This window comes from Caretta caretta, chromosome 9, assembly GCF_965140235.1.
Source record: "Caretta caretta isolate rCarCar2 chromosome 9, rCarCar1.hap1, whole genome shotgun sequence".
Lineage (NCBI taxonomy): Eukaryota > Metazoa > Chordata > Testudines > Cheloniidae > Caretta > Caretta caretta.
In genome coordinates this window covers 65,458,551-66,035,266 of record NC_134214.1, presented here as the reverse complement: position 1 = coordinate 66,035,266, position 576,716 = coordinate 65,458,551, and the positions used below count along the sequence as shown (strand labels likewise).

At 43.2% G+C, this 576,716-nt stretch overlaps 1 protein-coding gene and 2 long non-coding RNA genes across 7 annotated transcripts; 1 reads left to right on the top strand and 2 right to left on the bottom strand.

Annotated features, from left to right (window-relative positions):
• Positions 1 to 142,970: 142,970 nt before the first annotated feature.
• Positions 142,971 to 327,012, top strand: LOC142073215 (uncharacterized). 2 transcript variants are annotated; one of them, XR_012669965.1, is made up of 6 exons: positions 142,971 to 143,068; positions 175,883 to 176,168; positions 212,654 to 212,746; positions 215,159 to 215,245; positions 324,584 to 324,697; positions 325,426 to 327,012. It is a non-coding gene; the product is annotated as an uncharacterized LOC142073215 (long non-coding RNA). The 2 variants fall into 2 exon arrangements; XR_012669964.1 differs by lacking the exons at positions 324,584 to 324,697; positions 325,426 to 327,012 and adding an exon at positions 220,079 to 222,498.
• Positions 327,013 to 339,688: 12,676 nt separating this feature from the next.
• PCDH19 (protocadherin 19) lies at positions 339,689 to 571,189 on the bottom strand. Of its 4 annotated transcripts, XM_048864357.2 has the most exons (6): positions 567,514 to 571,189; positions 563,854 to 564,181; positions 509,348 to 509,406; positions 503,583 to 503,755; positions 500,610 to 500,663; positions 463,946 to 464,049 (listed from the first exon to the last, which is right to left on the bottom strand). In XM_048864357.2, the coding sequence occupies exons 1-5, from the start codon at positions 569,646 to 569,648 to the stop codon at positions 500,650 to 500,652; spliced, it is 2,709 nt and encodes a 902-aa protein (XP_048720314.2). In that variant the 5' UTR covers positions 569,649 to 571,189; the 3' UTR covers positions 463,946 to 464,049; positions 500,610 to 500,649. The 4 variants fall into 4 exon arrangements, with proteins under 4 accessions (XP_074988518.1, XP_048720313.2, XP_048720312.2 ...); XM_075132417.1 differs by lacking the exons at positions 463,946 to 464,049; positions 500,610 to 500,663 and adding an exon at positions 339,689 to 339,942; XM_048864356.2 differs by lacking the exon at positions 500,610 to 500,663 and having other exon boundaries at positions 461,812 to 464,049; positions 503,583 to 503,752; positions 567,514 to 571,186.
• On the bottom strand, positions 372,057 to 453,185 carry LOC142073214 (uncharacterized). Its single transcript, XR_012669963.1, has 4 exons — positions 453,007 to 453,185; positions 446,255 to 446,423; positions 375,384 to 375,470; positions 372,057 to 372,851 (listed from the first exon to the last, which is right to left on the bottom strand). It is a non-coding gene; the product is annotated as an uncharacterized LOC142073214 (long non-coding RNA).
• Positions 571,190 to 576,716: the final 5,527 nt, after the last annotated feature.

Genomic DNA, 576,716 nt, shown 5'->3' with positions numbered 1-576,716 from the left:
TACTGGTTTTTGAATGTTATACTTCTTGATGTCAGCTTTGTGTCCATTTATTCTTTTGCGTAGTGACTGTCCGGTTTGGCCAATGTACATGGCAGAGAGGCATTGCTGGCACAAGATGGCATATATCACACTGGTAGGTGTGCAGGTGAACAAGCCCTTGATGGTGTGGGTGATGTGGTTAGGTCCTATGATGATGTGCCTTGAATAGATATGCGGACAGAGTTGGCAATGGGGTTTGTTGCAGGGTTTGGTTCTTAGGTTAGTGTTTTTGTTGTGTGGTGTGTGATTGCTGGTGAGTATTTGCTTCAGGTTGGAGGGCTGTCTGTAAGCGAGGACTGGCCTGTCTCCCAAGGTCTGTGAGAGTGAGGGATTATTCTTCAGGATAGGTTGTAGATCCTTGATGATGCGCTGGAGAGGTTTTAGTTTGTGGGCTATAGGTGATGACTTGTGGCATTCTGTTACTTTCTTTGTTGGGCCTGTCCTGTAGTAGGTAACTTCTAGGTACCCTTCTGGCTCTGTCAATCTGTTTCTTCACTTCACCAGGTGGGTACTGTAGTTTTAAGAGTGCTTGATAGAGATCCTGTAGATGTTTGTCTCTGTCTAAGGGATTGGAGCAAATGTGGTTGTATCTTAGAGCTTGGCTGTAGACAATGGATCATGTGGTGTGGTCTGGACGAAAGATGGAGGCATGCAGGTAAGTATAGCGGTCAGTAGTTTTCCGGTATAGGGTGGTGTTTCTGTGACCATCTCTTATTTGCACTGTAGTGTCCAGGAAGTGGATCTCTTGTGTGGACTGGTCGAGGTTGAGGTTGATGGTGGGGTGGAAATTGTTGAAATCCTGGTGGAATTCCTCAAGGGCCTCCTTCCCATGGGTCCAGATGATGATGTCATCCATGTAGTGCAAGTAGAGTGGGGGCGTTAGGGGATGAGAGATGAGAAAGCGTTATTCTATGTCAGCCATAAAAATGTTGGCATACTGCGGGGCCGTGCAGGTACCCATAGCAGTGCCACTGACTTGAAGGTATACATTGTCCCCAAATCTGAAATGGTTGTGGGTGAGGACAAAGTAACAAAGTTCAGGCACCAGGTTTGCCGTGACATTATCAGGGATACTGTTCTTGATGGCATTTTCCCTGTGTAGCCTTCAGAATCATCCAATCTGGGTCTGGCAGCCTTGAAACAGTATATGGCTTTGGCCCAGTTAAGGATGTAGTCTTCAACTCCAAATGATTCCATGCAGCCCGGTTCATCCTTCCCTTTGGTACCGGAGGATTTTAAGGCGTATCAAGACCTTTTGTGACACACAGCTGCTTCCCTCAGTATCCAATCAGAGCTATTGCAAGAGAACACCTACAAATTAGTGGATAGCCTGCAGCCGTTTGCCCCTGGGAGAGTCGCCCTGCCTATCAATGATGCACTTTTTGAATTAATTAAGGCCCTCTGGAGCACATCGATTTTGGCACTGCATGCAGATAAGTGTATGGAAAAGTAGTATTTCATTCCCATATGGGGATTTGAGGGGTTTTACTCCCATCCTCCCCAAATTTGATAGTTGTAACTACACTGAATGACAGAGCCCAACAGAGCAGATTTAAGTCCATCCCCAAGGATAGGATCTCTAAACAGAATGACCTCATGGGCAGGAAGATTTACACCTCTTCTTCTTTACTGATGTGAATAGCTAATCAGCAAGCCATGTTGTCCAAGTATGATTTTGTTAACTGGTCCACCAGCCATTTTAATTCAGCCCTCAAGCTGCCCCAGTGAGCAGCGTCTGGCGCTCCAGATGGGGAGCAGGGTCAGGGGCTACTCCACGTGGTTCCCAGAAGCAGCAGAATGGCCCCCTCTGGCTCTTATGTGTAAGAGCAGCCGGGACCTGCAGGAGCAGTGCTTGTGGACAGGGCAGCGTGCAGAGCCACCTGGCCGCGCCTCTGCGTAGGAGCCAGAGAAGGGACATGCTTCTGCTTTCGGGAGCCACTTGAGATAAACACTGCCTGGAGTCTGCACCCCTGAGCCTTTCCCCGCGCTCCAACCCCCTGCCTCAACCCTGATCCCTGTCCCACCCTCCTGCACCCCTCAATCCTAGCCTGAAGCACCCTCCTGCACGCCAAACCTCTCATCCCCAACCCCACCGCACAGCCCGTACCCCTAACCAGAGCCCTCACCCACTTCTGTACTCCAACCCCAATTTTGTGAGCATTCATGCCCGACATACAGTTTCTATTCCACAAAAGTTTGCCCACCCCTGTGTTAAACCAAGCTTTGTTCTCTCTAGCCTCTTTGGTATGTCTACTTTGCAATAAAACACCTGTGGCTGGCTTGGTAAGCTAACTTGGGCTCACAGGGCTAGGGCTGCAGGGTTATAAAACTGCAGTGTTTGGGCTCAGGTTGGAGCCAACGTCTCAGAGCATGGGCTCCAGCCCGAGTCTGAACATCTACACAGCAATTTTATAGCCCTACAAGCCTGAGTCAGCTGTCCCAGGCCAGTCACAGATATGTTGTTGCAGTGTAGACATACCATTTTAGATTAATTTGGGCTTCGGTCCTGCAAGTATGAAACTCATGCCTAACTTTAAGTGTAATAATAGACCCACTGACCTTAATGACAGTGCTCACATGCTTAAAATTAAGCATGTGCATAAGTGCTAGCAGGATTGAAGTCTTTATTAGACTCTCAAACTCTCATAATTTACCAGCTTGTAATTTGCAATCTTTCCTTCCATGTTGTTATACCACCTCTGTGTTTGAATATATTCTGACAAAATTGTGATTTCAGGTCTCTGACTCCCATAAGAGTATATGCAAAACTTTGTTGCCTCATGATATTTCACAAAATGGATTTTGTGCCTAAAAACATAAAATTAAAATTTCCACATACTTGAAATCAAATTTCAGAAATTTGAAAACAGTGATTTTTTCCTTGAGAATAAGACTAACTTAAAATAAAAATCAGCACATTTTTCAAGTGGAAAATTTTCACATTTCAACATGTATTCAGGAAATTGGATAATTTTAATGAAGTCAAAATGAAATCTGAAAACCACAAATATCAAGATTTTAAAATTTTGTAGGGAGTATATTATATTATTCTGTGAGTGAGTTAAAATATAATAGATCCAGTCTTTGACTTCTTTCACCTGAAGCTGTTCTTCTGTGTGTTTAAATACAGAACTGTAACGTTAATTAGCCTGTTTTGAGATAAATACATCAGTAGTATTTTATGTTGTCAGAATTTTCTGTTATATATATTTAAGAAAGAGGGGAATTTTTAAGCACATGGGAAAATTGATGAAACAACCCATGGCTCCACTCCTACTATTGGATTCACGATGGCAGACCCCTGTGGACTCTCATAAGAATTCCAGGGCATACAGGCTGTGCAGATTTTGGATAAAAACATTTTCAGGTAGAATTTAGAACATTGACACAACTTTTCCCTGTCATTCTAAGACAATTCAAAGAATCAGCTGATGAAATGATGGAACTAAATAACTGCTGTTTTGATCAGGCTGTTTTTAGCAGTAGTGATGTGGATGTGTGTATGCGTATCTGGCTTTCATGATGATGGAAAACATATTTATACAAAACCCCAGTATAGCAAAAAGATACTGATCATAAAAGAGGACTACTTATTCAGAATGCAATAAAAATAGATAGAAGACAGCCTTTACACAATTTCAGAAGCAAATTCTACATTATAGGAGTAAACATTTCTTTAAAATATATAAACAGCCATCACGGTCCTTTTTAGATAGGCAGTGTTATCTGTTATCCTCTAGTTTTGGAGTTGTGCATAACTGAAATTTTATATCAGTACTTGCCTCCACACACCTTCCTTAAATATACACACACACACCTTTTTAATGTCACTTTAGAGTCAACTCAATGCAAAGGTTTTTTACTCTGTCATTACTGTCATTTTATATAAAATCATAGACTCAGGGTGATACGGGAAATGCAAGACATGTCTTTTGTTTTTCTTGGCATTTCTGTTCCTGTTCAATTTTAAGCTCTTGTAATGAGCTCACATACTGTAGTTCAAATTCCCTTGAAGTCTTTGTGAAACCTGCAGAGCTCAATCTCTTTGAAATCTGACATGAAAATCCAGGTGTTCTAGGCAAGAGGACAATTCCATTGCTGTTGTTCCTTACTTTACTTTCTGAATTAGCTCTCAAAGCTGTTGTAAAGAATAATGATTAAATGTCTGGTTTATATTTGAGAATGCCACACGGCAAAGTTGCAATAAATAGTTGCAAAGTGAACACCAAGCAAATCTACTATTCATTTTTTGTGGAAAATTTCATGAAATTTTCTGTCATTACATTCTTGTCTGTCCCCCACCCCAAAATTTAGTGTTTGCAAAATTTCATGAAAACAGTCATTTGGCTATGACAATATACAAACGCATCAAATTTGATCTTTCTGCAGCAAGAACAAATTTTGCTCTAAAGTTTTAACCATTTTCTGTTGAAAATAGGCTTGTTTACAACATTTTTCTGCTGAAAGATGGGTGAAGCTGATAATAAAGTGTGAAAGTACTGAAACTCTGGACATTTCTAATTTCATTGTATTTTGTATTCTATTCATTGTATTGAATATTTTTGCACACCTTGCTGACTTTGTTTCTTACTCACTCCTTGGACCTCATCTTACTGAGTGTTTTCTCTTGGTCATAATTTTATTACTCTCCCATCTGAAAAATATATTTCCATGGACTCTCACATATATGCATATATAGCATAATTCACTTTAACATCAAAACAAAATCTATTAAGTAGTGTGCAGTTCATATGAAAGTGTAAAATGGATGGGAAAAGTGAGTAACCGGCTGCTAGACTTCGAATTGCTACTTTGATTGTTTCTGACACTGTCCTATGAAAATATTTGTGTGCTTTTAATTCTAGAATCTGAGGCCAAAGATGTAATAAAGTATAAAAATCATAAAGACATTGACGTATGTGGATATCAAAAAGTTCTTTGTTTTTGTAGAGAATTTCGTTGCTTTTCTTTAGGAATAAGCAAATGACCCATCCCTTTTAAAGGGTACACATTTGAAAGCCTTACTGGTTCTCATAGGAATGGAATGTAGTATGTAATACAGCTCATGTGTGATGAAGAGTGCTCCTTGCTGCCATTCAAATTTGCGTGCTCTAATTTCTATAAACAAATCTTTGCACATGCAAAACATGGACGTAGGTGTGGAAATTGCTATTCAACATGCAAATCGCCATTAGATGCCTAATCACTTGAGCTAAGTTTTACAAAAAGGCCTAAAAACATTAGTCACCCAGCATCCTTGGTCTCTTTTGGCAATAGCGGCTTTGATTTGTATCCAAAACCCAAATTTTGTGCAAGCAAAACCTTAACCATGGAAAAACTGCACCTTCAAAAAGTTCTACCTGCAATTTTAGTCTGTTTTTTGTCCTATAATTAATCCTTCTTATATTTAAAAAACCCTTCCTTCCCATTAACCAATATCTCCTTCCTGCCATGCTGTCTTACTTTTATATGCCATTCACAATGTCAAACAATATTTCATGGAAGTACCTTACCATGCTAGGAAGTCAGCTGTTCCATTATTATGGCAAATCCCTGTGTGTTATCTCTTAAAGTTAGTATTTCTTGGAAAGATGCTGCATCTTTTGAAGTAAAAGGATTAACTCTCCACCGCGTGTGGACAATGTAATACCCCACACCAAGAAGAAAAGGAGTACTTGTGGCACCTTAGAGACTAACCAATTTATTTGAGCATAAGCTTTCGTGAGCTACAGCTCACTTCATCGGATGCACTATGCATCCGATGACGTGAGCTGTAGCTCACGAAAGCTTATGCTCAAATAAATTGGTTAGTCTCTAAGGTGCCACAAGTACTCCTTTTCTTCTTGTGAATACAGAGTAACACGGCTGTTACTCTGTACCCCACACCCTATGCCAGTTTTGGCAATCACAATAGCAATGATATTTCTGTAGGATGAACAGGGCCGGCTCCAGGCACCAGCGTTCCAAGCAGGTGCTTGGGGCGGCAGTTAGAAAGGGACTGCAGTTCCTCCGGCCACGGCGGCAATTCGGCGGCAGTTTCTTTGTTCCACCCGCCGCGGCAGCAAATCGACGGCAGCTTCTTCCTTTTGCCGTCCGCAGCAGCAGTTTTTTTCACTGCTTGGGGTGGCAAAAACTGTAGAGCCGGCCCTGAGGATGAAATAAGGCCATCTCAGTTACACTGGTGCAACCTCTTAGGGCGCTTATGTCAGTAAATGACGTAGAATTTCAAGCTGTCATTGAGAATTTGGCCAGTATCTCTGCCAAGATGTATACTGGAGAATTGGCTGTTTGTAAAGCCAATGGGGTTGTGCTGCCATTATGTTCTCTGGAGAATAGGAATTTTTAAAATCTGCATAGGAGCCTTGTTAGGATTCTCTCCAGCTGTAATTTGACAAAGTTCCATAGAATGAAGTATTTGCTTATCAAAAAAGCTGAAAATGTTTAAAGAATGCTTGTCTGCGTTTCTTCTCAGTTTACTGTCTGCATTGGCACAACAGTTGGAAGGATTCCGATTTTAGGAAACTGTGTGTTTCAGACTTGCTTCTGCAGTGAATTTTATGTTACTTTTTTTTGAGCTTTGGAACAAAAACTCATTCTCACCTAAGGAGTTACAAAATGAAAAACAGATGATGGATCTGTGTGTAGTTTTTTTATTTCCCACTGTATGCTACAATGGCAATACGTGTCCGTCAGCAAAACAAGGACTTTTGGAAAAAATGGCAAATTGTATAGCTGCCATCATCTTCATTCATTTTCCTAGGCACTACTCAATTCCTGATCTTTAAAAAAATTGGGCCACCCTAGACCAAATTCACCACTGGTATGAGATGTGGAAGTGCTTACATTAGTAAAGAATAGGTCTTTATATGTTCAATAGGTACCAGATCATATGAACAAGCCCCTGTGATGATGCTCCCACTGAACCCCAGGTAACAGCTGTGAGGAAGAGTCAGAAACTGGTAAATGAAGCTTGTTGGAAAATTTCCATCCAAATGGACTTGCGATAAAAAATGGAAGAAAACATCTTCAGGGTTTTTTCTTTTGCATTTTGCATCTAATTGTGCTGGTGAGGAAAGTCCTTCAAAGTGACAGAGCAGAAAATGGCTTACCTGGGAATGGTAGGCTGGCTCTCATGAAAGGGCAGTATGGCACTGGTTTGAATTCAGAACTTTTATAAGCATTATTAATCATCTCCTTTGCTATGGATCTATTTATTCAATCCTATGCTACTGACATTCCATTGAAATCGATAGCCTAACTTGTTTCAGCAGTGTAAGGTGTGGGTGTTTATTTGCTAGACATGAGCCGTATTCTTGACAGCAGTTAATTGGTTAAGTGATAGTGAGCTGTAGCTCACGAAAGCTCATGCTCAAATAAATTGGTTAGTCTCTAAGGTGCCACAAGTACTCCTTTTCTTTTTGCGAATACAGACTAACACGGCTGTTTCTCTGAAACCTGAATAATGTCAGTGTTTCTGATTCCACTATAGTAAATTCTCCCTAATCTGACAAAATACTAGCATTTCTCCCCCTTCTCAGCAAAGATTTAAAAGCTGAGCGAGTTGCCATGTTACTTAAAACTTCATTATTTTTTTTTACAAAATATACTCCAGAGCATTTACTAGAACATTATCAAGTATTATCGTAAATAATTAAATTGAACTATAATTGTCAAAATAAATGAATAAAACACATCTGGCAAGCTTTGGCTTTTTAGTCCTTAATTTACAAGATTGGTAATTCACAATGAATCTTCTTGACATTAGGGTGAATAAGCAAGAGCTAGTATATGGTACATGGTTCCTTACCAAGTGTCCTGGCATGCACTAATGCTATGGCCACTTCTGAGAGAGCCAGAACCCAGTAAAACATGCATTTGGCATGGAGAAAAGCTTCTGATTGATAGAAGCAGAGAAACAGGAATATGTACACAAATATAAAACAAATAAGTGGTGAAAGATGCCAGAATTTCTGCCCTGTAATTCAGATTGCAGGCATGTGTTTAAAAATGTGAGTCCAACAATACAAATGTCCAACCTTCAAACATTTCCAGAAAACAGCCTGAAGTTCAAACAATGAAGGCTTAAAACATTCAACAAGGACTGTCCATATGCCAGACCAGTTGGATATTGTAATATAAATAGAAAATTGTCCTCTGCACAACTTTGTTTCATATTCTGAATGTCAACTCAGAGACCAAAAAAATCCAACCCTCCAATAAATGATTAATACAAATGTAAATACCTATGGCTATGTGTACACTTGGTCCTTTGTTGGTCAAGGGTGTGAAAAAACACCCCCTTGACTGACATAAGTTTCACTGACAGAAGCGCTGGTGTGGACAGTGTTGTCAGTGGCAGACGTTCTCCCACCAACATAACTACTGCCACTTGTTGGGGGAGGTTTAATTATGCCAACGGGAGAGCCGTCTCCCGTCAGCATAGAGTGGCTATACGGGAAACCTTATAGCAGCACTGTAAGGTCTCTAGTGTAGACATAGCCTAAGTAAAGTACTAGTAGCAAGCCACTTCAGCCGAAATGCTATGGTATTCAGTAGTAAAGATTTCTTTTCTTTTGGGATCCACTAGTGAAAAAAAAATGAATAGGGTAACTAGGCTTTAGAGCCATAAACTTCCCTTAAAACATAAACTTCATGTCAACAGAATAAGGAGGTGTTGAAGTAACAGAATGAAGACAGTACATCCATGGCCTAAGATAGGAAAAGCAAATGATTAAATTATTTTTATACTCACTGAAAAAAATCAGAAATGACTCACTGATAATTCCAAGCTAATTGCCTACATTTTAATTCTACCTCTGGCACCATCTCCCACTGTGCTTTTTGGTAAGGAATTTGAGATCCAAGTTTCCAGAGCATCAGCTGTACAGACTGTGGTGGAGCGCTATAGGCATGCACTCTTCTCTGTACACAGGACGGTGTGTCTATTTTCAGAGATGCACTTTTTGTGCCAAATCCAGCTCAAATTTGAACAGAGCTGTGTCAGGCTAAAGTGTTTGGGCAGCAATACTCATTTTAGATGCCCAATTTGCCTCCCTGGCAACATCAAATTGGACCTAGGTAAACATATTGAAACTCGTGCCATGGCCTCTGGCAATTCCCTGTAATGAGCAATACATGTAACAGGCCATTGGTGCCTGATACATAGTGGTTCTTTAACAATGAATAGATTTGATATTTTTGTGTCCCCCCCACTTCTCCCAAATAGCAATAAATACCTGTGGCTCAATAGCTTCTCTCAACTTTGCTGATCACAAGTGCCATTTTAAGGTCACCTCAACTGACTGCTGTAGTCAACGGGAAAGAGTGTGGCATGCTACTTCTGCTTTCACTGGAACCCATTTTTCGGATCCCAACCTCTGAATTGATCTAACTCTGATTTCCCATGGTAATTCACATGCTCAGAAACACAGAGCAGAACAGTGAAACGGCCGAATGGCACTGCTGTTGAAAGGCCACCAAGGCTCTGTTAAGATAGGAATGAGATTCTATGTGCTATTCCAGCCCCCCAGTTTTTTCTTTGCACAGTGAGTCTCTGACTCACTTGCTACCATTTCCTTTAGCTGGAGAGGAGAGAAGGGCCAGTTGGAGGATATGCACTTATCTCGGCTAAAGCAGAGAGTGTTGTAATATTTATAGGGAAGGTACAGGGAATAATTTTGGGGCAAACTCACTGTTTGTCCCCTCTGAGAACGGACATTCTTTACTAGGCAGTCAAGTCTTCACTTGCCTATAGGCTTAATGCCTGTCTGTGGGGGCTGAGGAGTTAGACCCATGCAACAGCTTAACCACTTGATAGGCAAATTTTCAAAACTTGGGTGTCAAAGAATCTGACCAGCTAGAGCTATGCAGGTGCACCCTATGTTGTTAACATCCATTATTACTAATAAGATGCACATTAACAGGTGCAAAAAGTAACCTGTACAAAGTATGACTGGCTGCTGCAACATCCTGTGATGGTCATACCTGTGAGGGTGACTTCTTGTGCTCCTGGTGATGATGGTGTTAGTTCAGGCAGTCCTGTGGGTAGCAGTTCTAAAACAAAGCTTAATTTCATGACGAGGCAGGTGAACTGCCCCATTGAGGAAGACATGAGGCCAGGCCAGGACACATATGGCCCTCAGAAGGAAAGGATGTGGAAGGCAGTAAATGGCTAGCAATCACTTGACTTTGGAGATCCAGAAAAGATGGAAAGGGGCATCTTTGTGTGTATAAAGGACAATCTGGCTGGCTAAAGGACACAGCCAAAGTGAAGGACAGTCATGGCTAGCTCAGCTGGTGGCCATAAATAGAGTGAATCTTCATGCTTTAGACACCATATTGATGAATAGCCATAAGCAATTTAAATAAATAATTTATACATCAATGTGCCTCTGTTATTGACTTTTGAACTATAATGGCTTGCCCATTGGTTAATGGGAACCGGATAGGACACAACTTCCTGGACATCTGGTTTACATCTGTCTGACCTATGACTAGCCTACATATGCTTGTCAGCCTGGATGGGTTCCTTTCAATACCAACAGCAGGTCATGGAAGCTTCCCCACAAGTGATACCCACAAGGCGCAACCCATTTGCCTCACCCATTCCGTGCTTGCACAGATTTTGCACATGGCCTCTCCAGTTAAAAATCCAATCTGATCTCCATGCTTTAGATATTTGTGTGCCTTCCAGCTTTTGAAAATGTAGTTCTTGGCACCACTTTGTGCCTCAGTTTCCTCTTCTGTAAAATTGGGGTAATCATATTTACTAAACACTCCCAAGGAGTGTTGTAGTGACTGATTGTTTCTGAAGCACTTTGAACAATTCTACAGGATATATCTGCTAAGTGCTGTTTCATGTTACAAACTTCACGAGTCAGAGGAAGAAGCTGAAATGTTGAGCATTTATTCCATTCTTCAATGTGGACAGCGAAATTAGACACTCTATTGTAATGAAACTATTTGATGGCAATTTTGTTTCTGGAATTTTGATGTGCTGCTGCCACATTCAGTAATTCACCCATCTTACATGTTCTACCTAGCTTTTCCTGGGCCACAGAGCTGATGAGCTCCTCTGTCTTTTAGGTGTGTGTGTGTGTGTGTGTATATATGAAAATAATATAGAGCTGTTTGAAAGGCGAGACAAATCTGTTGCATATGGAATCTTTACTGTCCACAGAAATGTTTTGCTAGGGAGGTCCATATTGCTGGATCCTGTTGACATTCTCCCCAGTTACACCCTTAGGACACATTCATGAATTTTAAGGAGAGCTCTCTCTCCCTTAGCAGGAGGGACAAAGCAGAGACACAGTCACACCACATGAAGTTATAAGCATTTCTCTGCCTAGAGATCCTGAGTGACTGAGTTCCCAGGGCCTGCCCAAAACATTTTGACACCTGAGGCGGGGAGCTCAAATGACGCCCCCATGACCCCTCGCTTGGACCAAAACTTTGAACGGTCTCAATTCTGCCTTCTTCCTGTTCTACTCCTCTCATGGTACTGCTCTGTTACCTACACCAATAAAGGAGAACTAACAACTTAAAATGCCTTGTTCAAAAATGTTAAAGAACACTTAACTTTCAAACACCAGAACAGCAAATGTAACTTTTCTTCTCTGCATAGTAAACACTGGCCTTTTTTTAGTGGTGCTTTCCGGGCCTTCTTGGTTGCAAAGATTTGAACTGCTTCCTGAAGGTCCACAGTCTGGGCCAGCTCATGCTCTATTGAGATGGTTGCAAGGCTGACCAGCATCTCCTGTGTTATTGTGGAGCGTAGATGTGTTTTTATTAACTTCAGCTTGGATTTGGTGTTTGATAGGCTTTATCGCCTCCACTCAACTTTCCCATCATGTGGCACTCAGTGGTTTCAGTGTCAGAGAGGATGATCCCAGATGTTGCTTCAAAATTTGCCATCGATGAGTTGATGCAGAGAAAAATACATACATGCTTTGAATTACATTAAAAAATTCAGTAGCCTCACTAGAAGCTGATGCTGCATCACTGACCACCAAGTTCAATGAATGAGAACTGCATGGGATAAAAAAAGCTCAAGAGTTTAACTCTCGGATCCGTGATCTGCACTCCTCTGTTCTTTCCTCTCATGTTGGCACCATTATCGTAGCCCTGACCTCTCATGTCAGCTATCGCAATTCCCATATCTTCCAGCTTTTTAAGAAGCACATTTGTCATACCAGCTCCTGTAGTATCATCAATGTCCATACATTCTGAAAATGCTCTCTGACGGTCACCATTGCAGGGACATTTTCACTAGGTTCTGTTACAAAAAGCACCATTAAAGTAATTTGTTCCATGTGGCTGATGTCAGAATAACAGAGTAATATCTTGCTGACTTCAGATCTGCCACAGTCTTCTGTTTGACTTTTGTTGCCAGTAACTGTATGATCTCATTTTGAATTGTTTTTCCAAGGTAGTGGTGTGTGTACATTTCTTGGGTGGTGACTCTTCTTAGATGCTCCTGGAGTACAGCATCAATCTCAGCCATCAGCTTGACAATTTTAAAGAAGTTTCCATTGTTTGGCACATACAGCTGATCGGAAGTGCTACGCAGTGCTAGGTTTTGGGTAGCAAGCATTCTCACAATAGCAATGAGCCTTTTCAGAACATTTTCCCAGTAAAGAGACTCTGATGCAATCTTCTCTTGATGCTGATCATCTATGGTGGCCTTTAACCTTAGTTTCATCTCAAGTTCTTTCCACCTATAGAGCGCTCTCTGGTGATTTGCTGCCTTCTCATGGAATGTCAGATGTATAGTCAGATTTTTCCTGTCCTTTGTTCCTGTAGAACCCAAGGTGGCTGGAACATTAGACTGGAAGAGTTTGTAACAAAAACAGTATGCAGCATTCTGGGTTTTTCAGTACATAAGCCATGGCCTCTCCACTTTGTCACCATTTGGGATTTCATGCCAGTAATGTGTTGGATGGAAGCTTCTATTTTCATTGTCTTTGGGGAACATGAAGTTTTTCACTTGCTGTGGCCTATGCAGTACAAGGAACTGCTCAAGTGGGTTCACAGTCCTGGATCATCTAGACTTAAGGAACTAAACTCAGCAGCAGCTGTTTCTTGCACTTCCACCACACTCTTCTCTGATCTACACTTTGCCTCAGGAATGTGCATGGTTACATCTATTTGAGATGGAGATATGGATGCTGCAGTAGCTGCCAGGTCACCTGCACTCTGACTAACTGGAAGATCAGGCATCTCCTCACCACTCCCATCCTCACTGGGGCCAGAAGGCTCAGAGTTAACATCTGTGTCTATGTATCTCAGGAGAGCTCCTTCCTGTTTAGATAGAAAAGCTTCCTTTGCTTGCTTTCTTTTTCTGAATGCTGCCCCAGAGGGGCATTTTCTTCTTTCACTCATGACTGCTGTTCTGTGCCAGCTATAGTGGCTCTCAACACTCAGTTGACGGGGACAAACAAGCAGGCTGGTAGCAGGGCCTGAGGGAGGGAAGATATCAGCGTCTTAAGGGACTAACTGGCTCCTACTACTTCAGTTGACTGCCTGTTCTCAAGTGGGTCCAGGGAAGCAGCAGGAAACAGGAAGCTCCCCAAGAAGCTGGTGTTAATCAGTCCAGGCTCCTGGGGGTGCTAGAGAGGTACATAAGAGGCTCCTCCTCCTCTCTCTCCCTGCTGCTCCTGCTGCTTTCTGTTATTCCCTCTCACCTTTTCTCCTGCCTGCCTGTTATGTCTCTTGTGCCCTCCTTCCTCCAGCACAGCATCTCACCATCTCTGTGCAACTAGAGCAGAGAGAATACATATGCACCAGCAGCAGACACAATTTTCTACACTTTGGGTTCTAGTGGTCCTCCCTCCCCTCTCCCCCCCCCCCCCCCCGTCTGACACCTGAGGTGGCCGCCTCAGTTCACCTCATGGTAAGGCCTGCCCTGTGAGTTCCCAGTATCAGGTAGCAGTATATTAGCATGTGTTGCTAAGCAGTACACTTAGGCAAATTGTGTGCAGAGCGGGGCAGTGAGGATTCAGCACAGAAGATTTAACAATCCAGTCTTTTGTGAGCTATTTCAAAAACCCTTGGCTCAGCAAATATTGGAGAACAAGAATAGGAGAATGGCTCTGAATGTGTTTGGATCCAAGAAAATGTTGACAGTGAAGTCTTTGTTTTTGGCACCAAGCTCCAATTTCAAGTTAACTAAGATTCTGGTAGCCAAGTCCTTTGATCCAGCTCCAAATCTTAGTCTCCACTGGAACCAGTAGTGGACAGACACGCAATGAGCTGAAAGACTTACTGGAAACAACTGTGTCAGTTCTGAGGAAAAGAGAGGCTAAATTGAAGGACATCTCAGGCAGTTCTTCAGACCATTCTCATTATGCAGATCCAAGACCCAAGTATTTAAGACCCTAGGATTGCTCCAAGGTACAGACCTGAAGAAAAGACCATCAGATCTGACCATGACAGCTCAACCACATACTATTACACTTACAGTGCAAATTCATCCAGATCTGCATGTCCTAACAGATCCAGCTATATCACATTGCTCTCCTGACAAGAGACTGAGATGGGATGCTGAGCAGGGAAAATCTCCAGAGTCCATATCCCCACCACATAAAACTCCAACTGGCTCACCAAGAAAGACTGTATCACCACTCTCCATATTTCAGATCCCTACCTTAGTTATCTCTCTGATTGTTTCTGTATTAGATCCAATATCTGATCTACAATCAGATGTTGAGTTGGATCCAGCACTCCTATCAAAGGCTCCTAAACAGAATCCTCCTCCTTGAATTAACACTCCTGGACATCCTATGTATCAAGCAAGTGATATGATGCCAAACTGGGGTAACTTGGCAAGACTGACCAATGTCACCTTGGATGCCCTGGCCATATAGCTCAAACGCTACTTGGCAATATCATACTAGAAAATCAGACTCTCCAGTGCCGGAACATCTTCCACTGGAACATGCTGGGAACCTGGGAGACAGCAACCATGAGATGGTTGAGTTCAGGATCCTGACACAAGGAAGAAAGGAGAGCAGCAGAATATGGACCCTGGACTTCAGAAAAGCAGACTTTGATTCCCTCCGGGAACTGATGGGCAGGACCCCCTGGGAGAATAACATGAGGGAGAAAGGGGTCCAGGAGAGCTGGCTGTATTTTAAAGAATCCTTATTGTGGTTACAGGGGCAAACCATCCCGCTGTGTAGAAAGAATAGTAAATATGGCAGGCGACCAGCTTGGTTTAACAGTGAATTCCTTACTGCTCTTAAATACAAAAAAGAAGCTTACAAGAAGTGGAAGATTGGACAAACAACCAGGGATGAGTATAAAAATATTGCTCGGACATGTAGGAGTGAAATCAGGAAGGCTAAATCACACCTGGAGTTGCAGCTAGCGAGAGATGTTAAGAGTAACAAGAAGGGTTTCTTCAGGTATGTTGGCAACAAGAAGAAAGCCAAGGAAAGTGTGGGCCCCTTACTGAATGAGGGAGGCAACCTAGTGACAGAGGATGTGGAAAAAGCTAATGTACTCAATGCTTTTTTGGCCTCTGTCTTCACGAACAAGGTCAGCTCCCAGACTACTGCACTGGGCAGCACAGCATGGGGAGGAGGTGGCCAGCCCTCTGTGAAGAAAGAAGTGGTTCGGGACTATTTAGAAAAGCTGGACGTACACAAGTCCATGGGGCTGGATGCGTTGCATCCGAGAGTGCTAAAGGAATTGGCGGATGTGATTGCAGAGCCATTGCCCATTATCTCTGAAAACTCATGGTGATCGGGGGAAGTCCCGGAAGACTGGACAAAGGCTAATGTAGTGCCAATCTTTTAAAAAGGGAAGAAGGAGGATCCTGGGAACTACAGGCCAGTCAGCCTCACCTCAGTCCCCAGAAAAATCATGGAGCAGGTCCTCAAGGAATCAATTCTGAAGCGCTTAGATGAGAGGAAAGTGATCAGGAACAATCAGCATGGATTCACCAAGGGAAAGTCATGCCTGACTAATCTAATTGCCTTCTATGACGAGATAACTGGTTCTGTGGATGAAGGGAAAGCAGTGGACGTGTTATTCCTTGACTTTAGCAAAGCTTTTGACACGGTCTCCTACAGTATTCTTGTCAGCAAGTTAAAGAAGTATGGTCTGGATGGATGCACTACAAGGTGAGTAGAAAGTTGGCTAGATTGTCGGGCTCAACGGGTAGTGATCAATGGCTCCATGTCTAGTTGGCAGCTGGTATCTAGCGGAGTCCCCCAAGGGTCGGTCCTGGGGCCGGTTTTGTTCAATATCTTCATTAATGATCTGGAGGATGGTGTGGATTGCACCCTCAGCAAGTTTGCAGATGACACTAAACTGGGAGGAGTGGTAGATACGCTGGAGGGTAGGGATAGGATACAGAGGGACCTACACAAATTGGAGGATTGGGCCAAAAGAAATCGGATGAGGTTCAGAGTCCTGCACCTAGGACGGAAGAATCCAATGCACCACTACAGACTAGGGACCGAATGGCTAGGCAGCAGTTCTGCAGAGAAGGACCTTGGGGTGACAGTGGACAAGAAGCTGGATATGAGTCAACAGTGTGCCCTTGTTGCCAAGAAGGCCAATGGCATTTTGGGATGTATAAGTAGGGGCATTGCCAGCAGATCAAGGCATGTGATCGTTCCCCTCTGTTCGACATTGGTGAGACCTCATCTGGAGTACTGTGTCCATTTTTGGGCCCCACACTACAGGAAGGATGTGGAAAAATTGGAGAGTCCAGCGAAGGGCAACAAAAATGATTAGGGGTCTGGAACATATGACTTATGAGGAGAGGCTGAGGGAACTGGGATTGTTTAGTCTACAGAAGAGAAGAATGAGGGGGGATTTGATAGCTGCTTTTAACTACCTGAAAGGTGGATCCAAAGAGGATGGATCTAGACTATTCTCAGTGATAGCAGATGACATGACAAGGAGTAATAGTCTCAAGTTGCACTGGGGGAGATTTAGGTTGGATATTAGGAAAAACTTTTTCACTAGGAGGGTGGTGAAACACTGGAATGCGTTACTTAGGGAGGTGGTGGAATCCCCTTCCTTAAAAATTTTCAAGGTCAGGCTTGACAAAGCCCTGGCTGGGATGATTTAGTTGGGGATTGGCCGTGCTCTGGGCAGGGGTTTGGACTAGATGACCTCCAGAGGTCCCTTCCAACTCTGATATTCTATGATTCTAACATCTGAGGCATCCAGATCTGAGGTGTCTGGCTCCAAAAGCCAGTAGACGTTTCCCTTCCTGGGTGCAAGACACTGTTTGAGGAGAGGAGGAATCTTTCCAGGATGATTTGTAACAAGTCATGGAAGTTGGAACTGGAAAGTGGCTCATATCCAAATAACGCTGCAGCTTACTCCCACACTGAATCATGTCCTCCGGAGGAGATGACAATGTCATAAGCTATTGTATAGGAAGGTATCTTTAAAAATACCATTAGTGGCTTTGGAAGAAGCCACACATCAAGTTTTTGACATTTGGGGTTATACTGCAAAGCGTAAGGCCTTGTTGTCTATGTGACAAGGGCTCTGGCAACCAGCAAATCCCCTCTGGTCAAAACTGTCATGCCAATCAATTTTTAAAAATGTTGATCAATTATATCAGATTGCCCATGAGGGATTCTCTTGTTTTCATGTACACCTTCAGCCTAACTCTCTTGTTATAGTAGCAACACTTCAAAGATCTAGGTAAGGTCTTCAATGTTTTCTCTAAGAGAGAAAAAAGTTGGACTCTATAGGAAGAAAATTGTTTTTTTTTAGCTTCCTTAAACATGCATGTGGTCAATTATCAAGCAGTTATGGCCAGGCATCGGTTTCAACTGTGGGAGAAGATATTAATCTTCACCAAAAATCTCCAGAGGATAAGAGAAAGTTAAGAGCTCTTATCAAAGAAGGCCAAAAAGAGGTTAAGTATGCTCTCAGGGCATCATTTGATATCTCCGATTATTGCCTCAAGATTATGGCATTGGCAATAGTTCTCCATAGGTATGCATGGCTACAATCATCTTCTATTCCTATTGGAACAAGATTTAAAATAGAGGATCTATCCGTTGAAGGGGATGGACTATTGAATGCAAAAACTGATGAGGTATTTGGAAAGATGAAGGAGACTCTCTCTCTGTGGCAACTTAGATCTCTGGGATTATTGCCTACTTATCGAAGGAAACCACCTTTGCCTGTGTTCATGTATCACAGGCAATACTTTCCACATTCTTTCTCTTTGTTTTACTATACTTAGAAAGATAGTCATACTATCAACAGCAACACCAAGGAAGAAGAAATCCTACAAGCCCGGGGTGAGGACAAAGAATTCCCCAGCCACATCCTCCCTGCCTAATGTCAGGCTGCAGATTTGATGTGATGATAGAGAGCTTAGAACCAATTTCAGAAAATACAACCCACATTGTTTGAGACTGTCTGTCTGTCCCAATTCTGTGATGAATGGACAACTATCAGTTCAGACAGAAGGGTTTTAGACACAGTAAAGGGAGGTTCTACTACCCAAGTGAAATCCCTTCCTCTATGCAAACCACCCTTCCTCTCCCTTTTCAGGGACCCTTCCTATGAGAGGTTATTAAGGGCAAAAGTATAAACTCTACTGCATGCAGGGACTATAGAAGAAGTACTATTAATTTCTAGAAACAAAGGGTTCTAACTCCCATTACTTTCTAATCCTGAAAAAGAATGGAGGTCTCAGACCAATTCTAGATCTCAGAGCATTAAACAGATACATCAGGAAATTTCAGAATGCTAATTCTGGTTCTGATTTAATCCCTCTGTCTAATCTGGATTGGTTTGCTGCTGTCAGTCTCAAAGATGTGTATTTCCATATTTCCATAGTCCCATAAAACCATAACACTGCAAATATTTACTTGTTATCCTTGTTTCAGACCATTTCCAGTATAGAGTCTTACCCTTTGTCCTCTCCACTATGCCTAGGGTTTTTACCAAATACCCATAGCAGCTCATCTGAGGAGGCGAGGGATTTTTGTTTTTCCATACTTAGATGATTGGCTGCTGAAGGCCCAGTCCAAAGAACAATTAGAGAAAACTATTCAGGTGACCTGTTCTTTGTTTGGAACCCTAGGTCTTCTCATAAACAAAGTTCCTTCTGTTGTCATCATGAAGGATTCCCTCCATTGGGGTGATCCTTGATGCCATAAAGGAAAAGGGCTTTCCTTCCAGAAGAGAAACTAATCACCACCATATAGAGGCTGCTTCAACACCCCTCTCAGAGGGTAATATATTTTCTGATGTTATTAGGCCTTATGGCATCCACAGCATGACTCCATATGCCTGGCTAAGAATGAGACTACTTCAAAACTGGCTATTAAAGAACTTCAAACCTAGTTGGACAGTATGCAACAGAGGTGCACCGAGTTACTCCATTTAGCCAATGGCAAATAAAAGATGCTCCCATTATTAAAGGACTTACTGTCCCAACAGAAAGGGAGCGTCTTCCACCCAGGCCTTCAGTCATTACATCTGATAGCTTGGACAATAGGATTTTGATATATTCAGAAAAATTCTGCTCCCTCAAGGTGTAGCAAATTCTAGGTAATGCTCAGCCCCATCTATAAGAAAAAGTTAAAACTTTAAATGGAAAAGATTTATTTGGGCAACTGTTAAGAATGTTGACCCAGTGTCAGTCCTATACAATTTGTTAGAATATTTGTTACACTTTAAACAATGGGCTTGTCTCTCTCCTCCATCACAGTCCATTTTCTTGCACAAATTGGTGAAAACCTTTTAAAGAGGGCTTATGAAATCTGCATTCCTTAGTACAGAACCCAGTCTCTCCATAGAATTTGAATTTAATTCTAATGCAATTTATGTCTTCTCCCATTTGAACCTCTACGGAGCTGCTCCTTGTTTCATCTTTCTTTGAAGAAAACTTTCATATTACACCTAGAGTTAGTGAACCCCATGTATTGGTGACGGACACCCCTCACCCCTGCTTGGTACTTTTCATAAAGATAAAGTGGTGGTTAGACCACACCCTAACTTCCTTCTTAAAATGATTTCAGTTTCATGCAAATAAAAGGATTAATTTACCTTTATTTTTCCCAAAACCTCATGCAAACAAAGGGAAATCTAGGTTATGTTCCTTAAATGCAAAGAGAACTCTCTTCTATTACATGGACAGAACTCACATCTTCAGGTGCTATTACCTTTAACTGTCAGGCTATTTCAGCATAGTCCCTGTTTATATATGTTTAGACTCTCTATTGAAGAGTGCCACTTTGTAATATGCAAGGTCTTGAACCCAGAGCTGGGAGTCCCTGGACAGCTGCTACATCGTGGCCTCTACCCAGTTTCTGCTGAAACTAAGGCTGAGAAGCTAGTATGACTATAACCTCAGCCAAGGCTCCACCCACAGGAGCTCTGATTGGAGGATCATCTGGCTCCACTGATTGGTTCAACCATGGTATTTAAGTCAGAAGGAGGCACAGGAAGTTTGTCTGAGCAACAAGGTGATTTCCTGTTGTGGCTCTATTGGGCCCTGCTTGCACCTGTCTCCTGCACCCAAACCTGATTCCTGCTTGCCTCCTGCCTGACACCTGCCTTCACTTACATTTCCATCATGCCCCTATTCTGTGCTTGATCCTTGCCTTACCTCCATTCCCTGCCCTTACGCCTTGCCACCAGTGGCTGGTCCTGGCTCTGACCCTGCCTCTGGTTTGACCATTGGCTCTGGCATTTGGGATCTGATCTTGGCTCTGACCCTTAGCTTTGACTCCTGGTTCTGCCTCTGGCTTGATCCCTGGCTCCAATAATTGGCAGTTGACTCTGGTTCTGGGGACCCTTGGCTTTGTTCCCCAATCTGGACCCCTGCTCTGCCCATTAGACATGATTCTTGCTCCAACTACTAGGCCAGACTGCCTATATCCTGGTCCATAACACATACTCTCCTCCTATTCCTCTTGCAGCCCATTCTACTAGAACAGTTGCTTCATCAGTAGCACACTGTAAACATATTCCCCTTATTGAAGTGTTCAAGGCTGCTGCTATATGGAGTTCAGTTCACACTTTTACAAAACATGATGCACTGGTTCTGGCATCCAGGTCTGATATACAGTGTGGCAGAGTGGTGCTCCAGTCATTGTTTAATTAGGACTCTACTCCCTCCTTACAATTTATGGTACTGCTTGCCAAGCTATTGCAAGACTGGGAGTATGCAGAGGACACTCGAAGAAGAAATGAAGGTTACTTACCTGTAACTGGAATTCTCTGAGATGGACTTGCATATTTGCAGTCTCTGCCTGCCTTCTCCACTCCTGCAGAGCCCGAATTTCAGTGTTACTTGGTATTCTGCTTTAGAGGTAGAAGGAAGTGAGATGCAATGGGTGCCTCGCCCCCTTTATGGCCATGCCCTCAAAACGTGCTCTAATGCTGTGGGGGCAGAGGTGTGAGTGGGGCTTGAGTACTTTAACAGGCACTGCTTACCTGAAGATTCCACTGTCCCGGCTGCACCCAGTTGGCACGTCCTAAGAGTGCCATAAAATGCTACATATTCTGAAAAGATCCGGCTCTAAACTTCTCAGATGGGGAACCCAAAATTAGTTGACACTTTTGACATTAATCTCTCTTCCTTCATTCCCCAGTGTAATATTGGGATGATAATATCACATCACTCCACAGAGGTTTTGTGAAGAAAATAACCATTAAGAACTCGGACACTACACTGAAAGCAACATAGAAAAGCCCACGAGAGAGTTAATTCTGCATTCAGTGCAGGGTCTGAATGGTGTGTAGTATATAATGCCTGGGGCCACATACTGGATGACGGGGATAAAAAGAAATATTGAATAGCTCCCCTTTAGAGACTAGTGTCCATCCTGTGCACTGAATGAAGGGTCCTGGGGAAAAAACTAATATATGATCATTAAGACCCTGCTTGAATCGTGGGATGATCTTCAAATAATTGTGGCTGAGTTGCAGACAAGACCTGGAAAATCACAGAAAAGTAATAATGGACCTTCATTAATAGTGGTAATTTGGAAAAGCTAAATTTGTTGAAGAAAATTTGCTGGAATGATAAACACTCAACTATTATGTTATGCCTGTGAATTTTTTTGTCAATTTGGTGCAACTACAGGGCCATAACCATGGTGGGGCAAGCAGGACAGCTTCCCAGGGCACAAACCTGGGGTTGGAGGGAAGAGGAGGGGCAGGAAAATGATGGGGGGGGAAGTAGTGGGTAGAGCCCTTCAGTGGGCATGGTATTGCCACTCTTACTTCTGCACTGCTGCTGATGGCAGCCCTGCCTTCAGAGCTGGGCGCCTGGCCAGCAGTACCGTTCTCCAGAGAAAATAACATATTGCAATAATACTGAGAGACTACTGTTGGAATTAGATTCTCCCAGTGTGGTTGAGTTTGATGGTAGGCTGGTCCCTAGTGAGAAGAGGTCATAGGGTTTTTCCCACATTAAACTCCTTACTCCATGAATTCACCAAACGCTCTGCCTCTACAGATGAAAAGGTCTGCAAGGATTGCATTTAGCATAGAAGGCTGTAGTACTGCTTTATTTTAAGGGTTGGCTATCAGTGATTTATAAAGTTCTGATAATATATTTATAAGCCTGCTACAGATAGTGTACAGGAATGTATGAATACCTTACAAATTATTTACAATGTATTTACAACACAGAGCAGCTAAAACCCATCAACTACCACTGCAAATATTTCTTTCTTTACTTTGTTTTAAGTGATGCTCAGTAGAAATGGCTCAGATAGGTTCAGCTAAACCATTTATAATGAAATGGGCAATGCTGGAAATTAAAAAAAATAAAATCCATTTGCAGGGATTGTTGCATTAATAATAAAACTGCATGTGCCCATAGTATGACGGTTGGAGCTAGTCAATAAGTTGGTCTGTGTGGAAGAAAGACTCATGCAAATGAAGGGCAGTAAAACTTTGGAAACTGAAGGTTTTGCAAGGCTTGGGCCTGAAAGGGAAGTGTGTCCTCTGAACTGCTTTGGATGTTTACAGCCTTGGCTGGAGTTCACAAATCATTTTCTCCTGTAATGTTTCCCTGTCTCCCCCACCCCCAAAAGGTTACTCAATTAAAAAAAAAAAAACCAAACATTTTCTGTCTAAAGAGAAGGTTACTCTGCATACTTTTTTTGAAAGGGAGGACCCATACAGACCAAAGCTAGGCTAGCATATTTGGCTGATTTATATACAGTGGAAGCTACTAAAAACCATCAATGCTGGCCAATTGTTACCATGCAGCTATTGCTGATTATATCCTGCTATGCATATGGAGAGTAGCTGTTGTATATATCCTGTTCCCCTGTCTACGCCCCCACATGGTGTCTCCTAATCAGAACACAAACGTCTTGAGTGCAAGAAAAACTTTGAAACCAATTATGAGCAAATGGGTTTGAATATAAATAAATAAGTTTTCCTATCTCTAGTGTAACCTTAATTGGGGGGTGACAGAGATTTGTACTTGCAGTTTGCATGGAGTTCATAGGTTTGATGAATGCATTAACTCATAGCGAAAGCTCTTTGGGGCAGGGACTTTGCGTGTGTACAGTGTATAGTACAGGGGTGCGCAAACTGTTTGGTCTGAGGGCCACATCGGGGTTGCAAAACTGAATGGAGGGCTGGGTAGGGAAGGCTGGGACTCCCAAAACAGCCTGCCCCCCTCTCGCCCCCTTCCACTTTCCACCCCCTGACTGCCCCCCTCAGAATACCCAACCCATCCAACCCCCCCTGCTCCTCATCCCCTGACTGTCCCAACCCCTATCCACACCTCCGCTCCCTGACAGGCCCCCCAGGACTCCCACTCCAATCCAAACCCCTCCCTCCCAGGTCCCCGTACCCTGACCGCCCCCCTCAACCTCCGCCCCGTCCAACTACCCCCTGCTCCCTATACCCTGACTGCTCCCCCGGGACCATCTGCCCCTTATCCAATCCCGCCCCACTCCCCGCCGCCTTACCATGCCACTCAGAGCAGCATGAGCTCACAGCTCCGCCGCCGAGCCAGCCATGCTGCTGTGCTGTCTGGCACGAGCAGTGGGCCAGAGCGCGGGTGGCTCAGCAAGCTGAGGCTGCGGGGGCGGGGGACTAGCCTCCCCGGCTGGGAGCTCAAGGGCCGGGCAGGACAGTCCCGTGGGCCAGATGTGGCCCACGAGCCGTAGTTTGCCCACTTCTGGTATAGTACAATGGAGCCCTAACCCCTGAATGGTGTCTCTAGGTGCTACTGAAGTACAGATAATAATAATAATAATGTGATTCTTTCTGGTTTGGTGTCAAACCCAGCAAAACTATGGAGTTTCACCAGATTTTCACCCAAAACCACATGGGTTTGTTTGGTGTCCATTAGCCCACCTACAGTTGAGGAACTACTGAAAGGAAAAGGTAGGGTATGGAAATCACAAAGCCTCCCTTACCCTTCCCAGAGAAGGGTTGAAGCTTGTATTTTATTTAGACTGAAGGTCTTTACAAGTCAATAAGTTGCAGACTTCATGTAGCGTATCATAATTAGAGAAAAGAGAGTGCAGAATTTTGCTGTTTCCAGGATGAGTTGCACTTTTGCTGGCAATGTTAATTAGTCTCGTTCTGAAGATAATTTAAATATTCTCCTTATATCCACTGTGTATTCAAAGGGTTTGCATGAGAAATCCAGAGTTAGGAATTTTGCACAGGCCCTAGAGGCCATCAATGGAAATGAGAAACAGGAATTAAACTATCTGTGATACGGTGACTAATTCTCATGATAGATGGACTCCAAAAGATTCAACATTTGGCTTTGATTTAGATACTTCCCTTAAGTCGTTTAAGCCTCCTGAGTGTTTAGAAGTTTCCTGGACGTCTCATGATGTTGATCTCCTCAGAGAGCCTGTTAATGCTTCCTGCTTCTGATTCCTCTGGAAATATTGCCTTTCTCATGGTATTTTAGCTCTTTTTGTTCTGTTCCCAGGCAGATCTTGGCAGGGGAGAAGTGTAAAAATGTAAAATAAAGAGGAAAACAAAACAGCTAAATGTTTCAGCACCTTCAGAAAGTTTGATTTGGATTAAGTGGTATTTAGTACATGGAAAAAATTTGTTTCTAGACATTAGTGATAGCTCTTAACTTGTAGTGGATGGTGTGGATGTCTAAACATCAGTACTGGACTATGCAGATTGCTTTGGGTCACAGGTTCAAGTTTAGTTTGGTTGACTCAGCCCTTTATCCTTCTGAGACTGTTACATTTAGAGCTATGCACTTTACTGTGTGGGAGTCTTTTGGCTGGAACCTTCAACATCTGTCTGCACTTTCTGGACATAAAAGATCTCATGGCACTTTAAGTGACCTGGTGCTGTGCTCTGGTACACAGTGATGGGCACAACATAAGAACCTAACTGCAGCTGAATAAATACACTTTTTGCACATTATTTGGTGTGGACCAGTTGACTGCTAGTTTTCTTCCTAGCAGTGGCTGCATTTTAATGGTACTGTGGGCATAATATGTTTGGTTTGGGAGGAAAGGAGTTTCACAGAAGTCAAATACTACAATTACGTCAACACGTTTTCTTTGAGCTAAGCATGGTGCAGGTATGCAGCTTTAATTCTGTCTGAAAATTCAGTCAGAGGTTTGAATTATATGTTGAACTGTAAACTGTAAAGAACAGACTGAGGGATAATTTCTCCTCCCATTTACACCAGTGTAAATCCACCGGCTTCAATCAATTTACTCCAGCTTTACAGCAATCTGTCTGAAAACAAAGGTTGGCCCTAAAAGCCTAAATGAATACTAAACTTTCTCACCTGCCTTAACACATAGACTGGTTTACTTAGTTGATTTGCAGAAATGTCAGATAAATAAAGGATGCAATCACAAGCGCAATTAACAGATTTGAACATTCAGTCTTTTTTTTTTTTTACCTGTATGTTGGAAGGTCCCCAAATATCCAAATCTTCCCAATTTTTCTTACTGTTTCATCTTCTGAAAGAACAGACAATGCATAACTAGATTCTGGCAAAGCTGCAGCTGTTAGAGCATCACAGCCAACCTCCCAGAATCTACAGGAGAGCACAGAATGAGAAATATGCATGCTCTCTCTCCTCCAGCCTGGCCATCTGTGTATGGACACCCAGCATCAAAATTGTGCAGCTGTGCTGATAATGCCCTGCGGGAAGAGATCAGAAAGCTTTTGATGCAGTTTGCTCCTCTGTTGTCAATTCTAACAGGACACAGAAGCGTGAGTGTGTGTAGGGTGTGCCTACAAGTCAAATACTCTCAAAGTCATTCTTGGACCACTAAAAATCTCTGTGTGCAACAGAGAAGATTTTGGCTTTGGGTTGGCCAGAGGTGCACCTGCACTGATTTAATTACTTGTGTAGGTGGTGAGCAATATCACATGTTCTATAATTGAAGATTTTGTGTCCATAGCTTGAAACTGAGTGTTTCATACATCACATTAACAACTAGCCTTATTTTACTAAAGCTACAGCATTATAAAGAAAGCAGCCCTAGTGCCTGAAAATTCACAAGGTAAGAAATCAGCTTTATCAGTTGCAAACTGTATTTGAAAATAAAGGATCCAATCATTCTGTCATTGGAGTCAGTGGTAAAGTTTATGTTAACTTCAGTGGGAGAAAGAGCAGCCCCAAGATTTTTAAATTAACATTGAAGTTTCTGATGTGACTCATTTTGTGAGAAAGTGACCTTGCTGGTGAGACCTGCTAAAACCTATTGTGGGAAAATGTGAAGCTGGTTTCATTCTTCTGTGCATGAAGTTTTATGGACAAATTCTGCCCTCAGTTATACTTGTGCCCCACCCTATCCAGGGAGGAAACCAGTTTTTCAACTAGGCGAAGAAACATTTTCTTCCAGGCTGAGACAAATTTCAGCTCAGAGAGAGCTTTTATCCCCCAGTTATAAGCAATGAATATAGGTAGGTCGTTATGCAAATGCACACACAAGCAGGGCACCATTAAAAACTCAGCATTTATCACTCTGGGTATACATGACAAGAACAGTATTTCCCTATAATGAGACTATAAGGAGCAGCTATAATTTACTCAGCTGGTGTAAGATCCCTTCGGTTAATGGATGGCAGGCTTGGTTCCATTCGGTTTTGCCATACCCCCCTCTCTTGCTTACGTGCATCCTACCCTAGAAGTGGAGAGCATATGCTACGGGAGGTGACCACACCATCTCTGCCAGCTTCACATTGTAGATGAGTTCCCTATGCAAGTCTCCAGTGGCTACTTCCAGCCACAAAAGGCCACTTTGGGTCACCTGAGCATCTATGTGGCATACAGAGATTCTATATCAAAACTGAGGTTGTTCTTTCAGAGGCCTAGCCATAATTAAACAGAAAAAATCCCTAATCACAGCCACTTTAATAGCCCATGTGTGAGAGAACACTGTCTCTTCAATCCGTAGTCTAGATTTTGTGTGCTGTAAATATATTTCCTGCCACCTCTGGCATGTTGAATGACAGCAGAAAAATGTGTGGTGTTACATTAAAACCTATCGAACATAGAGCAGTTTTTTGGGAACTTAATCAAAGCCCTAGGCAAGAAAAGGATGTGTACCATTGATATGTACGTTTTGCTTTTGCTGTAGTTAATGAAAATGTTATGCCAACACTGGTTTCTGTCCCTTATGGTTCATCAATGCAGAACCAATCCTTTTTATTCTGTGTGTTTTTCTTCTAGTAATGTTACTTAATCTGGAATTGAAAATGTTTGATTTCTGTCATTCCCCCCTGGCTACTGTGTTCAAAATGGCCCTTAATTGTTTGCACTTAAAAGAAGGAGAGGGGTGGGAGTTTTCAGTGTTTTATTACATTTTCATTGGGAATCTTTTTTTGAAGATTCCCCTTTTTTGTTTGGTTGGGTTTTTTTTATTTGTTTGTTTTATGGAGCCTGTTCTGGCATAACGTTAGAGTTTGAAAGCTGAGCCATTGTCAGACTGAAAGGAATGGCAGGCAGAAAGTCAGGCTAGCGGCGACATAGAATCATAGAATCATAGAATATCAGGGTTGGAAGGGACCCCTGAAGGTCATCTAGTCCAACCCCCTGCTCGAAGCAGGACCAATTCCCAGTTAAATCATCCCAGCCAGGGCTTTGTCAAGCCTGACCTTAAAAACCTCTAAGGAAGGAGATTCTACCACCTCCCTAGGTAACGCATTCCAGTGTTTCACCACCCTCTTAGTGAAAAAGTTTTTCCTAATATCCGATCTAAACCTCCCCCACTGCAACATCATCACATTCTTTTTAGCTCTGCTTGTCTCACTAATCAACACCAAATTATTGTAGTTCACAGGGGAAAAAAACTCTGAAAAGTTTCCTTTTTTGCACATCTCTTTAGGGCAGCTTTCAACAAGGTTGATTTTGCTGGTAGTGCTGGATGCTGACGTGCCTTAGTATGCCTTGTATAACAACATACAGCCCACTGCCAACCTCCTTCCTCTAGTTAATGTTGAAAAAGTGGCACTTAAAGGTGTTTTTGAGATTGAGATTTTTGAGATCTCCAGTTGACTACCTGGTACATTTCTCAGCTTTACACATTTATATATCTATTTTCTTTCCCTGAGCACAATAGATGCTTCTTATGCTCCAAATACTGGTAAATCATTGATCAAAATCCAGAGATGGCAGAAGTAACATTTGAAATGAGGGTGTACGTGGTGAGAGGTGTTAACCCTGGCTTCAAAACTTCATAACTATTATCAGATTGAAATTCAGGCTGTTCTGGGCTTGTTTTGGGGGTTTGAATCCCACTGACAATGGCCTAATTCAAAGAGTAGCCATTTAGATAAAGGATGGCTTACTCTTAAAATTTCTCATCTCATCTTTCAATCCTTCCTTTTATGTCCTCTTAAGGTATTTTTATACTTTAGAGTGCACTCCAGCTACAGATTTCAGTTTCATTAAGTATGCACAGTAGAAATAAGAGGACTGTGATTCTTTATTGTGTTGTCTGTTACAGCAGTAGTTATTGCTAATTAGTGAATACCTACTTAAGCATTGTGAACTCCTTGTCTATGATTTTCTCCTTTCCCTGAACTAAAACAATTCTAATTCTAAAGGCTATGTTCACCTCCTGTCCAGTAAGCCAAAATCCATGAATTGACTGCTCTTGAGATTACAATTCCTGACCTGAATAAGAGAGCAATAAATCAAAGTATGTTCACTGATCTTGAAGCAGGCTCCAGTTGTGTTGAATCAACATGCCAACTCCAAATTGTAATTTCACTAAAAATAGCATACTCTGACAAGTTTGACAGTTGGCCATCTTGCTTTGTCTCGTGAGTTCTGTCAAGCCTGCATCTACTGTACATAAAAATAATTCAGCAAATCCCTGGTTTATTGCTAAGGATCCCCCCCCCCCCCCCCCGTTGCATCCGAAAATAGGAGCTTTAAAAGTGTATAAACCTTTATAAACACTTAATTCTCTTCTGGATCTAGGAAGTGAGAGGGGGAAATGTTGGATTAATATTTTTCTCTTCCTAGTTCAGTAACTTTCTGGAACGGTGCATAGTTCAAGAGTGCAAAAATAAACTAGTATATGAATTACAGTGTCTTTGTTATGTCACATGATACAGTACAACTGCTGCTGCTTCATATTACAGACAGGACAGCCATGAATTACTGTTGTTACCATTCATTACTATATTTCCTCCCAGTCCAGACCTGTCCATAGCTGTTAATTTCACAGTAGGAATAGAAGTCTTCTAGGTCCTGATTTAGCAAAGCACATAAGCGAGTGGTCCGGTTGATTTCAGTGGACTTCACAGTGGCTTAGAGTTAAGCATGTGCTTTGCTGAATCTGAGACGTAATGAGGAAAAGCCAAATAAAACATGCTAGTAAATCTTCAGTTAAAAACTGTCATTTACCCCAAACTTGGCTATTTAGTCAGCCATCTCCCTGCCAAGAAAGTCAATGCTGTTAAGTGCTACACTTTCGCATCAATTAACTGCTACCCCCTCACAAAATGCCTGAGGTTGAACCAAACATTGCTTCATCAGAATTCAGTACCGCTATTGTTCTGTGGAGAGAGAAAACCGGGATTAGAAGAGACAAGAGCACAGGAAAGCAATATATTTTATTTATACATATTACTGCATGTTTCCTAACTCTACAGTGAGTTTTCCTACTAACTCACTCTAATTACAGTGACTGGCATGTGGTATGTGATGACGCCTCAGAAGAAGTGGAATTCATACAGCTGTTTCTATCTGGCACACAGCAGCTTGATTTGCATTTGCTGGCAGTCCTGATTTTTCTTTTTCCTTGATGGGATAGGGGCATTCTGAGTTGCTTGAGCCCTGAGCCTGTGGCACAGGAGGATTATTTATTAGAGGGAGTGGAATTGCTTTCTGATTTACCCGCAGTTGTGAACAGAGAGAACGAGTTCAATTGCACCAATAAAATGCTTCCACAGCATGCTCAGAGATCATGAGAAAATCCTCATAAATGCCACCCATCTCATGGCCAAGAAACGCTTATTTAATGGCATTCTAAACTGCAGTTTGGGGGTATCCCTCATCATTCCCGCTCTTGGTCTCTCTCTTCATTAAACCTAATGGGAGCATTGAGGCTCCGATGAAGAGGAAACCCACAGGGCAAGTGACAGAAGCATCTGAGCTCTAGGGGGCTTGGTATCAGGGGGGTAGCCGTGTTAGTCTGTATCCACAAAAACAACAAAAAGTCCAGTGGCACCTTAAAGATTAATTGTTAGGAGAGAAGGAAGGAGTTGGCAGTGACAAGTTCAGGGCAATATTAAATTTAAGTGACTGATGGACAAATTTCTAATGGCTCTGTTTAGACCAGCAGCCTTAATTGGGAGGATGGGGTGTTATTAAAGTGATAATGGGACCTAAGTACATTTTCTGGGGAAGAAAAGCAGCAAATCTTGATGCTTTGGATATAGTGTAGATCCAAAGAACCCTGGTTTAGTTTGGGATTGCAAAGCCAGAACATTAAAAGTGAGGATTTGTAGAACATAACCCTGGTCTCACTGGTCCATCTAGATGCTCAGACTGTAAAAGAGGATGCATTATACAAGATGCTGTACACACACAGAGGAAAGCATGGTCCTACCCCAGAGAATTCACAAGACAAGTGCCGTGCAAAGAGAGAGGGAAACAAACTAAAATAAACAATTTTATGTACATTATATAGCAGCACTTACTACAGCCCACTCATCTCCCCATTCAAGGCTCTGCCTCTGAATGGCTGTGTGGCCTCAGGCAAACCCCTTCCCTGCTGTGCCTCACTTTCCCCATCTGTAAACTGGGAATAATAGCATTTTCTCCCATTAGTGAAATGACTTGCGAGCTATGTATGGAAAGCATTATATGAGCGTTAAGTAATAACACTTATATCAGCACCCACAGCCACCTGCTCTCGGGACTCTGTCTTGTCTCCCACATCCACTCCAGACTGCTGAGTGGTTGAGGATGTTGACAGCTTCTCTTTTCAGAGCCAATTGTAGCAGATGATGTTAACTAATTGAATGTGGGAGTATGCAACTGGGAGGATGATGTGTTGATGGTGATCCTGATGTCAGCTAATATTAACCATCATATACTTATGAATCTACTTCTTTACCTTCACCTCAACCTGCTGCTACAAAGAGCGCTGAGAAGGGAGGAGTCTATGACTTTGGTGAACAGCTGGAACAGTCAAACTAAACTGAATTAAGAGCCTTTTCTTCCTGCCTTGCTCAGATCTGGACTGGACTGGACACACAATTTGCCCTTTGGCTGCCTTCAAGACCTAGTATGATGTTCTTTGGAAATACAGAATAGCTACAAACAAGTAAGAGCTGGAATGCTGGCTCGCATGTGCTTGTGCAGTGAACTGGGATTCCTATCCATATGAGCTCCCTTCTGATTCACTTTGCACCGCATGAGCATAAGTTGGAGCCTTTTTTGGATAACACATACCACAATAGATTTGTCAGGAAAAGAATAAAAACCCCAACTGCTTTCCTGGATTTGGAAACTTGGGGCACTTTGGTTTCTCTACCAACCCAAATACTCCCCATTTATATTGTGTACATATTAAAAAAAATAGAGACAGGAAATCAACATCATTTCTTTTAAAAGCAATCATTTAAAAATAACTCCTACTAGTGCTGGTTCTTACAGTGAGACTGCTTTTATTGTCTATAAGCATGTAGCAGGATTTATTGGAATGTGCCTGCATAGCTAAGAAATCTGTTTCTCCCCCAAAGTATCCCCCCTGAATTGGAATGGATGTCCTATTACAGTGGCCAAGATGCATGTATGACCTATGTTGGTGAAGAATGTGTGTTGGGAAGAAGGTTCCTTTCTGTTAAGAGCATTACTGGGCATCAGTGCAGTTAGATTGAGCCATACATGAGGCAAGTGGGCCAGAGACTTCAGTAATTCATGGCTGTTCCCAGTTTGGTCTTCTCCTTGGGATAGCCTTGCTGTTTACAAAGAGCTATTTGCTCCTTCTCAGAGATTGCTTGCTACAATACATTCCCAGTAGTTTCTCTTTAAAATTTATGTTGATTCAGTCACAAGTAAAAGTGGGCTGTGACCTAAAATCATCTTCTCATAACTGCCTGGCTTCAAATGCTTCGTAATATATAAATAACAAAGGAGCACATTCTACTTTCATGTACACCCATCACCATGCTGCCCCACTGAAATGTGGGAAGAAATGCATGTAAGAAGACAGAATTTAACGCTTAACAGCCAGACTTGTCACAATGCCCTGCACTGCTATGAGAGAGACCTCACTTTGATTCCCATGATACCAGTTTCCAACTCAGATCACAGCTGCTGTAAATGATTCAGAGACAGCGTGCTCAGTTCCTGGGAGAAAGGGAGAACTTCATGTTGCTGAAGAGCCACCTCTCTGGTCAGGTAGGAAACAGCACAGACAGTTGGAATAGGGAGTCCTGTTGAAATCTTCTTGGGCGGGAATGTAGTGCCTGTAATGGAGGTTTGGAGGAGAGGAGAGAAGGAAAGATATAATAGGGCCCACTTACCTGAAAATCTTCAGACTTTAAAAGCTGGTTACAAAGAAATGAAAAGGTTCTGAGAAGAATTGAGTGAAAACCAAGAAAATCCCTTGAAACACAGAATAAAGAGAGGACCACTGAGATTATTTGTAGTGAATATTTATTGCACTGATCAGATTTTTTTTAAAAATTACTTTGTCTTATCTGTCATCTCACGTGGAAAAGTCTTCCTCTCCAGTGCTGCACAGAGTCTAGCTGAATGCCTGAACTCGGGCGTTAAAGCTCCACTAAGCACTGACACTGCACTAAAGCAAAAGCTTTGTCAATGGATATACATAAACTTTTTTACTATTTCTGAGATTACTAGTTTAAAAAAACAAGAGGCAATAATGAAGTCCCGGATTCTGTGGGGATCTGCATTTTCTTGCCTCTGTGTTGAAATTTAGCAAGCTTTTAAAAGGTAGCAAGCCAGGCTATGAAATTGCCATAAATCAATTATTGTAGAATAACTTAACCTCCATGGTCCAGATCATAAGTTTTTATGTAAGCAAAACTTCCACTTCCATTGGGATTTCTGCCCTGAATGAGAGAGGAATAAGGAGCTGTGTGAGAATCAGATGTAAAGTCAAGGTCCACTTGACCACTGAGGTAATGGAGGCTGGTCTCTTTAGAAGGTCCTGACACACCCACAGCAGGGAAGTCAGGTTTTCAAAAGAGTTGCACATGTTGGGTGTATAACTCCTTTGAAAATCTGGCCATAGGGAGATGCTAGAACCTGATCTTTTTTGAAAATCCAGCCCCAATTGTGGGTTCTGAGCACTTAAACATCTGACCTTACAGACCTGAGCCCAAGCTGTGCTGAGCACCAGCCATTCCTGTTAATTGAATTGACTTTCAGCACTAAAAAGTCCCGTGAACTTTTAAAAACAGTTGCAATATTAACCCCATAATCATGGCCAAATCCCCTGATTATATTTTACCTACCAAATTCCCCAGAAGTTTCAGTTAGAGAAGTAATCACTTTCCTTCCTAAACACTACTGTATGGTGATATTGGTGCAAAACAATTACCATATACCACCCCAGAGGTGGCTGCATTTGATTGTGGCTTGATGACATTGGGGTTGCATATGTCACGTCGGCAGATTTTTGGCCCTACATTGAATCATGAGCTGGTTGAAAATGATAAAAATGTTCATGAAGAACCTCCACCCACTCCATATCTTAGTTAATTATTCTGTTGATGAGAGCGGAGTCCAGTTCCCTCGCCGCTAAATGTATTGTCTCTTCAGAGATAAGAGGAGCAAAAAGTAGGGAACATTTACTTTTGTCTCTAAACTAAGCAGGTATGGCTTTGTCTCCGAACATACACAGGGAGTAGGTCTGTTCAATAAGAAGGTGCCATTTCTGCAAAGTCACTTTTCAGAATTAAATTTTGCTGTAGCATTTTGATGATTTCACTGAGCTCTGTTTGACTATGGGATTTGCCATGCTCAGGCCTATTCTCCCATCAAATACAATAAATGTCCTGTGCTTTGAATTTCTAGTCTGTCTTGGCTTGGACACTGGGACTTGCACTTTGGAATAAAAAGAAGCCTGTTATCTGGAGAGTGTACTGTGCTTTGGGATTGTTAATTATTAACATTTTTAATTATTTTTTAAAATTATTTATTCTGCTCGCCAGGCATAATAACAGCAAAGTCCCTATATAGAACAGGTTTGGCTGTAGGGGATTTAGCTTGGTTTTGTTTATTATTTCAACAGTTATTTCTCACTTTCCATAATAATGGCAGTTAACTAGGGAAAACCAGAAATATTCTTAGGTTTTTAGGAGACTGTTTTTCCTTAAAGAAAAAGCTGTAGGTGGAGTGAGAAAGGAGCAGAAGAAAGGGATATTCATATTTCATGTTCTTCTAGTTCAGCCTTGTTTGTATGATTTTATTTATTCTGTTCCCCTGCACCACAAAAGTAACTGTAACAAAAGGAAGTCTCCCTCTTGATTTATTTCCCCTTGCAGCTTTCCCAAGTTTACAAAATGATACTCCCCATTATAACCTGTCACTGTAGATCCACCCATGCAAGCTTTGAAAACGGGCAGGGCTTGACAGCCTTAAACTTGCATGTTCACAAAAAGTTTTACAAGTTGAAAAGCACAGGCCCAGAGAGGCTCCTGAGGTATAGAGATCCTCTTATTGTTCAAGCAATTCGGCTTGATGGTGTTGCAAAACAGTCCTAGAAATTTGGAACTGTTTTTTTCTCTTTTATTTGAGTTCCCCAAAGCATGAAATTTCCTGAGAGTCTCTTATACTTTCAGGGTTGTACATCCATTTCTATTCTCATATTTGTTTTGTTGTTGGGCTTGTATCTGCTCTTCGGCTGAAAAACAGCGACGTTTAGCACATGTTTCCTGAAATGTGACCGTATTTGCCACTACCAAAATGTATCTTTGGCATGCCACAGTAGCTCTGTAGTCCTCTTAATTCTATTGGAGCACAGAAAAATAACTGCAGTGCTGGATTTGTCTGGTTCTTTTTCCTTAGTCCTTTGTCTGCTTGAAGAAAATAATTGCTGTATGAAGATAAGAGACATACGTGTGGATGACATGATATGACGCGACTTGCCTCTTTTGCAGGGAGTAGATAAATTCCGCTAGAATTAAAAATGAACCTCAGTATATCAGGTTTGATTCTTCCCCTTTTGTTGTCCTTCACACTGGTTATTGGAGAGAAAGTGCTGGATGCAGAGGGAAGACATGCTTAATGTGTTCACACTGTAAAAATCATAAAATCATAGATCATAGCATCATAAATCATAGCATCATAAATCATAGCATCTAGTCCAACCCCCTGCTCAAAAAGAGAATCCTAGAGTTCTTCTCTTTTTTGGATCTGCATCAAACTGCACATCTACAAAGGCATTTCAGCTGAAACACCTCTCTCGTTGGTGTAAATTAGGATGAACTGCCTTTCAAGTCAATAGAGTCAGGCTGGTGTGGAACTGATTTAAGTGAAAGGAGAATCAGGCTCTTTTTTTTCTTCAGGACAGATAAAATAAATGGATGTGGTGCTGATTTGCAGCCAGATTGAGACCTATATATAAGATGCAAGGGTTGGGAAAGAAACACATAATTCCTGGGTAAGTGGCTGGCCAAGAGGATTGGTAATGCAATATGGAACCTTTCACTTCTAGAACGCCAATCACATAACTACCTGAAAGGGGGTTCCAGAGAGAATGGATCTAGACTGTTCTCAGTGGTGCCAGATGACAGAACAAGGAGTAATGGTCTCAAGTTTCAGTGGGGGACGTTTAGGTTGGATATTAGGAAAAACTTTTTCACTAGGAGGGTGGTGAAGCCCAGGAATGGGTTTCCAAGGGAGGTGGTAGAATCTCCTTCCTTAGAGGTTTTTAAGGTCCGGCTTGACAAAGCCCTGGCTGGGATGATTTAGTTGGGGATTGGTCCTGCTTTGAGCAGGGGGTTGGACTAGATGACCTCCTGAAGTCCCTTCCAACCCTGATATTCTGTGATTCTATAATCACATAAATTAAGTTACCTGATAGCTGCTTGACCCTGTGTTTAATGAGTTGTCAGTCCAGTTGCTAGTGGATGTGCCCCTTCCACAAAACTACCAATTTAACTGGTACTACCTGATGGTCAAAACAGGAGAGTGAGTGGGCCAATCTCTCACCCCTAGATGTGGGGAAGTTTACACTGGCACCACTTATACTGTACCCGTTCTGCAGGTAAACAAAATATATTAATACAGGGCTCTCAGTCAAGCACCTTTTAAGGGCCCCTAAAATTGACAGTGGTTTTTAAGTTAAAAAATGTTGGCTCTAAAAGTGCTGTGATGAGTTACTCAGCTAACGACTGAGACTACTGTTCTGCTGCAAGTATTACCTATAAGAATGATCAATATTTGATTATTTATAGATGTATGGTATTGCCCAAAGACCCCCGTCAGGATTTTGTGCCTACCTCTGAACTTTTGGATACAGAGATAAGTCTAAAGCTCCTACATAAAAACATCAGACTGAAAAGGACCTCCTTGGTCATCAACTCCAGTCCTTTGCTATCACATGCAACCCCATCATATAATTAATTATCAAGCTCCATCTTAAAACAGGTTAGGTTTCTTTCCCCCACTATTCCTACTGGAAAGCTGTTCTAGAACCTCACCACTTTAATGGTTAAAAACCACCTAATTTCCAGCTGAAATTTCTTGTGTGATGTTAAAGCTGAGGCACTTACTGGACCTCTTCTTTGCTGCACTAAAATGGAAACACCAAATCTAATACACACTGCAATATAAAAAGGGAAACATACAATATAAGAAGAATTTCTAGCAGTTTGTGTCAACTGGCATTCCCATATATATTTCATGACAGCTACTCGCCCACCCTGCAGGTGGACCTGTGACTCTTAAAGGCCACTCAGCTTGGTGTCAGTTATAGTGCTATACCCTGAAAAATGGGCATTGTTTTGTGTGGATTTGTACCACAACGTCTGCAAAGCCTTAGTGCCAGCTCCAAGTCCCATCGAGGTCAATGGGAACCTTTCGGTTGACTGCACTGGGCTTTGGGTCAGGTCCATATTGCAGTTGTGTACAGCTCCCTGCCTGGAATGTCCCAAAAAGACTGAAAGAGCCAGCAAGATCTCACCGACTGCCCCATTTGCATCCTATGTTTCTAAGCTGGCAGGAGTACAATGCATTTAACCCAAGTATTTCTGCAATTGTGATGCATTATGATGGGCCCCATACTTTAGAAAAAATGTAGATAAATTGGAGACAGTCCAGAGGAAAGCAGCAAACATGATAAAAGGTTTAGAAAACCTGACCTATGAAGAAAGGTTAAAACTGGTCAACTTCATCTTGAGAAAAGAAGACTGAGGCAAATCCTGACAACAATCTTCAACTATGTTAAGGGCTGTTATTAAGAGGACTGTGAGCAATTGTTCTCCAGGTCCTCTGAAGGTAGGACAAGAAGTAATGGTCTTAATCTGCAGCGAGGGAGATTTAGGTTAGATATCAGGAAAAACTTTCTAACTATAAGGATAGTAAAGCACTGGAATAGGCTTCCAAGGGAGGTTGTGCAGTCCTAATCACTGGAGATTTTTAAGAACAGGTTGGAAAAACACATTATCAGGGATCTGCCTCAGTGCAAGGGGCTGGACTAGATGACCTCTTGAGGTCCTTTCCAGCCCTACATTTCTATGAATCTGTGATTAAAATGACATATCACAATTATAGAGATACCTCTGCTAAATAATTTTGAGAAAATGCAATGTGGATTTTCCATTGGAATTTTGCACAAAGGGCCCCAATCCTGAAAAGTGGTCAATGCCTATAAGTCCCATTCATATCAGGAGGAATTCATCATCTGCAGGATCTGGTCCTTACTCCAGATCTTTAACCTTACATGGCATGCATTTACGTGTGGATATGTGGCCTTTTTTTTCTTCATGTATATTTACACAGTCTTAAAAGGAGCAAATAGCTTTTCTGGATTTGATCCTGTGCTGTAGTAGAGCCAAAAAGCCAACAGAGCTGCCCATGGTAGACTTATCTTATTGTAGCGGGATCCTCCCATAGTGAAGAGCCAGAGTAGCCCTTGACAGCTAGTCCAAATGAGAGCAAACTAGGGCAGGGGGCAACCTGGGGAGCTCAAATGTATCTTAATGTCATCTTTGAACTCCATTTTTCTGAGCTTTTCTTATCACTCTTTGTCCACAGCTGAGGATCTGGGCCAGAATATGTAAGACTTTCTGGAATCAGTTACTATTTTGGGGAAATTTCAGTAGTCTTTGTTTGCATTGAAACTGGTTATCTTTGGCTAAAGTGCGGCACCAACATCTGTTTTATTATCTTCCTATGAAATCACTTTCCCACTTTCAGGGCCAAATCCTTCTCTCATTGAAGTCAGTGGCAGTTTTGTCATTAATTTAATCAGACAGTTATGCCTCCTGTTGTAAATTTTCAAATGTGGCTAATGATTTTGGGTGCTCAACCTGAGGCACCTTAAACAGGCCAGATTTTCCAAAAATGCTGGGCCCCATCATCTGAAAGTCAGGCCTCCTTACAGTGTCTCACGTTGGTAATGCTAAATCAATAATCACTTTTGAAAATGTCAATCTTCTTCCATGTTTTGTCACATCTTTTTTTTAGTTTATATTCCTCTTTTCTTTTTTTTTTCTATTTAAAGCAATTTGCAAACATAGCCAAGGAAAGCAGTAAAATGTTTATTTCTTAAATTGCATAACATACTCATGTTACACTGGGTTCTTTTTTTTTTGCCATTATAATGATGTGGTTGTATTTACATAGCAATTTTTGTTTTAGTGGTTTCCATAACAAGACCATCATTTTCTTTAATGTAATCACTGGATGATTTAATTGAATGCCTCAGTTCAGTTTTCCTCTCTTTTGGTGGTCAGGAACAACAGAACGAGAACATCGCTCTCTACTTGTCATTAAGTGAGTCAGACAATGGTTAGGCCACAGCTACGCTGGAAGCTAGAGGTGTGATTCCCAGCTCAAACAGACATGCCTGCATTTGCTCTAATGGAGCTAGCGTGCTAAAAGGAGTAGTGTAGCTGTGTTAGCATTGGCAGAGGTGAGTGGCAGTACGCACTAGCCTTCCCACGGTAGGGTGACCAGATGTCCCTATTTTATAGGGACAGTCCTGATTTTTGGGTCTTTTTCTTATATGGGCTTCCATTACCTCCTCCCCAGCCCGTCCCGATTTTTCACATTTGCTCTCTGGTCGCCTTATCCCACAGGGTCCAGCTGGGTTTGTACAGGGGGAGTCTAGCCCATGTCACTGCTCACCACAGGCCATGCTACTGTAGCTACAATACTATTTTTAGCACACAAGCTTAATAAAAGTTATCATGAGTAATTCTGCTTGAGCTTAGAATCGCACCTGAAGCTACAGGTACAGACGTAGCTTTGGTGTCCATAATGCTTGCTTGTTTGTTTAAAAAATAATACATGGGATATTGAGTTTTCTGAGACTTTTGGATTCAAAGACTTGTGGATCCACAGGGGTATGTCCTGGGTACAGTTCTATTCAATATCTTCATAAATAATTTGGATACTTGCATAGAGCAATGGTTTACAATCTTTGTTCATTTAAGACCCCTAAAAATTTTGAATGGTGGTCCGGGCCCCTTTGGAAATCTTAGACATAGTCTGTGGACCCCCAGCAGTCCACGGACCACAGGTTGAAAACTACTTTTCTATGGTAATGACAACTTTTCGTAGACCCCTTAGACATGGTCTGCAGACCCCCAGGGGTCCATGGACCACAGGTTGAAAACCACTGGCATAAAGAGTACATTTATCAAGTTTACAGACAATACCAAGTTTGGAGGGGCTGCGAGCACTTTGGAGGACAGGATTAGAATTCAAAATGATACTGACAAACTGGAGAAATAGTCTGAAATAAGTAGGATGAAATTCAATAAGAACAAATGCAAAATACTACACTTACGAAGGAATAATCAGTTGCACAAATACAAAATGGGTAATGGCTGCCTAAGAAGCAGTACTGTAGAAAATGTAATACTGTTGCAAAAAAAAAAGCAAACATTATTCTGGGATCTATTAGCAAGGGTGTTGTAAGTAAGACAGGAGAAGTAATACTTCCACTATACCCAGCACTGATAAGACCTCAGCTGGAATATTGTATCTAATTCTGTGCACCCCACTTTGGGAAAGATGTGGACAAATTGGAGAAAGTCCAGAGGAGAGCAAAAGACATGATTAAAGGTCTAGAAAACCTGACCTATGCGGAAAGATTGAAAAAACACTGGGTTTGTTTAGTCTGGAGAAGAGAATACTGAAGGGGGGGTCATGATAACAGTTTTCAAGTACATAGAAGGTTGTTATAAAGAGGAGGGTGATAAATTGTTCTCCTTATCCTTTGAGGACAGGACAAGAAGTAATGGATTTAAATTCAAGCAAAGGAGAACTGGGTTAGACAGTAGGAAAGGGAGGTTGTTGAATCTCTGTCATTGGAGGTTTTTATGAACAGGTTGGATAGTCATCTGTCAGGGATGGTTTAGATAATACTTAGTCCTGGCTTAGTGCAGGGGATTGGGCTAGATGACCTCTCAAGGTCCCTTCCAGTCCTATATTTCTATGCTCCTCCCACAAAAGCTCTTTGCATATCCCAGACAGGGGGTCCTATGGAGCTATATTCTGCAGTGAACAGAATATGTACATTCCTTGCACGTGGGTCCTGAAAATCTCCCTTTCAGATGAACTATGCTATTTCCACTGTTTTATGGGCTCTGTGGTGCCCATGGATGTGGATTAGAGGCAATTTCTTTCTTAGGGAAAGCACCCATTGAAGGCAACTAGAATGTGCCTGAAGTAGGGCTTTGGGTTTAGGCCCTGTGTCCATACATATTGCTTCTTACAGTATTAAAAGCCAGGCAGAAATGCTGCTCTTTGAATGTAGAAAACCTAAAGTAACTCTGCCTGCATGTGTTAAAAAGCAAGAAAATACCTTACTGATCATGCGCTGTGTGGTGCGGTTGGGGAGGACAAGTGGAAGTTTGAAGCTGACATTTCTCATATGAGAATTTAATAGCTGAGGATTAGTTCAGAAAATGCTTCCAGTTTATCATTTGGGATTTGGGCTGGGGGGGGGGGTTTGATTTTCCTTCTCCTTCACCAACTGAGGAACAGACACATATGAAGAGCATCATTCATAAATGTTTCACCAGAATTCATTAGAGCAAGACTGAAGGTTTCATTATTCTTTAAGGGTGCATTAATAAAACTGCCATGCACTTTTTTTATTACTATATGAATTATTCTGACAGTCAGTTTTCAAAGCCAACATATCAATCACTAAATTAAAAATGTAATAATACAAATTAGTGTGATTCAGGAACCATAGAACATGTAGAACAATATGCTCTCTGTTTGGAAAGTAGTACAGGACTGTCCTCCAAATGAGGAATGATGGCAAGCAGTGAAGTGTCAAAGAAAAAATAAAGGAACTTAACTAGCATTCAAATAAAAAGGATCTGTTTCTATATATTAAATGGTGTTACACATCTTGTCCTGTGCTGTACTATCCCTTTTGCCAATATCCTGCCAATCCTTAACATTCAGCCGTAGTGCATGTTTGCAGGAAGGGGGCCCCATCTCATCTGTGAAATGCCTGACACAGTGCTTACATCTAAAGAGGCGACAGCAGCACAGAAATATCAGCACAAATCTCATGGCAGTTACTTGTTTTGTGTGTGTGTTTGTGTGAGACAAACTGTATAGAAAATATTTTGCGACAAAACATGTTGCTAACTTACTGCTCCATGAAGTAATGCATCACATGAGGTTGCATCAGTCCTACAGGCCTAATCTGGCCTTCCCTTGTGGGTTTCAGTGCCCTGAGGAGAGAGACAGTATCTGTTCAATTTATGTGAGGAAAGATAAATGATTTTGCCCTTATTAAATGTAGGGAAGTAGACGAAGAGATCTGCTTTTTCACTCCCTTAAGCAGAAAGTTCTTTCTAACCCTCCTTTCTCCCTCCTCCACTGATTCTGTGTGAACTGTGCTGTTACGGATAACATGTTGAATGCTTGAAATAGTCCAGTGAGGATGAGATAATGAAGCTGTTGCTGCGGGGCAGGACATTCTCAGTGGCAGGCATTTGCCTCTGGAATTTGCTCCTGCCTGATGTATGTCTGAGCCTAGCTGTTTTAAAGCTTTGCCTACACTACATCTAGAACCATGTTCAGTGTAAGTAGGCCCTGACACACTTATCTGATACACTAACACTTAACGTGATTGGCATGGGCACATACCATTTTTCCCAGCACATCTATGTGTTGGCCTTGCTGACCAGCTCACAATAACCACATAGCACAGCTAGATTAGTGTCAGTGCATTCTGGGAAAATCTGGGCAGCTATCCCCTGCTACCTTACTGCTGATATCAGAGGAGGACTGTGGGTCCTTTTTTATCTGGCACCATGCACTTTGATATGTCATCCCTCTTGAATAGCAGGGGCACAACTGGCTTATGTCAGTCACATAGATACTGGCAGGTCACACACATGTATGCATAGCAACAGAAGAAATGTGTTAAAGACCCACTCATAACACAGCACATGCATGACATTAGGAATCATATGTGTGAACTGGCAATGGCGGAGGGAAGAATTCAGCCATATTACAACCTGCTTAAAATTTGTTAAAAAACTAAAGTCTTAGACCATGATGTGAGATAAACCTTGGTATTCCAGTTTTCTGCTAATGCATATTTCAGAATCCCCTGGCACGTGGTATCTTTGGTCCTCTTAGGGCAATTAGTTTGGCTGCTGCCATTGGGGTCACAGAGTATTTTAAATCCTTGTTCTTGAGAATATGATGTTTGTTCCTAATCTAAACTCACAATGTGCACCCAGACATCATGGTGATGGGCGCATTACAAATGAATGCAGTAATGAAGCTATTCTGAAAAGGAATTTCTTACCGGAATCTCATGTGCCTACTTGTGCCTTTGGATAATAGCTGAGATATAATTACTAATTTGTTTCTTTTATGCCTCTAAACTCTCAGCCTGGAGTTAACCACATCCCTGAAGCAGTCACTCTTCTTCCTTTCTTCTGGGAGGCTTCCTGTCAGATAGCATATGTTAGGCTGTCTGCAGTCTCATACTGTTAATAAACTGTTCTTCCCACTCCTGCATCCAAGTTATCCCACCTTTCCCAGTGTGCAAGCTTGACCAAAAAGATACAAATCCTTAGGATTTCCTTAAACTCCAGATCATCTGTCTTCTAGGATGGATTGAATCACAGTGCTTTACTCTCTTTCTTTGAAACTCAGAATATTACAGAGCCCGAGTTAGATTAGCTCAGTGGCTGGATTCTGCTTTGTGTATATCTGGCTTTTAAAAGCCCACCTCTGTCACTGATTTGTTGTAAGGCTAACTTAGGTAAATCATTCCTGTGGAATTAACCTGAAATATCTTCTTCCTCTTCTCCATTGCTTTTCATCTGAGGATCTCAAAGCACTTTACTTAACACACTGGATAGTCAAAACTCCGCAGTAAGGTTGATAGGTATTATTATCCCCATTTATAACATAGGGCAGTGGTTCTCAACCAGGGGTCTGGGGTCCCCTAGGGTGCCACGAGCAGGTTTCAGGGGGGCCGCCAAGCAGAGCCAGTGTTAGACTTGCTGGGGCCCAGGGCAGAAAGCTGAAGCCTTGCAGTGTGGATCTGAAGCCCAGGGCTCCCAGCCCTGCCACCTGGGGCTGAAGCGAAAGCCTGAGCAACTTGGCTTTGTGGGGACCTCTGTGGCATGGGGTCCCAGTCAATTGCCCTGCTTGCTACCCCCTAATGCCAGCCCTGGCTTTTATATACAGAAAAACAGTTGTTGTGACACTGGTGGGCCATGGAGTTTTTATAGCAAGTTGTGGGGGCTCAGAGAGAAAAAGGTTGAGAACCCCTAACTCAGGGCACAGAGGCACAGTCAGAAGTTTAATGGATTAAATCTTCAGAACTCCCCAGTGCGGTAGATAGATAATATTATCTCTGTTACTGATGGGGAAGCTGAGGGACAGACTAAGGTTCAGGGAAATACACCTGACAGTCTCAGCCAATAGGTGCTGTAGAATGTAAATGAACCATTATTATTTATTTTATTAGAGCAGGGACTTGAATATGGGATGTGCATGTGTGGCAGGCATTCAATAACTCTCTTACAGTCCCTTGTGCACTTTCGAAAAAAGTCTCAATGTGGATATACACAGTAGGCAGCTATAGTGGGTAAATACCGTGCATTTTCAAAATTAGTACTCAAACCAAATACTGCATATATTTACCTGATCGACTATAATAGCTCCAGTGGATAAGTAAATAATTCCTTTTGGGAAAACAGACTAAATATAGTGGTTATGCATATTAATAGCAGAATTGTCATGTGATAACCCAGTGCTATTAACATGTCAAAACCCAAGTTTAATACTACCGTAAAATGGTAATTCAGACAAAAAAAACACTTTTAAACAACATTAAGGATTGTGACTTAAACCCACAAAACTGAGGGTGTTTAGAGTGAAGGCAGAAAGTCTGTAATTAGACAAGTCTGAGTAATGCAGCAAACAAGATGTGATATGTAACATGCTTTCTCCAGTGCCCCACCCCATTGTGTTACAACTCTGGTAGTATCAGGACATGGGGATGATCTAAAACAGAATTTAAACCTTCACTGTGATTTAACTCACATTTGTGGGCTTAAGTCTGATCTGAATATACCGTACTAATATTCCTCCAGATACATCAAACATGTTGCAGATTTTCTCCTGTTCTGTGCTGTGTTTTATTTCCACTTCTAACTGGGCCAGGAAAGATGACAAGATGAAATATGGTGCCCACTTAGGGAAAGCATTTAGCTGTGAGATATATTTAATTACTTTTATTAACTGACCCATGGGTAAGGATCTTTTTTCAGCCAAAAGAGCAGCTTTCCAGAATGGGGACACATTGCAACATTCCATCACTGAAAGGGCTAAGATTATTAGCAGCTTTCTCTATGGGAGAGACTTCTTGATGCACAGTCCCAATCCTCATCTGCTAGACTAGAACCTCTGCTTCCCTTGGGGTTCTGTCTACAACAAACAAAGGGACAAGCAAATGGCAGCAGGTAAGATCTATCAGAATTTCTGCCATGCAGCTTGTTTCTCAGGACAGAGAACTCAGCCACTGTATTTAGAAGATTGAAAATAAATATTTGCAAAACAATCCACTCTTACTATTATTGTGTAACCAGAAAGAAAATCCAGGTCTCCTGACTCTTACTCCAGTGCCCTGTTCACTGAACCATGCTGCCTCACACTGTGATACTACCATTTTGGATATGTTTTCTTCTTAGCTTTGTTTAGTGAGGGTGCCGGCCCCCAGGAACCAGAGTATTCTACCCTCACTTTTAATTAAGGAGTTCACTGCTTTCCCATCCGATCTCCAAATCTGAGCCATTTTTTACCCCTCTTCCATCCCCAAATGTCGTCATAATATGGTCTCATTTCTCTAGGAAGGCAGAATAAATAATCTGTTCAGACTGTGTAACATGCAGGGAGTGTCTGTATTGTGTTCTCTTCCAGCGATTGGTTCACTAGAGAATTACAGCCTACTACTCCTACAAGCTAATGGAGTGACTCTTTGAGTTGCAGAAGGCTGTGCTGCAGCGCTGTCTAATCGTGCTGGGTACAGCCCTGCTCCTGATCCCTGTGGGGGCCATTACAGCAGCACCAGGGGTTATCCTGCTTTACAGCTGATAGAATGTCAGGTGAATGTAATGGAACCAACTTTGTATAAGCTCCCCCTGGAAATCAGTGGGTGTTTGTATAGCTTACAATCTCTTTACTGTATCTCATCTGGGCTGGTCAATTGTAAGCAGATACATATGTTATACAGATTACTATAAACTTAAACTAAACATCTACTAGCTGCTACACTTAATAATTAACCCACAGTTTCTCTGGCTCATTTATGAGGTGGGGTGGAGGGCGGAACAAGAGCAGGGGCTTTGGGGAAGGGGAGGAGTGGGGGCTGGGCTGGGCTGGGCTGGGGTGGAGCAGGAACGAGAAGAGGCAGGACTGGGGTGGAGCTGGGACGGGGGCCATGGGGAAGAGGCGGAGCAGGGACTGGAGCAGCACACAGCTGCGTAGGCCACCAGGAAATTTGGTGCTCTATTCAACTGTATACTTTGAGTATGGGTAGGGATGGCCTTGGGCCTAGAATACCGTTTTGGAGATCACGCTCAGGGGTAGGAAATACTCTGTTATATCAGATTTCAGAGGAACAGCCGTGTTAGTCTGTATTCGCAAAAAGAAAAGGAGTACTTGTGGCACCTTAGAGACTAACCAATTTATTTGAGCATGAGCTTTCGTGAGCTACAGCTCACTTCATCAGAGTAACTCTGTTCACTTCTGTGGGATAACTCTGGATTTACACCAGTCTTACTGATGAATTTAGCCCTCATTCAGTATTCTCTTCCTGGCTGTCCTTCATAAAGGAAGAGACCATGTTTTCCCCTCCCCCATGGTACATGAAGTCAGGGAGGCTCTGCTTTCCCTGCCATTCACCAGTCACCTGGCGGCTCAACGCTGCAGTCTGGATGGAGTCATGGAGTAGAATTTTCAAAAGTGCCCAGTGTTGCTCTAATTCTGCTCCCATCAAAATCAGTGGAAGTTTTACCATGGATTTCAGGGAGAGCAGAGTTGTCTAATGCTGAAGGCTTATGAAAATCCCACTGTATCCTGCAAAGTGTATGCTGTCAATGATTGTTCAACCTCGATTTCTCAGCCGTTTCTCTACTCAGAATACTTAAACTGACCGGAACGGAATTACACCTGACAGTCTCAGCCAATTGGACTGATTATTGGTGAGATTCAGTTTTTATGTCCATGGCTTGGTTTTAGTTTTACCAGGACAAAAATATATTAGGGGAATTTCCCTTTCTCACTAACTGCGCCTAGCACTAGTGGATATGTGTACATAGCACAGTGATAGCATGGAGGAGCAGTGTGATGCTTCACTCCAGTGCCTCTGCTTCTTATGGACATGCTGATGGATAACAGGAGCATTCTCCCCTGGTGTGTCTCAGGCAAGTAGGATCTTTCATACAAAGGGCCAAACTCTCTCCTCTCAGTTCTGCCAGTGCACATTCTGGAATCATTTATACCAGTGTAAGTCCACACTTACCCGAGGGCCAAATTCTGACTTCACTTTTGCACAAGCAAGGACCTCAAAATGTACCCCCAACTGAGGACTCCAATGGAGTTTTTCCAGATTGTTGCGAGCATGTATAAATGACTGTTGAATTTTATTCAGAGACTGTATATTCAGGGTAAATGATATGCAGCTTTAATGAATGCATCCAGCTTGGCTGCTGTTGTATTATGTTTCTCTTTGTGATTTCTAAAAGGAAATAAGACTCTTTGAACTAAAATGCTCCCTGTGGTTCATGCGTAAAATCTGGGATGGACTCTGCATGGGTCAACTTTGCTTCAGTTGTTCCATAGCCATGGTCAGGAGCACAGAGATGATCTTTGCCAGGGTGTATGAACGTACCACAACAATGAGATGCTGGCTATGCACAGTATTCCTGATGTGGGGCTTCTTGTGAGGATTTTTTTTAAAGGACAGAGGAAGTTATAAGTAATCTTTCACTCACCTTGAAAATACGAGATAAGGGAAGCAATTTCTTCAATTTCTAAGGGCCAGATGGTGGGTGCCCTTATGCCAAGGAGCCTTCTCTACCCATTGTGCCCTTCTCTGAAGGGGCCAGTCCGCATCAGGGTGAATGGTGCGGGTAGCATCTTAAACTTTTTCATTGGAGCAGTGAGAGGCATGTGGAGGACAGGGTCTTGTGGCTGAGTCAGCCAGAATCCACCTGGACACTCACACGGCTTTGTACCCTTCCCCCATTTCCTCCCAGTGGCTTAGAGCCAATTTGACCTTGTTCATATACATTCTGAGTTAATGTAGATTTAGACTTTTGGGCCACAAATTCTGCTGAACAAGAATATTTCATCACCTGTACATTTCTTGGCTTTATATAGAATCTTTAGAAAGTTCTAGTGTCGTTCCTCTGCTTTTTTTTTTTCCTTCATGCCCTGCTAAAACCCAGAGACTCATGTCTCTGTTTAATGTGGAATGCCTCACCTACTTAAGAAAGGGTGTAATTCTCTAACTTCATGCTGTGGAATACATGATCAAGCCACTAGACCATTAGTGAGCTCTGAGTCATTATTCTGGCTGAATATAAGTTTCTCAAAGTTAATGGCAAACAGAATTTCATCCAGTTCACATGCTTCTAATTATTATCGGATGGTGTTTATAGGTCTTAGGCCAGTAAAGACATCCAAAAAACTACAAATGTAACTGGATCAGAGAGTATTTGGCTTTAACTAGCTGTCAATTAGGGACAAAATGATGGATTCCAGATCTCTTTCTGAGTTGGTGTGTGTGTGTGTGTGTTCATTTCCTTCTTTTTCCTCCCCAAACTCTCTCTGCAGTGCAATAATAAGAGGCGTTGTTGCAAAACTATTCTGGCAGTGGAGGGCAAACAAAAATGTGTTCCCACCCTTTCTCCTTCTTTTGGCATAGAGTTTGTGTTGCAGCTTACATCCACTTTGACTGTGCAATCAAAAGTTACTTCTCTCCTGAAGTAAAAGGATCATAGAGTGAGTTTAGGGGAATTTCACTCAGAAAAAAAAATTAGGGCTTGACTACATGGCAAAATTTACAGGCATAATTACACCAGTATAGTTTTACAGCTATAATTATACCAATATAACTCTCGGTGTGGTTCCTCTTATTCTCAAATTTAGCCTTTCCCCAGTTTAGCTTATGTCACTTTGGAAATGGTCTAATTTGGTTAATTCTAAAGAGGAGCGGGCCACAGGAAGACAATACCAGAGGGATGAACACTGCTGCTGAGGTAGAATCATAACATTGGGAGCCACTCTTCCATAGACACATTTCAGAAGCCACTCTACTAGATGTGAAAATCAGAGAGAGAAAATAATCAAGGAGTAATCAGATTGTTAAGAATAGTCAGCCCCCATTAGCCCTCCAAATACTCTTGACCTCCCTTGCCAAACTGAAATGCCTCCAACTCCAGTTCCACCTCAGTTCAGAACCCTAGATCTCACATGCCTGACTTTCCTTGCTTGCTTGCAGAGGTTTTGGGTGCACTCCAGGAAGCCTTTTCGTGCTTTTTCCCTCTGCAAAACTTTCTGGGGTGCATTAGTACTACTACAAGCAACATATGGAAAATACATGGGTTCGGGGGATGTTAGTGGTCCTGATGCAAGAAAATGAATAACAGCTAATAGGTAGGGAAAAGGCTTACTCTTGCTCCTCTGAACATTGCACAAGCAAGCCCCAGTTGCATGTGTAGGGTGAAGGTAAAGGGGTGATAGAAGAAAACCCAGTTATACAGATGAATCCCATAGAAATGTAACTTGTATCCCACTATAAAACAAATACTCTGGCCATGTCTATACAAAAGGAGAAGGTGCATTTTTCAGAGTCAGGGCTTTTCTACAAAGAAAAGTTTGACCAGATATCCCAGTACAATTATACCAATATAGTTAAACGGCTGACTCCTCTTCTAATATGAGTGGCTTTTTGGGGGTTAGCTTAAATCCCTTCCAAAGTGACATACAGTACACTGAAAAAAATGTCTACACAAAGAGTTATACTTGTATAATTATAGCAGTTCAAAGACACTCTACCTTATACCACTGTAATTTCCCCATGTAAACAAGCCCTTATCTGGACCGAAAACCCTCCTTAGCTCCTAGACTAGTGGTTCTCAAACTTTTGTACTTGTGACTCCTTTCATACAGCAAGCCTCTGAGTGCGACCCCCCCCTTATAAATTAAAAACACTTTTTTATGTATTTAACACCATTATAAATGCTGGAGGCAAAACAGGGCTTGGGGTGGAGGCTGACAGCTCACCAACCCCCAGTTTGAGAACCCCTGACTTAGACTACATCACAACTAACTAATGCAACTGAAAAAGCATTAAGCTGTGTCTACTCAGGTGGCAAGGGCAATTTCCAGTCACGTTAATTTAATTTGACTGAGCTAATTGGATTGCAAAGAGCACCTTCTTCCCCTGTGAAGACAGAGCCACTGTATGTTTAAAAGATATCTTGGGGTCTATATGGTGCTACTTGTAGCATCAGATATCCAGGCCATCTCAGCTGTAATTAAAACAGAGGTTTTAAAACTTCTGAGCCAAATTCTGCTTTGTTCCCAGTATAAATGTGGAAATTAGGGCTGTGCAGATAGTTTAGAACAAATAATCTATTAAACAGATTTTGCCTCTCTCTGGTTGTGAACTGTCCAGCCAGCAGATTAAATTCCTCCCTGTTTACTATATGAAAATACTCAACAATATTTTTCATGAATTGGTGATTTGCTATTAACTCAAACATTCAAATTTTCAGCTGTTCTGATGTTGCAGGTGGTCAGATAATGAGTCATATAATACTGTTTCTGTTGTCTGGTAAGATGACTATAATGTAACATCAGATTTCCCATGTGAATGCCTGTTAGGAAATGAATTTAAAAAGTGATTTCTGCACATCTTCATCCGTACAAACTTAACATTCACTTTCCTCAAACATTCATGATAGTAAAATTTGATCACATAGGAATCAGTTGCATAGATATGGGCATAAACATACCTGAAGTAAATGTCATTCAAATTAATATTTGTGGGGAATTTTCTGCATTATTTGCTCGGCACTAATTACATTCATAATTAAATAGCTTATTTCAACCTATCTCTAGTTAGAGACTGGATCCATCTCAGACCTCTGATATGATCCTTGCAGCTGCCTTTTCTCTCTAAATGGGACAAACCAAGATCCTATTACTATTAGTTATTTGTATTGTGGGAGTGCCTAGAAGCCCTTATCAGTGATGGGATCTCATGCTAGTCACTGTATATATACATAATAAAAAGATTGTCTCTGCACCAAAGAGCTTACAATCAAAGTATAAAATAAGAGACAAACAAGTGGATACAACAAATGGAATGGGGGCTCCTCAAGCCCTACATCTAAAAGCTCCTAAACTTTCGAAAAGTTTGCGTTTGAGACGTCTCTGTTGCTGTTGTTATAGTATCTTAGTTATGGAGACACAAAAATCCAACTCTGAGATTCACCTCTGGCCTTGGTCATTATTTGGCTGCAGCAAGGCACATGGGGCGTTGGGCATCTGACAGGTGTGTTTGAGCCAGAGCCAGAGCCAAGAATTGAACTAGTCCCCAGGAGTTCCAGTAATGGGGAGGCATAAACTTCTCATCCTCTGCCTTGGCGCTGACCTCCACACTGGTGCATATATAAATTCCTTCCTCTGCGGTAGTGGAAATGGACCAGATTCACTGTTGCGTTGCACTGGCGTAAATGACCATATGAGGTGCAAAGAGGGTCTAAAACACTACTAGATCAGAATGCTAAATGATTACACCCACTTTTCTCTGGTGCCTGTGGCCACATGAGGTACAGGGCAAGTTTAATTTAATCCCTGGCTGCAAGATACTCATTTGCACACACACTGAAATCCAAATTAGTGCAAGTTAAACTACTCTGCCACTTACTCTCTTCTTATAATCACTTTCTACCTGGTATGAAACTTTACCCCACCGTTTGTCATCCTTGGATTTGGCCCAGAGCCTTCCATGGGAGTTGCATTTGCTTATTTTAGACTGAATTTGGAACAATCCATGAATTAATGATTCTCTAATGGTTAAGGTACACTGATGAGCATTGATTAAGCACTGATGCATTGTTTTGAGGCACTGAAACCTTTTGTAGCTAAAATTCAGTATAAATACAGGGCTTGATTCAGGAGCTCTTAATCAGGAGGAATTATAGGATTGGGCTTTTCTGTCTGTACTGTTCACAGCTATCCTGTAAGTAGCTACCTTAAATGCTTTTTGTCTCTACAGTTTTGATCTCACATATTAACAGTGATGTAGAATAAACAAAGGGAAATCATTTGCTGTATCATTTGACTGTTCTTTCTAAAGTTACATCTGTATTTATATCACTCTCCTTGGGAGATTCATGCATAAAAACAAGAGGAGAGAAATAAAAAGTTCAGCTCAGTTGGGTGGTGCAGTATTTTTCCTTTTAAAATTGCCTCTTTTTTAACTGCTGTTTAGTTGGTTTTTTTCCTGATCTTGCAATTTTGGGACAATTTGCAGACACAGTGCTCTAAGGAGATATGTACTCGAACAATATCAGGTCATGTTGTTATTAATGGCTGCATTCAGTAAATTACACAATCAAGTCTCACAGCCTACCAGAAGAAAAATGCTAGTCACTTGGGAATATTTTGTGTACTTGGATTCAGATAATAGTTACTTTTTACTAGCTGTTTCATACACATTCACAGGAGAACTAACCTCTGTGACATGAGAAACAGCAGGAATAGCATGAAACTATCTAAAATGTTGGCAAAGGCAACGCGGGTACATACACTGGGGCTTACTACAGGATGTGTTGTGGGTTGTGATTTGTGATTATTGGCATTCTTTGAAGCAATCAAACTTTAAACTTTTTTAGCAGAGAAAGCACGGAGCAGATTTAGTGGAAATAGAACGAGGTTACTTTATAAAAGGGGGGAAACCCAAAGAAATTGACTTCTTAAAGATCTGTAATGTTTATATTTCTTTATTTCTTACCATAAATGAAACAATGTGGATGTAATAATGGTAGGCCTATTCATTGTATGGGCAAAATTTGTGCTGATGTCAAGGGAGTTCTGAGTGTGCAAAGAAAGCAGAATCTGCTCCTGTTGGCACTAACCCAGACCTGATACTTCATGGTGCTGAATGCCCTGCACTTCTATTCAAGTCAATAGGAATTAGACTCTTAGTCCTTACAGGGTCAGACCCCCAGGCAGCTTTCAGGCATTGCAGCAGGGTACTATTTTGTATCTACAGTACCTTGGATAGGACAAATTCTACCCTGATTTACAATGGCAACTCTCAGTCAGTGACGCTGCACAGATGTAAATCAGATAATCTAGTCCAGGGGGTTCCATAACAGGTTTGGATGACTGTAACTGAAAACATCTGGCACCGCTGGTCTAGTGCCATGTGGGTTAAGAAATCATTACTAGCAGTGCTGTGTTCACTATAGCTTTAATCATACTGGCAGCTTTCCAGATTGAGTGAAAAACTTGGTAGACAGTAAAAGGCTTAAACCTCTTGGTTTGTTTTCAGGTCTTGGATTCACAACCTATAAAATTTAAACTAAGTTCAAAGGGGGCAGCGTGACAAACACCCACAGATAGGTATATAAAAAGGTGACGTTAACAGCGGGCTAAACGTTGGGGCACAGAGGTGGAAGGGAATTGAAAATTACAGTAAGATCAGAAGAGCAACAAGTGGGATAACAGTGAGGAAATCTGTGTAACATCTTAGGTGTCTATACACAAATTCAAGGAGTATGGGGGAATAAACAGGAAGAACTGGAAGTATTCGTACATAGGATAAATTATGACTTAACTGGCACCACTGAGACTTTGAGAGATAAACCTCATGTCTGGAATATTAGTGTAGAGGGGTGTAGCTTTTTTCAGGAGGGACAGGCAGGGAAAAAAGGGAGGAAGTGTTGCAAAATACATCAAGAATATATACACTTGTTCTGAGGTTCAGAAGGAGCTGAGAAGCAGATCAGCTGGAAGTCTGGAAGTCCAAGAGGCATACTAAGTAAGAAATCAACCCTGCATTATCTCTAGAATAACCTACTCCTACACCCTGTTGTTCCATATTTATTATCATAATCAATATCTCAGAAATTAACCTCTTGGAGCCAGCAGGTCTGGGGCTCCTGCCATTAGCATTAACAGAAGATACATTATCACAATTTGTCAGAAAAACCCAGTTTAGTGCCAAAGAGTTAAAAATTACCCATGATCAATGCTCTAGTATGTTTATAGGCATCTCAAACTGTCATACAGAAGTGTACTAAGAGCCAAGAATGACGTTACTATATTTTTGCCTGTATTCTGTACAAATTGCTTTTGTTGTGTCTGCCAATATATTTATATCATTTCTTGCGCATGCATAAAATACTCCTCAACAAAATCTACACCTCTATTTTACTAAGCTTTATTTTACCTATCAATTAGCAAGCTCTGCATTTTGATATTTTAAATTTCTAGTCAATTTGCTAGCTTCACCATGTTTGTTGTTCCAAAAATACCTCACTTCTCCTGCAATATATGTATATATACCTAGAATTCTATAACCATATAATGTGTTTTCTAGCACCTATACAAAATATATTTAACTTGTTGATCTCTTCACTTCCCTATGTCCTATCTTGCAAACTTCAACACAGTGTTCATTGTGGATGCTATGGGCCTGATTCACCACTCCATTACTCCACTTGGTACCAATACCAAGCTATCGGTTTAACTGGAGCTACACTGGTATAAGAATTACAGTACATCTACACAGCAAAAGCTGTGCATAGGCTAGCCGCCCCAAACTAGCTTGAATCCAGGCAGCCTGCATAATAGTAGCTGTGGAAACAGTGTGGTGCAGGCTTCAGCATCGGTAGTACAAGCCCAGTATAGACCCCGGGTACATACTTAGCTTGCTAGCCTGTTTTGAAGCCCACACTGCAATATCTTCACTGCTACCTGGATTCAACCTTTTGCAGTGTAGACACACCACTGCATTATCTCAGGCCATATCAAGCCCTTTATATTCAGATATGTACAGGACACTTCTTCATAATCTTCCTTCTATAAATATAAATAAATGTCCAGGTGAAACTCTGCATTAAAGAACCAAGTTCAACACATTGTAATTATATCTACACAGTATATGTACAGCTCCTATCAAGCTAAGGACCATTTTATTTATTCTTCCAACTGTAGAATGTAAATCCAAGCCCATCATCTATTGTTATGATGTCTGGTTGAAATTTGATTGACAATCATTATATCATTCTGATTTCACTCTAAAATATTCCCAGTCTACTAAAAATATAAGAAGAAGTCTCAGTGACAGGAGTTTACTGACTTTTTACCACCAAGTCATTTCTTATAGCTGAAATTCACCACTGCAGCACATCAGCACAAGACCAGTGAACCACTTAAATCCAGGTAAGCTTTTAAAACAGGGCTTAAATTGGATATAAATAGTTCCTGTTCATACAGGTAAAATTCATCATGTATGTTTTTCTTTTCTCTTACTTTTGGGCAAACATTTAGGTTATTTTAAAAGAAAACGTTTGGAGACACTTAGAAAAATAAAATTCTCATTTTCTGTTTAGTGTTTTCAAAGGGTCCTATTGTACATTTTTACAGAGGGAGGGGGTAAATGTTTGGGTGTTTGGAAGGGGTCCCAGTGAAACCTCCCTGTTGCTTGGAAGGTGGAAATGAATGACAAATGAAGAAGAAGGTGGGGAAAATTATAAATAAATAAATCCATGCTCATAATAGCATTTGAGTTGGGACAATTAAAACAGCAGTAAGACAGCATTCCCCAGGACCTTGGCAAGAGTCCTGGCTTGTACTGTGCTGTTAATACACTGAGATTGTCAAGAGGATGCAAACAGACCTTTGGCAAAATAACATTGTATCTGTAAACATGATCAACAACTGAGATAAATGGCTTGAAAATGATCTCACAAGAAAGATTTGGATTCAGCTTTTACATACTCAATTTCTTTGGTTTAATCCTGACCATTGCCTACATACAAAAATATTTCCAGTAATAATTTGCTCCTGTAGACTGCAATATTTATTTAAAATGTTCATCAAGGAGATATGAGTAATGAAAGTAAGGGAAATTTTTCTCCAGATGTATAGAATTTTAAAATGGGGGGGAAAGGATGAAATTCCATGAACAAATTGTTCATAATTGTTTGAACATCTCTCACATCTACCACTAATGAAACTGGTAGCACAGCTGAAAATACAACTTCATACTCTTTTTCCCTAAGATTTTGGGCCAGTCTCTGAATTATCTTAAGTATCTCTTGTCAACCTTATTTCAGCATACAAAACTACAACAGCTGCAATCCTCTGATCTAACTAATCCTTAACCCTTGCTTCAGAATCTAATTAGCATGACCCTTCTAAAAGAAATGGCTCTCTACCGAGCACATTAACACATTCCTCCATTAACACATTCCTCCAATTCTTTCTCCCTTGCTTACTCATTTAGTTCCCCAAATTGTTTTATATTATTCCATTTTCTGAATTACTCTTCACAGAATCAAGTCCTATGATCCCTTGATTACCACCATATTCTCTTCATCCGTTTATTATACATACTGCTTTATTTATTACACATACATACTCCTTACAATTACTGAATTGTATCTCCTTTTGCTGTTGGTTCTTCCAAGGCCAGCACCAGCCATGTATCATCCATGAGCTTCTCTAATTTACTTGCTCTTCCTAAGTACATCATCTGTTTCTCTAATTCTGTTGACTGCTTTTTCAGTGCCAGCTAATAATGCTGAGGACAAGCCGCTTCCTATTACCTCAGCTGTGAAACCAAGAACATCTGAAATCTGTAGCTTGTTTTGTATCATTTGTAAACTCCATGGTTAGCTCTGAAAACCGAATATGGCTATGTCAGGGTTCCTTCCCTACTCTGAACTCTAGGGTACAGATGTGGGGACCTGAATGAAAGACCCCCTAAGCTTATTCTTACCAGCTTAAGTTAAAAACTTCACCAAGGTACAAACTTTGCCTTGTCCTTGAACTGTATGCTGCCCCCACCAAGCGGAAAGAGACCACTTGGAGACATCTACCCCCAAAATATCCCCCCAAGCCCTTCACACCCCCTTTCCTGGGGAGGCTTGAGAATAATATCCTAACCAATTGGTTACAAAATCATCAAAGACCCAAACCCCTGGATCTTGGAACAATGGAAAAATCAGTCAGGTTCTTAAAAGAAGGATTTTATTAAAAAAAAGAGGTAAAAATCATCTCTGTAAAATCAGGATGGAAAATACTTTACAGGGTATTCAGATTCAAAACACAGAAGATCGTCCTCTGGGCAAAACCTTAAAGTTACAGAAAACAGGAATAAACCTCCCTCTTAACACAGGGAAAATTCACATAAAACAAAAGATAAACTAATCCGCCTTGCCTGGCTTACCTATACGGGTTGCAATATTGGAGACTTGGGTTAGGATGGTTTCAGAGTAACAGCCGTGTTAGTCTGTATTCGCAAAAAGAAAAGGAGTACTTGTGGCACCTTAGAGACTAACCAATTTATTTGAGCATAAGCTTTCATGAGCTACAGCTCACTTCATCGGATGCATACTGTGGAAACTGCAGAAGACATTACATACACAGAGACCATGAAACAATACCTCCTCCCACCCCACTCTGGATTTCTGTGTGGCCTCTCTCAGTCCCAAGAGAGAACAACCACGTAAACAAAGAGCACGAACAAAAGCCTTCCCCCTCTCCCCCTCCCAAGATTTGAAAGTATCTTGTCCCCTTATTGGTTCTTTGGGTCAGGTGCCAGCCAGGTTAGCTGAGCTTCTTAACCCTTAACAGGTAACATGCCTCTGGCCAAGAGGGATTTTATAGCACTATATACTGAAAGGTGGTTACCCTTCCCTTTATATTTATGACAGGCTGCAGCTAGGCTTTTAAAAAGAAGACCCTTTCTCTTGAGACCATCAGCTTTATCTGAAAGGTAAAGAACCAGATCAAGGCTAGTTTAGAGAGGAGCAAGTGGGAAACCAAACACAGCTGTAAGAGTACGATTGTTGTTTTGTGTGTGATCATTCATCCAAGTGGCAGTGCTTCCCGTGCCCACTCCTTTCACATTCAGCGACCTCAGCAGAGAACACCTCTGCTATTATTTACGTTGCTGAATGAGTGGTTGCTGTGGCCGTTGTCCAGCTCCAGTACCTACACAGCTGTCTAGTATCTTCCAGGTTTTGGGTTGTATGGTTGATTTTTTGCCACCCTTATTTGTGTTTGAGATCTTGACAGTAGAATCCCAGAATTCTGACAAGTGATGGCTTGCTTCACGCGCCTCCTCCTCCTTCCAAAGCAACAGCCTCAGACTAGCAAAATCACAGCTTTCAGTCTCATGCAGCCTGAAATTGGGCTTCATCTTCTTGGTGTGCCATGTACTACAGTGCAATGCTCAAACCTTCATTTGGCTTTGAGCTGCTACTCTGGCAATAAAGGATTTAGGAGGGAAGCAGCAGATTCTGAAGTATGATAAACAAACAGATGAAAGTTTAGACCTTGTCATTATAATATTATTTCTTTAAAATGGGAGGGAGAAGGTGAACAGGGCACTATTCTTCCAGGTCTTATGATCCCATTGAGCAATATTTGGGGTTCACAGAACTAAGCTGAATCTGCAGATACTTTTGCCTATAATTGAAGTCTTGTGTTTGTTTCAAGGATGAATCAGTTTAACAGCATGTTCTTCTAGGTAAAGGGAAGCCTGTGTTATGTGCTAGGGACAGATATATATACATATGTATAATGTATGTGTGATATATCCATTTCTGCTCTTTTTTTCACAAGGTACATTTACAATAGCGCTGGAGGTGTAATTTCCAGCTCAGATAGATATACACGTGCTAGCTTTGACCAAGCTAGTGTGCTAAAAATAGAAGTGTTGCGGTGGCATGGGCTGGCATCCCAAATAAATATATAGGATCCTGAGTGGGATTGTACTCGGGGCAGCTAGCCCCTCCCGCCACCATGGATACATTTCTAGTTTTAGCATGCCAAGCTTGATCAAAGCTAGTTCATATACATCTACCTGAGCAGGAAACTACACCTCCAGCTCCAGGGTAGCCATATGCATAGTCTCACACTGTGGTTTTCACTCTTCCTACTCAGTTTTCCACCTTATTTTTTCCCAATAGAGTTTTCATTTTTTCTCTTTAATTCAAAGTCTCTACGTAAAACACAAAAGCAGTCTGAGTTGAACTTTCAAACCCACAATGTTTAAGTGGTTTTGAAATTAGACCAGAGAAAATAGGTCTATTTTCCTTTCTACCTGAGCTCTGTTCAGCTCAGTCATAGGACATAGGCCAAGTTAGTTTTAAGTAATACCCCATTGATGTCCTGTACTTGTAGCATTCCTCCTATGCCAGGGGATATGAGGGCATCCAGGGCACTCACTTAACCAGCAAGTATTTCTGAGGGACTGTTTCAATCGTCTTTATGCTATGTAGCTAGTACAGCATAAAAGGACCAGAGCGGAACAGAGAATCTGTACTACAATAATATGAAATAATGAAACCATAGGTCAACAATAACAGCACTCTGCAGAGATCTTTAATGTATTCTAGTCCTTTTGGTATAGTCCGTGTTCTATTTGGCTAGAGCATTGCTAGAGAATATTTGAATAATGTTGAAGTGATGCTCTAGCTGTTTGATGTTATATCAGAAAAATGCATCTCCCACCACAATCCCTCTTGACTGGTCTTTTCCTTTCGTACTGTGTGGTCTGCTGTGAGATCATACCTAGAGAGAGATTTTTTCCCCATACCCAGTATTCGGCTCACTGAAGGCCGCATCCCGAGAAGTACTAAGCCACCTGCTTCTGGGATTTGCAGGTATGTGGCATCTCTCAGGATCTAGCTGTGTGGCTGTTAGAGCAAATCTTTCTCAATTTTCTAGGCTCCCTTAATCTTTTTTTATTTATTTCTGAGCGGCCGAACACACTCACTTTCTTTTTTTTAATGTAATGTGTAAACTTCTTTGTAGTTCTTGTGTGGCACATTTCTAATTTAGTTCAAAACTTAATGCTTAGCGAACAGCAATTTTAGCAACACGAACCATGATAAAGAAACCATCAGGAACGTATGAGGAGGCAATTATTTTGCATGAAAGAATTAAAGACCGTGAGAGTGAAAATGCTCATGTATTATCTGCTTTGTGCTGCTGCAAGCCAGCCTAGTTTGTACAATTCCCACCTGCTGTAATATTGTTATTCTTCTGCTGTCCTGTTTCCTCTGTTTTTTCCCTCTGCATAATTATCTTATAGTATCCTGTGTTCCATCTCTTTGCTCTTTCTTGCATGCAGAACATGTTTTCTTCAATTTGTTCTCTTCTCCCTGAGTGTCTTTCTTAAAGAAATCAGTTTACATTGACATTGAGTAGAGAGTAGAAGAGTCCTGCTGGGTGCCCTCACTGTAACCTGATTTCCTCCGTATTTGTTCCATGGGAAATGGTTACCTACAGTGTTTAAACACACTTTTAGACTGCTGATTCAGAACTAAACAACTTAAAAAGCATGCAGAAATGAGATTTTTAGGCTCATTTGGAATGTTAAGACATTCGCTCAAAGCATTTTCAGACAGCAGCAGTCATAGTTATTTTTACAGAATGACAGTCAAGTTCAGAACACAGAAATTAAATTACTGGTTGTCCAAGTCATGCCATTTCCATGCCTAGTACACTCAGTCCTTATAGATGGCCTTCTGTGTAGGTGTATAATAATAAACTAGTTGTACTTCTATCTCCTGCCAATTGCTTTTTCTCAAGCTTTAATATATTTTTCTTGCCCAAGCGATTTTTGTTTAATTTATAGAAGCATGTTTCATAGGGATTGGCTTGGTGTGTGTGGGGGTGGTTTGGTAATGAAATATGGAGCTGTTCACAAGTCTGGGCTTAGCCCAAGTTAATAGTAAGTAGAAACCAATCTATCTAATTGGTATTTGGTGGCTTCTGTGAAACTATTTGGGGGTTTTCAGTCTATATCCTTGTGGAAAAAGTCAACATCACATAAGGCGTCGTCACCATTGATAATAAGTTGAATCCTTGTTAACGGTCTTTGCAGTAGGATGAGGAAGTGTTAACCTAATCTGGTGTGTGGTGGAATTGTGCACAGTTAAATAGTCACTAGTACATCTCAGCCCCAGTGCGGGCTGTGTTGCAGTGATGGAAAAAATTACTCTTGTGTGGTTTATTATATCAGTTTAAGATTGTCAAATGGACAGGAATCATATAAATATAAGATCTTAGACAGTAACCAGTACTTTCATAAATCTAACATATTCTAACTAGTATAGTGTACAACACCCACAGAGAGTTGCAGAATTCAGTTAACAAGCTAGAAAAGATTCAGAAATGTGTCATCTGCAGCTGGATAACTAGATTCTGTGGGCTAACTCTCTGGATTTGTATTCTTTAATGAACCTATAATATTTCCTGGTTCAGTGATTTCAGAAATTGTGTGTCTCTGTGTAAGTGATACACCTGTACCAAGAAGTACTGCCAGCACCATCCTTGATCTAGTTTTGAATGAGGCTCCCAACTTTGTCTCCATTGTTAAGATCTGGCTAACTGGTACCTCCAACCCTGGTTTAGTCCAACTAGTTACCACAAGCAATTTAGTGCAGCACAAACCATAGTGGATCCAAAAGCAAGCAAAAATAAGAAAATGGGAGGGGGAGTTGCACCTATTTCCTTATTGCCTGGTCCCAGACATTTGGCTGGACAAGTGCCAGATCTGATTGTAAACTACAGAGTGAAAGTTGAGGATGCAACTCATGTTCCATTCTCATGATCTGTCCCATTCCCTTACTCAACTGGTTGCTATTTTGACTGGCAGGTCAATGAATGACCTTTAGTTTATTTTGGGCGGCTGGAGAAGCTTTTCTGTCATCCAGTTTCAACCCAGAAGACACCTGAAGGATGGACAGGATCTGAAATAAACAACAGGCTCTTCATAGATGATCCCACTATCGAACTGCCTGGTTTTGTTTCACCAAAGACAGTGCATGACCATCAACCATATTAGGGTGTTACTTGGAACATGTGTGCACCTAATGCACAAATGAAGAAACAGTGTGAATGTAGAAGCCTCCAAACCATTGAACACATTGTGAACAAGTCTTTTCATTTCCAGGCAATATGGCAATGGCACATTCTGCATCTCCTGAAGCCCTCAAATGGATTTGAAACCTTTCTATTGATTTGTAAATGTTGCTATTTCCATATGAAAGAAGAAGAACCCATTTGGTGATCATGGCCTTTTCTATTTTAGGTGATTGCACATGTCCATGCTGCTGTAGGTGTGTGCATGCCTTGTGCACAATTGTCAGAGACCCTTTTCCCTCAGCGGCAACCCATCCAGGCAGTTTGAATCCCCTCTGTTGCCACACATCACTTCATGCTGTTAGAGGAAGGCAGAGCTGCCCAGATCCCTCTTAGAACCTTCTTACTGCCAGTGACGGTTGTTGGAATGTTTCTAGTCTTGTTATTGCAAGTTTATTTCTGTCACTTGTTATATATAGTCTGTTTCTTGTTTAGTAGTTAGTTAGATATAATGTATAGTTATTGTAAGGTTTTCATTTTTTAGGTCCGTTTTGGACCCAATTTGATTTTCAGTACTGGGACTGGAGCCATGCCTCACTCCCAGGAGTTCAAGTCCTGCAGGTCATGTGTGAGACCAATGCCAGTTAGTGACCCACACCCCAGTTGCCTAAAATGTTTGGGGGAGTCCCACAGCAGTGACAAGTGTCACATTTGTAGAGGGTTTAAGAAGCCGTCTGGTTCAGAACATATGCTGAGTGTGGCACCATTAGTACAGAGTACACCTTCTTAGATGTCTTTGGCACCAGGTACTGTGTGTACAGCACCGAAGAAGAGACACAGATCTGCTAAGAACATGGTATCTCGTCCAGCAAGATCTTCACTACTGAGGCCAGCTAGAAGCAAGAACTCTGGCAGGGAGTCTGAAGGCAAGTGTTCCCCAGAGCATTCCATTGCTACAAAGGGTGGGTTCAGCAACTCATGAACCTATTCCAGATCTGTCAAGGCGGACCCCTGAAGTTCCTATATGTCAGATCCAAGACACAGTTCCAGTACTAATGACACTGGAACCATACGCTGCTGCCAGAGAATTGCTAAGCCTCTTGGTACCAGTATCCCTGACAGTGCAGGAAATGTTATAACTGATACCAGCGACCATGGTCCCTACACCAGCTCTGTAGGAGTATGCAGTATCATCGCTACTTCTGGTACCTAGGAGGTTGGTAGATTCCAGGGGCAAGCCATCGTTAGTATCGCTGGTACCACGTCTGGGTTTGGCTTACCTATCTCCTGTTCCCATGGGTTCTGCTCCACCATTATCACAGGACTGTGTCATCTTCATCATATTCAAAAGGGTCCATGGATGTCACAGCAATCCAAGCAGTGGGCACTTTGCAAGTGGCAATGGACTGTGAAGACATGGGGCCTATCACCACCATACCAATGGCATTTCTGGACATCTTGGGGGGTTCCTCCCCCTGCTAGGACATCTCAACCATCTGAGTTGACTTCCTTGAGGGTGCACCAAGATCATCGGTACTGCACACAATATTCTCCAATACCTGCCACCAGGACTTGTACCAAGCAACTGGAAATTGCTTAGACAACTCCTCCACCTCAAAAGGCAGAATAGTCATTGCCTCCGTGTCCAGGTGTGTCTTCTTCCTCATCATCCGATGAGGCTGTAAAGATGGTGAGTGATTCTCCACCAGCAGATGATTATTGGCTGAACAAGAACTGCATTCAAGGGTGACCTGTTTTAGACATTCAAGCAGAAGAGGCCCACAAGCTAGTGGACATTTTAGCATCTGTGGGACCCTCCAGAGTGGTGCTTTTGATTAATGAAGCAATTCTGGTCTGGTTAAAATACTGTAGCAGACCCCTTCTTCCCTCTCACCTAAGGCTAAATGGGCAGAAAGGAGTGGGAGTAGAAGTATGTCCCTTCTAAGGCTAACACCTCTATTCTCACCTGCCTCCAGTCTCTTTGGTGGTGGCAGCAGCTAATGAGCAGGAGAGGCAGGGACACCAAGTGTCAACACAAAAGAATACAGAATCAAAAAGGCTGGATTTGTATGGTCATAAGCTTTATTTGACAGGAGGCCTGCAGCTAAGAATTGCTAGCCAGCAAGCTCTCCTAAGTCGCTATGACTTCACCCTATGGGAAAACATCATGAAGTTTATAGACAGGCTACCGGAGGACTCCAGAAAGAGTTTGATCTCATGGTGAGGAGAGCAAGCTGGTGGCAAGGACAGCTCTTTAGGACAGTTTGGATGCAGTGGACTCAGCAGCTTAATCCATGGCATTTGCCATATCTCTGAAGAGGTGTTTGTGGCTGCAGTCTTCTGGTCTTCTTCCTGTAGTACAGCAGACCACGCAGGATTTGCCATTTGAGGGCTTGTCACTCTTTTCCCAGAAAAGACAGATTATAGGCAACATAACCTGAAAAGATTCCAGGGCAACACTGAAGTCACTTAGAATGTACACACTGGGGACAAAAAGGAAGCAATTCCAGCCCCAGCAGGCTCACAGATATCAGAGATTTATACCTTGGGCCAAAGACCTGCCAAGAAAAAGGGGCAGGAATTACAGGAGGCAGTCATTAACCACCCTCCCTACCCCCACATCATCTGCAACAGGAGGTTCCGCTCAATCAGCAGTTGAGCATACATTTTGATGGCTTGTGAAGGGCAGCATTCCAGTAATTATAGACAAATCTGTTCATATTTTTGCCAGTTGTCTATCCCACTTACTTCATGGTTGAACTCGCATCACATTGGATTGCTGGGCCCTAAAAATGGTGGATCTGGGATATTCCCTTCAGATTGGTTCTATCCCCCCTTCCCTGTCCTCCTTCAGGGACCACTCTTCAGCAGGAGGTCCAATCTCTCCTTCTAACGGAAACAATAGAGGAGAAATTCCTCCATTCCTCAGGTGGAAAGGTTTTTATGCCCACTATTTCCTTATACTCAAAGCAAAAGGTGATCTCAGACCTATTTTAGATCTAAAAGAGTTAAACAAGTACCTGAAGAAAATAAAGTTCTGCATGATTATCCTAGTTTCCATCATTCCTTCCTGAGAACAGGACAACTGGTATGCTGCCCTCAACTTAAAGGATGCTTACTTCCATATAGCGATCCATCCAGATCACTGCAAATTTCTCAGGTTCATAGTGAATGGAACACACTACCAATTCACAGTACCTCCATTTGGCCTGTCAGCAGCCCCTTGAGTTCTCACAAAATGTGTAGCTTGATCTGTTGTCTTCATAACGTAGAAGGAGTTCATTTCTGAATGTTCATACATACACACAATCATATAAGCAAGAGAATACATGTACTTGCTATTGTTGTAATCAATGTATTTGGTAACCAAATTGCTAAACCATCATTAGTTGCCTACATCTGGAAGGCAGAGAAAGTAAATAAAAGAGAATATTTAAAATGAATAAAGGAGCAGTTAGAAAATCCTTCTAAGTAGGAGAATTTTCCATAGCTTCTGTCTCTTGTTTGTTTACAAAAAAGTAGTTTTTCACAATTGAATTACTGGAATAAACTTTAAAACATTGTATAATGGCTTATAAGCATAATTTTCTTTTGATCAAATTGTGGGCCTGATCTTACAACCCCTCCATGTTTGGACAGTGCATGGAACTCAATGGGGACATGATTTAAGCAAGGACTGGTACATACTAAGGGGAGTTCTGCATGTGACAAGTTTGCAGAACTGAGTCCTTTGCACCCAGTTAAACTGATTCAGATGGATTCCACTGGCATGACTGAAATCAGAACTTGGCACTTTGACTTTGTAGGGCATTCCTGATATCATAATGAACCTGTATGATCAAAACAAATGTGCTCTATAATGAGAAGGACACAAGACAGAGAGGGAAATAGGGGGAGGACACCAGCCAGAGACTCTCTCTGATATGCTGCTTGCCAAAATGGTCAAGGGAAAAAGGAAGAAGTGGTGAAAAGGGGGTGTTTTCTCTATTAGTGTAAGAGATTGCTTATTGCCTGTAACTACATATGTGGTATCTAGATGAGCTTCAGACTATGTTATACACACTGTTTCTTTTGTTTTAATCTGATTTCTCCTTCTCTCTCTCTCCCAGTTTCCAACCCCTGTGGTTTTAATTTATTTAAGAAATGTGCACACTGTCCCAGAAAAGAGAAACAACAGTAAGTGAAGGAATTGGGTCTGGAATCAATCATCATCTGGGTAGTCAGTCAAAAGGGCACAGGGTAAAGGGTTCACTCCCATGAGGTATGTCACTATAAGGACTCCCACCCAAATGATAAATCAAAAATGTCTGAGATCACAGATATGTGTTACCAAACATGTATCAATTATGGATTATTTGAATGACTCATTTTGTAGCAATCTCTACTCTGGGCGAGAAGACCATGAGTTTAATTCCTACATGATAACTTGGCCTAATACCTCTTACATACACTGCACTATGGTACTAGAAGATTGTCAAAGGTGCTTCAGAAGAGATGTGAAAGTGAAGTCTCCACTTCCACATCTCTTCTGAGGCACAACTCTGACGGCTGTCTAGGCAAAAGCTAAAAGACCAGTGGGACTTGAACCCATGGAAGTTAAAGATCCATGTCAGTTCTCAGAGCATAGAGCGTTTTGGTACCCTGGCCAACATTCCAACCTTCAGTAACAACAGGGCTTAATAGTCAAGGCTGCATGGGAGTCACTACTGAGCGATATATTTACAACCACTACACCATCAGTATTTAACTGCTGTAGTCACTTTCAGAAAGTACTTTCAGATGCCTTGGGTGAATAAGGTGCTTATAAAGCCAAATTCTATTCCATATTTGCCTCATTTTTATTTTTATCCTTTGGATTGCTTTATCTATAAAGGCATCATGATTCTGCGACTCCCAAGAGCTGAATCCTGAGGCTTTACTTGGGCTTTCATCTTTATTCCTTGAGGTGGAGTTCACATCTGGTGTCTAGGGACACTAAAGTCCCTCCACATAGCATAAGCCCTGCATAGCGACTGCCGGTCAACTGTCTGACTGACCACGCAGGGGTGTTTGCATGTGGTGGAAATAGTATATACCCTGGGGAGAGACAAGGTACAGTCTGTATTCATGCAGATCCAGTGTCCCCAGTACCATGTGCTATGAATGTGGAGGGGCTGTGGCTCTGTATACAACGCATTAGTTGTCCTGCACCTCAAGCCTGGTTTGAGGGATGAAATTCACTTCCCAGCCTCTGTGCACTCTTCCGCTATAGAATCCAAATACTTGAGCTTTATGCAAGTGGAGTGAAATTCACTCCCTGGTACAAAGGGCCCACGCAGGCCCCCTTGCACCACTTAACCTTTTAACTTGGGGGATAATTTCACCCATAACCAGCAAGACATTTATTATTAAATTATGACCCCCGAAACCAGAGTGCATATGTGATACAGAGGGTGGGAGTCAACACATAAAATACACTCTGGGAATTGTATCACTTCTGTACGAGAGGATGGTAGCTTTTTTGCCATGAATTTATTTCAGCTTCTGTTTCAGATCTATGTGCAACTGGAACACCTCTCTGTAAAGCCAATGCATTGCCATACATTGGAAAACTCAAGCTGGCAGAATATAATGCTTCATAGGGAGGTGCTAATTATTTTTTCAGAATTTTAAAATGAGCTTATTTTTCTCATTATTTTTAATAATTCTTAAATCGTTGAAACAAATTCTGCTTCCTTACGGTTGTATTTCCCCTCTACCGTGCATTCATTTGCACTGTTTTGTTATTCTAGGGTTAGCTCACTTTTGAGACACTGATCCTGATTTATTTTCTTTAAAAGAAAAGAGTATTGAAGTGTTTGTATCAAAAAATAAACAATATATATATATAGTTCCGGCCCATTCGTTTTCCTGCACCATGGACCTGGGTTGTGGGATGAAATTCACCTTCCATCCCCACTCTCCGCTCACCCCATGTATAGAGACCAAATACTTGAGATTTATGAAGGTGTGGCAAATTTCATTCTCAGATCCATGGCCCACTGAAGTAAATAGGAGTCCTTCAATTGGCTTCAATGAACTTTGAATTAGGCCCATAAAGAATTAAACAGAACTCTGAAAATATGTACTGTAGATATAGAGGGAAATTTAGGTCAATTTTTGGACCTACCAACCTTGACAGCTCCCTTTAAGCATCCAGTAAGTCATGCAGAAAATGCACAGGAAAACACAAAGATCAGACTAAGCTCTGAAACTAACAACAACAAACAAAAACCCAAACCATTAATAAAATAAGTAGGCAAAAATAAGCCAAAGTAGTCTTTAAAAATGTGTCAGATAATACTCTAGTGTTGCACAGTTATCTGGGGAGATAACATATTTTGACAGAGAATATCAGTCTATGTATACCGAGGCAAACATTTTATTAAAACAAAATACATCCATTTTAAAAACATGCTAGGCATGCTTTTCCCTAAAGATGCCTCAAAGAAAGATGTTCACTGAATTTCCATGCAACTTGATGAATGTTTTGGAGCTAACAAAGCAGAAATACAATTTTCAACTGGTTAGAATTAGTTTGATCAACGGTGCACTCTAGTACACCAGTTCCATAACTGTGCATCTGTCTTCATATGCCAAACACATACATATTTGTGCTCTATAAAGGAAAGTGCTATATGTTGGGCTCAATGAGGTATCTCTGACTTATTATTTCTATACGTTTGTGTACCTACAAAAAACAACACAGAAGAAACTTGGCAAAACTCTGTTATCAAGTGCGATTTTAGGCTTCACTGAACAGTTATTACTTATATCACAGACCCTGAGGTCTTGCCTTAACTAGGAAAAAAAGGCGTGTTAGCCAATATATGTTAAAATCCTAGTGTTGAAAAGGCAAGGTGTAATTTTAACTAGGGCTGTCAATTAGTCACAGTTAAGTCAAACGATTAACGCAAAAAAATTAATTGTGATTAAAAAAATTAATTGTGATTAATCGCACTGTTAAACAATAGAATACCAATTGAAATTTATTACATATTTTTGGATGTTTGTTTTTCTACATTTTCAAATGTATTAATTTCTATTACAACACAGAATACAAAGTGTACAGTGCTCACTTTATATTATTATTTTATATTACAAATATTTGCCCTGTAAAAACGATAAAAGAAATAGTATTTTTCAATTCACAAGTACTGTAGTGCAATCTCTTTATTATGTAAGTGTAACTTACAAATGTAGATTTTTTTGTTGTTCCATAACTGCACTCAAAAACAAAACAATGTAAAACTTTAGAGCAGTGGTCTCCAACCTTTTACATCCAAGATCACTTTTTGAATCTAAGAGCAACCCCAGATCTCCCCTCCCCTTCCCTGAGGCCCTGTCCCTTCCCCAAAGCCCCGCCCCACGCATTCAATCCCCCACTTTCTCTGTCACTTGCTCTCCCCCACCCTCACTCACTTTCACCAGACTGGGGTAGGGGGTTGGGGTTCAGGAGGGGGTGCAGGCTCTGGGCTGGGGCCGAGGAGTTCACAGTGTGGGAGAGGGCTCTGGGCTGAGCCTGGGGCAGGGGGTTGGTGTGCAGCAGGGGGTGAGGGGTGCAAGCTGTAGGAGGGAGTTTGCATGCAGGAGGGGGCTCCGGGCTGGGGCAGAGTGTTGGGTGCAGGAGGGGGTACGGGGTGCTGGCTCTCGGAGGGGGTCAGGGCCGGGGCTTGGGGTGAAGGGGGTTTGGGGTGCAGAAGGGGATATGGGGTGCTGACTCTGGGAGCTGGCTCAGGGCTGCGGGTTGGGGTCCAGGAGGGGATTTGGGGTGCTGGCTCTGGGAGGGGGCTCAGGGCTGGCGGTTGGTGTGTGGCCTTCTGCTGGGCAGCAGTTACCTCTGGTGGCTCCCGGTTGGCGACAGGCACAGCGAGGTTAAGGCAGGCTCTCTGCCTATTTGGGTTCCACACCACTCCTGGAAGGGGCCAACATGCACCTGCAGCCCCTGGGGTGGGGCGGGGGGCATGTGGCTCCGCACACTGCTCCTGCCTGCAAGCACCGCCTCCACAGGTCCCCTGGTCAATGGGTGCTTCAGGGGTGGTGCTTGCAGGCAGGAGCGGTGCGCAGAGGGAGACCCCTCTTCCCCCACCCCCAAGGCCGCGTTGGCCACTTCCAGGAGTGGCGTGGAGCCAGAGTGGGGAGTCTGTCTTAGCAGCAGCCATGCTGTACCGCTGGAGATCGCAATTGTCTGGTTAGTGACCACTGCTTACAAGTCCACTCAGTCCTACTTTTTGTTCAGCCAATCACTAAGACAGACAAGTTTGTTTACATTTACAGGAGATGCTGCTGCTTGCTTCTTATTTACAATGTCACCTGAAAGTGAGAACAGATGGTCACATGGCACTTTTGTAGCCAGTGTTGCAAGATATTTATGTGACAGATATGCTAAACATTCGTATGCCTCTTCATGGTTCGGCCACCATTCCAGAGGACATGCTTCCATGCTGATGATGCTCATTATAAAAATAATGTGTTAATTAAATTTGTGCTGAACTCCTTGGGGGAGAATTGTATGTCTCCTGTTCTGTTTTACCCGCATTCTGCCATATATTTCATGTTATAGCAATTTCGGATGATGACCCAGCACATGTTACTTTTAAGTGTTTAAGAACACTTTCACAGCAGATTTGACAAAATGCAAAGAAGGTACCGATGTGAGATTTCTAAAAATAGCTACAGCACTCAACCCAAGGTTTAAGAATTTGAAGTGCCTTCCAAAATCTGACTGGGACGAGGTGTGGAGCATGCTTTCAGAAGTCTTAAAAGAGCAACACTCCGATGCAGAAACTACAGAACCTGAACCACCAGAAAAAAAGAAAATCAACCTTCTGCTGGTGGCATCTGACTCATATGATGAAAATGAACATTCGTCAGTCTGCTCTGCTTTGGACTGTTATCAAGCAAAACCCATCATCAGCATGGAAGCATGTCCTCTGGAATGGTGGTTGAAGCGTGAAGGGACGTATGAATCTTTAGCACATCTGCCATGTAAATATCTTGTGATGCTGGCTACAACAATGCCATGCAAACACCTGTTCTCACTTTCAGGTGATACTGTAAACAAGAAGTGGACAGCATTATCTCCTGCAAATTGTAACCAAACTTGTTTGTCTGAGCAATTGGCTGAAATAGGACTGAGTGGGCTAGCTAGTAGGCTCTAAAGTTTTACATTGTTTTATTTTTGAATGCAGTTATTTTTTGTACATAATTCTACATTTGTAAGTTCAACTTTCATGATAAAGAAATTGCACTACAGTACTTGTATTAGATGAATTGAAAAATACTATTTCTTTTGGTTTTTACTGTGAAAATATTTGTAATCAAAAACAGATATAAGTGAACACTGTACACTTTGTATTCTGTGTTGTAACTGAAATCAGTATATTTGAAAATGCAGAAAACATCCAAAAATATTTAAACAAATGGTATTCTATTATTATTTAAGAGTGCAATTAATTGCAATTTTTTTGATCGCTTGACTGCCCTAATTTTAACACGTTAGCTGGTCGGGGTAAACACTAGGTTACTTCAACCAGCTAACAATGTTAATTACAATTTGCCTTGTCTACACTAGGATTTTAACACATTCAATAACATATGTTAGCTAGTGTGTGTTTAAAATATACCTTTTTTCCTAGTGTGGACGTGACCTTAAAGGGGAATAGAGGAGCCTTGATGCTATTCACTTTGTCCTTATTGTTATTCTTTGACTTCTTCATAGTATTCTCTCTACAAACCTGAGTGCTCCCTATATCCTCTCTGATCTTTGTTCTCATCATCTCTCATCTGGATCCCAATCCTGCAAAAACTTATGCATATACTTACCTTTGCACGTTGGGATATGCAGTGTTGCTGTAGCCATGTTGGTCCCAGGATATTAGAGAGAGAAGTTGGATGAGAGAATATCTTTTATTGGAGTGACTTCCATTGGTGAGAGAGACCAGCAGACCTGAAGAAGAGCTCCGTGTAAGTTTGAAAGCTTGTCTCTCTTTCTAACAGATGCTAATCCAATAAAAGATATTACTTCTGCACTGTGAATAGTTAATTTGACTTCAGTGCATGCATCTTTGCAGGAGCAGGGCCCTGATTATTTTAACTTTCTGCTGACTAAGTTACCTGCTTCACATATCTCCCCTCTCTAATTAGTTCATACAACATCCTGCTGCTAAAGTCACTTGCCTTGCTGTCACTGAGATCCAGTATTTGCAGATATTTTTGCAACCAGGTTTAGGGGATGGCTGTTATCTGTCCAAATAATAATGTTCTCATGGAATTAGCTAAAATGAATAGTTCCTATGGGCTCATCATTGTGTGTCCAAACTACTCAGTGAATAATTGCAAACAACAAGTAACTTTACAGAAATCAGGATCAGTTTGTGAAAAGTCCATGAAGAGTAGCAGAGGGAAGCTAAATTAATCAGTTAATTTATTTGCAATGAATAATTGTATGTTAAATTAACTTTCAAAATACCTTGAACCATTAAGAATCATATCTTGGCAGGGACTGTCTTTTTTCTGTTTGTACATCATCTTGTGCAAAGGAGTCTTGCTCCATGACTGGTGTTCTAAGGCACTACTGCAATACAAATAATAATACTTGATAATACATCTTTTCCTGTCTCTCTCCTTTCCTTTTATTGCCTGTGTATTTTCCAGCATTGGTTGTAAGCTATTTGGGATAGCAGTTGTATCTTCAGTGTGTCTGTAAAGCAGCTTGTACACTTATTACTCCTGTATAAATAATGAAATATTGATGGTGGGATACAAAGTGAGGAGGAAATATCTGTATGAATGCCTATATTGGGTTATGGGAATATTTACTGTATGACTATATGGAGTTAATTTGCTTAATGCATGGGATGGTTAAGTTAATAGCAGGGCTGTTAGGAAACAAGCAGGAAGGCAGTGCAATGGATTCAGATAAACTACCTCCAGGTAAACAGGTCAAAGTTAAGAAACGGTATCTGAGCTATTAGCTATGAAGATGCTAATTGCATGCTCCAGCCAAAATTACACAGCTGTTTTGCCATTGCTGGGAACAATCAGATCAGAGGGGCTGTAACAGTTAAAATTCTCTTTGCCCAGAAGTGGGGGATAATTCTCTGGAAGATGCACGTGAAGTAGCAGACTGACACAGATAGACACCCACTTGGGGGTCTGAAACAGTTAAGCCTTCTTAAATTTCCCGGGAGATGGTGAGCCGAAGTAAAATAGATGTGTGTAGACTGTTGTGTTAAAAAACCTCTTCTCTTATACTGTACTGCTCCGACTGTTAAGTTTAAACAGTGCTTTGTTTTAAGAAAGTTGTGTGCTCACTGTATTAACCATGGGCCACAGCTCCCAAAGGAAAAGTTTGCAGGTGCCAAACCCAGTCAGACCAACTGAGAAATCACAGTTGGCACACAAGGTGCTTCAGAGTGGGAGCATCACAGGATTTCACCGGAGATAGGGTGCACTCGGAAAGACTAGTGAGGGGTCAGTTTTGTAATACTGACACAAAATACCTCGGTACTGGTGATGAGAAATAGTTTTTCATTACTCATTCAATTCAGGCCAAGGTCAGCTTCAATGGAAAGACCTGAAAGTTCTGTGGCCTGAGAAATGGTCTGAATGAGACTACTTAGAGAGTCTAGGTTCAGTTAATAGAGGTGAGGCACTCACATCACACAAATATCCACAATAACTTATACTTTTTCTTCAAGTAGTGTCCCTATGGGTGTTCCACTCCAGGTATGCGCATGCCCCATGCGCCTCAGTTCGGAGATTTTAGGTAGCAGTGCCTGTTTGGCCTGCACATGTGCCTCCTGCAGTCCCATGGCTGTATATAGCTGTGCAGGTGAACCACTGTCAGTTCCTTCTCAAAAGAAAAGGAGGACTTGTGGCACCTTAGAGACTAACCAATTTATTTGAGCATAAGCTTTCGTGAGCTACAGCTCAATTCATTGGATGCATGAGTGAGCTGTAGCTCACGAAAGCTCATGCTCAAATAAATTTGATAGTCTCTAAGGTGCCACAAGTCCTCCTTTTCTTCTGCAAATACAGACTAACATGGCTGCTATTCTGAAACCAGTTCCTTCTCAATAGCCTTGGTCTGAGGCGGTGCCTCAGCAGAGTCCGAGTTGAGCTTACCTCACCTGTATTTCTCTTATATAACTATTTAGTTACTGTTATTAATTACTATTTGCTTTGTATTAGTTGTAGTAATTCTATAAATTAAAACAATATTTATCTTTATCTATATCTATTTTTATATCTACATCTCTATAGTGTGTAAGGACCATTGTCCTTTCACCCTTTTTTTCCTCCCCTTAGTGGAACTTAAATTCTGGGAGGGCATGCCTGGTTCTCCCAGTTTTAAACACTGCCTTTCATCCCATGAGGCAATCCTGGTCAGTGATGGGCACTCACAGCATGGTCATTGTCTTGGGGACTCACACATTCCCCAAAAGTATAATTTCTGCTTGGCATTAAAATCAAGAGCTAGAAAGAACTGGGAACTTAAGCTACATCACCTCATGATGGAGAGTTTACTCCAACCAACTTCTGATCCTAGTACAATGGTCTCTGAGCAAGTGGACGACTTTGACTTCCTTGGTACAGCACTCCCCTAGATCATCAAAGAGGAAGTCTGTGGAATCTTCTCAAAGGACTCTAGGAAATGGTCTTCAGGCCCTCTAGTTAGAGAATCTACCTCAAAAGAGATGGGCTCTGATTCAGATACCTTCTGTCACACCTACCCATCTCTGAACCAGGAGGCTTCAGGTTTCTTCAGTACTGTGGTCACTAGCAAGCCCAAGGGCTCAAAGGGTTCCAGCTCTGAAACATCATTACCATCTGGTGATCGGAGCAGCAGGGAGAAAAAGGCCAGCTCTTCTAAAAAGGCCAGCTCTTCTAAAGGCCAGTGGCAGAGTCTATTAGGCCCTCCATACCCAGCACCTTGGCACCACAGAAGGCCAGACCAACAGCAACTATTCATTCATTGTAGTGCGTTAGACTTTTGGTAGCATCAGCTTCTTCTGCCACAGTTACTTCTGCCCAGGTTGCTTCATTGTACTGCAAGAATTTTGATTCCCTCAGGACTTGGCAATAACAGGCACCCCTGAATCTCATTTGTTCAGCACTGCCCTGTTCCCAGGACTGAGGACCTCTCGATCTCCGGACATTCTCCTGGTACTGACAGAGTCTCTGCGTATCTTGTGAGTGCCTACCCCTACCAAGTGACAGTGAGAAGGAAGATGATGGGGATTTCTCATCAGTCTTCCACATTTCCATCCAGAGCTGTCCCTTCCATTATTGGGGACCGTCTTTCCTAAGACCCCCTAGGAAGTCAGAATATCCCCATGAGAGACATCCTTAAGATACGTACCCTTATTATGGACACCTTTGGGTACCCCCACCCATGCCATAGGCACCCCCTCAATTGGCCCTACTGGGACCCCTGGGCATCTTACCATCAACCATTTTCCAGGGCCCATAGTGTTTCTTGTCAGGAGGAGGGCAGACAATCTCTACCAGCCTCTCTCTCTAGGGTGACTGAGCCACAGAAGGAAACTTTTGAGGAGCAGGAAGCAAGAAAGGACAAGAAGATCTCTCACAACTAATATCGCTTCCTCATTCCCTGATGAATCCATCATGCCTCCTCTAGCATCCCTGGCTGACAACAAGTCCAGGCTCTTATTAAAAGGATAACAGACTCCTTACTAATTCTACTTAAGGAGGTTAAGGAGACTCAGCATAAATTGCTTGATATCCTGCATACAACATCATCTGCCTGCATCACACTACCTATTAATGAGGTTCTGCTAGACCCTGCAAAAATAATTTGGCATATCTGAGCCATAATACTGCCTTCCTGCATGAGGGTGGGCAAAAAAAATTATGTTCCATCTAAGCACTCAATTTTTATTTTCGCAACCCTCCACCAACTTCCTTGTAGTTGATGCTGTGAACAAACATGGAAAAGAACACGACGCTAAATTGATGTTGTATGATAAAGATCTAAAGCGAATTGACTTATTTGGCCACAGGTCACATTCATCAGCTAATCTATAATTTAGGATTGCCAACCACCAAGCCCTCATGGTGAAATACAGCTATACTAATTAATCAAAGTTGAATTCATGTATTGAGCATCTTCCAACAGAGCAGAAGGAACAATTTCACGCAATCTTCACAGAGGGTCAACTGCTGGAAAGAACATCACTGCAGGTGACCCCACTGATACAGGTGTTTGTTCTATGTCCATGGTGGTAGTCATGAAGAGAGCCTCTTGGCTTCAGCTCTCAGGGAAGTCCAAAATACAGTTGAGGACCTTCCTTTTGAAGGATCAAAGATGTTTTCGGTAATAACTGATGTGTCTCTGCATACCTTAAAAGATTCTAGGGCCACCTTGCATTCTCTGGGAATTTTCACCTCTGTAGAAAAAGAAAGCTTAGTAAGTTCTAGAGGGTACAGAGATCTTGTCCCACTCAGCTTCCTGCCATTACGAACCCCAGCGTAAGAGACAACAGTTTGAGAAGAAGAGACCCTTTACTTCTCAAGCACTGACCTCAAAACCTACAACTTTGAAAGGCCAATTTTGATGGGGTGGTCAAGGTGCTGGGTTTCCACCCCCATTCATATCTGCTGCAAAATCTGCATGTTTGCCTCGCTTCAGTGACTCTCTCATTTCTGACAGGATTGAGAACTTATCACCATGGACACGTGAGTTTTGGAGATCATTTCAATGTTATACTCCATCCACTTTACCTGCCTCCCACCATCCCACCTATCTTCCCCGTCCCTCTTCATGGACCCCTCTCATGACCACTTTTATGACAAGAAATTGACAACCTCCTAGACATGGGTGCTACAAAACCAGTTCCTGCACAACACAGAGGGAAGGGATTTTATCCCAATACCTCCTTGTTCCAAAAAATAATGGTGGATGAAGATCCATTCTCGATCTAAGATTACTCAACAGATTTGTAAAGATTCAGAAGTTCAAGATGGGAACTCTTGCAACAATAATTCTATCATCGGACCAAGGGGATTTTATCTTGGCCCTCGACTCACAAGCCGCTTATTTTCATATAGTGATCCACTCCTTCCACAGAAGGTTCCTATGCTTCACTCTGGGTCAAGGGCATTTTCAATATAGGGTGCTCCCATTTGTTCTCTCATCTGTGCCCAGAGTGTTCTCAAAAGTTTCTCAATGGAGGCTTCTCATCTTCACAGACATGGATTTCTGATATTCCCATACCTCGACAATGGATCTCAAGGGATACTCCTACAATGAAGCCTCGATGACCACTCACAGGGCCATAAACCTGTTTCTCAGACTAGGACTACAAATAAACATTCAAAAGTTCATGTTAACCCCAGTGCAGTTTACTCAATGCAATAGTGGCCAAAGCATACCTCCCTTTGCACAGGTTCACAGCCCTAGCCATCTTAGCCTCTACAGTCCAGGTCAGCCCCCAGACATCAACCGGAAATTGTCTCCAGCTGTTGAAATGTATGGCAGCTGGTACTTTTTGTAATAAACCATGCAAGACTTCACATGAGCTGCCCTCAGGAGTGGCTCAAAACTGTTTATTCACCAAGCAAACACAGCTTGAACAAACTACTCTAGATGCCTTTGATCATGAAAATGTCCCTTGACTGGTGAAAGACCCTCACAATGTTTGCACAGGGGTCCCCTTTGCTCAATCATCTCCAATGTCAGTAATAACAACAGATGCATCCCTATCGGGATGGGGAGTGCATCTAGATGCCCACACTGCTCAAGGCAAGTGGTCACCTCTCCAGTCCACTCTGCACATCAACTTGCTAGAACTCAGAGCAGTCAGAAATGCCTGTATCTGTTTTCTTCTACTGTTCAGGGCAAATATGTGAGGATCATGACAGACAGTATGTCATGCATATTTTACATTAACTGTCAAGGGGAAGCAAGATCACCCTCCCTTTACGCTAATGCAGTGAGGCTCTGGAATTGGTGCATATGAAACTAGTTCAACATCTCATTAGCTTACCTTCTGGACGTGCAAAACATCACAGCCAATCTCCTCAGCAGGTGCTTCTCACAAGTTCACTAATGGGAGACAGATTCCATTACACTCTGCCATATATTTTGATGTTGGGACAACCCACAGATAGTCATGTTTGCCACAGCCAAATACAAGAAGTCCTCACACTTTTGCTCCCGGGTGAACTGGGTCACCACTCCATGCCTTTCAGGGTGCCTTTCACCATTGTAGGAGTTTAGACCTGCTGTATGCATTTCCCCAGCTTCCTCGATATCCAAGATGCTGTTCAAGATAAGGAAAGTCAAGGCCAGGGTTTTTCTATTAGTTCCAACATGGCCAAGACAAACATGGTTCCTTTACCTCACCCAGCTTGCTGTCTTCCAATCAGTCACCTTCCAGACAGTCCCCCATCTTCTCTCTCATAATGTCAGTCAAATCCTTCGCCACAACCTTGAGTATCAGAGGGATAGCCGTGTTAGTTTTTATCCACAAAAACAACAAGGAGTCCAGTGGCACCTTAAAGACTAACAGATTTATTTGGGTATAAGCTTTTGTGGGTAAAAAACCCACTGCTTCAGATGCTGGTTCTTCAACTCAAGGCATGGCTGATAAATGGCTCACAGGGTTAGAGAGAATGCGAAGAGTGTGCTCTTCCATAGTAGGAAACATTCAACTCATAATACCTACCTGTAAAAGTGGATGAAATTCAATCATGGTGCAACCTAAGACATCTTTCATCTACATCCTCTCCATTATCAGGTATACTAGATTACATCCTAGAGCTAAAAATGATAGATCCATTAGAGTAAATTTAGCAGTTATTGCGGCCTTCCATCATATAGTAGAGGATTTTTTTAGTTCATCCAATGACAATGGGGAACCTCTTTCCACAAGTCAGATGCCCTACACAGCTTGGGTCCTCAACTTAGTGCTTAGATGCCTCACAAGCCTCCCACTACACGCACACACTTTGAAACTATGGCTACCCGCTCCATTCTACACTTGTTTATATAAAAGCCCTTTCTCATAGTCATCATTTCTGCTTGAAGAGTTGGAGAGGCAGGGGCTGTGATGGCAAATCACTCCTTCACAGTTCCTTTTAAGGTCACATAGCAACCACGTCCCAAGTTCTTACCAAAGGTATCCTCAGACTTCTGCATTAACAAACCTATCCACCTTCCCGTGTTCATCCCTAAATTTCACCAGGATAAAGGAGGTTCAGTGTTACATACACTCAATGTCAGAGGAGCATTAGCCTGGTACCTAGACAGAAAACCCTTTGGAAAAATCTCCGAGACTGTTTCTTTCTATTGCAGGCAGAACTAAGGGATCTCCAACTTCCAAACAAATCCTGTGTAGATCGATATCTGGCTGTATTACCTATTGCTATCAGTCTCATGATCTTCAACCTCCTAAAGTATTAACTCACTCCACAAAATTCCTCTCTACTTCAATAGCCTTTCTTAAGACAGTTCCCATCATGGAAATATGTAGGGCCACGACTTGGACCTCCATTCAGACCTTTTCTGAACACTGTGCTGTTAATCATGCCTTCTGATGCAATGTGTGGCTTTACTGTACTGTATTCAATCTTGGAGTTGACTCCAGAGACCCACCCCTTCATAGAGGGTACTGCTTGGTAGTCACATAGAGTGGAGCACCCAAAGGGACACTACTCAAAGAAGAGAAGGTTACTCACCTTGTGCAGTAACTGTGGTTCTTCAAGATGTGTGTCCCTATGGATGGTCTGCTACCTGTTCTTCTTTCCTCTGCTTTGGAATTCTTTACCATGGAGCTCTGGAGTACAGAAGTAACTGAGGGCGGTTTGCCTACACAGCTCGGTATAGCCAGGTGCAGAGCACAGGGCCTCATGGGGTGCATGTGTGGTCTGAACAGGCACTGCTACCTAAAATCTCTAATCTGACATGCATGGGGCTCATACACACCTAGAGCGAGCACCCATAGTTGCTGCACAGGGTGAGTAACATTCCCTCATAGGCACATTTGTTGGAATTACTGCAGACAAGAACTGAATGGATTGTATGTACTAAAATACCATCTTAAGTGAACACTGAAGCTTTACTTGTTATTGCAAAACTGCTTGCACTGCTGCTACTATGCTGTACCAGTCCTATGGATACACCATCCCATCTACGGACATGTATACAATGAAGACTTATTCAGATAGGAAAACTTCATAGCTCCAGAAATGCATCCAAAAGCTTGGATATTTATTTGACCTTTGAAACTTCCTCCTTCATCATTGTGATGTTCCTAAGTGTCCATCCCTTTCTCAACAACTAGATAGTTAAAAGTAATGCTTCAAACTGTATGTTTCATGTAGCACTACCTTTAAGGCAGCTGCTTTCAGACAAATCCTAATATGCTAGCAGTATTGTATAAAATAAACTGTGGTTAGTTGACCCTAGTGTAATGTGTCAGCTAGTTCATTGAACTACAAAATCCACTCCAGAATTTGTGACTCCATTCCACTGAGCAATATAATTAATTCCAGACGTTATAAAGTCCTCTGAGAGACTGTAAAGTTACACTGAGGTATTAGAATGCAGAGAGCAGAGTGGGTAGTGCATGTAAGCAGGAAAGCTACATCTCCAGTGGGCTCTTAATAAAGTAAAAGTTTCATGATGCAGCCCCACTTATTATTAGCTTATTTCTGTTCCAACTCAGAAATATCACACCTAAGACAATACAAAGGGATATAAAGTTTAGTCAAGCAAAAGAGGGGGAGAGTGGAAGGGAAAAGGTCATGAAGAAATTTAAATGTCAAAGAAAGAATTTTGAAATCAACATGGTTATTGCATAGAATGCCATTGTGATCAATACAGTATAGTGGAAGTAATGTCTCTGAATTTGGAAAGAGTAAAATACCTAGTAGCAGGCTTTTGAACAATCTGTAATCTCCTAATTAAAGTTTTGAAAAGGCCAGGTTATAGACAATTATAGTAAGTCCAGTCTGGGAGACGACAGAGTGTAAATTAGTGTTTCCACATCAGAGAAGCTTTAAACATCTCTAAAGACAGGTAATGCTAGACAGATAATACAACAAAGCTGTTTTGACAACATGATTGATAGGTATCCCTACATAAAAAAATAAACAAATAAAAAATGTGAATTCAGCAAGACACCAAAATTGCATATTGTGGCTTTACAGCATATAGAGTGGAAAATAATAAAATATAAGCGGTACAGAAGGAAGCTTAAAGACCCTTACTAAAAAGTTTAGTATGCAAGGTCTACAAAAAAATATTCCACATTAAAAGTAATTCATGTTAAGAAGTTTATTTTGAAGGCCCCAAAGTAATCTGATTAATCATATACTGTACATTTGTATACACCACCTTATACCCTTCATGATCCCAAAGCACTTTGCAAACTACAAGAATCACATCACTGAAGTGCAGCCACAGTGTCAGCTGTTTCCACAGTAATACTATACAGCTGTTTCACAGAAGAAAGTTCCCTTAATGTCTCCTCTTCTGTTACTGACCAGGACTAATGCTGCTTAACTCATGATAGTTGATAGCTCACAGCCTGAGGTTCTATGGCCACTCACCAGGCCAGTTCTTTAAGGAGAGGCATATTGGCAGATCTTTTATTAGCTGCAGTGATGCTAAAATCACTACAGTAGAACCTCAGAATTACGAACACCTCGGGAATGGAGGTTGTTCATAACTCTGAAATATTCATAACTCTGAACAAAACGTTATGGCTGTTCTTTCAAAAGTTTCTAACTGAACTTTGACTTCATACAGCTATGAAACTTTATGATGCAGAAGAAAAATGCTTCTTTCCTTTTTTTTAGTAGTTTGTGTTTAACACAGTACTGTACAATATTTAATTTTTATTTTTTTGTCTCTGCTGCTGCCCGATTATATACTTCCAGTTCCAAATGAGGAGTGTGGTTGACTGATCAGTTTGTAACTCTGGTGTTCATAATTCTGAGGTTCTCCTGTGTCTGTCTCAGGTGGGATTTTCAAAAGCAACCAGATTTCTTATAACTCTGTTTTCCAATTGACTTCAATGGAGCAGTTAGGCCAATGCTAAGTGCTTTTGAAAGTCTTATTCTAACAGTCTATGGAAACATACAGAAGTGTGTGTTATAGGAAGACTGCTTTATTGAGTCAAGAGTCCCTGGATGGAAAAGATTGGGATCAGGGCATTTTAGGTTACCTTTCTATTAAGCCTTCACCTCTGCATATGCTATGCTAATTCCTGAATGTTCCATATTCTCATGTTTCGATCATATGAGAACACACATTTTTCTTCTTGAGTGTCAATTTTTGGAAATTTGTGAAGCAGGCCCAGTGGAAGTGGTGATGTTTTTTCTGTCTAGATTTCCTTTGCAGTGTTACCAAGATAGTTGCCTCCACTGTCTAGTATAAGGCTTTTCCCTACTTCACATGCTACCAGTTAAAACCCTTGTCAGACGTTTCATGTTCGTGTCTCTCCATGTACACTGTTCTACATCCTACTAAAATCTCATCTACCCCTTTCCATAAACTATAATACTGCTATGGAATAAAATTCTCAAAGTTAATTTGTACAAAAACCCCTCAAAACAGCAGCAACTGACAAACAGGAGGAGAAGTTCCCACTAGAGATGAGTCCAAACCAAAACTTGGATTCAGACTCACCTGGACTTTAGGCACATTCACAACCAAATCCATGTTTTGTGAGCCAGGCCTGTTTTTAATTCAACATGTGGTTTTATCCCATAAGGTCTGCAGATTCTGTAGGCTCAAAACTAGGTGAGCTTGAAAGAAGGAAACATTTGTTCTAAATTCTACTGCTGAATAAAATGGAACATGGTTTTGAATTAGTTCCACAGAGTACCTGGCTTCCCACAGGGAATTTTGGGGCTGCCTCCTTTCATCCCCCCTCTCTGTAATACATGTATTGGTGTAATTCCCTGCATGTGTTTAAATTTTATTTAAATTCATGAAGGCACTGAAGAACATCAAGGGTCCAACAGTTTGCTATGGCTAGAATTAACCTCGCCTGTAAAGGTTAGGTATCAGAGGGGACTTGATTGAGGTATATGAAGTGATGAATACCAATCAGCCCCTCCATTTCTTTCCCCCGCCCCATAATATAGGGATCAAGGGGGCAGTCACTGAAATTAATGAGCAATACATTTAGAAGCAATAAAATGACATATAGACCTTCTTTACCCATAGAATCAGCAATCTCTGGAATTCACAGAAGTAGCAGGTCACAGAGACAAATACTGGAGCTGGATTTTGAAACGGGTTGGATAATTTTATGACTACTATCATTGCTTGTAGCTGTCATACAAGCTAGGATAATTATAAGAGTAATCAAATCTCCTGCTTTAGGTCATAAACTGGCCACTGTAGGGAGAAAGGCGGAATTTACTCCCACACCACATACCATAGCATTACACAGTTCATAATTCACTACTTGCATCATGGCTGTGTGGGGGTTTTGCCTTGTTTAAAAGAATATTCATATACATAATAATTATTAATCAGGTGCTAGCTATTGCTGCTGGCAGAAAGCTGGCTTATATGACTGAATAGTCTGAGGCAATATAGCAGACTCAATAAGAGTATAAGAAATTGTTTTACTTTTATAACCCTTTTTCTGCCCTGCAATTTGCTCAGTATACATTCATCCATCAAAGTGGCACATGTGTGGCACACTGATCATATGCTGTAAGTTTCAGAGCTCTATACAATTTTCATGGAGGTCAACAGGTGCTGCACAAAAATGCATGCCTCCTGAGTATGTACCAGGTGTGATGCTCGAGGGGTTAATAGAGTGGAGATGGTCTGAATCTGATATACACCATTTCAATTAAACCCCAACTAGCTAAATGAGTTACCATACTTTCTATTTCTAGCCTTGATAACTCTGTTCTTTTTTGTTGTGTCCGGGGCTGCCAACCCTTCAGAAGCTCTGACAAAGGCTGGGTGGCCAAACCATTGGCAGAACCACTGGAGAATGAAAAAAGAATAGAGTGCTCAAGAATAGAAACAGAATGCATCCAATGAAGTGAGTTGTAGCTCACGAAAGCTTATGCTCAAATAAATTTGTTAGTCTCTAAGGTGCCACAAGTACTCCTTTTCTTTTGCGGATTGTCAAGGTTCCTTCCCCACTCTGAACTCTAGGGTACAGATGTGGGGACCTGCATGAAAACCTCCTAAGCTTACTTTTACCAGGTTAGGTTAAAACTTCCCCAAGGTACAAACTATTTTACCCTTTGCCCTTGGACTTCCACTGCCACCACCAAACTTTATCTAGGTTCCTGAAAAAACATAGTTTGGAAACGTCTTTCCCCCCAAAATCCTCCCAACCTTTGCACCCCACTTCCTGGGGAAGGTTTGGTAAAAATCCTCACCAATTTGCATAGGTGACCACAGACACAAACCCTTGGATCTTAGGACAATGAAAAAGCATTCAGTTTCCTTACAAGAAGACTTTCAATAGAAGTAAAAAAAGAATCACCTCTGTAAAATCAGGATGGTAGATACCTTACAGGGTAATTAGATTCAAAACATAGAGAATCCCTCTAGGCAAAACCTTAAGTTACAAAAAAGACAGACAGGAATATTCATTCTATTCAGCACAGCTATTTTCTCAGCCATTTAAAGAAATCATAATCTAACACATACCTAGCTAGATTACTTACTAAAAGTTCTAAGACTCCATTCCTGTTCTGTCCCCGGCAAAAGCATCACGCAGACAGACACAGACCCTTTGTTTTTCTCCCTCCTCCCAGCTTTTGAAAGTATCTTGTCTCCTTATTGGTCATTTTGGTCAGGTGCCAGCGAGGTTACCTTTAGCTTCTTAACCCTTTACAGGTGAGAGGATTTTTCCTCTGGCCAGGAGGGATTTTAAAGGGGTTTACCCTTCCCTTTATATTTATGACATGGATACAGACTAACACAACTGCTACTCTGAAACCAGAGTAAAAAGAGTCATTTAACAGTCTGGTTTCTTTGGAAAGGTCTGCTTAGATCCAGACTTCCCCACCATGTACTTCCCTACTTCCTTATGCTCTGGATGAAGTGTAGCATTGTTCAATTAAACCAGCTGTGATCATAAATTTTGGCTGCCTCTGTTTTGCATCCACAGTTCTGCACTTCTTTTAAAGAAACGCATTGAGTTAGACTCTAACTGTTAGAGAATCACACAGTATGGGCCAGATTCTCTGCTGAGCCCAGCTTCCGAGTGCAGGGAGGCTCTGAGGATACTGGTTGCCATTTTCTGATTCTGAAGCCCTATGCCAGCCCCAATGGTGTTTAGAGCAGTTTAGGGGCTCAAAGTCTATGGGGACCTCTCCTGGACTCCATTAGCCACAGTTTTGTGACAACCCTTTGCATTCATCTTCGGACTTAACTATCTTGACTAATTTTGTATTATCTGCAAACTTTGCCATCTTGCTGTTTACCCCTTTTCAGGTCACTTATAAATATGCTGAACAGCACTGGTCCCAGTACAGATCATCGCGGGACTCCGTTATTTATCTCTTTCCACTGTGAAAATTGACCATTTATTCCTACCCTTTATTTCCAATCTTTTAACCACATACAGATCTATGAGAGGATCTTCCCTCTTATACTGTGACTGCTTACCTTGCTTAAGAGTTTTTGGTATGGGACCTTGACAAAGGCTTTCTGAAAGTCAAAGTACACTATATCCACTGGATCACCATTGTCCACTTTGTTGACCCTCTCAAAGAATTCTAATGGATTGGTGAGGTATGATTTCTCTTTACAAAAGCCATGTTGACTCTTCCCCAATATATCATGTTCAGCTTTGTGTCTGATAATTCTGTTCTTTATTAGAGTTTCAATCAATTTGTCTGGTACTGAAGATAGGCTTACTGGTGTGTAATTGCCAGGATTGTCTGGAGCCTTTTTGTAAAATTGGCATTGCATTAGCTATCTGTCAATCATCTGATACAGAGGCTGATTTAAGTGATAGGTTATATACCAGAGTTAATCGTTCTGCAATTTTATATTTGAGTTCCTTCAGAATTCTTGGGTGAGTACCATCTGGTCTTGGTGACTTATTACTGTTTAATTTACCAATTTGTTCCCAAACCTCCTTTATTGACCCCTCAATCTGGGACAGTTCCTCAGATTGTGACCTAAAAATAATGGCTCCAGTGTGGGAATCTCTCTCAAGTCCTCTGCAGTGAAGACAGATGCAGAGAATTCATTTAGCTTCTCCGCAATGAACTTGTCTTCTGTGAGTGCTTATTTAGTGCCTAAATTGACCGGTGACCCTACTGACTATTTGGCAAGCTTCCACCTTCAGGTGTACTTTAAAAAAAATTTTTTTTTTGTCTTTTGCTAGTTGCTCTTCAAATGCTTTTTTGGCCTGCCTCATTATACTTTTACACTTGACTTGCCAGAGTTTATGTTCCCTTTCATTTTCTTCAGTAGGATTTGACTTCCAATGTTTAAAAGATGTCTTTTTGTCTCTAACCGCCTCTTTTGCTCTGTTGTTTAGCCATAGTGGCTTTTTTTTTTCATCTTCTTACTCTTTTTGTTTTATTTTTTGTCTGGTTTTTATTTAGGGTATACAAATAGTTCGAGCCTTTATTATGATGTTTTTTTAAAAGTTTCCATGCAACTTGTAGGCATTTCACTCTTGTGACTGTTCCTTTTAGTTTCCATTTAACTAGCCTCATTTTTATAAAGTTAAATGCTACTGTAGTCGGTTTCTTTGGTATTTTCCTCCTACAAGAATGTTAAATTTAATTATATTATGGTCACTATTACTGAGCGGTTCAGCTATATTCTCCACTTGGACCAGATCCTCTGTGCCACTTAGGACTTAATCGAGAATTGCCTCTCCCTTTGTGGGTTCTAGGACCAGCTGCTCCAAGAATTAGTCATTAATGGTGTCTCTGCGTCCCATCCCGAGGAAACACATTCCCAATCAATATGGGGATGGTTGAAATCCCCCATTGTTATTGGGTTCTCTGTTTTTGTAGCCTCTCTTATCTCCTTGAGCATTTCACAATCACCATCACCATCCTGGTCAGGCAGTCAGTAATATATTCCTATTGCCATACTCTTATTATTCATGCAGGGAATTTCTATCCATAGAGATTCTGTGGTACTGTTTGATTCATTTAAGCTTTTTACTATACTTGACTCTATGCTTTCTTTCACATATAGTGCCACCTGCCCACCAGTGCGACCTGGTCTGTCATTCCTATATATTTTATACCTTGGTATAACTGTATTCCATTCATTATTGTTTCCCCAAATTTCTGTGATGTCTAGTATATCAATATCCTTATATAATAGCAGGTGATCAAGTTCACCCATCTTAGTTATAGAGTTCTTGCATTTGTATTCAAGCAATTATAAAATTTGTCACTATTTAATTGTCTACCTTTATGTGGTGCAATTGAATGGGATTCTTATATTTGGCTATTTTTCTTCAGTTCCTAGATGTACTTATCAACTTCTGTTTTCTCATCTTTACTAGGTTATAGAGTATCCCTTTTAATAAATCCTCCCCAAAGGGATGTCTCTATCCAAACCATGTGCCCCTCCACACCTGCTGGCTCTTGCCCATCCCTTAGTTTAAAAACTCCCCTACAACCTTTTTAATTTTACTTACCAGCAGTTTGGTTCCATTTTATTTTAGGTGGAGCCCATTCTTCCTGTATTGTCTCCTCCTTTTCCAAAAGGTTCCTCACTTCCCAATAAACTTAAATTCGTCCTTCCTACACCATTGTCTCATCCATGCATTGAGACTCTGCAGTTCTGCTTAACTGGTTCTATGCATGGGCCTGGAAGCATAATAGACATTTAGGCTTCTACATAGGAGATTCAGAGAATGCTGCCATGGAGGTCCTGGACTTTAATCTCTTATCTACCAGTCTACATATGGTCTCCAGGACCTCTCTCCTGTATTTCCCTATGTGATTGGTATCTGCATATACCCAACCACTGGCTACTCCCCAGCACTCCACGTAGGCCTATCTAGATGTCTGAAGAGGTTCCTCACCTTCGCATCCAGCAGGCACTCAGTGCATAGTTGATGCTACCAAATGAAGGACTTCGTAAAACACTTGACTCTGTTATGAAAAGTGGAATAATAATATCTTTAGTACCAAGAACTGAACTGCAAACAATATTTTTCTTTAAACATATGTTATAGTGACTAGAGAGATTTTTATTTAAGCTTATAACAAAAAGGTACAGTATATGTGGTGTGTATTCAGTCAGGTAAAGTAGCATTCCCAAGGGTTTTATTTTCTCATAACAAAAAAAAATTGTCGTTTAATGGGATGTAGGTAGGGTATATTTTGCTGGGGTGTCACCACATAAGTTTATATACTAGGACTTCTGGGGACTGGATGGTTAAGGGGCTTGTGAAAAGGGTGCCAGAACCATTTACCTCCGGGTCACTGCTGCAAATCTAGACACGTTTTTGTTATTTGGAGCCTCAGTTTTGGACCAGGACCCCATTGTTCTAGGTGCTGTACAAACACAACAAAAATATAGTTCCTATCCCAAAGAGCTTGCAACATAAGGTTAAGACAAGAGATGAACAGACAGAGGGAGGAGCATAAGAAAACATAGACAATATTAGTCAGCATGATCAGCAGTGGTCTCAGCACACTAACTGCCTAACCACGATCATGTTTTTGTAGGAATCATGGCAAAGGAGAGTTTTAAGGAGGGATTAAGACTTAAAACAGGGCCTCTCTTCTACAATTTCTTTGTTGCAAGCTGATCCCCATTGCTTTCAATGGAGTACCATGCAGGAACTGTACATGTTACAGCATCAAGACCCAAGTTGGAAAAGACCAAAACTCAAAGAGATCAGCCAAAACTACTAGCAGGGGAAAACCACCATGTTACTTGGTGCCCTTGCTGGCAATTATCATCAGAAAGACATGGATGGAGTAGGCATGGAGAATGATCTCTCCCCTCACTCTTTGGGTGGGTCTCTCCAGGAAAGCTGTAAGATACCTTGACAGGTAAGTGTGGGAAGACCTGAACTGTTGGTGTCCTCCCTCACCTCTCTTGTGTATAATTCCTGCACTGTCATTTCAGCACTTTTCATGATTTTTAAAATGCAATTACTGAATCAAATAATTGTAAATACTCCTGGTAACATAGATAGCAAAATAATTCTTTGTTTCTGTTTTGTACACAGCTCATAAAATATCATCAGATGACGTATGTGGGAGATGAATTATCACAGAGATTAGCTATGTTCTATAACCAACCTTTGTAGAATGAGGCTATAGTGAAATTTGAATTAAGTTCTTTGGGGAGGGTAACATCTTTTTATTCTATGTTTGTACAGTGCCTAGTACAAGGGAGTGCTGGTCCATGACTGGGGTTCCAAGGCATTACAGTAATACAGATAAATAATAATAATTTATAAATGACTTTTACAGTATACTTACTTTGGTACGTTCATATGTTAGTGTAAATTAATCTTGCTACAGCTGTCTGTTACAGCATTTACTACCACATCCATTACTGTAGTGTCTAAATGTAGATGAAGTGAGCTGTAGCTCACGAAAGCTCATGCTCAAATGAATTGGTTAGTCTCTAAGGTGCCACAAGTACTCCTTTTCTTTTTGTAGTGTCTAAGTACCTTTGTTTCATGTGTTTCATAGTTCAACTCAGTTCAACAGTTCATCTCTTAACTGATCTGACATCATAATCCTCAGGAATATTTGCAGAAAGACTTCTGTTACTGAGATCATAACAGGAACACAGTACATATTATGCGAAAGAAAAGGAGGACTTGTGGCACTTTAGAGACTAACAAATTTATTTGAGCGTAAGCTTTCGTGAGCTATGGCTCCCTTCATCGGATGCAAGTGAGCTGTAGCTCACGAAAGCTTATGCTCAAATAAATTTGTTAGTCTTTAAGGTGCCACAAGTCCTCCTTTTCTTTTTGTGGATACAGACTAACACAGCTGCTACTCTGAAACAGTACATATTATGTTATTACTTATTGTTTTAATACAGTGCCTCTATCTCTTTTTCACTTCTGCTGCTTGCATGACTTACACTAGTACAGATACACAAATGATTTCCAAATTTGTCTCTAGCCTATTCCCTTTCGTTCAGTCTCATCTCTAGATCTCCTTTATAACCCACCACCATTGCAAAGTCAGTATCTCTAGTACTCATTTGATCTCCTAATCCTTCTCCTCCACTTCCCTCTGTACTGCCATTGACAATTCCACAATCCTTCCTAGCTTCTGAATTTTCAATCTTGGTGTCAGTTTTTACACGTGTAAATTGCTCTTCCTGTACTAGCATTCCATCCAAATCATCCCATCTTGGAATCCCTCAGTTGATTTACTTTCTCTTACTGCTTTAAATTTAAGTTCCTTGCCCTCACCATAATCTTACCTCCATTTATATTTTTGCTCTCCTTTCCCCTAATGCTCTTCATACTTCCACAGGCTTCCCAATACATTGGACCTCTTTCTGCATCAGTGATGTCAATGGGAACCTTATGTCTCCTTCCCCCACTCTTAGCACCTTCGACCATGCTGTCTCAACTAATCTGTTCATCTGTGGTCTCTATCATAACAGCCTTATCTATCTTGATCCATTATTGTGCTATCTTGGCTGACTCCTACACCTGGAACAATCTGTCTCCTCCACCAAGGAACTTCTCTGTCCTCCTTCAAATTCTTTCTTAAATTCCATTGGTGAAAGCCTAGCCCCACTGTAGTCAATGTAAAAATGGTAAAACTCCAGTTGACTTCAGTGATTCTAGAATTTCACCCCATGTCTTCAAGAAATCTTTCCTCTCTTCTCCTTGTCAATAACCCATATGCTCTCCCTCACATCAACTATTGTCCAGTATCTTGTAATGTGTGTGTATTTTGACTTTCCGTATGTACTGTAAGGTCTTTGGGGCAGGGAGCCTCTCAATCTGCTTGTAAAGCACCATGTAAATGTACAGTGCTATATTTTATATATTTGAATGAAAAAACTCAAACATTGGGAAGATGTTTTAATTAACTTATTTTGATGTAACTTTTTAATGGACAAATTGAAGGGATTGTAAGAAGGTAAGGAAAATATATATGAAATTGCACATTAATATTTTAATGTACAAAGAATTAAATAAATATCCTAAGGAAATAATGAAAACATAAGTGATTTGTTCCAGATGATAGTTAAAATTTCATGAAATAAATCATAAAATTTTCATCTTAAATTTGAATGAAAAGACTCCATATGTTGTTAAATGTGCCTAAATTTTAATTCATTTTGAAGGTTATTCTCTCCCTGAATCAACTGAATCATTCCTTAGTTGTTAACCAGTCATTTGTCATAGATAATGACTGAGACTTCCATTTCTTGTGTGATCTTGTTTACTATAACTTTCAGTATGTTTTCCCTTCATTAGAATCCGTATCCATCCAAATCCAGTGGGGAGACGGTAGGGGAAGAATGGTCCTAAATGGTCAAATAGTGTGACCCCACATGCTAGGGGCAAATTAATTTATCTATGTGGTATAAGTACATTTTATCCAAATAAGCAGGGGCCAAATCCAGGCCCCTGTGCTACATTATGTGTTTGGGATCTACATGGGTACAGAGAGAGAGAAATCTTCTGGAGATTACATAGTAGCTACATAGCAACTCTGCTGTTGCAGCTTCCTGGATCCATCAGTAGTGCTCTCACTCCTTCTAAGGCCCAAATCACCCCTAGCCCTCCCAAAATAGCTCTTCACAGTGAGGCCCCACCATAGACAGATCCACAGTACGCATTTCCTGTGCAACGCACCACACCAGTTCTGTTGCTGTCAGGAGCTTCTACAGCCATCAGTTGTCTGCAGGTTAAGTAGGTGAGAAGTATATAGTGACTGCTGACTTGACAGCCAATAGGAGCAACTAGATGCCCACGATTAACTGTTTGCAGGATTGGGAGCTAAGAAGGAAATACTGAAGATGCTGTGGCATTTCAGTAGTTGGACAAGGATATATGAAGGCTTGGAGAAGGGGACAGTGCAATGTTGTTCAACCTGGCAGAGATGGCCAAAGTGTGCACTCACTTCCTATGGAAGGGCAGTACTCATTTATATGGGGTGTGGTCTTGTTCATCTTTGCAAAGACTTACTTCTAAGAAAACAATGCAAAACACCAGCCAGGGGAGCAGCCAGAGGGAAAGTGAGTGACGCTCTTTGATTCCTGGGCATGAATATTCTAAGTGAGACAGATACATGTTAACTTTACCTGCCACCATTTCATTTTAAACTTTGTAGCAAGCATTAGATGCTTTTGACACTCCTGCTGCCCACAATCGCTTTAACAAGTTAACTGCGGAAGTTATTTCATAGCCTTGGGGTCTTTTACTTCAACATGTTCATTCTCTTATCTTTTTTTACAAGTTTAATTAAACACATTTTTAATTAGCAACACACTAATGAATAAATATAAACAGATCTATGCCCCTGTGCACCACTCTGGTGAACAAAGCCTATCAATGTGAATATTAAAAATTAAAAATGACTTTACGAAAGACAAACATGCTGAATAAATAATGACCGCTACATTTACAATGTACACAAAACTAAAAGGGAACTGCTGGCCTCAAATACAGAAAAGCTGGAAGAACTCTGAAATGGAATTTTATTGTTCACATTTTTTCCTCTTTCCTTCCATTAGTTGAGGGGAATGATCTAGTTCTTTTTATTACACTTGTGAATTTGTTGAGCGACACATATTACAATGGATCACATTTTAGGAGCTGGATAACAGAGAATGAAAAGAAGTACTGCTCGCCAGTGCATGTGGTTGATTATTTTGCCAGCCATTTTTGAGCTGATTGGCTTTAAGGGTGCTGCTGGCTTAACACTTGCAGACATTTCTGTGCATATTGCTTGCAGTCATTTAAGAGCCTCTGTTGCTTTTGGTAGTCGGGTGGCTCCAACTCTAATTTTTGCAATTGCATTTTGCCTCCTAAATTTCCCCCTGCCATTTCAACTGAATTCAGTAGTCTTCACTTGGATTCAGTAGTCTTCAACTGGATGGAGCTTTGAGATATGGCTTCATTTCCAAAGTGAATGAACTGATTTCTTTATTAGACCAAATCCTAAATGTCCTTCATCAGGTGAAATTCCCATTGAAACCTCTCCGCCTAAGTAAGGACTAAATAATTGCTGCTGCCTTTGGGTTATTGTCTCTAAAATACTTTTGGATCCTTCAGCATAAAGCATGCTGTAGAAATATAATGTGTGTGTTAGGATTTATAATCCTAATTTCTTAGCACATGGAATTAATTCTTTGTTGCCAAGGGGAGGGGGGAAGCCTTGCACAATTGCTGTATCTTACCACTTGAACTCAAATGACATTTAGCATGCCATAAGTTTAATACACAAGCTTCTGTCTTATGTGAATTAAATAGGCCATATTTTGCCCCAGTTACACTCTTGCAATCAAACTGGTTGCATTGATACAGCAAGATTAGATAGATGCATCTTCGAGTGTAAAAAGCTCTTCTTATCAGTGCCGGAACACCCAATTCCACTGAGTTTTTATACAAAACATGCACATTTGGTGTCACATTTTATCTTAAAATTTAAAAATCCTTCCTTCTTTGCATTAATTATGATCTGTACTCCACCAGCTTGTGTCTAACCAACCCCTGCCAGACGTTAGCAGCACAAATCTGCCATAGGGAGTGGAGGATGAGTAATACCATGCAGGCTAAGCAACAACCCATTCTCGCCTAAGAATCACACATTAAAAAGCAAGATGTAGTCTCACACCAAAAAAAAAAGGAAAGAAAAGCTTTAAATATACCATAATCAGGTACAGAAATAGTTTCATTTCTGCCTTTTAAACATAAATATATTCAAAACTGGGCCCTGCACTCAACTTTTAAAAGATTTTTATCTGTAAAAACCTATACCTAAATATAAAACCAAACTCCATAGCCTTGAGCATACACATGATGAAGTTAATGGTAAAACTTCAGTGAGAGCAGGATCAACCTCTTATGCTGAGGATATGACTCCCCAAGGGGTAACAAAGCACGCTCATGGAGTAAAAGTGGCAAGCTATAGAAGTATGTTACACGTGAAGTATACAGGGCCATTTACTGCCATAACATGGTGTGTTGATCAATGGAGAGCTGGCTGGTCACATGGTATGAGCTCCTTCTCTTTGCTTTCACCTACTAAATTGCACTGAAAGACTGTTAAAGACACATGGGGATTTTCAAAAGCATTCAGGGTTGGCTTAGCTTTGCTCCCAATGACTTAAGTGGGAGTGAAGTTAGGACACTGCTGAGCACTTTTGAAATTCCTGCCCTTCACACTTCCCTGATGCTTCATTTTTGCACTGACAGTTGGTGTATTATACAATCACAACTAGAGTGGGGGTAGTTCTCAGCATCATCACTGTAAGGGGAAGTTGTCCATGAGCCAATCAATTTGTTAAGATATGGTCTACAGTATGAAAAATCTTGAGGCCTCCTGTCCTAACGGCCTGAATGGGAGTTTCACTTCCAAAAAATGGCAAAATGTGTGTGTGTGTCCTATATATTCACCTATTGTTACTAAGCAACTTCAGCAAAATGAAAGCTGTGCTTTATGGTATTAATGGAGCAGGTAGAAATGCTGCAGACCAGACCAGTATCTGTGAAAGAGGTGAAAGGGTCTGTAGAAATAATAAAACTCAAAATCAAATCAAACAAAACTAAATTTGGCACCTGGCTTAATATTTCTTTGTTAGTTACCCACACTTTTCCTTTAAGAAAGGAGATAAATCCCAGCAGAATTTCAGACTAATATTATTCCCGTTTCTTGCAACATTCGTCAGAGGTTTGGTGAGAAACTGCCACATTACGTGCACATTGAAAAGTTCATGTGGTGTAACAACCTATTGCCTCTCCCCTCCTGCTGCAGTTATTCAGCAAGTGCTGAAAGGGTGTAGGTTTCAGAGTAGCAGCCGTGTTAGTCTGTATCTGCAAAAAGAAAAGGAGTACTTGTGGCACCTTAGAGACCAACAGATTTATTTGAGCATGAGCTTTCGTGAGCTACAGCTCACTTCATCGGATGCATGCAGTAGAAAATACAGTGGAGAGATTCTAGATACACAGAGAACATGAAACAATGGGTGTTACCATGTAGTCCATCTTTGTGTGGAACATTGGTGTAGAGGGCTTCTACATCCATAGTGGCTAGGATGGTGTTTTCTGGAAGATCACCGATGGATTGTAGTTTCCTCAGGAAGTCAGTGGTGTCTTGAAGATAGCTGGGAGTGCTGGTAGTGTAGGGCCTGAGGAGGGAGTCTACATAGCCAGACAATCCTGCTGTCAGGGTGCCAATGCCTGAGATGATGGGGCAACAAAAATGATTAGGGGTCTAGAACACATGACTTATGAGGAGAGGCTGAGGGAGCTGGGATTGTTTAGCCTGCAGAAGAGAAGAATGAGGGGGGATTTGATAGCTGCTTTCAACTACCTGAAAGGGGGTTCCAAAGAGGATGGCTCTAGACTGTTCTCAATGGTAGCAGATGACAGAACGAGGAGTAATGGTCTCAAGTTGCAGTGGGGGAGGTTTAGATTGGATATTAGGAAAAACTTTTTCACTAAGAGGGTGGTGAAACACTGGAATGCGTTACCTAGGGAGGTGATAGAATCTCCTTCCTTAGAGGTTTTTAAGGTCAGGCTTGACAAAGCCCTGGCTGGGATGATTTAACTGGGAATTGGTCCTGCTTCGAGCAGGGGGTTGGACTAGATGACCTTCAGGGGTCCCTTCCAACCCTGATATTCTATGATTCTATGATTCTATGATCCAGGATTTCCAGTTTTATGGATTTTGGGTAGCAGACAGAATACCCCTGGTCGGGGGTCTAGGGGTGTGTCTGTGCAGATTTGTTCTTGTGCTTTTTCAGGGAGTTTCTTGAGCAGATGGTGTAGTTTCTTTTGGTAACCCTCAGTGGGATCAGAAAGGGTGTAGGTTATTCACTTTATCTGACAATCACAAGAGGACCCTGGCAGAAGCAAGCTATAGTTCAAAAAGACCCTCATGTGGGCTAGTAAGTAGGACTGTTGCTGTTGTCAGAGAAGAATAGGAAGAAAAGAGTGAAATGGCTCTGTCTGTGCTGGAAAGTCTTTAAGGTGCATTTGGCAGCCTACAAGGCAGTCTGAAAGCTTCCTTGGCTAGGAGCATTGAGAGGTAAATACATGTATTCCCTGCAGTGCTTTACAATTTTAGTTTAGAAAGACTGGGGAGAAATAGAAAGATACAAAATGAATTGAGGACTTAATCAAAAGGACTAAAGAAGAGATAAGCTGACTAGAAAAGGGGGGAAATGCAGGTTAGCAAACAACAAACAAAGAGAGTTTTGAATACAATTACCAAGAAAGAAGGAATAAAATTAGGGCACTGATGCAGACAGAAAACAGGGAGGAAAGGATGAAAAACAAGGTAAGGTTTTGAAAGGATCCATATGGAGTTGTACAGAAGGTACTAGAGGAAGGAAAGATGCAGGAGTTCATCTGTCTCTAAAAACCTAATAGAAATGAGGAATGGAAAACTGGGTCAGGAAAAATGACAAACCCCTCCCAGTCATCCCTTTCTTTGTCTGTCATTTGTCTCTTTTTAAAGGATTGTTTCAGGAAAGCACCGTTGGTAAATGACATAATATCCTTGCTCAGAACTGTCATACTAGCAGAGTACCTACCACAGTCAAATGTGAGATGCTAAGACAGTCTCTGACCAAATATTTAGTACCAGTGACCATAAACTAGAGGTGGAAATTAGGAGTCATATAACACAGTGCAGACCCAGAGGAGTGACTGTGCAACCAGTGTGAAAGAGAAATGATTCAGACAAAGGGACACTTTTTACTCCAACATCCCAAATACAAGGAAATATGTGAGAGAGATTTCCTCAAACTATCAGGAATCATAAAAATTTCTCATCAAAAAGTGATGAGGAAAAACAATGTCTGAGCCTGGTAGAAAGGAAAGATACTGCAGAAATGACATTGAACTGTATGAGAGGGAAAAGGAGGGTGAGATAATATCTTTTATTGGACCAATTTCTGCGGGTGAAAGAGTCAAGCTTTCAAGCTACACAAGCACTCCTTTTCAGGTCTGGGAAAACATCTACAACAACACTGTATTAGACTATATATCAACTTGCCACTACTTGAGGAATTGACACTGCTGACAAATGGACATGAGGATCAAACCCCAAAGAGTCTGTAGTTCTGCCAAGGGCAGATCTTACATATCTCTGGCAGATACCTGAGGGGTATCTCTGTCCTTTTTTACTTTAGCAACACTAATATAGCTTATCAGGGATGGTCTAGATCAGCGGTTCTCAACCGGGGATCCGGGGCCTACTGGGGGTCTGCAACCCCTTTCAGGAGGGCCACGGAGCCCTGCAGCTGAAACCCTGTATGTGAGCCTCAGCGCTGAAGACGGGAGCGGCATGGGGCTGAAGCCGGCAGGCCCCCCCGCCCTGGCCGGGAGTGGTGCCGGGTTGAAACTGGCGCCCCTGCCCCAAGTCTCCAAAGCTGGAAAACCTCCCCGCCCCCCAGCCAGAAGCAGCAGAGGGCTGAAGCAGGAGCCTCATCGCTCCCCCTCCCCGAAGCTGGGAGCCACACTGGGAGCCCCCCGCCCATACACACACACACCACCCGTACACAGCCTCTAGCTACCACCTGCCTGCACCCTGAGCTAGTCTCTTGCCTAGCTACATTCTGCCTGCACCCTGCGGAGCTGGCTCGAGCCCCACCAGCCCTTGTCCCCCCAAATAGAAGTTAAACTATGCCTACACCCAAGGGTTCCCCCCCCCCCCGGCCTGGAGCCCTGAGCTCCCCTCCCATCTCCCCCCGAGCCAGGCTCTGGCATTTTTATAGCATGTTTAGGGGGACCTCAGCAAGAAAAGGGTTGAGAATCCCTGGTCTAAATAACACTTAGTCCTGCTATGAATGCAGGGCTCTGGACTACACATGACCTTTCAAGGTCCTTTCAAGTTCTATGATTCCATACTAATCAAGTTTCATTGAATTGAAGACTAAGCAGAGGATAACAGAGATACTGGCAGTCCATTGTTACAGAAAACACCATCAGGAATGGTAGCAGGACTGTGTGAGCTGCATTCAGTTTGAAGATTGATTCCCCCGTTCAAAAGCAAGTTAATATTTGGTCTAGTCAATTTGTAGACACGTAGCAGGTAGATATGTAGGTGAGCCAGTTTATACAAAGCTTGGAATGGTATCATGATACATGAGTAGGTACTGAGAAAGTTTCACTGCATTTCTAGAATTAAATTGGAACTTAAAATGTTTTTATCAAGTTCAGAAATGTTCAAATACTTTTTGTTTTTGCACAGTTCTGATACCCAGCTAGGAATGGTGGATAGGCCGCACCTATTATTGACATGACGAGAAACAGGAGGTCTGGAAACACTGAAAAAAAGACTTTGGTTCTATGATTCCAAGCTCTTGAAGAGGGGTGAAGAACTTTAGTTCTGGATAGGCACTTGAGAGTTTGGATGTTTATTTGAACATGGAAAGAACAGAGACTTGTCCATCTCTAATACAAACCTCACTATCCTCTCAGGGATCCACCTTTCTCACCATCTGATTCCACTCATCGTTATACTGGAGTCTGTTGGTGGCTACCAGAAAGCCTCTCTTTGATTTATAAGAAATCACAGACCTCCCTGAAACTAAAGGGTGTGCTAGCCACCTTTCATTCATCTTAAATGATAGAGTAGTTAAATACCCCCTTTTTTAGAGATAACTAAAACAATAAAACATCTGTCCAAGGCACAGGAGCACATTGGAAGGCCAGAAAAAGAACAAACTCAAAGAGAGAATAAGAGAGGTTTTCCTGGGACTGATTGCAAATGCAGGGACTGGGACACTGACTGATGGAGCTGTGTGTTTCTGTACATCAGATGCAGACCAAACTGGTAATCCAGGAGAAAGTGAGTGAAGTGTTATACTGGGTGTAAGCCTAGAGAGAGAGCTTCTTTTCCGCAAAGGACTGGCTGCAAAGCAGTCTTGGATTTCTGAACAAGGAAACTGTCTGCTGTTATTTGTTCCTACTGTGTTAGGGAAAACAGGACATTGTGTACATTCTTTGTAAATAAACAGGATTGCACCAAAGAAATACATGACTTCTCTCATCAATTTCTCCTGCTAATGGAAACTACCCAAGGCCCTGAATATTGGCTAATGATTCGGGCCAAGGGGCAACAGCGCTTCTGATCTATAGGGGCATCTTAGCTAACAGCACTCTGGTTTACAAGAGGGCAGGATAATTTTCATAAGGGAAATTTACTCAGTCTGCTTAGTTTGACATCCTTCTTTGTGTTGACCTTTCACCTTCATGCCATCTATCAGCCTGAGCTTTACCAGAAGAGTTGGACTGCTAGAGAAGACTGTCACTTATGGTGGGTTAATTAAAGGGGCAATTCATGATCGGTTTGGCTTTGGGGAACATAGATAAAACTTTTCTGTGTCTCTGTGTTCTTTGTTTGTATGTCTTTAAAGTGTGCACATACACCTGGAATCCTGGATAAGTGCTTTTAAAACAAGTTTACTCAAGGAGCAAAAGCCCTGCACACCATACTGTGGCAGAGGGTTAATGTCCCTAAAACAAGGCATTGTCCTATACCATGTTCCCATACAAAGAGGACACTTTACAATGGTCTCACTACAGTATGTTGGACCATTATTGTAAAATACTGATGTATTCCTTCTCTTTTCATGAGAGTCCAGAGGGAATGGAGACAAATAGCATAGAACTTGTGACTTTCTGGTAGGGCCCAGGGCCAGAGTTATTATTCTTTCACTTTTGATACCTAAGTAAAAAGTCAGGCCCTTCATCCACTTTCCTTTCCAGCTTACTGCACGTCAACCACAATGGAAGGGCCCAGATTCTGGAACCCTTCCTCACAAAACAGGTTTTACTCACTCTTTGGTTTCTTGAAAGGATTCAAGGTCCCAAACTGTAAGAGCACAGATTAGATTCTGTGCCAACTTTGGGCACCCAACACAAGAAAACCAGCAACAACAAAAATGACAAGTTCTATAGAAAAGCAGCCAAATGAAAAATCCCAGGACTTCAAAACAACTCATTAGAGATAGACAATAAACCAGGATCCTCCTTGAAACTGCAACAATTTCCCAATAATGCTCCATTTCAAGTCAGGAGAGGGAAAGATACTTAAGATATAGTGAAGACTAAATAGAGAAGTTCATTAAATGTAATTGAAAATTACATTAATTAGGTGAGGTAGCAGTGACAAAATGTCACCATTTTGTCCAGAGGGCCTTTAAGACAGAGTTCTGGCTGCTGCTTGTTTGTTTATTTGCTTTTTTGTTTTCTAGTCACACAAATAAAGTTACGTGAACCAAAATAAGAGGCACAAAATGAACTATGAAATTATTAACAGGATAACAGCAGGCCCAGTGCTTAGGACAAGTCATGCTGTCTCTGCAGGTGACAGATGATAGGATTTAGACAACAAATAGACAACTCTTCGTTACCATTCTAAATTACTAACCTGCTAAATAAATTAATGCTCTCATCAGTAGCAGTATCATTATATTCACCTCCCATAGTGGCTGCCATTGCTGCTCTTCTGATTTAAGTGGTGTGCCCCATATTTACCCAACCTGCATCATTTAGCAATTCTCGTAGGTTCAGATGTGAGATGCAGCAGCCATAATGCATTCCACAAGTTCTGCCCTTTTAACAAGAGGAACAGTGTTTAGACATAAGCACTGGTTCTCCCTTTTTGGGGTAGGAAGGGAATCATTTATGACACTAAGGATCAGATGCTGTCATACCAGTGTAAACCAAAGTAATTCCACTGAAGTTCATGGAGTTACTGAGTTTACCCTGGTGTACATGAGATCAGAATCTGGTACCTCTGTACCCAGTTACCCATTAATAACATGGTATCTGAGCAAAGTATGTAGCCCTTAAATGACTCCTTGGCACTGTAGTTGGATTTTCAAAGGAAGTGAAATAAGTTTGTGACCTAATTACAGAAGACATACCAAGAAAAGGGTGATCAATCTTCTATTACATGGCGCGCTGTAAGATGAATTGCCTGTGGGGTCAGGAAGGGATCTTCTTCCTCCTAACTTTATCACTATTGCACAAATATGTTCATTGCTTTGTTTTTCTGCCTCACTGAAATGTAAGGAATTTGCTACTGCCTGAGGAAGGATTCTGGGCCAGGTTGGCCAATCTGGTGTGACATGGCAATCCTGGTGGTGGTTTGTGCAGTTACTTATTTTTGAAAAGTAGGAGACTATTAAAGATTGAACGAGTTTGGGGTGAGCCTCTGAAAATTCTGTGGCTGATTTGGGCTTTGGAAATAAGAGAACAAACTGCCCAAATGCAGCAGTGCTGGTAAGCAAAGTCAGTTGAGCAGGGAATTAAATGTAATGCACCTGATTCCCTAGATCAAAGGGGTCAGAAATCTCTAACCAGAGATTTTCCAAATGGATATCAGACTGCAGGAACTCTTGTTACCAGTCTTGTAACATTCATCCACCTTTGCTTACATACACTCAGTGTACAAGGTCTATAGCCATTTCCATGGCTTTCCTCAAAAACATACCGATCATCAAAATCTATAGAGCTGTTACTTGAGCATCTGTACATATATTTTCCAAATACTATGCAATAACTTACGCTTCTACCTCCAGTACTGTGTTCAGTTTGGCTGTGCTTTTGGATTTGACTCCGAAGCCCCGACCACCTTAAAAGGCACTGCCTAGTAGTCACCTAGAGTGGAGCACCCTTAGGCACTCTACTCGAAGAAGAAGAAATGGTTACTCACCCTGTGCAGTAACTGTGGTTCTTCAAGATGTGTGTCCCTACAGGTGCTCCATTACCTTCCCCTTTGCTTTGGAGTTCTCTGCCATGGGACTTCACCGTAGGGAAGGAATTGAAGGTGGTTTGCCTGTGCAGTGCTATACAACAACAGCACAGGGTACAAGACTAACGCATGCTCAGGCCGAATGGACACCGCTATGAGAAACTGCCAATCAATAGTTCAGGGGGCACTCGCACACCTAGAGCGGAGCACCAATAGGGACACACGTCTCAAAGTTACTGCACAGGGTGAGTAATCATTTCTTTCACTGGGAGATGTGCCTGAATAAGTAGGACAGAACTGGATCTTCATTTGGAACAGGAGAAAAGTTAGGGGAAACATCCACTTTTGTTTTCAAAAGGGGATTCGGATTTGTGATGCATGTCTTTTCCCAAGGTTAGTCAGGGCAGGTCTCTGCAGACCACAGCATCTCCTTCTGTCCTTTACATTTTCAGTAAGTGTTTCACAGGAGTTTGAATGTCCCAGAGGAACTGAGCACTCAGGAAAGAAAACACTCTGTATGTCTGTAATGAATAAAAGAGCCTAGATCCTAGAATAAAGAGCAGCCTGTAGTTCATAACCAGGACAAGCTGCTTCATGCGCCTGGAACTTGAGAGGGGATGACAAGCGTATATTTTGGTTGGTGGGGGACAACAGACCATCCTGCACCAGTACATATTTTCTAGCTCCATTTCAGGATTGTTGTGTTAGAGTTGCACTCCTAGCAGCCCCAGCATGAATATTGATTTGTGTGCCGCAGCACATCCTTGACAGACATACTGTAGCTTTTGGAATTCTTAAAGCTTGGAAAGAAAAGTCATAGCAGCTAAGAAAAAATGATGAAGGCTGAGCACGGATCCCACCTGCCCTAGCCCTTACCAGGTAAAAGGACTATCGCAGGAGGAGAAAGAGCTGAAATAGCTATCAAAACAATACATAGAGATGGAGGAAAAGAAGAATGCTGTGTATGAGGATTTCAGAAAGAGAGGAAAATAATTTTCATCAGAACAAATAATACCTTTAGAACTCTGTAATTTAGAAACGTTGCTACTTCTTACAGGAAACAGATAAGATCAACTCCTGCTGCTCTTACTACTTCCATAAGTAAGGCAAGCAGGATTTGACCCGTAATGGTTATGATTCCATCTCCTTTGTAGTTTAGTGAATATTAAAATGTAAACTTTTCAATTAAATTATTATAAAAAATAAAGATGAGCATGGCACTGTAAACACTATGATCAATTCAACACTAACTATCATAGGTTTTGTGAAGTCTAATTCATTAATCTTTCAGATCCTTGGATAGAAATAGCTTTTGAAGTGCAAAGTATTATCATCATTATTATATGTGCATAAAGCAGATTTCATGCCTCAGTCAAAGAGGAAAACATAGCAACTGCTGTACCACCTTCACTTCAGTGTCCCTATCCTCTTTAACTGTTCTCTTTACTCCAGGTAGCCCACCTGACCCATAAATCTCTCAGATTTCCAGCTTCTGATTTCCAGCTTCTGATATTTGTAAAGAATTTATTTGTTTTTATATTTTTGGCAATATGGCTTTCAATTTCCCTCTTTGCCCTTCTCATTTTGATCTGGGTGCATTTTACTTAGTGTGCTTTATGCTCCTTTCTATTGGCTTCATTTGGGTTATTTCCGTTCTCTGAGAGATACCAGTATGGCATGAATAACCTCTTGCCATTTAACCATATGGCACCAGACAAATATGATGTAATAGACAGTCCCTTCCCTTAAATGCTGATATGCAAACAAGTGGGTGTGTCTTTGAAGGGATTGGGGGAAGAGGATTAGAGTAACAATGTCCTAGGTCTAGCTAGGAGTATAGGCAGGTGGTTTTGAGTCATTGAGGTTGATGGTTTTTTTTTAATTACAAGACATAAATCAGCAAGTGAACAAAGTAAGTATCACCAATCCCTACTGGCCATCTACTTAGCTATTATCAGAAGGCATCACGGTGCCAGTGAAATTTGAAATGTGATTTGAAGCAGGACAGAATAGTGGCTTTAAGGATTAGTTATGGGGTGCATGCCATACATAAGGGGTGATGTGGAAGAAAGCACAAATATGCTTACTAGTGGCACCTTAGAGACTAACCAATTTATTTGAGCATAAGCTTTCGTGAGCTCACGAAAGCTTATGCTCAAATAAATTGGTTAGTCTCTAAGGTGCCACTAGTACTCCTTTTCTTTTTGCGAATACAGGCTAACACGGCTGCTACTCTGAAACCTACAAATATGCTTGTGGGAGAAATGGACAAATAGGCAACTACCAAACAGCTGGATCATAAGTTTTCCATTGAGTGTGTTGCCTGAAGCTGGAGGGTAGCCTAGAGAGGGTGTGGGAAAGAGCAGATTGAGAGATATCAGTATTAAGAGAAAAGGATAATAAATGAAAGGTAATTGCACATGCTTTAACCAGTTACATAATATTACGGTAATACATAACAAGATATGCCTGACCTCTTCCCTACGATACATGCATGAATAGTTTGAAAACCTAATAACTGTTTAACTATTCAACTTAGATGACTCTTGAGACAGCCAGCATGTGTGCTGGGGCTTTAGGAGTTCATGTAGTTGTGACTGTGAAATTACAGGATCTTGTAGGAGTGAAGAGCCACCTGTCTGTCCAAACAGTTGCCCTCCTCACAGCTGAAATCTACATGAGTTCCTTAGCCTTATTCTTTGAGCAGCAGTAGCCAGCTTTTGAAAAATTATATCACAGCATGGAATAGATATCTGGAAGAGAACAAAACGTCTGAGTATCCAGCTGTTTTTTCTTCAGTTCATTTTTCTCCCCTCTCTTTTGATAAAATATGGATATGTCAGATTTCTTGGAACAAAGCTGGTAACCTGGGAGGGGGCAGAGAAAGGAGCATTAACTGAACTCCTGTTTAGCTACCTCACCTACCACTAGTGATGAGAGCCAGTTAAAATACCAGTCCCTGTGGATAACCTCACCCATAAATAAATAAGTGGAAACTGATAATTGGCATTGCAACCCAATCCCTTAAAATGCCAATTGAAATAGAAGGGACTATAAAACCAGTGACTTGAGCATCCAACATATAAAAAGGATCTAGAAAGCAGCGTGGCAAAGATACAAGCCATCTTTGCCTTAAGGGACAATGAATAGCCCTTGGTAGAGCTGGCTGAAAAATGAGAATTTTTCACACGGGAATTTTCACGGGGGAGGGGGGGGAAGAAATTCCTGTTGGGAAAAAAATTGTTTTCTTATGGGAAAACTTTAAAGTTGAAAGTGTTGAAAGTTTTACTTTCATATAGAAAGTAATATTTGCACTTTTAAAATTAACATTGTCATATGTTTTCGGTTTTGTTCAATATCTTCATAAATGATCTGGAGGATGGTGTGGATTGCACTCTCAGCAAATTTGCAGATGATACTAAACTAGGAGGAGTGGTAGATACACTGGAGGGCATGGATAGGATACAGAGGGACCTAGACAAATTGGAGGATTGGGCCAAAAGAAATCTGAGGAGGTTCAATAAGGATAAGTGCAGGGTCCTGCACTTAGAACAGAAGAACCCAATGCACAGCTACAGACTAGGGACCAAATGGCTAGGCAGCAGTTCTGCGGAAAAGGACCTAGGGGTGACAGTGGACGAGAAGCTGGATATGAGTCAGCAGTGTGCCCTTGTTGCCAAGAAGGCCAATGGCATTTTGGGATGTTTAAGTAGGGGCATAACGAGCAGATCGAGGGACGTGATCGTTCCCCTCTATTCGACATTGATGAGGCCTCATCTGGAGTACTGTGTCCAGTTTTGGGCCCCACACTTCAAGAAGGATGTGGATAAATTGGAGAGAGTCCAGCGAAGGGCAACAAAAATGATTAGGGGTCTGGAACACATGACTTAGGAGGAGAGGCTGAGGGAACTGGGATTGTTTAGTCTGCAGAAGAGAAGAATGAGGGGGGATTTGATAGCTGCTTTCAACTACCTGGGAGGTGGTTCCAGAGAGGATGGTTCTAGACTATTCTCAGTGGTAGAAGAGGACAGGACAAGGAGTAATGGTCTCAAGTTGCAGTGGGGGAGGTTTAGGTTGGATATTAGGAAAAACTTTTTCACTAGGAGGGTGGTGAAACACTGGAATGCGTTACCTAGGGAGGTGGTAGAATCTCCTTCCTTAGAAGTTTTTAAGGTCAGGCTTGACAAAGCCCTGGCTGGGATGATTTAATTGGGGATTGGTCCTGCTTTGAGCAGGGGGTTGGACTAGATGACCTGAGGTCCCTTCCAACCCTGATATTCTATGATTCTCTGTGTTACTTGTGAAAGTGTTACCTTCTCTCTGCAAGTAACCCTATTGTTTGACCAACAAATTCTTTTCGTGGAATTTTTTATTTTATTTGTAACACTCAGAAACACACCCAAATTGACTGGCATCTACTTTTAAAGCTAAAAGGATATGTATTTTTGTCTGACCTGTATGGGCTTTTATTGCCTGGTTTGCCATCATATTGCTCTTCATACCATGCTGCTCAGTTACCTCCTAGTCTCTTTACCTAGCAAGGAGGGGGAGTAAGTGAACAAATAGCAAAACAAAGGGTTTGAAGAGAATTTACTTGTAGACATCATGAACTTAAGTGTGGTTCTTCATTATAATGATAGTTGTAGTCACCTGGTGAATCTATGAATGGAAGTGGACAGGTAAGATCTATTGTGTAATCCATGTCTTGTGCTCCTCCAGCATTGTATTAAATTAAAATTAACTGCAGAAAAAGTTGTCATAGATCCCATCCTAATCAAAGGTACAGATGTGCAGACCATCAACTCTCCATGTACTCCAAAAAAAAATGGTTTTCACACAATTCACAGGGAACCTGAAAAATGATTGCTGATTTCTCAGCTAGTAATATGACCCATTCTCTACCCCCTCCCAATTAACATGAGCACTCTCACTCCTAATTAAAGTACAGGATTCACCCTGAAAAATTGTTTTTTCTTATATGCTTAACATGTCAAATATTTGATAAGTACATTTTTCCCCAGAATGTTGAGAAGTGTTGAAAGAGCAATTGGGAAAAGTTCATTAATATCTGAATTAATGTTTTACCAGGGATACATCTTTATACAAACTTCTTTTCTTGTTTCAGAGTAGCAGCTATGTTAGTCTGTATCCGCAAAAAGAACAGGAGGACTTGTGGCACCTTAGAGACTAACCAATTTATTTGAGCAAAAGCTACAGCTCACTTCATCAGAATCCTCCTGCTAAGAAACATACATGGAAAGTTCTATAGCTAATGCAATACAGAAATATCTCACCTAATTTGATATGGAAAGTAGATGGCAGTCCATAAGAAATGGTAATAATAAAGTAATTTTTCGTGCATCTGATCATAAAGAATGTGCTTGTATAGCAGTTTTTACCTGATGATCTCACAAGGATGTACAAGCAATTATTTAAGCCTTGGGACACCCCTGTAAAATGGACAAGTAAAACTTCAGTCAAGTTGCATTTTCATGATTATTATACTCATCTTTGCACATCTAAATATGAGAAGCGTGGTCACAAAAAGCAAGTCATTGAACCAAGGAGTTCTGATTGCCTGTCCCTGGGTTTAACCACTAGCCCATTAACCACATTTGATAGACATTAACAAAAGCATCAAAAAATCATGCACTCTAAATCCTGCAAAGTTAGGCCATTACTGTGACATTTTGGGTGATGGTTTTTCTTAGTGTCTTATTAAATGCAATTTGGTGGTTGCATGTAAGTTGGTTTGTTTTTTTCAAGAGGCTCAACTTGGCAGCATTTCAGATGCCTGACTGGTAAGTGCTAAACCCATTTATTATTTTATTCAACTGAAAGCTTCCAGTGTCCCCTAGAAGCTGATGTTAAGTGAGGTAACAGTAGAGCTGGTCTGACTGTTCTGATGTAATAGTAAGATCATTATTTTTTTATTTTTCAAGTGCTAGAAGCCCTCAAAGAAGTAAGCAAAGACAGCCTAAGATGCTTCCAGTTGAAAGCCCCAATCTTGCAATGTATCCATGTGGGTGGAACCCAGTGTGAATGGGTGACAGGGATGTGCCGACATTTGAACACTAAATAGGGCTCACAAATAAATACAAATAAGAGATCTGGAGATGAAAGTAAAAATGCAAGAATAAAAAATGTTGTTTCTCAGCAAGTCACTCAAACATCCTGGTGGTTCCATGGCCTTTTGTTGTTTTAATCATCTCACGTTCTATGGGGATCTTCTTCAAGAATCATAGAAATGTAAGGCTGGAAGGAATCCCAAGAGGTCCTCTAGTCCATCCCCCATGTTGAGGCAAGGCCAAGTATACTTCCTAAGCCAAATCAGGGCCAAGCAAAGCCCTGATTTCTTAGATACAACACTCCTAGTAATACACCTCAGAATTATATTTGTCTTTTTAGCAACTGCAACACATTATTGGCTCATTTGGTTTGTGATCCACAACACTCTCCAGATCCTTTTCTTCAGTACGACTGCCTAGCCAGTTATTCCCCTTTTTGTGTTTGTGCATTTGATTTTTCTTTCCTAAATGCTTTTCAATTGTCTTGATTGAATTTAATCTTGTTGATTTCAGACCAGTTCTACAATGTATCATGGTCCTTTTGAATTCTAATCCTGTTCTTCAAAGTGCTTGCAACCCTCCCAGCTTAGTGTCAACTACAAATTTTATAAGCATACGTATAAGAAGTGAGTCTTCAGGGGCAATTTGCATGAGAGACAAGTAGCTTGGGAAGGAGGTTTGGGGAGGGCATTCTGTGAACCAGGGGCAGCATGTCTTTTTTACTGTTTGCGGATTGTCTGAACAGATCATGATCTTTAAGGATTTGTTTGTTCAAAATTGTTAGGTGAATAGACTTTGTTGGAGCTACTGGGTAAATTGTTTATGAAGCAGTTCATAGTGAGTATTTCACTGATTATTTCATATTCTTTATTCATCATTACAACTACATCTCTGGTGTTGTGTTACCAGGTGCAAGATTATTAAAAGAATGTCTCAGTTAGAAGGTGTAATAAGTATCCCATTAGAATAGAAAGTAGTGGCCATAAATATTCAATGAACAGGAATAATCAGTGTCTTCCAGATTTCATGAGACTGTGCTATAGTAGTAAAATCTGATAAAGGGTTAGGTCAAATTGATACCTGACAATACATATAATGTTAAAGTCATGAGATATGGCAACATTATTATTACAATTTTTAGATCCATGGTGATACCCTTTACTTATAGGCCAAAGAGAAAAAGCTTTCAAGAATCTCACTCTCTTTGTGGGGCTGAGCTCAACCACTTACCACTATATCTTGTAGTACAAATAATAACTAATAATAAAGAGACCCAATTTAGAGAAAGGTCACATTGTGCTGGGTGCTGCACATACCCATAATAGGAGATGGTCCCTAATCCAAAGAGTTTAGAAACTAAATAGATAAAACAGACAAAGTATGTGAAAATGTAAGTATTATTAATTCCATTTTACAGATGGAAAACTGAGGCACAAAGGGTAATAATTTCAAAAAAGTGCCTAAGTGACCTACAAGCCAAAGTCCCATATTTAATAACTATCTAGGCACTTAGAAGCCTCAGTCCATGAATCTCACACTAGTTGTTGTTTTCCTTAAGCTGCAGCTCAAGCAGTCATGTGAATACATGAAAATCTGAGCCTGCATTTTTAAAAAAGGAATTCTCTAGCTCTTGTGGTTGCAAAGAAAATCTTGAAACGTGAGCCCTAAAGTCTCAAAAACCAGAAGACAAATAAAAAGCAGGGTTTTTTTGTAAATCCCTTATGATTTTTAAGGTAATCTTATGAATTTTGGGTATAAAGCAGAATGCTAGGCTAATTGTTTAGGTCAAATTCTTACTTTAAGGACTCTTCTTGGAATTAAATATACACTTCCACATCCTAGTGTAAGTCTGGCCCTAGGAACCAAACACACATGGGCCCACACCGGAGGGGTACTGAGTGCCTACAGTGTGTGGGAAGGCACTCAGCACCTCATAGGAAACAGCACTTAGTTTCTGCTGACTTGTCAGTTGTCTTATTTGTACAGCTTGTTATATTGCCCAACAGCCAGTATCAGTTAGGTAATCACATCATTACTTTGAGATCTACTGGTGAAAAATGCCTTATAGGAGCTGAGTATTATTATTAGTTTGCCATTCATGTACCGACCGGGAGGGCATGGATCAATGTTCATGTTTATGGATCAATGTTCACATTCCTCACCAGTACCTGGTCCGGGCGGGGGAAGCTAATGATCCAACCAGCGGATCAAATTTGGTGATGAATCCTGGTCACGTGCCACCTGAAAAGAAGAAGATTGATGTACCTTGTTTTATTAGGCTACTTGAAGCTGTGGGATTTTGGGAGGGGAAGGGGATTTAACTTTGGTTTCATATAGAACTGAAACATCTCAATTTTCAATTTTTTGCAGGTCAAACCAGTGGTTTCAGTGAGTTTTCATGCCATTTCTGCATGCAAACAGCTTTTTGAGAGTGGTATATGCGTGTTAAAAATAGCTAATATGGTATTTTCAGCCCTGGGACATATTGGCTAATCTTCAAACATCTGACACAGACAAAACATACCATTTATCACTAAACAATTTTACCAATTGTTGGGACTTTTTAATGTTGGCGAGGGGGAAGAGGAAAGGAGGGGAGGACTGGGAGCTTATAAAATAGCATGATCTGGGGTTTTTATGAAGTTAGCCCATATAATATTTTCCTGTTTACATTTATATTTTTAAAACTTTTGGAAAGCAGAACATCATTTTAGGTGAAATTGCAAAAATACTTTCTTTTTTTTTTTATTGATGGTGAAACTTTTTTCTATTCAGCTCTGGTTTATACATAGAATTTTCCTGAAGAAAAGTTATTACTTTATTACAAAAGTTATAAAATGGCTGTGCAAAATGATAGGGCCCCTAGTCATTTTCTGATTGGTAAATTTGATCTTTTGGGCGGATATGACAGCCGTGCACCTAATCCACAGAACATAGCTCGGGGCTCATCATTGAAAACATAAATAAATACTTGGAAATAACCTTTGTCCAGATTAATCATTACTCATGTTGAGTAACACCTTATTTTATGTGCTCCTATTGATTTAAATGAGACTATTCATGGATAAGGTACTATCCACATGGCCTACTGGTCTCTTATAGTGGCATTCTCAAAAGTGCCCAGGCATCTTAGAGTTTAACAAATTTATTTGAGCATAAGCTTTTGTGAGCTACAGCTCACTTCATCAGTTGCATGCCATCCAATGAAGTGAGCTGTAGCACACGAAAGCTTATGCTCAAATAAATTTGTTAGTCTCTAAGGTGCCACAAGTCCTCCTTTTCTTTTTGTGGATACAGACTAACACAGCTGCTACTCTGAAACTAGGCATCTTAGGTAACTTATACCTGTTGAAATCAATGGGCGTTAGATATCTAACTTGCTTAAGTGCTTTTGAAAATCCCACTGTTAGGTCCTATCTACTCAGTGGATCCCTTACCATTACGTGCCAAGAGAGATTTTCTTTTCCCTAACCCAGACCCCTGCATACTAAACACTGGGTCAAGCTGAGTTCTTTCTGTCATTGTGATTCATTACCAGTAACAAAGATTCTGCAGGGTCAAGTTTTTCCTTCCGTTAAACCTGCATATACTTCTTGACTTGGTCTAGCAAGTTGGTATTCATTTAACAATTCCATTGGTTCTGGGTGAGCCAAAATGGCATTCAGCTCATTCTGTCTTAGCTCCGATGGCTCAGGAGTGCTAACAGAAATCATCGGGAGCCATTGACACAAGTGAGTAACTGGTGCATAACAAGATGTCATTTGTCCATAGTCACTTTTCAGAGTACTTGTAAAAGTTCTAGTTAGTATTCTTTACCTGTTACCTATTTTCCTAGCACAGTACTACTTAGAAAAGCTACTTTTTTTTCTCTCAAAATAAGGTCATGTCTACTCTACGAAAGTACTCCGATTTTACAGAAGTCGATTTTTGGGAACAGATTGTATAAATCAAGTACATGCATCCACACTAAGCACATTAATTCGGTGGTGTGCATCCACAGTACCGTGGCAAGCGTCGACATTCCGAGCGGTGCACTGTGGGTAGCTATCCTACAGTTCCTGCAGTCACCGCTGCCCATTGAAATTCTGGGCTGAGCTCCCAATGCTTCATGGGGCCAAAAATTTGTTGCGGGTGGTTATGGGTAAATGTCGTCAGTCAACCCTCCCTCCCTCCATGAAAGCAACAGCAGACAATCATTTCACGCCCTTTTCCCTGGATTGCCCGAGCAGACGCCATAGCACGGCAAGCATGGAGCCCGTTCAGCTCACCACAGCAGTTATGACCATTGAAAACACCTCATGCATTATCGTGCCATTTATGCAGAACCAGCACCTGAAAAACCAGGCGAGGAGGCGACGGCAGAGCGGTGATGAGGACATGAACACAGATTTCTCTAAAACCACGGTCTTTGACAATTTGGAGAACATGGTATTACTGGGGCAGGCTCATGCCTTGGAACACCGATTCTGGGCCTAGGAAACAAGCACAGAGTGGTGAAACCGCATAGTGTTGTAGGTTTGGGATGATTCCTAGTGGCTCCGAAACTTTCGCATGCATAAGGGCACTTTCATGTGACTTGCTTTCCCTGCCCTGAAGCACAAGAATACCAAGATGAGAGCAGCCCTCACAGTTCACAAGCAAGTGGCAATAGCCCTGTGGAAGCTTGCAACGCCAGACAGCTACCGGTCAGTCGGTAATCAATTTGGAGTGGGCAAATCTACTGTGGGGGTTCCTGCGATGCAAGTAGCCAACGCAATCATTGAGTTGCTGCTATCAAAGGTAGTGACTCTGGGAAATGTGCAGGTCATACTAGATGGCTTTGCTGCAATGGGATTCCCAAACTGTGGTGGGGCTATAGATGGAACGCATATCCCTATCTTGGGACCGGACCACCAGGGCAGCCAGTACATAAACCGCAAGGGGTACTTTTCAATGGTGCTGCATGCACTGGTGGATCACAAGGGACGTTTCACCAACATCAACGTGGGATGGCCGTTAAAGCTTCGTGACGCTCGCATCTTCAAGAACTCTGGTCTGTTTAAATGGCTGCAGGAAGGGATTTACTTCCCAGACCAGAAAATAACTGTTGGGGATGTTGAAATGCCTATAGTTATCCTTGGGGACCCAGCCTACCCCTTAATGCCCTGGCTCATGAAGCCGTACACAGGCACCCTGGACAGTAGTAAGGAGCTGTTCAACTGTAGGCTGAGCAAGTGCAGAATGGTGGTAGAGTGTGCATATGGATGTTTAAAGGGTCGCTGGTGCAGTTTACTGACTCGCTCAGACCTCAGCAAAACCAATATTCCCATTGTTATTGCTGCTTGCTGTGTGCTCCACAATCTCTGTGAGAGTAAGGGGGAGATGTTTATGGCAGGGTGGGAGGTTGAGGCAAATCGCCTGGCCACTGAATACGCGCAGCCAGACACCAGGGCGGTTAGAAGAGCACAGCAGGAAGCAGTGCGCATCAGAGAACTTTGAAAACCAGTTTCATGACTGGCCAGGGTACTGTGTGACACTTCTGTTTGTTTTTCTTTGATGAAAACCCACCCCCTTGGTTGCCTCTAAATTCCCTAGAAGCTATCCGCCCTCTCCCCTTCGATCACAGTTTGCTTGCAAAGGAAATAAAGTCACTATTGTTTAAAAAACATGTATTCTTTATTCACTGATTATAAAAATAGGGAGATAACTCACAAGATAGCCCGGGTGGGGTGAGGGAAGAGTGTAGGAGAGAAGGAAAAGGCCACTTCAAAACTTGTTGAATGACAGCCTTCTGGTGCTTGGGCTGTCCACTGGGGTGGAGTGGTTGGGTGCCCGGAGCCTCCCCACCCCCCGCGTTCTTGAGTGTCTGGGTGAGGAGGCTATGGAACTTGGGGAGGAGGGAGGGCGGTTAAACAGGGGCTGCAGCGGCAGTCTTGTGATCCTGCTGCCATTCATGAACCTCCACCAGATGCCGGAGCATCCCACAGTTTGATCCCGCAGTAGCCCCAGCATTGCGTCTTCCTGCCGCCACCTCTCCTCACGTTCATTGGCTGCTTTCCTGTACTCTGCTATTGTGTCCCTCCACACATTCTGATGAGCTTTGGTGTTAGAAATCACACACGCAGTGCCGGGCAACAGAATTCGTCTTGCAGGCGGCCATGGTAAGCCACAGTCTTTCGGCTTCTGCAACCTTCATAACAGCAGTGCTCTCCTCTTCCATATCAAGAAAAGCACGTTGAGTTGGCCATTTAGTGCTGTGGTTTTCCCATTAACGTGCAGCAGCAGAAACCAAACTAACGCCCCCACCATCCAATTCTCTGGGATGATTGCTTTACCCCTCACCCCACTGCGTGGCTGGTATCAGGGAAGATCCCTGCTAGCCAAACGCGAACAGCTCTGTGTCAGCACCCCCCTCCCCCCAGCCCCACCGCGTGGCTAACTGCGGGGAGGACTTCTTTTCAGCCACAGACAAACAGCCCAGTGGGAACGGCCACCTCCAAATGTCCCCTTAATTAAATTCCCCTATTTCAACCAGGTTACCATGAATGATATCGCTCTCCTGAGGATAACACAGAGAGATAGAGAACGGATGTTGCTTGAATGCCAGCAAACACCGGGACCATATGCTGCCAGGCTTTGTCATGCAATGATACCGGATTACTTGCTACTAGCATGGCGTGGTAAAGTGTCCTACCATGGAGGACAGAATAAGGCTGCTCTCCCCAGAAACCTTCTGCAAAGGCTTTTAGAGTACCTCCAGGAGAGCTTCATGGAGATGTCCCTGGAGGATTTCCGCTCCATCTCCAGGCACGTTAACAGACTTTTCCAGTAACTGTATTGGCCACGAATACATTGCAAGTCCTCAGGGCTACTTAATCATTAACAAACGCTTGCTTTTATAACATGTATTATATTTTAAAAGGTACACTCACCAGAGCTCCCTTCTCCGGCTTGGTTGGGTTGGGAGGGTATTCCAGTCAGGGTGATAAAAAGATCCTGGCTGTCGGGGAGAACGGTGTGCTGTGTGCTCTCCTCAAGCTCATCATCCTCCTCCTCATCTTCCCCATCCACAAAATCCTCAGGCATGGCGGAGAGTACCCCATCATCGGCGTCCACGGACAGGGGTGGGGTAGTGGTGGCAGCCCCCCTCCCCAGAATTGCATACAGCTCAGTGTAGAACTGGCATGTCTGGGGCTCTGTCCTGGAGCATCCATTTGATTCTTTGGCTTGTCTGAGCTCCTTAAGTTTCATGCGGCACTGTGTTGCGTCCCTGCTGTAGCCTCTGTCCCTCATGGCCTCAGAGATTTTTTTGAAATGTTTTGGCATTTCATCTTTTGGAACGTAGTTCTGATAGCACAGATTCGTCTCCCCATACAGTGATCAGATCCAGTACCTCCCGTTCAGTCCATGCTGGAGCTCTTTTTCGATTCTGGGACTACATGGTCACTTGTGCTGATGAGCTCTGAATGGTCACCTGTGCTGATGAGCTCGCCTGGCCAAACAGGAAATGAGATTCAAAAGTTCCCGGGGCTTTTCCTGTACACCTGGCCAGTGCATCCGAGTTCAGAGTGCTGTCCAGAGCGATCATAGTGGTGCACTGTGGGATAGCTCCTGGAGGCCAAATACCTTTTGAATTGCATCCACACTAACCCTAATTCAAAACGGCAATGTTGATTTCAGCGCTAATCCCCTCATTGGGGAGGAGTACAGAAAGCGGTTTTAAGAGCCCTTTATGTTGAAAAAAATGGCTTTGTTGTATGGACGGGTGCAGGGTTAATTCGATTTAACGCTGCTAAATCCGACATAAACTCGTAGTGTAGACCAGGCCTAAGCTCTTGTGTTTCTGGAGTGTGTATTAGCTAAATATTGCTGCAGGTCTCAACTGCCTGAGGTCTCGCACTCATCCTAACAAAACACTGAAGACTTGCACCAGTAACCAGGTTTTGCAGGCACAGTTGTGGCCTATTTCTTCATTGAATTAAAATATCTTTCCTGGACAGCTTCTCAGTTTTTGAGCATTGCTCTCAGAGGGCATGCATTTCTGATCTAGGATGACATATAGTATCAAAAGCTGTGAAAAGGACCTTTAGAGGGAGTATTTATATAATCTACTTTTAGTAAAATTAAGAGCCTTAGTTTGCTCTCTGGTGTGAAATACTCAGAGAATATTTTCTCACTTCCCTTTCCTACACCCACAATTATTTCATGTAAAACAAAATAATTTGCATACACAGTACTTCTTAGAGCACACAAAGAAAAGATAGCTCAAGCATTAATAAAAGCTATTTGAAATGTCAGATACAAAAGTCATGTTAGAATGTGATTTTCAACTGATCAGTTTCTAAAACAAAATCTAGAAATTCCCCTGAATTTCTGTAAAGTTATTAAGTTTATTAGGGTGGCTTAGATGAGTGGTGATAGGACAGTATGATTTTTCATTTCCAGGTTACTAGAGTCCAGAAATAGTTATTTTAGGATAGCAGTTTGTCAGCTATCTGATTGAACTGGTGATCACAATTCATCTTCCAGTGAACAGAAACACTATCACTGGAATTTATCAGGCACTGGGCAATCTCCGAGAGTCTAGGGATTGTGGTGCAAATGCAGTAAGTCACTTAAACACATGCTTAACTTTCAGTACACAAGTAGTTCCACTGAAATCAATGGGATTACACATGCACTTAAGTGCTTTGCTGGATCCGGACCTGAATGTACATGGAGACTAAACTATCATTTTACTCCTAAAGATGGTCTCTCCAGGTTGCTCTTGAGGCATACTGACAGGGTGTATGGGGAAATCTGTACTGTTTGTGCTGTTACCTAGTCGGTAGATAAATAAGCTTAATTTTGCAGAGCTGCCAATCTAGCAACTCTATTGAGCTTAAATTAACTGATAAAATGAAATCAAGTTATTGAGAGAGTGCTATGCCCAATTAAAAGTTTTTATTTTTAAATATTTTATAAGTGAGTCATAACTTCTGAGTGGAATGGGGAAAGTAGATTGATTTGCACCATAATTTGCAGACAGTAAAATCTTCAAGACATAAATAGGAGCTAAGAGACAGGTTGTACTTTTCAAGATTGTTAAAGGCTTCTGATGGCACATTGCCTGGACAACAATGAAAACAAGCTGGAAAAAGCTTTACTAGAAAGAAGAGGTGGGGGGCAGTTTTCTATGATATTACATCTAATTATCATAACAGACAGTGAAATAAAGAAGGGAAAATATGTCAGAACATATCAGGGGCAAGATCATCAGCCAGAAGTAGAGCAAAAGTAAATGTGGAAGTTGACAGTAAAATCTCAGACTATCAAGACGTTGCCACATGGGATTGGGGAGAGGGGGGCCAAATTTAACATTGTTATTGCCTGCAACAGATAAGAAAGGTTGTTGCACCCAAAGAGTGAGTCTCAGAACCTGTTAACCAAAACGCTTATGTGCTGTAAACACAAAGGGCAGAGAGATTCTGCTCTTATCTTCGCTAACCTGAACAGGGAACCTCAGTGTAATAACGCTGGGGTAACAGAGGAGAATGAAGCCCAAAGGACTGGTGTTGTGATGGGATCAGATTGACACAGCTGGCAGGGAACAACATGAGCAGAAAACAATGCGAGGAGCAGAATTCATACTTTTGAGCACAGCAAACTAGTTAGACAGTGGACAGGAGAAGAAAAATTACCCCCATAAGAGGTAGCAGCTTGGGGATGGCTCTAAACCTGGTACGTGAAAAATAGTAGTAAATTATGTTTTGTTCTCACTGTTAGAAGGAGAGAAAACTATTGAAAGAGGAGGACATAAAATCTAAGACTCAGTACTGGGGTGGACCATGTAATTTAAAGCCTATTTCAAAATGGCTCTAAATTGAGTGATGAAAAATAATACAGTAAGAGCTAAATTTCCCTCCTGTAAATAACAGAATCAGTCAGAATCCTCTAAGTGCTTTTGGCAGCGAAAACAGAGAAAATCTCTCTTTGAAAAAAAAAATGGTACCAGCCAACAATTGGTTCTGCTGATAATGTACGGATTTCTTGCCAAATCTTTCTGCGTGGGTGTTCTTCTGCATATCAAAATACTGGCTGTCTCTACCTGTGTCTCAAAAAAACCTACCCCTGCTGTATTGTGTCTGACACATTGAAGACTTTAAAACAATATGTAACTCCTCTGAAATAACTCCTGGTAGAAGAGAGTTGATCACCCACTAAAATTAAGCAAGATAAGAGTGTAGTGGGCTTGAACAAATTAAGAAAAACTTAAATTATACAAAAAGACAATGGAAATTGGGAACAGGCAAAAGATTCAGAACTAGATGGGGGGGGGGGAGGAACCCTGATTGGATTCTTTAAAAAAAAATCATTTTCAGCTTGGATAGCATCCATCTAAAGATTTTTCCCCTTCAGATTAATAGCATAAAAGTCCTACACTGTGATAAGTCTAATTCAGAGCTATGTTGTGTTTGTTAAATGGAATGTGACAGGGATCTGAAATACTGCTGTACTGCAGAAAATAATTAGTTGAAAGGTAACTTGATAATTTTACCACTGTGAAGAATGAGTGGAAATCAACCTTCACTTTAATTATTTGTGAAGAAGAAGTATAATTACCTGCACAAGATAGTAATCAGAGAAAATGATAATACATTCCTCTTATCTAGTAGATAGCAAAGTAGCTTGTTTAATCTGTTCACCTTTGATGTAGTAGAGATAGCAAATTAGTTACTACAGAACCATCTACATTCTTAGGTTACTGGAATATATTTATTTCAATCCCTGGGAAAAATGCTTGTGTGGGTATTTTTATTTTTCAAAATTTCATTTGGTATTTGTGCATTTCAGCATTAATTCAAGGGAGAAAGTCAAACCCCTGATTCAAATGATTAAAGAATTGTGACTATCGTGTAAAAGCCTCAACAGTCAGAAGTTGCTGCCCTGGTGCAGCCTAAAGAAGGTATTGTGTGGTGTTCATAGGCTCATAACCATTTTGTCCCTACTTTCCAAACCAGTGGGCACTAGCACCACAGCTGAGGTAATCCTTGTGAGCCCTAGCACCAGGAATGCCAAGAAGGACATCACAGCATCTCACTATTACTAAAGTAAAGTACAGCTGTATATTTTGAATGTAGTGCTTATGAGGAACGACATTAAAAATGTGGTCCCCACCAGCCCCTTTATACCAAAGCTCAGGTTAAGTATAGAAAGGCAAATACCGCCATGCCTTCCCCACTGTGGGCATGAACAACTCACAGGTAAGTATGATTCCACTGTGGGGGAAAAGAGAGAGAGAGGGGGCAGGATGCACGAAGCCTGTGCTAAAGGTCCATACCTGCTACGTGTCATGTATCTCTGTTCCATATACTCCACTGCACAGGAGGATTTGTGCTGGAAGCCAGAGGCATGGTGACTACCATGCTGCATTGCAGTAGAAGCTGTGTTACAACTCAGTGGTGTGATGGGAGGGTTTCCTCCTGTCTGACGGCCCTGGAAATCTCCTGAATTAAGGCTGTTTAGACAGGAAATAACATCTGGCCAAGAAGCTATATACCTACTGGCAGCAGAAGGCATCCTCCAGGTCAGCTCATCCCTGCTAAAATGGTAAGAACAAATCAATAAAACAAACCACAGGATTATAAAGCATGTAGAATAAAGTTACATCATGAAAGAATGCAGGGAATAGAACACAGTCAGGAAAATGTTACAGGCTAATATTGGGGCATTTCCTGCCTAGTAAAGCTTCTGAAGTCAGATATACATAAACCTCCCCTGAAAAGGGGGATTTCAGACTGGAAAAAACTTGAAAACAAAGCTTGATCTTTCTTTACTGTAAATGTTTCATTCAGCTTATGAATGAGCATATTTGTGGTTGGAGCGGAGCTTCCAGGGATTGGCTTCGCCTTCCATTTGATCTGAGTGCGAGGGGCACTCCTGACATTTCCGTGTGTCGCCAGGAAAATTAGTAGTGATGGCCAAAAGTCAGAATCCACTCCTGGGCGCACAAAGGAAAGAGCAAAGGGGGATTCCACATCTCTCCCATCTCCTCCCTTTAGTCTTGCTCATTTATTTCTACCAGTGGGACTGTGTCCAGTCTCCATTCTGGCCCTCGTAATGGCTTCACTGCCCGCTCAAACACGAGGAAATAATGGGCTAAATTCATCCCGTGTCACTCCACTGAGCTCAGTCGAGTTGCACCAGAGATGTATTTGTCCGAGTGTGTATTGCCCCAGCAAGACATTACATACTGTACCGCAGATCCGCCTTTACTACTTATGAATAGATGGCAGCTTACTGAGCCAAGGCCATTTTGAGGCCCCATCTATTCTGAAGATAAAAGTGTGTTAGCAGAGCTGGGGTTTTAAACGTGGTTTAAAGGAAGCAGAGGCTAGCTTGATTTAAATAGGGTTTGCCCAGGAGGTGTGGGTAGCAGATAGCCACTTTTAAAGCCATGTTTTTTAAATGTGCTCTGGACTACCTGGGTTAAATGCTTCAAATTTTCTAAGTGATTTAGGAGCCTTAGGCAGGACTTTCAATGAAACTTAGACTCCTAGGTGACTTAGATGCTTTTGAAAATGTTACCCCCTAGCTATTACAGACTAGTTTTGCTTCCCTCCACCCCCACATTGCCTTGCCCCCTTCACCGTCATATACACTCGTGTGGAATGAGTGCAAAGTGGATGTGAAACACTCCCATCAGGCATCCTCCAGGGACAGGAAAACTCTGAGTGGGGAGGGGTAAGGGCTCCACTGCACAGCTCATCCTGGAGAAGCTGAGTGCTCTGGGGCTGGTAGCCAGGAGCAGCACTGCTTCCTCCCCACAGGAGCCACTCAGCTCTCTGCGATGGAGTGGGGATCCTACAGCCACCCTGAAAAAGAACTAACCTGCCCACTGTCCAGGCACCCTCCACTCACCCTCCTCTGGCTGGCCACGACTCCCTGAGCCATCTCCCCACCCATTAGAAAGCCACCTATTCTCCCCTGACAACCAATATCCCCTTGCCCTCTCAGTCCAATACCCCATTCCCCTAAACCCAATATCTCCCTTTTCCTGCAGCCAGCTCTCAGCCCCTATATCCTGCCTTGTTTTAACCCCCAATATCTCCCCTGCCCTCCCCCTACTTCAACCTGGCCCACATTGTATCCCCCCCTACTTCCCCAGTTATCCCCATTCTCCATCCCTGTGGTGCTCACCTCCTCAAGTCTGTCCTAAATGAGAAACAAATATCTGTCCAGGAACCTAGTTTCAGAGCTGAGTGAACAAGGGGGGCAGGAGGCTGTGATATTCCTCCTGGATGTTGCTGCTGCTGCTATGTGCCAATGGTTACTACTAATGTATACATTTGTTATATTGCCCATTGTATTTATTCCTCGTTTATGTTGAAAAGTGCATCTGCTCTCTGTTAACCTAGAGCAGTGATTAAATGGGTAGCTAACAAGGCTAGCCTCAAACTTCCTTTAATGCAAACATCCAAAACTTAATTCTGAAAAATCCTTTCATTCTTCACTTTTCTGTTGGATTACTCATAATATCTGCACTTTCTTTCTCTGTCATTCTTCTCACTAGCAAACAAGGATTTTACCTTCATATATTTTCTTGCTCTGTTTCATCCATTTTGTGTTGTCAATGTTAACATACCGCCAAATTTTCAGAGAGCTTCTGATTTGTGTGCTTGCAAAATGTACACATACAGTGGTCCATGCATTCACTGAGTAGTTGCTTATGTACATTTGGAGCTAAGCATGAAATCACCCCATTTCCACACAAAGGTGGGCATTCTGATTGCACTGAGTGCAGGCTCCAATGTTTTGAATACATGTGAGGCCATTGAAAATTTCACCTGTAATGTTCTCTTGCATCATCAGGCCTACTAAAAAAATACAAAATGAAATTCAAACTACTTTTCCAGACTGGATGATCAATACTTCAGACTATCGTAATAAACCTTGAACAAAACCTGTAAACTGCAGAGTGTCTCTCCTCTAGGGGTTCTGCATTCAGTTCCTCGCTTCAGTGAATCTCCTATGGTAGGGAGACTAGTTATCAGCCCAGTGATCCAATTCTAATGTAAATGCATTCAGATGAGTTACTGTGTAATTACCATTGCTGCAGATATTTACTGTGAAGTTACCGTGTTATGACCACTAAATAACACATGCTAGTTCATGATAATTACTTAAACTCGTGTCACAGTTGTACACCAGTTCTTCTTCACCGATAATATAGTCAGGCACTGTGCTCACATAAGCAATGGAAATTATTCTCTGAGAGCAGAAGTGGGGAGGGCATGGTACAAGCTTAGAAAACAAAGACAACCAAGTGCAGCAAAATGCTTTAGGGGATAAGCTTCAGACACAGGGAAACAGCACAGATGGACAAAAATACCTAAAACCAGAGGTGAAAGTAAGCCGGTACGGCGTACCAGCAAGAGCCAGTATGCTGTGCCGGACCGGACCGGACCAGCTTCCCCGCCAGTGATTTAAACGAACGGGGCTCCAGCCACTGCGGGGAGCCCCGAGCCCTTTAAATCACTGCCAGAGCTCTGGCAGCAGGGCTCGGGTGGTGCTTGAAAGGGCCCGGGTCTCCCCGCAGTGGCCAGAGCCCCTGGCCCTTTAAACCTCTGCCACAGCCTGGCTGCCGGAACCCTTTGGCTCCGGCAGCCAGGCTCAGGCGGGAATTTAAAGGGCCCAGTGCACCTGCCACTGCAGGGAGCCCCGGGCCCTTTAAATCACCACCGGAGCCCTACCACCGCTGCCCCGGGGCTCTGGCAGCCAGGCTCAGGGGGAATTTAAAGGGCCTGGTGCTCCTGCCACTGCGGGGAGCCCTGGGCCCTTTAAAGTGCCGCCCAAGCCCTGCTGCTGGAGCCCCAGCATAGCAGCAGCAGGGCTCCCGCGGTGATTTAAAGGGCCCAGAGCTCTGCGGCGGCTGGAGCCCCGGGCCCTTTAATTTGCCCCTGAGCCCCGGGGCTCCTAGCCACCTCTGCAGCTGGTAGCTCCAGGTTGATTTAAGGGCCCCACCTCTTCCAACTGAGGCCACGCCCCCGCTCAGGATTCCAGCTTACCGGTAAGTCCTTTAAGTTACTTTCACCCCTGCCTAAAACACAAGTAAACAAAAAGCTACCAATGTAGACCAAGCCTAATAAGATCACAATTATGCTGTGCCCCTAAGGGCTGGGGGGGATAAAATACCTTTTTGTTTTTAAATGCTCTATGACTTACATAAAGAAAGGACAAATTATAGGTTTTGTAGGTCATTGGACTGTTATGCATTATTTTGTATAATCTAAAATAAATGAAATTAGTTGGATTGGGCAAATTGGGCTCTCGTTAATTTCAATGGGAGATGGATCAAAGCCTTAATGAGATTTAGGCTCGATTTTTCAGAGGGAGTCTAAGGGAGGGAGATGTCCAAGTCCTATTAAAATTCAGACATGCACAAATTTGTTCAGATAAAATAACCAGCCCAAAATTGTCACCTAAAATGCAAAGTGAGCCTATGAATTCTGAACAAGTTCTATTCACTTTCTATCACTGCTATGTTTCATTTCCATACACCTGCACTGCCAGGCTCAGCCCAGGAGCACATATGCTAAAATACCATCAGAAACTCAGTCCCTCTAGTCTGACAGACCAGACCAGAAGCTGATAGTATTGGGAGTTTTGTTCTAAAGCCTGGAATCTCAAGATTTTTATCCAAAATTTGAAGAGCCAAGAAATTCCAATAGTTATGGTTCTGAGAGGGATCCTTACTTTGTTTGTTTGTGCTTATCCAGACTCTACCTTTCAAATCTTTTGAGCTTGGCCTATCACTACTACATCCATGCCCTTTGGGAAAAAACGTTATCCTTCTGCACTGACATTTCTCCTGATCTTTCCAATTACTCTAGACAAAAAAGCACAACCACAGCTCTCAAAATCTCATAACTTTCCAGAAGAGCATCAATAATTAACCACAGAATTCAGCTTCTCATTGGCATGGAATACCCAAGGACACAATGCACTGAAAAAGTGGTATGATCCCGACATGACACGCCACAAATAAAACACCAAAGGAGTCATTGCCATCTGTTGTGTCAAGGCCTAGTTGAGGACACTTTAATCTGCAAAGTATAGACATGATCAACTGCAGTGGCTACTTGGAAGTCATTCCAGTCTCTCATAGTGACTACTATGAATGTTTACCCATCCTGCCAGCTAAAAATCCCTATGCCCTTTTTAATGTTGCTGTAGTTTATGCACAGTAATTTGATTTATTGGGATTATTATAGTATATTTATTGGCTTTGAAAATGGTAATAGTACCAATGGTGACAGGGAAGATGTGTTTATGTCCCATGCAATAAGGTTAACCTAACCATCAGAAGTTTTCAATATAGCCTGTGCCTGTTTGTCAAATATTTTTGAGCTCCCAATCCAAGTTCTATATGAATTAGGAAGGTTGTGGCTTCCTCGTATCCTGAAACAAGGCCTTTGATAGACTTATTTACTGGTTTCTATAGAAATCTCTGTTAGCTTTGCTTGCCATCCAGGTTGTGAAGGGAAGTTCAAGCATTCTCACACAGTTCCCCATCTTGTGGAAGTAATTAACTCAGAGCAATTTCTCAACATAATTAGTAGCTTTGACAGTGGGCCAAATTCCGACCTGGCAAAGATCAGTGCAACTCCCATGAAAGTCTCTGGGTCAAATTCAATACTTATAGAAATAATGGTATAAGAGTTGTTGAGTGAAATTTCATTTCAATGGTGCAAGATGATGGGTGCCACTCTGTGTGTCACCACTGAACTTGACCCATAGACACTGGAAACACAATAATATTTTAGGAATCAAGGAATCTCTCTTGGCAAATTTTTAAATTTATTCTATAATGAATTGTTGTGTTTGAAACATTCCATAAATATTTGAGCGTGAACTCAGAAAATGGATAAAGGATCCATCTCAGTGGACTTTTGTTTTCTTTTCTTCTTAGTAGAAGAGAGCTGTATTCTTCTGAAACATACTTACTAGTGTGGGTATAATATACAGCCTATGTGCTTTAAAGAAATAAAGCTTAGCATGTCTCACTACTTACTTTTGTCACCTGTAGTATTTCACAATTCTCCCTCAATGAGAACTAATCCCAAATCCTCTTCACAGCTTTTTATACAAGTCATGTTGAGTTCTGTATTACCATGATAAAAGAAAGCAATCTGAAACAAAGTAAGTTGTTTGTGTTTTGTATTATATTTTCTAGTGCATTTTCATTTGAATCTCTTATTGTCCTTTAATTTCTTGATAAATTAAATGTGTCATTTGCAGAAGCATCTGTGTAGCTATAAGTATTTCCCAGCTAATCCAATAAAGACAGATTACTTTGATAACACAGGCATTCCATTTTTCATTGCTGGCATCTGTCCATTTACTGAAATCTTTATCTGCTAAAAATCCCTGGAAGGCTAAAGTTTCCCTCAAGTGTAATTTTGGATGCTCATTTGTGCAGCCTAGCCTGTGTTTCTGCATTTCTCCAAAGCAGCACAGCATGCTTGAAAGAAAGTTGCACCCATTGTGTTCAGCCGAGCATTCTGACAGAGAGAGTTCTCACCATGTATAAAACTTCAAATTGTATTTCAAATTAAACTAAGCCTTATGTTAGTGGCAGGGAGACCATGTTGCTAAAAAGAGACATCTTTTGTGACAAAAGCATTACAGACGCCCAGTGGCAGAGACTGTAAAACAGTTTCCCTTCTGCTTTAATTAAGTGAGCACTTTCTCAAGCCTCTAAACCTCAAAGGAAATCACCCCAATTCCCATTCATCCACAAGTAGCTGAGCTGCTTTATGCTTTACCTAAAAAGCTGAACTGGGAGCTGTTTCAGGGATCCCAGTTCAAGTTTTTAGGCAAGCATAAAGCACATCAAATGGCTGCCATGGAGGGGTAGTTGGTAGGGCTGGAGAAGTGAGTGATGGCAGCAGAGAGAACCTTTGGTTAATTTACAGCCATACCTTTTATTATGTCTTGTAAAAATTCTAATTTAAAATAAGGGTGGGAGAATGTTCATTTATATTGTCCGTGTTTCTTTTTTAAAAAAATAATAAAGCCCATTTTACATGGTGGTCTAATGCATTTTTAGAATAGGTGATTACCTTGGAGCCAGATACTCCTGGGAGTTATTCCATAGTTGTGGCATCACACACAATGCTTAACAAGCAGCAGGTAGTCAGAACAGGACTTTGAACAATTTCTCTATGGCCAAAGCCACATTGTAGTTTAAACATCAGAAGATCATTGTGTGCATTTATATAACCTGTACAGTGCTAACAAAATTTACAGTGAGTGCCGCTCAACTCTCATTTCCAGCAACAGCCTTCTTTGCCTCTCCTTTTTCATTTCAGCTCATGTTTATAAAATTGTACAGCTATTAATGAAGCAGACCAAATTTAACAGTAAGTGCATATGTGCAGTACAGGCTAGGTTGAATAAATTACATTGTCACTGAATTAGAAAAGCCTGAGGTGGTGTAGGCTAGGATTGAAAGAGAACGTGATGGTCTCATCCTTGAGGCTGAAAGCTGGAGAAGAGGATTGATGCCAGATAGGCTACTGGGCTTCTGCAGATGGCATATAAATTTGTGGAACTATAAGATAGTCTTGCAGTCACTCTCAGCATTCTCTCCTACTCACTTTCTTCTCCATCGTTATTTTGTACACCTCAATTCACTGCAAAAAACAAGCAAGTGGTAGAATGCAAAGTTAAGCAATAGGTTCAAACTGGATGGATCCAGGATGTTGTTCTGATCTGGATTAGGACATGGTTGCAGTGTGACTTCTAGGCTAAGTAAGAAGTATAGCTCAGGTTTGGTTTTTCATCCATGCAAAAGTCTGATGAGCAGTTCTCATGAGATCAGATCTTGCAAGATTTCTGCCATCTTCAGTTGAAATCTCACAAGAATAAACTCATTTGTAAATTAAGGCCAAGGGACCATGTGATCATTTAGTCTGGCCTCCTCTATAACACAAGCCACAGAAATTTCACCCCGTTACCCCTGTACTGAGCCCAATAATTTGTGTTTGACTAAAGTATATCTTCCAAAAAGGCATCCAGTCTTTAGGCTCATCCAAACCAGGACCAGAAAACAAAGAGGCCACTTCTGTTCTGGATCTTAGAAGCACGCCTCCTCTTTGGTGTCTCAGTGATTTGGAGATCAAAATTAAAACTGGGTGCACATTTTCAACCAAAACTGCAGAGGGAAGGGGGAATGCAGATTCAACAACCCAGAAAAATTTCACAGATTCATGTCAATTTTGTCAAATAGTTTCAATAGAAAACAGAGCTTAAAAAAATTTTGAAATTTTCTAAATGAAACAAAAAATTTTATTTGAAAAATTGTAATTTTAAAGTTCCCTTTAATATTTAATGAAAAGCCAGTTAAAATGTTCAAAATGAAAATGAAACATTGTACTTCTAGTTGTATGAAATGTTTCATTTGACCTGAAATTTAAAAAATGGCTTTTCAATTTGTCAAAAATTTTGGGGAAAAACGTCATTTTCAGTTCAACCCAAATTGAATTTTTTTTAGGAATTGACACAGAATGGAAAAAATTTGCCCAGCTCTATCTATCTGAAATCCAACATTCTCTATTTACCATCTCTCCAGAATTTAAAGGGGTTCTTAAAGTTGCCATTTGGGCATCTTCATCTGTGGTTCAAATTCAGAAGAATAAGAAATCTCTAAGTTTCCAATGAAATATTTAAGAGATCCTTACAGATATGTTAACAGTCCTAAAAGTAGGGGAGTTTTGTTTTGTTTAAAACTAGGAGAGAAAGTTAAAAACCAATATTAACAGAAAAGTTTTCATGCATTTTTTAACATTTCAGTACAAATCTTGTGTATTTTTTTATTTAAACCTTCCCCTTGCCGTATTTGCCAAGGGAACCTGAAAGTAAAACTGACTAGAAACAAAAAAGTTACAGGGCCACAGGCAAGATCTAAATTTATTCAGGCCTTCAGGGCCCAAATTTTCCTCTGATTTACACCAGTTTTATTCCTTATTTATGCAACATAAGTGAGAGGAGAATTGGACTCAGAAAATGTATAGCTACATATAGGTGTTTATATATAGACTTATAGGTATTATCCCAAAGTTACAAAAGGAGAAACTGAGACAGATGATTAAGCGGCAAGCCACCAAGGGCTTGTCTACATTGGGGGGGTGGGGGTGGAGGGGGGAGTTAATCCACAGCAGTTCTACCACCAACCCTGTAGTGCGTAATAGCTGGATTTACAGCAGCACAATTTCAGACCTGAGGCATAAAGTAAGACCAATACATACCTGACAGTATAGCCCCAGATATTTGCATTTTATATTGGACCCTTGCTGGCTGTTCAAACTGCTGAGCAAGTCTCTGCATCTCAGACTCTGACCCATCGCAAACAGTTTTTTTCCCCCCTTACTCTCATAAATATTGGGTAAAGTACAACATGCTGCTATAACCTTTAGGAAGGTTTTTTGCTGCTGCTTCCTCCAACTTATTCCACGAATAGCACAATCTCCCTTTCAAACCCTGCAATGTTCACACTCCATTGTCAGTCTCCAGCTACGGAAACAGTAGTTAAACAGTTCCTTCCTTCTGTCCAAGTGGCCTGTGAATGGTTTCATTTACAGGGATGCAGAGGGTAAGCCAGGTCCCCCAAAATAACTGGAGTAATGTCAACACCATTAATGTGCACAATGTTCCTGGGGGCAAACAGTCCTTTCTCCATTATTTTAAATGGAGCAGAGTTCTGAGAAAACCTAGCATCCTGAACCCTTCCAGAACACTTTACATTTATGTCCATAAACCTGCCATGGTGGTCTACAAGCCCCAGGAGCACCGTGGAGACATACCCCTTTTTGTTTATGAATTTTGATCCCTGAAGGAGGATGGAACAAATAATAGCCTCATGAAAACCATCAATTGGCCCCAATACAGCTTAGGAATGCCATGTGTTAAATCTATCAAAGCCTCCTAAGCATTACCAAACCTTATAACTCCATGCAAAAGTACTTTTTCCATGGCATCACACACCTGCATGACAATGGCCCTGTAGCTCTGAAGTTAGTTCAGCATATATCTCCAGAAAGGTTGCCTTCCTCACCTGGAAATTCTCTCATCGCTGCATGGTCCTCTCAGGTGTGCAGAACAATCATTTCCCACTAATCCATGATGGTTTCCAAAGCCCAGAAACAGTGGCGCATGTTGTGAAGCTGCTCCAGAAACCAGTCCTCTAGTATCACTTGCTCAGTGGGTACCTCTTCCTTCTTGTGCCCCAGTTTCACTGCCACTGAAGTGCCTCCTGCTGTTGGAGGAGCTGCTGCCACAATATCTGCTCAGTGGTTCAGCTGACAAAGTCCAAGCCAAATTAATCCATCTTTGAGTGCTGAAATACAGCCCAAGCACCTCTGCACATTTCAGTTCACCAGCATATTGGCATGGAGCATTGTTAACTTCAGGCTGCCTGACGGCAATTTGAAAATCCTGCTCAGAAAGGAAGTATGATGTGAAGGCAGAAGAATAATAGGATACATGTAACTATGTGTCCTACAATGCACAATGTGACAAGATGGCCAATGTTCATATGGTGGGTCCTGTGCTTTTCTTGGTGGGGGGAGGAGAGGGGCAGTGCAAAGACACCACCCTTTGCCCCTGCTCTTGGGTGCCAAAGGCCTCCCTAGTGGCCCAGGAAGGGTGGTGGAGGAGGGAAGTGTGGGAGGGGTCTGGGTTTGCTCCTCACTCTGAGCCCCAGCCCCTTTCAACCCCTGTGGGTTTCCTACCCTCTTCCCCCTTAGGTGGGGTTACCCTCAGTCCTTAGATGCTGTGGGAGGGAGTCTCCCTTACTTTGGTTCTCTGGTCTTTCAGCTCTTGCAACACACCTCCAAGCTCTAGTCCTTTCTTCTTCCTCCCCTCCTCTGACTGCTTGAAGCAGGGGGTTTTATTAGGTTCTTGACAGGGCTTAATTGACTACAGGTGCTCCAATTAACCTGTAGTAACCCACCCTAGTCTACAGGGAACCACACCTGAATTAGTGACAGCTTATATATTTCCCCTTCACCACTCTACCACTGCTCCCTGGCTCTCCTGTATCACAACATTGAGAAAAGTCCTAGAATGCTCAGCAGCGAGGCAAAGGAGCATGGGATACTCTACATGTACCCCATGCCCTTAGTTGGCTTCCAACTGCCACTATGTCTACACAATGATGCACATTGACAGTGTACAGACTATCACTGCAGTTTGCATAATGCATTTTATCTGATGTGCAGCAGAAAACTGCAGATTAACCCCTCCCCCTTGTATTTGAGTCCTGAGAGTATTAGGTATGGTTTGGAATTCAGGAGACCTGGGTCTGATGATACTTTGATCCCTGTTCTGATTATACTTTCCTATGTGACCTTCAACAAATTACTTTACTGTTCCTGTCTATAAAAGAGAGACAATGGTATTTTCATGCCTGATTAGAGGTGCTGAGAACACGGATTTAGGCCCTGATTCAGCAAGGCACTTAAGTACGTGCTTACATGACTCATTGGCTTTGAGTGCTTTACTGAATGGGACCTTAACAAAGGTGAAGAAGCACCACATATGTTCAATACATTATTAAGGCTAGGCAGTGGTGAAGATGGGAATGGCATTCAGAAAGGCTTGGCTCCCAGCTGCTGTGCCCATTCCTATAAATCATGTGACCTGTAGTCACCACTTCTTACTCATGCTTGCAGATTTTCTTCAAAATTCCTATTATAGCTCTGTGTGAAATTTTTCCATATAAGATGACTTTTGTATTCGTCTATGTTTCATTACAAGAAATGTTCACTCTTTGGACTTTGTTTCTACTGGGAGTGGGTGGGTAGTGCAAAATCACGACACAAATTGGGGAACATTTTTCACTTCTTTCCACCAACCAATATCTTCACCAATCTCTACTAATTACTAGAGTTGTGCAAATAACCAATTATAGGTTCAGTTGCTGAACCAAAAACTCAAAACATTTTCATTTTAAGTTGACCCACAACAAAACATTTTAATTTTTTTTCCATAATGAAAAAGTTGAAAAAAAATTAGTTCTGGGTCAACCAAAAGTTTAATTTGACCCAACTTGAAATATTTTATTTTGTTTTCTAGAGTTTTTACCTTTTTTAAATAAAATGAAAGTAAAATTCTGAAGGAAAAGTAGTTTTCAATGAAAATCACATTTCCTTTTGAAAATGTTGAAATGAAACATTCTGATTTTTTGGGACTTTTCTTTCTTTATTTTTTTCAACTGAAACAATTCAGTGAATTCAACACAAATTCGCTAAATGTTTTGGCCAACCCAAATATGCATTTTTAAGTGAAAAAAAGCTTTATCTGATAAATTTCACCCAACTCTAGTAATAACCTATTTTGGAATTTCGCTATGAAACTGAGACTAATGTCCTTACTTTTGCAACAAGCTAAACCAGTAGTGGGCAACCTGTGCCCTGTGGGCCATACACAGCCCATCAGGGTAATCCACTGGCCGGTTGCGAGACAGTTTGTTTACATTGACAGTCCAAGGCACGGATGCCCGCAGCTCCCAGTGGCCACAGTTCACCGTTCCTGGCCAATGGGGGCTGCGGGAAATGACGTGGACTGACTGCTCCTTCCCACAGCTCCCATTGGCTGGGAATGGCGAACTGCGGCCACTGGGAGCTGCAGGTGGCCATGCCTGTGGATGGTCAATGTAAACGAACTGTACCACGGCCTGCCAGCGGATTACTCTGATGGGTCACATGCAGCCCGCGGGCCGCAGGTTGCCCACCACTGAGCTAAACGAAATTTTTAAAAACTATAGAGAGTCATACTTTCAGTTCTCATTTGAAAGACTCAGCACTGTGCTCACTCACACACATATTGTGGAAATAATTCTGTATGGATTCAGAATGATTAATGCCACCTTGGTTTCCCATGGAGGCCTCCTAGTCAAGTGTTAACTGAGCTCAATCCTGTTCCGATTGCAAGATCTAATGAGATCTGACATGAATTGCAATGGATTATCATATTATACCTTAAATTCTTTGAGCCGTTTCTAGGACTCTGGACAAAGACAAAAAGAAAAGGAGGACTTGTGGCACCTTAGAGACTAACCAATTTATTTGAGCATAAGCTTTCGTGAGCTACAGCTCACTTCATCGGATGCGAATACAGACTAACACGGCTGTTACTCTGAAACCTGGACAAAGACAGTCCACTGAAAGAGGAATTGTACGACTGTCAGAAATAGATTGTATGCACAATGGTTTAAACATATCCAGAGGTTTGTATTTTTAAAGAATTTACCAAACTATTTAAGGTGAGACTGTAGCCTGTGCTGTGCACTCATGAGGTAAGTAAGAGGATGTAAGGCAGCCCCTTATTCCACTGCACCAGCCACTTATACCATGTGTAGCAGCACAGAGGGGAGACAGCCTCTTTGGAGCTGCTACCTCCTTCACCACCAAGCATGTGAATGGGGAAGGGGCAGGGAATGGGTGGAGCGTTGACTCTGTTCCCCCACCCCCCACAATATGCCAGTTGGTGTGCTGGGGGAGGTATGCTCTGCCAGGTATAGGGCTGGTGTAGCAAGATATGTGGAGACAGCTTATAACAATCAGCGTCACTGTTTGTTTCCTAGCTTGCAGGTGAGACAGTGCAGCTACATGCTGCCCTGTGCACAGGGCAGATTGTAAAATGACAATCGTCCAGATATGGCAAAAATATTTCTGAAAGGTGAGCAAGTTTGAAATGTATTTAATAAAGCAAAAGAGGAGGGAAATGAAAATATAGCTGTAAACATTTATGAAAATACAGCACAAATAACTATTACAAAACAACCTCATCTGGTAAGACAAGAGCTGTGACAATTCTTGTGAATTTTTAATATTAAAAAAAGAACATTACATTAATGAGTCTTCATTATATTATTAAATATTTTACTTTGTTTCCTGTAGAGGGTTTAATTTTTACTTGATATACTTTTTTTTAATGTACCTAATGGGCTTTTACAACATTTGTAAATGAGGCAAAGCATTAGGAAAATAAGTTAGTGTTAATTCTTTGTATTCATCAGCAATTTGACCTAATTTATCACAGTGGGGAACAATTTTTTTTTTTAATTTACAAGTGGGAAACCGAAGTTCCTGACACAGAAGTACTTCGGAAAAGTGAAATTACCGAGTGTAATCACTATACTTAATCACAGACATCTCCTTGCCTTGGTCATCTGCACCAGAGGGATGACGGATGCATGCCAAAGGATCTCCTGTATGGAGAACTTGCTGATGCTCCAAGGTCACAGAGCCAACCTAAGCTCAGGTTCAAGGACATTTGCAAGAGAGACTTGAAAACGTTCAGCATTGACACTGCAAGCTGGGAGGATGAGGCAAGTAACAGTCTACATTGGAGAGCTGTGTTGCACCAGGAAGTCAAAGAGGCTGCAGAGAAGTGGATGACCGAGGAAAGAAAAGAGGAAAGTGCAGCAGGCCACAAGCACTAGAGGTGTGCTGGTTTCATTCTCTGTGGCAAGGATTGTCACTCAAGAATTGGATTTTTTTTGAGCCACTGACGATGCTGCAGTGTGACGCACAATAACTGAACCATTTTAGTGCTTACACCATCATCTTCCAAGATAAACAGGTGCCACACAGAAATTGGACCAAGTCACAGAATTTGAATCCAGACTTTAGCACGCCAAACTTCAGTGTGGTTCAGTGGTTTTACTTTAGCCCATTATAAAGAGAATGGTCCTTTGCACATCTAGAATCTGGGTTTTTCATTCAAAACACCCCTTCCACAAAGTTTAGGGGTGTTGGGATAAGTAGTTCAGTTCACACATATCCCTAATGGAAAAAGAGGAACCATGGAGTACGATATATATTTGCGCCACAATTCCTTGGTGTCTTAGCAGCTGTTGAATTTACAGTCCGTGAGTCCTCTGCAGCACAGGTTACCAAGGAGTCATTGCAGGGCAGAGATTAGGAGCTAGGACAGTGGTCCCCTGTGTTTCAGTGTGGCTGCCCCTGAATCTGCCATCCAACATCGCATTCCCATGATTCCTGTCCCAGGAGTGGTATACTGGGGACAGGTTAGCACTGGTTTGCAATTAGTATGCTTGTTTCTATGCTACACACATTAGGTGCATGGGGGTGGGTGATTGGACCTCCATTACGAAGACAAGCAATGAATATGATGCAAGCATGTTTATTTTTTTAAATTATGTGTATTTAATTTGACTAATAAGGTGATGAATTCAGCAATGATTGTGATCTGATTTTCTCTAGCTCACATGGATCTCAACGTACTTTTTGACTTTACTAACTTTTCTCTATAAACAATGGGCTAAGTCCTGAATCCAGGTTATACAGCGGTGTGGGGTGTATGATCCCCAACACACTGCGTAAGCTATGCCTTGTGTTCCTGAGATGGTCAGGAGTGATCCATTCCTCCCCATTGCTGATGGGTTAGGGGAGGAAGGAACTTGCTTCACTGCTGGGAGGAATGGAGCTACCTGCAGTCTAGACACTAATTCCCCCACTTCCACTGCAAGTGGTTCTGTGTAATATCCCAGGCTCTCTCCTCTCTGCCAGAGTCATGGAGTTTCTGCAGCCCAAGGTGTCCCTAGGTGGCAGGCCATATCTCTTGACTTTGGCACAGAAACCAAATTTGCAAATATATCCTGGGAATGAGGAAAAGGAGGGCAAATTTTACCTACACTGTTAGCTATTTGAGCAAAGAACTATTTTTCCATTATATGTGTGTGTGTACAGTTCCTGATACACTGGTCCCTTCTTGGGGCATTTACATGCTAATGTAATACAGATAGTTAATTATAAATTATTCAGTTTGATGGCAGGGCTCCCTCTCTGTCATCTTGGCTGATAACAGCTGAATGCCTCCCAAAAGCCTGCCTCCTTTCAGGCTGCACAGCCCAGTCACTGTCTTCCCAACTGACTGACAGGATATGAGGCTAGGCATATTTCCTCCCTTGATGTTAATTCCAGTAAGTATGGGTTGAGTGGCATGCAGCCACCAACAGTGCTCCTGGGAAGGGCCCGGGCAGTCCTGTAAAAGCATTGCTTTACTATCCCTTTTGGGGACAATCTAACCCAAATAAATTTAATTTACCTCATTGCTTCAGGCACCACCCATCTCTTCATCATCACTCAAGAAATGTCACATAACTGCCCAGTGTTAACCTATGATGTAATTAAAGATTGTTTCACGCTGCATACGTGTGATGGGGTAGGGAGGTAAGGTGCAGGGAGAGTCTGTACATTTCCTCAGGCCCGTCTACATTAAGGAAATCCACACTAGTGTGGCTGCGGTGCTGTGGTTACACCAAAGTAACACCCCAGTTATTTACTGGTTTCAGAGGAACAGCCGTGTTAGTCTGTGTTCGCAAAAAGAAAAGGAGTACTTGTGGCACCTTAGAGACTAACCAATTTATTTGAGCATGAGCTTTCGTGGGCTACAGCTCACTTCATCAGATGTATACCGTGGAAACTGCAGCAGACTTTTTACTGGATTTACTGGATTCAGCCGCACCAACGTAAGCCTGCTTTGCGCCACTGCACAGCATCAACATTAGCAGTTTGCACAGTGCTGCCACTCGACTGGAGCAGATTTCCTTATTGGAGACAGAGGCTCAGGTTTTTGAGTTTTAATCTCAAATCTAACACTGTATTAAAATCCTTTTTGGCATTGAATTAATGCACCCGACTAAGCAAAGCAAATACTGATGCTCTGTCTGCATGGAATAACAAACACACTTCCTCCCAAACATTTGAATTTCTGTCAAACACATTTTAGCACATTTACTTTTTTCCTTGCCCTCCCCCTTTGTGCATTTTTTAAGCAAATTAACTCTGAAGAAAAAAGTAGTTTACAGATCAAAAGGAAATGTTGAATTATATACTTTCTTATTCTCTCACTCCCAAGACTGGTAAATGCATGTTCTCAAATAGATGCTTGAATGCTGGCACATTTTTCACACTTCTTCACTGATCCAGTTCCAATGTGATTATCTTACACTGTTCATGCAGGAATGTAATTTCTCAGGATAAAACAGGAACCAGAAATCTCCCTCCCTCTTTTAGAAGGTGAGTGTCTGTAAGGATATCAGCCCCATACAGCATTTAGCTGTAGATTCCGGTTGGGTATGCCCACCCCCATTGCCGCTTTTTCCCCACAGCGTCTAAGATTTTTTTGGAAAGCTGAGAAGCCACTGCTGGTTATTGATCTTTTTATTATATGCCTCAACAGGGCTAGTTTGAGCTGTGACTCTACATGTGCATTGGAACAATGTTTAATGCCATGACAAAAGGACACTGTCTCCAGGCATCCAATTCACCTGGATCTTCTTCAATTAACTTTCTACAAAGTTTCCTGTAAAACCAACTGACAAAAGCCCTAGAAGACTATTGATAAGTTATGGAGTTATATGGCACTTCTAGATTTTTCACTAAACTCTATCCCTTCTTTTAAAACCTTTGGTATAACATCAGAATACACAATAAAGACTTGAATGCAGTAATCCTACAAAAACAACATGGAGTCCGGTGGCACCTTAAAGACTAACAGATTTATTTGGGCATAAGCTTTCATGGGTAAAAAAACACTTCTTCAGATGCACCACTTCTTCAGATGCATCTGAAGAAGTGTTTTTTTACCCACAAAAACCTTTTTGTTTTTGTTTTTGTGGATACAGACTAACATGGCTACTTCCTGATAGAAGTCCTACAGTGCTTTTATTTTCTTCCTTATGGTTATTTCTTCCTTAAATTCATCCTCCATCCTGCGTAGCTCTTAGCTTTTAAGAAACTGTTAGGGTCCCAGATGGATGTAATATAGGGAGTACCTTATTCTCAAGCTTTGGGTTAAGTGTCTAGTTCATAGAAGATCAGGGTTGGAAGAGACCTCAGGAGGTCATCTTGTCCAACCTCCTGCTCAAAGCAGGACCAACACCAACTAAATCATCCCAGCCAGGGCTTTGTCAAGCTGGGCCTTAAAAACCTCTAAGGATGGAGATTCCATTCCATAGTTGCTGTGAGTAAGAGCTGGGTGGGGACTTCTGTGAGCAAAAGGGGTCTGGCTTTCTTGGTAATTCAGAGAACAGTAACAGAACATAATCATCAGCCCTGACTTCCTTTGCAAGCTTGGCTGTCCCTTCTCTGAAGCAACTGACATCAGGATAACCCAATATGGGCTCCTAGAATCTGACACCTGAATTCCAACCCACACTTTCAAGGTGCAACATTGAGGCTGTTTGGTTTTCCTCTAACTCACGCCTCAAAACAGCGACGCAATTCTTGAGAGGAGGAATTCCCAGCTCTTCCTCAGTCTTATTGTGGGATATTCAGCAAGTTATTTGGGCTTCTCTGTGTTTTATTTGCTCCATCTATAAAATGGGAGTAAAGCTTATTTCCTGAACCAGAGGCAAGGTGGGGAGGTGAAGAGGCTGATTTGCAAGATTTAACACATTCATATGTGTAAATCTCTTTGAGAACCTTGTATGAAAGGGCAAAAAGTATTATTATATGGCTTTTTTCATATAAATATCATGGAGCATAGTTTTCAGCAGGTCAGTGCTTTAACACATGATCCTGACCATCTTTTGATATTTTTGATATTTTGATCCTTTGATATTTGTGGTTTAAATCTGAGACAAGTCCAGTTCCTGAGCCTTGGACGTTTCTTTCTACTTTATAAAGTATTTTTAATGTTTTATTTGGGAGAAAAAATCATAGGTCAAAAGAGGGTAAGGACACATGGATTTTGCTATGTCAGCCTGATTGTAGCTTCTAAAACATATCTGAAATAAATGGGGACATTGGAAACCTTCAGAAATATTGTAAAGGGTCTAGAGAAAAATTGGCCATGCTGAATCTAAACTTAATTACAACGTCTTAATTCTGCCATGTGTAAAAGTCTTCAAAAAAGAAAAAAGAAAAGAAAAAGATGTTGTTAGAACTGTTCACTCAGTCTTATTAAAATAGCACTTCTCTGTAGAGAAGAGTTAATCATGATTGCCAGACTAAAAATTCTGTTCAACATAAAGGCTGTCAAATCCCTTGTAGCGAACCTCAGCTTAGAGAGAAGAGAGACTGAGATGATGCAGCAATAGAAAAAGTAACTCCAATTGTACAAGTATCAGGGGGTAGCCGTGTTAGTCTGTAACCACAAAAAAAAAACAAGGAGTCTGGTGGCACCTTAAAGACTAACAGATTTATTTGGGCATAAGCTTTCGTAGGTAAAAAACCACTTCTTCAGATGCATGGAGTGAAAAATACAGATGCAGGCATTATTATACTGACACATGAAGAGAAGGGAGTTACCTGACAAGTTGAGAACCACTGTTGACAGGGCCAATTTGATCAGGGTGGATGTTATCCACTCCCAATAAGAGATGAAGAGGTGTCAATTCCAGGAGAGGCAAAGCTGCTTTTGTAATGAGCCAGCCACTCCCAGTCCCTATTCAAGCCCAAATTAATGGTGTTAAATTTGCAAATGAAATAAAATTCGTCACACAATCCATTGTCTACAGCCAAGCCCTAAGATACAACTGAATTTGGTCCAATCCCTCAGACAGAGACAAACCTGTAGCAAACCTGGTTGCCTACTCTATCCCCATATCTACTCTAGCGACACCATCAGAGGACCCAATCACATCAGCCACACCATCACGGGCTCATTTACTTGCATGTCTACTAATGTTATATATGCCATCATGTGCTAGCAATGCCCCTCTGCCATGTACATTGACCAAACCAGATAGTCCCAACATAAAAGAATAAATGGGCAAATCGGACATCAGGAATGGTAACATACAAAAGCCAGTAGGAGAACACTTCAATCTTCCTGGACATTCTATAACCAATTTAAAAGTAGCTATACTTGAACAAAAAAAATTCAGAAACAGACTTCAAAGAGAAACTGCACAACTAAAATTCATTTGCATATTTAACAGCATTAATTTGGGCTTGAATAGGGACTGGGAGTGGCTGGCTCATTACAAAAGCAGCTTTGCCTCTCCTGGAATTGACACCTCTTCATGAATTATTGGGAATGGACTGCATCCACCCTGATCAAATTGGCTTTGTAAACACTGGTTCTCCACTTGTCAGGTAACTCGCTTCTCTTCATATGTCAGTATGTAATGCCTGCATCTGTAATTTTCACTCCATGCATATGAAGAAGTGGTGTTTTACCCATGAAAGCTTATGCCCAAATAAATCTGTTAGTCTTTAAGGTGCCACCGGACTCCTCGTTATTTTTCTGGATACAGACTAACACGGCTACCCCCTGATACTCGACATCATAGTTTGGGCTCATGATAAACAGGCACAGGGGGAAAAACTGAGAAAAAGATCTAGGAAAGACATAACAGCTGCTAACTAACTGTTCTGTTGGTCCTGATTCTGACTGTACATGCTCAGAGAGGAATTCTCAAAAGTTCCATTAGTGGGAGGGGCTGAGGGCTTAAAACTACAAAGATTTATTGCATTAGGTTGGTCAGGTACAGTGTCTATCTTGAAAAATTGGTTTCAGAGTAACAGCCGTGTTAGTCTGTATTCGCAAAAAGAAAAGGAGTACTTGTGGCACCTTAGAGACTAACCAATTTATTTGAGCATAAGCTTTCGTAAGCTTATGCTCAAATAAATTGGTTAGTCTCTAAGGTGCCACAAGTACTCCTTTTCTTTTATCTTGAAAAAGTGCATCTTCTTCAAGATTAAATGCCACCAATAGCAGAGCTTCCGGCATGAGATCACTTTGCTTATTAGCCAAGGTTGTTGATTTTACTTCAGGAAGCACAGCATTTAAAACAACATGAAAACATAGATGCCTTGACATCTGACAAACTCACAAGGATAGGCATGGCTTTACTGACTGGCATTTCCCTCTACGCAAGTAGCTGGATCGGGTGCTTTCAGGTACATTTTTGCTCTACCCACCCATTGAAATCAATGAGAGTTTCCTATGTGTGTTGATGGCTGGATGTAGCCGTATGATCTAACTCATCCCCTTATCAGTCAGTTATCTTTTAATTGATAAATATTAAGACACTACCCCAATATCTCTTCTGAATAACACTGTGGAATCCATACCAAGATAGGCTCCTCTTTATAGCCACCTGGAGGCAACACTTGGTAAGCAAAGGACACTACAGAAGACTTTTGACCTAGGATACGTGCAGGTTGTCTGGTCTGGCTTTGGTTAAGACAGTCTCATACAATGGCTAGCACAGTTATTTCTCTACATCCATTCTGCTGCTGTAAAGGAGACATGCATGGTCTCTTAAAACAATCCATGCTGCCAGAAAAAGGTTCAAGGAGATTGTATCCCAGAAAGAGAGGTAGTCTCACAAAGCAGACAATCGAACCACAGTTATTGAGTAATGATCAGGATTTCCAGGTAACTCAAAGCACTCTGTGGACTTCTGACTCTCGCTTCATAAACATAACTATTTATAATGAGCAAAACAATTCCTGGTTCCAGTCTTCCCTTAGCATCACTCATTCTTCATAGACTGATATCTTAGCCTCTAACAACTACACTTGTTCCGAAGTGCTTGGGTCACTGTCTAGTGGGAGAGACCCTACCCTACCTAGACTTGGGGTTACACCAATGTAAGGCAGACAAAATTTGGCCGTTGGTATAAGCAGGTGCCACTGCCATGGAAGCCTCTCATCCAAATCTGGCGGTGGCATAACTGTGGATATAAGTTTCGTATTGAGGAAAATCAGGAAGAAAATGGATGCAGGGACAGTGTCCCTAACCTCTGTTTGCCAGAAGCTGGGAAAGGGTGATGGGATGGATCACTTGATGATTCCCTGTTCTGTTCATTCCCTCTGGGGAATATGGCATTGGCCACTGTCGGGACACAGGCTACTGGGCTAGATGGACCTTTGGTCTGACCCAGTAGGGCCATTCTTATGTCCTTATGTAAGTGGGTAGAGTAGTGCAACTTGCTCCTATTTGGCAATCAGCAGGTATGCAGAATGAATGTCACTTCAGCACTGAGGTGTCGAGTTTTATCATACATCTTTTCCCACTAAACCCTTCAGCATGTAAGTTCCACCTGGTTTGCAGTTCCCCAAAATGCCAAATAGTGCAGGTTAGAGGACCTGACTGCTTGCTGCTTACACCATTGTATAATATGGCCCACACCATATATCTCCTGTTGTCATCTAAAAGGCATGGCACGTTTTACATTTGCAAGAGAAGCCTGAGACAGGTTTTTTGCTGATGCAAATGTGTATTAATTATTAATGACAATCATTAGCATTATCATGATACGCTTATATAGCCTCACAAATTTATACACATGCCCTGCCTGAAAAGTGCATACCAAAAATAAGACAAACACAGGACACCACTTGAGGAGAGGGAGTTTTAAGGAGATTGCTAATGAGGAGTAGGAGGAGGGAGAATGGATTGCTTGAAGTTCTGGGTTTAAGGATGGATATAACAGAGGAGTGAAGGTGTCTGTGGATGAGGGCCTGGAGAATATACAGAAATAGTTATGCAGTATGGAATAGTTCGTGTTTGCTAGTTACTAAAGAAAGGAGGAATAAGCTATTCTAGTTAAAAAGAAAAGTTATTTCCCTCACTGCACTGCATTCAAGACATGCTGTATCTCCTTCCTATCACCCTGCCCCTCCAAAGTAGCACTTAGATTTTCAGGCCTGCTGTGATAATTACTGCTTTCCTGATTGCCTTTAGCTAGACATTACATTTTTATCATTTTAACTGTAGAAGATGCAGGGGCATAGTGCCTTTCCAGACTATCTGTGGAGAGTGTGTGTATGCACGTGCATACTCATGGTGGTGACAGAAGTTTATTAAACATATTTGTCACAGCCCTAGTGTGACACTTTAGACCTGAACCTGCCAGGTGCTGAGTGCCTTCCACTCCCACAGCACCGAGGTGCTGACCTCCTGCAGGTTCCATTTACTTCATCACAACTGTGGGTGCTCAGCACCTCTGCAAATCAGGTCCCTGTTGACTTCACTTTAGGTGCCCAGTGCCTCACAGGACTGGCTCCTTAGGCAGGACATTTTCAATCATACAGCACAAGTAATTTCATAAATCACAATCATTAAATTGCCAATAGCCTTTTATGTGGCTTCATCAGCCCCGGATTATCCAAGCCCCAAATATCTGCTCATCCCTGAATTGTTTATGATGGGTGATAAATACAGCAGTTATGATAAAAGGCATCAGGGATGTCACAAAATAGCTCCCTTCCTTGTCTCATCACTCATATGCCTTATAATATTTTTCTTCCTTCCCAAATGTCCCAAATATCTTCCATCCTTTGATACTTAGTGCTCCTTATAATAACACTGTCAGTATCTCCTTATAATACTATATATCTGTTCCACATGCTGCCTTTCAAATACTTCTTATAATACTGCATCTGCCTTCCTTGTAATCTCTCTGAGATACTCATAATGCCTCCTTTCCTTGTCACACCTCTCATATACTCCTTATAATACAACCTGGAACATTTCTGTGCTCACCTACCCATAAAGATTGCCAGTGCTCTGAATGACAAAAATGATCTAAAGAAATTGGATGTAGTGAAAAATAAAGGTTATATCTCACTGTACTTGAGAAGGATCAATGTGGCTATCAGGCTTACTAGCCAAGAAAAGACTGCAGCTGCAGCATCATTTGCAGTTCCAATTTGCCTGGCAAATATCATGAAATTTCATAGTTCTGGCCATTGTGTTGCAGGAAACCTGCTCTGGCAGCATACAAGAAAAGAGAGACAGTGATATAATGCACCAGAAGGATTTTCCTGTCTATCAGGCAAGAGAGTTGATTCCCCACTAGATGGTAAGTTGTATATCTTCAATTCATACTACTGCAATGGGTCTCTACAGCTTAAGTTTGCAAATTCTCTGCAACTGCCCTGAAAGCAATGGGCCTGTGCAGGATTTAAATCAGCACAGAATGTGACCCAAACACTTCGGCAAGTTATTAGACTAACCCAGTTTTTGAAATATGAGGCCAGACTCACTAGTGCTGGCACAGGGAAGTGTGAGTTATATCTCTCTCCCACTGCCAGATCTCTATACCCAGGAAAAGATTCTTTACCCCGGGCGGGGGGGAGGGGGGAAGGGGGAGAGGGGCATGTTATGTTGCCACTGTAACCAGTAGTTAAAGGGGAATGAAACAGAGGGGGAGCTCTCAGGGCATCAGCTGAGGAGGAAAGGGAGCTGTAAGGGAGCACTGCTTACCCAAGCCAGAAAGAGGTGGGGAAATTGCTCTCTGCTTTTAGCTTCCCCTTAATTTAACTCAGGATTTCTGCCTGAAGTTTTAGTTTATGCCATGATCCCGTGGAATGGGACAGTACCTAGTTACTGGGGTGATAAGTGCTGTATAAATACTAGACTGACATACAGATGCTGGAGGAGTTCGGCTGGCAGAAACTGCAGAGGGATACCTTCAGTCAGATCATCTTCCAGCCACTCTGGCCATGCCCCTTTCCTACCCAGTGCCTCCCATTTTTAGGCTATTCTTGTTGCTTACTGCTCCTGGAGCAAGGGGAAGATGTTTTAACCATTTTCCACCCTCATAACCCTCTCCCCCAGTAACCTTTCCACTGTTGGGGACCCAGGTGGAATCTAGCCCACATACTTCTTGATTCTACTGAACAAAAACTTTGGGGAAAACTGGTACTTCCTAGACATGAATGCTCCATGGGAGGAGCATCCCCTTCTTCCTTCCATGGTATCGCTGCCAGCCAATCTGCTGTTCTTTTCTTTTCAGCTCATTCCTGAAGAGTCTCGGGGCCCAAATATTGCTGCTTACTGGGAATGGGCAAACTGTTTTGTAGAAAACAAGGTCACCTTTGGAAGGTTTGCCCAAAACCTCAGTTGAATCCAAAACACTTTTTTGGGGGGGTCTGCAACGTTATGATAGGTTCCCAGAAAGCAACTGTTCATGTACATTACTCATATACCCTGTGTCATTTTGCTGTTACCTCTGCTCAGCACTACGATGTCCATCATCGGTTGTTTTAAAAGTGATGTCTTCAACCCTGACTCCCCATTGTCTGCCAGGCTTGTCTTTATTTCCTCTTGATCCAGCACTGTTTCATGCTCTCCACATTCATTATGTAGAGTCTGCACCCCGTCCATTCCCCACCCTCCCTCAATACCTTTTGCAGCACCTGAGTAGAATGTACAATATAGGAGTTACCGTCTCTGATCCTGATTATCCATTCACACTGATGCAGCACCATTGAGACAGATTGGGTTTCATTTACATCACTGTAACCCCAGAGTATCTACACTGGTATCTGTGGAGTTATTCAGTATTTACATTGGTGTAACTGAAATCAGAATCTGTCCCATTGACTTCAAAGGGTTTGTTCTGAATTTATAACAGTATGAGAGGAGAATCAGGTGCTCTGATTTCTTCAAGCTTTGAAATTTTCATCCCTCTAGGTGGGTTCTTACTTCACTCCTAGTCAAATCACTAGCTGCTTCCTTCCTTCCTCTGATTTTGCATAACCCACTGAGAAAGGGAATTTCTCCTCCAACCCAACCCTTTTATTCTCTGCCCGGTTAGTGTCAGACTGCCTATTCATTGTAGACCTCTCTCAGGCTTGAAGTATAAATCAGTTAGTGATGTGGCTTCATATTGGTTTCTGGGTTTGGTTTTTTGTAAATATTTGTACCTATGTCTTGGTGTTGAGTCACATGAAGAGGAAACCCAGGAAATGCTGATTATGGTAGTGTCATGTAATCTACTGTGGCGTGTGCACTATGGCAGTTCTGCAGTAACCATTTTACCAAGACTTTGCAACTACCTCTGTCAAAGCATTTGACATTCGCTGATATTAAGTCAAATCTAGTTCTAGATTTTGGAGTCTGATATAATGATTAGGAATATTTCTGTATTGAATCTTTACTCTCAATAAGGCCTGGATTTCTATTTATTTTTTTTCCTCTTGTCTAATTTCATGACATTTTCAGGGAAGTTAATCTGAACATAACACTTGCTGAAGAGTACTTGCAGTAAAGGAAGGAGTTTGAGGTGAAACAAGATTTTTGAGCATATCTATCACATTATGAAGTACAGTAAGAATAGGCTGGGGTTTTTTTTCTGAAAGCTCCTGTAAAAAAAATTGATGCTTGATTGATTTCTGGAGCACCTCCAGGATTTCTTCTGCAGTGGTGTTGTGATGCACCAAATCTGTAAGATATGCAGACAGAAAATTCCAGCAGAAACAGCAAGGTTATGCATACTCTTTCTTTAAATCTGTATCAGGAAACCAGGCAAGGAGGAGCTGGAGAAAGTAGTAGACAGAAGCTCTACAGTGAGCTAAAGAGAGAGGGGGAGAGTGACAAGTATAGCTTTAGGGGTAATACTGTTTTCCTTATTCTAGTAAAGTTCTTTGCTCGGTGACAACTACTCTAGCCTCTGGTTACCAGCTGGCAGACATAATTACATCCTCTAAATCAGCCATGACCACTAAATAGTTGACAGCTGTCATGGGTTTAGGTGTATTTGTTAAAGCTGCTTATATTGATACCAAGAAAAGTTACATCATTTTTATGATTTTTACCCTTGCTAAAAATGGCATCTCTCATTGTTCTCAGCTGGACTGAAGCCAGGCTGTCCTCACTAAGATGCCACCATTTGAACATGGAAGTGAGGCTGCGGGAGTAACGATGGCCACCGACTCCATCTCCCTTTGTTTCCAATGAGTTTAAAACCAAGGTGCCCTCAGAGAAGATAGGTGCCTGCTATTCACCATTTGTGGCCAAGGCAGGAGACCATATGGAAACACAGGAATGTGAGGATTACTTTGGGGGCAAGAAGGAAAAGTGCAGCGGGAGACAAGACTGCGGGGACAGAGGAAACTGGGGGATGAGGGGCTAAAAGGAAGACTGTCAGGATTTTGAGGGATGTCTTTTAATTAACTAAACTTGCTATTATTTATATTACAGTTGTGCCTAGAGACATAGGAGCTGGAACGAAGGGTGCTGGGGGTGTTGCCGCACCCTCGGGCATGAAGTGGTTACCATCATATACAGGGTTTACAGTTTGGTTCAGTGGTTCTCAGCAACCCCACTATACAAATTGTTCCAGCACCACTGCCTAGAGACCCCAACTGAGATCAGGGTCCTACTGTGCTAGGATCTGTACGTACACAGAGTGTGAAAGAGGCCCTGCCATGAAGAGTACAAGACAGATGACCAGTGCCTGCTGATAGTGGTGGGCAGAGTGAAGGTAGTGGCTTCAGAAGATGATGCTGAGAATGCTCAGTCCATGTGTGCCCTCCCTTCCCTCATGCATCACGTCTGGCTTACAACCTGATTTGACAAGACACACAACGGGTGGGGGGAAAGCAGCACTATTAACCTCATTTTATAGATGGGGAAGTGAGGCAAATTAAGTTTATGAGATTTCTCCAAGTCACAGGGACTCTGTAGCATCGCTGGGATTGAACCCAGATCTCCTGACTAATCTGCTTTAATCACAAGACCATCCTTTGCTTCAGTGAAATGTCAGTGCTGGCCCATATCACTTTAATCAGGCTCTCTGAACCTGTTCCTTTCCTGGTCATTTCCTCCCTGCTGGTATTTGGAAAACTACCCTGAAGCCATCCAGAACTGACTTTCGTGAGCCAGAAATACCTCCCAAAACCTCTCGTGGCGGCTCGCAGACCCAAACAGTTTTTCTTCCTTTGCCCTTCGTGGGCATTCTGCAATCCCAGTAGTTTTACAGCTCTTTGCAATAGTACTTTGAGCTCTTAACTTTTTTCTACTGCAGATCAGAGGGCCACTCATCCTTGTTAGGCAGAGGTGGAATGAATGACTGCAATATGCTTTCTCCTTTCCCTCCTCCAATTCTTTAGGGAATGGTCCTATCATCCCAGAGTTGCAATTAAATTGGACTGAGAGCTAGGTGTAATTCGTAGCAAACTACAGGACACAGTTTTAGGAACAGCTGATGCCAAACAAGAGAGTCTTAAAAGTAATCTGAAGTGCACTAGAGTCCATTTATATTTCCATGCCTTTTTTTCTCTTCCCCCTTGGGTCGCTGCAGAATATCTTGGAGGCCATTCTGTGAAACTATTACCTAATCTTCTACTTTAGGTCATTTTCAACAGATGCATGTCCAATAACTCTTGGGTGACCATATTCATTAAACAAAAAGCCAAGGACACTTTTTATTAGCGTTATAGTGATGCAGATCAGAAGAGATGGGTCAGGAAAGAAGTCATACAAACTGAACAAGCCCCGCAGAGTTTCCAAACAATTTATTTGTCTGAAATCATAGTATGATCATTGAGCTGTGTCATGGGGTGTATATAGCCCATGCTGGTCTGGCAACCAAGGGGTTAATGCGGGAACTGCTCACCAGCACTGATTGGCAGGCTCACAGCGGCTGGGAAAATAAAAGAGCTGAGAAGCAAGGGGGTTGCCAAGAAATAAGCAGGCTGGAGAAGGAAAGTCCTGCCCACTAGCTGGTGAGAAGCTGCCCAGAGAAAAAAAACCCTAGAGATGGGATGACTGGATCAACAGGCTGGAGAAGCCTACAGACCCAAGGGAGAGAAGAACAAGCTCAGGGCACAGCAGAAGGAATTGTTGAGGCTTAATTCCACCAGCCTAGTTTCAAGGCCCCGAACTGGAACCCAGTGGCATGGGTGGGCTGGGGTTCTCTTACCAATTCTTCAATCAGGTGGTAAGAACCAAAAGAGGTGTTCAGACCCCCTGAGAACCAGGATCAGATAACCCTGTCAAGTATAAAGGGAAACCCATGCATGCAGTGGGACTGAAACTAACACCCTGCGAAGCCCAGAATGAGACTGTCATAGAGACTCAGGCAAGAGGGGGTCGACTGACTGCCCCACCAGACTAAGTGAGCTCTGTGCAATGCTCCATCTGACCACAGAGTGGGGTAGACAAATTTTTTGGCCTGAGGTCCACATCATAGAATCATAGAATCATAGAATATAAGGGTTGGAAGGGACCCCAGAAGGTCATCTAGTCCAACCCTCTGCTCGAAGCAGGACCAAATCCCAGTTAAATCATCCCAGCCAGGGCTTTGTCAAGCCTGACCTTAAAAACCTCTAAGGAAGGAGATTCTACCACCTCCCTAGGTAACGCATTCCAGTGTTTCACCACCACCTTAGTGAAAAAGTTTTTCCTAATATCCAATCTAAACCTCCCCCACTGCAACTTGAGACCATTACTCCTCGTTCTGTCATCTGCTACCATTGAGAACAGTCTAGAGCCATCCTCTTTGGAACCCCCTTTCAGGTAGTTGAAAGCAGCTATCAAATCCCCCCTCATTCTTCTCTTCTGCAGGCTAAACAATCCCAGCTCCCTCAGCCTCTCCTCATAACTCATGTGTTCCAGACCCCTAATCATTTTTGTTGCCCTTCTCTGGACTCTCTCTAATTTATCCACATCCTTCTTGAAGTGTAGGGCCCAAAACTGGACACAGTACTCCAGATGAGGCCTCACCAATGTCGAATAGAGGGGAACGATCACGTCCCTCGATCTGCTCGCTATGCCCCTACTTATACATCCCAAAATGCCATTGGCCTTCTTGGCAACAAGGGCACACTGCTGACTCATATCCAGCTTCTCGTCCACTGTCACCCCTAGGTCCTTTTCCGCAGAACTGCTGCCTAGCCATTCGGTCCCTAGTCTGTAGCTGTGCATTGGGTTCTTCCGTCCTAAGTGCAGGACCCTGCACTTATCCTTATTGAACCTCATCAGATTTCTTTTGGCCCAATCCTCCAATTTGTCTAGGTCCTTCTGTATCCTATCCCTCCCCTCCAGCGTATCTACCACTCCTCCCAGTTTAGTATCATCCGCAAATTTGCTGAGAGTGCAATCCACACCATCCTCCAGATCATTTCTGAAGATATTGAACAAAACCGGCCCCAGGACCGACCCTTGGGGCACTCCACTTGATACCAGCTGCCAACTAGACATGGAACCATTGATAACTACCCGTTGAGCCCGACAATCTAGCCAGCTTTCTACCCACCTTATTGTGCATTCTTCCAGCCCATACTTCCTTAACTTGCTGACAAGAATACTGTGGGTTGCAAAACTGTATGGAGGGCCAGGTAGGTAAGGCTGTGCCTCCCCAAACAGCCTGGCCCCTGCCCTAATAATCCCCAACCCATCCAACCCCCCCTGCTCCTTGTCCCCTGACCACCCCCTCCTGGGACCCCACCCCCTATCCAATCCCCCCCTGTCCCCTGACTGCCCCGACCCCTATCCACACCCCCACCCCCTTACAGTCCCCCCCCCCCACAGGACTCCCATGCGTATCCAATCCCCCTGACGGTCCCGCCCCCCCAGAATCTCCGCTCCATGCAACCGCCCCTTGCTCCGTGTCCCCTGACTTCCTCCCAGGACCCCCGCGCTCCCCGCCCTCTTACCATGCTGCCCAGAGCAGCAGGAACTCGCAGCCCCACTGCCCAGTTGGAGCCAGCCACGCTGCCGCGCTGCCCAGCAGGAGCAGTGGGCCAGAGCGCTGGTGGCGCAGCGAGCTGAGGCTGTGCAGGAGGGGGGACAGCAGGGGAGGGGCCGGGGGCTAGTCTTCCCAGCCAGGAGCTCAAGGACTGGGCAAGAGGGTCCCGGGGCCGTAGTTTGTGGCCTGCGGGCTGTAGTTTGTGCACCTCTGCTATGGAAGGTGCCGTGCCTTCACACACGCATTTGCAGTGCACAGGCTGCAAAACATAAATCATATGACCCATTACTTTCCCTGGTTCAGATTACGTAAAGGTAGCTCTGTTGAACATAGCAAGCAATGCAAACAAATTCTGAGTTTCCCACTGGATGATAAAATAATATACAAGCTGGCAAAAAACAAGGGAGACTGAAAATATACAGTTCCCTCCTTCTTTTTGTTAACTACCATATATAGTTTCCCTCCTTCCTTTTGCAATGAATCACACCAGGCTGTTGTAATGTCTTGGACAATGCTTCCCTGTGTTCTTTAGCCCAGGACTTTGGAACAAATGAAGTAAAGACAATCCAGATTTTAAGCAAGAATCATTGTGTGCCAGAGCAAGACACTTTAGGAGTCGTGTAGTATATTGCATGCAACAGAGAAGCTGAATGTACTCAGCAAAGCTACTAGTTGTTAGATAGCCTCAAAAGAGTTACCTTGTGGATCTCCATAATTGTTACCTCTTAGGTGAGTTCCCTATCAAATTGGCTCAGTTTGAAAGTCAAATAGATTATTTTTGTAACTGGAATCCCTGCAATTTCAACCTGGGTTCTGAAGTTCAATCTGGGTTCTACTGTGTCTCACATGGTCACCAATTATCAAGATTCTAGAATCTGAATGTAGCCAACAATTTTACCAATGATGCATAAGAATGGAGAGGATCCAACTCACTCTCCCATAGCTATATTGATTCTGTTGTGCTATCAGCAGTAGACACTGGGCTTTGTTAGTAAAATAAGAAACTGAGACATTTTAAAGCCACCTTTGCACCTCCACATCATGAGTTCTGCTTTGTGCTCGTCAGCCACAGTCATGGATCTGGGCCTGTGTCTTTAAGAAGCTTCCAACATAATTCATATTATTAAATTATCAGTATTTATACAGTATGTACACTGACAGTTACACAGCCATATGGGAGAAATTGTACAAGACTTCCATTCATGCCATTCCCGCTGATTTCAATAAGAGAGCCACACATTGAGAGCTTGCAGAATGGAGCTCTACATACAGGGTCAGATCTTCAGCTGATGTAAATTAGCAGAACTACACTGAAGTGACTGACCATTAAAGTAACTGGAGCTATGCCGATTTATACCAGCTGAGGACCTGATCCATAATTATAAAATGTTGTCTTACAGTGAAGGTTTTCTCAGTGAAAATAGATTTCTGATGTAACACGTTTATTCTTAACCTGCTACTTAGTTACTTTAATCCCCAATTAATTTTAGATCTAAACTTGTATGTAACTTTTCAAATAGTTGCCAAAGTCCACTGTGTCCCCTACCAATCAAATATGTAGCAGGGAAACACCCCACGGCTGACAGTCTGAGAGCCTGTGCCACAGCTGTATGCGTTTCTTTGTTCACCTGGTAACAGAATCAAAAGAAAATCATAATGACGCACAATGGTTGGGTTTGGAAACAGGTTATAACAACACTCTTCACAAATAACCCTAAGGGTGGGAAAGAGCTGAACTTGCAATGGGCCCAATTTATCCCTGGTACAACTCCAATGAAGTTACTAGCACTGCATCAGGGAGGAATTCAATCTGTTGGGTCAAATTCTCTCAGTTATACTTATGCGACTCCCCATAACTGATAACTGGGAGAACAATATGACCCATTCTGTTTAAAATAAGGATTTTTATTGTCATTAACTCTTTGATTGACTTGTTGAAATAATTACTTAAAGCAAATTTGCCCTAGAAATTGATTTTGAAGTTGGATTTGTGAGAAAAGATGAGTCCCTGTGGTGGTTTAAAACACAAGACGTTTCTCTGTAAGTACGAGAAAGGAGGAGTAAAAGGGGGCTTAATTTTACAGGTCCGAGCTGTCCTTTGTCTAAAAGGTAAGACAGGAATTACCATGGAAACCACTTTACTTCCTTCTCTTCACACAAAAAGAGTTAATTTATATCAGTGTCAGTTCAATTATGATAAATTTGTTTATTCTTATCTTAAAATAATATTCTGTATCTCTTTCCAAAGCAGGATAGGTTTCCGATGAAGTGAGCTGTAGCTCACGAAACCTTATGCTCAAATAAATTGGTTAGTCTCTAAGGTGCCACAAGTACTCCATTTCTTTTTGTAAAGCAGGATATTTATACATGTCAAAAAGAACCAAGGAAAATGCTATCAGAAAAGGAGTAAGCATTTGTCTGTTTAAATCACAGTTCTTGCTCTTTGTGGCAAACACTTGTTTTGCTGTTGTGAAATTCACACCTCTCAGGAGGTAACTTCTGATAGAATCAGTTGGTTTCTTTTGGAGCATATCCATCTGTGTATGCCATTTTAGCAAATCTCTTTAACTGGAGACAAAGGAGAAAGGTAATTGTTATCTTTAATTCAAATTGTAATATTTGTATTCTTCCTTTCTCTTGAGGGAAACCTGTTCCATGGATCAGCTTCCAAGACAAGTATGAAAAACAGTTTGTTGTGTTTCAGACTTGCAGGAGGAAAATGGGGCATGATAAACAGCCCTAACAGTTCTTCATCAGGTCTAATACTTCATTCATACCATGTGGAACGTATTGCTTCACATGAATGCAATGTTATATCTACAGTAACCAAATATTAGAGGGCTTAATAATGGGTTTTCCCTGAGCAAAGAAGCTGTGGTGCTTAAACTGCACCTCACCATGAGTAACCCTGGCACGCATCAATTCTCTTATACTTTCCTCCCCTGCTCCCCTCATAATCTGAGGGGAAGAAATTTACTATAGCCCTGAAAGAATGCAGCTTTCTTCCTCATTTGTGCATGGCCAGTTATTCTAGCCAGTGAGTGGGACTGACCCAGATCTTGGGTATAGATCTGGTGTAGAGCACCATGCAGCTCAGATACTGCTCTCCAGATACATACTCCTGGACTATGCTCTACACCAGATCTGTGAGGGATTCCTCCCAGGGTGCCACCTGGAACTGAGGTACCACTGAGCCCTCTGACCCCCCCACCTGGGCTCCCTCTCACACTGTGCTGCTGTGACAAGCTGCAAAGCCCTCCAGCCTGCACTTTCACCAGCATTCCCACAGGTAAGGACATACCCAGCTGCAGTTACATGCAGGCTCTCTAACTACCAGCCTCCCAGCCTAGGACCCCAGAGCCGTACCGTCCTGCCCTGGTCAAATCTAGCTGGTATATGGGTGTAATACCTGGTCTGCCTCTCCCTCAATGTGAAGAGGATCATGCACACTTGTGGTAACCAAGATGAGATTTTCCCCAGCTACTTTAGTCAAATGTACACTGGTTTGGATTAAAACATAAAATATGTTTATTAACTAGAAAAAGATAGATTTTAAGTGATTATGAGTGATAGCAAACAGATAAAAGCAGATTATCTAGTAAATAAACAAAAATGCAAACTGAGCTTAACATACTAGATAGGCAGGATATGAAATAGCAAATTCTCACCCTGAATGATAAACAGGCTGGCAGATTCTTAAGGCACAAACTGCCTTTGCTCTGCAGCCTGGGACCATCACTTCCCCCAGTTCAGTCTTTGTTCCTCAGGTATTTCCAGGTGTGTTGTTGTAGGGAGAGTGAGATACCATCATGATGTCATTTCTTCCTTGTGTATCTTCTTCCTACTTGCTGGAAAGCTCTTTTGCTGTGACCTGGGTCAGAGAGTTCCCATTGTGTAGTGCTATCTCTGAGAGGTTTCTATTATAGACAGTGATCCTTGGGCTTGAGTGCATTGCCTCAGTAAGACACTGACATTGTTTGGCCTTTTTACTGTTGTACCTGAAAGACTGCATGTCTCAACATGTTTCAGTAACACGTGCACAGCCAAACTTCCTACCTTCCCATACGGCGACAGCACCTACACTCCAATGAGAGATTCATGTCTAGCCGATCAAGACTTTTAGAATGATACCTCACAAGGCCTACTTTGTGCAAAACATATCCTAATTATATTACAGTGGTGAATAAGGAGGTACCAGGGTGTCACAAGAGCTTTACCCAAGATCTTACTCAGGTCTTACTTAGGTCAGTCTAACTCAGCAGAGCAAGTTGTGAGGTACGGCCTCACTTCTCTGCTTGATTGCGTAAGTCAAGGGCACCATCTAGCCCACAGTAAACACACTGAGCACCAGTAGTGAAGGGCAGGAGGGATAGCTCAGTGGTTTGAGCATTGGCCTGCTAAACCCAGGGTTGTGAGCTCAATCCTTGAGGGGGCTATTTAGGAATTTGGGCCAAAAATTAGGGATTGGCCCTGCTTTGAGCAGGGGGTTGGACTAGATGACCTCCTGAGGTCCCTTCCAACCCTGAGATTCTATGATACTTTGCACTTCTCAAGCCACTATATAAGTAAATTAATGGAACCTCAAAACTCCCCTTTCAGGTAGATAGATAATATAATTCTAGTTTTACAGGCATAGAGAGACTAGAGTCTGTCACAGTCTACACCACATTCTAACCTTGAATGTCACATCCTTATGCTTTCCCATTTACTTCTGCTGTTAGAACACCAAAAATTAGGTCTTCCTGAGTTACCATAACCAAAGAGCAAAACAGTGTTTTCAGTTTAAAATAATTTATGTTAGATTAAGAAAAATGACAAAAGTAAAGTCTCCATGAGAGAGCACAGAAATTTGAAGGTGCAAGATGGAAAAAATCAAGGACTTAACAGTGCATTTTCAGAAATATGGTGAAATAGATACACCATAGCTCTATTAGTTGGTCAGAGGTAAAATGATGGGCCTGATTCTTATTTCCACTTTCACACGTTATACCTCCTTTACACTTCAAGGGCAATCCAACAGATCTTTAGTGTAAAGATCCACTGGTCCAATACATTTATCATAAGCAGAGTTAAAATATGGTGTCTACCAATTTAATATGGTCAGTTTTTTGCTCTATATTCCTCATATTTCTTCGGTGAAGATGGCAACACAACATACAGGTAGAGAAGGAAGTTGTGGTGAAATAGGACTGAAAAATGAATCCTGGTTGAACAGTGGGTGGGAGACATATTTAGTGGGGATTTAGCTGCAAAATATGAGTTATGAAATGCAATCCTGGTAATGCTGGTAATGTACCCTAATGGCATTGTCTTTATCCTTTAATATTTATGTTGACATAATATTTTTGTGTAGAAACATGCAAGTTATTTCTGTTTTTGACAAAAAAAACAAAGAAGTGAACTGAACCCAGCAGTGACTAACATTCATCATCTTTGCACAAAACTGCAAAAGCTTTAACTTCTGCAGCTTTATTTCAGATGTTTCCAACAACACCTGTATCATGCTGAAATCAAAGATCAACTCAGACTTCATCAAGGAACAACTATCTTTCCAGGTACCTCGTAAACTGTATATCATGAATTTCTGTTATAGCTACCAGGGATTTGGTTAATAGTGTTACAGCTGGAAGCATTACTTCCCACTTTGCAAGAGAGCCGTCTACAATTTACAAGGCTAGAATGATTAATAGTACGAATCAGACCCTATTGGCTGTAAAAGATTATATTGGCTGGAATGCACTTGTGAATTCACTTCTGAAAGAGAAATTTGGTGAGTTACAATAGAAAGTATTTGTAGCCGTTACCACTTGTAGAGCATCTTAGAAATATCAGGCTATATTCACAGAAGAAGAAGAACTACTGATAAAATCTCAGTTGGATGAAGTATTCCCTCTGCTGAATCCCCACTGATAGGTGGGCTATTTCATAGCAACATACCCAGACAAAAATGACTAAGTAAACAAGTTTTGAGAGCACTTAAACAGAAGACCTCCATCTTCCACATGTTAAAAATGTCACCAGGACTCTAAGGACTTGTCGACATGGGAAAGCTTTTTAAGTATAACATTAGATATTTTGGCATCAACTGTGTCCACTCACAAAAGTTCTTTGTTTTTATTCATTTAGTATCTTATCCTGCTTTCATTAATCTGCTCTGAAAGTGACATAATTCTGACCTGGAATAGTTACACCTGTATAAGGTTCATGTGGATGCATCCCTATTTCAAATTAACTATACCACTTCAGGCAGTCCTCTCACTGCTATCCCACATTACATTGCTTCACACCTGTACCAGCCTGTCCATTTACCTGTGTGCTCTCTACTGCTCCAGAGGCACCTTGACCAGATGTCACCTCTTTGTTTAAATACTGGCAAACAACCAGGTGTGCTCCTTTGCTATTCCAGTTTCGCAGGTTCGCATAGCCACAGTCCATTATAGTAACCATGCCCTATGTTTCTGTGTTACCTCATCTGGACGTCTTGAACCTCCTGGCCCTCTGGGGAGAAGAAAAGGTCCAATCCCATCTTAATACAAGTAACCAGAATGCAAAAATCTACACACAGCTATCAGAGCAAATGCAAGGAAAGACTGTCAGGACATAGCACAGTCATGCACCAAAGTCAAAGAGCTCTGAAAAAATAATAAAAACACTGGGACCAAAAACAAGACTTCTGATAATACTCGCAAGACATATGCATACTGTGAGGAGCTGAATCAGATATTTGCTAAGGAGGCCATTGTGGAACCCAGCTATGTTATGGACAGTTTGAAAGACACCGAGCTGGCCATGGAGCCCAGCAAGGAGGAGATTTACTCAGACAGCCAAATTCTCTTTGGCATGCCCAACTCAAACTGAAGACCCAGAAAGAGACAGCCTCAGAGGTGACACCTGAGACCCAGGCAGAGAGCTAACCTAACGTGGGACATCAACCAGTAAGTATTCTGTGCTGTTTTACAAAAAATGTCTGGGTACTGTGTGCACAGCGGAATTTAAAAAACTTAGTCCTGCGTACCAGATGGATCCTGCCTCTCTCTGCCAGCTCAGCTTTTACCACCCTCTCCTCCCCCCCTCCCACCCCCCGTGTATTCAAAATGGTGTCATCTCAAAAGGGTTTATTTCCGGAAATGTGAAATCTCACAACCCTGGACCCAACGTGTTCCTGCCCTACCCCCTCCCATGCTGCTTAATGCTCCATCTCCTTCCCGGTTGACTGTGGGGGCACTCACAGCCCGCCATCCCTACACACACTCAACATGGCAGCATCATGGGGTTTAAAAATACCCAGACACATTGCATGGCAACCATGTTTATTGGAGCAGCAGATATAGAAGCAGCAAAACCAATAAAAATACTTTGGATCACAGTTTGATCAGGGACCTGAGCTTTTAGCTTTCAGGTCATCTCCAAACGCATGCTGGAATATGAGATAAATTATCCAAATTAGGCTACAGGGATATTTCATAATGCATAAAGATTATATGGCTTTTGCGGCTATACCAGTTGCAGAACGCTCTAGCTATTGTCAGCCAGACCCTCGCTATTGTTAACTCCATTACAACAAAATGGGTTCACACCAGTTACTGAAAAAGTCTATTTATTCTGCAGTGCACTTTGCACTGGCTAGTAGGTGTCAAAGACAGAATTTTGTGGCTGCCCATAAGAAGTGGTGTTTCCTTTCTATTCCTTCACCCATGGGGTGAGCACTATCCTGCACATCTTCCCGGTTGCCCGTTGCGTTTTCAACAGGACCTTTTTGTACGTGCATCAGGTTAACATCCTCCAATGTAAGGACAGCTTGCAAAGGTGCACATGAATTAGTAACCTGCCTGTTGTTCATATTAATGGCTCTTGAGATCCTGATGCTCAGCAATGTTTCTTCCAGGCTGCCTGACAGCAATCTGAAAATGGTGCTGGATCACTAAAACCACATGAATTCTGGGGTACGAGAAAATGAATTTGGGAGTGTATTAGTTTGACCCCATTCCTCAGAATTCCAATAGGTTCCAGTAGATATCCCACAGTCTGCTGTGAGAAAAATTCCGAATGCCTAGAGTCCAGCAACAGAACATTGCACCCTGGAATATCTGCTTAGAATGCTGTATGGTAATTCACATGGTAAACAGCTTAAGCCAGCAGAAACAAAGCAGTGTGGATGCACTCTTTCAGGCATAGTTACACCAGTATTGTTATAGCAGAAAAACATACACGGGAGAAATGCATCCTTCACTAAAATAAAGACCTCCTTTTTATAATCATGTAAACTTTCTGTAAATAATGGCCTATTTTTTTCTTGTCCATCCTTAAAGTCACAGGGATAGCTAGTTTATATTTTCTGTTTTAAATAAGAACTCCTCCTTTAGATTTGGAGGTGGTGGTAGCTATAGCAACACCTTTAGACAGTGATGACCATAATACCACATTGCGCTTACAATTATCAGAGGACAGCTAACACTGACCTTTTATCTAGAGATTTTTTTTGTGGTGCTTAGATGATCTCGATTCAGCTTCTCTTCTCCTAAATGGTCTCCAAAGGATTACTTTTTGCCCAGTAGAATGTAAATTAGAAAAACACTGCTTATAATAATAGTACTTCTAGCCCAAGGAGCAGCGATGGGAATGTAGGACTGGAAGGACCTTGATAGGTCATCTAATCCAGTCCCCTCCACTGAGGCAGGACTAAGTATTATCTAGACCATTTCTGGCAGGTGTTTGTCCAACCTGTTCTTAAAAACCTTCAATGACAGCGATTCCACAACCTCCCTAAATAATTTGTTCTAGGGCTTAAGTACCCTGATAGTTAGGAAGTTTTTCCTAATATCTAACCTAAATCTCCCTTGCTGCAATTTAAGTCCATTACTCCTTGGCCTGCGCTCTGTGGTTAAGGAAGCATTTTATCATCCTCTTCTTTATAACAACCTTTTATGTCTGTACAAAGTGCAAGCTGGTCTCCATATTGGAAGAGAAGATTGAAGGTCTGGAGCAACAGATAACGACCCTGCGTTGCATACGAGAAACTGAGGATTTTCTGGACAAAACTCAGGATAGGCTTCTAGGGGCACAAAGCTCTAAAGATATAGAGCAGGTTGCACAGAGGAGCCAAGAGGCCAGTGAAGAAGCTTGGCAACATGTGACCTCCAGAAGAGATAAGCGGAATGTCCGGGTTCCAGTAACATAGACACAGGTAACTAACCGCTTTCATGTTCTCTCCACAGGTACCGTTGCGGAGAGTGGACCAGATGATATGTCTGGGGCGAGAAAGCAGAAGGAGACTCCGCTGGTTGGAAGGCATGAGATGCGATGTCCTGAGGTTGGGGGTTCCACGACCACCACTCCCAAGAGGAGAAGGCGGGTGGTGGTGGTCGGGGACTCTCTCCTCCGGGGGACTGAGTCATCTATCTGCCGCCCTGACCAGGAAAACCGAGAAGTCTGCTGCTTGCCAGGGGCTAAGATTCGCGATGTGACGGAGAGACTGCCGAGACTCATCAAGCCCTCGGATCGCTACCCCTTCCTGCTTCTCCACGTGGGCACCAATGATACTGCCAAGAATGACCTTGAGCGGATCACTGCGGACTACGTGGCTCTGGGAAGAAGGATAAAGGAGTTGGAGGCGCAAGTGGTGTTCTCGTCCATCCTTCCCGTGGAAGGAAAAGGCCTGGGTAGGGACCGTCGAATCGTGGAAGTCAACGAATGGCTACGCAGGTGGTGTCGGAGAGAAGGCTTTGGATTCTTTGACCATGGGATGGTGTTCCATGAAGGAGGAGTGCTGGGCAGAGACGGGCTCCATCTTACGAAGAGAGGGAAGAGCATCTTTGCCAGCAGGCTGGCTAACCTAGTGAGGAGGGCTTTAAACTAGGTTCACCGGGGGAAGGAGACCAAAGCCCTGAGGTAAGTGGGAAAACGGGATACCGGGAGGAAGCACAGGCAGGAATGTCTGTGAGGGGAGGGCTCCTGCCTCATACTGGGAATGAGGGGCGATCAACAGGTTATCTCAAGTGCTTATATACGAATGCACAAAGCCTTGGAAACAAGCAGGGAGAACTGGAGGTCCTGGTGATGTCAAGGAACTATGACGTGATTGGAATAACAGAGACTTGGTGGGATAACTCACATGACTGGAGTACTGTCATGGATGGTTATAAACTGTTCAGGAAGGACAGGCAGGGCAGAAAAGGTGGGGGAGTAGCACTGTATATAAGGGAGCAGTATGACTGCTCAGAGCTCCGGTACGAAACTGTAGAAAAACCTGAGTGTCTCTGGATTAAGTTTAGAAGTGTGTGCAACAAGAGTGATGTAGTGGTGGGAGTCTGCTATAGACCACCGGACCAGGGGGATGAGGTAGATGAGGCTTTCTTCCGGCAGCTCACTGAAGCCACTAGATCGCATGCCCTGATTCTCATGGGTGACTTTAATTTTCCTGATATCTGCTGGGAGAGCAATACAGCGGTGCATAGACAATCCAGGAAATTTTTGGAAAGCGTAGGGGACAATTTCCTGGCACAAGTGCTAGAGGAGCCAACTGGGGGGGGCGCTTTTCTTGACCTGCTGCTCACAAACCGGGTAGAATTAGTGGGGGAAGCAAAAGTGGATGGGAATCTGGGAGGCAGTGACCATGAGTTGGTTGAGTTCAGGATCCTGACGCAGGGAAGAAAGGTAAGCAGCAGGATACAGACCCTGGACTTCAGGAAAGCAGACTTCGACTCCCTCAGGGAACGGATGGCCAGGATCCCCTGGGAGAATAACATGAGGGGGAAAGAAGTCCAGGAGAGCTGGCTGTATTTCAAGGAATCCCTGTTGAGGTTACAGGGACAAACCATCCCAATGAGTCGAAAGAATAGTAAATATGGCAGGCGACCAGCTTGGCTTAATGGTGAAATCCTAGCGGATCTTAAACATAAAAAAGAAGCTTACAAGAAGTGGAAGGTTGGACATATGACCAGGGAAGAGTATAAAAATATTGCTCGGGCGTGTAGGAATGATATCAGGAGGGCCAAATCGCACCTGGAGCTGCAGCTAGCAAGAGATGTCAAGAGTAACAAGAAGGGTTTCTTCAGGTATGTTGGCAACAAGAAGAAAGCCAAGGAAAGTGTGGGCCCCTTACTGAATGAGGGAGGCAACCTAGTGACAGAGGATGTGGAAAAAGCTAATGTACTTAATGCTTTTTTTGCCTCTGTTTTCACTAACAAGGTCAGCTCCCAGACTGCTGCGCTGGGCATCACAAAATGGGGAAGAGATGGCCAGCCCTCTGTGGAGATAGAGGTGGTTAGGGACTATTTAGAAAAGCTGGACATGCACAAGTCCAAGCTGGACGTGCACAAGCCGGACGAGTTGCATCCGAGAGTGCTGAAGGAATTGGCGGCTGTGATTGCAGAGCGATTGGCCATTATCTTTGAAAACTCGTGGCGAACGGGGGAAGTCACGGATGACTGGAAAAAGGCTAATGTAGTGCTAATCTTTAAAAAAGGGAAGAAGGAGGATCCTGGGAACTACAGGCCAGTCAGCCTCACCTCAGTCCCTGGAAAAATCATGGAGCAGGTCCTCAAAGAATCAATCCTGAAGCACTTGCATGAGAGGAAAGTGATCAGGAACAGCCAGCATGGATTCACCAAGGGAAGGTCATGCCTGACTAATCTAATCGCCTTTTATGATGAGATTTCTGGTTCTGTGGATGAAGGGAAAGCAGTGGATGTATTGTTTCTTGACTTTAGCAAAGCTTTTGACGCGGTCTCCCACAGTATTCTTGTCAGCAAGTTAAGGAAGTATGGGCTGGATGAATGCACTATAAGGTGGGTAGAAAGCTGGCTAGATTGTCAGGCTCAACAGGTAGTGATCAATGGCTCCATGTCTAGTTGGCAGCTGGTATCAAGTGGAGTGCCCCAAGGGTCGGTCCTGGGGCCGGTTTTGTTCAATATCTTTATAAATGATCTGGAGGATGGTGTGGATTGCACTCTCAGCAAATTTACGGATGATACTAAACTGGGAGGAGTGGTAGATACGCTGGAGGGGAGGGATAGGATACAGAAGGACCTAGACAAATTGGAGGATTGGGCCAAAAGAAATCTGATGAGGTTCAATAAGGATAAGTGCAGGATCCTGCACTTAGGATGGAAGAATCCAATGCACCGCTACAGACTAGGGACCGAATGGCTAGGCAGCAGTTCTGCGGAAAAGGACCTAGGGGTGACAGTGGACGAGAAGCTGGATATGAGTCAGCAGTGTGCCCTTGTTGCCAAGAAGGCCAATGGCATTTTGGGATGTATAAGTAGGGGCATAGCGAGCAGATCGAGGGACGTGATCGTTCCCCTCTATTCGACATTGGTGAGGCCTCATCTGGAGTACTGTGTCCAGTTTTGGGCCCCACACTTCAAGAAGGATGTGGATAAATTGGAGAGAGTCCAGCAAAGGGCAACAAAAATGATTAGGGGTCTAGAACACATGACTTATGAGGAGAGGCTGAGGGAGCTGGGATTGTTTAGCCTGCAGAAGAGAAGAATGAGGGGGGATTTGATAGCTGCTTTCAACTACCTGAAAGGGGGTTCCAAAGAGGATGGCTCTAGACTGTTCTCAATGGTAGCAGATGACAGAACGAGGAGTAATGGTCTCAAGTTGCAGTGGGGGAGGTTTAGATTGGATATTAGGAAAAACTTTTTCACTAAGGTGGTGGTGAAACACTGGAATGCGTTACCTAGGGAGGTGGTAGAATCTCCTTCCTTAGCGGTTTTTAAGGTCAGGCTTGACAAAGCCCTGGCTGGGATGATTTAACTGGGAATTGGTCCTGCTTCGAGCAGGGGGTTGGACTAGATGACCTTCAGGGGTTCCTTCCCACCCTGATATTCTATGATTCTATGATTCTATGTACTTAGTGACTGCATTCATGACCCCTCCCCTTAGTCTTCTCTTCTCCAGACTAAACAAACCCAATTTTTTCAATCTTTCCTCATAGGTCATATTTTTTTAGACCTTTAATCATATTTTTTGCTTTCCTCTGGACTTCTTCCAAATTGTCCATATCTTTCTCTGAAGTGTGGTGCCCAGAACAGAGCACAGTGCTCCTGTTGAGGTCTTATCGGTGCTGAGTAGCACGGAAGCATTACGCCTCATGTCTTTCTTACAACACTCCTGTTAATCTAACCATGATTCTCTCATGTAAGCCCCTGTGCACAGCATTATTTTCTTCCAGAAAGATATCTTTCCAGTTACAGCTTTCTATAGATAAGCAGGAGCTGTGTGGGGAAATTTCACACCCAAAGTGAAGCTGACAAAATTTGCATTTGACGAATTTTGCAGTGAGGCAAAAGAAACTGACACCCTTTACGTGGTGTGGATTTGAAAAATAATTGCTGTAAACTTAACAGGAGTCAGATTCACTCATTCATGATCTAAACCATGCACACACATTGCAGTTACCAGCAAGAGAGCAGACAGCAGTGACCCAGGTCATCATTTGCGTGTGAGATTCCTACACCTCCAGAAGAAATTGATGGTGTGTGATAAATCCAACAGAAACTAGCAGATTATCTGAGCTCCCTGGATTCTCTTGTATACACAAAGGGCTTGATTCTCCACTGACTTTCAGCTTGTGTAAGCCATTTACACCTGTGCAAAGTGAGTGCAACATGGGTAACAAATCGCAGTAGGGAGGGATTGTGTAAAGGGCCTGAAAAACTCTGTTAGCTGACCAAGGGAAAATTCTCCGAGCACAGGTGTTGTGTATAGTGGCTTTAGACAGACCCCAGCTTGGGGGTAGCCCCAGGGGAAGGATGGGTATGTCAGGAATGAGAAGAGGTCAGCTTGCAGCACGTAGTTGTGTGGAAATTCCGAGTGGAACAGCTGCATATAGGCAGCGGGTGATAGGCTGCTGTAATTTTGGTTGCCTCAGTTACATCTTAGGCCCCGGCACCCCCGAATAGCCCAGAATAAGGACGGCACAAAGGAGGCTTAAAGTGCCTTTGTGTGCTTCATCTCCAAAAGGTGCAGCACATACACACATTCAATGCTGTTGTTTGTTATCTGCAAGGTGGCAGTACCTAGAGGCCTCGATCAGAGTCCAGGGCCCCATTATGCTAGGCACTGTACACATAATGAAATGGGTCTCTGCCCCCAGAGAGTTTACAGTGTGAATAATATTTCACACTCGCTCTCCAGAGCTGAAAATGATTACATGTGTTGTCAGGGGGAAGAGAATCAAGCCCAAGATCTCCGGCAATATGCTATAGGAAAATTTTGTCACTAACCCACATTTAACTTCTCATTTAACAGTCAGCAGCACTCACCCTACTCTCACAATGACGAGCCTTGAAACCAGAGGTAGTGATAGCAAGTGTCAGAGGAAACCAGATCAAAGCATAATAATAAGTCTGTAACTTTCACCTCATGGAACGGAATGGTTCATTGCAATTGTTTTCTTTTACAAGAAAATTTATTTTCTTCATGGTGAGAGTGGGGAAGTCAATTGACTGAGTAGGGGAAAATGTTGCCCAGGAGAATGGTGGGTACAGTAGTGGGAGAAAGGCTGAAAGAAGAGGGTTCAGGTTTTTTTAAAAAGTACTGTAGTGCTGATGCTGCAATGGCAGATGGTGTAACAGCTGATGGTTAAATGCTGATGCTGCAACAGATGGTGCTGACATAGCATATGCTATAATGTGATTGTGAAAGAACTGATAGTGAACCAGTGAAGGTGAAACAGCAGCGCTGAAATAGCTGATGGTGAAATTACAGACTCTAAGTGCGTCTCTCGGAGCTGGTATTTCTGGAAATGGCAATAACCATAGCAGCCCACAAGCTGTTTGGAAGGGCTGGATGGAGGGTAGTTATAGGTCTGAATAACTTGTGGATCTATTGGTTGGCTATTCACAGGGGAATAGAAAACAAAGTTTCTTGCTCATTTCTTTAAAGAAAAAGAGAGTATAGGCATAATCTGTTATGACACAGTCTTCCGGCCCTCCACTGTCCATTCAGCCCCTGTCTATAAGAGGTGAGGGACAAACATATCAGCGGCCTGTTGCTCTTTTAGATATGGAGATGGCTAACTAACAATGGGTTGCCAGCTGGTTGTTCACAATGAAATATTAACTAATTCACCCAACACACACTTTCTCATCTCATTTCAAATTATGAGTCTGATCTTAAAAGGTGCAGAACACCCTCAACTCCCATTGGAGTCAGAAGTAATTGAGGTCTCTCAGTACCACAAAGGGATGGGCCATGCTTCCCTGTGTAGTACTGAGGAGGTGATCTCAGGTTCTCTTTTTGTGTAATAAAGCAAACAAGCAACATAAAAAGTGCAACACACTGGAAAACAAGTAACCTCCAAGTTTTGATTCAGAAGTTCACTGTCCTCATTTGCATAAATTCATTGGTGCTTTAATTTAAAGTGGGATTTTCATACTGGGAGAAACTTTTAAATGGCCCAAGCTGACAACATCAACCCTATCAATGCTAGCATATTATTTAATTATGGCTCTGAACAACATACTAATCCACAGAGGTCTCCCTACCAACACTACAGAAAGAGGGATTCTAGATGGACTCCTCCTGAAGGTCAAAACAGCAGACTGGACTTCTACATAGAGTGCTTCTGCCGACGTGCACGGGCTGAAATTGTGGAAAAGCAGCATCACTTGCCCCATAACCTCAGCCATGCGGAACGCAATGCCATCCACAGCCTCAGAAACAACTCTGACATCATAATCAAAAAGGCTGACAAAGGAGGTGCTGTTGTCATCACGAATAGGTCGGAATATGAACAAGAGGCTGCTCGGCAGCTCTCCAACACGAGTTTCTACAAGCCATTACCCTATGATCCCACTGAGAGTTACCAAAAGCAACTACAGCATTTGCTCAAGAAACTTCCTGAAAAAGCACAAGATCAAATCCGCACAGACACACCCCTGGAACCTCGACCTGGGATATTCTATCTACTACCCAAGATCCATAAACCTGGAAATCCTGGGCGCCCCATCATCTCAGGCATTGGCACCCTGACAGCAGGATTGTCTGGCTATGTAGACTCCCTCCTCAGGCCCTACGCTACCAGCACTCCCAGCTACCTTCGAGACACCACTGACTTCCTGAGGAAACTTCAATCCATCGGTGATCTTCCTGATAACACCATCCTGGCCACTATGGATGAAGAAGCCCTCTACACCAACATTCCACACAAAGATGGACTACAAGCCGTCAAGAACACTATCCCCGATAATGTCATGGCTAACCTGGTGGCTGAACTTTGTGACTTTGTCCTTACCCATAACTATTTCACATTTGGGGACAATGTATACCTTCAGATCAGCAGCACTGCTATGGGTACCCGCATGGCCCCACAGTATGCCAACATTTTTATGGCTGATTTAGAACAACGCTTCCTCAGCTCTCGTCCCCTAAAGCCCCTACTCTACTTGCGCTATATTGATGACATCTTCATCATCTGGACCCATGGAAAAGAAGCCCTTGAGGAATTCCACCATGATTTCAACAATTTCCATCCCACCACCAACCTCAGCCTGGTCCAGTCCACACAAGAGATCCACTTCCTGGACACTACAGTGCTAATAAACAATGGCCACATAAACACCACCCTATACTGGAAACCTACTGACTGCTATTCCTACCTGCATGCCTCCAGCTTTCACCCTGACCACACCACACGATCCATCGTCTACAGCCAAGCTCTGCGATACAACCGCATTTGCTCCAACCCCTCAGACAGAGACAAACACCTACAAGATCTCTGTCAAGCTTTCTTACAACTACAATACCCACCTGCAGAAGTAAAGAAACAGATTGATAGAGCCAGAAGAGTTCCCAGAAGTTACCTACTACAGGACAGGCCTAACAAAGAAAATAACAGAACGCCACTAGCGGTCACCTTCAGCCCCCAACTAAAACCCCTCCAACGCATTATTAAGGATCTACAACCTATCCTAAAGGATGACCCAACACTCTCACAAGTCTTGGGAGACAGGCCAGTCCTTGCCTACAGACAGCCCCGCAACCTGAAGCAAATACTCACCAACAACCACATACCACACAACAGAACCACTAACCCAGGAACTTATCCTTGCAACAAAGCCCATTGCCAATTGTGCCCACATATCTATTCAGGGGACACCATCACAGGGCCTAATAACAGCAGCCACACTATCAGAGGCTCGTTCACCTGCACATCCACCAATGTGATATATGCCATCATGTGCCAGCAATGCCTCTCTGCCATGTACATTGGTCAAACTGGACAGTCTCTACGTAAAAGAATAAATGGACACAAATCAGATGTCAAGAATTATAACATTCATAAACCAGTCGGAGAACACTTCAATCTCTCTGGTCACGCAATCACAGACATGAAGGTCGCTATCTTAAAACAAAAAAACTTCAAATCCAGACTCCAGCGAGAAACTGCTGAATTGGAATTCATTTGCAAATTGGATACTATTAATTTAGGCTTAAATAGAGACTGGGAGTGGCTAAGTCATTATGCAAGGTAGCCTGTTTCCTCTTGTTTTTTCCTACCCCCCCCCCGATGTTCTGGTTTAACTTGGATTTAAACTTGGAGAGTGGTCAGTTTAGATGAGCTATTACCAGCAGGAGAGTGAGTTTGTGTGTGTATGGGGGTGAGGGGGATGTGAGAAAACCTGGATTTATGCAGGAAATAGCCCTACTTGATTATGTAAAGAGTTGTCACTTTGGATGGGCTAGCACCAGCAGGAGAGTGAATTTGTGTGGGGGGGTGGAGGGTGAGAAAACCTGGATTTGTACTGGAAATGGCCCACCTGATGATCACTTTAGATAAGCTATTACCAGCAGGACAGTGGGGTGGGAGGAGGTATTGTTTCATATTCTCTGTGTATATATAAAGTCTGCTGCAGTTTCCACGGTATGCATCTGATGAAGTGAGCTGTAGCTCACGAAAGCTCATGCTCAAATAAATTGGTTAGTCTCTAAGGTGCCACAAGTACTCCTTTTCTTTTTGTGTCTAAAACGTCTTTCCTGATTTTGAACCCATCATAGTTTATTTGGATTTAAACCTACAGTAAAGTCCTCACATGAGCCATTCATGACATCACATTCATTTCCTTGGCAACAGGTTTGACCTCACACATGCAGGTTTAGGACAACACTACATGATCCAACAGAAGGACCACTGAGGAATATGGGCTATAACCAGCTCCCAGTTACATCCAGACTAACTGGTGGCAGAATCCAGCTGGATGTTGGTAGCTAAATATCTGGAATTCATAGCCTGGAGCGTAGAGGAAGTGATGAACCAAGTCAGTTGCTATATATAGATGTTCTTGGGAAAGTTCATTGCAGTATGAAAGTCCTTGCTTAAATTGAGTCTAAAATAATTTTTGCAAAGTAATTCTCACTGCAGTGTTTTGAGAGGAGGTTCAACTCTGGTCCTAAGGGAGACGGCTGATAGTGGAGGGGATGTAATTTTAGTTATAGTAACAGGGTGATGGCATTTTCAGGAAGGGATCCCAAGGAGTTCTGACTAAAGAAGTCTTTCTATCCATGGCACTTAACAGCTACCAAAGGGTTTTAATTAATAGGTTAGTTGGGTACAGTGTTATTTCCACCTTGTGAGGCAGTATCTCTGCAGCACAGTTTCCTTTCCCTTGTGTGATTTTCATGAAAAGATGAGCCAGAGCCGCCTCAGAGTAAGAAAGGCTTCAAGGCAGCAAGTGAATGACAGATGCTATTTTACCCACTTAGTGCCACAATCCTGGACAGCATCATCTGTTGCACACCAATCTTATGAGTGAGGCATTTGTAGTCAGTGTTCACAGTGTCTGGTTATGCAGGGAGGCTATTGTGGTAGCAGTCTTCCCAGAAATGACATAATCATACTGTGATGCTGAGCAACTCCAGCCCATATTTAAGTAAATGGGAACTACAGCTGCCCCTCCCCGTTGAAAAGCAGACTCCAGGTCATACAGAGAATTAGAGTCCAAGGTTCAGATCCTCAGCTGGTGTAAATCAGCATAGCTCCATTAACTTCTATTGACCTCACTGACTTTTACATCAATTGAGGAGCTGGCTCAGAGACAGGAATGGAAATCAGGATTTCTAGTCACTAAGCATGAGCCCAATTATAATTTTGTATCAGAAGTAACAAAAATCAACAATGTTACACCTGTGTGAGATCAGAATTTGTCGTAGCAGATCTCTCTTCCAGAGCCATTTTTCTAAAACTGTATGTACCAAATGTAGTAGCCTTCATAGATCAGCATGGATAAGCAAAGAAATCTGGGGTCACTCATAGCTTGCATTTATTGCCAGCTCAACCCATTTATATAGTCACATTGCTTAGATGACTGCAAACTTATTACCATCCTAGTTAGTGTGCAGTGCTCCAGCTCACTGTGAGTATCCAACAATAAAATCTTCATGTATATAAAAAAAGACAAATATCTTTGGGTAAGATCATCGTCAATTCTTTTATTATTCATTAAAATAAAATTAATCATAAACCTCTTTTTGGTATGCATGTGGATATAATATGTAGTTCCAAAGGAATTATGGATTAAAGGGGACTTAAACTCAGAACACTTGGTTCTCTATGAACATGCTGTGTTCATTATGTTAGATTTATTGTGAATTATTTTCTTTGGCGTTATTAAAAGGGAGTGATAGTAGAGTTTCACATTTATTTGAAAGTGATTAAAGTAAAATTTTCACCTTGAATAAAACAGCAACATATTAACCATTTTTATTATGCCCACAAGGGAAATTTCTCCTTAAATGATTGGAGATAATCCTCTGAAATCTACCAGCTGCTGATTATATTAACCCATGGAAAAGTATATGTTTGCTCCTCCATAGTGTTTTAAACATTATGCTGTTAAGGTTGGTAATATCTCTGTTACCACCATGAAAGTAGGGGTAACCACTGTTGGATCTCAGACTTCTGACGGGTTTACATTAATATTCTAAGACTCATTACTGATGTAAAAACTTACTGGTTTATTGAACATAACATGTCTGGCGTCCTGTCTGCATAGTCCTAATTAAAACTCCCAAAGTCCTGCCAGTCCAGTGTATTCTGTAGGTGTTGTAAAATCTGACATGGATTCTCTGAGGATTCAACTGCAGTTGATTCAGTGTCTTGTTCTGAATGTGGAAGGCATTTTTCAGCATATAACACTCTCCTTCCTTGAGTTCTCTGATGTCATTCTCAGAAGTATCCCCACGATAGGCACATTGGGTTTGATTCCCCTCTTGCTTGCCTCAGTTTTACACACTGATATAAGTTAGAGCAGAATCAACCCCAACAGATTTCAGTGAATGATCGGGATGAATATGGCTAAGTAGTTCTGAAGATGGGAGGTAGCAAGCAAACACTGTATCAGTCCCATCCCTGACCCACCAACGATTTGTAGACAAGTATGTCACATAACCCTGACCTTATCTGCAGGACAAAAAATCATTCCATAACTGAACTCTGCTTGTTCGAAGGGAGAGTTACATTAACATCTTTTATAAGATAACATATAGGTCAGTGTTTTTAATAAGCATCAAAATTATTTTCTTTTTGTATTAGATAAGTGCTTGTAGTCCTCACTAAAGAATATGCTAAATCTTGTGTCAACGGGCATAAGTCATGTGCAAACCTCAGGTTGAGAGGAGTGTTTGCCTTTACTCAGTGCTGGAATTCATCTGCCTTCATTGGCCTCTCATCATCCCCACTTTTATTCAGCCTGACCTCCGAGCATAAGAAGTGTTGGTGCTCTGCCTTTGCAACCCAGAAGGTATAATTCTGCAACTTGGCTTATTCTATTGTTTATTATTATTATTATTATTGTCTATTCTATTATTCTAAGCTTATTCCTGTAAGCTTCGTAAAAAAGTGCCTGTGAATGCCCTCATTTGGTCTCAACTTCCTTAAGGCCCCCCCTCTTCCCTGCTCTGATGGCCTTGGCAACCTTTGGGATTCACAATACAATTTACTTGTAACTTCTCCTTCAGGCAACTGTTGGATTTTTTTCTAATGTTTAAAGAGTTTTCCAGCATCCCCAAAGACCAGAACCTCAGAGGTTAGTCCTATTCTTAACCTGATATTTTTGGGATCAGACTTTTTCATTTCTTCATAGCAGCTGTGAGTCCATCCTCAAATTTAATTTCACATCAGCAAAAACAGTTGGATTTATTTTTCAAATATCTTTTCATACAGAAAACAGTTTAACCACTGTCTCCGTGAGAAATTACAGCATCTCACAGAAAGCCAGTATTAGTTTTCTGACCTGTTCTGAAACCTCCCAAACTGCAGCCTGGTTGGCTCAGATTGCCTTCAGACCATATACTTCCAGAGCAAAGACCTTTTCCCTGTTTCTCTCCTGTGACTCTTCCTACCAGCTGCTCCTTGCTATGCCCAAAACTTTAATAACATGCCAGACTGCATTTGGAGGTACAGTCCCTCTTAGGTGTATAAATGACTAAAACCCCTTCATTTTGCCTGTCTCTGCTAAATATTTCTGGGGTCCAAATAGTTGTGTACTTAGCTATGTAATTGTTATTACTTTGATTTCTATGTATTAGATCTTTAAATCTCTGAGGACTCTCTATAGAGGTTCTTATACCATGCTCGTGCCATCCAGTAGTGCATTAAGCAATATGTCTAACGTCTGCCATATGTTGTTTTCTCATCTTCTGCTCTCTGTTAGAGGCAGGCATCATTTTGAGTTCATTTCAGTGCAGACTATTAGAGGTGCCACTGTATGTTCTCTCATGGCCTTCATTTTTTGATGTTGTTTTACGGTTCTCCTACAGACAAATCTAACTCCTTCCTCTCCCTCCACAGAAAGCACTCCTGCTAGGAGAACGAGTGTGGTTCTAGAGGTGGAAACTGGAGGCCACATTTGGAGTATTGTGTCCAGTTTTGGGACCCCCATTATAGAAAGGATGTGGATAAATTAGAGAGAGTTCAGCAGAGGGCAACAAAAATGATAAGGGGGTTGGAGCACATGACTTATGAGGAGAGGCTGAGGGAACTGGGCTTATTTAGTCTGCAGAAGAAAATAGTGAGGAGGGATTTAATAGCAGCCTTCAACTACCTGAAGGGGGCTTCCAAAGAGGATGGAGCTCGGCTGTTCTCAGTGGTGGCAAATGACAGAACAAGGAGCAATGGTCTCAAGTTGCAGTGGGGGAGGTCTAGGTTGGATATTAGGAAAAAACTATTTCACTCGGAGGGTGATGAAGCTCTGCAATGGGTTACCTAGGGAGGTGGTGGAATCTCCTTCCTTAGAGGTTTTTAAGGCCAGGCTTGACAAAGCCCTGGCTGGGATGATTTAGTTGAGGTTGGTCCTGCTTTGAGCAGCGGGTTGGACTAGATGACCTCCTGAGGTCTCTTCCAACCCTAATCTTCTATGATTCTAGGATATGGGCTCCGCAGGCAGAAAGCAGCTCCCAGCATGCAGGGACAGTTCTGATGGCTCCACGCAGTGTAAGTGTGATCCTTGCCCAGGTAGAGATTGCTAAGCCAATCGCCCTCCCTGCTGGCAGTGTCAAAAGGAGGAGGGAATGTTGCCAGAATGCCCCTGAATTACACTGATCCTCAGCTGTATTTTCAGTCCTTTGAGGCCACTATAGCCAGGGTAAATTAGAGCAGTTCTCAGGCTGCTCCTACAAAGTACTGTGAATGGAACTGCAGCAGGTTCAGAGGAGTGCCAGAGTGCAATTTAACCTCCTCCCTCCCCCCCAGATTTATGCCCTGTATAGTTTAGCGGCATCCCAGGAGATTTGGTACTTGGTTTCTGCTGAAGTAACAAAACAGCAGTGAGAGTGCATGTTACCTCCTCTACAAAGCCTTCTGTTCTGCTCATAACACTCATGGCTGCTTCTCTTGTGCTTCTCTCCATTCCTGGAATTTTAAGAGTGAACCGTGGGAAACCATTCCTTTTCAGCATTTGACTGGGTTTCGGTATCATACTGTTCCAACTAACAAGTAGATTAATAAATACATAGAGAGGCAGAGGTGTTAAAGCAAGAGAATTCCAAAACTTTAAGAAAAAGCCTTCCATGGTGAGAGATTTTTAGTAGGCTTTAAGAGAAGTTGCTGTAGAATGTGGGAAAGGGTAAATCTCAGGAGTATTTGGGCTCTGCGTGGAAGGAGTTTGGAGGGATTGAAATCCAGCTCCCAATATGGTTCCTACCTGGGGCTGATACTCTGCAGCCCCTCCACATGCACTAAGTTCAATGGCACTAGAGGGAGGCCAGCATGTTGCAGGGTAAGGTCTATAGTGAATAAACATCCTCATTTTAAATCACTACAGGCGCCTGCTTTTGCATTTCAAGCCCAAACCCAGTTCTCCAATTTTCAGTTTAGCTCCTTTGAGGTCTAGAAAAATCTGTGTGAACTGCAAAAGGGGAGGGGGGGGACTTAAAAAAAGAAAATCACTAAAATGATGCACAGAGACACACGGAGAGGGAGAGCGACCTTTGGTTAGGCATCCAACAGTGCACAGAAATTCTGAAGTAGTTTACTTTGAAGTGGGTTTCTGTCAGAGGGATTTTCTAGCAGCAAAATCAGGCACTTAGCAGGGATTGCATATAATTTCCACTCTCCACAAGTGTAAAGCTTCATACTTAATAATTGTTTTTTTTCTATTCAGTACCAATAACCAATGCCCTTGGTCATTAATAATGACTCATTCTTCACCTGCACTCTTTGAACTACATTTGTCATTTACTTACCAGCCTTTAAAAGATCTCAACCTGTCTGATTTCATGTGCATTGTCTTTCATTTTCTAAGCCGTTTTCTTCAGAACTGACTCACCTTAGGAGCTGACATTTACTTAGGATACCTTTTGTCAGAAATGCTTTTGGAGTGCATTTGCAACCATTTACAATGTTGAAGGTATGTTATGCTAAATTACTTATTTTAATCTTCAGTTAAGACCTCAGGGTCAGGAATGTTAGGACATTAATCTTCTCTTGCTGACCTCTCTGGCTCCAGAAGTCTTTGCCAGGTACTAGGTAAAGTAATTCAGCTTGAAGACACCCTATTTGTCAAAAAGGTTTTCTGGACATTAATGTAACTTACTAGAAAATCTGCAGTTGGCATCGGTAAAGTATCCTAGTTTAACATCCAACCAAGCAGCACAACAGAAGCCGGTAGAGTCCACTCCTGAGGTGAGGAACAAAAATGTCTTTCTGCAGTACAGGAAAACCACCATTCTGAACTATTAGCAGTATTATTATTATTATTGCGGGTTTCTTTGTCTGTTAAGGACCTTGATGTAGAAGCTGTTTCAGTGCTCATCTCTGTTTACACTTGGACATAGCTGAAACTGTCTGGAAAGCAGTAATAGGAAACTCACACTCTTGCTTTCCACACATAAGACAATAACAACTGGAAAAGAGCAATGGTCTGTTTAATCTGCTGTTACAGCTCCAAAAATGGCCAAGGCCTGGTGGTCCAAATGCAGATAAACCCCCAAAATGCATCTAATTTTACAAAGGGAAAATTTCTTTCTGATCCAAACCAGCAACTAGGTTATACCCTTGTAATGTTATCAGAGCCCAGATAGACTGCATGTGCTATTTTTATTCATATACTATTCTTATTCATATTGGCCATACCAAGTTTTGTGGTTAAAAAGAAATTTTCTATTTCAAAATCTGCTAGAACCTAGATGCCATGCAAACCTCAGTTGCAAAGATTAATGTGAAAAATGCTAATGAAGGGACCCAATCCTGCTCCTGTTGGAGTCAATGTGAGTTTTGTCATTGACTTTAATCCAAGAAAGATTAAGTCCTTATAGAAAAATAAAATAAAAATTAAAGCCAACATCAAAGATCTAAACAATAATGAAATAATATTTTTATAAAGGGAGTCGTCATTTTACAATTTGTTTCAATGCCTGAAGTGCATGTCAGAGAAAACCTACTTCATCCTAGTGGATGAAAGTTAAAAAACACAATTAGAAGGCAAACTAAGAGCTGGTTATGGACACACGGTTGATAGAATTATTAAGTGATATATAAGAATGTTGAAAAGATAGGCAACCAGTGCAGACTAATGTACCATAAATTGGAAAAGCTTCATAATCAAATATTTATGGCTTTCTCTGCAGTGTTTGAAAAATTAAATTATTAAAAGCAAATATTGTAGCAAATAGGTTTCCATCTATCTCAATAAAAGTTACATTTTCACTATCACTGTCATGTTATTACTTTTTTGCTTTCAGTCTTTTAAGATTGAAGAGAACAGTAACAAACTCCAGTAACAAATCAAAGCTTTTCAGTGTAATTTACTTGGTGAGTAATTTCTAATTGATTCAGATGGATGGGCTGCACAGTTTGATGTATTGCTGAAGCGAGAGATACTTTGGACCAAGTAAATGTATAAGCATCTCTTCTCCAGAGAAAAATGGCTGCTATATTTCATGTTGTCATTCTTAGCTGTAACAATGTACTTGTGTACCTACCTATGTGGACCCTTTTTATTATTATTATTATTTCAAAAGAATACCAAATAGCATGTACACCTGTCACCAAATCAGTTCCCTTCACAAAGCAGAGAAGGAGAAAGAAATATTGCCCTGACTCACAAATGTGCAGAATTAACCCCAACTTGTCGTGTGTGTGTGTTGTTTTTGTTGTTGCTAAGCAACATCATTTAGCCACCTGAAGGCTGGGGTTCAGATCTTCTCATGTTACTGGAAATTATACCGAGGAAGTGACTTCAGGGTTGTTACAGCTTGTTTGTAACATTGCTGTTAACATGAAGGTTTCTATCCAGCTTTGCAGAAAGCCCTCACTGACTGCTTGTTTTTCTAAATGATTATTCTGTGTATGGTTTGTAGTATTTTTATAATAAAGAAAGGGGAGGGGAAGACAGTAAAAACATTTAGTATTTGATGTGTGTCTTGTCCCTGCTAAAGGTCAGAAGCACTTTGCTTCAGTTCAGTGACAAATTGCTTCATTTTACAGCAAACCAAACTCTAGAATTTTGAAAAGAATTGTCCCTGCAAAAACCTTAGGAGTCTTAACAAGTAATCTACCCATCCCTCTCTCCCTCTCCCACCCCATCTCCCCATCCACAGCACTCAGCGATGTTTTACACAAGGCAAAAATCAGGTTTCTCTCCTTGCACAACTCCTACTTTTTTCCTAAAGGCAAAGTCCCTTAAGGCCAACACCTCAAGGGACCAGTTCAACTGTAACAACTACAAAATTTTCCTTATTTTTTTCCACAAGGTCCTTGAAACCTCTTGAGTCTCACCTGATTTCCCTGGTATAACAGTCACAGATTTCCCTGGTATAACAGTCCTCCTCTACCACCCTGCTGAGGTACAACCTGGTTGTTCCTGCTACTCCCTGCTGAGCCAGTCCCAGAGGATCTTCAGGCCTACTAGCTGGAGAAGACCCAAATACCAAGAGACTTGTGGGACACATGGATTTGGAAAAGATGGCATTGCTGTCCGGCCGGCCTAAAGAGCCTCAGGGGACACTGCAAGCCCACCAGGAGTGGCTAGATAAACAGGTATGACCTGGGGGACAAGGTCCTGTAGAACATGGGTGGTTTCAGGACCCATGCCTTTAAGACTCAAGTTTCTAGTATTTTCACAGTGTGTGCTAGAGGGCATGGGAAGCAAACAGGGTTGATAAATAGAAAAAATGGGGGCGGGAAAGGGTTGGCCATTTTTGCAGAAATATTTGAGTTTTGCAAAGTGGGACTGAATAGCTTGGACAGTCTTTTCACGTGTAGTTTGAAAACATTGTGCTAATGGGTAGAGCTGCTCAAGTTCTGTGCCACAAATAAATTCTCCAGCACATTTTTTGCTTGTGAATGATTTGTGAACTAAGGCAGAGAGCTGCAAATGTGCTCACCGTTTCACAAGCAGTCACAGAATCATTTGCATGAACAATTTACGGCCTGAGGATTGATCATGCACCTTTTGCTTTGACTGTTCACTACACAACTGGTTATCTGAGACATATGGGGCTATATTCCCAACTGGTGTAAATCACCATATCTCAACTGCTGATTTAAGCCACCTGAGGAGCTGGTTCATGGTAATACATTGCTTTCTTTTTAAGCAGAAGAAAAATCAGGGTGAAATTCATTCTTGTGCAAAAGGCCAGCACAATGCTTATGCAGCATCTAGCCCTAATTTGTGAACATTTAAATTGGGCATAGGCCTTAGGCTAGGCTTGTGCACAAGTGAAATTCACCTGTAGTGAATAGCACACAGATACCTTGCTCACATGAGCATATGGGCATCTAGATTGAGATCAGCACAAAAATTTGTGCATGTAAACTTTTGCAAACAGCAAATAAAAAGTGGCATGGTTGAACTGAAGAGCTATTTGGAATAAAATGTTTATGAACACACTTTTTAGTATTCAGCCCCCTCTCCTAATGGGAAACTAATACTGTTTCATGGGTGGATAGTTTGATACTTGAATCTGGATCAAGTATCATTCCCAATTCAACTCCCACCCCCACTCCTCCAAAAAATCACTGGTGACAGGAGAGTCACTGTGCTTGTTCTAACATGTCAAACCACAGTGATACTATAAACCACACTTACCAGGGTTGCTCTAGTATGCATCAGTGCCTCGGGATAAAGGTTTTTAAAAACAGAGCCTGACAAACTGCTAGTGCCAATTGCCAGCTCAGAGAGGACTTCACAGCAGGGAAATCAGGATGAATAGTTTAGAAATCATGGGCAGAGGGGAGCTTGTGTTGGCTTTGTTATCCCTGTCATGTTTCATCTCAGCATTGGGTAGTTCCATCCATCAATTTAAAGCACATCCAGGCCTGTGGGGAGCATTTCATCACATGAAGAATCTCCAAGAGGATTTCAGATACCCATCCAGCTTTGTGCGAAGTTACTGGCATGTGAGGCATAAATCACTCGTGCAACAGGGCACGTAATATTAGGGCAGGTAACTGAGACTTGTGCTGCAATATGTGGTCTGTGGAGGGAGCAGAGCAACAATTAAAAATAAAGTTGGGGAAATGGTTCTTTCTTCCTACATATTGCTGAATAGTGTTGGTATCACACCTTGAATTGGTGTCTGTCCAGTGGCCTTGAACTATTGAGCTCTTTTGATACCTTTTATCATGCTAAGCAGCAGCAGGAATAGCTTTTATGGATTCCAGGTGCAATAGAAGGTAAGAATCCTGCACCTAACCCTGATAGTATGTTTACACACAGTGACAGTGGGCAATTTCCATTCATTAGTTAATTTCTCTTTTTTCTCTGCCTCTATTTTGTCATTTCCATCTTCCTGTGATATGTAGGTTAGGGGGTTATTGCTAAAAACAATATTTAGCACCTACACTGAATAAACCCTTTGATCAACGGATCTCAAAGTGCTTTGTAAATATTGAGTTTCACAACATCTCTGTGACTTAGGTATTATTATGCCCTGGGGAAACTGAGGCTCAGAAGTTAAATGGTTTACCCATGGTTACATAGCAAATCAGTGCCAAAGTTGAGAACAGAACCCAGGAGTCTTGACCTCCAGACCCCTTTTTCAACACCTCCTAATGTTTAATCCTAAAAATATACCTCACGCCTTTTCAGGACTTTGAGATGCTCACTGGTGATTTGTTCAGAATAGCATCCAGGCAAGCTCTGATGATAGACTCTTGCTTCACACTGGGAAAGGCAACTGAGATACAGAACACTAGAGATGGGAAGAAAATAAAAAATAAAAATCACTATGAACAACACAGTGATTTTTTCTGTGTTTTTGTTTGTTTTTAATTTGGTGATTTTTCATATTTCCCATCCAGCTGTAGAATTCATTAAAAAATGGAGAGAGAGGATGGAAAAAAATCTTACATAATAATAATGCGTTGGAGGGGTTTTAGTTGGGGGCTGAAGGTGACGGCTAGTGGCGTTCTGTTATTTTCTTTGTTAGGCCTGTCCTGTAGTAGGTAACTTCTGGGAACTCTTCTGGCTCTATCAATCTGTTTCTTTACTTCCGCAGGTGGGTATTGTAGTTGTAAGAAAGCTTGACAGAGATCTTGTAGGTGTTTGTCTCTGTCTGAGGGGTTGGAGCAAATGCGGTTGTATTGCAGAGCTTGGCTGTAGACGATGGATCGTGTGGTGTGGTCAGGGTGAAAGCTGGAGGCATTATTAAGGATCTACAACCTATCCTAAAGGATGACCCAACACTCTCACAAATCTTGGGAGACAGGCCAGTCCTTGCCTACAGACAGCCCCGCAACCTGAAGCAAATACTCACCAACAACCACATACCACACAACAGAACCACTAACCCAGGAACTTATCCTTGCAACAAAGCCCGTTGCCAATTGTGCCCACATATTTATTCAGGGGAGGGGACACCATCACAGGGCCTAATAACAGCAGCCACACTATCAGAGGCTCGTTCACCTGCACATCCACCAATGTGATATATGCCATCATGTGCCAGCAATGCCCCTCTGCCATGTACATTGGTCAAACTGGACAGTCTCTACGTAAAAGAATAAATGGACACAAATCAGATGTCAAGAATTATAACATTCATAAACCAGTCGGAGAACACTTCAATCTCTCTGGTCACGCAATCACAGACATGAAGGTCGCTATCTTAAAACAAAAAAACTTCAAATCCAGACTCCAGCGAGAAACTGCTGAATTGGAATTCATTTGCAAATTGGATACTATTAATTTAGGCTTAAATAGAGACTGGGAGTGGCTAAGTCATTATGCAAGGTAGCCTATTTCCCCTTGTTTTTTCCTACCCCCCCCCCCCAGATGTTCTGGTTTAACTTGGATTTAAACTTGGAGAGTGGTCAGTTTGGATGAGCTATTACCAGCAGGAGAGTGAGTTTGTGTGTGTGGTTTTTGGGAGGGGGGTGAGGGGGTGAGAGAACCTGGATTTGTGCAGGAAATGGCCCAACTTGATTATCATGCACATTGTGTAAAGAGTTGTCACTTTGGATGGGCTATCACCAGCAGTAGAGTGAATTTGTGTGGGGGGGTGGAGGGTGAGAAAACCTGGATTTGTGCTGGAAATGGCCCAACCTGATGATCACTTTAGATAAGCTATTACCAGCAGGACAGTGGGGTGGGAGGAGGTATTGTTTCATATTCTCTGTGTGTATATAAAGTCTGCTGCAGTTTCCACGGTATGCATCTGATGAAGTGAGCTGTAGCTCACGAAAGCTCATGCTCAAATAAATTGGTTAGTCTCTAAGGTGCCACAAGTACTCCTTTTCTTTTTGCTAAAGTTACATAGTATTCTTACACCCGTCACCCATAATACATAAAGCAAATGAGGATGAATGATTAAAAACAAAGTGCCCTGCAGGCAGGGTTTATTTTGTTTTAATCTATAAAGTCTGGAAAAGATGTAGTGGCATTGTTTTCTTATTAAAAGAAATCGGGGGGTTTGAAAGGAAGAGTGAAGACAATTGGTAGAACTGATCAGAAAATTCTATAAAGGAAACAGGAAACGCTGGGAATCCCAGTCACCTTTCCACTAGCAGACACACTCACACAAATGGAGAACAGCAAATCAAAACTATGTGTCTTGAATATTTTATATATAAAATCCGATTTTTTCAACCTTCACTACTATGTCAGACAGCTGCCACCTGCTTTAGTGCTTCTTCTATGCTACTTTAAAAATATCTGAAATGAGTATATACCTTTTATGTATGCTGGCAATAGCAAACAGTGTGGCGTTCTACATCAGATACAGGTTTATGTGGTATATTTTCCTGTCTGCTCCATAACTCCCTGCAGTATATGCAATCTTAAGTAGCCCTTCCTGGCTTCTCTCTGCAGGTGTCAGACAAATTACCTTCTCTCATAGGTTCCTGATTCTTTAGGTAAGATGAGTAATTGTTGTCCTAGAGCAGTGACAGGAATCTGGCATGTTACCATGCTGAGACTAAGTTTCAGGAGTCAGATTATGTGCATGATTTACAAGACCACCGCAGCCAAACAGTATCCGAAACCTGGGGAGGCTTTTTAGATCAGGAAAATGAGGCATATGGAGATGTGGTGAGTGACTTTCTGAAAAACACACAGCAGATGAGTGACGGAGCCAGGAGCAAAACCTTCCGATTAGTGGCTTGAAGTTATACCATTTCTGAGTTATCAATCTCTTCATGCATGTTTTCTGTATACAATACATTTATTTAAACTGGTTCTGTACCTGGCCTCCCTTTAGTCTCTCTTGGCCAAGTCCTTGGAATCCTGCCTCTTTGTCCTGTGCACTAACCATTGAACCACAGTGATTTCAGGCTTGTGTGGGATGAAGTTAAAGTTGAGAATGAGAGATTGCTGCCTAAGGCTACAGCTTGGAAAAGGCTGACTCTAGCCCTTGACTAATCTGGCACTGTTAATTTGTCTATATTTCTTTTTAATGCCTACGTTTGGCTCTGTAAACAGAGAGTGTTGTGCACATTTGTGTGTGATGACTGTACAAAGATCAAATGTGTCACGCTGCAAATAAGCACAGAGGAACTCAAACAACAAGCTATTTACCCAGCACTGCTGCATGGTTAATTCACTCTCACAAACCGAGAGCAACTTCCTGACCTTTACCCAGAATGCCTGTCTCTCTTAGCACCTTATCTTGTTAGAAGCCTTGCAGGCGCAAGCCTTCAATGATGCTAGACCCCTTGTTTGCGAACACAGACAAATGGTTATAAGACATGTACTCTGTTTAATACAGAAAATCTCTCTGACTGGTATCAGGATTGTTGCAGGGAGAGTTTTTGAGAGCTGGCTGCTTCAGTTAAAAAAATGTTACTACAAAGTATCACAACTTGCCAAGAGTTGTTCATACAGCAGACCAGAGGGCCTGCTCTAGAGCCAGCTGCAATCCCCCATTTCCAATTTTGAAGGTAATTTAGTTCCTGTGAAAGATGCTGGACAGACAGTAGTGCAGATCCAAGTCTGCTGTTTATCCACAGGATTTACTTGATGTTTACCGAAACAGCTAACCCATGTTACAACTACAACTTGCCTTGTCTATTAGGGTTGCCAAGTTTAGTTGCACATATTCCTGGAGGTTTCATCACATGACAATCTTTAATTAAAGATTGATCTTATCTGCCTTGGATGGTTTAGACACAACAAATCCTGCATCTTGGCAGAGGGTTTCTGTGATTCCTGGAGACTGCAGGACAATCCTGGTGGGTTGGCAGCCTTAGTCTACACTAGAGCTTTTGGTTAATGTGTTAGCTGACATGTTTAAAATGCACCTTTTCCTTAGGGAAGACAAGCCCACCAGGGCCTGATTCTCCGTTACTGCATTCCAGTGCTCATGGCAGGCATGAGGAACGGCTCTCCTCTCCCTGTATTCTGAGACTGTGCAGAGAGGCCTACCCAGCCCCTAGTATGAGTTAGAGCAGCCCTACAGACCTTGGGAAGCAAAGAAGGGCCATAGACAATTAGAGCTAGTTTTGGTGGGTTTTTTTGAGCTCTTATGGTACTTGGACTCACTTCACAGTGGCCCGTGAACAGATAAAGGGATAAACAGACAGCTTTCAGTCACTACAGACCTGGCTAGACTCAAACTGGTGTTATGATGCAGCCCATCCGCTTTCCAGAGCAGGGACTGTTTATACAGCTCCTAGCACAATGTGGCCCTGATCCCAATTGGGGCCTCTGGATACTGCTGTAATACAAATAATAAAACTCCAAATAGCAGGAGTAGAGGAGCACACAGCACCTAACTAATCTTAATCAAACCTTTCTTATAGTCAATTCCCCCTCAAATTGCATTAGCAGTTCCAGACTACTGTAAACCAAAACATAGTGGGCCATCCCAGCTACCTGGAACTGCACTGGAGCAATGAAGCCCATGGGGAATCAAATAGGTGACTTTCATGTAGTATTTTGGGATACTTTTCTGCTAAATCGACCCCCAGTGCATCGATCGCTGGAGCATCGATCCGGTGGTAGTGTAGACATAGCCTAAGCGTCATCATCTGCAGGTGCTCTCCCATCCCAGTGATGGGTGGAGAGAAATAATGGTAAGGGGCAGCTGGAAGGTAGTGAAAAGCAGTATTGGAGGAGGATTTACAGCATAGATTTTCGTCTCGGCAGTTGGCTTGGTATGGGTTATTACCCTCTGGTTTCTTTTTATCCAGCTGCTGAATTTAATTCTCATATGCACCACTTTGCACCAATTGATTTTAAAGATGATGTTTGTGGCTGAGCCCCCCATTTTAAGAGAGGGCTTCTTTCAAGATGGGCAGCTTATTCCATAAGACTTCTGAGTATAACCTCCCTGTGCTGGCCCCCAGTGCCGGCCTACATGGCCTGTTGTGAACATGCTGCCAAAATGCAGTAGTCTAATGCCGATGGCCCAGAGGAAGATGTCCCAGACTTCTCTTCCATTTTAGTGTTTTTGTGTGCAGAAATACAAAGTATACCTCACACACACAAGCCCCTGGTTCCTGGACATGGGCATTCTGAACCTGTTTAGAGATTTAAGAATCCAGCATCTGAGAGCTTTAAAAATCCATCCCTTTCCATAGCAGGAGAGCTGCTAGTCCATCATTTCCTTACATCTCACTTCAGCTGGGGCCAGGATACTTTTTTTCTCAGTAACTCATCTAATCCATCCCATAATTATAGATAAGAGTCAACATGTTATCGCCATAGAAAAAGTAAGGTAATCTGTGTTGGTACAGCATACTAGAGCTGGCAGCACAGGTCCCATGAACCAAGAATCCATGAAAGGTTAGGTGATTTATAAAAGAGAACAGTTTTTTGTTCCACACTCAACTCCCCTTTATGAGCGACTGTGAGTTGAAAAAAGTATTTTGTGCAATGTTGGTGCTTCGTTAATTAACAGGCAGTATTCTAAAGAAAATTAACTGCTGAGAAGTATAGTTGAGTTCTCCTGCCTAAACCAAACAGTTGGTGGAGAGAAGACCAGGAGTGAAATCCTGGCCCTATTGAACTCAGCAGCAAAACTCCCATTGGCTTCATCAGTCATAATTTAATCCCAGGATTAACAATATGCAAGCAGCATGGGGTACCTATCTTATCCGCATTTAAAGAATTGCTAGTATAATAGTCTAAAAGTAAGGTAGTCCACCACAGTGTAACTACAATAGTTGGGTGCTATTATGATAGAACACAGGATTTAAAAATAAATAAATAAATGAGAGATCACACAGGTACAGAGTGCACTATTCTAACTACTTAGTCATCAAGTGCCAGGTTTAACAGTTTGTGCTTGCCATCAAACCAGGAGGGGTTGAACTTTGAATGGGGACACAGCTCAGCTAGGCTCCTGATCACTGTCATAACATCTTTCCGTGATATTGCAACTGTTCCAGAAACCATTCTGACAGTGGGATTGGTACACAGAGGAAATCTTGCCTGTGTTATTGGGCAGAGAGAACCCCACCCAACCCCTATAAAAAATAGTCATAAAACTTTTCTTTAAAACAAATAAATACGGTATATTTCTTGTCCAAATCCTACAGCTAGGGTGGAGGGAGATAAGGGGACACCTGGAGAGACAAATAAATCTCCTCTAAAGAAGCAAAAGATGTAATTGGGTGGGGGAAAGCTAATAATCTTTGCATTCAAGCTCTTTCCTGGCTGTGTTTGAGTTTAATATAAGCAAGCAGCATAGCAGGGATTACGGAATTTTCTCAGTGCACTGGAAGGACAGGAATTTTTCTTTTCATACATCATTTACAAGCAGCTGCAATGACTCCACAAAGTCAGTACAACTCCACAACACACAGAAGCAGAATGTATGAAATTTTGAAAAAGGATATTTTGTGGCTGTTGTTTTTAAATGAAAGTTCTGCATTGTCACGCTTCAGCTGTACTGGGACGGAATCAAAGGACCAAAGGAAAGGGAGGTTTTGCTTCTTTTTGAATTTTAATGTCTTGCTTTCCTGTCAATTACCAATGCTCTTTGTCTATAGAAGACTGGCACATATGCAGATAGGAGGGTGATTTGACATTTGTTTAGTAAGTGCCCATTTTCTACTGAATTGATGTAGGAATTTCAACAGTTAGCACCAGAATCATTTGTCAGAATTTCCAAGGAGATTGTTAAATGGCAGACGGCCATTAAGAAACAGATCTCTCTCCTCATTCACTCAATCAATACCAAGACAGACTTGACCCATGCCCCAAAGTTGTAGGCGCTATAGCACTCTTGCGGCTGTCCCTCCTCATTGCCGCCAGGAACGCATTTTCATCTAGTGCTCAGCCTGGAGAGATGATGGTACAATACCACCATGGAGATACTAAATGTGTGAGGCAGGAGGAGCTGCTAGGATCCTAGCTGCCCCGATAAGGAGTTTCTGGAGCTCTCTATCCTCCGTCCAGGCAGAAGCTGCACCATTCTATAATGCACTTTGGGATCTGGAAGAAATAGTCAACAAAAAGCAAATGTGTGAGGATCTAGAAGAAACAAATGCATGGGGATCTAGAAGATCCTTGTTCCCCTGGCAATAGGTAACGGGCCAACTGGATATGCAGAGCTCCCACATTGTGGATATAAATCTTGGAGAAATGAGGATGCAGAGGAGAAGCAGAAAGAACCAAGCAAGGATCAGAGCAGAGAAGGAAGTAGAAACTGTCAAGTAAGAGGAGAACTAGCAGAGAAAAGAGACAGTAAGTAAACCAGAAGGACAGAAGGAAGAGGAGAGCCATGGGTGCACACAGAGAGGAAGGCGGTGGCATTGGAAGCTTGTGGGAAAGCAAGAAATAAAGGGGAGAGGGAAGAAACAAGAAAGAAAGGAAGCAGAGGAGGAAAATGGAGAAGAGTCAGAAAACAGAACAAAATAATTAATAATCCCAAGTCACTTACAAACATTAGCTAAAAGAACGAGGAGTACTTGTGGCACCTTAGAGACTAACAAATTTATTTAATCATAAGCTTTTGTGGGCTAAAGCCCACTTCATCAGATGCATGCAGTGGAAAATATAGTAGGAAGATATATATCTACAGAGAACGTGAAAAAATGGGGGTTGCCATACCAACTGTAACAAGAGTAACCAATTAAGGTGGGCTATTATCAGCAGGAGAACAAAATCTTTTGAAGTGATAATCATGATGGCCCATTTCAAACAGTTGACAAGAAGGTGTGAGTAACAGTAGGGGGGAAATTATCATGGGGAAATAGTTTTTAGTTTGTGTAATGACTCATCCACTCCCAGTCTTTATTCAAGCCTAATTTAATGGTGTCCAGTTTGCAAATTAATTATCACTACAAAAGTTTTTTTCTCCTGCTGATAATAGCCCACCTTAATCGATTACTCGTTAGTTAGTATGGCAACCCCCATTTTTTCATGTTCTCTGTATATATATACACACACACCTTCCTACTGTATTTTCCACTGCATGCATCTGATGAAGTGGGCTTTAGCCCATGAAAGCTTATGCTTAAATAAATTTGTTAGTCTCTAAGGTGCCACAAGTACTCCTCGTTCTTTTTGCTGAAACAGACTAACACGGCTACCACTCTGAAACATTTGCTAGTGAGTTAGAAAGAGAAGCAAGACAGAGATGGTCGGGGGAAGAATTTATTTTACCCTTGTCCATCACAAACAGAAGGTGCTGTCTCATGAGGAGCTCATCAGGAACAGGATCAGAAATTGCCCTAATTACATTAATCAGCAGGCTGGGAGCGGGAAGCTACAAGGATATGGTTTTAAATGGCTCTTTTTTCATCTCTTCAACTATAGCTATGTCTTCAAGGCTGTGGAATACAGAGCTTCTCCCCCCCCCCCCCCCACACACACACTTTACAGTTTCATGGTTTTGTTTTTATCAACTTACCATCAAAAAACCGTAAGAAGCTTTTACCCACCTGTCACCAGCAAGTCTGAAACAGTACTATCACTATCTTGTCCCTCTCCAAAAATCCCTGAGCCTTGGAGAAATGGGCTTCATTTGAGTAATTCTCTTCTTCCTTTCCTTTTTGTTACATTCCAGCTTGGCACAATTTTGCATCACCATGTGACACTGAATCACCACGATAACTGATCCCAAAGTTGGTGAGCTCCTCCTCCTTTCCTGTGCTACTCCAACCCCTGGATACCTACCTCATTTCATTATCCTCAGTCTACTTGAACTACTGCACTGTCCCATAGGACAAGATTCTGTACCATCCTCATGGATCCAGCCATATATTAGCCTATTATGTAACTGTTAATGATCATTAATTGCAGAGTGGTTCTAAGCTGCATGTGATGTGCTGAATCTAAGGAAGTCAAAAGGGTTTATTTTGAATGTGATAAAAACCTGTGTCTGTCTTTATTAAGATCATAACAGCACATGTTGCTAATTTTGGAACAAGCTACTAATGCTACTTTGTCATTTCAATTTTCCAGACATTTTGTTCTCAATTTGGTTGAAGTTTCTTTTCCCTGACTCACCACTTTTGACCACTAATGTATAGCAGGTTCCAAGCCTCCTCAAAGTCAAATAGGTTAAACACAGGTGCAGATCACCAAGGAGAGATCTAGTCCAGAAGCCAGATTTTTAGAGGTACATAGGTGCCTGGAGACACAGGACCCTAAAGAAAACAGTCAATTTGAGTTAGGCACCAAGGAGCTTTTGAAAATCACACTAGGTGCCTGACTAGGCACCTTTAAAAATCTGGCCCCAAGTGTGACTTACTGGGGTGCAATCCAGACCAGTCAGGGCTGTGTCATTCTTGCCCTGCAAACTGAGGTGTCTTGCAATACCATACTGTTGTAGCTCCCAACAAGGACCACTCACAAACAGCTTGACAGCATGCTAATTAATTCTCAGATATCTTTGAGAGACTGCATCCTTTCAGTCAGACCCTAGCTCTCAGCAGTCCCAGATTTTCTCCCAGAAATGTATGTCTTGTACTGCCCAGCCCTCTCCTGAACAGTCCAAATGTATTAAGTCCATTAGTCCTTTAAGGGAATAATATTCAACTTCCCACTCGAAATGGAGTGACCTGGATACTCTAATTTAAACTAAGTGGATTAGATAAAACAATAAAACAAGTTTATTAACTACAAAGAGATAGATTTTAAGTGAGAATAAGCATAGGCAACATAGTCAGAAGTGGTTACAAGAAAAATAAACATAAAATACTTTCTAATGCTAAACTTGACAGATTATATGAGGTTCAAAGGATAGTTTTGCATCACATGCTTCCAACAGCATTATTAACCAAACTGTTCTAGTTAGGACCCCTTCCCCAGAGTCCAACAGCTGTTTCTTTTGTCTTCTGAGGTACAAAGAGTGAGATAGAAAGAGAGAGAGAAAAGATGTTTTGGGGAGTGTCTGCCCCTCCTTTTTATAGTTTCAATCCCCCTCTTGAAAAGTATTTCCAGCTGAGAACCAGGAGACAAAGAGTCCGGAAGGATGTTCTTTTGTTGTCTTCCTTCCCACTTGATGACTCTGTTTACTGCTTAAATGCAAAGTAAAACAAGACAGGTCTGTTTGACCAGTTTTGTGCTATGTGAGTCTGACCCTGGATTTTAAAATCATACAGAGGAATTTTATAACTTTACACATAATGCTGCTACACACATTTTACCATGATATTACTGATCAGCAAGTTATGCGTTTTCAGATACTTCACAAGGCATATTTTGTACAACAATTATTACAATAGTGTTTAGAGAGTGAATACAGGGATGCATTCCATCACACCAAGCTACTCCAGAGAGGTATCCCAATCTCATGGACACTGCAAGGTTTTCTTTATGGGCCTGATCCAAAGCCTCAGTGGAGTCTTTCCATGGACTTCAGTAAGCTTTGAATTAGGTTTTTATCAGTCTATGCCTAAAAGGAGCAAGCACTAGCATCATCTGTGTGGCTCCAGAGTCACTGGGCTACTATCTGTCAAGAGAAGACCAATGTTAAAGAACGGTATTAATGTTGCCTAGCACCCTGAAATAAACAACCATAGCACTGACTTGGGAAAAAGTAGAGTTAAAGTAGAGGACTGGGAGTCAGAAATCCTGAATTCCAATCCCAGCCTTGACATGGCTGCATGGCCTTGAGCAAGTCATTTCACCTCTCTATGCCTCAGTTGACCCAGCTCATCAAATGGTATAATAACACTGACTTACCCTGCAAGGCAGAGCAAGTTAAATTAGGTTAATTAACCTCTTAGGCTACACCTGAAGGAGAGTTAGGGCTAGGAAGGCTGATTTATGATGGAGCCCAGCTGATAAGGAACAGGTGGGGCTGGTATAAAGCCTGGAAGTTGGGAGCCAAACGGGGTTGTTGTGGAAGTAGTCTGCACTTATTTCTAGGGAGGTGTATTTAGGGCTCTGGAGTTCAGTAGTCTGTATTGTATGTCTGGGAGGAGGGAGTTTAGACTGATAAATCCAGAGATGGGTGAGCTAGAAGATGTGGGAGGGAGTCCAGGGAAATAGCAAGAGGGTCTAGGAGAAAGCAGACAACAGTTGCTAGACATAGGCTCCCTGGACTGGAATCTGGAGTAGAGGGCAGCCCTAGGTTCCCCTACCAGTAGTACAGAGTGGGCAATGGAGTAGAAGACTGCATGGGACAGTTGTCAGCTAGGACTTTGCTATCCCTGAAGGGAATGACTTTCGTGAGATGGCTGGAGAGCCCACCCACAAAAAGAGAGCACTTAGTGTTGCAGTAAGAGAGAGGTGGCAGGATAATGTAAATGAGTGGCAGAAATGGGCATCAGACCTGGAAGGAGCTAATTGCCCAGAGCAGCCAGGAGGAGGCACCCTAGGGGTGAAAGTGCTTCAGGACATGGGGTATTGTGAGATTCTGTGAATTTTTTTTTTAAGAAGTGTTCTGTGCTATCTAATGGTATAGTATTATTTTTATAGCCATTAAATGCTCAAAGGTCCTTTCTCTTTCCTCTTCCCCCGAATGATGGGTTAGGAAGCTACTACCAACAACCACTCAGTATTAAAAAACCTCCCACCCTCCTCAGTATGAAGCATTCTAATCATCCATCTCTATGTGCAAAGGTAGATAGCTCACTTGTATTTGGATTTTCAATGCTTGTTAAAGATGCTGAGCTAACAGCTCTGGAGGCCACCACTTTAATCCACTGGGCATGGCACAGGTATTGGCAATGCAAATTTCCTTCACACTGCCATGCTGGTACACTTCAGCTCTTATCTAGAGAGACATCCTTTGTTGGTGACAGAGTATTCAATTCTACATGGAGACACTCACCTGAGATGGCCAATAAAGGCACCGGTTAGCACCAACCGTTGTGGTGATAGGTTTCAGAGGAACAGCCGTGTTAGTCTGTATTCGCAAAAAGAAAAGGAGTACTTGTGGCACCTTAGAGACTAACCAATTTATTTGAGCATGAGCTTTCGTGAGCTACAGCTCACTTCATCAGATGTTTACCGTGGAAACTGCAGCAGACTTTATATACACACAGAGAATATGAAACAATACCTCCTCCCACCCCACTGTCCTGCTGGTAATAGCTTATCTAAAATGATCAACAGGTGGGCCATTTCCAGCACAAATCCAGGTTTTCTCACCCTCCACCCCCCCCCCCCACAAATTCACTCTCCTGCTGGTGCTAGCCCATCCAAAGTGACAACTCTTTACATAATCAAGTAGGGCTATTTCCTGCATAGATCAAGGTTTTCTCACATCCCCCCCACCCCCATACACACACAGTGAGTTTGTGTGTGTATGGGGGTGGGGGGGATGTGAGAAAACCTTGATCTATGCAGGAAATAGCCCTACTTGATTATGTAAAGAGTTGTCACTTTGGATGGGCTAGCACCAGCAGGAGAGTGAATTTGTGTGGGGGGTGGAGGGTGAGAAAACCTGGATTTGTGCTGGAAATGGCCCACCTGTTGATCACTTTAGATAAGCTATTACCAGCAGGACAGTGGGGTGGGAGGAGGTATTGTTTCATATTCTCTGTGTGTATATAAAGTCTGCTGCAGTTTCCACGGTAAACATCTGATGAAGTGAGCTGTAGCTCACGAAAGCTCATGCTCAAATAAATTGGTTAGTCTCTAAGGTGCCACAAGTACTCCTTTTCTTTTTTCGTTGTGGTGATGTTTGTGATGTGGACATTTTTTTGTTCCATAAATGTAGTTCACAAAGGCCACCAAGCAACAGTGCCTTTTTTTTCCAGGCCAACCCTGGCTGGATTTGAACCAGGTGGATGAAAGCTAACAATTCCGCATCTACACCAACCCGTATTTGTTTTTGTGAATTAGCAATACTTAATCAGGAAATAGGGGTCACAAAATACAGCACAGAAGTTAAATCTACATCATACTAAGATTCTTGCACTCCTAGTTTGTACTATTCTTCATGTTTGTTGTTGTCACATAAGTGGGGTTCTGGTGGGTTGAGCATGCACTCTAAAGCACCTTCCCTTCCAACCAACCCTCTTCTTTGTGCCCATATAACTCTTTTGGCTAGGAGGATCTATTTTGCTAGTGCCAATATTTAAAACAATATTTCTGTCTATTTTGCAATGTATAGCTATTTGTTGAAACAAGTTATGAGGAGCAATAAAAAGATGTGGAACTAGAATAACTTGTCTGGAGTTGGCTAATGTGAAATACCATCCGCAGTGTGAAGTAGGCTAGGAAGTAATAGGATACCCACTGCTTACTTTGGCTCATAGGTGGCAGCAACATCAATTAGCTACTTCTACCCATAGGAAGTTATTGACTTCTAGCTACTTTAGAAATAAATGTCTTTCCACTGGTAAAGCTACAAAATGCTTGGCTCGGGCTGTGCTGCAGGAAGTTCCTGTGTGTGCCTTATACCCTAGCTCTTTGCAAATTTGTATGCCTGGTTATTCTTTTTTAAAGGAAGCAGAAGCTCCACTGCTCCAGAAATACCTTCGTCACTTGGGTTGCTAAATTACATTCGTGTCTGTAGGTAGCTAAATTACCAGGTGGCAGCACAACTCACCTCTAATTACTATGTCATAAAACTCAGCAAAATTTCTAATGCGTACTATGAAGCCCACTGTACTGTGAACAGTGGGGAGCTGGGTTTTTTACATATAGACACCACCCAAGCTACTAATTTAACACAGTATGAGCCATACACTGTGAATCTGGCACCCTATCAGACAAGAATATGGCACAGAAGGAAGGAGGCCAAAATATAGCATATAGATCAGTGCGTGTAGAGGTAGGAAGTCACTGAACTGGAACTCAGCTTAATACGCCGCCTCTCACCTTTTGTTGTTTTATGGATGTTTATGATACTAATTAAGCTGCAGTCTGAGCTCTGCATGGTAATGAGGATCTTCCCCCCTACTGGTGTCAGAATATCTGACAGTTTACTGATACTTTAAATAAAGGCAGGGGACTGATTAGTGGAAATTGACTAGACAGTGGTGCTCGAATAGGCTAATTTACAGTGGAAGTGGGCTTACTTTTGAAGATGATGAGGTTTCTGAATGGTGGGATGGTTACAGAAGCTTGGCTGGACGCAGCAATTTGTGTAGAATTTGGTAGATTGGAGTATTCTTTGGACAAGTCCTCAGAGTTTCTTTATGTAGCTTATATTCCTGTTTTTCAACAAAAGAATACAGTACTAGATTAGACCATGGAAAGAGATTTTGGTTTGTAGTCTAAGTGCTGCATGCATTAAGGCAATTTATGTCTGGGTTTTTACCAGGGAGCGCATTGTGTGTCTTGTATGTTCTAATACAAATAACTTGCATACATGAGTCAATTTTCCGACTATGTTTTTTGATATCTAGTAAACCGGTTTTCATTTTGTAGAATGTAGTTGGGACAGGTTTGTGATTCTAAGCGCTTGTGGTTGACAATTTTAATTGAATATATAACGAGTGTTGTATTAAGTAATTATTTGAACCCCATGGCAATGAAAAACTGAATTCCATTATGCTCTGGTATTTTACTTCTGATTCAGATGTCCCTGACTGCTCTGTGTTTTGAATACGTGAAGTCATATTAACCTTGGCTTTGATATAACAAATTAACCCTGATCAATTCTTGAATGGAAGTCCTGTGAGGTAACTCCAAATTGCTGCAGGAAGGGATGATGGTAAGACATTGGAGATGATGTCTTTCAGCTGAGATGTAAAACCAAGGTGCTGGCCATTTATCATTAAAGAAACTATGGAATGTCTCAAGAGTAGGGGCATAAACCTTGATGTCCTGGCCAAATTCCAGTTTCTGGATTTACTTTCTTCATACCGGAGTTCCTCTTGCAGTTTCCACAGTATGTGATCTTCATCTTCTGTCTTCAGCTGTTGTATAGCATTTCAGTGCTTATTTAAACAGATGCTGTTGTTTGCCCTAGAGCTGGCTGCATTTCAGTAGTGAGGAAGTCTATGTAGTTTGTAAGCCCCTTTGCAGTGAAAGATGCTATATATGTGGAAAACATTAGAATTCCTTAGTTATGTTTTAGGCTAGAATCTGAATCTCCAAATTACTAAGAGAGAGCCCACCAGAGATGCTGATGTACTGACAGTGACTTTTTTTCTTTTTTTGCTAACTACTAATTCCAATGGAGAACACTTTCTGTATCCAAATATCTGAAGTGAGAGGCCAAGTAACAAATAGGTAATTTATTAAAGTACTATATAATGACTAGGATCAAGTGTTCTAGTTTGAGGAGGACTCTGAGCACGTTGGCACAGAATCATACATTCTCTACCTCTCTGAGAGGTAGAACAATATAATAGCAAAAAATAAGTGATATGATAAATGGTGAAGACTGAACAACTGAGGTGTGATATGAAGGAACAAGAGATGGAACAGAAAACAGTATAATGATATTGTCAAGGCTGAATCCCCACTCTGTCACTCCGAGTGCAGAAGTGGGGGCCTGCAAGGATTTAAAAAATTAATACTGGCCACTCCAGGCTTCTATGACACTCCCAAGGTTACAGCTTGTCTCTGACCTTGGTTTGGTAAATGCTGCCACCACCCAAATGCAAAAAAAAAACCAAAAAACAACCCTTTGAACCCAGGAAGGAGCACTTGGGAATTCCTTCCCCCCCCCCCCCCCCCCCCCGCTTCGGGGAAGAGCTGAGAAAGAAAACAAAGGAAATTAGCTGTGGCTACCAGCTAATCAAACAACATGCACAAACGTCTTAGGACACTAAAAATCCAATCCTGTTCTTAAAAAAGGTGTAATTTTTTCCTTTTTGTTTTTAATAAAATTTATCTGGAATTTAGGCTTTTGCTAGATTTTAAAAGAGCAATTCCAAAAATCAGGCACCCAAAATAGCTTTCTTAGAGGTTCAGCTTAAAGGTTACAAGCAAACAAAAGCATCTGGGATTAGCACAGAGGAGATCCACAAGCTAAAATAAAAAATAAACCTGACTGTCTGTCTAAACATTCACTATCCAAATAATTTCTTTTAGGTATGGAAGATGAATTGTCATACCTGGTTTAAGCCTTACACAGCATTGCTGCTTCATCCCTGCAGCCCGGAGAACACCAGACAAAGGGAAAGTTTCTTTCCCAATTTTAAAAAGTTCTACCTTTTAAGTTCTACCTGGCTCTTTTGGTCAGGTGCCCACTCCTTTTCTTTTACCGGTGGGCTTGTTAACCCTTTACATGTAAACAAGCAGAGAACAGACCAAGAGAGATTTTACAGCTAACTGGCTGGCTGGGTGTCCATTAAAGGGAGCTACTCTCCCCCGCCATGTATCACAGATATGATAAATAGATGGGCTCAGGTATGGGGAAGCAATAGGGAATGGAGGTTTTCATCAATACATCATTGGTTCAAATCCAGACTAGAAGCTAAATTCTGCCCTGATATAAATCCCATTTAACCCTATTGACTTTGATTAGTAGAACCTGGCCTCAGGTCAGTGATGATTCAAATTCATTAGTGGACCTGAGCGAATAATTGATAATGGGTGAATGTCTTTTCAGAGTTCACCTGCTTTTCAATGCATAGGCAGATCACAAACTCCTGATTTATTCATTATTTCCAAATTAAATAACTCTTCCTCAGGAGGGGGGAGGGGAATCCATTATGCTTTGACAGTCCAGTCATTACAATCTGATGGCTGTTTAGTGGCCTATATGAAATAAAGAGGAGCATAGGACTTTTCAGACTGGTGGCCCATCTAGTCCAGAATCCTCTCCACCTAGTCCAGTGGTCAGTGCCAGCTGCTTCAGATGAAGGTACAAAAAACCCTGCAGTATGTAGTTATAGAATAATGTCCCCCTAGGGAAAGTTTCTTCCTAACCCTCATCAGTCAGATTTTGTCTTATGCCCTGAAGCATGAGGGATTAGTTACGGAATTTTCACTAAAGAGGAACAGAATTGCTAACAATACAATTTAATTTCTTACTGACGTATTAAGGCTCACTGTGAATGGGGTGTCCACTATGCACCAGCTATGTTAAGGTGGCTAGATGAGCCAATCAACTACCTGGGCTGCAACTGGAGGAGGAGACAGGGAACAATGAGGACTAATTAAAGGGGGAAGCTCACCTGGAGAGGAACAGGTGCAGTTTGTATAAAGCCAGGTAGCTGAGGCTAGAAATGGGCTGCAGGGAGGAAGTCTGTAGTAGAATGACTATACTGACACTAGAGACAGAATAGAGCTTGGCCTAGAGGGAAGAGAATACGTGGAGAAGGAGCTAGATAGAGGCTATGTAGGAAACAGTCCAGGGAAACAGCAGCAAGGTGTGGAACAGTGCAGATGTTAGCTACTGGTTGTAGGGTCCCTAGGCTAGAACCTAGAGAAGAAGCTAGGCCTGGGTTCCTCTAGCAGCCACTGGGGAATTGTTACTATTGAGGGGCAGTGCACTGGAAGACTACCTGGGACGGTTGGTACAGAGAGACTTTAGTACACAACCTCTACCTACAGTGACCTGACCAGAGGGGCAAGCCCCAAAGAGGGAGCTGTCAAGTCTCGAGAGAGAGGGAGTGAACACATATAGGAAGGTTTCAGAGTAACAGCCGTGTTAGTCTGTATTCGCAAAAAGAAAAGGAGTACTTGTGGCACCTTAGAGACTAACCAATTTATTTGAGCATGAGCTTTCGTGAGCTACAGCTCACTTCATCGGATGCATACCGTGGAAACTGCAGCAGACATTATATACACACAGAGATCATGAAACAATACCTCCTCCCACCCCACTGAGGTATTGTTTCATGATCTCTGTGTGTATATAATGTCTGCTGCAGTTTCCACTGTATGCATCCGATGAAGTGAGCTGTAGCTCACGAAAGCTCATGCTCAAATAAATTGGTTAGTTTCTAAGGTGCCACAAGTACTCCTTTTCTTTTTCCATCTAGGAAGGGGCATCAGACTGGCATCTCAGATGTGGCCACCAGAAGGCACTCCAGTGGTGAGTAGAGCACCCTGTGGCCCTCTGATTCAACATACATGCTTAGAAATTAAGCATGTGATTAAGGGGTTTTCTGAATATGGATAGATTTAAACATGTGGTTAACTGACTTCCAGGGCCTAACGGAAAGGGTAACAAATAAGCATGATAAGGGAATACAAAAGAATGAAGGAAAATGTTTATATCCTTGATTTTAAGTTCAGTTTGCAGCCTTTTCACAAGACCATGATCATAATTCACAATATTTTAGCAGTGTCACTACTGACCAGTCACTGAATGAACCAGGCGACTGAAATACCCTCTTCCCCCTTACAGAGATGAGCCCTGCAGGACATGATTAAGGCATATGGAGACCTGTCTATTGCTGATGCCTGTTAGACAGTTTTAAATGATGAATCAGATTTAGCTTGGCCTCAGGTCATTTCAAGCCCTGATCAAGTTAGTGCATTCCTCTTCTTCCCCTGCCCAAATAATACATTCTTTCTGCTCTTAAAAATGAGCTACAGCAAACCTGCCAAACTGGCAGGTGGCAGAAAAGAAACCTTAATCAATATTTCAATCAGCCACCTGTGGGTGACTGAGAATTGGTAGTTAAGGGTTCTCTCGGGTAAATACAAATTCGTTGCTTGCTTTCTTTGAAGAAAGCTGTCAGAAAGTTTAGCTTCTTGGGGAATTAATTTTCTTGTATGAGCACTCATATTCTTCTTCAAAAATCATCCCATGTGAATTTAAAAATTTAAAAAGCTTTAAAAATAAAATATAATTACTTAATTTTGATGTTAGATTTAAAGGGAAAGATGGGGGTATGTATCAGATTTCCAGCTGGTGTAAATAAATGGAGCTCCATCAAGCTTTAGTGGAGTTATGATGACCTATATCAGCTGAATATCAAGTTTCACAAATGACTCTCATCTCTTCTCCTGAAAATTGCCCTTCTACTGTCAGAATACTCTACTGCTGCAACCTCACTGACTTGAATGGAGTTGCTATGGTGTAACTCTGCAGAATTTGCAAGAGTTGCATACACCATTTAAAAAGTCATCTGCCAGATAGTGCACAGTGATAACTGATGGCTGGATGCACAAAAGAAGTTAGGCATTGAGACACCCCCAGCACCATCTCCTCTTCTGGCCATATTTTGAATGGGACCCACTCTGGACCTTAGGTAGAAGATAAGTGTCTACATGCCTAGATGCAGGAATATAGGCACCTAGGGAACTTTTACCCTGAAAAATTAGACACCTGTGGCTGACCTGTGCCAGCTTACTCAGGCTTGGGCTAAGGGGCCCTAACTGCTGCGTAGACATTCGGGCTCAGGCTGCAGCCCAAGCTCTAGGACCCGCCCATTTCTCAGGGTCCAAGAACCCAGGCTCCAGCCCAAGCCCAAACATCTACACCACAGTTAAACAACCCCTTAGCTAGAGCAGCTTAGCTTGGTCAGCTGGTGTGGGCCAGCCGTGGGCATTTAATTGCAGTATAGACATACCTGCAGATAGCACTGCATGGTAACTACTGGCAGTTGATGACTGTTTAATAGCAACCAGTGTATCTCCAGGCTACTCCGTTTTGTTTAAATTAGTCTCACTTTCAAATCTTAGACTACCATATTGTACTTGAGGCATAGGATCATTTACCTCCAGACGTTGTTGAAGACTTTGTTCTGGAAGAATTGACTGGCTCGTCCTTTGAAATCTGCCAACAAAGATAATTACTGAGTGAAGCTTCAGTTTTCTATCCTAGGGAAGCAAGGCCACTTAATAGCACCCATCATGGCAAAACTGTTACAACTGCCTGTAGACAGAAACAAAGAATGGAGACTACTTAGGGCTGGGATCGTGCAATTGACGGTGTGTAGATGGATGGCTGTACCAGCACAGAGCCCCTTTGCAGAATCAGAGCCTCGGCGTGTGAAAACTGATTTTACTTATTTCTTGATATTCAGCTGAGGCCATTGTTTGGCATATAAAACTTGATTACATCGGTAAGCAGAAGGTCAGAGCGACTCAGAAACAGGTACATGCTGTGTACAGTCTATTTCATGCCTCTCCAGTTCAGTGAGGATGTGTCCAGTATAAATGTCACATTAACCCATCCAAGGCTACAAGCACACTGGCTTACGGTGATTCCGCTAACTGCAGCAAAACTGTTGTCATGCTAACAGTGCAATGTGTGCCTGGGATGAAAAGAGTGTCACAACAATATTAACCCATTTATCCACTGGCACTTTGACCATGCAAAAGTAAAAGCTGCCATGCTATGTGGATTGCTGCACTTGAGCATGGTGGAAATCCATTTGTTGTTGTGTGTTGCCGTACTAAGGGGTAATTGCTATATATGTGTTTAGCCTGCCTCTAGACATTGGATAAAAAGTTCACTCCAGTCTGGCCCCCTTCAAGAGCCCTAAATCCACTTAAAATAGTAAAAGGTGGTGGGTTTTTTTAATAATGGTGAAAGATGGTAGGAAATAAGTCTGTAAAGAGGTGGAGTTCCCTGCTTTGCTCCAAACACAGCAAGCAGACACTGGAAATGCTCTGTTCCCCCCAACTTCCTCACACCACCCTTCCTTTATTGCTAACTTAAATACCACTATGATGTTGTTCCCAGCATAAGTTTCTCCTGAGCTTGATGTACCTAGTGGGAGGGACTGTCTCTGTCCCAGTAAGAGATTCCAAACCATCATATCCTGGATTACATCTATTAGAACCCACCTGACCTGACATCAATGTGAGTCCGCAAAAATAACTGCAACTGGTATGCAGGTATCCAGCCCCCCACATCAGAGTGAGTCAGCAAAAAAAATGCTCTGGCTAAAGGGGTTTTTTCAGATGACACTCCTAGCCGTATTACCCCTTCCATTTTTTTAAATCTTCCATTCCAAACACCGTACTCAGACAGGCGAATGTGAACAAAAGGAATTAACACTCTAGTCATTTTTACTGCATCATCTATATATGACAGTCAGCTGATAAACTATGGTACAGAATAAAGAGAGAGAGGATGGAGGAGGAGATGGGTTCTGAAATGGATTTCTCCAGTGTTTAAAAAACAAAATGAAGAAACCCTAATTAGATCTTCTTTTGGTTTTTGTTCTTGATTGTTTTTGTTTTGTTTTTTTGCCGAAGCAATTTGCTTATCCGTGCATGTCATGGCACTGGGTTTTGCCATTATATGTCTGTAATAGTGTTTGGCTGTAATGACCCCTTGATCTGAAGTTAAATATATATTTAAAGCTTTTAGTTTTACCCTAACTAGGTCTTTCACTGGTAAAGAAAACCTTTTTACCGTAGGCCTGCTGTCTGCCAGCTGGTTGACAGAGAAGGGGAGAATAATAAGTTTTAATTATATCTCCCCAAACAAGCAGTTTTGAAAGCAATGCAGGGATTACATGAGAATAAAATCCCTTCAAGCATTAACTGTCGCTGGTAAAAGGATGTTAGATATAATCCTATAAGGTTAGATGTCCAGACATTCTGGTTAAACCAGGACAGTCTAATTTTTAATTTAACGTTCTGTCATCCTGATTATTTTCTTCAGGAGGATCATGTGTCATATTTTCCTTTGTGCCACACTCAAGAGTGGCACAATCATGAAAATAACACTTTAAATCATCATGCAGCTTTTCTCCTCCAATTACACCAACCAGCATCACATGTCAAAATGCATCGCACATCCAAAGGCAAAAGAATTATACATTAGAAAGGAATAGATAAGCAAGACAACAAAAAGAGAGTAATAAGGAAGAGCGGGAGGAAATAACTCCAGATCTATGCATGTCCCTTTTGCAGGGAAAGATGCCTCTGACAGTACAGAATATACTTTTCATTTCGCATTATGTAGAGTTTGAACCAAATCCATTCCAAACCCCTTCAGGTGCTGTCCCCTCTAAACGCTAGCCTGTTGGCAGGAAACTGGTGTGTGAATGCCAGTGGCATATCAGATAGTTAGAGGGCATGATTTTTTATTCCTCCTAGGAGCTTTCCCATTCCCTCAAATAACAGATCGGTCAACCAAGCCCGGTGGAATAAAACAAGGACTAATCCTGTTTTGAGGTTCAAAAAAGTTTGATCACATTTACAGAATCTTCCCCAGGCCTCTGCAACGTCTGATTTGAGGCAGGAAGTGGAAGTATTGATTGAAAAAAAAAATGTTTTTTCCAGCTGAAACCAAGCTAGTACTATAACTCACGGGAGAGAAGCTGAGCCTGTGTGATCTCTGGACTAAACAAAAAGAACAGGAGGACTTGGGGCACCTTAGAGACTAACCAATTTATTTGAGCATGAGCTTTCGTGAGCTGCAGCTCACTTCATCGGATGTGAAGTGAGCTGTAGCTCACGAAAGCTCATGCTCAAATAAATTGGTTAGTCTCTAAGGTGCCCCAAGTCCTCCTGTTCTTTTTGCGAATACAGACTAACACGGCTGTTCCTCTGAAACTAGACTAAACAGATTCCAAAAAGCATCTTGACTTCTCAGGGAGTTTCTGATTGAGCCAGGCTTGAGACTTTTCCCCTCACAGTCCTCCACCCACTCCAAGGGTCTCGACCTGCGAGCTGCTGAATGCTCTCCTTGCCCAAATTCATTGGCAGTTTAGAGCACTCCTCACCTCGAAGGAGATGTTACCACCTTGCAAGATTGGATTTGAAATGTACAGTGCATCGGTATTGAACAAAGTATGTGTAGGTATTGAACAATGCACAGTTTATTTTAAAATATATATAATTTAGGTGCATATTTCAGGAGACTCCTCTCAGGCCTCCCTTGTCAGAGAGAGAATATTACTCCAAGAAATGAAGATCAGATGTGAGCAGAACATTATCACTCTGCAGAGAAAAAAAGAACTCTGTAACAGTAGGTAGCATTTCTGACTGGCTCCTTATGAGCCAGTAGGTAGTGACACTTATGTAACTCCCTCACCTCCTCTCTCTTGGAAGCTCCTGATCTTTAAGCACACATCCATCTTTGATCTAAAAAGGGTATAGTAAAGAGGTTGTTGTATTAGTAAAGCAATGGAATCTGGTCTTCCTTCATACATATGTGGAGCTCCCACTGATGCTAATACGTAGTTAGGGCAGAAGTATGCCTTCCCATGTATGAGTGCAAATGGGAATGGAAGGAGGTCTCCTCACTCCTCTATGGGGGACAGGCTGCCATAATCTTGCTGCCAGTTCTAGGGAGTGCAAGGTGGATCAGGCTCTTGTGCCAGTGTTTACAGCCTTCTGATGGTGTTGTGTCAGGGTCAGGCCAGATGGCTATAGGAAAGTAATAGAAGGCAGATATATTAGCCCCAGGTTAAGTAGGTCTCTTTTCCCTGGGTAAGGGAACTTTCTGGAAACAATTAAGGCAGACAGGCTGATTAGAACACCTGCAGCCAATCAAGAAGCTGCTAGAATCAATTAAGGCAGGCTAATCAGGGCACCTGGGTTTAAAAAGGAGCTCACTTCAGTTTGTGCTGTGCGTGTGAGGAGCTGGGAGCAAGAGGCACTAGGAGCTGAGAGTGAGAACGCATACTATTGGAGGACTAAGGAGTACAAACATTATCAGACACCAGGAAGAAGGTCCTATGGTGAGGATAAAGAAGGGGTTGGGAGGAGGCCATGGGGAAGTAGCCCAGGGAGTTGTCGCTGTCGCACAGCTGTTCCAGGAGGCACTCTAGACAGCTGCATTCCACAGGGCCCTGGGCTGGAACCCGGAGAAGACGGTGGGCCCGAGTTCCCCCCAAACCTCCCAACTCCTGATCAGATACAGGAGGCGTTGACCTGGACTGTGGGTTCACGAAAACGGCTAAACTGAGGGCTGCCGTGAAGCTCCAAGGTGGGCAAATCGTCCAATAAGCGCAAGACCCACCAAGATAGAGGAGGAACTTTGTCACAGTGTGTGCATGGATGGGGTATGGTGGAACAATGGTCTGTTCTATTGCCTTGGGTGAGCACCAGCTCCTGCCAATGTTTGTCCAATGACCAGAAGACCTTATGCCTTTAAGGTATCATGCTTCCAAGCTGATGCACCTGTGTCGTCTACTGCCCACCCCCAATGGCAGTCAGGTTCACAAGAGGCACCACTGAGTCCATAACAAGAGAAGAATAGACTCTGGTTCAGTTCCCCCCACCCTCAATTTCCATGTTTTGCTGTATGAGATTTAATCAGTTTGGTGTCTTGCCACCACATTTGATCACATTATGTGTGTCAATTAAACAAGTCCCCAGAGCTGTCCAGGCAGATGAAGTCATAAAAATTAGCAAAAATGTCACACTTTTGAAATGTTTAAATTCTGAAGTTTGAAACATTTATCAGTAGCTGAAATAACAAGATAAACCTGCACTTGGCCTACAGGTAACTGAGCATAACCCATACCAGTGCCCACCACTGACCTCCTGAGGCAGGAAGGGGCTCAAGAGTCTGTGAGCCGGCTCTGCTTTGTTACATCTGTGTAAATGCACCATAACTCTACTGAAGCCAGTATAACTGCAAGTAGAATCTGGCCCTCTGATTCTATTTTAGTTAATGTCTTGTGAGGTTTATCTTCGCAGATGTTAGTAGGCTGGGTTTGATCCCATTTATGACAATGGTTCTGGTATTCTATTTCCCTGTGAAATTTTCTGGTTATAGTTTATTTTTGGATATGCCTCTGGGACCGAGGAAGTACAAATTATTACTTATGCCCCTTAAGATGATGGCGGTGACAGGATCCTCTGGACTGGAGCGTGGAATGGATATGGAGCTGCGGGCGTGGCTGCATACAAATGAGGGTGAACAGATTTAGCAATAAGGTGGAGCAAGACTCCTAATCAGTCACTAAGCACTTTCCCTGCAGTAAGTGCAGCCCCATCAGCCCTGCTGCTCATAACTTAGCCACCGTGCTGCTGGCTGGGCATTGCCTTCAAAATGGATACCTCGTCTGCATTCCACAGCCCCATGCCAAGGTTGAGGGAGAATCCCGGGGCACAGCCAGTGAGGATGTTTTTGTGAGCCTTTCAGTATGAAAGGCACTATTCAGAAAACCACCACTGATTTCTCCAAGCCTCAGGCTGGACTCAGGCACAGCAGTTTGAATAACCACCAGCAGCTGCTCCTCTCCTGGCCTTGGCTCAATCTTCATTAAAGGCAATGGTGGGAGAAGAATTAAGTATCACTGCAGGCACAGATGCATCTACTCTTTCTTCCCCCTGTGGCATTGCCACTTGCTAAATGAATAGCCCCTGCCGACTCCTTTCCCCTTTGGTGAAATAGGCAAACAAGAGGGACTCAGGTTCTGCTTCTTATCCCAGAGCAAAACAAACATTCAAGCTTCTTAAGAGCTAACCAATTAAGAGAGGCAGTTAATGGAAACAAACTGGAGCCGGCTTTAGTGGCTTGTTAAATCTGGATTATTAGAGTTTTCCAAGTTTCCATCTGAAAACGTGAGCGCACAGCTCCTCCCTAGCTCAGCTCACTCTGCTGTTAATGATACTACTTTGCTCTTACAGAGCCTGTTTCATTGAGGGATCTCAGGCACTTCACAAATGTTAACTAGGCCTCACCGCAGACCTGTGAGGTAGATATTAATAGCCTCACTTCACTCTTTAGAGAAACTGAGATGGTTAACCTAGACTGTAACCTCCAAGGCACAGAGTCCAGGGCTATTTATATGTAAAGTGCCAGTCAAGCCTCTATGTATGTAATAATAAATGCCTGTGACATGCTCGAGAACACACACTGCATCAATAGTAGACTCAGGAATACCACGAAGTCCTGATTCCCAGTCCCTTCTCCCTCTCCCCTCTAACTACTAGGCATCCCTCCATCCTCCTCTTGAGGACAAGGTAAACATCAGCATTGCGTATTAGTTTCAAGAAGCAGCGTTAAGCTTTCCCTTCTCCTCTGCGCTACTTGTGAGGCAGAAGGTTATTGAATTCATAGAAATGAGGCAGGAAGTACACTAATTAGGAAGTACATTTGTTTTGGTTTTTAACATACCAAGAAGGCTTTGTACAGCTTTTTGCATGACAAAAACACACGTTCAGGTGCAAGGGCAATACTACTGCTATGCAGGGTTCTCAAATGTCATTGTACCAGGGCCCCCTTCTGACAACAAAAATTATTACATGATCCCAGGATGGGGGACCGAAGCCTGAGCCCAGCCGAGCTCTGCCTCCCCAGGTGGGGGAGCCAAAGCCCGAGTCCTTCCGCCCTTGTGGGGGGGGACCAAAGCCAAACCCCAAGGGCTTCAGTCCCAGGCAGGGGGCCTGCAACTTGAGCCCCGATGCCCAAGGCTGAAGCCCTCAGCCTTCAACTTTGGCTCCGGCCCCAGGCCCCAGCAAGTCTAAGCCAGCCCTGGCATCCCCATTAAAATGGGTTTGTGAACCGCTGTGCTAGAAAGCAATTTCCTAGAAGGAAGAAATATGTTTGCAATTGGGCAGCACCATGTGCTTTCTAACTGCTTACGTCCAGAGCAGCGGTTCTGAACCCGTGGTCCAATCAGCACACAGCTGTGGCCCATGTGACATCCTCAGGGCCATAGAGGCAGTATTGGATGCAGCCCAAATGGTAAGTAGGTTGAGAACCACTGGTTCAGAGTGTTCACCAGCTGCATGTGTGAAATTCCTGCCCCACTGAAGTCAATGGGGGTTTGCCATGGACTACAGTGGAGCCAGAATTTTTCACCCCTCCCACCCTGACCCCCATTTGAGCTACTTCCAAAATGTGTGCCTTACTAATGAGAATACCTACATGGTATTTGACCCTTGCTGGTGTACATGAAAGCTGAAGCAAGGCCTTAGCTGGTAAGCAGTGTAGCAGAGGGACCTTATCTTTTATTTTTCTGTTAAGTGTGATGCACATTTAGGTACTAAAGACATAACAAGTATAGCAAACAAAATAACACTGAGTCAGCTAATGAGGTCTCTTCAGCAAGAGAATTCCACCAAAGGGAAACAGAAGATTGAAAAACATGGCAGTCTTACCATAGCAATATTAGGGATGATTAATAGTACTGTAGAAGGTCATGACAGGAGCATAAAGAACACACTGTGGAAAACACAGAGATTCTCATAAATAAACTGGGGTTGAGGTTTTAAAGAAGCAAGTCTTGAAAATGTAAATAAGTAAGTAGCAGGGGGAATGTGAGACTATCAATCAAGAAATTAAGCCAACAGCATAAATAAACAGGCAGCCACAGCCTAGGGGGTGGATACTGGGTCAGGGAGTCAAGCAAAGATATCAGTGGAATAGTCAAGAAGGGAGAGAATCTGTGTATGAATGGGAGCAACAAGAGTTGGAAATAGAATTTCACACCAAAGAAACATTCAGTTGGTGATAGACATGACTGGATGCAGGTGAGTTGAGATGTACTGTAAAATACAGGTCACAATCAAAGAGAACTCATAAAATCCTTGCCACCGATACAACTAACATCAGCCTCTAAAAATGATACATGTTGGTTGGAGCTGCTAGTTATATATCTAGGGATTTTAATTAAATCGTACAGTATACATACTGTAAATGTGCCCAGGGATGAATGCATTATGGATAGAGAGCTGTCTGTCAGTTGTTCTCTCCGTTTCTGGAATCCTTCACTTTGAAAACCCATAAATGAACTGTAGGAGGGCCTTTTTGAAGCAGGCAGCTGTAATTTTGGTTTTGCTTTTAAGCTGTATCATTAGCAAATACTTTTCCTTTGCAACTAATAGTCCTTGTGGGATGTATTTGGCTATTAAAAAGGGGGTGAGGTCAAAAGGTATCTGTGCAATAAAACTTGCTTCTATCACTTAATGTATCCGCTTCTAATACCCTGAATTATCAGGATCTCCAACAACACTGTATGGCTGCCTCACTGTTCTTTCAGTAACCAGAATATTTTACTGATGGAAAATTGTGGTGGCTGAAGAGAGAGAGCGTGCGTGCAGTTTGGCCCAAAGGTTGTTCATGTAATCAATTAAAAAAAAATTGTCTCATCACAATTAAGATGAGCAAGTATTGAGAGACAAAATCATGGGGAATAAGAATACTTTGCTCATAACACCTTCTATCCAGGACTCTCAAAGCATAATTACAAACATGACTTGATCTTTACAATGCCCTTGTTAGGTCGATGACATTATATCCATTTTACAAATGGATACATTCAGGCATAGTAGTTAACAATTTGTCTAGATCTTGCAGTAAATCTGTGGCCCAACCAGGAATTCAATCCAGAAGTCCTGACTTCCAATCACAACACAGGAACAGATAGGAGAAAATAGATCAGTGGCTAGTTATATTAGTGTGAGATTGGATGGAGGAAAGAGTGGTCTCTGGCCAATATTTTTGTAATCTCACATGTAAATACATTGAGTAGGTAGAACCCTAAATGAGTGGGGTGCCAGGGATCCTGTCTTTGCGACTGATCCCAAAAGGTGCTGACTACCCACAACTGCCACTGAAGATAATGGGCATGATTCAGAACTTATTTACACCATTTGTGCACAAGTGAAACTTCCTGGATGTCAGTGAAATTGTTCCTAATTTCAGGTTTCAGAGGAACAGCCGTGTTAGTCTGTATTTGCAAAAAGAAAAGGAGTACTTGTGGCACCTTAGAGACTAACCAATTTATTTGAGCATGAGCTTTCGTGAGCCACAGCTCACTTCATCAGATGTGTCAGATGTGTCTGATGTGTCAGATGTGTCTGATGAAGTGAGCTGTGGCTCACGAAAGCTCATGCTCAAATAAATTGGTTAGTCTCTAAGGTGCCACAAGTACTCCTTTTCTTTTTGTTCCTAATTTGTTCCACTGTAACTGAGATAAGAGTCAAGCCTAGTAAATCCAATGACAGTTGCAGGTGCTCAGCACCTCTCAAAATAAGGTAATAAAAATGTTAGTTCTCTACAGTTTGTTGGGAAGTTTCTTTTTTCCTGGGGAAAAAATGTTAAACCCTGGGGATTTAGAGCTCAAGCTTACAAGATGCGGAGTGCCTTGGTTACCTGGCCCTGCTCCAACTGAGCATTTTAGCACATGCTTAGCTTTAAGCACATGAGTGGAATCTCACAGGATCAACCCCTGAGTTCTTTCTGCAAAGTTTGGGTTTATTTTTTCTTCAGAGCTCTGTGCCATAACAACTAAACCAGGGGGCTTTAAATGACTGGAAGAAATTTGTGATTTCCAAAGAATCTATCTGCCCTTAAAAATCATTATTTTCCTGAGCTTGCATTTGGGGAAAGCTTGATTAGGCCTAGTTTGAGCCAAAGAAATCTCATGACTTCTTTTGGGCTGGCCCCCAGGGTTGCCTTGTTCTGAATATAGGGTCTGATAATAGGTTGCAAAGGCATTCATTATTTCTTGGTGGTGGTTTGTGTGTTGGATGGTGGATGGCTTTAATCACTGCTCCAAGGCCAGCAATCTGCTTGCTCTGTTTACTTGTTTGGATTTTTTTTCCTTAACATGGGAAACCCACTTTGTTTTCTTATTTGGTGACTATTGAGCTCTTCAATAAACTCCAGTAGCTGCTTTTGGACTTTATCTTTTTTTTTTTTTTGGTCTGTGGTCTCCATCTTACTGACTATCTTCAATTAGTACGCCTTCGCTTTTGTTTCATTCTTAGGAGAATGCAATCCCTCCCTCCTCCCACCCCGCCTAAGTGTTTTGAAGGAGTTTGTTCTGCTAGACAGTGCAACACAGCTTTATTTTGTTCAGCCTGTTTAATGCAGACGGCATCCCCAAATATGGAGGCAAAACTAGAAAGCAAATAGGTTATGATACAAATTACAGCAAACATTCGTACAAAGACAGCGTATGAGGGGGATGCATTTAAGCACTCGACTGTAAAGCCAGAAACAGAGGGTAAGCTTGTGTAGACAGGGACTGTCTTTTTGTTTTGTGTTTGTACCGCGCCTTGCACAGTGGCCCTAGTCTGTGACTGGGGCGCCTAGGAGCTATCACGAGACACATAATAACAAAAAGGATGGTGCATCTCCCAACAAAACCTTCTAAAGGCTACAAAAGAGCAGTTGACAAATTTACACTATGATATGGAAGGAAAACTGATGCATGCTGGATTCTACTCACTGCCACTGGTTTTTCACAAGTGTGACTCCCTTGATGGAGTTACTGCCAACTCACACTAGTGTAACTGAAAAGATAATAAGGCCCAAATATAACTTTGACTATTGTTTAGTGGCGAATCTCCTTAGAACAACAGATGCTTTTTCAATGTGCAGTTTGCCCGGAAGACAGCCTCTAGGTAGCTCTTAGAACCTAGCTTTTTCCTCTCCTTCTACCCCCCGCCCCCCATGAGACTGAATAGCCAGGCATGTATCCTGCATGGTTTCCAGCTGCAGCCTTTGAACCAATGAGCCTCAGCAGACATCTCTTCTGGTTCTAATGTGCCTGGTATTTACATCAGAACAATTCTGCTGACCTATGTGCTTGCTGGAATAATGGAATTGACATGTAAGTGTCTCTGGTTTCAATTAAGTATGGTATTCGGGTCTGATCCAAAGCTCATTGAAGTCCAGGAGATCCTTCCCAATCAAAGGGGCTTGGGATCAGGCTATCAGATTTGTAGGAAACAAGGTCAATAAGAAACAAACCCCCATTCTTCTTCGAGTGCTTGCTCATGTCCATTCAACTTAGGTGTGCGTGCTCACCACATGCGCTGGTGCCAGAAGGTTTTCCCACAGCAGTATCCATAGGGGACTGGCTCTGGCGCCCCCTGGAGTGAAACGCACATCCTGCGGTATATAGGGTGCCGCCGGCTCCCCACACCCTGAATTCCTTCTTACCGCCAGTGATGGTGCTGGGACTGTTGCTCCTTCAGTTAGTGCTTGTTGCTGCTCATTTGTACGAACTAGTTAATTCTTGTATTATGGTGTATAGAGTTTCCTATTAGTGTTTGTAAATCCCTTAGCTATAGTTAGAGACTTCATAGGTCCCAAACGGAACTTTGCCTCGGGACGGGGCATGCCCAGTTCCCCAGGCTTTAAGTCCTGTGATCGCTGCAAGAGGCCCATGCCCATTAGTGATCCACACAGCAGCTGTCTGCATTGCTTGGGCGAAGGGCACGTTAGTGAAAAGTGCAAAATGTGCAAGTCCTTCAAGCCAAGGACTAAGAAGGAGCATGATATTTGTTTAAGAGCACTCCTTATGGAGTTGGCTCTCACTCCGGCACTGGAACAATACTCTGACTCAGTGCTGAGCACCGTGACCTTGGTACGCAGTGCCCCAATGGGACGGTCCACTGGCCGGCACCAGTCCCCATCTGTGGCTTTGACCAAGAAGCCCAAGAAGACAGTGCATGGTTGGTTTCCAACCTCCCACAACGGAAAGGATAAGTCTGGGTGCGAGCAAGGTCCCATGCTGGGCAACTCTTCACCCTCATCGGGATCTCCTGCCCAAGATCTGGTAGAGGGGTGTAGCTCAGCCCGCTCCCCACTGGCCACCCTGAATAGTGGCAGAAGCCTCTGTCAGCTCTGAGTACCATCCACCCTGGAGGCCCTGCAGGGGGTGCAGGAGATCATGTCCCTCCCAGTGCCACTCACACCAGCAGTTCCCTGGTCATGGGGTAAACCCGCGTTCGGACCACCATGGTCCGCACCTCAGTGGCACCATTCCCCATCACAGGGGATGTCCCGCCAGTGCTCACCCTCCAGTAGCCGCCACGGCTCTGACCACAAAAAGCAAACTCAGCACAGTCCCATTCAGTTGTTGGACACGGGCAGAGAGGCTTGAGGTGCAGCTCGCCGGCTTCGGAGCCATGCGCCCCCCAGCACCTGATATCTCCTAGACCACAGTACCGCTCCAGGGACCTGTCGAGGGATCGATGTTACCATTCCTCGGACTGTCGCTGATCCCTTAGGAGGGCATCACTGCGTGCAGGCGCTTCCCAGGACCAGGCCCGTTCTGACACCGATCCCTCTCCTCATCCCAATACCGTTTGTCAAGTGCAAGATGTAGATCGCTGGCTCCAAGCTGTCACAGATCCGTCGAGCACCACCAGTCCCTAAGAGCCTGCTTCAGATCAAACTCCAGGCAGAGTGACCGGCCCCAGTCGACACAGAGCCACCGTTCTGCTCTGGCCTGGTTGCCTGGGAGCGACCACTCAGGATCCAGCCCTGGTTCGAAGTGAGGTTCCCATGGCAGGATGAGCTCCGGTACCAGCTTTTTAATAAAAATAGTCAATTCCTCCTCCTGATTGCTAGCAAACAAAGATTGACTGTTTTTAATGTACATTTCAATTTACAGTGCTTTAGCAGGCCATGAGGGAAATATATCGTCCTAACCGCTTAGCTAAAAGTTATGTCAATACAGAATCATTATAATAAAACATTCCTGTCTGCTCTGAAGTTAAAAATCTAGAATAAATTTGATACATATTTTATACAAATCTATAGCTTACCTCGGTAGGAAATGATATTGTGGTTAGCTCTATTATAATTATTGCAAACTTATGTTCATAATCATTACAAACATGTAAAAGGACTTCTGAAAGTTTCGCTGCCTTTCGCTGCTAGCAGTGCAGCTGCCACTGTAGGTTTTGGATTCTGGGTGTGGTTCTAGCTATTCTATTGCTGAAGTGGCTAGGTCAAGGCTGGATCAAGGCAATCCAGAGCCCTGGGCTTCCCATCACAGACCCCTGACTCTTTGTGGTCCAACCTTCATCTGCTCCTCTGTTGAGGAGGTGGTTCCAAAGACCACTGCTCAGGGTGGGGGTTCTGGCAGCCTCATATGGCCTACAGCTTCTGGAGGTAAGGTGGGGGTTCCAGCAGCCCTACAGGGCCCACTGCTGTGGCAGGGGAGAGACATGCTTGCTTCCGAGCATCTGCCTGACATACAGTCCCCAGACAACAGATTTCTGGGATGGGTTTTCAAATGCCAAGAGTGTCTCACCCAGATAAGGACTATTTGCAGTTGTGCAGAAGGTGTCTCTTGCCTTCCCCTCCCTAGCAAAGGGGTCCACTGGTGCATCTGGGCTATTTGTGTATGTCTGTGGAAAATGAAAACGGGCTCTTTGAGGGGGGAGCTGCTAAAAGACAACAGGCAGAGAAGCCAAGCAGCCAGGTTCAACGACTACCAGTCACTCCCTGATGTTTGGCTTCAGCCCCCGCACCTAGGAGCCACTTTTGCTATAGGGGCAAGAATCTAACCATTTCTTCCCTATCTGCTGCTCTCCTCCAATCTCTGCCAGTGTCTCTACAGCTGCTGCACCCAATCCTCACACTATAATCTCATGGGGCCAGTCCAAGAGTGGGGTATGGAAAGCTGCAGTCTCTGGAGCTGAGATTCTCTCTCTCTTTGTTTGTTAACACCACTGGGCTGTGCCGCAGACTAAGTGATGGAAGCATGGTCTTCCCCTGAGACAAGTCACATGTTCCCCTGGGTGGCAAACAGCCCAGTACGTTGGGAACTACTGGACTAACTCTTTTGAATGTGCCCAGCTGCCTGCATACCTGCCTCCTAAGCATTCCTTTTGTTGACAGTCAGGAAAATGCCACGGCCCAAGGTAGGACCTCTGAGGATGTAGAAAGTGGTTTTTTTAGCCACACACAAGGGTATAATGGAACAAAATGTAACACGAACATCCAAACACAACCTGTATATGCACATGAAGTGAACTATAAGAAAATGAAACGATGCCAGCTAAGATTTTGAGGGACGGGGGGAGAGCATCATGAGAAGGGCCTAGGGAATGCCTGAACTTTTTACACCAGCGACTTCATTATGGCTGCAAATGCAACATTTGTTGCATGGTGCTGGATGCTCACTGATGTCTATGGAAGTTTTATGCGTGAGATGAGCACAGAATATGCAGGCAGTACAAGACTTTTGTCCTACTAGTTGTTTTGTTGGGAGGATTTTTTAGGGTTCTGTTAGCTGTGAGTCTGAACCAAAACTGCATACCAGAGCCCACGCACGCTTTGAACGAGACCCAGATCTGATGTTTGCAGCTGACCTCTCTCTTAATAAGACACAGCTGAGCCCCACATCCTAATCCAGTGACCTTTTAGGGGATTTCAAATTCAGTTTGGATTTGAATTTTGCAGTGATACACCTCATTTCATATACATTAAAATACGTACATGGAGCCAAATTCTGTACAGTATCTGTGTGCCTATCTGAAAATGCATGAGTGATAGGTGGAAGATGGCTGCCCCTAGTTTGGCTCTCACCAAAATCCAGTCAGAGCATAGCCAAGGGGTTGTGCTTGGATAGCTATCAGCCAGGATACAGACACTCAGCAAGCCCTTTGTGTTGTGAAAACATTCCATTTTGGATAGCACTGGCTTGGCATTTCTTTTTGACTCTTCCCCCCCCCCTCCCCTTTGCTTAGTGAGTGAGAGAAATCTAGCTCTGGAATAGCAGCTTTTGCTGCTGATGCTTCTGAGATCATTTCTCCTTCTTTATTTCTAGTTTTTTATCCATGAGTTGTATTGAGTTCACAGAGCAATATTTAATTTGTGAGTGGTAAAATGTAGTTGGAAAGCTGAAATGTAGCTGCCTATGCTTGAAGGATGTATCAAGATATGCCAAGACTCCACTGAGATAAACCAATAGCTGGCACACCAGCCACCCCACGGCCTCAATGCATGCCAATTTGACTTGTGAAAGGCTCTACGTGCAAGTTCCTGTCATTTTACCTGGGTTTTAAACAAATGATCAAATCTGGCCATAAGCTAATACAAAAGAGACAGAAATGATGTGGCGTCTTTGCCTATCTTTTACATTGATAAATGTTTTTTTTTTTTAAACTTACCTCGATCCTACAACCATTTCACCTTCTTTTGTGATTCTGCCAGTTCTCGCAAGACAAAGATGGACAGTACAGGTCACTCGGATGGATGGCTTCTAAGAAATATCCAGTTGCTGCAAAACTGTTGCTATGTGATTCAGTAGGTGACATTTTTCTCTATGCAGCTACAGATGCCATCTTTCAGATAAGATGAAAAAGCAAGAGCCTGATTGCATGTGGTCATTAAAGATCCTACTGCACTTTTTGTAAGTTTCAGCCAGAAACACTAGTAAATTCCAGTTTGGATAACTACTGGAAGTGTGTGAATAATGAAAAATGATGTGCAAAAATAGTCATTAGAATTGTAAGCTAAAATATCGTGGTCATGTTTGTACTTAATTTGTGTTCCCTTTTCACCAGTATTCTAGTCATCCAGTTTACTGGGATGGGTATTCACAGAAAGTGAATTTCAGGAAGCCTCTGCTTTCTCATCCAATCAGGGAACAGAAATAGTGTCATGCAAGTTATATGACCATTCACTAGTAAGAAATATAGATTGAACTGATAACATTCATTTTCAATCCATAGTATAAAAAATTCTGCACAATGATTTCTTAAACTGATCACAAGCTTATCACAATGGATATTCTGCAAGTAGAGCGAGAGACAAAATTCTCCAAATTTTCCTCAGCTCCTACAACTACATTCTGCCCCCCTAAATTCTCCTTGAGGTGTCAAATAGAATGAATTCCCCCCTTCCTGTCATACACTGTTGTGTAGTGTTTGAGTGCTAGCCAATAACTGCCCCACTCCAGCACACAAGTGACCGCATGCAAATGGAATAATTCCTCGGTATAGGTTGTCTGGTTTTTTATTATTAGTGATGTCTGAGTAGCATGGGGAATGGGAACCTTTCTTAAAATGCTGCCATCAAACTGAGGGGTGAATTGGGCGGATTTTCCTGTATTTGTTAAACTTTACCACCTCTGTGGATAGTCTGCTAAATGACCCCAGCTATAGATGACTGATTCCTTGCACTCATTAAAATGCTGCTGAAACCTACACTATCAATACACTCAGTATGCACCTAATCCTAAACACTCTGACTTTGTCAGTAGTCTCACTGACTTCAGCTGGATTACTCACATGAATAAGGGGCTTTTCAAGATGAAGTCATATTTCAAGAATGTAGGAAGTGTTGCTTCATAGACCTTTGTTTGTGTGCCGCTTCCCTTGACACTGTGTTTTGTTTTAAGGACCAAGTTCCCAATCCCTCAGCCCTTCCCCACTGCAGGACAGGCATATGAAATATAGTCCAGGGTAGGAGGGGGGGAAAGGATGTGAGGATCTCTTGTTATAACTGATCTTTGCTGGTTTTAAGAGTGTTTTCTTGATATTTGTTGGGATGAAGGGTGCTATTGAAATGCATGATCAAGATCACTATCATTTATCTCTTACTGCCAAACAGCCTAGGTCCTCGAGCCATTTGAACCTGGCAGTTGTACATATCATTATCACTTGTTATCCACTAGAGATCAACCAGGCCCATCTAGCTAACTTTTCTAGTAATTTATCTACTTGTGCTTATTAAAAAATAGAGCAGAACTGTCCATCCGCAGCACAGCCCTGTGAATAAATTGCTCACAGTTTGTACTGGCAAAAGCAACCCTGTGAGAGTTAATGAAGGTGATTATTATTCAGTGCCTCTGGAGTCGCCAGTCACAACTCTATTCCTCAAAAGCTACCTGCCTATGTTAAACAAAAAGCATCTTGTCATGAGAGCCTATGTTTTTTGCAAAGGCTTTGATTCTAAAATCTAGCCTTCCTGTGCACAGAAGAGAGTTTTGTACAAGCTTGCTCTCTCTGTTATGGTCTTAGCACTCAGGGTCCAGTTCAGCAGGGCACTTTAGCATGTGCCTAACTGTAAGCATGTGCTTCAAGTCCCATTGAGGCTGATGCAAGAAGGCTGGCGTGTGAGTCCCTGGCAAAAGGTAAATAAGTAACAGCAGGGAAAGAAGAGGGAGCATCTCACAGCTAGGCAATGGCAGAGTCTCTCCTTTCTTACAGGGCCAGGCACCACATTTTCCAGAGCCTGCAAGAAATAATGGTAGCAGGACTCCCCTCCTCCTGCAGGGGACACCAGCCACAGAGGGTCTTTATGTTGCTGTTAAGGGAGTTGGCTTTCTAGCCATGCCAGCTCTAAAGGCTTTTGATCAATTGATTAATATTTTGGAGTGTCAGCTTTTGGGGATTGGCCCAACTTACTCAACCCCCGAGATATTAATCTGCCTGAGTACCCAAGCATCCCCCTTTGCTTCAGAGGACAGGGCATCATTAATGCATTGTCACAAAACATACAGATTAGCTTCTAAACTGCTAAGGAGTTTACTCAAGACAAGAAGGCAGCCACAGAGTCATGTTTCATCCTGTAAAGGCCTGTCAGCCGACTGGTCTCATTAAAAGCAGGTGGTGGGAGCTATGCAGGGGCAGATTGTGATTAAAGCAGAAAATTCAAATGCAATAAAATTAAGTTATTATGATGAGAGCTTTATTCTCTTCCCTGAATGGTAAGGAAAGGATACATCTCCGCTCCAACATCAGAGAACTCCTTGATCAGTTCGTCATGCATCAGAGCGCTCCTTGATCAACCCCTTGATCGGTACGTCACTGTTCAATTGTCATTTTTGTGAATGTTTTCTTGTTAATTTTCATTTTATTGTACAGAAGAAGAACCATATAGACAACAGCAATTAATGCAAAGGTCCTGTAAGGTTGGGAATATGGTGCAAGTCCAGAATCACAGTTATTAGGCCTCTTGATACAGATGCATTTGTAAAATGGTCACTATACAACTGAGGGCCAAATACTGTCCCTCATTAGCAATCCTGCCACCCCACTGGCTGCACTGGGAACTCCTGAATGTAACACAAGGTGGAATTTGGCCCTGTATCTACAGTACATTCTGTAAATCATTAAGCTTTTGATTGTCTTTTATTGCCCAATACATGATATTTAGTAGACTCATCACAGACACGGGTATATTGGCAAATATGTGATCACCTTCGCTGTTCCATGGTCAGGGATTAAGTCCATGTGCTTTCTGGTTGGTCCTGATCAATTAAAATGTGTGTTCTGACATGTTTTGAGGCACTCATAAATGTCTGTATGTTCCAGCTTATCAGGACTTGGTAACAAGCGCTGTCACGTCAGCCAGTCAGGATGTTTAAAACATGTCTACAAGTCTTTCCAACATGATAAAAGGCCACAGGCCAGATGTTGCAGCTCTGTGCTCATGCTGACGAGGACTTACACAAGTAGTTCCATTAACTTCAGTGGGACTACTTCTGTGAGTGTTTGGGGCCATATCAAGGCCCTACGAGGAAAATCCCTAGCAAGGATGGGCACTGCCACAAGTTTCAGTTTTGTGGAATTCCCTTCGCATTAGCCATCGAGGATAGGGTCTTCCTGACTGTGGTAGGGGTACAGGGTGGAGCCTTCTAGATTCATAGATTTCATGACATCTGTGGTGAAATCCCACAGATTACTGGACATCTGCAAAGTACTTTAATCCCTGGCTCTTTATATAGCCCTTGTCATCAGTAGCTCTCAAAGCACTTTACAAAAGAGGTCAGTATCATTGTCCCTGTTTTACAGATGGAAACTGAGATGCAGAGTGGTGAGATATCAAGATCTGTGCCCCTCTGCACTACTCTATGCCTTACCCCTTCCTCTCAACCCAGCAGAACAGCTCCACAAGGTGACCCACTCCATGCACAGACCCAAACACGACCAGCCTCATCTTCCAAGGGTGTCTGAAAGTAGCACTGGTGTGTGAATGTATATCAAATTTTAGCATTGTTCAACCTGGGTGCTTCCCTGTTTTGTTTGCTCTATTCTCTGCTATTGGAGCGGAGTAATTTCCATTGAAACCAATGGACATAATTCATATCCTGAGTGGGAGAATCAGATTCCAGGGGGAAAATAATGTAAATAGTGGCTGTCCACTGGCCATGACCTTTTCCCAAAGATCTGTCTATGCATTGTTCACATGAGTGAGCATCTGCAGGTTCCAAGAAAGCTAATATTATGCCATGCTGTCTCAGCTGTCTTATCCTTCCCTTTCTCCAACAGATTTTGACCAAAAAAACCCCAGGTTCCCACTATTTTCATCCCCTCCATGCCTAGATGTAGAAGCAACAATATGGGTCTTAAAAATGATTGTTTAAGAATGTGCATGTTATCTTTGTTCTGAGTTTAGAAAAATGAAGCTCTATAGCATTAAGGGTTAAACTCTGTAATACCTTACTCTGATGAGTAAGTAATGAAACCATTGGACTATTTGCACAAGTAGTCTTTTATGATGAGATTACTGGTTCTGTGGATGAAGGGAAAGCAGTGGATGTATTGTTTCTTGACTTTAGCAAAGCTTTTGACACGGTCTCCCACAGTATTCTTGTCAGCAAGTTAAGGAAGTATGGGCTGGAAGAATGCACTATAAGGTGGGTAGAAAGCTGGCTAGATTGTCGGGCTCAACGGGTAGTTATCAATGGCTCCATGTCTAGTTGGCAGCCGGTATCAAGTGGAGTGCCCCAAGGGTCAGTCCTGGGGCCGGTTTTGTTCAATATCTTCATAAATGATCTGGAGGATGGTGTGGATTGCACTCTCAGCAAATTTGCGGATGATACTAAACTGGGAGGAGTGGTAGATATGCTGGAGGGGAGGGATAGGATACAGAAGGACCTAGACAAATTGGAGGATTGGGCCAAAAGAAATCTGATGAGGTTCAATAAGGATAAGTGCAGAGTCCTGCACTTAGGACGGAAGAACCCAATGCACCGCTACAGACTAGGGACCGAATGGCTAGGCAGCAGTTCTGCGGAAAAGGACCTAGGGGTGACAGTGGACGAGAAGCTGGAAATGAGTCAGCAGTGTGCCCTTGTTGCCAAGAAGGCCAATGGCATTTTGGGATGTATAAGTAGGGGCATAGCGAGCAGATCGAGGGATGTGATCGTTCCCCTCTATTCGACATTGGTGAGGCCTCATCTGGAGTACTGTGTCCAGTTTTGGGCCCCACACTTCAAGAAGGATGTGGATAAATTGGAGAGAGTCCAGCGAAGGGCAACAAAAATGATTAGGGGTCTGGAACACATGAGTTATGAGGAGAGGCTGAGGGAGCTGGGATTGTTTAGCCTGCAGAAGAGAAGAATGAGGGGGGATTTGATAGCTGCTTTCAACTACCTGAAAGGGGGTTCCAAAGAGGATGGCTCTAGACTGTTCTCAATGGTAGCAGATGACAGAACGAGGAGTAATGGTCTCAAGCTGCAGTGGGGGAGGTTTAGATTGGATATTAGGAAAAACTTTTTCACTAAGAGGGTGGTGAAACACTGGAATGCGTTACCTAGGGAGGTGGTAGAATCTCCTTCCTTAGAGGTTTTTAAGGTCAGGCTTGACAAAGCCCTGGCTGGGATGATTTAACTGGGAATTGGTCCTGCTTCGAGCAGGGGGTTGGACTAGATGACCTTCTGTGGTCCCTTCCAACCCTTATATTCTATGATTCTATGATTCTAAGTAAAGCTTTGGGGTATCCAGAATCTGGCCCTATAACAGCATATAGGCTCAGATTTTCTCTCTCCCCTATAATCCCTTCTCTGTTCTATAAAAGAAGGTTAGATCTACTTTTTTGACATTTGCCTACTGGTTGAATGCTTGAGTGATAGCAACCAGGTTAAAATGGCAGAGGCTGCACATGCCACGGTGTACTCAGCAGTTGGAGGGAAATTCGGGGATAGGGATACAGTCTCATCTTGTTACTTGCCAGTACTGCTTGGTGAAGCCTTCGTGCTGTGATATCACTTGGGGGGGAAAAAGCACAGTACATTAGAATCTCTCTCATGCCCATTCATGTCACTTAAATTTCCTTTGCACATCGACACCCAAGTCTCACTAATTCATCAGAAGTTATTTTAGGGATGTAAATCAATTTGCTTTTATGAAATACCTATAGACCGGGATCTGGTAGCAGCTCTATTAAGTCATCCATCAAAACAGCATCACGAAAGTGGTGTGCCTGCTCAGAATAATGGACATGCAGGGTTAGCATTGATTTAGAGGCAGATGTGCAACAGATGACTGAGATTTCTATCAAAGCTCTTCTGGGGTGCGAGTTACCATGGCAGTAGCAAGTGCAGACAATGCAGGAGCTTTGGGAAAGGGTCAGTTAGAATATTGCACTTTTACAGAACCTGTTGTCCAAGGAGCTCAAAGCAAACAATAATACTTCGGAGCACCCCTATGAGGTAGGTAAGTATTATTTAATCCATTATAAAATGGGTTAAGTTGAGACCCAGAGAAATTCAGTGACTTGCCCACCGTCACACAGTAAATCAGTGATAGAGCTGGGAATAGAAGCCAGTGGTGTTGAATCCCAACCCTCTTTTCTACCCACTGGGAAACATTGCCTCTGTCAAATCAGTATTCCACAGACACCAGCATATCAAGATTACAGTACGTGCTTTGTCCCAATCAAGTCTTCTGTGGACCTCATTCTGGCTTCATTTACATTTTTTGCAACAAAGTCAACTCTACACCCCTCTCACATTCAGTCACTCTAGTGGGTTTGCCATTTCTATTTTCTGTGCCTAAAAACAGAGGACCTGAAACAATCCTTAAAAATGTACCACCTCCGCCCCTGCTGCCCACACAATTGGTTGCATTAAAAGCTTTGATCAGAATACTTTGAACTTTTTCCCCCCTAAGTATACCCCATCGAAGCCCTGTTCCCCCTTTGCTTAGGGCCTGGTCCAGTGCCCACTGCAGTCACTGAAAAGACCGGATTCAGTGGTCATTGGATCAGTTTCTTGCATCCGCAAAATCCCACTGAAGTCAATGGGCCTAATACTTCACTTATGCAAGTCAATGCCAACATTTCTATTGATTCCAGTGGGTGCAGGAACGTGCTTAATGGCTGAGGAACTGGGGGGTTGCATAGGTGCAAACAAAAGCAGGATTTGGCTCTCCCTTAATTTCTCCTCCAATTGATTGGTCTAACTTTCATCAGTGATTGCTTTTGCACTCACGTTTTACACATGCTGGGGATGCTATCCTGGGATGCTACTCAAAAATGTACTGAAGATTTTTTTTTTTTTTTGCAGGTGATTTTTGCCTTTTAATTGTCTTTTAAAGAAAAGAAAAAAATTACTCATTTTTCTCTAGCTCATGCTTCCTTCCTTGTATTTCTCTAACCTTCGCAAGGCTGGAGCTTCATGCTAAACTGGATTTGAGACTGCACTCACTGGACCATCACTCATAACAAGGTTTAGGTGGGGAATGGGGTTGGTGGAGGTGGCAGGCCAGCTATAATTAGCCTCACAGGCACGGTGTCTGGTGGGTTTTATTTTTCTGAAGAGAAGGCAGCTTGCTCAAACCTCCTTTGTTTTCATTGGAAGAAAGCCCTGTTGCTCATTGCAGCTATAAAATCTTCTCTAATCTGCAGGAAGTGGAAGTAAGCTTGGCTGGGAAGTCTAGCAGCGTGTCTTCAAAGGAAGCCTCTTAGAGTCCTCATCGATCCACCCTTCGATACCAGCTGGACAATGTCTCAGTCTCTAAGCCAGCTACAGTGCTAGGCTTTGATCTAGCAACTAGTCCATTGCAAACACAAACTGAATCTGAAAACGTGCAAGCAGCAAATTTCAACCTCACCCCACCGTCTGCTCTCTGAGAATGCAGACTCGAACCCTGGCAACAGAAATGTACAAGTGTGTGAACTGCGTGCTGACAACACACCGAGAGCCCACGGATGGTAAAGTATGCCCTCATCTGCTGCGTGGTGTCTTTCAGTGCAGGAGAGGGACAGAATAGAATGTGTTAAAGAGCTTTTTATGCTTGAAACATTGATTCAAGTATACAATAGAACGTGAATCGAGTACATCGGAACCTTTAAATATTTTGAACTCTTCCTTCTCCTCATTTGCTTAAAATATGCTGTTTTCATGAGCTTTCTTGCCAGTAAACTGGCTCACTGGCATATTTACACAAAGCAAACCCAAAAGGGATGAGAACACCTCAGAGCAAATTGCTTACAGCTCTGAACAAATATTCCTGGACTGTTGTTTTTCCTCAGCATTCATGCCGCTCTTCTCTTAATGTCTCTAAAGAGCCAAGGGCCTTTGTGTTGGCCCTCCTGCTGCTGTCAAATTACTTTCATCTCCTTCATTAACTTCTTGCAAACTCAGATCCCTAGTTCCCAAATCTCTGCTCTTTGCTGAACTATCAGCATCAGAACCTTCCTCTTCATGGTTTCAGTAGCGCATACACAGGGGAATAGGTTTGTCTTCCTCCATCTAAAAGTTTACAGTTGTCCTTAGAACTGTGGCAACCCCATAGCTGGAGATCACCCATCTGAACAAGCTTAATAAAGGTCTGTATTTTCAATTTTCTGCCTGCATTTACCCTCACAAGTGTAACTACTGCAAGAAGCCTATGATCAGGCTAAATGGCTTCCCAAGATTCCAAATAGAACCAGTTTAACTCAATGTTCCCTCTTACTACCCTTTTCTGTCCCAGCCTCCAAACCTGGATCTTTCCAACAAATCTACTGAACTCTCCCCACAACCTTCAACTCTTCTGACTTTCAATCTGTTCTTCCCTCCATTTCTTATCACATGCATCCAGCACACCAGGCAATAAGCCCCAGCACTTGGGCAGCTCTTCTGACGTTCTAAACTGGCTGACATGCTACTGATGGGCATCCGTAACTCAGTGGTTACTAAACATTGTCCAATCATCTCTGCCACTAGATGTTCCAGTCCTTGGTCCTTTCCAGGCATTACATCCACCAAATCATAAATTATATCAAAGCTGCCTTCACCATTTCAGCAACTAGACAACATGTCTAGTCTGGATCTTTTTAGCACACCCAATCTCCTCTGCCTTTTCCACTCTGTAGTCCCTTCACTCTGACCTTGAGTCCAAGTGAGTGTCAGTTCATGGTAGCAAATGGAGGGTCTTAATGCAAACTTTTCTAATTTGTTCTTCCTTAGCCCCTCTTCACTTACCTTTTGGTTCCTAGCTATTCCTCTATCTGTGCCTTCATGTGCTTTGTTATGCATACCTCAGATATTCCATAACAGATCTTGCTATTTCACACATGAAATTGAAGCAGAAGAATTTGGCTCTCTTAAGAGTCAGTTCTAATGCACCTGATATCGGACCTATTGATTCTCCCCTCTAGCACCTCTTAGATTTTTTTCCTTTGGCAAACACCTTTCTTTCATTTTTCCCTCTTTCTGACGTTTGGCTTTTTTGACCTTGCTCTGAAACAGTTTATCAGATCTCCCTCAACAATTACTATCTGCTTCTGTATTATTCACTAGCCCAGCAACTTTCTATCAGTCCAGCTTTCTTTTACTTCTTCAGCCCATATTCTATCCACTTCAAAGCCTCCTTCCTGGAATGCAAATCCCAGGCTAAATGCAGACTTTTAACCCTTTCAGTCTGTGCACATAACTAGACCATAAAGTCAATAATTACTGTCGTCTTTCCTCAGTTCAGCCTCCAGTGTCAAAGTTCTATATCACACTAGCTCCCTCCATTACCTTTCTCAAGTGGAAATTCTTCAAACAATAGACTGATATATCCTGTTCCTATAGTCTTTACTTACCTCCCCCAAGAACATTCAGATCTTTATCAAAGCAATTCACATGCATCATGCATTGTGGTGCTGATCCAAAGCCTAGTGAAGTGAACAAGAATATTTCCATGCACTCCAATGGACTGTGGATTAGGTGGTATCAGAGAATAGACTAAGGAGAATGCATGTGAACTTGGGTGCAGTGACTATGTCTCTGCTGCCTGTGAAATTTGTTTCTACTGTTATATTTTTGAGGTCCTCTTCCTACTAGCAGAAAGGGAGTGATGTCGAGTAGTTAGAGAAGATGAGTGGGCTCATCAAGGCCTGCATTCTATCCCCAGTTTTCCCACTGATTTGCTCCTAGTATCTTGGGGAAGTCACTTCATTTCTCCATGTGTCAGTTTTCCCATCTTTAAAGTTGACATCAAACTTTTCACCCACCTCACAGGCTTAGCCAATTAATTTTTGAAAAACTGCATCTCAGATGAAAGGTGTTTTTATCAACAGACTTTAGCGACTCTGTTTTAATTATAATCGTTAATAAAGGCAGCTCAGCAGGTCTATGCTTCATAACATTCCAAGCCATTTAAGCTGGGTCACTGATGGAAGTGCACCTTTGTATATACAATTGCATGCCTCTGTTGAAAAATATTACCTGCTTATTGCATGTAAAGTGAGAAATTGTGTGTGGGAGGGTTGCTTTTAACTTTTGCTCTGTTATACAACAATATGTGAATTTTTCAAGGGGAAAATAGTCAAACTGATAATATTTAGTCTTGGAGGAATGGCTGGTGAATTTCATTTTCTGTCTGGAAAAATGTTTTTCATAGTGAAATTGCAGTTGCCACATGTGAAAATAGATAATTCTTACAACTGTAGGGCCTGATTAGCCATATACTTGCTCTGGTCTTAGGGTAGCAAAATTTCATTGACATCAGTAGAGCTACACCACTGTAAAACTGATGTGAGTGGAGAGTCAGGCCCCTACCTTTCGCATATTAACAATTTGATCACAGTTGCTCACATACCAGTTACCTTATAGGGTGTATTTGCAACACTTTCTCCTGCTCGATAGTAGCAGGACTGGTCAGCTGCATGCCATAGTCCCTGTAATGGTAAGGGATGGTGGATATTCTCCTTTAGCTCTAGTGGCCTGTGCTTTTGGAGCAGGAGGAGTTGAGTTCTATCCCTGCTGCTTCTGTGAATGTCTATGTGGCCCTTGTGTGCAGCACAGTGACAATCATGAAGTCCTAGCATAGGTAACATAGATTTATGACCTACTGATTATCTGATTCCCTCATGCTGTTTCTGTATTCCAAGTGATGGGTAAGCTTCAAAAAAGTTTGCTTGCATCCAATTAAGCACTAAAATGTTTGAAAGCTTCTCTGAACCTCCTGAGTCTTCAGAATTGGAGAGGAAAGATCTGGAACAGCCTTTCTTGGGGTACTTTTCTGACTTTCTCTTCTGTTCAAAAGCAGGCAGTGCTAGGGCACGCGAAACTGAAGGATAATGGTGTAAAAAATGCTATTCAGACCTTGATGAGATTCTGCTTCAGGCTGGTTCTTATTGTGATCCAACTGGTGTGCCCATTCCCAGCACAAAGGCTGTGCTGGGTTTTTATGTTGACCAGTTATGTTCCACGGAGAGCTGTTCACATAACAATTTTTTTGGTTGAATGGCAATTCTGGGGGAGGAAATCATTTGGGGTGGAACCAAAAATAATTTTCCCACTTTTTCAATAAAATTCAGTAAATGAAAAAGTGAAAAATAATTGTCTGGAAATCAAAATATTTCACTTCAGTTTTGACTGTTTAAAACAATTTCTGATTTTTAAAAAATTAAAGGAAATTTTATAACAAATTTGTTTCAAATGGAAAAATTGAGATATTTCCCTTCGGAATTTTTGTGAATTTTTTTTATTTTTTAACTGAAATAATTCAGCGAAATCACCATGAATTTGTGAAATGTTTCTGTATCACCAAATCTGCAAATCTAACAAATTCCATTTCCATACCAAAGAACCAAGTCTCTTCTTTTATGGTATGTTTTAACTAAGTGCAGATTTATGATTTTTATTAATATTATTCAGAAACTCCACACTTAGGTCAGCATTTTTTGAACTCCAGTTTCCAAAACATTATATTGCTAATCCTTCAATCTGAGAGACATATCCTGGGACCAACATGTCTACAACAACACTGCAAACAATCCTTTGATCTCTCATTCCTCCCTTCGTTTCAAACAATAAAATCCTGGAAGAGTTCATGCTTTTCGTCCTTAGTTTCCTTCATAGTTCTGAATTCTTCCTCCCTTCACAATACACATCCAAACTTCAACCCTTTTATCAATTCAGAAGAGTCTCTTCATCCGGACTGGTTTTTAGATGAGAAACTGTTCTGGCTTTCCAAAATGATCACTTCAGCCCCAGGCACTGGAGCTCAGATGTGCATTATTAAAATTATTATTTGTAATAAGAACATAGAATGGCCATACTGGGTCAGACCAAAGATCCATCCAGCCCAGTATCCTGTCTACTGACAGTGGCCAATGCCAGGTGCCCAAGAGGCAGTGAACCTAACAAGTAATGATCAAGTGATTTATCTCCTGCCATCCATCTCCACCCTCTGACAAACTGGAGGCTAGGGACACCATTCCTTACCCATCCTGGCTAATAGCCATTAATGGACTTAACCCCATGAATTTATCCAGTTCTCTTTTAAACCCTGTTATAGTCCTAGCCTTAACCTCCTCAGGCAAGGAGTTCCACAGGTTGACTGTGCGCTGAGTGAAGAACTTTCTTTTGTTTTAAACCTGCTACCATTAATTTCATTTGGTGGCCCCTAATTCTTATATTATGAGAACAAGTAAATAACTTTTCCTTTTTCACTTTCTCCACACCACTCATGATTTTATATACCTCTATCATATCCTTCCTTAGTCTTCTCTTTTCCAAGCTGAAAAGGCCTAGTCTCTTTAATCTCCCCTCATATGGGACCCATTCCAAACCCCTGATCATTTTAGTTGCCCTTTTCTGAACCTTTTCTAATGCCAGTATATCTTTTTTGAGATGAGGGGACTACATCTGTATACAGTATTCAAGATGTGGACATACTATGGATTTATATAAGGGCAATAAGATATTCTCAGTCTTATTCTCTATCCCTTTTTTTAATGATTCCTAACATCCCATTTGCTTTTTTGACTGCCACTGCACACTGCGTGGACGTCTTCAGAGAACTATCCACGATGACTCCAAGATCTTTCTCCTGATTAGTTGTTGCTAAATTAGCCCCCATCATATTGTATGTATAGTTGGGGTTATTTTTTCCAATGTGCATTACTTTACATTTATCCACATTAAATTTCATTTGCCATTTTGTCGCCAATCACTTCGTTTTGTGAGATCTTTTTGAAGTTCTTCACAGTCTGCTTTGGTCTTAACTATCTTGAGCAGTTTAGTATCACCTGCAAACTTTGCCACCTCGCTGTATACCCCTTTCTCCAGATCATTTATGAATAAGTTGAATAGGATTGGTTCTAGGACTGACCCTTGGGGAACACCACTAGTTACCCCCTCTCCATTCTGAAAATTTACCATTTATTCCTACCCTTTGTTCCCTGTCTTTTAACCAGTTCTCAGTCCATGAAAGGATCTTCCCTCTTATCCCATGACAACTTAATTTACGTAAGAGCCTTTGGTGAGGGACCTTGTCAAAGGCTTTATGGAAATCTAAGTATGCTATGTCCACTGGATCCCCTTTGTCCACATGTTTTGTTGACTCCCCTCAAAGAACACTAATCGATTAGTAATACAGAAACTCCTAGAGGCCACAACCATGATTCAGGCCCCAACATGCCGATACAATATCAACACATAGTGTGAGACAATCCCTGCCCCCAAAGAGCTTGCAATCTAAATAGGCAAGATGTACAAAGAGTGAGAAAGCAAAACAGAGGAACGAACTGGAGAAATTGGTTGTCTAAGATCACACATCATGTTAGAGTCTGAGCCAGGAATAGAGCCTCCATCTCCTTATTCTTCATCTAGTGCCCTGTGCACGCTAGACCATTCTGCTTCCCAAGTGCATATAGTATGTCTGTTGCATGATTGGATCACTGGGAGCATTCTCAATCCTCTTTTTTTAAAAAATATACCTCTTTTTTGGTATAAATGAAATTTACGTGGCTCTTTTGACACCTCTCCCCCCTGTTCCCCATTGGTGGGTCACCTAGCCTTAGACTAAGCATATCAGTGCAAAATATCCATCTGTCTAAGCTCTTACATACTATGTCTATATGTAGCTCGCGGAAGTAAGCATCCCATCCCAGGTCAACAGATCTGGGCTAGTGGGGCTCACGCTCAGGCTGTAAAAATGGCTGTATAGACAGTTCTTTGAACTTGCAGCTTGGGCTGGACCTGAATCTCCACAACATTGCCCCCCCCCACCACCACCACCACCCAGTGTGAGCATCTCCCAAGAGTAACAGTTGCCAACAATGATATATTTCTACAGCTCTTGATTGTTGAACTAAACTTATTGCATCTAATCCATTCCAAGCTAACCATTTGCTTATTTTACTCATGAAACATTTCCATAGGAGTTAGGTGGGAATAAATGATTTAGTTGTCTCGGGAATTTTTTTTTTATTGGGGCCTGGATCTGAAGGGAGTTATAACGCTCAAAGGATGAAATCTTGACCCATTTGAAATCAGTGGGAGTTCTGTCATTGACTTCAGTAGGACCAATATTTCACTCAAACGTTTTAAAATCTGCCTTATCCAAGCTGAAGGTTTTCATATGACCCAGTCCTTCTAAACACACTCTCTCTCACTGGGAAAAGGTAATAGGCAAATAAGGACGCATGTCTAAGTCCGAAAGATTTCTGTAGATACACTTTGGGGCTGCCAGTCTTCAGAAATAAGGCCACTTCTCTCAAACATAAAAGAAGAAGAAAATGAAAGCTAGTAGGACAGATTTTTTTTTTTTTTGACGGTTTAGTTAGGATCTCAAAATAGTTGATATGTCTCTAGTATCAATAAATGCATGCAGAACATTCCTGGTCTCAGGACAGTATAATGCACTTAATTAATGCAGGGATCTTTGCCTCGGACCATAAAATATAAATTCTTCTACAGCGTTTTGGTGCCAGCACTATTTTAACCTTCAGTTTGTACTGATTAATAGCAAGTCAAAATAAGATCCTTTTTTTTTTTCTTTCCAAAATTAAGTCCCTTGTGTTTTACTCATAAATAAAAGGAAAAGAAGAAAAACTCTTGATGGTATTTTTGTGATTTGATTTTGCCATCAGACAGGAACTGCACACATACAGCACTTGTCGTTCCTAAAACTTACATTTTGAAAGTTCTTTGAAGATGTAAATTACAGATCTTCCATATGAAAAGTTAATGAAGGAGTCTAAACAAAATAAAATAGAAATGATGACATGAAAGAGCCTCCTTATGGCTTCAATAACAAGATAAATAGTTTAATATTCCACATACTGCATTAAAAGTAACAGCTGAGCTCTATGGAGACTTTTCTCTAACTAGACTATACTGGTTTTCACATTTAGGTGAAATCAGTTAAGCATGGTGATACCTCTCCCTTAATTGTGACCTTCCCTCACACCCAAGAAGCACTGAAAGCAGAGGACACCTAAGTTTTAGCATACATCAAAAGTGTTTAACAACTACAATAGCAAAGTGCCTTTACCGACAACACTTCACTAGTCTCCTAAGTGATAGACATATACTGTATTGACAGTCTAGGATTTTAATGAGTAATGTCTGTTTCAGACTCTATTGATTGCCCTTTTTTTTCCTCCTTCAATTCAGCCAAGAGGAAATAAGAATCAGTATTTCATTAAAGTGAAATGTTGTCCAGCCATATATTTTTTATGAATACTTGTGAGTGAGCATGTCCTGTAAAATAACCAATTAATTCAGCCGTGTTAAGACTCAGGATGAAAACTGAAAACTTTCCCCTCTATTTCCAGAAGCTGAGACTATCAAAAGCTTCAAACTTTTCCACAGCAAAACACATTCTCAACCAATATTTTGCTTTGGATCCCTTGATCCTTTTCTATTTTCACAGTTTGCCTGGCAGCTTCTTCCCTGTATATATTGTTTGTAGTGACAATTGTATGATGCTGCTTCAGTGTTGTAGTCACAGCTCAGGATGTTTCAAGATACAATTCCCTTTTTTCCAGTGGTGGCTTGGTTTTGTTTGGGACTGCATCTCAGATTCAAGTAAAAAGTGATGGGAGCAGGGAGGGGAAGAGTGGGGCAGAGAACTCTGCAATAATGATTTGCAAATTGTGTTAATTTCATGGCGAGACCCTGGTTTTGATGGGATTTACTGTGTAATGAGCTCCTGAGACATTATTTTTGCTTCAAAGCTTTGCTGAGTACAAGATCCTATTAAATTCTAGCAGTGAATACACCAAAAACTACTTTGAGCTAATTTTAATAATTTTTAATTGAAGGAATATTTTTATGCCAAGTTGAATATTCAAGCTGGTTAAAAGTAACACTGATTCTCAAAGTATTTGTCAATCTTTTTCCTTCCATGAGGTCTTTTTTTAGCCTAACTGTAGATTTTTTGCCCCAGATTTGTTTTCTGAGACCAAGTAAAAACAAGTTTGGGCTTTCTTCAGTTTTATTTATTTGTTTTAAATTGCCTGCATGCCTCAATTTAATCTCCTTTCTTTTTATTGCTGTTTTATAGCCTATCATTATTGTGTGGTTTTCTTTTTTTTTTTTTTAAATAGCTTTTCCTGGTGTCTCTTTTTTTGTGTCATAGCAGGAGTTTGATGGTTTTTGTCGTGTGGTTTTCATTATTATTTATATTACAATGGAACCCAACAGACCCCATTGGAGCCCCATTTTGCTAGATGCTGCACAAACACATAGAGACCAAGGAGCTTACAATCTAAATACACGTGCAAGATAAAAAAAAAATTATACTGCCCATTTTACAGATGGGGGAATTGAAACACAGAGTTGGGTGACTTGGTGGAGGCTACACCACAAGTCAGTGGCAGAGTTGGAATTTGAATGCCGGTTTCTTGAAATCCAGTCCAGAGCCACAACCACGAGACTGTGTTTGCTACCTTATCTCTGTCTCTTCCTTATGCCTGTTCTCTAGAATCCTGGGGAAAACTGGCGGGGCGGGCGGGCGGGCAACAGGCAGGTGCAAGGCAAACTAAATCAATGTAAATCTCTTCACTGGTGCAGCTCTGGTCATTAAGCATGAGTGAGCGGTATTTAATTAGCACACTATTTTTTTAATGAGCATCATCCGCATGGAAGTATGTCCTCCGGAATGATGGCCAAAGCACGAAGGGACAGACAAATGTTCAGCACATCTGGCACATAAATACCCTGCAATGCCGGCCACAAAAGCCCCATGCAAACGCCTCCTCTTTGCAATTGCAGGAGATGGTGCTGCCTGCTTCTTGTTTACAATGTCGCTGGGAGTGAGTGGTATTAACCAGTGAAATTGCTCTTGTAATAATACTTTTTGCTGAAGGTAAATTCTGAGTAAACTGGACTTGCTTAAATGACCCACCTGGGGGATGGGATGTTCTTTGCATTCTGATTCTGGGGAGCAGAATCTGGGTGGGTTGATCCATGCCTCCTGCACTGTACCTACACAGGGCTTGTGACTAGTAGATATGAGTAGTTTCTGAAACCACTGCTCATGGCCCCAGGACTTCCCCAGGCAGTGTACACCCCCATGCATGCCCTTGCAGACAGCCTATGGGTGCCCTGTACCACCGTAAACCGGGGTTATGGAGCATCCTTTGCAGGGCATCTCTGTAGCTCATTACTAGTCCCTATTGGTGAGGACCACAGCAGTTCCTTTTTGCAGCAGTGCATGGAGGAGCAGCAGGATTACATACCGTGCAGCACCTTTCAGGTGGAGTCTCATGGTGAGAATGTTGGTCATTGTTACTCAACTATAATACAGAGGGTGAATCTGAGGCAATCAGGACTTGTTGGGGGCAAGCGGGTATTGAGGTTGCCAGGAGATCTGTATTTGAATATGGTTGTTTGTGATGGGTGCAATTAACTACTGGTCTGCTATAGCTGCTTTTATTGTCAAATCTAAAACATTTGCATGCACCCAACAGCCTTATTCAATTTTAATCAGCCTATGTAATTCACTGCCACAGAAAGACCAGAGGCAAATGCTCTATCTGGATTTAGGAAGTGGCTATATACTTTGATAAGTGATGTTTGTTGTGATGATTCCAAGATGCAGATAAATCTGGGCTTATGCTTCAGGACCCCACAGTGATGAGGGTCAGGAAAGAATATCCCCCATGGCAGCAATGTACAATTGGTGTATTTGTCATCTGTCGTTATTATTTATACAGCACAGTAATAAGGGTGCATGGGGTTTTACAGACAAAGAAAAGACGCAGGTCAAAGGGGGCGCTGTTGCATTGGCATGCCAGCTCAAGGAGGCTGAGCAGTAGAATGGAGGATGATGACTACAACCCAAAACTGTGGCTGGCAAATGCAATAAATACATGAAGACCGTGGCAGTCTGACAATTCTAGGGAGTCATTTTCATGTGGCCATTTTTTCCCCCCTAGGGTAAACTTAAATATTTCAGAATGATTTTGCTATTGCAATAACTTGAAAATGGTGAGTGAGCCTTCCCTTTTGAATAATGGATTACAAGGCAAAGATTCATACTCCCTCCATTTTCAAACTAATTCAGTGCCCTACTGCCAACAGAAGCACTCAGAAAAGCATGAATTCATAGTGGTTTTGCTTTCCTTTCAGAGTCTTAACAGAGTCTTAACACACTTTATTGGGTAAGCCCCTTTGTAATAAAGTCCCATCGCTCACTTGCGGGCCACCCACCTGATCGGCTGAGAATCTGACATGTCTGGAATGTCCTTTGGTTGATGCCGTCAGTTAGGATTGTTTGAGCACTTGCGTTAAAAAGATGTCTTTAAAAATCCAATTCCCCGTTACTGCAAACAAAGTCATATACCACCAATGCCTATGACAAACAGCACTTTCCACTGCAGCCTAATGGAGAGTTTACTCTAAGGCCTATTGGAAAATGGAGAGCAGGGGCAGGGAAGGAAGGAGAGAGAGGATCAGACAGGGAATAAATGGAATCAGAAATGTTACATCCCAGAGGAATTTATCAGCCTGAATGGAATGGAAACAGTGAAAAGGAAACGTTGCTTTCCTTTTCTCAAGATTGTATTTCTAATAGAGTAGAGTGATTCAGAGAGAAAATATCCCTTGCGTTTTCTGTGATTTTGAAAGATCAGTTTGCTAAGTCTGAAAAGTCTTGGTAGGAGAGACAAGGAATATTTATTTTCAATATACGTTAGTAATTGGTGACGTCGCTCTAAGTGCAGAGGTTAGGAAAGCGGAGCCTGGCCATGAAATAACAAAAACTTTATGCAAATTCCTTATTATTAATTCTTTCTAATTCCTCACAGGGAAAGAGATGAGCATAAGGTTTGCTGAATTTTACTAGGGAAAAGAGCCTGTAGACGTCTCAAACTCAGGCATGTTTTCAATATAAAAAAACTGGAAAAGATAAGTGAATATTATTAAGAATGTGAAAAGTAATTGAATATTTCTTCTTTCTACTTGATATCAAAGTGTCAAAGGAAGAAGTTTACTGTTATGGGAAGTTTTACATTAGTAAGTAGCATGTGTAATGTTGCCGCACCTCCTTGTGCAGTAGTGTGTGACAGACCACATTTAAATGTGACTCTTATCTACAGCTAGTGAATGGGTGTTTGGAGATTAGTGAGAGTTACTACAGGAAGAAATGAGGTGCACTGATAGCTTTGCAAGTCAGCCAAACTCCTTGGAAAGCAGGTCTGTGGTTTTGTTGCATCCTTTTAGCTACCAGATTCACGACTACCTTTACTATAATTTTCTCTCCATTGTTTGATTTGGATTGCAATAGCATCCAGAAGTCTCAAATAGAATTGGGGTCCTATTGGACTAGGTGATATAAAACACAGAGTAAGAGATGGAGCTTGCATAGTGACATATGTGTGTGCTTCAAAAACTTTAATTTCATTGAATTCTAAAATACCTCTTGGAGGGAAAGAATCCTCTGATGCAGAGAGAAATCAAAGATCACTGCTGGCATCCATCAGGTCCTGCAGGAATGCTGCAAATTCATGCCTGTCTTCCCTCCACTGTTCAGTTGATGCTGCTATGTATGCTGGATACCGATGTTTGTAACTGAAAAGCAAGCGATTTTGAAGCCAGAGTCCTGTGACCCCTGTAGGGGCATTATGGCATTTGGGAAGCTTAATGTGAACCTTGCAGGTTAGCCAGGGCAACATGCCGAGGGGGAGTCTTCCCGTCCACCTGCAGCTTGGCCAGTAACTATGGAGCCCCTACCCCCCAGACTTTATAGCAGTTAGGTTCCTGGTGGCTGAGAGGAGCATGCGCACAAGTTGTATTACATTATTATATTGTATGGTATTATACCACCAACACCACATGCATCCGCTTCAGCCTAGATATGTAACCTAGGCAGTGTAGTGAACCCAGCTCTCTGGATGTCATGTGTCTCAGAGGTGGTGTGCGTGTTACAGTAATACTATATCCTAGTATATTATATGTAAAGCACTTCTTCAGTAGGTCCTTGCACCCGTAATAGGGACCATGAAGATGCAAATGTGAGGAGAGGCCTCAATTGTGTTTTCAGCTACTGGGTCAGGATAGCACTTGTTGTACAGCATAGGAGTTTTGTAACCAGGTGGATGACATTCTGCTGTAAACCTGCCTTCTACAAAACTAGTGTAAAAAAGCATCGTGTACAATGGGAGTAGAGACAGTCCCAGCCACAAAGTTTCTGGTGTTTGAGGGTGATCAGGTCCATGGGTTTTGTTCTGCACTGTATAGAGATAGGACTAGACAAGAAATTTGGGTCTGATCTCCTGACAGCCAAGGGGAGCTTGGAGCCAGAGTTTTGATTTGGGCCCATCTCAAAATGAGACCTGTAGCACTCTCACTTGAACTATATCGCTCCCTCACCGTGCATTATCTGACACTGCCAGAAGACATTGATAAAGGACACAGAATCTAACTGGCAAATTGGTATGCACAGGCTAAGAGGGAAGGTTCCCCAGTGCTTTATGTAGGATAAACACTTGTATGACTTGGTGTTATGCATTTTGATGACAGAAATGGCATAGGACCATTTTGTGTTTGAGACTTGGTGGGCCAATTCAGGATTTCCAGCCAAATAATTGACCACCATGGAGTCCCTGTTCTCATGAGCAAGACTGGTGACTGGCCAAGGTAAATCCTAAGAGGACTCTGTCTTCTCAGACAGATTCCCATTGTTACGGTTCCTAATTCCTCTGGCCCTTAGAGGTACACAGGGGGAGTGTCTAATTTGTAAGTATCAAAAGAAATTAATTATTCTGTAATATAATTAAGACAGTTTTTAATTAGATGAGGTTATTAGAATTTTTCTTTCATTACACTGGAGTTTTCTTTTATGTAACCAAATGATATAGAAATGAAAAGCCATTTACCTGAGTCAGAAAAACTTGCAGTGTCAACAAATCTGTTTATCTTTAATAAAATAAAAATGAAGCTATTGCACTACTCCCAGAGAGGAACTTTGCCTTGAAGGACTCTGTCAAGTCAGACTTGTCCCTCCAAATGTATGTTTTGTAAAGATAAATGTTTACAAAATTTAAGAGCAGAAATGTTTCAATGGAAAGAGTTATTTTAAAGAAAGAACTATTTCCTCTGCAGCCTGTGCAACCCCAAAATTGTAACATAGCATTGGTGCACAAGCGCCTTGTCATAAATGTAAAGGGAAGGGTAAACACCTTTAAATCCCTCCTGGCCGGAGGAAAAACTCTTTCACCTGTAAAGGGTTAAGAAGCTAGGATAACCTCGCTGGCACCTGACCACAATGACCAATGAGGAGACAAGATACTTTCAAAGCTGGAGGGGGGGAGAAACAAAGGGTTCTCTCGGTCTGTGTGTGGCTTTTGCCAGGACCACAGCAGGAATGCAGGTCAGAACTCCTGTAAAGGGCTAATAAGCAATCTAGTTAGATATGCGTTAGATTCTGTTTTGTTTAAATGGCTGATAAAATAAGTTGTGCTGAATGGAATGTATATTCCTGTTTTTGTGTCTTTTTGTAACTTAAGGTTTTGCCTAGAGGGATTCTCTATGTTTTGAGTCGGACTACCCTGTAAGGTATTTACCATCCTGATTTTACAGAGGTGATTCTTTTTCTTAAATTAAAATTCTTCTTTTAAGAACCTGGTTGCTTTTTCATTGTTCTTAAGATCCAAGGGTTTGGGTCTGTGTAAATTGGTGAGGATTTTTATCAAGCCTTCCCCAGGAAAGGGGTTGTAGGGTTTGGGAGGATTTGGGGGGGAAAAACGTTTCCAGGCGGGCTCTTTCCCTGTTATATATTTGTTAGATGCTTGGTGGTGGTAGCAATAAAGTCCAAGGGCAAAAGGTAAAATAGTTTGTACCGTGGGGAAGTTTTAACCTAAGCTGGTAAAAATAAGCTTAGGGGGTTTTTCATGCAGGTCCCCACATCTGTATCTTAGAGTTCAGAGTGGAGAAGGAACCTTGACATGCCTGAATGTGAACCTCACTAGAACGTAGAGTAAAATAGACTAGTCTATCTGTGTTCAAGCTGAAGTGCAGAAATAGCACAAATGGCAAAGAGCAAAAGAAAAACTTTGTTTAAATAATCTTAAAGCGATACCTGTAGTTTAAATAGGAAAATGTATTGTTATTGTGGTTTAAATATGAGTTCTTTTACTGTTGCCCATGAGGGCCCCAATCCTGCAAAGACATACGTATGCTTTTCTTTCAGCACAGTGAAATCTATGGTACTACTCATATGCATAAAGTTATGCATGTAAGTTTTCCAAGATTAGGGTCTTGATGGGTGATTGAGGACAGAGTGAGTTCTTGGAATATTACAGGAATATTACATAGATATGTTGGGGGGGGGGGTTAAAGCTGCTTTCATACTGGGTTGAGGAGCTAGGAGAGAGTTAGTTTGAGAGAGTTTTTCTGCTAGGAACTGTGTCAGAGCGATTTGAGAATGTGCAGGAGACTCAAATAACTGCTTCACAGAAGCACTGACACAACAGTACTTTGGGTATCTTCTGTTCCCCGGCCTTACCCATACAGGGGGCAGACGCTGTGTTTTGGAAGGCGGGTGTCAGGAGATGGGCTGTAGAACTGGTCAGGGAAGAAGAGGCTGATTACAGTGCACTTTGTGGGTGGTGGTGTGTATAATAGCGATTTGTTTATTTTTTAAAGGTAAGAGTTACTTTATTGATTGGTTTATTAGTCGTGCAGCACTGCCAGGTTGGGAGTAGAGAGACATACATTCCTGGGGATGCTGCCTGCTTCCTCTAATTGACACTGCAGTCAATTATTGTGTTTTCAGTGGTCTATAAAAGGCAATGATTGAGGTGTTTCTCTTCTCTGGTGCTGTAAATTACAGAGCCCTACAGCAACAAGCAACATCCCTGCAACAGAGTGTCAGGGCATCCTCACAGCTTTCAAATGCAAGCCAGCAAAGAAAGACCAAGATGGACAGGGGGCCCTGAACTGCCTTCTGCTTTGCACGCAACAGATGCTCAAACGCATGCTCCCCTCAACCACCAGGGATGTAACCACTGTAAATCTGAGGGGTTAGGGGCTCCATAGCTATTGGCCAGGCTGTGGATGGACGGGAGGAGACACCCTCGGCATGTTGCCCTGGATAACCAGCAGGTTTCTAAAGGAAAGCAATTCACTAGTCACTGCTGCATGGAGCCACGGTAACTGCCCGCTCTGCACCTTTGATGGGTGGATATGGGGACAGAGAACTAAGGCCAGCAAAGTGAGGTTATCCACAAGGAAGGATAAGCATGAGAGCGATGTGGAGGCCTAGACCCTTCAAGGAGATGGTGTGGGATCTTCAAGTCTGTCCTCTTGTTGATCTTTGGGATACACAGAGTGAGATCCTCATCACCACTCCAACTCCCTTACACCAGGTAAAAGGGCCAGAGGAAAGTAAAAGCCCCATATCCATCAATGGCTATTAGCCAGGATGGGCAGGGATGGTGTCCCTAGCTTCTGTTTGCTAGAAGCTGGGAATGGGTGACAGGGATGGATCACTTGATGATTACCTGTTCTGTTCATTCCCTCTGGGGCGTCTGGTATTGGCCACTGTTGGAAGACAGGACACTGGACTAGATGGACCTTTGGTCTGACCCAGTATGGCCGTTCTTATGTTCTTATCTGCCTGGCTGAGAATCCTTCTGGTGCAGGTGCCGTGGAAGGTAGCTGTAAGGCTGTCCTCCAAGGACCCCTTTTGCAAGCCCTGGCATGCATGGTATGTTGGGGGCAGGAAGGGCATGTCAGGGTATGGCCGCAGCATGAAGTGTTGCAGAGATTTCAGGCTGCACTTTGGCCCACAGAACAGCCTGGGGAGGCTGTGGTGACTTAGACATGCTGCCTGGTCTGTCTAAATTACACCAGGGGCTTCTCTATTTCCTGGACCAGCCACTCCTTGCCCTGGACTGTGAGTTCTGTGCTGTACCTCTTACAGTTGCAGAATGTCTCCCATGCACTTTGAAGTCCACTCCCAGACCCCCTCATCTCTGAGGGTAGTTCAGATTCCACCATTTAAAAACCCTCTTGGCTAAGACTTTTTCCCTGGAAGGGCAGCCCATGGCTCAGGATTGAGACTTATTGTGAGGCCCCCAAAGGGGTCTCTGTAGAAATACGAGTGCCTCACCTCTTATGGTCATCGCCTCTGCTTGTGCCATCAAACACTGGAGTCCCACTCTTGCAGTTACAAGCCCCCTTCCAAACAGCCACCGCTGACTACCCTCTCTTTAGTCCTGTTGTCTGAGCTCCACACACCTTACTCCCCCTCTCTGATTTCCCCCCTTGCTGCCCACACCAGCAGCTCAGTGGCCCTGAAACAGGCCGACTGCCCTTCAGCGAGGAAGGTTCCCTAACTCATTAACTACTTCTTCCCGCTGGAGAGACTAGCTTGTTCTGCCACGGACTAGAATTGGAATCCACTGAGAAAAAGGGAGAGAGAAATCTGACAGCAGCTTGTTCTGTTCTGCCCTCCTGGTGCAAGCTGAAAGTGAGAAGAAAAGGGGGAAAAAAAATCCAAAGTAGAAATCTACTTCAGAAAGGGAGACTTCTCCTAAGCCCAAACAATCAGTCCAACAATAAAGGATAATGACTCCCCCTCCTCCGCATCTGCTGCCACCTCCTCCATGGCTGCTAGTGTTTAAAACCTGTAATCGGAAGGTGGTAAAAGACCCGAGTGATCCTTCTCTTTTCAGAATTATTGTGTGGGACCTCAGTGATAAGCAGAAAGCTTGTTGCTCTTGCTGCAAACAAAGCATTAGCAGAAGTCATAGGTCACACCAGCTGGGACTGAGCCCTCTAATCAGACCCAAGGTGTGTGCTTGTGACATTAATCTAGCAGCCAGTGACATAGAGGCAGGCAGTATCTCTGACCCCAAGTCTGTCCAGCAGTGGCTTGTACCATCTAGTGCTGCACATTCCATTTAACACACTCTGACCCCTCCAGCTTCCACAGTTTCATCTGTGACCTCTCTGCAGTTTTTCCCCAAAAAACATAAAGTAAAAGAGTCGGGGATCATTCAGTTGAAGGGACAAAACTGCCCCCTACTCTGCTCCTCCTCTGGCCCTGTGACTAGCGCAACAACCTGGGCAGTAACAACTGCCTGCAAGTCTTTCAGTCCCATCTCCATTGTTGAAGATGCAGACTTTCAAGTGCTCATGACAGAATTAAAACCTAATGACTGCAGTTTGGGGAATTCACAGTCCTGGCTATTGCCTTCAGCCTCCTCATTCCCACAATGTCATCCTCTGAATCTACATAGACATGGCTGGTGGAAACCAAAACCCTCCTGAGAACCTGCAAGTGCCAGTGACATTGGGTCTCATCCCTACTGCATGGAAGGAGTGAATGCTTCTAGACATCATTACCCAGAATAAATGCTTTGCCACTGCACAGCGGGAACCTCAACGGCTAGGTCAGGTTGTGGTAAAGGTCACTTGCAGCAAGAAAAAAGATAAGCTTATGCCCTCTTATGTTTCTTTATGATGTCTAACAAAAACCCAGAAGGATGGATGGATGGATGGACATTCATTTTAAATCTAAGGGAGGGAAACTTAAGTGTGATTGTATGTTAGAAGTAGCCTGACTAATGGTTTTGGGGAAGTCTAGCTTGAAAGGGCCTGATTTTCAGAAAATGCTGGGCACCTGTCTTTGGAAAATCAAGGCCCTTTCAGCTGTCTCAAAACAAGCTCCTAGAATGCAAGGCACCCAAAATTGCTATGCCACCAGCCATGCCACCTTTGTTTTTGCTAGAGAACCCCTTGGAGGACAAAGAACGTTGTTGGCACACAACCCCACAAGGTTCAGGAGACGGAAACCTGGAGACCTGAATCAGCTGAGAGAGGAAGAGCATTTTAGTCAAACAGTTGAAAACGGTGGTGGGGTGTGCTCCCCACGCTAGCTCTGCAATAGCTGAATTAGGCCAGGTGGGCCCAATCAGCTAATTAAGCTGCAAACCGGAGAACTTTAGGCTTGAGGCAGATAATTAGAGAGCAGCTCACTTGGGAGGGACAGGTGGGGCTTCTACAAAAGCCAGGAGGCTGTCAATAAACATAGCTGTTGGCAAAGGCTGCAGATGCTTCCTGGGAAGAGTGTTTGGGGGGAGGGGCTGCAGAGATGCGGTTACTCCCTGGAAGGAGGGAGTGAAGAGACTGGCAAACCCAGTGGAGTGGGGAAGGTCAGGAGGTATGGAAACGGCTCAGGAAAAGGCAGCAAGGTGCAGGGAATGAACCTTGGCTGGTGAGGGTTACTAACTTTCTAATCACAGAAAATGAACACCCCTGCCCCATCCCTTCTCTGATGCCCTGTTCCTTCTCTGAGGTCCCATCCCTGCTCGCTCCATCCTCTGTTGCTCGCTCTCCCACACTGTCACTCACTTTCACCAGGCTGGGGCAGTGGGTTGAGGTGCAGGAGAGGGGTGAGGGCTCTGGCTTGGGGTGCGGGCTCTGGGGTGGGGCCAAGAATGAGGGGTTTGGTTCGGGACAGGGCTCCAGGACAGGGCAGATGGTTAGGGTGCAGGTTCCAGGTGGGGCCAGAAATGAGGGGTTCAGGGTGCAGGAAAGGGCTCCAGGCTGGGGCAGGGGGTTAGGGTGCGGGGGGGGGTTGAGCACTCCAGCTGGGGGTGTGGGCTCTGGCATGGGGCCGGGGTTGAGGGATTTGGGGTGCAGGATGGGGCAGGCGGTTGGGGTTCTGGGGGTTGGGGGTAGGGTACAGGAGGGAGTTTGGGTGCAGGAGGGGACTCTGGGCTGTGGCAGGGGGTTGGGATGCGGGAGAGGGATGAGGGGTCCTGGCCGTGCTTACCGCAGCTCCTGGGAAGCGGCAGCCAGGTCCCTGCAGCCCCTAGACGCGTGGGCGGCCAGGGAGGCTCCACATGCTGGGAGGGGGCAGCACACAGAGTCTCCCTGGACGCCCATATGTCTAGGGGCTGGCGGTCACTTCTGGGAGTCCTGTAGAGCTAGGGCAGGCAGGGAGCCTGCCTTAGCCCCAGGCCCTCGCTGCACTGCCAACCGGACTTTTAACAGCCCAGTTGGCAGTGCCGACTGGAGACGCCAGGGTCCCTTTTGACCGGATGTTCTGGTCGAAAACCAGATGCCTGGCAACCCTAGGGCTGGTGTGTAAAGGGTCCCTGAGCCAGCCACTGTGGGAGTGGTACTGTGAGGCAGTGAAGCAGAAGAGTGCCTCAGACTGTTGGAGAGCAGGAACATTGATGCACTGCCCTGAAAGGTGAACCTCCCTAGTGACCTAGCTGGAGGGCTGAGTCATGAAGAGAACAGCTGTGACTCCAGAGAGTGAGTGAGAGGCTGTAGAGGAGAAACTGATGGGGTGTAACCACTGGAAGAGGTGTTGGCCTGACCGAGCTATTCCCCCAAACCGCCAGCAGGCGGCGCCGTCCAGTGGTGAGTACAGCAACCCATCACAAAAATACTTTGGGGTCTTGGCAGGTTTTTGTTAATAGCTGTTTAGTGTCAACTCCTGACAGACACTTAGGAAAAAATTCTTTGTGAAATAATCAACACCTCCACCCTTTCAACTGAGGGCTGAGAAAATTCCCACTTCAGTTCTTCAGGCCTCTGAGGAGTGATCCTGCAAAAACAGGGAAGAAAGCTTTGATATGTTAATGTCAAAACACAATCAGAAACAGACTAACAAATCTTTATACATGATAAAGAAGTAATAAAAGGACACCAATGAGTCTGTCACAGTTGGAAGGCCCTTTTAAAGGTTTCAGAGTAACAGCCGTGTTAGTCTGTATTCGCAAAAAGAAAAGGAGGACTAGTGGCACCTTAGAGACTAACCAATTTATTTGAGCATGAGCTTTCGTGAGCTACAGCTCACCTCATCGGAGTGAGCTACAGCTCTCGAAAGCTAATGCTCAAATAAATTTGTTAGTCTCTAAGGTGCCACAAGTCCTCCTTTTCTTTTTTAAAGGTTTGTGATACTATGTTTCCAGGAGGGTCTATGGGGAGCCATCAAGAGGTGTTAGATAACCAAGTGTTTTTATGCTAGTAAATGTGTAACAATAACAATGATCATTGAAACTTTGTCCTTATCTAGACCTTGCAGCCGGAGATCCCCATCTTGCAGAAGGGGAAACTGAGGAATGAAGTGACCCTCGAACATACACAAAGTCAGGGGTAGAGCTGGAAATAGAACACAGAACCTATGGGTGAAGCCAGGCTACATTGCAGTCAGTGGAACTTTTACCATAGACTTCAAGAGCCAGGATTGCACTCTAAATCTCCAGACTCCCATTCCCATATGCTGGAAACTAAAGAAAACAATAAAAGGTGGAGATTTGGGCCTGATTATTCAGTTCACTGGTGTAACATTGCTGTAAATGAGAAGAGATTCAGTCCCATAACCACTTAGGTACACAAAACCAGGATCCAAACTAGAACTCCCTTTCATAAGGTTACTAGCTCTTCTTTGCTTTGAGAGGTGCGTCCTTCAACCCTCCCGCCCCCCCCCCCCCAACGGCTTTGGTGTTGTAGCACAAGACTAAGAAAAATGGGGTGTTCTGAAACCCTGTTTTCCCGTCCCTATCTCATCAGTCCTTGCTCTTCTCAGAAAGATGAGAGCCACCTATACGCAACCTTCAACCTCCAGGGAGTTGATATCTCTGTGAGTCTTCCAGCTTCCCCCAGTTACCACTGTCCATTCAAAGAAACACTATGTTGTTCAAAAGCTGGTTTATCTGGAAGTGTGTGTGTCTGAGTGGGATGGCACTATACTGCGGTCACACACATTTTTCTTGTTAGCCTGTCATAACTATTACTAAAATATGCTTATCTCATGTATGCAGATAGGAGGGTATTTATAAGGTGCTTTGAAATTTCATAATTGTTCTGTGAAAAGATCTCTCTTCACTTATCTTGCAAAGTGTTGTAACCACACTGTTACTTTTATTGAAATCCAAAAACCACTAAGCAAAATAATAATAAAAAACTCAGTAACTTTTTTTAATGGAAAGGGGCTAAAAAACCCCTAACCCATGCTTTATTAATTCAGATGGGAATGTTTAATGCTCATCAAAAAGGATATAAATTGCAAATGCATTTTAGCAGCTCCTGGAGAAAAAGGGAAGAGTTTTTAATAATAATCCTTTGCATGTCTATATCATCTTCCTAAGGTACATCTCAAAACGCTTTACACATTAAAGAATTAAGGCTTGTAAAACTCTTGGGAGGTAATATTAACAAATCCATGTCTATCTTGAACTTCACTGTTGTCATTATGTTCTACACCATGACCACTTGGAACTTTCCAGAAGCAGCAGGCCTAGAACTCAGATTCCCTCCTGTTCCGAAGTCACAAGACCACACCTTGTTGAGCTAAAGGAGAATCTCCAATACCTGTCTACATCATAAGGCTTATGGCACACAGTTGTTCAGTTCTGATTCCATCCACTTGAGGGCAGTAAATACAGTAGCTGGTTCATTAATGTTCCCATTTCATAGTGTGGGAAACAATGTACAGAAAGCCTTCCCCCAGGTGGCAGAAAAGGAGCAGAAAGACAGCAACACAGACAAGACCTCAGATCTTCTGAATGCTTATCCTGTGCTCTAGTCACAAGGCTTTCCTTCTCTTGCTGGAGGAGGTTGAGAGTTCTGGGTTGTATTTTGACTCTACCTTTGACTCACTGGGGCAAGTTATAGTATCATACCCTATCTTTTGCTTCACGTCCCTGCATGCAGGCAGGGATTCGAACATTTCAGGTCAGTAGTTTATCTAGGGAAAGATTTGGAGAGGCAAAGACCAAAAAAAGGTATTTCCCATAATATTCCAAGAGCCAGAAAATATGAAGAAAGTGAGAAAAACTGCACTTGTGGAAGATAATCCCTGGGTTGCTGAAGAAAATAATACTCACAAATCCCCAGTGTTTAATTTCAGGCAATACAATGGGCTGACTGTGTCCAGAAGAGGAACAGAATGTTAACATATCCTAGATAAACAGGAGCCAAACCTTGAGCCTGACAGAAAAATGAGAAAACACATCTACTCAATGGGGGAAATAATAAATTAAAAACCAGCTGGATCAAAGATGATTGCATCTTCAGCATAAGCCAAAAGAAAGAGGGGGAGTTACACATGTATTCCAGGCGGGTAAAGAAGAATACAAAAACTGAGAAACTCTACATGAGCAGAAGAGACAGGCTGATTGCAATGGAATCAATTAAAATATTAGGACCTCATGTTGTTTTAAATCCCAGTGGCAGAAACAGCAGAATTCTGAACCAAATGCTTCATTAACACAGCAAAATTTCCCACTCCCTCCATTTCAGACAAGGGACTTCATCCTTTGTATGCTAGATGAGGAGTAAAGGCAGATGGGAATTATTTTCAACCAGGGTGGAAAGACAAGGGAGCTCAAATTAATGCACTGATGGCAGGAAGACCATCTCAAACACTTCACCAATGCTTGGTTTACTCCCATGTAGATCTCTCACGCACATTTCTTTTCTTTTTTTTAAGCCTCATGGGATATTGAATACTTGACCAAATGTACAGACACAATCCATGCAGAATACAGACCAGGCTTTACTGAGCATAAATTAAGGCCAGACAAAGAGGAAGCCATCAAAAACTGATGATCTGGTTAGCCTAGTAAAGCCAATCTAATACCCTCAGTAAAGAATAAATACAGCTATAATAATAATGCCTTGCAACTGCATCTTGTCAGCTTTAACAGATACTGGCAGAGTTGTGTACATCATTCTGCACCTTCGCTCCACACTTTTGTATTATTTCTTGCGCAAGGTACCGTTTATTTCAATGGGACTTTGAATGGTTCTAAGGAACCATTGGTGAAATCCTGGTCCCACTGAAGCCAATGGGCATTTTGCACTTGACTTCAGTGGGGCCAGGATTTTACCACATGCTAGCAGATCCCTTTACAGACTTGGAGCCTTAAATGTATATGCAGACTTTCTCTAACCAGCACTAAAATGTAACCACCTCTGGGGTGAAACCTGGCAGCAGTTTAACAATGCAACGCAACACTAGATAACTGTTCAGGATAGGATGAATGAATAGATAGTCCCCTGTTTTGCCTACAACTCCCATAGACCCCTTTCCCATGGCCAGGTAAGTGAAAAGATAGTGAACCAGGAAGAGGCCTGGCTCTGTTTGGGAGTGGAAGTTGCATGGCAGAAGGGAGCTGGCGAGAAGCCCCAGGAACTTGTAGCCCCAGGAGCTGGAGAGAAGCTCAGGAATATGTAGAGTCACGTGGATGTTACAGTTGTGTGTATGTCTGTATGGGATTTATAGGGGAGCAACAGCCGGGCAGGGAGCCAATGCAGAGGGGCCCCAATGAGAGAGACTAACTGAGCCTGGCTTGGAAATCTGCAATTACCTGTTTCCTGAAATAGGGACTGCCCTGGAGAGAGCACTCCAGGCATCAGACCTGATGGGCCCTGACTCTTGATTGGACTGTCCCAGGGACCCAAATCAGAACTGCTATTGCTCACTTTGAACTCTATTTAAGCCTCTGTCCCTAGGATATCTGCTACCTTCCCCTTCCCTGCCAGCCCTAGTAAAATATCAGCACACTAAGCCATGTGTCCAAGCGTTTATTAATTGTGGTTATTAGGATCCAGGTCCTAATACAAGACCCAGCTGCTGAAGCAACTACAGTGCTGGCCTCTGAGTTGTGATACACCTGGCACGCTACTGGCATCCTAAGAATTTGGTGAACTGGGCAACACAACACTTACAGGTGTCAGTACCTTAATGTGCAACTGGAATTTGGCAAAACACTGCAGCTAACACCCCAAAAGTATTCTTGAGAAAGTATCATGTTAATAACCACCAATGATCAAGCACTCAGCTTTATGATTAGAAGGGTGGAGTTGTCTAGTGGTTAGGGCTCAGAACTGGGAGTCAAAAGCTCTGTATTCTCTTCCTGCCTCCGCTGCTGTCTTACTGTGTGATCTTGGGCTAATCGCTTAATCCCTCTGTGCCTCCATTCCCCCTTGTTAAAATGGAGATCATGACGTTTGTTTACATCTCAGCAGCTTCATGCATGGTCATAAAGCATTTGATAACCTCAGCTGACAGGTGCTATCAAAATGCAAAATATTATTTTTTATTATTGCAAAGGTTTTCACTGCCATCACTGAGAGGTTCAGTCTCATGTAGAATTAGGGCAAGATATAAAGAAAGGCCTGAATCTGATCTAACACCAGGTCTACACCGGAATAACTCAGTTGAATGGAGATATTCCTGATTTATAACAGCAGAAGATCAGAACCTGACACAAAGTTAGAATCATGGATTCAAGGGACAGAAATATATTTTATCCAAGAATTATCAACCCTTGCAATATGGGACTGAAACTAAAGTATAACACAGAGAGGAAGTGTTATTTAATTAAAATCAGCTACTGCAAAAGAGGGATATTCTCCAACACTGAACCTCACCCTGCACCTGGGAGGGCAGCTGGGCTTGTGTCTCACACAAGTCCCACTTAAGCCCTTGATGATGCAATGAAGAAGAACCCAGCAGGAAAAATACTGGTATTAACTGATAGCCACTTGTCAGTGCACAAATAGGACAAAATCTGCAGAAAAATATATGAACAATAGACTGGAAAAATGGAGAAAAATAGGCAACTAACTGAAATGCAAACCTGTGATTAGCCAGCAGCAAATGAACAGCCTGGCAAAGACAGAGGCATAAGCATGGGCCTTCAAGATAAAGAAAGAAAAATTAAACCAGAAGCAGCACAGATCAATGAAAACAATCAGCACTTTCTGCTAAGAAATATATTAAAAAGACAGAAACTCAGGCTATGGATAACTTGCTCAAAAATTGCCCCTCTCTCTATCTCTTTTCATCTCCATGGCAATTAATAGTCGTGGCTAAGGACAAATTAAAGGTCAACGGATTACAGAAATATTGGATGTCCAAAGAGGAAGCACCAGGTGAAGGGAATGGCTTCTATTTGGGGATGTTACTTATGCCTGTTATATCCTTCCCCACACCCCACTCTGATTCTGCTCTCAGATTAGTAACAGAAGGCAGGTGGCATGTTATAATACAGAGAAGGTTCCTGGCAAGGCAGTTTGCTGGGTAAACTCTAGAAGTGCATATGACGACCATAATACCTCATGGCACAGATTTAACAGCTTTGATTCCACTGTGTTCTGCACAGAACAAGTCTAGTGAATTAGTGCCACTCCTTTACAGTGGTTCTAGCTTCTATACATTGCCGTATCCCATTAATCTGTATTGCACTGTATCTTTAGGTTCCCATGGATGCTGCCTAATTGTTGTTCTAGGGCAAAGCTGTCTCCCACTGCCTGTTTTTGAGCCTGATTACGCACAACTCACAGGCCAAAAGTGTGGAATTCCAGATTACTGGAAAATTCTTCTAGGCTGCACAAGGATAACAGCATGAGTGTGTATAAGAAAGATACATATTAGAAAAATACAGTATGGGCTTGAACCACATAACACACTTCTTTTTAATGTCCTTCATCCCCCACCCCATCCCCCACAGCAGCAGCACAAATATATTTGGTTTGTTGTATGGTAGTATACAGAATGGTGCTAAGCCCCACTGAATTCAAAAAGGTCTGCAGGTGCTCAGCTCCATTCAGGATTTGGCCCTGGGTAATCACGAAGGAGCTGGGCTTGGCCTCTGTGAGTTGAATTTGTGCTGCAGTGGAAAAAAATGCACCCCACTGTTGAATCTATAACGCACTGGACTTGCATTCAGAAGATGTTCTGGCTAATAGTTACTAGCATCTTCTGGAAGAATAAAATTATTTGATGATACTAAAAGAGGGAAGTCTTCTAGGTGGTGGTAATTATATTAGAAGTTAGTGGATTATGTTGCACAGCATGATGATTGCTACTAATTTTCCCCAATCACCATTTCCCATTTAAGTTACTCTTTACAAGCCCAATTCTGCCGGTCTTGCTCACACAGAGAAGCCTTGCTTATGTGAATAGTCTCAGTGACCTCCAAGGGGCTTCTCACAGGAGTAAGGATTGCAAGTGTGGGCCCAGCAGTTACACACACGGGCAAGTGGTGTTCAAAAAGTATCAGACTTCTGTTGAAACTGGCAAATGGGAATGTCAACTTGAAAAACACTGTGCAAAAGTGGAGGCAACAAAAGTCAAGTGTGCATATGAGAATATGTAATACACATAGTACATGTCACAATGTTTATCATCACTTCAAAACATGCGCCCACCCACAATTCTTCGCTAGCAGTGTCTTGGAACGTTTCCAACTGTGATTCGCTATCAGCAGCAAAAGTCCATTAAAATCAATCAACATTGTACAGATCATATGATCCATAGCACGGAGTATGGTAAGATGTTAGCTGGATGCTAGTGTCTTGTGAGAAGCTCCAGTAAAAGTATATGCTTTTTGTATCATGAAAAATTCACACAGTCCTGGTTATTAATTTAAATCTATAGTTAGCAGATTATATATTAATAGACAAATATGAACATTTTTATTTTGATGGAGATAGTAAGAGCAATGTGAGTGTCCAGTGGGGATGGGCAGACACATAAGGAAAAATTAAGGCTCCTTACTTCAAAGCTTTGCACACATCGAGCATTGAATCTGGGTAGCACTAGAGCTTCTGAAACGTTTGGGTAACTTTCTGTTTGGTCTCTCTTCCCTGCTGCCTCTGCACATCTAGTGTCCCAGATCTAATTAATGCTCTTGTAACTCCATTAATTTCAGTGGTGATTTGCAATGGTATATTGGAGATCAGAATCAGACTCTGAGATTGGAAGTGCTGGAAGTTTGGTAGTAGCTGTGCACGTGGTATTTCTAGCTAGACCAAGCCTGGAATTATTGTTCTAGAAATCTCATGAGAATCTCATGTTCTAGAAATCTCATGCAAGAGACATAAAATTTAGAGAGTTTTTAATAAGTTTTGCTTAATCAGCCAAACATTTGGGTGCTTATTCATACCTAACTTATGTAGATTTTGAGCTTCATCTATCACTAATATCTGCTATCCCTTTTCTCAACCATACTTACCTAAATCCCAGCTGCCTCCCATCTTAAGGGCAGTCTAGCACTATACCAAAACAAAGGACATATTTTCCAATAACTCCCATGTTGTGATGGATTCCTTCCCTTCAGGTTCCATATACCTATAGCTGTTTTGTAAGATTGAACTTTTGATAAACATAGTAATTATAAACCAGTTTTAAGTCTACAACAAGATCAATATGAATTCTTAAATTCACAAGTGTTATTATGGAAAGAGCATCACACGCACACAATGAAATGAAAAATCCAGGTTCAAGGGATCAAAATACTTAGAGGAACACTCTCCCCTTGATCCGTGTGTGTGTAACTCCCATTGACAACAATAGACACTGCACATGGGGATGGATAGAAAAGAACAGATGGCCCTTACCAGTCAAATAGCTAAGTAAAATGAGCACCCAGTAATAGAATATGTTTCAGCTTCACTAATGTGGCAGTCATTTAAAACCACCAAAACAGACTTGCTGGGTAAAATTACACAAACCCCATCTCAGAGAATTCAGCTTCTTCTCCACGCCTTTGTAGGCCTTCTGCTTCTTCATTGCTTGGTAAATAAATGCAAAAGAAAATCCTAGGACTTGAGAGTTACTATTTTCTCTTTCATACACACACGACTAGGCATAAGCACTTGACATTCCATTAGGAAGCTCTTTATATGAGGCATCAGGGTTAGTTTAGCAGATCAGAAGAGTTTGAGTAAGGTTCAGATAACGATCCAAGCTGTGCCTCAACTTCTTTAGAGATTCTACTCTCAGTAATAATTCAGGGCCAGATTCTACCACCCTTACACACATGGAGTGGCCCCTTACTCTGTGATTTGATTTCAGTCAGACTACTCTGGAATTAAAAGCTCCTCAACTGGAGCCAGGGTGGTAGAATTTGGTCCTGAGAATGGAGCTCTTGCACCATGATTCTCCCACTTGCCACAGATTCAAAAATCCAGTTGATTAAGTCCGTCAAAGGAAAAATAAGAATCAAAATAAACAGGATTAGGGTTTTGGTGAGGGGGTTTTGTTTGGTTGGGGTTTTTTTTGCAGCTTCGTCCCTCAAAAGGCAAACTAACCAATGTAAGGCTATTTTGGCAAAATAATACATGACTATAATACTGATTGGCATCTGCACTGATAACAAGCATGACAAGTTACAGCTCTGTCCACTTAAAACCAGCTGAGTCATTAAGCCCTCCCGAACAGGGATTATATTGCAAAGCATAACATATCCTTAGCTACAATAGTGCCCCTGAATTGCTAACACAGCTTTGTAGACCAAACTTGAATTCAGTGGGGTTTAATTCAGGGAAGAAGTATTGTAGGGTCAAAAATTAGATGTTTGTTAAATACAACGTTATACGTATATATTTATAAAAGGAATCTCTGACTTTTTTAGGTTTCCTTAAGGCAATGGGTAAGGCTGAATCTGTACTGAGCAATGCAGTGACCACCTGCCACAAATGCTGTGATATTTGATGTATCCCTCTTTTCTGCCAAGAACTATAATTCCTATTTAAATCTAAATAGAAAAGCCATGAATGCAGATTCCTCATCACAAAGAGGCTGATGTTAATCCCGAGTACAGAAAAATAAGAAAAGATGGGACATATTATTGGATTTTATAAAGAGGATAATTAAACATTATTTCTTCTTTACTTGTTATAGAGCATCCCTTGAAAATTCCTGCTGAAATTTGCTGATACAGAACATCAGGAAGTTTTAATTTATCTTTATATAAAGGGAAATTAGTATTTTTGTGGGTGTGAACTTTATTCATTTTCATGATGAAAAGCAGGTAAACAAAACAGATGAAATAATTATAGAAATGAATAGAAAAATATAAGGACAGACAATTGAATAATTATGTATATATACACAAGCAAACAACTTCTGTATATATACATATTTGTACGCAAAAAAATGTTTAAAAAATAGTATGTGTGACAAAGTTCCTCCTCTACCTTGGTGGGTCTTGCACTTATTGGCAGATTTGTTCACCTCAGAAATGCACAGCCCTCAGCTTGGCCGTTTTCGTGAACCCACAGTCCAGGTCAACTCCTCCTGTGTCTGATCAGGAGTTGGAAGGTTTGGGGGGAACCCGGACCCGCCCTCTACTCTGGGTTCCAGTCCAGGGCCCTGTGGAATGCAGCTGTCTAGAGTGCCTCCTGGAACAGCTGTGCAACAGCGACAACTCCCTGGGCTACTTCCCCATGGCCTCCTCCCAACACCTTCTTTATCCTCTCCATAGGACCTTCCTCCTGGTGTCTGATAATGCTTGTACGCCGCATTCCTCCAATAGTATGTGTTCTCACTCTCAGCTCCTAGTGCCTCTTGCTCCCAGCTCCTCAGACACACCACAAACTGAAGTGAGCTCCTTTTTAAACCCAGGTGCCCTGATTAGCCTGCCTTAATTGATTCTAGCAGCTTCTTGATTGGCTGTAGGTGTTCTAATCAGCCTATCTGCCTTAATTGTTTCCAGAAAGTTCCCTTACCCAGGGAAAAGGGACCTACTTAACCTGGGGCTAATATATCTGCCTTCTGTCATTCTCCTGAAGCCATCTGGCCCAACTCTGTCACATATGTTTGTAGCATAAAGTTAGGAAAGGCCAGAATTAAGTTTTCCCGTGCAACTTTAATTCAGCCCCCCTTGTGCATTATGATACAGTCTTTAATTATATGATCATAATGTTATTTTTTCATATGCCTTGTACAAAATGGTGCAGTGTGGGCAGAAAATTGGCTGATGATATGATGTAATTTCTGGGAGCTTAGCCTTGTGAAAGCTTGTTTCTTGTGTCCCCAACCCAATTTTGTATTTTGGAAATGCTCAAAGGAGCTCTTGTAGCCTATCAGAGTCTGTAAGTGAGTGGGTCTCTGTGTGTGTATCGGTTGGCTATGAGGATGTGCACATGTGTATCCCAGGCTGCATTTTGTGCATTTCAAAACCCTGTTTTGAAGATAGGTTCTAAATCCAGTGAAATAATTACTTCCTCTTATAGTGATTAGCCCAAGCATTCATTTCAGCCTGAGCCTCCACTGACTGCATTATGTGTGGATTTTCCAAACAAAAGTTGTTTATGGGGAAAAATGTATTTTTAAGAGTTCTGTCTTGTGAATACACAGACCCCTTTCTAAGCAGATGGCCCAACAGTTGCAAGAAAATTATTCAAAACCTAAAAGTAGCATTTTAAATGCTGTAAAAGACAGTTTGTACTCAATTTACAGATAATTTTTAGGCAGATACTAATTCTATTCACCACCACCACCATTTTCCATTGCTTTCTAACAGATGACAGAGCTCTGAAAATATGAACTGTAAAATGCTCAAGCTGTATGGAATGAGGATATAAGCATTAGCAGTATAACATTACCCTCAACGGTGGCAAATACAGGGGATGCCATTAAAATTCAGTGTCCGCTGACTGCTATCATGGAGTGATATCTGAGATACCACACTTTCTCTCATATATGCACAATAGGCTATATCCACAGTGAAAATGTTTGCCTAACATTTAACAGTACATACACAGAAGCAGGATTAACAAAGAACTTTCCAAAGACAAGAATGTATTTAATTCAATTTTAAGATACTAGGTTCACAACCTTGACTATAACACTATTGAAAGTTGAGGTTCTTTGGGGAAAATAACTAGCTCAGGAAAAAATAAAAAAAAGTGAGCTACTTGACCACTGCCAGGTTTATGTATATGATTCTGGTTACAGCTGGCACTTACTGGCTTTCTCAATGCCTTCTACTGAATGTGATGCTTCAAGGAAAAGAGCACCATTATCCACTATGTCCAATGAGTAATGCTGTGCCTTTGGGGAGAAAAATTCCATTAATAACCAATCAGAACACAAGGACAAGGAACAGTCCTTTGGTTGTTTGTTTTTTCTCTTAGCTCTGATAACTGCAGCTTATTACTCAAATTGTCTAATGCTTCAAAAATCTTTGACAAATTTGCCTATATAATATCCTTCGGCGGTGAGTTACATTGGTTGATTGTATGCTGTGTACAAAGCATTTTTTCAGATATTCCTGCCTTTACATTTGCATGCCTTTCCATGCATGAATCCTTTTTTGTGGGGTGAGGAGGAGGATAAATAGGCCCTTCTCTGTGCATTCTTCTATATACATCTCTTATATCATCACTTACTCTTCTGTTTTGCAAACTAAACAGAGCTAGTCTTTTTAATCTCTCTTCATATGGAAGCCTCTTTCTCCATGTGTTTAATCATTTCTGCTGCCCTTCTTTTAGAGAAAAAGTACATACAGATGAGATTGTACCCACACACACACACACCTCCTGAGGAATCAATAATCATACAAAAAATCAGATTTTAAGGCTTAGCTTAGGTTTGCTCTTTGCTCCTGAAACAATCCTTGTTCATCTCATTCTAAATTCACTGCAAGAAACGCACTCCCAGGGCTTGATCCCACATAGTGCAGGTGTAGAGAGTTCTGCACAGAGAAGCAAATTAAGAAATGATGAGCAGGACAGAGGAGGCGGGGGAGCCTTATGTTACATTCACCAGAGTGCCGCTGTGCGGCTGCCAAGTTACTGCTACCTAGTTGCAAGAGTGAAGCCAAAGAATGGGCATGGGTAGGAAATTGCTCCAGCAGCATGATGATCTCATTTAAACCCATATCCTCTCAGACACAGCCATTCTCCAGCCACGCCTAGTTCCATTTTTACCTTCCATTATTGCAAGTAAAGGAGCAGGCATGCAACCGACTTAGGACTTATTCCATTCAGCATGGAGGATGTCACCTAGGGCTCACTCTTACTTTTAGGTGCTGGAGCTGGGGGTGCTACTGCATCCCGTGGCTTGAAGTGGTTTAGATCATGTACAGGGTTTACAGTTTGGTTCAATGGCTCTCAGCACCTCCACTGTACAAACTGTTTCAGCATTCTGCCTTTACTTAGCCCTATCTGGATCTTTCGCTCATACTTCTCACCACCCAGGTCTCAGTTTGCACCATGTCATCTGCTTCATCTACTGGTCCACTCAAATGCCAGTGGAAAAGAGCTGAGACAAGCTGGCAATAAGCCTCCTAGGTAAAGCACCTGGAGCTACTGGCTGTGGAGGCAGGGCCCGTGGTATCCTTGATGCACAATGACTGCAGATGTTTCTTCAGCTTTTGCTGCCATTTGAGCTTCTGCCTTGATTGCTCTTGCCATAAACATTTTTTCCTGCGTATGGTTATGGTCTGCTGGATCAACAGCTCTGCCTTCTTAGCTAATATTATACAAATCAGATTCTAAGCTGGTCTAAATAACCATAATCAGTGAAGCTAGGCCAATTCAGATCAGTTGGGACTCCTTACAGCTAAAAAGATCCCTATACCACTTGCTTTACAAACTATTGACCTGACCCTACATCCTAGAGCTGGCATAAATAAAGGACATAAGAACGGCCTTACTGGGTCGGACCAAAGGTCCATCTAGCCCAGTATCCTGTCTTCTGACAGTGCTCAATGCCAGGTGCCCCAGAGGGAATGAACAGAACAGGTAATCATCAAGTGATACATCCCCTGTCACCTAGTCCCAGCCTCTGGCAAATAGAGGCTAGGGACACCATCCCTTCCCATCGTGGCTAATAGCCATTGATGGACCTATCCTCCATTAACTTTTCTAGTTCTTTTTTGAACCCTGTTATGGTCTTGGCCTTCACAACATCCTCTGGCAAGGAGGTCCACAGATTGACTGTGCATTGTGTGAAAAAAATACTTCCTTTTGTTTGTTTTAAACCTGCTGCCTATTACTTTCATTTCGTGACCCGTAGTTCTTGTGTTATGTGGAGTAAATAACACTTCCTTATTTACTTTCTCCACACCAGTCATGATTTTATAGACCTCAGTTGTATCCCCCTTTATGTCTCTATTCCAAGCTGAAAAGTCCCAGTCTTATTAATCTCTCCTCATATGGAAGCTAATCATTTTTGTAGCCCTTTTCTGAACCTTTTCCAATTCCAATATAACTTTTATGAGATGCAGCGACAACATCTGAACGCAGTAGTCAAGATGTGGGTGAACCACGGATTTATATAGAGGCAATATGATATTTTCTGTCTTATTATCTATCCCTTTCTTAATGATTCCCAACATTGTGTTAGCTTTTTTGACTGCCACTGCACATTGAGTGGATGTTTTCAGAGAACTATCCACAATGATGCCAAGATCTCTTTCTTGAGTGGTAACAGCTACTTTAGACCCCTTCGTTTTCTATGTATAGTTGGGATTATGTTTTCCAATTTGCATTACTTTGCATATATCAACATTGAATTTCATCTGCCATTTTGTTGCCCAATCACCCAGTTTTGAGAGATCCTTTTGTAGCTCTTCGCAGTCTGCCTGGGATTTAACTATCTTTGTTTTGTATCATCTGCAAATTTTGCCACCTCACTGTTTACCCCTTTTTCCAGATCATTTTTTAATATGTTAAATAGGACTGGGCCCAGTACAGACCCATGGAGGACACCACTATTTACCTCTCTCCATTCTGAAAACTGATCATTTATACCTACCCTTTGTTTCCCATCATTTAACCAGTTACCAAACCATGAGAGGACCTTCCCTCTTTTACCATGACAGATTACTTTGCTTAAGAGCCTTTGGTGAGGGACCTTGTCAAAGGCTTTCTGAAAATCTTCTCAGTTTTCTGACAATTTCCCAAAACTCAAGAAAAACATTGTTTCAGCTGAAAATAAAAATGACAATTTTTGAAAAATATTCAGTGAATTGAAAAGTAACATAAGTAACTGAAATGTTTCATTCAAAAAATGTCAAAACAAAACATTTCAGGGTTTTTTCTCTTTTTTTCCCCGAATCTAAACAATTCAGTGAATTCAACCTGAATTCACAAAATGTTTTACTGTCATTGAATCTGCATTTTTCACTAAAAAAGTTTTGATCAAAAAAGTTCATTCAGCTTTACTTGCCTCTGACTTTAATGAGAGCAGATTCATGCATACAGCTTTGAAGAGCAGTCGCCTGTGGGGTAGAAATAACATGCCAAAAGCTCAAATAGCACACAGTACTCCTTTCAGCAATGGCTGGGTGGGGTGATTTTGACCAGTAACATTAGAGTCAACCCCTTCTATTAGAAAAAGTTCTATGGGATTCTTTTAAAAATCTCATCCAGATCCCCCACAACATAACAGCATGGGCTCAATTAATCTCTCAGAGGATGAATAGACCAGCTGAGTCACCCCATCTGGATTCATATCCCTGGTTCCACAGAGGCTGATACTTAGGCAGATCAAATATCCCTCTCCAAAAAGCAGTGTCTTGAGTCACATCCCAACCACATTTGCCAACCTTCCCACAGGAAGTAAAACATCCTTTCTAGTCTCCCTTCTCCAAACCCAGCCTGTCTTGGCCAAATGGCTGGCTTTTCAAAGCTTGCTGTCCTGTATTTCATTTTCAGTATCTTTGTAAATCTATATTGCTATATATATAAATACAGGAGATGTCTGTAGAAAGGTTTAGAGTGTTCGACTTCCTTTCTTAGAGCTGATGCTGGGCCTCATGAAAAACCCATCAAAACAAGGGAAGGACTTTCGTAAGCTTTGGATAAGGCCTTCTACTCACTGCCTCTCTGCTGAAGCTGACTCTGCACATTGAGCACTCCACATTGGGCTCAAACTCTACAATGCCGCAAGGACGTAAGGAGGCGCTTACCTATAGACACTTCTCTTCTCCGTGAACTACATTCTCCCACCCTCACTCAAGCTGAATAGTACTTTACTGAGATCAATGGGACTACTCACAGAGTAAAATATCACCCAACAGGGGCTGAGGAGGGCATAATATGTGCAAAGTAGTTTGCACTCACTCTAAATCCCGCTCTGAGTTGACTGCTGCAACAATTGGAAATGTAGAATGAATTAGCCGGTAATAAGAAATGGAGACAAAATTATATGCACACCCTTGACCTCTGCAGCTAGGCTTAATGTTACAATGGCCATATTAAATTATTATATAAACCTTTCAGTGTTCAAGTTGCTCAGATATTTTGTTTTCCAAGTTAGTTATATCCACTCCCAATAACCCGCCTTTAAAAAAAAAGAAGAAAAAAAAAGGTTATAGTCAAGGTTTTAAACCTATCTTCTCATATCTTAAAATCGCATTAAATACATTCCTGTCCTTGGGAAATTCTTTGTTAATCCTGTTTGTATTGTTTTTAAATGCTATGCAAACATTTTCATTGTAGATTAATGTGCTGTTTCAAAGCAATTGCAGTGGAGATTTTAAGATTGTCATTAATTTGGGGAGAAAGAGGCTTCTGTTACTATCCCCGTTCCTTTGGAAACTAATTTTATTCGAGGTCTTTTTTCAAACTTTTGCACTAGAGTTCTAAATGAATGCTATCAAAGACCCTATTAAAGAGGATTGTATCCATTTGACCAGGGTTCATGCCAGGAACTAGTTTTAGATATTGTCTTACATTGAAAATGTAATTCCTCAATTATACTTCCCAGAGCAAAAAATGAAATTACCTTGAATGCATGGTCTAGTAGGCTTCTTTCTGATAATACAATGGTAAATGGTCAAATTCATCCTCACAGTAAGGTGCATCTGATAAAAAAAAATGTAATGTGTAATAAAAAAAAAAAGAGACTAGTGATAAACAAAAAGTCAGTCACATAAAAGCCGTGAGATTTAGTAAAAGGCAATTTACCCTAAGATTCTCTATTTAAGTAGTCACATTAACGCCATGACTGCTGTTGAATATTCCAGGTTGCTATGTCTAGGCTGTACCTGCCGTTCTGTCAAACATCCCTGGTGTGCTAATGGAGAAAGGGAGAGTTGCACCATTTGGTGGGTGACTGTACAGAAGGAGTTAAGCACATGGTTACTTTTCACACAGGCAGATAAAGCAATGTGCGAACATACCTTCTCTGAAAATTTGGGATGATAAAAGCCACATGAATAATTGACTTCATTAACTCTCTGGTGCTATACCTCCTCATATTGCAGTCATTAATATTTTTCAGTTCTCTGGAATGTTTTTCCACATGGGAAAGAACCTTTCTGATTTGCTCATAGAACAATACTCATTTACAAATTATCTCCACTCCTGTTACTCTGTGTGACCAAAGGCAAACTTCCTATGACCAGAGAGGGTGCAGACAGGCCGGTTATGTGCATGTATTATATGGCCAGCATGACTTGGGACTGTTAGTCATTTGGTCTAACGCCTCTTTCAAATGGGCTCACATCACCATGGTAACTTGGTGCACAGATTTAGGGCCATATGCTGAAATGAATTCCAAACGGGGTGTTCTTCCACACTTACAGTGCTTTAAAGCACACCCAAATGGCAGACATCAGGAAAGGCTCTTATGTTCCTATATCCATGGAGATTTATATGCCTCTCTCTTGTGAGCCTTATAAATCCCCTATTCATCCATCTTGGAAAAACAGATCCCAGAGCTTCAGGGTTCTTCTCAATTGCCTGTAATTTGCTAACTGAGGCAACCCATTGATATTGGCATTTTACTGTAGCACACACTGTAGTTTGTGTGCATAGGAATTAATTATAAAAGTTCAAATGAATAAAACAGCCTTATTAGATTTGGACTCAGAATTTGCTGATAGTTAGACCTGCTAGCCATTAACCCACATGGCTAATTAGACTACTTTGGGATTAGAGCATCATAGATTTTGTGATCAGAAGGGATTGATGATTATAACAAGTCTCACCGCCTGCATAACACAGGCCCAGCGATTTTACCCAGTGATTCCTGAATCAGGCCCATAACTTTGTCTTCGAGCTAGAATTTATCTTATAGGGAGGGCACATGGTATAAAGGCTAAAGCATAGGACTAGGTGTCAAGAAAACTGGATTTTATTCCCAGCTCAATCTTTGGTTTAAAAGGGTTAAAAAAAAACTAGATAAATTAATGGAGAATAGGTCCATCAATGGCTACTAGCCAGGATAGGCAGGGATGGTGTCCCTAGCCTCTGTTTGCAAGAAGCTGGGAATGGGCGACAGGGGATGGATCACTTGATGATTACTTGTTCTGTTCATTTCCTCTGGGGCATTGGCCACTGTTGGAAGACAGGATGCTGGGCTAGATGGACCTTTGGTCTGACCCACTATGGCTCCTCTATGCCTCAGTGTCCCCATCTGTGATATAAGGGTAATGCTTCCTCATACGTGCTTGCAAAGCACTTTGAGATCCTTGGAGAATCTGTGGAATATTAGTGTTGTTTGAATGCTGAGAGAATCCATAAAGTATGTAATGGAAATGGGCTTAGACAAAGCCATGTGCTCTTGTACAAGAACCAGGGGTCACCCATTAACAGGCAGCAGGTTTAAAACAAACAGAATGACACACAATGCACAGTCAACCCATGTCACTCATTGCCAGGGGATGTTGTGAAGGCCAAAAGTATTAACTGGCTCAAAAAAGAAACAGATAAAGTTCACAGAGGATAGGTCCATCGGTGGCTATTAGTCAATATGGTCTGGGACACAACCCTATGCTCTGGGTGTCCCTAAACCTCTGACTCCCAAAAGCTGCAAGTGGACAACAGGGGATGGATCACTCAATAATTTCTCTGTTCTGTTCATTCCCTCTAAAGCATCTGGCACCAGCCACTAAAGTAAGACAGGATACTGGGCTAGGTGGACAATTGGCTTGCCCCAGTATGGCCATTCTTATGTCCATGTTCATTCCAACTTCCACAGTTACGGAAAACTTTATGAAAATTTGCATTATTTGAATAACTTTACTCCTTAAACTAGCACAACAGGAACTGTCTCTCTTTTGAAACGCATATTTTACTAAAACTAGCATACATATTAAATTATTTTTCTTTTTCTTTCTCATTTTTTTTTCAATTTGATAATAGACTGAGTAGGAATGTGCTGAAAAACACAAAAAGAAAAAGTTCCAGCAATAGGAATTGTCATGGCAATACCCTAGATTTTTCAAAAAGTTCGGTTCTGTTTAGCTAGTCACTTTAATTTTCCATCTCTAACTTGTTTCGATTCTCTGCCATAATGATAATTCTTTATGTGACTGTCAGCCCTTTGCATTGTGACAGCTTAAATTAATGTTTTGATATTTCTCTCTTTGTAAGAACACAACAAAGAAGACAACTGCCAAGGATAGGACAGAAACTGTGAGAATGTAAAGCAGACATTTGTGCACCAATAAATCCAGGAAGAATAATTTTCATTTTATTACCCTGTTAATAAGCTTTTGCATCTAATCCTGCACACTTGGGTTCTGTCTATTATCAAGGTCTTCAGGTTCATTAGGATTACATTAAACTTCCTATAGGGAACCTTTGGCATCACTAGCAATAGGTCAGCCCATCTGGGTCAGGTAAATTCAGTACCTAAACTAGGCTAATTCAGAATTTAGTATTAGTCCAGCCGCGCATGTAAACTGTAAATTAGCTTGTTTTCCAATTGAATTACAATAGTTCTTGTATGCGGCTGAAATTCTTGTATAAATTAATGTATGTTCATCTCACTTGGACATGCCGCATCTCCAAAAGTTAAGAGGCTCAGTAATGAGGGTGCTGAAGAAAATACAGGCGCAATAAGGAAGATTTTGTTTTCCAATTATAAAACTGGACAATGGGAAGAAATTCCTTAGTTTCAGGTTGAGGTTTAGTGAACCCTTTCTGCAGCCCTGCACTTTCTCTCATTGCTTCTTACAGGCATTGAGAGCCATGGTATCCCTATAAGTAGGCTCTAGGGACGCAAGTTCACTTTTGGAAAGCCTTGAAAAAAAGACGGCAACTTCAAAACTAGCTAATATAGGCACCGATGCTGCAATCAGAGCCATGCCAGTTGATCCCTATGCCCATACAAAATCCAACCGAAGTGCTTCAGCGGCACGAGTGTCTGTCTTCATTGTTTCAGTTGTAGAATCGGGGCCTTTAATTATTTACATTCATGGCCTCATCCTAGAGAAAAATTTATTTGGGAAGTGTGAACAAAATCATTGAATTTAGTGTTATATCGAGAGCCGCCAGGTGGCATTTTTACCGCCAGGGAGCATGCTTCCTAGCATGAGTAGATACATCTGCTAGTTCTGCTCAAGCTAAGCACTCTAAAAATAGCAGCATAGCTGGTGGCGGCACCTGGGGCTAGCAACCTGAGTACAAACGCCCTGGATGACCTGGGTACCTGCTCCAGTGACTATCTCAGCCACCACCCAGGCTACTCCTGCCTATACCACTGCTTTTAGGGTGCTAGCTTGAGCATAGCTAGCACATCTGTCTGCTTGGGCTGGGAAGCACCCTTCTAGCTGCAGTGCAGACATACCCACACTCTTTTATAAATTATTTTTCTTAGCATGCAAGCAAGTTTTTAGTCTTTGACTAAATTCTCTGTTCGTTCAATTTTGCAGTGGTCTTTTGAGAAGAGCTACGGTGGATAGCAAAGAGTTTGCTTTCTACTTTTTTCTGCGTATTAGGAGGCAATTCTTGGAACCATGTACCTTTCTAGGAGCTAGAGATGAGCGTGTGGGCTGAGATTTCTGGAAGAGGAGATTGGAGGCATGCTGCTTGTGATCATCTCTGTTCCAGGGCTATTGTGCATGCGTAAATAAACCAAATTACACTTAGATAGGCCTATCCTCGCTGATTTCTCCTCCATTGGGAAGCAGACATGCAAGGCCACAGAAGTCTGGTACTGCTTGGCAGGGGCCAATGCTGGTATAAAAGGATGCTGTTGCTGGAAGAAGGGACAACACTCTTTTCGACCTCAGTGAATGAAACTGACCTACATGCACAGGGCTAGGACAAGGCTTAGGCACTACCTCTTTGGGCAGGGAACATCTTTTTGTTCTGTGTTTTGTACAGCACCTAGCACAATTGGATCCTGGTCCATGACTGGGGCTCTAAGGTGCTACATTAATATAAATAATAATAATACTTAAAGGTTTATGCACCCTATGGCTTGAATTGGACAGATGTTGTACATATGCTTTGCGCTAGTCCACTGCCCAGAGGTAGAGTTCACTCATTATGAATGAAGCAATAGCTTTTATATTCCACTCAGAAATTTTGCACGTGCAGAACTCAGTCAAAGCTGAACCACTTCTGTTCACCCAGTTTATTTTGTAGGTTTTACTGAGATCTTGCAAATTAGCCAGCAGCGCTTATGAGTGTTTACAGGGGGAAATTTCACACATATGCAATAGACTTTTCAATTGAAGTTGTGTTTTTAGAATTAAAATTTAATTAAACTACAAAACAAACAAACACCCAAGGAAATTATATGTGGCTAAACTACTGTGGCTATAACTTTAAGGCTGAGAAAACAAACACTCAAAAGTCAGGAAACACAGAGTTTAGCCTTAACTATTGTGACAAATGTATGGTCTCTTTTACATCATTACAAAGAGGAATTCTGGAATTCCAGGGTTGTGGAATTTGCCGTGGACCACCAATCACCCAGCCCTTGTTGCAGAAGTGAGCAACTGCATCTCAGTGTTCGCTCTTTTAAAAAATGTTTCTAGTCCGGTGATGGCAACTTTGAAATCATCAACCAAACCTAAACATTGTCTTCCTGATTGTGCAGACATCTGCAAACAACAGCTCTGAGAGGTGTGAACTGTGCCATTCATCGTAACAGGCTGTGAACTCTGAAACCTAAAGATGAAATTTTTACTGTCAGATTTGTTAAATATTTCACTGCTGATGAGATAATTTTAGCAGAAGTGTCCAGCTACTGTTCTTATCCATCAAATTCAAATATAGTGTAAAAGTAAATAACACAGGGGCTAGGATGCTTAGTGTGTGATTCATTTTTGCATTTAATTAAAAATGTCTATTGTTAAATTTAAACTAAGCTAGCACAGAATTTCCAGTTACTGCACCAGAGCATCACAAATGTAAGGGACCTCAGTGTAGAGTTTAGGGCCACAGAAGACCTGGGGCCTTGATTATAAATTATTTTTCAAATAATACAATATATAATAGAATATGAATTAGAATTTCTACACAACGTTTTATGCAAAGGTAGCATGCATATTATCTCCCAATGGGCTATATAAACCTGAGATCATTTCAAATATTGGACAGTCTAAAATTAGAATGGTCTTAAATTTGAAATAATCTCAAACTCGGGATTCTTTCCAGTAGACATCATCTCAAATGCTGCACAATTTAACTTTATTTTTTCATAACTTTAAAACAATTTAACCAATTTTTAATCAAACTTGACTTGTTCTGTTGATCCCAATAAGCCCAAAAAACCGGGGAGCAGAATGTGAGGGCAGGGGACAAGGATGCCAGGAGCACCTGAGGTGTAGAAGGATACTAGCCACAGTCCACTCACTCCCTCCTGGTCCCTGGCTCCCTCCAAGGCCTTGAGGTCTCTACCTGTTCCAACTCCCATGGCTCCCAACTTCTTGTTCGGCTGGCAGCCCTCACCAGAACCCCCTCAACACCTGAGACCTCAGACCTACCCAATCTCTTGTGCCCTCACCTCTCTTCCCTCAGCCCAGCTTTCCATTCTTTGGAGGGCTGTCGAAAGAGACCGTTCATCCACACCCCCAGTTGCCCAAAGAGCATAAATCTACAAGGAAAGTACTGCTACCCTCCCCACAGCTTACTGTGCACTGTTAAATCAGGCATCTCCAGCCCTAACTATTAAAGGTAGATCCTCACACATGAGCACTTAGGATAGGATGGGCATCAACCCCCATGGGCAGCATCTACGCAGGGTCTAACATCTAGGTCCTCCTTCCCTTCCCCCATCAAGTGGAAAGAGGTCCTTGTATGTGTGTTTGCAGGAGATTGGCAGGTTTCTCCCTTTAGCATGTGCTCCTATTACTTTGGTGGTAGGGAATCAGCTGATGATTCACCTAGGCAACCATTCACCCAGCTATAGCAACCAATTTACCACACGGCCATCCACTTACCCAGGAAACTGCACACATGGAAGCTTATTGCTTACACATTCTTATATATGTATTTGTTAACACGGGGCAGGGGTTGCTGGTTGGCTGCATGCCCCTGCTGTAGCTTTACTTGAGCAATGCCAGGGGCTGGTGAGGCCACTAGTGTAAGTAGGTATTACTCAGCATGAGTAAGGGTTGTCAGATCAGATGCTCTGGTTGGGCAAAAGCCATCAACCCTTCAGAACTGAAATATAATTGAGGTTTTGGCAAAACTGCAACACAGCTGTCTGAAGTCATCACCAATGAAAGTAGCCAACAGATTTACACAGAAGATGTTAATGGGATTTTCCTTTTCTTTTTAGAAATGTTCACATCTATGGGATCTCATCACAGTACATGCTGCATGAATATGTCCAATGATATTGTGAGATGATTGTTTAGTGTTCCTTCGTCTTGCTTTCTATCTCCCTAACAACAATATTAGCATTAATACTGTACTTGAGGCCCTGAATGTGGATATTAATGGGACTTAATCAGCACTTGGAGAACAAAAGATCCCTTTTATAGGATACCCTGTGAAAGTTAGTAGATTGGCTTGGCAGTTTGTCAACTCTACCTATGTCAGGGTTTTGTTTTATTCCCTACGCATTTCTGAAAACTGATTTGGATACTTGGGAGAATTATATTATGTGGAAAATTAATAACATACGTTAAATACAACTACTTGCTATTGCCTCCTGACCTAATTATTGTAGATTATTTTACTAACTAGCCAGCAGACCCCTAAGTTAAGTGATGTATTTTTACAATGTAGAATATGATCTGCTTTCGGAAAAGGAGCCACAGAAAGGGCATGCTGAATTGCCAATTATACTTCTCCCATGAAATCTCTCCTAGCCCCATTAGCATAGAGTTGGGAGGAAAAAATAATTGCAGTGAATAAGGAAGCCTAACAAAAGATGTATATGAAAAGTGTTATGCATTGGCATTCAATTGATCCATTTGAAACAGAGCAGAGAACTTGAAGAGATGGCACAAAACTGATAGCTAGTTTCGAAAGCAAAAGTTTTACCCTGTGCTGGGCGCTGAGCTATACTTAACAACGGCAAGTCTATGAAAAATGAATTTAAACTCCTGACAGCTTCTCTGGATTAGCATTTTTGACATCTATGTTCACTCTGGAAAATCATTAATGTGATTTTCTTTTTTTATCCAAATAATATTTTGATTAGCTTTTGGCATATCATAACAAAGTAAAGATGATGTTGCAGCCCGGACAGGTCTTTAGCTCAAAGGCTTAGTATTTACAGTATATTTAATTAGCTGCCTGATTATTGTTTTATTCTGAAAGAAGATTTGTAAATGTGTTTTCATCTATAAAGCATCTTTAAAGTGAAAGCAACTGTTTGATTCTTAGTTTGTGAGAACTATAACTGGATAACAAAGCACTGTGATTAAATTGTTGTCAAGATACTCATCTTCACTGCACTCCTCCCCTCCTCCACCCCCCCGAGATGGTTGAAGCATTAAAGTACTGAATAAGAAAATAGATGTTTGGGTGAACTTCAAGTTGAGTTATATAAATCTTCTCCGTTAGTAACTGCATTTTGCAGAAGAAGAGTAAGCCTCGACCTGGGGACATGGGACTAAATACATGTCATAGTATTTTCAAATATATCAATACACAGCAAAATAGCTTGCAACTTGGGGAAGAAAGCCTATTTGCAATAGCATCTAAACACACTGAATTTGTATAATTTGGTAGCAGAGGAATTCAATAATTAATCTGAAAGCTTCCAGATTAGTGTCTGTCTTGCCTAATTCAACATTTGCCAAAATTCAGGAAAGATATGCACAAAGTGGAAATTATTACTTTTATAATGCTGCTACCTTTCCTCTCCTTATTTTCAACACATTTTTTTTTATAATGTGGGTAATGAATATATCTCACGAATCATTTTGAAAGTCTATTATAAACAGCAAATCATCTGTCAACTACAGGTAATATTTTACTTTATTATGAAATTTTAGTCATTATAAACACTGGACTGGACAAAGCCATGAAGAACAGAAGGCAAGGAAAAATTCTCCATTAACAGGTAATCTATTAGCCTTACATGCAAAATGTCACCTGGTCTCTAAGGGATTACTAGTGCCATAGATTGAATTCCATGGGATAACACTGAATACTGAAACAAGACACACTCCACTGCAGGGCAGTTGGAATTGAAAGACTCCAGGAATTTAAAAAGGTCTTTCCCAGCTCTTAATTTCTCTACACATATTAGTAGCAGTTTCAGCACAGTTGATGCCCTTCTCCCACTATGTAGGCAGGAGCTGGCAAGGTCATTTATTGTTGAACGTGTTTACTGGAAAAACACAGTTGCAGCTGAACGATTGTTTTGGGAAAAATAAAATCTTTGGGTGAGTCAGAAGTGAAGACAAAAGGTCATTTGAGAATATTTCAGCAGGAGAACAAATTGATAAAGAATATGGAAATGAATTCTAATTAGAATGAAAAGTCTGAAGACTGCACCCTGTAGTGAAATTAGTGTCTTCAGCAGACAACGCTCCTCATTAACAATAGAAACTTCACTTTTATTATAGTTTAACTTAGATTTTTCATGGTGTCCTACCACTTAAAATGTGCATCCTTGACCTCAATGCACTAATGTACACACAATGGCTATTCTTAACTCTGTGTACTCCAGAATGTATAGGAAGCATCCTTGAAAAGAATACTCGAGAGATCCACCACATGGCCAATATTTGATACACATTATTATGAAGATGAATGCACCTTTGAATGGTGAAGAATTAATAGAAAAGGACGCTACCTAGTGAATCATGTTTAAAAGTTCCATATAATTTGTCTAACATTGTATTTGGTATATGACAATACAGTTATTATACTTCTTTATCATTAAGGCTTTGTCACCTTTCCCCTTGTAAACCTGAAATGCATTAGCAGTAGAGCTGATAGAAAACCTACATTTCTGATATTTTACTATTTATTTTTGTCCCGTATCAGGAATTGGAATATTGAAACTTTTTGCGGAATGAAAAGTTCAGAAATTTTTCAATTAGGAAATTTTGAAACATTTTGTTTTGGTTTGGCATTAATCTCTACCTTGAACTGAGGTGACATGGTGCCTCATGGGATCTTTAGTGGTGATTCAGCCTCACAGTGAGACCATAGTGCATCCTGGGAGATGTAGTCCAGCCAGGGAGCAAAGCCCATGGGGTGCAAGAAGAACACAGGTGTGGCTACATCAACTACAGTGGAGTTACACCAGGGTGAGAGAGACATCAGGCCCTAGAGACAGTGATTAGATAAACCTTTCATTCACTGGTAGAGCTGGCAAACTTTTCCTGGGTTCTATTCTCATATCTGCCAGCCACTCACTGTGTGGCATTGAGTAAGTCATTTTCATAAGTGGCCAGTGATTTTTGGGTGCCCTTTGGCTGTTTTTTCAGAGGTGCCTCACAACTACACCTGAAGCTCAGCTGGAGCTCCAGGGGCTTGCATCTCTGAAAATCAAGCCCCAAAGTCTAAAACCAGGCATGCCAAAATGGAGGCACTTAGAATCACTGGCCGCTTCTGAAAATGTTGCTCTTATTGTCTAGGTGACTAAGTTTCTCCTATCTGTAAAATGGAGGTCACGATGCTTATCTGTCTCCCAAAGGGAGTTGCAAAAATGAATTAATAGTTATAAAGAGCATTGAGATCCTTGGATGGAAGGTGCTACATGAACACAACAGCATGTTATCATTATGATGTATTTTTGAGGGCACGGATAAGTGCATCTGAGCCAGAGGATGGCAGGGGAAGGATATGTCAGAGAAGAGATTCAGAGACAATTACAGTCAAAAATCAGAACTTTAGACAAGCCTAATGTTTGCAGCTGGAAAGACTTAAAAGCTATTTGCCTCTAATCTCCCTCTGACAATCAATGAATAGAACACTAAATGTTATTAGACCAATTTACTGTTCATCAAGAATAAGAAATGAATGGAATAATGTACTATTCACACATCTATCTGTGTGACATGTGTACAGATTTGTTTGAAAGAAAAAAAAACCAACCACATTGGGAACCTTTTCCTCTCTTTATATTGTTATTACGCCAGAGTAACTCCATCCACACTAGTGAAGTTACTCCTGGTTTCACACCAGTATGCATGTGGAAGCAGAGTAATATCCTTGTAGAAGCATATTCTTAGTGGGTAACCACAGCTGCTTTGGTTTGTGAATATTAGTTTGATGTGTCACCATTTACCTTCTTTAGTCCCCACACTCCTCCCCTGGCTGTAGTAGTTATGAACTGCAGTGTCATACAGTAGACCCCCCACTAATTCCCCGTCCTCCATGTCATGAGTAGAATTGTTCAGAGAAAGGTAGTTCCATTTCACAGAGGATGTCAGTATTTGTTCCGACTAGGAACAAACTCCTCAAATTCTCCAAGAAAAGGGAAGTCGCTGAGGTCTAGAACTCTGTGCAGTCCACCTCACTGACTACCCAGAACCTGGAAACCCTGAGATACCCAATTCGGAAGCAGTCTGCCTGCCCCAACACCATGGACCCTGGATGTCCTGGCATCCCGCCCCCAAGACAGTGCACCTGACTGGCTGCCCCAGAGCTTAATATCCTGGAAGCTCAAGCTCCCCAGCAGCCCACCAGGCCAGTTGCAAAAAAGGCAGAGCTTGCAAAAAACCGGCAGATTTCAGAGGAACTTTGTCAAAATCAAACCATCTCCACAGGATGTTTCAATTTTAGATAAATCCGTAAATTTGATGAAAATTTGTTTTGTCGGAATATTTCCAACCAGCTGTAGTCATAAGTATTTGTTTCCAGCATGTGTGCAGCCCCAAAATCTTCTTGGGTTTACTATAAAACACAGTACCAAGTATCAGAGGGGTAGCCGTGCTAGTCTGTATCCACAAAAACAATGAGGAATCCAGTGGCACCTTAAAGACTAACAGATTTATTTGGGTATAAGCTTTCATGCATAAAAAACCCACTTCTTCGAAGAAGTGGATTTTTTACCCACGAAAGCTTATGCCCAAATAAATCTGTTAGTCTTTAAGGTACCACCAGACTACTAATTGTTTTTATAAAACATGAACTCCATCTTGTATTCGTTGAGCACCCTGTGCTCCCCCTCAAACCCTTCCAGCTTTTTCAAAGTTGGGGGGTATGTAAGGATGCCAGGACTGCAAGAGATTAGATCTGTTTCCCTTTTCAGTAGTTACTTTAGTAATATGGGCTTGGATTTTCAGAAGTGCTGAGCACCCAAATCCCATTGAATTCAACTGAAGTGTTGGCTGCTCAGCACCTTGGAAAAATAGACCCACAGTGTCTGATCTAAAGTTCATTCAAGACTACCATTGACTTTAATGGGCTCTGAATCAAGCTAATAGTCAGTATCCTCCTGAACACTGCGGACTTGCATGCACGCAAAGTAGAAGTCATGAAAAAAGGTGGTAAATTGGTCTTAATAACTGGAAAGAAGATTCTGTGAAGGACTTTACCATCGTCATCACAGCTTGTCACTTCAAAACCCTAGCCAACATCTGCTGTTGTCACTTACTTCAAATAGTTCCTCAGGAGCACAAGATGTTGACGTGGTTCTGCATCAGACAGTGTTCAAGTGTTTGCCTAGTCTCTCCACCTTCACGCTTGGAGTCATTCCTCAGCTTCCACTTGATCACACTGTCACCTTTGCCAGCTCAGCTTTTGCTCAATTTAGAGAATGCCATTGTTTTTGTTTGAGGTGAGTGCCTGGGTGGAGTTGTTATGAAGGAATCAGTTTCGCCAAGATCATAGATATTTCCTGCCATTTTGTGACTCTGTAGCCTTCCACAGTTGTGTTTTGTTTGTGTAAGGGATTTTCAGAGGCAAATCTCTTTCTGGACTTCAGTCTCTTAGGTGGTGGAATGTATTGTCCAGACTGGATGTCTTGCATCATGCACTCTGGTTTTTTTTGTCTCTCCCTTTTTACTGAAGGCAGATGATGGTGGTGCAAGTGCATGAGTCACTATGGCGACCGAGTGGGAGTTGGTTTCTTAGGGCTTGGCTACACTTGCCAATGTAGAGCGCTTTTGGTTAAACCAGCCTTCATATAGCGCAGTAGGGAAAGCGCTCCAGTTGGTCCACACTGACAGCTGAAAGCGCACTGGCATGGCCACATTTGCAGCACTTACAGCTGCATTGGGAGCGGTGCATTATGGACAGCTATGCCAGCATTCAAGTGGCTGCAACGTGCTTTTCAAAGGGGAGGGAGTGGGGTGGAGTGTGTTGTGTGTATGTGGGGGGAGAGAGAGTGTGTTTTGGGGGTTCTGAGAGTGTGTCAGCATGCAGTCTTGTAAGTACAGACTCCCCCCCCTCCCTCCCCCACCTGTCTGTTACTCACTCAAAGCAAACATTAGCTGTTTGGTTTTTTCTTGGAGCTGATAAGCAGCTGGCACTCCGAAATGGAGCTTTAAAAGGGACACTTCCCCATTCCTGCCAGAGTTCACAACAAAGGCAAGAGAGGCCACTTTGGTTAATGGGATTATAGGACCTTTCCGGAGGGCAATCAGAGCACTGTAACGGAACTCCTCGTTCACACTGACACTGTAGGTCTCACCCAATGCGCAGCAAACCTTATCCCTCTCGGGGAGGTGGAGGACCAGCAGCGCTCTAGCCAGGGAGTCAGAGCGCTCTACGTGCCTTGCCAGTGTGGACGGGGAGTGAGTTAGAGCGCTCTGGGCAGCTTTATTGCGGTATAATGTGCAAGTGTAGCCAAGGCCTTCGTCCCTGTGACGACCCTACAGGATTGTTTTGAGCTCAGTAACAATTTTGTATGCCTGGAGTGAGTCTGACCATACTGGGGCACAGCACTCTGTAGTTGAGTAACGCAGAGCAAAACTGGTTGCTTGGAGTGTTTTGGGAATCCGCTCCCCATTTTGTCTTCACCAGTCTCTGGAATGCACAATTCCTGGAGTTCACTTTCTTTTTCAGCTTCTTGCTGTGCTCTAATGAAATGTTGATATCCTTATTGTGTGAGTAAAAGGCAGCAGAATGTACTTATCTTGCCCTGATTGAGGGGAATGGCATGGTAAAGAAACATTGGTCAGATTTGCACAACCCAAAGTGGGAAACTGAGGCAAAGGATACTGCCCAACACACTATAGGGTGGGTGTTTGTTGGTGGTCACATTCTTTTTAATTGTGGTTGTGGTGTTTTCCCAAATTAATGCTAGGTCCCTTTCTTCCTTTTATTAAAAGCTTTCTTTTGTTATACACAGACTCATTGTGAGAGGGGAAGTATTATGCTTAGAGGAGCCCAGTGGTGGTATTTAGTTTTCCCAGATTGCTGCGTGGGAGCTTGAGCTCATTCTTTATTGTATTGTTAAGAGAAACCCCTAGATATTGAACCCAGCCCTTGTTGCTGCCAACTCCATCTGGCAGACAGGTTACTGTCATCAGTCAACTGCCCTTCCACTAGCGGCACTGTTGTACCCATTATACCTCGTAGGTTAAACAGAGTAAGGATATGGGATGGTAACTCTTTGCAGAGTTAGGGTCTTTAAGGGGTTTGAGCATTGCAGCCACTTTGGCCTGTCTCCACAGCCTGCTTTTCTGTGTTTCTCTGACTCGATGCAACAGTTAAAGAAGTCAAGCAGCCACATCTTTGCTCTCATCCTGAAGTCTAGTAATAGTTCATTAGGTATACCACCAAGTCCAGCTGCCTTCCACATTTCAGGGTGTTCATAGCTATTGTCAGCTCCTCCATGCTGAGCTGCTTGTTGCTTTCTCTGAGGAATGAGTGAAGTTCCTGCTTGGTTAGTTTTGTTCTACACTTTGTTTTATGGGCTGATTTACCATTTATAAGGCTACGATTATGTCACAGAGGTCACGGAAGTCATGGAATCTGTGACTTCCAGAGACCTCCATGACATTTTCTGCCCCAGGGCTGGAACTCTCAGCTGGCCCCCGCATAGCTCCCAGCCCCTGCCCTGGTGGGGGAAATCCCGCAGCTCCTAGCCCCCACCCTGGTTGAGGGACCCCCCACAGCTGCCCAGCCGTGGTGGGCGGCAGGGGACCCCTGGGGCTCCCAGCCATGGCAGGAGGACCCCGGAGCTGCCAGCCATGGCAGGGGGACCCTGGAGCTGCCAGCCATGGCAGGGGGTGAGGGGTCCCCACAGCAGTCCAGCTCCTGTGGGCGGTGGGGGACCCTGGAGCCTCCCACTCACCGCAGGTGGCAGGGAACGCCCTGGAGCTCCCTGCTGCTGTAGGCAGTGCCCTCCCTCCCCCGCCCGCCCCCAGAATTGCACAGTCACCATGTGGGGGGACCGTAGAGCTCCCATGCACTGCAGGGGTGGGGGACCCCGGAGCCCCAGAAGCAGTGGGTGCTGAACCCACCTCCCTCCGCATTTTGTCAGGGATATCTTTAGTGAAATTCAGGGACAGGTCATGGGCTTCTGTGAAGTTTGTTTGTTGGCCATGACCTGTCCATTACTTTTACTAAAAATATCTGTGACAAACTCTTAGCCTTAACCATTTAAGATGAGTTGATGTGCCACTTGGTGGGGAGAGACTGTGACAATGAGCTTTGGCTGCTGTCTATCCCGGTTCACCATGTGAATGGTGGCCCATACTTTTTTGCTATTCTGGCACAATTTTGGTTCAATCGGCTCCCTCCAGCAGTTGCACCACTGCTTTCCAATCTCTTTCATAAGCATTTCCCCATGCCCAATAAGTTCCACTGGGCCATGGTGTTTCACAGAAGTATTTTCCACCAGTCTTTGGTCATGTATAAGTATCATGCTGCCATAGATGTTGCTTTCAATGTTTGTAGCAATATGGTGCCATGGATATTTAGTGCTATTTTCTCTCTGTGTGTCTCTTGCAGCATGTAATGTCTTCTTTCATGCCAGAAAGAATGTCAGCCTTCTCTGGAGAGACTATTTTTAGTGCCCTCTTTGGCTGAGTACCTGAAAGGGGTCATTCATGTTGACATCTGTGTCTGTCTTCTATTGTGGTCCCAGTGCATATTGTCACAGTTGGTCTGCTGCATTGTTAGCTGCAATGGGAGATTAGCAAGGGTCATAATGTGAACATCTTGGACATGATCCCTGGGACTTATATCATCTGCACAAATGGACTCTCTTCTTTTCACTGTTGGCTACTATAGGTCAAATTTTAGGCTTACTGACTTCAGTAAAAAGAAAAGGAGTACTTGTGGCACCTTAGAGACTAACCAATTTACAAGTACTCCTTTTCTTTTTGCGAATACAGACTAACACGGCTGTTACTCTGAAACCTGACTTCAGTAAGGGGTTTGTCAGCACTGGCAACCTTTTCAGTCTCCGACACAAAATAGGTGTCCTCCTAGGAATTCCATATTGCTAAGTTTGCTTTTTCTGAAGGATTCCACCAAACCAATTCTTAATGGGGGAGGAAATAGAGCACAGAAATCATAGAAATGTAGGGCTGGAAGGGACCCCCAATAGATAGTCTAGTCCAGTCTCCTGCAGTGAACAATTTTAATTTAATAGAAATAACTGGCAATAGCTGGAAACAGACAAATAATCACTTACAAAGGTATAGTATTTCCAACTCCTTGATAACCTCTATGTTTTTTATTTGGATAAATGCCAAGGTACCATTTACCACTTGCCCTTAGGAAAACCTGGAACTTCTGCTACATATGTTTCTGGATACTCTTGCTTTCCTTTGGAAAAGAGGTTAATTGTCTCCCATTTCTATCATATATATTTGAGACTTTAATGATTTTCCACAAATTTTAGTATGACTCTGCACTGAAAATTATTCTCTAAAAATGACCTTGTGGAGCCCCCTATTTAGTCTCAACGACTTCAGCTCTAATTAGCTCTGTTGTAAAAAAATAGTCTTTTTTTTTTTTCTAACTGTGAGCCACACAAATTCAGTCTGGGATCTGAAAGTCAAGCTCAACTTTTTCCTTCTAACTCACCAGCACTAGTTACAAAGTTTCTGCTGGGCAAATTTTCCCTTAATTCACCAGTGCAACTCCATTTTCTTCAGAATTCCCCATTACACATATGCCCCCCTAGAAAGAGCACAGGAATGAGTTATTCCTCAGGAATACAGAATTCCACCTGGAGCTCACCAGGAGGAAAGGGAAGTGCACCAGCTAATACACCTCTGAAGGAGTTCCCCATGCATGCCCAGCAGACAGTGACAAGAAATGCAAATCCATGGCCCTACCTCCTAAGATGTGTGCTATAAAGGGGTAAGCTTCAACAGGAAGCCACGCATCCTGCCGGACACTAGGCAATGCCACACTTCCTGTTGATTCACCCACAGAGACGGGAGTGAATCGCAGCGACTGGGGTGGAGAACATACCCAGGATAGATTACAGCAGTATCACTCCTATGTTTACTTAGTTGTTAGTGAAATGAATATGTTATACTAACACCTGCCTCAGTCATCCCTGATCTACTGCACTGGCTTGGGAGAGCAGAGGGTCCGGGACTACACCTGGCCACTGTGCAGAGCAGCAAGTGAGGAAGGCCATTGTGCCTGTTTGGAGTAGCTGTCAGTCTTGAGTCAGCATGTGGGGTGTGGCTGCAGAGACCAATGGTCATCCTCCATTTTGGAAGGCAGGGCTTTGGACGGTAGAGAGCAGAACAGATGGTGGCAGACTGCAGCTTGCAGCAGGCTCTGGTTGCTGTGTTATGCCACATTAACTAAAAGGAATGTCATTGCTCGATTCAAATTTTCCATGTCAAGGAGAACAGCACAATCCTCTTTCCTCCTCTCGTTCATCCATAGCACAGCCGCACACAATCTGGCCCTATGTTTTACTCAGTCCTTGAATGAGGTGAAACCACAGGGACCTCAGAGCTTGAATTTCATGATTTACAGGAAGACTGTATGATGTCCATAGTAAATAGTCATTTGCATGCTTTCTGTGAGATCGCTGATCATTACAAAACTAATACAGCCTTATGTACTGTCTGTGGATAAGTGGAGTTGTTTTATTTTCCCCAATCTGCTCTATGCCATAAGCTCAAAGCATGGCTGCTTCAGGGCTGACACTTACTCCATGTTTCATTTTGTGGCAGCAATAGCAGATGCAATCAGGATTAAAATGTCAAGAACTGCTTTCGTTAATGATTTTAAAAAAAAAAAAAAAACTTTTTTAGTGTTGATGCTAAGGAATGAACTCACAGCCCCTGCAACAAAAGCCATTTATCCATCCAGCAGGAATGGCATGGCCAGAGGAAGTCGCAACTCCAGGTATTGTGCCTCCACCCTGACCTAAAAGGACCATCCCAAGGAGGGAAGAAGGTCGTTTGTCCTCCATGCCCATTTCTTCCTTGTCCTTTCTCCTAAATAATTAATAGGGACCAAATTTCTTTGACAGGGCTGCTAGCCTAGTGAATAGTGGGAAGCTGCAGATGGGATATATCACAGAATCATAGGACTGGAAGGGACCTTGCGAGGTCATCAAGTCCTGTCTTGATTTTAGTAAGGCTCTAGTCCCACATGACATCCCCATAAGCAAACTAGGGAAATGTGGTCTAGATGAAATTACTATAGGGTTGGTGCAAAACTGGTTGAAAGACCCTATTTAAAGAGCAGTTTAAAATCAATGGTTTAAATCAATGGTTCACGTCAAACTGGGAGGATGTAGCTAGCAGGGTTAGAGTGACCAGACAGCAAATGTGAAAAATCAGGACAGAGGTGGGGGATAATAGGAGCCTATATAAGAAAAAGATCCAAAAATCAGGACTGCCCCATCAAATCGGGACATTGGGACACCCTAAGTGGGGTCCTGCATGCGGTCTGTCCTGGGTCTGGTACTATTCAGTATTTTCATTAATGATTTGGGTAAGGGAGTGGAGAGTATGCTTATCAAATCTGAGGATGACATCAAGCAGGGAGGGATTGCTAGCACTTACAAGGCCAGGGTTAGATTTCAAAACAATCTTGACAAATTGCAGAATTGGTCTGAAATCAACAAGATGAAATACAATAAAGACCAGTGCAAAATACTACACTTAGGAAGGAAAAATCAATGCACAACTACAAAATGAGGAATAACTGGGTAGGTTGTAGTACTACTGAAAAGGGTGTAGTGGATCACAAATTTAATAAGAGTCAATAATGTGATGCAGTTGCAAAAAAAGCCTAATATCATTCTGTGGTGTACTAACAGGAATGTCATATGTAAGGCCTGAGAGGTAATTGTCCTGGTCTGTTTGGCATTGGTGAGATCACAGCTGGAGTATTGTGTCCAGTTTGGGGCACGCTTTAAGAAAGATGTGGAAAAACTGGAGAGAGTTTAAGAAGTGAGCAACAAAAATGATAAAAGGTTTAGAAAACCTGACCTACGCGGAAAGGTTAAAAAACTGGGCGTGTTTAGACTTGAGCAAAGAAGACTGATCAGGGACCTGATCACAGTCTTCAGATATGTTAAGGGCTGTTACAAGGAGGACTTTGATCAATTGTTTGGCCACTGAAGGCAGGACAAGAAATAATCATCTTAATCAGCAGCACGGGAGATTTAGGTTAGATATTACGAAACCCTTTTTAACTATAAGGATAGTTAAGTTCTGGAATAGACTTCCAAGGGAAGTTGTGGAATCCCTGTCTTTTGAGGTTTTTAAGAAGTTAGAAAAACACCTGTCAGGGATGGTCTAGGTATACTTGGTCCTATTTCCATGAAAGGGACTTTTTGAGGTGCCTTCAAGCCCTACATTTCTGTGCTTCTATGACATTGTCATAAGTGACAGGAACTCTTCTCCCCCTAGATAATGGATGGAGTCAGCCATCTCCTTTAATAGACAGAAGCCCAACAGCCATTTTTGGTCACTACTGACCCAGGGTGAATTAGGGCGAGAAACCTACAGGTGAAAGGTGTAGACTTGGTGTAAATTTTTCATTAAAAAAGAAATCCCTTATGCTCATTAATCCACTTCTAGTTTATTTCAGTCTTGCCCCAATGGCATTGTCTGTCTCTTATGGTCAATCCAAAGCGTACTGGTGTCAGTGGAGAAACTCCTGTTGACGTCAATGGGCTTTGGATCAGGCCCTTATTTTGTAATCCTTTGTGTATTGGTGGTTCATGGTTCTTAAAACTTTCTAGACTTGAGCGGAAAGGTGGGGGGGGGGGAATCCAGGCTTTAGTGCAATATGCAATTGCTGTGGTTTTCTTGTCTACAAAACAAAATCCAGTCATCAGAATTGCTCAGAGCCTCCCCAGCCCACACTCTCCTAGGGTACAACTCTGGACTCTCTCACTGCTGTGTGCTATTCCTGAAGTAAAGAATAAGGTTTGTCATCCCTGCTGTTCTACCCTGGAAGCAGGAGTAAAAGAGGTTGACTACTGTGTTCAGCTAGCATTAAATTACTGTAAAACAAATGAGATACTGAGGGTTATATGGTGAATCTCAGTATTTCCAGTCTTCATTCAGGTTCATTCTATAAATGGGTCACAAACTGTTGGTTTCTTGTTAACAAAAAAGATACAGCAGCCAGCTCACACAACCCTTCTAAATTAATATACAGATGGGTTTGCAAATGAAACCTTTACGTAATTAGGAAACCAAGGAATACCTGTAGTGCATTATATGAGCAGCAAACTGCAGAGCTGAGTATCTTAAACCAGCTTTCAGGGTGCCTTACATGACAAATAAAAGTATAACATTATGGCTTTTATTTCTGTATATGTATATGTCTGTGTATATGTAAAAAGGGCCATGTACCTGATTGTGTGCCACTTGCACTAGTATAAATCAGAAGTAACTCTACTGATGGCAATGGAGTTACATCAGTGTCAGACTGGTGTGAGTAACATCAGAATCAGACCCTTGTTTTTAAAACTGGCTTTTCATTTTGTACCTGCAAATAATTGTGGGAGAAAATGCTGAGCATGCAGATGGGGGCCTGTAGACATCTATGGGGTTGTGGCTTCAAATCAGGCAGTTAGACATCATTTGCACTCACAATGGAGCCAGTAACCTGGCACTTGCAATTATTTGTGGGTGGACAGTGGGAAGCCTAGCTGAGACATTTTAAAAAATGAGAGCCTAGAAGTTTAGCAACAAAAAGGGCCAAATTCAGTCCTGATATACACCATGCAATTTCAAAATACATCCCAGAGTATTCAGCTAGGAATTTGGTACATATAAGTTTTAACCCTCCAAGCATGTTCCATTGTCTTGTTATTAGATAGATAAAAGTATACCCAAAGCACAGAACAGAACTCAACTATACCAAAGATTGACTTCACTGAACAGTAGTCATTCCCACAAGTATTACATATTGCCCTCCAATAGTGTCAGACCTATCAATATGGTTCATAAGTAGTCTCCACAGGCAAACTTCTCTTCTCTCTAGCATTGATATAACCAGAGAAATTCCACTGAAGTCAATACAACTACTATGGGCTTACACCAGTGTAACTGACCAGAATTTTATCCCATATATTTTGCAATAGATCTTCTTTATCTTGTCTTCTATAGCTCTCACAGGAGATGCAATTGGAGTAAGGCTCACCAGGCATCCCACTTCTGCTAGAAGCATGCCATCTTGCCTTGCCCTTTCAACTTAATCTGTTCCCCACTATTTAATTCATATCCATAAGAACAGCCATGCTTGGTCAGACTAAAGGTCCATCTAGCCCAGTATCCTGTCGTCTGATAGTGGTCAATGCCGGGTGCCCCAGAGCAAATGAACGGAACAGGTAATCATCAAGTGATCCATCCCCTGTTGCCCATTCCCAGTTTCTGGCAAAGATTATCCAGATTATTATGTGCTTCATATGTGTGCTTCAGATCAGGAGCATCACTGAGCTCCTGAACTGAAGATACAACTAATTTAACTGTAAAATCCACATCCAGAGTGGTGTTAATTTACCCATGTTATGCTTCCCGGTATATATGTATGACTGTTCCAAAGCCTGTAGTTAAGGTGTTTAACATGGTTCTGACTGCACTAACAAATCTGCCCAACAATACCAAATAGTGTGGTGTTACTTGTTGATTTTTTTAATGTTCCCTTTTACTTTAGAGTTGGACTCAGTGGGGGCATATTCTGCACTAAGGTCCTGATCCAAAGCCCATTGAAGTTGATTGGACAGATTCCCATTTGGATTAGGCTCCAGAATAGATTGATATAAATCTCAAATAATCCCATTGAAATTGATGGAGTTGCTCCAAATTTAAAGTGGTACAAATGAGAAGAGAATTTGGCCCAGCAGCTTCAAAATGGTGAAGCAACTGGAAATGTGTTCCCCACTTTGGTTAAGATAGCAGAAGAACTGGCCCAAACCATCACCCAAATTTTAAAGCATATTTTCAGGTTTGAAAAAAGCGATGCTGTTACCTCATATCTCTGCAGGTCCTGGCTTTGGGCTAGAAGCAGAGTTGCTGAAACACCACAAGAAAGCCTATGTCTTAGTGAAACCTCCAGTCCAAGAGAATTAGGAAAGGTTTGAATAGGCATGTAAACTTTTGGCTGAAACATGATAATCCTCCCTCACTAGACATAATTTATCACTCATGCTGCCCAAGGAAGCTTTGATGGGAAGGATTTTTGAAAGGGAAACAGGTTATGAGCTTACAGTGGTGGATGGGTCCTTTGGTCTCCTTGACTGTAAGAGCCAGGAGTTGCAAGGATAAGGAACATCCACAATTTAAATAGCTTGTTAATGGTGTTGTCACTGTGGCACAATTATAATTTCATTCTCATCACCAGGTCATGCAGGGCACAAGGTGTGGGTGGCCCTGAGCCCTTGGGCTAAATCCAGGGTGGACATAAATGTAATGAAAGCCACGTACCAGTAAGCTGGTGAGAGAATAAAATACACTTAAAGGATGGAAGGGTGGGATTGCAGCAGGAAAACCAGCCAGCAGGAGAATGTTAGAAGGTATAGATTAAAGAAGACTCCTTTTAGCCCGTACATTTATACCCACTCCTGATGGTTGGTTTTCTTTGATGGTCTCACCCGTCTGCTGTCTACGAATTACAGCACCTTCTGCTGAACTACCCACATGTAACTTATCCCGCTTATGAATTTGGCCTGCTATTATCTGTGGTGTGAAATAGGGCTCATGGGATGGAGAGATCTTGTGGCAAATTTTGAACACCCTTTCAATAGTGTGAAACAAGCTAATTTTTTTTCTATTTGCCAAACAACATATAATTAGATAACACAATTGTCTACAATGCATCTTTGGGTCTGTAGGCATTATTTTTTTTCTGTCAGTGGCACATTGCTCTAACGCTTGAAGGCTGCTGTGTGCTGCAAAATAAAGCGGGAACAGAGTGATAATTGTACAATTAACAAGTGATGTAATAAAACAATGTACTTAAAATAAAACGCAGAATTAAAATAACTGAACCACAAAAAAGTGCAACTGTGTACAGAAAAAGTGCAAATACATTGAGAATAATTCTGAAGCAGGAACAGAACAATGTGATTAAAAAAAATGAGCACAAACAACAAGAGTGGTAAAACAAAGACGTGTAATAAAAATAAAACTAGCAAGCAGTAACAGTAAAGTTATGTAAAGTAAAGAGATCATTCTCTTCAGATAACAAGTTTAATTCATAAAAGGCCTCCTCTGGCAGTCTATCCTGTGGTTATTTGCCACCTAGATACTGCAGTGATGGGTGCATTAGGAATCCATGACTCCACAGACTAACTGACGGATCAGGAAAACAGAGTTCCCTTTGGATTTCCTTCCATGAACAGCAGCTAGCAGACCTGCGAGTCTTTAGAGAGCAGAGCTCTGTGTGATATTTCACTTAAAATTGCCCTGATATGAGTATGAATTTCTTCTGCAAATTAAAAGGGTGTTTTCAAAGACATTTTGAACCTGTAAAGCTTTACCTGAAGTTGGTCCCCAAAAAGCCAGATTCTGGAGACTGGCCATGGTACATCCAGCACAGCTTGTGGAGACATTGCAAAGGTGGCTTTATGTTGTCTTGATCCTGGGGCTATCACTCTCTGAGTCACGCCTCAGCACAAAATAGATCAGCCTCAGGGCTGCTCTGGTTTATACCTGGCTGGTTGCAAATGGCCAGGGGTTGTCAGAAGGCTTGTGTGTATGTTTGTGTGCCAGGGATGAAAAGCCCTACAGTTCCCTATGCTAACAGTCCCCCCTTCTGGAATTTTCTTTGTTACAGCTAAGTAATGACTAGTTAGTTTTTACTGCAGTTGATTTTTTAAGCGTCACAATACAATATTTTTCAGTTGTGCAAGGAGAAGAGGCCCCCAAGAAAGATGACACTTCGGTTGTTGCATAGTATCTTCTGATAGTGCTTTCCTGACAGATGGCTTCAGATCCCTGGGCTAATGGAATTCTCTCAGCCTTTATTGCCTGCAAATGACATTATTATTTGATAATGGTCATATCTTGCAGCATTGCCTCTCTGTTTCATTATCCGACATTCCTGAGGCCTGGCACAGGGAAAAAGGCCACATACATTTCTAAATAGTACCCACCTCCCCACCTGCAAAGTTTTGGGGCAGTGCTATCCAAAAAATTATCTCTGATCAATTAAATCTAATGGTGGAAACCCAGCAGTGATCAGGCAGCAATGTGTCAGAACTAGAGGGTTGGGAAGGACATTCACAAAGAGGATGCTGCTGCTAAGTCTGATACCATAAGAGGAGGATTCGTAGACTGTCACTATCACTACCTCCAGGTAATGAAATCGATGTGCATGCTGCTGACACAATGGCTGTAGCTAAGAGCAATGTGAAGGAGGCGCAAGGGTTATTATGGAGATTGAAGAGGAGAGCTGACGTGGAGCTATCTAGGATGCTGCGGCAGGGAACCCATAGCACAGCATTTCAAAAGCTAAATGGAAGATTTTCAGCATCAACTAAGTGACTTAAGAGCATTTAAGCATGTTTGAAAATGTTACCCAATATTAATATAGTAGAGCATACCAATGAGAGTTAAAACCTTGCTGATATTTTCAAAACTACTACCAACTGTTCCCTTGCCTGTATCTCTTTGGATATTATACGATTCTGTCATTTATTGCTTGGGCAATTGTAAGAACTGCTTTGCTGGCACTTCACAGTATTTAGCATTAGCCAAACACTGCATGAGAAATCTTTATACTACTCAAGAGACCATCAGGCGAGCAGTTGCAGATATGTATATTTCAGTGCGTTGTGTGGCTGATCCATTCTTAGTTAAATAAAATATCAAATAGCATCACTAGCATGGGTAATAAGGAGATTATCAGTATTCTATCACACTTCAGGGGCAGGTACAGCGGTCACCATATAAATGTCACCATTTGTCAACTGCTACCATAGAGTAGAAATTGAGATATCATATATCCCCTTGTACTTTGAAAAGGAAATATAGTAACGTCGGTATTGCAGACCCTACTATGGTGGAGTGATATAAGCACCTAAAAAAAGAGAGAGAGAAACAGAAAAATACCACTGTGTAGTAACTGGTGATGCTTACAGCCACTATTAATGAACACTGTCAATTACCGGCATGAGTATTTAGCTGTGCTACTTACTGAACTGTATTGTAAATGATTGAGGGGGCAGGTTATGGAGCTTTGGTAACTTGAACTAGCCAGAGGTTCGGTTATGGTTTAAATGTTTAACTACATGACTGGATGTACTCAGGGTACTATTCTTGTTCCATTGAACTCATCATAGGTAACAAGCTGTATCTACGCACTGTACTGGAAATACTCTTGCACGCCAGTCCCTGGCAGCTGAGTAAAAACAATTTCTCAGCATTGGTCTGGCACTTCTACTTGATACTCTCTCTGCAAAGTCTCATCTACATTAGAAAGAATTTTTTTTAAAAAGTAGATGAAACTAAATATCTACCAATGGTTTTACAGATGCATGCACACATGCATGTGTGCACAAAAAAAGACACTACCAAACACGTGCAAACTTCAATAAAATTTTGAGTTGGTTTTGGGCCAAGTTTAGAGTCAAATAACCTATCATTAGTTTTTACCCTTTCAAACATGGTTTAATTTTGTTTGGCATAGGTAGATGTGTGTACAGCTAGATAACACCCTGCTTATTTTACTAATTAATCGTTTTGGGTGTAGCAATATGGGGCAAAAGACAAATATTTATGGACAGTCCCCTAAATCAGGACAATAAAAACAAACTTCACACTGTTGCAAGCACTTTATGCAGATGGAAAAATGCCACCTTGGCTGAACTACTTAACAGTGTGATACAGAAGCAAGAAGAACTCCCAGGGCAAGATGATAAAACACTACACTCATTCTGATGTGGGATACAGCTGAGTTCTGTTCTGTCATCTTCCCTATGCAACATGTAGGCTTTCCACCATCCAAATAGCATCACCTCCGTCGTGACCGTATGGAAACTCAGCCAACTAGCCATCATCCGGGCCTCAATCTCAGCTAGACATAAGGTCCACCTCATCACTGGCCTGCATCTTGTGCAACAGGTATAAATTCTACTCCAAGAGAATGGTAGCATTCTGCACTAGTGAAGGCATAAAGTGTTGGCCAATGAGGAGGTGAGCCCTAGGAGTAGGGAGTGGCCATTCAGATGGCACCGCTCCCCAAATTATCTCCACTAGCAGCTTCAAACACACACTGAAGGAGGGTTGACTGAACAGAACACTGTGGTACTCCACTCCTGGGCCGATGCACAACTGACCAATAGCCTCTGGGATTTCCCTGGATTGAAACTGAGCCAACCAGATGCTGTGCCATTTGTCTTCCTGACAATGATTTGCTATCACTGCAGCAGCCAATCAGGTGCAAAACCCAGTCATTCTTATCCAGGAATTAGTTATAAAACCCATTTCAATGAATGCTCAAATTCTTCCAAGCACTGGCAGCCCAGAAGCACCAAGTTTTCCAGACCACAGCCCTGCTAGGGTAAGTAGTGAGAGAGTTTAGACTGTAGCACCATCAGCCAACTCTACAGTGCCTCTCACTTTCCATTGCCGCTTCTTAGTGTCTAGCTGTGTTGGTCTTTCCCAGTGTCCAGCCAAATTTGGAGGCTGGCTTAGAACTAGTCAAGGCTCATTCTGGGAAGAACAGATTATGCTGGTGAGCGTGGAGAAAATAGCAAGAGGAGTTGATGAAAGTGAGATCTGCATGTGAGTGTGGGTGCCTGCCTACTTTCTGCAAACAGCATGCTCAGTATGGTGTCCTGTAGACCCATGGTTGCTCCTGGCTGCCCAGACAGTGATAGTTGTCAAGGAAGATTGTTTTCCTGTATCGTCTCCTGGTAAAGCATTTATAACCTTTCATCTCAGATACAGGCCATACTATCGTGATTCATGCCTTTGTCTCATCCAGGTTGTATTACTGTCCATTTGCTGTATGTGGGGCTACTCATGAAGACCAATTGACAACTGTAGCTAATGAAGAATTTCTTACATATTATGTTAGTACACTGGCTTCCAGTTGGTTTCTAGGTACAATTTAAGGGTAATTCTCTGTATAATTTGGGTCCTGGCTCTCTTAGAGAAAACTGTTGGCTCTCCATTTCTCTAGTTCAGATTACCTGAGCCAGTCTTGTCAACAATCCTTATGTTTAAACACCGACAAAATCTGGCAGGAGAACCTCCGCTCCCGAACTTGTTTCCATTGTAAGTCTATCAGAGACTGAGTTGGTTGCTAGTAGGGCATGCTGCAAGGTCTGTCTAGTATCTCAGGTTGAGGTCTGAGTTGATTTTGTGGTTTGAGGGGAAAGGGGTTCTTTAAGTATTGCTGATCTGATAAGACAGGGTTTTGAATTATGCTGGTTTTACCACTTACCTGTCAAGGTAATTTGAATCACCTTCCTGACTTGCCCCATTACTCGTGGCCGATCCAGCATGTTGCAATGGAGAACTAAGTCTTCTGTGCTGACATCATGATGGCAAACTCTTTAAAAGCAACCTAAGAGTCTGTGATAGGCTGTGATGGGGTGTACCAACCCTTCACCGGTAGGGCAAGGATTAAGGAGTTTCCTCTGGACACAGGAAGCCGCATCCCCTCACTTCTGCTTGGCATGTTCCCATTAGTGGGAACATTCAAATGAGAGCAGCTCAGCCCAATCTGGACTGACCATGGAGGAGAGCAGTCGGGTGCCACAGCCTCCCACTGGGAAGTCAGCAGGGACTCCAAGCCACTTGGATCGAGCCTCATAGCTGAGCCACTAGAAGCCCATTGACGGCGGGAGTTGAAGGTGATGACTTGCCATTGCCAGCAGAGGAGACTCTGGAAACAGATTAGAGGGGAACACAGGAGGAACCCCCAAGTCCAGCCCATGATGATGCCAGAGGAACTGGAACAATGGTAGGCAGTGGCTTAGGGAGCATGCTTAGGCCTTGTGAAAGAGCTACTTCTTCGAAGGGCCTTGGGTCAGAACCCAGTGGAGTAAAGGGGGCCCGGGTTTCTCTACCATAACCCAACTATCGCCAGTAGGTGATAAATCACTGAGTTATAGCTGGACTATACCACTGGACTTTACCACTAGACTTTCGCCACTAGGCAATACTGCCAGTCCAGTGCATACAGCCAACCTCCGAACATAGGTACGTAATGGAAATGTGTTAGATCTCTGTGGATGCCCTGGAAGACCAAGTAGTCTACCAGCCCATACCCATTTTGGGCAAAAAGGGGTAAATCATCAGCTAGAAAAATGTCATTGCTACAATGTTAGGCACATATCTGGTGGTCATCACCAGAGTGGGTGTTCCTGCTGGAAGTCATGCAGGCTTTTCTATACCATGTAATGTTTAAACGTTATTAGACATCCAATCAGAAGAAATCATAAACTCATTAAAAGGGCCATAACTCAAAGAAACACAGTTTAATTTTGACCAAAATTGGCATAAAGCTTCTAAATACAATTGATAATGCAACTGTGTGCACAAAATAGTACTGTTTTGGATATTTGGGGAAATATTTAGCCCCAGGTGACATATTTTATGCTTTTTCCATACTGTTTTCCCTTCTGTTAAAGCAAGAGTCTGTAGTCACAGAACAGTATGAGCTTGTTTGTGCTATGTAATACATCAAAATATTTGTCATTATTTGTAGAATGGACTGATTTGAGAACTTTTTCTGGCTGCTATTTTAATGAACTTAGGCAGATAATAAGAGCTCTACCCTCTAATTATAAAACATATTTTTGACATCTGCTTGGCCAAAGACATAAGTCTAAAGCACTCATGGTACAACTTTAATTATCATGAAAATACATGTAAACTACTTATATAATAGTAATGACTCTTAGTAGAAGGGCTGTAGAATTTTGTGTAAAAATGCATGGTGTGAATAACAAAGTATATTCATGTACTCCTCTGTAACCCTACATATAACTATGAGCTACTGAATGGCTAATGAAAGACCCTTTTCGGCTATATTTACTCATAAAAAAGACACAGTAATTTGCAGATAGCTGAAACTTTTCTATTCCTCCTCAGAAGTTGTCTGATGTGCTTGATATTCCGTTGCTACACAGGTCTGCATGCATCAGAGTACACCAAATCTTACCTGTGGTATTTGCATCTCCTTGTTGCACAGGTACTCAGACAGCCACACTCCACAAAGGTGAGGATGGCTTCTGCAGCAGGCTGCAGCACCATCGTTTTAGAAACAAGGTATCCCATGCTATCTATCATCCATCCACTGTTGACACGGGATCCTTGAAGATACTGAGCAGTTGCACAATTCCATAAGTAGGACTGATAATTTGCAGGGCAGCAACAGCACCCCAGAGACAGCACAGGCAAATGGAAAAGGACCCTGGAAGAGCTGTTCACAGGGATGGACAGGAGAAACCAAGTAGTTTAAATTCCTCAGGACATAGGGGGACTGAGCTCTTCAGCAAGAAGAGACTTCGATGAACTGGTTCATGGAGCAGGAGGCACACCACATGGAATGGGAGCATTACCTAATGAAAGGTTTCAGAGTAGCAGCCGTGTTAGTCTGTATTCGCAAAAAGAAAAGGAGGACTTGTGGCACCTTAGAGACTAACCAATTTATTTGAGCATAAGCTTTCGTGAGCTAGTGAGCTGTAGCTCACGAAAGCTTATGCTCAAATAAATTGGTTAGTCTCTAAGGTGCCACAAGTCCTCCTTTTCTTTTTACCTAATGAAGAGGCTCATAAAACTGGTGGCCGAACAAGTTTGGGGTGCTTTTGCTGCCAGGACCACTGCACCTGTCCAAGAACCACAACCTCTTCCCTCCTCCTCTGACTACCACCCAGGGTTCTGCTGAGACAGAGGACCCTCTTTCTAGAAGCCACTCTCTGCCCTGAGCCAAGTGACCAGGAAGAGACAAGGAAACCAGCGTGACTCTGGGACCGCACCCTCTACCAGCACCCAAAATCCCTCATGGGGCATCCACCCTGAGCATCCAGAAGGGGAACAATGATTCTGTGGAAGTCCTTGAACCCCACCAAGTGCGTGCCTCTCAAGTCCCATGGCAGGACACATTCCTGGCTTTCCCCAAGAGTGATTTTCCTCTGTTGTTCCCCCCTTGTCAGTGGGAGGGCAAGGCGAGGACAGGTGCAGAGGCATTAAAATGTTTGGCCATTGGTCACAGATCCATTCCCTTAATGGTTTCAACAATCGTGGTTAGCATTTCTTTTAAAAAATATTTTAAGTATGCATTCCATCTAGTACTTTTAATAAATATTATTGTTTCCATCACTTGTGTGTGGCCCCTCCTTCCTACATATGGGGAACGGACGGTGTTTTCAGGGTCAGCATTGGACCCCATGATTCACAGCACATGAAACTGAATGATGTAACTGTCTAGTGCTGTGATCACTACAAACATTTTTCAGTCTGTTCCACCCCACTTCAGGTTCAGAATATCCAAAGGCCCAAGGATACACGCGAGGGATGGGGAAAGTGCTTACAGAAACCACTGCTAGTTTTCAATGCGGCAGAACTCTACCATATGGAAAATGGGTAGGCAAATGTCTTTATGACTTAGTTCACATGCAGAAAATCGAAACAATGCCAGCAAAAATCTAGGCAAAGACAGCGTCTGTCATGACCTTTGATTGAACGGCCTTTTCCTTGACCAGAAACCTTGACCAGTTTCAACCATATACTCTTTGGGTTCCCTCCTGCCTTTCTGAGCTCAGGTCACCATGCTCCCCTGTCACCACACATCCCCTTGGGCTGCTGACCCTCTGGGGCTGTGGCAGAGGAGCTGGATGCTGTGCTGAGTGGGAGAGGCTGGGAGGTGCAGGAGAGGTACAACTCTGCCCCAGCACCCGTGCACCCTGTCAGAGTGCGGCAGACCGCCTGCTACGTCGTCTTGGCTGTCCTGCTCAACAACCAGATGAGGGGGTCCCTGTAGCACTGGCGGAGCGGGGGTGGGGTGTCAAAGTGACTGCTGTGACGTTAACTATGATGCCCATCACGTGGCATCCAGCCGTGAGACACTGCAGGGCAGGGCTGGCCCTACGGTTGGGTGACGTGGTCGTCCAGAGGCAAGAAGCAGGGAATGCGAGGCCATGGAAGAGAGCTTGAGGCAATGGGGGGGGGAGGCAGCAGGGGCCAGGGGCCCCACAATATAAGTTCGCCCAGGGCGCTATTTTCCCTGAGGCCAGCCCTGTTCGCAGCTACTGAGTTTGTAACTGAATTCCCTTTTTCCAGGGTCATTGATGGTGGGGGGGGGGAGTGTTCATGATCCAAGGCATGCGGGGCACCCAAAATAACAGTTGGCACAGATACACCATACAGAACGGCAGTATATCTGGGGAATAAAGTCCATTCTTCCCCTTTCAAGTACAATCCCAATCTCTGCACCCTGGCATCATGAAGCTTTCCAGGGTTTCTCACATTTGTATTCCTGAAGCTGCCTCTGTGGTCCACCAAGCCTTGCAGGACACGTGAAGAGTAACCTTTTGGGTTCATGTATTCGCTTGCCCCTTCCTCTGGACAAGTATTGGATGCCGTGCACTGTTCAGAAACCCTGTCCTCTCAAACACAGCTATTATATCTGGAACTTTTCTTATGGCAACCACCGCTGGGTAGATCACAGTATTAATTACTTCTGAATCCTGCACAGCTATGACCCTGCCGATGGACTTCTCAACCTCAGAGTGGTTTGCAACAGACCTGTCGCCATCTGGTGTTGTCAGATTCCCCAGGGCAATAGCCACCTGCTTCTGCACCACGATGACTTCCTGAAGTTGAGTGCTCTAGGGCTACAGGTTTGGTGCAAGTTCCTTCCACAGCTCCATGAGGGTCTGTTTCCCCATTTGGAAGTTCCAAAGCCACTGCTGATCATCCCAGATGTCCAAAACAAGGTGATTCCACCACATCGTACTGGTTCGCCTGCACCAGATGCAATGCTCCACCCAAGGACATAGCGTGGCAATACCAGCATTCACGTATTTGTACCATGCGAGCTGAAGGAATAATCATTGATCATCTTTACCAAGTCAGAAAGTTCTGCCCAGATTCCATCCAGCCTCTTGCCAGTCATCTGCTCCACTGCCTAACAATTTGTGCTGCAAGCAGGAGCAGAACCAGATCATCATCCCATTGCTTCATGTCTTCCACCCAATTTAGCAGAGAACAACAGTGAGTGGTAACACAATCAAGGAAATGACATCGGCAAACGTGTGCAGGCAGGAGACAGTACCAATAACACACAGCAAAGTGATTCCTATAGTGTCTCCCAGTCCACACCGCACCCGAGGATACCACCCCTGAAATGGTAGCACTAATGTCACACAACAGCAGCAGCAGTGTGGACACAGGTATTGGCGTGTCCAGCACAGTGTAATGTGGACACTAGGTGCATATGGGGGCCCATGTGCAAGCATGAACATGGTCAAGGATTTAGAGATTACGTCAAAAACATCTCCAGCATTGAAGCAAATAAGTGAGAGAGATTTGTAGCTTATAGCAAGGAAAGGTGATGGGAACACTTATGGAGAAAGAATCTGCATTGCCCTGGGTACGGCGGTAAACAACTTGCCCTGAAATGACCAGAAATAGCCTCAGCTCAGGAATAGATTTCTTCCCATTCAGAGAACATTTTTGTTTCCTCTGTGAAAAGTTTTAGAAAGGGAGGGAGAGCAGCGGACACAACCTCAGGACACTAAACAATGGCCATGCAAAGATTTCAAGAGCTGGCCAGGTTAGCTCAATGCATTGGTGAGGAAGGATCAACAGTTACAGCAATTCTGTACGTCGGGATGTAGCCTTGAGGAATTCAACCCTCAGAGGTTTTGAAATTAAAAATGAAGAAAAAGGTGATGCTTTCATGACAAAGGAAGACGGTATAACACATCCACACAGGCAGTGCTTCAAACGGTCCATGCTTTAAAACTGCAACAAAGCCAAGTGCACGAGAAGAAAGAGAATCCACGTCCTATTCATACCACACCATCAAGGTCAACATCCAGCTCCATGTTCTGCACGTCTCAGTCGGTTTGTATAAATGAACTATTTTATCTCAAGGAGAGAGGCATTATTATTAATTGACTTATATGGCGCCCTTCGCTAGTGACAAGGTGCTGGAAAGCGCAGATACTGCAGTCGTCCCAAGAGTTTCCAGATGAGAAAAGATTGTTTGGCATTACTTTTCTGAACATATTAGAAAAGTAGTAGCCTTTCAGGAAGGGCAGTTTGTGAAGCCTTGCATCCTCTTACAGGCTCCTTATGCAGCACAAAGGGGCCTTAGTGTAACTGAGAATCAGGCCCAAAGTGTGTTTTAATGAGAAATTACTTACAGTCAATGTCGGGATTTTTCTTTTTTTTTTTTAACTAAAAAGACGTACATGGTGTGAATTACAGAGAAAATCACTTCACAGACTTGCACGCTTTTGACCGCCTACTGGATTGTATCCCTTAAGGGGTTTATTTCTCTTTGGCACTGGCTCACACTTTTTTAGGAGTTCAAAGGTAAGCTAAAAACTGCTTAGCTCCACAACCTACACTTTTTAAATAGCTATGAAAAATACGGCATGGTACCATACATGTGTTGCTCTAGCTTGGAATACAAAGTACCTCCACTTGGCGGTACAGCGTGTGTTGCAATAACTGATTTGTACAGTGGGGGGGGGGGCAAAAAAAAAACCACAACAGACCAAATTAGTCTGTGACTCTGTAAAGTTTTATGATTAAAACTGAAAGACAGATTTAAGTTTTACTCCCTGTCACTGCTGTTCCCTGGACAAGAGACAACAGAGAGAGTGACCTTGAATAATTAAGCTAGTCTATGGCACTGAATGAATTGCTAGTACTGGCAGCATGCCACAAGAAGGAATCTTGAAATGCAAGTGTCAAAGCACATGTAACCATGGGGCTTTCGGTGCAAAGCAGCAAATACAAAGGAGGTGGATGTTGGACAGGAGAGAGAGAGAGAGAGAATAAATTGTAGAGTTTCAAGAATAGCTTTGAAAAAAAAAAAAGATTTCAAGTCAGAATTCTAATAGGGGAAAACATATGTGCTGTAGAAAGAAATCAACAGTTTCATTGTTTGTATAATCTAACAGAGGTGGCTCAAAACAGGCTGCATCCTGCCATGAAACATCCTACTGGGTGATGCTCAAGACCTGTTAGGTAGCTGGAGATGAAAGATGAAAATAGAAGTAACAGCCAAAAGGTTAATAAAAACTAACCCTTTTCTTTGCCTGCTTTGCAAAACTTCTACTAAATGTTTCATGCGGAAGAGAGTTTTAAAGCTGGGCTAAGTCAAGTTGGAAACTTGTGGCAATAATGGGCATTTTATTTGCTCTCTATACATCCCCTACCCATTCCTAGCCAGCGGATCAGATGGTATTTAAATTACCCATTTGGAACAGCGGGGGAGAACTTTATGTAAGTCAAGAAAGGATTCATGTTGGCTCAGAAGTCATCTCCTGACATGTCATGTGATCTCTCCTTAGATCCTCAGAGCTCTCTTGGCCTGCAATCAGTTTGGTTTACCTGCCATCGCGAGGCACACAAGTAATTGTGAGTAGTGCCAGGTAGAAAAAGATGATCAAGGCAATATCAGTAAAATCTGCCTCTAAAATAGTGCTCCAGATGCTCAGACTATTCAAAAGGGTGAGTGTCAGACACTCCATCATCAAATGAAAGTGTTACTGAGCTAACCTACTACTTAAGCAACATTGTACCACCTAGAAAGGACAAGCTAGGTGACTATTACTATTACTTGGGAACCAACCTACACAGGACATCGAAAGTGTGATTTTTAATACCGCTCAACATAGGCCAAACTCTGTACCCATTTCAATCAAAAGTTATCCTCCCAGGACATCAACAGGAGCAGAATTAGTGCTTTTTGAAAATCCCTTCCTCCCCATCAAACAGTCACTAGTTAGGCCACACTGACCTCACACATTTTCCTTGACCTCTATTTATCCCACCTCCATCTACCCCTTTCTCCACTCTTCCTCCCTATCACCTTTCTTCTGCCCTCAGCTGACCCATCCGCCATCCCAGCATTTGAAAACAAAACACGATACTCTTGCTGCTTTGGCAAGACCCATCAGCTGTATAAAGTGGGGTGCACTTTTCCTTTGGGGAGTGCAGACACGTTCAGGATTTGAAATGTCTTCAAACAGAAGCTTGATGTGGGCTTTTGAGATTAACACCCACTCCTAGCCCACCAAACTTTTCAGTAATTCCTTTCATTGTACTTTTTAGTCTTTGTCTGTGAGGATAATATTACAGTATCTATGCCCAACAACAGTTGGAGGGATGCAGGACTATTTTGAAAGGCTTATAAATGTATTTAACTAGTCAGTTCCTTCTGCGAAGGAGTGGATTCAAATTCCCTCTCTCACTGGAAAGGAAAAACACTCAAATTGGAAAGGAAAAAAAACCAAAGAACTGTTTGGGGGAATTCTGGGTTTCACAGGCATCTTCTGAGTGGAATGTTACAGTGATGCCTACAGGGCCTTTCTTCTGTGCTTTAGAAGAACAAGGAGATTGTGTTTCATACATCATTTACAACTTGCTGCATCGATCACGCAGTCAGTGCATATTAACATGAAGCTGAGAGAGAAAGACTTCTGCTCTCTGAAAGTTTCGAAGCTTTGCTGGCACAGAGATGCCTTGGCTGCTGATTCCATTTCACTGCATCACCCCACCTGCCTGAACTACGAGCACCCAAAGTGAAAGGAGGGAGAAATGGGGGGAGGGGGGGGTTCCCTGTAATGAGACAGCACTGGTTGGAGCTGGGGACACAGCAAAATAGGATTATGGTACGGCTCTGCTGAACAGGCCCAATAAGACCCCAGAAATGCTTCTCTCTCCTTCTTTCATTCTTCCAACCTTCTGATTTACCCCTCCTGAGTCTGATTCATCCCTGCAGGCTCAGGTGCCAGTGCAGAAACAGATGGGAGCCAGATTGTGCCTCACTTATTTAGGGGCTGCCCTAAGTTTCACCCTGATGCACTAGGCCCTGTGAGCCTTTGCAGGGCCCCAGAATTGCCTTTTATGATGAGATTACTGGTTCTGTGGATGAAGGGAAAGCAGTGGATGTATTGTTTCTTGACTTTAGCAAAGCTTTTGACACGGTCTCCCACAGTATTCTTGTCAGCAAGTTAAGGAAGTATGGGCTGGATGAATGCACTATAAGGTGGGTAGAAAGCTGGCTAGATTGTCGGGCTCAACGGGTAGTGATCAATGGCTCCATGTCTAGTTGGCAGCCGGTATCAAGTGGAGTGCCCCAAGGGTCGGTCCTGGGGCCAGTTTTGTTCAATATCTTCATAAATGATCTGGAGGATGGTGTGGATTGCACTCTCAGCAAATTTGCGGATGATACTAAACTGGCAGGAGTGGTAGATACGCTGGAGGGGAGGGATAGGATACAGAAGGACCTAGACAAATTGGAGGATTGGGCCAAAAGAAATCTGATGAGGTTCAATAAGGATAAGTGCAGGGTCCTGCACTTAGGATGGAAGAATCCAATGCACCGCTACAGACAAGGGACCGAATGGCTAGGCAGCAGTTCTGCGGAAAAGGACCTAGGGGTGACAGTGGACAAGAAGCTGGATATGAGTCAGCAGTGTGCCCTTGTTGCCAAGAAGGCCAATGGCATTTTGGGATGTATAAGTAGGGGCATAGCGAGCAGATCGAGGGATGTGATCGTTCCCCTCTATTCGACATTGGTGAGGCCTTATCTGGAGTACTGTGTCCAGTTTTGGGCCCCACACTACAAGAAGGATGTGGATAAATTGGAGAGAGTCCAGCGAAGGGCAACAAAAATGATTAGGGGTCTGGAACACATGAGTTATGAGGAGAGGCTGAGGGAGCTGGGATTGTTTAGCCTGCAGAAGAGAAGAATGAGGGGGGATTTGATAGCTGCTTTCAACTACCTGAAAGGGGGTTCCAAAGAGGATGGCTCTAGACTGTTCTCAATGGTAGCAGATGACAGAACGAGGAGTAATGGTCTCAAGTTGCAGTGGGGGAGGTTTAGATTGGATATCAGGAAAAACTTTTTCACTAAGAGGGTGGTGAAACACTGGAATGCATTACCTAGGGAGGTGGTAGAATCTCCTTCCTTAGAGGTTTTTAAGGTCAGGCTTGACAAAGCCCTGGCTGGGATGATTTAACTGGGAATTGGTCCTGCTTCGAGCAGGGGGTTGGACTAGATGACCTTCTGGGGTCCCTTCCAACCCTGATATTCTATGATTCTATGATTAATAGCCAGGATAAGAACAGTATGGCCAGCCCCAGGGCTCAGAAATCATGAGATTGCCTTACAAATCAGATTTTTTTAAATTGTGAGCTCTCTATAGTTGCCTCCTGGTTTCTGAGCCCTCAGGTACACTCGGGACATAATCTGCAGACTTCTCAGCAACCACAGGGGCTAGAAACATTCTTTTAAAAAAAAAAATTAAAGCTGAGATTTTCACATAATCACAGGCCTCCAGGAGCTAGAGCTTTAAGGAAGCACCAATAAAATCATGAGAATCTGCAACACTCTAAGGACACCCTGGCCATACCTTCTACCCCCTTTCGCCTCTGACCCACCCTTGCACTTGAGGCTGCTGGGCAGGTGCCACAGAGCTGGCAACAGGAGGATTGCCCTGGTGTGGAGTGGAAGGGTGCTTTATGTCTGTCCAATAGTTCCTCTACATGTTCCCACCAGGCAAAAAGGGGCTCCGCTCTGTGTACAAGCAGAAAAGAGGGGCAGGTGCAACAGGAAGGCCGTGATTTTTAAAATACACAAAGAGCCCAGTTTCTGCAAGACTCATTTCTGCTTCTAGTCAGTGAATGACAAGGTCTGGCAGCAGGATAGGGCCCCGAGTCCTGGAAGCTCATAGCAGGTAGTCTGGGAACATCCCAACCCAGCTAGAAAGCTGCCTCACAATCTTGAAATGCCAAATCCTGCTCTGTTTCACTGCATGCATTTGTCATTAGACTGCTTGGGTCTAGGAGTTCAGAACCAGATCATTTTGAGCTTCACAAGGTGTGAGGGAACTGCTCAGTCTTCCAAGTGGATTCGAAAGAAAGAAAGAGGTAGGCTGCTACCGGCTGGCTCTCTGACAGACCCTGTGCATTCAGATGGGGACAGAACCAGATTGACAATCACCCAGTGTCGGGGATGAAGAAGGGACAGTATTGATTTCAGCACGGAGGAGGTGATTATTTGAGTCAAAAGGCACAGCAGGGGTGCACATTATTTTGCCATAAGCGTGCTGAGAGGCACAAAGGCCCATGGCCAAGAACCTGCAACCAGCCAAGCAGTGCAGCTTGGGTATAACAATGCATCCCTTCATTTGATTATAAAATAGATATGACAAATGCTTCTTAATCAGTTTCAGACTCGGGACTCTGACAGGTTGATGCAGATACACCAGTGCCATAGCTGTGCTATGATCACATGGCTAACTCCCAGTGAGCTATTTCCTGATGTCATGCCCTGAGTCTAGGGCATGACTGGCAGAGCGAAGCTAGTGCTGTGGCTGCATTGTCATTGCAAGCCTCTCTTCGTTGGCTACACAACTTCTCAAAGCAAAGGTCCCTGGGGACTGCAATAGCCTTATTCTAAGGCCCAGACTGACGCTTCTGGGGAAAGTTTGAAGGAAATCTCAGGTTCCCCACATGAAAAATACGGAACTTTTCTCAGCCATTGAAAATAATGCTTATGTGCCTGTTTGACAGACAACAGCTTCAGAATGCTTTGGCTTTCAAACACCAAGTGAGCACAAGCATATAACCCTCCCTAAGGTATTCAGTTAACAACCCTCTTCCCTGAGTATGATCGGCTGGGGGTGGAGTAGTGGGAGGGCGGGGATGCAGGAGTTCCTCTTAACTCTGTCTGAAAGGCACCTAGCAACCCTCACCTCGCCTCCCTGCTCACTAGAGGTGACGGTCATCCCTGGGCCAGCACAAGACCTGGGCATCATTTAAATCCCACTTAAGCCATCAAAACAGGACTTCAGTAAGCAGTGCTGGTGCTCTGCACAGGGGTTAGGAAAACAGTGATAGTGGTAGCAATAGGCGATGTATAAGCACCCACGTGCATAAACTGGGAGGCAGCAAAAACTGCTTACCAGAACACCAGCCGTCTCAGCCTAGCTGGATGTGAAAGGTGCGGTGCCTTGCACAAAGGGAAGTGTTGACTCTCACAAGCAGTACTGTTGGTGCACATGTCGAGTCCTGCCTCACTCCTTGTTACACTCCTGAATGAGCTCCCTGGCTGCTGCACTTGGATTCAACCACTGGATCCAGGGGCAGACTAGCTACTGGCTGACAAGGCCCGTGCCCAGGGGCCCCAGCCAATTGGAGGGCCCCGGAAAAATGGTTGCCCACACGCCCCGATCCCACTCCCCGGTAGGAGCACCAGGTGGGCAGGGCGGGGGAAGCCCTAGCGCCCAGACCCCGTCTGCAGCCCTGGGACTGGAGGAGCTAAAGTTGGTCTTGGGGCCACAGTTTGGGGGGCAGAAAGGAGCAAATGGGTTGCGGGGTCACAATAGGGGGTGTGGAACGGGGAAGGGCTGCAGGGAAATGGGAGAATGGGGTGGGGCCATGGGCAGGGCCACAGATGGAAGGGGCAGGACTTCAGGCAGAAGGGGTGGGGAGGGCCCCCCCGATGCTCTAGCCCAGGGCCCCAGGAAACCTTAATCCGCCTTTTGTTTGTTCTGAGCCACAACTTTCAGAATGCCAAAGCAAAATGCTTCGAGGCAGCAGCTGGAGCTTGAAATTAATAATAATAATAATAATAATAATAATAAAAAGTGGTTGAGCTGATGTTCAGAATAGGTCACATGCTCCTAAGCTTGCTGGGTGTGGGAAGAGTCAGGGCACTGGCTCTGGGCCCCAGGCATGCTCTTGAGGTGCAGACCCTCTGTCTTACATCCGCATCTGAGATATGGAACTCCGCAGTCCAAGTGCCTAGGCCCTGAAGCTGCTGCTAGCTCTCCCAAGCTCTGATACAAGCTGCACAGTATCACTGAAGCTGTGAACCCCCCTGGATTACTGACTTCTCCTTTGGGGCTTCATGACAGTTAAATCAAGCAGCACAGCAACTTTGCAAATGAACTTGTAAACCAGTCACCCATTAGTCACCAACAAACACAAGAGATATACAGATCTATGGAAAACTTGCATGCAAATCCCTGCCTCAGTTTCCTTCCTTGCCTAATAATCCTTTGGATCATAGTGTCCTTCCAGGGGCCCGAAGAGGCTTCTGCACCCTCTCATACCCAGCCACGTCTCCTGGTTCCTCTCCCCTTGCTGGCGAGAGTCCTTTTTACACCATTTCAATTCCCTGAGTCAAGTGATTCCCTGAGTAACTACAAGTCCCTTGTCAGATGATTTCTTAATTAGTTACAGCCCATCTGAGAGAACTGGTTTCTCTGGCCTGCAACCAGCACATTGTTCTGAGATGCTTGCATCTGACATGAAGACCATTGATTGCTCTCCCTTATTAGCCCTCCGCTAACTCCTCCTTGAATCCCAGTCCAAACTGAAGGTTAGAAGGCAACAGTGCACAAGATGCAGAGTAATTTACAATCAAAATGGCATTCACAGGACAAAATGGGATTTGTAGTTTGCTATAAACATGGGAAGAGATGCATTAATCCAGCTCACACACACACGCCAGTTAGAGTGCAAATGCTGCATCTACAGCTCGTTGGAAAGTTTCTGATGGAACATTTTTCCATCAGAAAATGCCCATTTGTTGAAAGCAACAGGATATGCAGAAATCTGTCAGTTTTAACAAAGGTTTGTTTTGGGGGGAAAGCATTTCAATAAGATCCAAAGGACAAATTTCAATATTTTTTTAATAGAGTGTTTAAAAAATGACTTTTTGTTTCAACATTTCTTTTGTTTGGTATTAGAAACCTTTAAAAATGTTTAGACTGTCAAACCCTGAAACAAAATCGAAGTGTGTTGAGTTTATCAAAACAAAACATTTCATTTGACCCAACACAATTTTTTTTTTAATTTTGTTTCACAGGAAATTTCAAAAGAGTTTGGTTTTGTTCCATTTCAGAATGAAAAAAATGTCCCATGAAATAGAAGATATGGTCCATGCCCAACTCTATCTAGCTAAAGCCTAAGTCTGCTGGCTACCCAGAATCAAATAGAGCAATCAGGGCAGACGGAGATTTGGAGTGCAGAGACAGGACCTTAGGTGCTCTTGCAGAAGTGGCCCCGCAGCAGATAATTCAAGGAGGGTAAATGCCCTACTACTGCTGCCTCTGTCCTCATGCAAGGACACTCAGGCAGTGCCTAACCCATCTGGAGAGCATGGGGTGGCTCTTCTTCTGCTCCGAGCAACACACAGACCTGGGCTTCATTTCTCCTCCTTTTCTCAGCAGGAGCAGGCAACTACCTCTCCTTCATCAGAGTAGTGGCACGAAAGGGTTAGTCAGTCTTCTCCCTTCCCGTCCACAAAGTCTTCTTCTGCTGGGACTGGGGAAGGGCAGCTGCTTTCTGATAGGAAAATGTAGAAAATGTAGAAAATGTAGGCTCCTGAGTCAGCAAAGCATTTAAACACATTGACTTCAATGGGACGGAGGTACATGCTTAAGAGGGTGACCAGATAGCAAGGGTGAAAAATCAAGATGGGAGCGGGGGTAAGAGGAGCCTATCTAAGAAAAAACCCCGAATATTGGGCCTGTCCCTCTAAAATCAGGACATCCGGTCACCCTAATGCTTAATGTTAACCGTCTGCTTGAGTGCTTTGCTGAATCAAGGCCTAGGCTGGCTGCAGTCTGGCCCAGCTGGGGATGAATCAATGTGGCCAACTCTCACCATTTGATGGCATGTCTTGAGATATTGGGTGGTTTTCTGAAAGCCCCGGCTCCTGGAGTCAGAGTATTACCTGACAATCTCAGCTCTCAGGGTTAATCTTTTTTAAAAGTATATTTCTAACCCTCACAGATGCAGGGGAAAACTTTGGAATTGAACCCCAGATGTTCCAGTGCCCGGAGGCAAATAAAATGAACCCAACATTTATTATTTTTAAAGATCACATGATTTTTAAGGCACATTCATGATTTGGGGGGGTTGGCAATACTAACCTTTGTGCTGGCAGAGGAGAACATCTTGAGTTTGCCTTACAGAAGCTCCAGGTTTGATCAGAGTCACATGCAGAGCTCTAGAAAGCCACTCATTCCCCCCGGCAGCCCAAACCTGCTGCAGATGCTCTCCACAGCTTGGCAAGCCATCCCGCCCCCGCAGATCCTCTAGCCTGCTCCCCAGTTTTTGTGTTAGCATCTGGAGTCTGGCATCCTTTCTGCTTCATGAATGTCAAAGTGCATGTGCTCCACAGGGTGCATTTAATTAATCAAAGCAGGTGAATGTAGACAACTGTTCCGCTCTGCATGCATCCATAGGTGAGCCTTTTTCACTCCTCCCGTACAAACAAAGACTCAGCTTTATGCTAGATAGCAAAAACCTGTAAAACTTGTATGTCAGTAGTTCTCAGAGCCTGTATATGGCACACCTGAGCCATGTTCAGACAGCATCAGCTCCCAATAGCTTAGGGGAGGCAGTGAAGGCACGTCTATACCCCACTTATTCTATAGCACATTTATTCTCTTAGCTGGAGTGGGAAAGGGTGTGACCTTTGTGCCCCCCGACACTGGTGCTGAATGCTAATAGGAGAACGTTCACCATGGCTGCAGACAGTGATTTGGGGCAGGAGGGTTGTTATGAGAATTGCCTTTGTTTCAGTATTTACAATGACGTTTTGTTCCATTATTTAGCTTAGATTGGCTCAGATGACTGGGATTTTGATGTTGGAAAAACATATGGCTTTCCTTGGTCCATAGTCACTTTCAGTCCCAAGGTAAAAGCAGAGCAGGGATGGCCAATGCAGCAGGTTCCCTTGAACAAAACAGTTACGCAAGTTTACTGCAAACACTAAGGGCCAGATTTTTCAAAACTGCCTCACACCCAGCAACTCCTGTTGGCCTCAGTGAGGGCTGTGGCAGGAAAATCTGGCCTTGAGTACTTCAGCTATGAAATATGGATTGAAGGCATCAGACTCTATATATGTCTGAGCTTCTTTATTTAACGTGTAACAGGAATGTGAAGACTGTATACCCCATGCCATGCAACTCTGCGTTCTGATTCCTCTACATGGATCCTTCAGCCATTAAGCAAAATAGCTATTACAACCAACTGCGCCTAGGGGCTCTTTGGGTTCCTTAGCCCAGTGTAATAATGTACCTTTGATGAACACCCCCATCTTTAGTGCCATCTGACGCCTGGCTGGAAGAAACATTATTCCTGGATCATACTGTCTTCTCCACCCTCCAGCCATGCTGTTCTTCTGAGTCTCAACAGGGCTTATATTTTGCTTTTATTGCCGCTGCAGCAGCTCTGCACCACTATCACAAAGAGCCACTATCCTGAGCAGTAAACCACTCTTACGTGCTCCAGAGCTCTAATAATAAACTTTTAGGGATGACATTTTTATAGCTGACAGACGAGATACCTTGATGGATTATCAGACACTGTTAGCCATCATTGCTGTACTCTATGTTACTAATGGCTTTGCAGAGGCTTCGCTTTCATTTTTCTTTCCCTTTTGTTTGTTCTGAGCTACAACTTTCGGCATGCCAAAACCAAATGCTTCGAGGCAGCGGCTGGAGCTTGAAATTAATAATAATAATAATAATAAAAAGTGGTTGAGCTGATGTTCAGAATCTAGAGTCATGCTATCACATGGAACACTGTTCCTCACAACTGATCTGATTTGCATTCTTGGTTTTGGTGGCTATTTAGCGGCAACATTAAGAGACTGCACAGGTAAAATTTCAAGAGAGTCAGGAAATGCAGGAGGGTTACAGGTGGCTTAAAATCTTAAAAACTGTTAACAGATTAGCGTGCATTCAGGGTGAAATTCACCCCTGTGCCAAATGCCAGCACAAGATCTACACACACTTAAGCCCCTGCTTGGTAACAGATATTAAAATTGCAAAACTTCAGTGGGTTCAGGGGTGCATAGGTCTTGTGTTGAACCTCTGTCCAGGGTTAATTTTGCCCTTATGAAATAATGCATGCTGCATTTCTTATTCCGTGCAAACTCTGTTAATATCAAAACACAGCCAGTTGTTTTCAAACTTGATGACGGTGCCCACGATGCAGATTTATTAACATGCCAAGTTTCATAGAGCAGCTGTTTTGAGTTATTTGTACGGGAGGGGAAGTGGGGCGATTTTTCTAAATAGGCTATTTTGTTTTCTTCATCTCAAAAATGGCTGCAGGGTTTTACTCAAATGTTTCCAAAACATCTACCCTTGTGCAGAGCCCAAGCATGGAATATTTCAGCCCACAAGGTGACTCTTACAGCACTTTTTGAGCCAGGGAACAGATGAGGTTATCATTTAAACCTCACTGCTTGAGCTGCAGGGCTTGTTACAATTCTACCACCAGATTGAAGAAGGGAGGGTCGGGGTAATTTCCCTGCTTCTGCTGGAGTTCATCCCCTCTCTGGATACTGCTAAGTATTCCTTGCCATGAATGATTTATTCCAGGGGCTCATACACATTCTCCTGAGGAGCAATTTGTTTTGAAATGGACTGGTTAGCATCAAAGGGCAGGTATTTTCAGAAATTCCTTGCAGGGAAAGATCCTGGGCTCTCCTATAAAGTCATAACCCCATCCTATCCTCCTTTAGATTATCTAGTGTTAAAAAAGAAGTCACCAGGTGGCGCTGTTACACATAGTCTTAGAAATTCTTTTTCCTGGAGTGCAAGCACTGTGCAGTCTTTGAAAAATGCTCTCTTGTTGGTAGCTTTGAAAGCGGGTTCTTTTCAGAGGTGCTGTTGCAAGCAGCAAGAGACTTTGCTCTCTACTTTAATCTCTCAAACTAGTCAGTTCTTTGGGCAGAGTTGCTCCATGGGAACCAGGCACTGGTATTGGGTGGAGATTCCTATGTGATGTTTCTGAGCACTTCTGTTCAAAGACTGGTGTACATCATCTAAATAAAACAAGTTATATCATGAAAGGACCCAGACTCCACATCACTAGTTTCTCCTTCATTGGGAAACTGACCTACGAGGCCTTGAAATCTGCTGCCACTTGGCAGAGGGGCTGCTACATGGTCTTCACGTTGCTATACTGTCAATAAAGTCAATGGGCCTAACTCACTGTTGCCCTGAACCTTTTGTAGCCATTTACACTAGTGCACATTAGGGATAAACCACCCCCAAATTAGAATGGTAGCATTTTACATGCAGTTTGCATAAGAACATAAGAATGGCCCTACTGGGTCAGAACAAAGGTCCATTTAGCCCAGTATCCTGTCTTCCAACAGTGGTCAATGTCAGGTTCCCCAGAGGGAATAAACAGATCAGGTAATCATCAAGTCATCCATCCCCTGTTGTCTATTCCCAGCTTCTGGCAAACAGAGGCTAGGGACACCATCCCTGCCTATCCTGGCTAATAGCCATTGATGGACCTATCCTCCTTTAACTTATCTAGTTCTTTTTTGGACCCTGTTATAGTCTTGGCCTTCACAACATCCTCTGGCAAGGAGTTCCACAGGTTGACTGTGAGTTGTGTGAAAAAAACTTCCTTTTGTTTGTTTTAAACCTGCTGACTATTAATTTCATTTTGTGGCACCTAGTTCTTGTGTTATGAGACGGAGTAAATAACACTTCCTTATTTACTTTCTTTACACCAGTCATGATTTTATACACCTCTATCATATCCCGCCTTAATCGCCTCTTTTCCAAGCTGAACAGTCCCAGTCTTATTAATCTCTCCTAGTACTGCAGTTTCTTACCCCTAATCATTTTTATTGCCCTTTTCTGAACTTTTTCCAATTCCAAAATATCTTTTTTGAGATGGGGCAACCACATCTGCACTCAGTATTCAAGGTGTGGGTGTACCATGGATTTATATAGAGGCAATATGATATTTTCTGTCTTATTATTTGTTTGCTTTTTTGACTGCTGCTGCACATTGAGTGGATGTTTTCAGAGAACTATCCACAGTGACTCCAAGATCTCTTTCTTGAGTGGTAACAGCTACTTTAGATCCCATCATTTTATATGTATAGTTGGGGTTATGTTTTCCAATTTGCATTACTTCACATTTATCAACATTGAATTTCATCTGCCATTTTGTTGCCCTACCCAGTTTTGTGAGATCCTTTTGTAGTTCTTTGCAGTCTGCCTGGAACTTAACTATCTTGAGTAGTTTTGTATCATCTGCAAATTTAGCCACCTCACTGTTTACCCCTTTTACCAGATCATTTATGAATTAGCATACATGACTACATAAGATGCGTGGCAACAGTGAATGCGGCCCAGAATAGTTTTCAGGAATAACATATGAACATTCCTATCATATGGCTCTTGTGCTGAGTGTGTGAAGTGGTGTTGACCGCTGCCTGGGATATGGTATCCAGAAAGACATTACAAATAGGTATATTCCTCATTCCTCCCCCCTCCTCTCTGCAAACACACTCCCAGGATCTTAGGAGTCAAAGGGTCTATGTAGAAGGATGTTCCCTGATGACTTTTCCTCACCTGTTTGAGCTTCCTTTGTTTCCCTTCCTGCTTGATGACTCTGTTTACTGCTTAAATGCAAATTAGCAGAACACACATTCCTTTATGTAGGACAGGCCTGTTTGCCAACCTCTGTTGGGGCAGGGCTGTGGAGTTTGGGACATGTGTTAATAATATCATACAGGGGATCTTATAGCTTTTACATACAGTGTTGCCACACATTTTATCAGGATGATAGTGACCAGCAAATTATGAGTTGACAAGTGATACCCTACAAGACATGCCTTGTACAAAAACCATTACAATAGTGTGTAGGGTGTGAATGCAGTGGTACATTTTGTCACAGCTTTAAATCATCCTTATCCCCTTATGTACTGGGGCTTCATGCAACCTACCCAGTGGCTTGTAGGGGAACACAGGCCCACCTTCTACACTGGGTTCCACTGAAGGAACTGTAGAACGAGCAGCCAAGATCTCCTCCATCAGACGCCTTGCAGCTGCCTCCCTAGACTCCTGCCATTAGCCTTTCTTCAGGCCTTTTCCTCAGCCTCTTCCTGGACTCTTGGCAACAAGCAGCATCTCCCAGGGATTCTCCCCAGGGGTCCAGTTGTGTCAGGGTCAGTTGCAGGAACTTGTTCCAATCCTGCACCTTCCAGCTATCTTCTCTCCCTGAGCTTCCTCTTCATCCTGCAGGAACCTTCCTGTTCCCCTTGACTCTCTCCATTTTCAGGACTCTCTACAGCCAAGAAAGAGATGGCAGAGTTCTTACTGCTCTTCTCTGCCATCCCCTTCCATTTCCTCTCTTTATAGCATCACCCAGCTCCTCCCTCAGCAGCCCTCTTTAATCAGACCTGGCCCACCCTCCAGGTGCATCCAGCTGGATTAATTGGCCTCTCAGGCCCACATTAAACTTTTTATCACCAGTCTGGAGTAGACACCCCATCCCAAGTAGGTTTCTTTAACTGGTTGCATTGCACAATGATTGCATATGTTCCATCTGAAGCTGAGCTAAAAGGACTTTAGCAAACCCATTTGGTGGCACAGGCCTCCTTGGTCTTGATGCCCACTCACACTGGAGATTTTGGTAGCGACTTCTCTTGCCTTATCCTTGCTCATCATGCTTATTTCTTCTCCCACTTTCTTCCAGTCAATCTACTCCTATTCTCTTCCAACTCCTCCAGCACACCTGGGCTCTGCTTAGTGCAGCTGAAGAGAGGGGATTAAAGGTGGCTTTAAGCCACCTGTATATTCCCCCAAACTACTGAGCTCCTGCAGGCCCATTATCTCAGCTATCATGGCAGCACGAGAGCACTTCCTTTTACCAACAATTAACCAATAAACTCTCCAGCAATTGGAATAGTGTTTGGAAACTTGGTTTCCTTTGATTGAATTCACAGTGGGAAAACTCTCCATTAGTCAAGCCCACATATTTGGACTCATGGTCTGAGCCCCTCAGCATTAACTTGGTGTGGGACCCTCTGGTGTGAACTAGAGCAGTTACAGGGTCACTCTGAGTTCTGCTGGTTTCAGTGGTCACTGAGGGGCTAATGCAGCCATGCCTGCCCTCTCCCAGCATGTCCCCTGCAAGGGGGATGGCATAAAGCTGGCCAGCTTGGTCTACACTACATGGGGATTCCTATGTGCCAGGGCAATCCACATCGGCCCAGTTAGGGGCAGCTTTATGTCCCCTTTGTGGCAGTGCAGCTAGAAAAGGGGCCAGAATGTCACAGAAAGACTTCTTCTACATTCCCCTGGCCTATCGGATGTAATGCCACTAATATACATGACTCACACTGCACGCTGCTTCTGCTCCGACTTGCTTGTCTGCTCACCCTCCATTGAAGGAACCACATTGCAATGGCAGAGTCTCTGTCACTAAGACATACTTGTTTGCCATTGCACTGAAAGCTGTGGCATTGCTTTATACCCATCCTAGGATGGTTTAATATTTTGATACTTGATACTGGAGTAGAGTGACTAAGAGATGGAGAAGAGTGACTGCTGTTAGTGCTAACTGCACACGCCTGCGTAAGACCTTATAGCACCCCAAGCTGATGAACCAGAATGGAGACCGATTGCAACCAATTATATTATGTCCAGCCAAATCAGAGATAGAACTGTAGGATCCAAATGAGCTAAAAGTCCTGTCCACTAGACTTCAAAATCTGCAAGGGGCAGCCTGCTGTGGCTCCATTCTGAAATGTTGAGACCTTCCTAGAGCCTACTGTTGATTAAGTTAACAGCAAAAATAGCTATGTTTATCTGAGAACAGCACCATTATTTCATAAAGCTGGTTTATTTTCTCCTTCTTCCTCTTTTTTTTCCTCATTGGTAAACCAGTGTCCCAGCATAAACTGAACATTTATTGTAGGCCTTTGTTCAAAGATAAGATGTGAGTGGGAACTGTAGGAGACCAGTTATTCTCCAGAGACATAGAAAGCAAAAACTATTTTTTGAAGTAGATCAAAAGCAGTAGCAGGTATTCAGCCACTTCCATTATGTATCTACTCACATTTTGTCGGGTGAAAATGTGTGACCCTGATACTGCACAATGTGGCCCGCATCAACCCCTGTAAGCCAATAAGATGCCTCAGACTTCTGAGAGCGAAAGAGAAGTGGTTCCTTTTTAACCAGATGCTATACAGGTAAGTGACTAAAAAGAAAACAAGCCAAATGGCAAGCCCAAGTTTTAAACAGCTTTACTTGAACAACCGATCTTGAAGAATAGTAATGCATTGTACTGCCAGTCCCTACTGTATCTCTTATTTTTTGAAGTTGTGCCAGCTTACAGAAAAGTATTGCCTCTGACAAGCTAATACTGACGACAAAATAACAAAGATACACAATACCGCTATCCAGATCTGAGTAATGTTTGGGAGAATTGGCTACATCTCTGTTATTTAGTGAGCCACATTGTGCTCTTAGTTACACCTGTGCAATCCCATCAAAGCCAGAATTTCAGTGCACAACCACTAAACCTTCTGGAAAATAATTCAAGACAGATCCATGGGCTTACACACCCTTTCTGCCACAGGAATAAACACAAGAAAAAGCTCAGTCCTATAAAGACAGGCGATCTAGCCAAGCAGCCACAGGTTTGATGTCTGGGTGGGCAAGTTAAATGAGATGAAGAAGACTAAACTGGTCACAACTGCTCTTCAGTTGCAGTGCACTTCAGAGATCCCCTATCCAGGTTAGTACAATCTAGTAGAGGGGAGGATGACAGTTTGTGTTGCCATCTCCAGTACTGGAACAAAAAAACAAGAACAGGGATTCCCCTTTCCTGCTGCACATTCCAGGGTATTTCTCAGCTCCACAATAAGGTAAGGGTTGAATGCAGGGTCAGGAATGGCTAGATGCATTTGCAGTCCCATTGCTGTTGACTATGGGAGGCTACCTGTCCCCCTGAAGACACCTGTGGGATTTGGGAGGGGGGAGTAAGGTTTCCCTTGGTGAATCTCCAGACTTTAAAGATGGGGGACGGTAGAAGGTCTTTTGCTGACCCCCCCGATAACAGGTGTTTGAACCCTGGATGAAGCTGGTGAAGTTGTGCTGAGCTGCTCTATGGGTTATAAAAGGAGCTGGGAGAGGGAGCTAAAACAGAGGAGGTCCCAGGGGCCGCTGTACTTGGGGAGAAAGCTTAGAATGAGGTTTGTATTGTGTAGGAAACAGACAAACTCCAGGATGGCAGTAAGCATTTGGACGCTAATTCAGGGTTGGCAGGCTCTGTTGAGACCAGGTAGGGAACAGGCACATTCACAGGGAAGCAGGCTAGCCAGCTGCCCTGAAAGAGCCTTGTGGAGAGAGAGATAACACAAAGATGCCAGCAAAAGAGGGGGATTGCAAAGCACTGGGTCCTCTCTGAAGGCACTCTGACTCTGTAATGATGGATGCAGTATATGCAGCTCAGCAGCTATAGAAGGCAGCAACCCATGAGGGAGAAGGCAAGGTCCATTGAGGGTAGGGAATATTGTGATGTACTGAGAGGGCTTGTTTCATAACTGGCTTACTTTGACCTGTCAGGTTAGCATGAGCCCCTCATCTCAAGAGAACCTGAAGAGCTGCAAGCCCTGGAGACCCAAAACCATGATTTTTAGGCTCACAAAATCCATGCAAACAAAACAAGCAGGTTCCATGCAGCACACCGGAGTATTCAAAACAAACTGTGATCCATGCTTGGAAGCTACAATTGTCTGCGGAGTTCTACAAAGGGATTTTACTATTTGTTAGAATAAAGATTCTGCTGCTTTGTTGCAGAGCATTCCTCTTCTATCTGGGGTACCATGTTACACAATCACTGTGAACAGGAACATCAGACAGCACACACTCAAGGCAATTGTGCTATTAACCTAATGTCAGGCCTGTCAAATCAGATTCGGCCCAGAGGGCATGGTCCAATTATAAGAACTTCAAAAAAGGCTTAGAGCTGGGAAGTGGGCACAAACCAGTTTTAAGTGCAGTCGCTCATCCAAGCCCATAAACTTTCTGCATACCCCATTACATTATAGTCATCATCACCATAATCATTAATCAGTTATTTCAATGCATTCACATGGAAAGCTGTGGGCATTTTAGGATTGTATAAATCAACCTTATAGGCAAAAGAATAAATACAGGGAGACAGCTGTACGGATCATACTGTCACACCAATCACAGCTCAAAAGCACACGTAAATAGCAGGCAAAATTCACCCCCTACGGAAGGCCCTTGACTTCCCTGGTTGGAATTGCACCAGAGATAAAACTGGCCCCTCCAGAATACATGGAAATTTAGAAGCCAAATCCAAAGACCAGTGGCATGAGCAATTTATCATCAATGTGTCACTTACAATGAAATTTTCCCTGGCAAACCTATTAAATGTTATGGGCTTAATTAAGGTTCCTACTGGGCCAAGCTACACAGAGGAGGGAGAGGAGATGCATTGATCTCTGCAGGTGTGATGCCTATGTACATTGAAAGGTCTCTAGGTACTAGGAGGATCAGGAACAGTGGTACTTGCCACATCTTGGAAAAGTGCAGCAAGTGCCTGCCCCATTCTCGGTGCACGGATGTATAGGGCCACCAAACCACCCAGCTGCCCTGCTTTGGGGGCTAATAATGATTCTGGCAAACCTAGGTGACCTCCATGATGAGCTCTCCAGCACAGCCAGGCAATTTATGAGTGCCTTTCATGTGGTGCATAAGGGAAGAAGTTCTCCTCACACATTCATGGTGGCTCAGCCATGGTTTGTTCCCTTGGTTATAACATCCAGGGTGACAACCCAGCTTTTTCTGGCAAGAGCTGGCAGACTATGTAGCAAACTTTCCACACATAAGAGCTGTGAAGCTATAACTCAACATAAAGACAAATTGCAATCAAGACAATTTGAAGTATCAAATCCTCAGTAAAGGACTCATTCCAACACAAACTATGGTCCCTTAAAATGCAGAAGACTCACTGAATGAGTATGAGTATGTTCTCTCTGTGAATGCAACACATTGTACCTAAGAATAAAACCACTAACCGTGCAAACCTCCAACTGGTTCAGAACAGCGTAGCCCACCTGCCTAGCAACACAGAGTACTCTTAGTACACATTCGGGTACACATCACCCCAGGGCTCTGCTCCTCTCACTGATTTCCCCACCAGGGATCACCAGGTCAAATTCAATATTGGACCAGATCTAAAAGCCCTTATGGTACTGGCCCAAGTTGCAGAGTAAGCTGGTTCCTCATGTGTGATCATGAGTCATGATCTCCCGCAACAGCTGCATTCCATTGGAACTGTCAGTTTCCACTTGTGTATGCAGGACAGAGAGCTTTCTTGACACCTGTTCCACCACTCTGGAATTCGCTCCTGGAAGAGGTCAGAATGACCATGAACCTCAGCACCATCAGAAAATGATGTCAAGACCACTTCTTCTGCCTACGGTAGCCTATCTTCAGTAACCCCACCCACCAAAATCACCATCTTACTTAAAAAATAAACCCAATGTCCCCACAGAGACAGTGACAGAGATCTCCTTGGGTTCCCTTTCATAAATCTCTAATGCACACAGATGCCACATGGAAGAGGAACCTCGACAGCTAGGTTAGACCCAGACATAACTGCGCCCCGCTGTGGTGTTAAGCTGCCTGCAGATCTTGCTAGCCATTATGGCTCTCAGAACCTTAGGCCCCCTCTACACTGGCAAGTTTCTGCGCAGTAAAGCAGCTTTGAGCACTGTAACTCCCGAGGCGTACACACTGCCAAGCCACTTAGTGCACAGAAACTGCACAGAGGCAGCGCTCTAGAAAAACCACCCCAATGAGAGGCATGCAGCTTTCTGCACTGGGGCTACAGTGCCAGTGTAGACATCGTGGTGATTACAGCGCTGCGATTGGCCTCTGGGAGGTGTCCCACAATGCCTGTTCTCACCTCTCTGGCCATCGGTTTGAACTCTACTGCCCTGCCCTCAGGTGACCAACCATCATCCCCACCCCATACATTCCTTTGCAAATTTGAAAGTCCCTTTTCTGTTTGCTCAGTGATGCGTGCAGTGGTCTCAGTGGATCTTTCCAGGTGGCCACACCTGCTCAACGCATCAGGTGATCCCCCACTTGGAGCAATGCCGAGCTGCTGGACCTCATTGGCATTTGGGGAAAGGAGGCTGTCCAGTCCTAGCTGCGCTCCAGCTGAAGGAATTATGATACCTACTGAAAGATTTCTAGATGCATAATAGAAAAGGGCCATGACCGGGACACACTGCAGTGCAGGGTCAAAGTGAAGGAGTTGCGGAACACCTACCACAAGGCGCGGGAGGCAAACCGCCGCTCCGGGGCTGCGCCCACGAGCTGCCGGTTCTACAAAGAGCTGGATGTGATACTTGACGGTGATCCCATCTCCACCATGAAGGACCCTGTGGATACCTCGTTGGCTCACATGCCAGTCGAGAGTAGACCAAGCCAGGAGGAGGCAATGTTGGATGAAGAGGGGGAGGGGACCCAGAGGTAGAGGAGACTCAGAGGCCAGAGATGCATGTAGCCAGGAGCTCTTTTCTGCCCCAGAAGAGCCTAGCCAGTCACAGCAGTTGGTTCTTGGCAAAGCGCAAACAGGAGAGGAGACCCCTGGTAAGAGGCTCTGATTTTGGGAATCGCTGAAGTGAGTTGTTGGGGGCAGGAGGGTTGCAGAAAGCAGGCTTGTCTCCCACCTCATGCCTAGTCTGAGCACTGGAACCAGCTAGTGATACACTCCCTCATTTCACAGGAATCTCCCTCAGAGATCTCCAGGAAACTGTCATGGAAATACTGGGCAATCCACTGCGGCAGGTTCCTTGGCAGAGCTGCTTTGTTTCTTGCCCCATTAACGGTAACTTTCCCACGCCACTTTGCTGTGATAGGTGCAGGGACCATTGCTGCACACAGGCTAGCCACTTAGGGGCCAGGGCAGAAGCCGCAGGCTTGGAGAAGACCCTTCCTTGATTCCCGGCTCACCCTCAGCAGCGAGATATCTTCCATAATGATCACCTCCTGTGGAAAGTGTGAGGACAGGAATGATTATCAGGCCCACCCTACAGTGCTGGCTCTTCCCAAGTGCCCAAGAGCCATGTGCCCAGTGTACAGCAGGGTCCAGGAACAGTGATTTACCCTGCCCCTGCGGCTACTCACCATTTTGGAGGTCTTGTGGCTCATGTGTGCTTGCCTGGGGTCAGCCAGTTAGTGACAGGTGCACGAGTACTGGCTGTGTTTTAAAGCACTGAAACAGTGTTGTCTGTGTTGCAAACAATACTGCTTCTGTAAAATGTTGCATCTAAACTTCACAGAGATGACCTTGGGGGCCAGCCTCCCTTTTTGTTATCGGCGGCAGAATGGTGGCGGAGTTAGAAAGCGTGCAAGAAGAACCAAGGAGGACTTTATGCGTGAGGTTATGATGCACTCCGCCGCCGAGAAAAAGGAATTGAAGGAGTGGCGGGACAGTGAGAAGAGGGACGGAAAGGAGAACGCGGCACACCAGAAAGAAGCCATGGAGCGGCTCTTAACAGTTATGGAGCACCAAGCGGACACACACTGGGCGATACTAGCTCTTCAAACCGAGCAGCTGCACCCCCACCCTTCCCCTCACAAATATTATGGAGCGTACAGCACACGGCTATAAGCATAGGAATATTGTCATCGGCCATGTCCAGCTTCCCATACAGGTATCACCAGCGGATTTTTAAATGGCCAAAAGCACACTCAACAGTCATTCTGCACTTGCTCAGCCTGTTGTTGAACTGCTCCTTGCTGCTGTCAAGTTGCCCCGTGTATGGCTTCATAAGCCATGGCATTAAGGGGGTAAGCGGGGTCTCCCAGGATCACAATGGGCATTTTGACTTCCCCTGTGGTGATCTTCTGGTCAGGGAAGAAAGTCCCTTCTTGCAGCTTCTTGAACAGGCCAGTGTTCTGAAAGATGCGTGTGTCATGCAGCTTTCCGGACCAGCCTGCGTTAATGTCTGTGAAATGCCCACGGTGATCCACAAGTGCCTGGAGAATCCTTGAGAAATACCCCTTGTGATTACTGTACTCGGTGGCTAGGTGGTCTGGTGCCAGAATTGGAATATGCATGCCATCAATTGCCCCTCTGCAGTTAGGGAAGCCTATTTGTGCAAAGCCATCTACAATAGCCCAGAGTCACAATCTTTTGGAACAGGATGCGATTAATGGCCCTGCACACTACCGTCAACACGAGTCCAACGGTCGACTTTCCCACTCTGAACTGTTAGCGACAGATCGGTAGCAGTCTGAAGTAACCAGCTTCCACTGTACAATCGCCACGCACTTCTCCACCGTCAGGGCAGCTCGCATTCTCATGTCCTTGCGCTGCAGGGCTGAGGCGAGCTCATCTCACAGTCCCATGAATGTGGCTTTCCTCATGCGAAAGTTCTGCAGCCACTGCTCGTCATCCAGACGTGCATTACGATGTGATCCCACCACTCAGTGCTTGTTTCCCGAGCCCAGAAGTGGTGTTCCACTGTGGTCAGCACCTCCGTGAATGCCACAAGCAGTCTCGTCTCACAGCTAGTACGCGTGGCAAGATCAATGTCGTACTCCACTTGCCTTTGTAGTTTAAGGAATAATTCCCTTGCCACTCATGGCATGTTGGTCAGTGCGAGCAGCATACTGGTCAACAGCTCGGGATCCATTCCTACAGCGCAAAAGAGGCAGGGCAGGGTGTGCAGTACACAGACCGTTGAACGATGGCACCAAATGTGGACGGAAGCACAGGGATTGCTGGGATATGAAGCAATGCATCAAGGGGCATTGAGACAGGACCCAGGATGCCCCATGACCCCTTCCGCCTTCCCACAAGTCTTAGCAGCAAAAGAGAAAGAGGTGCTCTGTGGGATAGCTGTCCAGAGTGCACCGCTCCAAATAGCACCGTAAGTGTGAACATGGTATTGCACAGGCAGCTGTCAGTGTGAACACACAACAGCGGTTTTCCTTTGGTGCTCTCTGAGCGGCACTGTAACTTTGCCAGTGTAGACATGCCCTTAGTGAGCGGGAGCCAAGAATGACACTGCCTCCAAATTCACCATCAAATTCAAGAGGACTTTGACATGCCACTTTGATGTGGAGATGCGGTCCTCTGAAACTTGGTGAACTGGTCTGCTTGTTTTTCCACTCTTGTCTCAAAGAGTTGCCACCACTCCAGGATTGTCCTGGAGTCTCCAGGTATTAACATTTTAATTAATGATTATGTCATGTAATGAAACCTGCAGGAATACGTCCAACCAAAATTGGCAACCCTAACTCTGGAAGAATGAAAAATAAAATCAGGTCGTTTTTGAACACTGGTAATTTTTATTATACATTGACAGTGGGCTCTGTCCTCTACATGCCACAAATACAGAGCTTACAATCTAAACAGACTATAACAATTAGACACCAACTATACTGGGAGAGCTAGAGCCTAGGGCTGGGTTTTGTTTGTAAAGTAATTGGTGAGAGACAGCATTTGGACAGATACTGATGGGCTTCAGTAAAGGAGAGACATGAATAAAGAGAGGCAACATGCCTAGCACACTGAGATAGGCATTCAGGTGACAGGCCAAGTTAACTACTGACATCTGGAATGCTCTGATTTCAGTGTGAACTTCCTTTTGGTTCATGTGGATTCTTTCAATTTAAACCTTCAGGGTCAACCAACTAGAGGAGACTCATGGTGTCTGAAAATGACACAGTGTTACCATCATCATCTCTGGGCTGGGTTCCCTTTTCATAGTTTGCTTTCCCTTTTGTCTCGGCCTGAGGTTTGTAAAAGAGAAAACATTTATTTTCATGCCTACACTATAGTTACCACAAACCTAGACCTTTAGGAAATCACCCTGCTGCTCTGTAGGATCATCATCAGTAGGAGCCAAGCGTGTGTTGCTGTCTCAACAGCTGAATATTATATTTAGTTTCAGTAGGAGCCATTAGGTTCAGTACATGGTCTCATCAGGGAGTATTACAGGGATTGTGTATCACAGTGTGTATTTCATAGCAATAATAATGTTCTTGTGGAGATTGGCTGAGGAGCTTTGACCTAGTCTAGAAACCTCCAAACTCAGCAGTTCTGTTCAGAGACCCAGAGTCTTGAGTACAGTTGTTAATCAATGGTCGAACTGGTTGGGAGCAGCCCCTTAGAATATCTTCAGTCTCAGAAGACAGTGTTCTGGCCAGTGCTGTTTGGCATTGTGCTAATGGCACGGAGAGACGGCATCCTATGCCATTTCAGAGCACCTGAAACTAAGGAAGTTATTTGGAAGCAGAGTTGGGTGGGAACAGCAAAAACAAAACAATTACGAATATTCTGTGGTATAAAACTGCTGACTCACTTTTCTGGGATTTGGTGGTTTGTGAACATTTGGGCGACTGTCGTTCACAAGAATGTTTGTGGGAAACAACAGCATTGTGAATAATAGCATGCCTAAAGATTCCCAAGGCCATTCTGAAAGGCTCTTTTTATTATTCACACACTAGGCTAGTCAAATCTTTATGAATGTCCACAGATAATCTCTGAATGGGAAAAAGGGGCTCAGGTCAGCTACTCAGAGAAGAAATATCAGACCACTGGACTCAGGAGACCAATCACAGAGAATACTCATGGTGATCCATTCACAAACAAGGCACAGCTAAAACTGGTTCATGTGAACTATGGGATTGATTGTGAATAAAACAATCAGAAAGTCACAACTTGTCCATGGATAATTTGCAGAATAACAAATGGCCTTCATTTGTTTGATACATTATGCGCAAAGATTTATATGACCAGTTCTATCTGAAAGATACTAATAGACACCCAGCCCTGATTCAGCAAAGCACTTAAGCATGTGCTCAACTTTAAGTAGGTTTATGTGCTTTGCTGATTAGAGGTGAATTTAAGCACATGCTTAAAAGTAGGCATGTGCTTAAATGCTTGTCTGAATTGGGCAGGTTGGTTTGGATTATCCCTAAATGAACTCATCTCTATGGATCATATAATTGCCCAGCTCCTCAGTGACATGTGAGGAACATACAGCACAGCTCAGGAGTAGGGTGCAAAGGTGGGCTTTGGGCACCCCCAGCCAGGGGCAAGCTGTGCTTTGGGCACCCCCAGCCAGGGGCAAGCTGTGCTTTGGGCTGGCTCCCTAGAATGTTAGAGCAACCTGAACATTGCCAGCTACCTACAGCCTCAGGGGGCTGAGATGTCAGCCAGGGATCACTGATGTAAGGATGGCTTGTACACACCTCCTTCTCTCCACCCTACGCTGGCAGCAGGAGGTAGGGAGTAGGAAGCAGCTTCAAGGCTTCTTTGCAGTGGTGCTGTGGCACAAATCAGATGGACCTCTATGCTGGATGGGGGCCAGTTCTGGCCATAGAACTTCAACCGGTAACTCTGTGCCTGGGAGGGAGCAGGCACTGTCCTTCAGCATTCCTGTTTTAACATAACTGAGATGTCAGAATGCATTCACTATAATTTGTAAAACAACAAAAATTGCACCTTAAATTGCGATAGTTAATTTCTTATTGCAGAACTGAAAGGCAAAGGGTAGGGGTTTTTTGTACAGATTGTTATACAACAGCAACATTAATCATTTTTCTCCCAGGGCGAAAAAAACAGGAAACTAACAATAGAAGCAAAAAGAGAATTAGAGAGCCCCACAACGAGTGAACTCATGAAAACTTTGCAAAGTTAGTTTAGAAGAAATTTAAAGACAAGCACAAATGGCAGTAATGCTTGTTCTACTTTTAACAATTGAGGTTTTTATACATTCTTGCCTCCAATTCCTGGCTTTTTAAACTGATTATATTTAGAATATCCTTTGTCTTTTTAGTACTATAATTCTGTGTTTAAATCCTACCTTTTATCTAAGGATCCCAATCCACTTTCCACTCATTAATAATTAAGCCTCCCAGTACCCCTGCAGAGAAGTGTTGGTATACTCATTTTACAGAGGGGTAAAGTGAGGCATAGAGCCCTAACAATGTCACACAGTGAACAAAGGGCATAGCTGGGAATAGAACCAAGGAATCCTCCCTTTCTACTGCTAGACAACAGTGCATCATTATCACCGTTTGTATTATGGTAGTACTAGGGGCCCAACTCAGGGATCAGGGCCCCATTGTTCTAGGCACTGCAGATACATATATTATGACTTCCTCTGGTACTATAACTATACAATCGTTGGTAAAGGTGCCAGAGCATCTGGGGGTTTGCAAAGTACTTTATTTGCTCCTTGCTTCTTCCCATGATTCAGTATAGAGATGTGCATGGAAAGCTCTTTGTTTTTCATCTCTCCCCTTCCCTCTGACCACCTCTGTCCCTCATGGACAAAGAAACATTGCGGAATCTGTCTTCTTCTGGGATAGATACAGATATTTTGGTTCCCTTCTTAACTGATTATTTTTCAAACTTCTCAGGTCTTTCTCTACCTTTTTCTCTGACTCATCCACTGCACAGTGTGATCGCTTGTTCCTGTCTCTGAATGGCCAGAATAGAGCCTAATTCTGATCTCACATTGGTTGCAACTCTATTGACTTCAGTAGTGTTACTCCTGATTTACACTGGTGTAAATGAGATTTGAATTGGGACCACTTTCTCTGTTTACATAGTATAAAATCAATACAGGTCACACATGACAGTAAGTTTGGGGGGGTCTCAACTGGCAGCCTCATCTCAGGAAAGGCTGGGAGTGCAGGAGGGAATAGAGGTTACACCTCGGGATGTACATACAGTGTCAAACTAGTGAGCGAAATTGAACAGTCCTGTCAACCCTGAGCCCCAAACTAGTTCCTCCAGCCCCTGACTTTTATGAGCATTAAAAAAGATACACGGACAATACACAGCACAGATGACTTAATTCCACTTCGATTTTCTTAACACGGGCCACTGTCACCAATGTAAAGACGTAACATCTCAACATGTCTTATTGCTTTTACAATCTCATTCTGCCTGCCCATGAAAATGTGCATCCAGGCATTGCCACTCTTGCATAACCACTTTTGCATGGTGGACAACTGGCTATTAAATGGTTACAGAGATCTTTGGAACCATTATCAGATAATTTCCATTCCAAAGGGACTGTATCACTGTCATCAAATTGGACACATGACTAAACTGAATAGCTAGGATTTAGTCTAACTTGGAAGGATCTGCCTGGCCAGTATTTAAAAAATAGCTAAATCGAGAGGTGGTAAGAGATAGTGGCCTTTTGTGTAGGATTTGGCATAGTATTAAGTGTTTGTCTGAATTTTGTGATTGCACATTTACTAGCGATGGGTAACAGAAAACTGAAGTATGCATAAACAGAAGATCTGGAACTACTGACAGAAGCGCCTTGCCCGAAACAGAGTAGTTGGGCAGGAGTTCATTCTTCTGTCAAGGGCTTTATTCTACTCTAACTTACACTGCCCTTAAAGTTATACCACAATAAAACCAGCATAAGGGAGATCACAGTGGACCTGAGGGGTCAGGTTAGGAACCAGACTGTGGCTTGTTTTTTTTTTAAATCAGGACAGTGATTTTATTTCGTAAGGAATCCAAGTGTTTTGAACTTCAGCTCAGCAAGATAAAGAAAAGAGGAGGGAACAGTATATATAGCATTAGAGGCAAAACCTGGGAGTTAACCCAAAGACCTTTTATTTGTGCCTGTGTAACTTCTACTCCTGCTCTCATTTGTTCAGACATTTACTACATTTGCACAGGCATATCTGCCAATTGTGCACCTTACAATGCGCTTTGCATGCTCAGACACCACAGCACATGGTCGTATTCGTGCACTCAAATGGGACATACATGTTCACATAAGGGAGGTTCTTCCAAAATGCAGACCAATGGACTTTAGAGAGACAAAAAGTTTGGGTTCTGTGCAATTTGAGATTTTGGGGATTGATTGAAGAACCCAAAGCAAAAACTGAATGTCCTCTGGCTCCTCTAGTATAAGTGAAGTCCAGCACAAAATGCTATAAAAATACTATAACAAATTAACCTTATATATATCACAGTGCATGTACATATATACATCTATATATAGATATATAAATTAAAGAGCTCTCAGATGCTAAATTGCTACATTTATTGATATAATCCCAGTGAGATTGTGCCAATTCTTTATGGCATTACTGGTGTGATGCAAGATATAAAATTCTCAATAGATGTTCTAAGTTTGTATTTAATAGACCTGGAGGCTCAGAGTGCCTTTTCACAGATTGCGTTCCAGCTGTCTGCTGATATTTGAATGTGCAGGTCTTGGTCCCATGCTGTGCAAACAGGCAGCCTCCCACGCATTCTGTGTACCAGGAGTAATTTATGAGTCTATCTCTAAAGGAAATAACGGTGCATTAAGAAGGGGTTATGTAAAGCTCCGGGATTGAGAAGTAGCTCTGTTAACTGAGTACAACTTCCAAACATTGCCGTTATGTCTCAGCTGTTTTACAAATACAAGGGTCTTTCATCTGGTGATTCATATTCTTTCTGAAGCAGAGTTTGGTGAGGGGGGGAGGTGCTAATAACTGTCTCTTTATAAATCTCACATTGCTGAATTGCCTTTACCTTGAAACGTCACATTTGTTAACCAGGTTTTGCAAATTTGGATATTTAAGTTGAATACCAAGTCCCAAGGTACTGTGGGATATTCTGGCACCAACCAGATAGAAGACAAAAGGAAACTGCCAAAGGCCCACGTCATTTGTTTTCAATGTCATACCACAGGGATTTGCCTTAAAATTGGCATTTAATGCAGTTTCTCTTGGAAATGTATTGGAATCCAAATAATAAAATGTACACTAGGTAAGCCAGACACCCTGTTATGAATAACCAAGTTTAGACAGAAATCTGACTGATCCCCCCTCACCCACTCCCATTGCAGACAGCCTGTTCTTTAAGGCACTTCATACAATGCCATATAGCCACTCACACAAAGCAAACCTGGAGGGAGTCTAGCCATGGTCCTCAGTATAATATAATTCTACAAGAAGGCAAGAGAGTTTTGAACAAGAACAATTTATCTGAAGCAAAACATCCCCCAAACTATGACAGCAGAGGTGTTAACTGCCCACTACACCTTAAATGGTCTCCTACAGCAAGTGTTTACCCCTTATGGTAACAATCTAAATCTGTCCCACCTTGTATTTAGCTTTGACCCTCAGATTACCTTTTCCAGCCCTGTAGAACTCTGTAGTTTGAAAACTTGTCTCTTTCACCAACAGAAGTTGGCCCAATAATAAAAATTACCTCACCCACCTCATCTCTCGGGACCAACACAGCTACAACACTACAAACAACACAGGCCCCAACATTTGAGAGGGACCTGCATTCAAACCACGCCTGAATTTTGTTTTCCAAATCAAAATCCCAGCCAATGAGGTTCTGTGAAACAAAAACACCCCTTAATTAAAGGGCTTGTTGTATTTACCTCCTCTCCCTCAATCTCCAGTTGGAAACAGGACACAAGGATACGAGAGCTATGATCCACTCAACCAAACATGTTCAGTATTAATTTGTTGATATCAGTTAACACCTGAATATGTAGGATAGAAAATGACCCCTGTCCAAAGAGGAGCTCAGCAAAATCTATATGAACCAGCATTTCTTTTATGAGAGAAATGCTGAGTTTTGCCACTTAGCTCAGATCAGAGGAAGCCAGGTTCTTCTTGGCTTGTAGTCCTTTCCCAAGAGGTGCTGCAGCCTTCACACTGTAGACCTAGATTCAGCAATAGAATTGGTCTCCAGATTTGTTAAGCGCAGGATGAAGACACTGGACTGAGACTTAGGAAATCTGGGTTCAGTTACCAGCTCAGCTACTGACTCCCTAGGAGACTTGTCAAGTCACTTAGAGATTCACACTAAACCCACTGAAGTCAATGAAAAGACTTTTAGGTCATAGAATCATAGAATATCAGGGTTGGAAGGGACCTCAAGAGGTCATCTAGTCCAACCCTCTGCTCAAAGGTATTTAGGCACCTAACTCCCACAGATTTCAATGGGAGTTAGGCACCACAATGCCTTTGAGGATCTGGACCATACTTGACTAGAGGTGGCCAGCCTTTTTTAAATGAAAAGATTTCAGTTGGAAAATGACCTTTTTTCAAAAACAATATTTTTCACAAAAAAATCATCAGCGCTGTTGAAATATGTTGTTTTCCTAAAAACTGTGCTTTTTTTTCAAACCATTATTGAGAACATTATCAAAAAAATTCAACGCCCTCTTTGATTGTGTCCAAATGTGTCCATTAAAATGGCAGGAAAACACCTATCTGAATGGAAATGTCGACTTTTTCTAAACAAACCCATAAATTGGGTCTAATCTGAAACGAAGGAACACAAAACAATTGTGAATTTTGAAGTTTTTCATGAAAATAAGTTCTCATTTCTTGAGCAGCTGCTTTACCGATTTTGACAGTTTTTCATGTATTCATAGGTAGATTTTAAGATAAAAAAAGAACATTATGATCATCTAATCTGACCTCCTGCATAAAACAGGCCAGAGAACTTCACCCAATCCAAATGGGCTCATCGGGGAATATTATTATCTCTATTTTCCAATCTCATAGGATCATGATGAGGTAGGGTTTCCTCATTTTTGATCGCACACAACCAAACACTCTTGCCCCACCCCTTCCCCAAAGCCTCGCCCCTTCTCGGATACCCTGCCCCACACTCACTCCATTCCTCCTCTCCCTCCATCGCTCGCTCTCCCCCACCCTCACTCACTTTCACTGGGCTGGGTCAGGGGATTGAGGTGTGGGAAGGGGTGAGGGCTCCAGCTGGGGATGCAGGCTCCAGGGTGGGGCCAGAAATGAGGGGTTCTGGGTCCATGAGGGGGCTCCAGGTTGGGGTATGGGAGGGGAGTGAGGGCTTCAGTTGGGGGTGCGGGCTCTGGGGGGGGGGCTGGGGATGGAGGGTTTGGGGTGCAGGAGGGTGCTCTGGGCTGGAGCCGAGGAGTTCAGAGTATGGGAGAGGGCTCAGGGCTGGGGCCGGGGGGTGGGGTGTGAGAGGGAATTTGGGGTGCAGGCTCCAGCCAGGCTGCACTTACCTCAGGCGGCTTCCAGTCGGCAGCGCAGCAGGGCTCCTGGAAGTGGCCAGCATGTCTGGCTCCTAGCCACAGGGGGGCCAAGTGGTTCTGTGAGGTGTGCACTGCCCGCACCCACAGGTGCTGCTGCCACAGCTCCCATTGGCCACAGTTCCCAGCCAATGGGAACTGTGGAGACAGCGGTTAGGACAGGGGCAGCACACGGAGCCTCCCTGGCTGCCCCTGTGCCTAGGAACCACAGGGACATGCCGGCCACTTCCGGGAGTTGAATGAAGGTAGGTCAGGCTAGGAGCCTGCCTTAGCCCTGCTGCACTGCCAACCAGACTTTTAACGGCCCAGTCAGCACCCTGGATGCCTGGCAACCCTATATTGAGGATACATTCATTAAACCTGATGAATACATTCATAATGCTGATTAGACCTCAACTGGAATATTGTGTACAGTTTTGGACACCATATTTCAGGAAAGATGTGGACAAATTGGAGAAAGTCCAGAGAAGAACAACAAAAATGATTAAAGGTCGAGAAAACATGACCTATGGGGGAAGATTGAAAAAATTGGGTTTGTTTAGTCTGGAAAAAAAGAAGACACAGAGGGAACATGATAACAGTTTTCAAGTACGTAAAAGGTTGTTACAAGGTAGAGGGAGAAAAATTATTCTCCTTAACCTCTGAGGATAGGACAAGAAGCAATGGGCTTAAATTGCAGTAAGGTTGGACTTCCTAATTGTCAAGGTGGTTAATCACTAGAATAAATTGCCTAGGGAGGCTGTGGGATCTCTGTTATAGGAGATTTTTAAGACCAGGTTAGACAAACACCTGTCAGGGATGCTCCAGATGATATTTAGTCCTGCCATGTGTGCAGGGGACTGGACTAGATGATCTTTTGAGGTCCCTTCCAGTCCTACAATTCTATGATTCTATATTTGTAACACCACAATGAGGAGGGCCACAAAAAGCCTATAAAGAAAATATATCAATTAATGGGCAAATCAGTAATCATCTAACCAAAGAGTTCCATCCTCTCTTCTCCCTTCACCGAAGTAAGGCATCATGAATGTACAAGCCAAAGAGCTGACTGACATTTTTCTCCAGTGCCGTAATTACTGGGCCTCAAGTTTTGCCAATGTTTAGCACTTCATTTAAAACCAGCATAATTTCAGCTTCAGGGCATTTCCTCTTTGATAGTGAGATTTCTGGCATTTCACCTGAAATTTCTGTGACAGTGAAAACATTTTGTGGTGGTTGACACTGCAGTTAGCTTGCATGAAAAATGATGCATGGCCATCTCTTAAAAAGTATGTCTAAACAAAAAAATGGCACTCAGGGATCTGGACCTGGGCGGTTACAAAATGGGCAGGGTAGGACCTGGGTGATGGCAGCATGCCAACCCACAGAGAACAGTAGGTTGTTATGGTCTGGTTTATGTCAGGCTTACAGGGCTTGGATCTTAATGAGTTTTTCCAGCTGGCCCAGGAAAGGGAAGGCCTCAGCCAGTTCCCACCAAGTGACAGGGTTGAGAATAAAATTCCCCTGTGGGCAAGTTATTCCATAATTGTTCACTCTGAGGTTTCTTGTCCCTTCCCCCAGAGCAGCTGGTACTGGCCAGTGTCAGAGACAGAATATTGGATTAGATTGTTCCCTTGTCCGATCCAGGCTGGCTATTCCTATGTTCCTTCTTTACTATGGAAGAGCACTCTGGATAATTAACCTACAAATGAGCATTGCAAGAATCCTCTTTTGGTGCAGAATTCCACTGCCTAGTTCTGCCACCACACAAAGCTTTGTAAACAGAATCTGGGTTGAACTGAAATAATGGTCTTTTCCCTTTCAAACACAGCTCAGTGTGAAGACTAGGTGGTCTTCCCAGATGTAGCCTTGCATGAGGCCAACTGAAAGTTTTAAATCAAATAGAATAAAACATATAGTCATTAAGAGGTAATTAATCTGGCAAAAAAATCCTGGACAAAGGTCAAAGACCTGACACTAGACGGTAATTTTGAAACAGATAGAGGATTCACAGAAGAAAAGACACAGTAAGGAAAGGATTCATTTTGAAGGATAAATATAGCTCGTTTCTAGACCCTCTCCTCCACATATCAATTAACGCAGCAAATCATCCATCTCAATCAAAGATGTGGGAGAAAAATATAGTTATCCATTTGAATTATCAAAAATTAAAGGATTTAAAATGAAACATATAATTAGCCTGTAGGACTCTCTGCTGTAGGTTATTGAGGGGAAAAAAAGCTTACTAACTTTCAAATCTGGATTAGACGGTTATAAGAACAGCATCTGCTCTCCAAGAGCTAGAAAAAAGTCCCTCTCATGGAGACAGGAGGTCCAGTGGTTAGAGCACAGGGATGGGAGTCAGGAGACCTCAGTGTGAATCCTGCCTGTGACAGTGATTCACTATGTCAGAAAATCTCAGAAATCAAGGCCAGAAGGGACCATCAGATCATCCAGTCTGACCTTCTGTCTATCACAGGCCACCAACACCACCCCGCACCCACACACTAAACCCAACAACCGACAGGAGGCCAAAATATTACAGCCCACAGGAGACTAGACTATAATGTGCCCAGGCAAGAGAATAGGAGGGACTGAGGTGCACCAATGCCCAAGGCCCCTGCAATGGCAGGGAAACGATTAAGTGAGAGATACCCAGATAATCCTGGCAAGTGACCAGCACCCACCCACTGCAAAAGCAACAAAACCCCAAGGTCACTGACAATCTGACATGGTGGGAAATTCCTCCCCAATCCCACATACGGCGAAAAGTGATCTTAGGAAAGTCACTCTGGATTCATTTGTGTCAGGAACTGTCATTTTGATCTATGTTTGTACAGCACCCAGCACAATGGGGCCCCCAGATGTTATGGTAATACTAATATAAATAACAACACTGATTAAGCCACCGCCCATGCTAGGGGTGATGTCATTCTTCACCATTGGCAGTTCCAGGATGTACTCCATTTTATCTAAGTACAAAGCTGCCTGGAAAGTCAGTGGTGCATGGCCAAAGCACTGCCTTTAAAGAGGGCACAGCATGTTCTTCCTCGTCTTAAAATTCCCTTCTGCTGCCCACTGCAGAGTACAAGACTTGAGCAATCCTTTCAGTCAGGTAAATATGACACACACATCCCCAAACCCCTGCTCAGGGAAACAAAGGGTATGAGTGGGAAAGTCTTCTGCATTCTTCCCCCACATGTGCATCTGTACTAGCTGGCCCTCTAAAGTCTCTGTGCCGGAATTTCCCCGCCTGTAAAATGAGAATGTTATTGGTGTTATGGCAGGTGTCACCAAGTAGTGCTATTACACATAGACATTCAAGTTATTTTTCTTATTGTATGAGCAAATGTTCAGTCTTGGGAAGACATGCTGCTGTTGTTGTTAGCTTGTGGGTTATGCAAGGATCTGGGTCAAGGGAATTGTGTGGACTTCAGGAGAATCTTCTGTCTGCCTTAGCCTCTGATTGGAGTCAATTCTTGAAGCAGAGTTATTCCCTGGGAAGTAGGCATTGGTGCTGGGTTGAGATTCCTGAAAGAAGGGATTGCCTCGGTACTGTTTGGGAGCACCTGTGTTCCAGGCCTGGTTTATAGGTGCAAATAAAACAAATTACACTTATAATATACCCAGATTCCACATTGTTTATTTCTCCTGCATGGGGAAGCCGACTTGCCAGGCCCCAGACATCTGCCACTGCTCAGCAGAGGGAAACAAAATATCATATCTAACTCACAGAGGGTTACCTTCACTTCTGTTTGGGCTCCTCTGATGGAAAGCACTAGAGAAGTACTAAACATTGTTATTTCTATCAACCCTCATGCGGCAGGACACATAGCTGATTACCATCTGGCATCAGGAGGAAATTTCCCCACGAAAGAGATGCATTGCCGTATTGAGCCATCTCCTTTGAAGCATCTGGCATGGGTCACTGTCCAGACAGGATACCAGAGGAATTGTCAATGTGTCCACCATGGCAACTTCTTCTTCCCCTGCCACTGCCCTCCCTCCCCCCATCTGAGATTATCAGGTGGTTAATCAGTTGAGCAAATGCAATGAGTTCCATAACAGCCTAAGTGCCATAGCTATGAACACACTATCATTATATTATATGAATTATTATTATATTTATCTTTAATGCAGTAGAACCTAGAGGTCCCAGTCAGAGACTGGACACTGGCTAGACACTGTAAGAGCCTGATCCTGCAAAGATTTATTCACATGCCTAACTTTAAGTATTCTGATGCTGCTTGTCTGTTGCTCTGCACCTTGTGCAGTCATTTACCCCAGTGCAAGGTGAGTTCAAATGCTTTCATTCTGTTTTGGCAGCATTTTAAATTCACTTTGCACATTGTGTAAATGACTACACAAAATGAAGGGCAATGGATAATCAGGCCCATTCTCTGTCTCTGTAGGATTGGGTCCTATGTCAGGAGGAGTCACTCTCGTTGATAGAGCACTGGACAGGGACTCAGAAGACCTGAATTCTATTCCCAGCTCAGCCACTGGCCTGCTTGGTTACACTGGAGGTGAGATGACGTACACCTGTGCCTCAGTTTCCCCATTTGTAAAATGGGGATAATAATGCTTCCTTTCTTTGTAAAGTACTTTGAGAGCTACTGATGAAAACCACTACCTAAGAGCTAGGTACTCTTATAATCTATATATGAATGAATGGTCACTCTAAACTACCCCCAATGGGCCTGGAGGTTTCATTAGCCCAGTCAAAAGCACACAAGTCATAGGATCTGAAGTGAAGGGCTGTCCGTAAAGAACATAACACAGTGGGGGGGGGGGGCGAGAGTCCTTAATGATGTGTATTTGTTTCAGTTTTACAAAGTGTTACCGGGGGGGTGGATGGGTCTTGAAAATGATGGGAAAAAACATATTACATAATTTACGGACAGCATCAAAACTAAAAAAGATGAGTGGAAAATAATTTGCTTGTAAGTCATACTAGTTTGACTACGGCAGTTGCTTCCTTTTAAATTCAAGCTCTCATGCTCTCTCTTTCTGTGCAGTCCGGCATGCTTTTGAAGTTCAAACAAAGGCAGGTATGTGGATTGTTGCGGGGGGAGGGGGGGGGTTTAAAGCAGAAAAACCTTCTCCACTTTGAAAATATTTTTCTTAGACAATTGCTGTCTGGAGTTTTAACAAATACTCACTAATTTGCACCTTGTTCAAAAGCCAAATGGTAACTTTGATTTGTTTTCCTTAGAAAGCTTGCTGAATCTCATGATTCCTTTCTTTGTTTTAGCAGCAGAAGGGAGAGTCTTAAAGATATCAGACAAACTCCATCTCCAGTCCAGATTTCCACAATTTGTGATATAATTTCTAAAAGAAGCCATAAGGGCACTTTAAAAAGTTGTTTTAAAAGAAGAAAGAAAATTGATTTTTCACCCATCTTCTTGTAGATGAAGTAGACAAGACTAAAAAAGGAATTTCACTTGAAACATTGTGTTCTAGCCCAAAAAGAAAAGCTGACAAGGTGTCTCCTGCTAGGAATTTCATTCTAAGGGAGCAGAGAAAAGAAGCCTGGAGACTTTCTTCAAGGACAAAGAGAAAGAAAGTTTTGAAAAAGCTTAGCTTGCTTTATAATATTCTTTGCTTAAACTAAATGAGAAGAGAGGTGAGAAAGTATTTTGGGTTGGAGATATTGACGCTATGGTGTGTGTTTACAACGACAGGCTGTATGCAGATATAAAGCAGGTAAATATCATGCTTACATTCCACTGTGATTAGCACCATATAAATGTGATGGACAGGACTTCAGTGAATTGAATAGACTATTAGGGACCAGACTCTGATCTGTTAAACCGGCTTTGTGCTGCTCCAAAGACATAAAGCCAATTTATATGGTCAGCTAAGGAATCCCCTTGCGAAGCTAGCTCCATGCCAATCCCCTTTCAGCTCAAAATGCTGGAGGTGTGGCCAAGAAAAAGGGGGTATGACCAATTAGAAGGGGCTGTGGCCCCAGCACCTTTGTGCTCTGGCAGTCCTTGACCGGTGGTACAGTCCATTAAGGGCTGCTACAGCTGGCACAACTTAGAGCAGCCCTATCAAGGCTCTAAGTTGTTACTTGGAACCAGAGCGATAGCCCAAAGCTCAGGGAGTGCCCCCAACAGAGCTGCATTGAACATCGTATGTCTGGTCCTGAGGATCTGGCCTACGAGAACCATCAAGTCTGAGGTCAACCTTTGAAAACTGACCAGAATCATGGAGCATAGTTGATCTTGCAAACTGCCTGAAGTATGGGTCTCTCTCTCACACACACACACACACACACTTCATTCCACGTACACACTTGCTAGGTCTCTCAGAGTAAAATGTAATGAAATGCCTCCAATCTTGCCATTTGCTGTGGGTTGCTGCTTCTCCTGGAGGCTGTTTGTGAAGGAGTGTGTGCATACAATCCTCCGGCCTTGGGGACCAAACAAAGCTGAGAATTCATCACCAGCTTCATCTTTTATATTCTGCTACCGCATCACATCCGAGGGGGAATCACAGCACCACGTACCCTCTCATGAAACCTGGCTGGATTCCTCATCTCTTGGCATTTGGAAACAGAAATCCAAGGCGCCTAGACTCATGACGACCCTAATTAGAGTCAATAGAGACTTTTACCTTGAGGAGGAAAGAAAATGAGGGCAGCAAGAAAACAAAATCAGATCTTAAAAATTACAATCTGCCCTGGGGAAGTCAGGCAGATCTGATACTGCTCACTCCAGGAAGGCGATGGGGCAAGGAGAAGGAATGCTATATGGCATCTGGGTATCACTTATGTATGTAAGTTTACGGCATGCAGTGGGTGAAGTGTGTATTAACCATAAACCATTTTGCAAAATTTGACCCTGGGGGGAATTTCTGCACAATCAGCATTTTTCTGGTGGTGAAGTTTGACACTGAAAAGACACATTTGGTGGCAGAAATGTCAGATTTTCTCCCTCATATCATTGCCTTGTCACTCAGACACCCCAAAGTAAACACATTTTTGTACAGCCCAACTTGCAGAGTCCCATTCAAGCCTCCACCACACCATCAGAGCTCTGTAAAATGCCTAAAACAGTGCGAAATGCCCAGTCTATCCAGGCCATCCCACGGTGTTGCTCTTTGAAGGTACATCTGTTTCTATCTGCTCCCAAAGAGGTTGATTGGTTTTGTCCAGTATTTTTAAAGCAGTCGCCCCTTGCTTGTGACAGGATAAAACATTGAAAGATAACCAACAGGGGATGTGGCACACGACCTGTCTGCTCAGCGTCCTCATGCCCTCCCAGCCCTGATTCCTGACGTTCAAGTTAGATGTTTTAAATGAAATGCTCTTACCTCATCTTTCCTGAATAACTTAATTATTAAATGCAAAAAAAAATCTACATTAATGTAGCTTTGCCACAATGCTATAAAAAAAAACAGAAGATAATGGATGTAAGTTAGCACTGCACTAAGGAGGTGGCTCCAACTGCATCCTGCTTCATTAGTAACCACCCTTCTTCCTTGTGCAATCATTAAAAGGGAACTGCAAATGGGGGAGTGGGGGGGGAATGATTGCCAGCACCTGTTATTGCTCCTTGATGATTCATGGGGGTGGCCTAAATTCTTTTCTGCAAAGTTTTTGCCCAGTGGAAATATCAGGTCTTAGCTTCCCTGGCCTGGATTGCGCCCCCAGCCACAGACATATGTGAGGAATCTTCTTGCAGAGTGGGCTTTGCTTTTCCCTTCCTTTCCCCCATCCCCATAGAAAAACTGCCTCCAAACCTGCCTGATCCCTGAAGATCTGCGCAGATCCCGGGGAATCTACACATGATCAATGTCATCTGCACAGAGGCCCCGTCTCTCTTCCCTTGACTCTGGCCCCCAGCAGCCTGCAACCACCCCCTGGTGATAGAGATCCATTGGAACCGGTCCCCTGTCCTGGGCTTTAGTGGCCCCTGGGGATCCATGGGAAAGTTACTACCTCATTTTTAGCATGTGCAGCAGGACCAGAAGGGAATGAAGTACATCCCCTCTCAGCCAGCCCCTAGCCAGTGCTCTCCTCCTCTTCACCCCATGCCTGTCCCAGCCACCAGAAATCACTGACTGATTGATTCACTCATTGATTGAAACAATTATCACAGTGAACATTAGCTCTGGGAGACGTACAGAAATCTCCTCAGCACAGAATTTAAAGCATTTGTGAGAAAATGTTGTTTCTGCTGTAATTAACTGGGGGAGATGCAGTCAGCCATTCCCAGGCTTCCCTTCATCCCTCCCAGGCAGCTGTACTTTGCCTCGTCCCCTGCGTGCTCCTAATTGGCCTACCTGTTTCCATAGGGCCCATGGGAGGTAAAAAATCATTATCCTTTTCAAAATGAGACTTCGGAGGAAACATCCAAGTAGCCAGATGTACTGTCAAAATAATTACATTACATAGGGCTAGACTGTGTCTCCCAGAGTGCCCAGGTGATGCTGTGGGGCAAGAAATCTGCTGTGTGTCTTTGTGGAGTGCAGACTACACCCATCGTGTGGCCGCCTGTACTCCTACCTCCCTCCTGCCCCTTTTTATCAAGCTCTTACTCCGTGGGAGAAAACCAGTAGCAACCACTGGACTCCCCAGAGCCCAGGGTCTATGATTCTAGGCAGCCCATATACAGGCTATGCAAGCGGAAGAGAAGCTCCTAAATCCCTCCTCCTCCACCAGCTACACAGTGTTGGGGGGTGAGGGGGAATGGTGGCTCGGGCACTGGCTTGTGAGCCAGGAGACCTTAGCACTATTCTTGACTCTACCCCTGGGTGGCCTGCGGCTAGTCGTGTCCCCTGGCTATGCCTTTCTCTCCCCTCCCCACTTATCTATTTAGGCTGTAAGCTCTCTGAGGCAGTCCCTTGCTGTGTGTGAACAGCTCCTCACACAAGAGGGCCTCTAGCTGCTACTGCCATACACACGATAAACAATACTAATAACCATTAAAGAAGGTGGTGGGGGCTCCCCCCTGGCTGCTGTAGTGGTCGCAGACAGTTTGGTATCTACAGGCCAGGCCCTGCAAGGTGCTGAGTGCCTCCTGAAAGGTGTGAGGTACTCTCCATTCTCACTGAAGTCACTAGGAGTTGAGTGTGCTCAGGATCTCACAGGATCAAGCCCACAATGGCCCTCTAGAAACTCCTGATGAACAGAGCCAATCCACTTCCCACCTGCCTGGCAAAGGGAAGCCCATCCAGCATGAGCAGGCTCTAAGCCCTGCAAGCCCTGCAACTTCTTCTGTGTCTGGCACAGAGTGGGAAATGCCTCCATCCTGCACTGTGTGGGTCCTCTCCTCCCCGCCAGGATTTGCTGCTGATTCTCACTCCAGCATCTGCCACTGTGCTCCAGCCCCTACGGCTTATTTGGGTTGAAGTGGTTGTGTTTGTTTTCTTTTACTCTTAACTTGCAAGTAGCAATGTGCAATCTGGGGAAAATGTTGCTAATGCCCCATATGTTTCCCCTCGGGAGCAGTGTTATTTCTTCCTATGCTTTAGATTCTTCAGAAGTCATGGCCTTGTTTTTTCCCCTTGCTTCAGATCTTGGCGGCTCAATCCTGAAAGTGGCTGAGCACCTGCTGTGAGGTGCTGAGCTGCCCTCAGCTCCCCCTGAGACCAATCAGAATTGGTGGCACTCAGCACCCGGCAGGTTCAGGACTGTTGTTAGCACCTGCTGCCCTTATGTGTGCTCCATTTGGTATTATATCTTTGAGATGTTTTCTCCCACTGCTTGTCCCTCTTTCCAACAGGGCTAATAAAATATTTGCACATAAAAATGAAAAGGGAAAGATAAAGACTTCCCCCCTCACACACACACAGACGACTGCAGGTTTTGCCTGGGTCCGGCCTATCAAAAGGCTGTGTCTTTTGAAGTTACCATGGCAGTGTGACCAGAGCAACATCACAGCTAGCAGAGAGAGAGAAAGAAAGACAGACAGAGAGATGGGGGAGAGGTTTTTGACAGCAGAGCAAAGCCTCTGATGTCTGAGAGAGATGGTGTAAGAAAGGCCTGCCGGCTGGAGGAAAAAAATAAGCAAATAAATATCCAACCAAGAGAAGCCAGACCAAAATAAAAAGAAAGAAAGGATCTCTGAACTAAGTGGGGAAAGACAGAGAATAAATCAGAGAGCAAGAAACAGAATGAAACACAAAAATCCAGATAATTAGAGAATAAGGGTGTTGGAGGGTTGGACAAAAGGAGAAATAGAAAAAGGTGGAAGATTAGGCACAACAATCTAAACCACAAACAATCCCAGTAAATAAGAGGTTCCCAAGAAAGTGTGTACATATGCCTGTGACCAGACTTCTTGTGGATGCCTAACTCCAAGGACTGGGTAAGCCATTGTCAGCATCCCACTAATGCAATCAGCAACAGAAAGGTTTGTGAACCCTGGCCTGCACGCACATCGGCCAGGATGGAATCTGCATAAACCAATTTGTTCCTAGAAGCAGTGAATTACACAGGCTCTGTAAAGATGGACATTGTGCACTCCTGAGCCCTGAATGGTCCCTATAAAAGTGGATTAGTGGGCACTTCTCTGTGGTACAATTAAATTGGAGATGGCACTGTGCTGAGGACTGCTTTGCTGGATGAGCAAGAAGGGCTGGAAGCTGCAAGGAGGAATTGATGAGACTCTTGTATTATTGCTCCTCACACACTAATGAATTCCAGTATTTAATAGCCTTTAAGGAAAGGTTATATGTGTGATTTGTGATTCTTAACACAGTAGACCTTGCACAATGTTAGGGTGAAGGGTGTGGGCTGTGCTTGCCTTCTGAGGTCTTAATGTTAGCTGAAGGCTGGAGAGATATGACTCTGTGCACATTATCACTCAGTTTTCTTTTCAGCCACGACAACTATTGTTCATTGAACAGTCCCAATGCGAGTCATTTAATGGAAACCTCATTCCAAATCCAGAAAATGTAGAAGCATACAATGATAGGGCTGGAAAGAACCTTGAGAGGCTATCACGTCTAGTCCCCCTGCACTGAGCCAGGACCAAGCAAACCTAGACCAGCCCTGAAAGGTGTTTGCCCAGCCTGTTAAAAACGTCCAGTGATGGGGATTCCACAACCTCCCTGGGAAGCCTGTTCCAGAGCTTAACTGCCTTTATAGTTAGAAAGGTTTTCCTAATATCCACCTAAATCTCCCTTGCTACCAATGAAGCCCATTGCTTCTTCTCTTACGTTCTGGGGACATGGAGAACATTTGATCACCGTCCTCTTTCTAACAGACCTTAACATCCAGATACGCTCTGGCACACGCTCAGGGTGCTGTTGTTTCCAGGTAGTATCTCAAGAAAGGACTTCCATATTCATGGCACCCAACAAAGAGGAAGTGACTGGTCTGAAAGGACATTTATCTGGCCTACTGGGAAAGACCTATTAGACCATCTTGTCTCTCCTCCAGCCAGGGCAGGAGATCCTCCAGGTTTTAGACATCCCAAACAGCAGTGATCTCACCATTTCCCTTGGAGACTACCCCATAAAGTAATAGATCTCATTGCCAGGAAGTGTCCATTTTCACAATTTCATCCCTTACTCCCAGTGAATTTATGCTAAATTCCTCTCCCTTCTGGATATTTAAACCCTTCATGCAGGCTGGTGGTATTCCAGTGGGCTGCTGGGGACTTACTGCTGTCGTGGCTGCTTTGTCATTTGAGTGCTGTGCCTTGCTTTAAATGTCTGACCTTTCTTCACTGTTAGGTTTTCCTGCAGTGGGGTAAAATGAAGATCAAGAGACTTGAAACATTGACAAAGTGAGAGCCTTGCAGGAATATAAGCCCACAGCAGTCCACTTGGATGCCACCAGCCTGCGTGCGGGGGAGGGCTTCATTTGGACAGATTGAGAGGTGGTGCCACTTTTATTGTTTCTGACTCCACTATATACCTGACAGAGTAAGCGGTGGTGATTAGAAAACAGCCCAGCTGAGAACATGACAGTATTTGCAACATTAATCAACTTTACAGGTATGTTAACTTTTAGACCTAAAAAAACCTGGACAGTGCCCCTTTAAGTTATCTTGGATAAGCCTGTTCTGTGCTTAGGAGCTGTCCCATTGTATTAAACTTGATCCTTGCTCATGGTATGAGCAAACTGCAGAGTTCACCCTTAATGGTTTTCAATTATATGACAAGGAAAGCAACTTATTGGTGTTCTCTATGTAAATGTCCCACTATTTTTCATATTTATGATATCTAATTACATTTGCTCCTGATAGTGATGTAATGGTTAGGTACTGAAGATTGAGAAGGCTGCCCTAATGTTAATATATTTACCTTATTAAAAAGTAATACATTACACAGTCAGTTGGCTGTGCGGTACTGGCTTGCTAGATGAGCTCTCCCTTCTCCTGTCCTCTCTACAGTTGCTGATAACTAGGATTGACTGGCAGCGTTTAAAGTGACTGCAGTCAGTGTGATGGTACCAGAAGGGAACAAATATCCTAGAGGTGCATGAAATTAAATAGGCCGAGGGGTCTAGGTGGACAATGTAAAGGAATTCAAGGCATTAGTTTGCTCTTAAGATCAGCACTGCTAAGGTGATGCAAATACTCCCATGAGGTAAAGGGAAAGAGTATCTCTGTACCTGTGCGATACTGCCCCTGGTTGTGATCCACAGGTGCACTTCATCTGGAGCTCCTTCGATTTATAAGGGAGTTGCTGGCACAGATTTCTCCACAAGAGCCCTTTGGTACTCACTTCCCACTTCGTGGGTATGTCATGAAGCCTGTCTATTTGCTCAGGCTTCCAGGGATGAGGGAGATGAGGGAAGCTGGTATGTCTAGCAGAGGGAGGGCTGTTGTACTGTCAAAGATTCATCTTCTTGGGTGGTTAATTTTCTCTTTTGGGGGTGACATTCTGCTGCCCCCTTTGTTAACCGTGTTTTCACAGATTCATCAAAGGAGCCAAGATGCAGAGGGGGCACTTTGTAAATTTTAATCAGAATAACTAACTAAAGTATAAAATGTGTTGCCCCCTGTACCGCCTCCCTCTGGTCAACTCAGGAATGACATCAACTGGCTCTGGAGGGAGCAGGATTCAGCCTTCCCCAGCTGCAAGGATGCCGGAGCAAACATTTGCAAGGGAAAATGTTTCCAATGCTACCAGCTTGATCCTGCTGAGCACCCTCGACTTCCACTGAGCCAATGGGAGTTGAGGGTGTTCAGCACCTCTCGTAAGTCACTCAGCATCTCACAGGTTTGGTTCCTCAGGGAGGAGCCCAGAAGATCCCCAGTCTCAAAACAGAAACTGGCCACACGCGACTGATGTTAGTCATATTGCTTAATACTGCAGTGATGAGGGAGGTATAAGAACCTGTATTGAATAGAATGTTAAAGTTCCATTTGTAAATGGTTAATTAATTATTAGTAGATGCTTTAATAAATAGTTACTGAATTATGGTAGACTATCAGAGTCCAACAGGTCAACTGCCATGGCTTATAACCATCTATAACACCTACTGATGTGTTTAAACCATCACACATAACACACACCCCTTATGTCTGTAACATGCTTAAAACATCTATTAATCATTTACTAACCTATATAAATAGATAATATAAAATGTGACCTAAAATGCCTAGTGTTGGTACTAATTTGTGGGAGACTCTTATTTACCTCTGTTTGGACCCTGGAGACATGATGTGGGTGCTTGAAGAGTGGGTATCCAAAATCTGCTTTCACTCACGCCACTTCTGTTTAATGAAATGTGCTCACATCTTTCAAAAGAAAAACATATGCAACTAAGTATCTCTGGCAAGTTCCACAGCTTTTGATCCATTTTCTGTCTCCTCAGAATGATGTGCACCCACATTGGGGAATTGGAAATGGCTCCTGAGACTGTGATAGCAGGGGGTGCTGCTTGCACGTCAGAACTGATGCACATCGACAAAGCAGTGCAGAGAAGCTTGCATAGTTTCTGCCCAAATTAAGATGGGGAAAACGAGGCCTCTCAACCTCCCATATCAATGAGCACACAACTAGTCTATAATGGCTGAATGAAGTAAAAATTAATTAATTCACACTCACATTTTAGGACTAAAAATGCTTGCCACCCAGCATGCATTTAAGTTTTAGAATATTCTGAAACAGGGCAGAATGAGAGCTGTTCCTATTGTTGATCCACTTGATCTTAATGTCACAAGAGTTGGGAGAACAGGAAACGCATGTTCGGTACCTATGCATTTGAATCATCTCAGAAATTCATTTCAGCTGATTTCCTGCTCTATGCACATTCTACCAAATCTAGCAGGAATGATCCTGGAAAAACTGAATTTCAAGTTAATATTCATGGGGAGTGAATTTCCCTCCAGGGCAAAAACTTGCTCAAAGTCAGTGCATTCCAGGGTTTAAGTAGCACTTATGTCTTGTGCTGGCCCTCTTCATAGAATTTAATTCAGGAAGCACATTTGGAATGCCTACTCATGAATTTTCACACCAGAAGACTCATTCTAAGAGATGCGCTCATCCAATCAGAGAACAGAAACACACCTTATGACCTACTTGTCCAATCAAAGCTAACCAAAACAGTTCAAATCAAATAAATATTTTTCAGTGAACTGCTCCCATGCAGCCTAGAGGCCAAGACTCACTCACCCAAATTATTCATCACGTAATCATCTAGCAATGAACAAATTTGAGTAAATCACTAATTGCTTGTGGATAATTCACAAACAGGCAACATTTATCAAAACATTCACTGCAATTTTTTTGCTCAACTCTACACATCACACAATGTTTCTGTATACAAAAATAAAGAAAGACGGTACAATACCAACCCAGGTCCAAGACAGAGACCCATAAATGATAGAAACAAATACTAAAATCATAGAGATTAGGGATGGAAAACCTCTTATCCGGCCACACTGTCCATCTCTGTACAGTCTGTTTTCCAGTACTTCATCCAATGACTTCTGCCACATTCTTCAGGAAACTTCCACATGCCAACTGACCTCCTCCAACAGAAATAGATGCTTCTTTAGCAGAAGTTTGGAGAAAGAATTCTGAACTTTGGAACCCCACACAGAGCTTGCAGCTTCCTAATATAAAACCCAAATAAACTTAACTGAAGACAGAGGGCCTAAGTGGTGATCTAATGGAAAGGCCATGCACTCCCACATAGAAGAGCTACGGTTAATAGTTAACCTCAGATATTTGGGCGGGGGGAAACGGGGAGTGGAGGTGTCATACAGTCCCCAAGTGGCCTCAAACTGATCTATCAAACTGTGTGCATCTAATGTCCACCTGCACTTTTAGATTCAGATCCTCCAAGGTCCTAAATACCTTTGAGGAGCTGAGCTTTAGAAACCAGTTTTGAAAATGGGACCAATAGTCACTCACAAAATATCCTGCTTTCTCTGGCATTTCATTTACCTGAACCAAGTGCCCAAGTATTTTTGTATTTGTCTGTCAATGGTTTTTAAGGAATCCCTTGAAATCTGCACCACAACATATGGCACTGATAAAGTACAGAGAAATGTGATCATGCTGCAAGACGACCATGGAGGAATCTTTTGTTCAATGCATACGCTTACCTTGGTAAATCACAGTAACTAGGCCATTGGTTTCTACCTCTTATCCCATTTTTCTATTTGCCCCTTCTTTATTCCACTCACTCCCACAACCCTGCCATGTTTCAGAACTGTTTCTTTCCTAGGAAGTCAGAACACTAAGCCCCATCCCATGTCTGATACCTATAGAGCATCCAAGACTGACCAGTAAGGACACTTTATGAGTCACAAAATTAGCATCCTCTGCTACTTACAATGAGTTTGTTACCTCTGCAGTGAATTCAGCTTTCATACACACATAGATGTTCCTGAAGCTAACCAGCTGGGCTGGCCCATGTCCATGTATTAGGTCCTTGTGTCTGGTGTCTTTCTCCAGACTCCTTGGCAAATCTCTTCCATTTAAGCAAATGTCTTGTATTAGCAGCTTTAGGGTGAGAATCAGATTCCCGTCCTTTTAGTCCTGTCTCCAATCCCACAATGGACTTGAGAAACTGAGATTCTAACTCATCTGGGCTGAGATTTTCCTTGTATCCAACAGCATCTCCAGACACTGATTTTTCTCATTAGCTCAGAATAGAATTAGTTCTGCCACCAACTCTTTGCCCGTTTTCCCCCGTCCCCAGGAATTCTCACACCACCATCTCTCTCATGATTTATTATGCTCCAGTGAGCATGTTCTTAGCAGAGCTCTAACGTGCCTTGCATTAAATTCATATTATGTCTAGGCTTTGACATCGGTGATGCTCCTGTGGAAGTCAATGGCAAAACTCTCTTTGAGTTTCATGGCAGCAGGATCGGGCCCATCCTCTGATTTATGTCAGTTGTTCTTATGTGACAGGGAAATGGATGCAATATTATAAAGCCTGGAATTAATCTGCATGTTAACACTTTATAAAATCTAGTGGAAAAAAAAGTCCTAAATTAACATTCTCCTTAACCTTTATTTTTATCAAGTGTACTAAATCAACTGAAGAATAATTGCTCTGAGGACTATGCCAAATGAGTGCACATTTATTTACATATTCCCTAATGTAATATGAATTGATGAACTTTCTGAGATACACATGATATAAATGATCATGATGTGCCATTCTTAATTTCTTTCAATTGTCACTGCAAAAACACTTGCTTCTTAAGATGAGTAGTGTGGTAAGTGCACACAGGACCCACAGCAAGTGGGGAAGTCACTGAAAGTATTTGCCCTATTGGCAGGAAGAGAAAATACTTTAAATGAAGGGATCAAAATCATGCTACCCAAGGGCTCTGCTTTAGCTCTGAAGATGGACAAGACCAGAGACCAAACTGAAACTTGGAGTCATTCCTCACTCCAGGGGGGAAAGAATCTGTGTCAGCCCTACACCTGATGCAAGTTACATTGTCCTCTGGTCTATGCTGGCCAGTAGGTCCGTGGGGATGGAACCAAGACCCGGACACCTGCAACCCATCTATGTGGGACGGAGAATGGTGGCTGAGACCCCACACTGAGACCTGGGAGGCAGGTAGCCTGCACATGGGAGTGAGGTGTGGCTCTGTACCCCTTTCTTCCCTGTCCAGACACACAGGGTAAGCCATAGCCTCACCCTAAACAAGGATGAAAAATGAGCACATATATTTCCATCATGTTAGAGTTATACATTTTATAATAGCTAAATGAGTTCATCGGTGTAGCTGTCTGGAGACATTACAGGGCTTGTTCTCCTGTAAATATGCATACACTAATGAGTTAGGGGCAAAGGGAGACTAGAGTTACCCTCCCTCGATAATATTTTCAGTTTACAGAATGTGGTACTGCTTCACCATGCTGTGAGGCTGCCATAGCTGTTATCTTTCACGACCGGCACATAGACTTGTGTGGCCTTTCAGTTTGCCATCCATTCATGGAGGACAACCATACTTCCTATCCTGTCGATTTACATTCTAGAGTCTCCGAGAAAAAGGGTCCCCTGTCTCAGCTGGAGCTGCTAGGAGCTCCAGTAATGCAAGCAACAATGGTACTGGGAACCAATGTCTCTCTCCCAAGGAAGAAACGTTTCTTCTCCAACCCCCACTGAGCTACCTGGAGCCACTGGCCATTTTCTCTCAATACCGAGGATTCTCCTTTTAGTCATTATTATTTGATTTTATGATTACACTTTGACTATTCTACAGCAAAGTTCAATTTAACTGGTCGATAATTACTTGACTCTTTTTAAAGACACTAAAGAAACCCCAGCTGACCCGAGCATGCTTGTTTCCTAACTTTCTGATGGGATTCTCCTTTTATTCCAAACCCTCCTGGGCGGTTGAGTTGCTTTTCACACAGCCACTCACAGTCAACTATGCTAGTCTTTGAACAGGGTGAAACCTGAGGCAAGCTGGCCTCACCAGCAGCCACCAAGGTTTTCACATGGTCCTGACCCACAGGTGGTTCTGTGTGAGCGATCTCTATGCCCAGAAGGAGCCCCATTGACTTCAGTGGGGTTCCACATAGGCCTCTGCCCACCTGGCACTCATTGCAGAACTGGGACCACTGACTATGTTTGGTTAAAGCCCCGCTTCCACATCCTTCCCTAATGCCTCCAAAGTGAAACTCCTAGAAGTGGGGGAGAAGGAAATCCAATGATGAAAGATCACTGTCATGGTATGAATAAAACATATTCTAATTTTATCAACACCTAGAATTCGGGTTTTTAAATACCAGGGTTTTTTTCTTCTTTTCTTTATAAGATAAATGATGAAGAGACGATTACATTTTTGATGTCTTTTAATTATCATAATTAAGTATGATCCATCATCATAATTTCACCAATAAATCAAGGCAGATCACCATAAAGATAATGATAAATCATGCTCTTTGTAGAACTGTTCCTGAGGATAAACCAGAGAATGAAGTTGGAGGACTTCAGATTCAACTAACTCATCAGCAGAATACTTAGCAATGCTCTATCTTAATGGCACATACATGCTGTAGGACAAATTGGAATCATTCATCTTCTTTCAGACGTTTGGTTATGTGAACATGCTTGGCTCATGCATCCATGCCCTTACTTTGCTGATTCTTAGCATGTAAATTCTTGGGCATCTATTATGTTTCTTTTCTTTTCCTATAAGGCCTGGACTGCGGTTTGTAAAGAAAAGACACAAAGCCTGGCTCACTTTTCCCTTGCAAACTCTTATAGCAGCTCATCTGAAATTTAAACATATTTTAAAAAACCTACACACACTACTTGTATAAAAAAGCCTTGATGAATGCCTAGGTCTGTATCACTTGTGGTCAAGTAAGATCCCTTGGTACTCTCTTCCCACTTCTCATTACACTATAGCTAGTCTGTAACAAAGTTCAAACTGGAGCAACCTATCCTCTTCAGAAGCCAATAAGGTTTCCACATCACTTATGAGACCTGGCATCAAGCTTAATACATTGCTTAATGGTTATGGTCCCGGTCCTCTTAACTACTGGCCAAATTCCAGTTGGAGTAACTGCATTCAGTCTCCTGAAATTTTCTCTGCAGTTTCAGTTCTGCTAAACACTGCTCTGTTCCAGTTCAGATAAGGCTGTATTTCCATGACACGTTAAGACATTGTGTATATATAAAGCTAAATTTTGTAGTCCCTTTCCCAGTCCTAGAAGTGAATGTGAGTTTTGAGTAATGTACTGAAATAGTTTGTAAAGTTCTTTCAGATCCTTTGGGGTAAAAGGGGTTCTATCAATGTAAAATATTAATATTTGCCTTGTTTTTTCCTGTAGTTTTATAGGACAGATAATACTTTATACTCACCATCCAAGGATCTCAATGCCCTGTAAAAAAAAAGACAGATGAAAATCATAATGCCTATTAGACAAGTGGGGAAAGTGACCCACACAGAGGTGAAGTAACTTGTGCAAGGTCACACAGCAAGTGAGTGGCAGAGCAAGTAATAGAACCCAGGTCTTCTGGCTCTCATTGCTCTGGAAGCAGGCGTGTATTTCCCACTAAAGAAAATTTAACAAGCCCCTCAAGGTGCCCTGAGGTCACACAAGGAGGGTAGCAAGCGTCACTCACCACAAGTCTGAGTGCTGTGTATTTTAAAGGGGATACAGTGTAGCCAGATTCCCAACTTTCCCAAAAGTGCTCCAATCTCTCACTCTTCTCACACGTTCTTTCCATCAAATCCTTGTCGTTTTCAGGTTCAGGTACCAAACACTCTACTCAGTCTGCATTTGGCTGCATGTCAAGTGGGTCCCATCATCCATCCTTGTTACAATGGTAATGGTGGGTAGCCAGGAAGGTCATCTCATCTCTAATAATTCCCCCCTAAGGGATATGAAGGCAGAATGATTACTTGGTCACATACCTTCTTGCAGAATGCCTCATCCTTTTTGTTACTAGATTATTTCAATGAAAAATGGAAATTGGCCTGGGCTAAATCATTTAGTGATGAATTATGGTCAGAAGCCAGAGGAAACATATGAAGTTTCCAGAAAGACAAAATAAAGATAATCCACGTTTATTCTCTTTCCTAGACACACCCTAAAACTTCCATGTAAAACATTTTAGCTCCGGCAGTAAACACCACTTACCTGTTACTTTGATTACAGTTAACATATGGGAGTTGACATGATGCACAGTGCTGGTACCTACATGGGCTCTGGTCATTAGGAGAAGGATAGCCTAATGAGCTGTAACAGTGTTAGTAAGGCTAGTGTACACTAGAAGCGCTACTTCCATACATTTACATAATAAACCCACCTCCGCGAGAGGCCATAGCTATGTTGGAGGGAGAAGCTCTCCTGCCAACATAGCGCTGTAGACACCAGTGCTAGGGTCAGTGTAATATACGTCGCTCAGGGGGGTGACTTATTCACACCCCCGAGAGGCATAAATTATACCAAATTAAGTGGTAGGGTACACCTGGCCTAAGTGTCCTAAATGCTTCTCCTTTTGGAGCTGGGAGGTATGAGAAGAGCAGATCGTGCATTCCCCTGTGAAAGGCAATGACTTTGTGTAGAACTGGAAAGTAAGGTTCCCTGGAGCAGAACTGGGCAAAACCTCTGAGAGTCACTTTCACCAACATGCAGCTAAATGGAGAACATTTGTGTTATTCATTTTATACTTTCTTTCAAACCACATTTGTCCAAATTAACAGAACACTGCAAAATGCTGCCTTTGCTTCCCTTTCCCTCACAGTCACAAATCCATCAGTCTTTCTAGCAAGGTGCTATATAGTCACTATTACTGTAGTAGACAAGATGTTGTTACCCTTATTTGTATGTTCCAGTATCTCACAGAGACCACAGGTTGCCATTGTGCTAGGCTGTGTACAAACCCATAGGGAGAGGTAATACCTGTCCTGAAGAGATTACAACCAAAAGAGACAAGATGGGCCAAAATTAAAAAGGAACTTACGTGCTCAAATTAGGTGCAGAGCGACACTTTGGAAAATCCCACATGGTGTCTCCCTGCATCTTTAGGCATCTAAATACCTTTGTAAATTTTGTCCATTGCTCTTTACACTCTGCAGCTCTCACAATATAGTTGTGTTGTTTTTTCTCAACATTTTCAAATTTCACTTCAGCAGCACCAACCAAGCCTTGACATACTTTATGGTACAGAAGGGATGGCCTTCTTATAGAGATGGTGCTCAGCTCTAGATGTGCCAGCCAAGATGAATACCCAGGTTTCCACAGCTCACTACTCTCTCACAAAGACAGCAAATAATCCAGGATGTCGCTCTGATATATCACAGTGGAAAGTTCCCTTGACAGGTTGGGTTGGTTTTTTGGAGTTTACCCAACAGCCAGGTACAGGTGATATTTCTTCAAATGAAACAGCTCTTGCAGTGCACTTTCCTTGACAAAGTTCAGACAGCACATTTCTCTTCTTTTCCCAGCATCTCTTCATTTCATCCCGCAAACAGGATGGACTGTCATAGAGACTGCTGCAGCACTGTGATTGCATACTACAGGTATGCTGTAAAAACCTGAGCTCTTCTCTCTTTTGAGTTGAATCCTTCATTTATCTTTATTTTCTGGCTCTGCAACTTCTACATACAAGGAACAGCTAGACCGGATGTATCACAGCCCTCTACAAAATGGAATCGGAACTGCTCAGCTGTGAGCCATAGGCTACCAGTGCTAACAGCTACCAGAGATTTTTCCATATGGCTCAAGAATTAGGGCCCAGTGTATTCAAGCCAAAAGATCTGAGCTCTTTCGATGTCTATAGTGTACAATACAATGACACGAGTGCAAATCCTATATGGACCAAAATTTATGACAACATGTTTTTACGTTGTCATCTGAAGTTTCATTTCTATTGCCCCATACTTTTCTGCCATTTGAACTGCAAGTAAATGCCTTCATCACAGTTTCACTGTGCTGTCTGCTGGTTAGAACAGGAAAGCTCAAGTCAGCAGTCCTGGGTTCAACTTCTAACTCTGCTATTGACCTGATGTGTGGCCTTGGGCAAATCACTTTATCTCTGTTCCTCAGTTTCCCCATTTGTAAAAGAGGGATGATCACAATACTCAGTGCGGGTTGTGATGCTTCATGTTTGGAAAGCTCTTTGAAGAAGATCTTCAGCTGGAAGATGCAGTATCCACTATTGAGAGATCAGTCCCATCTCTGACTGGCTCATCATGCCAGCTCCATCGCCATACATTTTCAAACAAGCCCCTTTGGACGTCTCTCCTGCTGCCCCTCACACGTGGGAGATGCTCCCTCATCACATGTGGGAGATGCATCCCTCCTTCAAACTAGCCTTTGCCATGATGCCGAATGGTCAGGCCACTGGTGTGCTGAGCCCACTGCTGATTATGCTAGTCAATACTGTCTCATTGTCTCCTTGTACTCCCTTGTCTGTACCCATTTATTATCTCTTTGTCTCATATTAAGTTAATAAGCTCTTTCAGGCAGGGACCACCTACTGTTCTGCGTATGTATAGCACCTAGCACAACTGGGGTCCATGAATGGAGCCCCCAGGTGCTACAGTTAGACAAATATAATACATAAATATTGTTCCTTTATTTTGTACTATGGGCTGGGTTTATTGGGTTAAACCTGAGCTACATCTGCACCCCTCTCTGTGTCTTGGCCTCATCATCAGCATGGTAGCATGACAAATGGGAATGAGGATATGGAGGTAGACATTACCATATTTGAGGTAGAAGCGAAACTCAAACAGCTTAATGGGACTAAATCGGGGGGCCCAGATAATCTTCATCCAAGAATATTAAAGGAATTGGCACAGGAAATTGCAAGCCCATTAGCAAGAATTTTTAATGAATCTGTAAACTCAGGGGTTGTACCGTATGATTGGAGAATTGCTAACATAGTTCCTATTTTTAAGAAAGGGAAAAAAAGTGATCCGGGTAGTTATAGGCCTGTTAGTTTGACATCTGTAGTATGCAAGGTCTTGGAAAAAATTTTGAAGGAGAAGGTAGTTAAGGACATTGAAGTCAATGGTAAATGGGACAAAATACAACATGGTTTTACAAAAGGTAGATCGTGCCAAACCAACCTGATCTCCTTTTTTGAGAAAGTAACAGATTTTTTAGACAAAGGAAACGCAGTGGATCTAATTTACCTAGATTTTAGTAAGGCATTTGATACCATGCCACATGGGGAATTATTAGTTAAATTGGATAAGATGGGGATCAATAGGAAAATTGAAAGGTGGATAAGGAATTGGTTAAAGGGGAGACTACAACAGGTCCTACTGAAAGGTGAACTGTCAGGCTGGAGGGAGGTTACCAGTGGAGTTCCTCAAGGATCGGTTTTGGGACCAATATTATTTAATCTTTTTATTACTGACCTTGGCACAAAAAGTGGGAGTGTGCTAATAAAGTTTGCGGATGATACAAAGCTGGGAGGTATTGTCAATTTAGAGAAGGATAGGGATATCCTACAGGAGGATCTGGATGACCTTGTAAACTGGAGTAATAGTAATAGGATGAAATTTAATAGTGAGAAGTGTAAGGTCATGCATTTGGGGATGAATAACAAGAATTTTAGTTATAAGCTAGGGACGCATCAATTAGAAGTAATGGAGGAGGAAAAGGACCTTGGAGTATTGGTTGATCATAGGATGACTATGAGCCGCCAATGTGATATGGCAGTGAAAAAAGCTAATGCAGTCTTGGGATGCATCAGGAGAGGTATTTCCAGTAGCGATAAAGAGGTTTTAGTACCGTTATACAAGGCACTGGTGAGACCTCACCTGGAATACTGTGTGCAGTTCTGGTCTCCCATGTTTAAGAAGGATGAATTCAAACTGGAACAGGTACAGAGAAGGGCTACTAGGATGATCCGAGGAATGGAAAACTTGTCTTATGAAAGGAGACTCAGGGAGCTTGGCTTGTTTAGCCTAACTAAAAGAAGGTTGAGGGGAGATATGATTGCTCTCTATAAATATATCAGAGGGATAAATACCGGAGAGGGAGAGGAATTATTTAAGCTCAGTACCAATGTGGACACAAGAACAAATGGATATAAACTGGCCACTAGGAAATTTAGACTAGAAATTAGACGAAGGTTTTTAACCATCAGAGGAGTGAAGTTTTGGAATAGCCTTCCGAGGGAAGCAGTGGGGGCAAAATATCTATCTGGCTTTAAGATTAAACTCGATAAGTTTATGGAGGAGATGGTATGATGGGATAACATGGTTTTGGTAATTAAATATTCATGGTAAATAGGCCCAATGGCCTCTGATGGGCTATTAGATGGGGTGAGATCCAAGTTACCCAGGAAAGAATTTTCTGTAGTATCTGGCTGATGAATCTTGCCCATATGCTCAGGGTTTAGCTGATTGCCATATTTGGGGTCGGGAAGGAATTTTGCTCCAGGGCAGATTGGAAGAGGCCCTGGAGGTTTTTCACCTTCCTCTGTAGCATGGGGCACGGGTCACTTGCTGGAGGATTCTCTGCTCCTTGAAGTCTTTAAACTACGATTTGAGGACTTCAATAGCACAGATATAGGTGTGAGGGTTTTTTTTTTGTAGGAGTGGTGGGTGAAATTCTGTGGCCTGCGTTGTGCAGGAGGTCAGACTAGATGATCATAATGGTCCCTTCTGACCTAAATATCTATGAATCTATGAATCAGTGTAACTGCCCCTCTGTCTGTACCTTATCCTGTCATTATTTCTCATGAATTGCATTACTTTACTTCCACTGTGACAATCCCTGCACATAGGTAATTAGCTGTCTGATGGATATGGTTACAAGCCTTTGTAGGTATTTGCTGCACCAGAGAACAGTCATAATGCTGTCACTTGACCTAAAGGTTGTTCACTTTTTTTTTTGGGGGGGGGGGGGGGGGGGCGAGCCACGTTAAGAAATCTCTCTTAGCTGTTTTACTGCAAATGCAAACAGATATTTCACATCTTATGACCCATGCTGCAAACCTAAAACAGTAAAACCTCAGGTGACGTTTCCATCAAATAAACACGTCAATCTACTTCTGCAGGAGTAGCACTAAAGATGAGAAAGTAAAACTTTGCCTAGGGGAGTTCTCTGTCCCGGCCCACTGAATCCTTGGAGGCTGCCAACAAGAGCGCTAATTACTTCTTGAAGTGGAGGTGAGTTTGCACTGAGACCACCAAGGGCTGGGTTTTTAAGAGCTCAAGTCTCATTCAGGCACCTAAAAGAAGTGGCCAGATTTTCAGAAATGCTCAGTGCTCACTGGGGAAAAAAATACGATGGAGGAATTATTTTGAAGTAGAAAGTTTTTTCTAAGTCAAGTCAGTGGGTCATGAATGTAAAGGGCAAAAATCACCAAGGAGAAAGTTTACCCTAGTGGAACACCAACAGACCCTGGTTGTCATCAGGCAGGATCGAACCGGGGACCTCTGGAGCTTAGTGCAGGAGCCTCTACCTCAGGAGCTAAAAGCTAGCTTGCTGTTAGGTAAGGTTATAGAGCAGACTCATTTTATCTCTCTCTCTCTCTCTAAGTGGTCTCAGTCCTACTAGCTGGGACAGAACACCACACCCAGGACATGTGTGGGTTACACTAGCTTCTCTGGGTCCCATTAATCATTCATTCTGCAGGGTCTTCTACTGTAGCCGTTGAACCTTAAGATACAAGATACCTTTGCTGCTGCTGCTGCTCTGGCTGTTTCCAGATTCAGCAAAGCTCTAAAACATGTGCTTAAGTAGCACTAATGGGGCTTAAAGATGTGCTGGTGGGTTTTTTTATTTTGGGGGCATGGATTTTCTTTTTGTTCTGTGTTTGTACAGTGCCTAAGACAATGGGGTCCTGGTCCATGACTGCGGCTCCTAGCCACTACAATAGTACAAACAATAAATCATAGTAATTTGATGAATTGGGACCTAAATAAGGCTCCAGGCATACCAAAAAGGAGAAAGAAAGAGAAAGAAAATATTGTAAAATAAGGTCAAGGATAAGACCCAAGACAGCAAAACCGTAATAATGTGGGCTGCTCCACCAACCAAGCCATGCAAGAGTTATCACCACTCTTAGTAAGTGACACTAAAGATATTTGCTGTCCCATGAAGTAAAATATTAGCCCAGACAAACATGGGGCATCTAGAGGCACATTTCCTCAGCAACCTTTCCCAGTGGATCCGCTGTTTGTGAGAGATGCCTAGTGCAGAAAAGCAGATGTGCTGTTGAACAGAACCAAAGTGCTTCCCTTGCTACTGCTTTTCTGCTTTGAGCTGCAAACAGCCCAAGGCCAGCAGATGATGCAGCGCTAACAAGAAATGACAAATATGGATCATGAGCCACATCCACCCATCCCAGGTCTGATGAACACAAAGATATATTGGCCCCTAACTTCCGCTGATTTCAATGGTGCCTAAATACCTTTGAGGCCAAAATGACTAAAAAGATTTGATGCTATTGTCTTTACATATTCGATTCAGCATAACTTGTTTTCTACAATGTCTGTGAATGTATTCAAGAGGTTAGGGAATGCCATTGTACCTTATTGCCTATAAGCTATACCTGCTAACATAATATCTTCCCCTCTGGATATTTTACCTTTTAAGTGGCTAGATAATAAACTAGATTCCCCTGATAGGGAATATTTTCATTGCCACTATTTTGGAAATATCCATTTCCTCATTCAGTATCATTATTGCCCGAATCAAATGAGGTGACTTCACAGCAGATCAGATAAAAAGGATCAAAACTGAGACCTGCCGACTTGTTTTTGTTCTTAAAGATGCTGCTGAGGCAGATAGAGATGCTTTGCCTCTAAAGGAGAGGATGAGAATAGAGTGAATGGCAAGGTGTCTCCAATAGACAAAAATTGCAAATATTACAGGTTTACCAGTACTTGAATGATCATTGAGCTACTGTACTAAGCACCTATCTAGTTATGATGGATTATGCAGCATAGAAGTGCAGGATGAGAAATAAACAAAAAATTAACCATTTCTGAGCCCCGTGCCTCATAATTATTTTATAATACATCGTGAGCCTGATACACAAACTCAGGCACCTAAAACAGATATTTGTGTGTTGATTTGGGTGTGAGATGAAAAACTGCGTGCTGTAACCTGGTGCCCATATTTGAAAACCGTGCAACTTTTCCCCATAGCCATGCTTTGTCCTGGTTAAAGGTTACACATAAATACCAACATCGATATGTGCAGGCAGATGTTGTCCCTGCTGGAAATGAGCACAGGTTATCTAACCAACTGTTAGTCTGGAATACCCATCTGGGTTCTGAATCAATTGATAAATAATAGCCATGTAATATGTCTCTGCCCTGTAGCTAATGATGTTTCAGAGAGGACGAAAGGGCAGTAAATGGAAGGAGCCATGGATTGTCGTTTTCCGCCAGCCCAAACGCAGCAGCTAAAGTACAAATCAAAGTGAGGCATTAAGGAGACCGCCTGTGATGAGTGTGTGGGCTGGCACCAGAGACCTGTTTCCCTTGGTGGATCCCTCCTCTGCATCTCCGTCAGGGGCAGCTGGAAAACGTTTCCCTTCTCAGTGTAGGCTGGCATTCCTCATGCTGCCTTCAGCTTTCATAACAGAACCCACTCGCTGCAGATCCCAATTCTCTACGCCCAGCAACAGGCTTGTCCAGTGCCCACTGGCTCCAGGACAGTCGGGCTCAATGCCTGAACTAGAATCAGTGCTCTCACTTTATCCTCTGACTCTCTCCCAACCCTTTGGCACATTAAGCCAAACTGGGAGCCTGAAGCACCAATTCCTTTTCATTTGGATGGAAAAAAATGGTTGCATTTGGGGAGTTAATTCATGCACTCACCCCATCCAATCTGCAATTGAAGTTGCAAGAAGCTGCATCACAAGACAGCCTCTATCTTTCCTAAGTGAGGATGAACTCAGAGTTTCATGATCTCAGCCTTGCCAGGATAAACCATTTCAGCATCCCCATTAGATTCCACAGGGTTATATTTTTACATTGCCACGAGAGCTGGGCAAAGGGAGCTCTTCCAACCTCCAGCTGCAGAAAAAGCTTAGGAGCACAGGTTAAAAAAATGAGCATCTAGAATCTGATCCCCTGAGCGGAAGGATGGAAAGTAGGGGTGGGAAAGTAAATGAGCCCATTGGGATACCCTAGTCTCTTGTTTGGTCCCAGCAGCTCTGGGGACCCAGGTGAGAGGGAAGAGAAGAGAGCAAACAACTTTTCTCCTCCGAATGGAGAGGACAGAAAGAGGTGGAGATGCTCAGTGATAATGTTGTTCCGTATGTAGATACCCATATTTTAAAGGAAGAATTCTCCATCTGAGCCAGGGACCCCATTAGGGACTAGCCCCTCCATGGGGTTGTGCAAATGGTTGTGGGTATGAAGTTACATTGGGACTGACCCAAACCGATGCACCTTTCCAACTGCGTTGGAAGCTGTCCTCTCTCACCAGGACTCTGACCTACACAGTGCTACAAGCTGTGCCCCATAGGTTGTCCTGGGATGAGGTTTCATCAAAATAGCAACTCTGCACGACAAAAGGGCAAGTACGAACCAGACTCAGTGCCAGCACTGGCAAAGAGAACATCTTAGGACAAGCTCACCATGATACATGTAAAAAGCTACAGTGGGGAACTTCAAAAGGCCTGTTGCCCATGATCGGCTCAGATAAGCATCCCAGAGTTCACCTGCTTGTCTGAAGCCACAGGGGCCTCCTCCGGGCCCCACACCTCTCCCCCACCCACAGACTCCATTACCCAATTGTTGGCCTTATGAAGGGGAAGCCTCCTACCCCATTCCAGAGTGCTCAGAAAGTGGATGGCCACGCCACACCCCCACAGGCATTTGGAAGGCATCTCTCCCCTCTCTCTCCTCCCCCAAGATTTCTCTTTCGAGCTCTTCCTCCTGTTTAACCTTCCAACATTCCCTCCCTCCTCACTCTTTGTCTGCCCCTGTTTTTCTGTCTCCCATTGACTATCCTACTCCATTTGCTCCCTTCTTTCCCACATCACCCTGCCATATGGACAGATCCTTGTGCCTACACAAAGCCCCACTGGCTTCTTCTCTTCCTCTGTTTCCCTCCCCACTCTGTCTCCCCACTCTTCCCACTCCTCTTTCCCACCAGCAAGTCCCCTTGCTCCTCTGCTGATTCTTGTCTCTCAAAATACTCAAAAGCAAAATGCCGCCACCTCTTGCCCAGGTACAAATCAAAAGACAGGAACCGCCATGCTGGATGAGACCCATGGTCCATGTAGTCCAGTATCCTCCCTCTCACGGGGGCTGAATCAGCTGCTTCTGAGGAAGGGGCAGGAAACCCTGCAGTGGACAGTTGTGGCATAATCTACCCCCAGTGAAGGCCTCATCCTAATCCCAAATAGTTAAGATTGCTGTAAGGCCTAGAGGCATTAATTTTGTTAGCATTAACTATTTTAACTCTGGATATTCTTATTATCCCCTAAATGTACAATCGTCCTTTGAATCTTCTAAGTTCTTGGTTTCAGGGGCACCCTGTGGCAATGAGTTCCACAGCCCAGTTACCCAATCTGTGAAAAGTTATTTTTGTTCATCAGTGAATGAATTTGCTACCTTTCAAATTAATTGAATGTGGTCTCGTTCTGTTTCATGGATAGATCAGTCTGGACTCCCTTGAGCTTTAAGGCCAGGTTTAATTAGAATTTTGCACAGAATCTGGAGCGAGTTTTCAGAGTGTACCAAAACTTAAACCCAGATCAGCCTCTCCTGGCTTTTGGAGCTCATTCCACAAGCTTTGCCCAGTGCCAGTTCTCATTCCCACATTTTCTTTGCACCTCAAGGCTTATTAGAAATTTCTATTTGTACCAACAGGGAACTTAATTTGTATACAAAAAAAAAATAAACCCCACAACTCTAAACATGAATTCAATTGCTGGAAAAAACTCCCTGTTACTAAAGGTTCAAACACAGCAGCACAATGATTTAGAATAGACTTGTGTGGGTGGCAGCATGCCGAGAGCCACATGAAGAAAATAAAGCTACATCAATATATGATTCCTCTAACAGTTCCAAAGTGTTTCAATGCAGATTTTTCAAAAATGATGGATTTTGACATTGCAGTACCTACAGACTGAGCCCCAGGCTGATTTTGGAGAATTACTATGCCAGTCTAGGGACGTGAGTGGCCCTCCTCCTCACTGTCATCTCTGGGCACCTCACAATCAGGAATGGATTTTAATCTTCAAAACACCCCTGTGAGGTGGGGGAAGTATTGTCCTCTTTTACCAATGGGGAAGTGAGGCACAGAGAGACAAAGTGACAGCCCAGAGTCACAGAGGGACTGTATCAGAGCCAAGCATTGAACCCAGATCTCCTGAGTGCCAATCCAGTGGATTAACAACAAGCCTCCCTAGGTATTTATACAGCTCTCAGCACCATAGTAGCTGAGCACAACTATCAATTCATAGATTTTGCCCTCATATCATCCCTGTGAGGTAGGGAAGTATCATCTCCATTTTACAGATGGGGAACTGAGGCACCAGGTAGATTACGGTTTCAGAGTAGCAGCCGTGTTAGTCTGTATCCGCAAAAAGAACAGGAGTACTTGTGGCATCTTAGAGACGAACAAATTTATTTGAGCATAAGCTTTCGTGAGCTACAACCCACTTCATCAAATGCATAGAATGGAACATATAGTAAGAAGATATACATATACATACAGAGACCATGAAAAGGTGGAAGTTGCCATACCAACTCTAAGAGGCTAATTAATTAAGATGAGCTATTATCAGCAGGAGAAAAAAACTTTTGTAGTGATAATCAAGATGGCCCATTTCAGACAGCTGACAAGAAGGTGTGAGGCTACTTAACATGGGGAAATAGATTCAATTTGTGTAATGACCCAGCCACTCCCAGTCTCTATTCAAGCCCAAGTTAATGGTATCTAGTTTGCAAATTAATTCCAGTTCAGCAGTTTCTCATTGGAGTCTGTTTTTGAAGCTTTTCTGTTGCAAAATTGCCACCTTTAAGTCTGTTACTGAGGCCTGGTCTACACTACAAGTTTATGTCGGATTTAGCAGCGTTAAATCGAATTAACCCTGCACCTGTCCACACAACGAAGCCATTTTTTTCAACATAAAGGGCTCTTAAAACCAATTTCTGTACTCCTCCCCAACGAGGGGATTAGCGTTGAAATTGACATCGCCATTTCGAATTAGGGTTAGTGTGGATGCGATTCGAAGGTATTGGCCCCTGGGAGCTATCCCACAGTACACCATTGTGACCACTCTGGACAGCACTCTGAACTCGGATGCACTGGCCAGGTGTACAAGAAAAGACCCGGGAACTTTTGAATCTCATTTCCTGTTTGGCCAGGCGAGCTCATCAGCACAGGTGACTATGCAGAGCTCATCAACACAGGTGACCATGGAGCCCCAGAATCGAAATAGAGCTCCAAAATGGACTGAACGGGAGGTACTGGATCTGATCACTGTAGGGGGAGAGGAATCCGTGCTATCAGAACTACGTTCCAAAAGATGAAATGCCAAAACATTTCAAAAAATCTCCGAGGCCAGGAGGGACAGAGGCTACAGCAGGGACGCAACACAGTGCCACGTGAAACTTAAGGAGCTCAGACAAGCGTACCAGAAAACCAAAGAATCAAACAGATACTCTGGGACAGAGCCCCAGACATGCTGCTTCTACACTAAGCTGCATGCAATTCTAGGAGGTGCTGCCACCATTACCCCACCCCGTCCGTGGACGCCGATGGTGGGGTACTCTCCGCCATGCCTGAGGATTTTGCGGACGGGGAAGATGAAGAGGAGGAGGACGAGCTTGAGGAGAGCACACCGTTCTCCCTGACAGCCAGGATCTTTTTATCACCCTGACTGAAATACCCTCCCAACCCAACCAAGCCGGAGAAGGCAGCTCTGGTGAGTGTACCTTTTTAAATATAATACATGTTATAAAAGCAAGCGTTTTTTAATGAGTAAGTAGCCCTGAGGACTTGGGATGCATTCGCGGCCAGTACAGCTACTGGAAAAGTCTGTTAACGTGTCTGGGGATGGAGCAGAAATCCTTCAGGAACATCTCCATGAAGCTCTCCTGGAGATACTCTAAAAGCCTTTGCAGAAGGTTTCTGGGGAGAGCAGCCTTATTCTGTCCTCCATGGTAGGACACTTTACCACGCCATGTTTGTAGCAAGTAATCTGGTATCATTGCATGACAAAGCCTGGCAAAGTATGGTCCCAGTGTTGCTGGCATTCAAGCAACATCCATTCTTTCTCTCTCTGTGTTATTCTCAGGAGAGTGATATCATTCATGGTAACCTGGTTGAAATAAGGGAATTTAATTAAGGGGACATTCAGAGGCCATTCGTACTGGGCTGTTTGCCTGTGGCTGAAAAGAAATCCTTCCCGCAGTTAGCCTCCTACCGGTTTTTGAATAAACAGATTGACAGAGCCAGAAGAGTACCCAGAAGTCACCTACTACAGGACAGGCCAAACAAAGAAAATAATAGAACGCCACTAGCCATCACCTTCAGCCCCCAACTAAAACCTCTCCAGTGCATCATCAAAGAGCTACAACCTATCCTGAAAGACGATCCTTCACTCTCACGGATCTTGGGAGACAGACCAGTCCTCGCTTACAGACAGCCCCCCAACCTGAAGCAAATACTCACCAGCAACCACATACCACTCAACAAAAACACTAACCCAGAAACCTATCCTTGCAACAAAGACCAACTCTGTCCACATAGCTATTCAAGTGACACCATCATAGGACCTAATCACATCAACCACACTATCAGGGGCTCGTTCACTGGCACATCTACCAATGTGATATATGCCATCATGTGCCAGCAATGCCCCTCTGCCACGTACATTGGCCACACCAGACAGTCTCTATGCAAAAGAATAAATGGACACAAATCTGACATCAGAAATCAAAACATTCAAAAACCAGTAGGAGAACACTTCAACCTCTCTGGTCACTCAGTAACAGACTTAAAGGTGGCAATTTTGCAACAGAAAAGCTTCAGAAACAGGCTCCAACGAGAAACTGCTGAACTGGAATTAATTTGCAAACTAGATACCATTAACTTGGGCTTGAATAGAGTGGCTGGGTCATTACACAAATTGAATCTATTTCCCCATGTAAAGTATCCTCACACCTTCTTGTCAACTGTCCGAAATGGGCCATCTTAATTAATTAGCCTCTTAGAGTTGGTATGGCAACTTCCACCTTTTCATGTTCTCTGTGTGTATATATATATCTTCTTACTATATGTTCCATTCTATGCATCTGATGAAGTGGACTGTAGCCCATGAAAGCTTATGCTCAAATAAATTTGTTAGTCTCTATGGTGCCACAAGTTCTCCTGTTCTTTTTGCAGGTAGATTAAGTCACTTGTTCAAGATCTCCCAAGAAATCTGTGGCAGAGACAGAAATTGAACCAAGGTTTCCTGAATCCCATTACAGTGCCCCACCCAGTAGACCATCCTTCCTTCCCAGGTGTTGATATAATGACCACTGGTTGTACCCAAAAATGCATGCTGCTGACAGAGGGTATTCTTGATCACTGAAGGTCTCCTGTCCAGGGGGCTGTAGTCTTTCTACAATAAATAAAAGGGTACGAAGGAGGGCTCACTATCAGACAGACACACACAGGTTCTAACTTTATCAAAACATAATATTTGGCAGACCAAACGAGTGGTCCACCTAGTCCAGTGGCCTAGGCAAGTCATATACATCCACAATTTCAACAAGTGTAACTGATTTTGCATGCCTCACAGAAGGGAGCTCTAATGATAGCACTTTTCAAAACTTTGGCCTTAACCTCCATCTCTCTCAGATCCATCAGGTGTGACTGGAGCTAATAATCCTTATTTACTCACCTAACCAGGGGTTGTTTGTCCTAGCCCCATTAATGTTTGCACAGCATTCTGAGATCTATAAACACAAGGGCAAAGCGTTATCAAGGTTCAGATTTTGCCCTCAACGCTATCTCTGAAGAGCCTAAGACACCCACAAATACAGTACTTTTCCTCTAATCCAGCTGGAGTTGCTATATCATATTCTAGCTTTCTGGTCAACTGCAAATAATAGAAGATACAGCCAGGCCAATGGAACATTCTCAGGCTAGCTCTCCATGTTTTTCAGCCTGCTCTGCATTCAGTGGCTCAGACCTCCAATGCACATGATAAATTTTCTGAGCACTGAGAAGCATGAAGCAGAACAATATCCATAAAGAATCATATCAGAATCCTAATGACAGGATTGATGATTACTAGGGAAAAAAAGACTCATATTATAGACTTTCCTAGGATGGGTATTTTGCAGCATTTAAGATGCTTTGAAAACTAAGTCCACGCTAAGAGGTATTCTTGTTCAGAAAGATATCGGCCTTTGGCTGGTATTATATACAGTAGCTACGTGGCCATCTGGATTTTGCCTTGAATCATTTTCATTGATTCAGAGGCATTTTAAAATGCTTAAGTTACTACATCAGATTTAAATTTCAAATCGATGTTGGCTTTGCAGAATTGCTCTGTCTTTGCAGCATGCCTGAACAAACACCATTCAGAGGCAGCCAAGAACTTTACCAGAACCAGACTGGAACGGGAACTTATTTGATTTAGCCATTTATTGACAGCTCCCTCATGGAGCTTGTTTTGTTAATTCTGCTTGCAACCTTTAACGTCTCTGATGTCTTTTATGGCACAACTCCTTTGAACATTAAATTCTTCTACTAGTAACAGCAAAGCCTGCTCCAATTATGTTCTTCTTGGGAACTTATTAACTAGAGCTGAAACAGTCTAAAATAATTCACATAACTGTAGCTTGCCTGCGGCTGTATGGGTGGTTGGAATGCTTTAACATTCACTTCCTATCCACCATAATAAATTAAGATTTGATACTTGGTATTCACGCCTGCTATCAGCATCATCTGAATCACTCTGGATCAGAGGGCAGACCCAATTTTGCTCCCCTTCCACACTTGAGTGTAGGGTTGAGCTGGACAAAGTGTTCCCACAGTGCATGAAATGGGCACTTTATGGAATGAGAGAAACTATAAGCAAGATTTTTAATCAGGCCCATTGCTCTAAAATGTAATACATTCATGAGGGAATACACCTGGCCGGTCCTGTGACACATTTTACTGACTCTTATTAAACTTTTACATGTTTTATGGTGCAGATGATCTTCCAGATCAATAACCCTGAAAATACCTACTCATATAGGGCCAAATCATCCTGCTACCCCCAGCCTAAGTGACTGGGCAGATACATCCTTCTTTTCCACCACTGCAAAGAGCTGTAGACTCCATGCCATTACAGATCCTCTGGTCCCACCCCTTCTCCTCCTCTCCTGTGCAACACTGGACAGGGAGCCTATATAAAACAGGCTCCAGCCCATGCAAAAGATGTTGATCTGGAAATTTCCTGCAATAGCTTTGGGAGATCTTACTGCATTAAGTTAATATATTATTGTGGGCCAGGGATTGTATGGAATTCCATGGGGAAGGGTAACCCCAGCACCTCCAGGAACTGAAAACAGTGTGTCTGTGGTGGGGAGGGGATTAGGCCAATTCACTCAGGCTGTACCCACCTCCAGAGAGGCACCAGCTCCTGGTCAGCCTTGCTTATACTAATTCAAACAGGATTCTCCAGAGGCCCATAGACAAAGAAAGGACTTTTGGATACATAGCCTGAGTTAAACTCTCTCAAGGCCTTCTTTCTCATCTAGCAAATGGATGGGACCTTCTGTCCAAAGCCCTAGGAAAGGGCTGGAAGAACTGACACCAACCCCTTGCAGAAATGGGAGGAGGGTGATCTCCGGTAAGCTTATTAGGATGAATGTAGGCATTGTTTTTAATGTGTTTTCTCTACAGTGCTTTCACCTTAAGAATAAATGTGCTTGCTTTGAAAGAGCTGCAGGGTAACTTAAAACTGTGGGCCATTACCCCTTTCATAGCCTTTGAAGAGATGGCCGGTTTATGCAATCTGTCCTGCTGGGGATATCCTGGTGCAGCCTGGAAAAAACCTTGGTCAGAAGGAAGAAAGATGCAGGTCTCTGCCCAAGCAAAGTGATGGCTGAGGAGCTGGGAGCCTAGAGTGGGTGTCCTTGCTGGACCATGAGGGGGAAATACTGGTTCAATTGCCCTGAATTTCCATTTCCCCTGCCTTGTGCAGGGGACCATATGTTTACAGGGTCATAAAGCACCCTGCAGCCAGGGAGGAAGGGACAAGATGGGCTCCATAGGACCAAATTCTGCATAATAAGGTGAAAGTTTAAAGTCAATAGGAGTTGTGAATTTACCCAAGGGCATAATTCAGCCAAGTGCATTTGCCATCATGGCTATAGGAATGAAGGCTGCAGCCCCATTCTGAGGGGAAGAGACCAGTCACTTCAGCTGGCTGGCTGAGAGGGGCAGTTGAGGTTGGAACATGAAGGTTCAAACAGGGCTCCTGCTAAATTATTTGTGCATCGAGTTAAAGTCCCCAGAAGGGTCATATGCAACTATGGCTAGAGGCCTTAATACAACAGAGACTTTTCCAGGATTAGAACATGGAGGAATTATTTCTCCTTTCAGGCTGCAGTCGCTGAAGCCCTGCCGTTAAGGGCAGGGTCTCCTCAAGTACCTGGCGTTGTACACTACACAGTCATTCCCCCATTTGCGAGGTATCGTACACTGGTAACGCATTGTCTGGAGCGAAGGAGGCAAGCACACGTAAAGCCAGCCCTGTCTTTTCATGTGAGATTCCCTGAAGCATAGCTACACATGCATGTATAGATTATTTTCTGTAGCATCAAGTGAGTGGGTCTTTAAACATAATCAATAGAGATCAAAAATGCATCATCGATACACGTGTGAGCACATGTCACACTTTCAGAGTATCCAGAAGGGTGGGAGGTGTTAAAAGTTGTAATAAGGCAAATTTAAAACTTGCAGATAGTTTAAAACTTCATCTAGGTTAAAGATGGCAGAGCTGACATCAAACAGCTACTGCCATGGAGGGCCTGTGGCCAGTTTCTGGTCTTACTCCACTAGGCAATTAGTATCCCAGCCTAGTTTGCAATCAGCTCAAGATGAAAATATAAGATCAAGTTGAACAACAACAAAAAATTGCCTGATGCACATTCACAAAAGTGTCCTTGGGCAGGTTCAGCAGCAGCATCCCTCACATATGGCTGCAGCCTCAGCACCACACATTTAGGAACTCGACTGCAGCCACAGGGATTAGGTCCATATCTGCTTCCCGACAGAATTCAGGTCCAGTAGGTCATCTTACCTCCTTAGGGAAGTGAAATAAAACAAGGTATTGGGGGCAAAACTCAAGCCGCAGCAGACCTAGTGCTATTACCACAGCAAAAAGTCATGGCTGCAACCCTGATGTTATTAAGAGGCAGATTATTACCGCATTGCCCCGGCCAGTAGCGGAATAACTCCCTCGAGATGTACACAACTAATTAATTCCCTGTGCGCTGTACTGAATATGCACTGCCGAGCAGCCACCATTGTAACCAGAACTCTTTGCTCAAGAATAAAAACAGCCAAGTTGTCAGAAAACAATTCATCTCTCTTCTCCCCACCCCACCTTCAGTGACACATCATCCACACAACAGGCCATGAGAGATCTGATGAGCATTTACTCCAAAGTTATTTGGGCTGGGTATCTCACTACGGCTGGTTCGGAGATGGTACAGGGGCAGCATCAGTTAATCCTCACCACAATTCTTTTGTTTAAATGTAGAAACATTCATTTTGTTTTGCGTTCAGGAAGGGCACAACAGTTAGTACAAGGCACCAAACGGCAGCTGTCAATGAGCTGTATGAGTCTTAAGTATTCATTCCCTGCCGTCTATGGACGGGCAGCAAATAGGGCCCAACTGTTGTGTTCCTTTTATAAGCTATTTGTTTTTTCCCTTACAACTTATTATTAAGGGGACTCCTTCACCCTTTCCTGAGCCACTGCTTGTTCCATTTGACCCTAGCATGGTGCTTGCCTTTCCTTTCATTTTGTGAAAGACACTAAAGGTGCCACCAGCTGGGAGAGCTGGGAGTGCAACACACTCAGTTTCCAGGATGGCTCACACATCACTGAGATGAAACCATTAGAAACAGATAAGTCCTGCTGGATCATCCAGTCCCTCTTCCTGCCTAACCAAGATTGTACCCTACGTTCTATGGGGCAGTCCAAGAGTCTGAGACTGGGATAAAACGGTGATGAAGCTGGAAACATTTCAGCTGCAAGATGCTTTATGATTATGACAGAAGAAGCCCTGTGGCTCATCTTGCAGATGCATGCAGACTATCAGTGGCCGATCAGCCAGTTTGAAAAACACTGCTTCCAGATGATCGAAGGGGTGTAATTAAAAGTAGTTCTAATACTGTGCAGTTACATAGTGCTTTTTGTCTTCTAATGACTGTGAGCAATGACAAAAACATAAGAATGGACATACGGGGTCAGACCAATGGTCTATCTAGCCCTGTTTCCTGTCTTCCAAGAGTGGCTGGTGCCAGATGCTTCAGAGTGAACGAAACAAAGGAGGGCAATTACTGAGCTATCCACCCCGTCATCTACTCCCAGCTTCTGGCAGTCAGAGGTTTAGGGTCACCCAGAGCATAAGGTGGCATCCCTGACCATCTTGGCTAATAGCCGTTGATAGACCTATCCTCCATGAATTTATCTAATTCATTTTTTAACCCAATTATACTTTTGGCCTTCACAACATTCTCCTGGCATTGAGTTCCACAAGTTGACTGTGCACCGTGAGAAGAACTATTTCCTTCTGTTTGTTTTAAACCATCTGCCCGTTAATTTCATTTGGTGACCCCTGGTTCTTGTGTTAAGTGAAAGGGTAAATAACTTTTCCTTATTCATTTTCTCCTGAACTTTCATGATTTTATAGACTTCTATCATAACCCCCCTTAGTCATCTCTTTTCCAAAATGAACAGCCCGAGTCTTTTTAATTGTTCCTCATATGGAAACTGGTCCATACCCCAATCATTTTTGTTGACCTTCTCTGTGTATTTTCTAATTCGAATATAACTTTTTTGAGATGTGGCGACCAGAACTGCACACTGTATTCAAGGTGTTGGTGCCCCATGGATTTATATAATAGGCTTGTGATATTTTCTGTCTTATTATCTATCCCTTTCCTAATGGTTCCCAGCATTCTGTGAGCTTTTTTTGATTGCCACTGCACATTGAGCAGATGGTTTCAGAGAACTGTCCAACATGACTCCAGGATCTCTTTCTTGAGTGGTAACACCAAATGATGGGGTCTAAATTAGCTAATTCTATTGCTCTCAACAGTGCCACATCAGTGATATAACACAGTGATGACTCAGACCCATGATTTAGAAAGCATTTTGAAGCATTAATTGTGGTTAAGACAGTAGCCTAGGTCTCAGGAGACCTAGGTTCAATTCCTTGCTCTGCTACAGATTTCCTGTGTGACATTGAGTAAGTCACTTAATCTTCCCATGCCTCAGTTTCCCATCTGTAAAATGGATATAAGAACTCTATTTGGATTGCAAGCTGTTGGAGGCAGGGACGGTTGGTCTCTGACTATGTGTGTGTGGAGTGCATAGGACAATGGGACCTCTACAAGGAATGAAATGGCAACCATCCCTCTCAACAGACGATGGCATCAGCCCCCAAAACAGTTCAGTTACTAGGTATCGGGCTGCAGCATTGCAAGTAGCTAAAAAGTCCAATTCTTGAGCAATCGTCCTTGCCACAGATAATGAAGGTGTAAGGCACAGGGCCAGAAGATGAAGCCAGCGCAGTCTTACCGCTTAAGGCCTGCTGTGCTTTTCTCTTTGCTGTCAGGGCTGTTAAGAGCCACTGGAATAATAGTAATAATTACTATGTCAATGCAAGTCTTACGTGACATGTTCACAGGCTTTAAAAACTCATAACTGACAAGTTTAGCTAAATGCTACACTCACTCTTGTGGGGACAGAGAATTTTCTGAAAAAACAGAAACACTGCAGAGTTTTGTTTCAAGTTGTTGTGTGTTAGATTTCTCCTTTAAGTACTATTGTTTTTCTGTTCAACTTTGCATCAGACCTAGGTATTTCAGAGCAGGAAAATTATGAGAAAAAAATCTGAGGGTTCTAGTGAGTGACAACATGAGCTTTGTTGATGTCACCTGAATTGCTAAATGTATTTTTCTGTTCTTGTAATGCAGCATCCCATACAACTTTTATAATATGAGTAAAAGTCAGAAAGACACACACACCACCATCTGAGTCAAGAATAAATTTCTTGATGGAGTCCATTACTCTAAGAAGTAGTCTGAATAACAGGACTATGACATAAACTCAGAGTGAGACTAATACTGTTCTGTCACAGGCATTGACAACATTTGTTCTACTCTCCTGTGTTACTACACTGGGGCCCAGTTCAAAGCCAACAGGAGTCTTTTCACTGACTTCAGTGGGCTCTGGATCAAGCCATAGGGCCTGATTCTGCTGCCTTATGCTGAGCACTCACACACAGGGACCCAGCCTCTAATCATATTCCCACGGGCAGATTGAAGTCATACTCACTGAAGTCAGCACAGGCATGTCCAGCTGCAGAACTGGGGCCATGAATAATGCCCCCCATTCAATGAGATGATACACGTACAATTCAGTGTGAGGGAGGGTTGCAAAATCAGTCCCATGAAGGGTAGCATTAATAGTAAGAGACTCCACAGCGGTGGAGAGACAGCGATATTGAAGCAATATGCAAGGCAGGAGAATGGGGAAGGAAGAAAGTGAGAGTTTATTTACCTAACCCTGCAGTCAAAACTTTAGTTTTAAAAGATCAAGTCATGGAAAAGCAGTGTGCCAAAACACAACCACTCGGCCATTGTGCTCCATGTGTTGCATTCCTTCTCACCATCAGCCTTTATCTCTCTTTGCCCTACATCTACCCATGTGGAGCCGCTTGTAGGACTGGGGCCTTCATCTGTAAGCACTTCAGAGCAGGGATCTTCATACAAGTCTAAAAGACCCTGGGTAAAATTTTCAAAAGCACCTAAGGGACTTGGGAGCCCCATTGACTTGAAATCCTTTTGAAAATAGGACTTAGGTGCTTTTGAAATTCCCCATCCTGAGCACAATTTTGAAAGCTATATAAATAATGACAATCTACAAACTGTCCATCCAAGACTAAGTGGATTTTCCACACCAATCCTTCCCATGAGAAAACAGCTTCCTACCATCTTTAAAATATTTGTGAAAGTACGGCTCATTTACTCTCACATTCCTACAGTAGCACAATCTATTTTCATTTCCCATTGGACAACAGTGGTAATTTGCTAAAGGACATCGGCTCCTACCAGTTCAGATCATTTATGACAACTTTACAGTATCGGACAGAATTTCTAATTTTTGTATCTCAAATGGTAATGTGCATCGCAGCAGACAACTGTTCTATAGAAGCACTAATGCACAGCCTGAATTGTCCCACCAGATGGTATTCCATATGGATGCAACTGAAGAGGACATACTAGTGCTGTATCACCAGTGGCAATCCAGTCTCCTCCTCCTCACCATATTCTCTCTAAAGATTGCACATGGTGCTGAGACTTGTATATCCCAAATTCCCAGTTTATTTCTGAACATTATGTAGATGTCAAAGCACAGCACAGGCTACTCAGCCCCACTTGATACTTCTTTCTGCTTTGAACAGTTATAGGCAAGTGGGCGGGGGAAAAAATTCTGTATTTTTCCCTAAGCTGAATAATTTGCCTTCTGCCATAGCAGCTCTGGCTGTGATCTCATAAATTAAGCACGGGTGTGTGTGACCAGCACTTCAATCAGAGACCTCCAGAGAAGGAGGCTCCAAGAAGATATGTGATCAAGCAGGTGGCATTTCTCCTAATGTATCAGTGCCCCAACATAGCTGAGGAACCACTGGACTGGCCATCATTTGGGTGACACAGAAAACTAAGGTCCTAACTGCTATTTGTTGTTACAGATCCTGACCCATGGCACTTCCTGCAATGACTAGGATGTGAACCTCAGTGTACTGACCAAACCCCAATTTGGGTAATTACATATCTATCTAGAGCCCTCCCCTACAGTCTCCAGTTGGGAAAACTCTTTTATAGCTCTCACCTCACTTGTTGTCAGCACAGGACACTTCCACTGCAAAGGGAGTTGTATTTCAATGGTGGAATATGCCTGAATCCTGTGTATGCCGTTGGGCTCCTACAAGTATCAATCAGGAAGAAAGGTCCTGAATTCACTTCAGTGATGTTCACACAATTCCAAAAACACCCCTGGGGCTAGTTATAAAGTTAACACAGAGAGACCTGTGTATGCCCGCTGGTGTATACCTGACTTCCATTAAAGTTAATTCCCATTCCCTTTATGTCCCTGTTTACCCATGACCACACAGCACCGAGCAAAAAAAGAATATTAGCTGATCGCGTAGCTGGAGTATGGATTCACTGCTCACAGGAAAATCAGAGTCTTCACACCAGCTGAATGCAGTGCAGCCTGTTAAAGCCAGTGAGATTAGCTCAATGGGGCCCTGGTCCATGGCACTTCAACAATACAAATAAATGAATAACAACAATAGGTAGATGCTGTTTCAGCAGGTTAAGATTTCCGTTTTCACTAGCACAAGGTGACTCTGGCTAGTAGAAGACTTCACTATCACCAGCCCCAAGCACTCAAAAATCACAAATCAGGCCCAAAAGTCATGAGATTGTCTTAGGGTATGTCTACACTACGAAATTAGGTCGAATTTATAGAAGTCGGTTTTTTAGAAATCGTTTTTATATATTCTAGTATGTGTCCCCACAGAAAATGCTCTAAGTGCATTAAGTGCATTAACTCGGCGGAGTGCTTCCACAGTACCGAGGCTAGAGTCGACTTCCGGAGCGTTGCACTGTGGGTAGCTATCCCACAGTTCCCGCAGTCTCTGCTGCCCACTGGAATTCTGGGTTGAGATCCCAATGCCTGATGGGGCTAAAACATTGTCGCAGGTGGTTCTGGGTACATATCATCAGGCCCCCGTTCCCTCCCTTCCTCCGTGAAAGCAGCAGCAGACAATCGTTTCGCGCCTTTTTTCTTGAGTTACCTGTGCAGACGCCATACCACGGCAAGCATGGAGCCCGCTCAGGTAACCGTCACCGTATGTCTCCTGGGTGCTGGCAGACGTGGTACTGCATTGCTACACAGCAGCAGCAACCCATTGTCTTGTGGCAGCAGACAGTACAGTAGGACTGGTAGCCATCATCGTCATGTCCGAGGTGCTCCTGGCCATGTTGGCCAGGAGTGCCTGGGCAGACATGGGTGCAGGGACTACATTAGAAGTGACTTGACCAGGTCATTCTCTTTAGTCCTGCAGTCAGTCCTTTTGAACCATCTTATGGTGAGCAGGCAGGCAATACGGATTGCTAGCAGTCCTATTGTACCATCTTCTGCCAGGCAGGAAAGAGATGAGGATGGCTAGCAGTCCTATTGTACCATCTTTGGGCGAGCAGCCATGAGATGTGGATGGCATGCAGTCCTTCTGCACCGTCTGTTGCCAGCCAAAGATGTAAAAGATAGATGGAGTGGATCAAAACAAGAAATAGACGAGATTTGTTTTGTACTCATTTGCTCCCCCTCCCCCCCCCCCCGTCTAGCAGACTCATTCCTCTAGTCACTCACAGAGAAGGTGCAGCGAGGTAAATCCTGCCTGAAATACTCCTTGATGTAAAGCCACCCCCTTTGTTGATTTTAATTCCCTGTAAGCCATGTCGTCAGTCGCCCCTCCCTCCGTCAGAGCAACAGCAGACAATCGTTCCGCGCCTTTTTTCTGTGCGGATGCCATACCAAGGCAAGCATGGAGGTCGTTCAGCTCACTTTGGCAATTAGGAGCACATTAAACACCACACGCATTATCCAGCAGTATATGCAGCACCAGAACCTGGCAGAGCGATACCGGGCGAGGAGGCAACGTCAGCGCGGTCACGTGAGTGAACACGACATGGACACAGATTTCTCTCAAAGCATGGGCCCTGCCAATGCATGCATCATGGTGCTAATGGGGCAGGTTCATGCAGTGGAACGCCGATTCTGGGCTCAGGAAACAAGCACAGACTGGTGGGACCGCATAGTGTTGCAGGTCTGGGACGATTCCCAGTGGCTACGAAACTTTCGCATGCGTAAGGGCACTTCCATGGAACTTTGTGACTTGCTTTCCCCTGCCCTGAAGCGCATGAATACCAAGATAAGAGCAGCCCTCACAGTTGAGAAGCGAGTGGCGATAGCCCTGTGGAAGCTTGCAACACCAGACAGCTACTGGTCAGTTGGGAATCAATTTAGAGTGGGCAAATCTACTGTTGGGGCTGCTGTGATGCAAGTAGCCCACGCAATCAAAGATCTGCTGATATCAAGGGTAGTGACCCTGGGAAATGTGCAGGTCATAGTGGATGGCTTTGCTGCAATGGGATTCCCTAACTGTGGTGGGGCCATAGACGGAACCCATATCCCTATCTTGGCACCGGAGCACCAAGCCGCCGACTACATAAACCGCAAGGGGTACTTTTCAATAGTGCTGCAAGCTCTGGAGGATCACAAGGGACGTTTCACCAACATCAACGTGGGATGGCCGGGAAAGGTACATGACGCTCGCATCTTCAGGAACTCTGATCTGTTTCAAAAGCTGCAGAAGGGACTTTATTCCCAGACCAGAAAATAACTGTTGGGGATGTTGAAATGCCTACAGTTATCCTTGGGGACCCAGCCTACCCTTAATGCCATGGCTCATGAAGCCATACACAGGCACCCTGGACAGTAGTCAAGAGCTGTTCAACTACAGGCTGAGCAAGTGCAGAATGGTGGTAGAATGTGCATTTGGACGTTTAAAGGCGCGCTGGCGCAGTTTACTGACTCGCTTAGACCTCAGCGAAACCAATATTCCCACTGTTATTACTGCTTGCTGTGTGCTCCACAATATCTGTGAGAGTAAGGGGGAGACGTTTATGGCGGGGTGGGAGGTTGAGGCAAATCGCCTGGCTGCTGGTTACGCGCAGCCAGACACCAGGGCAGTTAGAAGAGCACAGGAGGGTGCGGTACGCATCAGAGAAGCTTTGAAAACCAGTTTCATGACTGGCCAGGCTACGGTGTGAAAGTTCTGTTTGTTTCTCCTTGATGAAACCCCCCGCCCCTTGGTACATTCTACTTCCCTGTAAGCTAACCACCCTCCTCTCCTTCCTTCGATCACCGCTTGAAGAGGCAATAAAGTCATTGTTGCTTCACATTCATGCATTCTTTATTAATTCATCACACAAATAGGGGGATGACTACCAAGGTAGCCCAGGAGGGGTGATGAAGGAGGGAAGGAAAATGCCACATAGCACTTTAAAAGTTTACAACTTTAAAATTTATTGAATGCCAGCCTTCTGTTTTTTGGGCAATTCTCTGTGGTGGAGTGGCTGGTTGGCCAGAGGCCCCCCCACCACGTTCTTGGGCGTCTGGGTGAGAAGGCTATGGAACTTGGGGAGAAGGGTGGTTGGTTACACAGGGGTTGTAGTGGCAGTCTGTGCTCCAGCTGCCTTTGCTGCAGCTCAACCATACACTGGAGCATACTGGTTTGCTCCTCCAGCAGCCTCAGCATTGAATCCTGCCTCCTCTCATCACGCTGCCACCACATTTGAGCTTCAGCCCTCTCTTCAGCCCCCCACTTACTCTCTTCAGCCCGCCACCTCTCCTCCCGGTCATTTTGTGCTTTCCTGCACTCTGACATTATTTGCCTCCATGCATTCATCTGTGCTCTGTCAGTGTGGGAGGACACCATGAGCTCAGAGAACATTTCATCACGAGTGCGGTTTTTTTTCTTTCTAATCTTCACTAGCCTCTGAGAAGGAGAAGATCCTGTGATCATTGAAACACATGCAGCTGGTGGAGAAAAAAAAAGGGACAGCAGTATTTAAAAAGACACATTTTATAGAACAATGGCTACACTCTTTCAGGGTAAACCTTGCTGTTAACATTACATACATAGCACATGTGCTTTCGTTACAAGGTCGCATTTTGTCTCCCCCCACCGTGTGGCTACCTCCTCAACCCTCCCGCCTCCCCGTGGCTAAAAGCGGGGAACATTTCTGTTCAGCCACAGGCAAACAGCCCAGCAGGAACGGGCACCTCTGAGTGTCCCCTGAAGAAAAGCACCCTTTTTCAACCAGGTGACCATGAATGATATCTCACTCTCCTGAGGATAACACAGAGAGATAAAGAACAGATGTTGTTTGAACGCCAGCAAACATACACTGCAATGCTTTGTTGTACAATGATTCCCGAGTACGTGTTACTGGCCTAGAGTGGTAAAGTGTCCTACCATGGAGGACGCAATAAGGCTGCCCTCCCCAGAAACCTTTTGCAAAGGCTTTGGGAGTACATCCAGGAGATCCCCGAATGCCAGGGCAAATTAATCCTTTCACATGCTTGCTTTTAAACCATGTATAGTATTTTAAAAGGTACACTCACCGGAGGTCCCTTCTCCGCCTTCCGGGTCCAGGAATCAGCCTTGGGTGGGTTCGGGGGGTACTGGCTCCAGGTCCAGGGTGAGAAACAGTTCCTGGCTATCGGGAAAACCAGTTTCTCCGCTTGCTTGCTATGAGCTTTCTACAACCTCCTCCTCATCATCATCTTCTTCATCCCTAAAACCTGCTTCCGTGTTGCCTCCATCTCCATTGAAGGAGTCAAACAACACGGCTGGGGTAGTGGTGGCTGAACCCCCTAAAATGGCATGCAGCTCATCATAGAAGTGGCATGTTTGGGGCTCTGACCTGGAGTGGCCATTCGCCTCTCTGGTTTTCTGGTAGGCTTGCCTCAGCTCCTTAAGTTTCACGCGGCACTGCTTCGGGTCCCTGTTATGGCCTCTGTCCTTCATGCCCTGGGAGATTTTGACAAAGGTTTTGGCATTTCGAAAACTGGAATGGAGTTCTGATAGTACGGATTCTTCTCCCCATACAGCGATCAGATCCTGTACCTCCCGTTCGGTCCATGCTGGAGCTCTTTTGCGATTCTGGGACTCCATCATGGTCACCTCTGCTGATGAGCTCTGCATGGTCACCTGCAGCTTGCCACGCTGGCCAAACAGGAAATGAGATTCAAAAGTTCGCGGTTCTTTTCCTGTCTACCTGGCCAGTGCATCTGAGTTGAGAGTGCTGTCCAGAGCAGTCACAATGGAGCACTCTGGGATAGCTCCCGGAGGCCAATACCATTGAATTGTGTCCACAGTACCCCAAATTCGACCCGGCAAGGCCGATTTAAGCGCTAATCCACTTGTCAGGGGTGGAGTAAGGAAACTGATTTTAAGAGCCCTTTAAGTCGAAAAGAAGGGCTTCATCGTGTGGACGGGTGCAGGTTTACATCCATTTAACACTGCTAAATTCGACCTAAAGTCCTAGTGTAGACCAGGGCTTAACAATCATGAGATTTAAAGAAAAAAACAAATGTTGGGTTCTTCTTCTTTGCCTTCAAGTTTCCAGGCCTGTAGGATGCCATTCATTTGTGTTTATGGGTTTTTTTTATACAACCATTCAGGCTAAAAGCTTAATTTGTTTTATAAACCGTAGCTAAGATTCTCACATAATCATGAGTCCAGGAGCTGAAGCTTTAAGAAAAACACCAAATATTACAAAACTTGAGAAGAAACACAGTTGGCAGCGCTGGAGCTGTTAGCACAGGCCTCACCACACTTCACACAGTACGTGTAATTTGGCAACAGGTTTGCGGCCTCCTTCAGCTCACAATGCCCTGAAATGATCACTTGCATTATACAAGAAGTACTCAGCACCATCTGTCCTAGCTGACCGCGTTAATACTCTCCCTTCTGATACCCAAGATTTTGCTTCCCTCAGGCACATCTGCTGGTGCTACATCCTATTGGGTGCTATGGAAAATGACAAGCTGAGTCTTCAAGAGACACAAAGGTCTATATAGAGGGCCAAACAAAGGAACTAGCAAGAGGGAGGGGTACTGAGAGCTCTAACCAATGGAGCCATTCAGACTAAACTTAGATTAGACCCATCAAAACTATGTGGCTTCAAAACAGCTCAGCTGAGGGAGGGAAAGGTGCTGCTGGAAAGAACCATCTATGAGAAGTTGGAAAAAAGATGGGAACCCTCTTCAGAATATACCGGTGTCCCCCTTCAGAGCGAAGAGCCTGGCTTGACCGGACCATCTGATGATTACATCTGTAACATGGCTGTATAATTGCTCATTTAGGAGAGACCATCCGTTCTGACTATTCATTGAGCCTTCAGGCATGTCATCTGAAATCCCAGTGGGATCGTATCAGCTAATTACCAATTCTGAATAGATTTTCCCATTTAAATGAATCCCCATCACCAGAATTGTGGTCATGAGGCTCCCAGGAGCAGCCCAAAACAGCTTATGGTAAAATACCTTTGCTATTTTCTTCCTTTTCAGAAATGAAAGAATAAAAAGTATTATTGGGGAAGAGGGAGAGAGAAATCAGCCTCCTAGATTCCTCTAAACCATAGGAAAAAGTCTTTTGAACTTCTCTTAATGAGGACTACTTTTTTCAGATACAGCATAATTATTGCAAATTGCTTCATCTCTTAATTGTTACTGCAAGGCAACTAAACATTGTTATGTTGATTGCTCAAGAGTGGATTGTTAATGGCTTTAATCATTTGATAATCCGGTAATACAATCAATGTAATTCTGCACCTTGTAGGGAATCTTTTTGGACATACAAGCAACAGATATTGGCATTTCATGTTATTCTCTATGGGCGGGATTCTGCCACCCTTACTCAGGTTGAGGAGCATTTACTCACTTGAGTAGTCCCATCAATTTCAATGGGCTATTCAAGTAAACCAGGCAATCCGAAAGGAATCCCCTAGATTTAGGTTTCACACCACAGTAGAAAAAGCATTGTCCCGGTAGAGGAGGTAGCTGTACGACTGCCACTAGGGTATGCATCTTGCTCCATTGTAAAGGATTCTCTTATTCACATGGGATTTCAGCCACATGCAGCGCCATTGCATCCTTTGTGAAAGGATTTGAACAGCAAAGGTCTCACAAAGGAGGATTTCCCCCTCCTCGCTTCTGTGTTCTCCCTACGTTTATCCTTATTCAGGGACAGACCCTGCCACACTTGCGCATATTGCGTAGTATCAGTACATCACTCTGTGACGAGTCCCACAGAAGAACATGGAACTACTTACAGAGCAAGCTCCTGTGTGAAGTGAGTAAGAATAACAGACTCTGGCCCTTTAATATTACAAGGGAAACTATAGTCAGCCCCCAGCCCATGTGCCTCAATCCCTTGGCAGTATGGCAGAACTTCAATGTCCATTCAGCCCTTGGCTTCTTTGCTGTGACTGGTGACAAGTGGGCCTCATAATGACAATTGGTTTTGTGATGTAGATACCCGCCCACTAGTGGCTAGACTCACCATAACCACCCTATTCCAGCTGCATAGTACCTTACTGGTGACTACTCCCACTGAAATCAATAAGAATGAGGGTGGCAGAATTTGACCTTGAGCATTAAAGGAGAGAAGCATGGCTGAGGCTCCAAGTGTATCACACTGAAAAGTTTCAGAGTAACAGCCGTGTTAGTCTGTATTCACAAAAAGAAAAGGAGTACTTGTGGCACTTTAGAGACTAACCAATTTATTTGAGCATAGTTGAAGTGAGCAAAGACAGCTGTTTATTGGTGAGAAGCACTAAGAACACAGAGGTGGGCCATATTCAGGAAGACAAACACCAACTCAGACTTTGGCCCACACACTTCATACAAGAAACAAACAGGTTGAGCTAAACTGGGGAGGGAGGGTAAGCAGGAGGGTATCTCTCCCGGAGAAAAGTTGGTCTTCCAGTTAGGGCCCTGGTCTGCGACACACATAGGAGATCTAGGCTAAAGTCCCAGCTTGACGCCAGACTCTGTGGCATTGGATTTGTCCAGGGATGAAAGTAAGTTAGAGGACTTACCAGTATGCCGGAGTCCTGAGCAGGGGGTGTGGCCTCAACCGGAAGAGGCAGGGCCTTAAATCCCTCTAAATGACCTCTAATTCACCCCTGAGCTACCAGCTGCAGAGGCGGCTGGGAGTCCCAGGCCTCGGGGGCAATTTAAAGGGCCCAGGGCTCCAGCTGCCGCTACTGCAGTGGAGCCCTGGGCCCTTTAAATCACTGAGCTGCCACCGCTACCCCGGGGCTCTGGGCTCTGGCAGAGCTTTAAAGGGCCTGGGGCTCCACTGTGGTAGCAGCTGCCGGAGCCCCGAGCCCTTTAAATCCCCACCTGAGCCCTGCTGCCCAAGCCCTGGGGTAGGGGTGACGGGGCTCCATCGAGGATTTGAAGGACCCCAGGGCTCCAGCCACCGCTACCGCCCGGCCCTTTAAATGCCCACCGGAGCCCCACCGCTGCTACCCGAGGGCTTTGGCAGCAGGGCTCCGGCGGGGATTTAAAGGGCTTGGGGCTCCAGCCGCCACTACCGCCCTGGCATTTTAAATCCCCTCCGGAGCCCCGCCACTGTCGCTACCCCAGGGCTCGGGCAGCAGGGCTCAGGCGGGGATTTAAAGGGCCCCAGGGCAGTAGCAGCAGCTGGAGCTCCGGGGCCCTTTAAATCCCCGCCGCAGCCCCGCTGCCGTGGCCCCAGGGCTTTAAATTGCCCTCCCGTAAAGCCAGTCCTGGTACGGCGCACCGGCTCTTACCGGTACGCCATACAGGGGTGTACCAGCTTACTTTCACCTCTGGATTTGTCCCTCATGGCCAGATTTTCAAACCTGCTGGATGCTGATGCTTTTGAAAATCCAAAAGCTGGATGCTTTTGGAAATGTGCCCCTTAATCTCTCTGCGTCTCAGTTCCTTTCCTTTCTCCCACCCTTTGTCAATCTTGTCTCTTTAGATTGTAAGGTGATTGGATCAGAGACTCATTATGTGTGCATACAGCTCACAGCATAATGAGGCCCTGAACTCTGCTGGATCCTCTAAGTGCTACAGTAATGCAATAATAAATATGCATCATGGTAACAGTGCCAGTCTGAATTTAGCTAGAGTCATTTTGAGAAAGAATCTAGGAGAGGAACCATTGTTGTGCAGAAGCTCAGTCAAGAAAAAGTCAGCTCTGTCAGATATACTAAAGAGCTGCTTTGCTTTAGTCTTCAAGGGAAAGGGAAACATTAAGAGCGTGTGTAATGCAGTAAATCGATAACAAGAGAAGGGAGCAGTCACAAGGTAGAATGAGGAAGGAACACTGGCACCCAGATAACCTAAGTGTGTTCAGGTCAGCAAGGCCCAATGACATTCACCCTGCAGGCCTAAAGGAACTAGCAGACGTGATAAAGGCACCATGGGCAATTATTTCTGAGAACTCGTGGAGGGTGGAGGAGTGGAAAAGGATAAGGGCCCTGGCTGTCCGAAGGGCAAAAGAGGACTCCAGGGAATCACAAATCAGTCCACATTTACCTTCAGGAGCTGATCAAATGAAAGGGCAATTTACAAAGCAGGCAGTGGAAGCATCCTGAGAAAAATAAGGGAAGCATACCAGCTCCCACCAGCAACAAAAACCTGCAAAACTAACTTAGCCCCACGTTTTCAAAAGGCATCTCAGTTTTGGGTGTCCATTTTGCTACCTGCTTTTCCCACAACTCCAACTGGAGCTAAGTGGGTCAGCTGGTGATCAGCACATAGGAAAGTCAGGGGTCCAACTGGACCAAAAATAAGTGGACACTTGAAAACATTGGCCTTTGTGACTTCCTTTGACAAGATCAGCTTAATGGATAGCCAAAATGCAGACACCCTCTGGAGCAGTGGTGTCAGACGTGCAGACCACAGGCACATTCTGACCATGGGAAGTAATTATCCAAATCCTAGGACAGACTCACATTCTGCAGAATGAAAGCTTGCTTTCTTTTTTCTTTTCTTCTCAAGCACTTTCTAGCCCCAATGATTGTGAATAGGGCTGTCAATTAATCGCAGTTAACGCATGCAATTAACACAAAACAAATTAATTAGATTAAAGAAAAATAGTCATGATTAATCTCAGTTTTAATCGTACTTATTAACAGAATGCCAATTTAAATTTATTATAATATTATTAAATATTTTTAGACACTGTTCTACATTTTCAAATATATTGATTTCAATTACAACACGGAATACAAAGGGTACAGTGCTCACTTTGCTCACTATTATTTTTATTACAAATATTTGCACTGTAAAAAAGATAAACAAAAGACATAGTATTTTTCAATTCACCTCATACAAGTCCACTCAGTCCTACCTCTTGTTCAGCCAATCGCTCAGACAAACAAGTTGTTTACATTTATGGGAGATAATGCTGCCCACTTCTTATTTACAATGTTACCCAAAAGTGAGACAAGGCATTTGCATGGCACTGTTGTAGCCGGCCTTCCAAGGTATTTAGGTGCTAGACATGATAAATATTTGTATGCCTCTTCATGATTCAACTTGTAGGCTCTAAAGTGTTCATTGTTTTGTTTTTGAGTGCAGTTATGTAAAAAAAAATTCTAAATTTGTAAACTGCATTTTCACAATAAGGAGACTGCACTACAGTACTTGGAATAAAATACAGTATTAATTTGATAACTTAGAGATATGGTTTGAATTCAATATAACAAGATTCAATAGAACTAATACAAAGCAATTCCATGTAAGATAGATCAAAAGCACAGGCACACAACGAGGGTGTTCCAGCCAGGCAGTAACACCACAAAGAAGAGCCTGGGGGATGATCAACTGAATAGAAATCAATATTGTGATGCGTTGCAACCAAGTTAGGTAATTATTCCACTCTTCATGGCATCAGTTAGACCTCTGTTTAGAAGAGTGTGCTGAGATTTGGGCATCACCTTTAAAAAAAGACAGCTAAGTTAGCAAGAGTTCAAAAGAACAACAAAAATGCTGAAAGATCTGGAAAATAAACCTATGCATAAAGAGAACTGGGGACACAGGACCCGATTCTCCTCTCATTGACAGTGGTGGAAGTTGGGATGGAACTCTGTTGAAGTCAGTTGAGCGATATCACAGTGGAGTATGCAAAAGCAGAATCTGGCCAGTGCTGTCTAGAGAAGCACAGGCTGAGGGGACACATTATGGGATGATACACATGTGTAAAGGAATGTTAGAAAGGTGACAGAGATTAATTATACTCATTGTGTCCATATTGATATAGCAGCAATGGACCAAAGCTGCAGCAGGGAACATTCAGTTTAAGTTTTACTAGGCAATTTTCTATCAGTTTCAGACCAGTTCAGGTGATGAAACAAGGGAGGAGGATGGAGCCCCAGTTTCAGCTGGGGGTTCTTGGTTCTACAAATAAATTCAAATAACGAGGTGCCCAGGAAGAACATAAAATCACCATTGCTGGAAATACCAGAACTGATTCCAATTGCACTTCACAAGTAAACAGAGTCATACTCCGCTCTTCTTAAGCGCCTCTCAAAGAAAGGGAAGTGTCATTGTCCTTGTTGTACAGAGCAGGAAACAGAGGCACGCAGACGTAAAGCAACTTGCCCCAGGTCACCACAAGGAGTCAGTGGCCAAGTCAGGACTAGAGACCAGCTCTCCTGGCTCCTAGTTCAGTGCCCTATCCACTGGACCATGCTACCCTCCCAACCCCTGAAAGTCACTGAAATCACTCAGTATTTACATTGATGCCACTGTGATTAGAATCTGGCCCTACTGTTTTTATAGGCAAAATTAGCCACCCATCTTTTGGGGATGTTTTAGAACTAACAAATATTTAACCTGCTAAGCAGCTGGAGGATAGAGTAGATGACCCACAGGCGGTCCCTTCAGACTCAGATGATTTTCCCAACACTGATAACTAAAACAGTGTGCAGCAGCCTTAGGAAAATACAGACTGGACAGCCGCCAAAGCATAGCTCAATGTGCAAGGTTAGAGAGGAAGGTCTGTGGCCATGCAGTATTGTACAGATTCCTGCCACAGCCCAATTGCACCATCTGCCAAATTAATATTCCTATTTTTAATATCTTGTTTAAAGGGAACCGTTCTGAGGAGAGGAGAAAAAACCCACTAATTTAATTTCAAAGGTATATGAGGAGCCTCACCAGCCATCAGGTTCAGTTCTCCTTTTTCCCCTGCAATCAGTTTTCACTCCAAATGTGCTGGGCAGTTGCTTGATCATGTGGCAAAACACCACTGAACACAATTCTGCCACCGCCACTTGGTAATGAGAGGAGATTAGGGAGATCAGAGAGGTCGAAACTGGCTTGTTTCTTCTTAAGGAACCATTATTGTGTTCCACCTTTCTGCAAGCAGCCCCCGCAGACAACAGCATGCGTCCCTCTTTCTGGGAGGCATGTACTAGGGCAACATGGGACATTTCACCCATACTTCCTACCCACTAACTGTATAAAGGAGGGGAAAGGAGGGGTCAGGGGAGAATGGGTGACAAATTTAGAAAATCTCAGAAAGGGACAGGAATGAAAAGGCGCAAATAAGATGGGGCCACGTCTGCAGAAAAGTGCCTCACAGGTAGATGCAGAACTAGCAGGGGAATGCAAACAAGGGGCAGATGCCCAAAATGGCTGAGACAGCAACAGCGTTAGCAACTGCTCCCAGTTTATGCATCAAGGGGCAGAGCCTGTCCCTGGCTCCTTGCCAGGCGTAGGATTCCACTTCCAAGAATGTCACCTCCTGAGGCTCTTCCACAGCGGACCCTGGGCTGAGCAACACGGCCACTGCTGCTGATGCTAATGGAATGAAACCTGAATGTGCTAAACAGCCTGAGAGTTTCTCTAAGTAACAGACTTGACAGGTTAACTGTTGCCAGTTATTATTTGCTCCACTTTCAAAACCAATGCCCTTATTAACTAGTGCATTAGCGCCTCAAGGCCAGTAGCCTGCCCGACAGCGGCCAGTACCTAATGCTTTAAAAAGCAAACCCTCCCACAGCTATAAAGTATTTAACCAAATGGGTCTCAGCCTGGTATCCATAAACCAAGTCACTTCAGGGCATTATTCCAGGGGTATGCAGAATGAGACATTTAGAGAACCAGGCAGTGAATTGGGGTAAGATGGGGTAGTGGGTTCATGAAGGGATTGCTGTTATAAAGTGGTTTCCCGATTGAAGAGATCAGAGAACCACTGATCTAATTTCAGAGTAGCAGCCGTGTTAGTCTGTATTTGCAAAAAGAAAAGGAGTACTTGTGGCACCTTAGAGACTAACCAATTTATTTGAGCATAAACTTTCGTGAGCTACAGCTCACTTCATCAGATGCATAAAAGTGGGAAATGCAGTGAGGATGTTTTTATACACACAGATCATGAAAAAATGGGTGTTTATCACTTCAAAAGGTTTTCTCTCCCCCCACACCACTCTCCTGCTGGTAATAGCTTATCTAAAGTGATCACTCACCTTACAATGTGTATGATAATCAAGGAGGGCCATTGCACACCGCTGTCTTGGGGTGAGGGGGCGGCATCCATCCTTATTCCTTATGCTCTGAAACATGAGATTTGACTCTCCTTACTTACCCTTATTGCAGTGGTTCCTGTTGTCTCCTCCCTAGTATTTGAGGCCAATTTCTGTTCGGTTATCATTTCCTTCACATTGTAAGCCTCTTGGGACAGAGACCTCATCCTTCTATTTGCCTATAAAGCACCATGCATACATAGGGCACTGTATGAATAATGAAATCATAGTAATTAGCAAACATAACTAATAGGAGCAAAGGATTACCAGCCGGACCATTAGTCTGTTATATTTAGCATCTGTTACAAGTATTAGAGCCAACTCTGTGAAGGGCTCAGTGCCTACAATTCCCATTGACTTCACTGGGAGTTGTGGGTGCCGAGTCAATGCAGCTGGGTCACTTGACACCAGCAGCAAATTTGGACCTTGGTGTTCTTCTCAATCCGGCTGTGATTCCCTACATTTTCTATGACTGCGGGTCTCACCTTCCAGCCCTGTGCAAAGTAAAGGTCCCACTGAAGTCAAGGGCAGCTTTTCAGGATTAGGCCCAATCCTCTGCTGATGTAAATCAGTTACACTATGCTAGCAGAGGTTCTGGCCCTTTATTTTTATGTTATTTAGTGGAAACTCAAGATATGTTTTACCATTATGCTTTGAAATGGAACAGTGGGACATAAGTAGCACCCAGTCTTTCTCCTGTGGTTCTATTTCCTAGGTTTAAATTATTGCGAATATAAAAGATTAAAAGGATAGATAATACCTGGTTCACCTCCCTCAAGGGGGCAGTTACATTTACATACTAAGCAACAGTGGTGAAATAAATTCTCTCTCCTCACGCATGCTTCAGAGTAAATGGACCAACCTTAATTCAGAGCCACATGTATAATATGGAAAACTTATCAAGGGAAAAGGCACCAGAGATACTGGGTTGTAAGTATACAGGGATTCACTGTAGCACCATCTGTATCTGCTGTCCAGAATAAATATTTTGCCAGACAATGTTTTACCTACTCCGGGAAGGATTCTTCCATTTATTTATATTCCTGTGCCCCAAATTTAGCAAAGCACTGAAGCACTTGTTTAACTGTAATCAAGTGAGTCACCCCATTGAAGTCAATGGCACTTCTCAGGTGCTTAAAGCTAAGCATGTGCTTAAAGTGCTTTGATAAGCTGGGGCCCCAGGAGGTGATGTTTGGTGAAGACAGAGAAGAAACAGATAAGTCTATAAATGAACCAGAATCATCAGTAAATAAATCCTAACTGGGCTCACTCACTCATATCTCCTTGTCTCAGCTTCACTTACAGAAGATATTTCAGCCATGAACCAGGAGCGAGTGGGTCATTTAGGTTCTTGCTCCAAATACTGTTGTTCTTGCAAAAAGTACCATGGTTTCGGCTGCTTTTAAACTGTGCTTCCCCACAAAAAGACCCTCAGAGTGGGAGCCTCCAGTGAAACATTTTATACATGATTCACAGGGACAAATTCCTTTCATGCTACAATGTCCAGCAGCCACTCTTCCATACAAATGCTCTGGCTAGTCTGGTGATGACACTTTGAGAAATAGTTTCTAGGAAATGACTTTCTTAAAGCTTCTTGCTGGGTCATTTATTTTGTGCAACTTGAATTGTTGATTGCTCCACTCGGGTAGAGATGATTGAATAAATTGATTTGATCCAAATTATTCAATGAGATTTTTCTCTTTATGAATTGTTCACAAGCAGCTTCTGATTATTTTGAATTTATTCATTATTCAGAATTAAAATTCTTGGTCTATACATTATTCACCAGAAGTTAGTTATGGGCATTTGCTATTTAAAGTTTGAGAGTCAAGCTGTAGAGGTTAGTTTTGATTCGGCCAACAGATCACATGATAATTTTCTCTTCCCTGATTGGCTGAGTGTAGCCCTGAGCATCGGGTTTCCAGTGGAACATTTGTAATTAAAAATTTAAATTCACCTTCCACTATATTTCCTTCAAATATACTGTTTCTTGCCAGTAAACTCCTTTAAAATATTCATCAGATGCAAAAGGGGCATGAAGGAAGGCCAAATTAATTCATTTTTTTATTCGAGTGAATATTCACAGAAAATTTTATACTCAGCCAATTCTACCCCTGGGAAAGCAAAACTGTTTGGAACAGCACTTGTTTGCTCTCTCTTGCTTGATTAAAGACATTTATAGGTGCAGGATTGATTATTATTAATTACTTTTATTATGGTAGCACCTCAAGGCTGATTTGATGTAGCTCTTGGACTGTACACAAACAGTGAGCAATGAGACAATCAGGTCCTAAGCCATATCCATTATTTGGGGACTATCATTTACTGCAATTTACCTCAAGGACGTCACCAGAATAGTGCAAAAGGAATCCAGGATAATAGAATCTGATGGCCTTTGCCACCAACTCTATTACAAGACTGTGATGCTGATTCAAGAAAGCACTTAAACTTTAAGCCCCTACAAAGGACTTCACATAAGCATAGGCTTAAAAGGTTAAAAAAAAAAATGCTTGACTGAGGATGCTTTTCTGAATTGGAGCCTAAATTATTCCTAAAGATATATAGGTTCCAAATCTGAAATGGATGCCTCTTAGAAAGTGATGTAGCACTCCAGAAGGGAGAGAACTATCAACACAGAGACAATATATTATATTAGTTACAACTCCAGGGCTTCCCCTCTTCCCACTTGGTAAAAAAATCCCAATGTTTCCTTAAAATAGGTTATCTTGTTCACATGGGGCCTTCTGAAACTTCCCCAAGGGGATGCAATGCAGTTTGGATTTAGGCTGGAGCGTGAATGGCTGGCTGCTTCAAGCTCCAGGAATCTCTAAACCCATAGTGGAAGTACATCATATATTTCTACTTTTAATCGGTGCAAAAGTGTCCCATTTCTTTTGCCCTTTGTCTGGAGATCTGCCCGAAGGTACACACACATTGTTCTTTCTTCAAAATACTTGTGGGTGGGAGTAATAACGATAATGCCTAGATCTCATGTATTCTAGTCTCATCTATAGATCTCAAAGCACTTTACAAAGGAGGCTTAATTACTGCTGTTTTTCAAACTGGGCTAAGTGAGACACAGAGCATTGAAAAGACTCAGCTAAAGAGCTAAGCTAAGTAGCTTAACAGAAAAAGCCCTGCTTCTGGTTACATTAAATCTTCAGATGAGGTAGTAGGATCTGACACATCCCAAATTGAATAATGTACCCCCTGCTGCCCAAAGTCAGTGAGAGGCACTCAGTTGAGAGTGGGAGCTAAAGCTGGCCCTTGAAAGCTGGTCCTATCTCCCACTCATACAAGTGAATTTTTCTGATCCCATTATAGGCCCATGTTTCTCCAGCCTGTCTTCTGGAAAGCTGAAACTTTTCCATTTTCACATAGAACAACTTGGTTTTCATGATATGCCAACTCTGCTTATATGGTACCCAATAAACACTAACGTGACATGACAGGCAGATGCAACTCACTGTACTCAGCCTCAGCAGGACAAGCCACAGAAAACATTTAAAGTGACCTTTTCTGATAAAACACTTGGCGGTGAGAAATAACTGTTTCCTTTATTAAAACAAAAAAAACCACAAATGCTGAACACAAATTGGGTCTTCACTCTCTGTCACGGAGACCCTGGGCGATGCTCTGGAACTGCTCCCCATGAAGCCAGTCAGGACTCTGGGGCAGTCGCCTTTCTGTGAGCAGCCTGTCTTCAGGACACACAGCTCACACAGCTTCCACCTTCCTGGGTCTGACCTCGGAGCATTCAGCATCCTCTGCCCCTCCGTGCGCTTCCCCCCAGCGAGTCCGCTCAGGCGGGGCTCCTGGGGAAGCCAGAGGGTCCTGCACCCCAACTTCGCAGTCAGACGTGACTCTCAGCCAGCCAGTAAAACAGAAGGTTTATTAGACGACAGGAACATGGTCTAAAACAGAGCTTGCAGGTGCAGAGAACGGGACCCCTCAGCTGGGTCCATTTTGGGGGGCAGTGAGCCAGACAACCACGTCTGCATTTCACTCCATGTCCCAGCCAGCCCCAAACTGAAAACTCCCTCCAGCCCCTCCTCCTCTGGGCTTTGTTCCTTTCCCGGGCCAGGTGGTCACCTGATTCCTTTGTTCTCCAACCCTTCAGCTCTCACCTTGCAGGGGGGAAAGGGCCCAGGCCATCAGTTGCCAGGAAACAGGGTGTTGGCCATTCTCTGTGTCCAGACTCCTGCACACACATGCCCTCTAGGGCTCTGCAATGATCATACACCCTTACTCCACCCCCTAGATACTTAAGAACTGCCTAGGGGAAACTGAGGCACCCCCACACTATTCAGAGGAAACATTAAGAACAGTCCCACTTCGTCACACTCTCCCTAACCCATTTCTAGATACAATTAATATTGAGATGAACAGGAAAATACCAATGCTGTACTCTGGCTTTCCTAAACCTAAACACAATCCCCCTTGATTAGGAGCTTAACACAGGTGGCTGCAAGCATGAAAATGGGTAACTCAGTGGAAGAAATTTCTAATGCAGATGGTATTATATAGAATATGCTCAATGTATATAATCTATATGATATAACATATTCAATTAAAGCTCAGTAAGGTACTGATTCTGCAAAGCAGCTAAGCATGTGTTTAACTTTGATCGCATTAGTAGTGCTGAGCAAATGGTTGATTTTTCAAGTTGGTGGCCAAGCCAAAAAAAATGAAGGGGGGGGGGGGAAACAGTTTTGAGTCAGCCCATAATAAAAATGGCATTTTTTCCCTCACTGTAAAGAGAAATGTTGTGTTTGTTTATTTGAGTTTCAGGTATCTTTCCCCCCACCTTTTTTTTTAATAGATGTAGCTAAACTTCTAAATATTGTTTCAAAATGAATAGTCCACACTCTTTCATCAAAAATGGCAAACAAAAAGGGTAAAACGTTTTCAAAAATTTGGTGGGGTTTTGTTTTTGTATTTTTTTTTCATTCTTTTGGTTAGCCAAAAAACTCTTCACTGAATTAGACCCAAATTCACGAAGAGTATTTGGTCACCCCAAACTGCATTTTTTGGTGACTAAATTATTTGTACACAAAAATTGCCCAGTTCTACATGTGCGTAGTTCTGTTGAGTTCTATGACACTACCTGTGTTCAGAATTAAGCACACGCTTAAGTGCTGTGCTGAATCAGCACCTCAGAAACCACCAACATGAATGAGCTTCACATTAGTGACAAAAGGACTCAGTATGATGTGGCCTCGTTGGAGTAGCACCTGTTTTGACTTATTCTCAATATGCTGTATTCTAGCCACGCTCCACACACCATCTCCTTTTGGACAGTTGTGAATGTTTATGGACCCCTAAAACATTGCATTAAATTACTTACTGGGCCTGATGCAAAGACGGAAAAGACAAGCCTTGACTTCAACAGGATATTGGATAAGGCCTATAGATATCAAATGGTAGCCTCCCTGCAAAAAAATCTAAATTGTTCCCATCTGTTACACTGAGTAGGAAGTTTTCAGACTAGAAAGAAAAACCATTAAAAATGCAACAATGATCGGCCCTGATCCTGCAAAGACTCACACGTATGCTTAACTTTATGCACTGGGAACAATTCTGGGCTACTCATTGCATCTAAATATAAGCATGTTCATAAGTCTTTGCAGGATCAGGACATTAGCCATAGCTCATCTAGTCATGATGAGTGTTTTTCTGGGCTTCAGCAAAGATGATCACGCTGGTTTGAATACAGTAAAGATCAGCTCAAACCTTCACTCAACACATGAACTTCAAACAAGTTCAGAAAATTAATTTCCCCATTCATTTTGCTGAAATTCTATCCTAGAAATTCAAGAGGAAGAAGGCCCATTAGATCCCATTAAGCTCTCTCACCCAAAGCAGGACAGCTTTCTGCAGCACATTTTCAGGCACTGCTACTCTTTCGAGCTCTGGTTAGGCTGAGAAGTGCCAATGGACCATGAGCAACGGTGCATCCGGTCAGATTTCCACTCTGACAAGAAGCAAAATAGTCGAGAAATCTCACAGGAGAGAGGATGTCCTCATAAGATTTATGAGTCAATTTGGCAGAGCAAAGACGTTCCAGTGTGTTCAAATTTGTGGGTGCCTATTCAACTAAGACTCCTGAGTCTTTTTGACTTTCCCCTGGCACGAGCCTTCAATGCCATTTCTGTTCCTTATCTGGAGCCTTCCTTCCACTCAGCTGTTCAGTACAATGAACAAGCTGAAGACCACTTGATTCTAGATAAGAGGATAATGTCAGGGAAAGAACAAAGACGTAAATGGCATTGCAAACAGGCACAAAAGCCTGTCAACATGGAAATTACTCTGGTCACAAAGAAAACACCAACAAAGATCACAATCAACAAGTTTCAGAGGAACAGCCGTGTTAGTCTGTATTCGCAAAAAGAAAAGGAGTACTTGTGGCACCTTAGAGACTAACCAATTTATTTGAGCATGAGCTTTCGTGAGCTACAGCTCACTTCATCAGTCTGCTGCAGTTTCCACGGTATACATCTGATGAAGTGAGCTGTAGCTCACGAAAGCTCATGCTCAAATAAATTGGTTAGTCTCTAAGGTGCCACAAGAACTCCTTTTCTTTTTAAGATTACAGAGTGCACCGCAGATTACTAGGATTCACCCACTTGTCGCGGATTCTTTATGTAAGCTTGGTACAAGCACATATTTGAATATGCTTCATTTTTGGAAACAGTGAAAGTGAACAGGATCCTCCCTCTCTTCTGCCCCCCATCTCCCATCATTTTTCCTCTCCATAAGGCTACAGTAGTGAGCCTATAGTTCACTCTTCTGAAAGAACAAGTTGGTAGAGCCACTGTTAAATGCCTGCCTCAGACCTGCCTTTCTGAAAGCCATGACTGCATTCCCTCCTCCAAGAGGTCACAATCCAACAGCTCTGCTGAGGAAAGACAAAGGGGAGGATGGCATTCGGGGACACTACTGAAAGAACTCAAGAATTAACCTGGTCCCAAACGTGAGCAGATCCATTCCATGTCCAAGGCTCATGTTTCATTTCTGGCTAATAAGCTCAAGAGCAGGTAGCGATTCTATGAAAATAAACATAGTGCTTGTCATAAATATAAAGGGAAGGGTAAACCCCTTTGAAATCCCTCCTGGCCAGGGGAAAGCTCCTCTCACCTGTAAAGGGTTAAGAAGCTAAAGGTAACCTCGCTGGCACCTGACCAAAATGACCAATGAGGAGACAAGATACTTTCAAAAGCTGGGAGGAGGGAGAGAAACAAAGGGTCTGTCTCTCTGTCTATATGCTGGTTTCTGCTGGGGATAGACCAGGAATGGAGTCTTAGAACTTTTAGTAAGTAATCTAGCTAGGTATGTGTTAGATTATGATTTCTTTAAATGGCTGAGAAAAGAATTGTGCTGAATAGAATAACTATTTCTGTCTGTGTATCTTTTTTGTAACTTAAGGTTTTGCCTAGAGGGGTTCTCTATGTTTTTGAATCTAATTACCCTGTAAGATATCTACCATCCTGATTTTACAGGGGGGATTTCTTTATTTCTATTTACTTCTATTTTTATTAAAAGTCTTCTTGTAAGAAACTGAATGCTTTTTCATTGTTCTCAGATCCAAGGGTTTGGGTCTGTGGTCACCTATGCAAATTGGTGAGGCTTTTTACCAAACCTTGTCCAGGAAGTGGGGTGCAAGGTTTTGGGAAGTATTTTGGGGGGAAAGACGCGTCCAAACAGCTCTTCCCCAGTAACCAGTATTAGTTTGGTGGTGGTAGCGGCCAGTCCAAGGACAACGGGTGGAATATTTTGTACCTTGGGGAAGTTTTGACCTAAGCTGGTAAAGATAAGCTTAGGAGGTTTTTCATGCAGGTCCCCACATCTGTACCCTAGAGTTCAGAGTGGGGGAGGAACCTTGACAGTGCTCAAGCCTGACACTCTGTGTACTGGGTAAAACAGAACAGTGAACCTAAGGAGCCAGGAGAAAGTGGCAGTGAAAATGTATAGACTGGTAACGGTGCAGCCAATCCCCTAGACGGCAGTGTAGTACCTGTGTCATCGGAACTGGGGGAAGGGGCCATCGTGGGATTTTGTTCCACCAGTCTGGAGCTGATCAGATGTACCACAAAAGTGAGGCATTTGGATCAATTTTCCAGGACTGTCCACTAATTTCAGGTGTCCTATTATTCGAGTGGCCAACATGCGACACCCTAGACTTGATTTTCAGAAAGCGTTGAGCATTTGACGACTTCAATAGCACAGATATAGGTGTGAGGTTTTTTTGTAGGAGTGCTGGGTGAAATTCTGTGGCCTGCGTTGTGCAGGAGTTCAGACTAGATGATCATAATGGTCCCTTCTGACCTAAATATCTATGAATCTATCTATGAATCTGCAGCTGCCACCAACTCTGATTGGAGCTGCAGGTGCTTGGCACCCCTGAAAATCAAGCCTACGGTGTCTCAAGATGGGCACTCCTGAAAATTTTGCATAGGTGTCCAGTGGAAGCAAAGGAGAAAATTAAGAGCTGCAAACTACAAGCAACTTTAATTTTACAAAATTGCCTGCTAGCCAAGCAATGAAGCAGCCTGGATGGTAATTTTGGAGGGAACTGCATGCTCTGCTCATTAACTGGAACAAAGCCATGTGACCATTTAGTGCAAGATGATGGGGGATACAGATGGTCTAGGGAGGAAAGGAGGCTCCAGAATGAAAGGTGAGCAGTAACTACATCTCAAATGCCAGGCAGCACCACCACAACCCAGGAAATAAATCGTACAGAGAGACATAGATAAAAGAAGGATATAGCCTCACACTGTTAGAGCTGCCACTAATCCAAGGCCTGTCACAAAACTATCAGCAGGAAGAGATAAATGTTCCAGGAGTCCCTCGCCCCTTCCTCCCTTAAGCAGGCAGTGATTACTAAGGACATTTCCATGAGCAGTGTATGATCTTTTTTTTTTTCCTTGCACAATGACCTTTAAAACTACCGGCTAAGCTATTTGCACTGCCTAGCCCAGAGTTTCAACAGACAGCAGGAAGACAAGCATTAACCTTAATAGCTAAATCACTGCATGCCCCTCTGAAGACGGAACCGTCCCTGGAGCAGTTAAAAGTCCTGTTTTTATTTGATTATGATTTATTTAAATAGCAGCAAGCTCCTGGTGCAATTGGAAAGTGGGGCGCCTGGTTTGGGAGGAGCCAGATTCCAAGACCTTTACTTGGGTTGAAGTCCCATTGAAACAAATGGGTCTAGAAGAACAGTCAGGTACTAGGCAGAGTGACAATGGGTGGCAGAATCAGCCCTGATTAACACTATTATTATTTGTATTACGCTAGTTCCTGGAGGCCCCAGCTGAGATTAGGCCCCATTGTGCTGTGCAGGCACATCGTGAGAGGCAGTCTCTACCCAGAGAGTTTGCAAGCTCACAGATAAGGCAGACAAAGGGTGGAAGAAAGGAAGGATTATTTATTATCCCTTTTCAAAGATGGGAACACATGGATACACAAGGATACTCAGGGTGTCTGTGGTGAAGCCAAAAACTGAACCAAGATCTCAGATCACAACTGATTAGGGTTGATGCAAGAATGCCAGGATGAAGGTCTCTGGCATTTGCTATGCAGGAGGTCAGACTAGATGATCAATAGGGGCTCTCAGATCTTAAAACCTACAAATCTATGGAATATCCTGAAACCTCATCTATAGCCCTAGCCCCCCAGACTATCTTTCGTCTGAGAGAACCCTTCCTCTCTTTGTTTGGGTTTTATTAAGAAATATTTCATATGGCACTTTTCTGTACCCCAAATTGTTACTGAAAACTTATTTGCACCAAAACTCAAATGCTCTTTTATTCTTTTGATCTGACTTATTCCCATTCCACAAACAGCCACAAATATCAAGTTTCAGCCTATAAGAAACTTTCAGAGTGGAGTTTATAAGACAAATGGAAACCAGTTCACCCACCTCAAATAAGACTCAATAAAATAGCTCTGTAAAAAGGTCATGCATTTTAGTATCTCCAAAGAGCCATTATAATTCTTCCTTGTCCTGAAAATCAGCACCCTTCTCACCACAGACTATGAGCAGCAAGACCAGCGACTTGCGCTCTTACATGGTGTTTGTTTGGTCTGCACTCAAAGGCACACGAGTCCCAAAGAGCTGAAAAAAAGAAGGGGGGAAGGGGCAAAATGAGCCCTGAGGCCCATGTGGAACCTCACTGTCTTCAGCAGGGCTCCACACAGGTGCAGAAGTCCATCTGTCAATGGCAGGATTGGAGCCCATACAGGAGAAGATTGAGAAGAGGGTGTCCAGGTCCCAGTCCTGCAAATACAGCCACGTAGGTGGAGTGCTATTGGACCCGTAACAATCTCTTTGCAGCATTGGAGCACAAGTTAGTTACCTGCCTGAGGTTTAAACCAAATGTCCAGAGCTGAAGCAGCTGTTGATCAGGGCTGTGCAGAACATTCCAATTGAAATTCCAAACGTTTGATTGAGCAAAATTAGTCACGAGTCACTATAATCCTGGGAAACATTCTGATCAATAGTTTTCTTGAAAGCAGGGCCCTGTGGAGTGCAGATGTGTCCATTTTCCTGTGGTTTACATGTGAAAGCCTCAATGTTTGGAATTTCACAGTCTGAAATATAATTTAGCTGGAGGGCAATGTGTGCATCACCACTTGCAAAATTTTACATGCTTTACAGCAAAAGCTACCAATTGTGAAAACATCACATGAGAGAGAATTTGGGGAGGAGGATGGAATGTCCCAGAGAGAAAATGGGAATTTGTACCCAATAGTGAAAAGGTTCGCTATTTTTGCACAGCCCTGAAAACTCTCACACATGCCCCGGGATGGCAAAGTAACGGGGACAGGGATAATATTTTAAACCCCAATGCTGCAATGAGCTCCGGGTGGATGGATCCCTGAGCCTGGATGGAGCATCACTGAAGCCAGTGGGGCTCCATACAAGTCCTGGATTTTATCCAATGATGGGCTCATTGCAGGATTGAGGCCTTAGGCTGGACTTTCCATGTTTTCCAAAACATTTTTTTTAGCAAGTTTACCTAGACCATGGTCTAGTGGGCAGGGCACAGGCCTGAGACACAGGAGACCCGAGTTCTATTCCCAGCTCTCCTGCTGCATGACCTTGGAAAAGTCACTTCACAACTCTGTGCCTCAGTTTCTCCTCTCACTTTTTCTCTTGTCCATTTAGAAGGTAAGCTCTTTGGGGCACGGACAGTCTGTCATTCTGTACCCAGAACACGGGGGGTGGGGGGGGGACTTCTATAATATGAATAAGAATAGCTGGGTATGAGATCATTTTAGGCCTGCCAGAGCCAGAATTTACTGACTTTCAGGGCACTGCACAGTCAGTTTAACCAGACTTCCTCCAAGGGAGCAGTTGAATGAGGCAAGTCCTCAGTTTTTTTTCAGCTGGGGAGTGTTTTGATGTTGACAACAGATGTTGTATACATGTGTTTTTCAATAGATTGGTTCATGTGCTCAGAGCTTGAGAACAAGCATGCGATATATGCTGAAATAAATGAACATATTTTGTAATAATCATCATCATTATTCTTTGTCCTTTTACCAAAGACCAGGACATTTGTCTTCTTTTCAAACAAACATACAAACATTAATTAGTTCAACCTGCTGGACAAACAGAGGCAGGGCCTGTGAAATGACTTCATAGAATCACAGAACTGGAAGGGACCTCGAGAGGTCGTATAGTCCAGTCCACTGCACTAAGCAGGACTAAGTATTATCTAGACAAGGTATCAGCAACTTTTGGCACACGGCCCATCAGGGAAATCCGCTGGCTGGCTGGGACGGTTTGTTTACCTGCAGCATCCACAGGTTCAGCCGATCGCAGCTCCCTCTCGCTGCGGAAAGCGGCGGCTCAGCACATCCCTCAGCCCACGCCACTTCCCGCAGCCCCCACTGGCCTGGAATGGCGAACCACGGCCAGTGGGAGCTGCAGGTAAACAAACCGTCCCAGTCTGCCAGTGGATTTCCCTGATGGGCCGCGTGCCAAAGGTTGCCGATCCCTGATGTAGACCATCCCTGACAGGTGTTTGTCCAACCTGCTCTTAAAAATCTCCAATGATGGAGATTCCACAACCTCCCTAGGCACTTTATGCCAGTGCTTAACCACTCTGACAGTTAGGAAGATTTTCCTAATGTCCAACCTAAATCGCCCTTGCTGCAATTTAAGCCCATTGCTTCTTGTCCTATCCTCAGAGGTTAAAAAGAACAAATTTTCTCCCCCCTCCTTGTAACAACCTTTTATGTACTTTAAAACTGTTATCATGTCCCCTCTGTCTTCTCTTTTCCAGATTAAACAAACCCAATTTTTTAAAATTTTCCTTCATAGGTCATGTTTTCTAGACCTTTAATCATTTTTGTTGCTGTTCTCTGGACTGTCTCCAATTTGTTCACATCTTTCCTGAAATGTGGTGCATGGGACTGATCACAACACTCCACTTGAGGCCTAATCAGTGCTGAGCAGAGAGGAAGAACTACTTCTCATGTCTTGCTTACAATACTCCTGCTAATACATCCCAGAATGATGTTTGCTTTTTTTATAACAGTATTAACATTGTTGACTCATATTTAGCTTGTGGTCCACTATGGCCCCACATCCCTTTCCACAGTATTCCTTCCTAGGCAGTCATTTCCCATTTTGTAGGTGTGCAACTGATTGTTCCTTCCTAAATGGAGTACTTTGCATTTGTCCTTGTTGAATTTCATCCTATTTACTTCAGACCATTTCTCCAGTTTGTTCAGATCATTTTGAATTATAATACTATCCTCCAAAGCACTTGCAGCCCCTCCCAGCTTGGTATCATCTGCAAACTTATAAAAGTGTACTCCTTATGCCATTATCTAAATCATTGATGAAGATATTGAACAGAACCGGACCCAGAACTAATCTCTGCGAGACCCCACTCATTATGCCCTTCCAGCATGAACCACTGATAACTACTCTCAGGGAACGGTTTTCCAACCAGTTATGCACCCACCTTTCAGTAGCTCCATCTAGGTTGCATTTCCCAAGTTTGTTTATGAGAAGGTCATGCGAGACAGTATCAAAAGCTTTACAAAGTCAAGATATACCACATCTACTGCTTCCCCCTATCCACAAGGCTTGTTACCCTGTCAAAGAAAGCTATCAGGTTGGTTTGACATGATTTCTTCTTGATAAATCTATGCAGACTGTTACTTACCTTATTATCTTCTAGATGTTTGCAAATTGATTGCTGAATTATTTGTTCCATTACTTTTCGGGTAAAGAAGTTAAGCTGACTGGTCTGTAATTCCCTGGGTTGTCCTTATTTCCCTTTTTATAGATTGCCACTATGTTTGCCCTGGTTCCAGTCTTCTGGAATCTCTCCCGTCTTCCATGACTTTTCAAAGATAATCGCTAATGGCTCAGATACCTCCTCAGTCAGCTCGAGTATTCTAGGATGCATTTCATCAGGCCCTGGTGATGTGAATACATCTAATTTGTCTAAGTAATTTTTAACTTGTTCTTTCCCTATTTTAGCCTCTGATCCTACCTCATTTTCACTGGCATTCACTATGTTAGCCATCCAATCACCACCAACCTTCTTGATGAAAACCGAAACAAAGAAGTCATTAAGCACTTCTGCCATTTCCAGATTTTCTGTTATTGTTTTTTTTCCCCTCATTGAGTAATGGGCCTACCCTGTCCTTGGTCTTCCTCTTGCTTCTAATGTATGACTTACACAAGATCACACTGTAAAACCAGACATAGAAGCCAAGACTCCTAATTTCCAATGCCCTGCTCTAAACCCCAGTTTAAGCAACTGTCACACATGTGACTTAGGCACATGCCTAAGATTATGCATGTCAATGATCTCGTTAATTTCCCTGGGATAAGTCACTTGGTAAAATTACGCAAGTGTCTTATACTTTACTCAGTCAGGGCCCTGTCCGCTAGCCAATACTCCTACACCTGTTGTCCAGCTATTTATTTTTCCTAACTAATTATCCATAAATTAAGCCCCAAAACTGACCAGAACTGTTACCTCATCACTGCATATGTGACACACACAAAAATCACTTTGGTATCCCCAGGGAAAGACTATTAATTGTTTTTATTAAAATACAAGTATTACATTTCAATTTAAATACATCTTCACGAACACCTAGTTTGTGTTTTTAATAATATATATGTATTCAAAGAAGAGCATGTCTCATATAACCATGAGAAAGGGAAGTGGAATTAAACAATTAATCTATTCAGTGTTAAAAGAAATTACATTATATAGTACTGTGCCCTCTAGAATGCCTTCCGTCCAAGTAGGGTTGCTAACCCTCCAGGATTGGCCTGAAGTCTCCAAGAATTAAAGATCATTTTGTGCGCTGAAATCTCCAAGAATACATCCAACCAAAATTGGCAACCGTATGTCCAAGTACCTCATGGTACTTTATAACCATCAATTAACAAATGGAGATAGGTAAATAGTTCACAGCCTCTTTCTCTTTGTGAACTTTACAAGCCGCCTGCGATTTGCTTTATATAATTTGTTATTTGGAATTATTCCTAATTTCTATGAATAATTCTTGGTCATGTTTGGAAGCAGTTCACTGCCATTAGTTGAAATTTGAGCTACTTTGATTGGACACATAGGTCACACGGTACGGTTTGTTCTCTGTTTGGATAAGCAGACAAATACTCTATAAACTCAAAATCCAGTCTCCACAAATATTCACCTTCATTCTCATTTACATGAAGCCCACACACACACCTATCTCTCTGGCAGTGTAAAAGGATATGAACTACATTTACACCCCCATTACAGGAGCTTTAGTGTAAATGAAAATCAAGTCCCCAAAGCTCACTGTTCTGGTGAACATTTCTGCCTACAACCTGGCTGACATGTATATACACAGACAGCAAACATAAAAGGGGGCAAACATAGATTAAATAAAATCCTGTAAAAATGTAATAATCACGGGAAACATTTTTGCACTATTCTGCCAGCTCTGCTAAATAAGCCTCACAACAATCTTAGGAGATCAATATATGGGCCTCTTGTTCTAGTTTTAATGACCACAAGTGGTCAGGACCCCAGTTTCATACCTCCTTCGAAACATGGCACTTCCAGCAGCCCAACAACCTCGAGCCCACGGGAATTGGTTCAGCATGGACTCAGACAGAAGAGTGCCTTTACTAAGACACCAGCACCTCTTTTTTGCTTCTCCTATCCAAGCACTGACCCAGTTCAGCTCTCAAGGCTGGGTGGGATCAAACCACATATATACGATACACATGAAGTGATAATATTCATACTATACACTGCAGAACCATGTGTTAAATTGCATTTATCATGCACCTTTAACTGCCATCTATTTATTCTTCCCACTAATCCACCTACTCCAATGCTATTTCTATTATTCCAAAACTCTGAACGGTTTCAAACAATAGAATTTCACTGGTGCACAAACAGATACATATACACACACACACCAGTCAGATCTGTGCACCAGTCGAACATATATTACAGATCATTTGGGATTTCATTCCATCACACGCGCTAGGGGCCTAATTCACTGCCGGTGTATGCCCCTTAAGCTCCATTGATGTCAGTGGAATTGTACTTACTTGGCCAGCCTCAGGGCTTTGGTCTTGTTTACAGTCTTTGGCCAGCCTCCTTCTTTCCATAGTCTGTTAACAGATTCAAGCCTGCTTAGCCCAGATGGGAAAAAGATTGCATTCCATTTCCTTTTCAGATCCAAACATGCTTATAGTGCCAACCCACCTCTAGCTGGCTCCCTGTGTTTTAAAGACATGGAATAAACCTTAATAGTAATACAAAAGGAGGTGGACGTTGCCTGCCTTCACAGACACTTGGGAGAATCTCTTTAAAAACAGGAAGTGGACCTCAATTAAGGGTAAAGAAATAAAACGTAGAGAGTGCAGGGAAGCTGGGAATAAGTCTGTTAGCTCTTTGTACAATGAAAAGGAGAGCAATTACCTACACCAGCTGGTAGCCATATCTACCTGCATAATGTCAATGGGAGGGTCACTCCAGATCCTAATACATATTATTGGAGGAGTGTCATACACCACTGCAGTGCATCTTAGACTGTAGACAACACTGAAGGGGCTGGTTTTTTGCTCTGTGTGTGTGTGTACACAGTGTCTACCACAATGGGGTCCTTGTCTATGAATGGGGCTCCTAGGCAGTTTGATAATACAAATAATAAATAAGAATAAGAATAATATAGCAGTATTTGAGGTATATCACGTGTTCATGTTATTAACGACTGTATCATCATGCACAGTGCAAAGGGACAGAGTTAAAGCTGAGCATGTCATCTTCATTTTGGCATTTCCTGCTCTTATAGTACTTAACGGTATACGTCTGATGTTCTTTTGTAATGTAAACTTTGGAGATAGAATGTATCTATAGCTTAAAATTCTGTGCAGGCTGGCAAGAAGCACAATGTAAAAAAATTACTATACATTAGACTTTTTCCCTTCTCATTTTTCTTGATGTACAATGCTGTCTAAATCAGTTTAAGATCAGGTCTGCACATCATCTTTAGAAATGAATACAAATACTTCTTATTCTGAATCATATTAAATAATCAGAAGATCCAGTGGCCATTAGCATTTTTTAATAGGAAGAAATGCAAAGCATAGAGTTTTCCTTTTCATTCAAAATACTCCTGCAGCACTGGTTCCCCCCCCCCCTTCCATTTGCCACTTGGTTTTACAAGAGCTGTTTCTAATGCTCATGTTCATGAGGTCAGTATCTTTTTACCATCAGATCAGCCTAGGGCATGGGCAATTCAGGCCAATTCCTGTTGAACTGAACGCAATACCTGTGGGCTGACTACATTAGCCACAAAGTGACAGATGAGCCTGGGGAACTGTTCTCCCAACTGTGCTCCACCCATCCTCGTGCTGTGAAATTGAAACAAGACTCCACCTACCTCCTGCGTCTATGTGCTTTAAATGAGAGCCACACATTGCAGCCACATTACATTGCACACGAGCACTAAATGCCATTCAGAAAAACAGGCTCTCTGTAAGAGAGGCTTAAGGGAAGCAACCGCAGGCTCTCTTCTTCCTCTTATAAGCCAAACTTTGGACACTGAGTGCCATATTAGTAACTAGCCAGATGCCCAAAGGATGCACCTCATTGGCATCTACATTTGCATACATGTTTAATCCTAAAAATGCCCACAACCCTAACACTGGCTGGCTCTCACATCTGCCCTGGAAATAGAAATTGCTTGTTGGAATTCACCAGCTACAAAAACCTGCCGTTGCTCAGCTTTGCTCTCGCGCTGCAATTACAGGGAAAGGGTGGCCAGTGGGCTGCATTTTATTACCCTGGGGGAGGCAGTCTGAGCTACTCTTTTTAAAACATGTGAGCTAGAGAAACCCAGAGGAGTTAGTTAAAAATAAAGGAACCAAAGACAGAGCACTGAGAAAGTTGGCTAAGGCGGCATCTGCTGAAGGACAAGAGGGGCAATTTGCAGTATGTCTCTTGAAATCCATTATGTCTTTTTAATTAACTGCAGCTATTTTAATGGGAAGAAACAGCAAGAGCAAGAAGCACATAGTGGCAACCACAAAAAAAAAGGTATCAAGCAATCTCATTGAGCGGGTCCTTATTTACCAGCTACATCCAGCACCTGTTCATTCATGGCCTCGGTCTCCACCCTCAACTCCAGCCGCAAGTGACTGCTGGCTGCCAAGTCATTTGAACTCCACCATGCAGTCTGTTCCAGACCTTAAAGGTGCAGTAACTACACCCAGTCAGTCACCACAGTTCTTAATGCTCCGGACAATGCAGGGGGATGGTTGTTCATTTGAACTTACACTCCTTCGGTCTTGTCACACTCCCTTGTGTGATGGGGAGTGGAGGGTGAGACATATCGGCCCTGTATCAGGGCGTTGGGGGCAACACACGGGGCCCATGTGACTTCACTGCAGAACGTGGTTACAGCAAGAGAGTAAGATGGAATAAAAACAAGACAGAACGAGTTTGATTATAAATACCCAAAAGGCCAGATCCTCAGCTGGCATGAATCAGCCCAGCTCAATTGACATGAATGACAATAGATGGGGTCTTGCCAAAACCTCTCCAAGACAAAATGGCTTTGACCAGCCTAAAGAAAGCAGCCAGGGTCCTACCTTCTCCAGCCCTAACCCAGCCTGACTGCCAGCAGCAACAAAGGGCTCCAGTGCTATAAAACATCCTGTGGGAGAGGCTTGCTCTACAATCCATTAGGGGTATGGTTCCACGCACACATAATGGGCCAGGAGTGAGATTCAGGAGCACAACTCCCATTGACTTCAGCCACATAGGCCATTTGGAAATCCCAGCCAATATCCTCAGCTGGTGTAAATCAATGTAGCTCCAGTGACTGCACTGGCATTGCTATGATTTGCATCAGCTGAGGATCTGGCCCAGAGATTGGCTAGGCGCTGAAAGTGACTATAGAAAAGATGTATTTGGACTTACCCAGTGATTCCTTTCCTTTGAATAGCCTCTCCAAATAGTTTGCCCTTTGCATATTTAGTTAAAACCACTAATTCCTGAGTCTGGACATCCACTTTCCCAGAGTGCAGCCAGAAAGCCCCAGGTTCACAGTTGTCACCTTATGCTCCTTATCCCCTGTCTGCTTGTTAACATCCTCCGCCTGTTGTTGCTCATCTTCAATTTAGACTGTAAAGCCTTTGGAGCAGGGATTGACTGTTGGTCTCTGCCTTGCACAATGGGGCCCTGATCCCTAACTGAGGCCTCTAAGTCCTACCACAATCCTTATAGGTCATCATCATAAACTGCAAGCATATTAACTGCCTTTGATCTAACATTGACTGCAATGCTCAGCGCCTCTCAGGGTTTGGCCCTTCATTCTAGTTAGCATGTGCATATTACCAATCATCCCCTTAGCTGCTTTGCTGAGCCCAGCCCCATGTTACTCAGTCAAGACTGAACAAAGCAGGACAGGAGAGTTTATTTTTAAAAGGTGACAAGTGGATTTAGCTTCAAGCTGCAATATGCATCACCAGCAAGGCTCTAGCCTGTACCACATAAGCAGGTGAAAATGGGATTTAAAGGGATGCGAAAATGGTTCGCTATTCATTCCAAGGTGCACGTGACCAGAGGTCGTGCACAGCTTGGTGTCTTTCACCAGTAGAATTAGAGATGTCTAAATCAAGCCTCAGAAACGCAGGGAGAGGAATTGCCACACCCAAGAAGACCAAAGGCCCATTTAGCCTGCCACCCTGTCTCCAGTGCTTACCAAGGACAGGTGATTCTTAGGAAGTTACAAGAGTGCAGCCAATTCTGCAACACTTTACCATGAGTCAGGAGAGGGAAAGCGCTCTGCGGCCCCAGATGATAACGATCTTATACCCTGACGCTGACAGATTGATAATCCTTTTAATCTGATCCCTGCTTCCGGAACTGTGATGCTGTTCTCATTCACACACGGGTCTAATCCTGTACTGGATCTGACTATGATATTTGCTCCAATAATATCTAGTGGCTGCTGGTTCCATAGCTTATTTACCTGGTGCATAAAAATACATTTCCTTCTCTCATTTCAAAAACCCCTTTGGTTTTCATACGAGTCTCCTCTCATTCTGGTGAAGGGGCAAAAGGCTCTCTCTGCAGTTACAGCACGTGGTACTCTTCTCTTCTGTGAAATAAACACCAATCCATGGAAAGATTCCTGCTGATTTCAGTGCACATTGAATCGGACCCTTAGGCCCAGATCTGTTAAGGTATTTAGGCACTGCTGCACTCAGCACTGAAACACCTAACTGATTTAGGAGCCAAAATCTCATTTTCAAATGGGAGTTAAGCATTTAGGAGCAAAACTCCCATTAACAGTCAATTAACAGTCAAAACTCTCCTGGAAGCGGCTGCTCACTTTGTGCCGCCCATGGTGTGCAGGGAAGAGCTGCTCTCCCCTGGCTTCAGCAGCCCGCTCTGTCTATCCAGGTGTCCATATGTATGATGCGTGTGTCTGCCCCAGGGCACAATCATTCGTACGGTCCTTCTCTCCGACTGCTACAATACTGTTTTGCACAGGCAATGGAAAGTGACTGCAGTAGTGTCTGATGCAGACATTTGAAGAGTTTTTGTGTTATTGGCAAGTGGCATGACAAGGTGCTGAGATCCATTTTTAATTCATCAGTGAAAAATACCACTATGAACATGGTAGGAATGTATCTGTCTCAGAAAATCCAAAGATGCCCTGACTCCAGAGCACAGGGCAGTTTATAGCATCAAGCCTTGCTGTACAGCCAGAAGGCTAGCAACTCTTGTTTAATGAAAGCTGAGACCCTGAAGAACAGAGCGAATTACATATGACAAGCGGCTCAGAATGCAGCTGTCCTCCTGCGCAGGGCTAGTCACTGTCAGCACAGAACCCCTCGGCTTATGTCTCGCAGCTGACTTCCTTTTTGCTTCTAGGTTCAACTCAAGAACTTGGCAATGATTCTCAAAATGCTGGCTTCGTGTAGGCATTTCTATGGCCCCCAGTACCACAGTGTGAGACCACCCCATTACCATGAACAAATACATCTCCACAACCCCCCTTGTGATGCTGAGAACTATTCGATCCCCATTTTACAGAGGATGCACTAAGGCCCCAGGACAGGGAAGCTCCTGTGTATGTGCTTAACTGTTCTCCTAAATAGAAATGCATGTAAGCAGCTGCTTAAGTGCTTGCCTCAGTCAGGGACTGTGAGATAAAGTGATTTGACTGAGGTGGCTCAGGAAATCAGTGCCAGAATGAGGAACTGAACCCAGATCTCCCAAGTCCCACAGCAGCCACAACACACTCTGGATAGGTTTAATCAGCAAGACAGCCTTTCACCCCCACCCACTGTGCCATTACAGCAGCTGGGAGCCTTTTCCTGTTGTCTCATGGGCTGGCGCTCTCCAGAATAAATGGCCAGGAGCTCTCTTTGGCATTTGTTCCCTGTTAAAGTCCCCCCGAGAACCCAAGTTGAGGGCCATTAGGGAGGCCAAGGCATCACACATTTAACTGGATCAGATTAGAATGATGTTTGCTGTTGTGGATGTTTACTTGATTCCCAGGACTCGCCTAGTATCACACCCCTGGTGGCAGTAGTGGGAGTCTCATCAGCCCACATTAAGTTGCCTGTGGAGTTTAGATTCGTTCGTTTGCCTTTTGTGAATCAGCCCCTAGTTGCATTATTTTCCTGTGTTCCTCTATTTCCCTCTCCTCCATCTCCCTCATTCCCCCAATCACTGGTGCCTTCCCCGTTTCCTCCCGCCTCTTCCTCTCCCTCAGTCTGCACGTTTAGCCCTCTGCCTGCAAGCTGTGGGGCTGTAAGTGTGCATGTGGGGGGTGGCAGAGAAGGCCCTAGCTCTGGGGCTGATTGGCAAGCACAGCAGGAGCAGGAAGAAGGAAATTCACAACTGCAAGGGGAACAGAAGGGTGCTCAGCAGAGTGAACTCAGGCAGTGGGGTGATAGCTCAGGTAGCTGACCAGCGTGGAAGAAACATGCGCACACAGCTGTTGGGCTTAGTGTGAGGGATTGCAGGTGTTGAACCTAGCCCACAGGTCCCCAGGCTGAGCTCAGACCCTGGCCTGCCACTGGCAGCTCACCGGAATCACTGGAGAAGGGAGATAACAAAGCTCTAGCTTACCAGGCCCTCTGCCCAGAAAGTCCTGACTGGGGAGACATCCAGCCCCACCGATTGTTTCAGACACATTATGCAAGCCAGAAGGATACATGTCAGGAACTTATCTGAGCAACTAGGTGGATCCTTGGCTGGCTGCCCCTTTGGACCCTGACTCGCCTAATTCCTGAGCCCTGTCTTCCTGCCTGTTCCAGATTCCTGCCCTCCTCATCCCAAATCCTCCTCAGCTCATGATTCCTGCCTCGCTCCAGGTCCCTGCTCCTCTGCCCTACTCCTGACTCTTGCCCTGGCTTGACCCATGGCTTGACTCCTGACTCCATCTCCAACTCCGACCCCCCAGCTCCAGTTCCTGACTCCCGACTCCGACCACAAGGCCTGACCGACCACACTCTGGTTCTTATGCTCAGCCTGCTTGGTGTGCTTTTCCCACCAGCATCCCACATCACAGTTCCCACACTAGCTATTGCCATGAGTGACCAGAACTAGGTCTTGCATCTGGGGGTGGGCCAGCTGTGCTCAGCTCCTGCATGAGACTCCTTGCACCTTCCCACATCCTCTCACACCTATGCATGGGCTCATCCACAATCTGATCAGACACCTTGGGGGGCGAATTCTCTGTGGGGGTGGCTCCATTGGCATCCGACCCCTGCGGAGAATGTGGTCCATGTGAAAAAAGTGTCTTTGCTCCTTCCCAGTGAATTTGCCAGTAGATTCAAACAGGATCATTTCAGTCCATCAGAGAGTCCAAGGCGGTGGCTGATGTAAGGGGGCTTGAATAAGGAACTTATAAATAGTAGCTTTTATGAGCTTTACTCAAAAAAACCCTGCCTCTAGAAAAGCTTAATAGCAGGCAAGCATAAGACCGTGAGAAAGAGGGAGGCTGGTAATGGTCTTTTGAAAGTAATTCCTTTCAACCATAAAACCAAGACTTGATGAAAATGATAAGCCATGGGATGTGACTGCCTGATAAGGTATTAACATAAATGCTTAATGTAGCAGCCGCGACAGCCTCCCAAGTCAGCAGGAAGATGGGGATTGGCAGCCCCGTTGGCTGCCACGGGTAGCTGCCCCGCAGAGAGCCACACTTGGAAGTTTTGATCTAAAATGATTATTGGGTGACCTAAAGGCTGGCAACAGACTCACGTGAGTGAGCTGAGGCTCCCCTCCAAGTACCAGGCTATTCCAACCGTCACAGGAGGGAGGAAGGGATGGGTAGCATGGAGGGCAAAGCTGAGAGGACTTTATCTCTAACCGCCAGGCAGCTGCTGGACAAGGTGGCAGACAAGTGGGAGTGTGTCCCTGTTTAACGCTATGCATTGTCAAGATGGCGGGGGGAACACTGGTGTAATCAGTATTCACGTTATCAATATGGATCGTTAGACCGTAAGCTCCTTGGGATAGGGACCGTCTTTTTGTTCTGCGTTTGTACAGCGCCTAGCACAATGGGGCCTTGATCTACAACCAGAGCTCCCAGGGGCTACTGCAATACAAACAGCAAATACTACTCCTATGTCTAGATGGCACCTTCAGGCCCAGCCCTGAGTAAAGACCAGCACCCCTGGTTCTTAGAGTGATTTGCTGCTAGCCTATAATAGCAGCAGAGAACAACCCCCACTGTGGCAACACAGCTCCAAGGACCAGTGTTTCGGGCTGTGCGGGGAGTGGGGGGAGGGCAAGGCGAGCCTCGGATCCTCCCCTTCCCACCCACCTGCCCCGCGGGGAGTAAGCAGATGCCTACAGCTCCCTGCCCAAGCAAAAGGTCCAAATCACAATCTCACCCTGGGGAAGCATTTATTTTATAATGATACAATTCCCAGAACCTGTTATCACGGTGAGCTGATAGAGGAGAGAAATGCTTCCTTTCTAACACAAAACCACCGTTTACGCATTGTGCTTCTGGCAGCTTACCCAGGTGGGAATGCTCTTTGTCACAGGCATGTTAATGGACCAGTAGTTAGAAATGCAACTTCTGACTAATGAATTTGCAAAATTCAAATGTACCCTCACAAAATGAATATTCCAGTTCACTGCTGTCCCCAACTAGGAGGATGCTATTTGGCTGCACAATCTATTATGTTCTCGTACTTGAAAGGTCAGGTTTAAATGGGATTTTTAGTGTAAAATCACCTTCATGAATGACACACACAGTACCACCATGTGACATTTGTAAAGCAGAATCCAGAATCACAGATGCACCATTTTCTTCTGTTCGCCCCCCCCCCCCCCCCCCGCAAGCCAAGGATAGGAAACAATTGGCCTCTCATGAGACGACAGTTTAAGAACTGTTTTGAAGCTATATCGTCGGTGGTAGCAGCTATCCCTCGATATGAGGATGAGGTCTGCCAAGGGGAAAAGTCACTGAGGAAACTTAAGATGGCTGAGGAGCGCAATCCGTGCTCTCCAGGTTTTCCACATATGTGACCGGTGATTGGTTTTAAGCTATATATCCTTCCAGGGAAATGCTGGGTAAACTGGGGAGGAGCAGAAGGGGCAACTACTACTAAGTAGCAGTCTTGTGGTAATGCCCCCAAAGGCCCCAATCAGGATCGGGGCCTCATTATACTAGGTGCTGAAGATTTAGTTCCACATTCCATAAAGGCCTGGCATAGATCACCACCCCTGCCCACACATCACTAGAGAGGGGCTTAAGCTATACAGTTCAGAGCTAGATTTGGATTTCAAATACCCTCAGATCTGGGGTGCCCAGGGTTTGGGTTCAATCCATCCCTTTTCTCATCTTTACCTTATTTCTTTGGTTTCAATGGACTTGTAGGTAAAGATTTAGACATGTGCCTGATCCAAAACCAACCCGCAACCAAATCCCGGCACTGTGGGGAAGCTCATATCTAACTCCAAGCAGCATGAGTCAGGTCCATCTGTGAGAAAGTCACTGAGTCAAGCCACAGTAAAAATAATAAATGATAATCTGGAAGTGGCCCTCGGAACGAGTGTGTTACAGGCCCACATCTTAACCCAAATATATCTGTGTGCCAAGATCTGTGCACATTCCTGCCAGGTGCTACCGCATCTGCATTTTAATGGGCTGCTAACACCCTAAGGTGGCCAAGAAGCCAGGCATATAGAAGGAACTAATGAGACTGGCCAAGTTAAAAGTGAACTCAAAGCTCCCCCTGAACATCTGCAAAACTAACTCCTTACCCTCCTTCAAGGCCCTCCTTAAAAGTTTCCTTTGCCGTGATGTCACAAAAAACTGAATGAGAGTTAGACTGATGCTGTGTTGAGACCACTGCCTGTCAGGCTGATGAATAGCGTCTCTCGGTTTCCTTGTGCTTTCCCCATCTGTCTGTATCTGTCTGTTGTCCGTTGTCAGCTCTTTGGGGGAGGGATTGTCTTTTTGTTCTGGGTGTGTACAGCGCCTAGCACAAGGGGGTTCTGGTCTCCCCCTAGGAGCTCTGACAATACAAATTAATGCTAATTAACTCTCCCACAATATTTCTGATCTAGGTTCCCTCTCCCATTCACCAGGGAGTCCTGTCTGTTTTGCAAACAGTCTCCAAGAGACCTAGCACCGATCTCTCCACACGGCATTTGAGATTTCTTTCCACACTTCAGCCTTTTGTTCCAGGTCTAAGGAGTTTTGAATGCACCTGCCTCTTAAGCTTACAAAAGGGATCAAGATACAAGAGTTGGGCTGAGGGGGAAAGGTTTGGGGAACAAAAGAGAACAGAAAGCTTCCTTGCACTTTAGGATCATGTGTCCTGTCCCAGCTTACTGAAGAAGAAAAGGAGAGCACTTTTTAATCCGGAAAAACAGCAGAAAGGATCAAAGTGGAGAGCAGCAGGATTGACAGGAGCACCATTATCCTAGAGATGAGAAAATAAGACGAGAAGGGGGAAAATGACTTAAAAATAAAAAGAACATTAAAATCAGCGTGTTAAAGTACGTTGGGGGAATTTTTTCCCCCCCAAGAAGAGAGCCATGTGGGGAATGAGCAATGTTCAAGAGCTTCATTCATCTTCCCTTCTACAACTCTGCTGACTCAGAACGCTATCAAACAAGTTTAATCTTTTTAGCAACAACAAAGAGAAGTGGAAAGAGCATGGAAAGAAGCCAGCCTGGCTAGGAGAAGAGAGAGAGAGAGAAGTGTAAAAAGAAAATGATTCCCTTTTACAGCTTTCAGTTAGCTGCTTGACCAGCAAAGTCTAGCTCCACGGATTTGAGAAAATGTTGTTGTTAAAGCCAGGCCACACATAGGTCCTATTAAAAGTATTACAGTAGTGCCTAGAGACCCCCAAATGAGATCGGGGTCCCATTGTGCTGGGCATTCTACAGACACAGTGAGAGACAGCCCATGTCCTTAAGACCTTACAGAGAAATGGGAAACAGGCACACAGAGGTGAAGTATGTGACCCTGGGCAAATCAGCAGGTCAGAGCTGGTAACTGAACCCAGGCCTCCTGACTTTCAGTCCAATATCCACTCCACTAGCCCATGCTGCCCTGGCACACAGCAGCTACATGTGCTGTCACACAGGGCCTCATATTTGCAGGTCCTCAACCTGTCAGCATCTGTGAACTCTTCTGTTTGCTGTGAATCCTCCTGCCAATACAACCCTTGCACCATGAACCAGGGGATCGAACCCTGCCTGGCCCCTCAATCACAAGTACCCCGACCCCGCCCCAGCTCAGGAACAATTTCATGGGAGTGTGAAGACATCACCTTTTTCCTTTCTGGAGAACACCAGAGTGCACATGCTCCTGTGATTAGTGGCAAAGCTTTCTAATGAAAGTGGTCATCACTTACTAGGCAGAGTACTTAAAAAGAACCCATAGTGTACTGAATTCCTATGCTAGCAGGGGTGTGAACAATAGGTCTCTTCCATCTCTAGTTTCTCCACTTCCCAGTCATACTGAGAGTAATACACCCTTATTTATAATGCAGGTGTTATGGTTGGGACAACAATTATTTTCCGAGTCCTATCATCACAACTGGGCAGTTTCCCTCCAGGCTGAAAATGAAAAGGCAAGTCCTTCACCTTGGCACAAAGCCATTCTGCTGCTAGTGAGTTACACTAATATAAATGCAATGAGATTCCCCATTTCAGATTCTTTCTTCTAATCTCCATCCAAAAATAAGCCTTGAATTGAATTATGAATTTTTCATCCCCTGCTTCTGATCCGAGATACAACAATGATGCTACAGACAACATATGACTACTTTTGCCCAACTCCCAGCCCTTGGACATAGGTCTATTGAGCACACATCCTCAACAGATCGTGTTACTATGGGATGCACAGGTTTCCAGAAATGGCTCAATTCTACCCTGCCCGGAATTCATACATGGCTGCAAAGTGTCTGGTCAACTCTGGAAATTGAAACTAACCAAACAAACCCTACCCTGTAAACACTGAGCAATATCACAAATACAGCAAAACATGTTTCAGAGTAACAGCCGTGTTAGTCTGTATTCGCAAAAAGAAAAGGAGTACTTGTGGCACCTTAGAGACTAACCAATTTATTTGAGCATAAATGAGCTGTAGCTCACGAAAGCTTATGCTCAAATAAATTGGTTAGTCTCTAAGGTGCCACAAATACTCCTGTTCTTCTTACAGCAAAACATGAAACTCAGTCGTAGTTTTTAACTGGCTTTGGGACAGCAACATTGCCTATATAAAACCTTATCATCTGAGCTGAGAAGTGACTTAACAGGAACACTCACCAGGCTAAGGAGAACTGGTTGGAATATTTTCAGTGGAATGGTTTGTTGTTGTTTTGGTGGAAATATGTGATTTTGTTGAAGCCGAAACATCCAGTGAAGCTTCAAAGTCTGCAATGGGAAGAGGACCACGGTGGGCTCTCCAGTCACTGAGTGAAAAACTCAGGGGTTGATTTGGGTCTCTCAATCTGAAAACAAATGCTTCCAACACAATTCCATTTTGTAAAACATCTGAAAGGTTTTGTCTTCATTCCAATATGGATCAAAGACAAATTTCAAAATCTCTAAAAGTTGTTGTGAAACAGGATTGTCATGCTCTGATCAGACCTAATATTAAGCGCTGACGTTGGGCCTGATTCTCCAGTCATCGGCAGTGCTATCTGTCAGAAGAAGCTTGTGGAGTAAGAATCTGTTGCAATAAGAGCAGAATCAGCCCCCCGTCGGAGAGCGTAACCTAGTAATAAATAAGTATTTATATAGCCATAGGACTTTATGTGGGGCTGTACAGAAGTGTTTCAGAATGTGATAGATCTCAAGGCATTTGCAAAGGTCTGGGGCATTCACAGAGGACCAGTCATTCTGTGCTTCTCTCTTATCCTTACTATCCTCCAGCAGGACAGCTCCATCTGGATCTATGCTGCCAGTGACTCCCCCACATGCCTAGCTCTGACAGCATGGAGCAGGAATCTGCATGAATTAATGCTGACAGCATGCGTTCCTCTGGGCCTCCCATTGGAAACCGCCTCAGATTCATAGCAATGTTTTCATGGCGTTAGGCTGGTGCTGTTGTTGGGGTGGGTTTTTTTGTTGTTGTTTTTTTTTGTCAAAAATAAACCGAAAACAGATTTTTATTGGATGGGAACATTATGCAGGAGTGTCTATAACCCAGGAGCTGCAACCTCCTGTGAATGAATGAGACAAACAGTAAAACAGATTCAAATCCCGAGTGAAATTGATCGGCCTATTGTTATTGTCCAAGCAGAATGCAGTGCACAGGACATAAACATGGTCCGAGGTGACTGAGGCATTACCTTCAGTTGTAATTGTCTAAGGTGTTGTTGGTAGTGATACAGGTTGGGGAATTATTTGTTATTGTTATTAGTTTGTGGTAGTACCCGTAATGTTCCAGACATATGTGGAGGGAGAGGATCTCTTTCCTGGAGAAGGCTGGAATTCTCAGAGGCCTTGATTCAGAAAAATGTCCCCATGCTTAAAGTTAATTGGGTGTTTAAGTGCTGCCCTGAACTGGCATGGACCTAAGCAGGTGCTTAAAAGCTTTGTTAAATCAGGGACAGACTGAGGCCACCTACTAGTCAGAGGACAGGAAAAATAAAAGATTTTCTATTCAAATCACCAAGATCCACTGTAAGCAGTGGAACAGAAGTGGGTTTGCAGGAGGGACTTAAAAGTGGAGATGAGAGGGGCATGACAGATAAGCTCAGGAAGGTCTATAGAAGGCCATGAGGAAGAAATAGGCACAAAGGATGTGTCTTGGACAAATATTTTGAGTCTGATTCTGCTCTAGTTTACATCAGTTTTACATTGATTTCTGTGAAATTACTCCTGGTTTAAACTGGTGAGAGAGGAAAGTCAGACCCACGCTTTTAAATCTGACAGTGGGCCTTGTACACGTGTGTGTGAGAGAGAGAGTGAAAGATCACAGAATTATATACTTTGTTTGGTACACATTTGCTGCTCCATTTGGCCAAATGTAACATGTGATGTAGATTGCTCTGAGTGTAGGTTTTTAAATATCAAATTAAATGGGCACATAAAATTACTGTAGCCCAGAGCTGATCTGTTGCTCTATGACATTTAACGTTGGGTTGTATCAGTCATGCTATGTTGCCTTGCATCACATAATGTAATGTGACATGACTGATGAAACCAGACCTCATGCTTCAACACCAGGGAGCCCCCTCTAGTCTGATAACCATTGTTAGAAATTATGCAGAGCTGGTGCTACACAGCTGAGGGCCATCCACAGAGATTTAATCCAGTGATTTTACAGGAGCTATTGACACTAGAGAAGAAACGGCAGGTTGGGTCATTGGAAAGTTGCTTGCTAGATGTGCCACACACAACCCTTTGGCGGGATCCCCACTTAAACCTGCTGCTATCCCCCAGCTTGCCAGCCCCAGCCGCCAAAGCCTCAGCCAACAGCAGTGCCCTCTCTGTCCTCCATCTCACCTCACTGATGCTCTGAAAGGTGAGAGGAACCAACTAAGCCTGTGCTGACCAGAGCCATGGCCCCTCTCTGTGCACTGGCCTATGGATCCAATGGATGATTGACTTCAGGATGTTCAAATTCCCAGTCATGTGTCCCTGGGATACCAGGATTTTGGGATATCCACTTCTTATCGGGGACACGCACAGCTGTAGATTTCTTGGGCTTATAGAGATGGTCCTTCTGTTTAAAAGAAGAAGCCAAGATCGGGACTAGAGACCAGGACCAAACTGCCAAGTCCCGAATCTCCTCAGGGGTAAGCTTCTCATGTTTGGTTCAGTTCTATCTGTTCTGAGGAAATTTCAGTGAATACCCTGTAAACATTGGCCATGACACATTCTGGCAGTAGAGCACAGAATCTGACGTTACAAGGTACTGTACGTTTCAGTGCATCCCAGACGTGACCAGGAATTCAACAGACAATTAGAAGAGGTGACCCAAAGCAGTTTGGCAAAATTCCAGGTATCTCTGCATTGAAATGGCTTAGAGAGACCTAAAGATGAGACAAGTATTTAGCACCTTGCTGCATACTTCAGAGAATTTTCCAAAACCAAGACCAGCAACTCTCCCACTAAAAGGACAGAGGTCAACTTGCTAAACCATGTCTGTAGCTCCAACCATGTTGCACTCATCATTCTGTATGATATCATAGACTTCCGTGGGCATCTTCTGAGTACAAAGGGTCCATTGGTTTAATTCTTTAACTCCTTGATGACCAATGGAAACTCGTGATATTTATAGATTTGTACACAGTGACTGTGCAAAAATTATGGTGTTGAAATTAATACGTAAGGACCTTTTCAAAAGAGCCAGAACAATGGCATGGATACCTTTTAACAGTAGTAAAAAGTGGGGCCAAATTGGCAGTTAGTACTTGCTACAGAGTATATATGATAAAATGCCAGAGAACGGCGAGTAACACTTACACATTATATATTTTCCCAGTAAGCATGATTTATTCATCTGTTGCCCCTGACATACTTTTACAAACGATTATTCCGTATGTGCCACTCTAGCTGAATGCTTAGTAGATAAGGAATGGCCTGAACATACCGTCTGTGTAGTTTTCTGCTCATGTGATCTACTCTCGCCCATAAAGCATCAGTGCTATTAAAATGCACAGGGCCTGGGGCAATGGGGCGCATAGATACCCCACAGTATAATAGTGTTTGCCCACAGTACCTCAAAGGACTTAAAAGGCAACATTTTCACAAGTCCCTACGTGACTGAGGAGCCTAAGTCCCACTGACATTTTTAGAAAAGTGGGATTTAGGAAGCTAAGTTACTTAAGCACTTTTGAAAATTTGACCTAAAGTCACAATAGAAGCAGGGATGAGATTATGCCCCCAAAATACAAAAATGCTCCAGTGCAATTCTAGTTACTCTCAGCAGAGGAAGAGTTAAATATCCCAGCTCTATAAGAGATGCATAAGTGTGTTATTCAATGATCCTTCATTACTAGCTAGTGGGTTTCTCTCTCTCTCTTTCTCTCTCTCTCTCTCATGCATATTTGTGATTGTTTCCCTGACATTTAAATGGCTTTTTTGTTCTGTGTAATATACAATGAAAAGTCAATGGACATAGGTATATTTTCTCTAGATGGTGTAAATAAAGTCCATTTATAAGGTCCTGAACCAATGAATTTTCCCAGTGGATCACTACAGCGTTATTTAGCTCCAAGAGCCTTTGTAATTGCGACACATTGAGACAATTCATGAGACTGTCTGAACAGAGGGCTGCTGTATAAAGCATGTATGAGTATGGACACTGGTTCAAGACTCTTTAATGAAGTTTATTTACAGTAGGTAAATTCATCAGGAGCAAGACATTCCAAAAAATACGGTCTATCTTGGGCTCCATGGGGAGTGGTTCAGGAAAGGACTTGGGAATAACAATTCATTTGGAAGGCTATTAAAAGGACTAGGCAAAGGCAAGGAAGTATCCCAGCTGGACAAGCTCCAGGATATAAATCAGATGGCTACTAGTCACCGAGGCTGACTGGCAGTCCTCCAGAATAGATGCGCAAGTCCCCCATTTGCCACAATTAAAGTTCCAATAAAAAAATAGGATTGTAAATTGCAGTCACAGCAGAGAAAGCCAAGTAACTAAAGCACCAGGCCTCCAGAGAATAAGCTACTATGTGAGAAAGGAAGCAGCTATCATCACATCTTCTACTGTGGGCTTGGGTGCTGAGAAAAAGGATTAAGTGTAGAATTTTATGCAGTATTTCTTTTAAATCTATTTTCATTTTCAGAAATTGGATTTCCTCCCCTGCCCTACTCCCAGACTCATTTTCTGTAGTGCTGCATCTTGCCCTGGTGATTTCTCATCGCACTTTCAATATAGGCAAATGGTGCATTGCTCTGCAAACCACGTTCCTTTAGATTTAGATTATTATTTTCCATTGATTCATTGCCTCTATTCATAAAGGTGCCTCTTGCGAAATATCCAAGCACCATGCAATAAAAGCGATATAAAATACCATTTAAAAATGTAAAGAACCAGCCATCCAGACACAATACAGAATATGAGCAAGAGTTGGCTCATCTGGCGAAGAGATCAATTCCCAACCTAGGCCCTGATCCAACTCACTGAAGTCAGTAGGTGCCTCTCAATGAGAGATAGAGCAGGACCCTAATGAGAGGAATAATAGACAATACTTAGTCCTACCACAGTGCAGGGACTATTGAGGTCCCTTCCAGTCCTACATTTCTATGCTTATGTGAATGTGCACAGGGGCAGGATGGGAGGAAGACAGAGTTTATGGTATAAAGGACCTAACTAGAAATCTTCAGCACCAAAAAGCACAGAACTCTACCACTTAAACTAAAGAGTAACTCCATGAGCTGGTAGCAATTGTAGGCTCTTATCCTTTATTTGGACTAGCCAACAAAGGGGGACATGACATCACTTATCCAGCATGTTACAGACATCCCAAGTGTAAGATTGGGACGCAGAAACTCCTAAATCCTAATCCCAACAATGATGCCAACTCCCTCAGCGATCTCAAGCAAATCACAATCTCCTTGCCTCATTTTCCCCATCTGCATGAGGATAAGGATCCTTACCTGTCTCCCAGGGGTGTGATGAGGGCTAATCAGCCAATGTGTGCAAAAGGCTATAAAGCATTATGACAATCACTGGCAGACTTCCCTATGCTTAATCCTATCTGGAAGAAGGGCCCTGGGTACTGCCCATGGATCCTGACATAGCTCACTACATCATTACCATTGAAAAAGGGCTGTGCTTGCTTTCCTGTTGCTAATGGCCATTTTGCAGGTCTTTGTTTTGCTGCAGGTGACCTTCCCAAGCCCTTTGTCTGCCATAGTGAGTACCCAGGTGTGCTAAAGCCACGAATGATTCTGGAATCTCAATGGGAGACCACTTCAGAGGACCTAATTTTCATAGGTCATCATTTTCCGAAAATCAGGCCCCTTGACGGTGTATCCAGTTGGGCACCCAGAATTGCTCCGAGCCTTGGGCACCCAGCCTGCCTTTCAGAGGCTCTGCACTGCCAAAATTCCAGCTGACATCAGTGGGAGCAGTGCTGACAGCAGCTCTGAAAATCAGGCTCTGACCCTAAGAGGGGAACGTCACAAAGCATTGCAAAAGTGCTCAGCTACAGTCCTGTCCCCCTTCCAGCTACAATCCAGATATGGGCAATTGAAGACTCTCCTCCTGCTTGAATGACTCTGCCACTAGCTAAGCGAACATATTTATGGCTGACTTAGAACAACGCTTCCTCAGCTCTCGTCCCCTAATGCCCCTACTCTACTGGCGCTATATTGATGACATCTTCATCATCTGGACCCATGGCAAAGAAGCCCTTGAGGAATTCCACCATGATTTCAACAATTTCCATCCCACCATCAACCTCAGCCTGGACCAGTCCATACAAGAGATCCACTTCCTGGACACTATGGTGCTAATAAGCAATGGTCACAAAACCACCACCCGATACTGGAAACCTACTGACCACTATACTTACCTGCGTGCCTCCAGCTTTCATCCAGACCACACCACATGATCCATTGTCTACAGCCAAGCTCTATGATACAACTGCATTTTCTCCAACCCTCAGACAGAGACAAACACCCACAAGATCTCTATCAAGCATTCTTACAACTACAATACCCACCTGCTGAAGTGATGAAACAGATTGCCAGAGCCAGAAGAGTACCCAGAAGTTACCTACTACAAGACAGGCCTGTGACGGGTCCGGCACCGCAGTGCCCCTTTGTGGCAGGCATGGATGGAGTGTCGGGGCCTCGCCACTCTTAAGTTCTCACGCCCGTCCCTTTAAGGGCGTTCCAATGTGGCCCAATGGCTGGTTTCCCCATACTCGCCCCTTGGTCGGGGTAGCGGGACCTAGCGGTCTGAGTCCACGTGTCGTGCCCCAAGTATCAGGGCAGTGTGGCCCAGTGGCCAGAGTCCATGCCTCTCGCCCTGTGTAGCAGGGTAGTGTGGCCCAACGGCCAGAGTCCATAGCCTTCCCCCTCTCAGGCGGAGAAGTGTATCCCAATGGTCAGAGTGGTAGGGGGACCCGGGCCCGCCCTCTCCACCGGGTCCTGACCCAGGGCTCGCCTATTGGCAGGGTTCCCCATCGCACTTAGCTTGGCAGGGATCTGCCCCCAACACACCGAGCGTCAGTGCAGCTTTGACGCTGCTTGTCTCTAAAGTTCCCCGGGGTCACTTCCTACCCTCAACGTCGTGTTCTCCACTCCGGAGTGGGGGGGCGGGGTCCTCCGGTCCATCCCCTCCTGTCGAGACCTCTGTCTGGGAGGCCGGGTGCATCCCAGCTTGGCTGTCCCTCCTCAGGAGCTGGCGGTGTGCCTCCTTCTCCTCCAGTGGTCAGCCCAGACTGAGCACCTTTGCAGACTTTTATACCTCGTCTCCAGTTGGAGCATGCCCAGCAGGCTTCCGGGGTGGGGCTTCCTCTGCCAGGAAGGAAGGGTTAACCCCTGCGGTACCAGTGCAGGGCCACTCTCCCTTTCACAAGGCCCAACAAAGAAAATAACAGAACGCCACAAGCCATCACCTTCAGCCCCCAACTAAAACCTCTCCAGCGCATCATCAAACATCTACAACCTATCCTGAAGGATGACCCATCACTCTCACAGATCTTGGGAGACAGGCCAGTTCTTGCTTAGAGACGGCCCTGCAACCTGAAGCAAATACTCACAAGCAACCACACACCACACAACAAAAACACTAACCCAGGAACCTATCCTTGCAACAAAGCCCGTTGCCAACTGTGTCCACATATCTATTCAGGGGACACCATCATAGGGCCTAATCTCATCAGCCACACTATCAGAGGCTCGTTCACCTGCACATCTACCAATGTGATCTGTGCCATCATGTGCCAGCAATGCCCCTCTGCCATGTACATTGGCCAAACCAGACAGTCCCTACGTAAAAGAATAAATGGACACAAATCAGACATCAAGAATTATAACATTCAAAAAGCAGTCGGAGAACACTTCAATCTCTCTGGTCACTCGATCACAGACTTAAAAGTGGCAATTCTTCAACAAAAAAACTTCAGAAACAGACTCCAACGAGAGACTGCTGAATTGGAATTAATTTGCAAACTGGACACCATTACATTAGGCTTAAATAAAGATTGGGAGTGGATGGGTCATTACACAAAGTAAAACTATTTCCCCATGTTTATTCTCCCCCCCCACACACACACACTGTTCCTCACACGTTCTTGTCGACTGCTGGAAATGGCCCACCTTGATTATCACCACAAAAGGTTGTTGTTTTTGTCTCTCCTGCTGGTAGTAGCTCACCTTACCTGTTCACTCTCATTACAGTGTGTATGGTAACACCCATTGTTTCATGTTCTCTGTGTATATAAAATCTCCCCACTGTATTTTCCACTGAATGCATCCAATGAAGTGAGCTGTAGCTCACGAAAGCTTATGCTTAAATAAATGTGTTAGTCTCTAAGGTGCCACAAGTCCTCCTTTTCTTTTTGTGGATACAGACTAACACGGCTGCTACTCTGAAACCTAGCAAGACCAGAGACTTTACCCAGAGGTTTCCATTGTTATCAGGTAAGGAGCGTTCCCTTTTGGACACTGCATGCCAGGCTCTTTTTGTTTCTTCAAGTCTTCTCCCATGCATACAAAAAATGAAACAGAAAGAAAAAATCTTGTCATGTGTGCCAGGCAACACAGACACAGAGCACATAAATAATCCAACTCAGAGCCCTTTTTGCTTGCACTTAATATTCATAATGTACTTATTTTTGTTTTAATGTTACCCATGAATATAACTGAATAATTGCTTCTGATTAAAGGCAAAAAAAAAAGAAAAAGAATGTTAACATTGCAAGAAACCAAGCCTGACTGTGGGGTAAATAGACTGTGCTAACGGATTTAATTCCCTAGATGAAAGAGAAAAAGAAAGCAGAGGGCTTCTGCTATTGAATTCAATTGAATTGATTTCAGATACACTCTGCAAATGTAGTTTCCTACAAATACTTTACAGTGTAAATGTAGTTTTTTTGCTGTACAAATGCTTGCGGACTGGGCTGTTCTTTTCCTACCGAAACACAGGAGTAAAGTCACGTCTTGTCTCTTAGACAGTGCTTTAATGACTCTCACTGTTTCCACCAGTGGCTTGTGTACAGCTGAGCTGGATGCTTTCTGTCGGATGGTTTTTAAAATAGCATAAAATACGGAGGGGAGAGAGGGGGAGGAGGCAGAAGTCAATAGTGAATAATGAGATTCTAACCGATATAGGGCTGGCCCTGCCATCGGGGAGTCATTAACAAGCTTTAGGGGAGGTGGGGAAACACCTTTTTCTCTCTCCTCTGTACATCCCAACACAGTGAACTGCTCCGTGCCCCCATCTACCCTCAGCGCACCCCAACACGATGAACTACACTGCGCCCCCACCTGCCCCAGCACACCCCAACACGGTGAACCGCTCCGCGTCCCCTTCTGCCCCAGCACACCCCAACACGGTGAACCGCTCCGCGTCCCCTTCTGCCCCAGCACACCCCAACACGGTGAACCGCTCCGCGTCCCCTTCTGCCCCAGCACACCCCAACACGGTGAACCGCTCCGCGTCCCCTTCTGCCCCAGCACACCCCAACACGGTGAACCGCTCCGCGCCCCCTTCTGCCCCAGCACACCCCAACACGGTGAACCGCTCCGTGCCCCCATCTGCCCCAGCACACCCCAACACGGTGAACCGCTCCGTGCCCCCATCTGCCCCAGCACACCCCAACACGGTGAACCGCTCCGTGCCCCCTTCTGCCCCAGCACACCCCAACACGGTGAACCGCTCCGTGCCCCCATCTGCCCCAGCGCACCCCAACACGGTGAACCGCTCCGTGCCCCCATCTGCCCCAGCGCACCCCAACACGGTGAACCGCTCCGTGCCCCCTTCTGCCCCAGCGCACCCCAACACGGTGAACCGCTCCGTGCCCCCTTCTGCCCCAGCGCACCCCAACACGGTGAACCGCTCCGTGCCCCCTTCTGCCCCAGCGCACCCCAACACGGTGAACCGCTCCGTGCCCCCTTCTGCCCCAGCGCACCCCAACACGGTGAACCGCTCCGTGCCCCCATCTGCCCCAGCACACCCCAACACGGTGAACCGCTCCGTGCCCCCATCTGCCACCCAGCACTCGTCAACACAGTGAACTACACTGTGCCCCCATCTGCCCCAGCACACCCCAACACAATGAACTACACTGCATCCCCATCTGCCCCTGCACAGTGACCTAGACCACATCCTTGTCTGCCACCCAGCACACCCCAACACAGTGAAATACACCATGCCCCCATCTGCCACCCAGCACACCTCAACACAATGACCTACACTGTGCCCATCTGCCCCAGAACACCTCCAACACAGTACACTACATTGCACCACCATCTGCCCCTCACCACACCCCAACACAGTGAAATACATGGCACTTTTCTCACACTCACCCCTACATGTAAAATTGTCAGCTACTGGTCTCCTTCTCTACTGGTCTGGCTGTTGATTACCTGTATCCATTTTGAGTCAGTAGGGACTTATGTTCACAGCACACACACACATAAGTTAGAAAGAAAAGGAGGACTTGTGGCACCTTAGAGACTAAGAAATTTATTAGAACATAAGCTACAGCTCACTTCATCGGATGCATCCTGTATCTTTTTACAGATACAGACTAACACGGCTGCTACTCTGAAACCTGAGATAAGTTAGAGGAAAACATAATTACTCTTGCTGGAAAGCTGCAACATTACACTACCTATAATACAGAACAATAACACATAACACAGAGAGAGAAAAGCAGGTTGCTCAGCACAACTCACCCCACCTTGCTTTATGCTGCCTCTTCCCAGACTGATTCTGCTCCCACACTTTGCCACAGAACCTCGTATCCTACAGCAGGACCAGGAAACACTCTTAAAGTGATAGCTTGCAGTTCTAACAGTCCTCCACACACCACAGGACTGTCTCTCCATTACAGCATCATCCAGAGCCACCCCTATCTTCACTGATAAACATATTTCCCCCCAACATGCACAAGACTAACTAACCATTATAGACATTCATCTTGCTGAATGTTTCCCTGTGAACACCAGAACAGGCTGTTAAGCCTATTGTAGTAAGTGATGCATCATTTTCCAAGCTATGCCAGTGTGTGTAACATTGTGTGTTATGGTGGTGAAAGGCTACGCAACATGTTGCACACAAGCAACTATGGGCTCATGGACTGACCATGCAGCTGGAATACAGGGACGTTCTATGGCCTATGTCATGCCGACGGGTGTCATGATCCCAGTGATCCCTTCTGGCCTTAGGAGCTGAACCCCCAGGGCTGATTCTCCTGCCCCAGCAGGTGAGTAACTCCCCAGAGGGGAAATGGGCCCCCTACATTCCATTCCCATGTTTCTCACTCACTGTTGGTGTGACCTTGGTCAAGACACCAACAGTTCCATTTTTAAAAGCAACCTGACTGTGGGTGATCAACAGAAGACACCTCGGGCCCGATTTTCAGATTTGCAAAGTGTCTGCAGCTCCATAAGCCTCTCGTGCTCTGAAGTCTCATAGCCTTAAAATGTGAAGTCACCTAGGGAAAAGTGGCCCCTAACCTCCTTAGACCACTGCTACCCCACCTGTAAAACAGGGAGGACAGCGTTTGCCTACCTTCATACTAAGTGATCTGTGATATAGGGATGCACAGCACTCTATGGGCCAGATTGTCAAGTACCTAGCATCCATGACTGGACTAGGTTTTCAAGGAAATTCAGTGACCTAAATTAGAGCCAGATTTTCAGATGAAACCTTGATCGAATATAACTGATTTCCCAAAGAGATTTGCACCCAGTAGCTGCCATTGTGAAACTTATGGCCAGATATTTAACATGCTGTCAGCTCCATAGAAAACTGACCCACAAGAGTGCAAAGCATTATTTATTGCTATGATTTACACTATTATAAAATATTGCGGTCAGTTCAGATAGATTGTACCCCCGGCGGTTTCATGAGACTCTTTTTCCCGTATGCATTATAAATTGCTTGCAAAATCTGGGAAGTCCCCGATTTCCGTTAAATCTTTAGCCTTTCAAAGACTGCACCTTCAAGAAGGCACTGAAAAAATCTCCATTCTGACCTAGATTTTTACACAAATGTATATGCCTAGATATAAAATAACATTCAATTTGCTCAAGGTTTCTTTTTCTTTCTTTCTTTCTGCAAAGCCTATGTGAAAAAGAATCTGGAACAGGACAGATTAAATCCCTGATCCAACACACCTGTAACTTTCAGCAGGTGATTAGTCCTAGGGAGGTCACTGGGAGCACTCACCAGTGTAAAGGTACATCCAGTGCTTTGCTAGATAGAGGCCTAAGGCTTAAAGTTAAGCAAGTGCGCAAGTCCCACGGATGTGGGTTTAAAGTCAGGAATCAGGGGTTGAGGACTCAGGGGCTATGCCAGGACTGGTGAAACCCAAGATGGCTGGAATCAGAATCATTAAAATCATAGAAGATTAGGGTTGGAAGAGACCTCAGGAGGTCATCTAGTCCAACCCCCTGCTCAAAGCAAGACCAACACCAACTAAATCATCCCAGCCAGGGCTTCATCAAGCTGGGCCTTAAAAAGCTCTAAGGATGAGATTCCACCACCTCCCTAGGTAACCCATTCCAAATTATACAAGAGCTTCCAGAGTATTTCAGAGGAACTGGAGAGGGTTCCCAAACATTTTTGGAACAGGGTTTCACATACGGAAAAAATTCACCCTCCATAGGAGAGCCCATTAAATAGCTCTGAAAGACTTTGAACTCTATAATCCCAGACCTTCTAAAAGGATCTAACCTTCTGGGTTTCTTCCCCAACCAGTTCTGAAAGTAAGACCAGTATTTTAGTTCTTCAGCGACCCCCATTAGCCCATAAATGGCTAACTTTCCATTTCACCTGTTAGGTATCAGTTTGCGAAGCTCTACTAAGGATGTTGATTGTGACTAGCTCATGGCATATCTCGCTTCCCCTCCCCATCCATTTATCTAGTATGGGCCTTCTCTCTGAGCCTTCAAGTAGTCTTACCATTGTTGGTATGAGAGGCTTCTCCTCTGCATCTCTCACCTGGAACTGCATTTCTGTGCTGCATCTTACTATCTCTTTACAAATCTCATTTTACAGACTCAGAGACTTTAAGGTTAGAAGGGACCATTATCATCATCTAGTCCAGTGGTTCTAAAACTGTGGGCTGGGGCTGAGCCCTTTGGCTTTGGCCCCCCTGCTCAGGGCGGCAGGTCTTGGGTGGGATCAGGCTTCTATATGCCCCTCCTGGGGTCATATAGTAATTTTTGTTGTCAGAAGGGGTCACAGTGCAATGAAGTCTGATCTAGTCTGATCTAGTCTAGTCTGACCTCCTGCACTTTGCAGGCCACAGAACCTCACCCACTCCTGAAACAGACCCATAACCTCTGGCTGAGTTACTGACATCCTCAAATCATGTAATTTAAAGATGTCAAGTTACAGAGAATTCACTATTTACACTAGTTTAAACCTGCCAGTGACCCCATGCTGCAAGTGAAACTCCCCCCAGGGTCTCTGCTGATCTGACCTGGGGGGAAATTCCTTCCTGACCCCAAATATGGTGATGAGTTAGACCCTGAGCATGTGCGCAAGACCCACCAGGTAAATACATGGGAAAAATTCTCTGTAGTAACTCAGAGCCCTCCCCATCTAGTGCCGTCTCCAGCAGCTGGGGATTTATACTACTGGCAGTCCCATCATAACATTCCCTCCATAAACACATCAAGCTCAGTCTTGAAGCCATTTAGGTTTTTTGCCCCAGCTGCTCCCCTTGGAAGGGTTTTTCAGAACTTCACTCCTCTGATGGTTAGAAACCTTCATCTAATTTCGAGCCTAAACTTGTTGATGGCCAGTTTATAGCCATTAGTTCTTGTGTCCACAACGGCACTTAACTTAAATAACTCCTTTCCCTCCCCGGGATTTATCCCTCTGATGTATTTATAGAGAGCAATCATAGCTCCTCTCACCCTTCGCTCAGCTAGGCTAAACAAGCCAAGTTCTTTGAGTCTCCTCTCATAAGGTAGGTTTTCCATTTCCTGGATCATCCTAGTAGCCCTTCTCTGCACCTGTTCCAGTTTGAATTCATCTCAAACATGGGAGACCAGAATTGCACACAGTATTCCAAATGAGGTCTCACCACTGCCTTGTATAATGGTACTAACACTTCCCTATCGCTACTGGAAATACCTCGCCTGATGCCTCCTAGGATTGAACACCTATCTTTCCTCCCTGGAAACTCTCTTATTATGAAAAGACAGACTGGATCAGACCAGTGTCCTGTTTGACAGTGGCTAATACCAGATGCTTCAGAGGAAGAACCCTGTATTAGGAAGTTATGGGATAAGTTCCTCCCAGGGATAGTGTCCTCTTGACTCCCAATAGTTAGAGGCTGCCTTAAGTCCTGAAACGGGAGGCCTTATTTCCCTTCCTAAACTCTTGCTTATGCTTAATATTTACTATGCTAACTGGATAGTCATTACCCAAATAAATGTCCCGTCTCATCAAGTATTCTCCTGAGCTCTTGCCCCAATTGATGTCTTGTGGCAGTGACATCCACAGACTAATCATGTATTGCCCTTATTTCATTTGCTGAATACAGCACCTTTCAATGTCATCTAACGTCCCCTTCTCCTTGTATTCAGGGGCGCTGGAACACTTTTAATAGTGGGGGTGCTGAAAGCCAGCCCACTTAGTCCTGGCCGCTCCCACCCCTCCCCCAAGCTGGGGCTGGGAGCAGGGCCAAGTCTCTGGGAAGGGGGCAGACCTGGACAGGGGTAAGGGGGCCGAGGCTGTGGCCACAGCTGGGGGTGGGTGCGGGGCCAGGAGTGGAGCCCTGGGCACGGGGCCAGCAATCGAAACCCTGGATGTGGGGTGACAGCTGGGACCCGGGCACGGGGCCGGTGGTAGAGCCCTGGGCATGGGACCAGCAGTAGAGCCCCGCATAAAACCTGGGGGTGCTACAGAACTAGGGTTATCATACGTCCATATTTTCCTGGACATGTCCGGCTTTTTGGTTCTTAAATCACCATCTGGGAGGAATTTTTAAATATCTAGAAACGTCTGGAATTTTGCCATTATTATTTTTCCCCAAAGAAAGAGAGTGAATGTTGATTGTTCGAGAAAGAAAATGAATGAGAGAGTGCCTGCTTTTTCCCCCAGCTCCCAGCACTTGCACCACGAAACAGCTGTTTCGTGCAGCTGGGAGGGAGGGGGGAGGAGGGGAAACGTGGTGCACTCAGGGGAGGAGGCGGGGCCAGGGCAGGGATTTGGGGAAGGGGTCCAATGGGGCAGGGAGGGGGTGGAGTTGGGGCGGGGACTTTGGGGTAGGGGTTGGAATGGGGGTGGGGAAGGGGTGGAGTTGGGGTGGGGCCGGGGGGGTGCGAGCAAATACCCACCACCCCCGTGGACTGTCCTCTTTTTCGAATGTTCATATATGGTAACCCTATACAGCACCCCGTGCACAGCTAGTTCCCACACCTATGCTTGTATTATTGCTTTCTCCCGCTGCTGGTTTTTGTGTTACAATGCAGGTGGCTGCATGGTTAAGGAGGGCAAGGACAATAGAAGGAGCTCCCCACCCAGACAATAATAGCAACCTTCACCAATAATAGCCCTCCCCACACCCACCCCTCTAGCTCACAGACAGACATACAGGCTGCCTAAGATGCATGAGGGGAAAACAGAAGAGCAAGTGCTGCCACATGAGTCTGACCATCACAGAGGGTTATAGCAACAGCACGACGCACTGCTGAGACGTGAGGAGGCAGCCGAAAGACTCCGCAGCTAGCTCAAGTGCTGCCAACAGCACTTAGGTGTGAGTGGGAAAAGAGAGAGACTGACATAAATCATAGGAGAGCTTCTTTGTGTGCCAGGATAAGCGTGTGCCAGGTTGAGAATGGTCCCCTACTCAATTATGACCCCAGCAGACCCCTGTAAGTAGCCATGTCTTTGCAGCTAACAAAAGTATAGTCATTAGCTGCATATTTTCTGGTAGCAAATGCCTGAGCTCTTGAGTTTGTCTAATTCGTGGGGGGGGGTGAGGGGTGTGTGTGTGTGTATCTTCCTACTCTATTTTCCACTCCATGCATCTGATGAAGTGGGTTTTACCTCACAAAAGCTTATGCCCAAATAAATTTGTTAGTCTCTAATGTGCCACAAGTACTCCTCATTCATTTTCCCCGTGTAACTTTTCAAAACAACAACTTTTCAAAAGATAGGCATTTCTCCTTCCCAGGTGAGGGGCAGCAACAGCGGCTACTTTATCTCAGTTAAGATGCCTTGATGATTTGAGGATCCCTGACCAAGTAAATGAGTTCAGGTACCTCCCACTGCCAGGTACCTGCCTGACCCATCAAACAGCACACTGCCAGGTACCTGCCTGACCCATCAAACACCTCCTCTGAGGCCACTTACAGAAACACAGTGGTCACCCTTAAAAGTCAGCATTTGATGACAGTTATCCTGAGATCATCACTGGTTCTCCTTATCCTTACAGTGGGATACATGTCTTGAGCCGTGGCTACGTTGGGGATTCAGCCATCAGTGGTCAGCAAGCTGCAATGCTGTGGGCATGGACAGCCACAATTTGCACTGGTTGAGCTGCTTGACACCAGAGTTAGTGCTACCAGTGCAAATCACAGCTTTCCGTGCCTACACTTGGAGTGTACATTGATGCAGCCACATGGCTTGATGGCCACTAATGATTGAACTTAGGCTCACCTCAAGTACATGTAATGTGTTGGCCAAGTGTGTCTCTGGCTCCCTCACACGTTTGTTGGCCACCATACAGATGTTGTCTGCTACTGCCACAAACCAAGTGAACCTGGTTGTTGAATTTAAGCAATAGCATTTCATGCTTTCAGATCCAGAGGTTTGGTCCCCCCAAGATAACCCCTCCTGAGGTATGAATGTATAGAGACAAGACCCTGTTCTCCATGTTAGGGACAGGTGCATCTATTGTTCTCTAGATCCTTGTCCTGACCAAACATTGTCACCAGACACCTGAGCCTCCTCCCCAACATTTTAATAAGTAGCCCTTTCATTTCCCTCATTGTTACATGTCTTCCTGATGCCAATATTTGGGTAGCTGTGAAACTTTGGCCTCATATGTCGGACAATGAGTCTTCAAAGAGGGAAAAATTGAGATCAGATAAGGTGAGGTACAGTAGCAAAGGTGGGGGGGGGGCAAGGCAGAGAGGAAAAGAGGCACTTTGATGTCATGTTCTCAAACATCCCTGAAGCAAGCAGGAAATCTCTTGCTATAAGAATGTTTTGAAGGGAACCTACCTCCTATGATGGAAAATGTTTCTAACCCTGAGACTCCCATAAATTATACAGCATCTTTCAGTAACAAAGGCAGCAAATCTGGCTACTCCTCTACTGTACAGGTCAGTCATGTAGGGATGTGGAGGGCAGCCTACGCATCCTAGAACAAGGTTAAAAACAATGCAGCCAGATGAAAGCGTTGTTGGGTTATGTTCATATCATTCTCCACATGATCATGTAAGCTTTATGAAGCCCTGCAGCGTACAAGAAAAAAATGCTGCCAACACACTGCGACAAGCACAAAAGGTGGTGAGACAGTGTATCTTCTTGTCAGGACTCAGAGAAAACTTGTAGGCTCCGTCAGTGGTGGAGCACAGCTACAGAAAGTCTCTGGCCTAGTTTCAGTGAGACTTCCTGGGGAATATCACTGGACAGGCACCAAGGGCTTGATTCATTGTACCTTGTGGAGTCTTTGCACCTGTGCAAAGTAAAATTCCACCCCCTTCTGATATATAAATGGCTACCCATGGGTCAAAGCTCTGAAGAATCAGGCTCTCGGTCAATATGGGAAATTATTTTTGTTATTCCCCTAATAACCTGGCTGGCTAGTGACAAGTGTTCCAACACTTCCCTCTATGGAACAGAATCAGAATTGCTCAACTGTGGGCCATAGGCCTTATACTGATGGCTCCTGTTGGAGATTCTCCTGTAGTTTCTATAGTGGGAGACTGCACATTTTGAACAGGAGGCTCCGATGGCAGTGATGATGATTAGCATTACAGGGGCACTTAGAGGCCCTAACCAAGATCAGGGCCCCAGTGTGCTAGGTGCTAAACAAGCACATAGTGTTTCATTCGCTAAGAGTGACGCTGTATGCATGTGAAGTTGAACTGCTCTCTCTGTGTGACTGAGTTGCTTCCAGACTAATCCCTCACATTTCCTTCTGCCCATCAGGGAACATGCGTCTTCTGACTCCAGTCCCACTGATCATCATACATCTTCTGTATTTTATTAATATTTTAATATAAACATTACAAACAAATAATGGATACCCAGCCTCCCCCCACCCCATCTCCCCTCAGCCAGAGGTTGCTAGCACACAGATGAGCTGGAGTCTTGTCTTTACCACAGACCCATCTGGTGACATAGTCTTTATAGTTTGGTCTCCTCAGCAAGTGACCACATTGGGAGTGACCTCTCTCTCTGTCTCCAAGTCTAGTAAACTATCTCCCTGGGGAGTCTCCTTCCTCCCTGAGGGGGTGGCCTTGGGATGGGTCTCTGTCTCTGTTCCATGAGGATCTCTGTAGGCTTTCTCTGGGTGTTGTGTCTGCTGGCTCATGAGTGTCTCCTTTTCCTTCAGATCACCTGTCTCTCTTGCATGGTCACCTCACATGACCTGGGTCCCATGCACCTCTCATAACTCCTTTAGTTCACTTCTTCTGGTGTCTCTGTAATGGCTGGATCCTCCCAGTACTGCCTGTCTCTGGGGCCAATAGTTCCTTGGCTGACCTGTCTTACGCTGGTGCTTGCTTTCTCTCATTGTCGGCCCTCTCCTCCCAGCGGCATCTCCATCCTTCTGGCTGTGACAGATCTCCCCTCACTGTTAGTAGAGTTTTGGTCCTTCGTCCGATCAGTGCCTGCGCCAGACTGTTTTGGCACCCTGTGATGGAGTGCCAGTAATGGTAATAAGAGGTCTGAACCAGAAGAAACAGCCTTGTGTAACAATCTCTGAACTGTTTTCACAGCTGATTCCATCTTACCACTACTCAGTGGGTATGCTGGGGTGGAGAAGTGGTGGTCAAACTCCCATGTGTATGTGAATTTCTTAAGTTCTTCTGAGGCACAGTGGGGTCATTGTCGGTGAATACCATGTCTGCAATGCCATATCTCACAAAGCAAGCCTTCACTTTGCCAGTCACTGACTTGCTTCTTGTAGAAGGCAGGGCATTGACCATGCAAAGATTCCGTAATCAAGTCCTTCTTTTCCTTGAAAGCAAATAAGTCCACTCCCACCTTCTTCCCATACGCCAGATCTGATGTATCTCTCAATTCCCTAATCTTGCTTTCTGTTCCTCTGCTGTGAGAAGATATCCAGTGTTTGTCACCTCACACTAAGAGCCACATTTTTCCTGGGCTGAGGTTTATGTTCTTGTCCATGCCTTGCTTATATTAAACCTTGTCATTATCTCGCTCAGCTTCTGGGTCATTGCTCCCTTCACCTACAGTGAGACAGCATCTGTAGTTATTTTCACCCCGGCAGGCCTTCCAGCTCTTGGGTGAACGCCTCGGGTGCTGTCATGCCCATTGGCACAGGTGGCCATCTCTGGTGACCAAATGGTGTTGCAAAGAATCATTGGGCATGAGCATGCATGCAACCAGAAAAATTAGTCTGTAGCCTGGTGGTGAGAGCACATAGCTGGGAGGTGGGAGACTCAGGATGCTGTCTCCCTGCTCCAATCACTCTTTCCTTATATAGCCAGACTGGAGCAACTTCAACAGGAGAAAGAGGGCAAGCTCTCCCCCCACCCCCCATGCATCAAATATCCCACTGCCCAGCAGCTAGGGCACTCACTGCGGGGGGGGGGGTTGGCAAAACCCTTCTCCCCCTCAGGCGGGGGCGGACTTGAACCGGAAGTCACCCACAACTCAGGTGAGTACCTCAACTACTGGGATAAAAGTTCTGAGGGAGGTCCTCCTCCTCCTGCTCTCCGTCCCTGTGCCCCCACCAGGGCTTCTTGCCAAAACAGCATCAGCACCTAATGCCAAGGGAGGGTTTGCCGGTGAGAATCCCAATCAGAGGGAGGCACCGCTACCACGTTTTGGGGTGCAACCCAGACCAGTGAGAGGCTGTGTCGCTGCTTGTCATGTAACCCCAAATGCCTGAAAGGGTCTACGGCTGTGGCTCACAGCCTGGACGCCAACCGCCAGCAGACAAGCAGCAGCTCTCTGAGCGTCTGTGTGCTGTGCAGCCCTGGTTCAGTACTCTAACCCCAGCAGCCTGCCTGCCAAACAACAGCCCCACCCTGCTCTCCACCAGCCTGGGTTATGACTTGCAGGGTGACCCCAATGCACCCAGCCTTCTCCTGAAAGACTCTGAGACATAATAAGGTTTGTTGTTCCTTGAAAGAGACAAAAGCACATGACAACTTATTAACATAAGTGGGGTAAATACACACTTCCCTCAAGCACAGCACTGAGTTGGTTTACTGTAAAAATAAAACACGTTTCTTAACAAAAGGGCATAGGTTAAGTGATACCAAGTGGAAGGAATAAAGTTAGAAAGGTTACAAACAAAAGTAAGAATACACTTTCTAATGGCTAAGACCTATTTTCAGCAACTTACAATCTTTGTTCAAGGGAGTTTCCTCACCCATCTTCCATTCCCAAAGACTTCTAGCCTCTTGGCTGAAGAATCCAGCTTTCTCATCTTGTAAAATCTCTAGCGCCTTGTGTCTCTCCAGTGATGGATGCCAAGAGCGCCTCTTCTCTCTCCTTATACCTTCCCAAACTCTCTGGTTTGTTCCCGGGCTCAGAATGACCTCGTGCTGTTCTTCCCTCCCTGTGGATTTCCCATCCTTCTTCCAATTCATAAGTAAATGGGGCTGCCATTGATTTTGGTCACACTTTCCTTAATTTCTTTAGAGACAGTTAGATAGCTGCCTTTCCTGCAGTCTTGGGGAAAACCTGGTTGTCCACTCCCCTGACTTGCCTGGTTAAAACATCTTTTAGGCACAGGCATTAAGGCATAATATTAGTGAATATTCATAATTTCTCATATAGTGTAAATACATACATTTCACAGTAATGTTAATCATCAGTGTGCCATGAGCGTTCATAAAAGATCTTACTTGATACACTTTTATAATATTGTATCATTGTGTACAATCAGTTGATTTGACTGCTTATCATCTGAAGTTCAGACTCCCTGTTTCTATAGTCCAGATAAAATTTCTCTTTCCATGCTGTTTTCTCCCCCGCTTGATAGCTTTGTTTGCCTTATTTGTAAATGGACCTTCATTGCCTCTGCCTGATGACCGGGCTGGACAGGCAAACAAATACACATTCCTTTATCTAAGGCAGACTGGGTTTATGCACTGCTGGCCAAACACATTTTAAAAAGAGCATCCCAGCACATATACATAATTATTTGAACACACCCTGTTTGTACATCATGCAAGAATATTAGTGATCAGTGAGGTATAAGTTTTCCAATGATATCTTGCATGACATCTTTTGGATACAGACTGTGACACAGCATGTTAGGTGCAGTGAGTGCGTCAGGACTGACAAGAGCTGCTGACACAGAAAAGTGAACCACCAATGAAGCACAGAAACATAGACTATGAGGGTTGGAAGGGACCTCAGGAGGTCATCTAATCCAACCCCCTGCTTGAAGCAGGACCAATCCCCAATTTTTGCCCCGATCCCTAAATGGCCCCCTCAAGGATTGAACTCACAACCCTGGGTTTAGCAGGCCAATGCTCAAACCACTGAACTATCCCTCCCAATGGGCTGTGGCCCAGCAGCTGAGAATCCCGGTCAGAGGGAGGCACCTCCTAGCAGCCTGGATTTAGTCTCCAAACTCCTTGAGAGGGATGAGGCTGAGGACACACCCCTGGGCTTGGCACCTCCCATTGGCTAACTTAGGTGAGGAGCCACATAGCATGCTGGCTTCTCTGAATCCCCTTCTGAAGTGTCAATCCCTCCCCATTCATTGTACAGGGAGCACAGGCCCTAAACACAGGCTTTGTGAATCCCAGTGATTATCTAGGTACCTAAAAGTGAAGTGTGATGAAGCTCAGCATGACCATGCCTAAGTTCCTGAGTGAATCTAGCCCACTGCTGCTGTCAAAGTTCTGAGTGACCATCAAGGAGGGGTTAGGTGGCCAGAGGTTTGTTACAACACCTTCCTCCAAGGATCTCCGAAGTTCTTTACATATATTAAACCTCATAATACCCTGGTGAAGTAACTAGCCTCATGTCACAGTAAGGGAAACCGAGGCACAGGGCAGTACAGTGATTTGGTTGCTTGGATGTTAGAAATGAAGATCAGTCCCACAAAGAAACTCTTGGAGTCACGGTCACTCAATTTTTTTTCAACATGCAGGCCAAATACTCTTTTGTCTACCTATGTTCAGCACAAGTCTCCCCACATACATAAACACAACATACAGAAACAAACCACCATCCATTCAAGCCCACAAATTGTGAAGACACTTAAAGGACCAAATTGCTCCCAGCTATTCTGAGCACTCTGAGCCCCTGCCCACAATCCTGTTTACCTGTATGCCTCCAGGTCAGGGGCTCACTCACTGCACCTCACCTGGTGCATCCAGAAATACCAGACCCCTCAGGCTTACTCACAGAGCTAAATGAATTATGTTAAACAGCTGTGCACATTTCACCTACCTAACCTGGGGCAGCACAACCCCGGATCCGGCCTGCAGAGAGAGATTTCACAAAGGCTATACTCTGTCTTTCCAAAGCCAGCTAAACCCAGCAGTGGTTGGGAGGGAGTGTTAGCTAACAAGTAGGGGACAGACAGACAAGGTAGGTGGGGTAACATCTTTTATTGAACCAAATTCGGTGGGTGGAAGGTACAAGCTTTTGAGCTACATAGGGCATTCGGGATCCCCAAGTGGCAGGCCCCTGTGTTGTAGTGTTGTGGCAATAACAGGAGATCTTGTATTTTCACCTCTCGGAACTATGAGATAACGGGAGTATCAGCATGTGCATTATTATACGCCATACTGCGGCATTATACAAAATCAAAAGCACAAAGGGCAGAGTCCTGATGCCAGTGGCTAAATTCCATTGGCTTGCGTGGATGCAGGATCACTCACTCATCTTTGCGCACTCTTGTTATACAGCTCTTTGCATGTGCAAGCATTGCAGAGCTACTGGCTTATTCATCCTCACAACTCCTCCCAGAGGCGGGTACTGTCACTCCTACAAAGAAGCTGAGGGGCTAATTACAGAGAAGCTGAGGGGCTAATTCTGGCCTTTGGAGCCAGTGGCGTGCTAGCCGAGTGCGGGGGAGAAATGCAAGGAAGGGGCAGAGATGAGGTACCCCAATGCACAGGTAAGGATAAAAAGAAAAGGAGTACTTGTGGCACCTTAGAGACTAACCAATTTATTTGAGCATAAGCTTTCATGAGCTACAGCTCACTTCATCGGATGCATACTGTGGAAAGTGTAGAAGATCTTATTATATACACACAAAGCATGAAAAAATACCTCCTCCCACCCCACTCTCCTGCTGGTAATAGCTTATCTAAAGTGATCACTCTCCTTACAATGTGTATGATAATCAAGCTGGGCCATTTCCAGCACAAATCCAGGTTTTCTCACCCCCACACACACACACAAACTCACTCTCCTGCTGGTAATAGCTTATCTAAAGTGACCACTCTCCTTACATTGTGTATGATAATCAAGGTGGGCCATTTCCAGCACAAATCCAGGGTTTAACAAGAATGTCGGGGGGGGGGGTAGGAAAAAACAAGGGGAAATAGGCTAGATAGAATGATAGATAGATAGAATGTCTTAGGGAGCACTCAACGGGCAGGAAGGAGTGGGGATGTAATGCCCAAGCTGTCTGAGGCAGTTTCTCTGCACAGACTAGACGCACCTAGAATGCCTCAGGAAGCACTTTTGAAGGAGAGAAGCTACCTTCAGCACCTGCTACCTCCATTCAGAAGGAGCATAGACGGAGAGACAATAGCCTGGCTAGGGGAGTGGCTCTCTCTGGGAATGGGGTAACTAACTAAAACACCTGGGGCTTACAGAGAGTGGGTTGTGGATTTGGAGTCTCCCTGAGGCCTCTGCCTCACAGCGTGCCAGCAGCTGTAATTTATTCACTTGGAGCAAAACAGCAGCAGATCCAGGTCTAGAAATCAGGAGTTTCTGGATTTTAGGACTGACCTCAGCACATTAGCCAAAGCTGCTTTTACACAGAACATCCTGCTCTCCAACAAGGCAGGGCTGGGATTTGAACCCTGGATCTCTCTCTCTACTATAGCTCTTGGCATTTGCAAGCTTATTGCTGTGCCTCCGTGGGCTCCACAGATGGATTCCAATAGGACAGACAAATACAGAGTCATGCAAAACATTCAGCCCCTAGAAAACATGAAATGGGCAACACACATGTGTATAGAAGACTCACAGCCAGAGCCAACACACAAAATCCAAGCGGACAGTGAGATCACCACAGCACCAAGATGTTTCACTGGACACAGAGGGCCTCATTCACAGTTGCTCCTGAGCAACATATAGTCATTTATGCTGGTGCAAAATGCTACCCTTCTGATCTGGTTGCGCTTTGCTCTCACTTTGCACTGGTGCATGTAAATGACCGCACAAGGTGCAGCGCAGTGGTGACTCAAACCCAAAGCAAGTGGCAAAGAAGCATGAATTAGCTGAGTTCACAGACGGAGCAGGAACTTACTGCTAAGAATGGAAAGGACATAGAAAATCCCCCCCTCCTCCCATTGCTAACAGTAGCACAGCTGCAATGGTGGGAATTTGTAAAAATCCCCTAGTTGATAAGGCTACAGAGAGCAGAGGGAAAGTTAAGCTAACTGGTCTGAAACTATTCCAAGATACCACATAATTGGCATATACTTGTTTTCTGTTTCCAAACTGTTAGTGAATTATCCTCTGCAGTGATAGACTGGGGACTCATTAGGCAGCTTTCCTTTGCTCTCACCCCATTCTAACCATTCTAAGCTTTGCACAAAGGAACATGAGTGAAAACGAAGCCACCTTCACCACAAGCACAGGTTTTGGTGCAGGTTTATCAACGCCTTTCAAAGAACAAGGAGCTGCTCTCAGTACCAGCTTTGCAGGTCGGGGAAGCCTGAAGAGCTGAGGGGCCCAAGGAAATTAACACATGCAGGGCTCTCTCTAGTTCCCTCCTCTCCTGTGAGTGAATCCCTCACCCCACTGCATACCAAAGCACACACGATGTTCAGCCCCTTCCTGTCTCCGTGGGACACTCACTTTACACAGCCAGGAGTCTCCGTGGCTTCTGGTGCACACACTCCTAGGAGCAAAAAGGCAGGTCATGGGGGCAAAGTACAACTCTCCAAGTGGGAAATATGTGAGAGTTGTTAGGGAAATCCAGTCCCTGCCATGGCCTGTCAGTGCCAGAGTCAGGCCCATCGTGATCACATAGGTCTAAGGCTGCCTCTGTTTGCTACGATGGAGTTAAAAACAATTAATTGACACTGGATCTGATGTTTGGTTGTTTCATGCTTCTAAACACTGCAGTGCCAGGCATCATCAGGTTACCATGTAAATCCCCACAGGTCATCAGGTAACCCAGCTAGCCTGAGACCACAAACTAACGTGAAAGGAGCACGCATCGCCCAAAAAGCACTGCCAGCAGGACACAAAGAAGAGTTTCATTCGCATTCCCCACCAGGCAGTGAGAGAGGAAAATACATCACAGACACAGAAAGAGCGGCAAAAAGCTCTTCACGAGGGCTGTGAACCCTTACACACAGTCTTACACACTGCCTCTGCCCCAAACCCATCCCAAGTCAAACGGGCTGCCCTGCAGATGGGATTGGTAATTGGTGGCATACAGCTGTGCGTATCCAGGCTTTACAGGTGTTAGAGTTCTGTATTTGCTAGAGATTCTGGGGGAAGGCTGGGGACAATAAATGAAAGAACCAGCCTCAGACATTTCACAGAGTTGCTCATGTTCAAACAGACATTAATTAATCAATATAAATAATAGTAATGATAATCATCGTCTCTCATTATAATTGTAATTAGACCTCGGTGACTAATGGGGAACAAATTATTCATCATTATACCAGAAAAATAATACACAATGCATTAAGATTTGCGGGCTGCTCAGGTGGGCGCCACCGGCACAGCTCGAAAGAAAGAACTCCTGACTCAGAGCAGGGCTGGGATGTTGTGCAGCAAACGAGAGGAAGAATAATGGCAACGAAGAGCATTTTCCTTGTTCACTGAGTGCCAGCTATTTAATGCACCGAGGGCTTGACCCAAAGTCCACTGAAGTTAATGGGTGCATTTCAATTGAGTTTTCATAACTGTATAGATTTTAAGGCCGGTAGGGGCTATTAGATCATCGAGTCCGACCTACTGCATTAAACAGGCTGTAGAATTTCACCCAGTTACCCTGTCTTGATCAGAAGACATCAAGAGATGGAGAATTCACCACTTCCCTTGGGAATTTGTTTAATTGGTGAATCACCCGCACTCTTAAAAATGTGTGCCTAAGTTCTCATTTGAATGAAGGCATACATTTCTTACAGCAAGGGTGACTTCAATGGGATTTGGATCAGGCCTTGAATGAGGGATCTAGTGGGGAAAAAATGTCATCATGTCACTGAAGACTATCCCATAATGATTATGCACAAGGGGGAAATGTTAAGGTTCCAAATGCAACTTTAACTTTGTCAGTTTGGCTTAAAGATATTTAGGCGCGTAATTCCCACTGATTTCAATAGGAGCGAGGTCCCTATATACCTTTGAGAATCTGGGCCTTCCTGACCTCTGAGCATTTAACTTTGCAACCCTGCTTCTCTTTTAACATAGCTATTTTATAAGGACTGTTGCTCTTGCCCGTCCATGAATTCACAAGTAACACTGTCAGAGCATTTCTTGTGGGCGAAGGAGGTAAGTGTCCTAACCGGGTCCAGCCTGGAATCACACTACATTAAAACAGAGAGTTACCAGGAAGCTTCACCCTGCCAGGAAAAGCTTTACGCAAACCAGGTGATGGAGGTAGTGGCATTGCAACCACCATGGGACATGTGTAAAGTACCCCTTGCTATGTAGGGAGGGTAACAATAGGAGATCTCAATGACAGTGAACAGCTGCTGCTCTCATCCTTAGATGAGCAGAACCCTGTAGCACCCTTACCATCCAGGGGCATCCCCTTGTGACTTTTTCTGATAGTCTCCTATATTCATCACCGGCTACTCCAGCCACATTGCTCTGAAGACCTGCTCCTTCTGAGGCAATAATGTCCTTCAAGTTCCAAATAATATTATCCCCCAGAATTAATGCAAAGACACCAAGTCCCAAAAGGTCTTCTGCTCCTTCCCTTCAATCCCAATCTCTCCAGAAAATAGAGTCCCAACTAAAAATACGGCTGGAGCTCTTTCATCCCTACTGATTCTGAGGTTTCAGTCTCTCCTCCTCTTCTCACTGTCTCTTGGTCCTTTTCTCAAGATGTTGACCCTGCAAGGCTGCTCCCTTTGCAGGGCACTTTACGGGAGGTAGTCCTGTCTCTTCTAGCTATGCCTATTTTCTTTCCCTCCTTGACTGGGTCCTTAACCAGCCTTACCTCCCAGGAGAAGACTTCCTTACCTCTTGTCTCCTGAGCCACTCCCTCTGACCTTCCTGCATGCTTTCATTTGAGTTCCTCCTTCTACCTGGCTACACCCTCCCCAGGTGTAGCAGCTGAGGTAACAGAGTTCTCAGGCTCCCTTTAACCATTTCTGGGACGGTGTGGGATTTACACAACACACCAGGATCGTCTAATAAGAACAGACAGAGAAGGAGCAACAGAAGAAGTGGCGGCAGTGAATACAAGCCTATTTCTAAACAATCTCAGAGCCCAAAATCAACAGAGAGCAGAAATGCACCATCGAAAAGCTTTAGCCCATTTGCTCCCTTTGTATTGTCCTCATTTCAATTATCACTTACATTTTGGAGCACAGAACTTTTGCTGCACACTAATTAATCCACAGTGACAAGGAAACTTCCCTGAGATATGCCATGGGAAACGATTTCAGCCTATGGAGTTGAAAGGCATGGAGAAGAGTGGAGCAATTACGCTTGCAAGGTTTTCACAGCAAAACTGAGGGACCGTATGGAGCTTGTGAGATTTCACAGGAAACATTAGCACTGTCAAAAGGTCACCCATTTCTGGGAAAGTTCCAAAATTCAAACAAACGGCACTTGCAAGCCAAATAGCGGCAAACATAACAGATTTGGATTTTATTTATATAGCGTCTTTCTTACTTAACCACTTCAGCGCCATCTAGCACAAATATGGGCTGGCTAACCCTGGGTCAGAGCATTTCATAGAATATCAGGGTTGGAAGGGACCTCAGGAGGTCATCTAGTCCAACCCCCTGCTCAAAGCAGGACCAATCCCCAACTAAATCATCCCAGCCAGGGGTTTGTCAAGCCTGACCTTAAAAATAGCATCTTCTCAACTGCTGCTCTATGTGCCTTATATATCCCGACTGAGGAGTCAATGTTTGAGCAGCGCTGGGGAGCGTAGCAGTGTCATGGTTAAGGTGAACAATGAAAATTCACATCAGTGTAGTCACCAGTGGAGCTCATTGGGAATATTGCAAGGAAATGATTTTTTGTTTGAAAATGCCAGTTCATCATGACCAAACCTGTCCAGGTGAAAGGGTCGGATTCAAGGACTCTCACAATTTGAAAACATTTTGTAAAAAAAAGTTTCAATGTTTCCAAATGATAAGTTTCCTTTCCCAGTTTGAAACCACTTTTTGGTTTGAAATGAGACTTAATTATACTAAAAAAGAAAGGCAGGGAGGTTAAAAAAATTAAAATGGGTCAAAATTGAAACAAAACATTTCTAAATTATCCAAGTGAAACGTTTTGACTGACCCAATGTGAATTTTGTTCATGAAAATGTTTAAGCTTTGGACTTTTTGTCTCAATTCAGGACAGGAAAAAAAATTTAAATCTCAGCAATGGTCACGGGATTGGAAAATCTTTCCTGCCCAGCTCTGGTGACCAGCGAGAATTCAAATTCTCAACTGATTCTCAGGCAAGAAGCTGTCCATCTCTGGTACCAAGGATGCACTCTTGCCTAGTCACTTTCTCAGGCTGGCCTAAGGGATGAACTCCAGAGGCAACTGTGTCCAGCTCTCCCTAGCTGGACTTCCACTGGGGCACTGAAATGGAAGGCACTGAAATGCAGACTTACCCCTGGATCTTGGTGTTGTGATTAGTCTCTCTTGATAACGGATCTGGATCAGAACCCCAAATCCAAGCACCCTCACAATGTGACTGTAGGAGTCAAAACCTAGTCACCTGTCACATTTTTAATTCCACTATCAGGGCTGCTGAACTGGTAGCCCAAATCCAATCACCTCCAGAATCTGGAGAGGGTTAGAAAAATCAAACACAAACCAGGATCCATTATTACCTGCTGCCGCCTCGTCCATGTTGCAAATTGTTCAGTTGAAAAAGTGCACGGCATCGTTGGATTTTAATCACCATCACACAGTGGTGAGGTTCTCTCTCTCTCTCTCACACACTCACACACACACACACACACACACCCCAGCTCAGCACAGAGCCAGCACTAGGCTTTGTCATCTGTAAAATTCTTTTCAAATGTATAGATAACAAACCTAACATCAAAGATCCTGAAAGGGAAACTTCTTTCAAAGCATATTCCAGCCTCAGCCTCTGTAGTGCACAAACAGAAAGGATGAATGATGCTGGAAACAACAAAGAGAACCAAATTGCCTCCCCTGGATGAACTCAAGCTTAAAAGCTAAATAAGAAACATGTCTCTCTTTCGTCTCTGCTGAGAATCCACCTCCTGCTCAGACAATGCTGCATTGTTTGGGAGGAAATAGGCTCACTGGGACCTGGGTAGAGTGCAGCCAAGTTCTATTCACTGGGCCCCAAAATCTCAGGGGAGACCGAAACAACTGAGCTCTTGCTTTGATCAGTCTCTCTGTCCTCTCCGTCCAATTAATGTAATATGGTAATTAACAACAACACTTTACACTTCTCAGGTGCCTTTCATCAAATGATCTCAAGGCAGTTCTACCATCGTTCATTCCTAGCATCCCCCAGAGAGGTGGGGTAAATCCTGGTCACATCTCTCTTCCAGATGAGCGAACTAAGACGGACAGAAATTAAGGAGTAAATAGTGCCAGAGACTACATGAAAACCACTAGGGATGTCACTATTCCTATTGATTTTACAGGGAAGGTGATCAAACAATAGAGTTATGGGTGGTAGGATAAAACCAGTAGATAGATAAGCTAGATAGATCCAGCCAGCCAGGCAAGACAAGAAAAGCAGCTGGCAGAAGGTGCCCTACACAGGAGTCTGGCAAAATTGCAATCCCTGCACTCTACCATGAGTGTTCACGCTAGAAATCTGATTCTAGGATATACACTTATTCAATCAGGGTATAGAAACATACCGTATTATCATATTGCCTCTATATAAATCCATGGTACGCCCACATCTGGAATGCTGCATGCAGATGTGGTCATCCCATCTTAAAAAAAATATATATTGGAATTGGAAAAGGTTCAGAAAAGGACAACAAAAATGATTAGGGGTATGGAACGGCTTCCATATGAGGAGAGATTAATAAGACTGGGACTTTTCAGGTTGGAAAAGAGACAACTAAGGTGGGATATGATAGAGGTCTATAAAATCATGACGGGTGTGGAGAAAGTAAATAAGGAAGCGTTATTTACTTTTTCTCATAACACAAGAACTAGGGGTCACCAAATGAAATTAATAGACAGCAGGCTTAAAACAAACAAAAGGAAGTATTTCATCACACAATGCAGAATCAACCTGTGGAACTCTTTGCCAGAGGATGTTGTGAAGGCCAAGACTATAACAGGGTTCAAAAAAGAACTAGATAAGTTCAAGGAGGACAGGTCCATCAATGGCTATTAGCCAAGATGGTCATGGATGCCCTATTATGCTCTGGGTGGCCCTAAACCTCTGACTGCCAGAAGCTGGGACTAGATGCTCAGATTTCAGTCCAATCAGCTCAGTCCATAGCTCAGATTTCAAATACTCATAACAAAATGGTTGCACACAATTTACAGATGAAGACTCGCATGCCACTAGCTCACTGTATGACCTTGGCCAAGTCACTCAACCTCTCTGTGTCTCAGCTCCCCCATCTGTAAAATAAGAATATTAAAATTTCCCCACCTTTGTAAAGTGCTTTGAGATCTCGGGATGAAAAATGTGATATGGATACCAAATAATGATGTGTCACTTACGGCAAAGCATCACTGCCCATCATATACATGGCTGCTTCCTCGTTTAACAAGTTAACATTAATATTTATCACTATGTGTTTGCAATTGCACAGATCTTCATTTAAAATGTTTTGTGTCTCACGCTCTGTCAGCAAGAAAAGTATAACAAAGCATATGACTGGCTGCCAGCTTCTAATGTAATGTGATGGTTCCCGCTTTAGAGGAGAAGCCTGTTTCCAGCGTGAACATCTGCTCTAAGTGTGGAGAGCGGGTGCATAATTGAGAAGGCTGTTAGCAGATGGACTCAGGAAAGTGTCTTCTTCTCTATTCACCAAGCAGTGGAGACCAAAGTTAATCACCTACCAGATTGCTTGCTGGATAATACAGTATTATTCCATTTTGAATCTTTGCGGTGTGGTCCGCAAAGTGGTCCTTCCAAAGCAAGAAAACAACAAAAACTGTTCTATTGAACATTAGCATCAAATTTAGATTTGGCAATGGAAGATGTGCTGCTGGAATACTAACACTGTTTTCAATCCTTTGTGTGCCTGAGAAATGACAGTTTATCTGCTGTGGAGAGGTTTGCTTTGTCTGCATCCTTGACGTTAGACAGAAGAAAAGGTGATAACTGTCTACAAGTAATTGAAGGGGATAGGCCTCAAGAAGGGAAAGGGATTGTTTAAAGGGATCTAGGTAGGGGAAGGAATATAACTAGCAGTGATAGGAAGAAATGAAGCACATTAATGACTTAAGCTGAATGTTAAGCCTTGAACCTGCAAAGACTTATGCATGTGCTTATCTTTACACATTGAGTAATTTCACTGAAGTTGTTAAATCCCGCAAAGAATTATCTTCAGTGGGACTAGTCACAGTGAATAAATTTAAGCACAAGCTTAAGTCTTTGAGAGGTCAGAGCAGTAGGGTGTGAGCTAGTCTCCCTGCAAGGGGGAATGAGACGTCATATTTGCATGGGACAAACGACTAGGAAATCTATCATTAAGAAATAATCTTGCATTGACTTGGAACAAGCACTTAATGTGACTTAAGAAGTCTTTTCCATTTCTGACTTATATGATTCTGTGACCAGATTTATAAGATCACCTAGTTCATCCCTCTGCTAATACAGGATTGTTCCCAACAGTATAGTCTTTACTACTTTGTCCAGTCTAGTTTTAAATGAAAAGTATTGCAAAAATTCCCCTTACTAGAGACCATTATCCTCCCAATTCTAATATGTGCTGCATCTATTCTTCTTCAATCATTCTGTCAAGATAATGAAGTCCTTACAGTGCTCAATGGCTAAAAAAGATCTAAAAGTCGAATCTTATTCCAGTATGACATGAAAGCACTCGTATAAAAATAAAATTTGTTTGAGCAATTCTCCATTGTATTGTATTAACATCCTATTTTACTGAGAGAGGCAGGTGCTGAATTATCTGAGGAGTCTTCTAGCCACTACCTTTTCAAAGCCAGGTGTGGGACTGCTGGTTGCATGGCTCTCCATTAAAGTCAGCAGGAAATACAATAAAACCCCATCTTCTTATTTCTTTTGAACTCCTCCCGCACCCTTGGGTGCATAGGGCATCCACCTGTTTCCACCATTTATTCTGGTCTGATGCTGCTCTGTTCAGGCTAATGGATTTGGCTTCTTTCACTACGGTTCGTGTGTAATGTTTTTCTAGGTTACCCTCTTTTTCTCTTCCCAGATGGTATCCATATTATCACTTACTTGACATGGAAGCCAGGATGGCGGCATCCTTAAAGTATGTTCTAAATATGTCCATCATTGTCTTCTTACTGTGTTTGACGCTTTAGGTTGGTTTGCTCTACTTAGAAATTTCGGACATTACAAGAAACTTTTTTCAATGGACTCAGGACAGTGCTACGTTCTCCTGCCATTTACTTTGGAATGAGTTGCTCTTCTTACAATTTCTGTTATAGATTTTCATGACTCTGCTCCAGAAAGGAGGACAGACATGATGCCGGTGTTTCAACCAATGCCAGTCACGCTACTTTTCCCAAATCTTTTCATATTTACAAAAGTTGCTGTTTTTTCTATTCATTGCTTGGCATCTCGCATGGTATCCCCACCACTGCACTTCTCACTCCCTAGATAGGTAAAATGACTTACTTCTTCTAGTGTTTCTCTAGGTACCCTTTTGGCTGCTTCTGGGACATTTATAGCCATATACTTTGCCTTCCCCTTATTCGTAAAGAACCCAGCCTGTTTTGCTGTGTCTGCCAGACACTGGGTCTTTTCTTCCATTAGGTGATGTGTTAAACCAAACAAGACAATGTCATCAGCAAAAATGAGGTCATCCAATTCTGCTTTATCCATAAAATTCCTTCATTGCCTTTCTCTATGACCAGTGCAAACAACAGTAGGGAAATAATATACCCATGCCTTACTCCCGTTGTCACAGCACTGAGAATGTTGGGGTCGGAGGCTATTGTGACGGCAAGCCACTAGGCCAAAGTCTCCTTTGCAAACTCAGTGAATTTATTGGAGTTGCAAGGGTGAGAAAAAGGAATTTGGCTCCAGGTCCTAAGAGAAGCTACTACGTTTGGAATGTCATCCCTTTCACTCTCTTGGCATTGGACTGAACCTGTGCCCAAGATATTCACCAATTTTGAGAGAAAGGATGGTCTTATTATTAATGCACTAGACTGAGGGTCAGGAGATCTGGAGTGAATTTCCGGCTTCTCCAGAGACTCTCTTTATGACCTAATCTCTCTGTGCTTCAGGTTCCCTGTCTATAAAATGGGGATAATAATTCTGCCTCTCTCTCACCATTTCTCTCTCTTGTCTATTTAGAACGTAATCTCTTTGGAGATAGACTGTCTCTTGGTATCTGTATGTACAATGCCTACTACCAGGGTGCCCTGATCTCAGTTAGGGCCCATCCGTATTACCTTTTTTCATTTGTGGACCCCTACAACTTTAAAATGGAGGTGTGGACCCCTTTGGAAATCTTAGACATAGTCTGCAGACACCACCACCCGCCGTCCAGGTAGAAAACCACTGTTCTATGGTAACGACAATCTTTTGCTGACCCCTTAGACATAGTCTGCGTATCCCCCAGGGATCTGTGGACCACAGGTTGAAAACCACTGCCTTAATGCAATTCATAATATGCCTTTCAGTTTTGACCCCCCTTTTCCTTATCTCTGCCATCCATTACCTGTCTTTTCCCATGCCCTCCAATCACTAAGTGCTCCCCCAAAATGTGCCACTTACCCTCACTTTCTTTGGCAACATAGGGCATGCGAGCACCGAGTTGAAAGATTACTCTATGGAGATTACATGGTAGCCAGGAGGGATGGAGGTGCTGCTTCTCAAAGCAGGGGGCTCACCTCCTTATTTCCTGCTGGCCGAAGAAGGCAAAAAGGGATGGATTAAAAGCCACAGATTTAAAAATAAATAAATAAATAAAACCACCAACATCACGGAATGGACGACTAGGATAGATTGGCTGAAAGAGAGGGAGAGGCAGGGGTTTAAAAGCAGGGACCAGGTCAGATTTTGCAAGGATCAGAGCTCCTCAGTAGAAGCTAGGCCTGCATTCGGGGTAGTTGCTAATACTTGAACTTGGGTATAGTGATTCCAACCACCATCTTTATGGAATATAAATAAAAATGGTCATTTATACATGATTTTTGGGCACCTGTCCCAGAAACTCAACTCAGAGCAGAAGGACAAAATGTCAGCATTTTCTGCACAGTAAGGTTACTGCTTTAGGAACCACAGAAAGTCAAGTGGGGATGTAAAGAAACGATGAAGGGACCTGGAACATGCAAAGGACAGCCCACAAGGATCACTCCTGGAGGAGACCTAGAATTACTTCAAGTCAAAGTTGCAGAAACTATCAGAAGCCTACAAAGCCAAGAAAGGGGAAAAAATTTGTAGGCAGGAGTTGTAGACCAAGATGGATGAGCAAGCATCTTAGAGAGGTGATTAAGAAAAAGCAGAAAGCCTACAAGGAGTGGAAGATGGGAGGGATCAGCAAGGAAAGCTATCTTATTGAGGTCAGAACGTGTATGGATAAAGTGAGAAAGGCCAAAAGCCACATGGCTTTGGGCCTTGCAAAGGGAATTAAAACCAATAGTAAAAGGTTCTATAGCCATATAAATAAGAAGAAAACAAAGGAAGAAGAAGTGGGACCGCTAAACACTGAGGATGGAGTGGAGGTTAAGGATAATCTAGGCATGGCCCAATATCTAAACAAATAGTTTGCCTCAGTCTTTAATGAGGCTAATGAGGAGCTTAGGAATAATGGTAGGATGACAAATGGGAATGAGGATATGGAGGTAGATATTACCTCATCTGAGGTAGAAGCCAAACTTGAACAGCTTAATGGGACTAAATCGGATAATCTTCATTGAAGAATATTAAAGGAACTGGCACATGAAATTACAAGCCCATTTGCAAAAAATTTTAATGAATCTGTAAACTCAGGGTTTGTACCGTATGACTGGAGAATTGCTAACATAGTTCCTATTTTTAAGAAAGGGGAAAAAATAATCCGGGTAACTACAGGCCTGTTAGTTTGACATCTGTAGCATGCAAGGTCTTGGAAAAAATTTTGAAGGAGAAAGTAGTTAAGGACATTGAGGTCAATAGTAATTGGGACAAAATACAACATGGTTTTACAAAAGGTAGATCATGTCAAACCAACCTGATCTCCTTCTTTGAGAAGGTAACAGATTTTTTAGACAAAGGGAATGCAGTGGATCTAATTTACCTTGTTTTCAGTAGGGCATTTGATACGGTTCCACGTGGGGAATTATTAGCTAAATTGAAAAAAATGGGGATCAGTATGAAAGGTGGATAAGGAACTGGTTAAAGGGGAGACTACAATAGTTCACCTTTCAGTGTGACCCGTCAGGCTGGAAGGAGGTTGCTAGTGGAGTTCCTTAGGGATTGGTTTTGGGACCAATCTTATTTAATCTTTTTATTACTGACCTTGGCACAAAAAGCGGGAATGTGCTAATAAAGTTTGCGGATGACACAAAGCTGAGAGGTATTGCCAATACAGAGAAGGACCGGGATATCATACAGGAAGATCTGGATGACCTTGTAAACTGGACTAATAGCAATAGGATGAAATTTAATAGTGAAAAGTGCAAGGTCATGCATTTAGGGATTAATAACAAGAATTTTAGTTGTAAACTGGGGACGCATCACGTGGAAGTAACAGAGGAGGAGAAGGAACTCGGAGTATTGGTTGATCACAGGATGACTATGAGCCGCCAATGTGATATGGCCGTGAAAAAAGGTAATGAAGTCTTGGGATGCATCAGGCGAGGTATTTCCAGTAGAGATAAGGAGGTGTTAGTACCGTTATACAAGGCAGTGGTGAGACCTCATCTGGAATACTGTGTGCAGTTCTGGTCTCCCATGTTTAAGAAAGATGAATTCAAACTGGAACAGGTACAGAGAAGTGCTACTAGGATGATCCGAGGAATGGAAAGCCTGTCTTATGAAAGGAGACTCAAAGAGCATGGCTTGTTTAGCCTAACCAAAAGAAGGCTGAGAGGAGATATGATTGCTCTCTATAAATATATCAGAGGGATAAATAGCACGGAGGGAGAAGAATTATTTAAGCTCAGTACCAATGTGGACACAAGAATAAATGGATATAAACTGGCCATCAGGAAGTTTAGACGAAGGTTTCTAACCATCAGAGGAGTGAAGTTCTGGAACAGCCTTCCAAGGGAAGCAGTGGGGGCAAAAGACATATCTGGCTTCAAGACTAAGCTTGATCAGTTTATGGAAGGGATGATATGGAAGGGATAGACTAATTTTGGCAATTAATTGATCTTCAACTATTAGCGGTAGATATGCCCAATGGCCTGTGATGGGATGTTAGATGGGGTGGGACCTGAGTTACAACAGAGAATTCTTTCCTGGGTATCTGATTGGTGAGTCTTGCCAACATGCTCAGGGTTTAGCTGATCGCCATATTTGGGGTCGGGAGGGAATTTTCCTCCAGGGCAGATTGGCAGAGGCCCTGGGGGTTTTTTGCCTTCCTCCGCAGCGTGGGGCACGGGTCACTTGCTGGAGGATTCTCTGCACCTTGAAGTCTTTAAACGATTTGAGGACTTCAATAGCTCAGGCATAGGTTAGGGGTTTGTTAAAAGAGTGGGTGGGTTGTGCGTCAGACTAGACTATCTTCTGACCCAGAGCTGACCAACCCAAAGAAATGTTGGCCATTTGAAGGGCTAAATTTGCCTTTTGAATTTTCTGGCCTTTAACAGGATTATCCCACATAATGCATTGCCATCAGAACTGTGTGACCCTTAGCAGTATCAGTCCATAGGTGCCTTGTGCAAATGTTTCGTTGTTGGCTGGAGTTGAAAGGTAGGATCCAGCCTCTTTACTTGCTTTAGGTTCAGACAAACCTCCCAACTAGAAGTGAAATTCACCATACACACAGAACTTTCCCAGAGTTTAACACAGTTTCTACCAAAACCAATAAATCAGCCCCAGGTTCACTAGAAATGCAGAACCTCAGCAAATCTGACCTGAATTTCTGGGATTGTAATGAAATTCAAAACCAGACCAGCTTCAGTTTGTTTGGGGTCACCTGATGAAAGTTTTTTGTGGCTCTAGTTACCATTCCCAACATGCTCTGCAATTGTGCCCTCACATGGGTTTACTTCTCCAATATATGCTCCTGCCCTACGTTTTCTGTCCTGCTACAAAAAAAAAAAAAAATGCATTGAGTAGAAACCCAGCAGGAAGTCACAGCCATTGTATGGATGGCTTATTTCCTTATTTGTTGAGGAGCCCTTTTGTGATCCCATTGAAGGAGAACATGCATGCGGTGCTTTTTATTGCCCACACCATGTCTGTTGAATGAAGAGAGAGGCAGCAGGAATGCAGATGCAAAGTTAAGGTAAAAAATCCACCATATGGTAAACATTATTTTAGCTACAGTCTGGTCAAGATGTTGACACTTTGGATATGAAAAGCAATATGTCTTTCTCTCCTGGTGGTTTGTGTTAAAATTAAATGTTTTGTATCACGCAAGGAACTAATAACAACCAGCTTCTCCCCTGGTGGACGAGTAGTAACAAATATGGAGCAATGTGAAAGCTGAGTTGAAAATTACTATTCCCAAAGATGCAATACATTTTGAGATATGATTTGCTTAGAGACCATTGATGAAATAAACATGAAAGGTGCTGCTGCCCGTACTAGATTACAAGGGAAAAAACAAAAGCAAAAAATAGCACAGTCTGACCCATCTACATGTTTGTTAACATGTAATACCTTAAGGATGCAACTTGCAGCTCCAATCCTGAACAAAGCATGAACTCACTTCTCCTTCAAATCATAGGAAAGGAAATAGGTACTAGGGACATCCAGCCATAACCGTTTGCACTTTTAAGCCAAAGCAACAGGATCTGCCTTTTTCAATAGCTTTGAAAAGGGCAACAAACAAAAATACCCAATGCAAGCATTTTGCCGCTGTCATTTCATGTTGGCTGAATGATGAACCCAAAGGGGCTTTACTGGGAAAGGTGATGACAAAGGCTTTGGTTCAAACAGAGCACTTCAAATTTACCGACATCCTTCTCATCAATGCCAATTCCAAGAGGAATCACTCATACAGCTAGAACTTGCACCTCCAGTTGGGAATCAAGTACAGAAACAATCAGCAGCAATGTTTACTGCTGCCCAGAGTCCTTGTCTCTACTAAGGAAATTTGGCATGGCTAACCACAGTTTGTCCCCCCCAGTGCACATGTAACACCTCACATCCAGAGATGAAGATGCTCCCAAGGGTTCAAAGGAACTTAGATCATGTGGTTTACATGTGCCTGGAGCAAGGCTAACCACCATGTGGCCCTCCAGTTTTCACTGGTGCAGCATGAGCGTGATCTAATGACCCCCAATGTCCTCCCAGTACAGCCCCACAGTGCTCAGGTGGCTGGCTAGATTACTTTCTGAACAGAGGGCCAAATTTGCCAGTAGCCACTTACCTGTGCAAATAGCAGTACCCATGGGGCTCATTTGCTTGCTATTTGACCAGCATCACCATGACATGCTCTTGTGATCAACTCCATTCCTAGCCAAAAGGTCTCAGAAAGAAGCCTCACTGAGGCTATACTGTGAGTTGGCCAGAAGCAAATGTCTGGTCACTGAGGACCATTCGGGATGACGGGAAATGCAATCATAGCTGAACCTGACATGATTCATAACACTCTGGTCTCTGATTTGTGTGTGAGCACCTTGCCAGGTCAGTGCATCCCTTGGTCCAGCAAACAGTTCTGGGGAAAGATCAATGGCTAGGACAAAGTCCAGGACAATAATAGCAGGTCTAGAGCAAGGTGGAAAACCTGCCAGTTTATGGAGGGAGCAGGCTAAATGCCCAGCACTCACCCTTATGAAGCCTGATGTGCAACCGGACAGAACAGAGGCTACCTGTACAGTGGCAGTGAGGAGAGGGCAGAGGAGAACACCAGCTCCACGGACCAAGCAGATCACCAGGACAAGGAGCTGGACCTGATGCCTGAGAACATACTGGGGTCTGTCTGAGAAGTGTCAGAATCCAGAGATGGGAGTGGAGATGGCAGCCGAGCAGGGGGAGGAAGGGACATCAGGAGACAAATGTAAGAGTAGCTGCTGGTCTCATTGGCTACTGACCCTTTGCATACCACGGGGGTGACAGCCTTTTGTAGCCCTGACCTGTGTGGCAGACCAGGCCAAACAGCATGCTGCCCTCCTCTAGATGAAGTCGCACTCTATTCTGCCTATCTATGTAATACATGAAAAAGAGTCAGAGGAATAATTTGAGAGCAAAGTGCAGCAGGCCTGCAGAGGCCATGCGGGCTGGCCTAATAATACCACAGCCCACCCCTCCCTTCTTCCAGTTTCTGTGCCTTTGGGCCACTGGGCTAGGCTAGCACTTCTCTGTGCATGCCACACTGCAGACAAATTGCCCAGTACTAAGTGTGATTCTAGACCTTTTGGGGGAACAAAAATAATGAGCAGTGAGGCATTTGGAACGGACTAGTGAGAGAGAGTGGGTTTTATTCTGAGGATGCGGCGGTTACAAAGAAAGGAGAGAGAGTCCTGCCAGCTCTGGAAGAAAAAGCAGCTAGCCTAGCGAATTAAATCTGGGGCCCTATTCTACAAAGTACAGCACTAACCACAGAGTTGGCCCCATCATTTCCTTTTTGTTGCCAGGCAGGGCTGTAGATCGCAGGGAAGGGGGAGGGGGATGCTATTAGGATCCATGTTGCATAGGCATTTTGCATTGTGAATATGAAAAAGATATCCATTACCTGGATTTACATTAAGGCACTGGCATTATCTCTAAAATGGATATGTGACACATCTTTGTTATAAAACCCAAACTGTTGATTTCACGGAGCTGCATAGCAGCATGCCCATTGTACTTTAAAAGATATTTGAGCTTGTGCTGACTTTATGTAAAACTGGTAAATGCAGATGGGCCTGAATCTTAAAACACCTTTGCTGGCTCCTTCTGTCATGTTGGTCTATTGTTATTATGTCACTCTGCTAACACAACAATGGCTCTGCCTCAGTAAAGGACTTGAGTTTGTTCTTCTAACCAATTAAATTCTGGAAATAGAGCAATGCCAGTCTGGATCAGGCTAAAATAAACTTTGTGAATCAAATATTTAATACCCCCAAGCCTCTTCCTGAGGCTACACCCAGGCACAGAAGCAGAATTCCTGCCGCCATGACATCTCCACAGACACCTTTGGGGTAGATATATTTCTTGTCCTGATGCACAGAGATGTATGTGCCTCATTCCCAGCACATCAAGATGCCTTTCAGTGGTTAATGTAAGTTAACAGCAGTCGCAATGACTTATTTAAGAGCAGATCAAGATATATCTCAACTCTCTTTGGAGATTTCAAAAGCTGAGTGCTACTTGTATCCTTCAATCAAGCTACAGCTTATGATTTCCCCCCTCCCCCTGGGGAACTCCGCCTCCATATTTCTGGGCAGCAGTCTTCAGGCTTTGAACAGGAGAGGCAGATTTATTGGGACCTTGCGGGGCAGAAGGGGATTCTGCAGGAGGATGCCTCAGCACTGTGCAGTGTCCCCACCAGGGAAACAGTCTTCACACTGGTACTGCAGTCCCCCTGGGGAAGCCAGCAGGACCCACTCACACTAACGGGAGCAACACCGATCATCTGAAGAGCTAACACACAGGCAGACAGTACAGCAAAGAAGGGGGGCAACCTGCCCTGAATGGCCTTCTTTAAACTGAAACTTAGAGAGCTGTAAAAAGGCTGGCAAATAAGCCAGTAGAATAAAAGCCCACAATCTGCGGTAAGTGTGTGACACACAGGAGTGCCAGGCAAGCCAGTGGTCTTTAGCCAGTGGTCCCAGTGACATGCCATGAGTGAGGGCTACAAAAGTTCAGTATTGACTGACTCCAGTGGCTCCTGTTACAAAGCCAGCCTCTCCTCATCCAACACTGCCATGAAATGCTTCCACCCCTTTCCTAGGGCTAACTCCCCACCATTGGCTCGGTGTTAGCTATGATTACTGGACTGCTAAACTATCAGTCTGAAGTGCGCACATCCTGGCAAACTTATAGAGGGCAGATCCTGTTGCCAAGGGCGATGGAACCCAACGATGGCAAAGGGGAGAGGGTGCACCAAGCAGGGGTAGGATGGAGATCTCTCTGGAAACACTGGGTCTCTGTAAGGATGAGCCTACTCTAATCCATGGCAGGGTTACCCACATCTACTCACAGCTTGTCCTCTTGGCTGAGGGGAGGGACCCAGCTCCTTTGGAGGTGGGCACGACCAGCAGTCTCTCTGACCTCATAAGGGTCTCTCCTCTCTTGGTCTCTGGCCTGGCCTTTTCCTCAAAGTCCTCACAGAGTCTTTGGTCCCCAATAACAGCAGCAGGGACTGGAGTTTACAGAGTATGAGCTGAGAGATCTGGCTGAGCTCTCTAGCCCCTTAGAGCTCCCCATCTAACTCTCGCAAATTTCAAGGCTGCTTCTCCTCCATCCCCTAGCAGGAAGGTCCCTGGACTCTGAGTCACTCAAATGATGACTCTTTTTTGACCTCCACTGGCTATTTTCTGAAGAGGTGGGCTCTTTTTGCTAAGGTAATTGGAGGCAAAAATCAATGCTTCAAACAGAAGATCTGGAAGGGGTGTTCTGGAGTCACTGTTGCAAGCGAGACTGGATTATCATAAATTTCACATGACTATGCAGAGAGAGTCGGGCAGCGCTCAGGCACAAATGAGTCAGCCCCACAGGGGCATCAGTGGCTGTATTACAATAACTGTTATAATTATTACTGGGGCTGAAGGGAAGTAGCAAATTCCCTTCCAGCCTTAGAATCTGAGCCCACAGAAAAAAACGTTGGTGTAGTAAACAGCAGAAAATGTGAATTAGAGAAACTCCAGTTGAGCACGTACATTTTGGAGAGTTTATTTCCTTCAGCAAACAGTGCATCAGCAAAATGCTTTGGCCCCAAACAGGCTTTTTTTTTTTCTCAAGGTGAGGGTCACAGTGCAGAGGGCAAACGGTTTCTTATAATCGGATTCCACTCAGCTGTTGGCCTGTATGACAGGGTGGCATCTTGGTCAGGTGCCATTCATTACAAAGCAGCTGGCCCAAAGCCTGGGGAGCTCAGGGGTCATGGGGCCCACTGGAAAAACAAAATCCTATGAAGAGCCAAAAAGTGTGTTTGTAAGTTAGTGATAATGAGTGGATTGCATTCCAGCTAGAGGATGCTCACCAGGAGCCATCACTCACTGTTATGCATGTAGATGGACACAGCATTCTGCAACAGGGAAAATGTGGACCAATGGGAGAAGCAAGTTCCAGAGCTGAGGACCCCTCCCTGAAAATGCTCTATTTCAGCCCCCGCAGATTTAAGTCAGGGGGCTGTTAGCTAAAGCACCTACAGCGATTTCAACTACCACATGAGGAGCAAGGCTCTAGTCTTCTTCCCATTTTCTCTGTTGCAGGCCATTTTCATACCAAGGAGATGCATAAGGATGGAGAATATGCAAAGGGCAGTTAGCACCCCGACCCTCCTGATAGTCATTATCGAAAGACTGCTATTCTGTCCTATCAGACTACCAGTACAGTGCCCTGTGGGAAGCACAGAATCATCTGGTTCTATTAGTCTTTAATGGCAGGATAGTTGAATACATCTTGTGTCTCAGTGGGACACGTGCATTGTAAAACAGGAGGTGGTGGTCACTCCATGACAAAGGTAATTGTGGCTTATCATTGTGGTTATGAAATACTGAGCTAATTCAGAAGAATCACTGTCCATATTGATACTGAAGACCCCCACAACACTGGTTCATATTAACTCCAGTGCAACTGGTAAGCAGAACTCTATACAGTCAGTTAAGGATTCCAAGGGACCTTCATCCCATTCTATCTTCATCCCACTTGCATATGAGATAGACGAATACTGTCAAATCCAGCTGTAAAATAGGAGGACCTACCTTGGACATCAGATGGAGGCAGCATAGTCATGTCACCTCCTCATGAAGAGTTTTAGATGAGATGCAGGTAGAAGTGAAGCTGTGCCCTGCTTTGAAAGGAAAGACAACTGCTTGAACTTCATGCAGATAGAGAGTGGAAATTACAGGAGGCAAGAAGATTCAGTCAGAGCTGCAAGAGAGGAGGAAAATCTCAGCAGGAGCATTTCAAGCCAAGCAAACATAGAATTACTGTATTACCACAGTTGATTAGCCATTGAGCAATTAAGTGATACACTGCTGATCTGTGGACGGTACAGTTTGGGGATCATAGTGGCTATGGCTGATGAATGAACATACATGTTTGTTGCGGAAATTTAGAGGTAGATCTGGGTAGTACTGGAAGCTTGGACAGGGAGACTCCTAAATTTAAACTAGGAGATGCCAGACCTTGTATTAATGGACAATTGCAGGTAAGCAAATGTGTGTGTACGCAGAGAGACAGCTGACACCATGTGCTGCAGCAGAGAACTAGAGCAGGGGTGGCCAACCTGAGCCTGAGAAGGAGCCAAAATTTACCAATGTACATTGCCAAAGAGCCACAAAAGTAATATGTCAGCAGCCCCCATCAGCTCCCCCACTCCCACCCCCAGCACTGCCTGCCCACCGGCAGCCCTGCCGATCAGTGCCTCCCCCTCCCTCCCTGTGCCTCCTGCCCACTGCGATCAGCTGCTTTACAGTGTACAGGAGGCTCTGGGGTGGAAGAGAGAGGAAGAAGGGTGCAGAAGGCTCAGGGGAGAAGGTGGGAAGGGACGGGAGCCTTGGGGTAAGGGGTGGAGTGGGGGCAGGGCCTGGGTTGAGCAGTGGAAAGTTGGCACCTATAGCTCCAGTCCCGGAGTCAGCACCTATGCAAGGAGCCGCATATTAACTTCTGAAGAGCCGCGTGCGGCTCCGGAGCCACAGGTTGGCCACCCCTGAAGTAGAGAATGACCCGCTACTCAGAAGTCCTCACTTTAATAAGTTCTCCATAAAATACATATTGGTCCCCTCCAGGAACTGTGGGATCAAGAGCTCTGTGGTGAAACCCTGGCCTCACTGAAAGCAGTGGGAGGTTTTCCACTGTTCACCCTATGAGTTCAAATAAACTTCTCAGAAGGGACTGGGTAATATTAATTTTACAGGGAATCAAGTTGGTGAACAACAGCCCTTGTATTTCGTGTGTGTGTTTGTGTGTAAGAATCTCTCTACTGGTAGAAAAAGAACCAGGATAAAGTCATTTGTTATTTTTTCTTCTATACAGAAATGTCTTGCCAGGTAAAACAGCTCCCCTCTCTGTCTGTCTGGTCTCTTCATAGTATACACAGAAGGAGCAGAATGAAGATAGGTTAATAACTACTGCTGCCCAGAATGTAACCCAGAGAGCAGAGTGTGGAAAGGAGGTGGGAAGGGATGTTTACTCCTTAGTACAAGGTGGCAGAACCAGTCCCCAGCCTGAGTGAAAGCAGATCGGGTGCTGCTGCTCTTGTCTGTTTTACTTCACCGAGGAGAAGCTCTTTGCCATAAGGTCAGTATAATTGCTCTTGTATACCCAGCTCTTCATGGACCCAAACTCTTTGCCTGGTCGCCATGCTGCATGCTTGCTGTATGATTAGCTGCCCTGTTGGCTCGTTTGCAGCCACTACCATCAGCACCTGTGTCTAATGTTGCAACTGCTGAATGGGCCTAATTTGATGGGGACATATGCTTGAAAAGCCTGTCACCAGTAAAAAATAGATTACAAAATACACCAAACAATACAGCTAAGTGGGCCCACAAGCAAAACAGGGCCAGGGCCAGCTGCATGGAGCAATAGGGAAGCTACAGTGGGAGGAACAGGGCAGCCATAACAAAAGAGGAACAAGCAGGGGGTGAACACAGTGAAGAGGGAAAGGGACGGAGGCAGATTGGATGAGCCATGGAAAGGGCAGGAGGGCAGGGATAGGTGGTGTAGGTCATAGTGTAGGATGGAATATGTAGGATGTATATTGTAGGTGTTGGGACATGTGAAAAGATACTGCTTGTCTGGCAAGGAAAGAGAACAGCCAGGTAAAAAGCTGAGCCAGCAACCTGATCAGATGAACAACTGAGTCAGCAGCCCAATCAGGTAAATAACTGAGTTAGCAAACTAATCGTAGCCTTAGGCAGAAAAGGGGTGATACAATATCTAATGAATAACTTTGTAACACTGTATTCAAAGTGAGCACCAGAATGTGGGCGGGCGCTTGCATTTAACCCTGTTGCGGTGGACTGATGACTCACTAAAGCAGCGAATAAATGACATACTACTTCAGCTCAGGAGTCTGTCTGTGAACCGCTGCATTCTGGGTAGCGGGGGAAAATAACAGATCAACACATGGTGAAGGGGGAAAGGCTGGAGTGACAACTGCCAGGTGGGAGAGGACGGGGGGCAGAAAGAGTGAAGGGATGTGGCTGAAGGCTTGGCCATAGTAAGAGGAAAGGGCAAGTTTGCAGCCAGAGTGAGGGAGAAGGGGCATCTATCCAGCCAGCAGGAAGGCACAGAGCTGGATGAATGTGTGTATAGTCCTAGTGAGAGGAAAGGGCCAAGGGGTCAGGCAGAGTGGACAGTAGAGGGAGCTGTGCATGGTTAGTGGGCAAGGGGCAGAGATGGAGCCATTGGATGGTATGAGGCAGGGGTGTGAGTCCATAGTGAATGCACAGCAGTGGCCATTAAGTTGCAGAAGGGGCAGTGGTCTGAAGCGTACAAGGAGGAAAGGCCAATGAAGTGGTCACATGGTCCAGAGGGGCTGGGAGCAGAAAGCCAAAGGACACCCCTGCTTCAGATGGCTTCACTTTTCATTTCTGAATGGGCCTCAGTTTTGTGACTGACAAGCAGCTGCCAAGGAAGGCAGAGCTCTGCGGTATCTGACAGGTTGCCAGGCAACCCCCATCCCTACCGCCCTGGAATTTGGAAACCCTGGTGCCTCTGTTTGTTTCTCAGTGGCTTTATTATAGCAATTCTTTTTTATCTGGGCCTTGGAAGACAATCCATCACCTTCAGCCAATGTAGAGTGGCTCCTGCCAAGGCTGCTGTTTGGATCGTGTCACTCCTGAGCTTTCAGAGGCTGCGCTGGCTTCCCATAAAGTGCCAGGTTGAGTTCAAAATTCTTCTGTTGACTTCTAAGCCTTTGTGAGGAATTGGTCTCGTGCACGACTTTGACCTTCTCATGCCATATGTCTTAGCTCACCCCTCGAGAGCCAGAGGGAGGGTTTAGAAGTAGTGTTGGGCATTCAAAAAAATATGCTGGAGCTCATGCTTTTTGCAGTTAACGCTGGGCAATGATCTTTCCTAAGAGATCTAAGCCCATTCTGCAATTACTTAACAGCAATCTTGAGACATTTTTCTCAGGAAAAGCTTTTAAGCTTGATAGGTGATGGGGTTAATATTGTTTGCCATATGTCTCTATTTTTCATCTGTATTAATGTAAAGCACTGTAAGAGGATTTTTCACAATTGTGCTGTAAAAATACAGGTTGCAATGACTGATTATGCTGCAGCCTCGGAACGTTAACCATTTAATGTATTCTAGGAGAACGAGCCCCAGCCTCCAGTCAGTCACCTCATGTACACAGAGTCTATATATACAACCTGTACATACATGTCCCACTCCAGTCACACCTCTCCTCCAACCCATTTTTTGTCACTTACCACTGTAGGGTTAAAATGAAATAGGGAAACACATGCAATGTGAAGTGAAGTAGCAGGGGGGAGTTCTATAATTGTGTGGTTGGCTGTGTTTCTCGCTCTGATGACTATTTGGGAACCCACGTAAAATGAATTGGGGGTCTGAGTCCAGTTCCTAGTAAATTAGATTCAAATTCTGCTCTCTGTCAGGGCTTGCCAACATACAGAAGTTGCACCAATTTAACTACATCACTTTCAAAACCAATGTAATTAAACCAGCAGAAACCCCTGTGTTTAAATCTGGTTATATTGGCTTAGTTTGCTGCTCGGGTGGCAAGCTACGCGAACATATGCCACGGTTATATCAGTGTAGCATTTCCACACTCAAAGGTGCACCAGGTTTAACTAGTTTCAGAGTAGCAGCCGGGTTAGTCTGTATTCGCAAAAAGAAAAGGAGGACTCGTGGCACCTTAGAGACTAACCAATTTATTTGAGCATAAGCTTTCGTGAGCATCCGATGAAGTGAGCTGTAGCTCACGAAAGCTTATGCTCAAATAAATTGGTTAGTCTTGAAGGTGCCACAAGTCCTCCTTTTCTTTTCAGGTTTAACTAAATCAGCTGAAAATCAGTAGTTAAACTGCTGCAACTTTGTGTACAGAATAGGCTGCAAAGCAGTGCAGATCCAGGTTAACTCCACCACCTGGCAGTGGACCTGATGCTAGCTTAACATCCACTTTGCACAGGTGTAAATACTGCATAAGGTACAGAGGACGGTGTATTGAAAAGGGTGTAAAAATTACACTAAAAATGTCACTTTAATTTTCAGGGGAGTTCCTGCTCCTGCTTGCAGCTTAGGGGGCCTCTACATTGAAGCATGTGATCTGGGCTTGGCCGGCAAACAGATGCTGTCAGTCAGTTTGCAGCCAGCCAGCCTAAAGTAAGGTGGGGTGAGTGAGTTATGCCTCTAATTATGCATTTTAGGGAGCAGCCCGCTCTCACTCTCTTTCTGTTTTGGGGTTCTTCTGTGTTATGGTTCTGAATTATAAGGCAGAAAGTAATGTTACAACTGTGGAGACAGAAGCTCTTGCTCATCTGTAAGGTTAGATCTGTGGGCACGCTGATGAAGTAGTGTCAGGATACAGGCACACAGACAAGGTTGTCCTGCTACTACTCACCTCATAGCTAGTCTGTGGAGAGTGGCCTTTCAGAGGGGAGTCCTGGACACAAAGGCTGAACTGACTGTACAAATTACTAGGGGCTCAAGTCTATGGAGTTAACAGTGTGGATGAACAAAAGTTCTGACCACATACATACGTGCCATATACCAACAACAGTCTCCCTAATGTGTATTAATAACTCATGACCCTAGTCTCTAGCTATCTCCCTGTTCCCCCGCAGTGCATAATGAACGCGGTGCACTCTGACCATTTTAGAATGTATCTCCTGTGATAATTCAATTTCTTTGCTGGCTGGATGCTCCCCAATCAGCCTGAGACTGCTTTGTCAGTTTGCAATGTCCCAGAAGTGTCTGAGGTGGCTAGTTATGCAGGTGTGTATGACTGAAAAGAAGATTGGCCCTATAGTTTCTGTTGTTAAGACATGCTGCTCCCCTGTAATTGAGTTTCTCACTTCCCATTCATCCACAAGATGACCACGCTGATCCCCCAAAGCTTGTGAACCCCTTCTGAAAATGGGGAGTTTCCTTCCCTTGTTTGTGACCCTCATCCCCGCACATATTGGGACACCAACTGAACCAAGAGAATCAGACTACCAGGGAACCAAGACACATATACAGAGTTACAGACCCTCCACCTAGAGGGCCATGGCTTCCTGTGAGCAGGTCTCCTAGGGAGTGGGGATGGTGACAACCCCTCACTGCCTTGATGGGATTATGGGGAGGACAATTTCAGTGAGGGAATATCCTCTGAGTGCAAAGACTGTCTATTTATTGTGTGAGAGCTAAGCACATCTACCTCACCATTACAGACAAATGGCAGATAAGAAGTCATGCTTGGAGCCCAATGCTGGATTCCCAGTCCTCCCAAAACACCCAAATCCCAGCAGGGAAACCAAAGATGTCAATGGGCTGCCAGGAATGCAGGATTGGGTCCCTTGTCATTCCCATCTCCCACCCCTCTTCTCTTCCTGTGATTCTGTCTCCGTGTGTGGAGAGACAGTGTTTCAACCAGACAGGGTTTTTTTTACATTATACTTTCAGGCCTTTGATCCCTCCAGGTTGTTTGTTCTTCTCTTTGTGAATTTAATAGTCAACGTATATGATAATTCATTGCCTGCTAATCCAATTTGGCTGCATTTAGATATTCCAGTTTAACTTCAAATGGAAGACACATAACATAAAAAATAATATTCAGAAGAAACAGAAATGAGTGTTCTCTGTGAACCCTGTGAACTGTGGCAGGGACAAAGAGAAGCTTTCACCTTCCCCTAACGGTGGGGTTTGCAGGGACTGGGCCAACCCTGGAAGGAGGTTAGAGCAGTCTGAAGAGTGCCCTAACTTGTGGCCCCTTCCATAGGGGGTGTTGTGCAGGGGAACACCCTGGCTAAGCCTCCTCCCTCCTCTGGCCCCTGTTGTGCAAGCCTAGGGGACCGCCTAGGGCAGGGGATTTCCCTGAGGGAGCCCATGGTGTCTCTTGGCACCTGCACAGACTGAGCAAAGTGGGCACAGCACATGAGCACACTGCCTCCAGGGCAACCAGTGACGCCGCAAGATTCATGCACTGCCGCATCAGCATGCCTCCAATACGGCCTAGAGGGAGGCAGTCTCCACAGCCCATTCTATCCTTGGCCTCCACTTAGACTGTGAATGAAGGGGCCAGATGTGAGGGTGGTTTGCTGACGCGCACAGCTGCTTCCTGGGAAACAAGCTGAAGCGCACCATCTCGTTTTACATAAGCCACTATACAGCCCTCAGATGGCAGCAGCTTCAAGTCAGCAGCAGCCTGGGCAAGCCAAGGTGAAAGGTGCCATCCCATTAGCAGTCCCCTTTGTAGTTTTACCAGTGACAAGATGCTCTGTATAATTCTGATATATTTGGAACTGTAATTGAAAATATGAAAGAAATATAAAGAACTTACAGTAAATATCAAATGTGTCTGCTTGCGGACCAGTAAGTCACAGCTGTGTTCCATACACATAGCGTAGATCATGGCCCCATTAAAAGCTGTGAGCTAGATCCCCACCTAGTGAAGATTGGCATAGCTTCTCCGACTTCAGTGGTTTCACATCAGCTGAGAATCTGGCCCTCACTGTTAATATGGAAGGAGGCCTTGAGAAGAATAGAATTTAGTGCATTATTCAGGGACAGCATAATTTCTGAAAAGAAATCCCTTCCTTATCGGTGGGCTGCTATAAATCATCCTCTCTCGCCTCCATCAGCCAAAGCCCTTTTCTGGGTCTGTTATTTATGCAAACTTCAATACAAACATTTATTGTCTAAACACGCAGTGGCCTTAAGATGCTCAGTTCTTTGGGGTATGCCGGAGGAGACACAGTATACTGACAGCTGTCTAGCAGAGCAGGAGGGGGAGATATCATAGCACTGACATTTCAAATGGCTCTCAGCTGGCTGTAACCAGGAGCCTTGCAGCATGTGAAATGCACTGACGGGTTAGGACAGTTTTATTAAATCATGCCCTGATCCAATTCCCACTGAAGTCAATGTAAGTCCTTGCATGGAATCCAATGGCAATTGGACTGGGACCATAGAGTGAAATTCATCCCTAAGTAGAGGATCAACACAAGACCTTCACCCTTGTGTTGGCGCTCTGCGCGATGTGAATTTCACTCTCATGCAATTTGCCAATGAGTTCAAGACCCACAACTAGAGCCAGGTTTCAGGGACCCAACTGGGAGCTCTGTTGAAACCTGGCCATCAGCAAGCTAAGTGAATGATAACCACCACCAATTATCAGTGCACTTGGGTTATATAGAAACATACCTGGGACATTCACAGCTCAGCAGGTTTGTTCTAGCTGGACATATCTGGAAAGGTCAGTAGCACTGAACGGGTTAAGCTCAAATACACTCCCACAGGATGTGTGTTTCCCACCAGGAGATTGCAGAAGGCGTTTTTCCCACTGGTTTTGCAGAGAAGGCAAACACTGGAAAGAATTTGCTAAAGCAATCCCATGAAATCACCTACCCTCAGGAACAGCGCTCCAAAAACAAAGGAAGGTTTAAGCCATTCTTAGCTCTGCTCTGCCCTCTGAAGGGATGTGCGCTGGCATGTGTCTTGGGAAGATGAGCCACCAAGCAGTAGCCAATTCCTGCACTAGGTAGCCTGCAGCACGAAGCAGCAGAGTGCCCTGGCAAGTGACACTAATCAGTGAGGACCCAGCTGCTCCACAGCCCCTATAGCAGGCTCCCCAGGGCTGCAGCAAGGAGGTTGCTGCCAGTCCCCTCCCATTTAAACTACTGCTAGTTAAGAGTCATTGTTCCTGGCTCTCCTAATTTCTCCCAAAGCCCCAAGAAGCTGCCTGTTTGCAGGCTGCCATCCAGACCCACTACCTGTGGAGAGCTGGTGAGATCTTCCTATAGGCCTGATCAATGCTTCTCCTAAAATCATCCTGAGATGCTCCCCTCCCCTCTCCCATCCCCCATGGTGAGAGCCACCTCTGCATCATTCCCACCTCGGGTGGCCCAACGAAGGATGAGGCATTGCTGGTTTGGTGAATCACACTGGAATTGCTTATGAAGCAGGACAGAGCACTCACTGTCCGGAGAGCAATGTACTCACTTTAATACGCATGTTTTTATCACCCATTTACATGAAAATCTGTGAGCAAAAGAATCACGCCCATGACTTGAAAGCCTCTGTGGCCTCGTCTACACCCGCCTTTCCTGGGAAATTTCCCACAGTCACACCATCACCGGTGCAGCCCCACTGGTGATAGCAACACTGGGAGCACTAGTATAATCAGGGCGTGCACACCACTTGCATTCTTACTGCTGTGTTTAGACCCGTTCTGAGCAGAGACAGACCACGCTGCAGGACAAATCCTGTGCCTTGCCTACACCCATGCTCCCACTATGGCTACCACCAGCCAGTATGGGGAGTTAAAGCACACTGCAAGGGATTCACACAACCACCTCCACACCACTTAAGTCACACATTAAAGATAATATTTGGCTGTATGGTGCATGGTTCCCTATGCTGGCATGAATTTAATTCTAAGGGCCCAGGGCTTTATGGGATGCCTCCTATGGACCCTCTGTACTAGGGCAAATTTCACTCTATCAGTCCAACTCTGCTTAGGCTTAGCACAGATCAACACAACTCTGTGGGGCCAGGTTTCCATATGCTCAGCCCCTACAGATGAGGTGAGATTTTCAGAGGAGCCTGGCTTCCCTGTAGGCCCCTAAAAATGGGTCAGATTTTCAATACCTGTCACTTCCATTGCTCTGCTCATGTTCACATTTCCTCTTCCTCCCGCCCTCCTGTTTGTCTCTCTTTTATCCACTCACTGGGCCCTGCCTGACGGCTAGACTGGAGCAGAGGCTGTCTTCGTTACTTGTCTGTACAGTGCTTGGCACAGTGGGGACTTGATCCCCGATTGGGGCTCCTAAGCACTCCCCTAGTTCAAATAATAATAAGAAATAGATAAAAGTGCTCGGCCCCAGCTGCTCCTATTGTGATTCTTATGGTCAGATTTTCAAGGTTTCGGCACCAATGTGCATCCAACACACTGAGCTCTTTGAAAATCTGGCCCCCAGAACCCTGTGCTACAGGCTGAACCAAAGATGCTTTTCTTTTGCCATTACTCTCCTTAGCAGATTTCTAATGGAAATGAATAGCCTGCAGAACACAATGCTAAAAAATAATCTGCTACAATCTATCCTCATGGTAAAAGGTTATTACACAAATGCAGACCCTTACCCCCGTACAAAGAGCCATGCCAAGCCTGACCCACCACGGAAGTACTTAATGTGGGGTTAAAGTGGTGCAAACAATTTTGTGCAGGTCCTCCACAGTACAGTGAATTCAGCCACAATGGATCTTCAGAACTAAAAACCCACCAAGGGCTCAACCCTGCATCCTTTGCTCACTCACAGCTCTCTAAAAGGACATGGGAGTACTGAGTGTTCAAGGAATACAGGATCTGCAGCGAAGCACAGATTTTTTTTCTTCCATACATTGCAGTGTAGAGGGATTTTCTCCTCTGGCTTGTAACAGGGCTGCCACTTACTGAGTGCCCCTTCATGGCCAGAGATCCCCCTGCAGCACCCTGCCTCTCTTCTCCCTCTTCAGGTCCCCTAATGAGCTCTACATAGTCTCTCTTATGAGTAGAACCACACTCCGCTCAAGGCTGGTTTCATGACCACAATCAGTCCCACATAGTCCTTAAGGTCTCAAAAATAAAGTTCCGCATTGCAACGCCAGAGCTCACATTTATCTCTGGTTCTTTGTCCACTCACATGGAGTTCTTCTCCTGCCAGCATCTGTTCTTCGCAGGGTCCCCACTCCTAGCCATTTCTAGCTCAGCCTTCTGGCTCTAGCTTCTTTCTGCTACTGGCACTTCTCCTGTTCCAAGGGAAGTGATTATCTGTAAACTACCTTCCTCCAGAGTGCACCTCTCAACTGGTCTGACCCCACCTTACATTCCAGGGCTCCTGATCTGGGCCTTAAATGGACAGCGTCCTGGATTTTTTCCCCAATCCAACTACTAATTCTCTGGCACTACTTCCTATCTTCTGCTACAAGGCCATCCTCTGAGCCTTTGTTCATTCCATCTTCCTGGAACGAGGTCGTCTGGCCCCCTCTATTGTTAAAGGGCCAGTATAGGTTGTTACATCGCTACAGTGTTAAATCTCAGAATCTGGCAGTTTTTAACGGATAATCCTAGAGGAACCTTCAATATTGTATCATACTGCTGTAATCTTCACCATTGCTTTAAAGATAAAGACAGCAAACATAAATCTGTTTTTAAACTATTATTCCCATCATCACCATCAGCCACTCCACTTCCTTACCTGTTTCTAAAAGGAACTCCCCAAACAGACCCCACTGGATAATTATTTTTCTGCAGGATATTTAGGTTTGTTTAGTCTTTCATCAAAACTTCGAGATCATGTGTTTTAGCTAAAATGAGTAAAGATCCAGTTAATGGAAGAAGACTAATATAACACCCCCTTATGGGTGAAATTCACCCCAGTGCAAGACCTGCAGAAGGATAATCAATTAAGGGCAGAGAAAGTTCCCTAACCAATTATCTAGGTCCTCCAAAGAGACCTCCTGCAACACCTGGAAAGGCAAGACGTGCTTTCCCTCATATTCCTGTGGTAGAAAGCACATGGATGAAACATTTTATAGGCCTTCTTTACAAACAATGAAGAAGGAAAGGGGGCAAACACCCACTTTTTTCCCTTCCTTTGCAGTTCACGTTTAAGCCCTCCACATGGGCTGTAAGTGGAATTTAAATGGAAGAGAGGGGCTTAAGTGGTCCCAATGCACTTACAGTGAATTTCACCCTCCCGTGAACCTATTATAGATCTGAGATTTAAAACATTTCAAAATAAGGCTGCTATGTTAAAACTGGGCAGTTGCCTCTGGATATTACAGTATCCATTTTAGCACCAGCTGAAATTCTACAGGGTTAAGAAAAGACCATGTGAATAGCTCTGTCTGCACTGGTTTCTGCCAGGCCAACAAGCTGAGGTAATCACAAGCAAACCCTCTTAGTCATATTTAACCAAACACTTATTTTCCATTTTATTCAATAATTGCCTTTAATACTAAAATGGGGGGGGAGGGGAGAAGTCACATTGAAGTGGAAAACAAAGGTCTCATCAGATGAGAGAAACGATGTGGCAGGTACACCATTTTGAAACAGAACTGTAATAATTTAATAAAGCTGCTTTATCATCTTCATAAAATAGACAGAATGGTGATTTTTTTTCCATATTTTTGTTTACAATGATTCCATCACTGTGAAAATGTACATAACATACATATCAGCATATACAACAATTTATTCTTCTTCATATAATCAGCAACAGAGACACCTTGATGAATCGTACTGTACTTAAGTCCCACTGAAATCCGCCTTGCTTTCGCGGGCAATTATGGTGTCATCAGGCTGGTCAGCAGGCTACAGAAGCTTGTAGCTCTAAGACTTAAGATCTTCTGCAACCAATACCTTAGCATTTGAATAGTGCAAGGAGGTATTTGTTGCTGAAAACTAGCTTGCACTCGGTCAGCTCTTGTCACTAAAGATTATATCCCAGCTCATATCAGCTGAACATCAGCTGATGCCAGTAAAGAATCCATTTCACCAAGGCTTGCAACAGAGTTAGCTGGGTTCTTCTGGTAAGGTTAAATGCACCTCGTAAGTTGGATAAAAGATTATCTGTAGCGGCAAAAGCAGCTGTAGCAACAAGATCATCCATTTCCCCCAATGACAGACAAATGTGTTTCTATTCGTCATTAGTTTTTTTTTCCCCCAGAGTAATTTCAACATATTAATCAGACAGTGTGTTCTTCACAAAAGCAACTTGTTTCCTATTTGAAAAAAAGTAATTCACTTCTGCACAATATGTGATCCACAGGCCATCTCCAGCTTCACAATAAAACAGGGATAACCGCAACAACTTCATCAGGACAATGCATTAAGTGCTTATGGATTATTTTTTAAACCATCAATCCACCCTCCCGTAACCCTTCCCTCCCATATTCCCCCTTGTATATATCAGCATAAAAATAAAACCAGTGCTGCAAGATTTCAATGTAAGGAAAAGAAAATTCCACTTGTGAAAGGATTTTCTAAAGAGATTCTATCAAGTAGGTAAATATTACACTTTGAGTAGAGCATGTCATGAATTTACTCATAGACTGTATCTTTGGGGTCTGAAATCCAGAGGTGCTGCATGCACAATGCAGTATTGGTTTCATTTTGGGTTGTGGATGATTGGCACCTCTGGAAATCAGGCTCTTGTTAAATGTGGTATAAACTACTACACCATTCTTACTTCCCTGTGTAAATAGGTAGGCAGAGCAAGTTTGCCTGAACGAAATATTTGGGGGGGGAACATCACATTCAAACGATTCTCCTGTGCCGAATTTGGTAACAATATAAATTCTAAAGAGAGCTTCATTACATCTTGTCCAAAAAAACCATCCTGGGTCATTCACATTTTGATGTGGTTAATTTAGCTACTTTAAAAATTATATTACAGCTCAGCCAGAAGCTCTGAACTGATTTCAAATGAGAGAGGGAAAGCAAGTGGGAATAGGAAATATTTGGAAGAGAACTCTGTGGGCGATGAACCTTTTCCAGTCCCTCTCCTGGTTCTTCTTTTCATGAGATAGCAATATGTCATGGAGGTGCCTTAGGCACTCAAGATCCCAAGCTTCAGCACAGGCCAGGATGGGAAAGACTGTTGTTTAAATGGTTTGCTTAGAGGCAGTAGGGCTTACTGACATCTTAAAACTCCCTTTTAATAAAGAAATATTTCACATATTTTCTGGGCTGTGCTTTTATTTCTAGTGGCAAGGAATGTTTCTAATGGGTAAATCAGAGAAATATTTTATTTTTCTTTTCAGTTAGCATCTATTTTCCTCCCAGTGCCAGGCTGGTGCTGGCAGCTCAATAGTCAGAGGCCCATGTTCAGTAGAAATCAACAGCTGGACTCTTCTGTCCATTTTATATTCACCAGGTCAGGTGAGAGGGGACCCTCGCCTAGTCACTCCTTGGATGGGGAGAAGGAGGGCTGTGGGAAAGGAATAGGACGGTCCAATTTTCACAGCACAGTGTAGTGGATAGAGGAGAATCCACACTGATCGGCTATCCTCTCCTCTCCCATGTTGCCTGATGGATTGTTGCTCTCAGTTCCATAGAAGATAACGTGCAAGCACTTCTGGGCAAATTATTTGGCTTGGGGAGTTAAGTCCCAATCCAACCTCCCAGGAAAACCAATGGGAGACTTCAGTGGAGCTGGATCAAGATAACCCAAGGCAGGAATCATGATGTTAGTCAGTGCTGGAATTTAGCCAGAGCTCAGCCACAGAGTCAGATTACATTAAAGTAGGGTCATACTTATGTGTGTATGTTTGGGGAGAGAAGGTGGATCTATGACCTTGATCTGAACATGACCTTCTTGGCTAAATAGTTTCCTACTTGTTGCAGACATGGAGTTGTGGGGTGGGGAATGGGGCTCTCTCCTATCACAGTGAGGGGTCATGCCTTCGGCTCTCTTCAGGGAAGCCTTTTGGCTATTCCTCATCAGCTCCCTTTTGTGAAGTTACTTGAATGGCTCATTTCAGGGAAATGACCTGCCATTAATGCAGCATGACACCCACCCGTTTCAAGTCAGGAGAGGTTGCATCAAGCAATCGGATAAGTTCAGTTCACACCATTTGCAACACACACATCCCCACCTGGGTTTGTTTACATTTGGGGGTGTGAAAATTCAAAATCTCAAGGTAACTCTTGGAAGGAGAGTTTCACTGAACTTGGTACAAAACTAATGAGCTTCCTGGATTTTGTAACAAAATCCAAGCAGTAAAACTCAGGAGTTTGAAGAAACCCAGGCCTTTTTTGCGGGATCTCCAAGAGACAGCAAAAGGTTCATATAAACTTCAACTCATTTTGTCAGCTAGCCTAAGGCAACCAGAGTCTTTGAGCATCCTAAGTAGAGGCCCCTGATATCAAAAGTTTCATGATTGCCATCGGTTATCCATATGAGCCTGAAGAATATATGTGTTGGAGGGTGGGGGAACAGTACTATAGACTAATTCTGAGTTACTGCTCACACACACACACACACACACACACAAAATCCTTCTATAAACAATTTTCTGCCAATCGATGCGGATTAATTTCTGCAGTTAACAAAAAGATATCCAACAAGCTTCTGTGGCTCAGTAAGTAGGGACATGAATTTTCACTGAATAAAGCTCTCAGAAGTTAACAAATACGGTAACATCATAATGAACAAACACTCATCTTAATATTACAGGCAGTCCAGTAACTTAAACTCCCCCAAAACCAACTTGTTTCTTCTATTGCTCATATAATACATCCACTTGCAAAAAATATATATTTTAATGACAGCAGAACAGCACCCCAGATATGAAAAACTAGAATAAAAAGAACATACCATTTAAAAATGAATCAAACTTCAAAATTAAAGGAAAAAAAGAAATATGGCTCAGTTTTAGAGGGACAGATGCAGTCACATCTACTAAGGGGATTCCATCTGCATGAGAGGTTTCAGAGTAACAGCCGTGTTAGTCTGTATTCGCAAAAAGAAAAGGAGTACTTGTGGCACCTTAGAGACTAACCAATTTATTTGAGCATGAGCTTTCGTGAGCTACAGCTCACTTCATCGGATGCATGCCGTGGAAACTGCAGCAGACTTTATTTATACACAGAGAATATGAAAAAATACCTCCTCCCACCCCACTGTCCTGCTGGTAATAGCTTATCTAAAGTGATACGTTTATCTAAAGTGATAAGGCCCACCTGATGATCACTTTAGATAAGCTATTACCAGCAGGACAGTGGGGTGGGAGGAGGTATTTTTTCATATTCTCTGTGTATAAATAAAGTCTGCTGCAGTTTCCACGGCATGCATCCGATGAAGTGAGCTGTAGCTCACGAAAGCTCATGCTCAAATAAATTGGTTAGTCTCTAAGGTGCCACAAGTACTCCTTTCCATCTGCATGAGGTAGCAATCAACACCAATAAAGAAAACTTTAGTGATTTCATCAGAAGTTCCTTTTGATAAATTATTTTCAAACTCCTGGATCCACAAGACATACTGGTAATGTACCAATTGGAGTAGTTAAAAACTCAACCATATCCATTTTATCCACCTTCTCTAAAGAAAAGAAATGACTGGAGCTTATTCGATTTCTAGGACAATAACAATTGGAGGCTCTATTCCTGATGACATTTTTAATTTAAATAAATCAAAGTAATGAGAATGTTATCAAGATACATTAGTACTGGGAAGTCTGTTTCTCTAGAAACCATTGTTTTCAGTTCATTGGCAGAGCAAATGTTAGCAATATCTGTATTTTTCCCTCCCTCATAATGAACTGTTACGCTCTAATGAATATTCTTTTTGGTAGAAAAGTCTGTCAAATAAAGGGTTACTAATTCACAAACCATCATCCTCCACCCCACCCCACTCAAAACTAATCTGAACTATTATGTAGTGCAGGAGAGCAGAGAATATACAATGCTGTGAAAATCTTTACAGCTCCCCTCCTTTCTACAAAATGTCTGTTCAAGTAGCTAAAATGGTCTTTTTTCTTTTAAAAAACAATTTTATATGTGCAAATTTGTAACCACATAAAATTATGAGAAAAAATAATGTCTCTTTTTTCTTCTCCATATGGAAGGCACATTAATTTGATTAGTAGTGGTGTTACATTTCACCTGTCTGTCCCTACATGTATATCCTTCTATTGCTTACTCTATACCTATTTATGATGCAGGATAAACAGAAATAATACCACTCTAAAATCCCTCCCATGATGAGATACACACACTCACGCAGGTACTTAGTGTAATCATGACTGGGGGAATGTTGAATCAGGAAGTGTGTGTCTAACCAAGATGCTAATTTAGATCTGTTATACAATTCCCTCGCTTTGAGATGATTAGAAACAGGGAAGATCTAAACCTGGGAACTAATAACTTACGGAGAAGCTTTTCCATGCAGTGTCTTGACATTACACAAAAAAAAAAAAAAAGATCTCAAAACGTTCAGCCCGCTGCATCTGACAACTGCAAATTAGGCAGCAGAATATCCCCCAAATGACTTTCCACAATGATCTATCATAGCACTGTGAAAACAAGTATAGGATGTATGGGGTGCTGGAGGGTAAGATGGGGGGAAAACACTCCTAATATTGGCTTTAAAAGTAGCAGTTTCCCCAAGTTTTAAATATATCTGTGTTTTTTTAAACTTGAAAGCCTTTTGCCATCACTAGACAGACAGTAATTTGCAATATCAAATACGGTAACAGTACAGATAGGCATGTGATAGCAAAAGGATTCTTAATGCAGGGGTGTCCACAGCAAAATAGCAACATTTTAAAGTACAAACAGCCTTGTGTTAGGCAAATATTAAAACTCATTGAATTGTTCTTTTAACAGTGGTACACAAGAAATGGCCATTAAATTGTATTGACTACAAAAACATCAGGGTGATTATTAAAGATGGCCGGATAAGGAGTTTTCAATTCAATTCATTACAAAGAATGGCAATTTATTATAGAGAGTTTTGATATATAAAAATATATAAATTGAAAATACTCCATACATAATACTTCTTTATAACTGAACTGGTCTCACCTTCACCCCCACCCCGTGACAAAAGAAAAACAAGCTAATTTGCTTCAACTGAACACCCCTGCTGGTTGCTGAAACAAGTGGGATTGTCACATTAACGATAGCTTCATTTATAAACAATACATTTAGGGAAAGCTCTTAAATACAGCAATTTGTGAACCACTGGTAAGCAATTAAAAACAATATGCGCTTGTAGTAGTGTTGGTTCCCCTTTTTTATATGGTGCCATTTAGAGCACTATGTCTTTTAGTCTCTTCACTCCTGGTGAGTCTTTTTCTCTACATTCTTGCAGAAGTGGGTTAATTTCATGCATTATATTTTCACTGTCCGCCCCTCTAGGCTCTGCTTCGGTGGGCCGAGAAGGGCCATTGTTTACAAATTGCTCCAGGTCGCGATTTACCGGGCAGTGCATTATGTTGTATGAGACTGAAGGTTTGCTAGACAGGGGACTCTTCAGATGAAGGGGTGACGTGATAGGGCTCACAGCTTCGCAGCCGTTCCCCGCTTCACGGACTGCACCATTTACCTTTGGGCTGCAGATGGGCAGATCCACTGTTCTTTTGCCTTTCAGGTTGACGATACGCTCGTCGGCCAGGGGTTCACTCCCATCTTTGCCAAATGTTGCAAAAGTTCTTTTTGTACTACAGTCTTCATAAGACTCTGTATCCACAGTGGTAGCTTCTATAGAGAGTGCCATGACATTCCTTCCATGCTCGGGGGATTTTGCACGACTGGGGACAGAGTTCCGGGGCATCCAGCATCTATCTGAGTGACCAAGGATCCGACACTCTTCCCTACAATGAAATCCATCAGTTTGATCTGTGTGAAGAAAATACAATGGCTTATGAAATTGAGGATTCTTTCTTTCTGGAAGCTGATCCTGCAATCCTTACTCACACGTGGTACATAGAAACTAACTCCAAAGTCCCATCAGATATCATGGTGTAAATACTTATATACTCACACACACGCAGACAATCTAAGTATTCATCACCAGAGTAGGACATGCTAGGACATGGATACTGGCATCCAGGGGATTCTCAGGAAGTTTGCAGGATCAGACCCTTTCTATTATGCCTACGTAAATGTTAGTTACTTTCAAACAAACAGCAGACATTTTTAAAGTGACATTTTAAAGGGGCATTTTATTGCATTTTTTATTATTCTTATTATTTTAACGGGCTGAAGTTCAATTTCCAACAGGTTGTGTGTCATTTGCTTTTTGCTGCTACCAGAACTAAAACCTAAAGGGAAACAACTTACGATAGGAAATAAATTAAAACGGGTTTGTCTCATGTGTCAAGCTGCTTAGAGTCAGCATTTCTGTTTTCAGTAACCAATGCTAAAAGGCACTCTGCTTTAACTTTGTTCAACATGAAAAATCTGAGCATAAATTCTACATCTGGGATTGCCATTTGTTTGTATTTTTGTTGATTTTTACATTTTGCTTAATTCCCTGTTGGCCTCCCACACAATTGCAGAGGCTTTGTAAATAACCAGCACCATCTCCTTCCACTGAAGATTAAATTTGTCACTCCCAGCACTTGATCTCCATTCGTATGGGAATAATAAAGATTCTCTCCCTGCTGTCTGCTCCAGAATCTAAGGCTGCAACTAGCAGCATTTCCATTGTTGATATGCGGGATAATATTTTGCACTTCTACAGCACCTTTTATCTCAAAGCTTTTTACAAAAACTAAGGATCACATTTTCAATCTCTGCTCAAAATCATATCAGGTAGGATTGTCACAGGGGGAATCTATTCCTCCAATAGTGGCCAGAGCTCACTATGCTGGGGTTTTGGTCAGTGGATCTGCATAGTTTGTGAACCCACTGGCCACATCCATGGCACACACAGGGTGTGGAGTTCCCCTACACAGCCACTTTGTGGCCAGTCCTCCCTGTGAAGAAGAAATTCTGTGGTTCTGCACCTTTTTCAGGACTCCCACATTCAAGCAAGGGAACATATTTTCCCCTTGTACATCACACAGTTCTTTTGTGAACTTGGAAAATATTATCCCCCTTCTATAAATGGTCAAATGAGACACACAGAAGTTCAGTGACTTGTCTGAAGCGCTAATGTGAATCTGTGGCAGAGCTGGGAATAGAATCCAGAAGTCTTGACTCTCACTGCCTTGTCCTAAGAACTAGACCATTTAATACAGATAATATCCCAGGTTTTTCCAGTATTTGCTTTTGACTCTAGTGTTTTCTTCATTTGATCAGAACTTGTAGCTGAAGACAACTCAGTAAACCTTTGCAAAGCACACACATTTCATTCAAAATTACGTAGCAGAGGTTCTCAAACTGTGGTCTGCAGACCACCAGTGGTCCACGAGCTCCATTCAGGAGGTCCATGGATAGTTCCTTCTAAGGTGCACGCCTGGGCGACCACACACAAAAGAATGAAGGGCCACCCACCTAATTAGTGGAGCTGCGCAGGCATGGCTCCACTAATTAGGTGCCCGGACCCCAGAGAAGATGCACATGTAAGGTGAGATGCAGGTGGGAGGGGGCAATGGGGTGGGAAGAAGGGGTGGGGGGAATATGGGATGTGCAGGGCTGCAGCGGCCAGAGAAAGAGGTGACTTTCCCTAGCTCCAGGGCTGCGGCTGCCAGGGAGAGACCCCCACTCCTTCCCAGCCCCAGCTCGGGGGCTGCCGCTGCAGGGGAGAAACGCCCACTCCCTTCCAGCCCCAGCTCGGGGGCTGCCAGGGCACATCCATCGCATTAGAAAGGTAAGACTACTGATATTAAAATATGAGTTGTGTGCTTTTATTTGTAGAACAAAAAAACATTAATTATTATTAAGGGTTTTTTATATAGCACTTTTATCCAAAGCGCTTTACAATAGTTAGCTAACGGTACAAACAACATTTGGAAAGATCATTTAGTGGTCTGCCGAGACCATCAGCAATTTTCAAGTGGTCCATGAAAAAAAAAAAAAGTTTGAGAACCACTGTTATGTAGCATATTCTTATTGTAATTTGTACACAAATAAACTAACTACCCAGTGTGGTCAAGAGTTAATGTTAATAATAATACAATAATGCATTCAGTCCTTGCCAGTTTGAAATACTGAAACCCACAGAGGTGCAGACTCAGCTTTGGTTTGCTTCCTGTCCACCTGAAAACAGTTCGTTTTGATGCTTTGTACTTCTGTGCACATCACCTCAGCTTTTCAGATACATTTGTATTTCTACCACATTCTAGCACAAGGGCGGCTGATAAAAATTCTCAGCACATAGCACAATGCACCAAAATATGAGCAGCTTAACACTTACAGAGAATCAGCTAGTAAAAAGCAAACCTAGAAAATAAGAGAGAAAAACCAATTCATTGAAAATCTATGTCTAAAATGTTAGCAATTTCTCTACATCACAGCAGCTACCCCATTGTACAAAAGGCAATGTTGACTGGTTGTGCAGGAGGTCTGGATTTCAGTAGCCTTCTCTACAGTGTTTTCAGAGAATGATGCGCTCAGCTTTACATGTAGAACAACCTCCATTAGGAGCTGCCTAAATGCTGTTATACTTTGATTTTGTTACTTTCAGTTACTGCTCTGTCTGGGAGGTGAATGGATCCCTCCTTTGGCTTGTTATTGACAAATGGTTAGGTATTTGTTTTCAGAAAGTCATCTATAGCCTGCATAGCAGAACTGATTGGAATCCATGAATAGCAGGGGTTGGGAAGAGCTGGGGAATGTTACATTTATGGACATTGTTTGATTTCTTTTAAGAAGAAAATTAGTGATTGTGAAAGATGCAGGACTGACTCCCTGTTTATTCCCAGAAACTGGTACAGTGCAGGTAGCATAACAGCTAGCTTTGCCAGGTTGTTCCTATCCCCCACAATATGCCTCAACTTTGTTCTGGAGACCATCTCAAAAAGTAAGATGGCGGCTTCATCTCTGTGCTACGTAACTTGCTGGACTCACTACAGAGATTGTTAGCTCTGGTAGCAGGTTTCAGATGTCCACAAGGAACTGCACTGACACAAGCTAATTCATAGAATCATAGAATCACAGAATATCAGGGTTGGAAGGGACCTCAGGAGGTCATCTAGTCCAACCCCCTGCTCAAAGCAGGACCGATCCCTGACTAAATCATCCCAGCCAGGGCTTTGTCAAGCCTGACCTTAAAAACTTCTAGAGAAGGAGATTCCACCACCTCCCTAGGTAACGCATTCCAGTGTTTCACCACCCTCATAGTGAAAAAGTTTTTCTTAATATCCAACCTAAATCTCCCCCACTGCAACTTGAACCATTACTCCTTGTTTTGTCATCTGCTACCACTGAGAACAGTCTAGACCCATCCTCTTTGGAACCCCCTTTCAGGTGGTTGAAAGCAGCTATCAAATCCCCCCTCATTCTTCTCTTCTGAAGACTAAACATCCCCAGTTCCCTCAGCCTCTCCTCATAAGTCATGTGTTCCAGTCCCCTAATCATTTTTGTTGCCCTTCGCTGGACTCTTTCCAATTTTTCCACATCCTTCTTGTAGTGTGGGGCCCAAAACTGGACACAGTACTCCAGATGAGGCCTCACCAATGTCGAATAGAGGGGAACAATCACGTCCCTCCATCTGCTGGCGATGCCCCTACTTATAAATCCCAAAATGCCATTGGCCTTCTTGGCAACAAGGGCACACTGTTGACTCATATCCAACTTCTCATCCACTGTAACCCCTAGGTCCTTTTCTGCAGAACTGCTGCCAAGCCATTCGGTCCCTAGTCTGTAGCAGTGCATTGGATTCTTCTGTCCTAAGTGTAGGACTCTGCACTTGTCCTTGTTGAACCTCAGATTTCTTTTGGCCCAATCCTCCAATTTGTCTAGGTCCCTCTGTATCCTATCCCTACCCTCCAGCGTATCTACCACTCCTCCCAGTTTAGTGTCATCTGCAAACTTGCTGAGGGTGCAATCCACACCATCTTCCAGATCATTTATGAAGATATTGAACAAAACCGGCCCCAGGACCGACCCCTGGGGCACTCCACTTGATACCGGCTGCCAACTAGACATGGAGCCATTGATCACTACCCGTTGAGCCCGACAATCTAGCCAGCTTTCTATCCACCTTATAGTCCATTCATCCAGCCCATACTTCTTTAACTTGCTGACAAGAATACTGTGGGAGACCGTGTCAAAAGCTTTGCTAAAGTCAAGGAACAACATGTCCACTGCTTTCCCTTCATCCACAGAGCCAGTTATCTCGTCATAGAAGGCAATTAGATTAGTCAGGCATGACTTGCCCTTGGTGAATCCATGCTGACTGTTCCTGATCACTTTCCTCTCCTCTAAGTGCTTCAGAATTGATTCCTTGAGGACCTGCTTCATGATTTTTCCAGGGACTGAGGTGAGGCTGACTGGCCTGTAGTTCCCAGGATCTTCCTTCTTCCCTTTTTAAAAGATGGGCACTACATTAGCCTTTTTCCAGTCATCTGGGATCTCTCCCGATCGCCATGAGTTTTCAAAGATAACAGCCAATGGCTCTGCAATCACATCTGCCAACTCCTTTAGCACTCTCAGATGCAAGGCATCCGGCCCCTTGGACTTGTGCTCGTCCAGCTTTTCTAATAGTCCCGAACCACTTCTTTCTCCACAGAGGGCTGGTCACCTTCTCCCCATGCTGTGCTGCCCAGTGCAGTAGGCTGGGAGCTGACCTTGTTCGTGAAGACAGAGGCAAAAAAAGCATTGAGTACATTAGCTTTTTCCACATCCTCTGTCACTAGGTTGCCTCCCTCATTCAGTAAGGGGCCCACACTTTCCTTGACTTTCTTCTTGTTGCTAACATACCTGAAGAAACCCTTCTTGTTACCCTTAACATCTCTTGCTAGCTGCAACTCCAGCTGTGATTTGGCCTTCCTCATTTCACTCCTGCAAGCCCGAGCAATATTTTTATACTCATCCCTGGTCATTTGTCCAATCTTCCACTTCTTGTAAGCTTCTTTTTTGTATTTAAGAGCAGCAAGGATTTCACTGTTAAGCCAAGTTGGTCGCCTGCCATATTTACTATTCTTTCTACACATCGGGATGGTTTGTCCCTGTAATCTCAATAAGGATTCTTTAAAATACAGCCAGCTCTCCTGGACTCCTTTCCCCCTCATGTTATTCTCCCAGGGCATCTTGCCCATCAGTTCCCTGAGGGAGTCAATTCCTTTTGCAAAAGCCACAAAATGGCAGACAACAACAACTTTGGATCCCTTCAGATGGCTTGGGCTCTCAGATACCATGCTGATCAGCATGGCATGGATGACCAGGACTTAATCTGAAGTAATATTTTATAATATTATATTTTAATTTTATATATTATAATATTATATTATATATTTTATATATATTATAATATTATAATTTAATTTTAATATATTTTAATATTAATATTTTATAATATTATAATCTGAAGTAATATTCTCCATTATAGATGCCAAGGGCAGGTGTGCTAGAGGTAAGCACAGGAATTTCCTTTCCTCTTCCAGTGCACCTATGCAAGAGGCAAACATAACTGAGTTTCTAGTGCTCCAGCAGGGCTAAGCACTGATCCCAGAAAGATGATGTTAACGTACGTGACCACAGCTCCAACCCATCTATGCACTAGCCTGCGGCCACTGTGGAGCAGCCTGAACCCAAGGGAGGAATACCTGTAGAACAGGTGTAATAACTGCCACACATGTGCAGGCACCCTCTCGCTCCCCTGATGCATTCTGTATGCTCCTGTACCATGAGGGCACAACACCTCTGCACAGTGCTGGTCTCCTTAGCATAGCTCCAGTTCACCCAGCCATCACAGCACCCACCATAGTTATTCACATTCATGTACTGGTCCTTTAAAGCAATATTTGTAAACTATCCGAAATAATAAGACAGGAAATTCTTTACAGCTCTAGACCTGCCTGAGTCAATACAATTGTTGCGGTCTGTACTAAAAACATTCCTAATGTGAGGAGCAAAGCACAGGTAATAATCACACAGTGCAGTGCACACAATGCAGAAACAACAGGGAGGCAGCTGGCAGTAGGGGACTTCCTGGAACTGGGCAGGAAGATTGCCTGGATCCTTGAATGAGCAAGGTGGGAGCAAGCAAGCTGACAGAGTGGATGGGGCGGGGCGGGTGGTGTCACTGATCCGCCACGGAGGCACCAACAGGAAGTAAAGGGAGGAGAGAACAAAGGAGTGGCTGGGAACAGTAAAGAGGTAATAGCTTTCCTTCCTGCAGCAAGGCAGACAATTGACAGCTCTGCTGCCTCCATTTCCTCTCTGCTCCACTACATGGGAGACCCCGAGCCATGGAACAGGCACCTGAACCCAAATAGGACCACGTGTGTGTGACTGAATGATGGTATTCCCTGAACCCAAGTGCACTGGCCTTGGAAAAACTGGGAGGAATAAGCAGCTAAAACTGTTCTGGCAGCATGGAATTCGGACCACAACCTCAGGCTTTAAAAAAGTCTCAATATAGGGGTCAGATTTTCCAGAGAGCTCAGCATGCTGGAAGCTGAGTGTGTTTGACATTAAGGTCCTAGTTCTGCTGAAAATCAGCCGTAGAGGACCACACTTGGTAGGACAGTGCTGTAGGTAGGGATGACTGAATGAGCAGCATCAGCTCAGCAAGGCAAATGCTGTAAAAAAAGGCTATGATTCTGCAGTCTTCCATGCGAGAAGTGTGAAGGGGCAGGTTCTGAACCCCCTAATAAAAGGCAGCACGTGCACAAAGTAGGTTTTTCCCTAAATCTCCCTGATCCTGGATTATATTCAGAAATTAACCCAGAACAAAACATCATGGCTTATACTTAAAACAATTCAACATAATGCTTAACCCCTAACACTTTCCTAAAACAGCCACCCCGAGAACACTTCCCTTCTCTCGACTGCCTCTGCCTTTTATCTTGCTGAGCTGGAACTAATGAAATGCACTTGGCCTGGCAGATACAGCAGAAAGCTCTGCATCTCCACACAGGGTCCCTCTCACACAAACGGGAGGAATTACTTCCGCATGGGCAAAAAGTGCTGCCATTGGAGCCTGACTGGAGCCACTACCCTTCCTTATCAGGAAGGTGTGCAAGCGCAGCATATGATCTCCTGGAAAGATCTCCTTGCATGTTCTTACTCAAGGCTTTGGAACAACCCAAACAGAGTCACTCCATCCCAGGTTTTACACAAGACCAAGTGTCTGCTGGGACATGATACTGGGGAGCATTTGGTCAGTTCTATGCACACCTCCAGGTGGATGTTTTCAATGAAGCTGTTAGCATTTCACCTTAATATTGATTCCTACAATGCTAGTGTAATGGCCTCAGTGATCTAAGATACTACAGCACTTCTGAAGTCTAATCAGAAAGACAGTGGGCTACTGCTTTTAAGTCAGACAACGGGAAAAAACAGTCAGAGCTGAGCATAATCCCAAACATAGAAAGATAAATAACCAACCAACCCAACCAGCTCTGGAATAAATAGACTTCTCAAAGAGTAAAGTAAAGCCCATGTTGAGCTCCAGATTTCAAACCACCTCTGTTCCCACCTCAGGGGACTAGCACAAAGGCAATTTACAATGAGCCCCAACCACACACATGTTGTGTCTGAATTGATTTTAAAGGCCTGAGCCATGCAGTCTACAGACAGAGAGGCTGGCGAGGAATGAAATTGCTTCAGAAAGGTCTGGTGGAGGAGAGAAACAAACCTGTTTCATCTGCATAAAAAAGGTATAGCCCATATTGCTAACGGGGGTGTGGGTGGGAGGGTGAGAAGGGAGGGGGAAATGGGAGCCAGGGAAGAGACTGGAACAGCATTGATCTAAAGCAACGAACTGGCACTGCAGGAATGAAATTGTGTCAGAACCGTGCCAGTTAGACCCACAGCATGTACAAAGCAGGACTACCTCACAACTGCAGCTTGCTTAGCATCTCAGCAATTTTTTTACAAAAATCTATTGTAGAAATACTTCACCAGCTTCACATACAAGTCATAAGAGAAAGGGTAAAAAACGTCTGTTAATTAAAAATCAGACCAGGATATTGGTCCCCGGAAAGGTAAAAATCACCATGATTACACTAATACAGTGTTCCTTGACCTGAGCAGCTGACACCTGAGGGGCTGATCCCCATGATTCCTTATTGATAGGCCCTATCAAATTCACAGCCATGAAAAATGTGTCATGAACCGTGAAATCTGGTCTCCTCCCCCTCCCCCCCATCAAATCTGGTCTTTTGTGTGCTTTTACCCTATACTACACAGATTTCACAGGGGACACCCGCGTTTCTCAAATTGGGGGTCCTGACCCAAAAGGGAGTTGCATGGGAGTTGCAAGGTTATTTTAGGGAGGGTCATGGTATTGCCACCCTTACTTCTGTGCTGCCTTCAGAGCTAGGCAGCTGGAGAGTGGTGGCTGTTGGCTGTGTGCCCAGCTCTGAAGGCAGTGTCTCGCCAGCAGCAGTGCAGAAGTAAAGGGTGGCAATTCTATACCATGCCACCTTTACTTCTGCTCTGCTGCCTTCAGAGCTGAGTGGCCAGAGAGAGGCGGCTGCTGATTGGCCAGCTCTGCAGGCAGGAACGCAGAATTAAGGATGGTAATACCATACCATCCTACTTCCGTGCTGCTGCTGGCAGCGGCTCTGCCTTCAGAGCTGGGCTCCCGGCCAGCAGCTGCCACTCTCCAGCTGCCCAGCTCTGAAGACAATCCTGTCGCCAGCAGCAGCACAGAAGTGTGTGTAGCGGTACCACTAGCCTTCCTACAATAACCCTGCAACCCTGCCCCCTGCAAACTTCTTTCTGGGCTACGACCCCTACAATTACAACATTATGAAATTTCAGATTAAAATATCTGAAATCATGAAACTTATTATTTTTAAAATCCTATGACTGTGAAATTGGCCAAAATGGACCGTGAATTTGGTAGAGCCCTACTTATGGACTTCTGTGGACTTCCTTTCAGGCTCTTAGACAAGGTGAACAAGAAAAGACATGAGGACAGTGAGGTGAGATGTGAAAAGATTCTCTGAGAGAACAAGGTAGGGAGAATTCCTGGAAGCAGTGAGTGATCTGAACAAGGAGACAGGGAGACAAAATGTTCCAAATGTAGAGGACCATGTGAATGATGGAACAAAGCCAGGCATGGGGAAAGGAGATGAAGGGAACAGTGAGGAGGATCTGGAGTGGTGACAAGAGCAAGAGGCAGTGGAAAGAACCAAGAGTAAAGATGTGCTCAGCAGAGGGGGACTAGAGTGTGTAGGGCTTTGGAGGTAAGGATCTTGACTGCCATGCCATAGAAAACAGCATATCAATGGTGGGGTGGGAGAGTGAACAAGGCAGAGGACGATGAGGAGGAAAGGGGAGAATCGCAACCTTTTGGATTGGCTGGAGGGGTCAATGGGAGGAAGTGAAGAGGTTGGAGAGGAGACAGTAACAGTCAAGTTGAGAGATGAGCAAGTATGGACAAGGGCTACAGCAGTGGAGACAGACGGGCTGACATGGCTGCAAAGAAGCAATGACCTGGAGATAGCCTGATGTGTAATATTATGGACCAACAGAACACTCCTTGTCCATTGGTGCAAGGAGCAGCTTTCACTGAACTCTAGAACACAAGGGGCTGGGGGAAAGGGAAGCTGTTGCAGCCACAAAGTAGTTAGGAAAATATCAGGGCTTGTTATGGTGCTCGGGCATTTCTACAGACTCATGAATTCATGACACCAGTGATATACTGCAGCCTCCACAGTATGACAGGATTCAAACAGTCTACAATCAAATACCAGACATGGGACGCATGCCCCCTGCTCCACCCTGCTCTCTCCATTCACCCCTTCTGGTCTTTTCTCTTTTCCTCTTTTTTACTTTCACTGTATTTGGGGAGAAGGTTGGGGGAGGTGAGAAAGAGAGACTGCTGTGGCCCCAGTCCTGGGATGTGGCTGAGGAGTCCTCAGTACAGCCCAAAGGGGTGGGGGGGGGGGGCGGAGTAAGAGAGAGAGAGAGGAGGGAGTGTTTGACACAACCTTTATATCCTTGGATCCCAGGGCAGTTCCTGGGTATAAGTTAGACCACCCGCAAACATCATTCCTGAAGCTAGGGTTAGTCGGGCATAAAGAAACCAGAGCCATGCCCCTTCTCCCTGCCATACCACTGGAGCTGGCAGGGGAGTGGTGTAAGTGATATCACATGGCTCTAGACCAGTGGTCCCAAAACTGTGGGGGCGCGCCCACCTAGGGGGACTTGTAGGAACATTCAGGGGGCAAAGTGGGGCCGGGCCAGGCCTGGGGGATGCAGGGGAGCAAGTGCCACCCAGCTCTGCTCTGCCGACAGCTCCGCTCCAGCCCCCGCCCCGGCTCTTGGCCCCAACTGCGACCCGGCCCCAGCGTTGGCCGCAGCTCCCGCTTCTGGCCCCATTCCCAGCTGTGGCTCCTGGCTCCAGCAGCGACTCCACTCCCAGCCCCAGCTCCTTGAGCGGGCATGGGAAGATTACATTATGGGTAAGGGGCGGGGAGTGACATAAAAGTTTGGGGATCACTGCTCTAGACCAACCCAAGAGTCACTCACATTGGAGGAATTCTCCACTGGCCAGGTCAGCCAGCTCTCAGACTGCTTTGTGCCAACAAAACAGCACAAAGCAGCTGTAGTGTGACTGAGGTTCTGGCCTCATAAGTCTCGCAACCTTGTGGCTACTTTACAAGGTTCTATGCCATGGAAGACTCCCCCTTTCCCCAGCAGCTTTACATGCCACCTGCTGCCTGGCATAAGGTGTTGCTTCACAGATGTGAGTCACAGCACGAGCCCTGTGAAGAAACAAACCCCAAAATGGCTTTTTAATCCCACCATCAAGCAGGTACACGTGTACAGTTTTGTTTAGGGAGGTATGTGAAGGGCTGTGCCCCAAATCATCTGTATTTGTAGTGCCTGTGGCAGTTAAGTGTTAACTGAAGCTTCTGCACTACCCGTATTTTTATTCTCCTATTCACAGTCATTCTCCTATTCACCTGAGTTCACTCTAGTCCTGTACAACATGAAAACGGATTGAAGAGATAGCCCATTCAGCTCCCTGAGCAACTGTGTTATCTTCAGTTGGATCTCTAGTGCTGGCCAGAGGCAAAGTTAAAACATACCAAGGTACAAGTGCTAGGGGATTTAATATTTCTGATAAATGGTGGGATGACATGTGCTGTTATACCATCTAAGTGCAATTTGGGCAATCACAATAGTCCCTGGAGTTTCCATTTTTGAACAGAAAATCAGTTCAGAAATCCAAGTCAGAGGACATTTGGAGAAGCAAATAAGTAGGACTCATTTGTGCTACGCATGGGGAGCACGGGAAAGAAACAGGGAGCCACATGAAAATGGAAAATAAGAAAGAAAAGGTGAAAAGGACACTCCAAGACTGACTGGGCTTCAGCATGTGTATTTTGGCCTGTACGATGGAGGAAAAGTACGTGACAAAGTGCTGGACTTCAAACGGCATCAGGTGTTTCAGTGGATTGTGCGGGCATCTACAGAGGGAATGCCTGGGTGAAGTACAGGCTGCACATGATTCCTGATGGCTCAGGATCCAGTTAAGAATTAAAGCAGCTTGCTATGGACTGATTAGAGCTAAGGCAAGCAAGTAGTAGGCTGGGGAAGCAAAGGTGCTAATATCCTAACTGTGATGTTTTGAATGATTGTGGCTGCATACCGAAAGGGGGAAAGGGATATTGTGCGGAAACACGCATGCATGTGTGTGAGACAGACATCTGGAGGAAGGGAACTCCAGAAATTCTCCAAACATTTTGCAGCACAGGAAGCATACAGCTTCTTTTTGAGCTGAGCCCTGAATATTTGTCTGAAATACGAAGTAAACAGAGTAGTGGCTGTTTTTTCCACACCATTGATCATGTTTTTGAGCCACATGAAGATGGTTTATAGGAAAGTCTGTGCAAGGGGCCATATAAGTGTTAATATTTATTAGTATATCTAATTTTCGCTACCTATTACCATAAGTACCCTCATATGAAAGTATGGCATTATCTTGATGTTTCAGTGTTTTTGCAGCAACCGTATGGTTATACTGTAATCATGATGACACTGCTGCTGGGTACAGCAAACAGCACGATCATTAAAAAATTCATTTCAAAATCTTCCTGGAAGCTAATACATTTTACAGCAGTTTCAATCCTTTCTCATTGCAACAAAGAAAAGCTTAGTTCCAGACAAATTAAAAGTAAATTGATTGCCTTAGGGGAATGTATTCAAATATCACTTTTCCATGTTAAAAATCTTTTCCTGAAACAAGAAGGGGAAGAGCTGAGAAGAGCTAGAGAGTACACAAGAGAAACTATATGGGATGCTACATCATTAAATCCCTGTTTGAAAAACTGGAGGGGGCAGGGGGAGAGAGAAATCAAACTTAAAGTAAAATGCAAATGTGTCACTGGGGTGCAGGCCTAACATTTGTGCTGGAATTTATGAATAATAAATATGAATAAATAGTAAACATGAAGGGATCAAACACTGCCATTGATGTTTACTTGTGGTTAGCCATCTTTCACGGACAACTGTAGTATTTTACACTTTTCTTTAAGATTTTTTTCCATCTGACATATTTATTTTCATTAAAACATACTCAATACAAGGCATTACCCATGCTCTCAGTGTACATACAGGGTTCTGACCAAAAGCAGGAAATTTACAGAGTCCTCTATGTCATGCAGACCCTGGCTGTTTTTTCTGCAGAAGGCCAGCCCCTTTCCCCAAATACAATCCTTTGCATCAGGCAATTGCAGAAATTCGAGGAGAGTGTGGGTGAAGAGCTATCCTGGACTTGTCCTTTTAAAACACTCTTCCTGCCTCTTTTCCCTCCCACTTTAAGATCACACATGAAAAAGGTGCAAAAATACATGCCCAACTTTTGCAATATGCAAACTATGGGCTCAGTTGTGAGCCAGCCTACCCACTCCAACCTACAAACTACCCACGTTGCCCTGGCTGGGGGGGATGACAAGGGAGTAGTTGCCATCCAGCTGCTACTTCCCATCCTGCACAGGTGAGTGGGTGGAGCCTCTGATTCCCAATTTGGTTCCTGCACAACTCCTGGGACAGTGCACCTGTGGGCTGCCCCTCATCAGGGGAGAGTTCAAAGTGGTGATCTAGTGCTGTGTGTGCAAAAGGGAGGCCAGCTGCTAAAAAACATACCCGTGTACCAGTACCAACTTCACTGAGAGCTGTCTGTCCCTCACTTTCACAAAATATACCCCCAAATGTTTTGCTGTAAAATAAAGAAATAATTGCTATGGTGCAGGAAACTAATTTAAAGTTAACTGAGGAGTTGCTCTTATTACAAAACAGAACAAACCACACATCAGCCTTCACTTCAAAAAAATGTAGCATTTGCTTATCTCTGATAACAGCAGTTTTTGCCCACTAGCAGCAATGCCCATCCTGGAAAAGGATTCCCAGGATGGATATGGGAAAGGGTCCTGTACAATGTCAACCCTGCAGAGATGATACAGCCACAATGGCCCCTACTGCCCAGGACTCCCATAATACTTTTAATAGAGCAATATCCCGGCCCCATAAGGATATTATATTATGCAACCCCATCCTCCCTTAACCCAGATTCCAGGCTAGATGGCTAGTGTAAATCAATACAATTCTACTGACTTCAAGGAGCTACACTAACCTACACCAGCTGAGGCTCTGGCCCTTGGTCTATTTTTGCAGAATGGTTGGGGATTTGCTGGTATTGGTTAGTGAACAGTGATCCACTGTATTAAGTTCAAGATAAAATAATAAGCTCTAGCAATTGCAAACAGTCCCCAACCACAGATCATCATTTGCTTATAAATGAAGACTCTGCACCTCTCCCTTACCTACCCTAATGGCTTAACGTCAGGAAACAAGAGCGGGGGAATACCAGATTATATTTTTGACCTATGGGCTTTTACAGAGCCCTCTGCCTTTACTAATAAGAAACCTCCAGCCCAGGCAGAAATGTAATCCTGCCACAGCTTCTCTTTTAAAATGTTTAGAGGATACTAATAGAAGAGGACAGTGACAAATGCTTTTTACTGCATTGAGGATTTTTTTTTTTTTAAACTTCCCTGGTTGGGGTTTGTGATTTGAAAATGTTTATGCTTTTAACCCATGTTGCCCATTCCAATTCAGGAGGTCAACAGTGGTTGGACAAAGCAATTGCTCACAAGGAATGATTTTAATGAAACAAGGGATCTGAACTACATTAATTTAGTATTCAGCTTTTGATAGAGACCAAGGTCCGCATGCAGCTTCTGTAAAGAATTTTTGCAGTGTTCAACAGACTAGGCATAATGAGCCTGGCTGATGTAAATCAGAATAGCTCCAATGAAGTGCAATGGAGCTATGCCAATTTATACCACCTGGGGATCTGGCCCAATATCCTTGTTTTTCCCTGACCTATGTTACAATTAATAATTTCCTTTTCTTCCAGTTAACTTACTTGTACAGAATACGAAAACTGACACACCCTTTTACATCTAAGGTATCCTTTAAACTGTAAACTAGGTGGATACGAACAGATTTAGTGCAGGGGAAAGGAACAACTTCTGCCATAAAACCAGGTTTTTTTGACAATCTAAGCAGCTTTCTGGAAACTGGGATGTCGTGGGAAGGAAGTAGATCTCCCAAAGGAATGTTGAATTTTGGACACACTTTGCAGTACAACAGAGCCAACCCCTTAAAGTATTGGCTAAGATTTAGTGTAGCACAGGATTAATGTTGGCTGTTCCCCCTTATCTGGGGACTGTGGATCAAATCATGCCTTAGTCACGAGGTGAAATTCACTCCTGTGCACCAGCATAGTACACCATTTAAACAACAATTAAGCCCCCCAAGCCCACTCTTTTTTTTTTTTGGAGAACATAAATGATCCATAGAGCTTGTGCTGGCCTCCTGCATGGGGAGAATTTCACCCCTGAAATTCTGCTCCCTGCAAATCTATTGGGATATTTTACATGGCGCTCATCTCCATAAGAACTGAGCCAATAGGGCTGCTTACAAGAGCGCAATGAGAAGGATTTGTCCCTAAAAGAGGAATAAACTCAATATTCTGATAGGTCTTTTCCATCTCTAACTATTATGATCCTCTGATTCATCTGTGCAGCTCCCATTAATGCTAATGGGAGTTACTATACTGCATGCATCAAGAGAAGAATACAACCCTTTGACTTCATTACTGAAATTCAAATTCATTAGCACAGGATACAAAGGGATTGCCCTAAATACACTCTTTGTTATATATTTTCATGTTAATGTAACCATTTAAGTGTATTATACCCTGCAGAGCAGGAAACATTTCTAGCCTGTTTAAACACATTTCCCACAATTGGGAGCAAAACTTTGTCTCCCTTTATGCCTTTGACACCAGCTGTCTTCAGTTTAATGGGACTTTAGCAGACAAAGCAAATTAATCCAAAGGTGACTTTTCTATCCTATTGTCAAATCTTAAGCAGACAAATTCAAGTATTCCGTGTCATGTAACTCAATGCAAACCCCACGTTCAAACTGAAACTACAGCAATGAATCAAATTACCACCATATCCCATGCAAAATTGTGTCAATCAGAAAATTGTTACTTGGACTATTCTGGTAAAAATCCAACAAAACAGAAATTATAGCTGGGAAAGATACGAAGAGATTCCAAGTGGATTTGATCTGACTAACAAAGGGCAAGGTCTTCAGGATATTTCATTTTAGCTTTATCTTATCCTTATCCTAATGAAAGTGAAACAAAACCATTTATCCTCATACCCCCTTCTTGTGAAGCTAGCTCAGAAGATGCTGTTACTGTTATTGTAATGAAAGTGCTTGTTAATTTCAGATGAGAGGCAAAACCTAGGACCTCATGCCCAGATGTGGTCTGTAAAGATCCAGGGCTCTTTGTACAGTGTACTGGCATCCAGGACACATTCCACTTTGGGTCATTACATTCTGCTGCCCTAACTGAGCCATGGAATTTCAGTTACATATGCTGTTGTTCACTATTAAACAGGTGTTGTGACCTACCGCAGATGTGGCTGCATTTAAGTGGTAGTGTAACTGTTCTTGTACGTGTAAAGTGTGTAAGGTGCTTCAAGTTCCTTTAGGATAGAAGTTGCTATAGAAATGTAAGGTTCAAGTTTCTACGATCTCATTGTAAACATCATTTAAAACACTTTATGCTTTCAAGAGTGATAGGAAAAGCAGAGATAGCCAGCTTTAAAAGCAGGGAGGGAGTCTTAAGCATGTTTGCTACTGTGCGAACCCCTAGCCACATCCTTGGAGAAATCATCCCCCCCGCTGAGCACTTGGCCCACCTAGTGTTCTCCATTTTGGAAATGGAGCTTAAGTCTCAGGAGGCAAGACAGGCTCTAGCTCCTGTTGGAGCTGCAGCACGGTAACTTTGCAGCCCCAGGGCCTTCCAGCCAGCCTTTGACTTCAGCAGAGAAAGATTCATTTATGTGAAAGGGGTCAGCTATTTTGGGGTGATATAAGAACACTGGGAGTGAATCTAGGTTTGCCATGTGGAGTGAAGTTAGATGGTTTGGATGGTGGAGGAATTGGAGGAGAATATAGTATGTTTTTTAACAAAGCCAGCTGCACCCTCTCTAGGGGACTGAATTGGGTTGGCCCATCCCAACTCAGCAAGACAGTACCTTTTTGTGGTGGGGACCGTTGGGACTCCATTTTAAAAAATACCAATTATGTCTCTAGCCCTTATTGGTGCAAAAATAACACCTGCAGCATGTGAACTGGGTATACGCTGATGCCAGAATGTCTGAGTCTGCAGACTCCCTGAATCAATAGCTCTGAGCGGTGTGAACAGCCCCTATTCATCTTAATGGAGAGTTACCCCGGACGACTAATGGCGATAACTAGAATATCTATATTGTGAACTCTCGATGAAAGCATGCAAGCAATCAAATGTAAATAGCACTTTACTCTGATACCATGAGTAGGTGGAGCTTAAATTGTGAGTGAAATTTAGGGTAGTACTGGCATATTTTTCATCCCAGTCCAATCCTTGTGACCTGCTGAAAATGAAGCCAGCCCTGAAGAAGGAAGGACTGAACTTGAAAGTGCTAGTGGGAAGGCAGCTGGGAAGAGTTCATATAATCAGAACAAAATCCTGGAACTAACAATCTATTTGCTTAGCCAGAACTTTTTAGACGACAAGCTCCTTACAGCACAGACTATGTATGCCCAGCACTTAGCCCAAGGTGGCCCTGATCCCAACTGGGGCCTTTTGGTGATGCCACAATACAAATAAATTACTCCCACACCAAAGATGTAACACAGCTTTGCATACTTAGTATAAAATAACAACCGTTCCTCACATTTTTCAAGGACATTATTAAACTTCATTATTATCCAAATAATCAAAAAACAGTATTCAATAGAACATTCAATGGCCTGCCTACTGGAAACTTAGTTTTTATCTAACACTGGTCCTCTGTTGTCCTTCATGTAAATATTGTTGGGACATCAGCCAAAGCCTAGGGAAGTGAGCTTCATCCTAGTGGATGGGAATCTCTAGTGTCAGATACTGTCACAGCCTGACTAACGAGACCCACAGCTTGCCAAAACCTACAGCCTAGCTGTCTGTTCCAGCCACTGAATATGCTTAGAAACCCAGTGGCACCAACCCAACAGTCTACAGATCCCAATCAGCTATCAATAGCTTAAGTGTAAGTGATTGTGTATGAAGTATGAGCCAAATGTGTTTCCTTTTTCAGTTTTAGGACCTCCAGAACTATTAGTGCACCAGTAATGCTTGCATGGAATTAATCATATACGTACCCACGAGGCAAAACATTATGAGAAGCTCTTTGTACTTGTTAGAAACACACAGCTCTGAACTCCAAAGAAAGCTGGCAGGGTTCCCAGCATAATGGGGAATTTCCCACTCTTGAGCAGTACTGGGGGAATCCTCTGTTACTGAAACTGTTAGGCCCTGCTTTTCCCTGCCATTACCCTAGCCCCACACTACTCCAGACAAGGTGATTGTGTTGGTTTTGTACTATTCCTTTCCTATTCTTTTGCTTTAACCTCTTTGTTTTGTGACTAATACAGTCTCTATTTTTCACACTAGTGGAATATTGAAGGGGAATATTGAGCGTAAATACACTTTCCCAGATTCTCAGCTGCATCCCGTAAGCCCTAGATGCAGCTGAAGGGAGGTGGCACAAAAAAATTTGGAGCTTTCTGATTCTGGGGCCAGTTTGACATAAGCTGCTCTAAACTGTGCCCACTTCCAGCAGGCCCCAGGGTCCGTACTGGCATTGGGAATCACTAGAGCACAAGGGCATTCTGGCATGCCCTCTTTCCCCAGCCACATCTTTTACTCTGGGGGCTAAAAAGAGGGATGCAAGCTCTGTCTGCCCCTAGGGATACCCCTATGCCAGTGAAAATCCTCAGCTGGCTGGTTTGGCTGGCTTTATGGCCTCTTTGGGTATATCTACATTGCAAAAAAATAAAAAATCAACACCACTACCACACACACATGGCAGCAAGTCTCAGAGCCCAGGTCTTCAGACTCAGGCTCACACTACAGCACTGAAAACAGCCCTGTAGACATTCTGGCTTGGGCTGGAGCTCGGGCTCTGAAGTCCAGGAAGAGGAATCCCAGACTTGCTGCCACAGGTTTGGGGTTTTTTTACCGTGCAGATGTATTCTGTCTCCAGAGCAGTGCAAAGGACACTGAAAGGACTGGGAAGCTGGCCCATTAAATTCAGCAGACGATTAGTTCTAGCAATTGAGCTTATCCTCGTAAATTAATAGTATGCCATCATATCATCTAAATATACATATAAAGCAGTATGTCGTCATAGGTCAAACCTGAGACCTTAATACAAATCCAGGGGAAATTACTTTACCAATGTCACAAGCTCATCTCCCAGTAGCCTTGGTGCAATCCCTCTCTGCTGATCATACATTCAGAAGAGCTAAATTAACTAATCGGTTTCATGCTGTAAACCAGAGAGGTATGGGGAAATGACTGAACAAAAGAAATGAAAAACAATCACATTTTCATAATTTGTGTAAATATTCTGAGGAAAACAGTTGGCTCCACAGTGACTTTTGTAGCTCCCCAACACCCAGATGGTGAAAGTTTCCCACAAGGAACCTGTCATTCGGAAACTATATACCGTACTATCGTTCTGATGTCCGAAATGCGCAGCACTACTGGACTGAGATCAAACCTAAGGTGGTGCTACTTTTTTAAATCCATGAAGAAGAAAACAATATATGTGCTGACCTTTGATTGCAACAGCAGTAAGGGGGTATTGCAGATTCGAGTCTTCCTGGTCACCACACTGTACTAGGTCTTGCTTATTTCTCTGACTAGATCCTCAGCTGCTGTCAACTGACATAGCCCTACTGAAGTCAACAGAACTACACCAATTGACACCATTTGAGAGTCTGGCCCTCAAAGTTCAATTTTTCGTTTTTCCTCCTTTCTTGGACTCTCAGTTCTCCTTTATCAGAACAAAAACTAACCAATCCCAAAGTCCATCTCCCTTCAACTACTGAGATCCAAAAACATTTGTAATAGATGCCATCTCCTGGGTAGAGGAAGACCAGCCTAAGTAAGGAGAGAAGACTGTCTCTAATCTAGATCTCCGCTGGTTCCCCCTGCGATGATGCCCCTCATAAGGCTTTATGGAAATATGCTTATGGATATATATGACATAACTGGAATATGTTCTATGCTACATATGCCATGTAACATATCTCTGTAAAGGTTATGATCTACTGAATCTATTAATCCTATTTGTATGCATGTACCATTTTTGTATTCAACGTTATGAATACTGGCCGTGTACTGGCTTGATTTCTAAATAACCTTAGCCGAGCATTTGGTGAGTTCCTGGAGAAAGGAATTCGCAAAGTTAAGTGCCCATCAAGAAGCACTTAAGGAACAATGCATCTTGGACTGCTCCAATCCACATAAGAAGTCTTCCTGGAGACATTCAAGATACCATACAGGGCAATGGCTTCTGCCTGTAAAAACTATGAGCCATGCATGGACATGTGACTTGCCAAGGTGACTCCAGAACTCCATCTTGGAGCTGGACTTTGCATAGGAGAGAGAAGGGGGTCTCCATCCACAAGAGAAAGTCTATTTAAGCCCGTGGGAGACCCCTCCATTTTCTCTTCAGCTGGTTAAGGAGATAGCTTCTCAACCCCCAAGGATACCTGAAAAAAACTGGAACAAAGGACAGTAACTACAGGGGATGTGAGTGCTTGCTGGACCCAGACTAGAAGGAGGCTAGTCTGTAAAAGAGTGCTTACTGGAACTGGTGAGGTTTTTATCTGTATTCAGTTTGATTAGACATAGACTTGTGTGTTTTGTTTTATTTTGCTTGGTAATTCACCTTGTTCGGTCTGTTACTACTTGGAACCACTTAAATCCTACTTTCTGTATTTAATAAAATCACTCTACTTATTAATTAACCCAGAGTATGTGTTAATACCTGGGGGGGCAAACAGCTGTGCATCTCTCTCTATCAGTGTTATAGAGGGCAAACAATTTATGAGTTTATACAGGGTAAAACTGATTTATTTGAGGTTTGGACCCTATTGGGAATTGGGCATCTGAGTGTTAAAGACAGGCACACTTCTGTAAGCTGCTTTCAGTTAAGCCTACAGCTAATATGGGATGTGGTTCAGATCTAGGTCCGGGTTTGCAGGAGGCTAGCAGGTCTGGCTCAAACCAGACAGGGCACTGAAGTCCTAAACTGACAGGGCAGAAAAGCAGGAGCAGAAGTACTCTTGGCACATCAGGTGGCAGTCCCAAGTCTGTGATCCAACCCATCACACCCCCCATGCCTAATTCCAATCCTCCTCTCACACACACGCACACAAACACACACACAGAGGAACCTTTAATTCTACTACTAGCAGAATTTTCTCTAACACCAAAATATGGGTTCCTGACTTCTTCTTACTGTGCTTCAGATTTTAGGACCAGCACACAAGCTCTTGCCTGCTCAGTCAGCACAGCACTGCTTGGGATCTGCCACACAAGTGCCTTCCTTCAATTTCAATAGCAATGGGGAGAAAAGAGGGTAGATGTTAATGACCTCCAACATGCAGGATTAAAATGGGTTATGGTCAGCAAGGTGATCTTCTCACTCAATATCTCACCTCCCAGTGTGAATTCAAGTTATTTCTGATAAGTTTAACCATGGAGCACCAATCCAGCTATGGGAGGGCAAGATAGACTCTATTTGGCCTTGCACATACTTCACAGAAACATCAGATAAGTTCCAAGGACAGCATCGTTATTTCTGGTGAAGGTGTAAGAGGCAGACAGAATCCAGCTCAACTTTCAGATTCCAAGCAATATGCAACACTGAAAGCTAGAAAAACATCTTTTGCACTGAACAGATTTGATCTGGAATTACAGAGTTAATAAATATGGAACCCCACAAAGTTATTCAGACTGAGTCACCTTTCTGACCAAACCCTTTAAGCACCACCGGAGACCGAAGACCAGCAAGCCAGAGTCCTAATGCAAGTCCTAAACACTGCTAGTTACTTAGGCTGGCTTCCATCATATCCAGATTGCAGCACTGCTGTAAAGGAATGAAACAGCACTGAAGTAAACTGGTGTAATTTGAGACTTTCAATTACACTCCTCCTTTAACCAAGTGTAAACTTCATTATATTCAAGCTCACCACAGCCCCTTATCCTGCATTCCCCATGCAGGCAAGGCTCCAAGTGAATCAGCAGGCATTTTAATGCTATCTACCACACTCCAGGAGAGGCAGGAATACAACCCTCGCTGGGAAGGAGTTTACCTTTACTGCTGGTGAATATTTTAAGTTTGCACATGTTCCTGTGTGTGATGCCAGCCTGATTTTCCCTTTGTGTTTAGTGATAGGGCTGCCACTTCCAAAGCAGCAAACATGGTCCTGTGGAAATTCTGCTTGAGAATCTCTTCAGGGAACCTACCTCATGCCTCCTCCCTGTCTGTGGCGCACAGATGCAAGGCTGTCTCTGCCACTGTGCACTCTCTTCATTTCAAAAACACTTACACATGCAGCATACATTAGAATTAAAAAACCATTAAACCTTGGAAAGGAAAAATTTTGACAGGATGTGTAATATACTAAGTATAATTAATTAAATTGGATGAGCCACAAGGGGGGAAACGAGAGAAGAGAGGATGGAGACTGTTCTTGGAATCAGGATGCTAATGCACTAATGTTTTGTGTGTCATTTAGTAAGAAATGCACAAGGAATGCAAGAGACCTCCGTGGATGAATGAGGCTTTGAGTGATTGTGGAGAATGGTAGCAGCCAGTTAGGCACCTAAAATGAAAAGGAAGAGGGTGATAAAAAGAAATGCAGGCAATTAAATGAATCAAAAAGGATAATGAAGGCTGGAGGGGTAAATAAAATGAAAGAACAAAGGACTGGAAGCAGTAAGTTCTTTAAATACAGATACATAAAGGCACAAAGGCAACAAGGACCTGGAGACGGGAGCTGAAAAGTTACAACAAATGAGGTTAATAATATTGCAGGACTAAAAGCATACAGCACCTTCTCATCCTTATCCTCGGTAGTCACAAAAATAGCAACACTGAAGACAGAGATACATTTCCCATGTTTGGAGGGGCAAAGTTATAACAGGCTTAACAACTACATCAGCACAGATAATCAAGCAATTAGAACTGTTGAAAGTTGAAAGCACCAGGCCCAGACAAATTACACCCCAGAATCCTGAAGGCTGGAGCATAGCAAATAGGAAAGCCTTTGGCAACAATGTCTGGTAGCTCCCTGAGCACAGGGGTAGGAACAACTGACTAGAGGGTTTACTTGCCATTTTGAAATAAAGCTAAAAAAGGGAAGCTCCAGGAAATTAGAGGCCTTTAAAAACGCCCTCCTCAGTTGTAGATGAGGGGGACTGGAAACTCTAATAATGGAAAAGATTGCTCAACATTCAGGCATGTACAATTCAGTGAGAGACAGCCTTTGTGAGTTCAGAAAGGAAGAGCAGATTTGGATGGAGGAAGTGCATTTCTAGGTGGTCTGGGACAGAGTTACTGGAAAAATTGCTCATCCTGTGCAAGTCCCACCATGGCGATTAACATTGCCTGAGCTACATTCTTCCTTTACAAACTACTCTACTTTACACAGTATCCTGAATAATCAACCATTTTATAGACTGATGGTATGTAAGCCCAGAAGGGATAAATAAGATCACCTAGCCTGACCCTCAGCGTAACACAGGCCATTGAACCACACTCAATAGTTTATGGTGGAACTAGGCATATTTTTTAGAATTACATCCAAACTTGACTTAAAGCCTCTAAGTGATGGAGAATTTATCACACTCCTCAGAAATCTGCTCCAGTAGTTTAGAAGATTGTCAGCTGGGGCCCTCTGACTGATAGCAATGTTAAGATGGTACATAGGGAGAAGAAATGTATTAGTGGCTTCTAAGGGCCTAATACAAATCCAATTATGTCAATGGAAACACTGCCTTTGATTTCAGTGGGCTTTCAATCAGATCCTAAGTAAAGCAGCTACAAGACAAACCATATAGTGTTTTACAGAGCAAAGCCACCAACTGTAATCACACCCAGAAGCTTCTGCTGCTGTCAGTTCCTGGGGTAGAATGGTCTAGGAATGGTTGCAAGGTGTTTTCAGTAGGGGACCTTCACTTATGAAACTTTCATTTTCTGATTGTTTGCCCGAGTTACTGAATGACAGCCTTCAGGAACCAGTGCAAGGTATATCTATTCAGCGAGGGCTTCTGAAGAAATTTTCTAATCATAACGTAGAGAGATCTACCAAGCAGTGAGCGGAGAGTTTGGACTAAAGTGGCAGAGGTCATTTGACTACCCTGTATGGGTGGAATTTTTCATTTTAATTGCATATTTTTAATTAATGTGAAGTTCCCAGATGCTACAGTGATGACTGTTGCGTATAAATACCTGCATAAATATATTCCCAATTAAAGAGACAGAGAGGGAGGGTGAAATAAGGACAGGATTTCCACTAGATTTCAAGAGAGCATTTGATACTGCTTTCCACCACAAGACAGAATGGTTTACTAAAGTACAGTAGTGTGCTGAATGGGGAGTTGATGACATGAGTTAAACATTTCTTATGAGACATGAAACAGTGTCCATGAAATGAAATAGCTCAAGGCGGAATGATGTCACAAATGAACTACAACAAAAGGCTGGTACCAGGACCATTTGTGTTTCCCTTGCACATAAATGAGTTTGATATGGGCATGGTTACATGTGTTAACAGCAACATTGGAGGGCAACAAAACTTTGAAACAAGACAGACAAATTCAATTTGTGTCGAATAGTTTAGACTGCTGGGTTAACATGTGGCTCATAGAATTCCACAGAGACGAGCTCTATTGCAAAGTAAATAAGGTCTATAAATCAATAAGTCTGCAGAACCAAAATTAAACAGAGAATCATTTCAGAAGCAGCACACGGCAGAACAAATGCAGAACATGAAAACCAAACTTGAGGGAGTTGCAAGGTAGAGTCTGTACAGCCTTTAGTCCCCTTAACATGGTTTCTGAACTTAGTTTAAGGAAACCAAAAAAGCTAGGCAGAATGAAGTATCAAAACCCACGCTGTGATTCAATTGAAGTGTTCTGGTGAGCACAACTGTCAGTGACACAAATAACTCAGCAGGCAAACTCAAATAGTGAAAAATAGCAAATAAATGAAAGTCCAATACATATATAGCATCCAATACTATAGCTATTTATACAAAGCTATTTATACAGTTTAGTAATTTACCTAGCACTCACAGTAGTGCTTGTGGCTCCATGGCCTTTTCTGATTTACTGTTGTATTAGGTTTCAGCTTCAGTCTTCTAGCCAAATTCTCCTCTTCCAAATATGAGATACCTCTTTTATAGCTTCTCACAGAGCTGTATCCTCTGACCCAGAAGCAGCTGATTTGAATTGAGAAAGATTTTTTTTCTATAACAAATCACAGGGCTCCTCCACTGGATCAGAATTGGTTTAAGTACTAAAGCAGCTAATTGGAGGGAACAGAGGTGAGCAAGCAAGTGAGGGCAGTACCTTCCACTCCACTCACACAGGGGGTGTTCACTCTCTTGTATCCATACATGTCAAAAGCAGTGAAATCCAAGCAGATCATTAAAACAGGAACAAAGGAGAGAGAAGAATTTTAAGGCATGAGTTGCTGCCGATCATATAATGTATGCAATACCGTAACATTATGTGCTGCAGTCAACAGGGGAAGCATGCAGCATGGTGCATTTTGACAGACATCTACAGGTTCTTCAATGAGACTGGAATATTCAAAGGAACCAGAGTAAGTACCCACCTCTCATATTTCAATGGGATTAGGGCATCTAATTCCCTTAAACTCCTCGAGAAAACAACAACCTAGATCCTTTATTGCTCTGTGATAAGTCACTTAATTTCAACTAAAACAACGTTTCCTTTTAATATACAACTGAAAAACCTAAGCCACACTAAGGCACTCTTCTGTTTAGCCAATGTATCCCAACAATACAATCTTCCTTAAAGAGAGAGCTTCATCTTGCAAAGTGCTTTGCACCCTCAACTCCCATTAACTGGGGGCTGAGGATGCTCAGTACCTCGCAGAATCAGACAATGGATCTCATTCTCTATACCTTGCACCTTAACACTCAGACTGTAGCCCCACAACACTCATCCCCAGCACACCTTGGGAAGTGCACCCCCAACTGCATTACAGGGAAATCTGTAGCCTCTTTCCTTAGTCTTATCTGAATTTTGAAACCTCAAAAGACAAATCATCACAAGATGATTTGAGACCAAGGTTTTAGAATTGGAAACAGCAGAGTGCCAGACAGATTGTGCACTTGATGGCCTAGCTAAATGATCCACAGCCAAACGTGAGTTATGCTCTTATAAGACAAAGAGCGCCAAACAAGGCAGGTAGAACAATTTTTTTTCTGTTACAGCGTATCCAAGCAATTTTCGTCTCCTACTGTTTAAATTGAAGAGATTATTTTTGTCATTTTTTCCCATTCACTTCTCTACTTTTCCAATGGGAATTCACACAAGCGAGGAGAGATTTTTCATAATGTTGCTCCACTTGTACAAAATGCAAAACCACACACTTCACAATTTCCATATTTTGTTGGTTATTTGGCATAGATCTAGAGCTTGATACATCACTGTGTAATTTCAGTTTTATGTATTCAGACCAGACTAAAGGTGAAGCTGCAGAGTGGTGAATTCAAGTCACCTGGTGTTACTGCCTGCCACTTGCAGCCTTCTACAGCTGAGGTTGAAACACCAAAACATGGCATTGTCTTAAGAAGCTAGTTAAGCAGTTCAGTCAGTCTGCAAGCAGCAACTGCTACTGTATAAAGGCAGAAGGTAAAAAACAGGTAAGGAAAAATGTACAGAGGATATTCACCCTAAAAATAAACACAGGAAGATGCTTGGGCTTAAAAGGGGGGAAATGTACAGGAACTACCAAAGTCCTAGAGCACTGTTATTTGTACTATGGCCTTCCAAGCCCCAACCAAAATCAGGGGCCCCTTATGCTACCCACTCTACCAATACCTAATGAGAGAGAGTCCCTATTCAAAAGAATTCATAATCTAAATAGACAAATGGTGAGAATGGAAACAGAGGCACTGAGCAGTGAAATGTCTTGGCCAGTGTAACATAGCAAATCAGTGACAGAACACAAATAGAATCCAGGCCTTCTGATTCCCAGACAGTGTTGTATCCATTGATTTAAGAACTCCAGATCCTAGAGCCCTTACTCAGGTAAACTTCTGTCATTGAATTCAATGAGAGATCTGCCTGAAAACCAGGGTGGATAAAAATCAATTATTTATAAATAAATAAATAAATAAATAGGATTTTTTTTTTTTTATTTAAATCGGATTTTTTTGATAAAATGCTTTTTGAGGAAAAAACCTATTTAAAGATAGTTTTAATTAAGATACATTATAGCTCAAAGATATTTCATCATGGAATAGGGATTATAAATTCTAATTCTATAGTAGGAGACAATATATTCATGTAATGTTTAAGAAAAGTTTTGTAAATGAGTTCCAATAGTTCATGGATTAGGGACCCAAACTTATACGGTTCCAGGGGCTTCTGTATAGATTATTTAGTTAATCTTTCTATCTACCCAATGGGACTTAGTGCTCAGTCTAGAAGATACCATCAGAGATGCTTAGTTTTGCAGTTCTCAAACTGTGGATTTGTGTCTCCAGAGACAACATGCTTGTTAACAGCAAAAATGTTTTAAAATAAATAAATAAATAAATAGGTAGAGGTGAGAAATAACAGACCTCAACCTTATTGTCCCTTTGCAGATTTGTGTACACAGAGTCAATCCCTTACCTCTCTCTAAAAGTGCAAAGTTTCAAAAAGTTCAATGAATAGAAGATTGTTGGGGCGGAACAGATCTGGACAAGGAGAAGTAGTCTGGAGATAAATGTGAGAAGGGAAGGACAGGCAGTAGGAACAAAAGTGAAACTGTTTGAGCAGCATATTCCAGAAGCCTTGAGCTCTGAGTGTAGCCTTCTTTGATTTGAGATCCACCATACCATTCTCTCAGTAGAAGGGAAAAACTATAATGGCAGCAGGCCGTAAGAGAGACCCAGTTTGAAAATATTTTAATGAAGTTCCTCTACCTGTGAAGAATATGTACCGGTATTAAGGTTATAACAAGCAACAAGAATGCACTTTTATGTAGAAATCCATGATTAAATCGAGCTTTCCTGACTAGTGATTTAAATCAATTGGATTTAAATCAAATCCACCCTGCTGAATACACAGTGACTAAAGGCTTCACATGTTTTTCATAATTCTGTGACCTGTTTAAAACCATCTATCTTATATTCATATATGCTGTATAAGAAATAAATCTAAGACTCCCACTTGAGTGGCAGCATATCCTTTAAGATGGATAAAAGCTGGACGCTCTCTTTACTGTGTAGTGTCAATTACAGCAGTTCTGATTTTTATATTGTTACACAGATCATTTAGTAAAACAGCTTAAGTAGAGCCTTGCAAATCCACAGATATCCACTTTATATCTATGGACCATTTTTGCGGATTGGATGTGGCTACAAATTTTGGATGTGCAGGGCTCTAAACTTAAATACGAGCTCAGCGGTACAGTTCCCCTCAGCAGTAACCCCATTGTAAATCGCAACATTTTTGACATATATTATTTCAGAATATTGCAGATTCTTGTTTATTTATCCAATGAAGGTGCATTTGTTCTTCTCTACAAATTTGTTTATAATGGAAATATTTTAACTTTAAAGAACCCTGAACCAGGCAGAGTCCATGATTTTTCTCTGCTACACTTGCTTACTGTACCAGTTTTGCCATGGGGAATAAAACCAAACATCAGATTTACACCCAAGTGACCATGACAAAAATAAAGCCTTGTGGAATGAAAGGCTGTTACTGGCCATGGCGTCACTTCAGCTGTTGATGGCTGTTCTGATCAGACAGTATTTAGCTCTTGGGCATCCAACTTTCTATTGTCCGTGTGGACAGTATGTTAGCTCTTGTGGTTATGGGACTATGGTGGCTGACAGCTGAAAGTGTTTTTAATCATATTGGTCAAAGCCATAAGTCTTTGGAGACCTGATCCAGGGTAAGGGTGATGTGGGGCATTCTCCCACAACTGAGGTCATAAGGATACTTATTTGTATTGAATATCTATGGCCTGATCTCTACACAGACCCATAATGAAGGTGATAGAGTTTTCTATAAAAAGAAAAGGAGTACTTGTGGCACCTTAGAGACTAACCAATTTATTTGAGCATAAGCTTTCGTGAGCTACAGCTCACTTCATTGGATGCATCAGTTTTCTATGTGTATGACCAAGAGAACATTCAGTGCCCCTCAGTGGAGTAAAAAGAGAAGGAGTACTTGTGGCACCTTAGAGTGGAGTGTGATGTAACTCACAGATGGAACACTGCGGAACGTGATGTTATTCTCATACTGAGATGTCTGTACAGAGTTGCATCAACATTATCAGCAGACTTTGTGGGTACATGTTATGGAGCACACTCACCATCACGCTTCAAGGCATGATGTTGCAGGATTCTGCATCTCTAGCACCACCTGCAGGTCATCTATCTCTGCACATAATTCAGTCCTCCTGCTGAGAGGCACCTAATAGCTCAAAGCAGTAATAAGAATCTCTCAACAAATCTACCCTTCTCTGAGCTCCTCCTTCAACCTCCTCCTTCAGCTACTCCAGAGTCTTCTCCCACAGCTCCAGCCTTGAGCGCTGGCCCCTCAGAATGAGCCTCTCTGAGGTCTCTGCTCTCTTGCAGCTGCTGGCTCAGGCCACTTCATAGTGTCTATCTGCTCCCTGTGGTTCCTCCCTTCAAAATGAACTCTCTCGCCTTTTATGGGGCCCAGGAGTCCATTAAGTTATCACCTGATGCCTCCCACTCCCACCTCTCTGCCTGAGAAGCAATTAATTAGGTACATCTATTGTACCTGTGCCATAATTAATAGACTCTTAATCCTTTTCCAGACCATGATGGAGTTTCACCCCACCGCAGCGCAGTATTACATAAGCCAGAAAGTGGTTTAACTTGATAGTGACTGGTTGGCGGACAGAACTCTGGTCTTTAACTACCAGCACTGTGATATTATGTACTGAACATCAGGAGCGGCTGCAGCTCAGTCCCACCATCTATAGTGATTATTCCTTTAATAAAGCGTTCTGTATTTTACTGCGGCAGCAAAATTGATGCAGGTTGCCATGGTAAGTACACATTCTCTTGTTTAGTAGCATAACAAACAGCTTTGTAAAGTTCACTGATTTCAGAGTGATTTCTCACCCAGAGAGCATGCTGCCCGGGTTCCGTAAGTCACCTGTTGCCTAGTCAATCTGGCGATTTTAATTAGAATAAATTTTAATCCCTCAAATGCAACACTTTGTGCTGCTGCACCACTGGAATGTAGAGACATCTGTAAATTATACAGGTTCCAATGACATTTTTTCTCTCCCATTTTAATTACAGCAACATTACAGCATTCATCATATGAGCCTCCGTTAAACAGCAGCATAGCCACCCTCAATCATAATTAAAGGGAAAGGCCTTGCAATTGGGAGCTCTGGAGTTGATCATATTTCCTTTGAAAATTGTATTTTAACACAGCGATCCACACGTGGTAGTTTTATTTGGTTCTAATTAGTGTCATGAAGGAAACACAAAAGGTTAATAAGAGATGGTTGGTTTGTAATGTAAGTTTCCTCGTGCCAGCCCCAGCAGTTCAGTCTGTTTTCAAACTCATTAGCTATGTAGATTGATTACAGTCTAAGATCAGGAAGTGCTCACTTGCTGTGCTAGCAGAAGGTTAGTTTTTATTCATACACCTACCCTACTGCTAAATATGAAACAGATTACTTTAACCATTACCACACCTCATTGTTGTGATAGATTGAATGAGTTAATATTTTCCTTCTAGGTGACTGGGAAAGGGGAAAAAAATGGGTATGTGCACTTTCTGGCTTGTTTATGATTGAGAACGAAGCCACAAGTTGTTTGCTTATCTTAGAAATACCAAGTCTTATCTTCATGATTTTTGCAAAAGGATGACTTGGAGGACCCAGAGAAAAGGTTAACTGGACTGTAACAGAGAGATCTTTTCTTCAAACTCTACATAGGAACTTGAGTTAAATAGATATTAACTAAAACAAACACAAAACAAATGGGTTTAAACCATTTGAACAAAAATCACTACCCCTCTCATTTAAGTTTTGCTCCCTTTCTCTCTCTCCAATTCAGAGCTCTCCAGAGAATCATTCTAAAAAATAAGTTGGACAACACCTACATTTTTATTTAAAAAAACAAAAGGGAAAAAAATGTTAACTAAGAAACCACACAAACTTTCACATACATCACTAAGGAACAAAAAAAAGGCACAAACCCAAGTTTCAATTTTCCTTTGCAAGTGACCTTTAACAGACGGAAAAAATCACCAGTATGTTCACATCTGGAGGACTATTTCCTGCACATATAGGAAAATGGGCTCAATTATGTACAAGATCTAACTTCTATGACCTTGGATTGATTAATTTTAGTGAAAGAGATATTCATAAGGTTGAAAACTGAGGAAAGCCTTCCACAAAGCCCAGAACATAAGATATGGCTTGTTATGCAAAGAAAGTGGGATACAAACCTGTTTATTGTTTACTATGTTGCTTTAAAATCTGATTTGTTTTTATATCTTTCTATAGATATTTCAGTATCTCCTTTTCTTCATTTGACACCATGTTCCAGTGCAGGGTTTAATCAAACTGTACATGTGGAAATTTAAAAGCTACTAAATCTACAAAGCTAAGAAAGTAGTAACACAGAGGATCCACTAATGCCTGCAAACCACTCTACCGCCCCCAGGATTCTCTAGTGTCTACTAATTCTTCCACTACCTTTGAGATCAACTGCTGGTAAGCCTCAGATACTGCCCATGCGCCTCGTGCACAGATCACTGGCACATTAAATGAATGCCACCCCAAATGACTGCCACCCTGGCCTGTTGCAGCAGAAGTTAAATACTTTACAGCCCAACAACTGGGGATGACCTGATCCTGCTGCCCAGCTCTATCTTTTCAGATTATCAAGTGAGGAGTTGCAGTCCTTTAACAATCTGAGTTTCCAGTTTGGTTCCCTGTATCCAAAGCCTGCAGGATGTGGACGCAACATTAGTCTTTTTCACAAAAGGATAGTAGGCAGTTGGGAGAAACGTACACACAATTTTCCACTAACTACAAAACCAGCATCGTCACATCAGCCATTCACAATACATGCTAGCTCCCTTCAGCATTACTCCAGTGAGGCATGCTGAAGGCTTTCACTAACACTGTACTTTTGGATGCTCAATAGGCAATAATTTAAAAGGTGCAAAAACAACCACCAACTCCCCTTCTTATTCTAAAACTCAGTGTGACCACGTTCCACAATCACTTCTTCCTGGGTTTAATATTTCATTCACAAGATGGACTGCTCCTTCCAAGCTAGCCTAAATGCAGTGTCGCTAGACCACTGAGCTTGTATTTAAGCTCTTTTACTAAATGATCAATGTAATAATACATAAATCAGAACCACTATAATAATTGATACTGCACGGTAAAGAGATCTTCCAGCTGTTATCCATCATAAGGGATATACTGCCATTGAACCAGGAGTCTTAGATTTCATTTCTTATACAGCATATATGAATACAGAGAGTAGATTTTTTAAACAGGTGGGATTTTTTTTGTTTTTGTTTTTTTAATGCTGCAGTGCCTCTACATCCAAAGTCCTAGACTATATCACTCGAATCTTCATACGGGTACAAAAATAGATGACATTAACTGGCGTTTTGCAGTACAAAAAGGACTCCCTGGTAAAAAATGTCTGTTTGAAACAAGGACCAGAATCAACAAGTTATGTCAGCTATATATATATTTCCAATTATAAATGTTAGTCAAGTTGCTTAATGCACTACTGGAAGGTGCTCTGAGATACTATGGAAATGAGCACAGTATAAGAACGTGTATAGAACAGAATAGGATCTAATCCTGCAAATACTTATGCATGTGAGTAACTTATCTACACTAATGCCCCTTTACAATGCTTTGGCAGTGGAAAGGGGGCCTTAAATTGAGAATAAAAATTTAATTAATTCCCACTCAAAGATCCCTTGACACTCCCAGTGTAAATGAAAATCAGACCCAATTAACTACCCACACATACATGCCTGCAGGATCAGGCCCTTAAAGATGATATTTTCTGCCAATCTTTGCTGCTGATTTGGTACTAGTAAAATAAAAGTGTTGCTTTTAGAATCAGTTCTCTGAAGATACATGAGTGACACAAAGCAGTTTATCAAAACCCCTTCACCTTGATTTTTAAAGCTTTTCTATTATTGCTATTGTTATTTCTACCACGAGCTTTTTATGATGTGTGTGTGATTATTCTAATTTTCTCCTCAGATTCTATTTTTATGATAAACAATGAATCATTGCTTCTTTAGGGAAGGCATTGTTTCGCACAACAGATGTTAAAAATATTGACCACAAATGGGAATTCAGATAAGTTTGAAGTCTCTGTTGCTGGCGAACATAAATAAATATTTGAAGTAGTCAGTTACACTTTTGTTTCTAGATAAGCAAGTGTTTCTACGGCTTACGTTTTTAAAATACATGTATACTTCTGGCTCAGAAAAAGGTGAGGAAAAAGTAACTGAAGAGATCTAAATATTTCTCTATACACACACACACACACACACTTACTTTTGCAACCAATATGTTTGCAAGAGGACGAAAGCATTAAAAAAAAAGACTCTGAATGAGCAAAACCAGGGGAGAAATAACTACATGAATTGCAAAACAGTATATCTAGCCTCAAAGATGCTAATTCAGGTCCTTCGGGATCTAATCAACCTCTTTGTTGAAGTAAAGATAAAACTTTTTGACAGCAAATGCTATTCTGATAAAATGGAATTTTCAATTACTCTATGAACATCTGGTCCATGCTACCATTTATGGAACAGAGCACCACACTGCCTTGCAATGTCAGAAGATATTCCACACCAAGAATTTCCCGCTTTGCTGAGAGGCTGGGAGGAATGCAAGTTAAGAAGTTTCAAAATTAAAAAAAAAAAACATTCTGCCACTAGCATTCTAACCTGCCATTGTTTGATTGAGGCCTTTTCTCGACTGGGCTTTTTGCACCAGTAGCTACCCTGATATTTCAAACTCAGTATATGAAGCATTGGTGGAAATCACAATTTCCACACAAACTCTATTAGAAGTTTACACCACCAGTGGAAATTGTGATTTCCACCAGCGCTTCATATACTGAGTTGACACATCAATGTAGCTGATGTGCACCTTCATTAGAGGTTTACACCAGTACCCTGGAATAAAACTGGAGTGATGCAATGGTGAATTAGGTCCAGAATATGTATGGCTTGCATTCTACAGCACATTGTTATACCAAAGGTACAATAGCAGTTAGGTGTAAAAGGAATCAGTTTCTTCAAAACCTTGTTTTCCCAAACAAATCTGCTACGCGCAAGTTCAATTGATGAAAGAACTGATAAATAAATATGTTGAGTAAACTAATTGTAAAGCCCTGCATCTCCAGAAATAAACAAATGATTAAACTGCAGTAGGTAAATTCAGTCGTGAAAGGCAAAGAAACGTTAGTGTGTGTGTTCCTGTATGTTCCATTTGGTATCAATTAGGAGGAAAAGGAAAACAATTCAGTGTAGTAATGAACTCCAAATTGGGTGCATATTACAGCAATTAAAGCAGTCTTTTCAACTGATGAATTTATAATCAATAATTAAGATCATGAGGTAAAGAGGGACTGGGCATGCTTCCGACTTCTAAAATATGCCAAGCAGCAGAGCTCAGGATAATATTTCTGACCACATGCTGCTACCCTTGACACTAGGATCTGCCATTTTAGAGGTGATGCTTCTCTGTGGGACACCTACATGATTTCCAAAGAAAGGAAAGGGGGAAAGGCACTGCCTTCTAGCAGAGTCGTGCATGCTCAGCACCTCTCAACTCTTCAGGGCCCAAAGCCACACAAATAAAGGGACACTGTCAGGTAGTTCAGGTAACACATTTCATTTTAACAAACAAACAAACCAGAGGGGTTTAATAATATCATGGACCTGACTCCCTTGCATCAGCTGAGGATTAAGAGTACAAAGCAGGGCAGGGCCAGGATAACTAGCAAATGTTCTGATTCAGCACCTCTCAGCAGCAACCTTCCTACAGAGCCCCGCCAGAACTAAAAGGTGACCTCCCACCCCACCTTTCTCCACACACACAAAACTCCCAAGGAGGGAGGGGGACACAGTGGTGTCATTGCACTGCATGCATGTCATCCAGGGATTAATCCCTCCTGAGTGCAGCTTCCCCCATAGACACAGAGGGCTGCACTTTGCACACCCCATGCCTCCCAGAATTGTATTTGGCCTATGTGATGGCACTCCTGAATTCTATCTAAAGCTAGAGCAACTGGGCTTTATGAAGCTATTTTGCACAGGGACTGGAAGAGAGTGATGAAATTTTCCCCCAAGTTACAGGCAGGCAACTGGATCCTTAGCCCTCCGCAGTCACTACTCCTACTTGTGAGCTGGAGTAGAAGGTCTTTGTCCCTCAGCAGCAGGTTCCCAGCCAATGGACCCTTTAGTGTGGATCCTGTGTCCTTACCCAATACACCTAATCATGCTAACATATTCACAGCCAGCATGGAGGTCAGCTACCTACCAGCATGGGGATGCAAAGTCCTTCCCGACCCAGAACGGCCAACCAGCCCATGCCTTCCTGATGAATGAGTGAGCTTCTGACAACTTTCCTCACCCTTACCTTCTTTTTTAGTATCTGCTACAAAAATTAATAATTTTGTGCCTGAACTCTTGTTGCTGCTATTCTACAACCATGCTGATGACTTTCCAGGCAAGATTCCATTCATTCCTCTGGGAAAACAGACTTCTGATCGGTCAGTCTGCCTTTATGTCCACCCCAGTCTGCCCTAGGGCAGGACATGTTCCAAAGCCCTTTTGACCAGGAAAAGGGATTCCTTGATTACCTAGATGGTTTCTCCATCCATGTTTAGCTAGGCCACTTCCCTGCCTGATGAAGAGGTATTGTTTGTGCAGCTGCCAGAAATGGAAATAGTAAGGCAGACTACTTAGAATACTTATGTAAAATTCAGCTTCTTGCCTAGATCACCAATTCTAAATTGTTTACTGGTTCAGGAGAGTTCCCACTAAACTGATGACTAGGTTTATATTCCAGATACTTGGGGCCTGGTTCTGATTTCATTTAACCACACGGAAATCACAAGTTACTCCATTGTAGTGAAGGCAGTCACAGTATTCTAAAACAGTGTATCCGATTCAGATTTTTGATCTTTCTGTATTATTATTGGAAACATAGAGAACTCTGAAAACTGCACCAAAATTGTGTCTGTAGGCACATAACAGAGAGCCAGATTCTGCCACCCACACTCATGTTGAGTGGTACCTTCCCAGATGGACCACGTGTCTCAGCAGGAGCCAAAAGCCCAATTGTTCCCTGCCCAACTGCCAAAGCCTCCAATTTTCCCCTTATGATCTCCCCTGAAGCAGTCGTGTTGTCACTCTGTGGCACACTGAAAACTGATACCAAGGAGAGAACACAGAATAAATGGAAGAGAATTTCAAAATCAGCAACACAAGGAGCACTGACTGGTTCTGTTATTCGTTTTCATAGTTGATTCAGAGCCCCAAACAGAGCACCGCAAAATTTCCAGCATGCTGCATCAGAATGTCACAGAATCCAGGGGCCTTGCAACAGAACTTAGGTCCATTTAGCTGCAGAGTAGATGGGGCCTCAGGTATGTGTTACTATACAGCATGTACCCACCTTTTTATAATTGGAAGCAGCAACACACGCACACAGGTGCCTAGTTTTTGGAAGCTGTGAATGCCAGAGGAGACAGGCGTCAGGAGAAAGTTAGAACAGCCACAATACTTGCCCAACCATGTTCTGAAACACGCAGCTGACGGTGGAAGCAGCCCATGGCCCCACAACAAGCCCAGGAATGCTAGCATAATATCAACATAAATACTACTAATAATGTCCTATGCTTGGTCTAGAGTACTCCCACTTCTAAAAATAGCCACTACACCAGTGTTAGTAAGGATTCAGGACCAAAGTCAGACCTGATGTAAGTGGTGACTCCAATGGAACTGTACCTATCTTACACCAGATCTAAATACGGCCCTCCCTCAGTGTGTTAGTTCTCTAAGTATATGTGAAATGCCATCAGCAGAAAAGGATGTAGAGAAGCAGCATCCCAGACACCAGAATAAGCAGTTTTAGAAGGAGCAGGCTGTGTAGGGATACTTCAGCCATGTAGTATCCAGATCAAAATTTTGTAACCATGTAAATGCATATGGCTCAGAGCACGTAGCTAGGTCTTCTGCTCCCCATCACAGGATTCACAGAGGAGGGCTTCCTCCCTCCCATTTAAAAACCCCTGCTCACATGAGAGTGTTTACTCAAACCCAGCTAGATGGCAATACCAAGCCACAAGTTTTGGGAGGGCAGACCTCAACCCAGTAAAGCACTTAGGCCTGGTCCACACAAGAAAATTAGGTTGGAATAACTGTATCTTTCAGGGATGTGAAAAATCCACACCCCTGAATAGCATAGTTAAGCTGGCCTAGGTCCCTGTGTAAACAGCACAAGCTCAATGGAAGAATTCTACCACCTGTTGGGGAGGTGGATTATCTACACCAAAGGGAGAATCCCTCCATGAGCGTAGGTAGTGTCTAGACTGAAGCAGTGCAGCTGTGCATTTTAAGTGTAGACAAGCCCTTAGGCCCTGCTTAGCTCCAACTATGTGAGTAGCCTCACTGAAATCAATGGGACTATTAATGTGCTTAAAGTTAAGATGTGTTTAAATGCTCTGCAAATCAGGGCATGGCGAACAATCCTGGCATGGCATAAATATGAGGATACTCCCATATGTGACAAATATTAATGAACAAGAGCCAGAAGTTACAATAAACTGAGTTTCCCTCAAAGAAATAGCCAAGAGGGAGATCTGCAAAGGCACAGTCTGTGATAAGCACCCAATTCCCATTAAAGGTCAATGGGAGTTGGGCACCTGACTCCAATATGTGCTTTTGTATCTCTCCCACCTAATTTTCTTCACCAACAGTTCATACCGGATGGAGATTTGGTTCCAATATATTGAACCAAATTTATCACCAGTGTCACTTTACTGACCAGGTCTGACTCCAGCCCATTCTTCTCAATTCATTCTCATTGTTACCTCATGCACACTGCAGGCAGTACACAACCTTGTCAGAAATGTAATCTCTGTCAAATCCTATCTGGCACTCCACCAAGATTGTTTTTTGCTAAAAAATGTGACAAAAAAAATTAACAGATGTTGTTCAGACCATTCCAACAGGACAGGAATCAATTATGAGCATTTTCGCTCCCAGAGCCATCTCTTACTGCAAGGAGCATCTTAGGAAACCTTTTCCTGATTGAAATGAAAAAACATTTCTTTGTAATAGAAGAATAATAAATGATACCTATCAGCCGGCATTCTCTGACACAGTGCTAGTCCTTGGAGAATTAAAGTGCCACTGTATAGTTATATAAATGTTTAATTTTTTCCATCTTTAGCAACAGTATGGTTGTCTGGAAAATACATTATCATTGTAGATGTCACCGCTCTCCAGTTAATGTGGCTGACAGTATAGAATTGGTAGGTGACCTCTATGTACTCCAACTTGCACAGTTTTCCAGGGTTAACTGTGGCCATTTAACAGCATCCCTCAGGAATTAATGTAGTGATCATCTTTTAGAGGAAATATTTTAATGACACGGATGGTGAGAACTCTAATTTTATTAAATCAAAACAAAGGCTTTTAATGATGTTTACCATGAACGGAATTCAACAGCTGAAGCCCAGTTCAAATCACAGCACTTTGTTTTCACAACCTTAAGTCTTTTAGCAGTGGGGCTCCCAGTTGAGCCTCAGCTACAGCCTCTCTCAAGAGATATCCAAACATCCCTAAGGCATCCCTGAGCTTGAGCACCAAACTGCATTCATACATCTTAATTGAAAATGACAGGATGTTTGCAGAGGATGTCTGCATCAGTAAGACATTAAAAGCGACATTCATGCCCAAGTACATATGAAGGAATGGGCTCAGCTGAACTCTTCTGACTATTTTCCTCCAGCTAACACTCATTTGGGTTTAGATCATAGCTTGATTTTCCAACTCTGCATATGGGTATGTGTAATAGGTGAAACTGCAGTTTAATGGGGCGGGAAAGACACAAATACCTCGCCCACCTGACTGAGCTAATCTCCTGTGGAATGTGTGAATAACGTGTATATATGCTCAGCTGACCTTTTCAAAATGTTGTGTGGATGATGTCTGCTCACAATCTCCTGAAATCCTGCTACACCGTGTCAAAAATAGGGCATGTGATCTTTGATTAAGAAAGTGAGGTCTAGTGCAGCAAGCATCTGACCAGAAACAAGTAACTCCTGCTCTAATTCTAACTCTGCCACTTGAATAGCTTTCACATAAAAACTCAGGGGCGGTCTCAGTTTCTCCATCTGTGAAATGCAGGATAATCCCCATTGTTTACTTACTTGATGGGGGGGGGTAGTGAAGATTAATTTATATCAATACAGCACTTGGAAGATGAAAAGCACTATATGCAGTAAGTGCTAAGCATCCTTATCACACACCCATGCAAAAATATATTCTAGCCATCAGCGTCCAGCTATCTAACATTACTACAGTCAGAAAGCTCCACAGATCGCTCTCTTAACATACAATATTTTGCACTGACACAACCTACCTTGTTCAGGCATCTGAGACCCCATGGAAGTAACACTGGTGTTCAGCACATCGTTGACGGCAGTGTCACAGTACAGGCCCCGTTGGACATCATGTTCACTGTCAGTCTGGTCACTCTCCTCATGCCCACTATCCTTGAGACTATTCCCCTCTAAGTCCTTGAAAGTTGAACTGCTGGGTTTAAGAAAGAACAATGATTTACTGTCATGTCAAGTCTGATCAGATAAAGTCTCTCTTAGCCAGGATGATGTCATAACCCTGAAGCAAGACTTATACCGGCTGTATTATCTAGGGGGGAAAAAAAATCTCTTTCATAGGTAGTCACAATACAGAACCACAAAAGAGTGTTCCCAGTATGACACACTAACAATTCTATTCACTGATCTTTATGCACGTTCCAGTAGGCAACTAGAACTAGCTGCAAGCCTGAAACAGGAACTGCCTACAGGTTTGTGAGAATTACAGAAAGATCTTGCTCATTTATCACACAAGCAAAGTGCTGCTGCTCATTGTGGAATAAGCCAAAGAGATGAAAAGTTGAAGTGGCGCACAGCTGAAGCAGACTGGAGGCAAGATCAGGAACAGAGGATCACCTTATACCTGAGAAGAATAGGAAGAGACAAAGTACAACAGCAGTTCAACCTATTCAACTTGGCACGTCACATACAGCTCTGAACCATTCTAACAGAAAAGAAATGAAGGTCTCCTGTGAATATGGACAAACTATTGCTGAATGTGCCAGGTACAGCCTGGTAGAACTTCCTGGCTGTGCTGCTGAGTACAGAAGGTACAAAGAAAATGGCAGTCAGGACAAGGAGTAATGTATTGCTGAAAAAGGAGCCCTACAGGAGTAGCACTGTCTCACCACATCCATGCAGCCTGCAAAACAGAAAATCCAGCTTACATTGGTCTGCAGAGTTATTCTTTTTATACACTGTGGAACTCAATGCAACAATATATTATTGAGGTCAAGAGCTTCATAGGATTCTAAAAAGGATTAAACATTTATATAAATAAGAACATTCAAAATTACATTAGCTAGGATAACCCCTTATAAGCTTTAGGGCATAAACCAACCTCTATTGCAGCCTGGCATTCGGAAAAAAAAATTCCCTGTGAAGAAGGCTATTCCATATATTGTCCATTATGAAGTTTCTTGCACCTTCTTCTGAAGCAGCTGTCTCTGCCCACCGTTAGAGACAAGGTACTGGAACAGGACAGACCCTTGGTTTGATCGGATGTCAGTTCTTACGGTGGTAACAAGCCCAGTAGCAAAAGACAAAGCAATGCACAGTACAAACTTCTGAGATTACCTTTAAGAGGCCATGGCAAGAACTGCACGAGGTGTTGGGTAAGGCGCATTGGCCTGTATGTAGAGAACATACCTGCAGAGCAGCACACCCTGACTACCATCACCATTAGGAAATGAAGATGTTCAGCACATTCTGCCACCTGCGCTTTATGAGGCTGGAGCCAACTTCACTGACACCTGGAAGAGAGTGGCTACAGAACACAGGCCAGGGAGAGCCTTTTATTGGGCAGAGACCAGGTAACCAAGAGCCAGAAGAAGCAGATGAGTATAATTCCAAGGTCCATGTGACTTTAAAAGGCCTCAGACTTCTTTTGAGGAAACTGGCTTGTTTTGTTTCAATTATTATCATCACTGTTATTATTTATTTGTATTGTAGAAGCACCTAGGAGCCCCAGTCAGAGGCAGGACCCCATTGTGCAAGCCACTGCACAAACACTGAACAAAAAGACAGTCCCTGCCCCACAGAGCTTATCTTAAGAGGCACTACAGTGAAAGCTTCTGGCTGCCCTGCTCAACACCTTTCTCCAGTACTGGGTACTTTTGCTTGGGGGCCAATCCTCACAGGACCAGGGCCTAAGCATGGCAGAATCTACAGTCTCATATATGAACTCTGGACTTTGCTCTTGACATCTCAGATTAGCAAGAGTTAGAACCTAGCATAAAACTGCAGAGTAAATTCTGGTCGTTGTGGCAGGAGCAGGTTATTAATGCTACCAAGGTACACAAAGAGGTGGGTGCGACTCTGAGGGAATCAAAGGCAGAGACAGGGAGCTCCTGCAGGAAATCCTACACAGAGCAAGGCTTGGGGGAGGAAAACATCATCTGCATTTGGTTTGACCTTATACAGTGACTGATGTAACAAAGTTTAGTTTTACAGGTAAAGATATTACTGGTTTGAGAAGGTTCCCCTGTGGCTTAGATTTTCAAGAGTGACTGTGATTTTTGGTGCCTCTGTTTTTGACAATTCAAAGGGACCTGATTTTCCAAAGGCACATGCTCAGCACTTTTTGAAAATCAGGCCTCTTTAAGGTATCTCAAGTTGGGCATCTAGAATCACTAGTCATGGCCATGTACTTACGATAATGGATACTGCTAGAACTGGTGAGCTCTCAACTACCTAAACTAAAGCTGCCCCCACTTGACAGTGCCCATAGACTTGTTATATTGCAAGGTGGAAACAGCATCTGCTTAAAAGCTCCATTTTATTTCACTTTCAGGTCTACTCCTCTAGCACCCCTTATAAATGGTGCTTCATTGCCTTCCATGTGATATGGAGAGAGACAGCAGCACAGCACTGATTACAAAAAGTGTTGCAAGAGCAAGCCAGTAACATAGAGAGCTCCCAACAACAGCTAAGGGTGAAGTTTTTGCGGTAGATGCTCAGAGCCCAAAGAGCTGAGGACCGGGAAATTCTCTTCTCTGGTTTGAGGATGGATGCAAAATGGGAAGCAACCAACCCTAGAAACTCTTGGCAGCCATGCAAACTGGTGTACAAGGTAAAGCTTTAAGACATCAGGCTAAAATCAGACATAGTCCATTTTGAAATGTAGCTGGCTCACAAGGAACCCCCAGGGCAGCAAAGAGGACAAGCTGATACTGCAGCATTGTAAAATCAATTGGTTACTGCTGGGGAGAAGTTGGTGAAATATACAGGCTGCCCATCCACATAGAGACAGAGGCACTCTAGAAAAGAAGGTCTGTAAAGGAGAATGCCTGAGAAGGAACAGAAGAAGCAAAATCTAAACGAGCAGGTGGATAACAAGGAACAGAGGGCTCATTTAAGCCCTCTCCTCCCCAGTGCTTAATTTGTAATGAAAGAGATGCCAGGGCTCAAGCAATTTTTTTACTTTCATAACTGATATGGCAAGCCCAGAGGTGCCGGAGCTATGAACTGCCAAGCCTAGAGGTGTCAGGGCTCAGCCCTAGCAAGCCCTGGCACAAATTAAGCACTGCTCCTCCTACTTCAGTGCTGACAGCACTTTGACCAAGATGAGGCGGAGATTGTCCCCTCTCCATTTAATTTAATTGCTTCTTTTTGAGGTACAGGAATGAACCAAGATCAGGGCCCCACTGCGCTTAGGCACTGTACAAACAGAGTAAGTGAAGGTCCCTGCCCCAAATAGCTTACAATCTATCTAGGCAGGCAATTCAAATGTCAGCATCAGGGCTAACTACCCAGGAGCTCTCTTTCACAATGTCTTTCAACATTACTTTTACCAAAAAAGGACAAACGGGTCATATCCTCAGCAGGTGTAAATAAGCATTGATTTCACTGGACCACTTTACACCAACTAAGGATCTGGCCCAAACTTTCCAGCTAGTTGGCTTTGACTAAAATCATTTAGTCTTGGGAGCAATCTGTGCTTCAAAAGCTCTGAAGAAATAGACATTTTCATTACTTTGCAAAGCCCCTTTGTGTCTCCACGGAAACCAAGTGGACCACCTACCATTTCCTGCTCTGCAGAACCACAAAGGGGGGGAGCTGTGAAAATACATTTAAATTGATAAACCTTCAAACACTACCTTTTAAATAAAGATGTCCATGTTGAAGCCACTGACTGATTCCAGGCAACATCAGAGAATTTTAAATTAAGAAAGTCTTTCAAATCCAGAATTAATTTTTGTGTGTGTGTGTGTATGTGAGAGAGAGAAACAAATAAAAAAAGGGTATAAACGGATTAATTAAACTCACAGATTTTGGGAGATTCACATACCAAAGGTAAAGCAACTACAACATTTCCATATAAACAAAGATTTTGCTAAATTAAAATTATTCCAGTGTTTAATAGATGACATTTCAATTCTCAAATGTCTGCCTCACATTTATGACATTCATTAGACTTCAAGTGCAAGACAAGTAAAGGTGGGTGGGGGAGATATTGAACATAGAGTTGCCATTCAGAATGTGCAAGCAATCTGCATGACAATGCATTTGTCTTTCCTGCAGTGAGACAGGCCATAATGCAACAGTCACACACACAACATGTTTCCACCACTGCCACTTTTCTAAAGGAAAGGCAGGTTTCTGAGTATCAGCAGCTGCAGGAATCCCAGAACAATACAGGCTCGGAGTAAACCTTGCTGTGGGAGTCAGGAATGCTGCTTGCTTTTATGTTAGGTGTAAAAAAGAAAAGATTAATAGATTTGTTTTTCAGAAGAATGAATCCTGACTATATTGTGAGGAGTGATACGTTGCAGGCAGCCCATTTCTCTCCAGCAATCACATAATCATTGTTAAACATCATGAACAATGCGAACAAATATACCTGCCCTTCATTGGCTGAACTGAAGCTGTTCAGACAATGCACTTGTAATTCCCCTTGTTATATTTTTAAGATGTAAATACATGGGATTTTAGCCAGTAAAGTAATTGGATTTTTTCTACTATTGGAAGAAGATTTAAACAGTTCAGGGCCCAGCTCTGCTCTGTTACACCTTTGCTGCTCCACTGTCTTAATGAATAAAACTTTGCAGATAAAACTGTGCAGAATTTGGTCCAGGAGTTGCCTCCTAGACCCAGAGTCAGGGATGGGAGGGAATCCTGAGTGGGGGAGAGAGCTGTTGGATGAGTAGTTCTGTTCCTCCACCTCTCCTGGCCTGTCTAGTCCCACCCTGAAAACTGGAGTGTAGTAAACCCTCCCAGAGCAGAGCTCTATGACTTACATGGGATAAGGATCTCCTGCACTGAATTGTGGCCTCCTGATTAGAAGCCATTTTGCTGCGTCAGGGTCTTCTACCGTCTGGAAAGTGGAATGGGGAAACTGAAAGTTTTTAGACTTCCCCCACAAACTAAATTCATCTCTTGGTTAGTTAAGATACAACCCAGTTGAAGTCAATGGGGTTAAGGTGGTGTAACAGAAATGTTAGCCAACTACTGAGCTCATTTCTTCTCCTATTGATGAAGACTTAGGATACTATTGAGAGCAGAATTTTACCCAGTAGGCCAAATTCACCCAAGGGGTAACTGCTGGGGTGAAAATGGGATGATGATTTAGTACTAATGTGAAAAAATCCCAACAAAATTATATTTTGCTTTAGTATTCCAACTAAAACAGTGAACAAATATCAAAACCCAATTACCTGGCCCCAAATAAGTTTCTTTTCCCTCCTTACATGGCAGGGAGCTCTCACCATCCAGATCTATCATTTTATTCCTGTGCTTTTAAATGGAATAAAGTCTATGAATTTTAAAGTTGACAGGGTAACAGCATTTTGCCTAAGTCATTGCTAGTTTCCAGTGAGGAGGCAAACATAACAAAAAAGATTTCCCTTTATTAAAAACCACAAGCAATAGGGTTTAATAGGAAGTAAATACTGTTTTAAAAAATCATATGATTATTCCAGAAACATTTTGCATACATAACATTAAGAGGCATATAATAGGGCAGAAAAGAGTGCTAAACAATCTGGATTTGGCTATGCAAACCGAAGCATTTTCAAGCAAACCCACATACCTCTTTATTAAATGGGCTCTGCTGTTCACATAGTTGGAATCAAAAGAGTAGTTTTCAGTCTGAAAGGAGGAAAAGAAAAGAGAGATAGTTATAAATGTGATTCACCTACCCAGAACCTCAGGTTTGCAAGGTTCATTGCATTAAGGACAAAGGCAATTAACTGGTAAATCCTGCACCGATCTGGGCCCAGGCCTGCTTATCCTTACTCAGGTACAATGCCCACTGGGAGTTTAACCATATGGGGAGTGTAGAATGGGACGCTTTAATTAGGATAATGTCTGCCTTCAGATCTACATGGGCAACCCCCTTTGGACCCAGTCATTACTCAAAATATGAGCCTGCATGAGGCATTCCCAATTTATTTAATGGCACCCAGATTCTATAGTTTTGAATATACCCATCACAGGAGCGACAGTGTGGTCTAGTGAGCTAGGAACTGGCTATGGAATTGGGAGAGCTGAATTCTAGTTCTGGCTCCAACACTGACCTGCTTGAAAAAGCTGGTAACGCCCAACTTTATGAAAGCAGCCTCTAATTTGGGATACCTCAATTTCTGAGTGGCCCAGTGTAGGACATCTGATTTTCAGAAATGTGGAGTAGCTGCTGCGTTCAGAGAACCAATCTGAGCCCCCCAAAATAGATGCACACAAAATTAATGGACATTTTTGTAAATGTTGACCTTCCCATTTCCATGCCTCATCTGTAAAATGGGGATAATGATAGTGCCCTACCTCAGAGAGGGAGCTACTAGGAGTTTATACAGCATCATATGAGGTAAACAGAGTGGGAGTTCCACATGGCGTACAGCTGCATGATAGAGCCCTCTGGCCTTACCCTGGCAAAATTCCTATTGACATCAGTGAGAGCTATATTTGTGTGTGAAGGCTGAATTTGTCCCTTAGAGAGCAAGAAATACATCTGATGAAAAATGAATACCTTAAATATCCTACACTATTATTTTTTTTTAGGCAGCTGAAGTCTCCAAGCCCTGCCAGTCTTTATATAAACACTTGACAGAAAAAGGCTGACTGGTGACCACAGAACAATTTGCAGAGAAGAAACGATGTGACCACACTCTGTTACAAAACTAATTGCTTTTAATTCCCTGATGGATCCAGTTCTGCGTGTGGCAATTTGGCAGAAAGTTCAAAAGGTATTTTTCTTATTAGTGTATAATTAACATGTTAAAATATTTATTGCATAGATATGTAAATACCAGCAAGGTAATCTCCTGCTGGAGAATTTAAAGTGGGCGCTTTATTTTAAATTAGAGCTGTCAATTAATCGCAGTTAACTCACACAATTAACTCAAAAAATTAATCGGGATTTAAAAAGTTAATCGTGATTAAGCGCAGTTTTAATTGCGCTGTTAAATAATAGAATACCAATTGAAATTTATTAAATATTGTGGATGTTTTTCTACAATTTCATATATATTGTATTCTGTGTTGTAACTGAAATCAAAGAGTATATTATTTTTGCTTACAAACATTTGCATTGTAAAAATGATAAACAAAAGAAATAGTATTTTTCAATTCACCTCAGACAAGTACCATAGTGCAATCTCTTTGTCGTAAAAGTGCAATTTACAAATATAGGGGTTTTTTTGTTACATGATTGCACTCAAAAACAAAACAATGTAAAATTTCAGAGCCTATAAATCCACTTAGTCCTACTTCTTGTTCAGCCAATCGCTAAGATGAACAAGTTTGTTTATATTTAAGGGAGATAATGCTGCCCTCTTCTTATTTACAATGTTACCAGAAAGTGAGAACAGACATTTGCATGGCACTTTTGTAGCCAGCATTGCAAGATATTTACATGCCAAATATGCTAAACATTCGTATGCCCCTCCATGCTTCAGCCACCATTCCAGAGGACATGCTTCGAAGCTGATGACGCTCATTAAAAAAATAAGCGTTAATTAAATTTGTGACTGAACTCTTTGGGGAAGAATTATGTCCCCCTGCTCTGTTTTACCCACATTCTGCCATATATTTCATGTTATAGCAATCTCGAATGATGACATAGCACATGTTGTTCATTTTAAGAACACTTTCACTGCAGATCTGACAAAACACAAAGAAGGTATCAATGTGAGATTTCAAAAGATAGCTACAGCACTCAACCCAAGGTTTAAGAATCTGAAGTGCCTTCCAAAATCTGAGAGGCATGAGGTGTGGAGCATACTTTCAGAAGTCTTAAGAGAGCAACACTCCAATGTGGAAACTACAGAACCCAAACCACCACCACCACAAAAAATCAACCTTCTGCTGGTAGCATCTGACTCAGAAAATGAAAATGGACGTGTGTCAATCCACACTGCTTTGGATTGTTATCGAGCAGAACTCATCATCAGCATGGATGCATGTCTTCTGGAATGGTGGTTGAAGCATAAAGGGACATGTGAATCTTTAGCGCATCTGGCACATAAGTACCTTGCGATGCCGGCTACAACAGTGCCACGAGAATGCCTGTTCTCACTTTCAGGTGACACTGTAAACAAGAAGCGGACAGCATTATCTCCTGCAAATGTAAACAAACTTGTTTGTCTGAGTGATTAGCTGAACAAGAAGTAGGACTGAGTGGATTTGTAGGCTCTAAAATTTTACATTGTTTTATTTTTGAATGCAGGTTTTTTATACATACTTCTACATTTGTAAGTTAAATTTTCAAGATAAAGAGATTGCACTAAAGTACTTGTATTAGATGAATTCAAAAATTCTATTTCTTTTGGTTTTTTACACTGCAAATACTTGTAATCAAAAAATAAATATAAAGTGAGCACTTTACACTTTGTATTCTGTGTTGTAATTGAAATCGATATATTTGAAAATGTAGCAAACATCCAAAAATATTTAAATAAATGGTATCTTATTAACAGTGCAATTAATTGTGATTTTTTTTAATCACACAATTAATCGCGATTAACTTTTTAAATCGCTTGATAGCCCTATTTTAAATCTTTTTGTTAAACACCGGTATGAGGACATATCTGAGTTTTATTACTATTACTATTACAAAAGCAAAAAATGACGGGTATGCTTAAAACTGGGATGGGACAAGAGAGAGGGACAAAAATCAGTGCTTGCAATTATATTGTTTGCAAGCAAACCCCTCCCCCCAACAAAGTCTGTACATAAAACAACATAGTTTAAACTTGTATTAAAAATCCCACTGTACCCCATTTTCATAGGAACAGGTATTGAATAACAAGAAAGAAAGAAAGAAAGAAAGAAAGAAAGAAAGAAAGAAAGAAAGAAAGAAAGAAAGAAAGAAAGAAAGAAAGAAAGAAAGAAAGAAAGAAAGAAAGGTTCAGTGTCACAGTCGATTAGGCTGTGGAATAGTCTCCCAAGGGAAGTGATGGAAGCTGCATCGCTTGAGTTGTTCAAAACACAGGTGGGCAAAGCACTACAGAATATACTATAGGGATAAGTGTGAACTGGCCAGGATAGGGGATGGGCAGCATTGCCTGATAGTTATTCCTGCTTTGTAACTCTATGATTCTGTTAATAATCAGGTATTAGCACATCCTGGAGTCATCATTCAGTCCTGGGCTATAGCTACATTGAACAGACTTGAGTCTCTTTGCTCCAACCATGTCTCTCTTTCCCCTCCTTTGTCCTTCCTAACTCCACTAAATAGAACAAAACACCACCATCTTTTAGTAGCACCTGGGACCCAGTAGCACAGACTTTCCCTTTATCTCCCCTCCCCACCCCAATATTCCTGTGGTTCCATACGATCAGGCTCTGGCATTGGTCAGTGCTCCCTCCCTGCCATATGCACTACCCACATGGCAGCACAACAATATAGGCAGGATTAGACATTACCAAGAGAGCTCTGTGCTACAGTCGGCTTAGGGAGACATGAGCGGACACTAGCAAGCAGACAGCAGCCCTGAAAAAGCCACAATTGGCTTTCAATTCGCATCTCCCTACAGGAGATCCATGGGCCCATCCCAGGGCAGATATTGGAGCTAGATTATTTAGTTAACAAACAGAAGGCAGCCCAATTCCTCCCTTTTTCACAGCCATGTTGAACCCCACCCTTTCCTATTCTCCCTGATCCTGATTAGAGCCTCTAGGCACTACCATAATACACATATTAATAATAAAAATAGCCTGGAATAAAAGGGAAAAACAGCTTGCATCACAAAGAACCCACCCAGGTCCAAATTTCCTCAAAATTTGGGATGTTCAGCTGTAGCATGAACCCTTCCCCTCTATCCTCTTTGTAAGTGCTTCTTTGAAATACGATTTCCTGCTCTTATGCCAATTATGAACACAGTAAAAATAAATGTATGCATCTTTAATGTTGCAATAAATAAAGGAACACAGAGCCTGCTGCCAACATACTCATACTGGCAGGATGCACAGAATCAGGCAGCTGAAACAGGGTTGGATAGGAAACCGAATCGTGCACCAGTGGCGGTCACACTGTTGTACCAAGATAATAAAGCAGAAGCAGCATTGGTTAAATGTGACCTTTTCTGAAATACAACACTATATCTAATGTAACGAACAGGAGCCTCCCCGTGAGAAACATGCTCTCGGCGGAAAGCTGGGGGAGTTGGCCTAGCACTCAGCACAGCTCAGTTATTACTTTCACATAGTAATTACTACTGTAGAGTCACGCAGGAGATTTACTGCACAAACTACTAGTCCCTGCAGTTCTTGCATCCTTGTTCTTGCAATATGATTGTGATTGTTAAAGTGCTTAGTGTCTCTGTAGGAAAGACACACATGTATTTTTAAAACACACAGAGAAGATTTACACTGCATAAGATTTCTGACACAGTGTTTATCCATCAATCCTGATGCTTCCACCTCTGGAGGAGCGATCGGACCCATCCACAGAGATCTCTGTGGTATTATCTTCCACAAACTTTTGAGGGCTTGTGGGGGGAGGGAGAAATCAGGAATGTATTTGTTATAGAGAATGGTGTAGTTTGTAAACAAGCTATGACAGGAGCTGAGCAATGGAGGACAGGAGGAATCAGAGGCAGCTTTAAAGCAATCACTGTTCTGATGGGAGTGCATTATGTCATCTTATGCGGTCAGATGCAGGGCTGGCTCAAGCAAATCGGGAGCTACTCAGCTGGCCTTCTCCCCACCTCCTCAACTCAGCTGCAATGCCCCATCGCCAGCATATGACCTTCTACACCCACCTGCCTAAATTCCTTTAACGTGCCAGCTGTGTGTATAGTTCAGTCCCATTATGAAAGAAAGGAAGGGAAAAGGTGGGTGGAGTACGGAACATATCCAAAGCTACTACAGATGCTCCCCAGGTTACACGAGACCCAACTTACGCAAATTCGCACTTATGGAAAAAGTTCCATAAGCTAGAAATAAGAGGGTTTTGGGGGTTTTTTGCGTAACATTCGGGTATACGTTTCCAATTTACGCAAAATTCAAGTTACACAAGGCTTTCCGAAACAGAACAATTGCATAAGTCGGGAAGCGTCTGTATGTGTTTGTGCAAGAAGCTAAGGGAATAACAGATGGAGGTTTCCTGCTAAACAGGAGGGAAGAAACTGTGACGTACCCCAGCTAAGGCCACGATAAATAGGGAGATGTCATGATCCCCACAGAGCTTTGCCAACTCATATCCCACCCAGGCAGGATTATGGCATGAGCAGTAAATACCACACTAACATGTCAACCTATCACTAGTGGGGTTGAGCCTGCATGAGCCAGTGGCCCCTGTGGCTGCAGGGTCAGCAGCATTGTTTGCATAGCACTATATTGTTCTACGAAAGGAGACAGGGCTATGTTGTACTGAATCCCAACATGTATTTTTACTGATGCTGCTAGATACACGCAGACAACTTTGGCTCCCAAATGCCCATCCTGTCCAACTACCCATCAATATCTCACAAATCCCTTGTGTTACTTGCCAGTACAACATCTCCTCTGGTGCCACCACATTTGGACATCACACTGGGGAGACCACTGCTAGAAAACAGTACTTACTGGCTCCCAAGTTCTAGACAACACTAGTAAAATTGCTGGCAGCTGGTCAGTACTAGTGTGACAACCACTGCTGGAAGCAGCGGAGCTGCTCTGGTGAAAGGGAGATAATTTAAGAAATTCAGTGCAGACAAGGCTTGAGAGCAGCAACCCCTTTTGGTGTTCTCAGGAACATTCAGAAGGGCAGCATGCACCAAAGTGGGAAAAGGCTGAGTTAGCAAAATGCTCGAGCAGCTCAGTTATGACCTCCAAAAACTGCTGGTTCAGCAGATTCTGAAGTTCACCCAACCTATACAGCATCCCTGGTGAGGAGCTGCTGCTGTGTGCCCCATATGAGAATGCCACACTCTGCACTTTGACTTCCATCCAAATAGGTGGCAGAATCCATGTTACATATCAATATGCAACAGAACAGTTACACCTGGACACAGATCTTATCGCTGAATATAAATGCAATTAGTCAGGATTATGGTAATGACTAGGGGTCTACTTAAATCACAGAGAAATCACACATTTTTCATGGGTTGGTCACAGCATAAATAGCAAATTTTGCAGATGTGTTCATACAGTATATATGTAACAAGTATTGTACTGTACTACTGTTACCTTCATAAGTCACCCTGGATAAGGGAGCCTGCTAAACTAATTAATTAATAATAAAATAATAATAAATAAAGTATAATACTCAAAGCTTAGAAATACACATTTATACTTACCTAAATAAAACAATGTTATTTATTAAAGATAGCACGCAGCACATGTTCTGTCCATACATTGAAACTGCACATTCTGCATCCACAGAATTGGTAGGAATTGTAAGGCAGTGTTTTGCCAACTTGTAGAGCTTTGGAAACCAAATTAGAAATAGGACCCCAAAACTCAGTTACTTTTACTGGCATCTGGGCATTCTTTGACAAAGGTCAGGTAAGCAGCACGTTTGTTGTCATGATCTTTCTCCCATCCAGGAATTGCTTGAATTAGCTCAGGGTCAAAACACAGAAAAGGCACCTGATTTGGGTCAAAAATGCAAACACTGAAAAAGCAGACAACTGGTTGTTTAAACGGAGTTTGCAATGGCTGGTCGTACCTGTAGTATTGGTTTAACTTTTCTGCTATTGACTGGAACACTTCTTGTCTGTGACTATTTTCAGTTTGGCAGTCTGAAGGTTCTTGAGATGCCACATCTTCGGTCCAGCTGATCAGATCTATCAATTTGTTGTATGCTTTGTGAATCAAAACCTGCCGACTTTCAAACCATGTTAGAAGCTGCATGAACTGGATTGTATTCTCAGCCACCAACTTCACCCGGTCTTCAATGTTGCTCTGTTTTAACAGATCAGAGACTTTAAGCAAAGACTGTATGCTTGGTAAAAAGAAAAGGAGTACTTGTGGCACCTTAGAGACTAACCAATTTGAGCATAAGCTTTTGTGAGCTACAGCTCACTTCATGGGATGCTTGGTGTGATTTCAAGCTCCTCACACACAAATTGCTGGTAGTATTTAATCTTTTCATGTAACCACAAATTCCACCTTGTAATCACTGGTTCAAGTGGAAGCGACACTGCTTGGCTACCACTTTGACTGGCCACAGACTCCTTGAATCATATTTTACAACTTGGACAATGCTTGGATATTTTTTTAAAAGAAGAAACAAGCACATCCACATCAGGGAAACATGTGCGCCAGATATCACTGGCCATTGAAAGAATGTGTGCATTAACAGGTAATGTGAATTGCACTGGGCATCATTCCTTGCAGTACAGCAGAGAAAGCTTTGCACACGTACATCACATTATTAGAGGGAAATGCCAAGACCTTGTTGAAATCTAAGCTGTAGTTTACAATAGCCTTTGCTACAGCTTGCGATACAGTTGAAAAAAATTTAATGCCTTGAGCTGAACAGGCTCTGTTAGGAAAAGGGGCATATGATGGCCTTTCCAGCTGCCAGGTACAAATAAAAATGTGGAGTATGTACTTATCCTGTGCATCTGTTGCTTCGTCAGCTACAACTGAAATGGAATCGTATTTCGCCAGTGCAGATTTTGTAGATTGAATGTGCTTCACAATTACTTCTGTTAGATAATGTGAAGTTTGTTTGCACACGGGAAACTGCCAGGATTTGGTACATGCTTTCTAAAGTACTCTCTTAGTATTGGATTATTCATTTTTTCTACATGTATGTTGACAGCAATAAAGGCCTCCACTATCTCCATTGTAGCTTCTCTTTTTGCTAAAGTACTTTCAGTTGTTCTTTTGAACATCATGGACCCTGTCGCCTGTTTTTGTTCTGACTGTAGCCTCTGCACATGCTTGTCATTTAATATGCAATTCGGACTCAAAATGGCGATTGATCGTGTTTTTTTTCTGAACAAATCCAGAGTCATGTTGCAAGATGAACAAAACAATTTACTACCATCTGCATGTAAGGTTCCTACCAAGTATTCTTCACATGATCCAAAGCTGACATTTTTTGCCTTTTTACAGGATTATGGTCAACTGTTTTTGCATTGTGGTAATCACAGAAGTGTTGCAGCATATTTTATCAATAATACATATTTTTATTTTGAAGGTTAATTTCATGAGCAATCCCATAATTCATAATTTCTGTGAAATCTGCAAAATCGTGAATTAAGTAGGCCCCTAATAATAAGAGATGGAAAAAAGACCTATTAGATAATCAAGTCCATGCTGGAGCCAAACAGTGTCCTCCTGTAGAAGGTTTACCACATATTAAACGGAATGTCTCCTTATAACGATATTGTCCACAGACCTTGGGTGATGAGTTCTCCTTCCCCAAAGCACAGAGCAAGGATCATCCATTAGGATCAGGTGAGGCCATCCTATATCATCATTGCCCCACCCAGTTCTCTCTGTTTCTAACCAGGAGATCATTTAGGGTTAAATCCTGGTCTTATCAATGTCATTGGGTGTTTTGCCACTGACTTCCGTGGGACCAGAATTTAGCCCTTTTTGTCAAAAACAAAACAAAACAAACACTTTTCTGCAGAGAAAGATCCCTGTGATTCAGATTTGGCTGGCTAGTTCCTCCCATACATACGTTCAGAAACACACAGCTCACACTCTCTGCACTTTCTGCTGTACTTCGTTTTACTAATTAAGAAGACACCACAATCCTACGTCGGATAGATTTGGTTTCTATTGGGATTTGAGCTTCATACACTATCTGTTTCCAGGTTTGAACTCTAGCATGCTATAGAAATCAGTGCTATTAATGCAAATTACTTCCAGACTTCAGATACGGCAAGGAGCAATGAGGTTGCCCTGGAGAAACAAAACTTGATTCCATCCATTGGTGGCTTGCAGCCTTCAGCAAGGGCTGGTGGCAAGATCTAAAGTGGTACACACAACGTAGTTTATGAGGCAGCCTGGCAGTTTATGAAACTGCTCCTGGGCTGCCAGATTATCTGTCAGGGTTATCTCAGGGCAGGCTATGGGATCAAAATAGAAAACTAAAAAAGAAATGAGATTTTTTTCCTAGAGAAGCACTGGGTTATGGTTTGCATTATTTAATCAAAGTTCATTTGACCTAATTCCAGTTCAGCCCTCTGTTTGTAAATGATTACACTTTGCAGGGTTCACTCACCAAAGTGGTGCTGAGAACCCTCATTGATTTCAACAAGCGTGAAGGATGCTCAGCACTTCTCACGATCAAGCCCATAACCAGTATCCTGAAAATACACTATATATTCAGATTATCAGGAAGCACTGAATCTCTTCTTCCAGAATAAATCTTCTGGTTTCCAAACTAAAGCACTGGAAGATTTCAGACTGCGCTTCTCTTACAGGGGATGCCAAAAATTATACTGTCCTATATACTTGGGATTTGATTTTCACGTATGGTATTTTAACGTCAATTCCATCAATGAGAAAGCCCCAGCACTGCATGCAGCTTACCAATGTTTAATTTTAAAAAGTAGGTTTATCCAGCTGTAGAGAGAGGGGCTCAGCAAAATACGGAAAAAAGTAAAAAGAAAAGGTGCCACAAGTACTCCTTTTCTTTTTGCGAATACAGACTAACACGGCTGTTACTCTGGAAAAAAGTAACACATCAATTACATGCCCCACAAAATAGACAAGGGGCAAACAGGTACTTCTATATTTGGTTACCTTTTATTCAAAGTACATTAATTTGCATTCATGTGACAGGCTAGTATCCCCTGGCTTTGTGCAAGCGTCAAGGATTTGACCCTACAATGGTTTGGGATGAGGAAAATGGAGAGTATGAAACAAGATAACCTCCTCCTCCCTCAGCATTCACCTAAAATCGTACCAAACTGGCCTGAGATTCAGAAAAGTTCAATTGACATTCCCCCCATTACTTTTTATTCTTTCCACTGTTTCTGCCATCCCTTGGAACTGGAGTGCTAAAATACCATGAGATGGGGCAGTAATGCTGCAAAAGCAACTTGACTGGAAACAGCGATCTCCTGAGAAGGCCAAAGAATTCAACTCGAGTTTTGCAGACCCAAGAAGTTTGGAGAACTTGGATCAAATTTAGATATTCTGCACATTTATCAAAACCGAACCCCTAAACTAGAGATGGAGTTAAATCACTATACTTGGATCTGGATTCTGAACACCCCTAAAGTTTGTGGGTCCAAAGATCTCTGGTTTGGCTCATTGTAGAGATAGGGACTCTTTGCACAACGTTGGACTTCAAACCCCCTGCAAAGTCCAGGGGTGTTCAGAGCTGGGTTCCTACCTACCCTGATCCTATTGACATGTATCCATCCCTATAAAAACCTCAGACTTGGAATATAAATATAAAACATACCATCCCTTTTTGTTCTTTTTCTTACGGTCCTTTCACAGGAAGAGGAAAACGTTTTTGTCCTTCTTCAAATAATTGTAAACCTGCTGCAACCTCCTGCTAACACATGCATAAACCCTTCACTAAATGAGCTACTGGGCAATGACATTTTAGTACCACTTTTTGAGAGTTCTCTCTCAGCCTTTTTTCCATGCCTCAATAATGAAACTTGCATGTCACTCTTTATAATTAAAAAATTACTTAGACCTTTATTCAGAGCTGGTGTGTCAATCTCTTGGTTTGGTTTTAATAAAATCCGTCCTCCCAATACGATAATTCCTCAATCCCAACCAGCACAACAAAGATTAAGATTAATGTAGTCATCAAAAGAGCAGGTGTTCTGACCTTACGTCAGCGCTGCAGGTGTATTCAGAGATCACAAAAATGTCAACTCATTCATAAAAATACACATGGCCTCTCTGGTGGAAAAAGCAAGGCTTGCAATATCACTTCTCACTCCCACTTAGTTCTCAGCCTTGTTCTCCATGGGACAATCCATCAAAAACCTGCAGATTCTGAAATACATCAACCGCTCACTATTAGATAAACATGCCAATACTTAACTGTTATGATCTGAGCTACATTACGTATAATAGGACATACATGCAAGTTAAATAAAGCATCTGTTGTCATACCAGTAAAACATGGTTAATTTCAGAACATGGTGTAGGTCAAATCATGCCTAGGCCAGCAATGGCTAAAAACATTACCATCCAATGGACTGTTTGTTGTCCCATGGGAAATAAGTTGGTGGCCTGAGATCAATTTTCAGTGGGCAACCACCACAGTACAAATACAGAATGACAACTGGCATCTACCTTGGCAGCATCAGCAGAGAAGCCAAGAAAGAAAAGGGCCATGAGGATTGAACTCCCCATTTTCAGTTGTCCCTGCAGCTCTGGGCTGAGGAGCCATGCATTGTCCCTATCCATGCTGTACTCCTCTATGGCTAACCAGAGACACCAACTCTCCAGGGCTGCTAGTTCAGCATCTTTCAACAGCACTAAATTCACTTTAAAAAATGTTAGGGAAAAAATTAATATCTGAGCTTGTTTTTGTGTGTGTGTGTGTGTTTCTTTTCTTCAAACAAAAATAAAAAATAAAAAAGGACAGAGAGAGAGAGAGACGGACGCTTTTTTTAAACAACAAACAGTCCAGCCCAGGGTAACTTAGTGATGTGTCCTTTACTCAATTCTAAACACACCTTAGGTAAAAGGCAACAATCTATGAAACCCAGGGAAGGGATATGTTCTCCTGCATTACCACCTGGTTCACAAATGTGGAGCAAATTTTCAAAGGCTCATGTCAGGTTTTAGCAGTGTTACCCCCATGACTTTACCCAGGGCAGGCACTTACTTGATTTGCTATTTTCTAGGAGTTCAAATATACACCTTGTGTGCCGTGTCTAAGAAGAGGGAGGTGGATTGGGACTCTTGGGAAGAAAAATGTGTCCCTATCTACTTCCCCTTGCTGGAAAACCTCTTCCTGTCTGGGCCTGAGCACCCAGTGTGACCAGGAATGGGCATAGAGATGTGAATAATATCCACAGGTCAAACTGGGCATGAAGAAATACTGGTATGGACTTAGCAGTGGAGGAGAGAAGGGAGCTGGCTGGCAGCACCATGGAGGAGTGGGTAATGTTAGGCTTTAGCTCACCATGAGAGAGGGAGCATTCTAGTGTATTCTGCTGGTATGTTTACACAGCAACTAGATACCCGTGGCTGGCCATGCCAGCCGATTCAGGCTCGGATGCGGGACTGTTTCACTGTTGTGTAGTCTTCCGGGCTCATGCTGGAGCCCAGGCTCTAGGACCCTGCAAAGTGGGAGGGCCCCAGAGCGCAGGCTCCAGCCCAAGCCCAGAAGTCTACACAGCCCTGCAGCCCAAGCCCAAGTCAGCTGGTATGGCCCAGCTGTGGGGGTCTAGGTACTGGGTAGACATACCCTTGGAATCTAAGCCCTCTTTCAGGAAAATGAAACCAATCTCATCTCCTTTGATCTTACCATGTGCTGTTAATGGCCTACCCATCTTAATCATACATATTCTGCACCTTCCCCCCATGCCAGTTAGTACTTCATGGCCCAGCCTGTGCTGAGAAATCCTGTGCTAATACACCTGCGGAAAGAGGGGGAAGGGCTAGGGAGTCAGGAAGACCCTTGTTTCATTGCATGGCAGGAGAGGAGAGGAAGGTGAGAAAAGCAGGGCTCCTAGAGAATGGGGAGATGAAGGAGGGGGCTGGAAACAAATTGATTCATCTTCGGTCCTTCACTCAAGGGCACTAAAGATGACTCAACTCATTTTCAGTTCTCTACGGATCAATGGAGTCACACAGCTAAAACGTAGCACATCCCTTTGAAAACGTTCCCCTTTGTGAGCTGGTTCACTGGCAGCCCTGAAATTTCTCCAGGGACGTTACATGGTTAGACTCCCAAGAGAGTTCGGTCGCTGGGCATGTCTTGAACTCGCAGAGAGCATTTGTCTTTGAATTAATCTTTGGTTTGGTGAAAGTTCTGCATTATGAATAAGAGCTATACTATGAACCTTCTGCTTTGAAGGAATAAAGGTGTGTGCCTGAATGTCACACAATTTCCTGCAGCAATCCAAGCTCCAGCTTTGTAGAGGATATTCTCACACACCTTGTACATAGTGTTTAGGAACCAGAAGTTACTGTACAATGCACAGACGACAATTCTCATTGGATGGCACAGAAATCCTGAAGTTCATAAAGAAAACACCTTGTTAATTTAAAAATTAAGGGCAGGATCATTAACACCAATGACCAGGTACATGAGTAATCTCACTGACTCATTAACTGCAGTGGAACTATTAGTGTGAGTTACTGCTCATCAATGTGAGTAACTGGTTCAGAGTCTGATCCTAGGGTATTTAGGGAAAAGATCTTAATGCATTTTAAGAGAAGAGGTCTTTACTCCAAACCACATTTCTGATCCAGTTACTTGATGGGACACAGTTACAAATTAATTTCCTTATAAACAGATGAGATCGCTATTATTTTTATGTGCAATGCCAGAGTGACTTCAAACTCAAGCGAAAACTGGATGAGATGGACCATTCTAATCTAAGTAGAGGAAAACTCTATTACCTCTCACTCAGACACAAACATACCAGCCTCACATCAAGTTTGATTAGTATCTCCGATAGGTATGCATCACAGTCAGGTGAAGACAGGCATGCATAATTTTATGACCAGCAACATGACTGGTTGCTTTACATTCTAAAATAATGGGAATCCAATCTCACACTCCAGGCTGTACATAGATCACCAAAGAGGCCAGGAAGGAATGGACAACATTATGTAATTGGTCAAGTGTACAATGGGGTGGTGAAGGGGGTTGTTTTGCAGCCTGAAGTGCCATCAAAGGCATTGATGGTGACCCCAGTGTAGGTTTTGGAAAAGGTGTAAGAGCAGGGGAATCATCGGTATGTGCTGTTGGAGAGACTGCAAGGAGCAAAGCCCACATCACTATTCAACAGCCCAATAACTCTCTTTGATAGACAAACGATTTGTGCTTTGGCTCAGAAGTGCCGCAGAGACATGAGTGCTTCTACAGAATAAGCCTTTTGAGCTGCTGGACACTGACTCAGGTTATCATCAAACTTCCCTAACCTTTTGTTCATTTTTTGTGTGAATTTAATGCTGGGAAAAGGTGCAGGATTGACAGCCCTAGACAATGACGACCTCTAATTATCCACACAACAGGCAGCAGCAATGCAAACTTCTCCAGTGTGCCTCAACCCTGACCAGAAGGATGAGGGGGGAGTTCAGATTGAGTAGCCCATTCGGTCCTTGGCCTTTCTGCTGAGACTGCCAGCAACAGAGCTAATTAGTGCCAGTCATGGTGGATTTTGTGATGCACAGTCCTACATGCCAGGAACCGGATGGAGAATACCAACCGATTTCACATAGGACACTGCAACAACAATCAGATGGGGAGAACATTCCATCAGTGCCAAACTCAGCTGGATATGAACCTTGACGTGAATGGATCTACATAACCACAAACTTCCCAAATCTTTTCAGACAGAGGAAGGGCAGTGCTGTGCACTCATTAAGTCAACATCCTGAAACAAGACTACAGAAAAATGTGAGGCAATTCAACTATCTATTATTAAATAGCATTTAGGCCCCAGTCACCTGAAGGAGTTCAAAAAAGGTTAAAAGGATCTGACCTCTGGTATCTCCCTTTAAAGGAGTTTTCCCTACATCCCAAGTTTATTGCTCAAGCCTATAATACATGAGATTGCAAACTGAAAACTAGCAATTTAGTGTCTCTGAAACAGTAAGTGCATTTAGCTTCTGCTATTGATGTTTTATAATTAGATGTAATACTGCAGGTCATTTTCCTGCTCTTGATCAATGAAACCATGTTCTCCCTCCTCCCCCCGACCCCAGACATTCTGGTTGCTGCTAACCAAATGGAGTGGAGCCTCAGTTCAGCAGCAATGAGCAGAGATGAGGATGTGCAAACATCGCATCCATTTAGATTTACTGTCTCAGAAATATAAACAGAATATTTATTTCTGACCTTTTAAGTACTAATTCCAAATTTAATGAGGCACAATGAACATTCCTCAGAGCCAGACTACATGGTTGCTTAACACTAGCAACCCTCTAATTATTACTGCAGCTTAAATAAAGGGCATTTAGTTCTGTTGGAAATTATTAGTCATTTAAGGAACTGAATGACTCTGGCCTCCATTTTCTCCTGATAAAATGAAAAGCATTGCAGCAAAATCACTGGGAGAAGCAAAGAGTTTATCCTTTAGCATCACTCTGTGCACCATAATGAGAAAAAGTATCAAAACAGATTATATTAAGGCACAGACATAGTTACTAATCCATTCTGAATTCCTGTCCCCTCTCCAAATAAATAGCCTTTTTCTCATTTTAAAACTGAAAATGGATGGAAAGCAGGAGGAAAGTTGTTGTTGTGACTTGATTTTTAAAAGGGGGATTGCATTAGAAACCTAGATTCAGCCCTGAAACCAGCAACAATGAAGCCATAATTAGCTTGGAAGTGGCTAATAATATCACCAGTTTGAATTTGATAGCGTTATCAGAAATCTGCAGTGTCATTATGAAGCACACAAATGTAATAATAAGAAAGCCACCTTACATTCATAATGGCACCTATAATCCAAAAGCTCTGTACAGGCTGTTATACACAAGGATTGCTGCCCCAACCATTTTCAGTGCAGACACTCAGGGCTATAAAATGGGGCAGTCATTTTGAACCAGCACTATAAAAAGAGAAGGGGAAGCAAAGAACACTGAACCTAGAGGGGGCATTTTCTTTAGGAGGACAGCACAAGGATGCCCAAGTTGGAATTTGACCAGGAAAACAGGACTAATGCTCACCCTGTATCAAACAAAAATGGGGGCTATGCAAGTAGCTTATTCCTGCCTTGCCTTTCGTCCCAAAGGTTTTTACAAATAGCAGGTCAAATCCTTGATCCCAGCATGCATCCAGAATGACCAGGCTGTGGCCGGAGAGGTCTGTGAGGAGTGGAAGAAGAGACCTTCCATCCCAAGCCACCTAGCAGCAGAACCATCTAGCCCAGGGGTCAGCAACCTCTGGCTCCGGAGCCATATGAAGCTCTTTGGCTGCCCCCTTGCTAACAGTCTTTTTTTGAGGGGGTGTGAGGTGCAAGCTCTGGTCGGGAGGCTCTTACCACAGGCAACTCCCAGCCAGCAGCGCAGCATGGCTCTGGCCCCATGCTGCTCCTGGAAGCGCATCTCTGAGCACCCCTTGGGGGGGAAGGGGGCAGCGGGTCTCTATACACTGCCCACTCCTGCAAGCACTGCCCCCGCAGTGTGAGGACAGTGCTGGGGGCGGGGGCAGCACACGGAGCTGCCTCCCTCCTGCCAGTGGCATGCAGAGACGTGCCAGCAGCCAGCCGCTTCCAGGAGTGGCGTGGGGCCAGAGCCCTGCTGTCCCACCAGCCAAGAGCTGCCTGTGGTAAGCGCCTCCCGGCCAGAGCCTGCACCTCGCACCCCAACCCCCTCCCAGACCCCACACCTCCTCCTGCACACCAATCCCCTGCCCCAGCCTGGAGCCCCCTCCTGTTTATATTCAAATTCAAATGGCAGAAGTCGCATTAAAAGTATTGGTGAGTAGTAATAACTTTAATATGTTCAATTATTATTAGTTGATAAATTCTAACTCTAGAAGTAGCTTTGCGCGTGATGTGGCTCTCAAAATATTTTGGTCAAAGACAAAAAACAAAAAAAATGGCTCTTCTTCTTTGAAAGGTTGCCTACCCCTGACTTAGCCATACTACCACCAGTGTGGTCCACCTCCCTAGGGGAGAATAACCATAATTACCTGCTTGGTCACAGACCCACCAGCTCTGTCCATTAACACCTTGCATACTGGGACATAGTGGTTACCAAATCCAGCCCTGCCTGTCCATTCACAGTGGAGTCATACAGTTTCTGCAGGGTCCATTTTTGCCTTGGGCTGGGAAACTGGACTTGGCTTTATTTGCCTATGTCACTGAGAAGCAGGCACCCCTGGGGTGGAGGGCAGCACCCACCAGGCGGAGGAGAAATTGTGCCCAAAGACAAAAAGGCAACCTCCTTCTTTCACAAAAGGTAATCTGGGACCTTTAATGCCCATGCAGAGCAGACAGGACCTCAGTATTTAAGGCCCCAGGTGAAAGATCCTACACACAGTAAATGGCACAAAGCTATGTACCTTGATCAGATAGAGCGCAAAGTAGGCCCTGCTGGTTCCAGGGAGTTGAGATGTTCTGATGTTAAGGCCAATACCCATCCAGAGGGCTAGGCGAGCTTTAACAACTGATCAGGGCCTCACGTTCACATCTCACCAAGAAGAAGAGCGTATTTCAGTATATAACTAATGGGGTATAGCATCCTACATCGATAGAAGGAGGGAATTAGGGCTGGCTGGGTGGGAGCAGTATGTGGGGAATCAGAGGCATGCCTCTATAAAAAGCAAAAGTGTGCAGCTGGCAAACACAACCCAAACAATTTCCTTCAGGGAGCAGGTTTAGGAAGAAAGAACGGAGACACTCGCCTCCCAGCAGCTATGGCAGAGAAGCTTCTAAGCATGACTGCCAAGAAACTCTCAGATTGCGTTTGAAAGATGTCAGCTCCATGCTTTTTTCTGTCCCATCATCTCTCTCTCGCTCCCCCACTCCTACCAACCTATCTGCCTCTCCTCCCCTTCCTCCAGTCTAGACCCCATTTAAACACTACCTTCTACATTAAAGCCTCGGGGACCTCTCTCTGAATTTGCTACTGAGGCCACTGCTGCTGCCTATAAAATCCTTTGACTTCCCTTCTTTCTTCCAGCTCCTTTCAGCAGCTCCGGGGTTGATGATGTGGACTATCAGCTTAAAACATCCTGAAGGTAAGTTCAGATTGATAACCAAGGGCAGACCCATAGAACTCTGAATCTTCTGTTCCCTGTCTCCAAAGGGGTGTTAATATCCTACATTAATTAGTAAAAAGAAAAGGAGTACTAGTGGCACCTTAGAGACTAACCAATTTGAGCAAAAGCTTTCATGAGCTACAGCTCACTTCATCGGATGCATTCAGTGGAAAATACAGTGGGGAGATTTATATACACACAGAACATGAAAAAATGGGTGTGTTATCGTACACACTGTAAGGAGAGTGATCACTTAAGATGAGCTATTAGCAGCAGGAGAGCTGGGGGGGGAGGGAGGGAGAGAGAAAACCTTTTGTAGTGATAATCGAGGTGGGCCATTTCCAGCAGTTAACAGGAATGTCCAAGGAGCAGCTGGGGGGGGGGGGGGGGGGGAAATAAACATGGGGAAATAGTTTTACTTTGTGTAATGACACATCCATTCTCAGTCTCTATTCAAGCCTAAAGTTAATTGTATCCAGTTTGCAAATTAATTCCAATTCAGCAGTCTCTCGTTGGAGTCTGTTTTTGAAGTCTTTTTGTTTTAATATTGCGACCTTTAGGTCTGAGATTGAGTGACCAGTTGAAGTGTTCTCCGACTGGTTTATGAATGTTATAATTCTTGACATCTGATTTGTGTCCATTTATTCTTTTACATAGAGACTGTCCAGTTTGACCAATGTACATGACAGAGGGGCATTGCTGGCACATGATAGCATATATCACATTGGTAGATGTGCAGGTGAAGGAGCCTCTGATAGTGTGGCTGATGTGATTAGGCCCTATGATGGTGTCCCCTGAATAGATATGTGGACACAATTGACAACGGGCTTTGTTGCAAGGACAGGTTCCTGGGTTAGTGGTTCTGTTGTGTGGCGTGTGGTTGCTGGTGAGTATTTGCTTCAGGTTGGGGGGCTGTCTTTAGGCAAGGACTGGCCTGTCTCCCAAGATTTGTGGCTCGTCCTTCAGGATAGGTTGTAGATGTTTGATGATGCGTTGGAGAGGTTTTAGTTGGGGGCTGAAGGTGATGGCTAGTGGCGTTCTGTTATTTTCTTTGTTGGGCCTGTCCTGTAGTAGGTGACTTCTGGGTACTCTTCTGGCTCTGTCAATTTGTTTTTTCACTTCCGCAGGTGGGTATTGTAGTTGTAAGAATGGTTGATAGAGATCTTGTAGGTGTTTGTCTCTGTCTGAGGGGTTGGAGCAAATGCGGTTGTGTCATAGAGCTTGGCTGTAGACGATGGATCGTGTGGTGTGGTCTGGGTGAAAGCCGGAGGCATGGAGGTAGGAATAGCGGTCAGTAGGTTTCTGGTATAGGGTGGTGTTTATGTGACCATTGCTTATTAGAAACCACAGCATTTGCTCAAGAAACTCCCTGAAAAAGCACAAGAACAAATCCGCACAGACACGCCTCTGGAACCCCGACCTGCGGCATTCTATCTGCTACCCAAGATCCATAAACCTGGAAATCCTGGACGCCCCATCGTCTCAGGCATTGGCACCCTGACAGCAGGATTGTCTGGCTATGTAGACTCCCTCAGGCACTACGCTACCAGCACTCCCAGCTATCTTCGAGACACCACTGACTTCCTGAGGAAACTACAATCCATCGGTGATCTTCCTGACAACCCCATCCTGGCAACTATGGATGTAGAAGACCTCTACACCAACATTCCACACAAAGATGGACTACAAGCCATCAGGAACAGTATCCCCAATAACATCACGGCAAACCTGGTGGCTGAACTTTGTCCTAACCCATAACTATTTTACATTTGGGGACAATGTATACCTTCAAAACAGCAGCACTGCTATGGGTACCCGCATGGCCCCACAGTATGCCAACATTTTTATGGCTGACTTAAAACAACACTTCCTCAGCTCTCGTCCCCTAATGCCCCTACTCTACTTGCACTACATTGAGGATATCTTCATCATCTTGACCCATGGCAAAGAAGCCCTTGAGGAATTCCACCATGATTTCAACAATTTCCATCCCACCATCAACCTCAGCCTGGACCAGTCCACACAAGAGATCCACTTCCTTGACACTATGGTGCTAATAAGCGATGGTCACATAAACACCACCCTATACCAGAAACCTACTGACCGCTATTCCTACCTACATGTCTCCAGCTTTCACCCAGACCACACCACACGATTCATCGTCTACAGCCAAGCTCTACGACACAACCGCATTTGCTCCAACCCCTCAGACAGAGACAAACACCTACAAGATCTCTATCAACCATTCTTACAACTACAATACCCCCCTGCGGAAGTGAAAAAACAAATTGACAGAGCCAGAAGAGTACCCAGAAGTCACCTACTACAGGACAGGCCCAACAAAGAAAATAACAAAACGCCACTAGCCATCACCTTCAGCCCCCAACTAAAACCTCTCCAACACATCATCAAACATCTACAACCTATCCTGAAGGACAACCCATCACTCACAAATCTTGGGAGACAGGCCAGTCCTTGCCTAAAGACAGCCCCCCAACCTGAAGCAAATACTCACCAGCAACCACACGCCACACAACAGAACCACTAACCCAGGAACCTATCCTTGCAACAAAGCCCGTTGTCAATTGTGTCCACATATCTATTCAGGGGACACCATCATAGGGCCTAATCACATCAGCCACTCTATCAGAGGCTCCTTCACCTGCACATCTACCAATGTGATATATGCCATCATGTGCCAGCAATGCCCCTCTGCCATGTACATTGGTCACACTGGACAGTCTCTGTATAAAAGAATAAATGGACACAAATCAGATGTCAAGAATTATAATATTCATAAACCAGTCGGAGAACACTTCAACTGGTCACTCAATCTCAGATCTAAAGGTCGCAATATTAAAACAAAAAGACTTCAAAAACAGACTCCAACGAGAGACTGCTGAATTGGAATTAATTTGCAAACTGGATACAATTAACTTAGGCTTGAATAGAGACTGGGAATGGATGTGTCATTACACCACGTAAAAAACTATTTCCCCATGTTTATTCTCCCTCCCCCCCACTCCTCGGACGTTCCTTTTAACTGCTGGAAATGGCCCACCTTGATTATCACTACAAAAGGTTTGCCCCCCCGCGACCCCCAGCTCTCCTGCTGGTAAAAGCTCATCCTAAGTGATCACTTTCCTTACAGTGTGTATGATAACACCCATTTTTTCATGTTCTGTGTGTATATAAATCTCCCCACTGTATTTTCCACTGAATGCAGCCGACGAAGTGAGCTGTAGCTCACAAAAGCTTATGCTCAAATAAATTGGTTAGTCTCTAAGGTGCCACTAGTACTCCTTTTCTTTTTGCGAACACAGACTAACACGGCTGCTACTCTGAAACCGTACATTAATTAATAATTTTTTAACAGAAGCCTAATGAAAGTCGATGGAATTCAGGAAGCTCACATAAAGCTTGAGTAACTGAGCTTTGTATGGGTGTCCTGTGCAGGGAATCAGGGAAATTAAATACACACTCTCCAACCTGGGGCTGCAGCACAGTCCCTTCCACAGCCACTGCCCCAGCCTATGGGCTGCAACAGCAGTCATTGCCCCTTAATCACACCCATTGCATCTCCGTTCAGAGCCACTGGAGCCACCTACGTTTAGATCATGTGGCTCCTCCTCCACCCCACATCAGCGTTTCCTTCCATACCAGCCTATTTGAAGCTGACACAGAGTCTACCTCCTGTGTTCAGGGAGTGCATAGGACCTCTTGCATGGTCACTTTCCACACACACGAACAACACAAGCATGCGGGGGGGGGGGGGGGGGAGGGTAAGTAAAACGTACGCAAGTGTGAATACATTCTAAGGAAAGTTTGTGAATTGGCCCCTGAGGATAAAGGCCAAGACAACGTAATAACAGGTCTTTCCTAGCACCATGTCTAGGATTTTCTGATGTGCAATTTCTTTTAACACCCTAAGTACTGCAAGGCTGTTGGCCCTGAAACAATCTGGATTTAATCAGAGATCTTTGACTAATGGGGCATGACTTGGAGACCTTTTAAAAACCTTTAAAAGTTGTCCTTTCCATGTCTCCTTCTGTTATGAATAAAACCTAATGTAATAGATTCTCTTTTTTTTAAAAAAAAAGTTTCTATCTCCAGGGTTAAATAAAACTCATTGTCATTCGCTCTCTGGAGCTCCAGGTCAAAAGTGATACATTTTGGGGACAGAGGAGCGATCTCAGATTTCTCATGATAAAAAATGCCCAAAGTCTTTGCAATTGTGTTGGGAATAATGAAGTCATGAGGTCATGCCAATGCCTTTTCATTTCAATCAAAAGGAAGTTCTAGGAGGTCAGCTTGTGTGCCGAAGCAGTGCCCCTGCCTCCATTGCATAATTCCAGGCCAAGGCATCAAGGGAAAGATTGATGAAAACAGGGGACTGGGAGCCAGGATGCCTGGATTCTGTAACTGATTTTGCATCTGACTCACTTTTGGGATCATGAGCAAGTCACTTAACCTCCAATGTTCCTGTTTCTTCATGTGTGTAATGGGGATAATGATGCTTCCCAACCTTTGTGAAGCACTTTGAGTATCACGAATGAAAGGGGCTCTATGATTACTGAGTAGTAGTATTACTCATGTATATTTCACCAGTGAGAGAAAACACAGACAAGACAAATCCTTCAGGAGGAGCAATGCAGTTGCAAGACAAAATATTGGCACATTCTCTCCTCAAGTAACAGTGTTGAAGGTGTTCTCTCTCTGAAGGTCAAAGCTCCTCAGCAGTATAGGGGTCATCAAAGGCTCTGAACAAACCAGAGGTACTGCAATTCCACCGCATGGAGAGACGGCTGCTGCAGAGTGAGCGAGCAAAGAACTTGATGGCCACCACATCTGGCAGGGCTTGAGTCTGTGCCACATCTGAGTGCCAGCATAGCATAGGATATCATCATCCAGGGCGATACAGTTTGGGGGATGGATCCAATCTCCCCAATTCCAATTCAGTTCCCAAATACAAGCCCATTTATTGTAACTATGCACAAGGAATGAGAGGGAAATTTCTCCCTAAGGGGAAAAGATCTCTATCAAACTCTGCATTTGCAATCTACATCACCCTTTTGAGTTTTTTTTCCCCCCACTATATTTTTTTCAAAATGAAATTAACCTGGCCATACTAAAGGGGCAAAGCCAGAGACTGAAGGCCTGATTTTTAAAATTTGCATGAGCAAATTGAGTATTTACACACACAGATAGCTGGCTAGACCCACAAATAACCATTTGTACATGCAACCGAAGTAGTTGTGTGTGCACACATTAGGTACATAATTGTGCCCGTGCATTTTTTAAAGTCAGGCCTTGGCTCCAGCAGGCTCAAGCTGTCTTGAGATAAAATCCCACAACAATGGAGGATGATCAAACCCTGTGAAATAATGCCCTGAGTACTTGTTTTGTTATCATTTAAACTGTTTATCTATAATTTCTAGGGATGAACTGCAATCAAAATATCTTCTGGCAGCTACCACTGTAAGTCTCAAGGGTATTTAACTCACAATGAAATTATTTATCAAAAAGGAAATTTTTCCCATTTTTGCTGCACGGGTAAAATTTTTCTCACAGCTCTCCAAACCACAGAAATACCCTGCAGTCATGAGAGAGACTGACTGCAAGGCTGAAAGGTACTGTGCCTTTCTCCAGGCTGCACCAGTGTAGGGAAGTTGACAAAGGAACTCTGAAATGAGAAAGGGAGGGGAATCATCATCAAACTATGGAAAAGTCAGGCTGAAGTAGGCATTTTAATCCAGGCTACAGGGGGATCCATGTGCATCAGTCAACGCAAAGCAGCACAGCTCTGGCTATGCTTTGCAGGCTGCATGAGATGGGATGGGAAGTGGGTGGGTGGAATCAGTCCATGTATAGCAGAGAATCTCTTTCCTCCCTTCGACAACAGCAGTGGCACCAGAAATTTCAAACTGACATAATGCCAAAGATGAGACACACGTTTGTAAAGGGTAACTAATGAAACTGGCGGGTCCAAGAGTAAAATCCATCCTCTGGAGTTTATATTTTCATACTCCTCTTTCATCTTGTAAACACTGACGCCCTTCCATGTGATCTGCACAAGTTGCACAATGCGATGCACAAAACTTAAGACCATGGCCACAGAAACTACTTTTTTAACCCACCTTGGAAAAGGGAAAGAAGGGAAAGGGGACACAGACAAGTCAATCTCTTCCCTCAGCCCAGAGGTTGAGCCTATCACCTTCTTGTGACACCCCAGTGCCAGGCCAAAGACGCAGACTGAAATTCTTCCCAAAGACACAGTCCTTCAGATGATTTTCCTCCGAGACCAGGGTGGAAAAATATAATTTTTAAAATTTTTAATTGTATTTTGTATGCTATTTAAATTGTACGTTTTTCTTTTTAAAAATAAAACCTGTTAAAAGTGATATCTGAATTTAATACAAAATATGCTAAGCCCTAAATTTATAATCTCTTAAAACATTTAATTAAAATATGATGTTTTGTGTGTTTAAATTCCAGTTACCATCCTAATGCAGCTTGACACAAATAATGAACAGTTAATTATTTAGTAAATAAGAAATATCATTTACCATTTTCTAACATACTAAAAATGTGCAATTAATAAAGACTCTGAAATTAAGTTATAGAATTGCTTTAATAAAAGTATGCAGTTATAGTATACCCTCCTACATAGGAAAAAAAAAATATGTACCAAATCTAATGTAAGGCTCCATTTAGTTGTAAATCAACATATTTTAATTGTTTATATCAACCAATGAGAATGCACCCTTCTTCAGAAAATAAGTAAAGTACAAATGGAAAAGTTGATTAAAATTGATTATTTAAATGGAGGCTTTTCACTTGGTGATTTAAATCAAGTCACCCAGTCTAAAACGTCCGGAGCCTCACTTTCATAAAGCACCAAGACATCTGCTAGCCTGGACCAAGGCCCAGCCTTGAAAGGAACAGTTTGGTTTTAATTCTTTTCATAAAAAGTGAAAATGTAAGTAGTTGTCCTGCCGTCCTTTGCCCGACATGCTGATATTACCCACTGCCGCTCAGTCTGATGACTCTTGATGAGCCTTAACGCTGTTCTAGACACCCTCTGATTGTGTGTTCTTGCTGTGACTCACACATACAGTACTGGGTCTAACATGAGACACTGGATTTTAAAATGGGGACATGGAGCTCATACTGAGGGACACAACAAAAAATACTATAGAGGAGTATTGTACATCTGTGGGTGGGGCTTTGTTTGCTAAGGAGAGATGGAGACTTTGAGGTATGCTGCCAAAATTCCATCATGCTTTATCTTTATTCCACACCCAGCTTTCTGCAAAGGATTCTGAGCAGCAAGCTCCAAATGGTGTTTACTGTACTGAGAATTATTAGTAGAGGGCTACTCTGGGCCAAATTAGTCACTGATGTAACTCCCCTGAAAGTAAGGGAATTAGACCAGGATGAGTTTAGCCCAACATATTACTCTCTTAACACACGCATCCAGAATTATTTTATCCAATGTCAAAGGAATAGAGGATTTTCAGTATCAGGTTAAATCACTGTTCTATCAAGTCTAATATTCTACCTCTGGCCAATATTTCATGCATCAGAGGATGGCTTTTTTTTAAGAACAAAACCATAATGAAGCTAGTGGATGACGCAGTGCTGTACAAAGCAGGAAGTTTCTCCACACAGTACTCCCCACCCATAGCTCAGTGCTATGTGCACCAGGAAGTTCCTTCAGAGGGGACTTCACACCCATAGCTCATATTTGTCCTCTCCTGATTGGAGAGAGCACAGAAAACAAACTATATTTGCTGGCCCAACCTCCACCGGGGGAAGACAGCAAACTGATACAGAGCAATATTAGTACACACTGGTCAGGGGACCATTCCCAGACAGAAAAGGAGTACTTGTGGCACCTTAGAGAGACTAACAAATTTATTTGAGCATAAGCTTTCGTGAGCTACTGCTCACTTCATCGGATGCATGCAGTGGAAAATACAGTGGGGAGATTTTATATACACAGAAAACATGAAACAATGGGTGTTACCAGACACACTGTAACCAGAGTGATCAGGTAAGGTGAGCTATTACCAGCAGGAGAGGGAAGGGAAAAAAAACAAAAAAAACCACACACCTCTTGTAGTGATAATCAAGGTGGGCCATTTCCAGCAGTTGACAAGAACGTCTGAGGAACAGCAGGGGGAGAAATAAACATGGGGAAATAGTTTTACTTTGTGTAAGGTCACATCCACTCCCAGTCTTTATTCAAGCCTAATTTAATGGTGTCCAGTTTGCAAATTAATTCCAATTCAGCAGTCTCTCGTTGGAGTCTGTTTTTGAAGTTTTTTTCTTGAAGAATTGCATCTTTTAGGTCTGTAATCGAGTGACCAGACAGATTGAAGTGTTCTCCAACTGGTTTTTGAATGTTATAATTCTGGACGTCTGATTTGTGTCCATTTATTCTTTTACGTAGGGACTGTCCAATGTACATGGCAGAAGGATATTGCTGGCACTGATGGCATAGATCACATTGGTAGATCTGCAGGTGAACGAGCCTCTGATAGTGTGGCTGATGAGATTAGGCCCTATGATGGTGTCCCCTGAATAGATATGTGGGCACAGTTGGCAACGGGCTTTGTTGCAACGATGAAGTGAGCTGTAGCTCACAAAAGCTTATGCTCAAATAAATGCTCAAATAAATTTGTTAGTCTCTAAGGTGCCACAAGTATTCCTTTTCTTTTTGCGGATACAGACTAACATGGCTGCTACTCTGATTCCCAGACAGGTATCTCTCAACTAGCCAGAGAGGAAAAATTCAGCAGAAACAACCAAATTGTTGTCTATTCAGAGGATAAACTGTAGGAAAGGGAGAAAAACTGCTTTCCAACTTAGTAGGTCTTTATTAAGGTATGGATTGTACTGCATTCTCCTTCTTTTACTCCATTAACTTCCTTCCATCTCCCCTTATAAGAAGGAGAAAAAAATACTCCCTCTGCATTAACAACAACCTGGTAAATACAGCCAGTTAGTTATAACAAAAGGTGCCAAAACCTCACTTCTTCTTGTTCCCTCCAGTTAATGTACCATGGCAGAGGATGAATTGCTTTTACAAGAAACTAAAAATAAAAATGTTTCAGAGTCCATAATTGGATTGCCTTGTTGGGCTTTTTAAAGGAGCCAAAGTACCAGTTCCAGGCTATTAGACCTAAGGTTGTAAGAGAATGATGTAAAGTATTTCTTCATTAATATTGTTGCCTCCCTGCAGGGTTCTCTACCCCCATTATTTTCTTTTTAAAAGATGTGTGTTATCACATAAACTTTATTTTTAAAGGGGCCTTCAAAAACCCAGGTGATAAAAAAAATAAACATGGCTTTTGCAGCTGAAAATCTAGTCGCTGTCTCCAGTCATGTTTTCAGTTCATTTCTATACAAAGCTTATTTTAATATGCTTGAGTCAAACCTTTTATCTTGGTTCATTTTTAATAATCAGCAGCTAAATCCTGAAGTCCTTTGTCAGATTTTTACTGTTCTTCAAAGCAGGAACTGTCTCCACTATAGGTCTTGTGACTCACAGATCACACGCTGGCAGTAATGGAGAAACCACAACAGCAGTAACTTAATGTAAAGCAAAGTGGGACTATGAGGCTTCCAAGTTCCAAACCTTAGATCAAATTACATGGACAGTGAGCTCTCCAGGACAGGGTCCTCTTGTTCTGTCTGCATGCTGCTTAACATAAAGGGGCACTGATCCATGACTAGGTCTCCTAGACCCCACACAGTATAAACATTAATGATAATTATTACAATAGTGACTAAGTCCCAAGGTCTCAGGCAAATGCAAAAAGTACTGAAATAAAGGTGTGCTTTACCTGAGCAAGGATGTCAGGATCAGCTCCAACTGGCCATCCATACCATAAAAGAGAGACAATTCAATTTAGTAATTCTGATAGATGGACTTTGATTCTCTCAGTCATGTAAGCTCTTTAAGAAAGAGACAGTCTCTCTGTTATACGTCTGTACAACCACCTAGCAAAATAGGGCTCTGGCTTGTAGGCACTACTGTAATACAAATAAATGATGATCTAAAATCCAGGCTTTAAAATGAGTTCAAAAGTTCGTGTGTGTACAGGGCCTGATCCTACTCTCAATGCCCTCAGTGACAAAACTCCCATTGGCAAGAATAGGATCGTGACCACTGTACAGCACCTAGCACAATGGGGCCTGGTCTGTGACTAGAACTCCTAGGTGCTACAATAATACTATTCATGACGATGATGAGTCCTTCGCTATGTAACACTGGCAAGTAGTAGCAGTTCAGTAGTAAGATTAAAACATACCCTGCTTTGCGCAAGAAAAAAAGAATGCCACATTTACATATGTAACGGCAGTCCTGTAGGTACTTACTACTTCAGGTTTAAGATTTGAAAGTTGTTGTGCCAGGAAAAAAATAAGAAATGCGCTAGGGACGATTCCCCTTTTGATAACACCTAGGCAATCCCTTGTTAAAGGGCAAAACAACAGTTATTAATTACCCTAATTAACCCAATTCATAAGACACATTTGTGTGGCTGTCATGACAACTGCTTTGACTAACTTGCCAAGAATAGCTCCGCTGTCCATTCAAATAAATCCCTAATAATTACCAGTCTCGTTTACTGGGCTTCTGTGATAATAATAATTAGTGCTACTGTACAAAAGGTCGCCCTGAACAATTTATGAATGATGCATTCTGCATGGCGATTATGTGAGTCCCACGGAATGTACAGAATGTACACAATTACATCTGTAACATGATGGAAGATGATTAGAGCCTACCTTGCTAAGAAATTCCTTATAGTTCCCTTTGTCTGAGATGAAACAGCAGGTTGGAGGGAAAAAAATCATTAATATTAAATGAGAAACAAAAGTGAGCCAATAAAAACTTGGGTGCATGACAGCCAACCACCGCTCAACATGGCTTAATTCTACAGCATGGCTTACAAGGGATTCCTGCACAGAATTAAAGGGGATTATTAGGAGTGTCAAATGGATGGGAGATGTGAAAAGAAAGTGCGAGTAAAAGATGTGGGAAAGCTTTGATTGTTGGTTGTAATATAGGCCAAGTCTATACTAGGAGCACTTTGCCAGAGTAGCTGTACTATACCAGCAAAGGGCTCATAGTGCGGATGCAGCTTTTACCAGCAGAACTGTGCTTTCGCCCACATAGTTATTCCTGCCCTTCACGTGCAACAAGCATAGTTTTGCTGGTATAACATAAGAACAGCATATACATGGGGGGCTTTTCCCACAGACACAAGATACCCCACATCACAATCCAGAAAGTTTGTAAAGTACACCTGGCTATAGTTAAAGCCACAGAACCTTCTCCCATTGAAGTCAATAGGATTTGTGTCTATTACTGGGTAAAACAAAACACCTTTTTAAAATCCTCCTCTGTGTTACTATTAATACATGAAAAAAAATTAAAAGAACCATTTTATTTCCATTATTTATGTTGCTCATTTACTTGCTGGCTTTCTCTCCATTTGGGAGAATGAAAATAGACCAGTCAGTTTCCCTTTCATATGGGGTCCCTTTCTGGTCCAAGGGTTCATGCTGTAAGCTCTCTGTTCAGTTCTATAGGAGTTCTACACCTGGAGCACTTGGGCCCAACTTCACTTTCTGGCTGTTGTGCACAAGTATAATGCTGCAATGCTACAGCTGGAAACACCCTGACAAAATGCTTGTACTTTAAAAAATTTCAGTAGCGCTTTTTTTAAAAATTATTTTGTATTTTTTTTTTTTTTTAACTCTGGGACACTTTCTTATTGATGTTAGTGTGACCCTTTTCTGCATCCCCTTCTGCTAGCAGAGGTCTCCTTTACTTCAAGCAGTAGAGCCTCATGCTTTCAGTACTGGAGGTTCCAGGTTCAAACTCAATGCTGACCCATGATTGCAGTCACTATGTGAAGTTTTGTAAAACTTGTTTTCATAAAACTTAAATTTGGGGGCAAATATGACCTAATTTTGTCACTTGACTAAAGGAGTGATTTCTATCCATATTTTTACTAAAGTTACATCCGGTATCACGGAGCAGTTGAATATCCTTAAAAAGTGGGTTATAAAATTCTTCCTTCGTTTTTCTGTGCCAGCAAATCCCCTTTACCATGCAATTGGATTAAACTGTGCTGGGAGTCGCAACTGACTACTTGAGTTTAATGCTACACTGCATATATTATGAGAACAGTTAGAGAGCTCTAAGTGAATTTCACAAGTCTCAGCCATGTCAATTGCTTGCAGTTCTGAACAACTTTGGTTCAGCTGTCTGGAGTTGTGATATCAAAGCCCATTTGCTTCAATGGCAAAAAAAATATTTGCAATTATTAAAAAACAAAAAAACAGAACAATGATCTGAAATTCACCCAGCACCTCAAGGAACTACTTCACTAGCAAAGTCATTTTCTAAAATGTTTCTCTAGCAAAATCATACTTTTGTCATTTACAGTTACTTGGTTTTTGTTGTTGTCCTAATGCTAAAAGTAATGTCACCACCAAATGAAAAACATATACCATTAACAAACAGACTTGGTTCTATGGCCAGAAAATTATACTCTATTTCTACTGAGCATAGCAGTAGAAGCCCAGAAATTCCTGAGTTTTAATCCCTGCTCTGACATGACATTTTGGACAACTCACTTCACCTCTCTTCATCCATGTTTCACAGGTAGGGAAATGGATGATGATGATGATTTTTATTATTACTGTAGTAGTAATAATATGGGTTTGCATCACAATTTGCTTTAGGATTGTTATCACCATTGGGCTTCAGGGTTAACACTTTGCTGAGCTTGAAGGGACAATTAGTACCTCTCTCAAAGCTGCTGGGTATGGTTTTTAGCAATGCTGATCTCCAGCTCAATAGGTCCTGCAGGTGCTCAACATCTCTGAAACTCAGGCCCACTAGTTTAGTCTGCATGTCTGCAGATTTAAACAGCCAAAACTGCAACACTTTACATTCAGATTAGATTTTCTTCACAACCAGGTGAGTCTACACTGAAAGCAGTATCTGTATTACAGCCATAGTCAACAATACAGCAGCTGCACCAGAGCAAAGCTGCTAGCATAGCCAGGTCTCAGACATTTTAAACCACCATTTCCCAACCTGCAAATATGAAATTAACTGCTCCTAAGTATTATATGATTTCAGGCAATGGGAACATGCAGGTGCTCAATTTGGCTCATATATGGTACTATAAGAGATGTAGTCTCTCTTTGAGATGCACACATAACACCAATTAAAGTTTGTGGCAAAGATGCCCTTTGTTGTAAATACAAAAGATTGCATTGCAATGTATGTATGGGGCAAAGAATGATTAAACAAAACTGCAAGGAAGCATCTGTAAACTCAGTGCATTCTGATGCATATAATCTACAGAACAAGGTCTCAATCCATCGAATACACTAGCTCATGGTCCATGGAAAGCTGGCTGATCATATGGTGCTGGCTCCTCTCCCTTATTTCCAGCTGCTCAGTTACATTAAATATTCTCCTAATATTACTTTTCTGTATAAGCAATTGCTGTAGGAGCCACAGGGATATTATGTGACTATGACCAGGAGGGGACATGATCTGCACCATTGTGAATGGGAGGGGGTATCCAATAGATAACACAAAATTAGAGAAACTATTTTGCAGGACAGAACAAAACAATGAGCATACGCTGTGTCACAAACCTAACAGTTTACAATGTAGATAGGAAAATCCTGACAAGCAGTGAGATAATAAGGAAACTTAAGCAGCTATGAATGGAAGACAGCTTAATAGGGTCTGATGTGATTGGGAATCTAATGAGCTCAGATAGTAGGAAACTCAATGCAGTACTTGATGAGGGGTACAGGGAATAAGCATCTTTGATTATTAACCAGATTGGCCACTGGAAGTTATTCCGATTCCAAAAAAAGAGCTGGAAGAGTATTTCTTTTCCCTATGAGGAGAACGTTGCCCGAATAATCACACTCTCTTTATCTAGATGTTTCTATTATGCTTACCCGTATTGCGTCTGAGCAGATTCAAGGATGCTGGATTTGGCCCACAGAGATTTTACAAGTTCCAAATTGACACTGACTGAACACATACTTCAAAACCTCATTAATTTGAAACATCCAGACAAAGTAAGAAAGGACTGTTAAAAAGAACCACAAAGGAGCAAAGAGGAGATATTGAAAAAGAGGAGTTTTTCAGTCATATAAGAGTTTTAGCACTCAGTGGAAGATGTACTTCACAAAGATGTACTGGGTGAAATGTGTGTTACCCACCCAAGATTAGTGCTTCAGTGGCTGTCATAGGAATAAGAAATTTTCCTCATAACAATAAATCCAGGATTGTCACATCCAATTTTTCTTTGTTGGAACTGGTATGTGAAAATTGAGCTATATATAATTATCTCAGACTGCATCAGGATGACTTTCTTGCCCTGTGTAAATAGAGGGTGGGAGGAGAGAGGTAGGCAAATCTACCATCCCCGCTTCTGAAGATCCCCAAAATGATTTTGGGGCAGGGGATATTGGGGGTATGATATTTAGTTTTTTACTATACAAAGAACAGCCATCAGCTTCATGTAAATCTGTGAAAACAACTGTCCTTAGAAGCAATTTTCATGAAATACATATACATTCCATCCCTATTCTTTATCACCAAGGACATTTGTATGCAAACATTGTCTTTGTATTTAAGAATTTGTCTGCTACTGCACTCTATTTCCTTATCCCCCACCTGAAGTAAAAATAATTATTACCGATTGACTTTAAAACAGCAACCATCACATGCCTCAGGCTGCCATACAATATAGCAAACAACAACAGAGCAGCATTATCACAGCAAGCAATTGTCATGTTCACACATGGCAGGTTACGGCTTCAGACTGGAGGCAGCAAGGGCAGATGAACGCTTACAGTGTCATCTTAGTGTGAAAAGTAACTATGTAACTCAACAGATCTATTCTCTGTGGGATTTGAGTCCCATTTGCTTATGTTAGGGACAAACAAGTATTTATTCCTGATAGCACTGCAGAGTCAGTACAGCTATAGGAGGGGAGAGTGGATTCTATTCTTCCATGTGTATCAACAAAATGGATTCTATAAATCTTGATTAGAGAATCTGTATTACTAGGACGATGGAAGAGACAACCCTTGATTTTCAGATTCCAGCTGGTGTCACCAATGCTGGCAGTTAGAGAAATCATCTTCTGAAGCTAATTTGATATGGATGTCATTGAGACAGAGGAAATACAGAAACCCAGTGTGTCACTTTTGTTTTTTTATTGGTTCCCTGTTCTGTCAAGAACCACTCTTTAAAAAGAAGGATGATTTTATCAGATCAATGAGAAGAAACTAAAGAAAATACAGTGCAGAGTAGAAAAGGGATAATCTTTTCCAGAGTTTTCTCATGTGGAGTCAGTAGCTTGGTACAATTTGTTAGAGTCTAATGAGGAATGTCCCCAAAATTCTAGAAGATATAGTCCTTCTCCGTGTGTGAGTGTGAGTGTGAGTGAGAGTTAACACCCACTAATCCTAATGATACTTAACAGTGAAAATCAAAGAAAGAGCCTACTCCTAAATATTTTTATTTTTAAAAAGTAATTCATCTCTGGTCACAGAGCGTGCACACAAAGAGCCCGTAGCTACTGTAACCAGAAAAGTTATATAACAATGTTTTGTGCTTCTGTGCTCCCTCTGCTGGTTCTGCAGCAACAGTCAAATCAAACAAGCTCTTTTGACAGACTCTGTACAGAATCCTCTACAGAGGGGAGTTGTGAAGGGGAAGGGCATATATGCCACTAATTTAATCTCCTTCGCCAACATCACGACTACGGTCAGCTCATACCTAAGGAAGTAAACAATCAGGACTATGGCCAGCACACACCATTTTTCCAAACAGTGGCTCAAAAGCAGTGTGCCAGAAAGGGAGTGGACAGGATATCTTCAAGCTTTAGGAAGTTACAATAAGTCAGTTGCCCTGTGTAGTTAAAAATTGCATTTGTCATGAATACATTATTAAATGTCAGGGAAGATGGACCCAAGCCAGCATGAAACTGAATTTGCCAAAGTTCAATTAAAAAAAGACAAGAACCAGGAACCAAGTTTGGATCAGAACTTCCCCAGATTTCAGGGGCATTTGATTTGCCCTAGGCTCATCTCTAAATATATGTAGAAGTTGAGTTCTTATGTTTTTAGTACATCAGTAATGTTAATGATGATGTTAGTGACGCAGGGTGGACTTTGTAAGATACTACTTACTGTAACAGTGGCACTTTGAGCAGTTCAATTCTCATTTAAATGAGAATACATGTGAAGGAAGGTACTACTTGATGTGAGTAAGAGTGGCAGAAGCTGTTGAAAGTTATTCTTACAGTTTCTCTAAAGTTATATTAAAATAGTAAAATACAGTCCATACATAGCTATAGATGCAGTAGTTAACAGAGTTTTATATTTATATTAGGGCTATTGATTAATCCCAGTTATCTCACACGATTAACTCAAAAAAAAATTAATCACAATTAATTGCACTGTCAAACAATAGAATACCAATTTAAATGTATTAATTATTTTTGGATATTTTTCTACATTTTCAAATATATTGATTTATATTACAACACAGAATACAAAGTGTACAGTGCTCACTTTATATAATTTTTATTACAAATATTTGCACTGTAAAAATGGTAAACAAAAGAAATAGTTTTCAGTTCACCTCAGATAAGTACTGTAGTGCAATCTCTTCATCATGAAAGTGTAACTTACAAATGTAGAATTTTTTTTGTTACATAACTGCACTCAAAAACAAAACAATGTAAAACTTTAGAGCCTACAAGTCCACTCAGTCCTACTTCTTGTTCAGCCAATTGCTAAGACAAACAAGTTTGTTTATATTTAAGGGAGATACTGCTGACTGCTTCTTATTTACAATGTCAGCTGAAAGTGGGAACAGGCACTTTTGTAGCCAGCGTTGCAAGGTATTTATGTGCCGTATATGCTAAACATTCATATCGCCCTTCATGCTTCGGCCACCATTCCGGAGGATATGCTTCCATGCTGATGATGCTCGTTAAAAATAAAATGCGTTAATTAAATACGTGACTGAACTCCTTGGGGGAGAACTGTAGGTCTCCTGTTCTGTTTTACCCACATTCTACCTAATATTTCATGTTCTAGCAGTCTCGGATGATGACCCACCATATTCGTTTTAAGAACACAGTCACAGGAGATTTGACAAAACACAACAGGTACCAATATGAGATTTCTAAGGATAGATACAGCGCTCAACCCAAGATTTAAGAATCTGAAGTGCCCTCCAAAATTTGAGAGGGATGAGGTGTGGAGCATGCTTTCAGATATCTTAAAAGAGCAACACTCCGATGAGGAAACTACAGAACCCGAACCACCAAAAAAGAAAATCAACCTTCTGCTGGTGGAATCTGACACAGATGATGAAAATGAACATGTGTCAGTCAGTTCTACTTTGGATTGTTATTGAGCAGAACCCGTCATCAGCATGGACGCATATATTCTGGAACGGTGGTTGAAGCATGAGGGGACATATGAATCTTTAGCACGTCTGGCACGTATATATCTTATGATGCTGGCTACAGTGCCATGTGAACGCCTGTTCTCACTTTCAAGTGACATTGTAAACAAGACATGGGAAGCATTATATCCTGCAAACTGTAACCAAACTTGTTTGTCTGAGCGATTGGCTGAAGTAGGACTGAGTAGACTTGTAGGTTCTAAAGTTTTATAGATAAATAAAAGTTTCCATACCCAGAAAAGAAGAAACATAAAAACTATGTTTTAAAAGAAGATCTTTATATTTGTTAAGCAATCCTTGTTCAGAAGAATAGCAGACATTTGTTGAAATAGCAAACTGATCATTTCCCATCAGACTGCTTAATATATCAAAATTTGCATTCACATGCCCCATACTGTCTAGGCAAATCACTTAATACTACCCCTACCATAGGAAACAGAGAAATAACTTTTAAACGCAACATTCAGCTGCTTTAATTGGGTCTTTCCTATTGTCAAACGCTTCTGTAAAACAGAAGAGTAATTCTTTAATTGTTGTTTCTAATGCAACACATTAAACTCCTATGTGCTTACACTAATACATACATTTAGTTTTGCAAGCCACTAATCAATGATATAATCAATAACACAGAATTTAGCTGCATTATAAAACAGGCAAAAATCAGCAAACATAGAAAAATTAATATTGAGTCCTATGTTATCCCAACTCATTTAGTCTAATAATAGTGAATTATATTTTCCAAGCACATTATTCAAGCAATAAAAAGGCAGAATGATTTGATCTCCTTCTAACCTTTATGATTCTAAGCAATCTTTTTTTGACCCAGATTGACTGAAGCAACATCTGCAAAGCCTTTCAAAAAATTGTACTCAGCAGGTACTATGTCAGTCCACAGCCAAAGAGAAATGTTATTATTTTAAAACCATCATCCTACTAATAGATGAGCAAACCTACTACATTAGCATAGCCTGCAGATCTCCAGCATTGGTGAGAAAGTGCCAGAGGGTTTTAGCTTAATGGAATTTTACATACCTGACTTAGTATGGGTTAATGCAATCCACCAACATAGGAATTTTAAAACCTGCCCTGTGGCATACACCTGCCATTACAAAAGATGGTATAATCCGACAAGCTCAAGACCCCCGAGAGGATGGTAAAGGATTCATGTCCAGATCTCTTGAGCCAATAGAATGCAGAAAAGCAGAGACCTTCTTATGCAGCTCAAAGATACAGAAATCAACTCCAATTTTCATATAGTATTTATTTGATTTAATGAGGGTTTTGTTCCCTATGAGATTTTTTTACTTGCAGTGTACTGAGCAGTTCCATCAGAAGATATTGGATAAGCCATTGAGGAGGAGATGTAGCACAATAAATGTAATGCACATTTTTAGGGCATCATTAAAAATCATTACGCTAACCTTAGCTACCCTGACAAAGAGACAAGAACTAACTGAGATTCTGTGTTAAACACACAAAGTAATAATCACTTGTCCAGCTGACATAAGCTATTACTTTGTCCTAATTTAAAATGCTGCAGTACCAACACTGCAGTCTTTTCACTGGTAGATCTGCCCATTGACTTCAACAGGCAGCTTTGCCTAAGTAGGAACTGTGGAATCAGGCCCATAACGCCACTTTGCCAATTATCAACCTGATTCTGTATTACTTCACACACAAAACTCCTCCTAATGTCATTAGGAATTTGGGATAAAGAAGGATTGAGCCCTAAAAAAGAAGCATTTTCACAAGAGCACAACACTCTATAAATTCAGAGCACACTGTAATTTAAATTTTAATTAAAAGGTTAGAACTATTTATGCTACAAATAAGACCATCATGTATTTTAATTAGTAAAAAGTAATTGGCACTTAACTATGGCCTCTACATGGAACAATATCTCATCATTTTTTAAAGCAAATCCATGCAACCTGGCTGGGGAGCGGAGAGCATGCACAGCTACCAAGTTCTATTTGACAAGCATTCACATGCCACGAGAGAGCTAGGGTGATAGTGGACAGCAAGTTAGACAGGAGTTTGAAATACAGTCTGGCTGCATGAATAAAGGAATGGCCAATGCAGTCTTTTGACTGAATATGTACAGGCATCTCATTACAAAATTAGGGAGGGAACAGTATTTCTGTATACTGCATACAGGACACTGCATTCTGTTCTGGGCACCTACTTCCCAAAAAGACAATTGGCAAATTGGAGCGTTACAGTACAGGGATCGATGGTGCTGCATCACCTCATCTCCCAGTAGAGGGAAAAATGAACTTCTAAAGGTAGAAAAATAAGCTCACAATCACAGAACTGGAAAGGACCTCGAGAGGTCATCTAGCCCAGTCCCCTTCACTCAAGGCAGGACTAAGTATTATCTAGACCATGCCGGACAAGTGTTTGTCCAACCTGCTCTTAAAAATCTCCAATGATGGAGATTCCACCACCTCTCTAGGCAATTTATTTCAGTGCTTAACCACTCTGACCGTTAGGAAGTTTTTCCTGATGTCCAACCTAAACCTCTCTTGCGACTACTTAAGCCCATTGTTTCTTGTCCTATCCCCCGAGGTTAAGAACAATAATTTTTTTCCCCTCCTCCTTGTAACAACCTTTTATGTACTGGAAAACGGTTATCATGTCCCTTCTCAGTCTTCTCTTCTCCAGACTAAACACACCCAATCTTTTCAATTTTCCTTCATAGGTTGTGTTTTCTAGACCTTTAATCATTTTTGTTGCTCTTCTCTGGACTTTCTCCAATTTGTCCACATCTTTCCTGAAATGTGGCGCCCAGAATTGGACAAAATACTCCAGTTGAGGCTCATCAGCCTGGAGTAGAGCAGAAGAAATATGTCTCATGTCTTGCTTACAATACTCCTGCTAATACATCCCAGAATGATGTTTGCTTTTTTTGAACAGCGATACACTGTTGACTCATATTTAGCTCGTGATCCATTATGACCCCCCAGATCTTTTTCCGCAGTCTCCTTCCTATGCAGTCATTTCCCATTTTGTATGTGTGCAACTGATTGTTCCTTCCTAAGTGGAGTACTCTGCATTTGTCCTTATTGAATTTCATCCTATTTACTTCAGACCATTTCTCCAGTTTGTCCAGATCATTTTGAATTTTAATCCTGTCCTCCAAAGCACTTGCAACCGCTCCCATCTTGGTATCATCTGCAAACTTTATAAGTACTCTCTATGCCATTATCTAAATCATTGGTGAAGATATTGAATAGAACCATACCCAGGACCGATCCCTGCAGGACCCCACTCGTTATGCCCTTACAGCATATCTGTGAACCACTGATAACTACTCTCTGGGAATGAGTTTCCAACCAGTTATGCACCCACCTTACAGGAGCTCCATCTAGGTTGTATTTCCCTAGTTTGTTTATGAGAAGGTCATGTGAGACAGTATCAAAAAGCTTACTAAAGTCAAAATATACCACATCTACTGCTTCCCCCCTATCCACAAGGCTTGTTACCCTGTCAAAGAAAGCTATCAGGTTGGTCTGACACGATTTGTTCTTCACTAATCCATGCTGACTGTTACTTATCACCTCATCTTCTAGGTGTTTGCAAACTGATTTCTTAATTATTTGCTCCATTATCTTTCTGGGTACAGAAGTTAAACTGACTGGTCTGTAATTCCCCAGGTTGTCCTTATTTCCTTTTTTATAGATGGGCACTATATTTGCCCTTTTCCAGTCTTCTGGAATGTCTCCCATCTTCCATGACTTTTCAAAGATAATGTGATTTTATTCCTTGCTTCACATTTATAACAACAATCAGGGAGGACATGATACAAGTGGAAGGTTTATTTAGGTTGGTATGAGAGAGTATAACTAGTAGGGTAGAATGAATTCCAGAAATGGAAAATTTAGGCTGAATACAAGATTGGAGGGAAGGAGGAAAAAAAAAGTCACTGGATACAGTGATGTGAGGCTGTGGAGTAATCTCTGGGAAGTAGTAGATGTCTTATCAATTGAGATATTTAAATTATACTATAGGAAACACCTGAAGGCACAGTTCACAGGAAAGTTGTGCACAGCCAGGAGGATGTATTGGATGGAATGGTCTAGCAAGTTCTTTGCTATTTCTAGCTTGAATGATTTTAGGAAAAATGGCAATTTTCTTCAGTACATCATCAAGGCAAGTCTTGGCCTTTTTCACCGGCAAGCACAGCTATTTGCAGAAACATGGGAGAAAACCCACCCCTAAAGGGAAATCATAACATTTTTGCCATTGCCCCTTTGATGGATGACTGGGATTAAATGGACTGAAATAAAATGCAGTAACAGAACTCTGCTGGAGACTGCTAGCAACTGGCAAAGGAATTTGACTGAGAATTAGTTGCTGAACATGCAAACAAAACTAGCAGAGGGATCTGGGTGTGGTCTGACAGAGACAACAGTTGGCCAACTCCACAACTGATGTAAACTGGAGTAGCTCCATTTATTTTAATGGAGCCATGCTGTTTTACAGCAGCTGTGGATCTGGCCTAATATGTAAAGGAAAGGGGCTGAGAGCTGTTAACTTCAAAGCAGAGCAATTTCAATATGAAAGAAGATATTTGAATAAACTTTGGGAGAAAGATGGAGTTCTCAAGCCTCCTAGTTTTGCTTACGGAAACGTTTCCAGTGCATCTCAGGCAAGCAATTCCCAGATTCAACAAACTGTTAGGAGAAAACTGCTAACCATGCATTTCAACCAGATGAGTTATGGCTGAGCCAAACAGCAGCCCTTTGTGAGGCTACCAAAGCAGAATGGCATGAGTTGTTTTGGGAGCAGAATTCCAGTGGGACTCAGAAGCATAATGAGATGAGATTGGTGAGAGGACGGAATCACCAATGTGATTGATGAGAGGAGTGATACAATCTAGACACAATGAAGGCCCACTGGTTCCAAGGATGACAGAAGGGCTGGGGTAAAGTAGGCAATGCCACAAGCTGACCCTGTCAAAACATCTCAGGGACTTTGAGTACTGATGTCAATGACCACTTGGAGTTAGAAATTTGGATTGAGAGGCCAGGGGGACCACTGGAAACTGTATAGCTCTAGGGTGAAACCCTGGTTCCAATGAAGCCAATGGCAAAACTCCCACTGACTTCAACAGAGCCAGGATTTCATCCTAGTCCTTGTTTTGTGTACCTAACACACACATTTCAGGTTCTGCTTGCCAGCTGGCCCATAACTGCATACTGAACATCTCCAGTAGACTGTGCCAAGCAAAATACATGTTTAAATTGTAGGCTCACAATCCATACTGTTTTGAGATTACTTTAAACCACAGCCTTTTAAACCACAGCCTTTGCCACAGATTACAGCAAAAGGGAGAGAAAGAAAAGGAAAAAACACCCCATTACTGTTAACTTTCCTCTGGAATGATCTTACTTCATGTTACATTATCAGATAATCAGAAATGACTGTTCAAATCAGTGTAGGTTAGTCTGGATGGGCACCTGACTGAGAGTTTTGTCTGAGCACAGACTGAGTAAACCTTAAGTAAGGATTTCAGGATACGGCCTCTAGAAAATGTACTTCTGAAAACCAAAGCACTGGTTGTAGAGTTTTGAAAAGTAGCTATACCATCTGATACCAGAATTTGGCCTTGTAACTAATGCAGCCTTTATGCAGTATGTAAATACTAGCTTTATACACAAATCACAGGATTCATAATAGCTAGCTACTGCAAACAACTAGTTTGAAAGTTATTTTAAAAAGGACAATGTCTGATAGTGGGTTTTTTCTTGTTGTCCTTAAACTATGAATATTTAATAAAGTTATTTTTTAAAGTACTTACTTGCAGTGTCTTCTTTAACCCCAAGCCCAACACACAACCACAGGCACGAGAACCAGAAAGTCAAACCGGCCAAGAACAAAATGAAACTAACCAGTCTACTTTTAGAGTCCAAACTGAAATGTAAAATATACAGAAACAGCATAAATGGGAAAAAGCTAATGCAATGTTTACAAGATTGAAACTCTATGGCCCCAGCTTTGGAATGGTCACTAGGAGGACCCCCTTCAGTGTGCAAGACCCTCTTGGGGTCTCACTCTTCCTCCAGGGTAAGCCAGGGTGCTTCACCACCTCCTTAGACTGGACCTCTGGTCCTGCAGCACTCCTGCTTCACACCCTGAGCTTCATTCAGCAAGTCCCAGCAGGTCCAATAGAGACTTGTACACTCTTCAGTGATTAATGCACCTCAGCAAGCATTTACCGTGACACTCACACAATTGACAAAAGAGTAGGGCTTATTTGTTAACTGGAACACAGCATAAGAAGTTCTTAGGGTAGTCTAGAGAAATGAAGGTTAAAGCATAGCTCATTCTGGTTAGCCCAGAGGCCAGCCAAGCTGCAGTGAACCCCCTGGTTCATGGCATCTCTCTCTCTGACCTCCTTCATCAGACCAGACTCTCAATGAAAGACCCAACTCCCCTTCCAGCAGCCAATTCTTATCCCCACCTCACACCTTCCCAGTCCTTAGTTCTCAAGCTGGAAAAATGCTGTTTGGCCTCCTGAAGGAGAGGGGGGAATTCATATCCCTCTGGGTCGTAGGTTGCTAGGTGTCAACATCCAGGCATTGTCTTCTCAGATGCTCCACTGATATGGGGCCAAAGGCCCAGACAACTAGGAGCCATTCACACTTGTGTCTTACCCTATCCCAAGAGCAAACAGCCCTTTTCCATCCACTAGGGAACAAATCAGCATAAAAACTGAGGCGCACACACGTTTCATAAAACTATTACCAAAAAAAATTCCATTTAGTCACAGTGTGATATTGGCAGTCTCTCAACACATTTGGGCCCTGAACCTGGATCCCTGTGCCCTTGCAGAGCCCTGAGGAGTTTAATGAAGGACCATCATCACCTGGACCCAACTGCTGAACACACGATCTTCTCACACCAGACTTGATCCTCCACTCCCTTGCACCTTGTGCAGTCCTTTATGCCAGTGCAGAGTGAATGCAAAGTGGTTGCAATGCCACAACAGGAGCATTTCACACTCACTTTACACAGCTATAAATGATTACACAATATACAAGGCAGCGGAGAATCAAGCCTGCAATGTCCATTTTTATTGATTCAAATTTATTCTCCCAAACCAGTACACTTCAAAAGCACAAAACAAATCCATGTCAGACCCCGCTTCCATGCGGGGCCATAAATGGATACTGAAATCAATCCTACTTCCATTGAAATCAGTGCTAAAACTCCCATTAGCTTCAACAGGAGGAGGTGCAGAGCTCTGAAACCTCTGCAACATGGACCCCACAAGTGTTTTGGGGTGGGATCGGAGCCCTTCATCATCAGTATAAAGAGAGAACAAACAAAGCAATGTTAAACAAGACCCTGGCCCAAGAAACCATGCAGTGAGAATGATGGTCAGTGCAATAAATTGTTCAACATGAATATGAGCTACAGTATTTATCTCTGTTGCAAGATATTAAAATGAAATTTTCAAAACTGAGAGCTTGAAGCGACCGCATTAGAAGATGCATAATTTGGTTAGATTGACCTTAAAATGGAATAAAAAGCTGCTTATTTCCATAATGTTGACCTCCAACATTATAAAAGGTCAGAGAATGTATCATGATATACAAAACAGTTCAGGAATAGTTAAGCTGAGAGGTTCTCGGTGACTTGCAATTATGTGGCTATTTACATATGTATATATTTTAAGTGACTGTTGAGTGTTCTTGAGAGGTTCTGGATTTCCAGTAGTGGAAATTAAAAATTTTAATTATCCACAAGATAAATATAAACATGCACCAGCAGCAGGAGTTTCGTTCATGCTACCCTACTAACATGCTTCAATCTTGACCTGGAGAGATTATCCCAAGGGCAAGTTTCAGTCTCCTTGCTCTTTCTGCCCTTGGCCTCTCTACATAGGCTGCCAACAGTGGTATCAACTGTGCCAGCGGATCTTGTGAAATGATTGCCTATCCGCTAGGAACAAGACTAAGATTTCCAATTCATTACACAAAACCCTCAAAACAGCAAATCAGATAATGACTCTCAGTTGCCACCAACCTGTGCCAGAGACTAAGAGATGACCTACAGGTGTAAGGCTACATATCCCATTAGCAATCCCATAAATCAGCCAAATGTTTGTTTCGTATCCAGGCATTATATGTGATTTCCTAAAAGCCAGCATTTTTTTAATCGCTTCAGAGTTAAAAATCAAAACACCTATCGGTTATTTTTATAAACCACAGGGCGGCGGGGAGGGTCATTAATACTAAAAACATCACATGTCTTTGCCAAGCTTTTAAAGAAGAAAAATTTCCGTTAATATACTACACGACACAAAGGTGCACACTCTCAAAAATGAAGATGCATTAATTAGAGAAGTGACCTTTGTGTACAAAACTTAAAGAAAAGTGCTGAGTAACAGTGACCTCCCAAGATAAAAACAAGGCTGGCAACTTTGCATGTGAAGTCAATCTTCCGACAAGCTGAACAATACTGCCAAGAATACTTTAATGATGATCGCCTCGTTAAATAAGCTGCATTTCAACAGCACGGCACATCTGAGTGCTGAAAACTTTTATTTTAGTTCTATAAACAGCATTATTCACAATTTGAACTAAAAACCTCTCCAATTATATATGCAGATGTTTCCCTAGTAGAACCCCACATATAAATGACATGGTTTTTCACAAATTGTCTGTTACACCAGACAGAAACTGATTTTCTCAAACCAGGCATACTAATGTGAGGGCATTCATTCTGGTTGTAACAAACAAAATGTGATTATAACAGACACTTTGGGGGCTTTTTAAGGCTAGCACAAAAAAGGAGAAGCTGGAGAGGAAAAAAGAATTGACAAGTAGAGAAATGACAGAGAAAGACCCATACGGATTTCATGTCTTACAAAATAAAATTCTTTGCTAACTCTAAAAATTTATGGTAGTTAATACAGAGAGATATTCTAAACAAAAGCTGCCTGGGTTACCCAAAAGAAAATTGCATCTTTTGCTAGGAAAACCATTTCCTACGGTCAGAAAAGCACTACCTGGCAAAAAGATATGTAAAAGCAATGAGGCCTGATCCTACAACCTTTCTCACCATGTGAATGGTCCTAATGAAGTCAATATGAATAAGAATTATTCGTGTGATGGTCATTTCTGAGCCTATTGCTGGAGTCCACCATCTCAGTAAAAAGTGGCCTCGTTTGTGATACCAGCAGCACGGCATTCCGGACTGTTTAGACTGCAAACTAGCATCCCTTGTACTTTAATCCTAGTTTAACAACAGAAGTACTTAGTTAACACTGGGAGACAAATTATGAGACTGTGATTTTAGTGCACTGTTGGCACAAACATGCACACTACCCCCTTGCATCCGCATATCAGATTTGCACAAGCGCCTGGGTAGCTGTGTGGGCATGCATTGCTCCTGTAAAATAGGCCATGCATGTGCAGCTCTGGTCTGAAAACCTGGCCCCAAAAGCTTAACAGAAAAGAGGAGTGTCTGAGGGCAGATTCTGAAGTCCTAGGAGCACTCTGCGCACAGCCTTTTTGAATGGGCTGATAATAAGACAGCATCAAAGCAAGACAGAAGTTGATTCACAAGCTCTTAATAATACATAATGTTTCACATGTATATACCACCTTCATCCAAATGCATTTACACTCCCACATGCTGGCTTCCATACCACTTCCAACATACTGTCACTCTCTAGCAAGTAACTGCCACCAGCACAAGACACAGGAAGACGCATTCCAATTTGCCATTGATCCATAAGCACAACTCCCAGAAAAAGTTCTTTAGAAGCATCATACAAAACATGATGGCTGGATATGGCCCTTTTAATTTTAAGGCTTATGTCATAAATATAAAGGGAAGGGTAAACACCTTTAAAATCCCTCCTGGCCAGAGGAAAAACCCTTTCACCTGTAAAGGGTTAAGAAGCTAGGATAACCTCACTGGCACCTGACCAAAATGACCAATGAGGAGACAAGATACTTTCAAAAGCTGAGAGGAGGGAGAAAAACAAAGGGTCTGTCTGTGTGATGCTTTTGCCGGGGACAGAACAGGAATGGAGTCTTAGAACTCAGTAAGTAATCTAGCTAGATATGTGTTAGATTTTGTTTTGTTTAAATGGCTGAGAAATTAAGTTGTGCTGAATAGAATGGATATTCCTATCTGTGTGCCTTTTTGTAACTTAAAGGTTTTGCCTAGAGGGATTCTCTGTCTTTTGAATCTAATTACCCTGTAAGGTATTTACCATCCTGATTTTACAGACGTTTTTTTCTTTTACTATTTCTCCTATTAAAATTCTTCTTTTGTAAGAACTGAATGTTTTTTTTTTAAGTGTTCTTAGGATCCAAGGGTTTTGTGTCTGTGGTCACCTATGCAAATTGGTGAGGCTTTTTACCAAACCTTCCCCAGGAAGTGGGGTGCAAGGGTTGGGAAGATTTTGAGGGGGAAAGACGTTTCCAAACAATGTTTTCCTAATAAATAAACCCAGATAAACGTTTGGTGGTGGCAGTGGAAGTCCAAGGGCAAAGGGTAAAATAGTTTGTACCTTAAGGAAGTTTTAACTTAAGCTGGTAAAAGTAAGCTTAGGAGGTTTTCATGCAGGTTCCCACATCTGTACCCTAGAGTTCAGAGTGGGGAAGGAACCTTGACAGCTCACTTCTCCCCAGGTTCCCCAAGGAGAAGGCCACTTATCCCCAGTGAGCTTTAGGAAACTGAGGCACAAAATGGGTGTAGTTTTCCTTTGGCTGGAAAACATCTTTTCCAAAGAGTACCCCATGTGCCCCTGCTGCAAAACAAATGTAAATAATTCAATATAAAGGGCCAAACTCTGACTCTTTTCACTCACCCTTGACATTGGCACCAATTCACAATTATTTCAAACTCTGCTTGTGACCAGAAGAGGGCCCTGATCCTAGAGAGGGCAGTGTTTTGATGGCTCCCATGATGGGAGAGGGCAAAAGGACAGGACAGGTCCCACAAGATTTCCAGCCACCACAGGACTTCCAAGATAGGCTTGAGGTATCATGGGATCTGGCCCGGGATCTGGTGCCATAACATCTCGCAGGATTTGGCATGAGACTTCAAGTCATGTGCTTGAAGCCACTTCCTGTTTGCTGGTTTCTAGAAGTCGGTCTACCCTTCTTCCCTTATCTAGGTCGCTGTGGGATGCGCAAGTCAGCCCTTTGGGATTGGAAAGGAATTTTTCCCCCAAACCACCAGATTGGCTGAGGCTGGTTGGGATTTTTCCATCTTCCTTGCAGCAAAACTTCAGGGTTAGGTTTTGAGCAACCAGATGGCTGGAATTCACCCCCTCCCAGGTGTCATAGTTTGGACCTACATGAGGGTTGTTTAGTTGTCACAACTTTTAGCAGATGCCCAGCACAGGAACTTGCTGATTCAAACACCAGATCCAAAAAGGTAACACATTAGGCACTTCCTTATGAGATAGGGGAATGGTGTCTAACCCCGTGGGGACAAATGTGAACCTGTTGCCGGGCCCTAGCCCAGAGGAATCACCCCATCAATGTGCTTGACAGCAGTGCTGGCTGGGGTTGAGGTCCCCTCTTGCCTCAACCCCACAAAAGAGGGCCTGCGAAGTGATGGGTTGGCAGGAATAGACTAGGCTCAAAAGTCACAGTGGAAGAATTCCACCCCACAGATCCTCTAACAATAATTTTACTGGCAGACACAGACTGAAGTAACAATTTGGCCCAAAGAATAAAGAAAAAGCCTTTCTAGGCTAGCAGTCTCTAATATTTTTTCTCAGAAACACATTCTAATCCCTGGTTTCAGAGTAGCAGCCGTGTTAGCCTGTATTTGTGAAAAGAAAAGGAGTACTTGTGGCACCTTAGAGACTAACCAATTTATGCATCTGATGAAGTGAGCTGTAGCTCACAAAAGCTTATGCTCAAATAAATTGGTTAGTCTCTAAGGTGCCACAAGTACTCCTGTTCTTTATTCTAATCCCTGCAGACACACATGCTTCATCCCCTCCAAACCAATTGGACAAAAGGTGGGAGCACAAGTGAGTTCAATTATAAGCAACAAGACACTGTGTATGCAGCCCAGATACCTGCCACCATTTGAACGATGCTGCAGAGAAAGATGAAGCGTCTCCTGAAGAGCATTTGTCTCCACAAACAACTCATCCTCAGGGACTTTTATTTCAAGGTTCTTAACTGTTAAAGTAAATGAGCCTCACATTAAAGACCAGCTATATATCAAGCCAATCCAAACCCATCCTCTGCTAGGGAAATGGTTGTTTTTAGAGACAGTCACTTTTCAGATGCAAACATCTCATGCTAGCTGGCATATAAAGCTACTTTGTTTACCTCTGTATTGTATCCTGTGTCAACCGATGTTGTGCTTTCCCATCAGCACAAAAATGGAAAGTAACAGGTAGGCTAAACATTAGTAAAATCTCCCTGACACCAAAATCTAATAGACTGTGTAACAGTCTCCCAAGGGAAATGGCAGAGACCACATCACTTGAGACATTTTAAACTAAACTGGACAAAGTCCTGGTAAATATACTGCAGGGAACAGTCCCACACTGACTGGGAGATGGACTGGATGGGATAGCAGGTTTTGCCCTTCTCTAGCAGCTACAATTCAGTTGTCTGAAATCTAGGTGGCTGGGTAAGAATCGTAATTACTAAACGGTCTGCAATGGGAAGTGTTATAATAATATGCTTTGTAAACACGTAATTGCTAATGCACTGTAACTCCTATTAATGTAATACAGTCTGACACTGAGGAACAGCAACTGTTCCATTGCAGTTACATGGAGACTGCTGCAGTGAGACCTGCAGTCATCTTCCTAGCAGACCCAGGCTGGAAGCACCCTGGAAGTCAACCACCATGTTTTGGACTGGGCAGGGGGACAGAAGCTCGGGCCAGGGTCAATGACCTATTTATCTTTTAGAAGCACAGATCTTGAAGGGGAGAGAAGAGCATGGACTCAGATTAAGTAGTAAGAGAAAGCTGGGATCTGGTAACAGGTTGCTCCTCCACAGACACTGAACAGTTCTGGAATATCCTTTTGTGCAACTTCTCTCTATGTTGGGCATTTGTAAAGAGCTCATCACTGTGCAATCTGGGCGCTAGTGATGGATGAGCTCCCAATGTTTGGAGGCTCCATTTGCACAAGCACCCAAAAGTTTGGATTTTCAGCTGAAACTCTTGGGTCTTCCAGATTTAAAGTAATTCCTGGTCCCGCTGGGTCAGAAATAGCACAACAGCCTCCCCATAACAACAGCCTGGTTGGTACTATTTTGAAAAAGAACGTTATGGTTCTTAAACCCAGTTTCCTACTTTGTTCAAGCTTCAAAGTAGATTTCGTTTAAGGGTCAGTATGAATAGTGTACAGAGGTTTGGTAAGCTCTTTTTTCACCTGAACTGGTTCTCCTTGCCCAGGAAGGCCCCGGGGCTGCACTCCTGTGTGAAAATATGAAGAGGGGAACAAATCAATCAAAGATCCCTGCAGTTCTGATGTAGCTGCCAAGTCTGAGGCATCCTGCACTGGCAGAGACATGAGTGAGATGACTGAAAAGGTCTTTTCCATCTCTCGCGTCTATGATCCTCCCTCCACAGATTTTGCAATCAACAGCAGTGTGACCAAGACAGGGAATGTGCCCATCAAAGGCCAGAAGGCCAGGGATCCATGGCCCAAATTCATGATTCCTCAATTAGATGCACTGACTCAATTTCCCTTTACACTGTGCTACCCTCTTCCCATCTGTAAATAACTGGCAGCCTGACTTTTCATGGTGGTGCTTCCACCCACTATGTTCTCCTGGCCCTCCACTACTCCCAAGGAGCAGAGCAGAGGGAGGGAATTAATGCAAACAGCATCAGCATTAAGCCAGCAGTCTGCCACATATTAGTCCGCATTCTCTTGGGAGCATATCATGTAGCACAGCTGCTCTCCAACTCTACTCCCATCTTGGCTGGCTTCAGCCTCCCACTCACAGAGACCAGCTTACACACAATTCTTGTAAGGGGGAGGATACATGCTACAGGGATGCTACCACATATCCACTGGCCCTTCTGAGTGGATGACAATATTTCTGTGGGTTTTCTCTGGTCTTGCTCCCCTCAGCATCATGTGGCAGGGGGATCATTTGGATCTAGCATTCTGAAGGGATTTTAAAAGCCCTTAGAGATCCCAGCCAGATCTCTCAGGGGCTGAACACTCCTAATCCTTCATTTCATACGAAGGCATGGCATGCAGTGGAGAGAACATTCAACACCTCCAGCATTGCAACTGAGGTGCAAGGAGTATTCGTCCAATTCCTCTCCTCAAGGGATATAAATTAGGACACAAACAAAACAGACAACGCCTTGGTGGAGAGACATTCTCAGAGCTGGATTTGTGCAAGGCCTGACACAAAAACCAGTGAAGTCAATGGAAAGTCTCCCATTTATTTCAACAGGCTTTGGATGAGACTTTCTGAGCTCACCCAGTGAGAGAACTGCTTGTACTCTTAATAAAACTGTGAAAATCTTGTAACTGCCCCTTGTGCAGTTCTAGTTTAACTGCTGGCATACTACATTTTAAGCTGACACTGAAGCGGGGTAGAGAAACATTTAATTTGTTAATACAATAAATTCATTTCAACACTCCATGTTTCAGTGCCTTCTAATATATTAAGCTTATAAGAAGTGACAGAGGGACTCAAGTTAAAGACGAGAAATGTAGGGAAATGCCTTTCCCTTGTGCTAGTGTCCTGCCTCCCTAATAGAAAAAAACAGAGTTAATAGAGTTGAGGCTTCTTCAGGGAGATTCACACCCAGCTGGATCCAAAGCTTAACTGTAATGCAGCTGCATCAGGGAGAAATTTGAACAAATGTATTCTGGCTGAGTATGTCTACTAACTTTATCAGCTGTGCTATGATGTCTCCCCTGATCTTTTCCTCTTCCCCAATACTGCAGACCTCCAGCTGCCCACAGACAATTCTAGTTAATACCAATGTGTGATGGATTTTATGATTGAATTTAGTCTGTAATACTGAATCATGACCTCAGAGCACTCACAATGTTGCTCAACTGCCCTATATGTAGAAACTGCATAGGAGGCTCCTACAGTGCTCTGGAATACCAATGCCTTTTGATAGGCAGCAGCAGCCGCCAATAACACTTCTGAGACCCTCCTCCAAATGATACCATTCTCCCACCCATAAAGGCAGGAATTATTCATAGGACACTGCCCCCAGAACACAAAAAGCCTTTGCTTGCCCACAACCTTGAAAAAAAGTGTGATCTGAACTCTCGGGACACTCCACCCCTCAAATATTATTCTATGCAGTGCTCAGATGAGCCTGAATCTTGATGGGACCCTAATATTAACAAATTCTGGAATTCTTCACCTTTTCTCAAGCCCACCTGAGTTTAGGGTTCAAAGATGGCTGCATGATCAATTTCCCTAGCATATGTAATTAATTAAAGAAAGGCCTGAGCCAAAGAATTCAGATCTAGATACTGATCCAAACTCTCCTCAAGTATGAGGGCATTTGGATCAGGGGTTCTGCCTCAGGTCTGTATCTAGGCAGATCTACACTTAAATTGATGCAGCAGCTACAACTGTGCCACTGTAGCGCTTCAGTGAAGATGCTACCTAGGTCCATGGGAGAGCTTCTGCCAGCAGCGTAGGTACTTCAACTCCGCGAGAGGTGGCAGCTAGGCCAATGGGAGATTCTCCGGTCAACTCAGCACTTTCTACACTGCGGGTTAGGTCTGTTTAACTGCATCACCCATGGGTGTGAAAAAGCCACACCCCTGAGCAACACAGCTATACAAACCTAATTTCCTAGTGTAGACCTGGCCTATACAGTAAATTATACAAGTTATTATATACAGGTCAATATTCAAGTACAGCCAAGACGCCTGATTACAGCTTTTATACCAGAGGTTAAGCTGAACTTTCATTCTCTGTAACAGTGCTCTATTACTTCAGCCATACCCTCCTAATTGCATTTAGACACTCTCTCACTCCTGGCAGCTAAAGGCTGTTTATATTCAGTACCGGCTCCGTGTGCTTGTGCACTGATGCAGAAGTTGTCTCAGTGCATCTAAGTGGGTAACCTTGAAAAAGGCAAAACTGTAAGATGACATGTAAAAGTCTGGAGCTGCTATGGCAGGACAGATGTGAAATGCAAGGGGGGTAAAAGCAGATGATATCTCAAAGACCTAGAAACTAAGAGAGTCACCTTTTAATTACAAACTAAATCCCTCCTTTAAAACTCTACCCCTGGATTTTACCTAGGGACGCCATAACAATTCAAGAACAAAGGCTTATATCCCTATTCAGGGACCACCAAAAATTACCCTTTAAAGGACCTAATTATGCAGTGCTTATGGAGGCTAAAATACTAGTGAATTCTTCTGGTCTTCAAACAACCCTCCAACCTCACCTAGCTCATCAACAGAAGCAAGCTCCCAGCAGACCAGGACCCAACAACTGAAAGCAGCACCAGACCCTCCCATGCAAAACCTACAGACATAGCTCCACTGCCACAATGATCAATACCCCACACAACATATCTTTCAAGAGCCATAGGTTCTACACATACCTATCACAAGGTGTGGTGTACCTCATCCAATGAACTAAATGCCTCCATAGCAACCCTGGGAGCGAAACCAGACAATCACTGTGCTCTCGAATGAACTCACACAGAAAAATAATAAAAGACAAGAACACCATATAACCGGAGGGTAAACATTTTTCAAAACACATTCATTCCACATCTGACCTCTCAGTCCTCGTCTTCAAAAGAAAGCTGCACAACACTTTCAAAAGACAAGCTGGGGAGCTTAAGTTCATAACTTGCTAGACACTAAATATCATGGTCTTAATAGAGAAACTGGATTTATGGCTTAAATACAACCATCTAACTCACTAACCCCACCTTTTTTGTCCTGTGACTGCAGAAGTGCTAATGGGCCACTTCACTTTGAATGGACCCTTAAAATGTGCTTTCACTACTTATGCTAAATAACCTGTTCCACCTTGTATTTAGGCGATACACTTTTGAATACCTTTCCCAAACCTTGAACTGTGTGTGGCTCGAAAGCTTGTCTCTCTCACCGACGGAAGGTGCTCCAACAAAAGATATTACCTCATCCACCTTGTTTTTCTAATATCCTGGGACCAACACAGTGTCTAATGACACTACACACAGTGAATTCAGTGGGAATTTTGACAACATAAGGACTGCAAGATCAGGCCCACAGACACCAACTGCTTTAAAACAGGCCTGCAACCAGACACTAAGGGCAAAACTGTACTCTTAGTGTGTATCTACACAGCAATTAGACGCCTGCGGCTGGCCCAGGTCAAATGACTTGGGCTCATCGGGCTGTAAAAATTGCAGTGTAGTTGTTCGGGCTTGGGCTGGAGCCTGAATTCTAGGACCCCATGAGGGTGGAGAGTCCCAGCACCCAGGCTCCAGCCCAAGCCTAAACAGCCACACCGCAATTTTACGGCCTTGTAGTTCGCGTCCTGTGATCCCAAGTCAGCTGACGCATGCCAGGCCTGGGTGTTTAATCACTGGGTAGACAAAAAGGTATAAATCTGGAGCACCTCCACTGTCTTCAGTGGACTCATTTTGCATTTACACTGGTGTACTGAGAGCAGATTAGAGTAGGCCATAAATATTTTAGCTGCTTTTTCAGCTTTGTTATTCTGTTTAAAGTAGGAAACATGACAAACCTTTGATTGTTTTGTTTAACACCAAATAACAATTCAAAGAGAAACAAACAAGCAACAGTAAACAATGCCCATGATGTACAGAAAACACCTGATGGAATTAGAGGAAGTCAGTGAGTGCGACCAGGGCCACAGACACTCCACATCATTTCTTCATATTTAGGAAGACACCATCCATCACCTATTTCAATGGTCACCACTCACTCACACCAAATCGTGAGGCGACAATATGGGAGATGTTAGAACTTCAGCTGCCTAATTTAAAGTGAAAACCCTGAAGCACTGTGTATTCCTACTATCATACCAATGGCCACAAATTAAAAATTTAAAAAACCTTCAAAGACCAACTTAAGAATTTAACTATTGACCTAACTGATGTTTCCTCAAGAATCATCCCATTAAAGCTAAAATGTATGAAATTAGCATGGGAGGGAGGGACACTCCACCAACACTATTAGTACAGCATGGGCTTGACCCTGCCATCATTACTTGCATTAGCAGCCCTGCTGACTTAACTGGGACGACATGTGGTGAGTAAGAATTACTCACAGAAGTAAGAGTTGCAGGATTGTGCCCATATTTGAAGTCAGTGATTATTACAGTGGCCGATTCTTCCATTAGAAAGATTTAAGTGACTTCAGACTTTTACATCCAACTCTTAACTTAACTGCTAGGTATTTATACTATGCTCATCATCATGGTATCTGAGCATCCATGTAGAGCATGCATTAAATACTGTTGATCTCTGTGTTCAAGCAGTGGCTTTCGCAGTGCTTAAAGCCCAGAGACGACAATGACAACACCAACAGATGCGTGGAGTATAATACCTGCAAAAATTAAAATGCATTATATGTACATATATTTACATGAATATCTGCCTCCTTCTGGAAGCAGATACTATAAAGTCTGGAGGCATGACTTGCAACAAGACACATTGCCTTTACACACTAAGTTCTATACACCAAACTTTCATTTGCTGCTAGGGAGGTTCTCAAACTGTTTAGATTCAGCCTCACAAACTCTGTAAAAGTTCTGGCCACACTCACCTCTGGCAATGGCATTCCATTGATGATCAGATCCGGTTGCTGGGGACTCTGCCCGGTGAAGGTGTGATGATAAACGTGGTTGGAGCCTGTGTTTCTAGTATTCTGATTCTCCACATTGAGGAAGGTACTTTCAGATCTGCGGCAGCCCAGTGGCAAGGTCTGCTGATGATAGTCAAAATAGTTGAGAGATGAAGTAAGGGAGGAGCAGCTCACCACATTCATTTTATCTGTCTCCTCTACATCCCGTGGTACCAGCCGGATATCATTCTTGCTGATTTTTTTCTTCTTGCTTGATTTCTTTTGATGCCCATAAGAGTACTCTGCAATTCTGTGGGACAGAAGAAGCAAAATGAGTATCTAATAGAATCCTGAACTGTGCCTGGCTCAATAATTATTAAGAAACCCAGAGGGCTTAGCCCCATCTCAACACAGACTTCTTATTCATGCACCTTATGTCATGTTTTGAATCCTGAGGCAATATATGATCTTTAGCTTATTTTCATATGTATAAAGTTTACAAGTAACACACAAAAAGAAAGGGAAGGGAACATTTCCTCCGTGTTTTGTTTGGTTTTTATAATTGCTGATATTTAGTTACCAGGAATAAAGTTCAGCCTGCAGAAAAGAAAAAATGGAGATGTTAAGGTCCATGAACTGAAAAGAGTACCTGAATTAATTTCCATGTGTAATAAGGATTTTTAAAGTGTTTAGTTCATGTAAATCAAAAATCAGCATGACCAGAGGTTTTTCTCCAGATCTTCTCCCCTAGCAGTAAATACAGCAAATTCCACAATATTCTTATCTTGTACACTTATCCCACCATACTCCGAAGGCTGTTTGCATAACAAAATGTTTCCAGGTTGCTTTTATTTCAACTCTTTCATGGTACCATTTGATAACTTTAAATCTTCTCTGGAACCTTTCTTCTCCCCTCCCCCCAATACCCCTCCCCACTTCCTTGGAAATGTTTTTCTTCTAGAAACTGAAGAGCAAAAATGATGTTTTCAAAGAGAAACTATTCTTCTGACCTTTTCTTACATCAGCTTGTTTTTCTATGCCTGTCTTTCCCCTTTGCTTCGTACCTGCTGAAAGAACGAACTGATGCAGGATGTGTGTCTTTCTCTCTTAAAAAATACCAAAGGAAGAAAGTTACCATTAAGCTACTGGAAAAAATAATTAAAAACATAATTGCACTCGGCATTATCCCTGTACATTTAGATTGAAGTAACTGTGGTTCTTTTTTGACCCAGAGGACCGTGTATCATTATCAACGCCACACAGATAGATATAGATATGCATACAAGATGCCAGACATAACAATACTTCTCAAAGGAATTATGTTAAACTATTACCATAGCCAGAAATATACATTCAAAAGTATGGAGTTTGTTACTTTTCAAATTATGATAAAGGTGGGTTTTTTGGAATCCAATAATTGCAATTAAGGAGATAACAGCAAGAATAAGAAACACAGGTTTATCTAGAAAGGTAAATATTGTACAAGCATTCTTGCTCTACAAAGCTAATTGCCTGAGCCGGAAAAAAAACCCATCAAAACAGCTAGCTCTCTCATACGCCTCATAAATGAACTAATTTTATGAAAAACCTCCTGCAGATGTTGATAGGCACCTTGAAAAAATAAGAAAAGAAAAGACAAATCTAAACAGACATACAAAATGCACATATGGGACACATGATGATCAAAACCACATCTAAGCCTATACAGTACTTCTTTGCGCCTCTGCAGCTGACTTCACTTGATCAGATTTACGCTGCTAATAGAATGATCATTCCATTGTGCTTGTCAATAAAATAAAGGAATTCAGGAGATTTTTGTTGCGCAAAAGATCTGTAGGCATGCAGGCTAGTCTAACAACACTTGACAGAGCTTTAATTGTTTTGTTTACCTCAATGTTTAAGTTTGGCAATGCCAGAGTCCAATTCTCACAGCATTCATTCTGATGTCCTTTCTCTATTGACCAATTATTTAATTAAACTCCACTTCATTAATCCCTAAAACACATTAAGCCTCCTGGTCCTTTGTTTGAAGTTGTTAGAGGCTTCACCACAATTTGATTTTAGACAGTCAGATCCTATTCTTGTTTAATGGACCAAACTGGCAAGAAATCTGGTATATTAGCTCTCATTTAAAGCTAGGCATCCCATAATATAGCACATACAGTGCTTTATTTGTAGATGATTTTTCCCCATCCAGCAAAAGGGCTTATAAACATGCTTTATGTTGTGAAAATGGGATATAAAAACTGAACTCTCCGTTATTATATCTCTGTAAATAAAACTTTAAAGACTGCACATTCTTCTGCACTATAAAATTGCCACAGGCAATCGTTATGTTACAAAGGTAGATCAAAATTAATTTCCATTCCTTCCATCTGAAAGATTCAGTGCTGAAGGAATGAAGAAGTCATGGCTATTGCACTAGTAACAGGATTAAACCATTTATGAGGCATTGCAGCTGCTCCTTTATGGCATCTGATTGATATTCATGTGTGGTTAGCATTTGTCTACTAACTTGTGTAACACAGAGAATAGTAAAAGAAACAATAATCGCTTGGCTGTTACATATTCAGGGAACACAATTTCAAATATTAGGCTTTCATAGCAGCTAAGGTTTCAGATGCAGAGATGACCTACCATTCCCCATTTTGGACTTGTGATCATGCATTGCAAAATCATGCAGAGTTGTAAATATGATCATTAAAACAACTGATAAGAACTAAATCAACCGTTATATTTTCACAAGGAATTGGGTTTATTCAAGGAAATGACTCTTTTCCCCCCTATTCTTTTGGATTTATTTTTGCTTGTAAGAGCTGCATCCTGCAACACCCATGCACAATAGTTCTTTTATATGGAAAGAAAGGGCTTTAAGGGCATTGCTCCACTTCGTGAATTCTAGCTGAACCCTGATTTCTTTCATAGTGTGTTCTCCCAGCTTCCACTTTTTTTATATCCACCACTCCTGGAGAAAACCAACACATAAAAAATGCCCATAGTGACATCCTCTGGTGGGGACAGGATCCAAACATCATGCAGATGAACCTTAAAGCAAAGCCCACCAATACCAACTACTACTGTAGGCGTGGACTTGCTATCCTATGTGTGGACTCAGTGCTGTGAGCACCTACAACTCTCCCCACGTTAGGCTTGTTCCTTTTCAGCTGTTCAATGCTTCAAAAATCCAGCCTTGCTTTACAACCAGGATGGTGCTGCTCACCCAGGAGTGAGTGCAACTATATAAAACATAGTTCTCTCCTGAAATCTAAAATCAGGGGCTCTCTCCTCTTTTGGTAACAATTCGATCTGATTTTTCCCCCTGAGCACACAGGAAATAGCTATGCTGATTTAAGACAGATTGGTTTGTTCTGCTACAGAATGCATAAGAAAATGTATATTAGGACAGATTGTCAAAACACACTTATTCAGACTGGAATATTCTTTTCAAAACCACTTCTCCCAGAGTAATTTAAAAAAAAAGTTTATGGAAATTTTCTTAAAAGCAACATAATATCATGAACCCTCATTTTTGCTCCTAAAAAGTGTGCAATACACCTGTGGGTTTAAAACAAATGGAAAAGTAATTTAGATTGACAAATCAAAGCACATATTGCATGGTACAAAGAAACAAGTTCACGTTACCTGCAGTTGTAGGTCCTTATTTCCTTGTTATCCCTTTTACACTTGACTGCCACAAAGATCATGGTGACAAAAAGAATGGCAGCAATAGAACCCAGGGCAATAATGAAAATCAGTGACAAGTTAACAGATCCTATGGATTCCTGGGCATCGAGAGCTGGAGATAGGTATATCAAAATCAAGGCAGAAGCTGAGAGCGATGTTTTTCCATGATCATGCGCCACCACAATCAGCTCGTAAGTAGTCTTTGCATTCTCCCCGAATGCTCTGGTGGTCCTTATCTCTCCATTGAGCTGATCTATTTCAAAAAACCCTCTATCCCCATCTGCCATTTCATAGGATAGTCTTCCATTCTCCCCCTCATCATAGTCATCTGCCTTGATCACTGTCACTAAGTAACCAACCCCAGCGTTCCTAGGAATGTACACTTCTGCAGTCCCATTGACCAGAGGTGGGGCAGTTATCACAGGGGTGTTGTCGTTGACATCCAGGACGATCACTCTGACGGTGGCATTGCTCTGCAGGGACGGGTTGCCCCCATCTTTGGCCAAGACCTTGAACTCGAAAGCCTTGGTCTGCTCGTGATTGAAGGACCTCAAGGCATAGATGTCCCCAGAGTTGGGGTTGATGGAGACGTAGGTGAAGACGGGCATGTCCCGGACTTGGGAGGGCACGATCTGATAGGAGACGCTGCCATTTAGGCCCAGGTCAGGGTCCCTGGCGGAGACGGAGAGGAGGTAGGCCCCAGGGGTGTTGTTCTCCTGCACGATGACCTGGTAGTAGGGCTTGGAGAAGTGGGGATGGTTGTCGTTCTCGTCGGTGATCTTGACGGTGAAGGACTTGGTGGCCTGCAGAGAGGGCACCCCGTTGTCCCGGGCCTGGATGGTGAGGTTGTACTGGTCCCTCTGCTCCCGGTCCAGCCGCCCATCCACCAGGATGGTGGAGAAGCTCTCGTACTCCTGCAGGCGGAAGGGCACGCTGCCCAGCAGCTTGCATTGCACCCGCCCGTTGGCCCCGGAGTCGCGGTCGGAGACCCGCACCAGGGCGATGACGTAGCCGGGCGGCGCGCTCTCGCTCACCTCCACCAGCTCGCTGTTGACCGAGAGCAGGTTGATGAGGGGCGGGTTGTCGTTGGCGTCCTGCACGCTGACCGTCACCTTGCAGTGGGCCGGGATGGAGTTGGGCCCCAGGTCCTTGGCCTGCACGTCCAGCTCGTAGCTGTGGCCCTCCTCGTAGTCCACGGGGCCGCTGACGCTGAGCAGGCCGCTCTGCGGGTCCAGGTGGAAGAGCTGGCGGGCCCGCTCGGACACGTAGCTGTGGAAGGAGTAGAGCACCTGCCCGTTGGTGCCCTCGTCGGGGTCGGAGGCGTTGAGGCGGAGCAGGGGCGTGCCGGGCGGCGCGTTCTCGGGCACGCTGACGGCGTAGGCCGGCTCCTCGAAGAGCGGGTTGTTGTCGTTGGAGTCGATGACCCGGATGCTGAGCTCCACCGTGCCGAAGTTGGGCGGGTCGCCGCCGTCCAGCGCCGTGAGCCGGTAGCTGTAGTGGGACTGCGTCTCGCGGTCCAGGCTGCGCCCCACCACCAGCTCGGCGAAGCGGGAGCCGTCGCCGCGCGTCTTGGTCTCCAGCCCGAAGAGGTCGTTGGGGGTGAGCTCGTAGCTCTGCACCCCGAAGCTGCCCGAGTCCGGGTCGTAGGCGCTCTCCAGCGGCACCCGCGTGCCCGGGCTGGCCGTCTCCGAGATCTCCAGCTCGATCTGGTCGGTGGGGAAGCTGGGCGCGTTGTCGTTCAGGTCCTTGATCTCCAGCTTGATCACGCAGATCTCCATGGAGCTGGACATCACCTCCAGCGAGATCACGCACTTGGGGCTCTGGCGGCACAGCAGGTCCCGGTCGATCTTCTGCTTGGTCACCAGCAAGCCCGAGCCCGGGCTGATGTCCACCAGGTGCGGGGCCGAGTTGGAGACCACCCGGAAGGCGGCGGGCTGGCGGGGGTCCAGCACGAAGCCGGCCTCCCGGGCGTCCTTGCCGATGTTCGCGATCACCGTGCCGGCGCGCTGCTCCTCGTCCACCGAGTACTTCAGGTTGATCAGGGCTCCTGCCCCGGACCACAGCAAGGCGAGCAGGACGGGGAGAATATCCATCTCCCGGTTCCGCACACCTGGCGCCCCTCTCCCCTCCTGGCTGCCTGTTGATCGCCCGGCGGGGGCGGGGGTATTTTGGTGCTTGGCTGTCTGGGGGAACCGGGGTGGGGTGTGTTGTGTTTTAAAATAGGGTAAAATCAGAGGCAGAAATCGTCTCGAGCCTAGAGACAATCAGCTCGTCTGCTTGCCCCGGCAGTCACCTCTTTATCAAAGTTAGCATCGACCATCCCAGTAAAATCAGCTGCGCTTTCCGCCCATCGAGGTGCATGCAGGTTAGAAGTTATAGAAAAATTGTATTTTATAGAGAGATTAAAAAAAAAAAGTCACAGAGCAGTCAATATATGGGGGAATCTGGATTTATTTGCACCTGGCATGCGCAATATCTCCCCCCTCCCGAAAAAAAAATAGCACAGACCTCACTGCAGAGACCAGGCACACTTTAAACGCATCCTCGTGGTTACTGCATTAAAAATAAAACCCTATTTAAAAAAAAAAAAAGCAACCAGACACCGAAACAGCGGCTGGTGTGAAAGTGCGGCTGCAAACGAGCAGGGGTGGGGGAAGCCTTATCCGATCATAAGTCACAGACTGGAAAGAGGGGGGAGGGGAACGTCTGCAAAATAAGATGCTACTGGGGGGTCGGGTTTTGGGGGGTTCCTCCGGGCCCTACCGCGGAGCCACTTCCCTGGGCTGGAGATGGGGAAGGCTGTGTCATCTCTGAGAGTCATACAGTTAGCAGTGGAAAGTCACGCTCGCCTTTGGAAACCCGAGCTAGTCAGTTTCACCGTATCCGCCACGCAAGTTCTTACAGCAGTTTGCACAGCAGCCCCACCTCTCCTCCTCTTCCTTCGGCTCGCCCGGGGAAAGTAGGAGCAATAGGTTGGCTAGGCAAAGCCCGAGGCGCTCACAGCAGGGGCGGGCTGCTCCGCGGTGAATCAGAGCGCTGGCGTGCTGAGCTCGGAGACAGCCTTCGCCTTTTTCCTCTCCATTATTATCTCGCGTTCATCGGGTTTGCGAATGGGCAGGGGAAATAAAGCTCGCTCCAGGAAAGTTTCACTTCCAGGCTCATAGTCCCTGAATCGTGGCTGGACACGCGCCGGGGAAACAGCGCGAGGCGGGCGCCGGGCTTGGCTGGCTGCGCGCGTGTGCCCAACCGGCAGAAATGACGCCGTGGACTAGTGAGGAGCTTTTTTATATTTAAATTCTTCAGCAAATCCGAGCCTCCCAAATCCTCAGGAGCCGCAGCTGCTGCAGGGCTGGCGGCGGGGGTGCTGGTGCAAGCCCACCCCAGCGGTGCCACGCGTGTGCCCGAGCGCTGGGCGGCTTGGCTTCCCCACTGCCCCGTCTCCACCTCGCTCGCCGCCGCCGCTGCGGCTGCTGCTGCTGCAAACTCCTGGCCACCACACCGTCTGGAGAGAGAGCGCGGCTCCGGACCTGAGCTACGCCGGGCTGCAGCCAATCAGCGGCCGTGGAACCGCGTTCCTGGCCCAGGGGCGGGGCCAAAGCGGAGCAAGGGGAGGGAGCCCGCTGGAGAAACTTACAGAGTGGTACCAAAGAGCGAGCAGGGCAGTTGGAGCCCTTCGCAGCTTCCTTCGAGGCGAGGGATGCAGAGAGGATCCGGCTGTTTCCTTGTCGCTTTCAGTCCCTTTCATGAAAACGACCAGGGCTTTATCTGTCAATATGTGTTTTGTGTGGTTGCCAATGGATTTAAATGATGGGACGGTTCCTTCTCTTCCCCCTGCAGCCCCCGACTTTGAAATGCACCTTTAATATTATGAGGCGTTTGGCAACAAGCTGGAGGCAAAACACAGCAAGGCTTTTTCCTCTTTAAATAGTGGAGCCACCCGCAGTGTTTGAGCTCTGGCTTTGCTCATCTAGGATATTGGCTGCAATCATGCATTTTAACTTTTGAAGGGGGAAAATCATGTTTGCCACATCGTTTGTTTCTCGTTGATATTACTGGAACACATTACCTTTTCATTTAAAAAAAAGTCACCCAAAAAAGGCTAAAAGTAGTGAATACAAATATAACTTAACATATGATACAAGATCTCTTGTGTTGCCATTGGCTTTGACGCATCATTCATCACATCAACACATCAAATATTGTCTTGCACAACAAGAAAAAAATCTGCTTTAATCCAAAAACATGGGAATGTGCATGGAATTGAGATCAACTAGCCATAATGAATGTTACACTGTCAGGAGAAGGCCTTTTCTTGCATTGTCTCTGCCTGACAATTAGGGTCACTGATGAATGGAAAGGAGGGGTGTTTAAACTCTTCCATGACTAGCTTTCCAACAGACTGAATCTTTAATCAATGAAACTGACAAGTAGGCTTGTAAATTAAATAGTGTAGGCTGGGAGTTGAGTCAGAGAACAAGAATCTGTCTGTGTTTCTATTTTTTTTGGTTGGTTGATTGAACCTACCAAAACCCAGCCAATGTATTGGTTTTATGTTTATATTTAAAGTCCAAGCATGCAGTCTGTATTCAAGAAAAAGTCAAAAGGGAATTTTGAAACAGCAAGAGTAGGCCCCTTAATTACTGATTTCATCAGCCCCTTCCTGCAGGAATGTTCCACATTGAATGAAAGGTCTGGATTTAGCCTCAATGTGGTAAGCACAGGTGGGGGAGTTCAGCACATCTTTGTCTAAAGATTCCCTGTCAACTATTTAAAATGAACTGTTTATGGGAGCAATGAATATCTTGTAAAAGGTATCAGTGATAAAAGTTTAAAGGGACTCATACCATGAGCTCCTGTACTTGTAAATTCAGAGCGGGTGAGTAAACTAATAATTAGCCACTGTGACAATATTGATAGAGTCATAATGTTGATGATTACGCTTTCACTGAGATTAATGAAAGTGAAATGGATTCATAATATTTGCTACAATCATTACCGTCTACTTCTAACATGTAGGGCCCGATCCAGTGCCCTTCTTAAGGTATACTTAAAAAATATTATGTATGCCAAAAGCACTTGTCAGATTTTTATTGGGTTGGACACCTTTTATTTGAATAATATACTAAGGGGTTCACATTGAAACTTACTGTATGTAAAATTAAGGCAAAGAATATCAGTAGGACAGTAAACTTGGAAAAGCTGTAGGATAGCATAATGCTGAGGGCCTAAATCATCCCAACTGAAGTCAATAGGGGTCTTTTCATTGACTTTAGGGCATTGGATGAGGCTCTATTAATATTTTAGTTGTCAAGGACTTCCAACATAGGAAAAAAAGGTATGCAACCTGACTATACAGTTGACAACATTTTATGCTGGGTGTTAATTTTGTAAACATATCTCAGAAATGCAGAGGATAAATACTGAGGAAGGTAACATGGCAACATCCTATGTCTTTCAAAAATAAAACAAAACAAAACCTCTATTGTACTTACATTGTTATTTATCTTTGATCTCAGTGTGTGGCAATAAAATGCATTTAGGTATAATTAAAAAGGCCTAAAAAAGGCATTAAGAAGGTTTTATATCTCAAACACAGGATGTTATTTGTGTATTTGGCAGCCTTCTAAAATATTGCCTGGACATTTTAAAAGAACAATTAGCATCGTGCTCAGATGTTTTTAAGATATGCTTAGAAGCTTTTAGCTGTAAACTTTAAAACAAGCTGTTCCCTTTTGAGTTAAAAAAAAAGGGGGGGGATGATGATGATGCTTCCTTGTGGCAAACCTTGTCAGGAACCTACTGATCAATAAAAGTAAACTGGCGCCTTCAAGATCTGATTGAGCTGGAGAAAGTCTGAATAGGCTTCTCAGCCATTAACAATCCCCCAGGTAATGAGAAATGGAAGAATTACTCAGGTAAAATTATTAACATTGCAGTGGCATTTAAAAAGATGCTCACAACAAGATAAGCAGGCAGCAGACCTGCTACCTCAGGGAGACTTAATAGAATGTGTATACTCTGCTGTCTTTTTAAAGCTAAAGAGGGGAATGCAATTCATGTACAATGTCATTACCTTTGTAATTGCAATCACATTCCTAAGACATGCTCTGCATTGGATCTCCTTTGTTAAGGAGATCTGACAAGGTTTACAATACCAACGGCTTTTATTTTTAAAAATCCCCATGATCCCAATCTTTTGTGACACATATTGGGAAGGGGGAGAGGACACCAAAACAAACTTCCAGCCACTAAATAACAAGCAAGGAAGGAAATTAGGGTCATCATGTCACTGCTTTGTTCCCCAACATGAAGCTGCAGTTGCCAAAGCAGCTTCCCTGTATCTGCTGGTAATTACAATCCTATCGGTTCTTCTGATCTGTTTGTTAATATGGACATTTAAAAATCATCATTTAATTAATAATTATATTGACAAAATGGTCATTGAAAACACTTCCTTAGAGCTGGAATTTGTCTGACTGACTAAAACCCATTATGCATTTAAGGCACAACACCACAAATAAAGCCCTCTTTCTTTATCGCGTCTTCCATTTACTTTGATCCCAGAGGGAGGGGAAGTGGATGCATGTTTCTTTTAAGACACAAGAGGGACATCTAGTGACCATTGGTGGTATTTTCCTTATTCCACCACCAGCTTAAACACTCCAGTCACTTTCAGTAAGGGCTGCAGCATTTTGTGGCTCATGGCATGTTGCCTTTCTCTGAAGCAACTCCTCCATGCTGCTTGTAGGGGATATTGGAAAAGAGATTTTTGTCTTTAAAATGCCAGACATGCCACTAAAATAGTGCTGATTGGCAAAGCGTTCCATTAAGCCTGTGACATTCCTTTCACTTCACTGGGATTGATAAGGAACCTGTTGGAACCGTTTTAAGTAATGGCCCAGCATTATGGGGGGGGGAAGCACACAGAGAGATGGGAAACCGATAAGTGAGAGAGCTCAGAGGACTTTCATTTGGAATTAGTGACATACATTTTTTAAGGACCTATATTCCCCCAGGACCCATGCTGCATAATGCAGCAACACCTCTGCTCCCCTCCCCCATCATTCCATCAAATCAGTTAGGATAATCTGGGGGGAGGAGGTGTTTTGGTTTTACATATTTCAGCAGCTCATTAATTTGCTGGATTATCATCTCTTAATGCATGTTTTTGGTCCCCTTTCTATTCCTAATAAATGAATTAGCCATGTTGTTTCTAGATAAGAATGAGCATGAGAATTTTCTTTTCCAACAGGAACCTTTACCTCCATTCAGCAAAAGCAGGTTTACAAATGGGAAAGCCAGCTGCCTTTGGACGTCTGAACGTGTCTGTGGTATGGAGACCTATACACCCAACTATTAGCCTGACTCAGCCCTCACGCCTGCTCTGTTCATCTCAACTCCACTCCAACTCTCTCCACATAAGCATCATCCACTGACTTTGAGTCCCCTTCAGCAGGGACGCCTGGTGGTCTTTCGGCCCTTCTTCTCCCAGTGTCTTCAGAGGCAGTCAGCCCCCTCTCCCATTTCCTGTATTCAGAAGAGGGAGCAGATAAGTCTGCCTTTCCCAAGCCAACCAGGTGCTTTGAGGGTCTCCATCCTGCCTGCACTCCCATCCTACAGCAACAGGACCCCAAGACATATCCCAGGCTTGTGAAATGGGGAGAGGAAGACTACCCAGCTCCCAAAAGATGTTCTAGCAAATCTCTCCTTCCCAAGGATTGGCCAGCTATAAAATTAATATCAGCGGGACATCCCCAGCCCTGAAGATGGCTCAGAGTAAATGGTGGAGGGGAGCCCAGTGATTGCTTGGAAATTCACTGGATTATTTTCTTCCCTTCCCCATGAGGCCAAGGGAGTGGAAGCCTGGCCTGTGGGGATGGGGACAGAGTGGAATCTTCACTTAAGGAAGGCCAGGGGGAGAGTGGTGGAAGGAGGTCCTCTTTTGCTACCCCTTCCCCAGCCTCAAAGGACGAGATCTTTGTTTCCCCTAACCTGGTCTCCAGGAAGAAGAGCTGTGAGTTATCATTGAGGCCAGAGAGAGAGGAGTCAGAGAAGGCAGATAGAATATCTCTGCAATCAGTAAAGCATTTAATACTGTGTCTCACACAATCTTACTTGAAAATTAATTCTGATCACTTGAACAGTGTCATGTGGATTGAAAACTGGCTGAAGGACCATAAACAAAGGGTAATTAGAAACAGGGGGAGGTGTTTATGGGGTACTGCTGGGATCTGGGTTAGATCTCCTCTCATTTAATACCTTCATTAATGACCTGGAAGAGGGAGTAAACAGCACGTTAATGAATTTGGCAGATGATACTAAACTGGGAGGTGTTGTGAGCATCAGAGAGTACAGGGCATTAACACAAAAGGGCCTACAGAGATTAGAAACATGGGCAGGAAATAATAAAACGAGATGCATCTTGGACAAATGCAAGCTAGGGCAAAATCTCCAGCACAGCTATTCAATGGGAGGGAGAAAGCTGGGAAGGATAACTGTTGAGTGAGAGTTAGGGAACGCTCCTACAGAACTCCCATTGAAGCCAGCTAGAGCACTGTGCAAGAACATTTAGGAGGATCAGGCCCTTAAATCCAATAATGGAGTGTAGATTAGACACACGAGTCTGCCATGCATTAAAGCAGCAAAGAAACAAACAAGCCACTGCAGTTTAGGGCTGTATCTCAAAATGCATCACCTCATAGTGCAATGAGGCCATAGTCTGTATGTGGCTCAGATGTGACCACACCTGAAATATTATGTTCCGTTTGGGGCCCCTCAGTACCAGTAAGGGACAGATAAATTGGAGAGTGTTCAGAGAGAAGCAATAAAAATGATCAAAGGGCTGGAGAGACTGGCTTATGAAAAAAGATTAAAAGAGTTAAATATATATGGAGAGAGCACTGAGCTAGGAGCTCTCTATGAAGAAATGAAATTACACTCGTAACCAGATAATGGGAGGAACTACTGAGAAGGGAGGGGAACTATTTAGTCCAGTACAAGCAGGCATAACTAGAAGTAATGACATTCAACTGAGAAATGGAAAATGTAGGTTGACTCTCTAGCAGAACCCTCTTGCCGGGGAGAGCTCTGAGGCTGTGGAGAGGTCTTCTTAGGGAAGGGGTGGAAGGTCAGTTGCTTGGGATATATAAAACCAAGGGGAC

Coding starts and splice junctions, on each gene's coding strand:
- PCDH19 (XM_048864355.2), bottom strand. CDS start 569,648: ATGGATATTCTCCCCGTCCTGCTCGCCTTGCTGTGGTCCGGGGCAGGA. Junction 564,182..567,513: donor ATAAGGACCTACAACTGCAG/GTAACGTGAACT, acceptor TCTGTCCCACAG/AATTGCAGAGTACTCTTATG. Junction 503,756..509,347: donor AGAGCCCATTTAATAAAGAG/GTATGTGGGTTT, acceptor TCTTAAACCCAG/CAGTTCAACTTTCAAGGACT.